Source organism: Bos javanicus, chromosome 17 (assembly GCF_032452875.1).
Source record: "Bos javanicus breed banteng chromosome 17, ARS-OSU_banteng_1.0, whole genome shotgun sequence".
Taxonomy (NCBI): domain Eukaryota; kingdom Metazoa; phylum Chordata; class Mammalia; order Artiodactyla; family Bovidae; genus Bos; species Bos javanicus.
Genome location: NC_083884.1, coordinates 55965885 through 56444249, shown reverse-complemented (window position 1 = coordinate 56444249; position 478365 = coordinate 55965885). Strand labels below are relative to the sequence as shown.

At 43.1% G+C, this 478365-nt stretch overlaps 5 protein-coding genes, 1 long non-coding RNA gene, 1 other non-coding gene and 2 pseudogenes across 26 annotated transcripts; 5 read left to right on the top strand and 4 right to left on the bottom strand.

Annotated features, from left to right (window-relative positions):
* Positions 1-35956: 35956 nt before the first annotated feature.
* Positions 35957-105697, top strand: TMEM233 (transmembrane protein 233). Of its 2 annotated transcripts, none has more exons than XM_061384847.1 (3): positions 35957-36250; positions 70330-70470; positions 104626-105697. In XM_061384847.1, the coding sequence occupies exons 1-2, from the start codon at positions 36065-36067 to the stop codon at positions 70468-70470; spliced, it is 327 nt and encodes a 108-aa protein (XP_061240831.1). In that variant the 5' UTR covers positions 35957-36064; the 3' UTR covers positions 104626-105697. The 2 variants fall into 2 exon arrangements, with proteins under 2 accessions (XP_061240831.1, XP_061240832.1); XM_061384848.1 differs by lacking the exon at positions 104626-105697 and adding an exon at positions 81797-83784 and having other exon boundaries at positions 35959-36250.
* A 109-nt stretch (positions 105698-105806) lies between these two features.
* Positions 105807-115318, top strand: PRKAB1 (protein kinase AMP-activated non-catalytic subunit beta 1). 2 transcript variants are annotated; one of them, XM_061384846.1, is made up of 8 exons: positions 105872-106055; positions 106149-106327; positions 108893-109056; positions 109882-109975; positions 110258-110372; positions 112201-112334; positions 113741-113809; positions 113997-115318. In XM_061384846.1, the coding sequence occupies exons 2-8, from the start codon at positions 106169-106171 to the stop codon at positions 114072-114074; spliced, it is 813 nt and encodes a 270-aa protein (XP_061240830.1). In that variant the 5' UTR covers positions 105872-106055; positions 106149-106168; the 3' UTR covers positions 114075-115318. The 2 variants fall into 2 exon arrangements, with proteins under 2 accessions (XP_061240829.1, XP_061240830.1); XM_061384845.1 differs by having other exon boundaries at positions 105807-106327.
* An 8589-nt stretch (positions 115319-123907) lies between these two features.
* On the bottom strand, positions 123908-300367 carry CIT (citron rho-interacting serine/threonine kinase). Of its 12 annotated transcripts, none has more exons than XM_061384825.1 (49): positions 299873-300367; positions 296602-296704; positions 290375-290516; positions 280879-281054; positions 277534-277635; positions 262137-262279; positions 261172-261265; positions 251716-251919; positions 250073-250226; positions 228134-228317; positions 206901-207006; positions 205863-206006; positions 204518-204637; positions 197195-197365; positions 196870-196920; positions 196049-196102; positions 193258-193398; positions 191263-191388; positions 187838-187933; positions 183109-183225; positions 182030-182139; positions 180866-181040; positions 176427-176624; positions 166748-166801; positions 160360-160557; positions 159406-159599; positions 156329-156464; positions 153898-154002; positions 149053-149193; positions 148520-148627; positions 146479-146641; positions 146082-146246; positions 143042-143179; positions 142014-142194; positions 141296-141387; positions 140701-140805; positions 140325-140494; positions 139588-139632; positions 139061-139141; positions 138793-138928; positions 137387-137526; positions 136953-137045; positions 135382-135490; positions 135153-135281; positions 134619-134699; positions 132981-133059; positions 132393-132572; positions 127303-127603; positions 123908-126247 (listed from the first exon to the last, which is right to left on the bottom strand). In XM_061384825.1, the coding sequence occupies exons 2-49, from the start codon at positions 296695-296697 to the stop codon at positions 126224-126226; spliced, it is 6252 nt and encodes a 2083-aa protein (XP_061240809.1). In that variant the 5' UTR covers positions 296698-296704; positions 299873-300367; the 3' UTR covers positions 123908-126223. The 12 variants fall into 12 exon arrangements, with proteins under 12 accessions (XP_061240809.1, XP_061240810.1, XP_061240812.1 ...); XM_061384826.1 differs by having other exon boundaries at positions 299885-300367; XM_061384828.1 differs by having other exon boundaries at positions 146479-146596; positions 299873-300366.
* Positions 191387-203638, top strand: LOC133228847 (uncharacterized). The gene is made up of 3 exons (XR_009730382.1): positions 191387-191491; positions 195706-197530; positions 202970-203638. It is a non-coding gene; the product is annotated as an uncharacterized LOC133228847 (long non-coding RNA).
* Positions 235400-235510, bottom strand: LOC133229300 (U2 spliceosomal RNA; annotated as a pseudogene).
* Positions 286292-286363, bottom strand: TRNAC-ACA (transfer RNA cysteine (anticodon ACA)). Its single transcript has one exon. It is a non-coding gene; the product is annotated as a tRNA-Cys (tRNA).
* A 115123-nt stretch (positions 300368-415490) lies between the features above and the next one.
* Positions 415491-467323, bottom strand: LOC133228833 (acyl-CoA dehydrogenase family member 10). Of its 7 annotated transcripts, none has more exons than XM_061384803.1 (21): positions 466887-467313; positions 465111-465310; positions 460597-460745; positions 459009-459203; positions 455114-455272; positions 454244-454403; positions 452643-452784; positions 446582-446650; positions 444966-445147; positions 440575-440725; positions 439125-439270; positions 438190-438363; positions 431097-431485; positions 427397-427537; positions 426773-426910; positions 426557-426647; positions 425463-425621; positions 421811-421983; positions 419715-419858; positions 418622-418699; positions 415491-418027 (listed from the first exon to the last, which is right to left on the bottom strand). In XM_061384803.1, exons 2-21 carry the CDS (start codon positions 465295-465297, stop codon positions 417887-417889), a joined length of 3168 nt encoding a protein of 1055 aa, XP_061240787.1. In that variant the 5' UTR covers positions 465298-465310; positions 466887-467313; the 3' UTR covers positions 415491-417886. The 7 variants fall into 7 exon arrangements, with proteins under 7 accessions (XP_061240787.1, XP_061240789.1, XP_061240790.1 ...); XM_061384805.1 differs by having other exon boundaries at positions 467162-467312; XM_061384806.1 differs by having other exon boundaries at positions 467197-467312.
* Positions 447201-448987, top strand: LOC133228838 (ras-related protein Rap-1b-like). Its single transcript, XM_061384822.1, has one exon. The coding sequence runs from the start codon at positions 447216-447218 to the stop codon at positions 447804-447806; it is 591 nt and encodes a 196-aa protein (XP_061240806.1). The 5' UTR covers positions 447201-447215; the 3' UTR covers positions 447807-448987.
* A 3093-nt stretch (positions 467324-470416) lies between the features above and the next one.
* On the top strand, positions 470417-476321 carry LOC133228837 (probable ATP-dependent RNA helicase DDX5; annotated as a pseudogene).
* The last annotated feature ends 2044 nt before the right edge of the window (positions 476322-478365 follow it).

Sequence of the window (478365 nt, the reverse complement as noted above, 5' to 3'; positions counted from 1 at the left end):
TAGATCAGACACAAAAGGATAAATGTTATATCATTTCACTTATATGAAATATATAAAATAAGCAATCAGTAGAAGCCCCATATTATAGTCTAACAGGGACCTAAGAAAACAGCCCAAAAGAAATGTATAGAGAATTCCCAAAGCCCAAACAAATTAAACATCACATTGATTTGATTGGAGGGGCAATAAGTTAGGAACGTCATCAAGGAAGGAGGTAGCATTTAAGGTAGGACTTGAAAATGAAATGGGATTTCAACAGGCAGAAATGTTAGGAAAAACAAAATGTGCACCAAGAAGAACCAACTTTGTGACTAAAAGCACAGAGGCGGGGGTGGACAAGCCACCCAGTGCTGTGTGCTTGTCTGTGTGGCCAAGTATACATGGCATGAAATTGGCCACCTTCCCCTTATTAGGCACATAATTCATTCACATTAATCGCATTCACACTGCTGTGCAGCCATAACCACTATGAAAACCTTCTCATCCTCCCAACGAAAACTCTGTACCCATTAAACAACTCTCCAATCTCTGGAACATGGTCACTTCTAGTCTACCTTCCGTTTCTATGGATTGCTTATTTTATATATTTCACATAAGTGAAATGATATAACATCTATCCTTTTGTGTCTGATTTATATACTCAATTTTTTTTTGGTTAATCCATGTGGTAGCATGAACCTGAACTATATTCTTAAGTATGGCTGAATAATATTGCATTGTGTGTATATATCACTTTTTGTTTATCTGTTAGGGACACTTGGGTTTTTCCCCACCTTTTTTGTTGTTCAGTTACTAAGTCATGTCCAGCTCTTTGTGATCCGTGCACTGCAGTACACCAGGCTTCCCTGTCCTTCACTGTCTCCTGGAGTTTGCTCAAATTCATGTCCATTGAGTCGGTGATACTATCTAACAATATCATCCTCTGTTGCCCTCTTTTCCTTTTGCCGTCAATCTTTCCGAGCATCAGGGTCTTTTCCAGTGAATTGGCTCATCAGGTGATCGAAGTATTGGAGCTCCAGCTTCAGTATCAGTCCTTCTGAAGAATGTTCAGGGTTGATTTCCTTTAGAATTGACTGGTATGATCTCCTTGCAGTTCAAGAGACTCTCAAGAGTATTCTCCAGCACCACAACTTGAAGGCATCAGTTCTTTGGTGTTCAGCCTTCTTTATGGTCCAGCTCTCACATCCATACATGACTACTGGAAAAACCATAGCTTTGACTATACAGACCTTTGTTGGCAAAGTGATGTCTCTGCTTTTTAATATGCTATCTAGGTTTGTCGTAGCTTTCCTTCCAAGGAGCAAGCATCTTTTAATTTCATGGCTGCAGTCACCATCCCCAGTGAGTTTGGAGCCCAAGAAAATAAAATCTGTCAGTGCTTCCACTTTTTTCCCATCTATTTGCCATGAAGTGATGGGACCACATACCATGATCTTTGTTTTTTGAATGTTAAATTTTAAGCCAGTTTTTTCACTCTCCTCTTTCATCCTCATCAAGAGGCTCTTTAGTTCCTCTTCACTTTCTGCCATTAGAGTGGTGTCATCTGCATATCTGAACTTGTTGATATTTCTCCTGGGAATCTTGATTCCAGCTTGTAATTCATCCAGCCCAGCATCTCACATGATGTACTGTGCATATAAGTTAAATAAGCAGGGTGACAATATACACCCTTCTCATACTCCTTTCCCAATTTTGAACCAGTCCCTTGTTCCGTGTAATGTTCTGTTACTTCCTGACTTGATTGAGAATACAAGTTTCTCAGGAGACAGGCAAGGTGGTCTGGTATTCCCATCTCTTTAAGAATTCCACATTTGTTGTGATCCACACAGTCAAAGACTTTAGCGTAGTCAATGAAGCAGATGTTTTTCTAGAATTCTCTTGTTTTTTCTATGATCCAATGAATTTTGGCAATTTGATATCTTATTCCTCCGCCTTTTCTAAACCCAGTTTGTACATCTGGAAGCTCTCAGCTCACGTACAGTTGAAGCCTCGCTTGGAGAATTTTGAGCATTACTTTGCTAGCATGTGAGATGAGTACAATTGTGTGGTAGTTTGAACATTCTTTGGCATTGTCCTTCTTTGGGTTTGGAATGAAAAGTGACTTTTTCATTCTGAGGACACTTGAGTTTTCCAAATTTGCTGGCATATTGAGTGCAGTACTTTAACAGCATCAACTTATAGGATTTGAAATAGCTCAACTGGAATTCCATCATCTCTACTAGTTTTGTTTGTTGTAATGCTTCCTAAGGCCCATTTGACTTCACACTCCAGGATGTCTGACTCTAGGTGAGTGACCACACCATTGTGGTTATCCAAGGCTACTCTTTTGCATAGTTCTTCTGTGTATTCTTGCTACCTCTCCTCAATATCTTCTGCTTCTTTTAGGTCCTTACTATTGCTGTCCTTTATCCTGCCTATCCTTGCGTGAAATGTTCCGTTGATATGTCCAGTTTTCTTGAAGAGGTCTCTATTCTTTCTCATTGTCTTTCCCATTCTGTTGTTTTCCTCAACTTCTTTGCATTGTTCACTTAAGAAGGTCTTCTTATCTCTCTGCTATTCTCTGGAACTCTGCATTCAGTTGGGCATATCTTTCCCTCTCTTTCTTGCTTTTTGCTTCTCTTCTTTCCTCAGCTATTTGTAAAGCCTCCTCAGACAATCACTTTGCATTCTTGCATTTCTTTTCTTGGGGATGATTTTGGTCACTGCTTCCCGTGCAGTGTTAACAAATTTCTATCCATAGTTCTTAAGGCATTCTGTTTACCAGATCTAACCTCTTGAATCTATTCATCACTTCCATTGTATAATCATAAGGGATTTGATTTAGGTCATACCTTAATGGCCTAGTGTTTTTCCCTACTTTCTTCAATTTGAGCCTGAATTGTGCAGTAAGGAGCTGATGATCTGAGCCATAGTCACCTCCAGGTCTTGTTTTTGCTGACTATATAGAGCTTCTCCATCTTTGGCTGCAAAGAATATAATCAATCTGATTTTGATATTGACCATCTGGTGATGTCCATGTGTAGAGTCGTCTCTTGGGTTGTTGAAAAGTTGTGTTTACTATAACTAGCATGTTCTCTTGACAAAATTCTGTTAGCCTTTGCTCTACTTCATTCTGTACTCCAAGGCCAAACTTGCCTGTTACTCCAGGTATCTCTTGATTTCCTAGTTGTGCATTCCAATCCCCTATGATGAAAAGGACATCTTTTGTGTGTGTGTGTGTGTTATTTCTAGTTCTAGTTCTTGTAGGTCTTCATAGAACCATTCAATTTCAGCTTCTTTGACATCAGTGGTTGGGGCATAGATCTGGATTACTCTGTTGTTGAATGGTTTGCCTTGGAAACCAACTGAGATCATTCTGTCACTTTTGAGATTGTACCCAGGTACTGCATTTCAGATTCTTTTGTTGACTTTGAGGGCTACTCCATTTCTTCTAAGGGAATATTGCCCACAGTAGTTGATATAATGGTCATCTGAATTAAATTCATCCATTCCTATCCATTTTAGTTCATTGATTCCTAAGATGTTCACTATTTCCATCTCCTGTTTGACCATGTCCACTTTACTTTGATTCATGGACCTAACATTCCAAGTTCTTATGTAATATTGTTTTTATAGCATCGGACTTTACTTTCACCACCAGACACGTCCATAACTGAGTGTCGTTTCCACTTTGACCCAACCACTTTATTCTTTCTGGAGCTATTAGTAATTGCCCTCTGCTCTTCCCTATTAGCATATTGTATACCTTCTAACCTGGGGGGCTCATCTTCCAGTGTCATATCTTCTTGCCTTTTCATACTATTCATTGGATTCTCACAGCAAGAATACTGGAGTGGTTTGCCATTCCTTCCTCCAGTGGTCCATGTTTTGTCAGAACTCTCCACTATGACCCATTCATCTTGGGTGGCCCTGTAGGGCATGGCTCATAACTTCATTGAGTTACACAAGCCTGTTTGCCATGACAAGGCTGTGATCCGTGAAGGGGTTTCCACCTTTTATCTAGTGTGAATAGTGTTATAGTGAACACCAACATACAAGTATCTGTTCTAGTCTCTGTTTTAAGTTCCTTTGGGTATGTACCTAAAAGAGGAATTCCTAGGAACCACAGCAATTCTATGTTTAGCTGTCTGAGGAATGGCAAAAATGTGTCCCACAAAGACTTTATATTTCCACCAACAATGTTACAAGGGTTCAAGTTTCTCTGCATCCTTATCAATACTTGTAATGTTTCAATACATCACCCCATATATTGGAATATGTATTTATATCCATCCTAGTAAGTATGAAGTAGTACCTCATTGTGGTTTGGTTTGCATTTCCCTAATACCTAAGAATGTTATGCATATGCATCTTTTCACGTGTTTTATTCAAGCCATCTGGTTTTATTGGTGCACAACGCAAGAGCGATAAAGTTATGGTGTTGAGGCTTTATTGTGTACACAAAGGGAGCCAATGATAGTTTGGAGGCAGAAAAGTGTCATTATCAGATATATAAAGTCTGCTCAGAAGAGTGTACAATGGAGACAGAGCACCAGTTAGAAGGCTATTTCAATGGTCCAAGTGAGGGTCAGTGTGAGCCTGAGCCAGGGAGGCGACAGTGATGATGGAAGGTAAAGGACAGACCCCAGAGGTATCATCCCTTCAGCACACTGGAAGCAACCCGAGTACAGTCATAAGGGTCATGTAAGTGTGGTACAGCCTGTCTGAATAATTGCTCCACATCCATAAAAAAAGATGCAAATGAATAAGTAATGAAACCAAAAGATATTCACAATATATCAAGTGAAAAAAAATAAGGTTACAATACAGAATGTACATCATGATCCCATTCTCAGATAGATGATATATAGTTAGCTCAGGAGGGCAGATACTGAGGGGAAAGAGACCCTGAAAAAGTATAGCTCAGGAGGGCAGATACTGAGGGGAAAGAGACCCTGAAAAAGCATGCACATGAAAATGTGATTAATGGTCATTCTTCTAAACTCCCAAGAAATTACTCTCTGTGCTCTATTTAATTTTCTTCATTGCCCTTAATACTTTCTGAAAATGCCTTATCCACTTGTTCATCTGTTTTTAAATTCCAGGAAAGAAAGAGTCCTTCTTTCTTTCCCTTTATTCCTAGGATCTAGAAAAAATCATAGGTGAATCTCTATAGATACTGTTCAGTGAAATTGCTTGATGATGAGATCCAACCTTTTTTTTTCTTATTTTTTTAAAAATATGCAGTGGTTTTATGACTTTCACCATAAGAAAAAATGGCAAAGTGAGACATTAAAAGGTACCATTCTCGCCACCAGCAATACCCATCACCACCACCCACTGCCAACTCCACTGGTTCTTTGATCATGGCCGTGGTCCCCAGAAGGACCTCACAGTCAGAGGCTAACTCCAGACACCAGTAGCACAACATCAGAGTGCTTTGCTCAGCCTGTGAACCCACCAGTGCCTCCCTTGCCTTCCTCCAGCTTCCTAGGTACCTGCTTTGTCCATCTGTGCCCACTTAGCACAGAGGATATTAATAACATCATTACACCCCCCATAGACTCAGGAGCTCAGAATAACCTGCCATCACTAAGGCAGGCACTCAGAATATTTCCAGGAAGAGGAAGTCACCAAACTGTACCTGTGTCTGTCCTGTCCTCATTCCCTCACCTCCTTTGCCCCCAATCCTGAGGGCAATGGAGATCATTATTATACAGCAGAGCGAGCTGGAGTCGGGGAAGGAACCCAGGCTGTGGGCATGGAAAAGGAAGAATGAAGGCAAGTAGATGGCTCGTTCTGTCCTTTTCAAGTCAGGTATTGATTGCCCGGTATTGTTCCAGCCAACAGAAGCAGGCCCAGTTTGGTTCAGAAACAAACGAAAGCTTTAATTGTTTGATCAAAGAATTGTCAACTACCAATTCATTTGCCATTTGACTCTAGGAGTTGAATCCTGTGCTGCTGCAGCTGTTGACCTGCAATACACCCTGAGGGAGTTCAGGGTGGAGAATGAGATACTTTATGCTCCAGGAAACTAGTGGAACATGTCTTTAGATAGTTAGATATTTTTAGGAATTGATCCCAATCCTTGCATCTCCTCATATCTAGAAAAGCAATCAATCTCATGGTGACATCAGCTCCTCGTGATTAGTAGAAAACCTTTTGTAAGACAAGTGCTTGATTGCACCAAGCTCCCCTTTCGCCAAAACCATACATATTGACCTTCTCCCACTGTTGGGAGCAGTTTCTCAAAGCTATCTGAGGTGCTGTCTCCTTGGCTGCAATCCTCATTTTGTCCCAAATAGAATTTAACTCACAACTTTCACGTTGTTCATCTTTTTTAGTCCACAGACTGGAGACATGTAAACCCCATCTCTAGAGGATAGGCACTCAGGACAGGCTGTGGTTGGGAGCCACTTTATAGCACCCAGGTCAGCAGAAGGGGCGGGGCTCTCACAGGTCAGGCGCATGCGCTGTTCACAGCTCCCCCCTGCTCAGTGCCATGTGGGCAACATCTCTGCAAATCGCGCCGCCATTTTGCACTAGGAGGTCTGGCCTGAAGTGCCTGGAGTAAGGCATCTGCCAGGCGCCTGCAGCTCCCTCCGTGGAGGAAGTGAAACCAGACCAAATCCTAAGGAAAAAAGGTTAGACTTATTTCCTTGGAATTGTTCACGGGCTTTGCGGGTGACAAAGGCCTCCGCTTGTCTTTCGTTGTCCTGCTCCTCACTCTCAGGGGGCCCTCAGGGCTTAGGGCATCTTCTGTGGAGGTGCAGAGCTCCCCCTGAACGCCCCTAGAATTGCCCTAGCTGCCTTCAGGCCTGTAGGGTGGTCAGTAGGTCTCGGCCCTGACTGTTTATCCCCGGAGCGGCCTCAGTTTGTCTACTGCGAGACAAAGGAAGCCTGACAATTGAGAGTGCGTGGCCCAGAGATTAGCAGCAGCACATGGTCGCAGGTTTTTCCTAAAAGTGAAGCTCTCTCGGTCTTCAGCCTGCAGGCAAGCCTGCTGTGGTGTGGAGGCTTGCTGCCGCGGTGGACTCTTCCTGGTCAAGCTTTGGTTGTGTTTTGTTTTCTTGGAGAAGAAGCTTAAAGTCAGAGGTTTGCATAAGTAGTTGAGGGGGCTGTGATCCCAGGTTGCCTGGCTAGAGGTTGGGGCTTCGGGGCCTTTTCCCTTGAATGTGTTGCACCCCCAGAGTGACCCCTGCAACTTCAGGGCAAATGGGTGGGATGTAAAGTGGGGTCAGTCCACTTGGGGGTGAGCTGGGTTTCCAGGGTTTTAGGTACACCCAGGTCCCGATACAGGTAAGCACCTGGTCACCACATTCCATGAGAGCTTTTGGAGTTTGTCTCGCCTGGAGGGCACGTTTGAGTTGTTCCATTTCGGGGGGCTCAGGTGTCCCTTGTCTCAAGCTTGAGGAATGGGTTTTCTATCTGTGAGCTCTAACACACTGAACTTTACCTGACTGTTTGGGGCTAGCTGCTTGCAAGCCGGGCAGTTGGAAGCAGCTGCGTGTTATTTTCCCGAGTCTCCTGGCACAGCCCACCTGAGGTTCATTTTCAGGTCTGATTGGCTCCCTCAACTTTCACGAAAGATTGGAGTCTCCAAGCTGAGTGCAAGGTCCACTTTATGACCAGGGCACTCATTCACTTAGTCACTTGAGACACAAATGCTGGACCACTATCACTTTCCAAGGATCCTGGAACCCAGACCAGGGTGGCAGGGGTGGGATTATTTCTTTTAGTAGTGCCTTTAGCTACTTGAGCTGCTGTTTCACTTCTAGCAGGATACACTTTCCTGTCCCACCCAGATAATGTGTCTGCCAGCACCAAGAGGTGCCTGAAATTGCCAGGTATTCTGGGCATGACAGTGAAATCCGCCAGTCTTTCCCAGAACATGTTTCTCTGGTCTGAATGGGCCTTATCTGGGGGCCTCCTTATGTGGGGTCTGGTGTTGGGTTGTTTGTGTGCAAATGGAGCTGGTCTCAGCTCTCCAGACTGATTGTATGTTTCATTCCAGAAGTTACCCTGATCTCAAATAACCAGTTTTAAAGGGCTTTGCTTCCCTACTGAGTTCCAAGATGAGCCTCCCTGATGGCTTGACAAGCTGCAGTTGGGGGAAAGAAGTACTGCTCATTTTCATTAACTAGCCACCCAAGGCCTCCCAGACCTCTGTTGAAGCCGCATTCTAGGGCTTTTTCTCATTCTTCCTTTGTATAGATTGGAGAATAATTGGATGGATCTGGACTTTAAGGTATGAGAGTTAGTTGCCAAGTTACCGGTTCTAGGCCTGCTGTTTTGGCAGTTGCAACCATCTTGTTTCCCTTTATCACCTCTGCACCCGCTCTTGGTGACCCCGATGGTGAATCATTGCCACTTCTTTTGGAATCTGCGTAGCTTCTAAGAGTTTCCGTATGCTGAAGCCACAATTGCCTGTTTATTCTCTGCAGTAAGTGTATCTCTTTCTTCCCCAAAGCCCTGTGCGCATGTAGAATGGTATATGCATACCAGGAATGTGTGAAAACTTTTAATATCTTCCCTATTCCGAGCCCTAAGTCTTGGGTTCAGGCTCTCAGCCTGGCTTCTGGGGCAGAAGTCCCTGGAGATAGGTTTATGCCTCCATGACTTGGGTTTAGGAGGTCACTGTGTATTCCAGCAGCCTTTTTCCTTTTCCCATGAAACCACTTCTGTCTGTGAACCATTCCCCCTTGACATTCCCTTTCCTGTGTCGCAGCGACAGGAATAGATCATATCTGTGGCTTCTATATAATCATGCTCCAGGGGCCCCATTTCTGTGGTGGGGGGCAGGATTTAGCGTATTTAGATTTTTATGGTAACCACTGCGTTGTCTGAAAGTATAACCTGAGCTCAAATCGACCTTCTGTAGGAAACTCGTTCTCTTCCCTTAGAACTTGCCAGAGTCTGAACCTGGTGTCAAGTCAAACAGCAATTGGTTAACTGTTCAGCCTCCTTTTGAAGGGTTGTAGCAGCTACCACTGCCCAGAGGCAGGCCACCTCTTACAGATTTGATCTAATTGTTTAGAGAATTAAGCAGGGGCATCCGGTCCCATTATTTCCTGGCAAATAGAAAGGGAAAAAATGGAAACAGTGACAGATTTTATTTTCTTGGGCTCCAAGATCACTGCAGACAGTGAATGCAGCCATGAAATTAAGACACTTGCTCCTTGGAAGCAAAGTATGACAAACATAGACAGTGTATTAAAAAGGAGAGACATCACTTTGCCAACAAAGGTCCAGATAGTTAAAGCTGTGATTTTTCCAGTAGTCATGTACCCGATGTGAGAAGGAACCCTAGGTAGCTCACTCTAGTTTGTGGTATTTGAGCCTTTTTCTTGGATACTTTCCATCCTTTATTGGCTAAATGGTGCAAAGTGCAGATACAACAACTGGATACAAATATGAAGTTGATTCCAATAGAGATAAGAATCTGAGAAAGTGTCAACAAACTTTTTATATAAATGACCAGATGGTACATATTTTAGGTTTGGGGTCCTATGGTATGTCACAAGTACTCTGCCGCTGTAGTGTGAAAGCAGCCACAGCCAGTGCATAAGCAAAACTAGGCATTGTTGAATCCCAGTAAAGCTTTATTTACGGACACCGAAATTTGAATTGCATACAGTTTTCATGTATCACAGAATTTTTTTTTTTTAACTAATTTCAGAAATTATTCTTAGCTCACAGGTTATCTAAAAGCAAGTGCCAGACTGGATTTGGCTTCTGGAATGTAGTGTGACTATCCTGTGTGTGTTAGTTGCTCATTCATGTCTGACACTTTGTGACCCCATGGACTCCAGGGTTCCTCTGTCCATGGGATTCACCAGGCAAGAATACTGGAGTGGGTAACCATTTTCTTCTCCAGGGGGATCTTCCTGACCCAGGGATCAAACTCTTCTGCATTGCAGGTGGACTCTTTACCATATGAGTCACCAGGGAAGCCCTTGGCTATCGTAAATTGTCAGTTAATCTTAAATATAAATAATAATAATTTAAAATATTACTTAAGTTATTTTAGAGAGAATTAGTTTTGAGAATTTGCTAAGTATCAGGTGCTATGTTAAATCTGTTTCACTATAATAGCATTACACTTATATTGGGTTGGCCTAAAAGTTCATTTGGGTTTTTTTTTTTCCCCCTGTAAGCTATTACAGGAAAACCAGAACAAACTTTTTGGCAAACCCAGTAATTAAACTTTCCAGTGGACTTTCTGAGTGGTAAAGGAGAGAGTGGTATTGCAGCTACTTTTCCAAGAATTGAGCATGGCTATGGGTGATGTCAGCCTATGAACATCATCCATTTTATCTGTCTCTTTTTAGAGAAAGTGTTGAAACAGCTGACCTAATCACCTCCTCTCAAAACTCACCAAATGCCAAATAAGGGATCATAAAGTTCAATCCTTGCACTTTATTAAAAGAGTATCTTTAAAAGGCACCTAAACACAGCAGTCATCCTCCATGTCTCCTGGCCCCATTTACTACTGCCTTCCCCTCAATGGTTGTCCAGGTTTTGGTCACAAGTTGACAAGTGGGAATCACAGAAAACCGGGTGGCCTTGGGTCAGCAGAGCATCTTGCCCCAACCAGGGAACATCTGGCTAAAAGTGACTGTTTCTGGGTGGGGAGATACAAGTATAATAGGTATCTAGGCAGGAAACACTGCCCTGTTTATTGATGGAAAACTGTTTGCCAGATTAAGAGCTCTCTGGGGGCCTTTGAAGATGTTTGGCAAAACCCAGTCCCAAAAGCTGATGTGTGCTCAGAAAAAAAATCTGTGGGCCTCTGAAAACTGAGCAGCCAAAAGACTACCTCCCCAGAAGCCTGTTAATGGAGCAGCATGACAAGTTCCACTTCCAAAGAGAGTGCATGGGAGGTAGCTACCATGTCTTTAAGAGATGTTCCTTTTCCAGGAATTAGTCAGGCACTCCAGCCTGGCCCTTCAACTTCTTTGGAGCAATTTGCACAACTGTAGTTAGTCACTTGTATGTGTTTTATACCCACAAGCCCCAAACCTGTTCCCTGTGCTATACTAGCAAAGTGCCCGGTGGTGGTTTAGTTGCTAAGTTGTGTCCAACTCTTGCGACCCCATGGACAGAGGAGCCTGACAGCCTCCAGTCCATGGGATTCTCCAAGCAAGAATACTGGAGTGGGTTGCCATTTCATTCTCCAGGCAAAGTGCCAGACACATGATAAAAACATTGACCACACAATGAGTTACCACCTCACACCCATTAGGATGACACTGTCAAAAGAAATAGCACCTGTTTGGGGATGTTTTCGGTCACATGAGCCAAGAAATCCTCTCAGGCTCATCTTGCACTCCAGGGAGTGTGGGAGTAAGTGGAAAGAGTGGGGAAGAATGTGACTACAAATGGATAGCACAAGGGATTTTTTCAGAGTGATAAGACTCGTGGTCATGGTCATTACACAGATCTATGCATATGTTAAAATTCCTAGAGCTGAACAGTCCCCAGAGCCAGTTTTTCTGTGTGTTAATTAAAAAAAAAAATAAAATTTATTAACAAAATGTAAGGGGGGGAAAAGAGTGGACAAAAAAATACTAACCTGCTTATATAATCAGGAAATTCTGAACAGTAAGGAAATGGAACTATTAGAAATTTTTTATTTAATCTGGTAATTTAAAACCCAGAGGATGGGCTAAAAGGCAATTTAAACATAGCTAAGTAGAAAATTGATCTAACTAAAAAATTCTGAAGAAATTACCCAGAAAGCCACATGGAGACAGATAAAATATATGAAATAAATATCAAGTGACACAGAAGATAGATAAGACGGCTGAACAAATATCTAATCAAAATTTATGTAAAGAATAGAATAGAAAACATGACATTTGAAGATAGGATGGTTGTGGTTTTTCAAAATGAATAAAAAATGTGGAACTGGAGATTAAGAAGCCCAGCAAATCCCAACCAGAGCAGATAAAGGTCTTACTTACTATATGTTATGCATCATGGTACAATTACAAATAGCAAAACAAAAACCTTAAAAGCAGCCAGAAGGAAAGAAGGTCATTTGTAAAGGAAAGGCAAGTAAACAGACAGCACGCATCTTACCAGTAACAATGAAAGCCAGCTGTGAGTGAAATAACAGCCTTAAAATACAAAGCAGAAATAACTGTCAAACTAGTATTGTGCTCTCTGAAAAAGCTGTCTTCCAAGAATGTGGACTACATACAGACATTTTCCAAAAATCAAAAACTGGAATAGTTTATTCCCAGTGCTCAGTCGTGTCCAGCCCTTTGTGACCCTATGGACTACAGCCCACCGAGCTCTTTCCATGGAGTTCTCCAGTCAAGAGTACTGGAGTAAGTTGCCATTTCCTACGCCATTATTCCCAATAGATCCCACTAATAAAGATCCTGAAAGATATATTTCATAAAGAAGAAAAGTAATCCCATAAGGAAAATCTGAAATATAGAAAGGTATAATACCAAAGACATTGGTAAATAGGTAAATATAAACAAATATTATCTATAAAAATGAACATAATAGTAATACTTGATTTGTGGGATATAAAAATAGACTTAAAATATTGTCATGGAAATGTGAGCACTTGCCAAGGCTGTTACAAATGAGTGTGTATATATATATATATATATATATATGTATATTCCATTGACCCTTGAACAGCATGGTTTTGAACTGTATGGGTTCATTTACAGACAGATTTTTTTTCAATATATACTACAGTACAGCACAATCTGCTGCTTGTTGAATCCACAGATGAACTGCAGATACGGAAGACCTACTCTAAAATTATATGCAAACTTTGACTGCCTCTAGCCCCCACATTTTTCATATATATGTGTGTGTATGTGTGTATAGATAAATGTGTGTATGAATATAATTCAGCCATAAAAATGGCAGTCCTGCCACTTGAATTTTTTGACAGTATGAATGAAGCTAGAGTACATTATCCTATGTGAAATAAGCAAAACAAGTTGTGTATAATCTCACTTATATTTGGAATCTCAAAGAACCGAATTCACAGAAGTAGAGAGTATATTGATAATTGCAGGATCTGGGCCTGGGGGAAATGAGATATCGGTCAAAGAATACAGACTTCCAGGTATAAGTTCTGGGGATCTAATGTACAGCATGGTGACAGTAGTCAGCAGTGTTGAACACCTGAAAGTTGCTGAGAAAATAGATCTTAAATGTTCTCACCATAACAACAAAAAAATGATATTCTATGAGATGAAGGATGTGTTAATAACCTTATCATGGCAACCACTTCTCAATATATATTTATATTAAATCCTCACATTGTACACCTTAAACTGATACAACATAGCATGTCAACAATATCTCAACAGAGCTGGGAAAAAAGCAATAATACAAATTAAAAGTAGTCATCACATTATGAATAACAAAAAGAGGAAATATTCTTCCCATATTTGAAACTGTTCTCCAATTCAAAAAGTTGCTCATATCATTGACAAAAAGTGAAATTTGCACAAGTCTTGATCCTTTCATTTTTGCCTCTCTCATTAACCTAAGCAAAAATGTCAGCTAACATTATTGTCAAAGCTACACTCATTCATCAGTGCAATCATAGACTAAGAGTACAAGAGTTTGATGAAAATCAACAAAAGGATTCTATGAGAATTAATTGGGTATTTGGAGTTTACAATAAAGAATATTGTGTTTTTAATTATTTGTAAACTGAATGTTACACATCCTTTATATACTAAAATTTATTATAAACACACATAACTTATATGTGTGTAGATAGATAAATGGAGTTTTCCGGAGCAGTCACTACAAAAGCTGTATGAAGAGATACTTCTAAAAGCACTAAGTGGAATCTTTAAAAGTATTCAAATAACATATAGGAAAGCAAGAAATGAGCAACAGGGAAGCAAACAGAAACCACATAGTCAATGGAAGGCTTATTGTCTTAAATGTTAAATGATCTGAATATACCAATTAAAAGGCAGAAACTGGCAGCTTGGCAAAGCAACCAACAAAGCAAGATCAACTATATCCTGCCTTCAAGAAACTCACTTCAAGTGCAGTGTCATAGGTTAAATTAAAAGGATAAAAAAATATATACTACACAAACATTAATTTTTTAAAGGGAGAAATGACTGTAATATCAGAAAAAGGCCTCAGAGCAAAGAAAATTACTAGAAACAAAGACATTACATAGTGAGAAAAGAATTCATCAGGAAGACCTAACAGTTTTAATTATGTGCACATCAAACAGTAGAACCTCACGATAGATGAGAGGAGAAATAAAAAAAACCACCGTTGATGTTAGGACTTCAACATCCTCTTCTCAGCAATAGAATTACTAAAAGAAAATCAGCAAGGATACAGAAAATCTGGACCACTCATGCAACAGTATTTAATTGACATATATAAAAGACTCCAGCAACAGTAAAATAAACACATTTTTTTCCTAGTGCTCATGGAATATTGACCAAGGTAGATTATATTCCGGTCCATAAGACAAACTCAGCAAAAAATTTTAAATCAGAAAATGGTCAAGGATATAAGAGACAGCTGAAGAACTACTCCAGATTGAAGGAGACTTGATAACAAAATTCAGTGCCTGTTCTAGATGCAGTCAGGACCACCTATTGGGACAGGATCTGTAGGTGAGATGTCAGTGGGCACCAGGGTTGATGTCCTTACTTGAAGGGTTGTATGGTGATTACATAGGAGACTGTTCTTGTTTGGAGAAATACAGGAGAATTTAGAGGGGATAAAGCAACACATCTGTAGCTTATGTTCAGGTGATTCATAAAAACTAATGATAATGAGTTTGCACACACAGAGAGACATTATAGAAAGAAAAAGAGAATAATGAAGTAATGGAGTGAAATGTTAAAATGTTGAGAATCTGAGTAAAGGAGATAACAGACGTTTTTGCTGTTCTTCCAACTTTCCCATAACTTTGAGATTATTTTGGGGTCGCAAAGAGTCGGACATGACTGAGCGACTGAACTGAACAACATAAATTATTTTGAAACAATGAAAGTTAAATATATACATATTAGCAAAAGCTGAAGGAATACATTCACTAAAAGAAACACAAAGTAGATTCTTCAGACAAGACTCATGTAGTTAAAGAAATTTCAACAATCCGGTACTTCTGCAGGGAGAAATTAGTAGGCCAACCAGTGGAACAGACCCACATGTATTTAGATATTTGACTCATGACAAATTATTAACGGTGCTATGTTAATCAGATATTTACATGGAGAAAGAATATTGACCCCTTCTCACCCCATTCACTGCATATCCCATTTTCACAAAGGATGCTATGAGATTTAGATTCACAGTCAGGAGATAGAAGGCATCCTCCCCACTTCTTCACTGATCAGAGGTTACCATGGTAGCACTTCAAGCTGTGGGCAGGATTAGGAACTTGTACCTTTGGCATGGAAAGCAGGGTTTCAGGATAGGACCAGCAGCAATGGGGTACACCCAGATGGCTGCACAGCAGAGTACCAGAGCTGATGGGTTCAAGCACAGGAGACTCGACATAGTGACTGAAGCTGGCAGACCTGCCTGCAAGCTTATGTGACACACCACCAGAGTTTACCACACAGAAATGGAGGATCCCTTGCCATCATCTGGAAGTTCTGGGTACGTGGGTAGAGGCAAGGGCCAGTTGGCTCTTCCTGTTTCAGTGACTCCATTGAACTCACAGGAACACAAACCGATGAGCTCCCCATTGGTCTGGATTAGGTTTTATCTATTACTACCTCCATGTCCCCAGTGCCTGGCATAGGGTAAATGTATTGACTCAGGCTGCTGTAATAAAGTACCATAGACTGAGAGGTTTAAACACAGGAATCTGTCTTCTCATAATTCCGGAGGCTGAAATTCCTTTGTTGGTGGGGTTGGTTTCTTCTGAGGTTTCTCTCATTGACGTGTAGATGACCATCTTCTCCTTGTGTTTCTACCTGATCTTCTCTCTGTGTGTCTGTGTCCAGATTTCCTTCTTTCATTAGGACACCAGTCATACTGGGTTAGGGCCCACCCTAATGACCTTAATCATCTCTTTGAAGACCCTGTCTCTAAATACCATCCCATTCTGTAGTCCTGGGGGTTAGGACTTCGACATATGAATTTGTTGGGGGCAGAGCACAAAGCAGCCCATAACAGTAGCCATTTGAGACTCTGCTAAGTAAATGAATGAGTGAGTGAATGATAGACGCCTCTGTCTCTTCTGTGAGAGAAGGTTTCAAGCCCAGATGTCTGAACTGAGAGCATGTGGGCATTTATGACTGTCCTGGACCCCTCCTGTTCAACCAGTGAGACAAAGTAGAGGGTGCAGCCGTCCCCAGTGGGACACCAGAGAGCCAAGCTAACTGTTGATACAATCTACTCATTAGGGCTACTGCCTTGATATCTTCAACTTTGCAGCACTAAACATTGAGGCTAATTTTAAATGCCAAGGAGGCTTCCAGGGGTCAAGGTAAGTCACCTTTTGAAAATTAACCCTTACTATTCCCCAAATCGGAGAAGGCAATGGCACCCCACTCCAGTACTCTTGCCTGGAAAATCCCATGGACGGAGGCACCTGGTAGGCTGCAGTCCATGGGGTCGCTAAGAGTCGGACACGACTGAGCAACTTCACTTTCACTTTTCACTTTCATGCATTGGAGAAGGAAACAGCAACCGACTCCAGTGTTCTTGCCTTGAGAATCCCAGGGATGGGGGAGCCTAGTGGGCTGCCATCTGTGGGGTCGCACAGAGTCGGACACAACTGAAGTGACTTACAGTATTCCCCAAATGCTGTAGAAGACATTTAGACGCACAGAAAAACCACCCTAATAAAGACTTTCTTTATCAAGATATATGGTAGAATAAGCTGACCCATAGCCATTTATTTTTTTTTTTACTTTATTTTTTATTGAAGGATAATTTCCATGTCAATACAACCATTATGGCCAGTATCCTAATTTCAAATACACAATTCAGTTGTCTTCACATATATCCTTGCAATCATGGGACCACATGCCCAAGTTTTGGTAACTGAGAAAACTATGGTAAAGAACTTGGATAGTAAAATACTAAACCTGCTCCTACTCACCACCTGTAAATATGCATGCTTTGAAGTTAATCATCTCACTGGTCCCTTCAAGTCTTAAGATTGCTTGTCTCTAGATACCCTTGTTCCTTTATATAAAAAAAAAAATCGTGGCTTTTATACCCATTTATCACTTCATATTTTATTCATTTATTATTTTGACCATGGTTTATTCATTCAGTATTCTTTCATCTGATCAGTATGTACTGACTGTTTACTATGTGCTAGGCACTGTTCTAGACCTCATGTACAGCAGTGAAAGGTTTCTGCTACCATGAAGCTTATGTATTAGTGGGGAAGATAGATGCTAAGTAAATAATAGCAATAATAATTGAAAAAATGTACTCGAAAACCATGTGAGGACCAGAAATACGATCCAGCTGAAGAGAACAGAATATGCAAAAGCCCTGAGGTAAGAACAAGAGTGAAAGGATATTTGTTCTTGTAAACAAGTAACTTCTCCATTATCCCTTTCATGAGTTTAGACTTAGATCATGGCTACTCTTAAGCTGCATCCTCTAACTTGAAGCATCCCAATGGTTTTAGGTTATCTTGTGCCACCTCAAGTCCTCTCAATAAAAATAACTTTGTCTTTTTTGAATTCCAGTACTTAACACTTATCATGTGTCAGGTACTCTGCTAGGCACTTTACATGCATTTCCTCCTTTAATCCCTACAGCAACCTTGTTAGGGATGGTACCATTTTACAGGCAAGAAAACAGGTTCAGAAAGACTAGATGACTCATCCAAGATCACTCAAGAAGGAAGTGGGAGACAGGGATTTGACTCATCCAGGCATGTGCCATGCCACTTTTGGCTACACTCTATTGGCTACAACCATTATCCACCATCTGATGTGCATGACCCTTGACCTAAAACGGTACCTAAATTCAGGGAGGCTCTCAGGGAGTCCTCAGGCTCTTCTAAGGAACCTTTCAGTTCTGCCAATTTATTGGTTCCAAATGCCTTTTGGGACCAGAGCCAGGTTGACTTCATCTGCATCTCAAGGGAGGATTTTTTTTTAAATAGAGGTGCTAAGATTTGAACCCCAAGGCTGAAAAATCATTTGCCTCTTTGGGAAATCTCCCTCAGGTAATTCTGGTGAGCAGCCAGGAAGAGGTTAGGTTTATCCAGCCTGACCTTCCTGATGTAAGCAGTCTGTGCCAGGTTACTTTCAGAAAGTGGAGAATTCATCACACATTATTTTGCTAGTCCTAGTATTGGGGAACCTTCTTTCTTCTTTGCCTGAACTCTGCTCTTCCCAAACTTTGGTCACCTGAAGAAAGTCATCCGATGTCAACCAATACTGTATGGTTGAAAATTCGTATAGCTGATAATTTTGCTCCATTTCCTGGAACCGTGCTGCTTTGTCTGGTTTTTGTAAGGGAAAAAAAAAAAGAAAAAGCACAAGCAGAGCACCTAAGAGTACAAATCATAAAACTGTTTTGTGTATGTGTGTGCCTTGTTATATTCAAAACTCTGTGTGCTTCATATGCACTTTGCAGAAAGATCAAAGGCACAGAAAGAGAAAAATGGAAAGAGGAACAGGGGAGGAAGCATCTGATAGAGACAGAAAGAAGAAAGATTAGGTCAAATATGGGCTCTACTGACTGTGGTTCTGAATTTTTAAAACCCACTCTCACTCTTACTCAAAAGAACCGTAGAGAAAATTTTCCCTTACCAAGAGCAGTTTGTACCTTCATTGGCCCAAAAGATCCAGGGAAGTTTTAATCCTTAATGCACAAAAATTCCCCAAGAGCCCAAGAAAAGCTTTTTTGCTGGATTGTGATAGAAAACCCACTCCTTTATGTATAATTGAAGACATTTAGGGCAGCATTACAACCCTTCCTGCTTATACACAGCCTCCAAACCCTTGCTAAAGTGCAGCTTTCCCAGGAAGCTCTCTTAAGCAATTAAAAATGGTTATTCCACTGCCTAGAAAGAGTCTGAGCTCATCCCAGCCTTTGCAATTGCAACAACACATTAAGGAATTATTCACTTCACTTGTACTCATTCTACAAACTTTTCTCAAACAATGCTTGCTGAACATGTAGGTGAGGCACAGTACATTTTTTTTCCCAAGATAAATAGTGAAATGATTATTTTTGATAATAATTTCCTCTTAGTTTCTCCAGTTGATTTCTAATTTGCCAAGTGTAGGAGGTAAAGTTATGTGTGGTCTCTACCCACCTCAGGAAAAATTTGCTTCTGAAATTTTAATACTGGAGTCTGCATCTTCCACATAGGACATCTAATTTCATTCATAGCAAATGTCCTGAATGGAGTGTCAATTTGCATTTCATCTCTGATAAGCACAATTCTCCAAAATGGAAGGAAACAATGGTTAGACTGTTTAGTTCAGAGCAGTGTTATTCAGTGTGTGATCTACAAACCAGAAGCACCAGATGGACCTAATATTTTATAGAAATAAAAAAGCACTGCTTCAGAGCAGTGATAACCCAGTTGGAGGAATTTTTGCCTCCAGGAAGCACTGAAGATATTTCTGGTTGTCGCCATTGGAAGTGAGGATGCTATTGGATTCTAGTGGGTAGAAGCCAGGAATGCTTCTCAACATTCTCTATGGCACAGGACAGTCCCCACATCTAAAGAATTATCTGACTCAAAATGTCAATAGTGCTGCCCTTGAGAAACTCTTAATTAGGATAGGAAATTGGAAATAGTGGGGTGGGATTGAGGAGAGTAAAAAGTGTTTCAAGATGATAAACAATAGAAGTAAAAGATAAAAATATTGACAAGAGAGTCATGGAACTTGGGCTGTGATCATGGAGACTGCATGCCCTTAGGGAAGTCATTTACCCTCTCTCAGTTTCATTTTACACATTTTATAAATGAGGGGAAAGATTGAACCAAAAGAATGGGATTCTTATCCCTAAGACTCTTTTCAGAATAGATGCATTCTAATTTAGGCAGTTTTTCTCGGCTTAAGTTATCCAAAGATTGCCTCACTGTGTTTGCTGTCTCTGTCATCTTTGCACTTTAAATTTCTTTAAATTTTTACTTTAACGTATTTTTCTATTTTTAAGATATATTTTTAAAGGCAGTGCTATGTCACTGTCATTAATTTATAGCCACTCCTGCTTGTCTTAACTGGAAGTAGGCACCATTAAAAGAAAACAATTTCTGGCAAACTAGAACATCTTTTCACGTTAAGCAATTGTATTTCTTTTGTGGGTTGTCATGTCTGCTGCTCTTATGTATTGGGGTCTGATGAATTTGTATGAGCTTGTTATATGTTAAAGATATTAACCTGTTTTAAAAAAAATTAAAGCACTGTTGTTAAAGTCTAGCTAGACTTAGAGGCTTGAAACCAGCCCTGGCAGAAGAATAATTGATGTTTAAGAAAAAGAGAGGAAAAGTCTACAAGCAATGTGATGAACTATAGAGAAAATACAAGATAGATAAAGTATTAGAGCCAGTAAGAAAGTTTAGCAAGATTATTGTGTAAAATAACAACATACAAATAGCAGTAAAATTTCAACATCCCAAGAGCTACCAGTGAGAAAATGCAGTAGGAAAAAATATATCCTATTCAGATAGCAACAAAAAATGTACTATGCCTAGAAATAGAAGACCTTTATTAAAAAAATTATAAAATATTACAAAGATACCCAAAAAGATCCTAGATAAATTAGGGAAGACTTGGAAATGTTATCATTTTTTGTTCCTGTCCATATAATATATATGTATGTGTTTCAGGAGGCTTATTAAAAGTGATTATGAATTTTCTAAGCCAATTTTGCAAATAAAAATTAGGAGGGTTTACCATATTTTATCACATCATACAAACTCATAGCATTAAAAACCTGAAGTGCTAGTATAGAAACTGGCTATCAAACAAACCCTCAATCATAAATGATTTGGGGAAACTAGGTACTCTTGCCTGGAGAATCCCATGGACGGAGGAGCCTGGTGGGCTGCAGTCCGTGGGGTCGCTAGAGTCGGACACGACTGAGCGACTTCACTTCCACTTTTCACTTTCATGCATTGGAGAGGGCAATGGCACCCCACTCCTGTGTTCTTGCCTGGAAAATCCTATGGACGGAGGAGCCTGGTAGGCTGCAGTCCATGGGGTCACTAAGAGTCAGATACGACTGAGCGACTTCACTTTCCCTTTTCACTTTCATGCATTGGAGAAGAAAATGGCAACCCACTCCAGTGTTCTTGCCTGGAGAATCCCAGGGACGGGGGAGCCTGGTGGGCTGCCGTCTGTGGGGTCACACAGAGTCGGACACGACTGAAGCGACTCAGCAGCGGCAGCAGCTCATTATATGGACCAAAATGAAGGAGGATCCCTACTCACACTTTTACAAAGATAAGCTCCAAATTCTTTGAGGGCCCAAATGTCAGATGTGGAGCCAGAAATCTAGTATAAGAAATTGTCAGAGAATATATTTGTAACTTCCAAATGGAGATGAAATTATTTAGTAAAATCCAGAATTTCCTGCCAAAAGTGGGAAACTCTTAGTTCTGAGAATATAAAAATTAAGGGCTTCTGTTTAAAAAAAAAAAATCACATTGTTAACAGGTAGATGGTAATATGGGATTAAGTCCTCTACAAATCCAGTCACACAACTTGATTCTGCAGTGAATGGTATTTACATAACACTTTGGAAACTATCAGCTGATGATTTCAACTCAAATAATTAATTTCTCTTTATGATAAAGAACAAAATGTGGATGTTATATGCGTTGATAACGTACACGTATTGGCAGAGAGCAATTAGGAGGTATTTGAGCCCTTATTTCTTTTATAATACATTTTTAAAATTTAACTTTTATATTGGAACAAAGTATTAATTTGCAACATTGTTAGTTTCAGGTGTACAACTAAGTAATTCAATTATACATATACATATATCTGTTCTTTCTCAGCTTCTTCTCCATAGGTTATTACAGAATATTGAGTAGAGTTCCCTGTGCTTCACCGTAGGTCCTTGCTGATTATCTATTTTATATATGATAGTGTGTATGTGTTAATCCCATATTGCTAATTTATCCCCCTCCTACATTTCTCCTCTGGTAGCCATAAGTTTGTTTTCAAAGTCTGTGAGTCTGTTTCTGTTCTGTAAATAAGTTCATTTGTATCAGTTTTTTTAGATTCCACATACAAGTGATATATAATTGTCTTTCTCTGTCTGATTTACTCTACTTAGTACGATAATCTCTAGATTCATCCATGTTGCTGCAAATGGCATTATTTCATTCTTTTTATGGCTGAGTATATTCCATTGTAAATAAGTACCACAGTTCAGATGTCTGTTTCAGGCAGACATCTAGGTTGCTTCCATGTCTTGGCTGTTGTAAATAGTGCTGTGATGAGCATTGGATACATTGCATGTATCTTTTGGAATTACAGTTTTCTCTGGATATGTACCCAGGAGTGGGATTGCTGAATCATATAGTAGTTCTATTTTTCATTTTTTAAGGAACCTCCATACTGTTCATAGTGGTTGTACCAATTTACATTTCCACCAACAGTGTAGGAGGGTTTCCTTTTCTCCATACCCGCTCCAGCATTTATTGTTTGTAGACTTTTTGATAATGGCTGTGCTGGTTGGTGTGAGGTAGTACCTCATTGTAGTGTGTTTTTTGTTCTTTTTGTTCAGGGATTGAACCTGGGCCGGAGGAGTCCAACCACTGGACCACCAAGGAACTTCGTTTCACTGCAGTTTTGATTTGCATTTCTCTGTTAATTAGTGATGTTGACTAATGTGTTTTTTGGCTCTCGGGATGTCTTCTTTGGCGAAATGTCCATTTAGATCATCTTTCCATTTTTTGACGGGTTGTTTTGGACCTTGCTCTTTAGAAGGGCAGAGGGCAGATATATACCCTCTGATGGGGAAGTTGGTGCTTTAGGGTAACTGGCTTCATTTCAACCAGCGTCTGGCATCGTGGTACAGAAGCTCAGAGGCAAAAAGACAAGAGGCAAGTAAGAGGTGCTTCAGAGAACCAAAGAACAAAAACATCTGAAAAAGATGAAAACGCATGCTCTCCACTGTAGTTGCAGGGTAGCAGGGATCCAGCCCACAAGAGTTGCTGGAACTCGTATGACCCCAAGTTTGGGTGCTTTTGCTTCAAAGTATTTCAGAAACCACCAGAATGAGTCTGAGAAGAAAAAAGTTGCTTCCATCTTCAAATTTGAAGCTCTTAAAATCAGTTGGGAATAGCTCATTTTTAGGATTACTGAGATTTGGTCATTCACAAGGCAAGTGAAATACTTTGCAGTCAGTCCACTGGAAGCCCTGAAGTAGAGGTCGTCACAGTCATTTCCCAAGATACTTGTTGAATTGCATCCCTTTGGAGATAGAGTGTCCAGTTCAATTCCTCCTCTGTCTAAGGTGTATATGTATGTGTCCCCAAGCACTTTCTCGTTTCAGACCTATGCTTCTGGTATTCCTCCTGTATAGTGGGATCATACTCTGCTCCTTGCACGGCTGCTGCTTCTCACGCTACAGATCTCCATTTAAATGTTAACTTCTGAGTGAGGCCTCCTTGACATTCTACTAAGTAAGTCCTTTGCTATTCTCTGTCAGTCCACTCATATATAAAACACCTTTTTTGTGTTGGCTCTGTTTATTTGCTGGACATATAACTGTGACCAAATAAAGGCCCTGCCATCAAGGAGCATTTTGAAATAGCTTGTTCACTTTTTTAAGAGAGGGGACTCTCTGCCCCTTAGAATAAAATTTCCATGAGGGCATAGACAGTTTTGTTTAGCTCATCATTTTATGCACACCCAGCACAGATGACAGTACAAGACATCCATTTGGCACAATATTTGTGAATGAATCAAGAAATAGATAACTTCTTCACTTCACTATATTGGCCACCAATTGGGAATCCTAGACCTGAGGTAAACCATATCATCTCTCCCAAGAGTTTGGAGTTTGATACATAGACACAGACTAGTTGTTGGGAGCCAGATGAGAAAAAACTAACTCCAATGGTGAGGTCCCCAGATCTGCCCTAGTTTCTGCCTGTCTCAAAACCTGGTCGTCTAACTCAGCTCATGAACCGCATCTTCCTTTTCCCAAAGTCGATTTTATATTTGTATTTCCCAAAGTCAGTTGTCTAACTCAGCTCATGAACTGCATCTTCCTTTTCTCAAAGTCGATTTTATATTTCCCAAAGTCAATTTTAATCACTCTCTTTATCTAGCAACTCATTAATGTAACTGATAGCACACACATACACAAATTAATCAGCTCACATCAAAATCTGCCTTCAGTAGCTTCCTGTTGTTCTTAGAATAAAATATATTCTCCTTACCAGTGCTGGAAAAGTCCTCCATGGTCTGGCCCTGCTTACCTCTCCTAAGCTCACTGGCCTTCTTTCAGTTTACTGAGTGCCCAGAGTTCTTTTCCACCTCAGGGCCTTTGCAGGTGCTATTCCCGTTGCCTAGATTGTTGTTCCCTCAGCTCTTCAAATGTCTGTCTTCTCCTTAGCTTTCAGCTCTTCCTTCAAATGTCACCTCCCCAAGGAGACCTTCTAAGTCAGTTGTGGCCCTCAATTCAGTTCAGTCGCTCAGTCGTGTCCAACTCTTTGTGACCCCATGAACCGCAGCACGCCAGGCCTCCCTGTCCATCACCAACTCCCGGAGTTCACCCAGACTCACGTCCATCGAGTCAGTAATGCAATCCAGCCATCTCATCCTCTGTCATCCCCTTCTCCTCTTGCACCAAATCCCTCCCAGCATCAGAGTCTTTTGCAATGAGTCAACTCTTCGCATGAGGTGGCCAAAGCACTGGAGTTTCAGCTTCAGCATCATTCCTTCCAAAGAACACCCAGGACCGATCTCCTTCAGAATGGACTGGTTGGATCTCCTTGCAGTCCAAGGGACTCTCAAGAGTCTTCTCCAACACCACAGTTCAAAAGCATCAATTCTTCGGTGCTCAGCCTTCTTCACAGTCCAACTCTCACATCCATACATGACCACTGGAAAAACCATAGCCTTGACTAGATGAACATTTGTTGGCAAAGTAATGTGTCTGCTTTTGAATATGCGATCTAGGTTGCTCGTAACTTTCCTTCCAAGGAGTAAGCGTCTTTTAATTTCATGGCTGCAGTCACCATCTGCAGTGATTTTGGAGCCCCCCAAAATAAAGTCTGACACTGTTTCCACTGTTTCCCCATCTATTTCCCATGAAGTGGTGGGACCGGATGCCATGATCTTTGTTTTCTGAATGTTGAGCTTTAAGCCAACTTTTTCACTCTCCTCTTTCACTTTCATCAAGAGGCTTTTTAGTTCCTCTTCACTTTCTGCCATAAGGGTGGTGTCATCTGCATACCTGAGGTTATTGATATTTCTCCCGGCAATCTTGATTCCAGCTTGTGCTTCTTCCAGTCTAGTGTTTCTCATGATGTACTCTGCATAGAAGTTAAATAATCAGGGTGACAATATACAGCCTTGACATACTCCTTTTCCTATCTGGAACCAGTCTGTTGTTCTATGTCCATTTCTAACTGTTGCTTCCTGACCTGCATACAGATTTCTCAAGAGGCAGGTCAGGTGGTCTGGTATTCCCATCTCTTTCAGAATTTCTCACTGTTTATTGTGATCCACACAGTCAAAGGCTTTGGCATAGTCAATAAAGCAGAAATAGATGTTTTTCTGGAACTCTCTTGCTTTTTCCATGATCCAGCGGATGTTGGCAATTTGATCTCTGGTTCCTCTGCCTTTTCTAAAACCAGCTTGAACATCTGGAAGTTCACGGTTCACGTATTGCTGAAGCCTGGCTTGGAGAATTTTGAGCATTACTTTACTAGCGTGTGAGATGAGTGCAATTGTGCGGTAGTTTGAGCATTCTTTGGCATTGCCTTTCTTTGGGATTGGAACGAAAACTGACCTTTTCCAGTCCTGTGGCCACTGCTGAGTTTTCCAAATGTGCTGGCATATTGAGTGCAGGACTTTCACAGCATCATCTTTCAGGATTTGAAAGAGCTCAACTGGAATTCCATCACCTCCACTAGCTTTGTTCATAGTGATGCTTTCTAAGGCCCACTTGACTTCACATTCCAGGATGTCTGGCTCTAGGTCAGTGATCACACCATCGTGATTATCTGGAACATGAAGATCTTTTTTGTACAGTTCTTCTGTGTATTCTTGCCACCTCTTCTTAATATCTTCTGCTTCTGTTAGGTCCATACCATTTCTGTCCTTTATCAAGCCCATCTTTGCATGAAATGTTTCCTTGGTATCTCTCATTTTCCTAAAGAGATCTCTAGTCTTTCGCATTCTGTTGTTTTCCTCTATTTCTTTGCATTGATCGCTGAGGAAGGCTTTCTTATCTCTTCTTGTTATTCTTTGGAACTCAGCATTCAGATGCTTATATCTTTCCTTTTCTCCTTTGCTTTTCGTTCTCTTCTTTCCACAGCTCTTTGTAAGGCCTCCCCAGACAGCCATTTTGCTTTTTTGCATTTCTTTTCCATGGGGATGGTCTTGATCCCTGTCTCCTGTATAATGTCAGGAACCTCAGTCCATAGTTCATCAGGCACTCTGTCTGTCAGATCTAGTCCCTTAAATCTATTTCTCACTTCCACTGTATAATCGTAAGGGATTTGATTTAGGTCATACCTGAATGGTCTAGTGGTTTTCCCTACTTTCTTCAATTTCAGTCTGAATTTGGCAATAAGGAGTTCATGATTTGAGCCACAGTCAGCTCCTGGTCTTATTTTTGTTGACTGTATAGAGCTTCTCCATCTTTGACTGCAAAGAATATAATCAATCTGATTTCGGTGTTGACCATCTGGTGATGTCCATGTGTAGAGTCTTCTCTTGTGTTGTTGGAAGAGGGTGTTTGCTATGACCAGTGCATTTTCTTGGCAAAACTCTATTAGTCTTTGCCCTGCTTCATTCCATATTCCAAGGCCAAATTTGCCTGTTACTCCAGGTGTTTCTTGATTTCCTACTTTTGCATTCCAATCCCCTATAATGAAAAGGACATCTTTTTTGGATGTTAGTTCTAAAAGGTCTTGTAGGTCTTTTTAGAACCATTCAACTTCAGCTTCTTCAGCGTTACTGGTTGGGGCATAAACTTGGATTACTGTGGTATTGAATGGTTTGCCTTGGAAACGAACAGAGATCATTCTGTCATTTTTAAGATTGCTTCCAAGTACTGCATTTCGGACTCTCTTGTTGACCCTGATGGCTACTCCATTTCTTCTGAGGGATTCCTGCCTGCAGTAGTAGATATAATGGTCATCTGAGTTAAATTCACTCATTCCAGTCCATTTTAGTTCACTGATTCCTAGAATGTTGACATTCACTCTTGCCATCTCTTGTTGTGGCCCTAGCACTCTTCAGTTGACACATTCACATTAGAACATTAGAGGAAGGACTGTTTACAAAGATGTGGGGAACCATAGTACAGTACCCCAGGAACAAAAGAGGGCTTGGTACCTCTCTTAAGTCTGAAGGGAAGAAGTCAGGGGCTACCTGAAATCCAGAAGGAGAGTTCCATCGAGAGGGCTGCCCCCAGAGGACTTGAGACTTTAAATCCAATGATTCATCAGCTCAAGGCAACCAAAGCTCAAGCAGGTAGGGATCCCTGGAGGAGAGCATCCTAAAATCACTCTCCTCCCTCCTCCTTTTCTCCTGCCAGGATTCCTTGTTGTCCAGACCCATCAGAAACCAGAGGACAAGGAAACCTATTGAAAGGAAATAGAAATTGGCAGACTTTCCCTGTAGGGAGCTAGATGGTAATATTTTCAGCTTTAGGGGCCATACAGTCTGTCACAACTACTCAATTCTGACATGGTAGCATGAGAAAAGTCATGGCCTGTAAATAAATGAATGGGTGTGGTTGTGTTTCAATAAAACTTTATTAACAAAATAAACAGTGAACCATATGTCCTCGGGCTGGATATAAAACACTCCAGATAATCTACCAGGTCAGAAAATAGGGTGGGAGAATGTGAGGAGGGTCTCTAGGGTTTAACAGAATGCATCCAGCATCTCTTCTCCAGCCACCCCATCGAAAGTATAAAGTACCCCACTCCCCTCAGAGATACAGAAAAGCTGCTGCTGCTAAGTCGCTTCAGTCGTGTCCAACTCTGTACGACCCCATAGACGGCAGCCCACCAGACTCCCCCATCCCTGGGATTCTCCAGGCAAGAACACTGGAGTGGGTTGCCATTTCCTTCTCCAGTGCATGGAAGTGAAAAGTGAAAGTGAAGTTGCTCAGTCGTGTCCGACTCTTAGCGACCCCATGGACTGCAGCCTACCAGGCTCCTCCATCCCTGGGATTTTCCAGGCAAGAGTACTGGAGTGGGGTGCCATTGCCTTCTCCATAGAGAAGCTAGTGGTTACCAATGGGAAGAGCGGCAAAATGGAGGTAGGGAATGAAGAGGTACAAAGCACTATCCATAAAATAAATATGCTACAAGGATATATTGTGGGCTTCCCTCGTAGCTCAGTTGGTAAAGAATCTGCCTGCAGTGCAGGAGACCTGGGTTCGATTTCTGGGTCAGGAAGATCCCCTGGAGAAGGAAATGGCAACCCACTCCAGTATTCTTGCCTGGAGAATCCCACGGACAGAGGAGCTTGGCAGGCTACATACAGTCCATGGGGTCACAAGAGTCAGACACGACTTAGTGACTAAACCACCACAAGGATATATTGTACCAAACAGGAATATAGCCAGTATTTATAATAACTCTAAATGGAGTATTATCTGTAAACATTCTGTATCTCTATGTTGCACACCTGAAACTAAAATAACATTGATTGTAATCAACTATACTTCAATATAAAATAGAGGGTAAGAGGCAGTGGGAAGGCTCTAGTAAACAAAAAGTCCATGACTTGTCATTGGCTGAGTCCTTGCCAGGAAAGAAGAGGGATCTTTCTTCTTCCTGTTGGGCTCTGTTATCTTCACAGGGCATGAGAGCTACCGCTTCTGGTCTCCCACCTCTGTTTAATTAAAAAGTAAAGTGAAAGTTTTTGTCGCTCAGTCGTGTCCAACTCTTTGTGACCCCATAGACTGTAGCCCACCAGGCTCCTCTGTCCATGGGATTCTCCAGGCAAGAATACTGGAGTGGGTAGAGCCATTCCCTTCTCCAGGGGATCTTCCCAACCCAGGGATCAAACCCAGGTCTCCTGCTGCAGGCAGATGCTTTACAATCTAAGCCACCAGGGAGCCTTATTTTCAGAAACTATTTAATTGAAGTTTCTGATTATTTTTTATAGCAGGTTCATCCATGAATTGCAGAGTATAATCCAAAACAGAGCATTCTTATATATTATTAGTATATATATGTCATCCAATCATCAAGGAAAATGATGGGATAGATACAGTTCTTCTCTGGTACAATGGAGGATGAATGGGAAAAGGATTGCATTTTAAGTCAGAGAGTTGGTGTTTTATCCCCCTCCATCCTCATGTGGCTTTACAAATTAACAGTCCATAATCTCTCTCCCCCTCATACTCCCTCTCCCACATTTTGCTCTTTTTTGCCCCCTTGTAAGAGGATCAGAACTGTTGGAAATTTGAAAGGTAAATGATTTTCTTATCATATTAGCCAAAAAGACAGAGTTCTTTTGTAGCCAACTCCTGAGACCACAGCAGTTACTTTATGGCTAAAGCCGGGTAGTTGAGACTAATGCAAAATTTGGCAGCAAACACACTGGACTTCTTACCATTCCTAAGATCTGGAACCTTTCCCTTGCATTTTCACAGATCAGCAGATTCTCAATCAACGTCTCTCTCTTTCTTTCTCTCCCTGCCCCCTTACTCTCTCCCTCTCTCCTCCTCTCTCCCTCTCCTGTTTCGCCCCCTCTCCCCTTCTCCTGTTTCTCCCCCTCTCACCTCCCTCCCTTTATCTCTCTCTCTCTCTTCCTTTCACCTTTCTTCCCTCCTTCTATAATATTATGGAATCCTAGACATAACTACGGAGAAGGCAATGGCACCCCACTCCAGTACTCTTGCCTGGAAAATTCCATGGATGGAGGAGCCTGGTAGGCTGCAGTCCATGGGGTCGCTAAGAGTTGGACACGACTGAGCGACTTCCCTTTCACTTTTCACTTTCATGCATTGGAGAAGGAAATGGCAACCCACTCCAGTGTTCTTGCCTGGAGAATCCCAGGGACGGGGGAGCCTGGTGGGCTGCCATCTACGGGGTCACACAGAGTCGGACACGACTGAAGCGACTTAGCAGCAGCAGCAGCAGCAGCAGACATAACTAAGATCAGAAAGCATACATTCAGTGTCAGCCCCATTGAGTATTGTAGTTCTAGGGATCTATCTAGCATTGAGAAGTTGTTCTTTGAATACATCTCATTTCATCTCATTTGAATCCTCTCATTTCTGTAGTCCATTTAATCTCTGATTGTTTCCTTGGGCTAAACTTTAATTTTACCTTTGGTACATATCTTATACTGTAATTTCTGAGCCAGCAAGTCGGAGTTTTCTTTGCCTTTCAAAGACAGGCATCTACCCTATAAGGTCATGAGTCATAAAGAAATGATCACAAATGCTCGTCACTGGGTACAGAAGATGTCCATGACAGCATTTTCCATGTTTTCTTTAGTAACAGAAACCCACTAAAAGTAACGTAAATACCTGATTATCAGGGAATGGTTACCTAAGTAGTAATCCATCTAATAGAAAATGATGCAGACTATGAAAATACCAGCAAAGAATGTTAAGAGTGATATAACATACATGCATGTAGAAAGAGAATTAGAAGGAAATAATCCCTTATTTTCATGGTGGTTAACATTGGATGGTAGGATACAGGTGATATTTCTCTTATTTATGCTTCTATTCATTTCCCAACTTTTCTAGAAAGAATATATATTATTTTTACATTTGGAAAATAAAATTTTTTTCTGAAGTCAAAAAGGGTGAGTTGCTACATTGGGGTCCAGAAGGCTAGAGTGAGTTCTTTGCATCTTCTAGACTGGTCATTAGGAAGTCACTTTTTTCTCTCCTTTTAAAAGAGGGAAGGTATTGCTACATTATTAAGCAGTCAGCCAGCCAGTAAGGTTCAAGAGCAATAAATTGACCTCTCAAGAGAAAATTAGTGAAGCTCAGGAAATATGAGCTAGAAACCCCTACCGAGTGGTCTAATGCATCCCTCAAGAATCAAGGCCATATACATTACACTTTCTGGTATGGGCACTTTCTTTTCAATCTAATTGTGAATATTTCAAGTGATTGCAGTTTCACTGCTACAATTTAGACCAGTCAACAAGCTATTAATCCATCTTCCCTGAACAGTATATCATAACTCTAGCAAACTTTAGAGATGTCCAACTACCTCTCTGACCTGGACAAGCTTGCTGAACAAGTATCCTAGTCATGGTTCAAATCCTGGTACCTCCACTAAGCTATAATGCCTTCCACAAGACCCTTTACCCATCTGATCTTAGGTTTCCTCAGCTTTAAGAAAAAGAAACCTCTCCACCTACTTTGTAAATGGGGAGCCTGGTGGGCTGCCATCTATGGGGTGGCACAGGGTCGGACACGACTGAAGGGACTTAGCAGCAGCAGGGATTAAGTGAGATGATGCATCTAGGGAATGCATTGAACGCACACAGTAGGAAATGTTTGGTAATTCCAGAGTGTTGGACCAGTGTTGAGCAGTTGTTTTCCTGACAGAGGAGATGGGCGATTCAACCCATTATCAACCAATTATCTTTTTGTGTGTATTTTCCGGGATGACACAAGTGGGTTGGAGTGGATGGTGCAGTTCATGACCTTTACGCAGCAAAATTCCATGTGGTGCCCGATCCTTGGGTTTTATTACTCAGTCACTAAGTCGTGTCCGACTCTTTGCAACCCCATGAACTGCAGCAGGGGCTTAGTCACACCCACTAAATTCACCAGCCTCACATCACAAATATAGTTCATACAGCCCCCACTGGAGCTTTTTCATTGTTGATAAGAGCTGTAACTGGAACACTGGCCATGGGATGGGAAAAGAGGATGGGGTGAAGAGTTGTGTTTGAGATGGAGTCAGTAGGGTATGAGGAATTGTTCGTGTAGAGGCTGAAGGAAAGAAAAGAATTAACGCCTTCAAGTTCCTAATGTGGGTGACTGCATGCACAATTTGTTGAGTAAGTATCTGTTTAGCACCTACTTAAGGCCAGGAACAAGGCCTAGGAGACACCATGGTGAACCAAATGAAAAACTCTGCTCTTGTGAGTTTGCCTTCTACTGGGGGAAACAGACAATAAATAGCAGACAAATTAGACAGTCTCTGGTTGTGATAACTGTGATGAAGGAAATAAAGAGGGTAATAGGATGGTGAATAAGACTATGGAAGTCTGCTTTATTTTTTTGTTATTGTTGCTGTTTTATTAACGAAGTATAATTGCTTTACGATGTTGTGTTAGTTTCTGCTGTTCAACAAAGTGGATCAGCTATGTGTACACATATGTCCCCTCCTTCTTGAGCCTCCCTCCTACCCGCCCCCATTCCACCCCTCTGGGTCATCACAGAGCACCTAACTGAGCTCACTGCTACAGCAGCTTCCCACTAGCTAGCCGTTCTGCACATGGTCGTGTATATGTGTCGGTGCTGCTCTCCCAGTCTGTCCTACCGTCCTGCCTACCCTCCCTGTGTTCACGTGTCCATTCTGTGTGCCTGCATCTCTGTTCCTGCCTTGTAAATAGGTTCATCTGTACCATTTTCTATATTCCACATATATGCATTAATATATAATATTTGTTTTTCTGACTTACTTCACTCTGTATGACAGACTCTAGGTCCATCCACATCACTATAAATGATCCAATCTCATTCATTTTCATGGCTGAGTAATATTCCATTGTATATATGTACTGCATCTTTTTTATCCATTCATCTGTTGATGGACATTTAAGATGTGGGAACATGATTTAGATATGATGGTCAGGGAAGGACTCTCTCAGAAGATAATACATGAATTGATGGGTCCTTAAAATGAAAAGGAGCCAACAGATGAAAGGGAGGAAGGGACGCATTCCTGGAAGAAGGAACAAGTCCAAGACCTTGGGTTAGAAAAAGGCTAGATGTACTCCTTGAGAAGAGGGCGGGGGGAAAGTCTTATGTAACTGGGCATAGAGGAGAAGATTGACTAGAGAGGAGGTTAGAGAAATGGGCTGGACCCATTAGCCACGGACCAAGCCTTGAGAAGTAGGTTCTTAGGGAGAACACTTTAATCTTTGATATGCTGAATTTGAGGCACCAGAGGGGACCTAAAAAGAAATATCCAGGCCTACATCCTGAGAGCTCGAGATGGTATTGGGATTTGAGAAAATGTTCAGTTCCATCAAAATTTACTTGTTCTAAAAATACAGATTTCCCATGCATTCTAAATATAGGTTTCTGGGGTACCACTCTGGGAAATTCTAATTCAAGTAGATCTTGATCAAGGTCTGGAAATCATTTTTCAACACTCATAGGTAATTCTGATCCATTCATTCAAGAACTATTTCTTGCATCCCTAGTATGTGCCAGGACAATTCTAAGTTCTGGAGATACAGCCCTGCACAGGTTACAGAGCTTATAGTCTCAAGAAAGAGTAGACGGCAAACAAGTACACAAATAAATTACAGTAGTGATAAATGTCACCCCCCAAAAAAAGCTAATATATAATAATTATGGGGACCTACACTAGATGAATGTAAAGAGAAACTCTCTGTCTCTCTGAGGAAGTGGCATTTCAGTTGATAGATAAGAAATAAGGAGGAGCAGCCATGTGACAGTCTCAGGGAAAAGCATTCCAGGCAAAGGTTTGGTTGAGAACTCAGTAGGTGAATCTAATTCTCTGGCTTATTCCTACTTGATTAACCATCCAAAATGGGGGAGAAGGCATGGTGGGAAAGATACTGTGGTATTTTCCCTTTTTTTTTTAAATCATTTTTTTTAATTGCAGTATAGTTAACTTACAGTGTTGTTTCGGGTGTACAGCAAAGTGCATCAGATAGATATAGATACTCCTTTTCAGTATCCAGTATAAGTTAACATGATACTGAATATAGTTCCCTGTGCTTATACAGTAGGCTTTTGTTACAATTATCTGTTTTATATATAGTAGTTTGTATATGTTAATATCAAACTCCTAATTTATCTCTCCCCCCACAGTGGGATCTCCTGCTATCCCCTTTGGGAACCATATAAGTTTGTTTTCTATGTCTGTGAATCTATTTCTGTTTTGTAAATAAGTTCATTTGTATCATTTTTTTTAAGATTCCCCATATAAGTGATGTGTCATCTTCATATGTTCACCCAGAAAGCTATGCTAAGCACATGTTTATTACAAAATATAGATATGTGCCAAGTGTTGACACAATGATGAGCAAGGCAGTTCCCTCTCTCAGGGAGTTTGCCATCCAGTGAGGGAGGTAGATATTCAAATCAGAGAGGGCTATGCAATGAGTGAGAGCATCCCAGACCATCAATCAGTTTATGTTCTGAGTTGGTGAATGCATACCGCTTCCTCATCTCATCTCATTTCTCCATGTGATGGTGTGAGCAACTGCTTTTGAGACTGTGCACACTAAAATTATTTGCATTTCTTTGTGGTCCTGCCAACTCATACTAGCTGAATTTTTCATGAATTGTTTACAGCAAGAGATACTGGGTTTGAGATACTATACGTGTCTGTGCTAAGTAGCTTCAGTCGTGTCCGACTCTTTGAGACCCCATGAACTGTAGCCCACCAGGCTCCTCTGTCCATGGGATTCTCCAGGCAAGAATACTGGAGTGGGTTGCCATTTCCTTCTCCAGGGGGTCTTCCCAACCCAGGGATTGAACCTGTGTCTCCTGCATTGGCAGGTGGGTTCTTTACCACTAGCGCCACCTGAGAAGCCCTATAATAACTATATTTGGGGAAAATATCATCCTAATAATAGGTAAAATTTATTGAACACTTAGAATCTCCTGACTTAACATGCAGTCTCATAGTATTTAACAATATCTGTGATGAGGCAGGGACTCTCATTATTCCACAGTTGTTGTTACTTCTTTTGGACGAAAACATTGGCCGTCAGCAAGGTGAGGGAATTTTTCTGAGGTCATTCAACTCAGATGTGATTATTTCCCCACTACATCTGGTTTGGAGCCCCAGTTCTGGTCCATACCATCTTTCATGAATTGCTCAGACTGCTGATCTATCTCAGCTACCTTCATTCCAGTTACCAAAGTGGATCCCTCTCTCTCCTTTCCATCCCAGGTAACCACCTGGGTTGTCTGCACAAGTTAGATATACCTGCTTCTCTCTCCTCCAAAGTGGAAAAGTGGAGAGGAGAAGGACTCCTTGATGGCACACTTGGGAGAAAGTAGAGGGTACCAGGATGGGCCCTGCCTGGGTGGTGCCCGCTGCCTGTCGACACACCCCCTCAGTGATGTTAGGTGCCCCAAACTGAGCACCTTGCTCCCTGCCCACCTGTTGGGGAAGATAAATCAGTGAGGCTCAGTGTTCAAACTCTTAGAAAAAGAATCATAGAGCAGGGAAAGTAAGTCATTAAAGTCAAGAGGAAGTAGTAAGTCTGCTACCTCCTGGGTAGGGCTGGGTGCGCAACTGGATAGAGTTGGGTCGCCTCCTGTGATGCTGAATGAACTCAAATTCAACTGCTTTAAAAGAGGAGCTGGTCATCTTCAGCCTGTAGGTCAGTTAGTCTGCCATGTAAAGGGTCTTCCCTTTCCCTTCCCTGTAAGACTCTTAACCTGTAAGTCTTTGTGTCTGCTTCATGGCCCCTGAGTGTGTCCTCAAGGGGTGCCTTTCCCCTGTTTCTCAGGCTGGCTGGCGCCCTCTCTCCTCCCCCGCTGCCTCCCCCACGCCCTCGCTGGCTCGCTCCCTCCCTCCGGTGCCGGAGGCTCTTGGCCCAGGTCCCTGAGCCCAGGCAGGTGCAAGTGGAAGGCGCAGAAGGGGTGAGATTACGTCTCCCGGGAGTCCCGAGCCACTGGCTTTTCAGCGACTCGTCAGGAGCCTGCGGCCAAAGCCCCAGACCGCGCCGCCGACCGTGCGCTCTTGCGCCTCCCCGCACCGCCGACCTCGCCCATGTCTCAGTACGCTCCCAGCTCGGACTTCAAGAGGGCTTTGGATAGCAGTCCCGAGGCCAACACCGACGATGACAAGACCGAGGAGGACGTGCCCAAGCCCCAAAACTACCTGTGGCTTGCCATCGTCGCGTGTTTTTGCCCCGCGTACCCTATCAACATCGTGGCTTTAGTCTTCTCCATTATGGTGAGTAAATTAGGACCCGCAGCAGCCAGGCACAGAAGACCCGAGCGGCAGGACCCCCTCGAGGGGACTCCTCACACTCTCCGCTCTTCACCGCTCCCTTCCTCACTGCCCGGGGCACTGGGGCTTTTCTGTCCTCTGCTCACCTTTCTCAGACTCTCCGCACTCTCCCTCCAACTATCAGCGCCTCATTTGTGCTCCGGTGGTGCTCAGAACCCTGACCAAGCCTCCCCCAGGGCAGCTTTCCACTTGCAGCAGTGCTGTGCATTCTCTCCAACCCAAGCAAGTTCTTCCTTGGACTTTCTGGCTTCCCTCCCGCCTCCTCCGACATTCTTGGGCGCCCATCCACTTCTTCTCAACCTTTTTTTCTGGAGCCTCAAAGCGCACCACTCTAACAGCAACAGCGCGCCCCATTCTCTGAGCGCGCAGACTCTGCGCCCTCCTTGCCTCTCTCTCCCTTGCTCCAGGTCTCAAAAGGCAGCACCGTCTGTATTTTTTAGCACATAGTCTTGTCTTTGCTGCTCCTGGGGCGCCGCCTGGGCCACTCTCTGAGGGTCCCTAAGCGATTCCCAATGTCTTCTAGATCCCTGGTCCCACACTTGAGTAAGCCCTCTCTGGGACACTAGTTCCTTTGTGCTTCTGCCTCCGCCAGCTGACCCTTCTTCACTCTCTTCCGCACCTCTTGGTCCCTCTATTCCAGTGAGCTTGCTCCCTCTCCAGGCATTTCTTCCGTGCACCCTGTGCCGCTCTCTCCTCTCTCTTACTCTTTCTACCCCAGCACGTAGTCATTCCTCTCTCACTGGCTGCACAGGACCCTACCTGCGCCTCTCTTCAGTTCAGTCGCTCAGTCGTGTCAGACTCTCTGCACCTCTCCTGCCGTCCCCCAAAGGCTCCCAGGTGCCCCTCCAGGCCCGGGAATGCACTGGGGAACTCCTGCACTCCGTGCAGCTCGTCCTTTTTGCGAAGTCTGTGCCTCTCTGCAGTAGAAGCAGCTGGTGCTACTTCCTGAGCTCACTTGCACTACCTTCTTCAACTGCCCAGGTAGGAGCTCTGTGAGAACCCCGGTGGGCGGGCGAGGAGCTCTGGTGAGGTCCTAACCTTATTGACTGGGGCAGCTGGCCCAGGACAACCCTGCAGCGAGCTCCCTCCCCCTCCCACCCACCTCGCCAGACCCAGCTTCCCAGCCGCAGACTCTCGCAGACAGGAGAGTCCCAGTAAACTCCGTAAAGATCAAGAGCCTCTACCCGCTTCCCCCCTGCAAGTCCACCCACAGTTGCCCATGGGTGGCACTGTACTGGCTTCCTAGGTGCACACAGAGGCCTCATTTGCACTCACAGCTTGCCCTCTCATACCACATTTGTAGGCTGTCTGCACCAACATTCAAGTGTTCAGCCGCTGAACTTCAGACTGCCTGAGTTCAAATCCTAGTTCCATCATGTACTAGCTGTATGATCTCCAGAAATCACTGCATCTCTCTTCACCTCTGCCTCTTTGTGAAGTGGGGATAATCATAGCCATATTTCTCAGGGTGGTTGTATTAATGAGATAAAGTGGGAACCTCTTGGAACAGGGCCCAGCATGGTGGTGCCCTTAGATCTTTACTCACATGTCACTTGCTGAGAGCTTCTCTGATCACTTTTAAAATCAACCTCCCTACCCCCACACACACACTCACAAGCTCTGTTCTCCCTTCCCTGTAATTTTTTGCTCAGAGTACTTTTTTCTGTGTAATATATTATTCCATGTATTAATATGCTTATTGTCTGTGTCCCCTCATTAGAATATAAGCTCAATGAGGGCAGGGGTATTTGTTTGTTGTTTTTTTGTTGGTGTAGCTTCACCTAGAAGAAAATCTGGCTGGTGGTAGATGCCCAATAAATATTATGAAGTCAATGAATGTATGAATGTATGAATGGTGTTAATGGGTCACAATGTCTGCTCTCCTCCTGCTACTTTATCCGTGCTGGAACCCCGGAACCACCGTATCAGTTTCCTTAGGACCAACCAGTCAGTTTCCTCTCTTCCTTCCTCTTCTGAGATATCCGGTCTGGGATGGTTTTTTGCAGCAAAGCAGAAAGGGGAGGTTGTAGCAGCCAAATTCTCTAGGCGGTAGCAGAGAATTGACTGGTATTGGTGCCCACACTTTGTCCTGGTTTATTAATGAGTCAACAGCTGATTTACTCCTTTCCCAGTGCCAAGTAGAAAAGTGCCTGCAGAGGCTCCCCCTCCCCCCCCCCCCCCCATCCCACATTCATCTGAGATGGGCTGGAGCTCCAGCTGGTGGTGACAGGTTGGACGCTAATGATGCCACTTGCTGTGTCCTGGGGGATAAGACTTCTATGTGCTTTGAATAGAAACCTTTTTCTGGCCCTCCTATTTCCATTCCCTTCTGCAAAACTTTTTTTCACTAGATTTACAGCAAGAGACCATCCTATTGTCAGAAAGTAGATATTGGAATCAGAAAGTTGACTGGCCAAGTTTCATACCTTTTTTTTTTTTTGCTGAAGTATAATTGCTTTATAGTGTTATGTTTATTCTGTACAATGAAGTGGATCAGCTTTATGTATACCCTTTTAAAGTGTTGGCTTCTTCATCTAGAAAGTGGGAATATAAAAAGCATTTTAAGAGGCAGCAAAAATGTTGTAAGGATAAAAGAGAGTAAAAGTGTGTTAAGCCACCAGCGTTGCACTCGATATAGGCAATAACTGTCAGACAGATGGATAGATTTGGAGCCTGGAAACATCATATGTCATGTATGAAAACAAACAGAACGTCAAACTAACGTCAAACTAAGCTTCCTACACTCTCCAAATTGTGCTCCCTCTAAGGTACTGGAAGCATTTTCCCTTTGAAACAGTGCAGAACTCAGTTTGACAGGTTTCATAATAAAGACTCTAAAGGATAAAGAGGAAGCGGAAGGGTGCATAGGAGGAGGATGGCTGACCAACTGCCAGGTGTATGCTTTCCCTGGGGAATCTGGTGATGTTCAATCGTGGCTATTTTCAAATCTCAGTCATCTGTAATTTGTGATCAGTTGAGGCACTAAATAGTGGTGCCATTGCCCTGGAGGTGCTTGGAACTATGTGGGAAATGCCTGTATATCAGTGATTTGGGGCGCTACAGGCATTTGGGGGGAAGGGCTAAGAATATTAATATCCTGCAATGCTAGAGACTGTTCTCCCAATGAAGAACTGACCCACCCCAAACATCAATAGCACTCCAGTCAAGAAACACAGGGAGATAATGCAAACTGACATAAATATTGACAAGGCTCAATATAATTCATTCCCAGAACTGTAAAAAGAGCCAGGAATCTCAAAACAATCAATATCTTTATTTATTAAATCAAGTCTGAAAAGCCTTCTGTCAAATTACAAAGTTGAAGTAGGTGCTAGGGAATCATAAAGCCTCTTTGAAAAATACACATTTGAGAAGAGTGTTCTTCAGGCTGTTGGCACCTGTGGTCTTTCCACCATCCCGGGCAGAACTAAGGGAGTCCTGGGGGTTGTGAGGAGTTCACCACTGAAGAGAATTGGTATGGCTTGTCATGTCAGAACATTGGTGGGTCAAGCATTGCCAGAGGCAGGGACATGGAAGCCTTTGCTTCCCCAAGTATTAACGTCTATTTGTTGAAGGTGCATTTAGGGACTTCCCTGGTGGTCCCCGTGGTTTCACCTTCCACTGTAGGGGGTGCAGTTTCCATCCCTGGTCAGGGAGCCTCAGAGCCAAAAAAATCAAAACATGAAACAGAAGCAATCTTGTAGCATATTCAATAAAGACTTTAAAAGTGGTCCACATAAAAAAATATATATATATAAAAAAAAAGTACACTTAAACCTATACTCAGTTTCAGGGACACATATCTCATGAACTTGCTTCAGGCTGGATCACTGCTATCCCATATTACACGTGTGGATTTGAAAATAGCACTCCGCTTCCATACAGATGGGGTACACGACTTGGGAAGTAGAGCCCGGAGTGGTTTTAAGATCTCATTCATTGTACTCCCGCCCATTCCAGGCTATCTGTTTATTCCATATGAAAGATGGAATGTGGAGACTGTCCATATGACTTTTACCCTGGAGAAAGATTGGTTGTTCATTCAACAAATATTTGTTGAGCACTGTTACTAAATGCCAGGCTCTTCCACACTTCCCTGGGCTTTCCTGGTTTCTCAGAAGGTAAAGAATCTGCCTGCAATGTAGGAGATGTGGGTTCAATCCCTGGGTCAGGAAGAGCCCCTGGAAAGGGAATGGCTACTCCAGTATTCTTAGCTAGAGAATTCCATGGACAGAGGACCCTGGCAGGCTACAGTCCATGAGGTTGCAAAGAGTTTGACACAACTGAGCAACTAACACTCCAGGCATTGGTATACTCCTTTACCTTTATTAAGTGATAAATAAGATCAGCAAGGTCTCTCCCCTCCTAGATCTGCAAGAAAAAACTTGCAAGAGTGTTGGCAAATTTCGGTTGAGATCTCCATCTATTAATATTAGTTTTGTAGCTGGAATTTGCTACCTGGCTCAAGAGACCGAAAGCAAGTCCATGCCAAGTTTCCATTTTTATGATATGATAAAGTCTTTTGCATAGGTGAGTCAATTTGGTCACTCTAAGTATGAATATATAATAGCCAATGAATTTTAATCAGGTGAATTATAAACCTTCTTTCAACAGAATTTCTTCCTCACACCCACAGAGTCTGTCCAGGTACCAAACAGTGAGGTTCAAAACCTTTTGTGCTTTTTGCTACATCTGTAACCTCAGGCAACTGTTTCAGCCTTTCTGAGGCTTGATTTCTTAATCCTGTAAAACAAGGGTTGCGAGGGTACCAAGTCAGGTACTGTTGTGGAAATTAAATAGTAAAATTTAAATTATTTTGTGGCATTACCTAAAACACAGCTAGAATTTAGTATTAAAGATGAAGTATGCATATATTTTAGGGATACAAGCCATTACCTGTTCCAGTAGCTTTTTCTATTTTTATTGAGACTAGTGAATTTGATTAAAAAATAAAAGCAATGACAAGTAAATGTGTCACTGGAATAAATAACTGCTGTGATCTAATGGTAAACATTAATTACAGCCATTCAAGATCTCAAAAAGAAATCCGACATATACCTTTTCTTAGAAAGCTATGGGAGGGTGTGCTCCCCTAACACAAGGAAGTAAATCAAGGAACATAAAGACAACAGATCAAGGAAACAGCTCCAACACACCCAAAAAAGGCAAAGAGAAATCCTCAAAACAAGGCAGCAGGTTTCATAAACCAGTAGAAGATGCAGTTGATAAGGGATGATCGATCTGAAGCCATTGTCAAAATCCATTGTCTGGTCATGGGCTGACACAGTAAGGCACAGCCCTGCCCAGAACCTGACCACACCTTCTCTAGAAGACAAAGTCTGTGGTCAAAAAGAAAGTAAATATCCACAGAATGAAAGACAGACCAAACTGGATATTCTTTCTATCTGACCCAGGCTCCACCAGGGCTTGTCCGTCGAAACTGGGTTTCAACTGGATTTTCATAGGTTCAGAGGAGAGCTATTACTTGTGTGGGGTTTGGGGGTTTTGTTTGTTTGTTTTCAGTGATCAAGGCAGAGTTTGGAAATAACAGATCCTGGTTCAGGTAGCTTACCCAGGATGCTTGCCATCGCTTGTAAGTTGAAACTCTAAATATTATAGTTCTTTGGGTCCTCAGTTGATTTCTGTCTTCTTTCTGTGGCTCTTTCTACATTATTGTCAGCTAAGAAGTAGAATATCAATATTATGGATACTTGGGACTTATTCCTTACGAATTCCTCCACTTGAAGCTCTGAAGAGTGTTAAGATGGTTTCAGATGACAATATGCACATGGCCCAGGCAACCCCTGCCTTGATGGCTACTTTCACAAGTTTCCCCAGTATGTGGCAGAGGGTGGCCACTGACATTTGGAATTTGGGAATATAGATTTTAAACTGCTATTGGGGTCCTTTCAATAGATCCTTTCAATCTAATAAGTCCTAGATTATTAGAGGTACAAGATGTTAATCTGTGTGTTCCTAGAAAAGAAAACACATTTTGAATGTCATTTTAATTTACTGATAAAATTTTATAATGACTTTCTTATAACAAAAACAAGATTGGCCACTAATGGGTGGTTGTTAAAGCTGGGTAGATGTGTTGTATTGTTCTGTTGATTTTTAATATGCTTGAAAATTTACATAGTAAAGGTGTTTTTTGTTACTGTTAAAAAAAAAAAAAAAGTCCCTCCTAGAGTTGTTAAACATTGCCTAGGTAACAAAACAGCAGCTGTTAAAATAGTTGGTGAAACATGCCATGGCTGAGGTGCAGTTTATCATGAATTTATAAGCAAACTGCATCTGATTTATAATGAATTTTAATGGTGACTTTGGAAGACACCTTTAAATAGTCTTCAAGAGAAGGCCAGGTAGGAGGACTCATATCCTAGAACAGTGCTTTTCAAAATTTAACCACTTGAGGTGCTTGTTAAAATGCAGGTTTCACTCCTCTTTCAAAGTTCAGCCGAAAAACCGCCTCCTTTGTGAAGTCCTTCTTGATTACCCTCTTGCCCTCACCCTCAGCCTACAATTTGAATAGATTTCTCTCAGGGTACTTTTCCTTCTTTGCACCAGTTTGTGTCTGTGAGCCTCTTGAAGCTGCACTGTTGGCCACAGCACTTAGCATAATGCTGAGCACGTGGTTAGTAAGTAACGTATGTTTGATGAATGGATGGATGGATGGATGAATGAATGAATGGCCCCAGAGGCCTAAATGTGTTTCTACCTTTATCTCTGAGGATTGCCTTCCCTTCCCCTCTGTGTTCTGCATTTCTGCCAAAACTTTTTTGAAAAACATCCAGGAAAGTCAGGCTAATGCCAGGGGTTGCTGAGAAGTTAGCCACGGCTTGCTTCCCAAGGATGGTTTTCTTGGCTCGTCTGGCACCCACCAACATCCCCAGACCACAGGCCAATGGATCCACCTTTGGAAATTGGTTTCTGCTCTCAACTGATCTTCTTCCATTCAAAGCTGCTTTTCCAGAAGTATGATGCTTTCAGTGCAGGAACCTGAATACACCTGAAGTTTCCATTTTTGCAAGTTCAAGAATTAAACCAGATTTTCTAAATCCACTCTTCTCAAATAATCGGTTCTGCCCAATATTAACAAGTTTATTTTTTAAAAAGAAGTAAGGAATATGGGAGGGGTGGATTGAGAACACAAATACTAAGTTAAGCAAAAGTGTACTGTTTCCTTTCCTTGGGAGTCTCCTGAAACCTTTGACCAACCACTGTTTCTTGTGGCTCTTGGTCAGAAAAATGTAGCATGGTGCATTTACTAAGCATGTTGCCAAGCATCTTTTGATTTTAAGGCTAATATACCACAGAACACAAAAATACTGTTCTTAGTGATACATTGGTTCTCCTTTTAATGAGTTGACCCACTGTTGATAGAACAAGAATAGTGTTCCCCTCACTAATGTTCTTGTCTAGAGACCCACCTCTCCACCTTTTTCCCAGCAAAATTGGTTTTTTTTTTTCCTGATCAGATCTTGTCCTTTTATTTTTTTTTTATTGAGGTATAAATAAAGTTTCAGGTATACAGCAAAAGTGATTCAGTTTTATGTTTGTGTATATATATGTGTGTGTCTGTGTATGTATGTATATATTCTTTCTCAGACTTTTTTCCATTGTAGATTATTACAAGATGTTGAATATAGTTCCTTGTACAATATCATAGGTCTTTGTTATATATAGTTCAGTTCAGTCGCTCAGTCGTGTCTGACTCTTTACGACCGATGGACTGCAGCACACCAGGCCTCCCTATCCATCACCGCCTCCCGGAGTTTACTCAAACTCATGTCCATCGAGTCGGTGATGCCATCCAACCATCTCATCCTCTGTCATCCTCTTCTTCTCCCGCCTTCAATCTTTCCCAGCATCAGGGTCTTTTCCAGTGAGTCAGTTCTTCGCATCAAGTGGCCGAAGTATTAGAGTTGCAGCTTTAGCATCATTCCTTCCAAAGACATCCCAGGACTGATCTCCTTCAGAATGGACTGGTTGGATCTCCTTGCAGTCCAAGGGATTCTCAAGAGTCTTCTCCAACACCACAATTCAAAAGCATCAATTCTTTGGTGCTCAGCTTTCTTTATAGTCCAACTCTCACATCCATACATGACTACTGGAGAAACCATAGCCTTGACTAGATGGACCTTTGTCGGCAAAGTAATGTCTCTGCTTTTTAATATGCTGTCCAGGTTGATCATAGCTTTTCTTCCAAGGAGCAAGCAAGTCTTTTAATTTCATGGCTGCAGTCACCATCTGCAGTGATTTTGGAGCCCAAGAAAATAAAATCTCTCACTGTTTCCATTGTTTCCCCATCTGTTTGCCATGAATTGATGGGACCAGATGCCATGATCTTAGTTTTCTGAATGTTGTGTTTTAAGCCAACTTTTTCACTCTCTTTCACTTTCATCAAGCTCTTTAGTTCTTCTTCACTTTCTGCCATAAGGATGGTGTCATCTGTGTATCTGAGGTTATTGATATTTCTCCTGGCAATCTTGATTCCAGCTTGTACTTCATCCTGCCTGGCATTTCGTGTGATGTACTCTGCATGTAAGTTAAATAAGCAGGGTGACAATATACAGCCTTGACGTACTCCTTTAGCGATTTGGAAGCAGTCTGTTGTTCCATGCCCAGTTCTAACTGTTGCTTCTTGACCTGCATACAGTTAGAATACCAGGTGGTCTGGTATTCCCATCTCTTTAAGAGTTTTGCACAGTTTTTTGTGATCCACACAGTCAAAGGCTTTGGCGTAGTCAATAAAGCAGAAATAGATGTTTTTCTGGACCTCTTGCTTTTTTGATGATCCAATGGATGTTGGCAATTTGATCTCTGGTTCCTCTGCCATTTCTAAATCCACCTTGAACATCTGGAAGTTCATGGTTCACTTACTGTTGAAGTCTGGCTTGAAGCATTACTTTGCTAGTATGTGAGATAGGTGCAATTGTGTGGTAATTTGAACATTCTTTGGCATTGCCTTTCTTTGGGATTGGAATGAAAACTGACCTTTTCTAGTCCTGTGGCCACTGCTGAGTTTTCCAAATTTGCTGGCATATTGAGTGCAGCATTTTCACATCATCTTTTAGAATTTGAAATAGCTCAACTGAAATTCTGTCACCTCCACTAGCTTTGTAGTGATGCTTCCTAAGGCTAACTTAACTTCACATTTCAGGTTATCTGGGTCATGAAGATCTTTTTTGTACAGTTCTTCTGTGTATTATATACCGTAGTGTGCATCTGTTAAACCCAGATTCCCAATTTTCGTCTTTTTCCCCTTTCGTAGCTGTAAGTAAGTTTGTTTTCTATGTCTGTGAGTTTCTTTCTATTTTGTATGTGAGTTCACTTGTATCATTTTTTAAAACTCCTACACATAAGTGATAAATGGTCTTTCTCTGACTTCACATACCTAGAGTGATCATCTCTAGGTCCATCCGTACTGCTGCAGATGGCATTATTTCATTCTTTTTTGTGGCTCAGTAATATTTTATTCCATTGTGTCTATACATCTGTGTGTGTGTGTTTACATACACCACATCTTACCCATTCATCTGTTGATGGACATTTAGGTTTCTTCCATGTCTTGGCTGTTGTAAGTAGTGCTGCTATGAACATTGAGGTGTGTGTATCTTTTTGAATTAGAGTTTTCATCTTTTCCAGATATATGCCCAGGAGTGTGGTTGCTGGATCATATGGTAGTTCTATTTTTAATTTTTTAGGGAACCTCCATACTCTTCTCCATAGTGGTTGCACCAGTTTACGTTCCCACCAACAGTGTAAGAGGGTTCCCTTTTCTCCACACTCTCCAGCATTTATTATTTGTAGACCTTTTGATGATGGCTATTCTGAGTGGTATGAGATTATACCTCATTGTAGTTTTGATTTGCATTTCTACAGTAATTAGCAATGTTGAGCAACTTTTCATGTGCCTGTTGGCCATTTGTATGAAAGAAATATCTGTTTAGATATTCTCATTTTTAAATTTTTTTATATTGTTCTCAACACATATTTGTAATGGATCTCACTAACCAGAGTTTTGCTGATGGTCTTCCTCCCTCATTATCTTTTTTCCTACATATGGAATTCAGAAACTTGACTCTCTTGTTTCTTTTATCCCTTATCTCATGCCTTCTATTCCCCAAACTAAAGAACACCCCCTATAGTTACCTCCCTCTTCTGATAATTTCATTTGTTCTTTGTTCTAGATAATTTTGACACTGTGGTATTGCCATTATTATTATTATTACATTTGTCCGTAAGTATTTACTTCTCAAAGCATTTTCTCATGGATACAGTTGTATTTGTTTCTCAAAATTCCAGGGAGATACACAAGAAAGCTGTTATTTCCACTTATCCATGAAGAAACAGGCTTGCACAGGTGACCCTAGTGGACAAAAGTCAAACATGACGGTCATCACCACCGTAAAGTTCACAGTCTGGCCTCTTGAAGCATTAAAATCAGATAGCTAGATTTGCCCTTTGATAGGAACACAGCTTTGATGTCCTGAGAGCTTTTTCTTTGAATAGACTTGCCCCATCCATATAAGAAGCATTTGTGTAATACTCTCAATCAAGCCTGGCAGAATTTCTCTCTAGTTTTATTTTAGCGATAGGCAAAAGGACAATTATTCACTTGTCCGTGAAGATATTTATGAAGAGCAACAGCCCAGAAGCCCAAGAAGATGATAGACCATCTTGAATGGATGAATGGTGATGATGAGGACACATGCCTTATGATCTGAAAGTCTAGTCTTTGAATCCCCAGCACTACCTTTAGGCAGAAAAACTTAGACACAAGCAAAATCAAAACAAATTCCAGAGTCCTCTGAAAACTCAAGCATTATTACTAAAAATGTTCACTGAATGCCTGTATCCATCCTAGAACTTGCTATCTAGGAGTCTGGGATCTAAGACAATACTGATCTATGTAAAGTGAATTGTTACACCTGGACATTTAAGTATCTCAGATTATGTTTAGGCATTGATGTTAAGTTTGCACAGGTATGTGAGTGTGTATGCGTGTGAGAGAGAAGAGGGAGAGAGGAACAGAGAGGCAGAGAGACTGAAAGGGAGAAAACTTACTTACTTAGCATTGGCCAAATATGGACCAGAGATAAAGGGATAGTGAAGATGAGCTGGTTTTGAAAGAGGGAATAGATGTTTTAAAGAAAAGAAGACACATTCTAAAATTAGGATTTCAGTATCGGTGACTCAGTAGATCAAAATACTGGCATAGTCACAAATAGTAAATAAAATGTTAAATACCAGAAATAAACATAGGAAATAAGCAAGATCTATACAAATAAAGCTTCACCAAGAGATTAAAATTTAAAAAAATTAAATGGAGAGGCATAACATTATATATTAGATGTTCATCTGAGCATTAGTGATGAAATGAATTATAAAGCAAGTTAATAAACATGAATCATGGTGCCTGGCTCAGAGTAATTGCTTAATTAATATTTGTCACTGTTGCAGTTTAAATGCGAAAAATTGAAGATGGAGATAAATAGTGATTCCAACAGAGGAGTGTGACTAAGTAAATTATAATACATTCATTTAAAACATAGAATATTTTCTTAGAATCATGTTTGTGAAGAATTTTTATGATACAGGGGAATGTTGAAAGTAAAAGATGAAGGGGGGGAGACTATAAAGTAGAATACACAATAAGATGCTGTCTTTATCAATTAAAAGTGTTCACACATCTACATGTATACGTATGGCTGTGTCCCTTCGCGGTTCACCTGCAACAACCACAACATTGTTTATCCCTATCCGTTCTCTGTGCTTAGTCACTCAGTTGTATCCAGCTCTTTGCGACCCCATGGACTGTAGCCTGCCAGGCCCTTCTGTCCATGGGATTCTCCAGGCAAGAATACTGGAATGGATTGCCATCTCTTCTCCAGGGGATCTTCCCAACCCAGGTCTCCCGCATTGCAGGCAGATTCTTGACCATCTTTTTTTTTTTTTTAATTTTTTTAAAATTTATTTTAATTGGAAGCTAATTACTTTACAGTATTGTACTGATTTTTGCCATACATTGACATGAATCAGCCATGGGTGTACATGTGTTCTCCATCCGGAACCCCCTCCTACCTCCCTTCCCCAGATTCTTGACCATCTTGAGCCACCAGGGAAGCCCTAATATTTGCAGGATACTTGGTAAATCTTGGTAACCTTTGGCTATTATAACTTCAGATTTTACTATAATAAGTTTTTACTCTTTTTCCAATTTTTCTATAATAAATGTTTAGATCTTATTTCTAGTCTGAAATAAGGATTTTCCTAAAGATACTGCAAATCTTTAGCAAGAAGACGGAAGGAGTGATAGTAAATAAGTGAATTCTTTTCCACCTTGAAAAGTGGTTCTACTTCTAAATCATTTGTTCCTATAAAGCTGAAACTGTCAGCTCCATCGTACACTTAAGACAAATGTTTTTTTATTCTGATGTGTTCTAGTCTTGAGAATTTCTAAGGATAGAGAACTTAGCACAGTTCCTGCCCAAAGGAAATGATTGGAAAATATCAGCAGTTTAGTTATTTTGGTTCTGATTTTTACTGGGTTTTTACCTAAGCAAAAGCTCACCTCCACTAACATATGCCTACTTGAAAAAAAATTTTTGAGATCTAGTTGGTGTGTAATTTTGTGGAAGTTTGAAGTGTACATTACTCTGATATGATACATTTCTATATTGCAATATGATGCCATTGTACCATTAGTTAACACCTCTATAATGTCACATCATTTTCTTTTCTCATGGTGGGAATAATTAACATCTGGTCTCTTAAATCTTAGATATTTAAGAGTCTGATGTTTACACTACGATATTGTCTATAATCTCTATGCTGTGATTAGGTCCCCAGGACTTACTGGTCTACCAGTTGCAAGTTTGTACACTTAACGTCTCTCCTGTTCCCCAACTCCCAGCCCCTAGTATCCACCACTCTACCCTCTGTTTTTGTGACTTTGCCTTTTTTAGATTCCACATGTAAGAGATATCATAAAGTATTTGTCTTTCTTTGCTTGACTTATCTCACTTAGCATAATGCCCTCAAGGACCATCTGTATTGTTGCAAATGGCAGGATTTCCTTCTTTCTCGGGGCAAATAGTGTTCATTGTATGTGTTTATGTACCACATCTTCTTTATCCATTCATCAGTTGATGGTCTCTTAGGTTGCTTCCGTATCTTGGCTTTTGTGACTAAAGTGAAAGTGAAGTCACTTAGTCGTGTCTGACTCTTTGTGACCCCAAGGACTGTAGCCTACCAGGTTCCTCTGTCCATGGGATTTTCCAGGCAGTAGTACTGGAGTGGATTGCCATTTCCTTCTCCAGGGGATCTTCCTAACCCAGGGATTGAACCCAGGTCTCCCGCATTGTAGATAGACGCTTTACCGTCTGAGCCACCAGGGAAGTCCTTTGGAGAAGCTTTTGTGACTAGCGCTGCTATAAAGATGAGAGTGCAGATGTCTCTTCAGGATCCTGTTTCTATTCCCTTTGGATATATACCCACAAGTGGAATTGTTGTATCAGGTAGTAGTTCTTTTTCCAAGTATGCTGTGCTGTGCTGTGTTGCGCTTAGTTGCTCAGTCATGTCTGACTCTGCTACCCCATGGACTGTAGCCCACCAGGCCCCACTGTCCATGGGGATTCTCCAGGCAAAAATATTGGAGTGGGTTGCCATGCCCTCCTCCAGGGGATCTTCCCAATCCAGGGGTCGAACCAGGATCTCCTGCATTGTAGGCAATTTCTTTACCAGCTGAGCTACCAGGGTGATACAGAATGTTTTAACGTTTTTATTTATTTATTTGATAAATACTTTTCTTTCTTCATTCATTTTTAGCTGTGCTGGCTTTTCACTGCTGCACGGGCTTTTCTCTAGTTGTGGCAAGCCGAGGCCACTGTCTAGTTGCAGTGTGCAGGCTTCTCATAGTGGCAGCATCCCTTGCTGTGGAGCACAGGCTCTAGGGTGCATAGGCGTCAGCGGCTGTGGCGCGCAGGTTCAGTAGTGGCAGTTTCCCAGCTCTCGAGCATAGGCTCAGTAGTTGTGGCACACAGGCTTAGTTGTGCCAAGGCATATGGGATCTTCCTGGACCAGGGGTAGAACCCATGTCTCCTGCATTAGCAGGGGGACTCTTCACCACTGAGCCACCAGGAAAGCCCTCATGTAGTAGTCCTGTTCTTAACTTTTTCAAGAACCTCCATACTGGTTTCCATAGCTAAGTCCACCTGTTTGTTCTCTTACCCATGTAGTGAGGGCACCTGGTGCTCCTGAGATGAGTCATTCATGCTTTTGAAGAACATGTGATCTGTAATATTTTTCCACACTGTCTCTTCAAGTAAGGATCTATCAAGAGAAGGAAATAGCAGACACCAGAGAGGATGGCTCTGTTAGGTAGTTAGAATAGGAAACAGGAGTCCAGAATGGCAGTGGCTAAAAGACAACTGAAGGGAAAAGCCAGTGAAAATAGATCAAAGGAAGGTCCAAGGACCCGAGTGAGGACCTCAGTAGGAGCAAACAGCACTCCTGGCTAGCCCAGTTTACATAGGGCAGGCCTAGGGGGAGGCAAAAACATATAAAAAGAGGAGCCAAAGGGCCAGGGGTCTCTCTCTCCCTCGCCTGCGCACGCACGCACTCTCTCCTCGTCTTTTGGGTCGGCATGTCCTCAAGCCTCGAGGATGTATTTTCCTTTTTTTCTAAATAAAACTGATCTGTCTGAGAACTATTAACAAGGTCTGTCTGAGAGCTGTGACGCGCCGAGGGCTTTAACATCCATCGCTTCAAGTTTTTGTTGTGATGAGACAGAACCAAGGAGATTATACTCCCCTGATAGCTCCATCCCTCAGATACCCCACAAGCCCCTAAAAATCTCTTCCATATTTGTGTTTGATTGTGGCAAAGTCTAAGATCCATTATCAATTAGAATGAAAACAGGAGGTAGGAATGTGGCAGATAGATTATCTGCACGGCCAAAAACAGAGGCAGCCTGGGCCACCAGCCTTCTCCTCTGTTTCTGGCTGTTCCTCGCCTCTGCCTCCACAGCAGGAAGCCGGATGCATGGCAGTTAGCTCTGAAGTTCAAAGAGAAAATCTGGGAGAAGATGAGGGAGTAGAGCTTCAAGTCAACACAAAGAAACATCACTTGAGTGTGTCTGACACCCTCAGAGAAGGAGCCATAGGACCTGGGAAAATTTCAGCCACGGCTTCTCAAAGGTAGAACGCAGCAGGCAGGGATCCTCACAGTTCATTCATTCACACTTACTATGTGCCAGACACAATGGTGACCATGTAGATACACGCTAGCTTTATACAGCTGACGTTCTGGACATCTCTGAGCTAATAGGTTCTCAGTGAACACTGTTCTTGTCCTTGAGAATTCTGAACCAGTTAAGAAATAAGACACAGAAAACAGACAAGTTGTTTGGAGCATGTCACTTCAAATCCACAGTCAAAGGGATCTACTCTGCCCCTAAATTGGACAGGTTATCCAGTCTCCATGAGAACCACAGGACAACCACAGCTGTCCCTTGCTTGTCAGATGAGGCGGTCGAGGTCTCAGCTCTCTGACAACTTAACGTATGATTCGGGGAAGACAGCCCATACCAAGTTAGCACATAAACAAAGTCATTTCAGAGTGATAGACACTGTGAAGAGAATAAACAGGGAAGGATGAGAGGAGTATTAGTGGGGTCAGGTGGTGAAGAGAATCTACTTTAGAAAAGGTGATGGGAAAAGGCTAAAAAGATGAAAACTAGCCAGCCTCATAAAGACCTGGACAGAGCCAGGAAGTGCAAAGGCCCTGGGGTGGAATAAGCTTTGTGTGTTCCAGGGACGTATGCTATGACATCTGTGTCATCCAGTTAAAATGGATTTAACTCCCCTGGGAAGGAACCCCAGAAAAGGCCACAAAATAGTAAGGTCAGGCTCTGTTAGCCAGTGGAATGTCACATGCGAGCTCTTAACAGACCATTGCTTTGCTTTGCTCTCAAGCCACCCCACTCCCAGACTTAGCATCAGTTCTTGGTTTACTCTTCCTTCAGCCCTCATTGCAAACTAGAGCAATTACTCAAAGCTAATTTTGTCCCTGAACTAAGATCTATTTTTGTCTGGATCCCAGTTTCCCTGGGCGTAAATGACCTGTGCATTTAAATGGGGCTTACATTAATGTACAATAGCCCAGGTTTCTCTGGCGTTTTATCCCTCCCTGCTAAATCAGCTCTGCAGAATTCCTGTCTGTATTTTTAGATGTTTCTCACATGTTCACACGAAAGTCGAATCTTCTGTTAACATGTGCAAGCCTGGCTTCTGCTTCCAGTGGACTCTAGGATAACTACCAGGCACCCCCATGCTGATTGTAAACCCCACCACCATCTCTTGCCAGATCCCACCAGTTTCTCTAAGCCCCGTCATCAATCCACTAGAGCCCTCAATGCACAAAAGCTCGGTCACTAGGTCGTGTTTCTTTAAAAACAATATAGTGTACAACTTAGTGGATTTTAGTGTATTCACAAGGTTATACAATCATCACCACTATTTAATTCCAATAAATTCTCACCACCCCTAAAAGAAATCCCACGCCTATTAGCAGTCACTCTCCGAACCCTTTTCCTCTCAGATCCTGGCAACCACTAATCTGTTTTCTGAGTCTATGAGTTATTGTTGGCAACAGCTAATCTATTTTCTGGGTCTGTCAGTTTCTCTTGAGAAATCTGTATGCAGGTCAGGAAGCAACAGTTACAACCAGACACAGAACAGACTGGTTCCAAATAGGGAAAGGAGTACGTCAAGGCTGTATATTGTCACCCTGCTTATTTAACTTCTATGCAGAGTACATCATGAGAAACGCTGGGCTGGATGAAGCACAAGCTGGAATCAAGCTTGCTGGGAGAAATATCAATAACCTCAGAAATGTAGATGACACCACCCTTATGGCAGAAAATGAAGAACTAAAGAGCCTCTTGATGAAAGTGAAAGAGGAGAGTGAAAAAGCTGGCTTAAAGCTCAACGTTGAGAAAACTAAGATCATGGCATCCGGCCCTATCACTTCATGGCAAATAGATAGGGAAGCAGTGTCAGACTTTATTTTTTGGGGCTGCAGAATCACTGCAGATGGTGACTGCAGCCATGAAATTAAAAGACAGTTACTCCTTGGAAGGAAAGTTATGACCAACCTAGACAGCATATTAAAAAGCAGAGATATTACTTTGCCAACAAAGGTTCATCTAGTCAAGGCTATGGTTTTTCCAGTAGTCATGTATGAATGTGTGAGTTGGACTATATAGAAAGGTGAGCAATGAAGAATTGATGCTTTTGAACTGTGGTGTTGGAGAAGACTCTTGAGAGTCCCTTGGACAGCAAGGAGATCCAACCAGTCTGTCCTAAAGGAGATCAGTCCTGGGTGTTCATTGGAAGGTCTGATGTTGAAGCTGAAACTCGAAAACTTTGGCCACCTGATACAAAGAACTGACTCATTTGAAAAGACCCTGATGCTGGGAAAGATTGAAGGCAGGAGGAGAAGGGGACAACAGAGTATGAGATGGTTTGATAGCATCACCAACTCGATGGACATGAGTTTGGGTAAACTCCGGGAGTTGGTGATGGACAGGGAGGCCTGGCGTGCTGCAGTCCATGGGGTCACAGAGTCAGACACAACTGAGCGACTGAACTGAACTGATCAGTTATTGTGGTTATTTCACATATATGGAATCATACAATTTGTGATCTTTCGTGTTTGGCTTTGTCAGGGAGGGGAAAATTTCCCCCTTTATCCCTCTTGAGTTCTTGTGGCTCGCCTAATAATAAAATTTGACACAAGACAGATTAAAAAGAGACAAATTTTCATTTGTGCGCACAGAGGTCTTTAGAAGGGGAACCAAAGAAGTGGCCAAAGCAGGCAGCTTTTATATCAGACAAACAGTAAATTTGTGAGAACGCAGCAGGACAATGAAACCATAGTTGTGGGTGCTTAGTTAATGAGAATCTGAACAGGATTTTGGCCTGGGTGGTAAATTTTAAAAGTAACAAAGTTTGTTTATACAAGCTTCTCAGCCTGAATTCCCTGTATCTGTCAATAAGGGGGTCTTTGTACCTCCAAATGGAGAGCCTGCACCTTTCACGTGAGAGATTTATTTCCTGCTTACAGGGAGACAGAAAGGAAGGTCAAAGGGTCCCTCTTGCATTGACCATTTCTTTAGTAACTTTAATTAAAAAATCATCATTATGCCATTAAAGCATGTTTTAGGGTGACCTGCCCTGGGCCCCAGCAGCTTCTCTCTTAGTGCAGTGTTTTCAAGGTTCATCCACATTGTAGCTTATGTCAGCACTTCCTTCTTTTTAATACTGAATAATATTCTGTTGTATGAATATACCACATTTTGGGTTTTAATTCACTTTGTTGTTGAACATTTGTGTTCATTCCGTTCTGGAGGCTATTGTGAATAATGCTGCTATGAATATTCACGTACAGCTTTTATGTGAACATAGGCTTTCCATTTTCTTGGGTGTACACCTAAGAGTGGAATTGCTGGGTTGTATAGTAATTCTGTTTAACTTTTTAAGAATCTGCCAGCCTGTTTCTAAAGCCATGGCATCACTTTCCTTTACACCAGCAGTGTCTGAAGGTTCCAGTTTCTCTGCATTCTCAGTAATACTTGCCACTGCCTGTCCTCACCGTTCTGGCCATCCTAGTAGGTATCTTGTTGTGATTCAGATTTGCAGATCCGTTTCCCTAAAGACTAATGAGACTGAGCATCTTTTCTTGTGCTTATTGGCTATTTGTATATCTTATTTGGAGAACTGTTTATTCACATTCTTTGCCCGTTGTTAATTGTCTTTTTATTGCTGAGTTGTAAGAGTTCTTGGTGTATTCTGCATATGAGTCCCTTATCAGATCTCTAACTTGAAAATATTTTCTCCTCTTTGGTGGGTAGTCTGGGCCTTGCTTCTTTCACTTGCTTTGTGAACCTTGTTGCAGGGAACTGTGTTTTCCAAAGTTTTTAGGGAAACCCTTCCTTTTTTTCGCTTGTAGCCTCTCTTTCCTTTAGTTTGCCATTTGAACCCTAGGCTGGCAGTAGATTTCAAAGGCAGGCGCTTAGTGGGTCCAGACTCTGCACTCAACTCCTGGATTCTAATGTCGACTCCATTCCTTCACCTAACTTCTCTGGGCCTAGGTTTCCCCACCTCTCCAACAGGAATGTTAATACAGACCTCTCTACATTGTTCTCAGAATTGCATGAGATAATGCTGGGCCCTTTTATACTCATCTCAATAAAGCCCCACCAGCAACCTGTGTTGTAGGTACTATCATCCCCATTTTACAAAGGGGGTTCAGATTCATCCCTCCAAAGCTTTATTCTCCTTTGGGTTCATGGCATCCCACTGTAGTATTCTTGCCTGGAGAATTTCATGGCCAGAGGAGCCTGGTGGGCTACGTACGGTCCATGGGATCACAAAGAGTCCAACAAGACTGAGCGACTAACACATACTTCAGTTCAGTCGCTCAGTCGTGTCCAACTCCCGTCGACCCCATGAACTACAGCACACCAGGCCTCCCTGTCCATCACCAACTCCCGGAGTTTACTCAGACTTATGTCCATTGAGTTGGTGATGCCATCCAACCATCTCATCCTCTGTCGTCCCCTTCTCCTGCCCTCAATCTTTCCCAGCATCAGGGTCTTTTCCAATGAGTCAGCTCTTCGCATGAAGTGGCCAAAGTACTGGAGTTTCAGCTTCAGCATCAGTCCTTCCAGTGAACACCCAGGACTGATCTCCTTTAGGATGGACTGATTGGATCTCCTTGCAGTCCAAGGGACTCTCGAGAGTCTTCTCCAACACCACAGTTCAAAAGCATCAGTTCTTCGGTGCTCAGTTTTCTTTATAGTCCAATTCTCACATCCATACATGACCACTGGAAAAACCATAGCCTTTTACTAGACAGACCTTTGTTGGCAAAGTAACGTCTCTGCTTTTTAATATGCTGTCCAGGTTGGTCATAACTTTCCTTCCAAGGAGTCTTTTACTTATTTACTTACTTACTGCCATATTGAATATCCATCTGTCTGTTGTATAACATCTGTAATAAAATCGGGCTGAGCACGGTTTACATACACACATACAAATACTGGGAGGGTGGGTTCCATTTAAGTGAAAAATTGTCAGTGACTCTGACTTAAGAAGTAAAGGCTAAAGGACTAAAATTCCTTCACAGGTGTTGACCTCAAGCTGAAAATTCCTTCTTCTGGTCATTCAGACAGCAAACCTGTGTCTGACATTCTAGGGCAGAAGCCCACCCTTCAGAACTCTGACATGGAAAGTTAGATGACTCAGTTTACCCTTTGTTCTGCGAGCACCAAAATAACAGGTTGCCTTGGTTGGTCAGAAAATCATGCCGGTCGATTGTTTTGTTTTGGTGTCTGTTCTGCTTTGCTGGTGGAGTTGTTTGGTTTTTTGACCCCATCAAAGGGAATTAAAGGAGTACTAAGTGTCCTCCATTAGGCACTTGAAATGGAGTGGTGAGTAAAGAGAGACGTGCTGTCTGCCCTCATGGAGCTCACGGTTACAAATACTCAACACGTCCGTAAGCAACAGAGTGAGTAACCCTGAGCCACACCAAGAACTGTGTATTAATAAGAAAGGAATTCATTGTGATGTTAGGAACTGCAATTCAGGAGACACAGATTCAGATGAAACTGAAGAGTGTTCCAGGGAAGAGAAAAAGACTCAGGGGCTTGTAAAGGCAAAAGCCACAAGGTTGTTAAAGTGGTCTGGCAGGAGTTACAATTGATTCTGACACAGAAAAGGAAATATCTTTTCCAGAAAGGATGGACTGACATGAATTATTTTAGGGTAAGGGCTTGATAAGTATCCAGAGTTTCTGGAACAGCAGGGAGATGAAAACAAATGAGCTGTTAAATACACTTCGGTAGGGTTCCCATTCCCTTGCCCAACTTTTCTCGTTCGTGATTTTTCCCAGCATTAAGAAAAAAAGACCTCAGTAAAAATCAAAAGTGCTGCTGCTAAGTCCCCTTCTTCCTTGGTACGGCATAGAAGGTACATTTCTGTTACCTGGGACTGGTAACCAAGTGGAGCCTTAGCTGTCACACTGACGCCTTAGTGGGAAGTTGCTCTTCTGGAAAGTTCCTGATGTCTGATAGTGGTCTGTGATCAGAGGGCATAAATCACGTGTGGGGGATGGGACCAGAAGCCCCTGAGTGGCCCCCCATCATTGACGCCCCTTGCCTTCCAAGAGATAGACTTTGTGGCCTCCCGTGGCCTTCAAGGTCTGGCCCCAGACAAGGTTCTCCAGAAGCCCTCCTCTCTGTTCACCTCCCCCTACCCTGCCCCCCCCCCCCCGCCGCCTTTCCTGGCCCGCATCCTCGTCTAGGTCATTTCCTCTGCTTGGAGCCCTCTCCTCTGTCTGTCTCATGTGGCCAGTGACTGCTCATTCTTCCTGTCTCAGCTTACATGTCAACTTCCTCAGGGCTGCCTTCTCAGGTCACCCCATCCTAAGTAAGTCCCCTGACCTAGGTTCTGACTCAGCCCTGGTCTGTTTCCTTCAGGGCTCCAGAAAATGATGATCAAAATGGAGTTGGTATTGCTAAGAAAGCTCTCAAAAATTAAGCCAGGGGAGCTACTGAGAAAGTGTGACTTCTGCACATCTCAGCCTGGATGGAATCTAAACTTTGACCACTTATTGTGAAGATGAAATTATATGGTACACAGAAGGTGATTAGGTCAGGGCCTGGCACAGTATAGGCATTCCATAAATATTAACTGTTTTATTTTAGCTATTTATTTTAATAGAATTAACTATTTTATTTATATTAACTAATTATTTTAGCATGATAATTCATTACTATAACTATAGTTATAATAACTATTATTTTATAAATATATAAATGATAAAATACAAATATATGAATAATAACTATATATTATTATTATAACGTTCATTATTATAACATAGTCCCTGGCTTCACCTCCAACCGTATCTCATATTCCCCTTCCTTTCTCCCCTCCCCCACTTTTCATGCCTACAGTCACATTGGATTTTCTTTAGTACCTTGAGCAGAAGAATTATTTGCCTCTCACATTTGCCGTTTTCTCTGCTGGGCATCTTCTTCCCCTTTTTGCAGATCTGGCTCCTTCTCAGGTCTTCTGGTCTTGCCACCTGCCACCACTTGAGGGAGAGCTTCCTCCCACCATCCCATTTTTCTTACCTTAGTAATATTCTGTATTCTTGTTTACTTGCATGTTTTGTTGTTGTTCAGACACTTAGTCGTGCCTGACACTCTGGGACCCCTGGATTGCAGTACACCAGGCTTCCCTGTCCTTCATTATCTCCCAGAGTTTGCACAAACTCATGTCCATTGAGTCGATGATGCCATCCAACTATCTCATCCTCTGTCACCCCCTTCTCCTCCTGCCCTCAATCTTTCCCAGCATCAGGGTCTTTTCCATTGTGTCAGCTCTTCACATCCAATACATCAGCCAGTGATTGGAACTTCAGCATCAGTCCTTCTGATGAATATTCAGGATTGATTTCCTTTGGGATTGACTGGTTGGATCTCCTTGCTGTCCAAGGGACTCTCAAGAGTCTTCTCCAGCACCCCAGTTCTAAAGCATCAATTCTTTGGTGCTCAGCCTTCTTTATGGTCTAACTCTCACATCCATACATGACTACTGGAAAAACTGTAACTTAGACTATACAGACCTTTGTTGGCAGGGTGATTTCTCTGCTTTTTAATACATTGTATAGGTTTATCATAGCTTTTCCTTCAAGGAACAAGCATCTTTTAATTTTGTGGCTGCGGTCACCATCCACAGTGATTTTGGAGCCCAAGAAAATTACATGTTTAAGTATTTTATTTTTAGTCTTTACCAAAATGTCAGCTCCATGTGGGCAGGAAACAGTGCCTGGCACACAGTTGATGGTTAATAAATAGTTTTGAATGAGTGAATGACTGGATGAAGGAAGGAATGGCCGTCCATCCAGGACAGTGGTTCTCAACTCTTCTCAGAATGACCTGAGAAGCTCTTCAAAAAATACCAATGCTGGAGTCTCATCCCCACAGATCCTAATTCATTTGATCTGGGGTGGAGCTTGGGCACAGGAATTTTCATGGGCATTTTGGGGACATAGGTGATTCTAAGGTATGGGTACCACTATAAAGAATGTTAAACATATCCATTTAGACAGTTTCATCTCAGATCTTCACCTGGCAGCCACCCCATAGGTGATGCTGTCTCATCCAGTATCATGTGGGATGCAGTAAGAGCTCTGCTCTAAAGACTAGAGGGAATGGACAAAGTACTCTCCATATTTTCCTGGCTCGGGACAAGAGATTAACTTTGTCATTGATATAAAGTGTCACAAAGTCCCAGAACATTGGACCCATTGGTGTTCAATGCCAGTTATTAAAATTTGCGGAATTTTTCTGGGTGTCTCCTTGGAAATGTGGCTTCCAGCAGTTACCTGTACCTTCTGACGGATGGCCAGGAGGCTTGGCTGCGTGGCCTCACAGCATAGTCATGTTGGTCCCTGCTGCAGCCTTCTTGCAGTTGGGCATAGAGACAATCATCCTCGTTTCTGGCTCCCAAACAACTTTCAGACAATCATCCTCATTTCTGGCTCCCAAACAACTTTCAGACAATCATCCTCATTTCTGGCTCCCAAACAACTTTCAGACAATCATCGTCATTTCTGGCTCCCAAACAACTTTCCTGCCAGAGTATTTGCATATCATGTGTCCATCCAGGGAAAGGACGTATAAACAAGCTTGAAATTACCAGATGCCGTGAGCATGACGTCACTAGTATTTACTACTAGAGAAAGGAACTTGGCCACTTTTCTGTTCCCAAGCATGACCTTTGCTGGTCAAGGCAGCTGACCAAGACCTGAAAGCTCTTTTTAGCTTTTGTAATGACTGTTACATTTTGCCAGCATAAGCCCAGCCTCACAGAAAAGGGAAGAACCACCGCTGGGGACTCTTGAGGCCTTATAAAATATTTGAGGACAACCATTTTTTCTACATGCTGACAAATATTCATTTGACTCACAATGGAAGATAAGAGCTGGAAAGAATCTAAAGATCTTTCTTTTTAATGTACTTTGCATGGTGAACGGAGAGAGCAAATTGCTATTTAGCACCTTAAAGTGAAGGTACTTGGTTTATGAAATTATGAGGAAGTGTCACAGCTTGAAAGTGAACTCTGGGCAATATCCAAATGCCACAAACCTAAATTAAAGGACAGCAGACTTGGACATGAGAAAGGGTGTGACTTACAAAGGGTAACATGAGAGAATATCTTCTTTTTTAAATTGAAATATAGTTGATTTAAAATGTTATGTTAATTTCTGCTGTTCAGCACAGTGACTCAGTTATATATATTTATATATATGTACATTCTTTTAAAATATTCTTTTCCATATGGCTTATCATAGGTCCTCTTTGCAGTAGGACCTTGCTATTCATCCATTTTGTATATAAAAGCTTACATGTGCTAACCCCAAAATCCCACCCCATCTCTCCCCCAACCACCACCCCCTTGGCAACCTGTTCTCTTTGTCTGTGAGTCTTTGTTTCATCAGTCAGTTCAGTTCAGTCGCTCAGTCATGTCCGACTCTTTGTGACCCCATAAATCACAGCACGCCAGGCCTCCCTGTCCATCACCAACTCCCGGAGTTCACTCAAACTTATGTCCAAGTCAGTGATGCCATCCAGCCATCTCATCCTCTGTCATCCCCTTCTCCTCCTGCCCCATCCCTCCCAGCATCAGAGTCTTCCATTGAGTCAACTCTTCGCATGAGGTGGCCAAAGTATTGGAGTTTCAGCTTCAGCATCAGTCCCTCCAGTGAACACCCAGAACTGATTTCCTTTAGGATGGACTGGTTGGATCTCCTTGCAGTCCAAGGGACTCTCAAGAGTCTTCTCCAACACCACAGTTCAAAAGCATCAATTCTTTGGCGCTCAGCTTTCTTCACAGTCCAACTCTCACATCAATACATGACCACTGGAAAAACCATAGCCTTGACTAGATGGACCTTTGTTGGCAAAGTAATGTCTCTGCTTTTCAATATGCTATCTAGGTTGGACATAACTTTCCTTCCAAGGAGTAAGCGTCTTTTTAATGTCATGGCTGCAGTCACCATCTGCAGTGATTTTGGAGCCCCAAAAAATAGTCTGACACTGTTTCCACTGTTTCCCCATGTATTTCCCATGAAGTGATGGGACCAGATGCCATGATCTTAGTTTTCTGAATGTTGAGGTTTAAGCCAGCTTTTTCACTCTCCTCCTTCACTTTCATCAAGAGGCTTTTTAGTTCCTCTTCACTTTCTGCCATAAGGGTGGTGTCATCTGCATATCTGAGGTTATTGATATTTCTCCCAGCAATCTTGATTCCAGCTTGTGCTCTTCCAGCCCTGTGGTTCTCATGATGTACTCTGCATAGAAGTTAAATAAGCAGGGTGACAGTATACAGCCTTGACATACTCCTTTTCCTATTTGGAACCAGTCTGTTGTTCTATGTCCAGTTCTAACTGTTGCTTCCTGACCTGCATACAGGTTTCTCAAGAGGCAGGTCTGGTGGTCTGGTATTCCCATCTCTTGAAGAGTTTTCCAGTTTATTGTGATCCACACAGTCAAAGGCTTTGGCATAGTAAATAAAGCAGAAATAGATGTTTTTTCTGGAACTATCTTGCTTTTTCAATGATCCAGCAGATGTTAGCAATTTGATCTCTGGTTCCTCTGCCTTTTCTAAAACCAGCTTGAACATCAGGAAGTTCACGGTTCATGTATTGCTGAAGCCTGGCTTGGAGAATTTTGAGCATTACTTTACTAGCGTGTGAGATGAGTGCAATTGTGCGGTAGTTTGAGCATTCTTTGGCATTGCCTTTCTTTGGGATTGGAACGAAAACTGACCTTTTCCAGTCCTGTGGCCACTGCTGAGTTTTCCAAATGTGCTGGCATATTGCGTGCAGGACTTTCACAGCATCATCTTTCAGGATTTGAAAGGGCTCAACTGGAATTCCATCACCTCCAACTAGCTTTGTTCATAGTGATGCTTTCTAAGGCCCACTTGACTTCACATTCCAGGATGTCTGGCTCTAGGTGAGTGATCACATCATCGTGATTATCTTGGTCGTGAAGATCTTTTTTGTAGAGTTCTTCTGTGTATTCTTGCCACCTCGTCTTAATATCTTCTGCTTCTGTTAGGTCCATACCATTTCTGTCCTTTATCAAGCCCATCTTTGCATGAGATGTTTCCTTGGTATCTAATTTTCTTGAAGAGATCTCTAGTCTTTCGCATTCTGTTGTTTTCCTCTATTTCTTTGCATTGATCGCTGAGGAAGGCTGTCTTATCTCTCCTTGCTATTCTTGGAAACTCTGCATTCAGATGCTTATATCTTTCCTTTTCTCCTTTGCTTTTCACTTCTCTTCTTTTCACAGCTCTTTGTAAGGCCTCCTCAGACAGCCATTTTCCTTTTTTGCATTTCTTTTCCATGGGGATGGTCTTGATCCCTGTCTCCTGTACAATGTCACGAACCTCATTCCATAGTTCATCAGGCACTCTGTCTATCAGATCTAGTCCCTTAAATCTATTTCTCACTTCCACTGTATAAGCATTAGGGATTTGATTTAGGTCATACCTGAGTGTCTAGTGGTTTTCCCCACTTTCTTCAATTTAAGTCTGAATTTGGCAATAAGGAGTTCATGATCTGAGCCACAGTTAGCTCCTAGAGAGGTTCATTTGTGTATATTTTAGATTCCATGTATAAGTGATTTACTTTTTGTGACTTATATCACTTAATATGATAATCCTAGTTGTACTCATGTTATTGCAAATGGCATTATTTTGTTCTTTTTATGGCTGAGTAGTATTCCATTGTATATAAATGTGCTGCATCTTTATCCGTTCATCTGTTGAGGGACATTTAGGTTGTTTCCATGTCTTGGCTATTGTGACTAGTGCTGCTATGAACATGGGGGTGCATGTATCTTTTTGGAATTACAGTTTGTCCGAATATATGCCCAGGAGTGGAATTGCTAGATGGTATGGCAATTCCATTTTTTGTTTTCTGAGGAACCTCCATGTTGTTTTCCATAGTGGCTCCAACAACTTACATTTCCACCAAAGTGTAGGAGGGTTCCCTTTTCTCTATACCCTCCATGAAAGAATTTCTTTGTGGCAATAGTCACTCCAGTCTGCAGGCGACAGAATTTCATAGAGCTATACACATACCAAAAAAATAAAACAATAAAAAAAAGAGTGCATGTGCAAACTGGTAAAATCTGAATAAGGTGTATAACTGAGTTAATATCAATCAACTTCAATTTCCTGGTTTTGACCAAATACTGTGGGTACTTAAGATATCATCATTAACCAAAGCTTGGTGAAAGGTACAAGGGGACTCTTAGTACTATATTTGTAACTTTTTGTGAACCCTAAGCTATATCAAAATAAAATTTATAATTTAGGGGAAAAAGACAATGGGCCAGGAGAAGCTGGGAGAGAATTTTGCAACATACGTAATAGATTAATGTATATTGTTTTCTGTGCTATTCTTAGAGTTGCCACATGTGACTGTTGAGTATTTGAAATAGCACCACAGATTTTAATGATAAAAGTTTGGACATGTTGGGTTAAATAAAATATATATTATTAAAGTTAATTTTACCTCTTTAATGTGGCTACTAGAAAACAAATTTATTTTACTGCACTGGGTCTTTGTTGCTGCATGCAGGCTTTCTCCATTTGTGGAGAGTGGGGGCTACTCTAGTTGCAGAGCATGGGTATAGGGCACTCGGGCTTCAGCATTTGCAGCACATGGACCCTGTAGTTGCAGCTCACAGACTCCAGTACATGGGCTTAGTTTGCCTTGCAGCATGTGGAATCTTCCCATACCAGGGATTCAACCCATATGCCCTGCATTGACAGGTGGATTCTTTATCAGTGGACCACCAGGGATGTCCAGAAAATTTTGAATTAAGTATGTGGTCCCCGTTATATTTCTATTGCATGGTGCTGACCTATAATATGTAAAAAATTTCTGCAAATGTATAATTATCAGACAAATTAATAGACAACTAGACAAAAAGATATAAGTATAAAAATCATTAAGAAGAAATACATTTGGGACTTCCTTGGTAGCTCAGTGGTAAAGAATCCACCTGCCAATGCAGGAGACACAGGTTTGATCCCTGATCTGGGAAGATGTCACGTGCCACAGAATGACTGAGCTTGTGTGCCACAACTATTGAGCCTGTGGTCTCGATCCCAGGAGCTGCAGCTCCTGAGCCCACACACTGCGACATGGAAACCTGTGTGCCCTAGAGCCTGTGCTCCACAAGGAAGGAAGTCGTCCCAGCCCACGCGCTGCAGCGAAGAGTAGCCTGCGCACACCACAGCTAGAGAAAAGCCCATGCAGCAGCGAAGACCCAGCACAGTCAAATAAAGTTATTAAAAAAAAAAAAGAAATACACCTGACAAACATTTATCCGTACATATGTTTGTTAATTCAACATGTATTTATTGATCTCCAGGCACTGTATTAGTCACTTGGGAAAGTTTTAAATAAACTGATCTGAGAAGGCCTCTCTCAGAAGATGATGTTTGAGTGGAAATCTGAACATGATTCAATTTCATCATTAATAAAGAAATGTTATTTTGAGATTCTTTTTTGCCTGTTAAAACAGCAAAAATAGATGAATAACATACAGTGTGGGCAAGGTTGTGGAGGAAAGGACACATAAATACTGTTAGTGGGAATGTAAATTTGTACAGTTTTTCTACAATGCAATTTTACTCTATCTCCAAATATAAATATACCCTTTGACTCTGTAATCCCATTCCTAGGAATCCATCCCAGGAAGACACTCAGATGTGTACAAAAATATATGAATGAGAGTGTCTGTTGCAGCATATTATGTAATTGCCACAAACTTTAAATAGCTGAAATGTTAGTGAGGTGTGACCATTTAAGTGACTAGTACAAATCCATTAAAAAGAGTGAGACAACTATACTTGCAACTTTTCTGTAAGTTTGAAGTTCTTTGAAAACAGAAAGTTACCTACCAAAAGTTTATCATGACAAATTAAGGTTTTTCCCCAAGAATCAGGACAGTGCAACATTAGAAAGTTTATCAATGTACTTTAAATCATGACTGGATAAAGAAAACAGCAGTGAGACAAACCCAGAAGCGTGAGCTTAGAAAGCCACCCCTACCCTATGACAAGTGATAAAAAGCAAGGTACAGAACACAAATAGTATGCTGCTGCTGCTGCTGCTAAGTCGCTTCAGTCGTGTCCGACTCTGTGCAACCTCATGGACTGTAGCCCACCAGGCTACTCCGTCCATTGGATTCTCCAGGCAAGAACACTGGAGTGGGTTGCCATTTCCTTCTCCAGTGCATCAAAGTGGAAAGTGAAAGTGAAGTCGCTCAGTCGTGTCCGACTCTTAGCGACCCCATGGACTGCAGCCTACCAGGCTCCTCCATCCATGGGATTTTCCGGGCAACAGTACTGGAGTGGGGTGCCATTGACATTTTTAGCTAAGAGGAAAAGAAAAAACTCTGAGAGAGAGAATCAAACCAGCTATGTAACTTCAGGCAAATTATTTTAACTTCTCTGTGACTCAGTTTTCCCATCAGTAAAATGGAAACAAAGCATCTGCCTCACAGGGTTGTTATGAAGACTGATGAAATAATCCTTGAAAAGTGTCTGGCCCATAACAAATACTCAGTATATGTTATCTGTTATCATTATGATTTTTGTCAAAGAAAAAACTGAGGCCAAAACAATTAGAAAAGAAAAAAATTTTACTTGAAAAGAAATACAAGGAAGTCCAGCCTCAAAATGGCCAGCCAGCCAAATGCAAACCACAGTATTTAAAGGAAATGAATGCAAAATTTCCAGGATTACCAGGTTTTCCATTAATCTTTTCCTGATTAAAAAAAAAAAAAACAAAGCAAAACAGTATCTTTCTCAAAAGATTACATATCCACAAAGGAGGGGACCTGTGTTTAGGTATCCATGTCACAAAAGGCAAAGATGAAATTGTCTTTGCAAAGCCTTATGGGAAATACTCAAGGTTTCAGTATTGGAAGGATGCAGGCTAAACAGACTAACCTGTTGTTCTTGGTTTATCTCAGCATACAAATTGCTATTTCTCATGAACTGTGGTACATGATGTGCTTAGTCATAATGAAACCAGGAGAAAGTGTCAGTTTTCCTTTCATATTATTCATGGGGAAAAAAAATCTAGAAGCAAATGTACTACCCTGTTATCTTTGGGAAATAGAATTGAGAGAAGAGCTTACTATCTACAGTGTACGTTTCTATGGCATTCAAATACTTTGCATGTTCATGAATTGCATTCAGAATTGGTGAAAGAACTAAGACGATCATGTAAATTTAAGTATCAAAGTCATCCCTTGTTTCTTTATAGTTCTTCCACGGCAGATGGACTAGTTTGCTTTTTAAGCCCTTCAGAAAAAGATTTATAAACCATGCATTTTCTCTCAAACCCATTTCTACCACTTCATTCTGTAGCATCTGCCAACAGACCTATATTAATACACAGTTCCAGTTGGGAGAGAAAAGAACTCCAGCCAATGAACTGAGGAGGGGGGGATTAATCCCTTCCTGCTCTGTTGTTGGATGATGACCCTGAAGCCAGAGCCCCTCACCAGTGAAGTCGTTTAAAGTGAAATGTGAGAGTTCTAAATAACCCCACCTTCATCCCTTCCCCCATATCCTTACATTTACCCAGCAGATTTACCCATAGGAAGCCCCTTCTCCAAGAACCAGAGGAAGAAAGGGATTCATAAAAGGACTCTTGGGAAGAAAAGAGTCTACAACTAATATTGAAAGAGGCTTTTCACCTGTTTTTCAAGCTAACCATGGATCCATTCCTGGGATGACTCAACATCTCCTTTATGAGCTCCAGAGGGATGGTGAATTGCCAAGAAAAGGGTTACATACAAGATGCCAGACTGCTAACAGGTGATGAAGGTTGGACAGGATTTGCCCAAGTCTTGCACCCCCATGCCCCTTAGCCAGGTCACCAGCATGGCTCTGCTGATCTGCAGCAGACAAGTGGCCTGGGTAGCCCCATTTCCCCTGCGCTCATGGGCAATGCACAGATGTAGATGTACCCTTCACCATGGCACACACTGGCTGTTGTCCCCACTGCTACTGAGAACACGAAACTGGGTTTTCATCCAAACAGCCAGGGCTTGACAATGTTTGGGGGACAGATTGGCAAGGAATGTCTCATTGTTTTCTTTGTTTTATTTTTCCTGGTTACAGCAGTGCAAGTATATCACCATGACTAATCTCAGAACTGGGTTTTTTGAAGATACCATGATAGAATAATGATCAATTTAGGAGAGCCTGAATCTATATAATCTTAAACTGATTATGAACTCACAATTCAGGGTTCTAGGATTCTATGCAGTGACTTTACTTGTGAAGCCTCTAAAACAAAGTTTCCCAAACGTGGGTTGCCAGGTTCTGTTCTAGCAAGGAGTAGAGATTGATCGCCCATAATTCTCATAAGTAGCCCAGAAGATTCTGTTTCACCCCAAGGACCTCAGCTTTAGAAGAAGAATAAAACAGGCAGTGGCAATTCATAGTAAAAGCTAATTTATTGAGCATAAATTATGTTCTAGACCAGTGCTAACCACTTTGCATGCATTAACTCATTGGCCCCTCCAATATGAAGGAGGTGTTATTACTGTTGTCCCCAATTTACAGATAAGGACTCTGAGGCTTAGAAAGCTTGATAGCTTGCTGTAATTCTCACAGTTGATAAAACATGAAATCGGAACTTAGATCTCTCTGCATTTTAGAGCCCATGCTCCATGACACATTTTCTTGGGTTAAGTCTTAAGATGGTGAACATCTTGACCTTGCACGATGTTAAAGATAGTTGTCTAGACCAAAGGTTTTTGACCTTGAGAAGGTTTTTTAAAAAATACTCTGGCAGCAACCCAAGTATCCATCAGTGAATGAGTGGTAAACAAAATGTGGCATATCCATAAAATGAAATATTATTCAGCCTCAAAAAGGAAAGAAGCTCTGACACGTGCTACAACATAGATGAACCTTGAGGACATTATGCTTATCGAGATAAGCCAATCATAGAAGACAACCATTGTATGAGTCAACTCATAAAATTCCTAGAGTAGTCAAATCCATAAGAACAGGACATAGAATGGTGATTGCTAGGGGCTGGGAATGGGGAGGAGTGGTGGGAAGAATGAGGAGTGAGTGTTTAATGAAAACAGAGTTTCAGTTTGAGATGATTAATGACAGTGATATTTGCACAACATGAATGTACTTAGTGCCATTGAATTGTATACTCAACAGTGGTAAATTTTATGTCAGGCACATTTTACCACAATGTCTACTTTAAAAAACTGGTGTCTGGCTCCTACACCAGTTAAATTGAAGTCTCTCCAGAATAGGGCCGAGCCTGTGGCATTTATTTTTAATACTATCCAAGTGTTTCTGATGGACACACAGGGTTAAGAATTCAGGTTAAGAATTCAGGATGCAGGGTTCTGGAGTTCTCCCTGCCGGCAGCCCCTGGCATCATTTCAAGCTCTCACTCTCCCATTCACACAAGAGGCCTGATAGCAAGACTCCCTGGGGAGGCAAGTCTCCCAGCCTGTTGCTAAGATGGCCCAGATCCAAGAATTAATGGAAGGTTCCGGAAGCAGAAAGCTCTGTGGTTTACTGGGAGTTTCTCTGGCTTGTAATTGTCTGCATATGCCTCATTCCTCTTCATAGTCCACGAAGAAGGGTGATTATTACTGAAGTGCTGTGCTTTCAGAGTCAAGAATAGAGGTTCCCACGGAAACCTGCAATTCATGGCATGGATCGAATCATTCTATCCCTAACTTACAAATGCAGATTTCCAGTCTTCTTTGGGCTACAGCACAGCTTTTGGGGAAGTCTCGGCAGTGGGGGTTATGATAAAGAGGGCTTATAATAAGAGAGAGGGATAGCATCTGACCTTCAGCTCAGCAGCAAGGACTCTCTGAGCACCTCTCCTTTGCCTGGGGCTCCAGGATGCCATCAGTGAACTCATATTCTGTAGGAAAACTGATGTATTCATCACCCATTCAGCCAATATAGATTTCTTGAGTTCCTACAATGGACCAGACATCTCTCCAAAGGGCACAGAAGATTCTGTGCCTGTGCACAAGGATACCATCTTGAGCCTAGTGATACCCTGCATCATGGAGATGTCTGGAGAAACTCGGTAGAGAGAGCAGGATGGCTGGGAAATTGGAAAGTGGCTGCTGCTACCTAACAGTCAGTACAGAAGTTTCCCAGTATTCTAACAGCTGAGGAGGCTGTGTGAGTAGGTGCCAGGTGTGTGACAGTTTGGCTTCAGCAAAAGAGTGAACAGGTCAGCCAGGTCCCTGACCTTCTAGCATAAGGAGCAGGCAATCTTTTTCTGTCATGGACCAAATAATAAATATTTTAGGACTTGTAAGCAATACGCTGTCTGTCCCAGCTACTCATTTCTGTTGTTATAACATGAAAGCAGCTACAGACAGTAGTAAACAAATGATTGTGACTGTGTTCCCTACAGACTTTGTTTACAAAAATCACAGGCTGGATTTGGCCTATGGGCCATGGCTTGCAGACCCCTGTTCTAATGGATGAGACAGATGTACCCATTCATCCTTTCAGCATACAAATATTTACTGCATATCATCTACATGACAAATACTGCATTGGACAGTGGTATACTGTGCTAAACAAGGAGACAATGGTCCCTGCTCGCATAACACTTATACTCTAATGGGAGAGGCCAAATCATTCTTTTCAATATGCTAAGGTAAATATTAAGATGAAAGTAATCAGGAACTACAGAAGAGGACGTTAACTCAGACTGGGAGTTCAGGGAAGACTTCCTGGAGGAGGTGGTAACCATGCCACTGGCTCAGATCAGCCTGGGAAACCATGTCTTTCCTTGTGGGTTGTCATCACCAGCTCTTCCCTTGTGTCCCCCAGGCTCAGAACAGCTATGAGGATGGAGACATTGAAGGATCCAAGCGGCTTGGAAGGAATGCCAAGTGGGTGGCCGTTGCCTCCATCGTTATTGGCCTTCTCGTCATTGCTATTTCTTGTACAGTTCACTTCACTTGGAAATAGGTAAGCTTTTCTGGTTTTATTAATATTTATTTTTATTTGGCTGCGCCAGGTCTTAGTTGCAGCACATGGAATCCATCTTTGTTGCAGAATGCAGGATCTTTAGTTGCAGCATGCAAGCTCTTAGTTGTGGCATGCGGGACATTTAGTTGCAGCATGCGGAATCTAGTATGGCAAGAGGGATCTTTAGTTGTGAAATGCGGAATCTTTAGTTGCAGTTGTGGGATCTGGTTCCCCGACCAGGGATCAAACTCAGGCCCCCTGTATTGGGAGTGCAGAGTCTTTGTCACTGGACCTCCAGGGAAGTCCTCTAAGGTGCCTTTTCTTGAAAAGCCCACTGGAAACTGCTAGGATAGGTTAGATTGTGCTCCAGTAGCAGTCTCAAACAAAAGGGTTTTCATCTTTATTCACTACTATTCCATAGGCCACATGGGTTTGCAGAAAGTCTCTCCTCCACACAGTCCCTCAGGGTCCAGACTACACCATCTTGTAGCTGCTCTGTCTGAAACAGGAGTCAACAAACTTCTCCTGTAAAGGGCCAGATGATAAATATTTTAGGCCACTATTAACGTCTCAGTTGCAACTACTTAACTCTGCATTTTAGCACAGAAGCAGCCATATCCAATCTATAAATGCATTAATGTAGCTGTGTGTGATAAAGCTTTATTTATAAAAACAGGGAGCTGGCCCATGGCTCATAGTTTTCCAGCCTCTGATCTAGAACATGAGGGCTTCTCAGGCTAAGACAGGAGAGAGGAAAAGCCAGAGAATCCCACATGGGTTTTCACTGCCTCAGCCCTGGAGCGATACTTGTCACTTAGGCTCATATTTGATCGACTAACACCAGTCACATAGTTCCACCTAACTGTAAGAGAGTGGGAAGTGTATGACAATAAGTGGAACTTTAAGGTTATCACTGCTCTGCCTTAGCATCTAATGTGCTAAATGATTTCCTACATGACACTGCATCCAACTAGCCTGACTGTTCTTAGTTTAAGAACAGAAGGCTCTCTGCCTATGTTTGGTATTTTCAGTGAGCTCTCGTCTCACAAAGAGATGATGTTTCTCTCTGGATCAGGACAAATTTATTCTGATTTCTCCAGCCAGTGGAGATGGGCTCCATCCACTAGAACCACTGATACTTTCCATCAGAGTTTTGCCAAAGGGCAAGGTAGTGTGATGGACAACCAGGATCTGGGAATGACAAGCCCAGATTCATCTCTGTCTCACTGTGTAACTCCTGGCCAAACAGATAAGAATTCAGAAACCCTTCCACTCTTCTCTCATAGCAGCACTGTTCCTCCAACACCATTTCCCTCAAGCTGGGAAGATCAGTCTTTTTGACCTGGGGCCCATTGGGTGGGTATGGGAGGAAGGGGACACCTTTTAGATCAGCCAAGCCCACCTTGGCAACCAAGAGGGTAGTGGATGTCCCAGTGGGTCGACTTACTATCAGACAAGCCAGATCCATGAGCAATCAGGGGCCGCTGGGTGGAGGAGGAGATATCGAAATAGGAAGTGTCATAAAGGAAAAAATATGATCTCTTTTGACCAAAAGAGAGGAGAAAAAGACACTAAGATGTCAAAAGCACCTCAAAGTGTCTTGCCTACAAGATGGCAAATTGATGATGTTGGCCTGTGAAGGAGAAGGCAGTTGAAAGATAGATGAGAACACACCCGACTTTCCTCTTTAATGGAAGGGTAATGTGCTTGCATGTGTGAGCATGGGGCCATGGGGTGTGGGGTAACACGGTGCAGGTTTGGGACCAGACTTCCTTGGCACAAGTACCCGCCCCCTTTACCACTTTCTTACTGTGAGACCTTCTGCCAACTGCTTGCCTCCCTCAGCTTCAGTTTCTTCCCCTTTAAACTGGGGTTTATAATTGTACCCATTTAATAAACCTGCTGTGAAGGTTAATAAGATGATGCACAGAATGTGTGTAGGTTGGCATCTGTTCCTTTTCAGTGCATAAAGAAACACAAACCATTTGTTAATTATTACTGTGATTATCAGCATGACTGGAGGAAGGACCTCAAAGAGTTCAAGATGCTATTGAACTGAGTTCAGGGCTTTGAATAGATGAGCCAAACTCGAAGGACGGTGTTCCGGGTAAATAAGGCCAAGTCCTGGTGTAACTCCTGGGGACTTGTGAAAATACATACTGCCCAGATCAGTGTTTGAGCTAAGTGGTGATAATAATAGCAACTGACACTGACCTAGAACTCACCATATGCCAGGTACTGTTCCACGCTCTCACATGAATTAAATCTCACTGAGTCCTCACAACAACCCCAGGAAGTAGGTGATATTATCCCCATTTTTTGCAGATGAAGAAACAGAGGCTCAGAGAAATGAGGCTACTTGCCTGATATCTCGCAATTAATTAGTAGAAAAGACTGAGGGTGAGCCCAGGGTAACCTGGCTCTGGAAAATGTTTGTTGTTATTGTTGTTTTGCTATGCCAGGTCTTAGCTGAGGCCTGCAGAATCTTCGATCTTTGTTGCAGCATGCAAGATTTTCTTATAGTTGTGGCATAAGAAATCTAGTTTCCTGACCAGGGATTGAACCCAGGCCCCTTGCATTGGGAGCACAGAGTCTCAGCCACTGAATTGCCAGAGAAGTTCCTGGAAGCTGTTGTTAACCACACTACCTCACAACCTCTAAGCCAGCACATCCTTTCTAGTACATGCACTAACAAAGGCCAGTAGATGGCTCTTACCTTGTGGATAACTCTAGAATTATAACTATAATGCTGGTGCCTTGAGGTTCCAACCCGCCAGAAGAACATGATGAGTTAGGGCCAAGGGTAAGAAAATCAAAGGGCTGCAGGAGTGAGGCAGGGAACATATTATACATGCATGAAGCAGGTTGATGGGGAACAGTGGGGACTGTGGTGAGAAGAGGAGCACAGTTTAAAGGGAGCAGCCACCACTCTGCTCCTGCTGGTTGTCACCACTTAGAACGCAGACCTTATGGGCCCATTTTCCAAAAAACATTGGAAAGTTGGGTCTTTATTTAAAAATCTCCTGATTTTTAGATGTTGACCACCAATTCACACAGTTTAAACACATAATGAGGGCCCCAAACAAAACAAAAACATACAAAAATCACACCTGCAACCTGGACATTATCTACTTTATAGAGTTTCTGGTGGACAATATGGCTTTCAAAGTTCAGTTTGCCTATTAGATTCCAGGCAAGAAGTTTCACTGGGGACCCAGAAGTCTTCCTCCATTGAGGGAGTTCTCCACATGAGGACTTCCTCCATTCTCAGTAAGAATGTTTCTGTATGCAGGTGAAGCTCTGATGTTTGTATCCTTGTGATTGAGGTTTTGTTAGTAGTAGTAATGAAGGATAGGAGAGGAGGTCACCTCTCCATTGCTTCTCCCTGATGGGAAGTGTTTCACAGTGGTTAGAAACAGGCCCTCAGCACTCTTTTTGCCAGGACTCAAATCCTAGCTCTACCACCCAGACCACTCTGGCATTTTTTTTTTAGTATTTACTTTGATCTTACCTATTTATTTGGCTGCACCAGCTCTTAGTCGCGGCACACAGGATCTTCAGTCTTCATTGCTGCATGTGGGATATTTAGTTGCGGTGTGCAGGATTTTTTTTAAGTTGTGGCAAGCAGCATCTTCTAGTGGCACACAGGATCTTTAATTGTGGCATATGAACTCTAGTTGCGGCATGTGAAATCTAATTCCCTGGCCAGGGATCGAACCCAGGCCCCCTGCATTGAGAGTCCAGAGTCTTAGCCACCCGACCATCAGGGAAGTCCCACCCTGGCAAGGAAGCTTCCTGTGCCTCAATTTGCCTCTCTATAAAGTGAGGATAGAATTGTTTCCCCATCTGTATGGTCAGGTTCCCTTTAGCTACTTTTCCTTCTGTGGTATCCAAAAAAGCAAAAATGTTTTCCAGAGTTAGAATTCCACAGAGAAACTAAAATTTAAAAGCTTTGTCGTGTGTGTGTGTGCATGTGTATGAGACAGTAAGAAACTAGACCTCAGTGAATGAAATCAGTTCTGTTTTCCTTTAAAACCAATAATAAGACCCGATTTCTCAGTAATCCTTTGAAATAAATTTCCCAGCCTGGCTTACTGGAGGAATTGAACCAAATTGTGGAATTACTAAAGTAGAGGTTCCCAAACTTTGGGCTGCAGAAGACTTACCTGGGGAGTTTTAAAAGAGTTAGACATCTGAGCCCTACCTCAAAGGATTCCAACTCACTGAGTCATAAGCGAGGACCAAGAATCTGCATTTTCAAGCTCCCCACTCCCTCCCAAAGACTCTGCTGCAGGTGATTAGAACACTCTGCCAGTCTTCCTTCCTCCCAAATCGAAAAGGAAGAACACACTAATAGCACTAGCCATTAACAGAGTGGTCAGTTTTCATTTACATCAGCAAACTCGTCATCCTAACATGTTATTATCAAACTCAAGGCCAAGGACGGGAATCATTTTACCACCCAGGAGGTGTACCCGCAGAGAGATGCTTTTGTAACAATCAAAGCAAGGACCTCCGTGGAGGGGCTGGGAAAATCTGACTTTAGAGAAGGCCTAGCCTAGAGGCAAGACCAAAAGCTTTGAGTATGTCAGTTTCCTGTATTTCATTTAAAAAAAAAAAAAAAAACTGTCTGAAATCTCCTACTATCTTTTAAAAACGTGTTAAGTCCTGCAAAAAGGGCTTCCCATGTAGCTCAGTGGTAAAGAATCTGCCTGCCAATGCAGGAGACTCGGGTTCAATCCCTAGGTCAGGGAGATCTCCTGGAAGAGGAAATAGCAACCCACTCCAGTGTTCCTGCTAGGATAATCTCATAGACAGAGGACCCTGGTGGGCTACAGTCCATGGGGTCACAAAGAGTTGGACATGACTGAGCACACGTGCCTTTATGTGTGTGTATATATGTATGTGTGTGTGTGTGTATGTATATTCCTTACCCTTATTAAGAAAACCATAACCAATCTCTTCTCTCTCAAATGATTGAAATCTCTGGTGGTTCACTTTCTTGGAACAGATTCAGGTCATGATAGTCTTCACCCAAGCTCATATGAAAGTCTCATTCATCCTAATTTTTTTTTTCCTTCCAGCTTTATCAAGATTTAATTGACGTACAGCACTGTATAAGTTTAAGGTGTGCAGCACAATGAGTTGACTTACATACACCATGAAATGATTATCACAGCAAGCTTAGTGAATACCTATCAGCTCATATAGATACAGAAAGAAACAGAAAATTTTTCCTTGTGATGACAACTCTCAGAATTTGCTCTTTTAGACCACTTTCATATATAACACACAGCCACGTTTATTTATCGCATTATATATTACATCCCTAGTACTTATCTTATAACTAAAGTTTGTACCTTTTGACCCCCACCATCCAGTTATCCCTCCCCTCAGAACCTGCCTCCAGTAACCACAAATATGATCTCTTTTTGTATCACCTGTCCTAATTTTACAGGATATCTCTGTAAGTCATGTGGTGGTTGGAGCAAAGAAAGCTAAGAGTTTGATGACATCAAATCTGTTAGAACTGGGAATTACTGAACTCAAATTTATTCAACAGTTTGGGATAGAATGCTGAGCTAGCAGGAGAGAAGTGCTCTGTTCATATGGAATCAGAAACTTGCAGTCTCTTGGAGTTATCAAATTCCCTGTTCACAGGTTGCTAGGGAAAGTAGAGAAATGAATCACAGAGGTGAAACATTTAAATACTGCAGCCATCTGTTTATTGATCCTGATTTTTCGCATCTTCAGCCAAAAACAACAAGTCTGCAGACTTTTACTTTCTGCTGGCATCTGAGGATTCAAGCAAGGTTAGGCTATTCTTGTCATGTTCCACAAAGCACAGGTCTCACCTGTGACAGATCCAGTGGGGATGCTTGTGAAAATACAGATTCCCAGACCCACAATCAAAACTCCGAATGTCCCTGAAACCTGCATTATCACAGCATTGCTAACCCCCAAAACCTAGTTCTAAGTATTCTAATGTAAAAACACTATACTAAAGCTTTGCCTCTAATGGAGAACATTCTTTTTTTTTTGGACTGTGCCAGATCTTAGTTCTGGCACTTAGGATCTTTTCTTCTTTGCAGCAACAGGGCCCTTTAGTTGTGGCATGCAAATTCTTAGTTGTAGCATGTGGGATCTGGTTCCCTGACCAGGGATTAAACCCCCCTGCATTGGGAGTATGGGGTCTTAACCACTGGACCACCAGGAAAGTCCCTAATGGAGAGCAGTTTTATATATTAATAGGTGGACGTAGGCTGCAAAGTAAGACTTTTTCACATTCCTAAGCCACCTGGAAGAAGCTTCAGTGATTGCTACTTCCCCTGCCCTACCTCCTAGAAAGTTTACACATCTCCCAAGTCTCCTCTTTCTTCTCTCCTTGTGATCATGCTCATGGTTGAATTCAGTGGAACTCCTTTAGCACAAAATCAGTTGACCAAACCTGGGTGTGAGGGAGACCAGTGTTGTCTGCCACAAATACAATAAATGACAACCAGTGGAGCTGCTTCTTACTCAGGGGTGAAGTTATAATGTCGGGGCATCAGGTGAGCTTTGAATAATCAAAATTAATCTTGGACGTATCTATAGGAGGGTACCCTATTTGAGAGTCACACAGCGTCTCCTGATCACCCCAATATAGCCAGTGTTCCCTCCACTGTGGGGACGGATACTGTCCTTGGGTCGAACACCAGCTGAGGTTGTTGGCTGTTTACGGCTCGTGTCGTATGTTCAAACACTGGAACCATATTCTGAGCTCAACAGGAGTCCTATACCCATTCATACTCATAAGCATTGAGCAGCCTGGTGGCCAGTATCTCCATTTCAACAGTTGCTTTTTTTCTCTTTGAAAAATACGAATAGTTTATTTCTGTAAGTTAAATACACATACATTGTACTTTCACTGACTTTACATCCCTAGGTGGCCTTGTAGGTACCTAAAGAGTCAAGCACACTCCCACCACGTATTAAAAACACTTGCTTGTCATTCTTAGCAATAAGAGACATTATGTTCCAAAGTTCCATTAAAGAAGAACTTGACTTCTAAGGTTAAGGATCCCATGACTATCTCCTATTAGCAGGTTCAGAGTTGGCAGATATGAACCCATTCTCTACTGGTAAAGCTTCTACATTATAAGGAGACTGAAATGAGTTCTTCCTGACCTCAGCATATCCTCCCTTTGCATTAGAAGGGAAGTAAGAATAAAGTCTATGCCCCAACCAGTAACGCTGAAGAAGCTGAAGTTGAATGGTTCTATGAAGACCTACAAGACCTTTTAGAACTAACAACCAAAAAAGATGTCCTTTTCATTATAGGGGACTGGAATGCAAAAGTAGGAAGTCAAGAAACACCTGGGGTAACAGGCAAATTTGGCCTTGGAATACAGAATGAAGCAGGGCAAAGACTAATAGAGTTTTGCCAAGAAAATGCACTGGTCATAGCAAACACCCTCTTCCAACAACACAAGAGAAGACTCTACACATGGACATCACCAGATGGTCAACACCGAAATCAGATTGATTATATTCTTTGCAGTCAAAGATGGAGAAGCTCTATACAGTCAACAAAAATAAGACCAGGAGCTGACTGTGGCTCAGATCATGAACTCCTTATTGCCAAATTCAGACTTAAATTGAAGAAAGTAGGGAAAACCACATACCATTCAGGTATGACCTAAATCAAATCCCTTATGATTATATAGTGGAAGTGAGAAATAGATTTAAGGGCCTAGATCTGATAGATAGAGTGCCTGATGAACTATGGACTGAGGTTCATGACATTGTACAGGAGACAGGGATCAAGACCATCCCCATGGAAAAGAAATGCAAAAAAGCAAAATGGCTGTCTGGGGAGGCCTTACAAAGAGCTGTGGAAAGAAGAGAAGTGAAAAGCAAAGGAGAAAAGGAAAGATATAAGCATCTGAATGCTGAGTTCCAAAGAATAGCAAGAAGAAATAAGAAAGCCTTCCTCAGCGATCAATGCAAAGAAATAGAGGAAAACAACAGAATGGGAAAGACTAGAGATCTCTTTAGGAAAATGAGAGATACCAAGGGAACATTTCATGCAAAGATGGGCTTGATAAAGGACAGAAATGGTATGGACCTAACAGAAGCAGAAGATATTAAGACGAGGTGGCAAGAATACACAGAATAACTCTACAAAAAAGATCTTCACGACCAAGATAATCACGATGGTGTGATCACTGACCTAGAGCCAGCCATCCTGGAATGTGAAGTCAAGTGGGCCTTAGAAAACATCACTACGAACAAAGCTAGTGGAGGTGATGGAATTCCAGTTGAGCTCTTTCAAATCCTGAAAGATGATGCTGTGAAAGTCCTGCACTCAATATGCCAACAAATTTGGAAAACTCAGCAGTGGCCACAAGACTGGAAAAGGTCAGTTTTCGTTCCAATCCCAAAGAAAGGCAATGCCAAAGAATGCTCAAACTGCCACACAATTGTACTCATCTCACATGCTAGTAAAGTAATGCTGAAAATTCTCCAAGCCAGGCTTCAGCAGTATGTGAACCGTGAATTTCCTGATGTTCAAGCTGGTTTTAGAAAAGGCAGAGGAACCAGAGATCAAATTGCCAACATCCACTGGATCATGGAAAAAGCAAGAGAGTTCCAGAAAAACATCTATTTCTGCTTTATTGACTATGTCAAAGCCTTTGACTGTGTGGATCACAATAAACAGTGGGAAATTCTGAAAGAGATGGGAATATCAGACCACCTGACCTGCCTCTTGAGAAACCTGTATGCAGGTCAGGAAGCAACAGTTAGAACTTGACATGGAACAACAGACTGGTTCCAGATAGGAAAAGGAGTACGTCAAGGCTGTATATTGTCACCCTGGTCATTTAACTTATATGCAGAGAACATCATGAGAAATGTTGGACTGGAAGAAACACAAGCTGGAATCAAGATTGCCGGGAGGAATATCAGTAACCTCAGATATGCAGATGACACCACCCTTATGGCAGAAAGTGAAGAGGAACTAAAAAGCCTCTTGATGAAAGCGAAAGAGGAGAGTGAAAAAGTTGGCTTAAAGCTCAACATTCAGAAAACGAAGATCATGGCATCTGATCCCATCACTTCATGGGAAATAGATGGGGAAACAGTGGAAACAGTGTCAGACTTGATTTTTTTGGGCTCCAAAATCACTGCAGATGGTGACTGCAGCCATGAAATTAAAAGACGCTTACTCCTTGGAAGGAAAATTATGACCAACCTAGATAGCATATTCAAAAGCAGACACATTACTTTGCCAACAAAGGTCCATCTAGTCAAGGCTATGGTTTTTCCTGTGGTCATGTATGGATGTGAGAGTTGGACTGTGAAGAAAGCTGAGTGCTGAAGAATTGATGCTTTTGAAATGTGGTGTTGGAGAAGACTCTTGAGAGTCCCTTGGACTGCAAGGAGATCCAACCAGTCCATTCTGAAGGAGATCAGCCCTGAGATTTCTTTGGAAGAAATGATGCTAAAGCTGAAACTCCAATACTTTGGCCACCTCATGCGAAGAGTTGACTCATTGGAAAGGACTCTGATGCTGAGAGTGGTTGGGGGCAGGAGGAGAAGAGGACGACAGAGGATGAGATGGTTGCACGGCATCACTGACTCAATGGACGTGAGTCTGAGTGAACTCTGGGAGTTGGTAATGGACAGGGAGGCCTGGCGTGCTGCAATTCATGGGGTCACAAAGAGTTGTGCACGACTGAGCAACTGAACTGAACTGAAGAATAAATATCATGAGGGGTAGGAAGCAAGAAGCTGCTCTTACAAAAGCATAAGAGCAAATCTCTCTTATTCTTTGTATTATTGGCTGATGTAAGGCTTCCTTCCTGGCAATTGTTTTACACAGATGTCTTCAGAGAATTTTTGTGATTCCATGATGAAAAATGGGAAACATTACCTGTTTCCAGAAGATCAGAAAGGCCTTTCTTGTTGGTTCAGATAAGTTGTGATAAAGATAAGTCAGACCTAAGTCATCAAAAATGGAAAGATTTTTGCTTTGAAAAGGATGTAAGATGGTGGGATATTGATGAAGAAGAATATTGATGAAGAATAAACATGAAAAAGGTGTTCATAAAAAAGAAAGAAAAAATTTGATGGAAGACTGAAGAAGTTTTTTAAAAAGTAAACCAAAAAAAGATGTTCGATTTCTCCAGTAGCCGGATAACTCAAGGTAACAATGAAATACTAGATGTCCATACACACACACACACACGATAATATCAAGGTTGGTGAGAGTGTGAAGACCAGGATACCACACTGTTGGTGGAACAGTACATTGGCACAGTCTTTCAGAAGGTCATTTTCTAAAATCTCTGTGCCTACTTGCCCAGCAGTCTACTTCTCAGTGTCACAAAAAGGTATTTAAAACACATGAAAATCCCCAATGCCCAGCGCCCAGCCTGGACCAGCTAAAATAGAATCTCCAGTGATAGGGCAGGGCATCAATCGGTTTAGGGCCCTCCAGATGATTCAAATATGAAGCCCAGGGATGAGAACCAAGGATATGCAATGATGCTCATGGCAGCTCCACTTGATATAAGGGAAACCTTGAAACAGCCTAAATGTCCAAGAGTGGGAGAACAGTTAAATACACACTGGTTCATTCATAGGATGGAATACGATACTGCAATTTAAATATGAAAATACCTCCCTTACTATGGCTTTATAAGACCCCAAAGGATCTAGTTGCTGCTTCTCCATCCACATCTCCCAGCCCTTGCTTCCTCCCTCCTCCACTTCAACTGCACTGAATTCCTCTTCTTTGAGCAACACAAGCATGCCTCGGTGCCTTTGCACTTGCTGTCCCTCTTCCTGGAATTGTATTCCTCCTGATATTTGCATGGATTGTTCCCATCTCTCCTTTAGATGCTCCTGTCTAACTACAGCTGTGATTTAAATGTAGAGGAAAATGCCTGGAGGGTGCACCCCAAATGTTAACAGTGCTGCTAACCCTTGAGGAGGAGAGTAAGATTCAGAAAGCCTCAGGGCCCATGATTGTGCCTACATCTGTATCATTTGGATTTTTGCATGTGCAACATGTAAAACATATGTTCCCAAGTAAGATATATTTTTCAAAAAGAAGCCAGTGCTTAGACTCAAAAGTGTGCAGAGCTGCTAGTCCATGTCAGCACTGGGTGAATTAGAGTACTAGCCATTGAAGAGGGAAGCCCTTGCTGAAGAGGCTCTACGCTCTCTTCTCTCTCTCTTTCTCTTTTCTTCTCCCCTGCCATCCCCCCCGCACCCCCCGTCCCACCATCTGTTTGTCTGTCTCTCTCACTCTCACTCACTCTGTCTCTTGTACACGCAGAGCCTGAACAGCCAGCAGTCAGCCACGAGCATGGAGGATGGACCTCATCCACACACACCCCAGAGGAGTTTTTGAGGAATGGATCCTTGACTTCAGACTGTGAGATCTTTTCCTCCAGGACTCTCCAGAAGCAGGTCCCTGGCAAATGAACTAAAACCAGAAAGAACAGCAGGCAACAACAACAAAAAAGTCCAAAATTTAGGAAACCCAGGCAGCAAAGCCAGATCAGCTGAAGCCATTGATTTTTTTTTTTTTTAAGAAAATCAAGCCTCACTGTTTCAGTATATCAAAAGCCGTTGTGTCCATGTGTGCGTTCCTCTTCTCCAGAGATGAGCCTCAGAAAATCTCGTTGCTTTTAATGGGGGCAGTCCAGATCCAGGAGGAGAGGGAAGTTTTGGGAAGAGTAAAGGATGCTGGTTTGCAGCATGGAGCACATTTGCAGCATGTTTAAAGCCATCGAATAGCGCCTTGTCTCCTTTCATTTTTACATGTTGTAGCTTCACTTTGGCCTTTAGCAGCTCCTCCTCCATCTGCTCCATTCCATCATCAAAGATGGGGATGAAGGAGCTTTCTGCTCTCTCGCCTTAGTCTCGCCTGACTCCTCCCACCAGCCCCTTGCCTGCATCCCCCATGGGTCAACTTGACCACAACCTCATTTGTCACCTCAGACAGACTCAGACTCTGAGAATGTACTTAGTGGCCATCATAGGTCCATGGGCATCCTCCCCATCCCAGTTTTGGGAATATACTGCCTGTGTTTAATGAACTTACTCCAATCTCTCTCTCTCTTGAGCAAGTCTCAGGCAAGATCTTTGATTTTCCTGGATGCCACCTGGAAATGCCACCCAATGTATTTATTTTTCTGTCAAATGTAAACCCTGTAGGTGTGACTACTGGTTTAACAATGCCACCATTTTCCTGCCTGCCGGAACACACTAACCCCGTATGCAAGATATACCGCTGGTGGTGCACAAAGATAACTTTTAGGTCATATGCAGCCACAAGATTAAGTGTCACTAAATCACAGAGAACATTTGCATTTTTCTTTTTCAATCCTGATTACATTTCAGAAAATGTCTCTGTTTAGTGCTCATGGGTCCTCAACACCTTTCTGATTCTTTGGCTTGTTTCCCTTCTTAATAAAGAACAGACCTCAGGTTCAAAGTCTTCTGTTTAGACAAAATTTAATAACTTAATGGGTTTTATTTTCAGTCTATGTATTTTATTGCTTTCCATTTACGAGTCTCCACTTAGGAATATAATTTTCTTGTCAAATACATTTACTTACAAAAAGAAGTAGACTCAAAGAAAATATTAAGTGGTTAATACAAAAGGTGATAAGGGGGTATATGTTAAAAATAACTTGAAAAACTAGTACTAGAAATCATGAAAATAACCTTCCTAAGCAAAAGAAAAGGCAGCTTATTCTAAGTGAAAGAACAAGTGTCTAAATCAAAACACCTGAGTTTCAATACCTTCTTTGCCACTATCTATCTATTCAAGCAGGTTTTAGGCAAGTTTCTTAGCCTTCTGTGCCTCAGATTTCTTCATCTGGAAAATGGAGATAAGAACACCTGCCTACTTATCTTGGAGTGGTCAGTATGATAATTAATTACCGTGATAGATACGATTGCCCCAGAGGGAAAATTCTAAGTGTTACACAAATACAAAGCATTGTTCTTAGATGATTGTGGATCCCAGGCATTTGTTAAAAACCCTAGACCCTCACAAAAATAAACACGGGTGGACCACCTGTCATTTCACCCAGACATCTGTCATGAGCCAGCACTTGTCCCAGGAGGACATAAACCAGGAATACCAATTCTCAGCACACAGAGATCCCAGCATCATTCCAGTATATGGATCTTGATTTCTGTTCTACACACCTTGTTTTTTGTTTGTTTGTATTCAAGTTCCTGATCTTTTATCCAAATCAAATGAAGTGTTGCTGAGAGGCAGAATAAAAATGGTTTTAAGAAAGCTGGTTTACCATGGTGTGTATGTTCTGTTTCCTTGGGGTTCCCAACCTTCTTGAGACTCCCATAACCATAATGGGCTCATTCATCCCAGCCTCAGGGAAGACCACAGAGAGGCTGAGGGTTGGGCTAAAGAAAGAAGTGAAAGTGAAGTTGTTCAGTTGTGTCTGACTCTTTGTGACCCCATGGACTGTAGCCTACCAGGTTCCTCCGTCCATGGGAGTTTCCAGGCAAGAATACTGGAGTGGGTGGCCATTTCCTTCTCCATATCTTCCCGACCCAGGGATTGAACCCAGGTCTCCTGCATTGTAGGCAGACAACTTTACTATCTGAGCCACCAGGGAAATCCGAGGGTTGGGCTAGCAAGGTATCAATTCACATCTAGCTTATAGCATGAAGTGCCCTTCCAGGTGGCACTGAAAGTGTTGGCCCCACTAAAGTCAGAGAGCTCTGGGCTCAAGGTGAGGGTTTGATTTTTTTTTTCCGGGCCCCCAGAGTGAGGTGATGGTCTTCCCCTCAGAACTCAGATCATGCCTTCTTCACTCCAGAAAGCACAGTTAGAAAATGGATTGGCCAAGAGCCAGGGGACTGTTTCAGCAGCCAGTGGACCAAAAAAAAAAAAAAAAAAAACAAGTCTACAGCAAAGAGTTTACTTGTTCATATAGTTGAAAATGAAAATTCCAGAGATAACTTCAGGTATGGCCGGATATTGGTGTTCAGTATTGTTAAGAACATCTCCGTTATCTACTTCTCAACTTCTGAGCACATTTTGGTTTCACAGAGACACAGTGTCTGCCAGCATCTTCAGATTTCTTCCTACCAGCTAAGCAATGTCTATGGAAATAAAGTAACTCTGCTGTAATAGCTACAAGGAGAAAAAGTTTCAATTTGAAGTAATGCAGGATTGATTTGGAGCAGGAACCAAACCATTAGAATGGATACTAGCCATTAACACACAGGTGTGGCCACCCTTTCCAACACAGAGTGACGCAGTGTCCAAGGCTGTGGGGCGCCCTCTCTGGCAGGAAATGAGTCAGGATTCAGCCAGCGAAATGGAGGGTGAAGTCAGCTCCACCCAAACTTTACGGATTGAGAGTGTGGGAAGGGTGGTTTCCCAAAGGAAAACCAAAGTGCTTTTTATCCGAAGAAAGGAGAGACATGCTGAATGGAAAAAAAAAAAAAAAAAACAACCACTCTCTGCTTTAAGTAGGCTGCTTCTTACTATGCCTATCACAAGCAGGGTGAAAGTCATCTGCTAGCTTTCTAGACAATTTCCCCATTGTGCTGTCCCTCGCCTCCATTTCCTCATCAGATCTTAAATGACAGAGCACCTGTTCAACCATAGAAACTGTGCTAGACTTTGGAAATTCCTATAGGATAGAGACCCTTGGGAACAGTTATCAGGCTAGTGGAGAACAGGACATAGAGAAGCAGAAGGACACATGAGAATGCTAAGGCAGAGGCAAGGAACAGTGTCATGCAGTCCCTTTGCAGGAGGGAGCACTGACTGTCTCCGCGGGCAAAGCCTCAGGGAGGGAATGTCCCTGACCTGCTGATCTGTGCTTTGCTAAGGGTGATATGGCTACAGCCTGTGAAGTGGCCCTGTCTTTACCCGCAAGTTACAGGCAGAAGCAGATGCAGACATAAAATCGCTGGCCTCAGCTCCTGGATCAGCAAATTATCTCTGGCCCACACCATGACAGCTGCATTCAGCAAAATAGCGTTGTGCATGTATCTTGATATGTAACTCTAGATCCAGGCTTCTAAATATAAGGGACTGTCTTGGGTTGCTGATTAAAAAAGCATTCTAAGATAGTGTCCACATTCATTGGTTACTACCAATCCTTAAAAAAATTATTCATGGATGTTGAATGTTTGAGCCTGGAGAGTTACCCTATTAAAAATAGGTCCCCGGATCAAGACACTTTGAATTCCAATTTGACAAATACAAAGATGCTTGATACCCAGGCATCACCCATCCATCCCTAGAGAAGGCCCACAGAAAGAAGGAATTCCCTTTCCAACAGATTTATTGATTATTTATTCCAACAGAGATTAATTTATTGAGGGTCAGGAGAGGGAAGTACAGAGTTGACTCTGTGCCTTTGTGTGTGTGTCAGGTAAACCTGCGTTTCATCTTGTGTACCTGTTCTAGACCTCAGATGAGTGGTCAGGTCAGATCTGTGGTGGTCCAGTCAAAGTGTCATAACCACACGCTGGTTCACCAAGGCGCCCTGCCCTTTGGTTTTCCCAAGCCATCTGCTCCTGTCACCACCACCAAGTGTTGATTCCACTGGGTGACATGGAATCCCATGTATGGGGACTGCTTGTGCTCTGGAGCGAGGATATTGACAGAAACTCGGGAAAGGCCAAGTCCTGCCTCTGTAAAGGTGATAGGTGGCCTGATGGCCAGCGTGAAAGAGGACCTAAGACAGATCCCAACATTTAGTAGGTAAGGTAAATATTTCTTAAGCCATTACCAAAGCTCGTCTGAATGATGACAGCGGTCTTCTTAGAGATCTTCTTGTGTGTTTATCTCTGATTGATGCTATATAAACTTGGTGACCTAAAACAATCCACATTTATTTCTTATTTATTTATTTTTATTTATTTGGCTTCCCTGGTGGCTCAGATGTTAGAGAATCTGCCTGTAATGCAGGAGACCTAGGTTCAATCCCTGGTTTGGGAAGATTCCCTGGAGAAGGGAATGGCAACCTACTCCAGTATGCTTGCCTGGAGAATTCCATTGACAGAGGAGCCTGGTGGGCTCCAGTCCATAGGGTTGCAAAGAGTCAGACACGACTGAGCAACTAACCACACACACACATTGGTTCACTGGGTCTTAGTTGTGGCATATGGAATCTTTAGTTGCAACCCACAGGCTCTTTTCTTAATTTAATTAATTATTTATTTATTTTTGGCTGCGTCGGGTCTTTGTTGCTGGCTTTCTCTGGTTGCCGTGAGTAGGGGCTATTCTGTTGCAGTGCATGGTCTTCTCATTGCAGTGACTTCTCTTGTTGCAGAGCTTGGGCTCTAGGACACTTAGGGCTTCAGTGTTTGTGGTGCACCAGCTTAGTTGCCCCTTGGCACGTGGAATCCTCCTGGATTAAGAATTAGACCTTAATCTAATCCTGCATTGGCAGGTAGATCCTTCACCACTGGAACACCAGGAAGGTCCTAGCATGTGGGCTCTTAGTTGCAGCGTGTCAGAGCTAGTTCCCTGACCAGGGCTGGAACCCAGGCCCCCTGCATTGGGAGCGTGGAGTCTTAACAGCTGGACCATCAGGGAAGTCCCACAGTCCACATTTATTATCTTACTGTTTTGGAGGTTAAACATCTGCAGCAGATCTCACTGGGCGAAAATGAAGCTGCTGGCAGGCTTGCATTCCTTCCTGCAGGCTCTCAGGGAAAATACCTTTGCTTGACTTTTCCACCCTCTGGAGGCCACCCTCATTTCTTGCTTCCTGGCGTCTTCCCATCTTAAAAATCAGCAAAGGCCACTAGAATGTTTCTCAAGTCATCTCTCTGGTTCTGACTCCTTTGCCTTCCTCTTCCCCATCTAAGGACCTTTATGATAACATTAGACCCACCCAGATAATCCCGGATAATCTGTAATTTAAAGGCAGCTGGTTAGCAACCTTAATTCCATCTGCCACTTAAATTCCTTTGTAGTATTCCTGCTTAGCTCAGTCGGTGAAGAGCCTGTCTGCAATGCTGGAGACCTTGGTTCAATTCCTGGGTTGAGAAGATCCCCTGAAGAAGGAAATGGCAACCCAATCCAGTATTCTTGCTTGGAAAATCCCATGGACAGAGGAGCCTGGCAGGCTACAGTCCATAGATCGCAAGAGTTGGACACAACTTAGCAATCTTTCTTTTCTGCTGTGTAACCTAACACAGGTTCCGGGGATGCCTTTGGGGTTCTTTATTCTGTTCCTGCCACGCCCTGCTTTCACATTCATCCTCCTCCAGCATCAGCACCTCACTTCAGATCAGAGTGATCTCAAAACCTAAATGGGACCACATTCCTCTGCTGAAACGCAACCCATCCACCCAACGGCCTTCCGTGCAATTAAAACCCAAACTTTTACCAAGGCCTCCAAAATCAGACCTCTGCTACTTCTTAGATGTCATCTCCTCGTTGTTCAGTTGCTCAGTCATGTCCGACTCTTTGCAACCCCACAGACTGCAACACACCAGGTTTCCCTGTCAACACTTCACCATCTCCCGGAGTTTGCTCAAACTCATGTCCATCGAGTGAGTGATGCCATCCAACCATCTCATCCTCTGTCATCCCCCTTCTCCTCCTGCCTTCAGTTTTTCACAGTATCAGGGTCTTTTCCAGTGAGTCAGCTCTTCGCTTCAGATGGCCAAAGTATTGGAGCTTCAACATCAGTCCTTCCAATGAATATTCAGGGTTGATTTCCTTTAGGATTGACCGGTTTGATCTCCTTGCAGTCCAAGGGACTCTCAAGAGTCTTTTCCAATGCCACAGTTCTAAGGGATTCCCAAGGCAAGAATGCTGAAGTGGTTTGCCATTCCCTTCTCCAGTGGACCACATTTTGTCAGAACTCTCAACCATGACCCATCTGTCTTGGGTGGCCCTAAACGGCATAGCTCATAGTTTCATTGAGTTAGAACAAGGCTGTGATCCATGTAGATGTCATTGCCTACCACTGCCCTTACCTCCCTCTGCTATAGCCACTCACTGGCCCATTGGCTGTTCCCCAAACATGCCAAGATCATTCCCGCTACAGGGCCTTTATATGTGCTGTTTCCTCTGCCTGTAATACTGTTTCCCAGATTTTCATAAGACTGGCTCTTCCTCTTCCTCCAGGTCTCAGCTTCTCAGAAAGAGATGAGCTAACCCCTGTCAAAGGCAGCCACCTACTTCTAGTCCCTCATTAGCATATCACTCTTTTACCTAGAAAAGGATGAAGCCCACAACAGATAACCTACAAATATTGTTGAATGAGTAAACCATTCTTCTTCCTCTGTCCCTTTCCTCTAGCTAATGTCCATTCCTTTGCCTCAGGGTAGGTTGTTGTATTCAAGGAAGCCTTGCATATGCCAATTTTTCAAGAACTTTGGGGTCTCCCTTTGCCTGCTCACGCAGCCTGCAGTTTTACTTTGAGGTCTTATCATGGTGGTAGATACAATAATCAATTGTGTAATGATCTTTTTTTTTTTTTTTAATTGTCTTTCCCAGCAGACTGTCAGCCCCTAAGAGAACAGGAACCGTGTTAATCTTTTTCACCTCTGCCTTCTTGGTGCCTGGCATTTGGAAGGTTTTTTGTAATTACGTGTTGTCTGTAAGAATGAATAAATAAATAATGAGGGAGAAAGGGGGAAAGAGAAAAGAACCAAAAGTTACCCCATTTTCTTTTACTTTGTTATCAGATTTAAATTTGATTTGGGTCCCATTTTTTTTAATTTTATTTATTTGGCTGTGCTGGGTCTTAGTTGCGGCACACAGGATCTTTAGTTGCAGCATGTGAACTCTTAGTTGTAGCATATGGTCTAGTTCCCTGACCAGGGATCAAACCCAGACCCCCTGCATTGGGACCACAGAGTCTCAGCCACTGGACCAGGAGGGAAGTCCCCTAAACCTGATTGCAGAAGGAAGATGTGATTCACCATGGAATTGGTTCAAAGACCTGTCCTCAAACATTCTCCCTAATTCCCTGATCACTTATTATGCTGGTTTAAAAAACAGAAGTTATGAAAATCCATGTACACCCAGAATTTACGTCACTAAGTTGTGGACCCAAATGAAGCCCGACTTGTGTGGGCTGCTCATGAGGCTTCCTTTGAGTCTTGACTGCCCCCTTGTGGAAGCAATGGACAAGGCTGGTTCTATTGTTCACCTTTAATGAGTGGCATGTTTCTATTGCTTTTTATAACCCTACGTGTCTCTGTAATGGGCTCCAGAAATAAGCTGGAGGGAAACTGCACAGCTCCAACAGAAAAGAAGCATCAGGTTCTTGAATAACTGACTTTCAACCAAACAGAAATGGAGCGAATGCTTTTTAAGGGCTTACATTATGCCAGACACTCTTCTAAGCACTCTGTGCCGTATATTCATCACAAGAGCCAACTAAGAGGAAGCCACTATTTATTGTCCACCAACAAGGAAACTGAGGTGTGGGAAGGTTAAGTAACTTGCCTAAGGACCCATGAGGAGAAAGTGGTAGAGGTAGGATTTGAACTTGCATAGTTGGGGCTTCCCTGGTGCCTCAGGTGGTAAAGAATCTGCCTGCCAATGCAGGAGACACAGGTTTGATCCTTGGGTTGGGAAGATTCCCCTGGAGAAGGGAATGGCAACCCACACTAGTATTCTTGCCTGAAGAATCCCATGGACAGAGGAGCCTGGTAGGCTATAGTCCATAGGGCCACAAAGAGTTGGACACGACTGAGCAACAAACACTTTTCACACTTTTAGTCTGGTTCCAAAGCTCCAGCTCCCAATATGACTACTTGCCACTAGCCACTAGTCCAAAGCACTAAATTACAGTCTGTTTGCTTTAAACAGACTTCAATGGCACCCCACTCCAGTACTCTTGCCTGGAAAATCCCATGGACGGAGGACCCTGATAGGTTGCAGTCCATGGGGTCGTGAAGAGTTGGACACGACTGAGCGACTTCACTGTCACTTTTCACTTTCATGCTTTGGAGAAGGAAATGACAACCCACTCCAGTGTTCTTGCCTGGAGAATCCCAGGGACGGGGGAGCCTGGTGGGCTGTCGTCTATGGGGTCGCACAGAGTCGGACACGACTGAAGCGACTTAGCAGCAGCAGCAGCAGCATTGGCTGATTTCAAGGGTTATTTTTGAGATAACTCACACCAGGACTCAGTTCTGGCCTCAAAGTTCTCGAAAGCAGTGTAGCATCTCTTTTCCTTGGAAAATGCAAAAGGTGTGTGTGTGTGTACACATGCTTAGTCGTGTCCAACTCTTTGCGACCCCAGAAAAGTGAAAGCGAAGTCACTCAGTCGTGTCCGACTCTTTGCGACCCCATGGAATACAGCCTACTATAGCCTACCAGGCTCCTCCCTCCATGGGATTTTCCAGGCAAGGGTACTGGAGTGGGTTGCTATTTCCTTCTCCAGGGGATCTTCCCCACCCAGGAATCGAACCCGGGTTTCCTGCATTGCAGGCAGATGATTTACCCTCTGAGCCACCAGAGAAGCCCCCAGAGAAGATAGTAAAACCTCAGTGACTGAGAAAGACAGCTTCTGGCTAAATAGGGTTTGTTCTTCAGTCTCTCTGTATTCTTCAATTTTCAAAACAGCTCTTTTGCCACCAAAGAAGTTGTTTAACCATTAAAAGAAAAAGTAGAGTAACTATAATAATAATAATTATAGTTATAATTATTATAGTTATAATAATAGTATTATGGCTCACCATCTGCCAAGTCAGATGGCCAGAGCCGGACATCCTGGAGTCCAAAGTCAAGTGGGCCTTAAGAAGCATCACTTCGAACAAACCTAGTGGAGGTGATGGACTTCCAGTTGAACTATTTCAAATCCAAAATATGATGCTGTTAAAGTGCTGCACTCAATATGCCAGCAAGTTTGGAAAACTCAGCAGTGGCCATAGGACTCGAAAAGGACAGTTTTCATTCTAATCCCAAAGAAAAGCAATGCCAAAGAATGTTCAAACTACCACACAGTTGCACTCATCTCACATGCTAGCAAAGTAATGCTCAAAATTCTCCAAGCGAGGCTTCAACAGTATGTGTACTGAGAACTTCCAGGTGTTCAAGCTGGATTTAGAAAAGGCAGAGGAACCAGAGATCAAATTGCCAACATCCATTGGATCATAGAAAAACCAAGAGAGTTCCAGAAAAATATCTACTTCTGCTTTATTGACTACACCAAAGCCTTTGACTGTGTGGATCACAACAAACTGTGGAAAATTCTTCAAGAGATGGGAATACCAGACCAGCTTCCCTGCCTCTTGAGAAATCTGTATGCAGGTCAGGAAGCAACAGTTAGAACTGAACATGGAACAATGGACTGGTTCCAAATTGGGAAAGGAGTACATCAAGGCTGTATACTGTCACCCTGTTTATTTAACTTATATGCAGAGTACATCATGTAAAATGCTGGGCTGGATGAAGCACAAGCTGGAATCAAGATTGCTAGGAGAAATATCAATAACCTCAGATATGCAGATGACACCACCCTTATGGCAGAAAGTGAAGAAACTAAAGAGCCTCTTGATGAAAGTGAAAGAGGAGAGTGAAAAAGCTAGCTTAAACCTCAACATTCAGAAAACTAAGATCATGGCATCTGGTCCCATCACTTCATGGCAAATAGATGGGGAAACAGTGGAAACAGTGTCAGACTTTAGTTTTGGGGGCTCCAAAATCACTGCAGATGGTGACTGCAGCCATGAAGTTAAAAGACGCTTACTCCTTGGAAGAAAAGCTATGACCAACCTGGACAGCATATTAAAAAGCAGAGACATTACTTTGCCAACAAAGATCTGTCTAGTCAAGTCTGTGGTTTTTCCAGTAGTCATATATGGATATGAGAGTTGGACTATAAAGAAAGCTGAGTGCCAAAGAATTGATGCTTTTGAATTATGGTGTTGGAGAAGGCTCTTGAGAGTCCCTTGGACTGCAAGGAGATCCAACAAGTCCATCCTAAAGGAAATCAACCCTGAATATTCACTGGAAGGACTGATGCTGAAGCTGAAACTAAGAACTGACTCATTTGAAAAGACCTTGATCCTGGGAAAGATTGAAGGTGGGAGGAGAAGGGGACAACAGAGGATGAGATGGTTGGATGGCATCACGAACTCAACGGACATGAGTTTGAGCAAGCTCTGGGAGTTGGTGATGGACAGGGAAGCCTGGCGTGCTGCCGTCCATGGGGTTGCAAACAGTCAGACACGACTGAGTGACTAAACTGAACTGATCTACCAAGTATTGCGCTAAACCCTTAAAATGTACTTTCACTCAGATGCCATTGACAACCCTAAATATAAGTACTATTATTAATTCATCTTTGCCTTTGTGGGAACTGAGGCTCAGAGAAGTTAAGTAACTTGTTCAAGATCACACAACTGCAAAGTGTTAGGATTTGAGCCCAGCCAGTTTGATTCTGATATGCATGTTCTTAATCGTGTCATTAAACTAACTCCCATAAATCATAAATCGACTCTCATCTTTTAGTTCATAACTAAGAAAAAATAACAACGCTACTTATTACACATAACAGAATGAAATGACTTAATTACCTCTTTTCCATTTTCTCTAATTAGTTGCAAGTTTGACATAAATTTGTGTGGGCTGAACTTTTAGAACAGATTGGTGGTAATTACAACACATTTTTTTTCCTCTGGGATCTTATCAAATATTTAAAAAGCTCTGAGGTCTCACTTTCATGTCTAAAATATATTTTCTATGTTCAATAATTGATATCCATAGAAGAAACATACTACATTCCTAATGTTTAAAAATAGGGTCTTCCCTAGTGGTCTAAGACTCCATGCTCCCAATGCAGAGGGCCCAGGTTTGATCCCTAGTCAGGGAATTAAATCCCACATGCCACAACTAAAGATCCTGCCTGCTGCAGTGAAGACTGAAAATCGCGCATGCTGCAGTTAAGAGTACGGACTTCCCTGGTGGCCCAGTGGTTAAGATTCTGCTTTACTACTGCAGGGAGCATGGCTTTGATCCCTAGTTCGGGAACTAAGATCCTGCATGACGTGGCCCAGAAAAAAGAATCGGAGCTAATTTGAGTGTATGTTTTAGAATGCTTTTTGGTTGTAAGCAACAGAAAATCCAATTGACTTAAACAGCAAGAGAAGTTACTGGTTCTCATAATGGAGAATTTCAGACAGAGGACAAACTTCAAGGTTAATTTGATTCAGGATATCAGTGAAGTCAGCAGAGTAAAGCTCTGATTCTCTTTGATTCTCTCAGTTCTGTTCTCTTTTGTGTATAATTTATTGTCCTCAAACTTCCGTTATGAGAGGAGCATCTCGAACTAAGAAGTTCCTCATCAATGTCCTGAGAGAAGGAAGGCCTCTCTTCCCAAACCAGCAGACAAATACCCAACTCTTCTTTCTCACGGTAACATGTCATAGGGTCATGTAACAATCCGGTTATCATAGGTCTGGCTTACAAGCACATCCCTGAGGTAAATGTTTTAGCAAGAGGGGAGGGATTATCTATAGGACTTGCCTCTGGAGTTGTTCAGTAAACATTAGCTTTTATTAATTTTATTATTTTAATAAGCGAGATTTTTGTAACCTCTGTAAAGTATAAGTTGTTGTTGTCACTAAGTCGTGTACAACCTTTTGCACCTCATGGACTGGAGCCTCCCAGGCTCCTCTGTCCGTGGGATTTCCCAGGCAAGAATACTGGAGTGGTTTGCCATTCCCTTCTCCAGGGGATCTTCCCAACCCAGGGATCTAACCCACATCTCCTGCTTTGGCAGATGGATTCTTCACAGCTGAACCATGAGGGAAGCCCCAAAGTATGAGTGACCATTTATGAAAAGTTAGTCTACCTAATTCACAGAACAACAAATATATAGTAAAACAATGAAATACCATTTTTACTGATGAGGCTGCGAAAAAAATTTTAATGTAATAATGTTCAGTTTGGGTTTTTTGTTTGTTGTTTAATTTTTGGCTCTGCTGGGTCCTGGTTGCTGTGCGGGCTTTTCTCTAGTTGTGGAGAGCAGAGACTACTCTCTACTTGGGATGTGCATGCATCTCATTGTGGTGAAAGTGAAGGTCACTCAGTCAGGTCCGACTCTTTGCAACCCCATGGACCATACAGTCCGTGGAATTCTCCAGGCTAGAATACTGGAGAGAGTAGTCTTTCCCTTCTCCAGGGGATCTTCCCAACTCAGGGATCGAACCCAGGTCTCCTGCATTGCAGCCGGATTCTTTACCAGCTGAGCCACGAGGGAAGCCCTCTCATTGTGGTAGCTTCTCTTGTTGCGGAGCACAGGCTCTAAGACACGCGGGCTCAGTAGTTGCCACTCACCAGCTCTTGAATACAGGCCCAGTAGTTATGGTGCACAGGCTTAGTTGTCACAGCATGTGGGATCTTCCTGGCCCAGAAATCGAACTCATGTCTCCTACATTTGCAGGCGGATTCTTTGCCACTGAGCCACCAGGGAGGCCTTGATAATATTCAGTTTTGAAGAGGTTGTGATAAAGTAATCCCAAACATAATTGCTTCAGTCGTGTCCAACTCTTTGCGACTCCATGGACTGTAGCCCACCAGGCTCCTCTGTCCATGGGATTCTCCAGGCAAGAATAATACTGGAGTGGGTTGCCATACCCTCCTCCAGGGGATCTTCCCAACTCAGGGATCGAACCTGAATCTCCTGAATTGCAGGTGGATTCCTTACCGATGAGCCACTGGGAAAGCCCAAGTTATATGGATATACGATAGCAATTTTATTTGTGAAAGCCCAAGATGAAAAACAAAAATGTTAAAACAATTAATTAGATACCCTTGTGCCAAAGAATGAACTTCAACCCATGCCTCATACCATACATATAAGTTTACTAAAAATGGATTAAATCTAGATGTAAAACCTAAAACAATAAAACTTTTGAAGAAAATACAGGAGAATGTGGAGAAATTAGAACTGTAGTGCACTGTGATAGCAATAGAAACTGGTGCAGCTCTTATGAAAGCAGTATGGCAGTTCCTCCAAAGGAAGGACTTCCAGGTATATGCCAAAAAGAATTGAAATCAGGGTCCTAAAACCAAACTGGTTTGTAAACCAGTGTTCATTGTAGTAGTATTTATAATAGCCAAAAGATAGAAATAACCCAAGTATCCATCAATGGATGAATAGATAATAAAAATGTAGTATACACCTAATGGAATATTATTCAGCCTCAAAAAGAAATGAAATTCTGGCACATGCTACAACATGGCTGAACCTTGAAGACATTATGCTTAAGTGAAATAAGCCAGTCACAAAGGATAACTAGCGTGATCCACTCTTATGGAGGTACTTAAGTATCAAATTCATACAGACAGACAGTAGAATGGTAGTTGCCAGGGGCTTCAGGGAGTTACAGGTACAGAGTTTGTTTTGCAAGATGAAAAGAGTTCTGGAGATGGATGGTTGTGATGATTGCACAACAACGTGAATGTATGTAGTATCACTTAAATGGTTTAATGGAGAAGCGAATGGCACCCCACTCCAGTACTCTTGCCTGGAGAATCCCATGGACGGAGGAGCCTGGAGGGCTGCAGTCCATGAGGTCACTAAGAGTCGGACACGACTGAGCGACTTCACTTTCACTTTTCACTTTCATGCATTGGAGAAGTAAATGGCAACCCACTCCAGTGTTCTTGCCTGGAGAATCCCAGGGATGGGGGAGCCTGGTGGGCTGCCGTCTATGGGGTCGCACAGAGTCGGACACGACTGAAGCGACTTAGCAGCAGCAGCAGCAGCAGCAGCACATGGTTTAATGGAGAAGGGAATGGCAACCCACTCCAGTATTCTTGCCTGGAGAATCACATGGACAGAGGAGCCTGACAGGCTATACAGTCCTTGGGGTCGAAAGAGTTGGATATGACTTAGCAACTAGATCACCATCGTCAAAACAGTTTAAATGGTAGGTTTTATTTCTGTATATGTATTAATCATTTTTAATTGTGTACATTTTATGACATCTTGGGGCCAGAGACCAGGGAGAGACTTCCCCTCCCAACTAATTGCTAGTGATGGTAAATGACTTGCCTAGAATATACAAGTCATTTAGGCAAGTGACTAAATGCCTAAATGACTTGCATATTAAACCAGTAGCTCCAAAGCCCATATTCTGAACTACTTCTTTTCTCTGGCTTTTACACGCCAGGAGGAAAAATTCCTTTGCCCTGACCATCACAGGGCCAAGTACAACTAGGGACCAGCCCTATAGCCCAGAGCCCACCAAAATTATTCCAACTGTCCAGTCCTAGACCTGCTCAGCAGCTTACCTTACCTCACCCATTCCTTCTCTGAGAAATCTCAATAAGGACTTTCTGCACATGCTTTCCCCTCACTCTGCCTGTGGCCACCCTCAGGGTTCCCTTTCTTGGCTGTGTGTGGCATGGCACACCTCCTGTCCCCTCCTCTTGGGAACTGAGAGTAACAAGCTATCTTTTCCACGGCATTCCTCTCCCGATCTGTTGGCCTCATCAAACATGAATAAAGCCAAGATCCCAGGTACATTTTACAACATATTTTAGCACAATTTTGAAAAAATTATAATTTTTTAAAGAGCCTTCAGAAAATAAAGATAAAACCAATTATGTATTTATGCTGTAGTAGTTTAGCATGGTCATTAAGAGTGTAGACTTGGGAGTCAAGTTTCCTGCATCTAAATTCTGGCGCACTGGCTTTGTGATGTTGGGCAGGTTACTTATCCACTTGCGTCTTAGTTTTCTCATATGTAAAGTGGGGATGATAGTAATAGAATGTATCTCTTAGGATTTTGTGAGGATTAAATGGGTTAAAACAAGGACAGTGCTTAGGACAGTGCCAGGTATACAGTAAGCACTCTGCAAATGTTAACTATTACTGTGACGGATTCTGCACCCAAAAGTGAGGGAGCTCAGTATGTGCTGACATGGAAAGATACACTAAGGGGAGAAAGTTCCAAGTGTGTCATTTGTTTTAATGGAGAGTGATATAAGCAAATACCTTTTCTGGAAAAAAATTGCAGTTAAAACAAGCCTCCTAAAAGTAGATAAAAAAACCTTCAACTGGTTACTTTTGAGAAGAAAGAAGGAGGGATTTAAGGGAAAGTGTGAGGGGGACTTTGGTTTTTTTTTTTATTCAGCACCTCCTGTACTAGAAATTTTTATTCATACTTAAAAATACAGACATGTAATTTTTTTGGAAGACTGGTAACATTTCTCATTCCTCCTTATTGCCACCTAGGAGTTGCTGGAGGTATTGCGTTCATGATCACTGTCATTGGTGTTCTCCTTACTAATAAGTGATTCACCTTCTTGATTTAGTATGTTATATCAAGCATTTCATAGCCTCCAACTTTCACATATTAATGAGTTTGGTAACAGTAACAAATATGGGCCCAGAGTTATCAGAAGTCAAAGAATAAAACAGAAACAGAAAAGCATCTAGTTTGATCTCCTTCACCGAATGACCATTTCAGCTTTTTATTTACAATTTTGAGAATCCTGACCCACTGGTCCACCTAAGGTGATCTGTTACCCACTGGCCTATCCATGAGGCCTAAATTTTTATATTTGTCTGGTTGCCCATGTCTGATTAAACCACTGGTTCCATCGTTTGCTTGCTGTGTGACCTTAAGCAAGCCACTTGACCTCTCTAAGCTTCAGTTTCTTTATAAAATACAAGTGATAACAGTAGTAAATCCTTCAAAGGACTTTTGGGAGTTATGAGTTGATATAGCAAGCACAATGACAGGCACATAATAGGGTTTGATAGACAGTTTTCACTACTAACACCTACAGTGTTCAAATCATGACCTAATTGTCGCTTCCTCCAGGAAGCCTTCCTTGACCTCCTGGCTCGGTCACATGCCTCTCACTAGATCACAGTTGTCCTTCCTAGCATTTGTCACAGACAATGACTGGATGATTATTTGATGAATGTTTCTCTTCCCTACTGGATCGTAAGCTCTGTGAGCATGGAGCCTGGGTCTGGTTTGGTCAATCACTTTATCACCAGCATCTACCCCACTGACTGGCAGATAGTAGTTGTGCCTCGCTGCTGCTGCTAAGTCGCTTCAGTCGTGTCTGACTCTGTGCGACCCCATGGATGGCAGCCCACCAGGCTACCCCGTCCCTGGGATTCTCCAGGCAAGAACACTGGAGTGGGTTGCCATTTCCTTCTCCAATGCAGGAAAGTGAAAAGTGAAAGTGAAGTTGCTCAGTCGTGTCCTACTCTTAGCGACCCCATGGACTGCAGCCCACCAGGCTCCTCCGTCCATGGGATTTTCCAGGCAAGAGTACTGGAGTGGGGTGCCATTGCCTTCTCTGAGTTGTGCCATAAGTAGTTACTAATAAATGATTTAATAAAGTTAGAAGGCTGTAGGCCTAGATGTTACCTAGAATGAGTGTCATGATAGGTTCTGCTGTCCTGAGCCACCTAAGTTCTGAGACACAGCAGTAGAGCCTGGGGTGGAGGTGTTATCCTGCAAGATAGTTAAAAGGATAAACTGTACATCTCTACCATTTGTCCTAGGACCAATCCTAGCAGTTATTTTTCAGTAGAGGTGAAAATCACATAACATAAAATTACCCATTTTAAAGTGTACAATTCAGTGGCATTTAGAACATTTTCAATGTCATGCAGCCCATCTACACCGAGTTCCAAAATGTTTTCAAAACCCCAAAGGAAAACGCCGTGCATATAAAGCAGTCACTCCCCCATTCCCTCTAGCATCCAGCTCCTGGAAACCACCAGTCTGCCGCCTTCTTCTATGGATTTGCCTATTCTGGACATTTCCTACCAAAGGAATCATACAGTATGGAGTCTTTTGTCTCTGACTTCCTGCACTTAGCATGATGTTTTCAAGGTTCATCTGTGTTGTGTATATCAGTACTTCATTCCTTTCAGTGGCTGAATAATACTCCATTCCATAGATAAACCACAATGGTTTTATTTATTCATTCCTTGATGGAAATTTGCATTATTTCCACCTTCTGACTATTATGAATGATGCTATCCAATTTTTAAAAATATTAATTTATTCACTTATTTATTTGGATGTCCTGGGTGTTAGCTGCAGCACGCAGGATCTTTGATCTTCACTGTGGCATGTGACTCTCTAGTTGCAGCATGTGGGATCTAGTTCCCCAACCAGGGATCAAATCTGGGTCCCTGCATTGGGAGCGTGGAGTCTTAGTCACTGGACCACCAGGGAAGTCCCCAGTTTTGTTTTTCTAAGCATCCACAGTAGCAGTAAAGAACCTACCTGCCAATGCAGGGGACATAAGAGACAGGGGTTCCATCCCTGGGTTGGGAAGATCCCTCGGAGGAGGAAATGGCAACTCTCTCCAGTGTTCTTGCCTGGAGAATCCCACAGACAGAGGAGCCTGGCGGGCTACAGTCCATAGCGTTGCAAAGAGTTGCACGCGACTGAAGCGACTTAGCACACATGCATGATGCATGGTATGTCAGGTCATGAAGAGTGAAATATCACAATGCCCTGGACCAGAAACCAGGACACGGGGTCCTTACAATGATGGGCAACCACTAACTTCTTGTATCTCTTGGAAAGCCATTTCACCTCCTCAGCTATAACCTAAGAGGTCAAACTAGGATTTTTGTGTGGGTAGTTTATTTGGAAGGTGATTCCAAGTATTTATTTGGGAGATGACCCTAAGAAGTGATGAAGAAAGGAAGAAAGCCAACAGATTCAGTATACAGTTAATGATCAAGTCACCGCTGTCAGCATCTAGGCTTCAGTTCCATTGGGGGCCTCTGACACATGGTATGGAATTCATCTTAGGTTTGTCCCACCCAAGGAGCAAGGGAACTGGGGTATCTCTCTACCAGCTCCTTTCTGTCACTGGCTGAGGGCTGCTCACACACCGTCACTCTCTGGCCTTCCCCCCTGTAGGGACCAGGAATTTTCCAGAAGGCTCTCAGACAGAGTCACACGCTTGGCGTAGGAGATTTGAGCATACACAGGAGGATGCGTGTCCATGGGGCATAGTGATCTTCAACTATAGTTAGTGAAAGTGAAAGTCGCTCAGTCATGTCCGACTCTTTGCGACCCCATGGACTGTACACTCCATGGAATTCTCCAGGCCAGAATACTGGAGTGGGTGGCCTTTCCCTTCTCCAGGGGATCTTCCCAACCCAGGGATCGAACCTAAGTCTCCCACATTGCAGAGGGATCATCAAACTCTGATCCCCTAGCTCAGATTTTAAAGAGACAAGGATATAGATGTCTTTTTATTTTTTTCATTCCCCGTTGAATCATCACTTGAAAACTGCCTTAGTTTGTCAGTCATCCTGTTGGGAAGTGGGAAAGGTGGACTCTTTCTCTCCTCTACTCCTTCACATCTTCTTAAAAAAGCATAGAATTAATTCAGGACCAACTTTATTAAGAAAGATGTGTTACCTCAAGCTAGCCACTTCTCCTCTCTAGGCCTCAGTTTACTCTGTGACTGGAGCTTTTTCTTTTTTTTTTTTAATATAACATTTATTTATTTTTGACTGTTCTGAGTCTTCATTGCTGTGCGGGCTTTTCTCTAATTGCGAGAAGAAGAGGCTACTCTCTAGTTGCGATGTGCAAGCTTGTCATTGAGGACTTCTATTGCAGAGCTCGGGCTCTAGGGTACATGGGCTTCAGTAGTTGCGGCTCCCAGGTTCTAGAGCACTCGGGCCCAGCTTCTCTGCTGCATGTGGGATACTCCTGGACCAGGGATCAAACTCTGTCTTCCGCATTGTTAAGTGGATTCATTGTCACTGAGCCACCAGGGAAGTCCTGAAGCTTTTTCTTAAAAAAGAAAAAAAGAAATTCTTTTCATTGAGAGTAAAACAAAGATACAGGAAACCACACAAAAGAAATATGTGGCTTAGTGAATTATTATAAGGCAAATGCTTTAATAATTACCACCCAGGTCAAGCGGTAGGATTTGCCAGAAGCCCCACAAGTCACAAAATGAGGCTATTTGCCAATTAAGGTCTCTTCCAGGGGAGTTTTGACTCTTGAAATTTAGAAATCTTTTTTTATAATAGGCTCATTTCTTAGATTTAGCCAGCCCTCAAAAAATTCTATGATATTGTAAAATGTATATCCATCATCACATGACTCAGATAACATTACTCCCAAACATAAACTCTCCCATGAAATACCACTGTCCTGGAATAATATCCAGAATGTTCACTGTGACCAATGAAGTTCAAAAGGATCAAGCTTTTCCTCCTGTTCACCAGTACACACCAAATGAAAGTGAAAGTCGCTCAGTCATGTCTGACTTTTTGCGACCCCATGGACTATACAGTCGACAGAATTCTCCAAGTCAGAATACTGGAGTGGGTGGCCTTTTTCCAGGGAATCTTCCCAACTCAGGGATCGAACTCAGGTCTCCTGCATTGCAGGCAGATTCTTTACCAGCTGAGCCACAAGGTTGCCTCTGTATTTCTGTAGCATGTAAAGCTCATACCTACCCCAGGGCCTTTGCACTTGCATGTTTCCTCTCCTTGAAATGGTCCTCCCAAACTCTTCTCCCATCTGACGTTTTCTTGTCATTGAGCTCTCAACTGTCACTTCCTCAGGGAGGCCCTCCTTGACCATCTCATTTAAAGTAGTACCCTGTCCTCCTCACATTATTCCATTTTGTCTCCTTCATAGTAGCAGTCACTCTGAAATTATCTGGCTTGTTCGCCTGTTTATAAATCTGCCTGCCACCAGGGGCCATTCAGCTTTGCAAAGAGAGAAACATTGTCAGTCATGTTATTCTTTATTCCAGAACCGAAAACAAAGCCAAGCACATTTTGGTTCTCCATAAATATCCGTGGACTGGATACTGAGCTCCATTTACTTCTCTGCCAATGACTGTCTCTCTGTCACAATGACAGTTGCATCTCAGTGGGGAGAGAATACAGGGATGCCTAGTAAGAAAAGATGGACACATCTGCCAAACATTGTCAATATTATTTACATTGCCTAGATAAATTTCAGAAAGCCTAGTGGAAATCCAAGTAGGCCAACTAAAAGCAAGCTTATAATTCTATCCCAACAGTTCACGCACATTGTAGTCTGTCTTAGTCAGCTCAGACTGTCACAAAAAAGTATCGCAGACTGGGTGGCTGAAACAACAGAAATTTATTTTCCATAGTTCTGGAGGCTGGAAAGTCCAAGAACAAAGTTCCGTCAGGGTTTGGTTTCCGGTGAGAAGCTCTGTTCCTGGTTTGCAGATGGCTACTGTATCCTCACACAGTCTTTCCTCTGAGTGTTGGTGGAGAGAAGGATGGTGGGGGAGGGGTGTGTGTGTGTGTGTGAACTGGTATCTTTCCTACTCCTTTTAAGGACACTTATCAGATCAGGGCCCTACCTTTATGACCTCCCCTAATCTTAATCACTTCCTAAAGAGCCTAAAGAGCTCCCAATACAGTCACAGTGGGGTCATGAATTTGGGGGGAACACAAGCATTCAGTCCATAACAAAAGATGCTTTTCTCCCCCAGGTCTCTTTATCAGCTCTAAACTCCGTACCACCTAGTTGACTGAGTCCAAAACCTCAGACCCCAAATGGCCAATAGTCAAGGGATTGGACTGGAAGTTTCCATAGTTACTAAATACATGCCCCTGCCCAGGAGACCTTGTAAGATTATCATCTAGCTGTCATGGCTTGAGCCAGATGTATTTTCCTAGAAGGAATAGGAGGAAAGAGGGTGAGGCTCTTATTTTCACAATTGAGGGGTTTCAGTGCTGAGCCCTGTAGAGTCCAGAAACGAGGCAGGGTTCCGTTTTCCAGAGCTAAGCACCTCTCTTTTCTTTTTTCTTAAAATTATATTTATTTCTTAAATAGTTAACATTCACCTGGCACTAAATTCCAAAAGTATAAAATGGAATAAAGTGAAAAGTCTCCCAGAAGCCCAGTTGCCTTCCTTAGAAGCAAACAATAGTGTCAGTTTCCTATATTATATTCATATATATTCTTCAGATTTCCTGTACTTTTACTGGCAAATACATGTGTATATTTTTTCTCCCTGCCCCGTTAAATGTTACATACTTTGATGCCCTGTTCTGCACCTTACTTGTTTTTCCTTCTTATTGATTGATATATCTTGGATATTGATCCATGTCAACATGTAGCATTTTCTCATTTTTAAGGCTGCATAGCTTGCCATTACATAGATATGTCATGATTTATTTAACCAGTTTCCTACTGGTAGACACATAGGCTGTGTCCAGTGCTTTTCTCTTGTAAATATTCAAATATTGCAATGGATGACTTTGTCCATCATTTTGCAGGTGTATGAGTGTATCTGTAGGATAAATTCCTAGAAGTTCTTATATTGTTCTTATATTGATGTATATTTAGATTTATTAAAAGTTTCCGCTTTTGTTTTTTAATATTTTATTTATTTATTAACTTAATTTGGGCTATGCCACATCTTAGTTGCAGCACCCAGGATCTTTAGTTGTGACATGCAAACTCTTAGTTTCAGCATGTGAGATCTAGTTCCCTGACCAGGGATTGAACCCAGGCCCCCTGCATTGGGAGCACAGAGTTTTAGCCACTGGACCATCAGGGAAGTCCCTAAAAAATGTTTTTAAATTACAGAAGTAGTACACCTTTGCAGTAGAAGCATTTTCAAACAGTAATCTAAAAAGTGAAAATCCCATTTCTGTCTGCTCATGTTTCCAATCCAAGTTCTCTCCCAAGAGGGAACCAGTATTAACAACATGTTGTAAATCTTCCCAGAACTTTCTATTTGCAAGCATAATGATACTAATAAAAGTGCTAATATTTACTGGCTGGTTACTAAGAGTTAGGTGCTATGCAAAGCACTTTTCCTGCATGTTCTCAATTCATTCACAAGGCAAATCTATAAGATAAGGTGTTATTTTTATTCCCCGTTTCGCAAAAGAGGAAACCAGGTGACAGTTCCTAAGTGGCAAAGCCACGTTTCCTTATTTCATCAAATCTAAGATTCCACTGACTGTAAGACACACCGTTTTAGAGAGATTAAAATGTAAAATAAAATGGGGATCTTGGAGTTAATGTTTTATAGCATTAGAAAGAATGCTTCAGATGAACTTGCGTGCATATAATCTTAGCATGTGTTTTTCTGTAGACATTTCCTAGAAGTAAAATTGTGTACCAAAATGAAGGTACATATTTTTATCGTTATTTATTTGATTGCATCAGGTCTTAGTTGTGGCACACAGGATCTTCCTTGTGACTGGCAGGATCTTTTCACTGTGGCAAACGACTCTCTAGTTGTGGTGCACAGGCTCCAAGGTGAGCAAGTTTAATAGTTGCTCCATGGCATGTGGGATCTTAGTTCCCAGACCCAGGGATGGAACCCTAGTCTCCTGCATTGCAAGGCGCATTCTTAACCACTGGACCACCAAGGAATTCCCTTTATTTTTTTTAGATACTGCCAAATTCCCCATACCTTAGTCATCTGTGTCTCCCATTTACTTCATACAATGTCCGGCACTATGTAGGTACTACATGTTCAATGGACAAAGTGCATGCTCAGGCCCAGCAAATGCAAAGCATTTTGAGATACTCACATGCAAAAACAATACAACACACACACATCTACCACCACCACCACCATCAATCCTAACAGTGACTAACGAGTGAGAAGATTAGAATATTTTAGTCCCACATATGTACACTCTTCTTGCTGAAGCACCGGCCATAGTAAAAGATAAACATTAATAAATAAATGCATTTTATGCAGAATGATGTTCAAAGTGATTTTAAAATAGCTTGCAGAATTACCTATCAAAAGGCTGTGCACTCAATTTTTTGAAAACACACTAATAATTCCAGAATTTTACAACTCCCAAGCTACTGGGAGTTGAAAAACGTGAAAATTTTCCAGGGAGCTTAACGGTCTGTCATTTTCTCAAACACCTACAAGACTACCTGCATCAGAATCACCTAGGGTGCTTATTAAAATGCAGAACCCACACCAGAGCTTCTAAATCATAATTTCAGGAGATTAGAGGCATGTGAATATGCATTTTGAACAGGCACTCCACATGATTCTAAGGCACTCAAAGGCATGAGAGCTAGCGCATTAAAGGGCTTTAAGGAGTCTTTTAATTAGATTTGCCCTTTAGGACGATCCCTTTGGCTGTAAAGTGTAGAATCAACTGGAAGTGAGCAAAGATAGCCAAGATAACACTCTCACTCATGCCAGCGCGGGACCGAAGCCCAGATGACCTGCGCGCTTCTGTGCCCCCTGCCGGCCTTCAGCAGCTTCGTCCCGCGCTGTCCTGAGCCGCCGACTGCGACTGCGCTCTCCGAAGCCCGCGGGACCATCTAGGGAGCTTGCCAGGGCGCGGACCTGGACCGGAAGCGGAAGTGAGGTCGAGTTGGCCTCGCGGGCTTCTCCAGCCTCAGCCACCCCCATCTCTGTGGGTCGGGTCCCTTTGCGCAAGTGCCGGAAGCGGAAGTTTCTAAGAGGTTGGGGAGTTGTTTGGGGAGTGTCGGGTTATCGTAGTTGGTGGGTTCACGTCGCCGGCTGTCTGACCCCGTGAAGCGCCTTTGTGAGACCTCTTCAATCTTGCCGTCCCGGCTCAATCAGGATCCCGACCCCGAACCTTAGCCTGCGGGCTCTGGTACCTAGTGATCTGACTTTTCCCTAGGGTCCTGGTGGAGATCCTGGGTGTCCCTTGTCTCTCCCCTGGAGTGAGGCCTCTTCGGCTTCCCAGTGTCTCCGTAGACCCTCGCCATGGGCAACACGAGCAGCGAGCGCGCTGCGCTGGACCGGCAGGGCGGCCACAAGACACCCCGAAGGGACAGCTCCGGGGGCTCCAAGGATGGAGACAGGCCCAAGATCCTGATGGACAGCCCCGAAGACGCCGACCTCTTTCACTCTGAGGAAATCAAGGTAATGGCGAGTGGGACAATCTGATTCCCCTTTTAACTGTTGAAGTCTACTAGATGCCCCCCAAGCCCGCGCCCTATTCCTTCTAATTAAGAAGTGGAAGAGCCCTCTTAGCTCAGTAACTTCTGTCTAATTACCGATGTGAGAAAGTCTCCCCGAGGGGGAAGGAATTCACTTCGTTTAACATCATTAAGGAAAAGGCAGCGCTGAGACAGGCTCAAATTTTTGATTAATTAAGATCGTGGCACCAGCAGTAATTGAGCCCCAGTCTCTGCTTTTCTCTTAGGTATAATTAATTTCACAGCTCTCAGGAACCTTCCACCACTTTTAAGTAGGTTGACGGAGCCTTTTGTTGTGGTTTTACAGTTTCTTTTCTGTTTTGGAGAACACGTGTAAAGTGAACATAAGAGTTGAATAGCTGACTGTAGCTGTCCAGAGGTCTTTAGTTACGCGGAAATTTTGTGGTTCACCCTTTAGAGCAGGCACAGAAGAGTAATTTGACTTTGGAGGTCAGTAAGTAAGTGAAACATCAGTCTAAAGGAGGCAGCCAGCTGCTACTCAGCTTCTCTCTCCTATTGTTTATATATGGCTTAATATTTTAAACAGACCAAAGCAAACATTTTTACAGGCCAAACTTAGATGTCCTGCTGCAGTCTGCTTTAACTTATCATGATAAACTGAAGATAATTCTCAATTCTTGCTCTAGCTGCTCTCCTGCTAACCACCTCATGTGGTCTGTTTCTAGGGGCAGAGCCCAGTCCAAGAGTACTCAGTGATTCTGGCAGCTGATATGTATGTGGTATAGCCTAAAGAAATGAACTAAATGCTTAAGGGACAGTCGGTTAAGGGAAGATGACAAGTACCCCTCCTCCCCCCCAGGTCCTGCTAGTTTCTGGCTGCCTGCTGACCATCACTGTCCATTGGGCTAATTGTCCGGCAGGTCATTCCGGTTGTGCTTATGTTTCCTCAGATGCTGGAATGGGTGACCATGTCATTATCTTATTTCCTCACCTGAATCTTAGCTTTGAGGCTAACTGTGAAGAGTCTGCTTTTCCTTAGCCCTCCAGCCTGTCATTTCAGCTTGCTTTCTGACTTTGTTGCTTTCCCAAGGCTGTGTGCAAAGTGAACTGTGAAATCCTTTTTCCAACAGTTTGATATCTCTTCCCCAGGAAATAATTTTGGCCCAAAGGTGGCTGTTTAAGACACCATAAGAATCAAACTACTTTCTTTAAGAAGTGTCTGTTCTTTTGCCAAATTAAAACTCTTTACAAGAAATGTTTAACATAGGAAGTGATCTGTACAGAGTTATTTTAAATAACTTCCCCTATCATTTCCATAGAAGTTATTGAAAGATATAGCAGACACACTGGATTAAATGCCTAGATACAAAAACAAAGTCTTGGATTCTTTTTAACTGTACTCTCTGCTAAGTCGCTTCAGTCGTGTCCGACTCTGTGCGACCCCATAGACGGCAGCCCACCAGGCTCCCCCGTCCCTGGGATTCTCCAGGCAAGAACACTGGAGTGGGTTGCCATTTCCTTCTCCAGTGCATGAAAGTGAAAAGTGAAAGTAAAGTCGCTCAGTTGGGTCCAAGTCTCCGCAACCCCAGGGATTGCAGCCTGCCAGGCTCCTCTGTCCATGGGATTTTCCAGGCAAGAGTACTGGAGTGGGGTGCCATCGCCTTCTCCGTAGGTCAGCGTTTTGACTGTGGTTAGTTATCACATCCTCAGTGGAAAATGATACCAGTCTGTTATTTAATCTGTAGCTTTTGTTAAAGCGCAAAGAATGCAGGTATCTTTTGAATGAGCTCAGGTCAGTATTTGAAATGAAGGTGCTAGAAGCTTGCTCTAGACCTTTTAAGAGTCTATCACAGCCTAGCACTCCTAGTCTGGCTTCTGACGAGGAAAAAATATGAGAGATCCAAAACCACGTATCTTCCACTGAGAGTCAAACGTGTTTGTTTCTCCCATCCCAGAATACCTCTGTTAGACAACGCTGCCCACACAAGAAGTTATCGTTTAATGAGCGTCAGTCTTTGTCTCGTCTTACCTTTTGCTCCGTGCTGCCTGGATGGCACTCCGTGAATAGCTTTTCCCCTCCTCAGCACCTGGATTTCCCAGTCGTCAAGTTGAAAGCTCTGGAATTATCCCTAATAAATTTTCATGTACTTTAAATCTTGCTTGATTAAGGGAAGAAAATGACATTTATTAAGGTAGTCTCAAATTCATTGCTGCCTTCTTTCAAGTGAGTTTTATAATTTTTCAAGTTTTGATGTATACCCCTTGAATAACAGCAATAATAATAGCTATTAATTATGAAGCACCTACCCTGGGTCTGACCCTGTGCAGAGCATTTTACACGGACTGTCTCAGTCTTCACAACCTTAAGAATTACTTTTATTCTCTCCATTTTGCAAGTGGGAAAACTGAGGCACAGCGGGTGAGTTAATGGGCTGGAATATAAACCTGGGTAGTGACAGCTGCCTTTTCCGAATGAATTGTCAGTATTAAGGTAACAGTCTCTCGCTGTGCCTGTTCCCTGTTCCTGAGTAAACTGCTCTGTTTCTAGGCTCCAGAGAAGGAGGAGTTCCTGGCCTGGCAGCACGATCTGGAAGTGAACGACAAAGCTCCCGCCCAGGCTCGGCCAACTGTTTTTCGATGGACGGGGGGTGGAAAGGAAGTTTACTTGTCTGGGTCCTTCAACAACTGGAGTAAACTTCCCCTCACAAGAAGGTATTCGCCTGGATGTGTTCACGTATTTGTCTTAACCCAGGGATCCTCTGGTTTCTGAATGATCCCTGGGGGTGAATAGAAGAGGATGTTTTTATAAAGTAGATGCTGAATGGAAAAATAGTCATGCTTAATAATTCACAGGGTTAAAGTCTCACACCCAAAAAACACACTTAGAAGTAAACATCACTCGGTTATTTCTGTTACACACAGAACCAGGCTGGGCCTGGTTCTTGACAGGGAACTGCCTGCTTTTCCAGGAGTCCAGTTGGTGTAGGAGGGAGCCACTCAGCCCAGTTGTAAGTCATGCCTGTCAAGGGAAGAAAACAATCAAATGAGAGAGGTTTTCCTGGAACCTTTTTTTTGTTAGTAGTTATACAAGTTTCTGTAGGGAACTTTGTACATCCTGTGAAATTGATCCCCTGTCCTGCGCTAGGCAGACTGACAGAGGGTAGAACTTGGCAGGCAGCTTGCTGCTTGTCTTGTGTTGCTGTCCTCCTCAGCGTCCAGACCGCCAGGTGTTACTTTGCGCATAGCGGGAGGACAGATGCCTGTTTGTTGAGTTTTTGATGGTAGGAATGTAGATTCCTGGTATTTGGGCAAAGCGAGTTTTCCAGGAAACCTCTCATGTTGCTACTTTCTGGTAGCTTTTCTGGATTGAGATCATTATAATGAATTGTCTCAGTTGGTTAAAAAATGTTTATTTCTCCTGTGGCTGAACTGTTGATTTTACGTGGAAGCTTTGTTTTATTCCGTGGCTGGTTTTGCAAGTCAGCTCAGAGTGCAGCTCACCCTACTGACACCCTCTGCTTCCTTTTTCTCTTGCAGCCACAATAACTTTGTAGCCATCCTGGATCTGCCGGAAGGAGAGCATCAGTACAAGTTCTTTGTGGATGGTCAGTGGACACACGACCCTTCCGAGGTACGCTTCCTCCCGCCCCAGTCCTCTGGCTGCCCACACAATTCAAGCACAGGGCCTGCCCTCAGAGACAGGTGCCAGGTCCCTCTGTCCTGCTGGTAGAAGTCCTTGTGTGTGACCGAGCTAGATAGCAGTGCTCATTGTCAGCCTCTTGGCATCTTTGACTTGGATGAGCCGGTTGGCGGGCCAGGAGATGAAGCCTTCCCACCAGGAATGCTAAATCCTCTAAAGAATACCTTTGGAGACCTTACATATTAAGATTTCTACCTGTCTGTCTCTTCCCAGCCAGTAGTCACCAGCCAGCTTGGCACAGTCAACAACGTCATTCAGGTGAAGAAAACTGACTTTGAAGTGTTTGACGCTTTAATGGTGGATTCCCAAAAGTGCTCCGACGTGTCTGGTATGAACAGTTATTTTATACCACGTGTGTGCAGGTGGGGGCCGTGTCATTTTGAATTATGCTTGTTTCCCTTGCCTCTCCCTCTTGGGCGGGAGCCACCCAATGAGTAGACGTGAATATCTCCCTAAAAAGCCACAAAACTAATTTCTAACTCTGTGTTCAGTCAACTTGCTGAAATCTAGCTTCAAGGGAGCAGTAAGTCATTTGGGGGCGGGGAGCGGGGGATCCATCTCTAGGATTTAGTAGGCCTGCTTGGCCACAGAAAGCATACACTGGAAATGGGACCAGAGTTTGCTCTCGTACCAGGGGCGGGCCCATAAGGCCCTAGAGAGTAGCATTGCGTCGTGAGGGGCCAGCACTGGGGGCGCCTGCCCACTTGGGGCTCCTAGAGAGTTTTAGCCTGCCAGGTGATAAATGGACCCCTCAGTGACCTTGGCTGTCACTTGCACATTCCATTTGCACCTTGTCAGAATCTCTTCAGAGGAGGAGGCTCACCACAAGACAGGCTGCACAGCACAACCTGCTGGGTAAGGGTCCTAGTATAACGTGCCCTTCTTCCAAGAGTCATCCAGTCATCAGTCCTTCCGTAAGTTGCTTTCCATCCAAACCCAGAGGAAGAAACTGCTTGGAAAGAGCACGTGCAAGGCAGGGAGAACGGCGTGTCGGCATGTTGAGTGTCATCGCCAGATGCTCTGCCCCCTCCGGCAGGGCTTTACACAGTTCCAGGACCCCTGTGGGAGGTGGGGCAGAGATCCCCCAGGAGTGTGCCTGACTGTCTAAGAGAACAGATTCAGTTCAGTTTGAAGATTGAGTCTTCCCTTACCTGCCTGGGCCCAGAGGTTTGCCCCTGGGATCTCTTACTGTTTATCAGCTCAGAACTCTGACCAGCAGGTGGACCACGTGGCTGACAAGTAAGGTCATTGACCAGGACTCAGACATCACAAAATAGCATCTTCTACTCTCCCTAGCTAATTGATCTTTGAAAGAAGTCATTTCTTACTCAGATAAATGGGAATTGGGAGAATGTCCAGATACCTTAACTTGCTAATAAGTGAAATTTTAGACCACATACAAAAGCTTTTAGTCAAGGTTCTGCAGCAGAGGTCACCTGGGGAAAGCAAGCTGGTAAACCAGCTTCAGACTTTGCATGCTCTTCTCATACTCAGACACTCCCTTCCTCAGAATACATATAATTCCCAGCCGCTCAGTTTCCTGCCCTCGGTGCCTTTGTTTCCTGCTGTGGTGGGGCCGGATTGTGTGAAGGGAGTCTGTCTCCTGGAAAGCGACGAGGAAGGAGTTGGCGGAGCCAGGCCATCTCAGCTTCACGTGGATAGCACGAGTCTCAGGCGGCCACATGCATCCCCATTGTCCTTTGGATCACAGCTCAGTGCCTGCAAGCTGGCCAGAGATCGCTAAGTGAGCGGCTTCTAAGTTTTCACAGTACCACACTGCTAGAAGCTTAATACATCTGTGTAAGTGATATACTCGAGCATGAGTTTGAAAAGAACCTGAGAGCGGTAGAAGCAGAGAGCCTTTAGAGGTCAGGTTTTCAACTTCTTGCTTTAGTTTTGAAATGTGCCCTTGCCCCTGTGTCAACAGGTTGCCTGCTTTCGTTTTTATTCTGGCTGGCAGTGCTCCTGACTTGGGCCTAACCATGGAAGCCTCACTAGCCTTGAGCTTCTTTGAGGTGTTTGCTGGCCCCACCTGCAGCGAGGAGGAAGTGTTAGCCTGTGTGGCTGTCGGGTTGGGTCACTGCGAACAGCTTCCTGTGACTCTGACCCAGAACTCCAGTTTCTCAAGTAAATGTCCTGTGGCCATCTCTCCCCAGAGTTGTCCAGTTCCCCACCCGGACCCTATCATCAGGAGCCCTATATCTCGAAACCAGAGGAGCGGTTTAAAGCGCCTCCCATCCTCCCACCACATCTCCTCCAAGTCATCCTAAACAAGGACACGGGCATTTCCGTGAGTATTATCCAGACATTTCCCAGACCATCCTCCATGGTTACGTTCCGCTGCTCCCCTCTAAGCAGCTGGGGAAAATGGTCAGTGTCGCCCATCAATGTTCATGCCAGCTACACCTCTGATTCAGGAAAGGGCTGCTCACAAGATGCTCCCAGAGCAGACGCCGCCTCCCTGTCCCATGCTGCCTTTCTGAGCTCTTCCTCTTGTGTTCCACCCCCATCTAGCCTGAGCCCCATTCCTTTTTAATTTCATGATAAAATATGTAACCCCCTGTTTTCAGTAAGCTACATGATGATAGAATTCTTCCTCTGGCCCTCAAATTTTAGAATCTCGTTTTAATCACCGAATTGCTTCTAGAAGCATCATTGCTCCTGGATCAAAATTAGAGGTCTGTGAGTAATGCACATTGCCCCTGGTAATTGATGTTACTGCTGAAAACAAGCGTGCCTTCATCCTGAAGGGCATGTTGTTAAAGTTAAGAGCACCTTAACTTTCCATCCCATTTAACGTGAACTGCCCAGTTCCCCCACCTCTGGACTGAGCAGCATAGCCATAATTCTTAGGAATCTAGATGTTCTTTTGCTTGGTCCAAGCCATCACCCAAAACACACATGCCTGTTAGGTGATAAGGTAATCATGCTGCTGTTCTGGGCGCCACACACAGGTGGGTGCACGTGTGCTAAGGTGCAGAGCTGGAGGCCCACACGTGCCGGCGTCCGCTGCAGTGGTCATGTGTCCCCAAGGGCGCACTGTCCTTGGGCACCTGGTCCCACCCCTCCCCTGTGTGGAGAGCAGCCCCATGCACACACCTGATAGCTGAGCCAGCTTTTGTCAGGTGCTTCAGCATTTATAAAACTGGGGAGTGTACATTGAAAATACCCTGGATTCTGACTTCTCTTTAAAAATAGGAAGATGTGGCAACATTTTGGGTCCAATATATGAGCTTGTGTGAAGCAATAGCACCTCTTCCCTGCCCCCAGTCATCCAGTGCTTTCTTCAGGCTCACCGTCTGAGTCTCAGAGACTTGCAATCCAGTGCTCAGGAGCCTGGAGCATAGTTGTTTTTTCTTCCAGCTTTCTTTAAAAGCACCTGCAGTGCAGTTTTCTTTCTGGTCCTCCAACAAGAGGGCAGAGCCATGGCCCACGCTCTAGAGACCAACATGAAGCCTGATCAGAGACGCACGTTGGTGTGCCCAGCAGACACCCCAAGAGCTCCGCTTAGTCACCTGGCACGACCCCTCACCTCCCCTGTGATCATGAACAAGCCCTTTCACCGCCTGGGTTAGGAAGAAAGGGGCCTGAGAGCCTGCCTCCTTTCCTTTGAAATCCAGTCCCATGAAACGTGGGAGAATCTCCGTGATTTCTAGATCCTACTAAGCGCACACATCTGCTTTTGTTCGCCCGCAGTGTGATCCAGCTTTGCTCCCTGAGCCCAACCACGTCATGTTGAACCACCTCTATGCGCTCTCCATCAAGGTAAGGACCCGTTTGTTACTCTCTGAGCCGTGTTTCTTGCCCTGAGGCAACCCCCCCACCCCAGTGCTGGAACGGCCTGAAGTCCTTACCTGGAGGGCAGCTTCCGGGCCCAGGCACTTGTGTTTATGTCACCCTCTTGATTCTCGTGTTCCCTAAAATCTGAGCATATTTCCACCCTCTTCCTCAGGATGGAGTGATGGTGCTCAGCGCGACCCACCGGTACAAGAAAAAATACGTCACCACCTTGTTATACAAACCCATATGAAGAGGTGGGAGCCGCCGGGGCCCCGGGGCAGCGTGCACCTCCAGGCTCCACGCATGCATGCTCTTCGCTAGACGGAACGGACTGTAAATTCCCCATTTCACACTCTCAGTAAGGCATTTCATACCCGCCCTACACCTACCTGAGGGTTTGTTCCAGACACAGCAGCTCCCGGAGCACCTCGGTCTGTAACAGCGCCCTCAGCACCCAGTGGCTGTGAGCCGCGGGGCCCCTCGAGGCCGAGGGTGGAGTAGGACGTCCGGCAGCCCCCACCCTGCAGTGTGAAGGATGGTGCAGGCCTAAATTTAAATCCCATGAACGTGGAGATTTTTCTTAAGCCAAAAATGAACACTAGCTGATGAAAGCTGTGCTAGTGAAAATCTGGGGAGCAGGTCCCAAGGCCACACAGAATTTCTCATCATTGGTGTGCTGGTGTTGACTCGTCCCTGCCAAGGCCTGCCTGCAGACCCACCAGTGAGTGGGTGCTGGTCCTGCCTGTCCCCTGAAATCAAGCAATAGATCATCCTCCACTCCCTGCTGCAGGGAGGTGTGATTTCTGTAGAAATTAGAGCTTGTCTGATTTCCAGATGAAGTTTTACAGTTGTTTCTTACGCTTATGTACATCAAGTGGTTTTTGTTTTTTTAAACCAGCAGTGGCTGACTATACAGCCTTCGGGCAATTTTTAAATCACCCCAACTAGACTCAATCATGTGACCTGTGCTCAGCAATAATCTGTTCTCAGAACAGACTCAGAAAACCGTGGCCGGATTCCTCCTTTAAGCTGGGTGATCTGCGGACTGACCACTGCTAGCCAGAAGGCTGTCCGGCTTTTTCGTAGAAGTGTAACGAGGTGGCACTGTCACCCAGAAAATTGTGGAGAGGCGCCCTGCCCTACTCCAGCCACCTTGCTTGGGACCTCTGGTCCCTACTCAGCAAAAAAGGCTGCAGCAACTGGTGTTGCTTATTCTGGAAGGAAGTTAGAAATTGTGGCCGCCTTCTGATTTTGTATCAAGAAGACATCCTTTGGACCAAAGCGAACCTCTCCACACAGCCGGAGATGTGCCTGTTCCCGAGGTTCCTGTCCCCGGGTCAGCAGAAGCTGTCACCCCGCCCTGTGTTCCTGCTGGGACATGGAGGAGCCAGCTCCCTGGTGTCCAGTATCTGTGCCCTTCTTTGTTACTGTTTTCAAAACACTGAATAACTGTCACCCTGATGTACAGGTTGCAATAAAGCTTTGTAAAGATAACGGACATGCACTTGGGGGAAGCTCTGATTTCACGCGGTCATCTGGAGGAGACTGGTGCTCTCCCCGAGGTCTGTTTGCTGCAGCGCTATTCAGTCTTTTTCCCGCCTTGGCACACGTTGAAAACGGTACTGTCCTTTTGGCATTCCGGGATGAGAGGACAGGGCAGCTTGGCTGTCTGCAGGGCTGGGGGCCTTTCCCTCACCCACCTGGTCTTCACACAGATTCGAAGCCTATTAAGAGGCTATAAAGTGGAGCCCCTTGGAGCTGCTCACAGCAGGAGCTGAGGAGAGGCAGTAGTGAAAGTTGCTGGCTTGCCCAAGTTGGCAGCATCCCCAGGTCAGAGGTCTTGCTCATTAACAAGCACCACAGGGGAGCCTGGGATCATGACCCTCTGCTTGGAAGACCACAGGATGTTCTGGAGTCAGCTATTCTCACCAGCTAAAAGGGCCTCTGTCCCTTCTACCAAAAAGATGGAAGGTTACAGTGTCTCTTTAATAAGCCTTTTCTTCCCAGCCATCAGGAAACGGAAGTAAATTTAGGAGATAAGGGAACCCCCCTGAGGTCATCTGGTCTGTTGAGGTGGACAGTAGCTTACAAAACATCCCTACCTGGGTAGTTAGCCATCTCACCCTGAATATCCAAGTGATGTGGGAACCCTAGATTTAGGGACTGGAGGGGTTATATAAGTAGACTGAGGAAACAATGCAAAAATCCTCTTTCCAAAACTGGATTTTTTTTTTTTTAATTATTGAAAGTGAAAGTCATTCAGCTGTGTCTAACTCTGTGACCTCATGGACTATACAGTCCATGGACTTCTCCAGGCCAGAATACTGCAGTGGGTAGCCATTCCCTTCTCCAGGGCATATTCCCAACCCAGGTCTTCTGTATTGTGGGCAGATTCTTCACTAGCTGAGCCACAAGAGAAGCCCAAGAATACTGGAGTGGGTAGCCTATCCCTTCTCCAGCAGATCTTCCCAACCCAGGAATCAAACCAGGGTGTCCTGCATTACAGGTGGATTCTTTACCAACTGAGCTATCAGGGAAGCCCTATTTAAGTATAGTTGATTTTATAGGCTTCCCCAGTGGCTCAGCAGTAAAGAATCCTCCTGCCAATACAGGAGACATGAGATTTGGTTCGATCCCTGGGTCGGGAAGATCCCATGGAATAGGAAAAGGCAATCCACTCCAGTATTCTTGCCTGGAGAATCTCATGGACAGAGGAGCCTGGCTAGTTACAGTCCATAGGGTCGCAAAGAGTTGGGCATGACTGACGGAGCACGGATACACAGCTGCTTTTACAGTGTTGTGTTAAGTTTCAGCTCTACAGCATATGATTCAGTATTTTTGTGGATTGTGTTTTATTGTATATTAAGATACTGGGTATAATTCCCCATGCTGTGCAGTAAATACCTGCTGCTTATCTATTTTATGTATAGTAGTTTGTATTGTTAATCCTCTACCCCTAATTTGTTCGCTCCCTTTCCTTGGTGAGCATAATTTTGTTTTCCGTGTCTGAGTCTGATTCTGTTTTGTCTGTGCATTCATTTGTATTTTAGATTCCACACAGCCTATAGTACTTGTGTTTCTGACTTACTTCACTAAGCATAAGAATCTCTAGGCCCATCCATGTTGCTGCAGATGACTATTTCATTTGTTTTTGTTTTAGTATATTCCACTGGAGATAGACGCACACACACACACACACACACACACCCGCCTCGTCTTAAGTCAGTCATCGTTGGTGGACACTTGGGTTGCTTCCATGTCATGGCTGTTTTAAGTTGTGCTACTATGAACACGGGTACGTGTATCTTTTCTAATTAGTGTTTTTGTCTTTTTCTGGATATATACCCAGGAGTGGAATTGTTGGATCATGTGGTAGCTCTATTTTTTTTTTAATGCATCCCCATACTGTTCTCCATACTTGCTGTACCAACTTGCATTTCCCATCAGCAGTGCTGGAAGGTTCCCGTTTCCGCACACCCTCTGGAGCATTTGTTATTTTTACTGACGATGGCCATTCTGACTTGTGTGAGGTGATACCTCGTTATGGTTTGGATTTGCATTTCTCTGATAATTAGCCATGTTGAGCATCTTTGCATATATCATCTTTGAAAAAAACATCTATTCAAGTCATCTGCCTGTTGTATGGGCTGTTTGTATATTTTGGAAATTAACTCATGGTTATGTCATTTGCAAATATTTTCTCCCATTCTGCCAGTTGTCTTTTTGTTTTGTTGATGGTTTCCTTTGCTGGGCAAAAAGCTTAAGTTTAATTAGGTCCCATTTGTCTATATTTGATTTTATTTATTTTGCCTTGGGAGACTGACCTAAGGAATTATTGTTATGATTTATGTCAGAGTGTTTCACCTCTGTTCTCTTCTAGTTTTATGGTGTCAAATGGCTTACATTTGGGTCTTTGAGCCATTTTGAGTTTATTTTTATGGATCACATATCTTCGAAATATAATTGAAAATACATAACTAAGCTTATGGGTATAAAATGGATATACTGAAGCACCAGAACTGAAGAAACTGTTGCTGTGTTGGTGAGCTGTTGGTGGTGACTGGGGAGGGTGGGTGGTGGGAGGCAGGACCCAGCCATGGGATTCCAGGATCAGGGTCTGACACTCACACCTGGAAAGGAAGCTCACTGCCTGAGTTGGCCCAGAAAAGCACTGCCTTTTCCATAAGAAGGGTTAGAGCATCTGGTTGCTACCCAGAGTTAAGGCTCAGAGGGAGCATTCAGCCCCAGGCTGCAGGAGGTATCATCATGTTGAAAAATCTAGCCCACAAATCAGCTCTGCTCAAAGTTCAGTTCAGTTTAGTTCAGTCACTCAGTCATGTCCAATTCTTTGTGACCCCATGAATTGCAGCACGCCAGGCCTCCCTGTCCATCACCAACTCCCGGAGTTCACTGAGACTCACGTCCATCGAGTCAGTGATGCCATCCAGCCATCTCATCCTCTTGTCGTCCCCTTCTCCTCCTGCCCCCAATCCCTCCCAGCATCAGAGTCTTTTCCAGTGAGTCAACTCTTCGCATGAGGTGGCCAAAGTACTGGAATTTCAGCTTTAGCATCATTCCTTCCAAAGAAATCCCAGGGCTGATCTCCTTCAGAATGGACTGGTTGGATCTCCTTGCAGTCCAACGGACTCTCAAGAGTCTTCTCCAACACCACAGTTCAAAAGCATCAATTCTTCGGCACTCAGCCTTCTTCACAGTCCAACTCTCACATCCATACATGACCACTGGAAAAACCATAGCCTTGACTAGACGGACCTTGTTGACAAAGTAATGTCTCTGCTTTTGAATATGCTATCTAGGTTGGTCATAACTTTCCTTCCAAGGAGTAAGCGTCTTTTAATTTCATGGCTGCAGTCACCATCTGCAGTGATTTTGGAGCCCCCCAAAATAAAGTCTGACACTGTTTCCACTGTTTCCCCATCTATTTCCCATGAAGTGATGGGACCGGATGCCATGATCTTCGTTTTCTGAATGTTGAGCTTTAAGCCAACTTTTTCACTCTCCACTTTCACCTTCATCAAGAGGCTTTTTAGTTCCTCTTCACTTTCTGCCATAAAGGTAGTGTCATCTGCATATCTGAAGTTATTGATATTTCTCCTGGCCATCTTGATTCCAGCTTGTGCTTAGTCCAGCCCAGCCTTTCTCATGATGTACTCTGCATAGAAGTTAAATAAGCAGAGTGACAATATACAGCCTTGACATACTCCTTTTCCTATCTGGAACCAGTCTGTTGTTCCATGTCCAGTTCTAACTGTTGCTTCCTGACCTGCATACAAATTTCTCCAGAGGCAGATCAGGTGGTCTGGTATTCCCATCTCTTTCAGAATTTCCCACAGTTTATTGTGATCCACACAGTCAAAGGCTTTGGCATAGTCAATAAAGCAGAAATAGATGTTTTTCTGGAACTCTCTTGCTTTTTCCATAATCCAGCGGATGTTGGCAATTTGATCTCTGGTTCCTCTGCCTTTTCTAAAACCAGCTTGAACATCAGGAAGTTCACGGTTCACATATTGCTGAAGCCTGGCTTGGAGAATTTTGAGCATTACTTTACTAGCGTGTGAGATGAGTGCAATTGTGCGGTAGTTTGAGCATTCTTTGGCATTGCCTTTCTTTGGGATTGGAATGAAAACTGACCTTTTCCAGTCCTGTGGCCACTGCTGAGTTTTCCAAATTTTCTGGCATATTGAGTGCAGCACTTTCACAGCATCATCTTTCAGCATTTGGAATAGCTCAACTGGAATTCCATCACCTCCACTAAGCTTTGTTCGTAGTGATGCTTTCTAAGGCCCACTTGACTTCACATTCCAGGATGGCTGGCTCTAGGTGACTGATCACACCATCGTGATTATCTGGGTCATGAAGATCTTTTTTGTACAGTTCTTCTGTGTATTCTTGCCACCTCTTCTTAATATCTTCTGCTTCTGTTAGGTCCATACCATTTCTGTCCTTTATCGAGCCCATCTTTGCATGAAATGTTCCCTTGGTATCTAATTTTCTTGAAGAGATCTCTAGTCTTTCCCATTCTGTTGTTTTCCTCTATTTCTTTGCATTGATCACTGAAGAAGGCTTTCTTATCTCTTCTTGCTATTCTTTGGAACTCTGCATTCAGATGTTTATATCTTTCCTTTTCTCCTTTGCTTTTCACTTCTCTTCTTTTCACAGCTCTTTGTAAGCCCTCCCCAGACAGCCATTTTGCTTTTTTGCATTTCTTTTCCATGGGGATGGTCTTGATCCCTGTCTCCTGTACAATGTCACGAACCTCAGTCCATAGTTCATCAGGCACTCTATCTATCAGATCTAGGCCCTTAAATCTATTTCTCACTTCCACTGTATAATCATAAGGGATTTGATTTAGGTCATACCTGAATGGTCTAGTGGTTTTCCCTACTTTCTTCAATTTAAGTCTGAATTTGGCAATAAGGAGTTCATGATCTGAGCCACAGTCAGCTCCTGGTCTTATTTTTGTTGACTGTATAGAGCTTCTCCATCTTTGGCTGCAAAGAATATAATCAATCTGATTTCAGTGTTGACCATCACAAAGTTCAGAAGACACCAAGCTGAAAATCCAATGGAAAAACTAATTCAGAGCCCATAAACCCGGTAAGACTCCCCTGCAACCTCAGGGGAGCCCCAGAGGAGTTGACTGTTCAGGTGGGGGAATGTAGGCAAAACTGCAAAACAGTGGGAAATGGGTGTCAGCATTCCCCAGAGCTGCTTGTCTAAAACATTCCATTTTCTTTAAAAAGCAACACAAAAGGAAGCCCCCCGTGGTCCAGAAGACTGCCCACAGACCCAGATGAAAGTTTATACACTCAAGAAGCTAAAAGTAATGGAGACTGTTTAATGGAGATGGAACAGGAGACCCTGCTTTATCCAAATCACAGGAGCAAAGCCACAGTGAGGTGTCCTATGACCCAGGTAACACTTTCTCTGTTAGGGGTGAGGACTAGTTACATGCTTAAAGTGTAACTCCAGTTGCTTTTAAATGAAGATACATTTTTCCCACCAGAAATGTATATACAAAGGAAGTTACAGAGCCAAGGGTAAGGTCTTTAAATTCCTAATGTGTTAAGTGGTATTTCAAGGTAAATAGAACCAGCCATATATCAACATACTGAAACCAAAGATCAAAGGATCCAGGCAAGGTCTTTTCCTTCCCTCTGGTTCCACTTAAAGGTGTAGATGATAGCTCCAAGACCAGGTCAAAGCGTGGCTTCACCTTGGAGTCGGCCGACCCTCCACCGTCCCCTCCCAGAGTGTGGACACTAGACTGAGAATAGGGATGTTGATCCAGTTCAGTGCCTGACTCGCTGTGTGACCTTGGGCGAGCATATGACCTCTCTTAACCCAATTTCCTCTCCTGAAAAACAGGAGTTGGACAGACACTAGGTGATTCCTAGGGCTCCTTTCATTTCACACTGGGAGCCACAAAACCTTTTACAACATGAATGGGTTATGGCCACAAACAGGAAAGAAGTCAGGGGGTCAGAAAAGAAGTATCAGCACCATGAGCTCAATTAGGAAACCTCCAAGATGCCAAGGGCCAAGTTGCAAAACCCAGAACATCAAAGTGATTCCATACATGGCTGAGGTCAGAAGCTAAACTATTTTGGGGAAAAGCACAATTTTACTTTGTTTAACTCAGTTACTTCTAGATGAGCATGACTCAGTTCTCCTGAAACATGACCCTCCTCTAGTGTTTACAAACGGTTTGAGGGAATTGATGAAGACCCAAGTCTCTGGACCACTGAGCCCTCCATCCAGCTCTTCAGCACCTCACTTGATCAGATTAGTGAAAAAAAGAAGCTAGAGCTGTCTGCTCTGGAATGCCAGTTACAATCGTCTTCAGGAGGAAACAGGAAGCTCTGAATATATGTACAAGTCATCCCAGCTAATGGTGAAAACATCCAGAAGGGCCCTTCTAAGAGTTGTCGCTACTCTGAGTCAGAGCCTCGGGGAACCAGGGCCCCATCTCCGGAATCAGCCACTGAGCTCAGCTCCCACAACTACCTCATCTTTTTCTGTCCTGAAGACAGAGGGGGCCCAAGCCTGGGTGAGGATGCCAGCTGTCTCTACCTGCCGGGAGTGAATTCACCCATGTCATCTGTGAGACTCAACAGCAAGTGAGAACAAGAGATGGCTCCAGTTGTGTGTACCGAGATCAACTGTGTATTCCTCTTGTGATTCTCTGAAAGCACACGCTGAGTTGTATACAGCAGTAAAGTCATTTCCAGAGTTCTTTGCTCTCACAGCCCCTCCAGGGCCAACAGGAGTTAATCATTGACAGCCTGGAGAGAAAGTTGAGTCGTATGTGCAGTTCCAGATTCCCACTGCTCAGCCCTCCGAGCCTTGGAAGATGAAAGCCTTGGCATTTGACTAGGCAAGTGATAAAACATTTTCTCATGTAGATACTGTGCCTAGAGCCACCGTCTCCATGCTTTAGACATCACGAGCAATATTTAAACTGCCAAGAAAGAAATCAGGCCAGGACAGGCTAATCTTCCTCAACCATGGCACTAATTGGTATGTTAGGCCTGATAAGTCTTTGTGGAAGGTGGGCATATGTGGGCCCCCTTGTGCCTTGTGGGATACTTAGCAGTATCTCTGGCCTCTGTCCACAGGTGCCGGAAGTGACCCCAGCTGTGACAGCCACGTCTACAGATCCTGTCGGGTGTCCTCTAGGGCAGGGGCCAAGTCACCCCCAGTTTAGAACCGCTGGGACAGGCCAGTTTGGAAAGCTTAGCCAGTCCCACCCCGTAGGCCTAGCATCACTGCTTTAGACTTGAATCTGCACGCATGTTTGCTAAAGCAAGTCACACTCATGAGGCCCAATTCTAAAGACAAACTACGTTGGTCCGTCCTGCTAAGTGTATCATTCTCTTTGGCCTAAGTCTCCAGATCCTTAAAATTTCATAGTTAAAAAATCTGCTTTGCAAACAGCTTCTTTATTCTCATGAAAATTAAGTTGTAAGAGCAGAAAATGTGACGTCTAATTTTGTGTTTAAGCAGGAACCGCAACATGGACAGTTGGGCCTCAGTTTGTGGTGTGGCTGAATAATTTGTTGGTGGTTTCTTTGAGGTCCTTGCTTAGGGTCCAGAGAACCTTTAATGGCACATTTCGTTTGGAACTACACCACATTTACCTTATGTTTTTGAAGTGCTATGTGGCTGCCAAGAATCCTCAGGACAGAGACTAAAATGGTTGTTTGGTATTCAGTGGACTTCTTCTCATTTTATAAGGGAGGTTAGGTTCCGACATTTTACTTGTTCATCCTCTGAATTTTCATTCTTAGAGGTGCCAGATTTTTATCCCCAGTGGTATAACAGAAAGGAGGAATAGAATAGAATTGCAAGTCCAACTCCTGTTGCAGGGCATGTCAGCCACAACCCTGCAAGTCAGAATTTGACTTTGGTCAGATTACTTCATTGGAAAATAAAAGTTGAAGACTCAAAGCAACAGGAACCATGAGAAAAATACCATTTGCCAAAACCAATGCTTGTCTAGCTCAACAAATTTTATACTAACAAAGCATCTTAGAAAAATTTACCTTGTAGAACTTCACATAGTTAAAAGAATTCACATTTTAAATTACCTTGATCTGAATTCCTCCCTCCAAGGAAATCCCTGTGACTTTATCGTAATGGATAAGAGGAATTGAAATGAAAGGTGACCTGTTGGTTTTTTTTAATTGCATTATAGGAGAGCTGGGTAATCCATTCCCCAGTAATCCTTTCAGAGTGGCCTGACTGCCTTAAGGAGCTTTCCAGTTCTGCACTCCTATACTGTGATCTGAATAGCCAGTTCATGATTCATTGGAAGTAATGCACGCGCACACACACACACACACACTTCTGGAAGAGAGCTTCGCCTGTGTCTCAATTCCAGAAGTGCGGTCTGCCCTAACCCTGTGTGGCTCTCCACACACACCACCCCCGGACCCTGAAGAAGCATCCTCGAAAGGAAAGACGGCCCCATGCCATGCTCACAAGCTCAGGCTGACAGTGGCGATACTTTGGAGTTTTACGCACTGTCTTTAAGAAAAGAAGAGGTCGTGCACTAAAGCAAACATTTTAGACCATTGCTTTATTTGATTATTTGTTCAACAGAGTTCATTCCTCTCAAGGTGGACCTTGTGATCTTTTCCTCTTTCTGAATAAAAAAGGTAATGAAGAAAAAGCCTGTACTTTTGGAGACCTAGAATCTTATGCTAATAAGCTTTTGACTGCGATTTCGTTTTAACGATATTTCCTGCTGGCATCTCGGTGGTCACACGGAGCTCCCCACCCTCCAGTGAAGATGGCTGTCCACAACTACCACCGTTGAAACCGAAAGTAAGAGTTGAAAAATGCACCTTTTACAATAAAAAAGTAGAAACCAATTCAATTTCCTTTTTTACGAATATAAAGTTTCTTGTAAATATGTACAGTCTTTGAGCTAGTTCTATAGCAGGAAGCATTTCACAAATGAGACACACGATATACACTTTGAGGGCTAAGAAGCCCATTTCTCATGGAGATCCTAAATGAAATGCCAAGACTGAACACCATTTCCAGTGACCTCTCCAAATACTTGTGGACCAAAAGACAAAAAAACTTCAGCAAACATTCAGTCAGATCTGCCCTGGAAAAGGGAAGGGATGCAATCTGACCCCGAAGACAAAGCAACACACAGAACACGACAGTGTGACACTGGCCAAGGATGCGACAACATGGAGGAAGAGCCGTGGGCATTTCAGACAAGAAAGCACTTCGGTTAAGGGACGAGCAGGAAGGAGCCGGGACTCGGGCCAGGTTGCAATCTGGAAAGTGAGCTGAACCGTGGACGGGGGATTGAAACGCGGTCATGTTCACTGGCTGCAGTGGCAACAGGTCTACCTGTCAGCCTACCTAGGATGTGCCTTGGTGGTTCGAGGCATGGAGAAGCGAGAGAGGCCTGGTGGGAGATTAAAGGCAGAAATAAGGCCGCTAGTTAGCTTGCCAACAGCGAAGCCTCTGGTTGGTTCTTTAACCAGTTGCCAGGAACCTCACACCGCCGGAGGAGAGAAAGGGGGCACCTAAGGGAGGGCTTCCCCGCCCAGCCGGGGTGGGAGAGTTGAGGGTGGTTTCCTTCTCCAACTTCCTGGTGTTAGTCTAGCCCTAGGGAGAGGCTTGTATGGGGAGTCACAGTTTTCGTGGGGTAGAACCTGCTGGGTTGTGTGTGAACAGAGTCATCCGCGAGGGAGTTGGCAGGGAGACGTGGAAGTGTGAGGTGTGGTCTGCTGAAATCCTTCTCTGGTCGTAAGGCTTGAGCGTTTGGTTTTCATTTGTTCAGTGCTACAGACTGCAGCTTGTGGCCGGTGAGTTGGCAAGTCCCAGAGGGTCTCGGTTCGGCGGGAGCTATGGAATGGACCTAGTGCATCGGCAGAGCAACCCGAGGTGGGCAGCCAGGTCGGGGCGGGGGGCAGCGCATGCAGTGAACTGCCATGCAGAGCTCCGGCATCTCTGCCCACCCCAGGGAGGCGGGGACAGCACACCGTCGTGGACAGGATGTGAGCGCCCCTGGACCCAGGCCCTCTCGGGGCTGGGCTCAGAGCAAATCCAGTGCATGCTTTCCTGGCCAAAGCAACGTGGAAAGCGGGGACAGCAGGCCTGGGATGACGCTGAGGGGTGGGGAGGGAAAACTCCTCGAGGTCCCTTGGCCCCAAGTCACTGCCTCCAAGCGAGGCCTCGTGGCCTCTGTACATTCTCAGCTGGTGGGAGAGGGGAAGTCATCAAGGCCATAAAGGCAATGAGTCGGACGGTAAACATTTGGCTAAGATGTCGCCCCGGGTGAGACAGGGCCACCTGTGAGGACGGACTGGACAGGGATGGACTGAGGTGAGCACGGGAGGTTAGCCGACAGCAGGGGCTCGTCTACGTACATTTCAGTAGCAGAGACCTGATGGTATGACCTCGCTACAAATGACTACAACAGGAAATACGGTGCTATTCAAATCTATTAAGAAGTCTGTTGTCTTAAAAAAAAAAAAATAGCCAACCAACCCTAGGATCTTAAAGTAGCTATTAATTAGGATTCTAACCACGCTGTAGTTGTAGTTAGCCCCAGGTTGGTTTCCTGTGATGAACTGGTACAGGCTAGAGCTAGGTACAAAAGTTTATGAATGCTCTGAAAGAGTAACAAAGTGCAAAGAGGGCGGCTGCAGGGAGGTGCCGGCAGCTCCCAGGAGCTCCAGCCCCCGCCCCTCCTGGCTGCAGGGAGTCCGTGCTGAGGCGGGCCTGGGTCCAGCTGCGCCGGGGGCTGGCTGAGCAGATGCGCGCTGGGGTCCCCTTCAGCAGAGTTCCATAGGGTGTTTGGTGTTTTCCTGCAGATCAACATGAGGAGTTGGTTTTTCTGGCTGAGATTTATACTGAAGACTGGTCCCAGACCTGAGAGCAAGAGGAGGAGGGGATTTAGCCATCAGAAGCCGGAAATCACCATGCTCACTTTGTCAGGAAGCCCACACTGGGAGCCTACAGGAGCACCTGGTCTCTCCTTCCTGGTTAACAGTGAGGGACGGGCAGAGCCTCCCCTCAGAGCTTGTGCAACTCGCTGAGAAGTCCCCAGTGCTATGGAAGTACTTCCATGGTTTACACATACCGTTTTATCCAGAAATCAGAGGGGGTAAGGCTTCCCTGGTGGCTTAGCTGGTAAAGAATCTGCCTGCAATGCAGGAGACCTGGACTCGATCCCTGGGTTGGGAAGATTCCCTTGGAGAAGGGAACGGCTACCCAGTCCAGCATTCTGTCTTGGAGAATTCCATGGACTGTATAGTCCATGGGATCGCAAAGAGTCGGACACGACTAAGCAACTTTCACTTTCAAGGAAAACAGTTAAACAGCATTCCCTCCTCTCTCTAGATGGCATTAGGAGAGCGTGGTCCAGAAAACCAGCACCTAGAACTGGCTGGCCTGCCGAGGTGTCCGCAAGCTTCCGAGCCCCGCCCCCACTCGAGGGCCCCTGGTTATCAGCACATCCCTCCAGGCCCTCAGTTGGTAACATGCAAGCTACACAGGTAATAAATGCACATGATTTTAAAATTTCAAAAGGTGCAGAGTTCTTCTAGAAGGCAACCAGTGTTACCAGACTTCAATGTAGCCTTGCAGAGAAATTCTTGATGTGACTTTGTACACATATATATGTTTGAAAAAAGTAAAGCAAGTAACCTTTTGAATGGCATGTTTTGTGTGTTTAAGAATTTGCTTGTCTGCACAGATCTCTCTAGAAACTGCGAACACTAGTTGCATTTGGGGAAGGGAATGCTGTACACCTTTGGTGGCTCTTACAGTTTGAGGGCCACACATGATGCATTTGTACAAGAGGCCCCTTCTCAAGCTATTTTCTTCCTAAACCTCTTACAAATCCCACAAAACCCTAATTACAGTTGTGGAGCCTCTTCCTTACAGCTGTGGCTCTTCAGGGCTGAGAAGGGCACCGCCCTTACCTTGTTGACCTGGGACAGCGGGGTCCTCACGGCCCCCACGGGCAGCCGGCCCCTGCTGCTGTCCTCAAACAGCCGCCCGGGGGAGCGCTCCCTCCGTGTGCTCAGCATCCGGCCGGGGGACTTCTCGCGCTCCAGGGGGCGGCCCGGAGACTTGTCCCTGCGCAGCTCGGTCCGCCCCTCGCGGTAGCGGTGGGGTGTGCTTGGCTCTCGAGGGTGGCTGGGGCCTTCGGGAGGCGCCGGGCTTGAGGCCACGCGCTTGGTGATGTGCTCGTTGTACGTCGGCGGGCCTCGCTTGTTGGGGCTATGACAACAGGAGAGGGAGGTGGGGAGCTGAGCCATCCCCATGCCCATCTCACCACAGGTTATTAGAAACAGATCCCCACCTGGAGTCCTTCAGGCTTTGTGTTTACCTCGAGAGTGAGGACAGAAAGAAGGCAGAGCTAACAGCAAAGAGAAGTCAAGTTTCCTAGTCTCGGGGCAGGCTTTCTGCTGAGCACCTGCCATGTCAGGTGCTGTGTAAGCTCGTCAGATCATGCTAACAGCTCGGCATGCCAGGAACAGGTGACCCTCATTGTACAGACAAGAGGACGGAGATGCAGAGAGGCCAGGACTCCAGTACAGGTCAGTTTGACATCGTAATTCGCATACTCCACCCCGCTGACCTAGTAATTTCCAGAGCCTAAAGTTCACAGGAAGTCTTCCTTTAGGGGTTAAGCCTGTACTCATTACTGTCAGTTGCCAAATCTGTCCCACTTTTGGGCCTCTGTCGGTCACCTCTCTAGGTGGCTTTCCAAGAGCCTTTGTGCTAGAGGTGTAGAAATCAAACCTGATCCAATTAGGAGACAGAGCAGGGCCAATGCAAACAGCGGACTAGGCTCAAAAAACATATGAGCAATTGAAAGTAGTGGGACCTTTTCTTATGAACGATCTAACCCTCCACCCAGCCCTGGCCTGCCTTGCAGAGAAATTTTCATGTTTCAAATGAAGATCTCACCAGGCTTGGCCCTTACCACCCCTCTGCAGAAGCAAGATCCAGAAACACAGAACTGACACACAGCCTTCAAAGTCAGTTCCTTCTCACCCTTGAGCAGAAAAGGTACGGGGGCCCTCGTTATCTGAGCATAATTAGTGCTGGGAAAAGGCAGCCTACTTAAAATGGGAACACCATTTCACAGAGACTATTACTTGAAGACATATTTTGATTGATTGGGGCTTTATCTTAGAAAAATAAAAGCAGAAATCAGGAAAATATATTTTATCCTAGATAATTTTAAAAATCTAAATTACAATTGTAATTACATGGTAAGAATGAACCAAGTATGAATCACATACTGATTTATTATGCTCTAATTTTCTCAGGAAAATTGTATGCTAACATGCTGGGTGACATCCTCCACCAGCGACGCTGGATTTTGTGCCGTGAAATCGTAAAGTCATTTGAATATTTGACAGCGTCACCAGAGGCCTCTCTTAACCCTTTGATATTTAAATCTTTCCCTTTGGAAGGGACCGAACTTGATTTTCTTTAATTATTGGCCTAACTCTAGGGAACCTCTTCTGTCAACGCCCATTACAGAAAGCAACTGAGCAGCAAAGACGCTGACCCGCTTCAGGAGAGGAAACTCTAGAGCAAGCTTGAGGGCCAAGTCCAGGCAGATGCCTGTTTTAGTAAAGTTTCACTGGAGCACGGCCACGCCCATCTGGTGGTGCACTGAGGTTGCTTTCATGGTCTAACAACAAAGTTGAGCAGTTGAGACAGGGACCATATGGCCTGCAAACCCCAAAATACTATCTGGACTTTTACAGAAAAACAAATTGGTGAACAGAACGGAAGTAACTCTAAAGTGGTCAGTCAGTCTATTGTAGTTTCATATTTTCTTCCCTATGTAGCTCAAATTGTGGCAACTCTAACAACCAGTGCTCAGAAAGCCACACTTTCTTGTGCTGTGTTTGCAGCAGTAAAACTTAGGGTGACTTTTGATTTCAACATCTTGAAGTCAAGGTTTCTTTTCATCTCTAGCCATGTGGCTCTGTGATATGGAAGACAAAAAAGTTCAAGAGAATTATATTAAGCCTATTGTAATGGAAGAGAAATTATAAAGTGTGCCCATCATAAAGCAAGGGAGAGGGTGCTCACTGCCCAGAGGAAGAAGAGTGGTTCAAGGAAGGCCATTTGAGAAGTCAGCTGGGATTAATGGGATGAAGAACACACTCGTTATTGTAGGCTGAGCTGGCCATCTTCCATCTCCGTATCTGTTAATAACCAATGATCTACCACACCAATTTTCTGTTTCTTGCATAGGGTTACATTTCCTGCTCTGCTAAAGAGACGAGGGTGGTGTGGCCTGCAGTAAAGCAGTCTCCCATGCTGGCCTTCTACATTCTGGACCTGCCCAAGGCAGTCAGCAGCAAAAAGACGGTTTTATAAGCCAAGAGATAAAGCCTAGCAGCTGGCTTTCCAGAACAGAAGGAACTAGAACCATTTTCACCACAGAGTAAGTCACTTCTCACAGACACACCACGTCATATCAAAAGGAAGGTCCCTGAACATCTAACTAGTGAGGCAGTGGAGGAAAAAAATACCTAGTTACAGTACTTGGGTTTCTTCTTGCATGACCTAGAGGGTAAATAAAATCTAGACTTTTCAGGAGGGGACTAGAGCCCTTTGAGCAGTCACCCCTGAAGCAGAGGCCAAAAGAGCGAGGGGCAGCTGACTGTTTAGCACTTCCAGTTTTCCAGCAAGTTCCTGGAATTGAAATCACACTGACAGACATTTCTGACCAACACTTGTATTTTAACAAAATAGAGACTCTTCATTAGGACATAGAGCTTAGAAAAGAAAGCTGTCAACTTAATATTCTGAGACTAAGTATTTTGTAACCTTAGAGGTGTCCACTAAACTGAGTCCCTTGGGGATAAAAACTGTCTTCATTTGTGTATCCCCAACCCTGGGTCTGGCACATGGCAGGGGGCCCACATAACTGTATAGGGTAAATATGTGGGCTTTGTAAACCAGTCCACAGAAAGTAAAATCCTAGGTCAATTAAATATTCCTCTAGGTTGAGAAAGCTCATCTCCTTTGTGGGCCAACGTCTTAAAATTATACGTCTCAAATCCACACACGGAACTGAATCTGGCTCCTCACCCTGGGGGGTCAAGACAAAGCCCATCCCCCTTCCACCCGCTGCTGGTGGAATAACAGAAGAGTACAGCCTCCAGGGAGGAAAACTCAGGGACACCTGTCGCAATCGCCAACAATTCCTTTTGTAGGAATTCAGCCTCCAGGTAGATTCCAAGCATTCGAAGTGAAGATATACCAAGTCCTTTACTACAGCAACAAACTGGAAACACCCAAATGCCCACTGATAAAGGAGCAGTTAAACAAGGTATAGTCACGTGAAGGAATGCTGGTCAGGCATTAAAAAAGAGAAACACTTTGTGCACCCACATGAGGCAGCTTCCAAGACGCAGGCGTGTGTGCACGGTGTGCTGCCACCTCTATCAAGAAGGGGACGTGTGCTTGGGGACCAGCAGGGTAAGGATGCCCCAAAACAGGCTTCTCCCTTAAAAACAAGCACACTGGTACCACTGCAGGGAGCACATTGGGCTTGGAGCACCCCAGCCTCAGAAAATTATCACTATCTGATCTATCTCGGTCCTCCTGGGAAAAGACTAGAGTTATAATAATTTGGGGGGACGGGCCCACAGAGGACCTAAGATTCCTTATTAGTGTCTGAAGAAGACATGGCCCCAGCCTTCAAGACAAGGAGAGAAGCGGCTTTCCCAGACTCAATACCAGTAGACTTTCTTGTGTCTCCGAGTCCCCTGGATCCCCAACCATATGTACTTCACTTAAGCAAAAATCCAATAAGGAACTAACAGTGTCACTTCATGTTGCGAGGCTGTGGGTGTCCAGTTCACCTGCTTCCATGGAGGGAACTGACAGCAATCACAGACGGTATGAGCATCCTGTCTGCACTGTACAAAGAAGGGCCAAGAGCCACGTGGGAATCCTCATCCAATGCTGCTGCTTTCCTTCTCATTTTCTCCTGCTCTTCCTTTCTTCTCAGGGTTTGTTTTTAATTGACCTGATGCAGGTCTTGCACAACAGAAGTCCCTTATCTCTGGATGGTTTCGGAAAAACAAACAGTGGTGACTGTTTCATGTGGCTAATGTCTGAGGCAGTGAAACCAACTTGGGGAAAACAAGAGGCTAGCCAGAACAGTCAGAAGAAAGTCCTCCTGTGTGTTCCTAGAGATCTGTAAGGCCACACACACGAGTAAGCCTGTACCCAAACCCAGAAAAAACTTAGAAAGGCCTCAGTCTCGGCAGCTGACTCTTGAGTGCTGAAGGTGTACCCCAAACTCCAAACACACACACCATTTAAGGAAATCCTCTCTAGTTATTCATCTGCCCACTACCCTAATCAAGCAGAAACTTCAGTGGCTCACATAACAAAGAATGCAGACTATATAATTAGTCCAGAGAGTCACTCAACAAATAGCAGCAACACACCCTGGGAGGGGAAAGGGGAGCTGATTTTCAGAGTCATCACATGGTATTAATTGAAATGTTTGCTTTTCAACAAAGTATAGCCTGTACTCAAGGCCTCATTTCTCCTGGGAAATCCTTCTTAGCCCCCAGGTCCAAGCTGGGAACCCTCCTCTGAGCTTCCGCAGCGCTTTAAACCACCCAAGTATGAACCCCATTCTCCTTGGCTAGCTGGCATCACATGGGTGCTTGTCTTGCCCATGGGCCTCCTCAGGGAGGGAAAAGAGTCCAACTATTCACACTCGGTCTCCCTCAGCAAGCCCAGTGAGCGCAGCACACTTACCAGCTAAAGCAATGAATGCATTATGAACACAGCCACAGGAAACAGCACCAGAGAAAAGGCTAGACATTTCCTTCCACCTTTTCCAAGGGGACACTAAAAAATTCTCCTGTTGCTTATAAAGGACTGTCATTTAAATGCCGTTGGTTTCAAAGAAATAAGTGGCTTGAGCTTGAAGATGGGAAAACTGTCAACCAGTTAAGCAAGATTTCCTCCTCCTCTGCCCCTCTGTGATGAGGAAGAGGAGAAGGCGTGTTACCTGCGGGAGGTGGATGGGCCACGGTGGTGGTCGGTGCCGGTCTCCTTCACCAGGTTTCCTTTGCAGCAGATGACCCTTAACTTATCCTGATATGAGGACGCCAGGTAGATGGCTCCTGAGGAGATTGCAGGGCCCAGGTAGCGTGGGTTGGGGATTTCCAAATATGCTCGGGCGGGGGTCCTGTAGAGTTTCAGATGAGAGTTTGCACAGCTGGTTATCCCCACTGTTAGGACCCGGCCCCAACACCCAGCCGCTGAACTTTTCGCAGTTGTTTAGTCGCTAAGTCATGTCCAACTCTGCGACCCCATGGACTATAGCCCACCAGGCTCCTCTGTCCATCCAGGCAAGAATATTAGAGTGGGTTGCCATGCCCTCCTCCAGGGTATCTTCCCAACCCAGGGATCGAACCCAGGTCTCCCGCATTGCAGGCAGATTCTTTATACCATCTGAGCCACCAGGGAAGCCCACCAGGATGGAGTAGGTATCCTATCCTTTCTCCAGGGGATCTTCCCAACCCAGGGATCAAATCAACATTTCTTGCATTGGCAGGGAGTTACCACTGAGCCACCAAGGAAACCCAATTCTTACCCCAGAGAGGAGCGGGCCTGGATCTCAATTACTTCGAGTGAGTTGAAGTGAGTCACAAACAGATAGGGTTCTCTGTAGGCTGCATGACCACCACGGAGGAAGAGCATGGGGCAAGGAAGGGTTAAGAGACAGAAAATCAAAACCTGGCTGCAGTGCAACCTTGGACCCAGCAGCCCAGCTCAGTGTATCCTACACATGCACCCACATGCCTGTATAATGAGGCATGTTTAAGTTTATCCCCTGCCACTGCTGTTGGGGCAGACGCTGGGAGCCCACTCAGGGAACAGCGTGCAGGATCAGTTATATAAATCACGGCACAACTGTGGGATCTGCAGAGCCGTGAGAATGCACGAAGCAGCTCTCTCCACATGCTGACGTGGGGAACACCCAAGGTGCAAGGTGCAGACGCACAGCAAGGCTCCGAATCTGTGTCAGCTGTGCTGCCTCACTGGTCTTTTAAAAGGGAGAGGGATGAGAATCAATTGTTATGTGCCTGTGTTTGTATAAGGCACTGGAGAAACGCAGAACTAAGTTTTTTTTTCCCTTAGGGGAGTAGGGATGGAGAAATTTGGGAGACGAGTAACATGGGCGAGACTTTCATTGTAACCTTTTAAAACTGCTTAATCAGATTCTCCAAAAAGTTTAATAAAAATGACTGGATTCATAGACAATCAGGTATTTCTAGTCCTAATACTGTATATTTCTGTATCACAGTGTCAAACTCTAGGCTATAATGTGAGCTGGTTTTGGTCTTAAAGGGAAACAGCTTATCACTGTTATTCCTTGTGCTGAACTGTTATTTCAGTATTAGTCACACCTCCTACTACACAGGCCCCCATGGACTCTCTCTGCCTGGAATCCCGGCAAAGCTAGCAGGATGGGGTGGAAGCGAGAAGGCCTGGGCGCCTCTGCTTTTGCACTCGTAGAGGCAGCCCTGGTGCAGAGGGTAAGACCTCCAGCCGCTGGCCCCTGCTAAGCCCCCGCCCGACAGCCGGTCTAACTGACGGCCACTCTGTGAAGCCATTTTGGATGTCCCGGCACCTCTGTTGACACCACATGAAGCAAAGCTGTCCAGTCAGGCCTCCGAGTCTCAGGCAATAAGAATAAGCAGTTGTTCTGAGTCACTAGGTTTTGGAACATGTTACGGGGCAACAGATAAATGAGACAGCCTTGAAGGGTATTTCAGCCATAACGGTGTTTCAGACCATTCACACAGGCATCGTGTATGTGCATTTACCCTTGACACAGCAGCTCCACTTTGAGAGTTTCTGAGCTGGGGCTATTACTTAACCAGTGTGCAAATACCGTAAGTTCATCACAGCGTTGTTCACACTTGAGCCTGTTTAGAACTGGTTAAAGTGACGGGTCATCAGCTGTGTCGTGAGACGCTATGCAGCCTGGTGACATGATTTAAACAAACTCACAAGGAGTGCTCTCCGTTCTGTCATGAGAGGCTGGTGGGTTTGGTTTATGCATCCTGCCCCAGGTCCTCTGTCCTGGACACTTACATGGGAGATGCTACATGTGGCGCCTGGTGCCATAGGGAGCCCCCAGGCACAGTGCATAAGCCAAAAGGAATTCCACCAGCGGTTCCTACCAGGGCACCAAGTACTGATCCCCACACCTTGCCTCACCTACCAAAGGCCAGAGGTAAGCGACTCCACTTGAGATCATCTGTGCGGCTGCGTCTTCCATAAGAATCCACGAACACCCCGAATTCTGGAAGGAGGCAGAGTCCAGAGCTTAAGCACGGCCAAAAACAGGGAGCATCAAAGACACACACTGACAGGAGTGAGGAATCCAGCCCGGGGCACCTGGGTCGTGGAAACCTCAGGAGCTCTGCTGAGCCACGTTTCTGGGGTTTACTAAAGAAGAGGGTTTGAGTGAAAGGGGAGAGACAGGAAGTGGGTGATGGAGGAAGGAGAGAAACAGACCCAGAGATTTAGGGAGAGGAAAGGGGAAAGAGAAGAGTGAGGGACAAAGAAGGACAGAGTAGACCGGTCTGGAAGAGACTGCATGGACCTGGCTAGAGCCTGCTGGGACACCCCAAGGGTGCTGCTGGAGCAAGACCAATGTCCCCTGTACTCCAACAGCAGCACCCCGCCCCGCCCCGAGGCCCCTGTCTGGGGCTGTGGGTGCCCTGAGCACCCCATCAGCCACCGGTGGACTCACCGTGGAAACAGAGCAGGAACTCCTCCCGCTGCCCTGCGCCGTTCACCTGCATGATGGACACGGGGAAGCTGTTGGAAGAGGAGGCAAACACGGCAGGCGCCAAGGAATGGTCGTTCTTATCCAGGAATTCTGTAAAGGCAGGCAAGACGCGGGGCCTCAGGACCAAGGAGGAGCCCAAGGCGGCGGCAGGGCCAGAAACGCGCCAGCAGGGGGTGCGCCCGGGCCCTACCCTCTAGCGTGTACTGCTTCATGTCGATTTCGTAGAATTTATTGGTTCCGATGAGGATACTGTAGTTGGTGAAGTGGATACAGCTGCAGGGCTCCGAGGTCTCGATCTCCTAAGACGAGGGTGTGAGGGGCAGCAGAGAGGAGGATGTGAGTGTTGACTTGGAACAGCCCCTGCTCTCCAACCAGGCCATAGGGTTCGCCACCCAACTTTCCCTATGGTCTTCACACCAAGCAAGTCCCTTCACGTTCTTCATAAGGACCCATGGTCCTTTTGCTACCTCTGGGTTCTTTGCAACCACAGACTAAAAAAGGTCAAATTGCAACCGAAAAAGTCAAACACCATTTTAAGGGGTAGCGTTCAAAGAGAGCTTTAAAAATACAACATTCTAATCTGAAGGAAAAGCCTGGAGGAATACACCATCGGTGGTAGCTGCAGGAAGTGGTTTTAGTTTCCTTCCTTTTCCAAGCTTCTCAGTTTCTATCTTGAATCTGCATTATGTACTTCATCACTATCATCATTGCTGTTCTCATCGTCTGAATTATCTGCTTCCTAATTACTTCCACTTGTTTACGGGCCAATCCTAAGGAAGGGCTGCAGAAATCCTAGTTATGTTTTACTCCAAATGGTGGCCAGGAAATGAGTGATTTCTGAGAATTTTCCTGAAGCTAACAGTGCAAACTTTAGTCAGCATTATCCTCACCATTGAATATTTACTGATCACTAAGAATGAGGAAACTGCACGGCAGGGGAAGCGTGGTGAGGTGGTGGGGAAAGCCAGAATTCAGTTTAGGTCTCAACTTTGTAACCTGGGATCTTGGCCAACCTTAGTCATCTTACCTGAGAAGTGGGGATGGCCATTCCTGCTTCTCACAACTGTTGTGAAGTGTGTGCAACAGCCAGCCCTATCTGTTTAGAACAGGTGCTCAACTGAAACACTAACAGCAGCCCAGCCAGATAAGACAGTCTCTAACAGGTAGTGGTGACCCATACATATTCATCCCTCCTACTTTTGAGACCAACCATAAGAGCACCTGCAATACATCAGGCTCACAGTGGGTGCAACATTCCTGTCTAGGGACAAGAGATGGGTTTCTCAGGAAGGAAAGCAAACGCAGTGATCCAGCAGATGCCTGTCTGCACCCCAGGCAGTATCACAACTCTGCTCCAAGGAGAACCAGCTCTCGAAATGGGTTATCAAAACAGCCAGCACTGGCTTTTCTAAAGGTAATTATTAGAAACTTCTGTGATCTGAGAAAGATTCTGGTAGGGGCCACCAGGGCTGCTTGCTCCTCAGAGCTGTTTTTCTGCTGTTTCAAAAGAGGAGTCTCCTATCAGCTACCTTCCTCTCTCCCCTCACAAAAAGCTGAATTTGCAGGGCTGGCTAGAGAGGCCGCTCACGCCCGGGAGGAGGAAAGGCAGGGAGAAAACTGATGGCCACTCTGGAGCATCCTCTAGGGCAGGGCACCCTCTTGTTCCCTCTCTAAGGAGGTCACCCAGGATGAAGGGGACACACACAGGCACCTTCCCACCAGCTCACCAAGAAAGTAGGCCCAGCGAGGCCCAGGACTTACTTTGCGAATGCAGTACTTGCTGAGGTTTTCATTGTAGCGGAGAATGACAACTTTGCTGGGCATGGCTGCACAGATGCAGAGCCCGCTCTCAATCTGAAAAGCAGTTGGGGTGGAGGGTAGGAGAAGAGCATCACCAGTGAGTGTACCAGCTCCGTGGCAAAGCTGGTTAGGAGCCGGGCCTCTCAAGCTGCCACCAAGGACACAAGAACAGGTTGTCCCCCACGGGAAGGGCCGTGCCGGGCACCGCTGGGTGTTCAGGAGCAACCCTGGCTCTGTTCATGTGATGCCAATGGCACCACTACCAGTTGTGTTGAAAAGAGGCAACAGAAATTTAACCCAGTTTAAGGACAGGGTTTTCAAGGTCAAATTGTTAAGCAGAGGAGCCACAACAACTCCCAGAAGAGTTGCCATCTGGGGCCCAGAGGACCACTGACCTTGCCAGCAGCAAACAAGTGGCAGCCCTTGACCGCTTCAAAGATGTTGGGCGAGATGTCCGGCTGGGCGGGGAGGTGAGACTGCGCGAGGGACTGCTTCACCTTCTTCACATCCACGAGACACAGGGCCCGCTCCTCTCCTGAGGGGACCGGGGACAGTGGAGCACAATGGCGGGTCTCATTCTAACCTTGAGTGAAAGCTACTCCAGGCCACACAGATGCGTGAATTTCCACAAATCCCCATTAACACAGTTTAGGTCCAAGTGTTAGATCTAAAAGGAAAACATCTACCCTCTTGGTCAAGACTGTGGGAGGAAACAAAAATTCTGCAGACAAAAAATCGGAGAATGTGAACTGAATGTTCAAATGTGTTCCCCACCAAAGTCAAGAACATTTGTGTTGGGAGTCAGTGAGGGACTTTTATAATATAAAACAGTGGACATGGGAGTTCTGTGGCAGTCCAGTGGTTAGGACTCCACACTATGACTGCAGAGACAAAGGTTCAATCCCTGGTCAGGGAACTAAGATCCCACATGCCATGTGACCAAAGAAAAGAAGAAAACATACCACGTGAAACTATTCTGTATGATGTCACAGTGGCAGATGTTTGTCACACATTCGTCCAAACCCACAGAATGCATAGGAGTGAACCCCAATGTAAACTATGGCCTTGGCGTGGCATGTCCCACTCAGGTGCCGGGTGTGTGTGATGGCAGAGGTACACAGGAATTCTCTCTACCTTCTGCTGTGAACCTAAAACTGTGCCCAGGGAAAATGTCAAGATGGAAGTGAAGAAAAAGAAAGCAAGCGAGAAAACAAGCTGACAGAGGAAAAGCACCGAGAGATCAAGCAAAGCTAGTTCCTGACCATATGGATCCAGCCAGCCAAGCCTGAGTTAAGATTTGACTGTGAATGTTTTGAACGTGAAGCCAATGCATTGTTGTTTTCCTTTAAAAAAAAAAATTACCAATAAAGAGAGGAGAATAAAGCCTTTCTGCCCTGGGTATGTAAGAGAATGCCCCTGTTCTTAGCTGACTGGCTGAAGAATCTGGAGTCAGAGCTGCAACTGACTCTCACGTGGTTCAGAATAAGTGAGAAAGTGTGTGTGAGTGTGTGTGTGTGTGTGTGTGTGTGTGTGTGTGTGTGTGTGTAGGAAGAGAGAAATAAATATGTGTTGAACTGTTACTGAGTGCTACATGCAAAGGAAGGGTCTGAGACCGGGGAGCACGGGCGATGCACACGGCAGGGCAGGCAGGCTCTCAGAGCACAGGGGCTCGGGCCCCTTCAGGGACCCAGAGGGAAGAGCCCCTCCTGCTCCCGCCCCCAAGTTTGACAAACATGACATGTGAGTTTCAAATCGTTTCCCCTACAAGTGAAGGCAAAGCTATGTGTCCTTGGCCTCCCACCTGCGATCATGAGGAGCTTCTCCAGGTCCTTGATGATGTAAATCTGGAAGACTGCTCCGATTCCTGGGACGTGGGTGAGGGAGTTCTTCAAGACATTCAGCGCATACAGCCCTTCCTCGGTGCCCACCAGCACCACCTGCCAGGGCACAAGTCCCCAGGAAGAGCATGAGCGGGGCCATGTCCCCATTACCACCCCTTGACACGGTCCTGTAACGCGTGCGGCTATGGCCAGATCCCAGCAGATGTTGCCCAAAAAAAGCATCGTCACCTGGTCGCTGAAGGGCAGCGTGCAGTTCATGTCCAGACGGTCATCACCTTCCAGTTTCAACAGGGAGTTTCCGAGCAATTTCTTTTCACATGTGAAAGAGAAGAGAAAGAAAAAAGGAGGCCACAGTGAGGCTGAACTGTTCGTGACTGAACTGTCCAGAGAGACAAAAGCAAGAACAGAGGAAAGTTTAATGCCAGGGAGAAGGGCAAGTTACTCCTGCAGACACTCAGAAGCACACACCTGCTCCTGATTTGCCCCCTACTTTGATCTGAGTTCAAAAGGCAGGACCTGAATGTTACTGGTGTCTCTGGGTGGTGGTTAATTAGCGTCGGGGACATAACTGGGTTTAGATGCATAACTAAATGAGCACAGGAGACATAGATTCTGTCACACAAAACAAGCCAAAGCTGAAGGGTGTCACTGCAAAGGGTTAATAAGCCACGTGGACGCTCCTGCCCCTCCAGGCGGCAGCACAAGTGCAAAGCCCAGTGTCAGTGGCAAATCAACCAGCTCCTGAGTCTCTTTACCTGAGCCCACGCAGGCAGAGGCTCGTAGGAAGTACAGTCACGGCCCTATTGTACACACATGGATGGGGCGTTCAGTTAAAGGCTCACACGTGGGAGATGGGTCATCAACACAGCGCTTTCTCGTGAGAGGGAGGCTGGTGGCTAGGGACTTCCGACTGCTAACACTTAAAGTGTTTATTAGGAGCTAAGTGTTTGAAAAGAGCTGTTGGGGCTTTGGTGGTGGAAATGCCAGTGCGTGATGAGCACTGTTTGTATCCTGGAATGTTCCAGGAGGAGTGATGCCAATCAAGGCCTACCCACGTCTCTAACATCTTCAGGAGAAGTAGGATTTCAGACCTGCCTTTGGAAGAGCAGATCACGTAAAAGCAATTGAGCAGGTTATGAAAAAGCTTCCTGAAAGAGACATGGCTTTCGGCAGCCCTTTGTGCTGCTTGTAACACAAGCCTTTGAACCACGTAAACACATCTGGGTAAAGGAGGGAGAGCATTTCCTTCTAAGTAATTTGCTGCTGTGCTGCCAGAACTGAGACCTAGTATGCCCTGAAGAGCTGGCTAATGGTGGCGAATCCCTCATTCTAGAGGGTTCGGGCGGGGGGACCTGTGAGGCCAGACCCTGCCTGGAAGCCTGGATCTCTAGGGGCACAGAATCCCATCACCCTTCAGAGGGGGAGGCTGAAGGGACCCCCACCCAGTCAGCCCCCTCTACAAACACAAGCTCTGGCCCGCGTGCATACTCACAGCGTCGGCTTCCGCCTTTTCCCTAGACACTCTCCCACCTGCCACAACTGATTCTAAGGCGGTGACCCAGCGCTGCTTGTCGGGAAAGCTGGGAGCCAGCAAGTAGAGGGTCCTCCCAGGCCAGCAGGTGGTATGGGGGTGAGACTCCATCTTCAGGACATAGGGGACATCTAGGAGATTGGGCAGACAGCACAGGGTGGAGTTCGCCACCCACACCAGGAGGGAGGGCCAAGCCACCTGAGTCCCAGTTACACAGCAGACGTGCAGGTGGGGGTGGGGAGCCTCCTTCACAGGCTGATCCTGCACAGGCCCCCCTCCCACCCGCGCTGAAGGCTGCAGCCCAGCCCACCTCCCAGGGGGGCCTGCCGCCCCTCACCTGCTTTGGCTGTGTTTGCAAGTTCAGAAGCACCAACGGCGCCATGAATAGACACGTCCCCGTCGGGAAGGCACAGCTCAAATTCTTCCACCGGCCTCTGTCCAGCTTGGTGCAAAGAGGAAGGGCAGAAAGAAAAACAAAAGAACAGGAACAAGAACAAGGGGAGACGAGAGGAAGAGAGAGAGACGGAGTATGCATGGAAAGAGAGGCGCACGAGAACAGAGCGGGGAGGAGATGTGCAGAGAAGGCGGAGAGGGAAGATAAAAACAAAAGTAAAGTGTGTCAGATGAAGAGCACAGTCAAATTTCGGATGACGATGCAGATTTAGGGGTTAGTTGGCTGAGGCGGAAGTTCTCGGAAGGTGTATTAGCAGGTGGTATCTTCAGGGCAGCACCCTGCAGGGTCTTCAGAGGGGAGACCTATAGACGTGAGTATCGTACCAATAACCTTTAGCGGAGTCATTTGGGTTTTAATTTTCAAAAATGGAAAATTCGTAGAAGGCTTGCAACGCAGTCCGGAAAACAGAGCCTTCACGCCAAGACTGGGAGACCTGGGCCAACTGCGTGCAACGAGATTCCCCGACTCATTAATTTACCTTCTCTGGCTTCGTTGTCATAAATGAGGACTTTGGAGCCCTCCAGAACGATGTACTTCCTGTCCCAGCCTTGCTGTCCTCTCTTGTTATTCCTGGGAAGACAGACGTGGGAAAGAACTGTTTGAACTTGGAAGAAATGGGTGGGAAGCAAGAGTGGGGAGGAGAGGAAATCCCAGTAAAGATGCTTCCCTGGAAAACAACAGGAATGACATGCCGGGGTGGGGAAGGAAAGCTTCCTTCTACCCTCTGGCTTGTGGAGCTGGCCCTGAATTCAACTGATGTTAAGACACGTGAACAGGAGAGAAGCACACACACATTTAATTTTGTGTGTACGTGGGTGTCTCCACAAGCAAATAAAGCCCCCAAAGCAGATGGGCCCAAGTGCTTATATCCTAAGTCAAACGAAGAACAGTTAACTGTGGAAAAGTAACACGGTCTGTGCGCATAGGTTCTCCCCGCTGGCCTTGCCCTTGCTCTGAAGGTCGTTTCCTCCTGCTGCAGGAAGAACAGCTTTGACATGGGAGTATTATATCCTACTTTTCCAAGAGAAATCGGGGAGGTTAGAGTGTCCCTCTTGCACCTGCTATTTTCTAAGTGCCTTTAGCTCAAAACAGTCCTTTACCCCAAAGTGGCCTTTTCCAGACCGGCACATCCTGCCGCCCTTCACCAGCCACCGCTTGCCCACCCGCTGCCAGGCCAAACCGCCCTGCAGCAATACCTGGGCACCTTCATCCACCCTTCCAGGTGCAGGCTGCTGCTGGGCTCCTTGGACTGCAGACCCGGGGAGTTCATTTTGTCGCGGCAGAAGGCCTCGGTGAAGTGTGTGGCGTATTCGGCTGGCAGGCCACAGGTGGCTGGCAAGCATGTGGAGCACTTGGGGTGGCACATGACCTGACATTCTAGGGAAAAGCAGTGAACAGGCTGAAAACACACCCGTCTGATGCTGGACCACTCCCTGCCTCCGCCAGCCAACCCCCGACCCCCACCCTGCCTGGCCCTGCCACTCAGGGCACCCCTCAGCCTTCCCAGGAGCCAGGCCCCTACAGAGACAGCCAAGCTCTCTCAATCCAGTCTTCCTGGTTTCTCCCAGGCTGCCACAGACAGATGTGCAAAGGACACATCTGCACATCTCCCTTGAAGCCAGGACACAGCTTAAAAGCAAGAAGACACCAGCCTGAGGGAAAGGAGCCTGGAAGTTCTCAAAGACCAAGGCATTTTGCACAGGCGATTGGAGACATGGGCTGAAAATGCGTATAAATTCCCTCCTTGAACATGGGGAAAACAGTGTACTCCCCCTAAGAATAAACGTGTGAAAATGAATGCACTATATCACGGGCTTCCCTGATAGCTCAGTTGGTAAAGAATCTGCCTGCAAAGCAGGAGACATGGGTTCAATCCCTGGGTTGGGAAGATCCTCTGGAGAAGGGCAAGGCTACCCACTCCAGTATTCTGGCCTAGAGAATTATAGTCTATACAGTCCATGGGGTTGCAAAGAGTTGGACATGACTGAGCGACTATATGCTGCTGCTGCTGCTGCTAAGTCGATTCAGTCGTGTCCGACTCTGTGCAACCCCAGAGACGGCAGCCCATGAGGCTCCACCATCCCTGGGATTCTCCAGGCAAGAACACTGGAGTGGGTTGCCATATGATGAGGAATGTTTAAATAAAAAAACAAACCACCACCGGACAGAACTTTAGTGGAGACGCACGGGGGCCCTACCACAAATGCACAGCGGCTGCTCTTACCGAGACACTTGGATGCCTGGCGCCCAAAGTGCACGGTATCCAGACACACGGCGCACTTCGTGGCTCGCATGTTCAGTCCCACGTTGAACCGGTGAGGGATGTTGTGGTGCATGCGCTCCTTAAGACGCCGGCTGAATTCTGGAGGGAAATTTTATTTTAAAAAATCAGAGTGCTGCAAATTAATACCATCAAGAAAGTGAAAAGACACCCACAGGATGGGAGAAACGTTTGCAAATCATCTCTCTGGCAAGGAGCCTGTAGATAGGATGTAGAAAGAACTCTTATGATGCAATAGTAACAAGATAACCCAATTAAAAAGTGGGCAAAGGATGTGAACAAATGTCTCTCTGAAGAAGATAAATAAATGGCCAAGATACACAGGAAAAGATGCTTGAGTCATTCTTCCTTAGGGAAATGCAAATGAACACCACAGTGAGATGTTAGTTCACGGTCACTGGATTATCTAGACTCAAAAATATGGGAAATGGGTGTTGATGAAGATGTGGAGAAATGAAGGTCCTCATACACTGCTGGTGGAAAAGCAAATGGTGCAGCCACTGTGGAGTCCAGAATTACCAGATGCCACAGCAATTCCACCCCTAGGTCTATACCCAGGAGAACTGAGAACACATGTAGCCACAAAATTTGTGCACAGATGTTCACGGCAGTATTATTTATGATAGCCATAAATGGAACCAACCCAAAAGTCCATCAATGGACTAATACATAAACAAGATGTGATGATCACACAACAGAATGTTATTCTGCCATAAAAAAAGGGAAGAACTGATAAATGCTCCAAGATGGATGAATCGGAAAAACTATGCTGCATGGAAGAAGCCAGACACAGAAAGTTATACAAGGTGCGTCCTTTATGGAAAATGTCCAGGACAGCAAATCCATGGAGACAGAAAGCAGACTGATACCTGTCAGATGTTCCATGAAGGGGAAAATGGCAAGTAACTGCCAATGAGTTTAGGGGTATTTTTCTTGTGGTCGACTGGAGGGACCAAAAATGTTTTAAAAATTCGAATGTGATGATTATACAACCTTGTGAACTTACTAAAAATCACTGAATTATACATTTCAAACAAATGGATTGTATGGTATGTGAATTATATCTCAATAAAGCTGTTAAAAAAAAAAGCATCTTAGTGACAGATTGTGAAACTATTTTAACACTAACAGATGTGTCTAGATTTATAGGAATCAAATTAAGATCGCCATTATCTGGTTATTAGGAATTAGGTTTTATTTAAAAACACATTCCCGGTAGGAGATGGTTAATACGATGGCATAGCTGTTTGTGAGCGTAAACAAACATACGCTTCTAAATCAGTTGTTTGTAAATATTTTAGTCATGAAAGGTATGTTTTCCAGGTGAGATCATGGAGCACTTTCCAGAATCCAGTTTAAAAATCACCATTCTTGAACATATTTAAATAATTTTAAAGACTTAATTTTAGCTTCTTGCTTCAGATTATTTCATAGAGAATTTCTGTTCAATACAAGACCAATAATGTGTTATAATATTTTTATAACCAAAGTGTGAGTAAACAAACACAGCAAATGAACTGAAGTAAGTTCCAGATGTACCAACCATGGTTTTGCATTAATTATTTATGTAAAACATGAAATTTGCAAGCTTGTAACTGATGAGAATTAAAGTATGTTTATACTATGGTAAAAAAAAATTTACTATTCTGAAATACAGACTTTCTGACTATTAAATACATAGACTGACTGAAGAAGTCCCCCTTCATGCCCAGTTCTTCCATGAATAACATCCTTTTTAAAAAATCCAAGTTTTAAGCCTCAAAGAACTGATTCTTGCATTTAAATTCCAATCAGTTAAAACTAACAAGATTGATTTTTTCTGTTTAGAAGGCTCCCTTCTCAATAGTGACCTAACTAGGCAAAGGCAGCTTTAAATAGAAAAGCTCAGGATCCAAATTTCTGAATCCAAATTGGATTCTCCGAACAACACTGTCTTCTTCCCTTAACAGAAAAGTCATGAGGAATAAATAACATAAATGCACTCTGAACATGCCATGCACACAAAGGAGATGTTTGGAGTGTTACAGACTACTCAGGGAGCCGCTCTGTGCAACCTCATGGAAGAACCCGGGGGCCAAAATGATTTTCCTTTGTGTTAACAGCACCACTTTGAAGACTTTAATCAAAGAGTGAAGCTCTTTGATTCAAGGTGTTATGTAAACATGGGAAATGAGATGACATCATTACTAAAGAAGAAAGAAATGACAACAAAATTCCACGGAGACTGGCAGCTGAAGTGGGTTGATGGTGATACCCTGATATTAAACCACAACTACTCTGCTCTCCCTGTGACTTTCCAAACCAACTTCCTTGGCTTTTTTTAAAGTCCATCCCATCTCTAGGTAAATAGAGTACATTTGAAACCACAAAGAAAACTCCTCACACCACTGGTCTAAAGGTTGGCACAACCAACCTTCAGAATACATACAACCTTTAACCCAGGGACTCATTTCCCAACAACTTATCCAAAAGTCATAGCTGTGCAGAGTGTTCACTGCAGGGTGTGTATGGAAACAAGGAACTGGAAATAACCTAAATGCTTGTCAATTGGGGTCTGGATTAACAGGTGAATTATAAACCCCTCACCATGGAATACCACGCAGCCCTCTAAAAAGATGGGGTCAATCCATATGGGTTAATATGAAATCTGCTAAGAAGACATTTTAATTAAAGAAGATGTTCTGCAGTGTACAGCACTGTGGGCTGATATTTATGAAAGCAAAGAGGATTACTATTTTCTCATACCCCTTAAATATGATTATATGACACCTAAATAATACAGACATGCAGTTAGTTTATGAGCTATGGCTGGAAAAATACAATGGTTGACTCTGGGTAAGGGAACTGGGGTGGGGAGAAGGCTCACTGCTTATTCTTTAGCCCTCCATATTATCACTTGTCATTTTCACCCTGGGTCTGCATTTCTCAGTCCATTAAAAAAAAAAAAAGTCAATGCAGGTCCAGTGGCCCCTTGAGAACGTACCCTCTGGAGTGGAAGACTCCTTCCTGCGGCTGGACGGCGGGGCGAGCAGGCTCAGGGCGCTGGGCTGGTGCTCGGGTGACCGCACAATGGCGGACATGGCGATCTGCTGCCTGGCGGTAGCCGGCGTAGATGGGTGTGGGTGGTCTGCAGCTTTCCGGTGGGCAGCTGGGGAGAGACCAGTCCAGCGCCTTTAGGTTAGTGGGGTCCCCCAGAGGCCCCAACCAAGTGGACTGCCCAGGGGCTGGCTCTCAAAGGCCTGAGACCACAAGGACACCCGGGGTGCCGTATGGGCCATGCCAAGGGTGCCGTCACCACCAGGCTGAGCTAGTCTCCGCTCATCTCCTTGAGACGGGCCCTCAGCCTGGTGCACCACCCTCGCTGTCCAGAGCACCCGTACCTTCCTCCCGGGCGGAGCGGAGCTCGATGCGGGTCTTCTGCAGGGCTTCCTCGAGCTCCGCGCAGCGAGCTTTCTCCTTCTCCAGAGCCACCTTCAGCTCATTGTACTGCAGAGGAACCTGTGTGGGCAAAGCAGGGTCCTCTTTCCGTCGACTAAATAAACCCTAGCAATGGAAACAGAGATATCTCCTAACTCCTGGAAACTGGCACTGGGAACTAACTAAAGGAACTCTGCCTCGGGACGAGCAGACCATGGGAGCCGGGCACATACTCACTGCAAGCGGGTTTAGTAAAAATGGCATGTGAAGGGGTGGGGGGACTGAGCCACAGCCCCTCCCAGCTGGCTGGAAAAAAATGGGGGTGCGGAAGTTTCCACCGAGAGGGTTAAAGATGCTTGAATTGCCACCACCTCTTCCTTTAGCAATCCCAAGGAGAGCCATTTCCTGAGACTTTACCCTCAAAAAAAAATTGGAAGTGGAGGATGGAATCAGGAGAGATGGTTCAGTAATCTTGCCTTGAATTTGTCTCATGATGCTTAGTTATAAGACACAGAGATGAGTGGTTGCTTTTTTAAAAAAAAAAAAAAAAAACAATACTAAAATGACATCAACAGAAGGGGCTTATGCCAAGAAAAAAAATGCAAATGGAATATGTATTGTACATGGGAGAAAAAAGTAAAACACAGGATAATGAGACTGAAAACAAAATTAACAACCAAAAAACACATGGGAATACCCTGACTACATCAAGTGACATAATCAGATAACAGTCCACTGCTAAAATAAAAAAGATTCACCATCAGCAGCACATAACAAGCACAGTCACACAGCACACAAGCAAGCCCGTGTCCGACAGCCACCACTGCTGTTTGCTTCTGCTGCTGCTCTTCTCCAGAAGGAGGACATCAGCATCATAAGACACCCTGCAGCCCATCTCCCCTTCCTGTACCATCACCAGTGCTATGCTGCCATGTGAGTGCCTCAGGAAGTTTCCAGCTCCTTAGAGACCTTCTTGAACTGAGAACACCTGGCCAAAACTACCATGAAGGCTGCAGTGGTTCAGGGAAGCATGCTTTGGGCTTATTAAAAATCTTCCCATGTGTATCTATCAGCCTGTCCATCCGTGTCTCCTGGTCATTGTTTTCAATTGTTACCATTTTAAAGGGAGGGATGGAGCAGCACCCCATGGAGGGGGCAGCTATCCAGTCCGGCACTTTGGGCAGGTCACAGCAGCACTCTGGGCCCCAGTCTCCTACTGACCCGATCAGAGGGACTGAGCAGATGATGTCTAGTTTCTCTGGAGCCCCTTGTGCATGACTTGAGATTCCTTCTCAGGCCCCATACAGATGACCTATTAATACCTCTGGAATCCCATCCCTGTGACCTAAGAAGCCCTCTCTGTCTAGAATCCCATGTGTGTGCATGCTCAGCCTCTTCAGTCGTGTCCGACTCTGTGTGACCCTGTGGACTGCAGCCCGCCAGGCTCCTCTGTCCGTGGGATTCTCCAGGCAAGAATCCTGGAGTGGGTTGCTGTGCCCTCCTCCAGGGGATCTGCCCAATCCAGGGATCAAACCTGCTTCTCTTACATCTATCTGCACTGGCAGGCGGGTTCTTTACCACTAGCACCACCTGGGAAGTCCTAGAATGGCACACGAGTGGCCTCTAATCTCTCTAGAGGCCCTTACACACAAGCAGAGAACCCCCTCTGGAATCAGGGACGCCAACCTGAACACTCGGCCTTCCTCTCTGCTGCCTCCTCCTCCCCAGCTGCTTGGGAAACAAATCTCACTCCTTCAGAGGAAGGCAGCACAACTGTAAAGGCCATGAACACAGCACAGCATGTCACAGATTCCAGAGTGACAACAGCCTCTCTTGAAGAGCCATTCTGATGATCTCAAAGCCTCTTTTTTCAACCCAAAACAAAGAAATTGTGCATTTTGTTTTCTCTGATGTTCCTAGGATTATCTACTCTGGTGACCTTCACGGAATCATCATGATTGAGTGAAACTGCCCACTGCCTGCTTTTCACACCCTCTGACCCACCTTTTTCTTTTTGGCAGGCTGGTCCATTTTGGCTTGCAGAAAATCGATGAGTTTGGTTTGCTGGGAAATAGTGCCTTCCATCTTCACCTTCTCATGAGAATAGAGAACCTAAGGTTCATGAAAACAAAAAGCACCTCAGATCCCAGAAGAAGCAGACTTTTAAATTTGATACTTTAATAAGAAATAAAGTCATTACAACACTAACAAATGAAAAATTCAACAAAAGCCACACTGAGCCAATTGTTACTCACTTAGTCCTGATCTTACTGCCCACCGTCCCCCACCCAACAAAGACAGACTCAAGTACAAAGGTACGTGAAAAAGCAAAAATAGCAAATGGTGAGTAGAAGACTCTAGAGGGTGGTCATGATAGCAATTTCCCAGCTTCTCTTAACATTTGGAAAGTTTTCGTAATAAAATACTGGTGAAAATACACAACACGAAGAGACTGCTCATCTTGCCAGGTGGCTTTGAGCCATCACACTTTGCCTCTGTAGACAATTTTTCAGTAAGCTCCCGGTGCTGGTTCTCACCTGAATGTTTTCCAGCTGATATTCCAGGTCACTCCTTTCTGTCTTCAGCAGATCAGCCCGATCCAGAGCTTCTTGCAGCCCTTGAGTCAGACGGAAAATATGATTCTTCTGCAGGTCCATCTGCTGCTGTAACTTGGCTTGCTGGTGGGGGGAGAGGCCGGAGAGAGAAGCCTCAGACCACACACAATGCAACGCGCTCTCTCACTGTCCCCACTCAGACTCATTTCAGATGGGGCACCAAAATTTCAGCTCATTTCAGGATGACCAACTGTCTGATATTCCACAACGATGCATGAGCAGTTATCTCAACCACTGTTGAGAGAACTCACTTTGCGATTCTCCATGTGGCGTACACAAATGGGAATCATAGCACCTTTAATTCAAAGGGCGCCGCGTCAGTGCGAGAGACCAACAAGCACACCAACAGCCATGGTGGGAGGCGATGCTGCCACCACGAGGGAAAGGGGGGGCGATCCCAGCGTCAGAACAAGTGTTAGTAAAACAAAATTCTGTTTAGTATATTGCAAATAGTTTTGTACGAGAACTCTCTCCAATTCTTTTTTTTTTTTTTTAACTTTACAGAAAACAGGGCAGGCGATAAAGATACTGGCTTTATGGCTCTTACCTAAAATGCTTCTGTTTCTAAAAAGCAGAAGAGAACAGCTATCCTAAGAGGATACTGCTTGGTTTCACCCAACCCCTGGCGTCCAATCTAACCCTACTAGCAGTGGCCCAAACACTCCCTTCCCCAGGGGCCTAGACCGTCTGTGGACGGAAGGACAGAGAGCTGTAAACAGCTGCTCACCATCACCACGGGGCTTTCCCAACAGGCGAGGGCAAACCTCAGTGCTCTCTGCCCCAGCAGGCCGAGAGCTACAGATGACCTCGGTTTGCAGAAACCTCACCACCATATTTCTCTTCCCTCCACTGATGTTTGCATTTCCATTCCTACTCCTCAATCCCCTTCCTCTTGAGAGGCAGCTGATTCTGAGGCATCATAGTGTCATGGAAAAGAACCTGGGCTTTAGAACATTCCAGACCCTGGTTCAAATCATGACTTTTTAAAAAAATATTTATTTGGCTATGCCAGGTCTTAGCTGTGGCAAGTAGGATCTAGTTCTCTGACCAGGGATCAAACTCAAGCCCGGTAGTGGGAGCATGGAGTCTTAGCCACTGGACCAAGAGGGAAGTCCCCTGACTTAACTCTTATCAGTCCTATGGCCAGGGGCAGCTCACCGCCTCTCAGACCCTCAGTCTCTTCATCTGCAAGTGGGGGTAATAACCCCCTTCTCTGGGTGACACACCAAGCCCAGTGCCCAGCACACAGCAGATGCGCGATGAATTTCAGCGCTGCCTCCTGCATCCTTCTTTCTCTCGATGCAGTCCAGGTGGGCCCCTATCACTTTTCCATCTGCCCTTCCTACCCCAACCTACTCCACCAGCCCCTCTCCATCCATCCTCTGTAAAGCAAGAGGTACTGATACTAACTCAGAATCACCTGCCCTGGGTGCATGACCTAGAATTTCTGAATCAAACCACAGAACGCCCTAAAATACAGAACAACAAAAGAGAGAAAACAGCGAAGATAATCTCTTCCAGGGAGCTATCCGTCCCCTGTAGCACAAATGATTACTTCTGTAAATTACCCTCTTTAGTTTCCTTCCGCTATTTTAGGACAACACTAATTACTAGGCAGGAAGCAGAGAAACAAGTACTAGGGACAAGAATCTGTTTGGTGACAACCAGGCCCAAAATATTTCTCTAGAATCAACACATCAACTGTCCATTAGCTTTCCAAGAAATAGGCTGCTTATTTACTACAATAGAAAACAAGTAAGTGACATTGGTGCTCAATGAAATGTTTTCCAAAACCATTTACCTGCTTCCCAGAGAGCGGTAAATGGAGGCTATTCCTGGTTGGTGGTAGACTGAAAGGAGGGCTCCAGCCACGTGATTAGATCTGTCCACCGATTTTATGATAGTGACAGGAAACTGGGAGGAAGCAGAGGAACTAGACGACAGAACCAGAGTGGGAAACACCCCTGGTAACAGGGAGGATGGGCCAAAACCAACAAGAAGGCTTAACAGGATGGTATTAAAAAAAAAAAAAAAGTCAAATAAATAAAGATGTTTAAAAAAAAAAAAAATATGTAGAAGGGCTGGTGGTGATCTAACAGATCAATGGGTGTCAGTGGTGTGATAAGCCACCCAAAGAGCCCAGGTAGTGGTGGGGCCGGCCCACGACTCCGTGTTGTTCAAACCCCAAGGACTTCTAGAAACTGTTCGGAAGGATAAAACTACCAGAAAAGAACATTCCAGTCCTGGTGGGACTTGAAATGTTTCAGTTAGAAAAGAAAAGGTGACATGGAGTCAGGAGAGCTGAAGAGATAGCAAATCTACTGTCACAGGGATAATAAAATAAAAAGTAGCTCTCTCACAGAAGTATCACACAGAGTGTATGAGCTAATTCATGGAAAGTACTCAGGCATCTGGCATGTGGTATGTGCCAAATGAAACATGAGTTATTTTTAAAAATAATAAAAGAAAAAAGAAAAACAAGTTATTTTTATTACTAAGCAAGTAATATGATCATTAATCAATATTAACTTCCTACTTTGGTTGGAAATATGAGACTACTCCCTGTTTTCAAATGTTTTGCTGTAATAGAACCAATGGTTGGAAGTTACAGGCTTTAGTTCAAAACCAGAAAGGACTTTCTAAGAGTCAGAGTTGCCAGAAAAATGAGTTGGGCAATCTTGAGTCACTTTAAGTCTTGAGTCCCAGGTGCCCCAAGGCCCACTTGTGAGGGTGGCTGGGGAAGGGATTCTCTACCTCGGAAGGGGGATTATTTGACAGGATTAGCAAACGGACTTGGAGCTCTGGTATTACTTCCAAGTCGGGACTAGTCATGCCTGTAAACAGCAGTGTCAGAAAAGTTTCAGAGGCCACTTTAGGCCTAAGAGAAAAGATTTGAGAGAAAGCTCTGTTACTGAAGTCTGCCAGGGAAAGGGTAAAAGAAACGGTGGTGCAAGTGCTAGGAATTTGTGTTAAATGACACACAAAAATTCTCTCCAACTGTGAGACTCTGATTCTGGCTCCATGTACAAGAACCTGTACCTAATGGACAAGACAGGCAAGCTGAGCCCCCGACCACCTGCTGCCACAGGGCCCACCCCAAGCCAGGATGCCAGCCGCATCCTTGATGGTAAAGATCACTGTTTCCCAGTGCTCTCAGGTCTCAATGAGATCTGCCTCCAAGCCAGCGCAGCCAGATGTCTGTCTTCAAAAAGCCCTCTGTGAGGTGCAGACAGGGGAACTGGAAATGTTCCCCAGTAGTTTTAGAAGTGAGAACAGGGGACTGAATCAGGATGCCAGCCTTCTATTTCTAGTCTTGCCACTGACTCACCACGTAACCTTGGACCAAAGCAGAGTTGTTGGGGCCAAGGCTCTTTCCTCGGAAGGAAAAGAGGACAGGCGAGATCACTGATTATTTCTGTGCTTCCTGTTTCCAACGTGTGTCCAAAGTGGGGACACTGCCTAGTGGGGACACTGCCTAGTCATTCCAGATAAAAGACCATTCTTTGATCATTCTCTATCTTTTGTCATTCTCTATTTGACAATCAGAGAGATTTAAAAATTTCTATTATAATATTCTGAGAGTCACCTTTGGTGAACTTTCTACCTGTGTGTAATATTGATTTTATTTAAAAACTTTTTTGTTGTGGTAGAATATACATAAAATTTACCATGTTAATCATTTGTGTTATTTTTGGCCACACCATACAGCATGCAGGATCTTAGTTCCCTAACCAGGGATCTTAGTTCCCATACCCTCTGCATTGGGAGCATGGAATCTTAACCACTGGACTGCCAGGACTGGTGGCATTAAGTAGAGTCACGTGGTTGTACATCATCATGGATCCATCTCTAGAACGTTCCCAACTATATTTTTAAAAGTCATTCTAGAAAACATTTTATGCTCCCCTGCAAAATGTGTACCACATTTTTCAAACTTAATAGCATAGTTACAATACTTCTACCAGCAGAGCCTCTCAGGGGCTACAGGAAGCACACAGTAAAAGCTCCATTTACCAGAACAGATAACCTGGTTGACTCAACTGTCAGGCTCATTGTGGCTTAAACAGAACACTCTTGAGTCTAACTTCTCGTGAAATACCTTTATAAACTGCATTTGTCCTGACAGGTCAATTCTAATGAATTAAGACAAATTATCAGTGATTCAGCCAAACCAAGGCTTTGGTTGGGGGAGTTGTCCTCAATTTAAACAGAGATTTCAGAATTCTATTCAAAGGTACAGGAAATAACTAACATAAGGATTGGACTGGTTTAGGAGATCAATTTGAACTTTTTGTTTTGTGTCTCAAAAGCAGGGTGTCATTTTTTTTGCACTGAATTAATTGGATGTTCAAAAGTTTTCATGAGATTTGGCATTCAGCATCACCTGATCAGGTCTCTGTCCCGTGCATGAAGCTCATCAGGCTGCAAACTTAATACACTCTGGATATTAACTCTAAAGAACAATTTAACTCAATATCTACTTGCCCTCATATTTAATAAACTTCCAGTTAGCACTTACTCACTATGTGCTTGACACAGCATTAAGCACTATTTGGAAGGACACAATGACAAAGAGGCCCCGGGGCTTCTTGACATGTTCTTTCAACGTGTTAAACACCTTCCAGAAAGTACCCAGTGACCACCTTACTCTTCCTTGAGAATTTCAACCTTGAAATCTAATTTCTTAATTTGGACCTGCCCACCTGAGGCCAAGTGTTCACTTCTGAGAGTATGCCTGGCTCTATTTACCATGCATCTTACACCCACCTCTTCCAGAAGCCTTTGTTTGAGCTCTCGTTCTGTCTCCAGCTTCTGTTGTAAACTTCGGGCATTCATTTCAAGCATGGCGTGCTTCTTCTCCAGATCATTGAGCTGGACATTTGGAAAAATTGGCAGTGACACATTTAGGAACGTTATATGCTAACGACTTTTGCCAATATCCACAAACCTTCACAGCCAAAGAAAAATCAAGATCTAAGGGTCAGAACATAAACACTGGTTTTTAAAAGTGAAGTGAAGTTGCTCAGTCATGTCCGACTCTTTGCGAACCCATGGACTATAGCCTAACAGGCTCCTCTGTCCATGGAATTTTCCAGGCAAGAACACTGGAGTGGGTTGCCATTTCCTTCTCCAGGGGATCTTCCAAACCCAGGAATCAAACCTAGGTCTCCTGCATTGCAGGCAGACGCTTTTACCATCTGAGCCACCAGGGAAGTCTAAAGAGTCGTGTTTGTAATTGTTTTACACTGTATGTGTTAGTTGCGTCTGATTCTTTGCGACCCCGGGACTGCAGCCCGTCAGGCTCCTCTAGCTCCATGGAATTCTCCAGTCAAGAATACTGGAGTGGGTAGCCAGTCCCTTCTCTAGGGGATCTTCCTGACCCAGGGATTGAACCCAGGTCTCCTGCATCACAGGCAGACTCTTTACCGTCTGAGCCATCAGGGAAGCCCAGGTTTTTAAAAGCATACCACAAATGTCCATGTCAAAGATAAGCCTTATGTAGGTTATTCTGTTAGGAGAAGATATTATTTCTAAGGGATGGGTCATACGTGTAGCTAGCTGTGACAAGTTCTAGGAAGATGACTTCTCCAAAATTTATTTATCTGACATGCTTTGGCTGAATTAAATCATCATATTCCAAATGCTTGCTTACTTGCGTGGGATAATATCAGAACTCGGATGAAAGGGCAGATAAGCTCTCTCAATGATCTTGTATCAAGTCACAAAGGCAGAGGGTGGCCCTTAAGTAGACATATACACAAATAGTGACTACTCTGTCAAGTGATGATTTTGATAAGAGGTATGGAGGAGAGAAATTCATCCTGAATGGCCTGTCACTGGGAGAAGATGGGCTCAGAAAGTCTGGAGTCTTAAAGGATGGGTAGGACTTTGCTGTAGAATTCTTTAGGACAGTCAGGTAGAAAAAAATGTCCTCCAAGCTAAACACCGAAAAGCTCATTTATCTCTAAATAATGCATTTACTTTTTTCATGGTTAAATAACATATTTACTTTCCTCATGGTTAAAAAAATTAGTAAGCCAGTACCAAGGAACTCAGGAATATTCCTGAGTAGCAAGCTCTAGCTTGAATCTGGTCATTACTATGAAATTCCAATAAGGAAATAACCATGGATCCCCAAAAAAGATTTACATTCATCACAATGTTATTTATGACAGCAAAAAAACAAACAAACAAAAAACTGGAAGAAGTTCAAATTTCTAACACAAGCAGAATGATTAAAATAGGTGTCTCTGTGTAATTGTTGTTTCTAGAACTACATGTTCAAAAAATATTCACTAATTCAGGAAAAGCCCCTATTTATGTGATTTTTTTTTTAAAAAAACGATGTAATCCTGTTTATATAAGAATCTAAATTTATCAATATAAATAAATGAATATAAATTGACCAACATAACAGTGACAGATTACCAGTTACTTTTTCTTTACTTTTCTGTGGTTTCTATATCTTCCACAATGACCCCAAATAATCACTTCTATAATCAGAAAATTAGTTACCCAAAATTCAGAGGTCAGATTATGTGTGTGTGTTATGTGGGCGCACACGCACACAAAACAGTATGTATGTGTATATATGAAACAGTTGTGTGTATATGTGAAGTTTCTCTGACCTGCACTCTTACCTGTAACACAGAAGCACCTATTCTAAATCTCTTTTAAGACTATTAAAATTTTTCAAACAGCAGTATGTCACTTTGTAAATATAGAGTGCTTCATGGACAAGATGTGTGTATTTCCAAAGTGGAATATGAAGACCAGCACTGTCCTCAGATCCTGCTGCGTCCTTGGACTTAGAACCCAGAGACGCTGAGGCTTCCTGCCACTGCAGCACTGGAATGAGCAGGAGTCCTAGCCACCCCGCACTTCCCAAGGATGCTCAACGTTAGATCCATAAAGGCTTTCAGAAATCAAATGCCAGGAAAGAAGAGTGCTGTGCACCCAGGTCAAAATCTGGACCTCAGGGGCCCTGATGGGCAGATATCAGGAAGTCATTGACCAACTCTGATACCCCAAGCACCCACTACCCCCACTACTGCCAACCAAGAGTGTCCCTTGGGGAAGCACAACAGTGAGACTTGGTTTATGAAACACACCGACCATGGATTGAGCGCATGTGAATACCTGCTAAAAGAAGGAAGTATACATGCGTATCTAGAAGGCAGGAGGGACAGGGGCTGACCTTGTCGGAGAGGCTCTCGGCCTTCAGCTTCTGCTCCTTGAGAGCCTGCTGCAAGGCCAGGATCTCGGCTTTGTGCTCCTTTACTGCCAGCTCGACCACCTGGCGCGACTCAGTGATCCTCTGGTCGGCCCTCGCCCTGTGGGGAGACACAGGCACGTTCAGAAATCCCGTCATTGCCACCCTGCAGGAAGGAAGCCGGCCCGGCTTGGACATGGATAAGCAACCAAACAGGCTGCAGGCTGGAGAGAGCCCAGCCTGACCCCTTGTTCCGAATTACGTGGAGTGAGGATGTGACCCACTTTAGGCCCTGGGTAAAAATACTCTTAGCAGGTAAGGTTCCTGTGAATATAAATGCACTTGGAAGGGCTGAAGGGGATGAGGCATTTTTCCAAATGCAACTGGGCTGAAAATGGGAAGACGGTTACATCCACCTGCAGAAGCAGGAAGGAATGAGGTCCCACTGAAGGAGCACCGTGCAAAGGACCATGTGGGGCCCCATTCGAGCAAACAATGCCTCTCCTTAAAGCAAGAGCTGAAGTGTTCTGGAAACTGAACCTTGAATCTGCTGGGTGTAAATAAGGTGACAGAAGACAAAAACTGGAGCACACTTGGAACATCACTCCCCCCCCCACCAACTCAGGTGTTCTGTTTTGCTGCTTCCACATCTGGACTTAGACAGGCTCCTTCACTGGCAGCTCTCCTTCTCGACCCAACAAACCCAAGTCTTACTCATACTCCAAGGGTAAACTAGAAGGCCATGTCCTCCACAAAGCCCTTCCCAGTCTTCCTCTCAGAAGTAACGTCTTCTTGTTCTGGACCCAAAGCATAAATGTACTACTGGCCTGGCACAACCCACTCTCTATTTTAGGTGATAAATAGTTCAACGCGTAGTTTATCTCCTGCACTAGACTCTCAGCCTCTAGAAGACAAGAATTAAGAATTATATTTTAGGGACTTCCTTGGTGGTCCAGTGGCTAAGACTTCTCACTCCCAAGGCAGGGGGCCAAGTTCAATCCCTGATCAGGGAACTAGATCCCACATACCAAAACTAGCAACAGGCACAGCCAAATATATAAATATTTTTTTAAAAATAAGAATTATATTTTACTCATCTCAGATCCCACATAACACCAAAATAGAGGAAGGAAAAAAAAATGGGGGGTGGGGAAGAGAGCCAAGATCTTTCACAATTGCTCCTGAAAGAAATATATGAAAGATCTCCCTATGTGTGTGCTAAGTTCTGTCCGGCTCTTTGAGACCTTATGGAGTGTAGCCCACCAGGCTCCTCTGTCCATGGGATTCTCCAGGCAAGAATACTGGAGTGAGCTGCCATGCCTCCTCCATGGGATCTTCCCCAGCCAGGAATGGAACCCAAGTCTCTTATGTCACCTGCACTGGCAAGTGGGTTCTTTACCACTAGCGCCACCAGAGAACACTTTCACGCTTGGTTGTGCATTCCTGATGCTATGGTCAGACTCTGCCCCCGAAACTGTCTACAAAGAACTCTAGAAACAGCTGGGCTAGGAGCTGGACTTGCGAGTGGGAGGGAGGGGTGTGTGTGAGAACAACCAGAACATAGGGTGAGGACGCAGGAGCTCAAGAGTTCAGGGGGAAACAGTAACAGGAAGACTTAAACCAGCAGCCCTCTCACATTAGCAAATACCCTGAAAGGGAAGATGTCCAACAGGAGAATATTTCTACCAGTTTCTCTTGAAACTTATGGGTTCCCTTTGCTTCCAGTCTTTCTTAGTGTAGTTGATTTAGCACAAATTATACCTCCAAGACAGCCGTGAGTCTACTATGGTCCACCAAATGTGGGAAATACTGAAATGAGTCTGACAGAGTCCAGATAAATGATAAATACTTCCACGAATAGTTATCTTGCTCAGGGAGTTGAGAGTATTACGGGACACTAAGTTTCAGAGAAAGGTGATATTAGTGAGGTTATGCAGGATGAATAGGATTCTGTTGGGAAGACATGAAGCACAAGGTGGATACCAGCCCATAGGGTACCTCTCTGCAAACTAGGAAAGGCATGTGTTCTTCAAGACCGTGCACGTCTACCTGTTGGTAACCTGTCATAATATACTGGTTCTGTTAAAATGAACGCTGTCCCACCAGGAGCTGGTAAAATGTCACGGAAGATCTTCAAGTCTATTCCCAGGAGCATGCAGCGCATAACCTGCACACCCGCGACCCTGGCAGGAGGGAATCCTACACTGGGAGAACTGCGGAAGTAGAGGAAAGACACTACCTGAACTCAGGATTACTACTGCCTACCAGGAAAGGAAGAAAAAATAAAAAATTGTAAACTATTCTTGTAGAGCAGTTGTTCTCAACTGGGGGCAGCTGCCCTCCGCCCCTGCCCCCAGGGGACACTGGGCAATGTCTGGAGATGTTCCCGGTGGTCACAACTTGAAGAGGGAGCAGCTACTGGGATTTAGGGGGGCAGATCCAGGGAAGCTGGTCAGCACCTTACCATGTACAGGACAGGCCCCCATCACGAAGGACTGCCGGCCCCAACTGTCAATAGTGCCAAAGCTGGGGTAGAGGGTTGACCCGCATCACACATGACCAGTATCAAAACAGTGATGGTCTTGTGACTTCCCTGGAGGTCCAGGGGCTAAGACTCTGTGCTCCCAATGCAGCGGGTCCAGGTTCAATGCCTGGTCAGGGAACTATTAATAGATCCCACATACCACAATCAAGACCCGGCGCAGCCAAATAAATATTTAAAAAAAAAAAAAAAGGAGAGTGACAGTCTCGCTACACAGTCACAATGACACAAAATCCAAGGAAAGAGTTTCTACAAAGAAGCACTGAGACACTTTGCCCTGCTGACTCCTGGGGCCCTGCACTGGCTGACCGGTCATCATCTCCTGCTACTGGCACCGTCCGTATTTACCTCGAGGATGACTGACCGATTCTGGTTGCCCAGAGTCTCCCAGCTTTAACACTTAAGTCTTACGTCCCAGCACCTGCTCATCCCTGGTCAAGCGGGGGCACTCGCCAGGAGCTCTCAGGGTCATCCTGCCGCTGCCACCTGCCACTGGCTCTCTACCTACATGAAGTCCCACCTGCTCTGCTTCTCGGTGTCCAGCATCCTCTGCAACTCTCGAACCCGACACTCAAACTGGGACTTCTCGTCACCAAGGACACTCCTCCAGGCCTCCCACTGCCGCTCCTTCTCCAGCAGCTCGTCGTTCAGGGCCTCCAGGTCCATGACCTGCTCCTCCAGCATTGTGCACGTGGTCTTCAGCGCCTCCATCGTCTGCAAATCAGCACCACTGAGTTGTGCCTCATAGCAAACGAGGATTTCCCGGGTGGTACTTTTGTCAGATCAGTTTCAGAAAAGCATGAGCTTCTAACTACAGTCTGAAAGACACTATCTTTTTATCCTACAGACCAAGGGAGTTAGACAAGAACAGATGAAGGGCCATTTCTACTGACATCTTATAGAAAGAACTCAGAGGAGGGCCAGGGAAAAGAGACCACGCTTAACAATAAAGTAGCTTGGGAATTACCTGGCAGTCCAGTGGTTAGGACTCCCAGCTCTCCCTGCTGAAAGCCCGGGTTGAATCCCTGGGTGAGGAACAAAGATTCCACAAGCCTCACAACTCGGCCAAAAAAGGTTTTTAAAAAATAAATAAAGTGGCTCACGAAAGCAATCTATTCTATTTTTAATGGTTTTAAACCAAAATTAAGAACAACTATACATGGAACTTCCCTGATGGTCCAGTGGTTAAGACTGCGATTCCACTGCAGGGGGTACAAGTTTGATCCCTGGTCAGGGAACTAAGATCTTGCAAACCATATGGGGTGGCCAAAAAAATGAAACAAACAAAAAAACCCAAACTACACACTTCTAAAAGCTGTTTTTAAAACTCGCAAACCTGCAAAGCGCTGACATGATTGGTTTTACTGACAGGCTCAGTCTGAGAACACTTGGGAGAGACATAATTGGCACTTGCTCCAGAATCTAAAGGGGCTCCAGGTTTCCCAAGGTCTCCAACACTATTCATGGTCCTTACTTGCTTCTGGCTAGTGAGCTGCATCTCCCTCTCAGTGATCTCGCGGCGGAGATGGTCCACTTCACTTCGCAGCTGCACAATCTCGTCGTTGGCACCAGAGGCCTCATCGAGTTGTTTAGACAAGTAGAAGTTTTGGTTGTTGAGCTCGGCATTGTCCTCCGTCAGCTGGTTTAGCTGCTCCTCCAAGTCCGTGATCACCTAAAAGAGGAAAAAATCTGGTTACACATGGAGCAAGTTGGTTGGAAATGAGAAATTGCTTCTAAAGCCATATATACTTGAACCTCTGTGGTAATGATGACCAGCATTTGCCCATCCAGCCCCCGAGAGCCAGCATCCAGCTGCCATACCCGCCTCCTTAGCGCCCAAACCCACATACGCTGTGGGAGAACAAGAAATGTCTCGAATTCCTTCTGACTCAGGATTCATCAGGAAAACATGGCAAGAGCAAATCAATCAAAAGCGACTGCCATATGGAAGGGGCAGCTGTAAATGAGATCAAGTTCATAATAGAATGTGGAGGATGCAAACTGAGAAAAGAGGAAGAGTAGAGAGACTAGTATCACAATCAGCTAATTAAGCTGAAATGCCCAGGACATCATCGACAGAACATTATCATGGGAGATGGTCTTAGAAAGCAAAATAAAGCTCTTATCAAGGAAGACTGAATGAGAGAGACCTAGAGTTATTTCAATAATATCTCAGGTAATAAATTTAATTTCATGCAACAAAAGAAAAAAAGGAAAACTTAAGGGACGTTCAGAATAATCCGGAAAATATAATACCGTATGGATGGCATAACTTTAAATGGTTCTTCTTATACAGCTGGGTATCAGAAAATGGGAAAGCACGCATATGAAATTGTCATTTTACTGAAAGAGATTTAATCTGATTTTGCTAAATTATTTCCCTGCTCAATGGTGGAATGACTTCAATTTCAGCACATTTAGCTTTCCTATTCTCTTTGCTGAAGTTTAGTACCAGCGCTTGCAAAGAGCTTTTACATATAATACTTTCGAAATTTAAGGGCAATTTTCTAATAATAGTTGGAATGAGGCACACAGGCAGTAAATTAAATTTTATATAACAGAAAGGAGTAAATTAAAAGGAAATGCCTCTGGGCCTATGGTTAATTGTTTCCCATTTTCAAACCTAAAGCAGATTTAGTTTCTGAAATGTTGCCACTGTTTTCGTGACTAACTCCCTGTCTTAACCCCCTTTGATTATCAATTAAAAAAAAAATCTTCCCAGGCACATAGAATTAAAGAATGTCAATTAGATAGAATTGTTCAGTGCAGTTCAGAAAACACAGCTTTTCATTTTGTTCACTGAGCTGATGAGCTTTTAATGCAGTAAGTGGTCTAGTAATTTGTACTTTAATATCAAAAGCCTTGTTAATTCCTACTATACTGGCTTGAGTAACACTATCAGCTACAAGAAAGGGAATAAAGGTTATCCGGTCCAGTTCTTGGCTAAACCTCCTTCTTTATCAGCATGAGAAAAAAAGGGGGGAAAACTGCAAGTCTGTCACTCCAAGCAGGCATTTGTGCTTCACAAGAACGCTTGTACCACCCTTTGAGTAATATGGTTACATCTCCCTAAAGCAGAAACAATGAATAAATGGTGCCTAATAGTTCAACAGGTCTCCTTCCTATACACAGTAAAGCCATTCCTTACGATGGTTTTTCTCCTAGACTCCAAATGTCCTTACTGTGCTTCCTTTTACCTCTGCCCCAGAGCGAAAACAACAAGACTGATGAGGCAAACCCCCTAGAAGTCCCAGATAAGCCATCTTGAGCTTGGCTGTGTTGGTTTCTCCACCTATGATGCGGAGGTAAATACTATATAGACAACCTTCTCTGTTGCTCTGGTTTTAACATTTTGGATTTTTATTGTATGATAGTCTCCCTTAACGTATCATGTGAAATACAAGAGACAAAAATGAGTGACCAAGGTGTTAGTGAGGCATCAATGGTGGCCCAGGGGGAGCAAATAGACTACAGAAAATCTACCTATATAAGAATACATACGCTGCCAAAATAATTTGCCATTCAAAGACATATTTAAGCCTTTAGGCTCCTATTCACTTTCTTTGACTCATTTTAAAAAAAGCCATTTATTATATGCCCATTTCTGCCACCTCTCCTCCCCAAATTAGATTATAAAGTGCTAAAGAAAAAGACACTCATAAAAAGTCAGGGAGGTGCCAAGACTATTACTCTCACTTCAAGTGAAATGGACCCACTGAGTAGGAAGGGGCCTTCTATTTCCTTGTCCTCATCGCGTTTTCAAAGGGTCTCCTGTTTCTGATTTCTAGTTACAGTTTGTGGTGGCTGGCTTTGTGTTTTGTCATTATCTGTACTGCCTATTTGACAAAAGGAGGATCACGTGTTTGCAGGAAGCATTCAAGAACTTGTTCGAGTGCGTTAACTGATCCAGACATTGTACATATTCTTTCTGCCTCGGCCATAACACACTTAACTGCTGGAGTTGCCCGCTTAGCTGCTGGTGGTATTAAGGGTTAGACGTACTCCCACACAGAGATATTGAGCTGATCTGAGACACAGGCAGTAAATTAATGATCTCTATGGTTTGGGGGAAAAAAAGGATAATAGGCAACCTGCAATTCTGAACCAGACTACATAGGCAAGGAGAATCCTTAGGTCCACTTTGTGGGCACATTCTCTCTACACCAAGGGCAAATGATCTGTGCCCTGTACCAGGAGACTGTTAACCTTTCAACCCCAAGGATACAAGGCAGCAAAGAGAAACTACACAGCTGACTCCATCTCAGTGGCAAAAAAAGATGAGGGAGATAGCTCCATAATGTAGGGGCCAGCAGAGCTTTCTGATATGCTGTTTGTACAGATAAGAGATCTGGGTAAAATTCGAACAGAAAACAGGAATACAAAAAACGTATCTACTCTCAGTACCCAAAAAGAAAATGTTCTAAGGTCTCTATTTGGGGTTATCTGTTGCTTTTCAAGTGAACCTCGTGGTTCTTCGATATATAGGTTACCTTTCACACCTCTGCTGGGCGAGCAGCAGAGAGAATGTTACCTGGTAAACATCCAAGAACATACCAGAGGTGAAGACACCAGCCAGACAATGAACATCAGGCTGAAAAGACACAGGCTGACGTCCTATTTTAATGCCTCATTCCTTCTTGAGGGTGGCTATTTGCATATTATTTATTTTTAATCTTATAGCTGACAGATTGATTCATAATTAAAACCATGTCATATGTTTGCCCACCAACTCCTCTCCAGAACAGACTTAGGTAGGGTTTTAGGTGCCAGATTGAATCAAATTCTTTTTTTAAATCTCTTCAAAATATAGAAATGGCCTGATCCTGAAAAATCTTACTGCTCATGAGCTTTTTAAAAGCTGCTAACTGGGAGCTCCTATCGATCGAGCTATTATAGGAGTTTCCACTGATAATGAAGATGACATTTCCCAGCAGAGACAGTCTTGGACAGCGGTGCCGAGAAAGGAGCATCTGTGTGCTCTTCTAAAGTGTCTGCAAAGCAGCCTTTGAACTTGCGGAAGGATAACTGAGATCCACTAGTGCTGCCAAGTATGTTCTAAAGTAGTGGTTTTCAACCTTTTTTTTTTTTTAAGGAGCAGAGCTGTTTTCTAAACAAGATTCTGTTCTAAACCCAGTATGAGCAAATATTATAGTTATCACTGATTAGCACATTCTATGGACCAGGCCCTGTACAAATGCTGATGCATCATTTAACTTTTGCAGGAACCTCCATGAGGTAGGTATTATCAAGTTTCTGATTCTGTGACTCCATGTTTCCTAGATTTTACTGTTTCAGAAATCTGAATATATATAGGAACTAAACAGCTGTCTCTCTTCCCTCACCCAGTTCCCAAAGAGCAGTAGTTAAGTGAACTGTACATCCTACAATCAATGGTGCATTGGAATTGAGGACATATAATGTCACCCCCATTTTATGGACGAAGAAATGGAGGCTCCAGTGTATAACATCACACAGGTTACTGAGAGGCCAGTTTAGAATCTCAGCTAGTCTATCTGACTCCAGAGCACATAGTTTGGACCCCCAAGCCACCCAGCTGGCCTAGCTGAAAGGTGGGTAGATGTCACTCTCTTGGGTTCCCCCTCCCACTAGGGTAGATCCCCAAAGGCTTCAGAAAGCCAAGGGTAAGTAAACGAAGGATTAGAAGTAATTGTTCCAGGAAAAGCAAATTTGAGGAATAAAGAGAGTATAAAAGTTATATAAGTTAAGAAAGTAACCAATTTTGTAAGTTAAGAAAGTAACCAATTTTATTCTATATATTGGCATATCCTATTAAAACTAGATTTCTGATTTTAAAAATGGGGTGGGGAAGGGTGGATAACAAAAGTGCACAGGAAACTCTTGAGAGTGATGACTACAGTTGTCATTTTGATTGTTTTGCTAGTTTTAAAGATACACACACATTTGAAATCTCATTAGGTTATTGTACTCCAATTATCCCTCAATAAAGCTGTTTTAAAGTAAATAAATAAATGACTTTTTTAAAAAAAGACTAAAGAAGAAGAAAACTCCAGATGAATGGAACAGATTATGGATGTACACATTTAAATGCATCCAAGATTATTTTAGGAAAAAATAGTAATGCAAAAAAAAAAAAAAAAATCACAGTGCTAAAATCATCTATATCTTATTCAGTGATCATTTATGAGCATGTATGTATATAAGCAGATAACTCTCATGTAAAAGAAGAAACCAAGACAATTAACAAACTTTAAAAGTAAAGCAAAAGAGTACAGGAACAGAATGTATCAATTTCTCAAGGAAGGGAGGTGAGAATGGAGGAAATCAACAGATATCCCTAAGGCAGGCTCACCCCACATCTGGCCACTGGCATCAGGCAGTACAGACCTAAATACCTGTCAGGCACCTACCAGAGTTAAGCGGAGGCATGTCCCATGACCTAGCTCTTCCACTCCTGGGCATATATATATATATATATATATATGTTCATCAGAAACAAAGGCTTGTAAGCACCAAAGGACCTATACAAGAGCGCTTCCTAATAGCTCTGTTCCTACCACAAACAACTCCAACACCCATCAACAGGAGAACAGATAAACAAACTCCAGATCTAAACACACACTAGAAACATGACACCATAATAAAAAAGAACAAAATCATGACAGTGCAACATGGATGAACCCTCACAGACAATTTAAGTAACAAAAAGGCTCAACCCAAAGACCATATCTTCTAATGGTCTCATTCATATGAAATTCAAGAACAGGTAAAACTAATGTGCAGTATCAAAGATCAGACTACTAGTTACCCTTTGGGCAAAGCACACTGATGGGAAGAGGACAACAGGAGCCTTCCGGGAGCTGAAACATTCTGTATCTTGGTCTTTATTGTGGTTATACAAGTTGTCTATTCACATACAAATCAATTGAGCTGTACACTTAAGATTAGTTGCACTTCGTGCACTTTACTGTGTGCATTCTATAGCTAAATGAAGGGAGGCGGGATGTAGGGGGCATATACCATCAAGACTTAATGTCTCATTTATAGTAGGTAAAGAGAAAAGAAGGAGTTTATTACCAGAAAATAAAATATGTATATAGGATGTAGAAGGGTGTTTCTGGAAATTCACAGATGCAAATAATACAAATAGAGACCAGCTCACTGAGAACTAAGGAGGGGACAAAGCAATGAAAGGACCAAAGAAAGGAGGTAGAACCATGAATAAAGGACACCATCCCTACCTTCTGAAAGGGGCCTATTTCAGTCCTTCACTCTGATCAAAAATAGACATTTTACCCTATTACATAACCTATGAATGATGCTTATCTGCTCCTGGAATTGACTTCTCTCAATATAAATAACATCTCCCAAAGAGTCCTAAATTCTGCATTTGCATGTTTTAGGAAGCCAGATTCTGCCTGTTAGAAAGCTAACATTTCTAGATTCTCCAGGAGAAGAACTTGTTGGTCTTCCCTCTCTGAAGAGGCAGCAGGCTGGAGAAGCCTGACACATCTAATTGCCCCTACCATCTCAGGCCCACCTCAGACAGAAACTTCTAGATTGGAGAAGGAGGGGGAGCTCCCTTGGGACTTTTGTTGCAGCTACTGAGACCCTATTAGTGGTTCTGCAGGGAGAATTATTTTGACCATTCCAACAAGCCTTCTCCAAACATGAACGATGGTTTAAACTTTTATAACTGGCAGGAACCCAAGAAACTAAGGTTTTCTGAGGCTTAGAAACTTCCGCATCAGTTTGACCACATCAACTGCTTCAAGCTGAAAGTTTATATCAAAAATCAGCCACCGATTTTAGAAAGAGACGTTCCCCCTTTCCTTCTCAGTTTTAGTTCCATGTTATTTTCATCATCTTTGGTTAATACTCACAGTACAGCTGTTACGAAGGGCATCGAATTTGCGCTGGATTTCATCTCTATGTGCCTAAAAGGTAAGAAGTTGATTATAAATTTTTCATAGGGTGGAATACAAATTCTACATGCTATGGGTCAAATAAAGAAAATCACAAGCCAAGAACCCTGTTGCAGCTGCCCCACTAACTTTTTTTCCAAAGAATTAGTCAAGTCAAGCCCAACATGAGAAGCTACAGAAATACACAATGCCTATTGATAACAATGAACTATTTAGACCACACATGGGCTTCCCTTGTGTCTCAGCTGGTAAAGACCTGGGTTCAATCCCTGGGTTGGGGAGATCTCCTGGAGAAGGGAAAGGCTACCCACTTCAGTATTCTGGCCTGGAGAATTCCATGGACTGTATAGTCCATGGGGTTACAAAGGGTCGGACACGACTGAGTGACTTTCACTTCACTTCACTCATACCCTGTACAAATACATATAACATTCAGATTAAAACTAGGGACTAGCAGAAGAAAGGAAAAGAACATAGGAGGAAGTTTTAGTCTCCTTTATTTGTCTTACTCCCCATTCTTAACCTTTCCCTCTTCCCTCCAATTGGCTGCCTGCCCCCTGCCCCAAGCCTTCTCCCAAGAAAGAACACACATACGTAGATACAGGACAATAGCCAGGACAAAGTAGGGACTTTAAAAAATAAAGTGAATCCAAAGCTGTGGAGATTCAGAAATCCTATATAGACCTTGAAGTAAATATACAGGCTTTCACCAGGGTCGAGGTACTCTAAACCAGTAGGATTCATTCATCTGACAAGGATTTTTCGAGTACATACAATATGGCAGACACCGTAGCAAGACACAGCTCATATGGCCTAACCTTCATTCTGGCGTGGGCAGACAGAAATAAATAAGCACATGAGTACAAACAGTGGCAAGTGCTATGAAGGAAACAAACGGGGCCTAAGGAAAAAAAAAATAAGGGTGAGGGGGGAAACTCACTTAGATGGGGTAGTCAAGGAGGGTTTCTCTGAAGAGGTGACATTTAAACTGAAATCTGCAGGATGATGAGGGGCCAGCCATGCAAAGAACATGAAAGAACAGAGGGAAGAGCATCTGCAAAAACCCTAAAACAAGAAAGGGTTGGGTGCATATGGGGAATAAAAAAGGACTGAGTGGCTACAATAGTTTTTTATACTTCAAGTTGTAACATGAGAGCAAGGATGTCAAGATGGGGTTTTTTGTTTTGTTTTATCCAACGAAATGGAATAAACAGGATAGATTAGAAAACATCAGCATGCATCTTGGACAGTAAGGGTAAGTACTGTTGTTGGAAACTTGTTTTATTATTATGAACATAATTCATCAAGTATAAGTTGCTATCAACTGTAAAATTCACCACAGCTTTATGTAACATTAAGAAACAGAAGTATTGCTAATGAGACTATGACATGTTTATGTCCTTATGACTACATATATAGGCTATAAGATACATCCTCATTAGCTACCTTAAAAATTAGAAACACAGTATATATGTCCCCTTGTAGTAGACTGTAAGGTATAATGTATTCTTCTGTGGGTTGTGGCCAAATGACTTTTGAAAATCACTTGTCTAAGTCACAGCAAAAGAGGGAAAATGTGGCCCAAGTTGATGGTACAGAGGCAGGCCCAGAACCTTGAAGGCCCAGAAAGGAGTTTGGGTTTCATTCAAAATGCAATTAACTAAAGGTCAACAGAGGTTTTAAGATGTGGGATGACATGGCCTATCGTTTTGTGGATGCTGTAGGAAAAACATCAAAATAGGACAAATGTAGAAGGAAGTAGAACAACCACTGAGGAGGTTATTGATGTCATTTAAGGAAAAGAGGATGGTGGCTTGGAGCAGGACAGTGGCAAAGGATGGAGAGAAATGGATGGAGGTGAGATCTTTTTTGGAAGCAGAGGTAATAAGACCTGCTGATGGACAAGGAGGCCAAGGGTACCCTAACAGACTTTTGATTTGGGAGACAAGGTAAATTATGGCACCATTTGCTTAGCTATGAAAGCCCAAAGAAGAATCCAGTTTGAGGCAGAGGAAAAAGTGGTCCTCCTCTTTAAAAGAAATATTAGCCTCTATCAGAAAATCTAGGCCAACACTCAAAAGTCTACAAACAATAAGTGCTAGAGAGGATATGGAGAAAAGGGAACGCTCCTAAACTGCCGGTGGGAATGTAAACTTGTGCAGCCACTACAGAAAACAGTATGGAAGTTCCTTTAAAAATTAAAAATAGAATTACTATATGATCCAGCAACCCTATTCCTGGGCATATATCTGGAGAAAACTCTAACTCAAAAAGATACAGGCATACCAATGTTCATATCAGCACTATTTACAAAAACCAAGACATGGAAGCAACCTAAATGTCCATCAACAAAGGGACAGATAAAGAAGATGCAGTACATACATACGATGGACTATTACTCAGTCATTAAAAAAAGAATGAAATAATGCCATTTGCAGCACCATGGATGAACCTAGAGATTATCTTACTAAGTGAAGACAGAAAATGACAAATATCATATAATATTACTTTACATGGAATCTAAAATATGGCACAAATGAACTTCTTTACAGAATAAAAACAAACTCACAGGTATAGAAAACAAATTTATAGTTACCAAAGGGGAAGTGGGGGGGAAATTAGGAGTTTCTGATTAGTAGGTACAAACCACTATATATAAAATAAACAAGGTCCTATTGTATAGCACAGGGAACTATAATATCTTGTAAGAAACCATAAAGGAAAAGAGTATGAATCACTTTGTTGTACACCAGAAACTAACACCACATTGTAAATCAACTATATTTCAATTAAAACAAAAAGGTCTATAAGTAAGTCAAAATATTCATCACCTAATTTAGCTGTGATATACTTTATAGTATCTCTATTTTGCCATAAACTAAGATTTCCACATGCTCAGTGGTAAAGAATCAGCCTGCCATTGCAGGAGATGCAGGTTCAATCCCTGGATTGGGAAGATCCCTCAGAGAAGGAGATGGCAACTCGCTCCAGTATTCTTGCCTGGGAAATCCCATGGACAGAGAAGCCTGGCAGGTTACAGTCCATGGGGTTGCAAAACAGTCAGGTATGACTTAGCAACTAAATAACAACAAAAGACTAGATTAGATGCTGCAGAAAAAAAGATTAGTGAGCTTTGTAGACAGAGCAACAGAAACTATCCAAAATAAAATACATAAAGGAAAAAAAAAAAGACTTAAAAATATTAATACAGCATCAATGAGCTGTGAGATAACTCCAAGGAGCCTGATATACATATACTCAGAATCCCTGAAGGAGTACAGAGGTGAGACCAAAAAAAAAATATCTGAAGAAATAATGGCCACAAATTTTCCAAAGTCAATGAAAAAATAAATCCACGGATGAAAAAGCCTAAATGATCCCTAAGCACAGGAAACATGAAAGGAATTAAGCTTGCATGAAATGAATAAATGAAAGGAATGGAATAAATGGAGTAAACATGAAAGGAATAAATCATATTATAATCAAACTGTTTAAAACCAGTAATAAAGAGAAAAAGCCTAAAACCAACCAGAAAAAAAGACAAGTTACTTAATGAGAAACTAAGAGAACAAAGATTTTTCACAGTGAGTAAGAGAATAAAGATTTTTCACAGGGAGGTTGGGGAGGTTTGGCAGGAAGGAAGCTAGGAGACAGTGAGTGGAACAACATCTTTACTGAAAGGAAAACAAAAACCTGTCAACCTAGAATTCTATAGCCAGCAAAAATATCTTTCAAAAATGTCAAAAATGAAGATGAGGGTTTCCTTGGTGGTTCAGTGGTTAAGAATCTTCCTGTCAATGCAAGGGACACAAGTTTGATCTCTGGTCCTGAAGGATCCCACATGCCATGAGGCAGTTAGGCTCTTGCACCACAATTACTGAAGCCCATGCACCCCAGACCCCATGCTCCACAACAAAAGAAGCCACTGCAGTGAGAAGCCCATGCACTGCAATTAGAGAGTAGCCCTCAGCTTGCTGCAACTAGAGAAAGCCCCAGTGCAGACAAAAATAAAATAAATAAAAACTTATTTTAAAAATGAAGGTGGAACTTTCTAAGATTTAGCTTTCTCTCTCTCCAGCAGCATGTGGTAATTGAGTGCAAAGCTTGATAAGAGGGAGGCAAAAAAAAAAAAAAAATGAAGGTGAAATAAAGACCTTTTCAGACACACCAAAGCTAAAGGAATTTGCCACCTGTAAACCTATACTACAAGAAATGTTAAAGGAAATTTAGGCAGAAGATGACAGAGTCTTAAATTTACATAAATAAAAGAGGATTAGAAACACGGTAAAACAAAAACCAGCAACTGCAGACTTACACATTTTAAATCAAGAGTTATCACTTAGAATCAGCTTCTCAAACAATTTTTTTCATCAACTAATTTAAAAGATTATAACTTTTCCCCAAAACTCAGCTTTTTTCCCAGCAACGATACAAGATTTATTAACTTAAAAAGGCAAGACTACTATTTATCCAAAGTAGAAACATGGCTATTTGTACTACTTGTGAATCTCATCTGTGGGTATCCTAGAGGAAGAAATACCACCCTTAAGTTATTAAACTCTAGGAGTTTACAGGAGTGAACAACTTTTTTTCTTTTAAGAACCAGATAATAAATACTTTTGGTTTTGAAGGCCATTCAGTCTTTGTCACAACTGTTCAACTCTGCTCTCATAGCACAAAGGCACCCACAGACAATATGTACACAAATAGGCATGATTGTGTGTTAATAAAACTTTATTTGCAGAAAACAGGAAGCATTCTAAATTTAGCCCACTGGCTGTAGCTTGCCAACTTCCACTCTAAATGACTATTTGGTGTAATATCTCTCAAAGACAGAAACAGGAAGCTAAAGAAAGGTAGAGCTAACTTCTTCAAAGCCTAAGCAGTGATCATTAAAAAAAAAAAAAAGCTCTCTAGCCTAGACTGAGGAACAAAAGCCCTGTTCCTGTTCCACTTTTTGACTAACTGCAAAGTTTCCAAATAACACCGCACCATTAAAAACTTGTTTAACTGCTCTACAGCAGTCTGAAATTCCAATCACTAATATTTCTATTACAATTTACCATTATGAGGCCTTTGCATCATTTTGACACATCAAAATGTGACACAGCAATCGTTTCTGAGGTTATAGTATAGGGAACTACCATCTTTATGACTTTTTATTATTGACTGAAATATAAACACAAGATGTAGAACCAACACTGTTGTGACTGCTGGAAGTACTGTAACAAACAGCGAACTGATCTGAGTTTAAAAATAGCAAGAAACAAACAAACAAAAAAAAATAGCAAGAAACATGTTTTATGTTTCTTTGAAATAAGTTGTAAAATGCATAAAAAACCAAAAGGTCACACAATAGTATATATGAAGGTAATAAAATACATAAGACAAGCTTTGAATTCTCTCAATAAAATATCCATGTTAATTAGATATTAGGAGTTACAGGGAATAAGGACTTATACCCTTAAAAACTACTGAGGACCCCAAAGGGCTTTTATTTATGTGAGTTATACTTATATTTACCACATTAGAAATTAAAGCATATCTTTAGTATTTATTTTAAAATAAAAGTACTGACTTTGTACCATTGGTGCAAATGTTAACACAATGAAAAATGCCACAAGACAGCTTAGTATTATGAAAATAATCTGAACTTGAGGACCCCCATGGAGCCACAGACCCCAACTTGAGAACCACTGATCTAGGGGTTGAGTGGCAAGAGGCAGAATGGACAGACTGCAGCCTGGAAATCAGAGAGGTACTCACTTTGGGCAGGGCTTATATCTTCTTTAACTTTAAGGAAAGTTACAAGAGGAATGAAGAAAAGAGAATTATTATGCAGCCTTGAAGAGAGAAAATACCCACAGAGCTGTGAAAAAGGAAACTCATGTTTAGAGGTCTGACTGTCTTCTGGGATCCATGGTCAGGATCCTACAACGGGTTTCACACATCCACCTCGTTCTTTGGGAAGGCAGGGACCAAGAAAGACTGTCACCTTAAGTGACCCAAGCTCACATCTTGCCTTGCCTATCATGCCCATGGCTTACTAATTCAATTCAATGATTGACAGTTATGTAAAAGAGAAAAAGAGCATGCATTGACTAATGATTTTAAGAAATCAAAGAGGATAATCCTGGGATGCCACCATCACACTGTGTTGGGAGGATCCCTTTCTTGAGTGTCTCTATTATTCAGCATAAGTCATGTAGCCAAATCAGTAAAAGAGCGTGAGGACAGACGTGAAGCAAGCTCACTGGGCCATGCCGGTGGACACAGAGCCCGTGCTGCTCCTCTGCCGAGGACTCATTCAGAGTTACATCCCCATCACATCATGTGTCTGCATGCAACGATGTGTGCACACTCAAATTCTCTCCCACAAAGGGATTACATGGAGTCTTACATTTCAGTTCCAGGTGGAAAAATTCTCTCTTTCCCCAATAACCAATGAAGCATCTTAAAAGCATGGCTTTTTGTATAAATTTGACTCTCCTGTTGGTCTGTACCTTGACTCAATCTTAGCTTTAAATGGTCAGTGAATTTCAATACAAACACAATTGACAAGGTGGGGAAAAGGTGAAAGTGAAAGTTGCTCAGCTATGTCCAACTCTTTGCGGCCCCAGGAACTGTAGCCTGCCAGTCTCATTTCTCCAGGCAAGAATACTGGAGTGGGTTGTCATGCCCTCCTCCAGGGGATCTTCCCAACCCAGGAATCAAACGGGGGTCTTCTCCATAGCAGGAAGATTCTTTACCAGCTGAGCTACCAGGGAAGTCTAGAGAAAGGGTGAGTGGGAGAAAAAAATAAAATCTAGGAAGATGGCTGCCCCCTCTGCCAAACTTCATCAAGGGGGAGCTCCCATTTAACTGCGTTCCATCTAACTTGGCCCAGGGACAGAGGCCAGAGGGGGTAACTGCTCCCCTCCCAGGTGAGAAAGTGGCCAACTCTTAGAGCAGTAATAGCCCATTTGACTATTCCCTTTTATTGATAAAACAGCCTGCTGTGAAGCACACAAACCACCTGGAAGATCACTTTGGACGCAGCTGACTGAATTTGATTGATGCTGACAGTGGGTCTGAACTTGGGCTGGAACAATGAGACAGGGAGGGGGAGGGTGCTGCATCTGTGATCATTTTCTCTCTCAGAAAATATACACTTGAGGACAAATTCAACAAAGCCGTTCAGGCGACAGCCACCTGTGGTCCATAACCAGGTTTATGGGACATAATCAAGTGGAGGGGAGAGAAAAAACCCATAGCCTTCAGACTGAACTGAAGCAAACCGATTTGGGGTTTGGATTCCTGCATGATGCGTTTACAAACAGCCGTGGACCAAAGGCACTTTCCTGCCATCGTTGTGAACAAGCCCAATTTTCCAAGGGATCTTCATCTGTGAGAACTGTACAGCCCCAGTTTCCAGACTTAGGAAAGTTCTTTTTTTTTTTTAAGAAGATGCTCTCAGGCAGTGATCTCATCTGACTAAATTGAGTCGTGACTTGCTGCTGTGCAGGCGTCCTGCAGCCATTAGACACAGCGCTTTCCAACCGGCAGCAAGGCAGGACTGAAAGACTAATCTCCCCACAAATAAACAATAGCAATGCAAACATACCCTCCTGCTTCCAAACAGGCAGGGTAAGACGCACGGCTACTAGATCCTTCCCAGTTCCAACAGAGTAGAGGTAAACGTGTTCTTCTCCTCTGCTCCTGACTAATAGGATTTGAGGGACTACAGGCCAGTCCCCTGGGGAGAAAAAGCTAAAGACACAGCGCTAAGCACACGGGCTCATCAAGTATGGATTAAATGACTGATGTCTCCTCCTTTCAGAGCTAGGGTGGTTTGTGGTTGGGGCTGGGGGTGGGGAGGGTGGCATATTAATATACAAAGCATTAAATATAATAGTGGCTGGATTTTAGGTGTCTTGTTTAGCAGCTAAGAAATGCTTTTGGCTGTCTCTTTTTGCATTCACCCCACTCCAGAAAGCATATAAGCCTTCTTGCCATATATATTCATTTCATTCTTACCTCTTTTTTTTTCCTTCTGTGATTTCCTTTCTCTCAGACTTTTCTTATTCTATCCTGTTATACTGTTTTGTATCTTTCCAAACTGCTTCCAATCCATTTTTGAAACAAGGCAGAGTATAAACAGATACTGTAACTAATTTCTTTAAACAAAATATTGGTGGCATGTGGCATCATTTAATGAGTGTTTTCATAAAGAAAACAACAGAAACTAAGGTTGCAACCAATATCTGAACTTGGCTGAAGTCCTGGAAAAGCTATTATGCTCAAGCAACTTCCACAAAGGAGTTACTCTGCGTTCCCCAAATCCTGGAAACCCCTGTATCCTGGACCGGTCCATAAGGACCCTGGAACTCTCAGATCATGTTCCCAATTTGGTCCCCAAACCCAACAGTGGGAGATAACGTCTGAGAAGAAAATTACTTAACATAAAAAATATATATATGTATATATATATTTTTTACACACATATACATACATTCTTTTAAACAGGGTAAATCATAAGCAACAAAAGTCCATGATCATCTGCAGAAGGTAATCCTACTCTGAAAGATGCTTTCGAGATGCTCACTGACAGAGATGGGGACAGCATCCAAAAATGAATCAGAATGAATAACATACTCACTTAGGTATTGAAAAAGGCACTGAACCCAATCAGCTGCATTGTGCCCTGCCCACAGAAGAGGGTATCCTGACCAGCAGGCATGAGTGTGACCATCCGCTTGGCAAGAACAATATGTTACCATTAGAAATGTATGCACTTGATTGATACCAGCCATTAAACTCATTCAGCTCTCTATGCCCAGATCCACCAAGCAGCCTTCCAAGAGAAAAGGGATTTATGACTAGGTTTCGCTGAAGGGGAAAAGGGTGAACATTAACCACGCAGGGTATCCTGGTCAACTAGATGGATATATTTCCCTCTGCAAAGCTTGGAAGTTGGCATTTCATATGTAAAATTCTTATCAGTCTTGTTAGCCAAGGTCAGACTCTATGAGAAAGATCAATTGTGGAAATGGCCAAGCAAAGTACATTTTGAGACTTGCAGAAAGAACTAAGGTCTAGATCCAGGGACCACCCACCACCAAAGATCTATCTCCTGAGAACCCTCTTCATGTGAGCAAATCAGTCTCTCAGAAAGAGCAGAGAAGCCAGGTCCCTTTTACAGAAACAATTTCTCATTCATTAGAATCGTTTCCATCCAGAATCTACCAAATACATAATAAGATTCAAAACACAATCTAAAGGTTAAGGGGAACAAAAAAGGAATACAAATGAGGTTAATCAAAACAAAAATAGAAATATGGTAGAAAGACTACTATAATATATAAATTTTTTTTTAATGACTATTGAAAACTAAATAGAAGACCCAGGTAAATAGCCTTTGATTAAACAGAAATTTAAGATATAGTGACGATGATTTTATAAAGAAGGAAATACAAAAATAAAGGTGGAACCTTTCAAGATCCTTAGGAAAGCTCAGTTGATCTAGTATACCAGTGCCAAAAAAGCAGCAGCCTACATAAGTCAACTTTCTGCCTATTCAGCATTTCTCTGGCTTGTTTTTTCCTCTCTTGGCACTTTTAAAAGTGAGCAACTATCCTCAGCTCCACACACATCCTACCGTAAGCGCCTGGATCTCTTCTTCTGCTTCTGCTGTCGTCTCTTCCAGCTCCGTCTTGGCCTGGCGGAGCTGGCTCTCCAGGGCCGCCCGTGCTGCCTGCAGGGCTGTCAGCTGGGATTCACGCTCCTGCAGGGAGAGCTGCAGCTCTGTGAGCTGGCGTTTGAGCTCCAGTTTCTGCTCTTCATGTTCTAGACTGACCTGAGACACACACAGAGAGACTTGTTGACCTTAACGGAAGAGAAAGCCAAGACACAACCTGCATCTTAAATCTGGTCATGGAATCAAATTCTCAGCACTCAACTGAGAAGGAAAAAAAAATGGAATAAAACAGTTCTGATTTTGATGAGTCTCAAAAATTAACTGGAGTGAGAACACGTAAGAGTATGTATAACATATATACAGAGCATCCCTTCCTTTCCTTTATTACAGTGCTTGAGAAAGCATCTAAAAAGAAACCACACAGTAAGAATCTCCTACGGAAATTATTATCATTAGAAAAATATTTAAAAGTGAACATAAATCAACAGAACTGGACAATTCTGGAACAATGGAACAATTGGTTCAAAATTGGGAAAGGAGTACAATAAGGCTATATACCGTCCCCCGGCTTACTTAACTTACATGCAGAATACATCGTGAGAAATACCAGGCTGGATGATTCACAAGCTGGAATCAAGACTGCCAGGAGAAATATAAACAATCTCAGATACTCAAATGATACCACTCTTAAGGCAGAAAGTGAAGAGGAACTAAAAAGCTTCTTGATGAAGGTGAAAGAGCAGAGTGAAAAAGCTGGTTTGAAACTCAACATTAGAAAATTAAGATCATGACATCTAGTCCCATCACTTCATGGCAAATAGAAGGGGAAAAAGTGGAAACAGTGACAGATATTCTTTTGGGGGCCCAAAAATCACTGTGGACGATGACTGCAGCCATGAAATTAAAAGACACTTGCTCCTTGGAAGGAAAACTATGACAAACATAGATGGCATATTAAAAAGCAAAGACATCACTTTGCTGACAAAAGTCCGTACAGTCAAAGCTATGGTTTTTCCAGTAGTCATATATAGATGTGAGAGTTGGACCATAAAGAAGGCTGAGCACTGAAAAATTAATGCCTTCAAACCGTGGTGCTGGAGAAGATTTTTGAAAGTTCCTTGGACTTCAAGGAGATCAATTCCAGTCAACCCTAAAGAAAATCAACCTGGAATATTCACTGAAAGGACTGATGTTGAAGCTGAAGCTCCAATACTTTGGCCAACTAATGAGAAGAGCCAACTCACTGAAAAAGACCCTGATGTTGGGAAAGACTGAAGGCAAAAGGAGAAGACAATGACAGAGGAAGAGATGGTTAGATAGCATCACCAATCAAATGGACGTCTCCTTGAGCAAACTCCAGGAGACAGTGTGGGACAGAGGAGCCTGGAGTGCTGGGGTTCCAAAGAGTCAGACACAACTTAGCAACTGAACAACAAGAAAAAACATAAATAACACCTTGACGGTAATAAGGACATCTTTACAATGGGATTACAAGTGGAACAACAGACTGCATTCTACTTATTTTATTTTATTTATTATTTTTTTTCATTCTACTTATTTTAAATATTCTTGTTCTGATTTGTTCTCATCAGGTAACCTGAATTAAGGTCACACTGTGAACTAATCATTCCTCCCTCCGTCTACTCATCTATCTACTCAAACTTTCATCTATTCAAGAAATACTTAATTGGCAAATTCTATATATAAGGAAATACAGAGATGAAACAGTCTCTGCCTTCAAGGTCGGGAGAAAAACTAAAAACCAACCATTGCCATACACTGTGATCAAGTGCAATGGTCCAGACATGCAGAAATGTGGGAACACAGCAGAGAGGGAGAGAAAGTAATTGTGGATCTGTGTACTGAAGAATCCCAGGAGCCAAACAAGCAGATAAGAGGGGAAAGAAAACTCCAAGCAGAGGAAGCAAGACATCCAAGGCGTGGAGATGTGGAAGACCCTGGCACATCTGCTGATACAACCAACGTGATAAGCTGTTCTAAGGACCAGACCCTGTGCTGGACATGGGACACCAAGCAAATAAGAGATGCCTGCTGCTGTTTGAGAGCCTGCTGTTTAATGAAGACGGCCAAGGGGTACGCAGGGAATAAGCTAATCATGAAAGGCCATGGGGACCCAAAGGAGACATCCCATCTAGGTCCAGGGGGTTGGAGAGGGCTCCTTGGGAAAGGTAAAACCCAAGTCTCAGAGGTCATAGGCATGAAGAGGAGAAAGACAAGAGATGCAACCCAGAGAACCAACAGGATTTTGATGATACAGTCACCATAGGGAACAGTATGGCAGTTCCTTAAAACACTAAAAGCAGAGCTACCATATGATCCCACATCCCTCTCCTCAGCATATATCCAGAGAAAGCCGTGATTTGAAAAGATACATGCAACCCACTGCAGCACTGTTTACAATAGCCAGGACATGGAAGCAAGCTAAATGTCCATCGACGGAGAAACGGATGAACAAGATGCGGTACATATACACATTGGAGTACAAGTCCCCCATAAAAAGGAATGAAATAACACCATCTGCAGCAACATGGAGGGACTTCAGATTGTCATACTGAGTGAAGTCAGAGAAAGACAAGTATCGTATGATATCACTTACATGTGGAATCTAAAAAGAAAGGTACAAGTGAACTTATTTACAGAACTGAAACGGACTCAGATGTAGAAAACAAAGTTATGGTTGACAGGGGGAATGGGGGAGGGATAAATTGTGAGATTGGGACTGACATATACACACTACTATATGTAAAATAGGTAACTAATAAGGGCCTACTGTAAAGCACAGGGAACTCTACTCAATACTCGGTAATGATGTATATGGGAAAAGAACACAAAAGAGTTGATATGTGTATAACTGACTCACTCTGTTGTACAGCAGAAACTAATACAACAACACTGTAAAGCAACTATAAAAATCATCCCATAAAAATTTTAAAAATAAATCAATAAAGTTAAACTCCAGACTCCCCTAGAGTACATACAGCCCTGAACCTCTCTGGAAGTGTCCTAAATTTCTCACACCACCCTTTGCGGGGCTAGCTATACAGATTCAAAAATAAAGCAACACACCCTCCCTGGGTTAGATTAACGCCCAGTGGAACAACAGTTGTAGGGCAGACACAGAAGAGAGACACTTACGGGAAGGGAAAGCGAAAGACAGTTAGCCAATGTTCCCACGCTCAGAGAAATCTGAGTTATTTACACTCACACTGCTAAGGCTGACGCTACAGGGAAGTGTGGTTAAACTTACTGAAGAGTAAAAATATAGCCTGGATAAGAAAAGTAAAACCACTGCCTAAGGCTTCTGGACAACCAAGAACAATGGTCCTCAAACTCCGGAAGCATAAGCGTCACCCAGGGTGCTTGTTAAGAATGCAAATCCCTGCTCCTCAGCCCGTCACTGCTCAACTCAATTCAATTAAAAAAGCTGAGGGAGGAAGCTACCCAGGAATCTGCATTTCAACACAAAGGCCACGTGGTCTAAATAGAGAGGGGTCCACACATTGCCAACCCTGCTCCTTCAGAGAAGTGGCCTCACTTAATACTCCAGTACAAACAAAGAAGACATTCTTAAAGGGCAGAATTTCCTCATGGTTTAGTCCTTAACTAAAGATGGTCTGCTTAACGTCTTTGCCATAACAGAGATTATACACTCTTGGAAGAATTCCATCACAAATGAGTCCCTTGTCATCACACCCAGTTGGGATGTCCCACTTTGAACAACCTCCCTCCTGAGTTCCAGTTCTGTCTCTGCCAGTGTCTACTAAGCCAACCTGCTGGGCTGACAGCCCCACAGATCAAGGGTGGGTCTATCTTGTCACCACTGTCCATCAGGCTACTAACTGGCAAACGGCAGGCATTTAATAAATACACAGTTGGTGATGTCAAGTCACAGCTTAAATCAACCTCAAAATATTCACAACTAAATGTGTGAGATTTCCCTTCCCAAACCTGGCTATCCTTCCCAGCTACTTTATTTATCCCTCTGAAAACAATCACTTTCCATCAAACAAACCTAAAGTTCAGATTTCTCATTTAGTCTCCCACTGCCACGAAACCTCTGTCACTAAGCCATACTATGTGCTAAACTCCAAGCAAGGACACGGTCACGTGATCCTCCATGACCCAGGACAGAGGAATCTCTCTGCCCCCATTTGAAGGTGCACCAATTTACGTCATCCTTGCGTAACCTGATAAAGGAGCAGCCCTGAGGCTGTCAAACTCCTAAGAAGTGGAGGTGGAATTCTAACCCAGACCCCTGTGGTCCCGACTGCACTCTTCACCACCATCCATGATGGCTATTGATTTGAGCTTGACACCTGGCTGGCTGGGGTCTCTGGTGCTCCAACAAATATCCTTGGGAGGTCACCCTTCACTCTTACCTCCCTTAGCCTGGTCTCCAGCTCCAGCAGACGGTTCTTGTCACTGTGGTCTTGGTGGCTTATTTTTTCCAGCTGCTCCTCCAGCTTCCGGTTCTGGGCCTCCAATTTCCCAGCTTGCGTCTCCAGGTAAAACTTCTGTTGCCTGAGTTCTGAAATCATCTCTTCCTGGGCCTTCCTGGTGGGGGTGGCAGGAGGAGCCAAGCAAAATCACAGTCTCATTAGAGGTGAGCATGTCCCCCCTTGGAAGGACAGGCAGAAACAGAGAGAGAGGTGTGTCTCAGTTACATGGACCACACTTGTTCCCAGGTTAGTGCTGTCCAGACCTGGCCTCGTGTGCATGACTCCAGCAAGGGGACCTGGGGCCCACTCAGTCCCCACTGTTCAGAGTCCCTTCTTGATGAGCTTAAGTATGGTCAAGGGATACTATCATTTCACTCTTTTGGTAGACCTTTTTATTTTTCTAGTCTGTACAGGACAGCAGGAAGGGCCTCCTGAGTACAAGAGCACCCTAATGACTCATTGAGATGGGCCCTAGGGAAAAGGGGGTCATAAGGAAAAAGAATAATACTCCTTCCACTTCTGCTAACCACAGGCTGCTTAGAAGCTGGAATGACTCAAACATCAGACAGTGGCCTACCAAGCAGGTTTAAACTAAGATGGGAATGTTTAAGGTCTCTAAAGGGACATATCTAAGGTGGGGTGGAAATCCTGGAGATTGTAATTCTTTGGGGGAAAAGATTAAGATCAAAGTACTCCTGGATCACAGGAGAGTACCTGCTGAACCCCCTAAACTCACACCCCAGGGCCCAGCTTCACAGTTGGGCACACTGGAGATCACCTCCAACTGATAACAGGATGCAAGTCTAGGGAACAAGGATGGCAGCTCTCCAGAAGCCAGCTATAAATAGACTCGTTAGAGAGAGCAAAACACTCTGTGATGGGATGGGAATCTGAAGCATTTGAGAAAACCCAGCTCAAAAGAGAGGACAGGGTAGAGCGAGATGACTTCAGAGGGGGCAAAGCTTCCTAAGCATACAGAGGTTGGGCCCCAGAACAGGAGTCATTAAATCTACTTCGGCTCCACCACACAGAAGAGCAGAATTTGTGCCCCAGGAGGCAGGATCAGAGTGGAATCAGGCACATAGTTAGAATCTGAATACTTACATGTTCCTCTGGGTAAAGAGACTGCTGTTGGCCGCAAGTTTATTGGCTTCCGACAATTCCACTATCCTTTGTTCCAGGGATCTGATCTTGGAATCCATAGCATTGATCATCTGAAACACAAGGGATCTTTTGGAACCTTGCACACAGATGGTGCCACTGGAGTGAGAATGACACAGGCCACGTGGGCCAGGCAGAAGGATTATCTGAAAGGCAGGACCATCAGACCAGAGACTCAACTAGCTTATACCCTGAGGGGCATAGATCTCACAACCCCAGGGATGGCACTCATTCATTTTATCAACGGAGGTTGCACATCCCCCCAGCAGCTGAGGGACCTGCAGGAAACACATGCAGGAGGACCTGTTGAGGAACCTGGCATTCCCTAAGTCAACAGGCCTCGTTAAATCCCTGTGTTGTCCGCATGTGACCTGAGCCTGCAGGAGCCTCTAAACCTTGCATCTGCAAGTTCCTGTTCTTATCACCCACAGGCTTGTCGTTCTCTGAGTGATTCCTTCTCACCCAGCCCTTACTGTCCTAGATTCTCTACATCAAAGCTTCCCCAACTTAGTGAATCATAAGAATTGGCCAGGACGGGAAAGGTGGGGAGGGAAGGGGCTTGCTGGTTAAAAATATCACTTTCCAGGACCCTCCTTTAGAGATTCTGATGTGAAAAATCTCAGTAGGGTCTGAGATAATAAGCAGATTAACAAGCACAACAGGGGAATCTTTTAAGCTGCAGTTTCTGAAAACATCTGCCTACAGGGATTAGAAAGGAAATAAGATGTCTGGTTGCGGCCAAGGGCCACCAGGGTTGTTATCGGGGGGACGTTTTAAAAGTCACGGTTCTAGTTGATGCAGGTCAGCGTGAGTTCTTAAAGAAGGGTATGAAAGGCAAAACTGGCCACAAGCCACCACCACCACCACGTTTTACAAGAGGAAGGGCTTGTAGAGAGAGCCTTCTGTTAGTGACAGACTCCATGGGATAAAACAGACCAAATGGACTCTTCTCCAGCCCATGATTTCTGGCATGGTTCACAATCCCTCCCATTAAAACCGCCTTTGCGACTCCGTCTACCTACCGCCTTCTGCTCGCTGAGAATTTTGCCTTTCTCATGGGCCTCCTCTTCGTGTCTTTGCATCAGGTTCTCCAGTGTCTCCTTGTCTGCTAGGTCTTTCTTTATCTGATTGTCCAACACCTGAGGGGAAACAAAAGGAGAAGTTAGCGTCCTGAGCCCAGAAGACTAACAAGCGGTACCGGAGAAAAGTAGGAAAAGAGAGGAAAAGCACCGGAGAAGCCGCGCTTCCCCAACTCCAGGGCAGAGATGTATCAGCCAGGAAGAAGTTAAGAAGTCAAGCGTGATCATCAAATGGCAAGTAACTAGAGGACCTGAACTAAGAATTTATTTTAAAATTAGCGGCCAAAAAGACCAGAGAGGGATAGTCAAAGTGCAGGTGGACACCAGAATGAGGGCAGTGGAGGGGAAAGATCTCTCTAGAGATCTTATGATTTGCAGCTAGTACCTAGGGGCAACATTATAGTAGTCAACGTGCCAGCAGTTTTCAGAACAATGCTTGCTCTTAATTTGTACAGAAATAATCTCGTTATCTCCAGACTGGGAGTGGAAGGATAAAAAGCTGAAGACTGAGGAAACCTGTGTGACCACGGAAAGTTGACATTCAGAAACAACCAGGGACAAGAGGCTTCTGCCTACTGATAAAGTAGGTGGGGAGTCAATAGACTGAAGAGACGGCATGGGGGTGGGGGGACCTCTTTCCTCCAATCTTTCCTCTGATCCAGCTGGGGGTAAAAAAAAAAAGAAAAAGTCACTGGAAAGAGAAATCTTTCCCAGGGGAAGAGAAATCATGTGTTCTCAGTGCTGAGAATGCCACTCTAAGTACCTAGTGTTCCCAAGAGGAAAAAATAAAACAGTAATGGTGTCACCATCCACCAGCTTGATCTAATGTTCTGCGAGGGACACACAGAGCGCCATCAGTTGCCAAAACAACCAGCGAAAATGAGAGGAAGAAAGGCGACATCATGACTTGCCAAGCCTTTGACCCTGTGTTTCTCATCACTGAGCTTCTCTGAATGACACCACATCTGATACTGGGAAGAAAGCCCAAAGAATTGGGGTCACAGATGGGAGCTGAAATCTGCCTTTCCCACTGTCTATTGTGAAGGGCCCTTCACAGCTCATGGGGACATCGTCCCTGAAAAGAGCCAGTGAGCAGGGAGGGGGGCTGCGTGACAAAGAAAGAAAAGGACAATTTCAAAGAGAGTTTTAAACGAGAACTAACTGATGAATAAAACAGAGTGAAAGTTGGTAGAAAAGAATAAGAGGTGGAGGACGGGGTCATGGGAGGAGGGATGAACCTCAAGAGGATAAGCCGCCCGTTCTCTTGGATGTCAGGATGCGATTCTAAAATTACGAGTAAGTAAAGGACCGAATCTGGGGTATGATCACAATTATTACCAAAATGGCCTTACAGGGGATAAAACAGGGCCACAAAGCAGAGCTGACTAAAAAGAAATGGTTTCATAAAGCCAGGAGGGAAGAAAGAAGAAAACAAATCTCCCTCTAATATTCTCTAGGATCTATAAAGCCAAGTTCTTGCCACCTAGAAGGTAGCAGAGAACACATAATGCCTACACAAGGAGTCTTCTGCTTATGAAGTAAAAAGCAATGAAGCCCACTTTCAGAATGACTCTGTTCAAAATAAGACCTCCCCAAGGACTTCCCTGGTAGTCCAGTGGTTAGGACTCCATGCTCCCAATGCAGGGTGCCCAGATTTGATATCTGGTCAGGGAACTAGTGTTCTTGTCTGGAGAATCCCAGGGATGGGGGAGCCTGGTGGGCTGCTGTCTATGGGGTCGCACAGAGTCGGACACGACTGAAGCGACTTAGCAGCAGCAGCAGCAGGGAACTAGATCCCACATGCCACAACTAAGAGTTTGCATGCCTCAACTTAAAAGATCCCACGTGCTACAACTAAGACCCTGTGCAGTCAAATAAATAATGAACATAAATATTAAAAAAATAAATAAGACCTCCATTTTGGCAGCAATGAATACCAACGCAAAGAAGTATGAGCCAGAAGGGACAAGCCTTTATCAAAATGGCACACATCCTGGCTTTGCTGGGGTTAGACTGGCAGGAGGATGAACAAGACAATGCCTGAGAGGGAAGCAAGGAATTTCTTTGAAATCAGAGATTCCACTGTAGCCATTTATATCAATTTAAGATAAAACATGGCTTTCTGAAAGGAAAGTCAATATACTCACCCAAATTACAGAATGAATTTTGCAAAGGTTATTTTCATCATGCAAAGGTGCCAGTGGACAATTGTAAACATTCTCATAATTTTCTGAAAGGTAGTTTATTTCAAAGATAAAAGTCTAGAAGCCAGTAAGAACTAAAACCAAAAATTGGCAGATAAAGTTGAAAATGTATGAAGGCAAGCATTCACACTAAAACTAAAGTCCATTCTAGGTTCTTTCCTTGTATTTCTTTCAATGAAAAATAACCAAAAGGAACCCCAGGGGTGAAAGAGAGGATGCCAGAATAGTGCTGCTAATTGAGTATGTATACTTGTTGTTCCCCAAAATAGGAACAGCTAACTCTTTGAGGATACCAAACAAACCAGTAATACAATCATCACAAAAATTAAAAGACTCCTTCAATGTCCGACTTTGAAGGGAAAATAACAGTATTTGAGATGTAATGACCAATCAATGTCTGATTCTCAAGAACATAAGACATAATTAAAGGCTTGGTCCAAAATCACAATGAAAATATGGTCTGATTTTAAAAGGAAATAGGCTAGTGGTCACTTCTGGTCACCAAACTTACTACTAAAAACTGAAATGAAATAATAATGTCAATAAGTTAAATAATTTAATTCACTATTTGATATAGTGGACTGGATTACTTAAGCCAGCTCTTCTACAAAAAATGATTTAAAATGCTAGATAGAATATGAAAAACATTTTCCAAAAGTACCTAAAAATTGGCAAAAGAGTAAGAAATTACAGACTAAAATCTAAGTGAAAGCAGAAACCCAGAGAGGTAAGAAGCGCAGAAAGCTGTTTTGAACTTGAGGCATTTGCTGAAAAAAACTTGAGCTTCATTTTTAATTGCTTCAAAGGGTAAGCAAATAGAGAAGTCAAAGCCCAGGGATGCCTGCAAAGTGGGCACACATTTTCATTCAAGGTCTCAAAGAATCCCCATTATTAATTTGCCAAGGAAAATGAGCAGCTGACCAGGCACACAAAAAGACAGACACCATAAAAAAGAACCAGGAGAAACAACAGCAGAAACAGACCTTCAGATACTTCGGATTCTGGAATCATCAGCTATAGATGGAAAAATAACTATGCTAATGAGTTTAAAGAAGCAGAAGATAAGCTTCAAATGAATGCAGGGAATAAAAAGTTCTTGTCTTAAATAATCTAGTAAACTTGGAAAAGAACCAAACAGACTGACAAGAAACCAATAAATACACTAACTGAAATTTAAAACTCAATGGATGAGTTTAGCGGCAGATTAGACAGGGAAGGATTAGTACACTGGAAAATCAATTAGAGCTTAACCAGAATGCAGCACCAAAAAACAAGCGGTAACCTAACACATGCCTAATCAAATTCTCATAAGGGAAGGAAAGACAGAAGAGGAAGAGGCAATATTTGAGACATAATGACCAATAATTTTCCACAATTTTTTTTAATATATTCCAAAGTCCAGTATTGGAGAAGGCAATGGCACCCCACTCCAGCACTCTTGCCTGGAAAATCCCATGGACGGAGGAGCCTGGTGGGCTGCAGTCCATGGGGTCGCCAAGAGTCGGACATGACTGAGCGACTTCACTTTCATTTTTCACTTTCATGCGCTGGAGAAGGAAACGGCAACCCACTCCAGTGTTCTTGCCTGGAGAATCCCAGGGACGGGGGAGCCTGGTGGACTGCCGTCTATGGGGTCGCACGGAGTCAGACACGACTGAAGCGACTTAGCAGCAGCAGCAGCGAAGTCCAGTATATCTCAAGAAGGATAAATAAATAACTCCACATCTGTCTACATGTAAAGTTTTAGCACAGTAAAACTTCAGAAAATAAAAGACAAAACAAAGTTTTAAAAGAAAAAAGAACGATTGCTTTCAAAGAAAGCAACAGTTAGACTGACAGTTGACTGTCAACTGCAATAATAAAAGCCAAACACATCAACGGAATGATATTTTCAAAAAGTATCATAAGAAATAACTGCCAACCTAGAAATCTATGCCCTGTCAAAACATCTTTCAAGAACTAGGAAGAAACAGAGACATTTTCAGACACACAAAACATAGAGGCTGGCACCAGCATTATCTCCACTAAAGAAAGTCCTCAAGGATACACTTTATATAAAAGACAAAGATCTAGGTCTAAGATGCAAGAAGGAAATTAAAAGCCAAGAAATGATGAATCTGTCTAAATCTAAATTATCATGGACTGAGTGACAGTGGGTCAAAAAATATTTTAAAGATTTATTATTTTTATACTTTTAAAATTAAAGACATTTTAAATATTTTAATATATTAAAGATATCTTTAAATATTTAAAAATACACGATGACCAAATTTTTTGAAATAAACTATTTTTGAACTTCTGATATCCAACCCCCTCCATGGATAAAACCCCACATCATGGCCTGAGGACAGCATTTACCCCAGACAGTCCTTTGTTCTAGCAAGAAGTGACCCAAAGCACCTGGGAGGAGAGAGGAGCTACGCGGTGCTGTAGGAGGAAGGGCAGAGAAAACCAGAAAGTGTCTTTACTTTAATTTTTTCTTCATAGTGCTGCTCTTTCTGTTTCAGGTGCACCTCCAGATGCTGCGCTGAGACCTGGGCTTCTCTGTGCTTCTCCTCCAGCTCCTAGACAAAAAGGAGGAGACGGTCAGGTGTGTGAAGGAAGGGCAGAGCCGACGCATGTCAGACATTCAGAGGAAGCACGGCTTTGGCACAGGCACCAGAGACAACAGGCATGTGTTTCCTCACAACTAGCCTCTACGATTCTGGAGAAGGAAACCGCCACTGAGCCTTGGCCCTGGGATTTCCAAGTCCAAGTACTCACACTCATACACACACAGCTGGTGGGCTGGGATCAGAAATCTATCAGTGTGACAGGTCAAAGGCAGCTCTTCATCTCTGCTTAGAGAAATGAGAGTAACGAGGCAACACAATTTCAAAATTCCATACAGTGCAAAGCCCCTGACCACTATCTTGAACCTCAGGCAACTGTTGCTCCAATGACAGCCTTAAACAAGAAAAGTAATGGCAATTTACTTTGTTTATTTTAATGATAAAAAAATTTTATATTTTCCTCATTAATAAAATGATTGGACAGGAACCCTAGGCTAAGAAGGAAAACTAATATAACAATTCAAACACTTTGAGTTTTGAATGATTATGTTAACTGACTGGTAATATGGAGAATGTGACTATCTAGAGATGTTCATATGAGATCATGTGTAGATGATGTAAAACTAATGGGAAGAAGGCAGAACATAAAATTGACTAAAAATGACATAAATATGTGTACACATATGTGGAAGATAGGAAGAGAATTTGGAGTAATATAAACAGCTCAAATGTAAAGTCCTCTTCATTCTCTTATTAAGATTTCTGCTTTTAAACAAAATTCATTTGGAAATTATACCAATTCATTTGCAACATATTATAAACTGGTCATACAAAAGGCAGCATTCAATTTACTGAAATATTCTCTACGTGAAACTATCTGCATCTACATTAATTCTTATGAATCTGGACCCATTAGTTAATTACTAATATCAAAAGTCATTACTCCAAGTTTTCATCTCTTCACACTATATTGAAGATTTACTTTGAAATAGGAATAATTATGAGAATTTGAAGAATGAGGAAATTATACAGGATATGACCATAAAATGAAGGAAAAAATACTTTCAGATTCACACACACATGAAATGGTACTGATTAAGCTTTTGAAATTCTGAGTCTGCAAGCACTGACTTTGACTTGGGGGCCAGTAAAGTATTCAATGTTAAAACCAGGTGCACAAGATCTACTGCAATCTAACAGATGTCATTTTGAAAAACTGAATGTAAATAGGATGTTAAGTAATAAAAACATACTTTAAGGGCTTTAGGTATATTAAAGGATCCCCAGAAATGAGGTCTTTTTATTAAAGCAAAAGACTCTGCTATAATGAGAACCCCAATTATCTGTTTTGAAAGTTCTTAACAGAATAGCAAATACTTTAATGCAAATGACATTTGAGATGACTTTCTGAGCATCATCATTATGTAACAGTATTAAGGACCCCTCTTTGCTCCTGTTCCAGATACTTTATTAACAGCCTAAGCACCAGGTTCTTGAACAAAGGTACTTTCTGATAAATGAAGTCACAACCACAAAGGTACTAGGATAGGTCATAAGACACACTTGGAAAAAGAAATCTGCTACTTTTCCTTTACGTTAGAAATCACTTGATAATTGTCTTAGTTTCAGTCCTCCTAAGATGGCACAGGAATGAAAATCAAACTGAAAACAGGTTGAAAACTCAGACATCTGAGATTCACAATGTTGAGACCAAATTTCTGATCCATGAGTGAACGGGAGTTTGCAACATATAATCCAGGAATGCAGAACTCTACACTCCGACGTTTTAATTGCAAATGAACCTTTGGAAAAGCGGACATTCTAAAATCTGACTTCTTCGCATTTTGGCATTTTTTGTTGTTGTTGTCATTTTTTAAAACGTTATCTTTTCTACATGTGTTGGATCAGACTCTTCCGTCCTGTTATGCAAACACTGCGGTTCACTGCTGTTTCCAGCTCCTAGAATAGTGCCTGGCACATAGTAGAAGCTCATTAAATATTTGTTGAATGAATGAATGAACACATCACCATTAAACAGAGAAACACTTTGCAACCACAAGAGACTTAACCACGTCGTTCGCACCAAGCAAGAGGCGGCAGTGGTGGAATCTCGGTGGGAATTCACTTGACTCACGGTAAAATTCACACACTTGACAATTGCCAAGAGAAACTTGGATGACGGAACGAGAGAACAGAGAGAGTAGACTAACAGTCACATCTGCCTTTGTGTATAGACGGATCTATGAAGACTGTGTGTCAAAGCAAAACAATTTAACTGATTTCTCTTTTCATCTATTTGTTCAAGAATACCCATATGCTCATGAATATAGACAGAGATGTAAAGATTTGAAGCATCAGGTTTTTATTGGGTTTTGTTTGGTATTTAGTATAGGCCTATAATTCGGTCATTCTGGAGTTCATATAGTTGCTGGTGACTCATTTCCCAGAAGCGATGCAGAGACAGAAAGACAGAGAGAGGGAGGCGGGAAGCACCCTGCTTACCACCTTGCCTTTTTATGGTGGAGAGGAAAGGTCGATTACTCCAGAGTCTCTCCCAGGGGCAGGGAAGGAAGGGGCTATGAACACACTCCCCAAAGTGGCTTCAAATTCTTGATTTGGGGACTGAAATTCAAGGAGAGTCCTTTAAAGGTTCACCTGCCTTCCACCCTGGCAGGAGCAAAACTTCCAACACGTTGGCAAGTACCACCCAAGCCTTCCTTGATCAAGTTAATTTGATCAGAGCCAAAAACAGAATAACTGTGATTACAAACCTAAAAAAAAAAGATCTGCTACATCTAAGGAAAGTGAAAATAATAATAAGAATAATAACCAACTGTAGCAGAGAAAGTGAGTGGGTGAGCATGGATCTATGACAAATACTACTCAGAGAAAAACAATTCTGCGTGACTAACTTCTTTCCTCTGCAAAAGCGAGGATCTGAGTGTTAGTCTTAAAGCCCTGAGTCTCTACCCCTCTTTTTTTTAAATGAGCATTTGCAGTGTTAACAGCCATACAAAACTCTGCTGATAGGAGTACGTAAATCCTCCTGTAAAAATGTATTGGAGATGACAGCGTGTGCACGTTCGTATTTCTAAAGGTCAGGCAGTAGCAAACAGAGCAAAAAAAAAAAAAACATACTGACGGATCTGTTACCAGTGCTGAAAAGTCCAACCTGTAAGGTTACTCATGCTAGTCTCTGACGTGTCATCCGCTAAGACCACTTCCTCTTAATTCGCCTGCTCGGCGACAACCTCCCCTGTGCCGGTGGCTGCTTCTTCTTTGGACCCCCTTCCCTCTGCAACCTGTTATCGTTGAACTTGCCAACCTTGGCTCCTGCTCACCAGAATTTTATCAGCCATCTGCTGGATCTGTTGGGACTTTGTCTGGATGTCATCCTTCAGTCTGTTTTCTCTACGCTCCATGGTCTCTAGCCTCTTTACCTTGTTCTCCAGAGAGTGGCGGCGTTCCTGCAGATCGTGAATCAATCAGAGAGTTTTAATGGGGTGACGGCTGCGGGCGCAACACCTGTGCCGAGGGACGGGGCCCTCGGGAAGCGGACGCTCGCGGCAGGTAAGAGAAGTCGCAGGCACCCAGAGCCACGGCGAGGAAGACACGGTTCTGGAATCCGAGTAGTACTCGCTTGTGTAGGTTACAAGAGTGCATTCATTCATTCAAATATTTACCAAGCACCTACTATCTGCAAAGTAGCACACTAGGCATCTCGGAAAATACCCAGAGGAAGTCGACAGAATGCCTGCCCTTGGAAGAGCTAAGAGAAAGGCAAGTAAACATAAAATGGGTGAAAAGGGGCAGAGCCATGAAGCACACAGGTATGGAGCGCTGCAGGAGGTTGCAGGCAGGAAAGAGAGCTTTGAACTGAGCAGGTGAGGGGAGGAGTTAAGGAGATGTGAGCTGTGGAGGGGGCCGATGCGGCGGGCTGGAGGGGAGAGGGCCAGCAGGAGAGGGGAGGCCTTTCAAATAAAGACGGGCGCAGCAGCAACAGCACAGAGGTGGCCAGCTTAGGCCCCAGGTAGAGCATAGAGGGGCTGCTGCATAAGGTGAGTTTGGGGGAAGCAGGAGAACATGGCAAGGGGAGCATGTGTGGGTCAAACGGCTGATAAGTCTCATGGATCTAAGACATAGGGAAGCACTAATGGCTCTGGGATGGTACAAGGGGTAATGATGAGTCTGGAGCCGGAGGTCCACAAGTCTGACATTTCTGAGTTAACTGGGAGGAAAGTGAGACTGGAAGCAGAAAACCGAGAAATGAGTGCATTTGCTCAGCTGGGAGGAAGAGCACCTGCACTGTGAGGAGGCCTGCAGAAATGGCCAGTGGGGGACACTGGAGGGGGACAGTGTGGGTGCACTGGCAGGGCTGAAGATGTGTGAAGTGGCAGGGCCCAGGGAGAAGCAGACGGTGCCAAGGCTCCAAGCCTGGGGTGAATGGATGATGATGGCCCGACCGGCATGAGGAGATTGAGAAGATGACCCAGCTGGTTGGGGAAGTGAGTTCATTTTAGGTTAGAGGCACTGTTCAGACACCCAGGCAACATGTCAGGAGAGCAGTGGGAAATACTGCCTGGACTGTGGGTGAGGGTGGCCCCAGAGAGTTGTGGACAAGTAGGTCACCACCAGCACAGTGATAGGGAGAAGCAGAAAGCCCAGGAAAGGGGGATGGTTAAGTCAACTATGGCACAGCTGTTCCACGGAACCATCACCCAGGCAAGGGGGAAGCTGGAGGGGAGTAAGGGGAAACGTCCCTTCTGATTCTAGATTCTTTGGTTCTGTGATTTTTTTTTTTTTTTTAACAATGAGAAGACACTCATGTGTTTTCTGCATAATTATATAATTGGTTTCAACAACAACAACAACAACAAAGAATTGAAGGGAGAGAAGAGGCCCCAAAATACAGATCTGGGAGTTACCGACACACACAGGTCACAGCTGAAGCCTTGAAATTTACTATGTTATTATCACTGCTGGGAGGAAAAGTCAGGAAAAGCAAGGGTACAGAGGGAAGGAAGAGGAGACCTCAGGGACGGCGTCACAGTTCACCTAGATAAACGTGAGTCCACCCACACAAGTGAGTGGGTCAGAGGAAAGCAAACAGGAAGGAAAGGTTTTTATCAAAACATCTTTCTACTCGTAGCTTCTGTGACAAAAGCTTCTCCCCTTTGGGGAAAACATTCCCAAGCCTCTCGGGTTCAGAGGAATGGGCTGAAAGGAAAAGTGGTTTGAACAAAGGCAAGCAGAGAGCAGGCGGTGCCTCCATTTCGTCCCCACATGGCCAGAGGCCAGGCACTGCAGGACCCAGGGGCTGGAGGCCCCCTGCTCACCTCGGCCTCCACCAGCTTCTTCTTGATGCCCTCGGAGGAGTCCTCACGGTTGTGCAGCTTCTCCAGCTCACGCTCGGCCCGCTCCTTCGCCTGACGGATGTTCTGCAGCAGCTCGGTGGCCTCTGTGCTAGCTTTCACAGCCTGAAAGGAGAAGAAGCGGGGCGGGGGGGGATGGGTGAGATGGCCCAGTTTAGACACAGAAAAAGATGAGGATCATCTCCTAAACAGAAAAAAAAAAATCGGGTCACACTGAATGGATATTTTTATCCATTCTTCAAAACACAAACAAACTTTTCATTTTATTCTGTATTTCATCTATTCTAAGGTGCACTTATATTTTTTAACATCACTAAATTTGGAATAATGCATCCTACAATTAAAACTGACAGAGTTTTTTTTTATTTCCTGGGGTACAGAAGATAATGGAATACTGGACAAACTTTAGCTTCTTAGATTCAATATTTTGGAATAAATGCAAACAAAAAGTCTTGGATTTATCTGCCCAAGTATTAATGTATTTACCTCAGAGCATTAATTTTCTCCTTATTTAATCATCTCACTTGCCAACTTCTTTATGGGGAATCTCTACTATTAACTTTTATAACAATACAACATAAAAGCTGTAATTTAAACCTTTAATAATAAGAAATACCTATCAGAGGGCACAACCACCATAGAGTTTGTAGTGGCTCAAAATTCATGTTAGGGAAGTCATTTTTTTTTTTTTTTTTAACCTTTTGAAGTTAATTTTTATTTGTGTCTTAACTATACTGCAGCTCCTTGAGCATCATGATAAAGATCAGACTGTAAACCACCAACCTCACATGCATTCACTTTAAATTATCATTTGAAAAAGTGAAAATGGCAAGGGAACTCTAGCTTGGAGACCTGCACACTGGCCAGTGTGGGAGTTGCTCCCCACATGTGCCCAGTGAGCACTGGAAATGTGGCTGGTGTGACTAGGAAATCAATTTTAAAGTTTACTAAAGTTCAATTCATTTAAAAACCGAAGCAGTATAAATGTTTTAATATCGATACATGCTGTGATGACATTTTGTATATATTGCATTATGACAACTGTATCATTCAAAGAGTTTTCACCTTTTTATAATGTGGCCACTAGAAAACTTAGAATTACATCTGTGGCTGACATGTATAGGTTGCTCCCCTCTTCTACAGGGGACGGGCAGAGTCCTAGAAGACATGAGCCCTCACACAAACTTCTAGCTGAGAGAGGCCTTCCGAAGTGAGCTCAAGAATAGGCAGGAAGGAGTCAGATGAATGGATACAGAAAAAGTGGATCATCCCAGCTATGGAATACCATGAAGCCTCTGAAAAGGAGATCCTGCCACATGCTGCAACATAGATGAGCCTCCAGGACACTGTGCTGAGCGAAAACAGCTAGTCACAAAAAGACAAATACTGTATGATTCCACCCACAGGAAGTGTCTAACGCCGTCAAAAGCATACAAGCAAAGTAGATTACCAGAGGCAAATTATGATATATAGTGATATATATCATATATATATATATATATATAGGATGGATAAACAAGGTTCTCCTGAATAGCAGAGGGAACTATATTCAGTGTTTTGTAATAAGCCATAAAGGAAAAGAATATGACAAAGAATGTGCATATGTGTGTAACTGAATCACTCCACTGTGCAGCATAGGCACACAACATTGTAAATCAACTGTATTTCAATAAAATACACTGACAGGAAGGGAGGGAAGAAAGGAAGGAAGGGTTACCAAGGGTGGGCATTCACTAAAGGGGTGGTTAGCATCTAACAGATAGTGTAAGTTTTGCGAGAAAAAAGTTCTCGAGATTTGCTATACAATGGAGATAATATCTAACACACTAAGGAACCGGACACTCAAAATGATTAAGATGGTAAAGTCAATGTTATATGTTTTCAAAAACACAGCTTTAAAAAGGAGGAGGAGGAAAATTAAAGGGCTCTTTTAAACACATTCACAAACCTTCCTGAAGGCCATATTCATTCTGGCCCTTTCTTTAGCATTTCCCCAGTTCACCCAAAGGAAGGGCCATTAGCACTCACTGTGTCAGAAACCATAAACCACACCCACCCTCCTCCCCAACCACTCGAGGACTCCTGGCTCCTCCAGGCTCCCAATGGACAGGAAGGCTGCCAACGGTCTCTGATGGAAAGCCGCCTGGGTCATGAACAAGATGTGAACCCGGTCCCCTGAAGGGAGAGGAGCCAGCCTCTTGGGATTTGTTGTAGTACAATTTGAACTTTGAATTGACAGTCTCATAGAGCTTGGTTTCTGGTTTGTTTGTTTAAACAAATACTGCTTGACAGGTCCCCAAAAGAGAAAGTATATTCAGAACTCTGATATTTTCAGGTAATAGCTCACCACCCCGCTTAATCTCCCTCAGTGCTGGGTGACTAATTCTCTTTCTTTGATCTTTCACCCTCTAGGATAGGGCAAGAAAAAGTACTTGGAAATGGGAGGTGCTGCCAAGTCGCTTCAGTTGTGTCCGACTCTGTGCGACCCCATGGACTGCAGTCTACCAGGCTTCTCCGTCTATGGGATTCTCCAGGCAAGAACACTGGAGTGAGTTGCCATTTCCTTCTCCAATGCATGAAAGTGGAAACTGAAAGTGAAGTCACTCAGTTGTGTCTGACTCTTAGCGACCCTATGGACTGCAGCCTACCAGGCTCCTCCATCCATGGGATTTTCCGGGCAACAGTACTGGAGTGGGGTGCCATTGCCTTCTCCGAAATGGGAGGTAAGTTCCCCCAAATATCCCCTTGGGCTTACCTTTTCTAGCTTCTCTTGGAGCTCCTGAATTTTGAGCTGCTGCTCAGCATTGATCTGTAATTAAAATCCCAGGAAATAAAACAAAAGGCACATTGGTATTAAGGTCTTGCTAGATTTACTACAGACCTATTTTCTTGAGGTTTCTGTGGGGGTCTTATTGTTTTATAATACCTACTGATGGAGAAGAAGAACAGCAGCCTATCAGAGAAGCCTTTGAATGTCTCAGTGTAAACCTCCATGTGGACCGTTTCTCTAGAACCAGCGACACACATACAGACGGCAAAAAAGGGAACCGAAATCGCCTGTACTTTAAAACAGTAAAGTTTTCCATCTGTTTTACTGAGTATCTGGGTTTGTATGTTACTGTGAGAGGGCATGACAAAAAAAAAAAAAAGAGGTGTCTTCTCCCCCTTTTAGAACCATAGCTGAAGCTAAACCTGGTCATCCAGAGACTGATCATCAAAATAAACCCAGAAGAGAGTTTTCTGTTCACTGCAAATATATTCTTAACCAATGACAGGCCACGGAGAGCAACATTTAAGAGACTGCATGTGTGCATGCTAAGTCGCTTCAGTTTTGTCCGACTCTTTGCAACCCTAGGGACTGTGGTCCACCAGGCTCCTCTGTCCATGGGACTCTCCAGGCAGAAACGATGGAGTGGGCTGCCACGCCCTCCTCAGGGGATCTTCCCAACCTAGGGATCCAACCTTTGTCTCTTGAATCTCCTGCATTGGCAGGCGGGCTCTTTATCACTAGCGCCACCTGTAAAGCCCATTTAAGAGACCATCTGCCCAAATCCCAATACCAATAATGGAAAATACCTTCTCCAGTTTGGCATATTCTCCCACTTCAGGCTTCCCTTGATCTTTAGCCTGTAATTTAAAAGATACAACATATTGGGAACTCTCAAGAACCTAAAAATCTTATAAGACAACACTACAGGCTATACTTTCTTGGTCTCTGTGGCCAAAACAGTTAGGACGATAATAAAAAATTAAGTTACCTTCTCTAATCAACACCAGGAACTCTGTAGGGCACCCCATGGCTTCTCGAATGTACACTTATTAAGCTAGGATTCCCTTTATTATTGCTAAGATCATCCAGGAATCTACCTCCAAAACTCCCTCCCAGAAGGGAGCTAGCTACCTTCATCAGTTTATGCTGACATTCTGTTGCTTTCCGCTTAAACTCTTCAGCAGCCAGCCGAGACTCTCTGAGCTCCGATTCATAGAGGTCACTCCGCCTTCTCGCCGAAACCAGGTCCTCTTCCAACTGATTCATCATCAACCTCATTTCTTCCACTTGAGCCTGGTACTCCTAAAGAGGAGGCAACAGAAGAAAGGTGGCCTTTAGAACTCCTGAAAGGAAAGATGGGAAGTGAAGGTGGAAAACCACAGAGAGGAGACACTGTGAAGAGACATCAGCGGAGAATGGACCCAAAGAAAAGGTGAAAGATGCGGATGAGGGTGAGGTGTGCGGAGGGTAAGTAGAGAGAGAAGAGTATTAAATCTTTAAACTGTTTTCGTGTAGATCATGTAGCACTAGTAACACCATTTGGAACACATGTGCTTATATACAGTTAGATCCTTTGAGCAAATAATACCGTACAAGAAGTGCAGAACCTTAAGGCCTTTGTAACACCAGAGAGCAGCAAGGGATGTACTTTAAACAACCACGATAATCTGCTTACGCAAAGCTTTCCCCCAAGGGTAATCATTTATATAGATTTGTCCTTTAGAAGTCACATGTGCCTAACATAATTAAATATGGTACCTAGTTTTAAAATTAACCTTTCAGATGACACAAGGGGGTAATTGAAAATCTCAATGGAGAGACTCTTGGAAGGTAAAACGCATCATGTCAGTTTCTCACCATTAATTTTTCTGGGCCCCAAACTGCATGAAGAACTTAACGGTGCTCTTGAGATGCAAGTCACCCTGAAATTTGGAAGAGTCAGGAAACACTGGTTCTGGTCAAAGTAACTTGTAAGAAAGACTCCAAGGAAAGAATTATCTTGCTCCCTCGAGCAAAAGCCTTTAAAGTAATCCCAACAGCCCAACGTTTCTCAAAGTGAATTTCTAAAATCAGAACATCTGATTGAGGTTTTCCAAAACTGATTTACTATGAGAAATAAACAGTGGTTTTGAAAACTTCAGGGCAGGGCACGAAAATATTCTCTGTTAGCAAAACCAAAGACTATACACATAAGGTTTATGAATGAGCAAAGTTTATCCAATCCAAGGTGGTGGGGGTGGAGGATATAAAATGAAAAGAATAAAGAATCGAACTAAGACCGTCTCTGACCTTCACAACATCTAGTGATCATCTCTAAGATCTGTTCTCCCAAGAAATGACTGAAGAGAGATCCACTGAGCAAGGACATGTTTTTAACCAATAAAATGCTTTTCTTCCGCCAGTAACAGTACAGCTTCATCCCACTGTAATAGGCAATCCCCATGTGCACACTAAAGCGAAGATGACATCCTTATGAAAATGGGTAGTTTTCATGGAAACACATCTCTCTGTGTTAATGGTACAGAGGAAAGCAGAAAAAAGGGGGGGAGGGGCACAAAACGGAGCACTAAAGCATATAGTCATCCCTCGGTATACACAGGGGGTTGGTTCCAGGACCAAATTCAACCTGAGGTTGGTTGATCCATGCACACAGAAACCGTGGATACAGAGGACCAGCTGCATTGTTACTGAGGGTCAATTCTACAAGTCATGGGGCACCAGGTTTTCTGGACGAGGCTCACTAAGTGGGTGGTGCTGGGTTACATAACCAAAGGTCTTTATAAACTACTAAACAATTATCTGAACTCACAGAATAAAACAAGAGTCAATGATGTGAGATGGCACACCCTCTACTTGGGGTTTTTCTAGTCCCCTCAGCCAGGGCTGTATGATGACTTATTATAACTTGCATCAGATTAGATCAGATCAGTCGCTCAGTCGTATCCGACTCTTTGCGACCCCATGAATCACAGCACGCCAGGCCTCCCTGTCCATCACCAACTCCCGGAGTTCACTCAGACTCACGTCCATCGAGTCAGTGATGCCATCCAGCCATCTTATCCTCTGTCGTCCCCTTCTCCTTCTGCCCCCAATCCCTCCCAGCATCAGAGTCTTTTCCAATGAGTCAACTCTTCGCATGAGGTGGCCAAAGTATTGGAGTTTCAGCTTTAGCATCATTCCTTCCAAAGAAATCTCAGGGCTGATCTCCTTCAGAATGGACTGGTTGGATCTCCTTGCAGTCCAAGGGACTCTCAAGAGTCTTCTCCAACACCACAGTTCAAAAGCATCAATTCTTCGACGCTCAGCCTTCTTCACAGTCCAACTCTCACATCCATACATGACCACAGGAAAAACCATAGCCTTGACTAGACGGACCTTTGTTGGCAAAGTAATGTCTCTGCTTTTGAATATGCTATCTAGGTTGGTCATAACTTTCCTTCCAAGAAGTAAGCGTCTTTTAATTTCATGGCTGCAGTCACCATCTGTAGTGATTTTGGAGCCCAGAAAAATAAAGTCTGACACTGTTTCCACTGTTTCCCCATCTATTTCCCATGAAGTGGTGGGACCGGATGCCATGATCTTCGTTTTCTGAATGTTGAGCTTTAAGCCAACTTTTTCACTCTCCTCTGTCACTTTCATCAAGAGGCTTTTGAGTTCCTCTTCACTTTCTGCCATAAGGGTGGTGTCATCTGCATATCTGAGGTTATTGATATTTCTCCCGGCAGTCTTGATTCCAGTTTGTGTTTCTTCCAGTCCAGCGTTTCTCATGATGTACTCTGCATATAAGTTAAATAAACAGGGTGACAATATACAGCCTTGACGAACTCCTTTTCCTATTTGGAACCAGTCTGTTGTTCCATGTCCAGTTCTAACTGTTGCTTCCTGACCTGCATACAAATTTCTCAAGAGGCAGATCAGGTGGTCTGGTATTCCCATCTCTTTAAGAATTTTCCACAGTTTATTGTGATCCACACAGTCAAAGGCTTTGGCATAGTCAATAAAGCAGAAATAGATGTTTTTCTGGAACTGTCTTGCTTTTTCGATGATCCAGCAGATGTTGCCAATTTGATCTCTGGTTCCTCTGCCTTTTCTAAAACCAGCTTGAACATCAGGAAGTTCATAGCTCTAGTATTAAGCAGTCCTGGACTCCTTTCTCCATTAAAAAAATTTATATATATATATATATATATATATATATATATATAAAGATAAAAACATTATCTATGAAAACACTTTCTTTTACCTAAAAACTCCATTTCTTTTCTCCTGATTTTAAAAAATCCAAAGTACCAACGGAGCTGCCCACAAGCACAAATACCAAACTGTGGAGGAAGCAGACAGGTGGGGTCAGTCTTGGTCATCTTTTATCCCTGAGCTCCCTTGTCTGACTTAAACTTTCAGCAAAAAGGGAATATGGTTTTTGTGTTTTGTCAAGAGCAAGGACAGAGCACTGTTTCAACACCACCCCCTCCCCCGCCCTAAACATCTCTCTGTCCAGAGCTGTCAGCGCCCAAGGGGAGGACAGCATGAATCAGGCAACACCTCTGTCAGCAATCTGAGCTCCCAGAGCACCCAGCCTGCTACAGATATCTAAAAGAATTCTACTTCATTTATTGAGCCACTGTTATTCTGCCAGCTACTTCAAGGAAATCCTATACATCCAACAGCTGACCAAATCCCTGTTTCAAGAAAAATCTCAGAGATAATGATCAGGTCCATTTCCAAAGACAGCTGAGAGAGAGCTGTCCGAATCTCAGCGTGGGCTCAGTGCTGGACATAGCTGAACAGGATCAGAATGGGGAAATGTGGACAACTTTTGAGTCATGCCTCAAGTCATTCTTTGGAATGGAGCTTTACAATTTTGATTGAATAGGACCAATCAGAAGTCCTAAAACTCAAATGCCTTCTATGTTACCCAAATTTCTGTCTCTCTTTCCAAGGAGGGGCGGGGGGGTTGGTGGAACCAGCAATTACTAGTAGTGATGGAGCATGAATCTGACTATCATGTGACGTATCTAGGTGTTTTCTAAATTCTTAAAATTTTTGGCTGTGCCTCATGGCACACAGGATCTTAGTTCCCTGACCAGGGATTGAACCCTTGCCCCTTGAACTGGAAGCACAGGTTCTAGTCACTGGACCACCAGGAAAGTCCCTAGGTGTTTTATTTTAAACCAAATCCAAATACTCCATTGGGGTTAGTTAAGTTGTTGATCAGTTGCTAAGTCGTGTCTAACTCTTTGCAACGCCATGGACTGCAGCATGCCAGGCTTCCCTGTCCTTCACTATCTCTTGGAGTTTGCTCAAATTCAAGTCCACTGAGTCTGTGATGTTATCTAACCATCTCTATCCTCTGCCACCCCCTTCTCTTTTTTACTTTCAGTCTTTTCCAACATCAGAGTCTTCTCCAATGAGTCAGCGCTTCACAACAGGTGGCCAAAGTATTGATACTTCAACTTTAGCATCAGTCCTTCCTATGAATATTCAGCATTGATCTTCTTCAGGATTGACTGGTTGGATCTCCTTGCAGTCCAAGGGACTCTCTCTAGAGTCTTCTCCAGCACCACAATTCAAAAGCATCAATCCTTCAGCACTCAGCCTTCTTTATGGTCCAATTCTCACATCCATACATGACTACTGGAAAAAACCATAGCTTTGACTATATGTACTTTTGTCGGCAAAGTGATGTCTCTGCTTTTTAAAGCACTGTCTAGGTTTGTCATAGTTTTCCTTCCAAGGAGCAAGCATCTTTTAATTTCATGGCTGCAGTCACTGTTGTAGTGATTTTGGAGCTCAAGAAAATAAAATCTGTCACTGCTCCCACTTTAGCCTCTACGATTGGCCATGAAGTGATGGGACCAGATGCCATGATCTTTGTTTTTTTAAATGCTGAGTTTCAAGCCAGCCTTTTCACTCTCCTCTTACAATCTCATCAAGAGGCTCTTTAGTTCCTCTTCACTTTTCTGCCATAAGGGTGGTGTCATCTGCATATCTGAGGTTGTTGATATTTCACCCGGCAATCTGGAATCCAGCCTGTGATTCATCCAGCCTGGCATTTCACATGATGTACTCTGCATATAAGTTAAAGAAGCAGGGTGATGATATACAGCCTTATCATACTCCTTTTAATTTTGAACCAGTCCGTTGTTCCATGTCCAGTTCTACTTGTTGCTTCTTGACCCACATACAGGTTTCTCAGGAAACAGTAAGGTGTTCCGGTAGTCTCATCTCTTTAAGAATTTTCCACAGTTTGCTATGATCCACAGTCAAAGGTTTTAATGTAGTCAGTGAAGCCGAAGTAGATGTTTTTCTGGAATTCCCTTGCTTTCTCTATGATCTAATGAATGTTGGCCATTTGATCTCTGGTTCCTCTGCCTTTTCTAAACCCAGAATGTACATTTGGAAGTTCTTGGTTCACGTACTGCTGAAGTCTAGCTTGAAGGATTTTGAGTATTACCCTTCTGGTATGTGAAATGACTGCAATTGTAAGTTAGTTCAAACTTTCTTAAATAGCTAAGTAGAAGCAACATTTAAAATAAATAAACAGAGGTACAGAAATTGGCTTTGGGAGGAAGAGAGAAGAATAAATGGCAAATCTGGGAGGAATCAGCGGGCTACAACCCAAATACTAGGAGTTTACTGAAAGTATTTCTCCTGGACTGCAAACATTCCACTCTCATCAAGCTTACTGAGGGTCATTTTTTTAGTAAGTCCTCCTTCCAGTGAAAAATAAAATCTGAAACGAAGAAGCTTTCTTCCCCCAAAATGGAACGCTTAGCAGTCATTAAATCTAAAACTCCACATGGATGCCAACTGTGATATGAATCACAAAGGACATTTCTTTGAACTCAACCACCAGCATATACCTTTTCAAAATGTCCTGAAAATTCTGTTTCTATTTAATTTCAGGGACACCAGCTGCTCCCTCTGGTGGCCAAGCACAGCTTTCATTTCCCCAGGATACCACCAAAAGCAAATTTCCAAACACATGGAACTAATGGGAGAAAAAGAATCCTACTTCTTGAAATCAGGAGGAAAAATGGTGTGGACAAAAGGGCAACGAGTCAACTGTCAAAGTGGATTTTTCCAAGCTGCAGGCACAACCTTCAAGATCTCTGAGTTAGTACTGTTCAGAAACCTGACCACTGGATTGCACAATTTCCTAGGCACATTTATTTAGAACATTTTTATCAAGCAGGAGGATATTAACCAATGATTTAAAAAATATTAGGGTGATAATGAGACGATGCCAAAAAAAACAAGCAAAACAGTAATTCTTTCTTTAAAGAATAGTTAATGAATCAAATTATTTTCAAGAGTTTCTTGCATTAGCAACCACCCAGATGGCTAAGTGTGCGCTACCCAGAGACAAAAATGTTCATTTCCATCACTGTTTCCATTAGATTTTCTGAAGTGAATGAGAGTTGCCTGGCAGCTGATAATTCAGCTCTCCAATTGCTCACTGCATTCTCTTCATTAAAGTTTCTATTTACGGTTTCTTCAAAGGACAAAAAAAAAAAATCCGTGCTAAAAAGGAAACAATGAAGTAAAATAGAAATGAACCATCTAGAAAGAAAACTCTTTTAGAAAAGGAAAGGGGGAAAAAAAAGAGAGTAGGCTTTTTAAAGGTTTGGATTTTCTTTTCTGATCACAGAGGGGAGGGCTTTATGTAGTAGAGATTTGCTGTGTTAATTCTGACGCAGCCTTAACTGCTCAAACTCCCAAACTCCCCTCCTAGGATATATCTTTAGATAAGCAAAACTATGAATTATCCTGGCTTCTCTCAAAAACGTAAAGTGCATCTAAAAAGCTATGAAAACGTCTTTAAAAATTATTTTAATGGTCTTAAAAGCAGAAATTGGCACTCTTTCAGTAGAAAGTTAGATGGGAAGCAATTTCAGCTTTGCAGGCCACGTGATCTCTTGTCACAGCTACTCACCTCTGCCAGTGAAGCATGGTCAGCAGCCACAGACAGTACGAAGACAGTACCTAAGTGAATGGGTGTGTCTGTCTTCCAACGAAACTGTATTTATATAAACACTGAAATCTGAATTCCATATACTTTTCACACGTCATGAACTCTTCTCTTGAATTCCTCCCCCAACTATTTAAGAATGCAAAAATCATTCTCAGCTTGTGGTCATGGAAAACAGGTTGGTTGACCAGATTCACCCCTACAGGCTGCAGTCTGCCCACCACCACTGCTTTAAACCTACACCTTTGATTGAAAAAGAGTAGTCATGGTGGGGTCCAGACTTCAAAAGGAGCTAGAACATTTATATAAACCATGTGGAATCTGAAAAAGTTCCATTTGGAATCTGAAAGTTCCAAATGACCTACATACCTCTTTCTCTCCCCCTCCTCCCCTCCCTCCTTCCCTTTCTCTGTCCCTCAAACATGCCTCCCCTGAAATGAGAGGTCTGAGCTGGTGCCCTGCTCCCAGGCAGCGAGTCATACCTGCTCTTTGATTTCTTGGAGCTTCCGGCTCTGCTCTCTGATATCATGGAGGAGCTGCAGTGCTTTGTCGTCCTCTTGGGACACCTCCATCCGTGCTTGCTCCAAACTTCGCTTTAAGCTCTGGGGAAAGCAAAAATTTTTAATAGGGATGCCCCATGGATCCTGCTCTAGTTGAAAAGATTCATTAAAGGAGCTGCAGGCTGCTTCGCAGACACCAAGACGGTTTCGGGTGACGGACCCACGACGACAGCTTCCAGTGGGTTGCTGAATTCCAGGCTTCATCCTGCAAAATCCCCTGGTTCAAGAAAACATCATCTCAAACTCCTTGGGACCTCATGGATCCGGCCTGAAAGTGCAGCCACCTGTCTCCTACCTGGCCTAGCAGATACTTACTTTGTATGTACAGGACTGAAAACCAGTAAGATCCCCTGGCCATGAAACCATCACTGGAATGGATAAAAAGTCTCTTCTGGAATATCAGTGATTCGAGGGCTGTCAAGTATATCTCCCCTTTTCAAAGTAGCAATGACTTCACTCTCTGCCCGGGTATCATTTAGGACTCCAAACAATCTATTTCCACCTCCTGGCTTACGTTTCCTGGACACCTTTCATCCATAAGGTTCCCTTAATGCTTCAGTAGCACTGAAATATATATCTGAAATACATAGCTGAATAACTTCACCCACCACTGAAAGGCAGCCAAATCTGGAATGGAAACATAGCAGTTATTCTTAATCAGCCACGTTCTATAGATTTCCTCTCCCTTGTGGAAAAAACACTTGAAAAATGTGTGATTCAACTTCTTAAGACTGTACATTAAGAAACACCTGAATGAAAATTTTTAACAAGACAATGGAGAAGACAGTCTACTCTTGTGAAGCAAAGAAAAAAAAAGTCACATGGTAAAAAATGACAAGAGGGTCTGGGTTTTAAAGCCTGAGTTTTCTTGTTGCTATGCTGGTTCTAGGCAATAGAAAGTGGATTTGGGGCAAATTCAAAACATATTTTCTTGCCCTTATTTGGAGCTTGGTTCCTGAGGCTGATCCTGTAGGACATGAGGTAGACCACAGAGGTTGGGATGGGAGATGTGAGACCCTCTGCAAGGCCATCTACGCTTGTCTCCAGGCTCCTACACCTGGACTCTCTGAGCCTGACCTCCTGTCTCCAGGCCCTTACACCTGGCGCACGCTACTCTGCACATCACAGGTCCTGCTCGTGCGTCCTGCCTCTCTATTCTCTGCCCCTGGCTGTGACGTGCCTCATGATGCTGTCATGAAACAGGATGAGACACACACGACAGGAAGTGCCACCTCCGAGGGAAGGGGGCTTTAGGGGGAAGGCTCACACTGCATTCTGTGATGTAGGTAGCAAGGTCCTGCTCCAGGAGGGATCTCTGAGTCTCAGAGGCCTTCAGCTCCACCTCCTTCTGACTAAGCACAGCCTCCACCTCTGACACTCTCCGATGTAACCGGGTCATTTCCTGCTCCATCTGAAATAGACACAGCAACATGTTAAAAAAGGCCCGTGGGGGGTTCGTTAGGAGTAATCTTGTCTCAAGCCACCTCCGAAACCACCTGGTGGTCCCGGCTGGCACTAACTCGCCAAAAGGTTAAGCTGGAAATACCATGGTTTCTTCGCGTGGGAGCACACCGGTCTTCGCAAGGACAGTCACCAATGCTAAGTCACTCCTCTCATGCAAGGCTGGGTTCACACTCGATCACTTCTCTAACCCAGTAAGCGAGGAGGCCACAATCACCATTTTTTTCACCTGTTTGTTTTTTGGGTTGGGTTTGCTTTTTTTTGCAGATGTCAGTTTAATTTTATCCCAAATCCATCTTGATCCCCCCCATCTCCTTGCAAAGATCTACAGGACAAATCCAGGACAGGGCAAGGAGATATGGACTCGTCTGTACTCTTGGGAGTCCCAGGCAAGAAGTGACTCTTACGAGCTTCCAGAGAACTGCCTCTGGGCAGGAACAGTGAGCGTTAAGAGACGATGAGCATAATCAACACAGTGGCTGCAGTTACATAGGCAGGAGTTTCTAAGGACTAGGAAGAGAGACTTCGCATCACTCAAAGCAGATGGGATGCATCTCGGCCACAGGTGAGGACCCGCGCCACCTGCCGGAAGACGCAGACATCTGGGTGGGTCATGCTGAGGAACGAGCCGCTTTATATCCAGGGCCTCCTCTGGTTAAGATTTAAAGGATTTACGGCAGCGTCAAGGCCCGAATTCATCTCCCTCTGAGCTGCCGGAGGCGCGACTTCGGCCCGGGAAGGATCAGGTGGCTCGGTGCCAGCGGCGGCCCCGGGCAGGCCCCTCGGCATATATTGATGGGAGGATGCTGCAGCAAGGAGGGAGGCCGGCTGTGGGGATAAATACCTTGTGACACTTGTCCTGGGAGTCCTGCAGCTCTTTGCTTTTGATAAGGAGTTTCTTTTCCATGGAGCTAGTCTTGGCAGGGGAGTCCAGACTTGATACAACAGGCCTGGATGGAAGAAAACCAATGTCAAGGTGAAGGGCGGGGATGGGCCAAAAATAATAAAAATTTTTAAAAATGAAACTACAGCCGAATTTGGGACTAGGAGATGCAAACTATTATGTACAGAATGGAAAAACAATAAGGTCTTACTGGAAAGCACAAAGAATAGGATATATTCAATATCCTGTAATAAACTATTATGGAAAAGAATATGTGTATATATATGTATGTTGGTATTACTGAGTTACTTTGCTGTACTGCAGAGATTAACACAAACTGTAAATCAACAACACTTCAATAAAATAAATGTTAAAAGAAAAGAAACTATAGTAGAGACCAAGGCCTGCCAGCATCCTTGGCCATCAAAAGAGCTGGCTCAAGCAGCTTCTAATGATATCATGACCACGAGGCAGAGAGGTAGATGGAACGAAGAACACTGGAAGCAGGAGGATCCAAGTGTAAATTTAGTTACCACTGACCTGAGGCAATAATTTGGCCTCCCTGAGCCTCCATTTCCTTTTCTAGGAGGTAGAATGATAATAAAAGGACCTACCACAACAGGAGAGAATGAACACTAAACACAGTGTTGTGCCTGCATGGCTTCCTTTACTCTTTCATTCAACGGGTATGTGCTGTGCACCTACTGTTCCAGAAACCTTTCCAGGCGCTGGAACAGCAGCAGTCAAGACAAACACAGTCCTTGGCCTCCTGGAGCTGACACTCACGGAGGGCATGCAGAGTACATCAGGCAGACACACGAACTAAAAAGGTTAAAAGATGATGCCAGAGAATGAAACTGGGTGACGTGCTATGACAGAGGAAATGGATCAGGGGCCTGTTTCTCTGAGCAGTGACATCTCAGCTGACACTTGAAGAATGAGAAGGTGCTGGCCTTCCAAAGCTCTGGAAGGAAACAAGCTCCAGGGAACAGGGATAAAGGATGCAGAGGTCCTGACACAAGGTTGAGTTAACACAGCAAGTGGCCACTGTTTTCAGTTAACTATATTGACCAAACTGTTGTCTATTCCATCCCTAAGCTAGCCAGTTTGATTCTGCTTCATTTTATACAAACAGGTAACACTTATTGGTGCTTCCCTGGTGGCTCTGCAGTAAAGAATCTGCCTGCAATGCAGGAGACCCAGGTTTGATCCCTAAATCAGGAAGATCCCCTGGAGGAAGTCATGGCAACCCACTCCAGTATTCTTGCCTGGAGAATCCCTTGGACAGAGGAGCCTGGTGGGCTACAGTCCATAGGGTCACAAGGAGTTGGACATCACTGAAGCGACTGAGCATACATGAACACTTACTACGTTGGGCTAAATAAAGTCCCTCCACCAAGGTGTCCATGTCCTAATCTCTGGAACCTGTGGATCTGTTACCCAATGTGGCAAAGGGGGCTTTGCAGATGTGATAATGTTAAGAATTTTGATGGCAAGGATATCCTGGATTATCAGAGTAGGCCCAATGTAACCACAAGGGTTTTTTCAGTATGGAAGCAGAGGGGGACTTCCCTGGTGGTCCAGTGGTTAAGACTCTGCCCTTCTACTGTGGAGGGCACAGGTTCAAACCCTGGTTGGGGAACTAAGATACTGCATACTGCACAGTGAGGCCCAAAAAATTTTTTTTAAAGATGGAAGCACAGGAAGGGAGGAGATGGGATGACATAAATAGGGTCAGAATCAGCAACAGACTGGAAGATGCTACATCATCGGCTGTGAAGACAGAGGAAGGGGCCACGAGCCAAGGAAACTGGATAGCCTCTAGAAGTTGGGAAAAGCAAGGAAACTGATTCTCTCCTAGAGGATATCCAAACAGTGTAGCCTCGTAAACCCTACTTCTAGTCCAGTAAAACCCATCTTGGACTTCTGACCCCCAAAAATATAAGGTAATATGTTTGCATTGTTGTGAGCCTCTAAATTTGTGGTCACTTGTTACAGCAGCCATAGGCAGCTCATACACTTACTGAGTGCTGACTTGACGTGCACAGTTCTGTCCTAAAGCGAGGCATGTTTTAACTCTTTAGTCTCCCTAGCAGCTGCATAAGACAATTTACTATCCTCATTTTATAGATGAGGAAACTGAGCTTAAGTAACCTGCCACATGAGCAGGGAACCTAAGTAATCTGCCAGCTAATAAACTGTTTCTGTTAGTCCCAGTAGAGAACTGGGGTAGAGACTGAGGATGTATCGAATGTATCTCTCAGGATTTTATCACAAAAATAATGTAGGGTGGCCTCCTGAGAACAGACTAGAAGGATGCTCTCCACAAGGACACACTTTCCCACACACATACACAAAATTCACATACCCTGCCTCATACCTAAAAGCAGGTAATTTTTGTGGGTGGAGATGACAGTTCTTATTTGGGGAGGTTTCCCTCAGTGGTCAGCACCCTGGGCACAAACACTGAGGCTGATGAAGTGCAGGGCCAGAGCAGTAGCCAACAAAGGTTCTTATGCTCTGAGGGATGTATGGCAGGGCCCACCACTGCTCTGTTGTCCCATCTATGTCACCTTGGTAACAGGTTGCCGGAGTTGGTTGTCAATGAGCACCGGTATCTTACCAGCAGGTCAAAGTTCTGCTTTCCGGTGCCCCACACCCTACTTCCCTAAGTAAAAGAGGTCAGTTCCCTGCAGCAACTCAGCAGCTCTCTCTCCCTGCAGCTTCTGGCTGGACGACAAGGGCTGGCATAATGGTGCTGGCTCACTAAACCCCAATGACAGCTCCCAATACACACTCTGGGCCAGCCAAGTGAGTTGACACCCAGAGTCAGGCAGCTCTGTTCAAAATCTGACTTTGTAACTCACTCACCATGTGAGGTCTCTGAACCTCAGTTTCCTCATCTGAATAATGGGAATAATCCTCAACCTAATTCCAAGAGTTCTCATGAGGCTTAAGTGAGACCTCCTCCACGGGAGGTCCTTATCACTGTGCCTGGCATCTCATGAGGGTTCAATAAATAACCATTCTACTATCATTGTGGTTTTATCATTACTACCCCTGCAACGACGTGAACTGCACATGCCTCACAGGCCTAAAACCCTTGCTTGAAACAGTAAAACTCAGCAGGCTGAATTTGCCCCATGCTACCATCCACATTAGAACAAATGTTGATTATTCACACAAATGGGCAATGGGAACTGAAATCCATAAATAATTTTCTTTTTTTAATCTCACTTTGGGCTAAAAATTTTAACCAAGTTCTGCTCCTCTAACTGGCCTATTTTCTACCTAAATTCAGTCAGTTCAGTTCAGTTCAGTTCAGTCCAGTCTCTCATTCGTGTCTGACTCTTTGAAACCCCATGAATCGCAGCACGCCAGGCCTCCCTGTCCATCACCAACTCCCGGAGTTCACTCAGACTCACGTCCACTGAGTTGGTGATGCCATCCAGCTATCTCATCCTCTGTCGTCCCCTTCTCCTCCTGCCCTCAATCCCTCCCAGCATCAGAGTCTTTTCCAGTAAGTCAACTCTTCGCATGAGGTGGCCAAAGTATTGGAGTTTCAGCTTTAGCATCATTCCTTCCAAAGAAATCCTGGGGCTGATCTCCTTCAGAATGGACTTCTTCTCCAACACCACAGTTCAAAAGCATCAATTCTTCGGTGCTCAGCCTTCACACAGTCCAACTCTCACATCCATACATGACCACTGGAAAAACTATAGCCTTGACTAGACGGACCTTTGTTGGCAAAGTAATGTCTCTACTTTTCAATATGCTGTCTAGGTTTGTCATAACTTTCCTTCCAAGGAGTAAGAGTCTTTTAATTACATGGCTGCAATCATGATTCAGTCAAAACACATACAAACACAAACTTACTTTTTTTTTTAAATCTGAGATGAAATGGGTTGCTTGAAGGTGTGGCCTTGAGTTGACTTTGCCATTTCTTCCTGATGTTATTCTGGTGGGTGGGCTGGAGAAGAAGACCCAGACCACCAAAGGAGGGAAGAATGACCCACAGACAGGGTCCTTCTTAGTCCTTCAGTCATCAGGAGTCACACACATGTCACTAAGTCACCCGCACTGACATCAGTCAGGGATGACGAGAGAGGACACAGCTCTCTAGACCCAAGCACTGAACCAGCACCCGTGGAGGCAAACAGTAGCGTGGGTGTACAATGATGGGAGGGGAGGTGGCTCTCTAGACTTGATGACAAGTGGAGGGCAGGCTCCAGAGGAGTATAAAGTGCACCCCTGTGGGTACAAAGCTCATTGCTATTCACCCAAAAATTAGTGTTTCTAGGTCACTTGTTAATGGGGCCCAGAATCAGAGAGATGCTCAGGCCCTCCCCCTGCCAGCAGCCATGGGAGATGACACACCAGCCTCTCCCGATCACCCAAGGTCCGACTCCCTCATTCTGCTATTTTGATGCTTGACAAATGTTCATTGTTTAGCCATTCTAAGTACAGCAATTAAGGACTCTTCAGAATAAAAGTGCTAAAAGCAATCTTTTTTTTTTTTTTAGAATAAAAATTACATTAAAAAAAAAAAAGCTATGGTAAGTCTGCTGTGACTCAACTCAGCTTGTAGCAACAATCCCATAAACAGTCATGGGGTTGGAGGATGAGGCTGGGGGGTGAGGACAGAAGGGGGAAAGGTCACTGCAGCTTTCTAGAATGCCCCTGGTCCTTAGCTCGGCTACACATTAGAATCACCTGAAGAGCTTTTTAAAAATTACTGATGTCAGGACATCCCTGGTGGTCCAATGGCTAAGACTCTGGGCTCCCAAAGCAAGTTCAATGCCTAGTTAAGGAACTAGATTCCACATGCCACAACTAAGATCCAGAGCAACCCAATAAATAAAAAAAATTATTGCTGTCAGGCAGTAAAAACACGTTGTGTGACACTACAGTGGTGGACACATGTTATTACATGTGTGCGTGCTCAGTCACGACTGATTCTTTATGACCCCATGGACTGTAGCCCACTAGCCTACTCTGTCCATTGGGTTTCCCAGGCAAGAATACTGGAGTGGGTTGCCATTTCCTCCTCTAGGGGATGTTCCCGACCCATAGAACGCACACCACCAAGAGTGAACCCTAAGGTACACAGGGACTCTGGGTGATAACGACATCTCATTGTAGGTTCATTCTGGTGGGGGATGTTGATAATGGGGAGGCTGTGCATATGTGGCAGTAGGGGGTGAATGGGAAACCTCTGTACCTCTTGTTAATACTGCTATGAACCTAAAACTGTTCCTAAAAAAAAAAAGATATCCAGGGCCCAACTAGAGTAATTAAATCAGAGACAGAGAGACTGGGAGTGGGGCCCAGGCAACTCCATTTTTATTAAGCTCCCGGGTGAGTCTAATGTACAGACAGGCGTGAGAACCATGGTGCTAATTAGAAAAAAGTATCTGTGATTTAAGGTCCAGGTATTCAAAGCTCACAGCTTGGTCACCCCCAGTATTTGGTTCCTGGTGACACTTTGGCCAGGCAATTTATTAATGGTGCATTTTGGTCATTGTTTGAGTAGAAACACAGTTTTGAAGTTAATCATGGTGAGCAATGAGTTTCAAAAAAATGTACAGATTTCAGACAATGATTAAAGACCACTCCTATCCACTCATTCTTAATAAGTCAATATACCATTTCCATGAATTTCTAAGAAGGAACTATCCTAGAGAGAGATATGGCCTAACATATTTGCATTCTATTTATTTTTCATGTAGACACTTAAGCCAATTAAATGACACGTGTTAATGGTAAGTAAGCTCTCAATATGTATTTCTTTCTTGCTGGTTTAAAATCATCCTGAAAAGTACCATTTCATAAAAGGTAGTAATATTTAAAGAGCTGATGCTACTCTTGCTTTAAGAGAAGGAAAGTACAAAAAGTCCTGTAATTGGCTGTAACTCTAAAGTTATGAGAGATGCAGACAGAATTGCTGTAAAGAAATTATATATTTCTGTTGACCATGAAATGGGACACGATCTACCTGCTAACTTAAGAATTGCCAGAATTCTCCTCTGTTCTCAAAATTCTCAAACTTCAACAGACATAGGCATGTCTTGTTTTCTTGTGTTTTTTTTGCTTGATTGAACTTCATAGATACTGAGATTTTTTACAAAGAGAAAGTCTGTGGCAACCCTATGTTAAGCAAGTTTATTAGCATTTTTCCAAGAGCATTTGCTCACTTTCTGTCTCTGTCACATTTTGGTAACTCTCACAGTTTTCAAACATTTTCACTATATTATTTTATTTGTTATAGTGATCTATGATCAGGATCTTTGATGTTACAATTGTAACTTGTTTGGGTCACCACAAATCATACCCATATAAGACAGTGAACTTAATAAATGTTGTGTGCATTCTGACTGCTCCCCCTACTGGCCTTTCCCAATCTCTCTCCCTCTCCTGCTACTGCTAAGTCACTTCAGTCGTGTCCAACTCTGTGTGACCCCTAGGGCCTCCCTATTCCCTGAGTCACAATACTAAAATTAGGCCAGTGAAAAACCCTACAAGGGCCTCTAAGTGGTCAAGTGAGAGGAAGCATCACAGCTCTCTCACTTGAAGATGCAGACATAAAGAACAGACTTTTGGACACAGTTGGGGAAGGAGAGGGTGGGATGATTGAGAGAATAGCATTGAAACATATACATTCAGTTCAGTTCAGTTCAGTCGCTCAGTCGTGTCCGACTCTTTGCGACCCCATGAATTGCAGCACGCCAGGCCTCCCTGTCCATCACCAACTCCCGGAGTTCACTTAAACTCACGTCCATCGAGTCGGTGATGCCATCCAGCTATTTCATCCTCTGTCGTCCCCTTCTCCTCCTGCCCCCAATCCCTCCCAGCATCAGAGTCTTTTCCAATGAGTCAACATATACATTACCATATGTAAAACTGATAGCCAGTGGGAATTTGCTATATGACACGGGGATCCCAAAGCTAGTGCTCTGTGACAACCTAGAGGGGTAGGATGGGGAAGGAGGTGGGAGGTAGGTTCAAGAGGGAGGGGACATATGTATACCTACAGCAGATTCATGTTGATGTACGGCAGAAACCATCACAATATTGTAAAGCAATTATTCTTCCAATTAAAAAAAATTTTTTAAAGGCTAGAAATGATTAAGCTCCATAAGAAAGGCATGTTAAAAGCCGAGACTGGCTGAAAGCTAAGCTTCTTGAACACAGTTAGCCAAGTTGTGAATGCAAAGGAAAAGTTCTTGAAGGAAATTAAAAGTGCTCCTTCAGTGAACACATGAATAATAAGAAAGCAAAACAGCCTTCTGGCTGATGTGAAGAAAGTTTTAACAGTCCAGATAGATTAAACCAGCCACAGCACTTCCCTAATTAAGTCCAAGCCTAATCCAGAGCAAGGCCCTAACTCTCTTCAATTCTGTGAAGCTAAGAGGTGAGGAAGCTGCAGATGAAAAGTCTAAAGCTAAGAGAGGTGGTTCATGAGGTTTAAGGAAAAAAGTCATGTCTCCATAACAAAGTTACAAGGTGAAGCCACAAGGGCTGATGTAGAAGTTGCAGCAAGTTATCCAGAAGATCGAGCTAAAATAATTAACTTAAAATAATAACCAACAACAGGTTTTCAACGTAGACAAGCAGCCTTACACTGGAAGAAAATACCATCTAGGACTTTCATAGCTAGAAAAGAGAAGTCAATGCCTGGCTCCAAAGGATGGGTTGGCTCTCTTGTTAGGGTTTAAAGTAGCTGGTGACTTGAAGTTGAAGCCAATGCTCATTTCTCATTCCAAAAATCCCAGAGCCTTTAAGAATTATGCTGAATCTACTCTTTGCTGATACTATGTATAAAATAGATAATTAGAACATACTGTATAGCACAGGGAACTCTACTCAAAGCTCGGTGGTGACCTAAATTGGAAGGAAATCCAAAAAAGAGGGGATATATGTGTACCTAGAGCTGATTTACTTTGCTGTACAGCAAAAAGTAACACAACATTGTAAAGCAGCGATTCTCCAATAAAAATTTTAAAAATTAAAAAACAAATCTACCCTGCCTGTGCTCTCTAGAACAACAAAGTTGGAATGACAGCGCATCTGTTTACACATGGTTTTAGATAGTGATTCCAGATCTATTCCATAGATACCGATGCCTCTGATGGGCCTGGGCAAAGTGAATTGAAAATCTTCTGGAAAGGATTCACCATTCTATTAATACATGCCATTAAGAACATTTGTGATTCATGGGAAGAAATCAAAATATCAACATGAGCAATCAGTTTCACGAGCCGATTCCAATCCTCATGAATGACATTGAGAGGTTCAAGACTCCAGTGGAGGAAATAACTGCAGATGTGATGGAAATAGCAAGAGAACTAGAATTAGAAGTAGAGACTGTAGAGGTGTCTGAATTGCTGGAATCTCACAATAAAACTTTAACAGATTAGGAGTAGCTTCTTATGGATGAGCAAAGAAAGTGATTTCTTGAGGTGGAATCTACTCCTGCTGAAGATGCTGTGAAGACTGTTGAAATGACAACATAGGATTTAGAATATTACATCAAGTTAGTTGAAAAAGCAGCAGCAGAGTTTCAGAGGATTAACTCCAAGATTGGAAGAACTTCTACCAGGGGTAAAATGCTATTAAATAGCACTGCATGCTACATAGAAACCATTTGTGAAAGGAAGAGTCAATCAATGTAGCAAACTTCACTGTCATCTTATTTTAAAAAACTGCCACAGCCACCCCAGCCTTCAGCAAACATGACCCTGATCAGTCAAGCCATCAGAATGGAGGCAAGACCCTGCACCAGCAAGAAGGTTATGACCCACTGAAGGTTTACACAATGGTTAGCTTTTTTTAGTAATAAAGTATTTTTTAATTAAGGGATGTAGACTGTTTAGACATAATGCTATTGCACACTTAAAAGACTATGGTATACCATAACTTTTTATATGCACTGGGAAACCAAAAAATTTGTGTGACCTGTTTTATTGCAATATTCACCTTACTGCAGGTAATACTGCCATATCTCCAAGGTATGCCTGTATTTTCTGACCACCTTACACAAGTGTAAAATAGATTAAAAAGATACATATACACACACATATCCCTTATATATATATAAGGGAGAATATAAAAGCCCTGTGATCCCAAGGGAAGTATGTTCAGACCAGTGGTTCTCAACTGGGCGATTTTGCCTCCAACAGGACACATGCTAATGTCTGGAGACTTTTTTGATTTTCTTGACTAGGGATGGGAGTGTTATTAACATCAAGTGGGTAGAGGCCAGAGAAGCTGCTCAACCATTCTACAACACACATGACAACCCCCCGCAAAAAGAATTATCTGGCCCAACATGTCAATAGTGCCAAGCTGCAAAACTCTTCTGTGAAGGCTATCCAGTTAAGAAGTCACAATTCTTGTCCTCAAAGAAGTAGGAGTGTAGGAGAGAGAATTAATGCCACCACCTTTGTCATCAATAATAAGGCCCATTTACTGAGCCCTACATCAGGCACTGTGTTTGGTTCTTTATGGGTAACCGAACTGAATCCTCCCAACAATCCTCTAAGGAGGGTATTATTAGTGTCCTGTGGCACTGAGGCCAAGGAACAGCTAACCCTGTGGCCTCTGTGTTCTCCTACTAACCATATTCTGATGATAGGAGTGCAGGTGAATGTCAGAAGAGCTGGGTGTTGGTTCAAAATTGGGTTCTACAAGTCATGGGAATCTCAATTCTGCTACTTGTTGGCTGGATGGCCTTGGACAAACCAAAGAAAACTGCCACAGAGACCCAGAGGAGTGAAGTCAAAGAAGACACGGAAATGGACCATGCAAGGGAAGGTAACTTCTACCCATGACTAGTTTCATGCAATGCTGGGAGGGTGACTCCAAGCCCAGGACAGCTTAGGTACCCAAGAACATCCATATGCCAGTTCAGTCCACAGCCACCTCCCAGAAATGGTTCACTTCACGTACAAGAGCAACTCTTCCTCCATCATTTGGTGGCTCGGGGGTGGGGGGTGGGGGAGTGGGGGTGGGGTAATTAAACAGGAAACAATACAGACTTTAGAGGCCCAGGTTGGTTCATGCTCTAGGCTTGATGCTAATAAAAGAACATGCATCCTGCCCACACGTTGCTTGCCTACTCCTCCTGGCCACATCTCTGATACACAGCCAGTTATCCCCATGGAGAGAAAAGGCACTTCTGAGCAGAGGGTGCATGCAGCCATCCACCCACACACAGCAGTGCTGTCTCTTCAAGCACAAAGCCAAGTTTGGGTTTTCCTTTTTTTCCCAGATTCTATTTTCTAGAAAAATTTACTCTGAAATCAACATCTCTTCCCAATAGACACATCTGCTTTATAATTATAGAGACCTAAAGAGTATTAATAGAGGTAATGGTGTATGACACAGAGGAAAGGTTGGGCTTGGTCATTATTGCTGCAGCAGAGAGAATATTTTCTTAAGACGTGTTTGATGTGACCTAAAAATTGCTTTTACATGTAACCTCAACATTTAAGGAAAATGGCAAAATGCAGTTTTCTTGATGTCTATAAATACCTCCCATAACACAAAAAAATATATTTTTCTTAATAAACTATCAAAAGAAAACTTCCTATCAAAAAATACAATCTATACTTCCAACCTAAAAAGAAGTGTATGTGTTGAGTTCTCTCTAATCACTACAGTAATAATTAAGATCATGTTTAAACACCAAGCCATCCATTTATTTCCTTGGGAAGATGACCTCAAGTTTACAAGACATGCCTCCAAATCACAGATCACAAATCACAGATATCCTCGAGATAACCAAGAATGGATAGTGGAGGCTAAAATGAGGGAATCAAAATTAGCTCAACCACGGGCTCTACCTTCATTGTGGCCAAAGGCACTAAAAATACATGTGAACGCAAGATGCAATATGGTGCAAAAAATAAAACACTCATCAGCATTCTGTTCCAAAAATGTATTGGCTTTTAAGATTGAGCATTCTGAAATTTATAAACTAACTTTATAAGCTCCTTTTAAAATACACACTGGTGACCATCATGAACACTTAGTAATACAACAGTCCCTGCCTCAACCCAATCCATGGTTTCAGTTACCCATGGTCGACTGTGGCCCAAAAATATTAAGTGGAAAATTATAGAAATAAACAATTTATAAACTTTCAACTGAGCACTGAGATGAGCAGTGTGATGGAATCTCGTACCGCCCTGCTCTGTCCTGGCCAGGATGTGATTCATCCCTTTATCCAGTCAATCCACGCTATATACCTACTAGCTGACTCGGCTATGGGATCAACTGCCGAAACATCACAGTGCTTGTGTGCAAGTAAACCTTATTATACTTAGTAATGGCCCCAAAGCCCAAGAGTAGTGATGTGGCAATTCTGATATTCTCTTACTGTGCCTAATTTATAAAGTAAACTATCACAGGTATGTATGTATATACAGGGGGAAAAGTATATAGATAGGGTTCAGGACTATATGCTGTTTCAAGCACCCACTGGGGGTCTTGGAATGTATTCTCAGCAGGAAAGGGGGAATTACTACCCCCAAAATACCACTCTCCTAAAAAGCTGCTTCTGAATCTAGCTAGCTTTGGGGCTTGCCAAACTCCCTTGCCAACCCACACACACACCCCATACACACACACACACACACACAGAGCAGTGGTCTCCAGTTGAATTACAGCATATGCTTTGGAATCATTTATTTAAATTTGTGTCATTAATAAAAGCATAGTTACATGATTTCTAATACGGTCCCCATTTCTAAGCCAGTGCCTAGCTCTGCAGGTTAATTTCACTGGCATGCTACCACCTCTTGCCTGGATGGCTGGAGTAATCTAACTCTTCTCCCTGAAGCCAACTCTGCTCATCTTCCTATCCACCAAATAATGATCAGAGGGCCCCTCTGCACAATGAGAACCAGACCCTCCACATACCGACTCAAAGTTCTGCAAAGGCTTCCTGCTCATCACAAATACAGCAAGATCCAAAACCAAAGACCCTGCCTATCTCTTCTCAGACCACATCTCCCATGCATGCTGAAGCTCTGGCTACTCCAGCAAGCCTGCTGTTCACTGGACACCCACAAGCTTGTCCGGGCCTCGAGGACAAAAGTGCTGGTTCCCAGCCATTTCCCACCCAGGTTCAGATTTCTTCACAGCACTTCCCACCATCTGAAAACTTTCTTATCCATGAACTTACTTATCCTCTCTCTGTCTCCCTGCACAGAATGTTAGCTTTGTGAAGGCAGGGACCTTATCTGTCTTGCTCAGCCATGCCACAGGCTTGTATTTGCTGAATGAACAAATAAACAAATGAATGAATGATGTGCCAAGCAATTCTGTGCCCTGGGCTGTCTCAGTTTAAAGGTCTCAGTGGGACAAATAAATCCAAAATAAGAAGTGCATCAAATCAACACTGGCTTGGGAAAGCTCTCTGGTCCTTGCACAGGAGGCGCTCAGCATTGGTTCTGGGACAACAACGTCATAAGGATACATGCTCTGTCCCATCCAGGGGACGCTCTAGCACAGTGTGGGAGTGTGACCCCCAAGCTGGACACAGTGCACGTCTGTCTCCCCCAGCACCGAGTTCCAGACCCTAAGGGAAGGAGGTCCTATCAGGAGCCTGGGGTGTGTTTTACAAAGGGTACAGGTTTAACTAATACATCCTGGGCTCCATTCTGAGTAAAAACTTGGATGGAGATATCAGGACATCTGTCAGGCACCCCCGTGGAGCCTGATTGTCTCAATGGGCAGAAACCAGCAAGATGTCTTTATAAAGAGGAGCGAGGAAGAGAAGAGAATCCAAAGCACCCATGACCCATCTTCACCCCTAACTAACAACAGCAAACATGAATGAACACTCACTGTGCCCCACAACAAACCCAGCACACAGGCAATAATAACCCCCACTTTCTACAGAAGGAAGAACTGAAGCTAAGAGGTTAAATGCCTTGTTCACACAGCTAGTGGGGTGGGGGGAGGGGGTAAAGTCTATATCCACATGATCCCAAAGCCTAGACTTGCAACAAGTGTGCAACGGTCCGTCCTGCAAAACACAGAATGCTAGGCTTCCCTGGTGGCTCAGTAGTAAAGAATACACCTGCCAACACAGGTGACACAGATTCCATCCTTGGTCCAGGAAGATCCCATGCCTCAGAACAACCAAGCCTGTGCTCCACAACAAAAGCAGCAACAGCAATGAGAAGCCCAAGCACTACAACTACAGAGTAGGCCAACTAGAGAAAAGCCCAGGCAGCAACAGAGAACCAGTGCTGCCAAAATAAATAAATACTGCTTATATTAGTTCTAAAGTTAAAGCTGGAAGAGATGGTCATCCTCTGCCACACGCATGGCAAGTGAACTTAAGTAGTAATCCAAGCTTCTTGGTCAGTTTCTTTCTCTGTAAAATTATGGGTTACCGCTGGAATTAAATAAAAATGTTTGTCAACCCCTTAGAAGAATGTCTGGTACAGTGAATTCTCGGTAAAGTCATCTCTTTCACCTTTATTATTAGGCTAATCCATTGATCCCACATGATCTAACTAACAGGGCCAGGGTTGTTAGAGGCAGGGCAGTGTAGTGGTACAGCCTATAGGTCTAAGTCTCAGGTCTGTAACTACCGACAAAATCTTGCTGAGCCTCGGTGTCCTCCTCTGTAGGATGGGAATAATACAGCCACCTCACACAGTTACAGTGAGATTGTGAGGACTTAATGAAACACATGTGAAGAGCCATTCAGCACAGTTCTGGGCACACAACAGATGACAGCTTCCATGAGCAGCTGTATACACTGTGCAGAAGAACTGGCATAATCCTTGAACACTTTTAATTCCATTTGACAAACGTTCATTGAAGGCCTGCCAGAGGCAAGGTCCTATTTCATGCAAAGGATGGACAACATGGTCCCCATCCTCAATGAGGGTTGAGGAGCTTGGCCAAACATAGGGCACAAAAAGGGGTGAGTGAGAAGGCAGGCTGGGGTCTTGCACACAAGGCATGAATGCCAAGTTCGGGAGTGGTCATTAATTCTGTGCACATCGTGGTGCTACAAGGTCTGAGCGGGAGAATGACATCATCCAACTTGTGCTTTGGGAGAATTCCACCCTCTGTAGAGGATAGATTAGACCAGGAAAAACCAGAGGCAGATGAATCAGTCAGGAGGCTACTGCAATGGTCCAAGCAAAACTCAACGAGTGGTGTCGGTGAGGACAGAAAAAAGGGCATATACGCAAGAGGTGCAACTTAAAAAACTTGGCAATGGATAAGATGGTGGGGGAGATGAAACACAGTTTAAGATGACTCAGTTTTCTTGCCTAGAAAGGTAGAAAAAGTGGTAGTTCCTTAAATGAGATGAGGAAAACAAAACTGCTGCCAAGTGGCTTACTGAGTGAGCAAGCGAGTCTGCCGGCGACAGGGATACTGAGATGCTAGTAGGACATCCTGGTGGTGATGAAGAGGGCACGAGGGGAGGAAGTCCATGGGCAGGTGAGAGTCACAGCCAAAGGACTGAATGAGATCATCCCGAACAGGCGAAAAAGACAATGAAGGTGCAGTTTAGGGGACAATGCAACATTTCAAGGGCCTGAAACAGCCATGGAAGAGTGAGAAGGGCAGTGAAGTGGAAGGAAGGGAAAACCAAGTTTCCATAATGCAAAAGAGAAGAAAGTTTCAGACATATGTGGCAACTAATGGCATTACGTGGGGAGAGGGGCAGAAACCACTAAATTCAGTGGTTGCTGGAATCTGCGGTTTCTGAGACAGTGATTTCCATAAAGTTGGAGAGGCTGGAAAAGAGGCATTGAATGTAGGCTATTCTTTCAGGAAGCCTGTCAGAGAAAGGAAGGTGAGAGAGGTCAGGAGACGCAAGACAAATAAAACAGAGAGAAGCAAGAGAAATTCACTTAGGAGAAGGGACAGTTGCCAAACTGGCACTGGGATTGGGAACATACAGCACCATTTAGTCAATTACTGTCTTCTTAAGGGATCCGAGGCAACCATGCAAATCAGTATGTGTAGGCCAGCAAAAAAATGCATTCGACACATCTTCTGGAGTCTAATCTTTGGGACTGGGCTGGGATCGTTTGGATTGGATTTCCTAAAGGTATCTTTAAGACAAATGAGAAGGCGGCAGAATGGTCCTGGCAGGCTTGCGAGGCAGGCACGCACAGTCTAAATAGAGAACAGAATAAGGCAAGAACAAGATGTGCTTGACTAAGAGAGAGAAGAAATTAAGCAAGAGGAGAAAACCCAACACAATAACATGGAGGCAAGGGTTAGGCACCTGGTCGAGAGGACAGAGGAGTGGAAACAGCACGGAGCACTGTCCGTGTCCATGGCAGTTCCATGGGTGGAAGCTAGGGAGGGTTCTGTAACTGATTTGGGAGGTACAGATAATGCAAACCTTCATGAACCAGAGCAGATTCTGCTACTGTTCAAACAATCAAAACACAGGTAAGGCTATCCACCATGGGGAGGAAGCAAGTGCAATGACAGAGGTGGGAAGGAACGAAGTTTTTAAGGGAAGAGCCAATCTCACCAAGTATTTTAGTAAAAAGTAAGTAGGATTGATTGGAGAGCCCAGGCCATCTTCTGCTAGAATAAGTCTTCCCAAAATGGATAGCAGGAGGCAGTGAAATACAAAACGTAGATGTGAACAGGCATGGATCACAGAGTCATCAACAAACTGAGAGCGGCGACCCTAAAAATGATTTGGATCAATTCACCCACAATGCTTTCTGAGCAGCTTGTCTGTGATCCACCCTAAGGGAGATTGGAGGGCAAGGTCGAACCAGTAGCCTGTCCTCACCAAGCTTACACTCAAGCAAATAAGAACTCTCAGGGAGAGAGTGTGTGTGCGTGTGTTCATGTACACACACACACACACACACGCACACAAGCCAGGAGAGAGCCTCTAAATGAAAAGAGGAAGAAGTCATCAACATCCAAGAGCTATGCAGCCTACCTACTTGACAAACTCTCAGAAACTGAGAACAAAACCTAACCTTTCTACAGCCCATCAGTTCTCATCCCACCCTGTCCCACCCCCACTGTTCAGTCACTACCCACGACAGGCATCTGCTTCTGACAAGCATGTGAACCTGGGGACCCCATACCTATGTCCCTGTCTCTCATGTACTGCATTTATTGGCAGTCTAACACAGTGGCTAAGAGACCCTAGAGCCACCCTGCCTGGGTTCAAGTCTCGGCTGAGCCACTGGGAGCTACATGACCTTTAGTGAGTTGCTCACTCTCTCTCCATGTCTCAGTTTCCTCACGTGTAAGATGGAAATGAGGATGGTGCCTTCCTTGGGAGCTGTTGTATAGTTTAAGTGAGTTAGCCTATGTAAAGTGATTGGAGCAGAGCCTGGCAGAGTCAGAACCCTGCAAGGACGAGCGACTCTTATCTTCCTGACCACCGGAAATTCTCTCCATGTGCCTCTCCACTCACCCAAATCCACTGTCTTTTAAAAAGCTGACGCAGATACTCTACCTTCCATTAGTCTGCTTGTAAAGTCAATTCCAACACACCTATTTTCTGAGAGTCTATATTATCTTGTGCTCCAGGAAAACCAGGATAAATATGCCGCAGCCTTGCCTTTTAGATCACAGCCCATGTGGGGAAACCAACATTCCAAGAAAGATCATCACTGGACTTTGGCAAAAACTGGGAATCGGCATTACCCGTTAAGTGGCTTCCACATTAAGACTTTTTGCCTTATCGTCCTAATGCTCCTAAAGTACTTCAAAATCCAGTGCTTGCATGATATTCTCAGTCAAGGTGTTTGCCCTGTGTCCCATGAAGTATTCCACACATATATGCTCTGACTTGTTCAAATGGATGGGAAGGAACCCATTCTGGGGCTGGGCCTTCAAATTCTGGCCCCCACCACTCCACCCCAAAAGCCACCTTTAACCTGCAGGGATATGGAAGCTGCATATCAACTTGTGGTGGATCAGGTGGTGGATCAGTTCAAGCATCTCTAGCAGAAAGTTCCCAGGGCCTGGGAAGCTGGGTTTCTGCTCTGGCATGACTTTGGACTATGATAATTATTGCTGAGTCCTTCTCATAGCTTCACATATACAGAAGGACATGTTTCATATAGACACTAGTGTAGTAGTAATAAAAATAACAGTGGACATTCAGTGTGACTTATCCATGTGCCAGGGACTAGATTAGGTACTTTACCTATTTTATACCATCCTCCCAACAGCTCTAAGAGGCAGGGATCTCATTTTCAGTTGAAGAAAGTGACATGAAAGAGGCCCCAGTAGAGTAAGGAAGAGGCACCCCAAATTGGCCCTCTGAAAATCCAGAAAGGTACTGGTGGAAGCCATTTTTCACCCTTCCACAGTATTTGAATGGCTGGTTCCAAGAATAAATTTTCAGATCCACTTAAAAGGAAAGGAAAAAGCCCTGAATCAAAAGAGAAAGCCCCCATCCTAAAAATAGCCTATTCAGACACTGTCATCCCACGGATTCCAGTCTCATCTAGATCCCATTGGTCCTCTAAGATTTCCAACTTCTCCAAAAGCATAAAACCAGCATGTGCAAAAACTAACACAAAATGTAAAACCAACTGGCTTTTTCCTTCTAAAGTTTATACTAAAGGTTTGCAGAAATGCATTGCTTCTAGGAAGAAGGAGAGGGAACTAAAAAAAAAAAGCACACCCTATACTGACAGAGGAGGGAGGAGAACTGAGATCCATTATATTTTTAAACCCTTAACACACTGATTTCTGTTACTACCCACCCCCCCTCCCCTCCGCCCCGCTGCCCCCGCCATTGTAAACTTCAGGCAGACAGAGGCTCAGAGGAACACCCAGACATTCAGAGCTTGGGGGTTTGGTTTGGGTTATTGTTGGTTAAGAAGAAAGAGGCACCAGATACACACTCTCCAGCATGAACTTTGCCATCATTCCACCCTAGAGACAATCAGAACTAGTTTGTAGGATCTCTCCCACTCCCTCCAACTCAAGTGCAAGGAACTACCACTACAGCTCAGACTCAGAATGCTAAGATCAGGATTTTTAGTAAACTTCAGGGTTTCCCTGGTGGTCCAGTGGTTAAGAATCCGCCTTGCAATGCAAGGGACACAGGTTCAATTCCTGGTCCGGGAAGATGCCACAGGCCGTGGAGCAGCTAAGCCTGTGTGCCACAACTACTGAGCCAGCACTCTAGAGTTCACAAGCCACAATTACTGAAGCCTGAGTGCCGAGAGCCCATGATCTGCAACCAGAGAAGACACCACAATGGGAAGCCCGCACATGACAATGAAGAGCAGCCCCCACTCACCTCAACCAGAGAAAGCCCAAGTGCAGCAACAAAGACCCCCCCCACAGCCAAAACCAAATGAATAAATCTTAGGAGAAAAAAAAGATTCTTGTTAAACCTAAAATGATGCATTAAGTGGCTGGCTTAAAAATAGTTCAGGGTCCCAAAAAAGGATCCTAAAAAGTGATGAGTGATCACAATAATTAAAATCATTCTGACTGCCAGAGTGTCTGTGAAAATTCCTCTTTCATTCAGCTCCACCTCAGAACATTTCATTCAGTTTAGTGGCAAGAGATCTGGGGTCAATTCTTTCCAACGCAGTACAGCAGCATCTGCAATTTCCTCAGTGGTGTGAAGAGTAACAGCACAGGTAATCAATGTGTGTAAACAAATACCTGTGATGCTGAAACAGGGAGGGGGAGGAGAAGAAAATCTCGGAGAAACCCCAGGTCCCTGGTGGCAATGGTGGCCTCTCCAGAAAATGTCTCCCTCCCACCTCCAAATGAATTTTGTAATGATTATATGTTATCAAAACTGCAGGGGCTTCTAAGTAATGTCAGCATTGACTCTTTTCTGAATTTCTGATGATGATGATCCAATACATCCAGGGTCACCTATGCCCAACAGGTGGGGTGAATTTCTAAAATGATGTTGTAGGTTTTACCCACAGTGTCCCTGGCCAAATAAATAAGCCCAACAGCAAGATCACATTATAAGATGAAAGGAAATCTTTCTGATTCCATTCCCAAATCACCATGGAAAGGGCACTGATCCACACCACCCACCCGACAGGAATACTTCAATTACATCGTCCAGATAAGTAACACACGGTTTTGTTTGCATGGACACTTTAATGAGGATCTTGTTGAGCATCTGTGATGGGCATGGATGGAAGCTCATTTTATGCTCTAGAGATATATTTTCAACTACCAAAGGTGAAACAGCATTATCTTCAAATACAGTGAGCGATATAAACACAATCTGAGAGAAAGGATCGTGAGTAAATTAAATGCACAAATATTTATCGAGTGCCTGGGCCTTAATACTGAGATGCCCCTGTCGGAAAGCTCCCTTAACCGAGCCTTCTATGAGAAGCAAAAAGATGCAATTACAGTCTTCCTGAAAAATAGGTTATTAATCACACACTGCTTCAGATTAATTGCAACGCCTGAGAGCCCCCACATCATTTTGCCTTTGCTCCTGAAATCTCATTCCCTCAAGTCCTTCCTGGTTTTTCAGATCACTGGTTGGCACCCCAAGCAAGCTTTCTTTCTGACCTGGCTAGCCCACTGGTGACCAGAACTAGAACTCTCCACGCACCTCTGTCCAGTCCAACGGGTGACCTTCAGTGCGCTGTGTGTGTCAAGGTTAAGCTGCCCACTAACTATGCATCCTTTAACAGCAGGCCTCCAATTCTGCCCTGCTCTTCGATGCCAGTGCAAAACCTCCCAGCCCTGCTGGGCCATTTCAAACCCATCTGATGGCACATGCAACAGCTAGTGAGCTTTCTGCCTCTTTTCCCATGATCCAGATTGCTTCAGGGCTGCAGAGCAAATTAGCCAGCAAGGTACAGCCACCACTGCCGAAATCCAACCCCGAGTTTTAATGCAAGCCCCCAGGGAGGGAGGAAAGAAGGGTCACCTCAGTCTCTTTCAACCCAAACAGCTCTCTCAAATTCTACTGCAGCCCACAACCCTATATCTCATCAAGTGCCCAGTTACCCCCCAGATGTCTGAAATCTTTTCAGGAACATTACTGTCAAAATAGCACCCATGGGGAGACACCATCCAAGAACCCACATGACATCCCTTCAAATCGATATCGGAGCTATAAGCACAACAAATCGGGAATAAATGCTGCCAAGATAAAATCAAATTCTGCTTGTTTTCAAAGTGGGCAGCCACTGATCACCCAACATTACCCCAAGAGCCTCCAAGTGAGGGAGCTGGGGCTTCAGGGGGCATATCACAATCTGGTTCAAGACCTTCCAGGGGAACTCAGACCCCTGAACACAAAATGCCATCGGATCATGAGAACGAAGCAAGGCACCGAGCTCTGACATCCACAGAAGCTACTGCATTTCTGACAAATATCCAGGAGGCTGGAAGCCAGGGACCCCCCTCCCGCCATCTCCAACTGCCAAGCACTAGACTAACACATTTTTCATTAGCTTTTTTCAAGAATGGAGAAAGACTGATCGTGTCAAGAGGCTGACAGTGATATTTATACTTCCATTTCCTAGTCTCCTGGTCTGTTTTTTCCCCCGTGAAGCCCAGTTTCTGTGAATCAATGACTCGGCTACATCATACGCCCGCCCGGTGGCTCACGGTAACGGGGCTCCCTCTGGCCACCAGTGCTTTGCCGGCTCAGAGGCTCAGCTGGCAGATCCTGGATCTTGCAGCAGACTTTGAGCCGAGCTGAGCACCATCCCTCCGTCGGGGCTCTGGTACAGCCACTTGCAGCTCAGCTAACCCCATCAGGAAACCCTTACCTCATGAAAAACAGATTTTAGGATTCTTTCAACACTGCCAAGATAGCAACCTCCATCTACCCACCTGAGAGACAGAGGGATACACAGATGGATAAAGAGACAGCTCAGCTCAGCCCTGTACATTTCTCCCTTCACCGAGGATCTGCACTGCTAGGTATCTCCCACTGTCTCCTCCCCTCTAAAGAAGACCAAAGACTGAAAAACTAACCCAAAGTACCCAATTGACAATTACGATGCTATGAACAGGAAGAGGTACAGGAAAATGAGAATACGAACAGTCTATCCCACCAAAGCCCAACCAGGTAAACTGCTCTTCAAATACAGACTGACTAACAGTTTTCCTCCACCACACTCCCCCCACCCTGCTGCCACCACCACCACCACCTTTGGGCTCTATGCCTTGTATCAATGCAGGTCCCTTAGAAAAGTCAAAATTTCACTTACTCAGATCTACCAAGAATTCCCAGTGCCTTGCTATACGAAAACCCCACAAACGGCAGTTCTTCGCCCGAGAAACCTGAGGGGTTCAGCTGGCACGGAGAGGATGAAACCCACGAATTCTTCTCTGGTTCATCAAAATTGGAGGTGTCATCATCAGACTTGAGGGTGGGAACGAAGGGGGGAGGAGCTGGTTAAAGAAAAAACAAGAAGAAGGGGGTGGGGGGGAGAGAAAAATTCAGACGGATTCAACACTGTTGCGGAGAAGAAAATCGTCTCACTCCTTCGGCGTTCCTGATGGCACTGCAGCGCCTGCTTTCAATCTCGCTCACACACAGGCAGACCCAGCCTCTGCTCCGCTCTTACAGCAACAAGAGCTTAACCCCTTCCCTGCCAACATGGCCACCAACCCGCAGACGGGCTGCCTTTCCTGCTGGGGGAAACTGAAAGGTGAACTCAAACAGGTCACTTGGTAGAACAGAAAGAAAGCACTTGGGGAACTCATTGCTGATATTTCCAGAAGGCTGCTACGGAGCATCAGCTGGCTGGTGCTGGCATGCCAGATGAACCAACACCTATTTATTTCCTCTTCCAGACTGATCTAAATCATTCACACTTAGTGCTAATCATTGGGATAAGGTAGAGTTTCTACATTTTGGGGATTAGCCGGAGTGAGAGGAAGGAGGGGCAGGAGAGGGGGTTTGAGAGGTATGTAACTCGTGTGAGGATAGCACTGCAGTCTAGCCCATTCATATCCGGATGAGTATACTCGCAGCTCTTATGGACCACTTTTTTTTTTTAAGTTGATTATCCCTCCTCCCCAACTTGATCACGCCCCATGAATCCACCGCAGTTTAATCAGCATAATGAAATGCCAGCCAAATAAAGTTCTTCCCAGTGATGTACGGCACCCCTGCACGCTGACGGTGTGGATGGACAGCTGCGTCCTACCTCGTTAAGGCATGATTCCCAGCTAGGAACGTCCTACATCTTCTCCGCCTCCTGCGGACCTACTAAGCTCTCTCAGTCGGGGAGGTGGACACTGGTCCATCAGTCACCAGGAGGCTGCCCATTGTGGTGGGCTCCCGGGGGTGCAGCCGGCCAGAAGTGTTACCATGGCTGCAGGCTGAAGCGTCTGTGGTAGGCAGGCTGGGTGAGCAGGCGAGCTGGGCATCACATCCCCCGCAGTGCAGGCTTCATGCTCCCCGCTCTGTGCGTGCTCTGGCAGTAACCCCACCTGGCTGCCTGCGTGGCAGGGGCCAATGCTGATCTGAGTGACAGAGCAGCATGAGTCAGGCCAGAGCTCTCAAGAGCGCCCCCTAGGACAGCTGTCACAGCCCTTCCCTGGACCAGGCTGCTTTTTAACTCCTTGTTTTCTAGACAAAGCTTAGTGCCAGATAGGAGCAGCAGTCTGTTTTCCACTTACAGACTCCAAAGAATCTGGCTGTTTCCAAAGTTCCCCAGTGACAACAACAACATGGGAAGCAGCAGGCAGCATCGGGAAGGAGATGGAGTAGTGAAGGGATGTGGAGTGAGGAGGAGATGAAGCCAGAATGAGGAGGTCTGGCAGCTGCCAGGAAATGCAAAAAGGACATTCTCAGGGTTTCAGGTGCACTGAGATGTGGTAGCAGACTGAAAGTGTCACATGTGCTCTTCCAGAAAATGATTCCACGCCTCCAAGATCTCAGAGAACTTAAACCTTCCCTGGTAATGTCAGAACCTACCTGCTTAATACTTTAAAAATTAGGTGATGGAAAGAAAAATTATTGAATGCTTCAGCCCCCCTCCCATATGTACTTTCCATAAACATGGGCTCAAATCCAACTGGATTTCCATTACCCAGTATCTTTTTTTTTCCAAGGGAAAAAAAAAAAAAAACAAGAACAATTTTTAATGGAAATTATATTTCATGAGGACAAAAGTGTCCCATCCCAAAATAAGAAAACTCAGATAAAGACTGAGGAAATACATGGAGAGAGATTTGAAGATGGTATTAATATGGAAGCATCATGGTTGGTGGCACATACTTTGACTAAGTGGGTTCAAACCCCAGCTCTACCACTTACCAGCACTGTGACCTTGGGAAAGAAAGTCCCTTAACCTCTCTGACCCTCAGTTTCAACATAGAGAAAATTCCCTCAAAGGGCTGCTAGGAGGTTTAAATGAAAGAAATCTATATAAAGTGTTACTGGCACAGTTTTTTGTATATAATAAACACTCCATACAGACTTCCTGCTATTATTATTGCCCACATGACACAGATGTTTATGACAGATCCTATGGTTACAAGGCTAGTGGGATACAGCAGAATCTGTGTTGAGTGTGCTTCTCTCCTGCACCAGGCACAGACACACTCACACATGTTTGTGTTAATCATTTCGTTTCATTCTTAGCAGAAGTTTAATTCCCTTTCTACTATATACTAATTTATCTTTGGGAGACTGAAATAGAATTTCTGAGCGAGAAGTATGATTAATATAGGGGCAGGAGCCACCCTCTGTGAAACAATTACAACTGAGAAATTCTGTACTATGAAATAAGATCCCTCTTTAAACTCCATCAGGCTCAAGGCTAGCCTGTGTAGCAAAGATTAGATCAAGGGCCAGAGAAGCTTCAATAAGAGGGAGAAGTCAACATGAAATACCCCCACTGATAACAGGTGAGAAATTCACAGGACAGATGAAAAGCCAAGAACATCAGCCTTTAGACAGGTAGTTGGTTGGCTAAAACGTGAAATTCTGAAAAGAGGGACTTCTGGGAACCACATTTGGGCAGGGAAAAGTATCATAGTCTCAAGCCAAAGAGAAGTGGGACAACTGAAAATTCTCAACCCACCAGAAAATGATGGATGTTCACCCTTGTCCAGAGCCCTTCAGGGGGAAAGAAACAGCACAGCTATTAAAACTGTGGCCCCAGGGAGGATGTCTGTATTTACAGTACCCTACATGGCATGGGAACCATAACCCAAGAAAGTATCACCGGTATTGGGCCATGATCCGTTAGGGTACTGGCAGATTACGAGGAGAAATATTTGTAGGGCCACGTTCACAACCCAGGGCCCAACCCAGAAGGCAAGATTCCTTCTCTCTCTTTCATCCCCTTACATACATACACACACACACCTCCCCCCCCCACATACTCTCTCAACTAGAAATGAGTTCACAATAAAAAAATAAAAATCAATAACTACATGTAATAAGGAAAAAGAAACCACCCAAAATACCATGAAGGAGCATCAGCAGATACAAGAAATAGGAAAATTAACCCCCCAAATACTGCAGATAAGAGAACAATCTAAAATGGACCATAAAATAAATTTTCATTCATTATCAAGATAAATGAGCAAAAATTCTAATAAAAGAACAAGATATGCTGAAGAAAAGACAAAGCACATTTGAAAAGAACCAAATGGAACTTCTAAAAATGAAAAATATGATTGCTGAACTTAAAGTTTAAAACTCACTGTTAAACAGACACAGCTAAAGAGAAAATTAGTGAACTAGCAGCAGGACCTGAGGAATCACAAGGAACTATGTTTCACAAGGTGTAATCTGTAGACTGACAGCATCATCAGGGAGTTGGTTAGAAATAAAGAATCACAGGCATTACACCATGACTGATGAATCAACACTTGCATTCTAACAAGATCCCCAGATGATCTGCAAGAACACAATTGGAAAAGTGCTCATATGGAATGCAATACACAGAGACAGGAGAAAATGAACGAGAAGGTTCAATGCACCTCTAATATGAGCATCAGAAAGAACAGAGAACTAGCTCAAAATCTGGATGACAGATTTTAAAAGAGTGTATAAGCCGAGGACTACCAAGTATATGACCACATCTATATCAGGCTTCCCTGGTGGCTCAGTAGTAAAGAATCCACCTGCAAAGTGGGAGGCCTGGGTTCGATCCCTGGGTGGGGAAGAGCCCCTGGAGAAGAGAATGGCAACCCACTCCAGTATTCTTGCCTGGGGAATCCACATGGACAGAGGAGCCTGGCAAGCTGCAGTCCATGGGGTCGCAAAGAATCGGACATGACTGAGCAACTTAGCACACACACATGTTGGGGGGAGGGGCTAATTCTCCTCTTTCTTATACCTATTGGAAAAAGTCCCTTTTTTTGATCCTCATACAAAATGATTTTTTTGCTTTAAAAAGGTATTCACTGGTCAATGAAATCACTGGATTTGCACCTACACTGATGGAAGTATACAATGTACCTAAGAACACAGCACAGTGCCAGGCACTGAGCAGGTACATGATAAATATATGCTGAATAGATATATAATTAAACAATTAGAAAATAGCTCTTGCAAAGAGAGCACCTGGCATAATACAGGCCATGAAGAAGCTACCGTATGTTTGAGTTAAATGAAGAGGCTTTAAAAGTAGGATTGTTCTGTCTGAAAAATATGTTAATGAGTGCTTATATTAATATTTCCTGATAGAGCATTCATCAATTCACCCCCACTGCCCGTGCTCACTACATTCAATAATAGCCAATAAGAAGTCATATATTAAGATCTGTTTGTTGATAAAAGCCACTAAAAAAACAGGATGAAGTTTTCCCTATGTGTTTTTTAAATAAGTCAGCCTATGCTTGAGGTCACATCAGGGCACATTCTCTTTAGTGGCAGGGGCTACACAAGTATGTTCTGGAGGGCCTCCCTCCCACCGCCACCCAGTTATAAGATGGCAGAACAAGGCTTTCAGAAACAAAGAGCTATTTTAAGAACTGCAGTTAATCTCTCTCCTATAAATCCTCTCCTTTTTAAAAACTTGACATTCATTAGAAGCTTGGGGCAGGGTGTATTGCCTTCAAAAACATTCACAAATTTAAAAAAAAAAAAAAACAAGAGAAGGTACATGGATTCAACCCGTTGACCCTACTTCTTTCTAACACATCCCACTGAGCTCCATTTATCCCATTCAAACTTTTAACTTACCAGCATACCAAAAAAAACATTAATATTCAAAATGCAAAAGATTTTTCTCATTTCGGTCTCGTGTTGATCATCTGCTTTTCCCACTGGACACAAGCTCCGTGAGGGGAAAGACGACACTGTGCTCACCATTACATACCAAGCACCTAGAACAGTTACCTGTCTGTCCCAATCCACGGTTTCATATCTATATTGTGAAAGTAATGAATGAACAAGAACCTTAGATGTGGGATAATTTCTTAGACCTAATAGGCTATTTCATGCCATATGCCACTACAGGAAACTCTACAGAATACTCAATTCAGTCATGAAGAATTGGTACATTAAAAACAAAAACCTGAATTTAGATATAGCTCATGAAACTTCCATGACTGTTACTCATCACTGTGGGTTAGACACTGGTGCTACGTTGTGTGTGGCAGAGTTAGAAGAGGAATAACAGACAACATATATGTCAGAACAAAGGCACATAAATAAATATCATGTGATGGTATCATGAATCAGAACTGGGCCTGGAACACAGCAGGCATTCAATGATAGTAAATCAAAGACATTTTCAACTTCATTCTATCTAGCATGGTGTCACACATCTTACAAAAAAGTATTCAGTTAATTAGATGCTACATTTAAATCTAAAAGGAAGACTATCCCCAAATCAGCTGTCTTCTAGTTCCTTAAAATCTGAGGCACCAGTGTGATCACATTTATCTTCAAGATGAAGACAGTGGAGAAGGAAATGGCAACCCACTCCAGTATTCTTGCCTGGAGAATTCCATGAACAGAGAAGCCTGGCTGGCTACAGTCCATGGGGTCAAAGAGTCGGACGTGAATGAGTGATTAACACACACACACTCATGCAACCCTGATACATGTGCAAAGCCTTGGTAAAGTAAACTAAGAATATTTTCAAGTCCTAATTTGGTGCAATGACTGTGTATAGACCTAGTGGGTTATAGCATCCATTGTGAACTTACATGTAGAAAATGGAACCTGCTATAAGAGAACAGAATCTATCTTGGGTTCTAATTATTTGTCCACCAAAAACTTTCACAACTTGAATAGATTAAAGAGCATATGGCTTGTATCAGAGGTATAAAAGGCTGTGTTACAGCTGTTTTATTCAGGCAATTAAAGAAATATTCAGAGTTCCTTTTCCTTAAAGCAAAAAGCCTGAATTCTGATCCTTCTTTATAATTGATGATGTTCCTAGGATGTTTTCTTAAAGAATGATATAAATTTTGTAACTCTAGGGAGAAAAACATATTTTTACAACCAAGTATTTTATCATTTATTCAATAAAATCTGTAAATTTTCAAAAAAAAAAAAAAAAGATGAAGACAGAACTACAAGATAAGTGAAGAGGAGGCTATTTGCGTCATTCAGAGGTCAAGATGAGGCTGTGAAAAGTGGAGAGTGTGTAAACAGAGTGATGGCCACCATTTGTTGCCAAAGTGGGTACAGTGAGTTTTGTGTGTTCCTGCAGGAGTGCGTCATGGAGGTGATTGTTTCTCTAGAGTTAGTTAAAAGGTGTCTTCACGGGCTGGAGTGGAGATGAGTGCTTCTTTAGAAAAGCCAGGGAACAGTAGCCCAAGAAAGCTGTGGGTAATGAGGCTAGGAAGTAAATACAAGTGAAATCCTGGCTGGACCTTGAAGGGGGGAAAATCCTGGACTGGCTTGACAGAAGGGATTATGAGAAAGAGTTTGAGAGTGCTGGGCTGGTGTCAGCACCTGAGACTGATACGATCATTTTAACAGTGATGGTTGGTAGAGGTCGATGCTAGGAACCTCTAAAGGACAAGTCTATAATAGTTAACATGACAAATTCTAAGGAAGTGATAACCGAAACAGAGACGACATGGATTAACAGAAGGCATGGCAAAAGTGTGACAACTGATGCAAGAGCAGAAATTTTTAAGAATATCAATGAGTGACTCTTACAAAGAGAACAACTCTAACAGAAAAAGGTTGCAATAGAAAGAAGAGCAAGATTTCCAGTATCAGAGATCTTATAGGAATGAACCAAGAGAATAAATTAGAGGATAGGTAAGAAGAGCTAGCTACTACATACACATAAGTAATTTAGCCCATGAAAACATCTCCTGAAACCTCAGGCAAGCCCCCTTACTGTCACCCCTCTGAGTGGAAAATGGTCAGATGTAACTTGTCCAGATAGCAGAACTGTATACAAAATGTAAAAAGAAGACAAACTGGATCTAGCTTGCAACAGACTTGAGTAGAAAAAGAATTATCTGACATGTCTGGTTCCCCAAACAGTTATAAAGAGACTTTCAGGTAAAGCTGACTTGGCTGGTGATCAGTTTTTACTATGGTGTCTTCAAAGAAAATGAATATGGAAGTTTTAGCATCAGTGAGGTATGCTTTAATGTCGTAAGAACAGATATTACATTTGATCCTAGCCAAAAGGCCAAGAAGTGATGAAGTATGCTTTAACTGATCAGTCTCAAGGATGCTAGGGCTGGGCTGCCCACAGCTACACAGGTTTCCTCTCTGGGGGCAGATACAAGATCTCGATGGAGGTGTGCGCTCTGTCTGAATCTCGCCTTTCTCAAGGGCCATGCTCCTATAGGCTGCTTACTATCAAGTTTTTGGTAAGCAACTTATGTTTTCCCACAAGATTACGCTTTTAGAGACGCCTTCTCTCAATTCTGGACCACACTTCAACCAGCCTTCTAACACTGCAGTGCCACTTTGTTTCCCCCTCCCTCTTGGTCTAGGTAGAGAGCAACCTGTGAAATACCTACACAGGGTGGAAACACTCAAAGAGAATCTTTCCAGACTGTAACTAGTCAAGACTATAATTCTCTGGGTGTGGATACATCCAGTTTGGGGCACAGACTGGAGGCCCCCAGAACATACTTGAACAATAATTCATGAGCTTCCATTTCCTGGAACCTCTGTGCTCTAGACCCCAACAACTTTCCCTTCCAGCACCTTTCCCCTTGAACTACCTAGACCTATGACACATCCAATTAGATACATTCTTTGTTGTCCTCAAGACTTCTGTATTATCTTTTTCTCCAACATTTGGCGGGGGGCGGGGGGAAGAGTTCTTCAACATTTTTTAATGATTTAATAATTTTATTTATTTTTGGCTCTCCTGGGTCTTCATTGCCGCGTGGGTTTTTCTCTAATTGTGGTGAGCAGGGGCTACTCTCTGGCTGCGGTACATGGGCTTCTCATTGTGGTGGCTTCTCTTGCTGCAGAGCACAGGCTCTAGAGCGTGTAGGCTTCAGTAACTGCAGCGTGAGGGCCCAGTAGTTGTGGCTCCTGGGCTTTAGCTGCTCTGTGGCATGTAGGATCTTCCTGGACCAAGGGTCGAACACATGTCTCCTGCATTGGCAGGTGAATTCTTTACCACTGAGCCACCAGAGAAGCCCTATTTTTTAATTTTTAATATGAAATTTTTCATATGTGCAGAAATGGTACAGGAGTACAATGAACTCCTGCACACCTTCAAAAAACATACAGTGTTTTCATTTCATTTCACATACTCTGGTCCCTATTTTATTTGCATGTGTGCTGATTATTAAAAGCAAACCCCAGACATCATATAATTTTGAGACATAAGACCTGGGACCCTTTGCTGCAGTACTTGCACCCAGACAAAAGTCTCAAGTAATAAAATACAAAGAAATTGTAAAGGACTACAAATAACTGCATGCATACACAGTTGGGGCAAATTATTGACAAAAAGATACAAAAAGATCCAAAACCCAGCAGCCACTTAGGAGCAAAAGTAGGGTACTGCACATCCAACTTGCACACGTCACCACCAAAGAGGTGGACAAACCACCTAAGCCACTCCTCCAGCCCGACCCCTGGTCACACCCCTTCCCTCACCCCATACAAGGAACCAGCTCGCTTCCCATCACCCTCAGGGAGCAAGCAAGGGAACCTGCTACTTGTTATCACTCCCTGCTGCTGCCGCAGGAGCCCCACTAAAGCCTTGCCTGAATTTCTTGTCTGGCCTCTTCATCAATTTCTGTTGGTTGAGGAGGCCAAGAACACTGGGTGGTAATAATTTCACCCATAATTACTGCAGCAAATATCCCTAACTCAGGGTTTCTCAACTGTGGCACTATTGACATCGAGATTGGAGAATGCTTTGTTGCAGGGACTGACACGTGATCATAGGGTGTTTAGCAGTGTCTCTGACCTCTACTCACTAGATGCCAATACCACCACAAGTTCTGACAACCGAAAATGCCTCCAGACATTGCTAAATGTTCCCTAGGGGGAGAAACACGACTCTCTAACAGGTGAAGACTTTAAAAAACCATGACCATAATACCTTCATCACATCCAACAAAATTTACAGAAACTCCTTACCATTATCTAATATTATGTTTGTGCTCAATTTGTTACAGCTGTGCCCAAAGTACACTGTCCCCAGTACACTGGGTGCAAGTACTTTTGGAGAAGGAAATGGCACCCCACTCCAGTGTTCTTGCCTGGAGAATCCCAGGGACAGGGGAGCCTGGTGGGCTGCTGTCTATGGGGTCGCACAGAGTTGGACACAACTGAAGCAACTTAGCAGCAGCAGCAGCAGCAAAGTATCTCTTTACATTTGATTTGTTTGAATCAATATCCAACCAAAGTTCAGACACTGATTTGGTTGGTATGCCTCAATCTATAAACACTGACCTTTTTTTTCTTTAATGGCATTTATTGGTTTAAGAAACTGAATCACAAGATCCCTGTAGAAATCTCACAATCTGGACTTGGTGGTTGTATCCTTGTGACATCATTTAACATGTTTCTCTATGCCCATTTTTCCTGGAAGTGCTAAAAAAGTGTTACTTCTCAGTTATATCTGACTCTTTGCAACCCCGTGGACCTGCCAGGCTCCTCTGTCCATGGAATTCTCCAGGAAAGAATACTGGAGTGGTTTGCCATTCCCTTCTCCAGGGAATCATTCCAACCTAGGATCTAACCCAGGTTTCCAGCATTGCAGGCATATTACCATCTAAGCCACCAGGGAAGCGACTTCCGTTTCCTAGAAGCTGGAAGTTAAATCCAGGGCCACAGGCACACTCATACTCAATTTCACTTGGAGAGAATATTCCCCAGGATGTGTTGTCTACTTACTAGCCCATGACATTAAAGGGCACACAATGTCTGCTTATCTTTCTTTGTGTGATGTTAAGAATGATCCACGTGGTCCAGTGAGATCAGCCTCGTCCCTCCCCATGACCTTCTCTCTCATCTTTCACTTCATGTCTCAGCAGCCATGGATGATCTTTGCCTAGAATCATTAAGTCATTAAGAGTTGAAAAATGGTGTTTTTCTAAGTTCATCATTCCTTCTACATTTACTAGCACATCAACAATTTGGTAATTCTGGAATACAGTTCAAACAGGAAGGCAGGATAAACGCTAAGTTCATTCCCTAAGTGTGTGTTCAGTTGTTTAATGGTGTCCAACTCCTTGTGACCTCATGGACTATACCCTGCCAGGCTCCTCTGTCCACAGGATTCTCCAGGCAAGAATACTGGAGTGGGTTGCCACTTCCTACTCCAGGGAATCTTCCCAACCCAGGGATCAAAGCCGAGTCTCTTGCGTCTCCTGCACTGGCTGCTGCTAAGTCACTTCAGTCGTGTCCGACTCCGTGCAACCCCATAGACGGCAGCCCACCAGGCTCCATCGTCTCCAGGATTCTCCAGGCAAGAACACTGGAGTGGGTTGCCATTTCCTTCTCCAATGCATGAAAGTGAAAAGTGAAAGTGAAGTTGCTTAGTCATGACCGACCCTCAGTGACCCCATGGACTGCAGCCTACCACGCTCCTCCGTCCATGGGATTTTCCAGGCAAGAGTACTGGAGTGGGGTGCCCTTGCCTGCACTGGCAGGTGGATTCCTCACCACTGCGCCACCTGGGAAGCCCATCTTTCCCTATACTTAGCAACATTCAGAGTTGGGGTGGGGGGCGGGGTGTGCCTCAGCAACTGCCAGAAGTGACAAATAAGATTTTTTTCAGTTGCCAGTATGAACTCATGAATGGACGTGTTTCAAGACACTGTAGTCTTTTTGATGCTTATTATTATCCCATTTTAAGCCAGGAGAAGCCCCTCTACCAGATATTCTTGCCAGAAAAGTCTGCTACTTTCCAGTTTATGGGGGATGGAAAAACACCACCCACCATCAGCCCTATGGAAGAAGCAAAGAGACAAATGTGTTCCTTTATTTTGGTTCCTGTGTGGGTATCAGTTCTTTGTGTGTATCCTTGTTAGTCAGAATTTTGAAGGACATCCCCAGGAATCAAAGAGTCGGTCATACTTCTTTTCTGAAGTGAAGACACTGAAAATCATTTCCAAACCCTCAGAGATCACGAGCCACCTGGACCTCCTACTCTGTGTCCTTCAGCTCTGATCTCTTTTGACTCCTGCCAACTGCCCTCTTTAGTGCTATCTGAACTTTGCCCTTGGAAAATGAGCGTAAATGCAATTGCCACACTTCATAGAACTGACTGCAAAGTTGACTGATGAATAGAGTCCCAGATGTTTAATATAATTTTGAATCTTTGGCCAAATCATTTCCATGTTTGCTGGAAAATCTTCCAAGCAAGTAAGAAATGAAGAGTTCAGGACTCCAATTTATGGGCTCTCTAACAAATCTATTCCCCTTTTCTCATCTTCTCCCAGGAAAGGCATGAATTTGCCTCATTTAGAAATGACTTTCTGAATGGAGATTCAGCACTGCAGCATTGGCTTACACTAAGAGGCGCCGTAAGAAGTGGTCACAGGGAAATCCCCAGGGCCACCACATCACAAGGGGTCTCATTTTGGGGAACCCCATTTTGAAACTCCTCAGGACTCAGTACCAGAAAACTGAGTCTTCTCTGAACATATTATTCTGGATTTTTCTTCTCACAGGACAGAGCCTCTTACAACTGTCCATATTCTCATTTTACTTTGGCCACTAGGAGGCTAAGGATCCCAAATCCACCCCTGGCTGGCAATTTAACCAGAGCTTATTGGTTTTTACCATTAACCCTGCCTCTATTTCCCTACTTTGACATGCCCTTTATCCAGATTTCTCATTTATTTTTATCAGTTTAGTATTGCAATTATCTCTAAAGTAAGCCATCTTGATTTATCTTGAAATAAAGTAGAATATTACACATATATTTTTAATATCTCTAGAGGTAGCTTCTAAATTCAAACTAGAGGGGGGAGACCCTATAACCTTAATCCATATGAGTTTAGCTTTTTCTTTTTTGGCCACAAAGAATGGCTTGCAGCATCTTACTTCCTTGACCAGGGATTAAACACAGGACCCAGCAGTGAAAGTAGAGTACTAACCACTGGACCATCAGCAAATTCCCTGCACTTAGCTCTTTTTAGCCTATTTTCTCCTATGAATAGCTTATTCTTAAAAAAAAAAAAAAAAAAAAATCCCCAAGACATATAAATACTCACCTGTAAGAGCTACTGACCACGTGTCTCAGTTACTGCTTTTTGAAGTTTTAGCAGGTGTTGCCCACATACTCCTAGTCTAGGAGGCTGAGTTCCTGCCATCACTATACCATCCCCCTGCCCTTCTACTCTCTCTCTCATGATGATCACCTAAACACCCCCAGTTCCCCTTCCTCATTTCCTCCAGCCCCTAAGTGATTGGGTGGCTATCTAACAGAGAGACATACTTAAAGGCCAACCAAGATAATGGAGAAACACACGGCTAATGGAGAAACTAAGAAGAGGTGGCAAGAATACACAGAAGAACTGTACAAAAAAGATCTTCATAACCCAGATAATCACGATGGTGTGATCACTCACCTAGAGTCAGACATCCTGGAATGTGAAGTCAAGTGGGCCTTAGAAAGCATCACTATGAACGAAGCTAGTGGAGGTGATGGAATTCCAGTTGAGCTCTTTCAAATCCTCAAAGATGATGCTGTGAAAGTGCTGCACTCAATATGCCAGCAAATTTGGAAAACTCAGCAGTGGCCACAGGACTGGAAAAGGTCAGTTTTCATTCCAATCCCAAAGAAAGGCACTGTCAAAGAATGCTCGAACTACCGCACAATTGCACTCATCTCACACGCTAGTAAAGTAATGCTCAAAAATCTCCAAGCCAGGCTTCAGCAATATGTGAACCGTGAACTTCCAGATGTTCAAGCTGGATTTAGAAAAGGCAGAGGAGCCAGAGATCAAATTGCCAAATCCTCTGGATCATCAAAAAAGCAAGAGAGTTCCAGAAAAACATCTATTTCTGCTTTCTTGACTACGCCAAAGCCTTTGACTGTGTGGATCACAATAAACTGTGGAAAACTCTTCAAGAGATGGGAATACCAGACCACCTGACCTGCCTCTTGAGAAACCTGTATGCAGGTCAGGAAGCAACAGTTAGAACTGGACATGGAACAACAGACTGGTTCCAAATAGGAAAAGGAGTACATCAAGGCTGTATATTGTCACTCTGCTTATTTAACTTATATGCAGAGTACATCATGAGAAACGTTGGACTGGAAGAAGCACAAGCTAGAATCAAGATTGCCGGGAGAAATATCAATAACCTCAGATATGCAGATGACACCACCCTTATGGCAGAAAGTGAAGAGGAACTAAAAAGCCTCTTGATAAAAGTGAAAGCGGAGAGTGAAAAAGTTGGCTTAAAGCTCAACATTCAGAAAACGAAGATCATGGCATCTGGTCCCATCACTTCATGGCAAATAGATGGGGAAACAGTGGAAACAGTGTCAGACTTTATTTTGGGGGGCTCCAAAATCACTGCGGATGGTGACTGCAGCCATGAAATTAAAAGACTCTTACTCCTTGGAAGGAAAGTTATGATCAACCTAGATAGCATATTCAAAAGCAGAGATATTACTTTGCCAACAAAGCTCTGTCTAGTCAAGGCTATGGTTTTTCCAGTAGTCATGTATGGATGTGAGAGTTGGATGGTGAAGAAAGCTGAGCGCCGAAGAACTGATGCTTCTGAACTGTGGTGTTGGAGAAGGCTCTTGAGAGTCCCTTGGACTGCAAGGAGATCCAACCAGTCCATCCTAAAGGAGATCGGCCCTGGGTGTTCATTGGAAGGACTGATGTTGAAGCTGAAACTCCAGTACTTTGGCCACCTCATGCAAAGAGTTGACTCACTGGAAAAGACCCTGATGCTGGGAAGGGCTGGGGGCAGGAGGAGAAGGGGACGACAGAGGATGCGATGGCTGGATGGCATCACCGACTCAATGGACATGGGTTTGGGTAGACTCTGGGAGTTGGTGATGGACAGGGAGGCCTGGTGTGCTGTGATTCATGCGGTCCCAAAGTCGGACAAGACTGAGTGACTGAACTGAACTGAATGGAGAAACGCACAGATACTGTCCTCCACAAACTAGCTTCAAAAACAAAATCTGGCCAAATACCTGATTAGATGATAAAAAAAACTCCAAACAAGCAGACTTTTAAAATACACACACAAACATACAAGTTCCTGACATAATGTTATTCTAAAAGCAGAAGACCAAAATAAATAAATGAAATATTCATGTCAAAATCATAAGGGGTGTTCTTTTGAGAAGAGAGAACCGCTCATCAGAAATTAATGTCAGGACAGCTTGAATTCAAAGCATCAGCACAGTGGGATTGTACAAAGCCTTCTTCTTCATTTTTTTTCAACAATGCAGGAAAACAGCCTGACAATAAAAATTCCTGAATTCTTAGGAGGCGGTACAACAATGCAGTTAAGAGTGCAGACAATACTGCTGTTTGTATTAGTACAGAATATTCTGGAAAGTTATACAAGAAACTGATAATAATGGTTCACTTTAGAGAGAGGCACTGGGCATGGAGAGGGTAGGTGACTTTGTTAATTGTTTAACCTTTTGCGTTGCTTGAATTTTTTTTAATCATGTATTTTTTCAAGTAAATTTTTTAAAAGTAAAGTGATCTGGGGTCAGGGAAACCCTAGTTAGACTCTTGTCACTGCCAACTACTAGTTCCATGACCTTTACCAAGAGGCTTCATCTCTTTAGGCCTCAGTATTCTCATCTGTACTGTGGGACCAAATATAGTACCGGCCTCACAGAAATTTTAGGAGGACAATAATATGCATTAGCATGCCTTACAGGGCCCCTAGGTATAGTAGGTGCTCAATAAAGGGTTATAAAACACACCTAAAAAGTATTGATAAAGGAAACAATCCATCCTTAAAACTAAATAGTTATGCCCATTATCTTGTAAATAACCTATAAAGGAATACAATCTGCAAAAATACTGAATCACTATGCTGTACACCTGAAACCAACACAATATGATGCAGACCAACTATAAGAAAAAAAAGTGAATACAAGACAACAGTAATGCAGAAAGCGGCGGGGGATGTAGAAGGTATACAAATGCCTTTATTACAACTATCTATTTGCCATCAGCAGGAAGAGATTACGTTAAACCACCATCTTGAAAAATACGAAAGATATAAAGTCCATCTGAAAGAAAAGCTTTAAATTTCTCAAAAGCAGAGCCTAAAATCCTGTGTTTCCAAGCAGTTCCATCTGCCTGGGAAAGTTCTTAGCCAAAAAGCAGCCTCCCCTTACCCTCAGCCCAGAGGACAAAGCATGGAGCACTGTGCCAAGATGAGCAAGAAACTAAGGCTGACAGATCTCATTTTCTCCTCTCGCAGAGCTTCACAGATGCTACACACAGGAATCTTATTTCTCAGGATCTTACTGAAGTGCAGTTTCTGACTCAGCAGGTCTGGGGTGGAGGGGAGTCTGAGTGTCTGCAACTCTAACAAGCTCCCAGATGATGTCGGCGATGATGATGCTGCTACTGGTCCACGGACCACACTCAACACAGCAGGGTCCCCCTGACCCCAGGCTACAGTTCCACTGCAGGTTAGCAATGGCAGTCTTGAGTGACTCTATTTACTGTGATATTCTCTCCCCTGGTAACAATCTGACCAATTCTTCTAAAACAATGGTTCTCTCCTGGGAGCAGTTGTACCGCTCCCCCACCCCCCAACAAGGGACACTGGGCAAATGTCTGGAGACGTGTTGGGCTATCACAAGACGCAGAGAGCTACTGGAATCTACGGGTAAACCCCAGGGGTGCTGCTTAACATTCTGCAATTCACGTAACAGTCCCCGAACAAATAATTATCTATTCCTAAAATAACAGTGCTGAGGCTAAGAAACCACATAACCTCAAATAAACAGAAAACATGAATCAAGTGCTCTCAATTCACCTGGAGACTACAAATCGTAATTTTAGAACTGGGTCATCGATCCAACATGGTCCTTTCCCAGGCTAGATCTGAGGCAAGGGGTGGGGCAGTGGTGGTAATAAATTCGCAGAAAGAACAGGATGCTCTATGTAGGCAAGGGGTCACTGGGTCACAGTCTACATTTTGTTTAAGATCAAGTATATGTGGTTCAGTAAGCCAGTGGGTGACCTACTAAGCATTAAAAGCATTCTACCCATTTTTTTTTTTTGGCCACGCCATGCAGCTTGTAGGATCTTAGTTCCCCGACTAGGGACTGAACCCAGGCCCTCAGCAGTGAAAGCACAGAGTCCTAACCACTGGACTGCCAGGAAATTCCCAAACTTTCTACCATTTTGAGGAATGGAAATTTAAACAGGACTACAGCTCTATTTAAGGGAACTATAATTTAGACTGTAAGTTCACTGAAGGCAGGGCTGTATCCAGATTTGTTCATCCACAGAGCTACAGCACCTAACATACAGCACACAGCACTCAAATATCATGATGAATCCTGTAGATTCAAAACTACTACAAATTCCAAATGTGCTTGAACAGACACAGAGACTAAACAGGGGTACTATTTGTCATCACCATAACATTAATAACTATCTATCATAGAGCATGCATGGTATTGCATAAAGTAGAAAGGATTCTAGAATCACCCAGACCTCAACTCGAATCCAGACCCTCTCTCTCACTTGCTATATGACCTGGGACAAGTTACCACTGTGTCCATATCTGTAGAATGGGTACAATAATCCTTTTCTTTGAACTGTTTTGAAGTAACATAGTGTAATATATACTTAAATACTTGGTAGTTGGCACAGAACAGTTGCTACTTAACCAGTATTTCCTATCAGATTACAGGACTGGAGTAAAATACCCAGTGAAGTCTCATGATGCTGATTTCTATACACAAAAACATTTAAGAATTTCCTACCCAAGGATAGGAAGCTTTAGAATCCTTTTCCTTTAAACCAAAGGCCTTATCCCTTAGGCTTATGGAGTAATCAAAGGATTGTACACCTCCAACTTTGCAATGGCCATTAGGGGCCAGGTAGTGAATAATGATCAACAACGAAGGAGACCTCTTTGTCAGGGGACTATCTCAGGGCTGATCAGCATTGGACCACCACTGAGTCACTACTGGATGGAAATGAAATGTACTTGTGTGACAAATGCTAAGAACCTGGAAACTCAAAAGTAATTCTACAAGAACTGTGCCTTTCTGAGAAGAGTAAAATGAAGATGACTCAAAAGAAGAAGCCTGTGTCATAATCAACAGATAAAAACAAGTTATCTAGAGCATTAGCTATAGAGGTTCTAGGAAACGATCCAGAGTCAACACTCTCATTATGCATTTCTCACTGTTGAGTCGTGGTGGATTTGGATGAAAGGTGCAAGTGTGCTGGTTCTATTTACATCACTATGTCTCTGGGGGAAGATATTAAAAAGATGTGAGTAGAAGGGCACACTGGACAGTACAACTCTGCCATTGACGGAGCAGGTGCCTGATGTTGGGAAAGGTAGGCATAACCCCAAAGGCATGACAGAGGGGGACTGATTGGCTTCAGCTTTCCGGAAGCCCAGAAAATCAGGCAGAGGGCACAATCAGACTCCTGCCCAATATCTGAAACTTCACTGGAATTGCACAGCCCAGGGCAGTTAACTAGGATACTTAAGAAGCCCAATACTGAAACTTGGAAAGCAGCCTTGAAATAAGAAGCAGTAGCTAAAAACTCAACTTTACATCTGATCACGTGAGGCAGGGAGTGACACATCAGGGCAGCAGATGCACAGTGGCCCGTGAGTGTGGCAGAGCGCTCTTGACTTGCCAGGAGAACAAACATCCCAGAACTAGGTCAGAGTCTTGGTTCGCGCATTGGTGCCCACAGCAACTCCAAGGGGTAGGTCCTAAATGCTCCAAAAGACTAACTGCTCGATCTGACCTCAGGGGTCAAAACTGCTCGATCTGACCTCCGGGGTCAAAGCCAAGGCCTGGCCTAGTTTCTCCCGGTAACCACTCCCAATTCTGTCACTCATCCATTTGCCCAGATCCTTCTTAAACTGCATTTATATATCCTGCCTGGACCACCTCTTAAGATAATGAGTTTTAGAAGATTATTACCTGCTGTGTTAAGCATTACTTCCTTTCCTTGGTTATAATACGAAAAAGAGGAATTGAGGGTGAACTAGCAGAAAAGCTAATGTTTCTTTCATCAAAGGACAATCTCCTGTGTGGAAAGTGGAAATATTCAACAGCCTGGAACCACAAAGCATTTGAGCAGCAACCAGGAACTCAGGAAACCTAATGACTTCAAGTGCTTTGGTTGATGAGAGTCACTCAATGTGTGTTTATGAAAAATGGGACTGGACAAAGGCATAATTTGTGTTAGAACTACCTAGTTAGGAAATAGCTCAAATGTCATGCAGTCCAGCAATGTTTTCAGTCACAAACCCTCAGCTGATTACAAATACCCAAGGAACGAAGGTTGGTGAAAAACAGGAAAATCTGCTAGGAGACACTGCAATTAATACCACAGCTCTCTGCATAGTCAGGGGTGCCTGAGAACTACCAGGAAAAGGCCCTATCAATCCTCAGAGGGCATGGCGATCCCACTCACTGGCCGAGCTACACTAAGTGCCTCAGCCGGGATAAGTGCCATCAGCCACAAGCACTCTAATTGCAATATAGTGCCCTGGATGGATTTCTGGAACAGAAAAAGGGGCATGAGTGAGGAAGCTGGTGAAACTGGAGTAAGTCTGAAGTTTAATTAATCGTATAATCTTATTTTGACAAATGTGACGTTGTTATGTAGGATGTTATCATTAGGGGAAACTGGAAGAAGGCTATGTGGGAACTCTACTATCTTTGCAATTTTTCTATAAATGTGATATTATTCCAAAGTAATAGGGCTGTTAAAATTACTCGAAGTTCCTTTAAGGCAAATGTGTTTTATGACTCTTCAGAACCACTATGCTGGGAGTTAGAAAATAAAAACCATCAAGAGTTTCTGTCAGAATTTTAGAATCAGGATTCAGGGCAAAGGACATGAAAATACATTTCTCTGAAGAAGACATATAGCAATAACCAACAGGTGTATGAAAAGGTGCTCAGTACCACTAATCATCTGGGAAAGGCAAATCAGAACCACCAATGAGCTATCACTTCATGCCTGTTAGACTGGCTATCATCAAAAAGATAAGAGGTAATCAGCATTGGTGGAGATGTGCAGAAAAGGGACTCCATGAACACTGTTGGTAGGAAGATAAATTGGTGCAGCCACTATGGAAACAGTATAAAGGATGCTCAAAAAAAATTAAAAATAGAAATTCTTTGTGATCCAGGAATCCCTCTTCTGGGTATACAGAAGAAAATAAAATCAGCACCTCAAAGAGCTATCTGTGCTCTCACATTCATGGCAGCATTATCCACAGTAGCCAAGATAACGGCAATAACCTAAGTGTCCATCAATGGACAAATGGATATTTAAATAGGTGTGAAGGAATATTACTCAGCCTTTAAAAATAAAAAGAAGGAAATCCTGCCATTTTCAAAAACATGGATGAACCTGGAAGTCATGATGCAAAGGGAACTATGACAGGCACAAAAAGAAAACGACTACGTGATCTTACTCATACATGGAATCTAAAAAAGTTGAATACACAGAAGCACAGAGTAGAAAAACAGTCACCATAAGTGGAGAGTTGGGGGAAATGAGAACATGTACAAAGTTGGAGTAATGTAGGATGAACAAGTCCCAGAGACCTAATGTGTTAATACAGTGTGATGACCATACTTAAGAATACTGTATTGAATACTGAAACTTTGTTAACAGAGTAGATTTTAGATGTTCTCATGAAAGGAAGGGAGAGAGAGAGACAAAAGGAAGACAGGAAAGAAGAGGAAGAGGGAGGCAGGAAAGGAGGGAGCAAACTGTGAGCAGATGAATGTGTTAACTAGCGTGACTGTAGTAACCATTCCACTGTGTGGATGTAAATCAAATTTTTTACATTGTCTGTCTCACATATATACAATTTTTATTTTTAAAAATATATTTAAAAAAAGAATCAGGATTCAGCTGGGTGAGAATTCTCTCATATGAACTCTTTATGGGAAAGTGAGAAACATGTTAAAGATGAGGAAAAACTAAGCAGATATTTATTAGGATATGGAAATATTAAGCAGAGTCACAGAAGACACAGTGAGTCTTCTCACGTGAAGAGGAGGCAACAAGTGCTAAGATGGTTAAGTGTACAGTGACCTATCCCAGAATCATCTCATCCCAACGACAACCATGACTTCCCACAAGACAGACTTTGTGATGCACAGCAGGGGCCCCACAGCAGGGGCCAACACATATCCTCTCCGGGCACTGTGTACTTTACAGAACGGTACTTAGCCTCAGAAGCCCAACAAGCCTAAAACGTATAAACAGCCTGAGAAGAAAAGACTAGAACAAAATATGGGAATTCTAATACAATACCAAAACATCAGCAAGGTTTACCAGAATACAAAATAAAGTTACCTGGGTAATCAATCACCATTTGCTGACTTACTTGGGTGAAGACCACTGGCAAAGACAAGAATAAGAAAATGAGCTGCTTATTTAAGATCGGAGATAAAAAAGGTAAGGCAAGAAAAGATTAAGTATTTGGGTGGCAACAAGAAACAACTGTATCAAATCTTTCCAAAAGCAAAAAAGAAAGACTGCACTGAAAATATACTGCCGATTAAAAGCCCTGAATCGTGGAGATTTGGGGGTTGATGCCTAAAAGACTTGAAAAATATAGTAACGTGGCTACCAGAAGAGAAAAAAAAAGTTGCCACGAGAGATTTACAGAAATATGGCCTACTTACATATTTTTGCAGAGGGTTAGAGAAACCATCGAAATGGCTTTCAACTGGACAATAATGGCTCTTAACCCAACTCCTATATTTCAGCCGAAGGTTCAGAAGGTTACAGTTACAACCCAGCTCCAACTAGAAGCCTGGTTTTGACACCTAGAAATGGATTCCATTTCCCTGCCTCCCCCATCACCAAAAATCAGACACTCAACCGGGCCAATGGCTTTCCTACAGGCTCTGATCTGTGCTAATCACTGAGTCGGATTATAGATCGCATTCAATCAACACATCCAAGCATAAAAAGGTTGAAAAAAAAAAGACCAACTTGTAAAACATCAAGTATTTTGGACTTGTAGATAATAAATCAGGTCTTTGTTTTTAATGAATTCAGTTTGCACTAATTGATAACAAAGTGATGTATGAATGAATCCACTGTGCATATGCATCATACACGCTTGTGAGCAAAGACAAACATTTTAGAGGGAAACAAGCAAACACAGCAAGGCATTTATGGCTTTAGGGCAGGCTTGGCCATTAGCAGAGCAATGCTGGCACTCTGCCTAATCTCTGAGTCTTTTTCCTAATCTTGTGAACAAAATAGCCAGGTCCACTCTTCCTCTGGGAAGAAATTCTGTCAAACCAAGTGACAACCTTCAGATTCCATCAATCTGTACCTCTAATGTACTGAGGGATAATACTCCAAAGGCCACATAAACAGAGTTTGATTAATGATCCAGTTCTGCACAAATGATGTTAAAGTAGAAATATTACTCAAGACAGCTACATCATTACCCCTTTCCATTCCTATAGATAATTAAAACCTTTACTTATATGATTTATACCAGCTTCTGGGAGGCAGAATAATTTCAGATCACTCTTAAGTGTTTCTTAATCCCAACACCAGAACTGAAGGAACACAATTCTACTTACAGTTACGAATGTTACTCCAGTCGATTTTGGAGAAGAAAGGATGACAGCAAAGGCCCTCAAACTTCAGTCTCTCTTGCTGGCCACACAACAAACTCTGGATTAGATCAAGCAATTCACTGCTAACTTTGGGGTCATCTGGAAACTTCAAGAACCGCTATTTCAAAAAAAAAATTTTTTTAATGAAATATTCCCTTAGCAAATCAGCTTCTCGTATCTCAAAGTTAAAAAAGTAGTTCTCAAATAAATAAAACAAAAAAGTAGTTCTCATATATTCAAGTTTCTTTTTTTTTTTAAGAAGGAAGTTTTATGTCCTCTTAACTTTGGACTAAAGGCATGTTCCCAAAGAAGATGTGTTCTCTTCACATCAATAGGCCTAGCTCCCTTGCAAGGGTTCAATACCCTTCATGACTTGATCTCTGTACCCTCTTCCGTCTCACCTAGCTACACTCCCCACCTCACTCTTTGCCATCCAACAATGATATACTGTTTAAAGCTGCCTGAACAAATCACTCTGTTCTCTATGCTCAGAAGGCCTACCCCAACCCGTGCCCCTCCTTCCCTCCCTCCCTCCCACCTCCCTCTTCCACTCCATCACTCCCTCTGCGTGCTCCCCCTGTACTCTGCTTTTGCACATACACACTGTATTTTGATTTCCATGTGATAATGGAGAAAGAAGGCCAAGAGTGCCTTTCTCCTTGCCCATCACTGCAAACTTGGTACCTAACAGTGCCAAGGGCGAGTTACTCATTACTGAATGAATGGATGGAAATGAAGGAAACAGGTGAGACTTAAACGTCATCTCGGGGGAAATTTTAACTCAGGAGGAGACACAAGAATAGCAAGAAATATATGTATGTATTAAGGATACAAAAAGTATATTTTATATAGAAAAATATGTACTAAGCATCCCTGGAAGAAATTGGATGATACACAAAAATCTGTGAAATAAACTCTCTTTTTCCTTTTTGTTGAAACTAAAACATAGATATTTGTCATATCCTTAAGAAACAGGCTAATATAATGACAAATATAGTTTCTATACGATAGCTTTAATTCTACTTTATGTGTTTATTAGTATTTCTATCCATGTCTCTGAATTTTAACCATATTTGACAGCTGGTGGCACTAACAAACAGTATAGCATACCAAGAGCATCTATTTCAAAGCTAGACTGCCTGTGCTATTTTGGGCAAGTTATTTAACCACTCTGTGCTTTGGTTTCCTCATCTGTAAAATGAAAATAATAACAATAATACAATCTACCTCACAGGATTGCTTGAGGATTAGCCAAATTAATGAACTATATTTCATAAATCCTATGACCCCCATTTTACTCACATTTAACATCACTGTAATCAAAACATTTTATAATCAATAAAATATCCTACATTAATTGGCAGCAGTTTTTCCTTTTTAATGATACCTAAAATGATGACATAGACTTAAAATTACTGGCACCTGAGAGTCAATATAATACAATTAACAAAGCATTTAGAATTTCTTTTGGCACAGAGTAAGTGCTATATAAAGTATTTGCTATTGTTATTATCTGGAACTTCTGGTTTACATTATAAATGTTCATTCACACCATTTTAAAATGACATTTCTCAATATTACCTCAGAATCTAATAAGGGCTCTTTACCTGGAAATTCATGATGTTATTGAAGGTTTTGGCTGAGGTTCCTTCAGTGAATGGGCATCTTCCATAAACCATCTCATAAGCAATAACTCCCACTGACCACCAATCACAGTCTAGGCTATAGGCACCTTTTCCATCCCCATTCATCACGGTCAACACTTCAGGGGCCATGTAATCTGGAGTACCAACCGGGAGTTTGGCATTTACCTGGAAACCCACAAATAAAATGAACACAGCAAATTTTCAATTATCCTCAAATAGATTGCCAGCAGCCACAATTCAGACATAAGCTGATTTGCCTCTGATTACTATTCTCCCAGGCACTTGAACCTTCTGTCAAGTGGCACAGCATCAGGAAATGCAAATGAGTCACTCACTTAAAAAAAAAAAAAAAAAAGCACATAATGTAATCCAAAGGCAAAGGGGCCAGGGTTGCTGATGATATACACTATTTGATTACACAAATGAGAGTTGGGTACATACCTGGAAAGGAAGATGCCTTTCCTGATACTTCTTATTGATACAACACAACTTCTCTTACTTAGGGAAACAGTAAAATGATAATAACATCTAAAGATGAATCTAAAAGATCAATCTACCCTGTACTGGAAAACTGGCAGCTAGCTGGCAATACAATATCATAACATGTGTTCTATCTCAAGTTCAAATATTTGGAATCAATATTCCTATTCGGCGCACCCACAAGGCAATATACGATAAATAACTTCCACCAGAGGTCAAATGTTATTAATGAGTTCATTTTCCTCACTCCCAACTCCTGCTCCTCTGATTCTCTCCCCACTGTTCAGAAACACGGAGCCCTCCAATCCTATGGCACTCAAGCACATGACCTTGACAAAGAAATATCAGGGCAATGTAGCTTTGTCTCTTTATAAAGCTAAACACATTCCATTTAAGGAGCTGTCCTTATTTCTGAGAATTTGTCCTTCTGACTGGTTTATTGTTTAAACATCCTTTGTTTCTTGAAATGATGCTGATGAAAAGGTATGTTTTCTATCTCTCACTCCCACTCCTTCCTAGGCAACCTAGTAAGCTGGCAACCTTTGGGTCTTCAAAATTGTCTTGAAGTTTTATTGAGCCACGAAATCTGAAGTTGAAAGATCACCTCTCTAACCTTCTTCCCTGTTGAACGAGAGGGCCTGATACTGATCACATACTAGGTTGACCAGCTGCCCAATAACCCTATATCTAAAAAGGATCCTCTCATATCAGTAGTTACAAGGTACAAAAGAACTCTCCCCCCATTAAAGGGTATTCAGTGCCCCTATTTGAGCTAAGAGATTCTATAGGTGTGACCACACATCTTTAAGGCTGGGCTTTGTATCAAGAAAATCAATTTGCTTTGCTTTGATGTGAATAGAGATTGAGAGGAAGTCAATGTTTAGAGAAAATGTTAGGAATCTCCTTTAACCAGTGATGAAGCCCCAAGCTCTTCCAGCCTGAAACTTTAATCCTGCCCATTCCCAAAGACCCATTGTTAGAGAAAACAAATTCATTCTTCCTACTCTCTCTCTTTTCACCCCTTCCCTCAGGCCCACCACAGGTTTGTTTCAAACCCTAAACCCAGAGAACAGTGTGATATTGTTGTTCTTGAACCAGTCAGCCATTGGGCAATAGCACTTCCATTACAAACACACACTTGGGAAAACTAAATGGTCACACGACCCAAGAAACTCACAGGCCTGTGCTGACAGACCAAAGTGAGGAGAAAGGAGAAAACATTTGGTCTAAGACAGGACAACTTAAGCTTGAGCAACTGTAAGTAGCTTCAGTCAAAAGGCAACCTTGATGTCAGGAAGCCTGAGTCAAGACTTCTGTCTTTTAATGTGTGTGTAACAGAATGATCTCTGTTCATTTCCAAGGCAAACCATTCAATATCACAGTATTCCAAGTCTATGCCCCAACCAGTAACGCTGAAGAAGCTGAAGTCGAACAGTTCTATGAAGACCTACAAGACCTTCTAGAATGAACATCCAAAAAAGATGTCATTTTCATTACAGGGGACTGGAATGCCAAAGTAGGAAGTCAAGAAATACCTGGAGTAACAGGCAAATTTGGACTTGGAGTACAGAATGAAGCAGGGGAAAGGCGGAGTTCTGCCAAGAGAACGCACTGGTCATAGCAAACAACCTCTTCCAACAACACAAGAGAAGACTATACATGCACATCACCAGATGGTCAACACCAAAATCAGATTGATTATATTCTTTGCAGCCAAAGATGGAGAAGCTCTATACAGTCAGCAGAAACAAGACCAGGAGCTGACTGTGGCTCAGTTCATGAACTCCTTATTGCCAAATTCAGACTTAAATTGAAGAAAGTAGGGAAAACCACTAGACCATTCAGGTATGACCTAAATCAAATCCCTTATGACTATACAGTAGAAGTGAGAAATAGATTTAAGGGACTAGATCTGATAGACAGAGTGCCTGATGAACTATGGACAGAGATCCATGACATTGTACAGGAGGCAGAAATCAAGACCATCCCCAAGAAAAACAAATGCAAAAAAGTAAAATGGCTGTCTGGGGAGGCCTTACAAATAGCTGTGAAAAGAAAGGAAGCGAAAAGCAAAGGAGAAAATGAAAGGTATACCCATTTGAATGCAGAGTTCCAAAGAATATCAAGGAGAGATAAGAAAGCCTTCCTTAGCGAGCAATGCAAAGAAATAGAGGAAAACAACAGAATGGGAAAGACTAGAGATCTCTTCAAGAAAATTAGATACCAAGGAAACATTTCATGCAAAGATGGGCTCAATAAAGGACAGAAATGGTAGGGACCTAACAGAAGCAGAAGATATTAAGAAGAGGTGGCAAGAATACACAGAAGAACTGTACAAAAAAGATCTTCACAACCCAGATAATCACGATGGTGTGATCACTGACCTAAAGCCAGACATCCTGGAATGTGAAGTCAAGTGGGCCTTAGGAAGCATCTCTACCAACAAAGCTAGTGGAGGCTGATGGAATTCCAGTTGAGCTCTTTCAAATCCTCAAAGATGATGTTGTGAAAGTGCTGCACTCAATATGCCAGCAAATTTGGAAAACTCAGCAGTGGCCACAGGACTAGAAAAGGTCAGTTTTCATTCCAATCCCAAAGAAAGGCAATGCCAAAGAATGCTCAAACTACCGCACAATTGCACTCATCTCACATGCTAGTAAAGTAATGCTCAAAATTCTCCAAGCTAGGCTTCAGCAATATGTGAACCGTGAACTTCCAGATATTCAAGCTGGATTTAGAAAAGGCAGAGGAGCCAGAGACCAAATTGCCAACATCCACTGGATCATCGAAAAAGCAAGAGAGTTCCAGAAAAACATCTATTTCTGCTTTGTTGACTACGCCAAAGCCTTTGACTGTGTGGATCACAAGAAACTGTGGAAAATTCTGAAAGAGATGGGAATACCAGACCACCTGACCTGCCTCTTGAGAAACCTGTATGCAGGTCAGGATGCAACAGTTAGAACTGGACATGGAACAACAGACTGGTGCCAAATCGGGAAAACAGTATGTCAAGGCTGTATATTGTCACCCTGCTTATTTAACTTATATGCAGAGTACATCATGAGAAATGCCGGGCTGGGTGAAGCACAAGTTGGAATCAAGATTGCCAGGAGAAATATCAATAACCTCAGATACGCAGATGACACCACCCTTATGGCAGAAAGCAAGAAGAACTAAAGAGCCTCTTGATGAAAGTGAAAGAGGAGAGTGAAAAAGTTGGCTTAAAACTCAACATTCACAAAACTAAGATCATGGCATCTGGTCCCATCACTTCATGGCAAATAGACAGGGAAACAGTGGAAACAGTGACATACTTCATTTATTGAGGCTCCAAAATCACTGCAGATGGTGACTGCAGCCAGGAAATTAAAAGACACTTACTCCTTGGAAGAAAGCTATGACCAACTTAGACAACATATTAAAAAGCAGATCATTACTTTGCCAAAGGTCCGTCCAGTCAAAGCTATGGTTTTTCCAGTAGTCATGTATGTATGTGAGAGTTGGACTATAAAGAAAGCTGAGCACTGAAGAATTGATGCTTTTGAACTGCGGTGTTGGAGAAGACTTTGAGAGTCCCTTGGACTGAAAGGAGATCCAACCAGTCCATCCTAAAGGAAATCAGTCCTGAATATTCATTGGAAAGACGGATGCTGAAGCTGAAACTCCAATACTTTGGCATCTGATGCGAAGAACTGACTCATTTGAAAAGCACCTGATGCTGGGAAAGACTGAAGGTGGGTGGAGAAGGGGACGACAGAGGATGAGATGGTTGGATGGCATCACCAACTCGATGGACATGAGTTTGAGTAAACTCCGAGAGTTGGTGATGGACAGGGAGGCCTGGCATGCTGTAGTCCACAGGGTCACAAAGAGTCAGATATGACTGAGTGACTGAACTGGAAATAAATAACATTTTTTAAAGTACTATAAAAAATACATAAAAACAGGAGAAGGAAAACTGTAACATCCTGGTTTGACTAGGTAGTGGTAATTTCACTGTATCGTTGATTACATGCTTACCCTTTATGCCTGGTTATTCTGCAGAACCATTAAAACACAATCCTCAAATATTAATCATTTCTACATATCAGGGTTTATTTTATCATCACATTGGATTGTTTGGGAATATCCAGTTCTCCTTGCTTACAGCTCCCAGGGCTTGGTCACTTGTTCACAACCAGAGTTGAAAGAAAGTTGACCGGGTCATGTTTATCAGCATGACCCAGCAAGAGGTATAAACTGTGAATTCCTCATTTTCAAACAAAGACTTATCAGAGAGCCAGATAACTCTGCAACTGATTTCTGCTCCATAACAGGTAAGTGACTGTATACATTTTATGTCCAATAATTTTGCAAGTTTCCAAAATTTTAAGAAAAATATTCCCTAGCTTTTTTTCTGTACTACTCCTACTACAGTAATTACTATTAACAAAGACTTATAATGACAATTACTTGGGCTTCCCTGATAGCTCAGTTGGTAAAGAATCCACTTGCAATGCAGGAAACCCTGGTTTCATTCCTGGGTCAGAAAATCCCCTGGAGAAGGGATAGGCTACCCACTCCATTATTCTTGGGCTTCCCTTGTGGCTCAGCTAGTAAAGAATCCGCCTACAATGTGAGAGACCCAGGTTCAATCTCTGGGTTGGGAAGATCCCCTGGAGAAGGGAAAGGCTACCCACTCCAGAATCCTGGACTGGAGAATTCTGAGGACTGTATAGTCCATGGGGTCAAAAAGAGTCAGGCATGACTGAGAAACTTTCAATTTCAAGGACCACTAAGTTTCCATTTGTTACTGACCTCCAAGTACATTAAACCTATTCAACATGTAATCTCACAATTCCTGATAGGGATTTTGCAAGATCCTTTCACTCTTCTCTGGTGGCAATTCACATCCAGCCAATCTGGGTGAGAAGTTAAAGGTGGGACCGTGTACTAGGAGCCCAGCCTGCCTGCAGTACATCATCTAACAAGATCCCAGTTTTACTGAACTTTGATTTTCCCTGTATTGACAGGGAAGAAAGTATACAAGTTCAGGAGCAGGCAATAATCAGATGACCAGGAGACAGAAAAGTCCGTCATATTTTGGAGAGATAGAGGGGGAAGAAAGGGAGGCAAGGGGAAGGAGAGGGAAGAAAAGGAGAGAGATTAACCCAGCAGACTGTTTTAGATTACAAAACTAGCAGATTCTTTAACAAGCAAAAAGCAGACAGAGAGGAAGGTAAGAAAACCCATCTTCTTCCTCCCAATCCCCTTCTCTGAACATACTTATACAGAAAACTGTTTGAACTTAACTTTCCTCCTCTAGCTGCCCAGGGCACAGATACACACCTGCAGAAGCAGGGGAGGAAATATTCTCACTATGTTGTCCTTCTCATGGAAAAGTAATAAAATCTTTTCACTACTCCATAAATCTCAAAAAGGGTTATCTCCTATGGGTTTCCAACTGCTAAATGGTAGTGATTATCACTTAACATGCTATAATGCTCTTTACTTATAATCTCCTTACAATTGTTTTCATGAGGACTGAGACAGGTAGGAACTGTTAGCTATCTGCCATTCTCTGAGATTCTAATAAGGGGAAGTGGGTGACATCTCTGCTCAACACCCAAACCTCCAGGCAATATGGTCCACCTGTGTTCACTAACAGAAATACCCTCAAGCAACATTCTGACTAAAAAGCTTAAATAAAGACAATGGAAGGTGAGAAACTCAACAGAGCTAAGATTCACAAGTACCCAAAATACATAGACAATATGTGGCAGTGACAAGGAAAATGATAAATGGATTTGGGATAACATACAATAATTCCAATGAGTGTGTGAGTGAGTGAGTGAGTGAGAGAGAGAGAGAGAGAGAGAGAGAGAGAGAGTGTGTGTGTGTGTGTGTGTGTGTGTATTTGGGAGCGGGGCATGCCATGAGGCATGCAGTATCTTAGTTCCCTGACCAGGGATCAAACTCATAGCCCTCTACGGTGGAAGTACACAGTCCTAACCACTGGACTGCCAGGAAATTTCCAAATTATATTTTATATAGTATATTTTTAATCTAAAAAAACTTTTAAAACCTACTTTAGACCTATAAAACATCCTATTTAAAGGAAACATATTTTATCCACCACCACTGATCAAAAATACAAAAAAAAGTTTTAATTCTATATCTATACTTGACTTGATCTAGACCGCAAATTACTGATTGTTTATAACAAAAAGGCCTTTGCACTTAAAACAGTGCCAAAAATTCCTCCTCAACTGCTTTACACATTCAGGCTCTAAGAGCACAAAGCTCTGGGGAGAAGATTCTCTAAGAGGAGAGGAGCTACAGCATTTTCAAGTGAGTAAAACTGAGGGTCATTATCTCCTTGACCAAAAAAAATCAGGGTTTGACCACTGAGCTGCAAATAAACCTGAGTTCATTTGCTCCTAGGCTGATCACCTGGAAAAGGCGATGGCACCCCACTCCAGTACTCTCGCCTGGAAAATCCCACGGATGGAGAAGCCTGGTGGGCTGCAGTCCATGGGGTCGCCAAGAGTCAGACACGACTGAGCAACTTCCCTTTCACTTTTCACTTTCATGCATTGGAGTAGGAAATGGCAACCCACTCCAGTGTTCTTGCCTGGAGAATCCCAGGGATGGGGGAGCCTGGTGGGCTGCTGTCTATGGGGTCACACAGAGTCGGACACGACTGAAGCAACTTAGCAGCAGCAGACTCATCACCTGAAGGGAATGTTGCTACCATCTGAAGACCTGAAAAAGGCAGTTTGCAGCACTGGAAAACAGAAATCGGAAATGAAAAGCAGTCCCATCTCCACCGAGGGCTCTGAAGAGAGTAACTTCAGATGCAGAGACCTTACTCTGCTTTTTTCTTGTTTGTACTGTGTCTTCATTGTGATACGTGGCCTCTATTTTCTCTAGTTGTGGCACAGGGGCTTCTCTTGCTGTGGTGCACCAGCTCAATTGCCCCACAGCATGTGGGATCTTATATCCCCCACCAAGGATGGAACTGCCGTGTCCCCTGCACTGGAAAATGGATTCTTGACCACTGGACCACCAGGGAAATCCAGGACCTTACTCTTTATTCCCATTTGTTTTCTAAGCAATGACTCTGGATCATGATCCAGTTCTCCAAGTAGGCTTTCTAATCAAACACATATTGCCAGCTCTGTTAAGCCTCCTGATGTTTCTCCATCTATGGCAGAGGTTTTCCACCAAGGGTGATTCTGTCCCCCAGTGAACACTGGGCAATGTCTGGAGTTACTCTGGGTTGTCACAACTGGAGGGGAGGCTACTGGCATCTAGCGGATAGAGACCAGGGATGCAGCTAAACATCCTACAATATACAGGACAGCCTCCACCACAGAGAATTCTCTCGATTAAAATGCGTGTGGCTCTGACTACATACCCATGCTTCATTTTATTTCTAGATGCCTGAGTTTATTAAGATCACTAATGCAAGGCATAGGTTTTCGAATCCCAGATGGTAGAATTTTGTATAATTTAACTTTTTTTCCTGTACTTTAATCCACTAAATCCAACACCTAAGTTTTCATGCCTGTTTCCAAATTATACATAATTTTTGGTGGCTCGGACAGTAAAGAATCTACCTGCAATGCAGAAGACCCAGGTTCAATCCCTGGGTCAAGAAGATCTGTTAGAGAAGGAAATGGCAACCCACTCCAGTACTCTTGTCTGGAAAATTCCATGGAGAGAGGAGCCTGGTGGGCTACAGTCCACAGGGTCACAAAGAGTCAGACACAACTGAGCAACTAACAATTTCACTTCAAAACATAAAATTCTTTGATACTCTCATTATTAATGTAATGATCAAGTAGAAGAGATTATAAGCACATAATCTGAAGGGAGGACAACCAATGCTGAGGCTGAAAAACCCTGACCTCACACAACATAAAGAGCCTATTTTTCCAAGAGCCTGAACCTGAAAGAAGTTACGTCAAATAGGCCTCAAATCTATAGAAGAGGGAGGTGAAACCCTGGAATGCAAAGAGTTAACACAAACTTGAGCCTTTTCCAAATATAATAATACCCACCTGCCCTTTATAAGGACTAAACTCTCAGAGCCAGGGGGTATTTTGAAGAGCAGGCCCCCCTTCATTTCTGCATTTTAACTAGAATCAGTATATTCTGTAGAAAGAATAAAAGCCCAAGTTCCTAAGGATTTGTACAGGTCACCAAGTAATTCAGTTGGGAAATGAGTCTTAAAATCTAAGTCGATTTTCTCTTAGACTTAGCATTTTTTGCATAGTTGACTTGAAAATTTACATTTTAGCATGTGCCAACTTGATGAGGTTTTTAAAATCTAATTTTCTTTTACTTTGTCATCTTTTTCCTAAAGTATTCTCATTCTTGACCTCAATAGCTACCCTCTTGCCTTCCTATTAGCACATGGAATACAGCTTAATAATAATTAACATGTGGAATACAGCTTAATTTTTACCAAAGGTCCAGGACTTAGAATTGACATTTTGAGCACTTGGTTCTTAATGCTTGGTTCAAATGCTCTAGTGATTAATTTTCATTGCACTGCATATGAAGTAGAGGATTTGAGATAAATAAGGTTAAATTTCATCAAAATATTTAAAATGAAAAAGAGAATGTAACAGAAGACAATTAATAAGCAAGGAAAATGAAGGGAAAAACAAAGTATTTCCCCCTTTTTTTTAACCAAACTACAAGAATGTTCCTTAAAATGTTTTGTAGAGTATTAACAGGTATTTTACATAAAAGGGTCTCAGGTCAAGTAAGTCTGGAAAATAGCTCTGTGACCCATCCCCACCCACCCGGCAGAGAAATCATTTCACAGCTGGCAGATGAAGGCTTCAGAGTGTCACTCAACTTTATCCCATATTTTCCAAACTTATGAGGACCTCATAACACTTTGTAGTATAAGTTCTATTAAGTTAACTTATTCTATTTTGTTACCATCTTATTTGAGTTCATTTTAGCAGCTGATCCAAAATCCACCAGCTTGATGTGTCCCGTTCGGTCAATGAGGATGTTCTCGGGCTTGATGTCTCTGTATGGAAATCAAGGCCATAAATTAGTGTTGTCTTCTCCATGCCAATCATCAAGCAACTGCAGACCCAGGATCGTGATTCGGCCAAGAATCTTAGTGTCTATGGTTTTGCCATACAGACCTCCCTACTGATGGACATATGTAATAAGCATTTTAAAAAACAAATTAAAGTAAAAGAAAGAGAAAGAATAGAGGGAGGAAGGGAGGGAGGGGGAGGGAAGCAGAAAAGGAAAGGGAACAAATACCTGTTATTAGATGGATTAGTTCTCCTCAAGACACACATTTCATATTACGAAAACTAAGGCCACAAGACGCTAAGGGGTTTGCTCATGGTCATATGGCTAGTCAATGGGAAAAAAAACCAAACTCTATTCAGGATTTTGTGGTTCCTGGACTAACGAGCATTCCATTCCCACAACATTCTCAGATGCTCATAAAATTTACATTTTAGTGAAGATGTAAAGAAACACTTTTCAATTGAGGATTTGGGAGAACACATTTGTCGATTACTAACAAGCGAGGTAAGAAGACTACATTGTCTTCTGTTTCTGTGTGGTAGGCCACTTCCTTGTGCAAATTAAATTTGGTTTTCCTACCATAGCATCCAAAGAACTTAAGAGCTCCTTTTATTAGGCACATTAACAGATCTGACTAGCAAATGTAAGAACACTCAATTTTAGATCTATTTCATTGCTGAATGGGGAAGCAGAAACATCTGCCATTTTGCACAATTTGCCTTAAGCCAATTATTGGTGAAGACTGGCTAAAAACTGGATGAAGAATTATTTTGATGCTGAAATCACTCACTCCATTTTAGGAAGTCTTAGGTGATACAAGTAAATTCTCAGTAGACTACCAGAGTCTCACTTACCGATGTACATAGCCCATCTGATGAACGCTGTGGACAGCCAAAATCAGTTCAGCTAGGTAAAACTGAATCATATTTTCATCTAATTGGTCCTCATATCTATTCAAAAGTGACAGCAAATCCCCTCCAGGCTGATATTCCATGACCTGTACAGAATGCCAAAGTTATTCATTCTTCATACACCCCCCCCAAAAAAAGGAAATGTTCTCAATTAGATCCTCAAATACTGCCTGACATGTTATAATTACAATGTCTTCACAAAGCTATGAAGATGTGTGAGACACACTGTAAGTCTCATGTAGGATGAGGTCCCTGCCCTAAGGAAATTACAGCCGTTACCCAAGAGAATCAATACAATAAAGACACCTCCTAAACACCATGCACAGTGTTTGCAAGGCAAGTTTGAAAAGCTGAATTAAATCCGCCCACTCACCCACCCACCCAGGTCGACACCCCAGACAGTCCCTAGGATTGATTAGATGCACAGCATAGATGGAGACTCCTGGAGGGCAACAAACCCTCTTTCTGCAAACCTTTCTGCATTCCTCTCAGCACCAGACAGAATATAGAAGGTAGACAATAAACATGATACAATCTTTTCCTTAAACAGTTTGGAAGGTAATCTGACCACTTCTGTTAAAAATTTAACTCTCAAACAAGGGCTCTGTGACAAGCTAGAAGGGTGGGATGGGGAGGGAGGCTGGGGAGGGAGGGGACATGGGCATACATATGGCTGAATCTTGTTGTATGACAGAAAACCACAAAATTCTGTAAAGCAATTATCCAATTTAAAATTTTTTTAACTTTTAAATGTAAATATATACCCTTTGAACCAGTAATTCTATTTCTGACCGTTTACTTCATAGGAATTTGCAACAGTTTGTCAATAAAGAGATTCATTGCAGAATTGTTTGTAATATGGGAAAAAGAAACCCTGGAAATCAAATAGCCATCACTAAGAGACTGCTAAAATATGATACATCTAAACAATAGGTTAAGATGCAGATATTAAAAATGAATGGATGGGACTTCCTTAGAGGTCCAGTGGTTAAGAATTCGCCTTCCAGTGCAGGAGGCGCAAGTTTGATCCCTGGTTGGGAAGCTTAGATCCCACAGGACTTGGAGCCAAAAAACCAAAACAATATTGTAGCAAATTCAATAAAGACTTTAAAAATGGTACACATACCCCAAAAAAAGAAATCTTAAAAAAAAAATGGATTTGATCTAGTCATTCTGCCATGGAAAGCTACCCATGATAAGTGATGCCCTAAACAGGATACACTAAAACTTTTTGTGATTGAAAAAGTATTTGTTACATTTGTTATTATATACATAGGGGGGAAAAAACTGGAAGAATATAAAGTACAGCCTTAGAGAAAATGTTTCATTAGCAAAAAATGTCTTCCACCTGAAGAAACCAAAATTCTTCCACCTCCTGATAACAGATTGACATTCCAGAGGCTTTAAGGCTCGTCCCCAGCAGGTTTCAAGTCTCAGCCCAGTGACTCTCTGCCTTTCAGTTTTGTCCTCTGTAAAATGGGGATAAGACTGTGCCTAGCGCCCACAAGATCCTCCACTACCATTCAAGTCCTTTCCTTGCCCTGAATTCATGGCACTATCCTTTCCACTCCGGCTAGGAGAAGCTGGGATCCATTTTGACCATCTTTGCAATCATGCCAACACTTCCTAAGCTCTCCTTCTGTCCTTTGCTCTGATTTCCCATTTTATCTATATATCTATATATATGTGTGGGTGTGTGTGTGTCTTTCAAGTTGTCTCAAACCCTTTCTGGAAAGAGGCAAGTTCTTAAAAGCTTTTAAAAAACACTAAATTTCTCAAAGGCTTACCAGGTGGCACTGGTGGTAAAGAACCTGCCTGCCAATTCAGGAGATCTAAGAGATGCGCGTTCAATCCCTGCATCAGGAAGATCTCTTAAAGAACGGCATGGCAACCTACTCCAGTATTCTTGCCTGGAGAATCCCATGGACAGAGGAGCCTGGGAGGTTATAGTCCATATGGTCACAAAGAATCGGACATGACTGAAGCAACTTAGCACACACGCACACAAATCTCTCAAACCACTGCATTATAGAAGCCAACTACAGGATGTGAATTATCTCCATCCTCCTCCAAATTTCTGTTTGCTTTCAGTCCAGAATTAGAAGAAGGCTCTAGCCAAGTCAGACATGGAGCAGCTGCATATGTCCCCAGAGGCCTCAGGCTGGTCAGTACAGTCTCTGCCCAACACCAGGTCAACAGACACCAGGGACCTCAGGAGGAACCAGGAACTTGCATGTCCTCCCCAAGGGCCCCTCGTCACCTGGCATCTTACACGTAGCAGATACTCAACCAGATACTGGACAATTTGAAAATGAAGTTTCCATTATGAACTAACAAGGACAGCAACACTGAGAATGAGCATCAGCTAAAATGCAGACTTTATTTCCCCCAAATTCTAGGCAGATGTAAGCTGCTTGTCCCAATCCTCGAAGAGCCCGCGGAAGGCACCTGGCTGCCTACTGCTCACCCACACATCCCAACCTGCTTCTCCACACGCTCTGGGCATGTGGGTGAATGTTAATTTTTTTACGTCTGTTTTAAAAATATATACTGCCATTAAAAAGGTCTTAAATATCCACATGCAAAAAAATATTGCAGATAATAACCGAAGTACTCATGCTTTTAGCAAAACGTCTTAAAATAGGAACAATGCGTATTTATGACGACATGGTGCACTTACAAATTTTCTGATCCGGCTCTATTAAAGACGTGAAGAAAATAGAATGGATTGCAAGTTTAAGACTGAGAAAGTCAAACACAGAGCAGCTGCTGGCCACTAAGATTCTATCTGTGGAACTTCCCTGGTTGTCCAGTGGCTAAGACTCCACACTCCATTGAAAGGGGCCCAGGTATGTATGATCCCTGGTCAGGGAACTAGATCCCACATGCACTAATTAAGAGCTCAAGTGCTGCAACTAAAGATCCTGCATGCTGCAACTAAGATCTGACACAGCCAAATAAATATTTAAACAAAAGAAAATTCTGTCTGTAATGACAATGAAAAGTAGTTCAGACAATCAGAACCATCTCTTAGAAAGGCAAAAACATATGTAAGCTTTGCTTCTATTCAGAAAATCCAAATTCCTGAGCTGAAAATCCCTTCCCAAATTAGATTAGTCTTTTCTACTGGTCAAACAACTTTCCATTTCTTGAAAACGGCTCATTAAGAAAATAAGCAACAAAAATGACAACAGCTACTAGGCAGGAGGCTCTACAGCATGAGGTCAAGAAAGTCACACTAAATAACAAAACTCCTTATCAAAGAACCTAATCAAATTTGACCTTCCAACAAGATTCTGGACTGCCAGAAAATTACTGAACATCCCAACTGCACACCATCAGAACTTAGTTTAGGCACTTACTGACTAAATTTGGCTACCCACGATGTGACCCCCATCCCCAAACTATCCTACTGAGGTATAGTCACTCATCCTGGGATGAATGGAGCCCAAGGGAAGACAACTTGTGTGTGGTGATACCAAACTTCATCAGTTTTGCTCTTGAGTCTAAAGAAATAATAAAGAACCAGGACTTGGACACTTTCAGAAAACATTTTTAGACTTTCAAGTCAGTTCAGTCACTCAGTCGTGTCTGACTCTTTGTGATCCCATGGACTGCAGCATGCCAGGCTTCTCTGTCCATCACCAACTCCCAGAGCTTGGTCAAACTCATGTCTGTCAAGTCAGTGATGCCATCCAACCATTTCATCCTCTGTTGTCCCCTTCCTGTCCTGCCTTCAATCTTTCCCAGCATCAAGGTCTTTTCCAATCAGTCAGTTCTTCACATCAGGTGGGCAAAGTATCGGAGCTTCACCATCAGTCCTTCCAATATTCATTCAGGACTGATTTCCTTTAGGATGGACTGGTTGGATCTCCTTGCAGTCCAAGGGACTCTCAAGAGTCTTCTCCAACACCACAGTTCAAAAGTATCAATTCTTCGGCGCTCAGCTTTCTTTATGGTCCAACTCTGACATCCATACATGACTACTGGAAAAACCAGAGCTTTGACTAGATGGACCTTTGTCAGTAAAGTAGTGTCTCACTTTTTAATATGCTGTCTAGGTTTGTCATAGCTTTTCTTGCAAGGAGCAAGCGTCTCTTAATTTCATGGCTGCAATCACCATCTGGCAGATTCTTTACCAGCTGAGGCACCAGGGAAGCCCAAGAACAGTGGAGTGAGTAGCCTATCCCTTCTCCAGCAGACCTTCCCAGCCCAAGAATCAAACAGGAGTCTCCTGCATTGCAGGCGGATTCTTCACCAGCTGAGCTACCAGGGAAGCCAAACACCAATACAGTATATTAACGCATATATATGGAATTTAGAAAGATGGTAACAATGATCCTATATGAGACAGCAAAAGAGACACAGATGTAAAGAACAGACTTTTGGACTCTGTGGGAGAAGGCAAGGGTTGGATGATTTGAGAGAATAGCATTGAAACATGTATATTACCATATGTGAAATAGATGGCCAGTACAGGTTCGATGAATGAGACAGGGCGCTCAGGGCCAGTGCACTGGGATGACCCTGAGGGATGGGATGGGGAGGGAGGTGGGAGAGGGGGTTTAGGATGGGGGACACATGTATACCCATGGCCGATTCATGTGAATGTATGGCAAAAACCACTACAATACTGTAATTAGTCTTCAATTAAAATTAATTAATTTACAAAAAAAAAATAAAATGATACCAAATCAAGAGTTTCCAGAAAGGGGAACCCTTCTACACTGTCGGTGGGAACATAAGTTAGTGCAGCTACTATGGAAAACAGTATGGAGGTTCCTCAGAAAACTAAAAATAGAGTTGCCATATGATCCCGCAATCCCACTCCTTGGCATATATCCAGACAAAACTCTAATTCAAAAAGATACATGCACCCCTATGCCCACAGCAGCACTATTCACAACAATCAAGACGTGGAAACAACCTAAATTCCTGTTGACAGATAAATGGACAAAGAAGATATAGTGTGTGTGTGTGTGTGTGTATACACACACAATGGAGTACTGCTGCTGCTAAGTCAGTTTGGTCGTGTCCGACTGTGCGATCCCATAGACGGCAGCCCACCAGGCTCCCCCGTCCCTGGGATTCTCCAGGCAAGAACACTGGAGTGGGTTGCCATTTCCTTCTCCAGTGCAGAAAAGTGAAAAGTGAAAGTGAAGTCGCTCAGTCGTGTCTGACCCTTAGCATGGACTGCAGCCTACCAGGCTCCTCCGTCCATGGGATTTTCCAGGCAAGAGTACTGGAGTGGGGTGCCATTGCCTTCTCCAACAATGGAGTACTACCCAGCTATAAAAAAGAATGAAATAATGCCATTTGCAGTAACATACTAGAGATTATCATACTAAGTGAAGAAGTCAGTCAGACAAAGATGAATACCATATGATATCACTTATATGTTGAATCTAAACTATGACACAACTAAACCTGTCTATGAAACAAATACAGAATCATATTACATAAAGAACAGAATGGTGGTTGACGTGCGGTGGGGGAAGAGATGGAATGGGAGGTTGGGGTTAGCAGATGTAGGCTGTTATATATAGAATGGATAAATAACAAGATCCTATTATATAACACAGAGAACTATAGTCAATCCTATGATAAACCATAATGGAAAAGAATATTATAAAAATGTACTCTGTACATAAGTATAACTGAATCACTTTGCTGTACAGCAGAACTTAATACAACATTGTAAATCAACTACACTTCAGTTAAAAAAAAAAAAAAGGAGCTCTGAAAGCATCATCAAGTCTCACACCAAGAGTTTTCAAGTCTTCATACCAAATGACATACTATAAACCAAAGACCAAGGTCAGCAGAACAGAACACAATGAACACGTTAGACCAAAGTCACCACCCAGGTTGTACCAAACAGATCATTCACAGCATCCGAACTTGTCCCCTAAAAGGACTCCATCTCTGACTTTTACTATTCAGAGATGCCCAGAGAGACATGGATCCTCCCTGGAAAAGTGACTTCTAACCCAAGAAAAAAACTGGCAAGTCCTCTAGGGCAGGGCTTCTCAAGCCTGTCTATACACCAGAATCACCTGGAGAAACACTTTTTTTAAAAAAGGATAAAACACATTCATCCACATAAATATCTGAGTGCCTATTATGTGCCAGGCACTATTCTAGATATTATTAATAGAAAAATAGCAGTGATAAAAACTGACAAAAATCCCTGCCTTCATGGAGCTGGAATTCAGGTAGAATGAAAAAGAACTGGAAAAAAAAATTCAGTAATACTAACGGGTTTATTATAAAGTATGTCTCTTTCTCATCCCAACCATTGAGGAAGCTTGCCAAAAAAGGTGGATTCCATGGATCAACTTCTTCATGGATCAAGCTCCACAGGTGGGGGCCAAGCATCTGCATTTCAAGGAGCTTCTGGGGTGACTGCAATGCAGCACTGTATTAAGACCCGCCGCTGACGAGGCTGCAGGGGCAACATGGGTCACTACTCCAACCGAGTGAGAAGATTCTACAGAAGAGACGCCCTGGTATGAAAGCTGGCTTGAATACAGCCCTCACTTCTGCTGCTTATAATTTTCCAGCGGTTACCTGGAGCCATTCCGCATATTAGGACAAGATCACTGAGAGCAAAGGGCTGAAACATGACCAGTCCACCCGCACTGAAGCAACCATCCTACATCCCTGCAAAAATAGGAGATCTCCCTGCAGGTCACCTCAACAGTGATCACTAAGGCATGGTAATAGAGGCCAGGGAGCCAGGAGGATGCAAAAAAGCCCTACAGTAAAACCACCCTGAACACTGTGACAGCCCTGTGGATGGCAGAGAAAGCACAGCAGCTGACAGACCAGCCTGGCTTGGAGCTATAATGGACTTGCTCTTTTAAAGCAAAGACATCCCGGCCGACAGAGACAGACCTTTCTGATGGCAGCAGCTGCAGATGCTAATTAAAGGGCAGATCTTACATGTGTTTAGTTTGGAAGGAGCGGCAGCTTCTCTCTTGGTGTGTGCATCTCTACCCAAGTGCTGGGATGGCAATTCCCATCAGTTGCACTGTATTTGAAACAAAGGAAAAATGTGTATGCGTGCATACACACACATACGCTTGCATGTATGTGTGTACATATGGGGGTAGATTTATAATAGTTCTTTGCATTCTATCCCAATTTGCATACTGGTGTCGTTAAAGGCATACTGTGCTGGCCGCCTCTTAGAATCATGTCCTTGAAATGCCTGCACTACAATCAGCATGACTGCAAGTGCCATGAAAATGTTAAGGTTGCTGCTGGCATCGTCACCCGCCCTGCGCAGTGTTCCTGATCTTTGGCTCAGGGGAGGACAGGGTGGATACTCTAAGGAGAGAAGCCCCTGGCACAAACCCTAAATTCTTCTTCTTGAAGGGCAAGGTGACCAAGAGAAAAAGAGAGAAGGCCCTTTACGTCAGAAAGTATGAATCCCAGCCTGAGTCATCCTTCTATTCAAAAAATCCTCACTGAGCATCCAATCATCCAGAGTCTTGGCAGGAAGCTGACCCCATACTCAAACTAGGTGATTTGAGGTCATGAACTGAGGAAAGGGCTATGTGTAGAGGTGTGGGAAGGGTTAAAGGAAATGAACACCAGATGCTGAACACCCCGGGGCGAGCAACAGCAGGGGAGTAGGCACCATTCGTTGGCCTGAGAGGGTAAGGAAAGGGGTCTCGGATGTGTACACTATGACTAAAGAAGCACAAGGAAGAAGTGGTAACCAGAAACTAGCTATGGCTGTAGGTCATTGGTTCTCAAAGTGGGGTCTGGGACCCGATGAGAAATATGAACTCGGGCCCCACCCCGCAAGACCTACTGGATCAGCAATGCTGAAGACTGGGGCCAGGCAAATCAGGACAACGTAACTACAGTCTCCAGAATGGTGAAACTCTAAATGCACGTCTCTGAAATATGCCTCAAAAGACCAACATGCAGAACCACTACTTCAAAGGCACTGAGAACTCAAAGAACCCCCTGAGGCAATAACACACTCAGCAATCGAATTGGAGTCAATAAGACGTATGAATATCTCATTTCGCCAATGAGAAAATTGAAGCTGAAAAGGCCAATGACTCCAGAGAGACCAAGCAAGGAACAGAATAAAAGGAACCTATATTCTAAATAACAGCTTCCTTCTGATGGGCAGCTGGCTTGTGAAGCGGCAGCACTGGTGAGTTTTGAGACATGCCTAAAACTGGATCATCTTACCCAAGAGATCAAAACAGCACATGTCTCGCTGTCAAAATGATCCTAAGCTGCCGTATTTCACTCAAATAAAATAAACAAAGAAGCAGTATTCGTTAACCCTCTCCCACCCCCAATGATGGCAGAGGCTGGTGATCAGACAGTCCCTGGGGCCACTGCCCAGAAGAGCCCCCCTTCAAATGACTCCTACGTAGGAAGGGAAGTATCCACAAAATGGTATCCCCATGGGTTAAAAGCAAGACAAGAAATGTAAAGAACTAAACCCAAGCAGGACATCCGAACACGGTTGTGTTAGAAACAGTTTTGGATGTGACAGTATAAATGTAATAAGGAAGACACGGGAGGTGGAGCTTGGGGGCCTCATGTCTAACCCCATCTGTTAATCTACAAAAGGAGCTGTTTTAACCTCTGGGCCAGACTCTAACTGATCCCCCAAATCCATTCTTTTCTTCTCCCACAGCAGTAAGAGGCCACGCGGTGAGACAGTACAGACGTGTACAGTCATGACAAAGTTCTGGTCAACAAGACGTAAGAGGAAGTGATGTGTCCCACTTCTGCATCATACTGTGTAGAAGGAGTCTGCTTGCTCTGCCTTTCTGCTCTTTTCTCCTCCCAGCCACGTGGAACATATAGACATGAGATGGTCCAACTTTAAGTGTGTCAAAGAAGACAACATCCTAAGGCGCAGGAAGACACAGAAAGGAATCATCATGTACAACAGGCTGCCCACCAGTCTGGACTGTATTTGAGGGTTTCTTTGGTATATGACCTTAGCCTATACCTTAACTAATAAATCCCTGTGTGCAACTAGGGGGAAGAAAACTTTGGGAATGAACAGAAGGAAGCTCATGTAAGGTCACAAAAGGGAAAATAGATTCGTGAGTCAGTAATAGGCTCAGAGCATGGGCAGCCTGAAAAGACCTACAGTATGAAAAATATCAGCACAAGTTAGCAAGCTTTACGATTCGCACAAAGAATTTAGATACAATACTACAAGCAATGAGTTGCAGAACAATGTTTTCTTTGTGGAGACCGGCAGCTCCTTCATGGAAGGACATTGGGGAAGGCATCTGTTAAACAGAATGGAACAGATTTCATCATGAACCAGATCAACAAAGTACAGCTTCTGTGGGCCACCTGCCAGGATACGCGACTTGCCTTGTTACATGGAACCAGACGTTAAGACGGACTTTGCTAGGATTTTCTATAGTAAAACCTGGTAAGCCACGCTCACTGGTGTGTAACTATGAATGGGAAATTTTTAACCATCAAAACTCAAAAAGATCCAAGTTCAATTTCCTTGCGCTGCAAATCAAATTTTAAAAAATTTCAGTGGACCTGTCTTCAACAGCATACTTCGGAGAAAAAAAACTCATACTATTAACAGGTTTCCCAAGTGACTTAGGAGTAAAGAATCCACCTGCCAGTATAGGAGACACAGGTGTGATCCCTGGGTCAGCAAGATTCCCCTGGAGAAAGAAATGGCAACCCACTCTAGTATTCTTGCCCAGGAAATCACATAGATGGAGGAGCCTGGCAGGCTACAGTCCATGGGGTTGAAAAAGAGTCAGACATGATTCAGGGACTGTGCTGTGCTTAGTTGCTCAGTTGTGTCCGACTCTCTGTGATCCCATGGATTGTAAGCTATCAGGCTCCTCCATCCATGTAATTTTCCAGGCAAGAATACTGGTGATCAGGTAGCCACTTTCTACTCCAGAGGATCTTCCTGCCCAGGGACTGAACCCAAGTCTCCTGCATCTCTTGCACTGGCAGGTGGATTCTTTACTGCTAGTGCCACCTGGGAAGCGACTAAACAACATTAACATAATACAACTTCCATAGTGCTGTAAGTACACGGTCTGTAAATCAAATTTCTATGAAATTAATCATGCAGCCAACCAATAAATATTTCTTAAGCAACAACCTGTGGAAGCTCTACTAGAAGCCAGGGAGATATCACCACTCTGATGGAGGCTGAAGCCTGGTGGAGGCAACTGCCACCCACTCACCAAGAGCAAGTTCAGGCTGCTCTGAGCACACAGCAGAGGGGTGTCCCTCCCACAGGTCCAGGAAGGGGTTCTGGAGGAAGTAACATCTGACTGGAGCCCAGAAGGAGAAACAAGAGTTAACAAGGTAAACAGGGAAAGAGGCGAGAGCGTGGAGAAAGTATACATATTTTTTCAGATCCTTTTTCATCATAGGTTATTATAAGATATTGAATATAATTCCTTATGCTATACAGTAGGTCCTTGCTGACTATATATTTTATCCATAGTAGTGTGTATCTGTTAATCCCAAATTCTCAGTTTATCCCTCCTCTTCCCCCTTCTCTTTTGATAACCATCTTTGTTTTCTGTGTCTATGAATCTATTTCTGTTTTTTAAATATGTTCATTTGTACCATGATTTTAGATTCTACTTAGAAGCAGTAACATACAATATTTTTCTTTCTCTGACTTATGTCACTTAGTATGATAATCTCCAGGTCCATCCATATTGCTGCAAATGACATGATTTCATTCTTTTTCACGGCTGGATAGTATTCCAGTGTATACACACCACGTCTTTGTCCATTAACCTGTTGGTGTACATTTACGTTACTCCCAGGTCTTAGCTATTACAAATAGTGCTGCTATGGCACTGATTTTAAATGTATCTTCAGTTAAACTCCAATTGCATTATACATTAATATTTAACTGCCAGGGGAGTTTACTGTGATTTGTAGGTCTCCCCAAATTTCAAAAGTTTAATCATCGATAGGCACAGGGGAATTTCAGTGCTTTACAAAGCAAATACAGATCCCTCAGGTAGGACCTGGGATAGCACCCTGTAATCACACAGATTCATACTTTGCAGCAAAATGGATGAATAGTTGCACTAAAGGGAATAAATAGGAGTTCGGGTCAAGTTTTGCTACAGAGTTCAAGTCAGGTCTTCTGACAAATAAGCAATAAAATAACCTGAGGTTATTCAGAGCACTGGGTATTTCAGAATTGCAGATAAGAGATGGTGGATCTATCATATCTTAAGTCCTATGCTAAGCTTGGATTTCTCATATGAAAACTGTACCCTTAGCAAGCATTTTATTTCAAAGTATCAAAGTGCTGGAAAAGAAAATGTAGGCAAGGAAATAATTACCAGATTACCAAATACCCAGCGATAATTATACCTAACGGAGCTACTTAAGAATGGCATAAAAACGTTCTTGTAGGTAGGTATTGAGGTGCTGAGGCAACCAGAACTTCAGAAAACAGTCACTTTGAGATCAGTCCCATCTTGCAAGATGGTGGGCAGAAAAACTGAGAAGACCATCTTCAGCTAAGAATGTCAATGCTGGTGTCATGATCCAGAGGGAAGCCCCAAAACCTGAAGACCCCCACCGACGGAAGGCTGTCCTAGCAGAGGAATGGTAGATATCCCCAATGCACAAGGTATTCCAGACAAGCTATAGCCAAACAGAATCCACAGCAATTAAATCCATAATTAAGGAAAAAATGGGAAGGTTCTCACTACTGTAACAGAGCCAATTAGTAAGGATAAAAAGACTGAAACCAAAGAGTTTAAAATTCTCAAAATGCCCAAATGTTACCCCCTTAAAGATGTGCTGTAAAAACTGTTGAGTGGTGGGGAAAGAAAAAAAACAACTACAATCAACGTGAAGAAAACTACAAATGTTACTCCCAGGTCCCCGCTGATCGTCCTCACCGGCCATTCCAGAGACAAGCAGAAGATGGCTTCCCTCCAGAAACAAGCAGGGACTTGCCATTTGGGGCTGAACCACTAGTCCTCACTAATGTGAGTTCCTTTACCTAGAACACTCAGAATCTGTCATCACCTCCACCAAAACTTACCATAATAGTGTGAAAGTTCCAAAGTACTTCAACAGTGATTACTTTTTTTTTTTTTAACAGTGATTGGACATGGAACAACAGACTGGTTCCAAATAGGAAAAGGAGTACATCAAGGCTGTATATTATCACCCTACTTATTTAACTTATATGCAGAGAACATCATGAGAAATGCTGGGCTGGAAGAAGCACAAGCTGGAATCAAGATGGCCAGGAGAAATATTAATAACCTCAGATACGCAGATGACACCACCCTTATAGCAGAAAGTGAAGAAGAACTAAAGAGCCTCTTGATGAAAGTGAAAGAGGAGAGTGAAAAAGTTGGTTTAAAGCTCAACATTCAGAAAACAAAGATCATGGCATCCAGTCCCATCACTTTATGGGAAATAGATGGGGAAACAGTGGAGACAGTGGCTGACTTTATTTTTCTGGGCTCCAAAATCACTGCAGATGGTGACTGCAGCCAGGAAATTAAAAGACACTTTACTCCTTGGAAAGTAAGTTATGACCAACCTAGATAGCATATTAAAAAGCAGAGACATTACTTTACCAACAAAGGTCCGTCTAGTCAAGGCTATGGTTTTTCCAGTGGTCATGTATGGATGTGAGAGTTGGACTATAAAGAAAGCTGAGCACCGAAGAATTGATGCTTTTGAACTATGGTGTTGGAGAAGACTCTTGAGAGTCCCTTGGACAGCAAGGAGATTCAACCAGTCCATCCTAAAGGAGATCAATCCTGGGTGTTCATTGGAAGGACTGATGTTGAAGTTGAAGCTCCAATACTTTGGCCACCTGATGCGAAGAGCTGACTCATTTGAAAAGACCCTGATGCTGGGAAAGATTGAGGGCAGGAGGAGAAGGGGACGACAGAGGATGAGATGGCTGGATGGCATCACCGACTCGATGGACGTGAGTTTGAGTGAACTCCGGGAGTTGGTGATGGACAGGGAGGCCTGGTGTGCTGCAGTTCATGGGGTCGCAAAGAGTGGGACACGACTGAGCAACTGAACTGAACTATTAAGAAGTTACATGAGACTGGAGATCAAAAAGGCTGAGCTCCAAGAGAAGCCACCGCCATGAGAAGCATGCACACTGCAGCCAGAAAGTAGCCCCCGCTCACCACAAATGGAGAAAAGCCTGCACAGCAATGAAGACCCACCACAGTCAAAAAATAAAATAAATAAGATTTAAAAAAATAAAATAAAATAAAAAACAAAAAGGTTGAGCACTTCAACTCAGAGGAAGAGAATGGTAAAGTTTTTGGAGCAGTGCAAGGCAGACCAGAAAATTGTGGATTCTCAACTTTCACCAAAAATTAGAGCCCTTCCCAGCTCTGGGACAGCCTGTGTGGCCTCAGAAACAAAACTTATGCTCCCGAGCTGATGTTCTGTATCATTTGCAGAGCTCTAGTTAAAAACATCCAAAACAACAATAATCAACAAAGAACCTACTGTGTCAAAGGAATTGCTTTTCTAAAAGATAACGAGTAAATCTGTTAATACGTCCAAATACGAGGGGCTCCACAAGACATACATAGCACAGGACAAATATTACCATATCCAACAAATGTCCTAGGACACCAGTGAGCCTAGAAACACACCAAGGTCATTTGTAAAGGTCAGGGCTTCAAGCTCCAGGTTTCAAGGAAGGAAAGCTTCCAAGACAATATTCAAGAAAAAGAAGTTTCAGGACATAGAGCCATAGGCATGGTGATAGCTCTGAAGGATCGCATGGTGAGCACAAGGCCAGTCTCCCAGCATATCCATGTGAGAATACCTTGTCAGAAGGCAGGGTGGGACCAGAAAGAGCCTCCCCACTGGTACTGGTTCCCAACTAAGATGAAACCAAGGCAAATAAACTGTTTATTCCAGATCAGAAATAAAGGTGGTGAGTTTTCCTAGTGTTAGTTGCTCAGTCGTGTCTGACTCTCGCAACCCCATGGACTGTAGCCTGCCAAACTCCTCTGTCTATAGGATTCTCCAGGCAAGAATACTGGAGTGGGTTGCCAATCCCTTCTCCAGGAGATCTTCCTGACTCAGGGATCAAACCCAGGTCCCCTGCACTGCAGGCAGATTCTTTACCATCTGAGCCACCAGTGAAGTCCCCCTAAAATGCCCAGTGAAGATTCAAAACAAACAGGCATCCGTCTCTTACCCTCTTCTCTGATGTGAGCTCTATAAAAGTTTATCTCCATTCAACGTAATAGGATAGTCTTGTTCTAAGGGCTGAATCCGGAACAAAACTTGCTTCTGCTGCTGCTGCTGCTGCTAAGTCGCTTCAGTCGTGTCCGACTCTGTGCAACCCCAGAGACGGCAGCCCACGAGGCTCCCCCGTCCCTGGGATTCTCCAGGCAAGAACACTGGAGTGGGTTGCCATTTCCTTCTCCAATGCATGAAAGTGAAAAGTGAAAGTGAAGTCGCTCAGTTGTGTCCAACTCTTCGAGACCCCATGGACTGCAGCCTACCAGGTTCCTCCGTCCATGGGATTTTCTAGGCAAAAGTACTGGAGTGGGGTGCCATTGCCTTCTCCGAAACTTGCTTCTAAGATACCTTTAACTTTAGGAATCTAAATCCCTAAGAACCTAAACAACGCCCCAAAATGAATTTTAACATTCTGTAAGTTATGCTACATGCACGTCAGTGAAAACCATGGTGCTGCTTAAAAGAACAATGCAGATTTGCATGCACTGACATGAAAAGATGTCAGGGAGAAATTACTGAAAGGCAAAAAGCAAGTTGAAGAGCAGAGTAGACAGTAACACACCATTTTTGTGAAACAAACTATATACATGTGTGATAGGCACAGGCACAGAAATATTCTTTCCACAACTCATGGTTAAGAGCCAGAACGAACATACATAACCATTAACATGTGTTTCCCAGGGGACAGCGATTAGAGAGAAAGGTCAAGCATGTTCTCTTTTATTTCATACATTTCCTCAGTGTTTGCATTTTCTTATAATAACCATGCTCTATCTCAATTTTTAAAATTTAAAGTAAGATTTTGTTAAAGGTACTATCAGACTATTGCCAATAAATGACTTCTCTTTATTGCCCTTTGAGCCATAGCTGCAATATCCAGCAATAAATGGGGCTGTTTCTAAATGGATCAGGTCTTCATCTTTAGGACAAGAACAAGAAGACACCTGAAAGGCAGGAGAGCATGAGAATGAATGAAGTGTCATGGGCCATGTGGCCAAGAACCACATTCAATTACACAGCCGTGCTATCTGATTATTGCCAACACTAGGCTAATTCTACAGAGATGGATGGAAAGACTCACCAGATAAAGGTTATTTTTGTCCTGAAAGGCATACTGCAACTGGGGGATCCAAGGACTTGTACTCCGAGATAATATGTTCTGTTCTTCCTCAAAATATGAGACCTAGGAGGAATAGAAACTATTAAGACAATTATAAAGAACTAAGTGTGATGGGGGAAATGCTCTTTGTTCTCCCTTTAAGCTTAAACTGATACCTAGTTTTGTTTCTTTTTTAAAAAGCCATCACATAGTCCAACATTCCACAAATCTCATTCTTATGCCTACTTTGCTCAATTTTTGCCAGATCCATACAATAGTGTCCAGTTATTTACTTAATGTCTTTCTTCAAAGTCGACCAACATCTTTGAAATTTAAATCTTTCTCTTCATCTTCCCTTACTGAGCAATTCAGTCCTAAAACCATGAGATGGACAATAACCAGATAAACATCCATGACAAGTGACAAGGAAAGCCATGGTAGTCCAGAACAGGGTGACAGGTCCGAGCAGGGTGAGGAGGGAAGCAACCACATGTGGAGCAGACCAATGTGGGGTATCAAAGGCTCACATATGGTGAGGAAGTCAATCTAGGTCTAGATGACCTAGAGCATCCGAGCCAGTCAAGGTAGAGTTGACGGATGGACACAGGTGCATTAAATAAGTAAAAAACATTGAGGGTGATATCAGAGTTACAAACATGGAAAGGGTGAAAATGATAACAAACCTTATGAAGCTGGAGAGGACTTGGAGATGCTGATGTGAATACATGGTTTTCAACATACACAAGTAGATACAGAAATAAATACAGATGTTAATGTTCGTGTGTATGAGGTAGGTATGCTGCATACACGTACATGTATTTCCTGGCCTTGTCCACTGAATGGAGTCTGGCAGCAATGACATCCTGATAGCAAAGAGAACACCTCGTGCCCAGACCTTGGCCTCTAAATACTGTTTTCCACTTAAAAAAAATAAATAAATAACAAAATGCAGGGCTCCCAGAGAAATGACTGACTGTGGGGCTGAGGCAAGTAAAGTGAGTTTAAGAGCGCAAACATCTTGTATCAGAAAGTAACACAGAATTCAAAGATGGGGAATATGTCAAAAGGATATACAAAAGCCAACCTGAAGAGATTCTCATTGGCCAACTTGGGAACAATTTGAGTATAAAAACATATACTGACAGGAATGGATTGTAACTCATTGACAGGCAAACGCAAGTGCATACAGATGTAAATAAATGGATGGGTTGAAAGTTTTATCAGAAACAGGTACTTCCCCAGTTTGAAAGTATCTCCTTCCAAAATACCTATGCAATTACAAAGAGGAAAGGAGTAACTTGCAGTGAAAGGTGGCAGATACCAACGTGACATCCTCAGGAACGTGACAAGCCGCAACTGAGACTCCCCTGTTGGGATGCAATGAGAGGAACAGAGCATCCTGTCTGTGATAGTCCTGCGTGGCTCAGGTAACTAACGCGTGGGTGGCTTTAATTAGCTCCTGGATATGTGAGATTTTTAAATCCCCCAGCATATACCTCACACGGGGTGACTCAAGTCATTCACCCGGAGGAGCACACCTGGGCAAGGGTCCCTATCCCTCACCTGCAGTATGGGATGTGCTGAGTGAGGGTCTCTATCCCTCACCTGCAGTATGGAATGTGCTGGATTCATTTCCTTTTCTATGCACCATTGCCCATATGAAATATAAGGAGCACAAGGCTACATCTAAGGCCTCTTCCAAGGACCTAGGACACACCAGACCCAACAGGTGCTTGGTAGGTGTGGCCTGATGGCAGGTGCTTCTTAGGTGCTGGGAGGCTCAGTGAGCATCTTCCACACCTCTCTTCCAAATGATCTGCAACATCCTGTCATGTAATCATTCTATGAAGTTGCCCACATTTCATTCCTGAACAAAAGACACAGCATTCTCAGATTCTGACAAGCAGCTTCCTGCCCTCTGCTGTGTCTTTGACCAGAGGTCACACAGTCACTGAAGTGCTGAAACCCCGATCCCAACCTTCTGCTTCCAAAAGCCTATGTGAACCCCAAGCATCTCACAAATTAAATTCCAACTCCAAAAACCGGTTCTTGGGGGAGATGATGAGTTACCGTTTAATGGGTACAGAGTTTCAGTTTAGGATGATGAAAAAGTTCTAAAGGTGGACAGTGGTGATGGTGACGCAACACTGCCAATGTACTTAATGCCACAGAACTGTACACTCAAAAATAGTTCAAGTGGTAAATTTTATGTGATGCATATTTTATCACAGTAGCAAGAAGGGAGTTCTTGAGGTTTCCTACCAATCACCTCCTCCCAACTCCCATGTCCTTACTTCTCCTCATTTTCCAGTCTATTTGTTCTAAACTTCTAAACACACACAAACACATACATCTGCATAGCATTCTAGCACTTACACCTCCAGAACAGCACACTTCTACCTGGTACATTCTCGTCACTTCTCCCTGCCCAGAACCCATGTTCCCTCTCAGCAGTGTGAACCTGCCCTGTCTCTGGCTCACCCACACCTTTCCTCATTCTGTCGTTTGTGAATTTGCTAACTGCTCCCTCTTTTGTGATGCTTTAGCTCCTAAGGGCCTGCTTTATGGATCTGCCATTTTTCCTCAACTTTCCAAGGCTGTGCTGAAACCCTGAAACTAACAGCCACGGAGCTTTGATTCCTTTTGCAGACTTCCCACAGAGCTGGGTCCATTACCGGACACATGATGTGCTCTCGAACATGGGTAACTAATAAATTGCTCTCCGAACACCAAGGCTGATGGCCGTCGCTCTAGAAACACTGCAAATGAATCAATAACGTCTGGGAGCAGCAGCCTTGTTTAAAGAGAGAGAAAAACACCACAACCAGAAAGATAACTTCTCACCTCCTCTCAGACTGGCAACTCCCTAGCCACAGAACAATTTAATTTCTTCAGAGGCCTCTTTTAAAACCAAATACCAAAAAAAAAAAAAAAAAATCAAGTACAGAGGCCCCCAACACAAATATATAAGATGTGTACAAAAGCAAAGGCTATCTAACTCACCGCATGATATGCACATCTCTGAATTCCCAGTGGATGGTCACAAAAGATCATCTCAAATTCATTAGTGAAAAGGCCAAGTTGGTTCTGAATAATATGCAACTATAAAAACATGATCAAGCAACCCAAGGGAGCTTGTCAATCTTCAAAATTAGTCAATATCAGTTCAAGAAAGCATGCTCAGACCTTCCTGGCTACGCCACAGTAATTAAAACTAGGGATGCAGAGGAAAACCGGCTCCATCCCAGGTGTCAATTCAGCAGATTCTCATCTCTGCAATGAACCTGCTGGTTCAGACAGGGGAGGCTGGATGTTAAATGCTCCTACCTGCTCCTGGGCCAACAAGGCCTTCTTCTTCATGACTTTCATGGCATAGACATCCCCAGTCGCTTTCTCTCTGACCACCTGTACTTCAGCAAAGTGACCGCAGCCTACGACACTTCTCACTTCAAAGTCCTTCACTGAAGGCTGGAGCTCTTGCAACTCAGCTATGATATCGGAATCTGCAAAAGACGGAAGAGTGACTCCTGGATCCATAACGTACTTCAAATACTCGTATCTTTATGAAAGCAAGAAGAAAGGAAGAAAGAAGAAAGCGTTGCTGTGTCTTCCTTCACTGTCAGGAGACATTTAGTCACTTTCTCCTTGTCGTGAATAATTATAAAATCAGCACAAAAGTGTTTTTTCTATGCTAAGTTAAAATTAAGGGCTCCAGAAATTCCAACGCACAGTTTCCATGGCAGCTATGATCTGAATCCTGTAGATGCAGAAAACAGGGGAAGGAGAACAGAAATCATGCTTTTCCTCCCCCTCTCCGGGGGCTGCAGGGCAGTGAGTGTGGTCAAACATGTCATCAGCATCTGGACTGGTTTATAATGGGATATGAGCAATGTGATCCCCATCCTTAGTTGACTTTAGGGTTGACTTCCAGAACATTCCATCCTGATTCCATATGTTCTACTCAGTTTTACTCCATTAGCCCAGGTCTTATCTCCCTTGCATCATGTCAGTAAATACCATCCTTGCCATACATAGTATGTAGCAGCACTACCACGGGAGAAAAAGCCTGAGCTTGAGGAACCAAGCAGAGGCCTGACCTTGGCCCTGCAGAGCTGACGTGTCACACAGCTTGATGGGTTTGCAACTGTCTCTTTTCTAGGCATAGTTTTACTCCTTTTCTGAATGCAATCTCTCAGCCGGTGTCTTCCTCCATTCTAAAAGCTTTAACAAAAGCATCAGACACACAGATAAAGCACTTTAAACAATAGACATTAATTTCTCAAAGTTCTAGAGCCTGTTGAGAACCCACTTCCTGGCTGACAGGCAGCCCCTGTATTTCTCATGTGGTAGAAGGAAAAGGAGCCCTCGTCTCTCTTCCTCTTCTTCTAGGGACATGAATTCCATCATGGGGCCTACCTTGATGAATTCATCTACATCTAATTATCTCCCAAAGGCTTCACTTTTGGGGGGTCAAAGCCTCAACATATAAATTTGGGGAACTGGAGAAGGAAGCAGAAGGTTGGTAAAAACATTCAGTTCCTAACAGTCAGAGATTCTCCGTGTTTAAAGTATGGACTAAACAGGTAGCAAATTTGGAATCTAACATACATTTATTAACAACATTAAATTGGGGCATCACAGGGTAGATATATAGTGATTCTAATGATCTAAAGAATAGAATGGAATGTAAATATTAGAGAAATGCAAATCAAAATTATGAGGTACCATCTCACACTGGTCAGAATGGCCATCATTAAAAAGTTGACAAACAACAAACGCTGGAGAGGGTGTGCAGAAAAGAAAACCCTCTTACACTGTTGGTGGGAATGTAAACTGGTATAGCCACTATGAAAAACAGTATATAGGTTCCTCAAAAAACAAAAAATGGAGCTAACATACAATACGGCAATTCCACTGCTGGGCATATACCCAGACAAAATTGTAATTTGAAAAGATGCATGCACTCCCATGCTCACAGCAGCACTACTTACAATAGCGAAGACGTGAAGCAACCTAAATGTCCTCTGACAGATGAATAGACAAAGAAGATGAGGTATATACATACAGTGGAATACTACTCAGTCACAAAAAAAGGATGAATACCATTTGCAGCAACATGGACAGACCTCGAGATTATCATACTAAGCAAAATAAGTCTGGCTTCCCTGGTGGCTCCGACAGTAAATGATCCACCTGCAAAGCGTGAGACCTGGGTTCATTCCCGGGGTTGGGAAGATCCCCTGGAGGAAGGCACGGCAACCCACTCCAGTATTCTTGCCTGGAGAATCCCATGGGCAGAGGAGCCTGGTGGGCTACAGTCCATGGGGTCGCATAGAGTCACGTAGAGTCAGACACAACTGAGCGACTAAACAACAGCAACATACACACACAAGCAAAGTAAGTCAGAAATAGAAAAACAAAATATCATATAATATCACTTACACATGGAATCTAAAATACAAATGAACGTATCTATGAAACAGAATCACAGACAGAACAGACTTCTGGTTGCCAAGGGGGTTGGGTGGGAGGAAGGACTGGGAGCTTGGGATTAGCAGATATTAACTGTTATTTATAGGATGAAGAAACAACAAGGTCCTACTGTGTAGCACAGGGAACTATATTCAATATCCTGTGATAAACCATAATGGGAAAGAATATGAAAAAGAATATATATATATACATGTATTATATAACTGTATTGGTGTACAGCAGAAACTAACATAACATTAGTAAATCAACTATACTTCAATAAAATATTTTTTAGAAAAAGGAATAGAGTAGAACAGCTGTGACTGACCAAGTCCTTCAGTCCTGTCCATTACAGGGAAACTGCACCATATACAGGGTTATACTCCAAAGGAAGACAACAGTAATATGTCACCAGAATTATCCTGGAGAATCCCTCAGAAAGATGTCATGGTGAAGACCAAGGGACTCTTGAAATCCCACAGGTGCACTGGAGCCACTTCTGTGGGAGGGCACCAGGCAGAGCTGGGAGCTACATTCATTTGGCAAGTTGTTCACACAGCTAAAGGAACAGAGCCCAACAAAGGGCAGAGCCATTTCATAACCACGGTCATTTGGCAGCACATTAATGAATTAGCCAATGCAATTTTAATTGTTGTTACCCACTCCCTTTCTTGGTTGCATGGGTGGAGTTGAATTCATTTGGATCAAAGGCACATGTGATGAGCACCACTGCACTAACAACATCTCTTATTTGTTATCCTAAAAACATCTTCTTTGTTCCCTTGAGGAATCAGGCAAGAGGGGTGAGTAGATTCACTTCATTTCACTGTGGCCATTGTAAAACAAAAAAAATAAATCTAGAGCGCCTTCAGGGAGGATTCCATGCAGAAGCAGAACTGAATGTGGCATATTTTCCTTTTGCCTTGACATCACTGTGTCAAGCCCAGTCTTTCTTCCCTGTCTTCTTCCAAGTTTCTCTCAGACCTAGTACTTGAGTTTTTGAATTATTAATTTCCCAAATATGCTGACTTGCAATTTTCTGACTTGAACCTGATTTCATTACTGCTTGCACACAAGGCCTCTCCTGATTCTTCTGTAAGGCCTTGGGCCCCCGCGTTGCTTACAGCACTGTCCAACTTAATAACTCTGGGTCTGTCTCCAGCAACCAGCAGGCATCTCAATCACCCCAGCAGACAAAACTGCTTGCAGGCAAAACCACCATGACACTCTCAGAATTCTGAGAAACCACTCCAAGTTGCAATGTTGTTATTCAAAGACTTTGGGATTATCAAGGTCAACAGGTGAGATGCTAAACTCGTACCTATGACTGTGAAAAATAACCCTGCACAACTTCTCTTCCCACCAGCAACTTCTGTGACTACAAAACCACATCAACCTTCACCCCCACCCACTATGAACACGGTGGGAACTGACATTGAGGTAGAGCCCAAAGCATGAAATGAAAATGCAGTCAGAGAATGATCTTCCCAGATACATATATAGATCCAGGGAGCAAAAGCCACCACAGCTGAATGCTGCTTCCTTTGTTAAAAGTCAGTATTACAACACTTCACTGTCTAGGAATGCATCCTTCACAGAAATGTTCAAAAGACACACATATCAAGATACACATCATAAGATGGGCACTGCTTGTTACAGAAAAATCAGAAACAATGTAGAGGTCTACAATTAAGAGGAAAGTGGAAACAGCGTAAGCGTTCACTCACAGAAAAGAATACTAGACACATATTTAAAAGAATTAAGTAGCTCAACCTCCACTGGAGTCTCTTTAAGGACAAGGATTTGCTTCTGTTTTGATCACTACTGTAAACCCAGTGCTCAAAACAGCAGCAGGCACATAGCGAGCACTCCACAAATATTTGTTAAGTAAATATATTGCTAGGTGAGCAACGCTAGTGGCAAAACATTATCAACATACAACCCATTTTGCATAAAATTAAACCAGAATAATGTTAGAGCCTCTTGATGAAGGTGAAAGAGGAGAGTGATAAAGCCGGCTTAAAACTCAACATTCAAAAAACTAAAGATCATGGCATCCAGTTCCATCACTTCATGGCAAATAAATAGGGAAAAAAATGGAAACAGTGACAGATTTTATCTTCTTGGGCTCCAAAACCACTGCAGATGATGACTGCAGCCACAAAATTAAAAGATGCTTGGGAAGAAAAGTTATGACAAACATAGACAGTGTATTAAAAAGCAGAGACATCACTTTGCCAACAAAGATCCATATAGTCAAAGCTATGGATTTTTCAGTAGTCATGTACTGAAGTGAGTGTTGGATCATAAAGAAGACTAAGCACCAAAGAACTGATACTTTCAAACTGTGGTGCTGGAGAAGACTCTTGAGAGTCCCTTGGACAACAAGAGAGATCAAACCAGTCAATCCAAAAGGAAATCAACCCTAAATATTCATTGGAAGGACTGATGCTGAAGCTCCAATACTTTGGCCACCTGGTACAAAGAACCGATTCAGTAAAAAAGACCCTGATGCCAGGAAAGACTGCATGCAGGAGAAGGGGGTGACAGAGGATAAGATGGTTGGATGGCATCACCAACTCAAAGGACATGAGGTCTGAGCAAACTCCAGGAGATAGTGAAGGACACAGGAGCCTGGTGTGCTGCAGTCCATGGGGTCACAAAGAGTTGGACACGACTGAGCAATTGAACAAAAAAATGTTAGAATACACATGGTAAAGGGTTCATTGTTCAAGCTACTTGATTGGTATGTGGGGGTTTATGACACTTGTCTCTTTACTGTTAAGCTATGTTTGAACAATTCCACAATAAATATCTTATAAGGACAAAAGAAAAGTTGCAATACTATGCACTGAACCATTAACAGTGGTTATCTTAAGTAAGATTTTGAGGGATTTTCCTTCCATTCTGATCTTTTATATTTAACTTTGTATTTTTTTTAATTTTTATTGAAATATAGTTGATTTATAATGTGTTTTCAGGTGTACAGCAAAGTGATTCAGCTACATATATATATTTTTAAGATTCTTTTCCATTATAGGTTATTACAAGATAATGAATATAGTGAATATATAATGAATATAGACCCTCTGCTATAGGTCCTTATTGGCTACCTATTTTATGTATGAGTGAGTGAAGTGAGTGAAGTCGCTCAGTCGTATCTGACTCTTTGCGACCCCATGGATTGTAGCCTACCAGGCTCCTCTGTCCATGGGATTTTCCAGGCAATAGTACTGGAGTGGATTGCCATTTCCTTCTCCAGGGGATCTTCCCGACCCAGGGATCGAACCTGGGTCTCCTGTATTGTAGACAGACACTTTACCGTCTGAGCCAGCAGGGAAGTCACCTATTTTATGTATAGTAGCGTGTATATTGGAGAAGGCAATGATACCCCACTCCAGTACTCTTGCCTGGAAAATCCCATGGATGGAGGAGCCTGGAAGGCTGCAGTCCATGAGGTCACTGAGGGTTGGACACGACAGAGCGACTTCACTTTCACTTTTCACTTTCATGCATTGGAGAAGGAAATGGCAACCCACTCCAGTGTTCTTGCCTGGAGAATCCCAGGGACGGGGGAGCCTGGTGGGCTGCCGTCTCTGGGGTCGCACAGAGTCGGACACGACTGAAGCGACTTAGCAGCAGTAGCAGCAGCAGTGTGTATATATTAATCCCAACTCCTAATTTATTCCTTCCCCACCTTACACTTTGGTAACTATAGGTTTGTTTTCTGTGTCTGTAAGTCTCATTTCTGTTTTGTAAATAAGTCCACTTGTATCAGTTGTTAGGATTCCACATGTAAGTGATATCATATGATATTTGTCTTTCTCTTAGTATGATAGTCTCTAGGTCCATCCATGTTGCTACAAGGAACTTTGTACTATGCTTACAATGGTGGGGGGCGGAGGGCGGCGCGGAGGAACTTAAAAGTAGTATTTTGCCCAAAGTACTAAGATTGTGAACATACAGAAGAGTTTGCCTGCAGTGAATGTAGCTGAAAGAGGGTAAAATTTCAGCCACTGTCAAATCACCGAGAAAAGTCCAACTTTAACAATTATCAACACTTTTTTTTGTCTGTATGTTTTAACATCACACTTGTTTATTTTTTACACAAAATATGTGATATACTGCTTAACATTTTGCTATTTATTCTGTTTATCAGCAATAATCAGTCAACCAATATTTATTAAACACCTTCTGTGTGTGTCCATGCATACCTGGTCATGTCTGACACTTTGCGACTTCATGGACTGTAGCCTGCCAGGGTCCTCCGTCCATGGAATCTTCCAGGCAAGAATATTGGTGTGGGTTGCCACTTCTTTCTCCAGGGGGGGTCTCCCCGACTCAGGGATCAAACCCATGTCTCTTGCATCTCCTGCATTGGCAGGAGGATTCTTCACCACTGTACAACCCGGGAAGCCCCACCTTCTGTGTACCAGACCCAGTTTTAGGCAAAAAGGCTAGCTTAGCAATTAAGAAACAAAGAATTCCTCCCTGATTCCCAAATGCCAGCTCCCTGCCCTCCCTTGGCCCAAACTAGGGGCACTGCTTCAGGGCTGTATTATTCTGTCTCACTTCCTCCAACAGTCCCAGAAGAAATTTTCCATCTCTATGGCAAGCCTCAAGAAACTTATGTGGTAACAGCTGTTGGACCCTTCTTCCCACAGAAAAATGAAGCTTACATTCTAAAACAGAAACTCAAAGGGGGGGGGGGGAAACATACTAATGCAATCACCCTTTTCCAATCATAATCTCTCAACCATCCTCTCCAGGAAGCCTCTTTAAAAATCTGAAACAGTTTCCTGAAAGAGAAATCTATTAGAAAAATCTACATTTCACAAGTCTAGTCTCCTGATTACTGAATGAGTCTAGAAGATCCACTGCTTTAAAGGATGATCCTAACTGGAGGGCAATCTCGAGAAGGTGCATGTTGAAAGCTCAGTAAATTAGTCTTGTCACAAGCTTCTCCTTCCCCTCCTACTCCCTATTTGAGAGTTTAAATACTCAACAAAATAAGGTGGGAGCTTATTCAAACAAATACAGAATCATGAACAAATATGCCAAGTGCATTTTAAAGTTAAAGGTACACAATATGTTAAACATTGAGGTTTACGGTTATCATTATTGGGCAACGTTTACTGAGTGTCTCTACGTGCCAGGCAACATAAGCCTGGACTGTGCACTATCTCATTCAATCCCTGTATCAGATACGCCATTTCCCCTATCGTTCAGATGAGGACACTGAGAACAAACAAGTTACATGTAAACACCGATGTCACTTACTAGACATACATTGGTTTCATCCATTCAAAACTCCCAGGTCCTTTAGGTAACAGCACATCCCCCATTCCATGAGGTCCCAGTGATCATGGTGCCCCGGACCCCTGGGCACCTACATGAGGCCAATCACAATACTTCACACCCTGGCCCAGTGACTGGTCAAGGGATGGGCAAGTGACCCAAACCAGAGCCAATGAGAATCTTCCCTGAGATTGCATGAATAGAGACAGTACACGATACACGTTGGGTGCAGTGGGGCAGCCAGCAGCCAAAGACAGTGCCCAATGCGTGTGCTTTGTTGTTCCCCGGCACAAGAAATCTGGGTGGCCCCACTGCCTCACTGCAACCCATGGAATGCAGCCAAAGAGATTCTATGTCCCTTCCAGACCTAAGCCCTGAGAAGGCCTGGCAGCTTCCACTTTTGTATTTGGAAACCTTGAGTTGCCATGGAGGACATCTAGACATCTCTGCTAGAGTGACAGCGTAGACCATGGGTCAGCTTTGTCTCAAAGGGTCAGACAGTAAACATTTTGGGCGTTGTAGGCCATATGGTCACACCTACTCAAACGCCTTGTGATGTGACAGCAGCCATAGGGAACAGGTGAAGCTGCGTTCCAGGAGAACTCTGTTTATAAAGCAGGCATCCCAGGCTGTAGTTGGCTGACCCGTCATGGAGAGACCACACAGAACAGCCATATGGAGAGCAAGAAGCTCTGAGACTTCACAAAGAGAGAGACAGGCCTACTAGTCTCAGAGTCCTGGGGGAGCCCAGCCTTCTAGGTAACGTGCCAGACAATGGGTGGGTCATCCATTCCAGCCCAGATGCCCACAATCCTGACCCATGTCACATGGAATGGAAGAATTCTCATCGAAGCCTAGTGGACCCACAGAATCATGATTCTTGTTTTAAGTCACTAAATTTTAGGGTGGTTGGTTACACTGGAAAGTCGTGTGAGACGTGGTTTTCACAAGCCTTTCAGACTTGGCACTGTACGCCTTTGAGGCCACATAATTCTGTGTGGTGGGGGCTATCCTGTGCATTGCAGGATGTTTATCAGCATCTTTGGGCTCCACTCGTTAGCTACCAAGAGCACCCTCCCTGCCAGCTGAGACAACCAAAATTGTCTCCAGATACTGCCACATGTCCCTGGGGGAGGAGAAATCGCCACTGGTCAAGAAACACTGGAGGCAGGTAAAAAAATACAAAACTAGGAACCAGCAAGCAGCCAACTTCCCCACCACGTGCAAGTCAGGTAGAGTCAAGAACAGGGTGAGGGCAGGGCCAGTTTATGACTTTCGTAGTCCCTAGGCACTTGCCTTCATCAGCCCCTTGCTCCATTAAAAAAAAAAAAAAAATTTTATACAAATATATATATTTTTGTGACCACATTGGTATAAAGATGAATATAATCCAGAATCATTATAGATTATTACACCCATATTTTTTATGATTTTAAAATAAAATTAAACTAATTACAATAATTGTGAATACTGTAGATGCTAAGCACTGTGTTCACAATGCCTAATGAATAATCAGCCTTGAGTGAATACAATGAAGGAGCCAGAGACATTTAAGTCCTTGGAACCAGCCATGCCTACAATTTGACCCATTCCTGGACTCTCAGTTTCATGAGCCAAAAAAATTTACTTTTGGGGATAAACAACACGGTTCTACTGTATAGCATGGGGAACTATATTGAATATCCCATGGTAAATCATAATGGAAAGGAATATGAAAAAGAGTGTGTGTGTATATATATATATATAACTGAATCACATCATTGTACAGTAAAAGTAACACAACATTGTATATCAACTATACTCAATAATTTTTTTTTTTAATTCACTTTTTGGTCTAAGCTAGTTTGAGATGAGTTTCTATCACTCACAATCAAGAGGCCTGATTCATCCGGTCTCCTAGCAACGGCAGGTGGAAGCTGACCTTGAAGTTGGGTCCATCTAAAGCAGAAATTCCTACCCACTCCCTCCAACCACAAACGCATCCCACCTCCAGTATCCTTCTAATTCTCACTAAGCAGGACAATTTTCAAGAAAAAGTTCTCCCCACACTTACACTTTTGGACAAAGTTGCTCACGTGCTTAATCTTCATCAGAGCCGGCTGACTGCATTCTTTAAAGAGAACAAAGAGGGCATCTAATATCGCTTCTCGGGAAAGAAGAGACATCTGCTGTTGAGTCATGGAGGGTGGTTTCCCCTAAAAACAGCAAACAGCAGATGGAGACACTGTCAATAATGAAAAGCTTTGATCAATAACATCCACGCAGAGTAAATTGCAAGCCACCAACTCAACTAACTGCTCACGACACACGCTAGCAGCGGAATTTGGTGGCCTCATCCTTTAAAGTGACGTCCATTGACAGTCATTAAGTTATCACTTGTATGTGGGCTTCTTCCTCCTGCACCTGGGGAGAAAAACTTCACCAGCACGCCATGAATAAGAAACAGTTCCTCTGTCTTAGTAGTCTGAGGCTTATGGGGACATTTACTCTGGACCCTGCTGGTCCCGTCACATCTCCGTGCCTCTTCAGGAAGACACAATGAATGCCTCTTCCTCCCTGTGTTCCTACAGGTTTGTTTAACATAACTTCAGTTTCTTTAATTCATTCAAACCATAAAGGGTCGTGTGAATGGAGTGACTGCACTGAAGCTGAATTTATTCATGATCTCAGGCAACAGTTGCAAACTGGCAGACTGCATCTAGCCCACAGACATGTTTTGTTTGGCCTGTTATATTTAAAATAATTTATCTGCCAATATTGAAAAATCACGAGATTTCACACCAAAAGAAAAGGGGCCGGGGGAGGGGATTTCTGGCTTCTCATGATACAACTGGCAACACCGTACCACATTCCTGCCTGGGGAGGCTGAGCTGCAGCTGAGGAGCACTGCCCCTCTAGAAAGTGGATGTGTTCGGCACTTCACTGCAGACTCGACTCATAGCTCTTCCATCTGGCCCATCTGACTCCTTTACACTCACTGTCTGGCCACCCAAGACATGAGTTCACACCCCTGGTCTAGAGGAATGAATCCCATGTGCCATGGAGTATATGCAGTTCTCTCTGCAAAGCTGGCCACCAACAATTCTAACTCTAAAAGCACTTGCCACTGCATCCATCAAGCGTCAGAGTCTATTTCCTCTTCCCATGAATCTGCTGTCGCCATGACTCATGTGAAACAACAGAACATAACACAAGTGACCCAGTGCCAGTTCAAGATGCAGCCCTTAAGAAGTCTGGCAGCTTCTACTTTTGTTTTTTGGGGGAAGCCAGCTGCCAAGTTAAGAAGCTTGGGCTAGACCACGTGACAGTCAAATCTCACCCACTGTCTGTTTTTATAAATAAAGCTTTATTGGAACACAGCCATGCCTATTAATTTACACATCATCTATGGCTGTGTGTGTGTGTGTTAGTTGTTCAGTCTCATGCAGCTCTTTGCGACCCTATGGACTGTAGCCTGCCAGGCTCCTCTGTCTGTCCATGGAATTCTCCAGGCAAGAATACTGGAATGGGTTGCCATTTGCTTCTCCAGGGGATCTTCCAAACCCAGGGATTGAACTCAGGTCTCCTGCATTGCAGGCAGATTCTTTACTGTCTGAGTTTCTGTGCTATAAATAGAATAGCAGAGTTCAGTAGTTGCAGCGGAGACCTTAGGGCCAATGTACTATTCACAGAAAAATTACAAGCCCCAGGTTAGACTGAGTGAGTAACAAAAGACTTTGGAGAAGAGGTCACTGGACGAACTGAGGCACCCCAGTCCGCAGTCGGCACCCAGATGTTTCAGTCCCAGCCAAGCTCTCAACTAAACACAACCCATGAGTGACCCCAGCAGAAGAATCCCCTAGTTGCATGCAGGCAACCAACAGAATGGTTAGAAAAAGTAAATCATGGCTGCTTTAAACTTTGTGAGCGCTTTGTTACACAGCCCTGGATGACAGAAACAAACTGACTGTAACAGCCCAATAGCAGCCTCCTCAGCCAGAACCAGAAGCGTGATGAGCCCTTTCCTGCCCGCTCCCCGGCACTGGCCAGCACACACCATTAAAGCAGGGGTCACCCCACTACACCTCTGCACGCGGCTGAACCTAGCCCACCAGGTCGGTCCACGCCCACCACTAACCCACTGCCCAAGTGGCAGACGGGAGCTCCGCTCCCAGGATGCCTGCTCCTGAGCCACCTCATCAGTCACAAACTGACCAGTGAAGCCAGCTGAGGCCACAGAGTCTGCCGCCTCAGATAACCAGGCTCTACTGAGAGCCGGAGGACGATACTAGAGCAGCCCAGACTTCCTCAGACCCTGCCGCTTTCTTGTGTTGTGTGGCACCTTCCTACTCTGGGTGCAATAGCTGAGAGGCAGGCACAAGCTATAGGGGCCCTACTCAGCACCACAGTGGACCTGCCCCCAAGCAAGCGACCAGTTGTGGTCCTGCTGACCATTGGTCAGTGCCACAGTGGGCCCCTCCCCCAAGCAAACAACCGTTACTGAGCAACTGTCAATCAGCCACTGTCGGTGGTCCTGCTCAGCCATTGGTCAGTGTCACAGTGGGCCCCTCCCCCAAGCAAGCAACCGTTAGTGAGCAACTGTCAACTAGCCACTTTCGGTGGTCCTGCTCAGCCATTGGTCGGTGCTACAGTGGGCCCTTCCCCAAGCAGGCAACCGTTAGTGAGCAACTGTTAACCAGCCACTTTCGGTGGTCCTGCTCAGCCATTGGTCAGTGCCACAGTGGGCCCCTCCCCCAAGCAAGCAACCGTTAGTGAGCAACTGTCAATCAGCCACTTTCGTTGGTCCTGCTCAGCCATTGGTCAGTGCCACAGTGGGCCCCTCCCCCTCTTGTATATAAACGGGGCCAGAACTCCGACTGAGGGAAGATGGTTTTCTGAGATGCCAGTCTGCCATCTTCTCCATCTGCTAGCTTTCCAATTAAAATAGTTATTCCTTGTTCCAACAACTCATATCCTGATTTATTGGCCTGCCCTGTGGCAAGCAGAACAAGCTTGGGCTCAGTAACACGACTACTTTTGAGTCACCTGGAGAACTTAACTAAAAACCAAAAACCAGATTCTCAGGTACCATCCCCAACTTACTGAATTAGAATTTACCAGTCTGTAGCTAAGAATATATTTCAGTAACACCTCCTCCCAAAACAGTCAGACCTCAGCCAGGTTTGTGAAGCACTGAGTCAGACCACACTATCTGTCACTGTAGAGTTCTGCCACTTCCTGGGAAAATAAGATTCCTAGTTTTTCTCTCCTCTGTTGAGTTTAGACTAAGCAGCAGTTCCCAAATACAGTACTGAGTCTTAACAAAGTTTTCACATCTGTCATAAAGTAAGAAAAAGTGAACACTGCATGATGACTCTTTTATAAAGCTAAGTGTATTCAAATTGTAAAATGGTCCTTTATTCTGAAACAACATCCTTCCCCTCTTGGTGTTTTTTTAAAATATCCTCTCTTTATGAAATAAAAGGACCAGAAGATAATAGCGTTTTCTTTTTTGTGTTTTTTTACATCCCTTACTTAGCAAAATACAAAGTTGGCAAACCTCAGTCAGCCTAGCAAATTTGTAAAATTTTGCTGGCTCAAAAATCTAAAAGACTGCCAACCACTGACCTGGAACTCTTGGGGAGGTACTTACTGTCAAATAGAAACTGAGACCCTATCTACATGGAAAACAAAACCACTACTCTCTAACCAAACCTCATTAAAAGGACACTGGGATAGGGATAAAGTGGGATAATCAGTTAGTTTAGAAATCCCACAAGGGGATTAAAGACAAGAGGGAATTTTAAGGGCATTTGGGAGACTGTTATAAGCTAATGATCACGCTAGAAAAGAACCCAGTAACCTAGCAACAATCTCCCCTGATGGCTCAGATGGTAAAGAATCTGCCTGCAATGCGGGAGACCCGGGTTCAGTCCCTGGGTTGAGAAGCTCCCCCTGGAGAAGGGAATGGCTACTCACTCCAGTATTCTTGCCAGGGGAATTCTACGGACAGAGGAACCTGGCAGGCTTCATACAGTCCATGAGTCACAAAGAGTTGGACCCAAAGGAGCGACTGACACTTTGACCTCAGTAACAATCTACACTACCCTGAAGGAAGACCAGATGCATCCATTTGCCAGGCACACTCAAGCCACAGGTGCCAATAGTTTAAACACAAGACAATAGATATCAGGTCTGAATCTTGTTACATGAAGTCAAGGAGTTAATGATCCTTGAAGAACAGCATTTCTCCAGGTAGTCAAGACAGGAAGAGAGGGGAAAAGGGAAAGAAACTAGGTCAAAGGGGTCATATCAAAACCTGAGATGAATTACCATATTTTAGTATATATTAAATGACCTTTCTTCTGTTAACATACATATGATTTAAATAGCGCCCTGACAGTCCTCTTTAACCACACAGGGTCAAAGGAGAACTAAAGACCTAAGCCTTGAACTCTACCCCAAAATAAGGAAGGTGGTCTACTCCACTCCCCACTTTTTCTTTGACTATAAAAATATAGCCCTCTTTGTTCTCAGTGCTGTGCTCCCCTGCCAGACTATCTGTATCTCTCACAAGCATCCTCTGCTAATAAACTCACTCTTTGCAATTTTCATGCTGAAAAGAACCTGAGCTTCAGAAAGTTCTGACACAAGGTGAGCAGTTTCCATTAAAAGACAATGACTTTGACCCCCACACTGCAAAAGAAGACCCAGTGCAGCTGAATTAAATCTAAAACAACAACAGTGCGTTCAAGTCCCCTCCTAACTCAGGAATGATGGATTCAAGTCCCAATCTGAGTTTTGGCTAGGTCCAAGTCCCACCCAAGAAGGAGTGGGGTTTCAGCTGGATGGGGGGCAAAAACAGTATCCTTATTCTGCTAATATTAAAGCAAGTGCTAGGGTTATGCTATGCTTTCAAATAACAGCTTTTCAGGGCTCAGGGTGGAACTTGTTTAAAAAAAAGGATGAATTGGGGATTTACACACAATCTTTGCTGGTATAATGACATTTAAATACAAGATACACTTACTAAACTCTGATATACACTGGCAATGTTGCCCAGCAGTTACACACCCACACTAAAAATGGGGTATGCCTTTGTCATTTAAAAGCTGCGTGATTCTGAGCAAGTCTATGTCCCTCTCCATATCTGCACATTATAAGAATTTTGTCATAAGTTGGAAGTTTGGGAGTAAAACAATTAATGGGTTAAAAAGTGGTAGCACTCCAGTCAGGTGAGCTTAAAAATAGACCATTCATAAGAGAAAAATACCTCATGACTTAAATGGTGACCCACAGAACAACCTAAGCTTTCACTCTGTCCGCATTCTGATCTGTTTGAACATTCCCCAATACCAATATCTTCAGGAAAATGTCCTCAAGAACATATTAGTAGTGAAACTAATATAACATTGTAAATCACCTTAGGTTTATCATTATACAGATAATCCTACCAAAATGCCTTATTTAGTAGTTACTGCTAAGTGAACATAAATTTATTATCACCGTAGCTAATACTATTTCTACACTCATCATTAATAATCGCTATCATTTATAAAGGGCTTACCAAGAGATGGGCAAGAACTAAGTACATGAATTATCTCATTTAATCCTCATAACTTTGTAAATTAGGTGCTATAACTTCTATTATAATACAAAGAATGAAAAATGGATCTAGAGAAGGCAACTGATTCACCCAAGGTAACACAGCTAACACATTCTGAGGCCAGGATTCAAACCTAAACCTTCACCACTATCTGTATTTTCTCTTTGACTTATTAAACAAGGATTTCTACAACAAACAAAAGAATTAGAAATCTACTTGGGAAAAAAATCTCACAACATTAAGTTTTAATCCTTTTGGGGGTGATGGAAATGGTCTATATCTTGAGAGGAATGTGGGTTGTACAGGTTTGGTATTTACCAAAACTTTTTTAAAACATAAACATCCCTTGAATGAAAAAGATTTCTGTATTTCTATAGGATTACACCTATAGAAATTCCAGTCAAAAGAGCGTCTTTGTTCATTTACTTTTCCTTCTTTAATAAAAGGGCAAACTTTAGTGCAAAAGTGTAACATGTGTGAAATCCTCAAAAAGGTCCCCCTTCCAGGGCAAGTTCAGCTACCCATTCCTGGCACAATGGCTCCTCTTTCCACAACTTTCAGCATATATAAAAGACCAAAGGAGATTTCTCCTAGATTCGCCTCAGTCCTCTAACAAATTCCTGTAACTTCTGAGTCACAAAGAGGTTCCAAGGAACCACATACAGGTGAGTGAAGTTGACAAACCAGTCTGTTACCTGGAAGAAAAGATTCAGCCTGGAGGCCCGGCTGGCAATGGATTCAACAGTACCAGCGTCCAGTAGATTCCGTGCTCCATACTTGAACTTCAACATCTCCCCACTGGTGATGAAAGTAGACAGGAGGAGGTTAGTGTGTTCTGCTGATTTGAGCAGGAAGGGTTTGAGAGATCCTGAGCTTTCCCTCAAGATATCAGGGGTAGGGAGGTGAAAAATCAGCCACCACTGGGTCTTGGGAAGCTCAGTCTGGTGACACAGATTAAAAATCAGACTTTTATTCAACGTAATAGGAGTAACACTGCAACACTGACCTGACATACTCACTTACTTAAAATTTGTTTTATAACTGCAGACAGTGACTGCAGCCATGAAACTGAAAGATGTTTGCTCCTAGGATCATGGCATCTGGTCCCATCACTTCATGGCAAATAGATGGGGAAACAGTGGAGACAGTGGCTGACTTTATTTTTCTGGGCTCCAAAATTACTGCAGATGGTGATTACAGCCATGAAATTAAAAGACACTTACTCCTTGGAAGGAAAGTTATGACCAACCTAGACAGCATATTAAAAAGCAGAGACATTACTTTGCCAACAAAGGTCCATCTAGTCAAGGCTATGGTTTTTCCAGTGGTCATGTATGGATGTGAGAGTTGGACTGTGAAGAAGGCTGAGCGTCGAAGAATTGATGCTTTTGAACTGTGGTGTTGGAGAAGACTCTTGAGAGTCCCTTGGACTGCAAGGAGATCCAACCAGTCCATTCTGAAGGAGATCAGTCCTGGGATTTCTTTGGAAGGAATGATGCTAAAGCTGAAACTCTAATACTTTGGCCAATTGATGCGAAGAACTGACTCACTGGAAAAGACCCTGATGCTGGGAAAGATTGAAGGCGGGAGAAGAAGAGGACGACAGAGGATGAGATGGTTGGATGGCATCACCGACTCGATGGACATGAGTTTGAGTAAACTCTGGGAGGTGGTGATGGACAGGGAGGCCTGGCATGCTGCGATTCATGGATGGGGTCACAAAGAATCAGACATGACTGACAGACTGAACTGAACTGCTCCTAGGAAGAAAAGCTATATGACAAATCTAGACAGCATATTAAAAAGGAGAGAGATCACTTTGCCAACAAAGAACCGTATAGTCAAAGCTATGGTTTTTCCAACGACTTCCCTGGTGGATCAGACGGTAAAGCATCTGCCTACAATGAGGGAGACCCAGGTTCGATCCCTGGGTCAGGAAGATCCCCTGGAGAAGGAAATAGCAACCCACTCCAGTACTCTTGCCTGGAAAATCCCATGGACAGAGGAGTCTGGTCGGCTACAGTCCATGGGGTCACAAAGAGTCGGACACGACTTAGCGACTTCACTTCACTTCACGGTTTTTCCAATAGTCATGTATGGATGTGAGAGCTGGACCATAAAGAAGGCTGAGCACCCAAAAATTGATGCATTTGAATTGTGGTGATGGAGAAGACTCTTGACAGTGCTTTGGACAGCAAGGAAATCAAACCAGTCAATCCTAAAAAAAATAAACCCTAAATATTCATTTGAAGGACTGATGCTGAAGCGCCATTACTTTGGCCACCTGATGCAAAGAGCTGACTCACTGGAAAAGACCCTGATGCTGGGAAAAACTGAGGGCAGGAGCAGAAGGGGCAACAGAGGATGAGATGGTTGGATGGCATCACTGACTCAATGGACATGAGTTTGAGCAAACTATGGGAGAAAATGAAGGACAGGGAAGCTTGGCAAGCTGCAGTCCATGAGGTCACAAAGAGTCAGACATGACTTAATCACTGAACAACAACAACCCCCCTTAGAATATAAGCTCCACCAGGGCAGGGACTTTTATTCTAATATAATGGGGACATATATAGCCTGGGACATAAATGCTAATAAACAGTTATTGAACAAATGATTGAAAATAAGTAAATTACATAATACAGGTATGTTGGAAGCTATGGGGTTCAAAAAAAATAATAAAAAACAAATGGAGGAAAAAAAAAAAAAACAAATGGAGGAATTGGGGCATGGTGGTGTGTGTATACAGAGAAGGCAATGGCACCCTACTCCAGTACTCTTGCCAGGAAAATCCAATGGGCAGAGGAGCCTGGTAGGCTGCAGTCCATGGGGTCGCTAAGAGTCGGACACAACTGAGCGACGTCACTTTCACTTTTCTCTTTCATGCAGTGGAAAAGGAAATGGCAACCCACTCCAGTATTCTTGCCTGGAGAATCCCAGGGACGGGGGAGCCTGGTGGGCTGCCATCTATGGGGTCGCACAGAGTCGGACACGACTGAAGCGACTTAGCAGCAGCAGCAGCAGTGTGTGTGTAACAGTGTAGTCAGAGTAACTTCACTGTTCAGTTTAGTCGTGTCCGACTCTGTGCGACCCCATGGACTGCAGCCCACCAGGCTTCCCTGTCCATCACCAACTCAGGGAGCTTGTTCAAATTCACGTCCATCGAGTTGGTGATGCCATCTAACCATATCATCCTCTGTCGTCCCCTTCTCCTCCTGCCTTCAATCTTTCCCGGCATCAAAATCTTTTCTAAGGAGTCAGTTCTTCGCATGAGGTGGCCAAAGTATTGGAGCTTCAGCTTCAGTCCTTCCAATGAATGTTCAGGATTGATTTGAGGATTGAGTAGTTTCATCTCCTTGCAGTCCAAGGGACTCTCTCAAGAGTCTTCTCCAACACCACTTCACTGAACAGGTAACATTTGAGCCAAAATCTGAAGGGAGTAGCAGCAAGCCTTGTTGATATTTGGGTAAAGAAAAGTATCCTGGGGTCAGAGGGAACAGCCAGAGCTAAGGTTCTGAGGCAAGACCTGGGCTTCTCTAACAGTAGCTGGGAAACCACGTAGGGCTGGAACAGAGTGAAAGAGGCAGAAAGTAGGCGGTGTCGGGCTGGGGCGAAGAGTATGAAGACACCAAAGTAAGTTAAGGTCACACAGATTCTAAGGCGCTGCCGGCCCCGACTAGCAATACCGACAGGAGGCAGGGCAGAAGAAACACAGGACCCCACCCAGCTGGAGAAAGGAAATTCCTCTAGCCGCAGCACTCCCCAGCCAACACTTCGGCTCAGACGGGGATATGCCCTTGCACCGCCAGCCTGGAAGACCTTCCCGACCCCCCGCAACCCTCAGGGCGGGACCGCCGCTCTCCCTGCCGCGAGAGGCAAAGCCGGGGTTGGTGTGGTGGAGGAGGCCCTTCCCTTGGTCTGCAAAGTGGGGAGAGGGAGAACTGGGCTTGGGGAGACCAGACTCACCGCTCAGCGTACCTCGCTGTCTGCGCACCGCCCTGCCCAGTACCTCCCGCGTCAGCGTTTGAACACTGGGAACGGCGTGGGTGAGGCCAGCCACGTCTAGACCAATCAATGTTCCCGCCCGTATGATGGACAGTTCTATCTCAACCAGGTCCTGCCCAAGTCCTTAAAGGGACCGGGGAAGTGAAAGAGAGGGCCAATGAAATTGTTTCTTCCGCCGGCAGGGCAGGTCTTGGAAGTTTGAAATTGGCGGTTAAGCAGAAGGATACAAGGTTTGAGGACGCGTCTGTTTATGTCTGGGATATCTGAGGAGAATGCTGGGGCAGTGGCCCTTGCTCTCATGGCCACCTGCAAGGAGGAAGGCAGCCCAGCCCCTCTGATTGGTGATCTTGTTCATCAATCCTGGCTAAGGTAAAAGTACTTGTTACTTTGTTAAATAAACCAGCTGGTTCTCTGCTAACAGGCTACAACTGAGGCTTTGAGTTTGAGATTCCACCCGCCTCAATGACTGGTTGTCGACTGCAACAAAAAGCCGATGATATTGAAACTGTCTCATAGAACATTTTAAAGCAAAGACAAGAGACCTTGTCGAAATCCAAAAGGCCAACAAATACATGAAAAGGTCTCAACATCACCAGGAGACATGTACAAGAATGTACAGATAGTAACATACAGCATCATGGAAAAAAAAAAAAAAAACTGGAAGCAACCCAAATATCCATCAGCAACAGAAAGGATAATTTTTTATATTGCAGTGTTTTCATACAGCAATAAAAAAGAACTACAGCTGAACACAACGACATAATGCGTTTCAAAACAATCCTGAGGGAAGAAAGCATAACAATAGAATAAAGTATGTTTTCTTTTTCTTATTGAAGTATATAGTTCATTTACAATGTTGTGTTTCAGGTATACTGCAAAGTTATTCAGCTATACTATATTCTTTTTCAGTTTCTTTTCCCTTATAGGGTATTAAAGTATGTTTTCATTAATATAAATTTCAAAAGCAAAACAAAATAAAATATTTAGTGAAGGATGTACCTACAGGTGATAAAATCAGAAAGTAAAGCAGATCTCAGGTTAGTAGTTATCAAGGGGATGGTGTCCTTTCAGGGAGTCAGGATGCTGCCTGCTAAGTCACTTCAGTCGTGTCTGACTCTGTGTGACCCTATAGGCTGCAACCCGCTAGGCTCCTCTGCCCATAGGATTTTCCAGGCAAGATTACTGGAGTGGGTTGCCATGCCCTCCTCCAGGGGATCGTCCCCACCCACGAATTGAACCTGCGTCTCTTACGTCTCCTGCATTGGCAGGCAGGTTCTTTAGTGCCACCTGGGAAGCCCCAGTTAGGATGCTACTATGATCTAATTCTTAGCCTGACTATAGTAATAAAATAGATTATTGTTTTATAATTAGTAAGTTGTGTGTATATTATATGTTCTATTTTGGAGAAGAGAATGGCAACCCACTGCAGAATTCTTGCCTGTAGAATCCCATGGACAGAAGAGCCTGGTAGGTTACAGTTCATGGGTCGCAAAGCGTTAGACACAACTGAGTGACTAAACACACACACGTGTTCTATTTACATATATTTTTAAAATTTGAAAGGGAGGCAGTCCTTTCGGTACTTTTATAATCCCTACACTACTAGAACTAGAAATGTATTATCATATGCAGGCCCACACACTCATGCGCACATCAGTACAAAACAAAGTACAAACTTGCTTAATACACTTTTTTTCCCCAGAAACATAATTTGCTATTCATCCCTGGGACAATAATGACAGCTACAATTTATCAAGCCCCTTCTCTCTTTTTGTCTTTATCAAGTACATCTCATTTAATCTTTGCTAAGTCACTTCAGGCATTTCCGACTCTGTGCGACCCCATAGATGGCAGCCCACCAGGCTCCCCCATCCCTGGGATTCTCCAGGCAAGAACACTGGAGTGGGCTGCCATTTCCTTCTCCAATGCATGAAAGTGAAAAGTGAAAGTGAAAAGTGAAAGTGAAGTCGCTCAGTCGTGTCCAACTCTTAGCGACCCCATGGATTGCAGCCTAACAGGCTCCTCCGTCCATGGGATTTTCCAAGCAAGAGGTACTGGAGTGGGGTGCCATTGCCTTCTCCGATTTAATCTTTACTATAACCTAATACTGAGAGGAAGGAATTATAATCCACATGTTATAGATGGGGAAACTGAGTCTGAAAGATACTCCATGAATAATCTGGAGTTGATTTTCTCTAGGTGATGAAGCTAGGTTTGGAAGTCCTGGACTATCTGACTCCTAATCCATTTCTTTATATGAAACCTGCCTCTCAGAAGATGTTAGAAATTTTCCCATCCTCTGCTTTTGTCATGTTGCAAGGGCTGACCCAGTCCAGAAAAATGTATGAAAAAAAGAATTACTTCTAGGGACTTCCCAGTAGTCCAGTGGTTATGACTCCACTCTTTCACTGCCAAGGGCCTGGGTTCAATCTGTGCTGGGGGAACTAAGATCCTGAGAGTTGAGTGGCTTGGCCACATTTAAAAAGGAAAGCAGGAGGGGAGGAGGGAGGGAGAGAAAGAAAAAGAAAGACTTCTAATGATATAAGAACGTTAGCAAAAGTTCGGGGATGGTAAGTTGAGGAAAAATGCAAAGTGGGTCTTAGCCACTTTTGACTTGATAGAATCTCAGAAAGATGTGATCTAATGATATAAGAACGTTAGCAAAAGTTCGGGGATGGTAAGTTGAGGAAAAATGCAAAGTGGGTCTTAGCCACTTTTGACTTGATAGAATCTCAGAAAGATGTGAATGTGGATCTAGTCAATGCTTCTGGTTTTTCTAATGTTGCTGGTTTTTCTAATCCAGGCAAATCTATTAGTTTTCAAGTGTCAGAAATAGGCTTTACCCGAATCGTGGGACTTGTTTATGCTAAATTAGAATACAGTGTTAACAGCATGATTTTATATTGCCCTGAATCCTGCCTACTAATATCCTATTAGAACAATTGCTGGTCTTAGGAAAACCTGTGTGAAACCGAAAAAAGAATACATGATAAATAAGAAGAATAAAGAAACATAAAGCAAAAACCACAGGAACTCCACCAATTTTCTTTCAAAAGTAGTAACTAACTGCACAGGAAACATATGAGGAAAGAGAATTAGGAAGGACCAAGAATGGTGGCCAGTACTAAAAGGTAAGACTGCAAAACAGAATTAACCATCAGTAAAACTAGACTGACGGGAAAGCTGGCGCCTTCTCTTTGTTCTTGCATAAAATGAAACAGTTACTAGTTCTGTGCAGAATGTGAATCCCTGAGGAATACTGTGATGGAGATTCTGGAAGAACATCATTATAACAGAGTTATAATGAAGGACATTATTATGTTCTTACATTCAATCTTTCGTTTGTTTTATCTTTTAAAAAGCATTTATTGTGCCAAGCACCAGGGATACCAAAAGGAAACAGATACCCTCCTTGTCAGTTTTTGAAAAGTCAGTTACAGTGGGGAGATAGAGCTATGGGCAAACGATTGTGAAACTCTGTGATAAGTTCCTGTAACAGTGGAGATGCCAGAAGACTGTGGCAATAAGAGAGGGGAGGGCAGGTGGTATATCACAGCAAATACCCAAAACATGGAGACAAAAGAAACGTGGTTGCCCTCAGAGCATTCAACTGGACGATAAGCAGAGATCTCCAAGGCACCTTAAAGAGATAAGGAATGACCGTAAGACTCAAACTAGACTTAGTGGAACATTAAGAACTGTATCCTATTTGTAAAGCAGAAATAGAGACACAGGAATACAGAACAAAAGTATGGATACCAAGGGGGCTGGTGGGGTGGGTGGGAAAAATTGGGAGATTGGCATCGACATACATATATACTATTGATACTATGTATAAAATAGATAACTAATGAGAACCTACTCTAAATAGCAAATGGAACTCTACTCAAAGCTCTATGGTGACCTAAATGGGAAGGAAATCCAAAAAAGAGGGGATACATGTATATGTATAACTGATTTCACTTTGCTGTACAGCAAAAACTTATACAACATTGTAAAGCAACTGTCAGTTCAGTTCAGTCGCTCAGTCGTGTCCGACTCTTTGCGACCCCATGAATCGCAGCACGCCAGGCCTCCCTGTCCATCACCAACTCCCGGAGTTCACTCAAACTCACGTCCATTGAGTCGGTGATGCCATCCAGCCATCTCATCCTCTGTCGTCCCCTTCTCCTCCTGCCCCCAATCCCTCCCGGCATCAGAGTCTTTTCCAATGAGTCAACTCTTCGCATGAGGTAGCCAAAGTTCTGGAGTTTCAGCTTTAGCATCATTCCTTCCAAAGAAATCCCAGGGCTGAACTCCTTCAGAATGGACTGGTTGGATCTCCTTGCAGTCCAAGGGACTCTCAAGAGTCTTTGTACACACCATCCCCTTGAGGGACAGAAAAAGTATCTGAGAAGCTAACCCCATTCTAGGTATGAAGAGACAAAGTTATTCTGGTCCCTTTGGCAAGAGTTCTTCAAGCTATTTTGGCAGTGGGTAACTACTAAGTCATGTTTCTAGAAAGCAGCATTAGCTGAGTGCTTTCTCAGAGCAAGCCATATCCCAGGTATGACCTGTTTTCCCCACCACTGATATGAAAGACGCTTCCAGGTCATATACGAATGTCACTTATTTTTTAAATTATACATGTTACTGAATGTTAGGAAAAAGAATAGCTAGTCCACCAAACCAGGTATTTAGACTACTTAACAGTATCCTGGCTTTTACCCTGTCTACTAGCATACATTCCCAGAGGTTACAATCAAAAATGTCTCCAGACTTTGCCAAATGTCCTCTGGAGGGCAAAATTGCCCTGAATTGAGATGTTTGACACGAAAATTTCCAATGAATACATCTTTGAAATTATTTTACTTATTTATTTTGGGGCTTTCTCCAGTTGCACCAAGTGTGGCTGCCCTTCTTTGCGGTGCGTGGGCCTCTCACTGTGGTGGCTGCTCGTTGCAGAGCACAGGCCTTAAGGCATGCAGGCTTCATAGGTGGGGCACACAGTCTCAGCAGTTGTGGTGCGTTGGCTTAGTTGCTCCAAGGCATGTGGGATTTTCCCAGACCAGGGATCAAACCCGCGCAGTGCAGGAGCAGGATTGAACTCGCATTTTCCCCTGCACTGTGCCACCAGGGAAGTCCAACTTTTTATTTTTATTTTTATTTTTTTACCTTATGGCATGTGGGATCTTAGTTCTTCTACCAGAGATCAACCCACACCCCTTGCATTGGAAGTCAGTCTTAATCACTGGACTCCAACAGAGCTCCCAAACAAATCAAAATACATTTTAAATGTTTTGACATTTTTAACTGATTGTTAGAACTTCATTCTGACACCTTCATTTTCCAAATGTTTTCTGCAAGTTTGTATGAGTTCCCATCTATGTTTTTGTGGGTGTTTTTTTTTTTTTTTTTTGCCTTCTTTGACCTTAGACACAGTGTCTAACAAGGAAGAATAAATTTTCAAAATTCAATTAAACAACAATTAGCCTTTCTGCCATTTAATCCTAGACATTTTTTCTATAACACTGGGGCTTATCAGTTAATTGTGTTGCTTCAAAAATGTCATAAACTGTAAAACATACCTCTAATCCTTCAGCCCACTGATTTCAGGAGTGTTTATAACTTTCAATCCATTTATAATACAAGAAATTTAGGCACCTGACTCACAACAACTCCTTTCCAAGGACAACTAGAAAAAAAAAAAATGACATCAAATCCCTACACTGTTTAAGAGAATTAAAATAGAAACCACAGACTGGGAGAAAAAAGATATATCCAATAAAAGACTGCTATTCAAAATATACAAAGAACTTAAAACTTAACAATAGGAAAATAAGAAATTTGATTTTAAAATGGGCCAAAGATCTTAATAAACACCTCCTCAAAGAAGACACACAAATGGCAAATAAATACAGGAAAAGATGCTCCCTGTTATATGTCATTAGGGAAATGTGAATTAAAACGAGATATCACTACAGTCCATGGGGTAGCAAGGAGTCGGACACAACTGAGCGACTAACACACACACATCACTACATACCTATTCAAATGGTCAAAATCCAGAAGACAAAAACAAATGCTGGCGAGAATGTAGAGCAAGAGGAACTCTGCTTTGTTGCTGGTGGCAATGCAAAATGGGACAGCCACTTTGGAAAGACAGTTGGGCAGTTTCTTACAAAAATAAACATTCTTTTACCATATAATCCAGCAGTCACTCTCCTCAGTATTGACCCAAAGATGCTGAACACTATTGTGCATACAAAAACCTGCACACAAATGTTTATAGCTGCTTCAATCATAACAGCCGAAACTTGGAAGTAACCAAAATGTCCTTCAGTAGACAGATGGATATAAACTATGGTACATTCCAGGCAATGGAATATTATTTGGCACTAAAAATAAATGAGCTATCAAGGCATGGAGGAAACTTCAACGCATATGGCTAAGTGAAAGAAGTCAATCTGAAAAGGCCGAATGATACTGTTCTCTTTATTTCTCAACTTCTATTAAAACACCTGGGGATACGGCACTATAAATCCTTTCAGTTCTTCATGTGCGGAAGATACTATCCAGCCTTGTATAGCTCTTTTATTTTTCACTTATTTTTACTTGTGGTTAAGTATACATAACATAAAAGTTACCATCTTAACCATTTTAAAATTTACAATTTGGCAGCATTAAGCACATTTATGTTGTTAAGCAAACATTACCACTGTCCATCTCCAGAGCTCTTTTCTTCTTGCAGAACTGAGACTCTGTACCCATTACATAGTAGCTCCCCACTCCCTCCTCCTCTGAGCTTCCTTATAACTTCTATTCTTTCTGTCATTATGAGTTTGCCTGCTCTAGATACCTCAAATAAGTGAAATCATGCATTATATATCCTTTTGTGTCTGGTTTATTTCACTTAGCATATTGTCTTCAAGGCTCACACATGTCATAGTATGTGTCAGTACTTCATTGGTCTTTATGGCTGAATAATATTCCATTGTATGGATATACCACATTTTGTTCATCCATTCATCTGTTGATGGACACTTGAATTATTTCCCAGTTTTTGGCTATTATGAATAACACTGCTATGAACACTGGTGTACACATATCTCTTTGAGTCTCTGCTTTCAGTTCTTCTGAGTATATACCTAGGAGTGGAATTGCTGGATCATACAGTAATTCCATACTATTTGAAAAAGTGACAAACTGTTTTCCACAGGAGTTTCACCATTTTACATTTCCACTTACAAGGCATCAGGGCTCCAATTTCTGCATGTCTTCAACACTTGTTACTCTCTGCGATTTTTTTTGTAAATAAAAACCACTCCTAGGGAATTCCCTGGTAGTACAGTGGTTAGGACTTTGTGCTCCCGCTGACAAGAGCCCAGGTTTAATCCCTGGTTGGGGAACAAAAATCCCATAAGTCTCGTGGTGCAGCCAAAATAAAAGGAGATGGGGAATATAAACCTGCCTCAGGAATGAGCAATACCATCTGATATGTGTTTACTAAGGAGAAATAAAAGCATGTCCACAAAAATATTTTAAAATAATAATAACAACCACTCCAAGTGGGCATGAAGTGATTTACTTTTTTTTTTTTTTACTTTCTTTGTTTAGCAATAGAAGATTTTCATATGAAATGCAGGCATCTCTCCAGATCACATTCATTCCACACTGTCTAATGAATCCTATATTTCATTTCTAATAACCTTTAGGCTCTTGCCTTGGAGACTACTGGGCTTCCCCTGTAGCTCAACTGGTGAAGTATCTGCCTACAATGTGGGAGACCTGGGTTCAATCCCTAGGTTGGGAAGATTCCCAGGAGAAGGGAAAGGCTACCTACTCCAGTATTCTGGCCTAGAGAATTCCATGGACAATATGGTCGGACACGACTGAACAACTTTCACTTTCACTTTGAAGACTACTACCTACTTCCACCCGTGGCTTCCTCATCTCTAAAGTAGCTAAGGCACCATTGCTTACTCTCTATTTGCCGCACCAGAGCAGTAGCGCCATCTAGTGGTCATGACAGGTAGTTGCAGGAGCAACTCCCAATATTTCACTAAGACTTTATTATTATATACCTGGTGATGCCCATCTGGTATTAGCATGAAAAGCGAAATCGGATTCGAAAAATGGTGACTTTTACAAAAATTATATAGATGGGCTTCTCCCCAAATGACAAAGCCTTCTCAGTGTCCTTTTAATTACACCCCTTCCTAAAATAGGAACAATAGGAATGCAGCTGACATTTTAAATGCAACTGGCTTGTTGAAAAATCTGTCCAAAAAAGAAATACTTTTATTTTTTTTCAATCTCTTCTATCAATCATCTTCTATCGAATCTCCCTTTTCAACCTTTTAAAGACATCTCTTCAGTTCAGTTCAGTCGCTCAGTCGTGTCCGACTCTTTGCGACCCCATGAATCGCAGCACGCCAGGCCTCCCTGTCCATCACCAACTCCCGGAGTTCACTCAGACTCACATCCGTCGAGTCAGTGATGCCATCCAGCCATCTCATCCTCTGTCGTCCCCTTCTCCTCCTGCCCCCAATCCCTCCCAGCATCAGAGTCTTTTCCAGTGAGTCAACTCTTCGCAGGAGGTGGCCAAAGTTCTGGAGTTTCAGCTTTAGCATCATTCCTTCCAAAGAAATCCCAGGGCTGATCTCCTTCAGAATGGACTGGTTGGATCTCCTTGCAGTCCAAGGGACTCTCAAGACATCTCTTGGAAACAGTCTAACTTTCAGGTTTTTTCAAGTTTTCACAGTTTCTAGCACCTCACCCTTCTCCTCCCTAGAATAGGAGCTTTGGAGTGGGGTGGGGGAGTGGTCTTGTCTTTATGCTGTTCCCACCCCTCCTTCTTTCTTTAACACTTCTCTGATGTTGAAAACAGAAACTAGAAATTATGGAGAAGGCCCCACCCTACACAATTTTCTAACATAAGAAATGGGTCCCTTTTCCAACTACTCGCCCCCCAGCTCACACCCCTAACTAAGTTCTAAGGTATCTACTAATTTCATCTGTGCCCACCCAACATCAAGAGTTCAGGCTGCTTCATTTATTTTATTATTATTATTTTGGCCATACCACGAGGCTTGTGGGATCTTAGTTCCCTGACCAGGAATTAAACCCAGGCCTTCAGCAGTGAAAGCACATCACAGGAATAAGAATGAGAAACAAGTATCACTCTTAGAAAATGAGATGTTATCATTGGACAGGACTGTAAACCTGAAAAAAACCAAGAGGCTCAACTAAGAAACTATTAGAGCCAACAAGAAATCTAAAAAATAGCCCACTATAAGATGAATGTTCAGAAAAATCAATAGCTTTCCATTATACCAGCAGCAACCATTGAGCTAAGGTTAAGGAAAAAAAAAATTCTATTCCAGTAACAACAAAATATCAAGTTCCTAGAAATAAACTCAGTAAGAGCAGAGGCCACATAAAGAAAACTACAAAGCTTGACTACAGATGTAACAACAAGATTTGAGTTAAAAAAAAAATGAAGAGGCATAGCTTGTTCCTAATTAGGAAGCATCAACATTGTAAGAATTTCTTTTCTTTTCAAATTAACATAAACATAAAACACAGGATAAATAAGCTACAGCCTATCTGAACAATGGAATCCTACCCAGCAATAAGAATGAAAGAATGATTGATACACGTAAGGACACGGAAAAATCCCCAAATCATTAGGCTGAGTAAAGGAAACCAGATACAAAAGAGTACATACTGTGTGATCACATTTATGTAAAATTCTAGAAAGGAGAAAAAATGATAGCAGATGGAATTGGTAGTGGAAGTGAGGATTAAATGTGAAAGGGCGTGAGGGACTTTTCCAAGACTGTTGAGAATGTTCTATGTCTTGATTGCACTGCTGGTTACATGGTGTATACATCTGTCAAAACTCATCTAAATGTATCCCTAAAATAGTACATTTATTGTATATGAATGATACCCCAGTAAAGCTGAAAAAATTAAATGCAATTCCAACTAAAATGCAACTCAAAAAAACCCAACTTTAGGGTTTGGGGGAAAGGTGTGGCAGAGGCTTAAGGCACTGAAAATAAAATTTGGGGGGAAGAATAACTGCATGAGGCCAGCTAAGAAAAAAAAAAAAAAAAGGCATGGATGCATGCAGAGAGTCCTTCATCAGCAAGTTCACTGACCATCCTGGTCACTCTGGGAACAAGATGCCTTCAGCTCCTCCGTAGTCCCCTCCATCACTAAGAGAGTTTCCCCCATGGGAAGAGAAGGAACAGTCTCACCCCCTTGCCGTATCTCCACCCTATACAGCCTAGCATCAGGCTGCAGATAGCAAAGGAGTTTGATTCCTTTTTACAGAAGAGGAGGACCTCAGCTGTTTTCTTCTCTTTGAAATGTGGGGTCCATGAAGCTATTTTCATTCTCAGCTTTCCAGATGCCCTTTCCAGAGTTGTCCTATTACCAAAAGGCCAACAAGAGGTTTAAATTCCTTTAGGATCCCCCCTTTATCACAGAGGGCTCCAAGAATATATAATTTCATGGCATAAAAAACAGAGCCACCTGTAAACCAAAATACATTCTAGGGTTTTAAGAGGAGAAATGTGCAAACATCAGATGGTAGATTCCACCACACACTAAGCAAGAGAGACGAGAATAGGCATGAATTGGTTTTGCAAACTTCAAGGTTGGCTGTTATTTAGGATGAAGCACTTGAGAAGGGAGAATGATGGGTTGATGCATCAGGATCCTTTGTGTTGGCTGTAGACAAAAGTATGACAGCGTTTTAATATAACTAGGTTTTTGGGGCATAAAAATTTTCCATGACCATTAAGACATTTCTCTTTCAATTGGTGTGCTTGGAGGTTTATTTTTAGAAATGAAATTTCTCATTAAGGAGTGATGTGGTTTGAAGATGATCACTCTTCCAAACTAGTTTTCTCGCCGCTCTCCATTAGCAGGGTCCAAAAAAACCAAATTTGGCGGGGGAGGGAAAGGCTTTCTGCCTTCAGGAGCATGATTTCTAGCTCACTTTTCTTTGCCAAGTAACAAAAAGGCAATACACCTAAGATCCTCTGCCAGTTTTTCATTCTGTGTAGCTAAGATTCTGCAAAGATTAAGAAATCATTAAGATCTGAGATCTATTGGAAATATTCGTGGCAGCCAATCAATGACAAAAATTGGGGCCTATCTCTCCATGGTAACTGGTGGAGATAGTTTTCTGTTTTCTGAGCCACTGGAGTATCTCTTTATTCACTGTTGGTCAAGAAAATGAGAACAACCCTATAAGGTGCTCTCTACACCTGTTGCAAACTAAATGGACCATATCACTCAGGCCCGTCTCTATCAGTTATCTAGTGCATTACCACAAACGTAGAGGTTTATCATCTCGCCGTTTATAAGTCAGGAGTCCAGGCACACTGAGACAGAACCTCTGCAAAGCTGCAATCGAGGTTTCAGTCGTATTCAGTGGTATCATATCAAGGTTTGACTGGGGAAGGGTTTGTATTTAACTGCACGTGGTTGCTGACAGCATTTGGTTCCTTGAAAGCTATAGCTGTAATTTCCTGCTGGCTGTCAGTGAAGGTCACCCTGTTTCCTGTGATGTGGTCTTGTTCATAGAGAAGCTCACCAAGCTTATTTCCTCAAAGCTAGTACAGAAGAGAGTCTTGCTACAAAACAGACATTACAGTCTAACATAATTTAATCACAGGTGTGACAGCCCATCACTTTTTTATTAATTAATTCGTTAAGTTTTTGGTTGCACTGGGTCTTTGTTGCTGAGCACCAGCTTTCTTCAGTTGCGAAGAACAGGGGCAACTCTAGCTACAATGCAGGGGCTTCTCATTGAGGTGGCTTCTCCCGTTGTGGGGCACAGGCTCTAGGGCACATGGGCTTCAGTAGTTGCAACACTCAGGCTCAGTGGTTGTGGCTCATGGGTCCTAGAGCACTGGGACTTCAATAGTTGTGGCTCATGGGCTTAGCGGCTCCATGGCATGTGGAATCTTCCAGAACAAGTGATGGAACCCGTGTCCCCTGTGTTGGCAGGCAGATTCTTATTCCACTGTACCACCAGCCCATCACTTTTGCCATATTCAAGTCCCAGGTCTCATCCACACTCAAAGAGGGGGTCACACAGGGACAAGAGCACCAGGAAGCCTAGGTGTTGGGAGTGGCCTTAGAGTCTGCCCTCCACATTGTCCAGTCTGGCTGCCTATACCACCTTAATTTAAGTGAGGATGACTTGGATTAAGTGGGGATTACTCCATCCCCAGTGACTGACAGATGGACCGCCCTCTGCCATAACTCCTTCAAGAACAGCATCCACCACACAAGTAAGGGCAATCTCGGGCGATTCTCTCATCTCCTTACCTCTACTTCTTTGTCCTTCTCTTGTCTAGCTCCCCTCCAAATACTGAGAGACCACACGGCTACTCTCCTGGAGGGCACAGCCAGGATTCCCACCCCGCCCCCCAGCGGGGACTTGCCTGTCTCTGAGAATGTAACCGTGTGTGTATGGAGGTCTCCACCACCACCCCTGTCATCGGCACAGTTGCTCAGTGCCAGGAAATGCAGAGTGTTAGCCACGAAAGATGATGAGAAGAGTAGGAGGCATGACCTCAAGACGTTCACAACCCAGATGACCACTGTTCTGCAGTCTTACCCAAAGAGTGTAAGAAAAGGGTTTTAGTGCACCACTCCTGTCCACTGTGTTTGAATTTTAAAATAATGAGCATGCAGTGTTTGTGTAATCAACAGCAAAAAATGTATAAATTGTCTCCAACTCAGAGCATAGCTAGGAGTTGAGAGTCAGCATCTATGCAAACAGAATTGCAAGCATCCTTTGTGAACCCCACCACTCTCTCACACATCCTCTCAAACAGATGCTTTAGACAAAAGTGATCTAAGCCTTCCTCCAGAGGTGGGTCTGTATATGGCATCAGTCAATCAGTCAAAGGTTTATCCATACCTTTGCGCTACAGTGACTGGTAGGGGCAACCCAACCAAAGCCAATGAGACATAAGGAGAGGTTTACTGTGATCTCTGGGATAGAAAAGGCCCCATCTTTAGGGAACTTCCAGGAATCTCTTCCCTTGTACCAGTGCTAGTCAAAAGGAACATAAGGTAAGTTTTTACATATGATTTTTTTTTTCTCCAAGCCCTTTAATATCACTTGAACAGTTGAGGCACAAGCAATAATAAAACTCCATTTTTATGTTACAAGAAAGAAAATTTTGTATATCTGCATGATAGACCAATTTTCTCAAAATTCTCTTCTGCAGTGAAATAAACAAACACTCTGGTCCACAGGTTGATTCAACAAGGTCAGAAAGGCAGACGAGATGATAAACTCCCAAACTTAATGAGAAGTAGGAGGACTCAGATGTTTACTGACTGCCCATCACATGCTGCATCGGGTTTTGCACACTTTACCTAAGTAAGATGTGAACCTAAATTCCATTTATCTATTAACAGAACAGCCCTGATACCACCAGGTAAGGCCCCATTTTAGATGTACTTCAAGGACAAATAATTCTTAATGTTCTAGTAGCTATATATTTTGTTTTTTAATTTTCTTTTTTAAAATTTGTTTTTATTTTATTTTTTGGCCATGTTGTGCAGCATGTGGGATCTTAGTTCCCCAACCAAGGATTGAACTCTGGAGTCTTAGCCACTGGACCACCAGAGAAGTCCCTAAAATTTATTCTTATTTATTTTTTACTTTTGGCCTAACCACACAGCTTAGAGGATCTCTCAGTTCCCAGACCAGGGATTGAACCCAGGCCATGACAGTGAAAGTCCAGAATTCTAATCACTAGATCACCAAGGGACTCCCCTGGGTATGTTATTCACTCAGTCATGTTTGACCGTTTGCTACCCCATGGACTGTAGCCCGCCAGGCTCCTCTGTCCATAGAATTCTCCCAGCAAGACTACTGGAGTGTGTTGCCATTCCCTTCTCCAGGGAATCTTCCCAACCCAAGGATCGAACCCACGTCTCCTGCATTGCGGGCAGATTGCTTGTCATCTGAGCCACCAGGGAAGCCTAGTAGCCAAATTTTTAAAAGAAAAAAATGAAATTAGTTTTAATGATATAGTTCCATTTAACTCAGCATATCATAAATGTTCTCATTTCAAGATTAAAATGGTTATTTTACTTTTTTTCATTCTAGGTCTTAACTGTGCGTTTATACTTACAGAGTGTGTTGATTCAGACTAGGCACCATTCTCAAGAGCCACAAGGGCCTGGTGGCTACTGTCTTGGACAGTGCAGTCCTGGACAGGACAATACAAGGATGTTAAACTGGATCTGTACCTGTCTTGACTTCACAACTATGTGTGGGAAGGGGAGCTTGTGCTAAAATTGACTGCACCTAGGGAAGTGAATCGGAGAAGGCAATGGCACCCCACTCCAGTATTCTTGCCTGGAGAATCCCATGGACGGAAGAGCCTGGTAGGCTGCAGTCCGTGAGGTCGCTAAGAGTCAGACACGACTGATCGACTTCACTTTCACTTTTCACTTTCATGCATTGGAGAAGGAAATGGCAACCTACTCCAGTGTTCTTGCCTGGAGAATCCCAGAGACGGGGGAGCCTGGTGGGTTGCCGTCTATGGGGTCGCACAGAGTCGGAAACGACTGAAGCGACTTAGCAGCAGCAGCAGCAGCAGCAGGGAAGTGAATTGGAAATTAACTGGGACCTTGGTGATATCATTTGAGTCACCAGTGGAAGCATCGCTTAAAATGAGCATTACCTCAGGACATTTCAGTTTTGTGAGTGTATAAGTTTCCTTTAGTATTGAAACTAATTCAAGTTGAAATTTCTGTCATTTCCCATCAAATGAATCTCAACAGAGGGTAATTAATAAAATCAAGCAATCTGTATTGTGCCGGCACTAGAAGCATGGACAGTAGGCATAAGGATTTCAGAAGTTCCTCCCTAGAAGGCAACTTGACAATAGCAGGGTTTCTCAAGCTTGACATTTTGACCTGTGGGGCTAGATTGTCTGTTGTTGTTACCATTTATTTATTCAGCTGCACTAGCACTCAGGATCTTCAGTTGCAGAATGCCAGGTCTCTAGTTATGGCATGTGGAGTCTAGTTCCCTAGCCAGGGATCAAACCCAGGCCCCTTGCATTGGGAGTGCAGCCTTAGCCACTGGACCACCAGAGAAGTCCCTGGATAATTCTTCATTGTGAGGATCTGTCTTGTGCGTTATAGGATGCTTACCCACTGGGTGCCAGTAGCACCATTTACCTCCAGTTGTGATGAATGAAAATATCTCTGGATATGGCCAAATGTCCCCAGTTGAGAGCTACTGAATTAGAGAGGGGATTTGCAATAAATCTGAAAGAAGAGGTGGGAGGTATTTATGTGGGGAAAGCATTTCCGTTGTAGGTAATGACATGAATAAAGGAATCCGGCAGAGAAAAAACAAAAGGCTCAAGAAGAAATCAATCAAGTCGTCACTGTTGAGTCCTAGCTGTGGCTGCCAACAACAATCAGAGCATTCAACTTTATCTGGAAAGTCATTTTTTTAAAAATTCTATCAGACATTGTTAGTAGAAGCCTAAATCAGCACAAACCTTTTTGGAGGGCAATTTGGCAATATCTATAAAAATGAAAAATGTTTTTACCCTTTGTCCCAGTAATTCTTCCTCTAGGAATTTACAGAAAAAAAAAAAGAAAAAACTTTACCTATCAGAAAATAATAAAAATAATGATAACTGAAAAAGACAAATCATCATTAATTGGGACATGACCAAGTTAATTATGGTAAAGCCACACAACTGAATACTACACAACCGTTTTAAAAATTTGATTTTGTGTGCACGAAGGAAAATGTCCAAGTTATCTTGTTAGATTAAAAACAAAGTAAGATTAAAAACAGGATGTACAGCATAATCCCATACAAATATAATAAGAATATCTGAGGTGCTTGGAAAAAATAAAGTATATATAAAACTTTTTTTGAGAGAAAATATTTTTTTAATTTATTGTAGCGTAATTGCTTTACAATGTTGTGTTAGTTTCTGCTGTACAACAAAGTGAATCAGCCATATGTACACATATAACCCCTCCGTCTTGGACCTCCCTCCCACCCCAGTCCCCATCCTACCCATCTAGGTCATCACAGAGCAACAGGCTGAACTATACATTTATCTTGGGGAGAATGCATGATAGAGAGGGGAAAGAAATAACAGTTATACTTTCTATATTGTTAGAAAAAAATTCAACCAAATAAATGTGAAGATCTAATTAGCTGGTTTCAGCAACTCAGGAAATCAGGCAGCATGGCATCTGGCACCTAGAAGGGCACTCCTAGAGACTGTACAAAATGGGAGGATTTTAGAAGGAAAAAGGAGGGGGAAGGGAGCGATTAGCAGGAAAAAATTAAGGATCACTGTATTTTCAAGCTAGGATATCTTTTTGGTCAGGACATCATGTGGGTTACCTTCTCATCCTCTGTGGTGGGGGGCGTGGGGGAAATGGAGAGGATCCTCATAACAGATTACCTCATTGCTGCTAATTAGAAAATCCCGAACTGTTTAATTAAGGTTGCACTTCTAGGGCTTCCCTGGTGGCTCTGTGGTAAAATCCGCCTGCCAATACAGGAGACACAGGTTCAACCCATGGTCCTGGAAGATCCCACACGCCTTGGGGAACTAAGCCTGTGCACCACATCTACTGAGCGTGTGCTCTAGAGCCCTCGAGCCACAACTATTGAGCCCACAGGCCACAATTTGTGAAGGTGTCGCACCCTAGAGCCTGTGCTCTGCAACGAGAGAAGCCACCACAGCAAGAAGCCCGAGCACGGCAGCTGGAGGATGGCCCCCACTTGCCGCAATTAGAGAAAAACCCAAGCAGCAATGAAGACCCAGCGCGGCCAAAAATAAATAAATACACTTATTTTTAAAAAATGTAAAAAGATTGCATTTCTAGGAACTCCCTGGCAGTCCAATGGTTAGAACTCAGCACTTCCAGTAGTGTGGGCTCAGGTTCAATCCCTGGCCCAGGAAATAAGATCCCACAAAGCACTTCCCAGGTGGCTCAGTGGTAAAGAATCTGCCTGCTAAGCGGAAGACCCGGGTTGGATCCCTGGGTCAGGAAGATCCCCTGAAGGAGGAAATGGCAACCCACTCCAGTGTTCTTGCCTGGAGAATCCCATGAATAGAGGAACCTGGGGGGCTACAGTCCATGGGGTCAGAAAGGGTCAGAGAGGACTTGGCGATTAAACAGCAGCAGCAGAAGAAAGTTGCAGGACAGGACAAAGAGACTGCATTTCTGGTGAGGGTCAAAACTGCAACTCAATTAGGTATTAAATCTAGGTCTGGAATCATGGACTTTAGCACAAGTAATGCCATTTGGGGCCAGTGGTTTTTCTCTTAAACAATATATATTATACGTGTGTATGTGTGTGTGTGTGTGTGTGTGTGTGTGTTAGTCACTCAGTTGTGTCCAGCTCTTTGTGACTACAGCCTGCCAGGCTCCTATGTCCATGGAATTCTCTAGGCAAGAATACTGGAGTGGGTAGCCATTCCCTTCTCCAGGGGATCTTCCCAACCCAGGAATTGAACCCGGGTCTCACTCATTGCAGGCAGATTCTTTACTGTCTGAGCCACCAGGGAGGCTCCAACAATATATACTATATATGCAATAATATGGAGAAACCTGTTTTATTTAAAGATTTATGTTATGTGGGCCATTTTTAAAGTCTTTTACAGTGTTTGTTACAATATTGCTTCTGTTTCATGTTTTGGTTTTTTGGCCACACGTCCTATGGAATCTTAGCTCCCCAACCAGGGATTGAACCCAAACCCCCTGCATTGGAAGGGAGAGTCTGAAGCACTGGACCACCAGTGAAGTTCCTCTTATTTTCTTGACATCAAAAATTATCTTCCACCCCAACCCAAACCCATGGCACTGCCTTCCACTAGCCTACGAAGGAGCTTGGCTGGGAGGGTTAGGTGTGATTTATAGTATTAGCAAATTTCTGTTGGGTAAGTGCTACAACCACAGCTACCACCATGATTTCATGGACTGGGAAACTGGAAAGAAACACACACTATTGGGTTTTTCAAGCGAGAAAAACCCAACTCCAGTGCCCATTCCCAGCCATTCTTGACAAATAATTGGAGAGTGAGCTGATTTCTTTTTTAAAGGGTTTGGAATACCATCAACCAACTACTGAGCTTTTCTCTTTTTGAGTGGGATAGACAAGTTGAGAGCCAGAACTGAGTTATTCCAGACCATTGAGAGGAATTTGTGCTGTGATAAGGAACCAAGACACAGAAAGGGAAAGAGGAGGCGGAGCCGGGAGAGGAGGCTGATATTTAGAGAAGAAATTCTGGTGGAATGAAGATGTTTAAAGGGAATCGCTGTGACGTTTGCTACGTGGTGTGCAATATCATCCTTTTTCCACACCTTCTCCAAAAAATCCTCAGTAAAACTTATTGCTTCATCATGTACAGCAGATTGGAACTGATTTTCTAGCACTGCATTTAAGCCAGGAATGCAACCTCAAAGTGGACCGAGTGTGAGAGCTTATGGTTACTGTCAGGAGCCTTGCCACATCTAGGTTATATATTTTCAAACATGACCATGTTTGATGATTTTTAATAATTAGCATGCATTATTCGAGTTATCAGTAAAAATACTTTTTTTAAAGTTACCTACACTTAAGGACGTGGTAGCTTGAAACACCAATACTTTGGCCACCTGATGCGAAGAGCTGACTCATTTGAAAAAACCCTGATGCTGGGAAAGATTGAGGGCAGGAGGAGAAGGGGACAACAGAGGATGAGATGGTTGGATGGCATTACCGACTCAATGGACATGAGTTTGGGTAAACTCCAGGAGTTGGTGATGGACAGGGAAGCCTGGCGTGCTGCGGTTCATGGGGTCGCAAAGAGTTGGACATGACTGAGCGACTGAAGTGAACTGAAGGACGTGGAGTTGAAAGTTATTTTCTTACCTGACTCAGTAGAACATGGCATAGAGACCTTTGCACTTGTTTAAGGGAATCGAGTCCTGGAATAGAATCTTAAACCACTGGGTCTATTTAGAAGAATGTTTTGTTATAGAAAAGAATCTCCCAAAAATTTGTGTGCTTGCATTGTGTTTTTATTACAAACCTCTGGCAGAACTTCAAACACGCTAATAAGCCTCTCAAACAGCTATATAAAGAGAAGACATCTGTGCAGAATGGCCCTGTGATTCAAGTTTCTGAGATCATGGTGATCCTGTGGATGAGAAACCTGGAAGGAAAGCATTTGAGTCTCTGGCATGTTCTCCAATGAAGTACAAATATGGATTCCTATTATTGTCAAGGCCTAGGAATTCAACCCTGAATGCTCATTGGAAGGTCTAATGCTGAAGGTGAAGCTTTATGTCAGTGGTATCTCACAAGATCACCCTCTTAGCTGCTCCCATTAGTGGATACTCCTGGGGCTGGCACCCATCAAACCAGTCTGGGAGAGAGATGCCCAAGTTTGCTGCAAAAGTACGCAGACTTGATGCTGTCTGGCTCCATCAGTGCATTTTCTAGCTTCCAGTCAGCCACCCAGGCTTCACCACTTCCCTTCTTTTTTGCCTTCTAAAGTTCCTGCCTTCCTAGTCCCTGCAAGCCAGCCTAGACTGACACACAGCCTTGCCTGGGTCCCCTGCTGCAGCTGCGGGATTCCATCTCACGCTTGCTGCCTGGGCCCCACCCCCTGCCTGAGCTCCCGGCTGTGGATGACTCCCAAGACTACAGCTCCTCAGCGCAGCCCTGATGGCTATTGTCACGCTATTTTGCTAAGTCAAATCACTTCCAAGGGCTAAGTCATTATTCTGTATCCTCTTTCTCTCAAATTGGCCTAATTAGTGCATCCAGAAGGGGCATGTGGAGTCAGCACAGAATAATGAGTAAAAAAGCACAAGCTTGGACAGCATGTGCATGTAGAATGCAATGTGAATTGCGCCACCTGGAGGAAAATTCCAGCGCTGCAGTCCACATGAATGATTTCCCCTGCATTTGCCCAGGCTTGTGTAATGGTGGGATCTTACAAGCTGCGTGGCTCTGAACAAATCAATTCATCTCCCAGCGCCTCGGTTTCATCATCTATAAAATGGAGCTCATATAGAGTACCTAGATGGGAATACCAGACCACCTGACCTGCCTCTTGAGAAACCTATATGCAGGTCAGGAAGCAACAGTTAGAACTGGACATGGAACAACAGACTGGTTCTAAATAGGAAAAGGAGTACATCAAGGCTGTATATTGTCACCCTGCTTATTTAACTTATATGCAGAGTACATCATGAGAAACACTGGACTGGAAGAAACACAAGCTGGAATCAAGATTGCCGGGAGAAATCTCAATAACCTCAGATATGCAGATGACACCACCCTTATGGCAGAAAGTGAAGAGGAACTAAAAAGCCTCTTGATGAAAGTGACAGAGGAGAGTGAAAAAGTTGGCTTAAAGCTCAACAGTCAGAAAATGAAGATCATGGTATCTGGTCCCATCACTTCATGGGAAATAGATGGGAAAACAGTGTCAGACTTTATTTTTTGGGGCTCCAAAATCACTGTGGATGGTGATTGTAGCCATGAAATTAAAAGACGCTTACTCCTTGGAAGGAAAGTTATGACCAACCTAGATAACATATTGAAAAGCAGAGACATTACTTTACCAACAAAGGTCCATCTAGTCAAGGCTATGGTTTTTCCTGTGGTCATGTATGGATGTGAGACTTGGACTGTGAAGAAAGCTGAGCACCGAAGAATTGATGCTTTTGGACTGTGGTGTTGGAGAATACTCTTGAGAGTCCCTTGAACTGCAAGGACATCCAACCAGTCCATCCTAAAGGAGATCAGTCCTGAATATTCATTGGAAGGACTGATGCTGAAGCTGAAGCTCCAATACTTTGGCCACCTCATGCAAAGAGTTGAGTCATTGGAAAATACTCTGATGCTGGGAGGGATTGGGGGCAGGAGGAGAAGGGGACGACAGAGGATGAGATGGCTGGATGGCACCACCGACTCGATGGATGTGAGTTTGAGTGAACTCTGGGAATTGGTGATGGACAGGGAGGCCTGGCATGCTGCAATTCATAGGGTCGCAAAGAGTCGGACACAACTGAGCGACTGAACTGAACTGAACCTCACAGGATTGTTGTAGGGAGAAAACAAAATGCTAGGCAAACACAGCATAGTGCCTGGTACATTAAAAATGTTCTATATGAATTAGTGAAGCACAAGCTGGAATCAAGATTGCCAGGAGAAATATCAATAACCTCAGATATGCAGATGACACCACCCTTATGGCAGAAAGCAAAGAAGAACTAAAGAGCCTCTTGATGAAAGTGAAAGAGGAGAGTGAAAAAATTGGCTTAAAACTCAACATTCAGAAAATGAAGATCATCGCATCTGGTCCCATCACTTCATGGCAAACAGATGGGGAAACAGTGGAAACAGTGACAGGTTTTATTTTGGGGTGAGGGCTCCAACATCACTGCAGATGGTGACTGCAGCCATGAAATTAAAAAACGCTTGGTCCTTGGAAGAAAAGCTAATGACCAACCTAGACAGCATATTAAAAAGCAGAGACATTACTTTGCCAACAAAGGTCCGTCTGGTCAAAGCTATGGTTTTTCCAGTGGTCATGTATGGATGTGAGAGTTGGACGATAAAGAAAGCTAAAGAATTGATGCTTTTGAACTGTGGTGTTGGAGAAGACTCTTGAGAGTCCCTTGGACTGCAAGGAGATCCAACCAGTCCATCCTAAAGAAAATCAGTCCTGAATGTTCATTGGAAGGACTGATGCTGAAGCTGAAGCTCCAATACTTTGGCCACTTGATGCGAAGAGCTGACTCATTTGAAAAGACCCTGATGCTGGGAAAGATTGAACGCAGGAGGAGAAGGGGATAACAGAGTATGAGATGGTTGGATGACATCACTGACTCAATGGACATGAGTTTGAGTAAACTCTGGGAATTTGTGATACACAGGGAAGCCTGGCGTGCTGCAGTCCATGGGGTCGCAAAGAGTGAGACATGACTGAGCGACTGAACTGAACTGAACTGATATGCATTAGTAGGGCTTCCTTGGTAGCTCAGTGGTAAAGAACCTGCCTGCCAATGCAAGAGACACAGATGTAGGAGATGTGGATTTGATCCCTGGATCAGGAAGATCACCTGGAGAAAGGAACCGCAATCCACTCCAGTATTCCTGCCTGGAAAATTCCATGGACAGAGGAGCCTGGCAGGCTAGAGTCCATAGAGAGCAAAAGAGTCAGACATGACTTCAAGACTAAACAACAACAACAACAAATATGCATTAGTAGCTGTTATTTTCCAAGTATAAACCCAATGGCCAATCTTCTTTAAGCTTAAATGTCATCAGAGATGCTGTCTTTCTACATATTGCTGGGACTGGCAAGCAATACTGCAACATCCTGTCAGTATATGTGTAGCTGAAAGGGGGATCTGGCTGCTCGCTGCTCAAAAGTCAATAAAGAGGCAAGGTTGGAAAGGAAAATGTGCTTTATTTTGAGTGCTGGCAACCAGGGAGGGGGGTGGATGGGAGGGAGGGGGAGGGAAGAGGGAAGATGACTGCCTGTACAAGGTCTGACTCCCCGCCTCCACTGACAATTGGTGGCAAGAGATTTTACAGACTGAAGGAGAAGGTGACATATAGATACAGTACAGTGAGCTCTGAGAGTCAACTTGAAATTGGTCATTGGTGGTCTGACCACTATCATTTTGATTGTTTTAGTTACAGTTCATCTTAGTTCCAATGTCGCTCCCATTTCCTTGAGCCCATTTCTCAGAATTGAGGTAGCTTATGTCATGGCTACAGTCTGGGTATCATGTAACTTCTGGGTAACTTCTATATTAGGTTAAGGGGTTTTGGTATCTATAAGGCAGCTTACAGGATATGCGGGCTTCTCAAGTGGCTCAGTGGTAAAGAATCTGTCTACCTATTCAGGAGACGCAGTTTCGATCCCTGGGTCAGAAAGATCCCCTGGAGAAGGAAATGGCTACTCCAGTGTTCTTGCCTGGGAAATCCCATGAACAGAGGAGCCTGGTGGGCTACAGTCCATGGGGTCACCAAGAGTTGAACACGACTTCGCAACTGACCATGCCCACACAGGTTATGGCTCAGAATATGACCTAGAGCACTTGAAAAGGAACTAAAGGTCCTAGACTTTGCTTAATAACTACACTTATTATTTGGTCTCCTTTGACTGCTTTTCTTTGTTTCTGCATTTTCTCGCTGCTCTGATTAAACTTATTCTTCGGCTAACGTTTTCCACAGACAAAAGGCAGGCAGGAGACATGTGTGTTGGGGGGTGGGGGTGGGCAAGGACCGTAGGGTCCTGCTCCATTTCATGTGGACTGGAGCCTTTTTTTTTATAAATTTATTTTTTTGGCCCAAAGTTATACTTGGATAGGTTTGGGTTCTGTACATTTTGGCCAAGTCCCAGTTTAAAAGCAGTACTTCTTAAACTTCAATATGTGTATCAGTCATGTAGGGGTCTTAAAAATGTAGACTCTGAATCAGCAGGTCTGGTCTGAGACCTAAGACTTTGCTTTTCTAAGGAGCTGATGCCAAGTAATGCTGATGCTGCTGGTTCACGGACACATTGTGAATAGCAAGGTTTTATTGAGGTATGATTACAGATCATAAAATTCACCTGTTCTGAGTGTATGGTTCAATACTTTTTGGTAAGTTTATCATTCTGTGCCACCATTCTTATAACCCAGTTTAGGAATGTTTTCATCACCCCAACAATATCACCCCTTTTACAGTTAATCCCTGTTCCTACCCCCGGCCCCAGGCAACTGATCTACTTTCTGGTTTTATAATTTGCCTTTTCTGGGTATTTCCTATAAATGAAATGTTGCAGTACATGGTCTTTTGTGTCTGGCTTCTTTCAGAGAATATAATGGTTTGGGGGTTCACCCAGGTTGCAGCAGGTGTCATCACTCCATTTCTTTGTATTGCTCAGTAGTATGAGCAGACCATATTTTGTTTATCCATTCACCAGTTTGGGGGTTGCTTTCACGTTTTGGCTATTATGAATAATGCTGCTCTAAACATTCATGTGCAAGTCTCTTTGTGAAAGTATGTTTTCATTTCTCTTGAGTAAATGCCTAGGAGTGAGTTTGCTGGTGAGAAGTAAGGCTTTAGAGCATCATAAGATGTCAGACAGTTCTATGTTAAATAACAGGGCTTTGTTGATATTTGTGACTATTTTCAGGCCCAGGGAGGTGCTTACAACTCATGGACTATCTAGTAATTCTATTTTCCTTAAATCGGGGTTCCTCAACCTCAGCACCTTTGGGAATTTCCTGGCAGGCCAGTGATTAGGACTCCATGCTTTCACTGCCTGGGTTTGATCCCTAATCCAAAAACAGATGCCGCAAGCCATGTGATCCAGCCAAAAAAAAACACACCAAAAACAGAACCTCAGCACTGTTGATATTTTAGGCCAGGTGATTCTTTGTTGGGTTGAAGGGAGGGTGTCCTATGCATCGTGGGATGTTGAACAGCAGCCCTGGTCTCCACCCGCTCAAGGCCCCTAGCACGCCCACCACTAGCCCCCAGTTGTGATTGCTAAAGTTGTCTCCAGACATTGCCAAGAGTCCCCTGGGAGGCAATATCGCTCTGGGTAAGAATCATATATTAGGGTTTACTTAATAAATTTGTTCCAATCGTGCTTCTGACCTAGAGGTATTTAGTGGTCGAGTACATGGTCAATCCTGTCTTCCTTACTCGGAGAAGGTGTGTGGGTCCTGTCTTGGAGCTCTCAGCGTTGACATCCTACACGCTGCTTTATTTAATTTGTTCTAAATCAGTAGTTCTCCTGTGGTTCGGTGTGTATGCATTTGTTCTCAAATTGGGCCAAGAGAAGAAATAAAGGATTGCAGATGGCACAGGCTGTAGTCTCTGTCTATTTAATTCAGATGAGTCCAGCCTGATGGGACTTATTCCAAAGTATGTGCTTGAGGCATACCTAATACACATGCAGTAGGTATTTTGAGTTATTCAGCTCTGCTTATAAGAAACACAAAGGAAAATAGAGTGGATGTTTGTTGTTTTTTGACTGCCGGGTATACATTTCTTGCTTCCAAACAGCTTCCTGCTTGCATTTTGAAGAATTACTTCTCCCTGACTGTAGGCGCTTGGTGAGACAGAAAATCCAGGATGCAACTGAGGAAGACAAAGGGCTTCCTGGAGCCCTCCCCCACCTCTCGACAAATCCTTCCTATCCAACTCTGGGAGGGGGAGTGTTTCAGTTTTTCTATTGCTATGAAACAAACAACTGCAACCTTAGAAGTTTAAAACCACAGTGATTTATAATTTCTCATAATTATTCTGTGGGTTAGTTACCTGGACAGATCTGCTGGTCTCACCTGGGCTCATCCACGTGGCTACCTTCAGTTAGAAAGTTGGCTTGGCCTGGATAGAAGACTCAAGATGGTCTCACTCAATATTTGGTAGTGAGTGCTCCTCCACGTGACCTCTCATCCTCCAGTTGCCAAGCCCTACAACAAGACTCACGTAAGATCTATTTTCCTCTTACCTGAATGGTGTGGCATGAAGATATGAGATGTACTAAAAGTAGCAGAATCCAGAACAGCCATAGGACTACTGGGAAGATTGGAAATGATGACTGTAGGAGTTAGAAAGGAGATGCAGAAAGAAAGACATGACATTCTTGGTGACATTCTGTAAGCCACTGGATCAAGCCTTACCTGAAGCTGAAGACTACATATAGACTTCAGTTATGTGAGCAAATAGATAATAAATTTTCAGTGTTTTTTAAGCCATCTGGAGTTAGCTGCAATCAAAAGCATCCTCACCAACAACTATCTCTTATAAGAATAACCTGCTACTTCTTTAGAGGGTAACAGATGGAGGAACTTTAAGCTGTGTATCATTGAAGAGGACCCAACTCCCAAAGCAAGCTCTATAGTCTCTCTTGGCACTTTAAGGGGTATTCATAGATCCTCCTTGAGCCCCTTCAGTTATAGATACCATATGTCTGCATCCTCCAATAGCATCTTTTAGAGTGTCCTATGTAAGCAAGAAAAGCAATTTGCAATTGAATGGAAATTTTCTTTGCAATTTAGTCTTTGAAAGTTTTTCCTATAGTCTAGGTCTCTAAGTGTGAAGAATTTGGCAAGAACAAACAGAGCAAGTGTCTTGGGGCTCATTCTGGGCTGTTAAAACCCATATTAAGCTCAGAAGATCATTTATTTTCCACCCCTGGCCATCTCAACCTGCAGGATTCAGAAATAATTTGGTACTTCCGAAAGTGACCAGAGGAACAGCCGAGCTTGTGGGAGCCAAGCAGATAATTCATCTTATTCTCTCACTGCTGCTAACATGTGAAAAGGAAGTGTGAGCTCCATTTTCCAGATAAAGCAAAATTGAAACATGTGGAGGTGATTGATTCAGCTATGGCTTAAACAAGCATTATCAAGGGTGCTTACATTTGATGCTGGCAGAGCTCCTAAATAACCTTTGTAAATCACATGTTATCCACCTGCCTGTGTGTGTGTGCTAAGTCACTTCAGTCGTGTCTGACTCTTGGCAATCCCATGGACTGTAGCCCACCAGGTTCCTCTGTCCATGGGATTCTCCAGGCAAGAATACTGGAGTGGGCTGCCATTCCCTTCTCCAGGGGATCTTCCTGACCCAGGGATTGAACCCGCATCTCTTATGTCTCCTGCACTGGCAGGCATGATATTTACCATTAGTGCCACTTGAGAAGCCTAGACACCTAAAAATAGAACCAGAATTCTGAGGGAGCAGTCCCCCCCAAAAAAATAAGAAAAAGAAAAGGCCAGAGGCATTTCAAAATTATAAATCTAGTTTAAATGAGCAGGACATGCATTACAGTGACACAGTGCAAGGACCTCATTAGTGACTGACTTTTAGGGAGTTATTAGAATTGTCCAAAAATGAATACTGATCCTTCCACAGTTTCGTGGGTAGAATCAAATGCCATGAGTAAGTATGCAAATTAGCAGATGCCCACATGTCCAGAGTCTAAAGAAAATAAATCAAGAAGTTATCCAAAGAAACACATTCTTCCCCTTTATTAGCATTCGGTTTAGTTCAACAAGCGTTTATCGGATGCCTACTCCATGCCCAGCACTGGTCATTTCATTTCCATTCATATGATGGTCAGCTATCATTTTCTCATTTTCCTCATCAAACTCTTCCAAATAGAACACTGTGTTAGTTTCCTAAGGCTGTGTCGACTAAAAAATATAGACACAACCTGAAAGTCGAGAGTTATTTTATTTGGTGGGAATGTTTAGGAGTCCAGGCCTGGGAGAAGGCGTCTCAGTACCTCCGAGAAAACTGCTCCAAGGAAGCAGGAGGGGAAGTCAGGCTATATATAAGTTTGCAATAAAGGGAACAGGCACCCTGAACATCAAAGATCAGCTATCAAGTTAAGGAATTGAACATACTATGTGGAAAGATGCAAACCTCTGGGCTCACTGAATTCACTCCCTTCACCTCAGCTTTCTGGGGCCAATCCTGTCTCCTTGCTCATCTTGCTTCTTGCATTCCCCCAGCCCCTTAGCAATCACCGTGGGGGATGACAGTGTCCACTGGATCAGAGTGTTGGGAGCCCTCATTCACATGTGGAGGCCAGAAATTGCTGATGACTGTGACATTTCTTGTTTATCGATATGGCAGATGTTTTCATCTCACAGCTGCCATAACAAAGTACCACCACTGAGATTAAACAATAGAATTTAATTCTGTCACAGTCCTGGAGGCTGCAAGTCCCCTCTGCTGAGCCATCTTCTCTCTGAAGGCTCCAGGGGAGGACTCTTCCTGCTTCTTGCAGCCTCTGGTGGTGCCAGACTTTCCTTGGCTTGTGGCCACATCACCCCAATCTCAGTCTCTGTCTTCATGTGGCCTTCTTCTGTGTGTGGGCCTCCCTGTATCTTCTCCTCACCCTATAAAGATGCCAGTCTGTGGATTTAGGGTCCAGCCTAAGTCCAGGATAATTCCCTCTTGAGATCCTTAACTGGTTAGATCTGCAAAGACTCTATTTCCAAATAAGGTCACATTCTGAGGTTCCAGGTAGGCATGAATTTCAAGGGGCAGGGGTACACCATTTAACCCATTATAAATGCTGTCTCACTAAAGCCTGAGAGAGAAATGCTGATTCCACCAAAGCTTTTGAAAGGGAGGAGGAGAAGGTTCAGATTACTCACCCTACAGCCGACATCCATGAAATCCCCTGTTGCAGGTTGAATAACTGGGAAGCAGAGTCAGGTGAAGATTAGCTTGAAGGGTGTTTATTAAACAGTGCCTTGGGACTTTCCTGGTGCCTCAGATGGTAAACAATCTGCCTGTAATGCAGGAGGTGTGGGTTTGATCCTTGGGTTGGGAAGATCCCCTGGAGAAGGGAAAGGCTGCCTTCTTACCTGGAGGATTCCTTGGACAGAAGGGCCTGGTGGCTACAGTCCATGGTGTCACAGAGTCCAACATGATTGAGTGACGAACACTTTCACTTTTGGGATCCTAACCCTTGGAGAGGGAGGGAAAGAAAGCCAGACTGGGGAAACTTGAGCTATGATGCAGTCACCCCAAAGTCTGACACCCACCATGAAGAACTCTGGAGCTGGGATGTCCTTCAGAGCTTTTCTGTCCCCATCCATTACTGGGTGTAGGATTCCCAGGGATGGGTATGACCTTGGGTGAAGTGGGTATCTTTTGGAAAGGCAGTCCCCATAGTGGGCTGAAAGCTGAGGACTGCCAGCCAGTAAAATGACCGGCAGCTGGGGGAGTAAGTCCTTCATCCTTGAAGGGGGATCTGGACAGTGCATCACAGTATCTATAGCACTGCCTTAGTCACTGCTCTCTTTCTGCAGCTGCCATGGAGGAGATTTTCCTGTCTCCATGAGGTGCTGAGGACCCCTCACAGTCCTTGCCCCCACTGAAGCTTCCTTCTCCAAACTTGCAAAGTTTGGAGTTTCCATCCACAAAAAAGGAGTCTGAGAATTACCTCTAAGGGTTACCTCCTTAAAAAAAAAAATATTAAAGAGGTAATAAAGAGCAAACGACATGTTTGTCAGTATTGCATCATGGACTATGTACTGGATTTTGAGTAAGAAGACATAGATTCAATAGGTAGTTCCACCACTATCTGTGTAACCTTGAGCAAATCACTAGTTTTTTAGAAGAGAGGGCAAGGAGTGTGTCTGCTTTGTTTGTGACCGATAATGCAAAACCTAGGGTACTACTTTACACTTTGTAGGTTTAGTAAACATTCCCCACGTACATGAGGGAATTAACAAGCTTTGCCTGGGCTTTGGTTTCTCTGGGATAATGTTGATTTGGTAAGGAGAAGCGAGGTCATGATTCCCCAAGTGTGGTGCCTGCAGCAGCAGCGGCAGTATCCCCTGGGAACTTGTTAGAAATGCAAATTATCAGGCTCCACCCCAGCTGTGCTGAATCAGCAAACCTAAAGGAGGGGCCAGCATTTTGTGATTTAATAAGCTCTTCCGTTGATTCTGCTGCCTGCTCAAGTTCAAGAACCACTGGGCTAGGTTACACCAAGGCAACAAACTCAAAATCTCAATGGCTTAATATGGCAAAGGCTTATCTCTTGCACACATTAAATGCCCATCTTCTGTTGACAAGGGGCTCAGTTCATCATGGTCACCCAGGGATTCAGGCTGATGGAGCAGCCGGCATCTAGAAAGCCATTGGTGGTCATGGCCAAAGAAAAAGATGTGGGGAATCACAAACTGGGTCTTTGAAGCCCCACCAACATGTGCTGTCATTTCTGCTCACAATCCATTATCCGAAGCAAGTCGCAGGGGCACATGCAACTGGAAAAGAGTAGAGAAGGGCTTCACCCATTGTGGGATTGTTGGGAGGATCAATTTAAGTAGCAGATAGGGAAGCCTTTGGAGACCTGTTAAAAGCTATATCACTTGAAAAGATTATTTCTATTACTTCTGCTCTTGGTATAAAAGTGTTGGCCCCCCGGCTGTTTTGCTCCTTGTCACCATTATTAAGTGATGGCTGAGAATGGGGACACAATGATGTGGAATTCTAAAGCAGGAAGTCACAACTATATAAGGTTATGTTCAAAATAAGTTTATCAGATTTTTTTTGAGATGCTGGCTTTGAGGAGACCAAACGATAGAAACATATAAAAAACACGATGCATACTTCACGTGGCATGTAGAATGTATTTGATATTTTCTTAGGCAAGTGAATTTTTCCTACTGTTCAGATGAATTATTGTGACAATCTCACAGTTACAAAGACTGGATTGGTTTGGAACAAGCTTTTTGTTTACTGGTCACATTAGATGTAGGGTTCATACAGCTGGTTCACAGGGTAGTTTATAGAGGTAGGGGTCCATCCAGAGTTCAAATCTCAGCTCAGCTACTTATTACCTGTGTAACCTGAAGTCAGTTATTTAAGCTCTCTGTGACTCTCTTTTCTTCTGGGGAAAAAATGAGGCTCATCATAATTGATACCTCACAGGGTTATTGTAATGATTACATGAAATAATACCTATAAAATGCTTAAAACAGTATCTGCAACATAGCAGGTACATAATACATACATGAAGCTATTGTACTGTTGTTGGTTTTTACATTTTTAATTCTAAAATCCAAACTCTTCATCAATAAATTTCAAGATTCTGCTTGAACTCTGTCTACCTTCTCCACCTCACCTGCTCCTATACTCCTCACTGACTTACCTCTTGAAGACCACACTGGCCTTTTCCTTTCTCAAATACGCCAGGTTGGTCCCTGCACCAGGGCCTTTGTCGGGAAGCTTCCCTGTAGCTCAGATGGTAAAGAATCTGCCTGCAATGCAGAAGATCTGGGTTCGACCCCTGGGTCAGGAAGATCTGCTAGAGAAGGAAATGGCAGCCCACTCCAGTATTCTTACCGAGAATCCCATGGACAGAGGAGCCTAGTGGGGTACAGTCCATGGGATCACAAAGATCACAAGGATCCCAAAGTTGAACATGACTGAGCAACTAACACTTCTACCAGGGCCTTTGTACTTGTCATTCCCTCTGGCTTGGCTCTGTCAGCAGCTTTGCAGATGGCTAGCTCTATCTTATAGTTTATTTCTTGGTTCCAATTAGTCTTGTTTAGGCTTCAGAGATGAAGCAGAGCAGGCCTCTGACCTTACTTCTAACCTGCCTGGACACTGCCCTGGCTGTGAGTGACTACGTACTATGCGGCACCATAGATGAGATAGGGGACGGATCATGAGATAGTTGAACCCCTGGGAGGGGGTCAAGCCAACCTAGCCCTGGGCGTAACAACATTCCAAGTCTTACAAGACAAAATAAACAGCATTAACATGAAGCCAGAGCTGCAACTTGCTCATGGATTGATGATGATATCAGTTTGCATTCTGGGATTATAAGCAGGAACTCAAGCTGCAGTTTTTGAAGTCTCACCCATGGAGCGGACGTGCCGCCTGGGAGGTTTTCCCAAATGGGACTCCAGATGTGCCATGTCACAGGACTTCGAAGTGCTAAGTCTGGATGTTTGTCAAAAGCCAATTTAGTGATGTATCCTCTGCTGTTTCTATTTCTCTTTTAATGTTAGTATATTGAAAGTAAGCTAGATAATTCTCTAATAAATACTGGTATTATTTGTTTGTTTAGAATGAGTGGCTTATTTTGGTAACAAATCCTTTGAACCTGAGACGAAAATGAGAACTTACTCCAAAACAAATGTACTCTTCTACATGGGTGACCACAAAATCCAAAATTAGCCACCCTTACAGGCTGATTTAGTTTTTCTCCCCCACCATCCTGGCATTTTTACTCTCTGTAACCATCTTGTTCATCAGTTTACCAGCTATATGTCATTTTCTTAAGAGCAGGGACCTTGAATATCTCCTTTATCCCTGGGACTCAAACTTCTAAAACGATGCCCAAGACATAAGTCAGCACCCTATGAATTGTTGAAAGAAGGGTTCGGGTGGATAGATCAGCACTCTAACCCATGAGAAGAAACTATCTTCTCTTGAAACTTGAGATGACAATGATTTTCTGCAGCAGAAATGTTTTTCATGTTGAGTGGATCCAAAAATGAAGTGCTTCTGGAGCCATGTGGGGAGGAAATGCTGTTTTTAACAAAGGGCCGACACGGTCACCATGCCAGCTGATCTACTTTGCCGCCTCACCATGGATGAGGCAAAATATTGTACTCACGGCCAAATGATTTTTGTACATTACTACGCTAGAGCTATGTGCTATGTCCTAGCAGTTGGGTGTACACATACTTTGGGGGAGAAAAATAACATGTATTGCAGGCTTCTTTAAAAAAAAGTTCTAATCTCAGAAAAATCACAAGCTCAGTGTAGAAATTTTGGAAAACAGAGGAAAGTAGGAAGCACACAGAAAAATGTGAGACTTCAATCAGCTTTCCAGTCTTTTTTCTGTGAATGTTTTAAAAATGAGTCTGCATCACATAAACTGTTTTAGAGTTGAACTTTTCATAGTGGCATATCATGGGTATGATTATTTATTTAACATTCTCCTACAAAAATGTTTATTGGTTATAATAGATTTAAATAAATTTGAATATCTAAAATACACACTCATGGTGAAAAACAAAACAAAACAAAACTCAGATAGTACAGGGGACTAGGAAAGAAAAAAAGCTTCTCCTACTGCTAAAGGTATCTGGCAATTCCTTCCAGAATATTCTATGTTTACATATACATAAATGGAATCATTACATTATGGTTTCACAACTTATTATTTAACAGTATAACTACGCTTTAGATATCTCTCCATAGTTGCATGGTGTTCTGCATTGTTTATTGCATAAATATGTGGTAGCTTTTTTAACTACCTCTACTTGGACACTTTTGTAATACTTAGTACTTTGATGTTCTACACAATGATTAAATTCTCTCTCTTTCTCTCTCCCTCTTCTGTCTCTTTTCCTTCTTTCAATAGATACATAGACAGATGGGTATATAGACAAGTACATAGACAGTTAGATTAAATAGATAGAGATACATAGATATAACTGCTTAGAGTAGTGCCCACATATGTGTGTGAGTGTATGCATACCTCCTTTGACTTATAAATTCTTTATACATTGCAAATCTATACATTTTTAGGATCAATAACATATTTTAAATTTTGTAAGATACTACCAAGTTGCCCTCCAAAGGGATGTACTAGCTTCCAATTTCACTGAGAGTTTTTGAAAGTATTTTTCTACCCTTTCTCTACCCTTTTGCCAACATTGTTGTTGTTATGTTAGTTACTGCTCCAGGCAAGAATACTGGAGTGGGTTGCCATTTCCTTCTCCGGGGAATCTTCCCGACCCAGGGATTGAACCGGGGTCTCCTGCGTTGCAGGCAGATTCTTCACTGTCTGAAACACTAGGGAAGCCCTTTGCCAGTATTAGATAGCATCATTTTTTTTTAATTTGTTAAACTGTTAAATGAAAAATTATACTCCATGGTTGTTTTAAATTTGCATTTCTCTAATTGTTAGTGAATTTGCTCTATCTTTCTATGTGCTGCTGCTAAGTCGCTTCAGTCGTGTCCGACTCTGTGCAACCCCCCAGGCTCCCCCGTCCCTGGGATTCTCCAGGCAAGAACCCTGGAGTGGGTTGACACTGCCTTCTCCCTATCTTTCTATGTGTCTATCTGCCCCAGTTCAATTCCTGTGTTAGGATGATCCCCTGGAGAAGGGATAGGCCACCCACTCCAGTAGTCTTGGCCTTCTTTGGTGGCTCAGCCAGTAAAGATCTGCCCGAAATGCGGGAGACCTGGGTTCAATCCCTGGGTTAGGAAGATCCCCTGGAGGAGGGCATGGCAACCCACTGCAGTATTCTAGCCTGGAGAATCCCCATGGACAGAGGAGCCTGGCGGGCTACAGCCTATGGGGTCGCAAACAGGACTAGGTGACTAAGCACAGCACATACGTACATAGAGAGATGTCAATATATAGATATTTATTGCTTGTTTGTTTATTTTTCCTGAGAATTGCCTTTCATGTCCTTTGTGCGGTTTTCCACCATTCCTCTTTTTCTCATTGATGTCTAATCTCATATGTTGTTAGGAAGGAAATCGTATGTTGCTAGGAAGGAACAAAATTCATGTAACTAGTGTCTTGGTATTAATTATGTGTTGTTTTCAATTTTCTGAAAACATTGGAGGTTCTCAGCTCTGCTCTGTTGCATCACCTGAGAGGTTGTTGGTTTTGCTTAAATACTGATGTTCTCCCTCAAGAGATCTTGATGTAGTTGGTCTGAGGTGGGGCCCAGACATCAGTGTCCCACAGGGTTTCTTAATCTCAGCACTACTGACTTGTTGGACTAGACAAATCTTTGTTGCAGGGACATACTCTGTCCTCTGTTGGGTGTTTACCAGCATCCTGGTCTCTACCCCTGAGATGCCATTCCTCCACAGTTGTAACAATCAAAAATATTTCCAGGTAATGCCACCTGTCCCCTGCATGCAAAGCGCTCCTCTACATCTCTACTAGCCTTCCCCTGCAACCCCACACTTGGTTGAGAACCACTAATACATTGGCTTTAACTCCCGAGTGAATCTAAAATGCAAGCAGAGTTGAGAACCTCTGGTGTAAATAATGCTGCAGTGAACATCTTCAAGCATATGACGTAGCCTACATCTTTAATCCTCTCCATGGGTCACGGACTTATTGTGAAGGGGCTTGAGTAACTCAATGAAGCTATGAGCCATGCCTTGCAGGGTCACCCAATATGGACGGGTCATAGTGGAGGCTTCTGACAAAATGTGGTCCTCTGGAGGAGGGAATGGCAAAACAGTATGCTTTCCATGAGAACCCTATGAACTGTATAAAAAGGCAAAAAGATATGACACCAAAAGATGAGTCCCCCAGGTGGGACAGTGTCCAATATGCTACTGGGGAAGAGCAGAGGACAATTGCTAATAGCTCCAGAAAGAAAGAAGCAGCTGGGCCAAAGTGGAAATTATGCTCAGTGGTGGATGTGTCTGGAGAAGGAAATGGCAACCCACTCCAGTGTTCTTGCCTGGAGAATCCCAGGGATGGGGGAGCCTAGTGGGCTGCCGTCTCTGGGGTCGCACAGAGTCAGACACGACTGAAACGACTTAGTGGCAGCAGCAGTGGATGTGTCTGGTGATGGAAGTAAAATCCGGTGCTGTAAGGAACAGTATTGCCTAGGAACTTGGAATGTTAGGTCCATGAATCAAGGTAAATTGGCACCAATTCTAATGGACATGAATTTGGGGTAACTCTGGGAGATTGTGAGGGACAGGGAGGCCTGGCGTGCTGCAGTCCATGGGGTTGCAAAGAGTCAGACATGACTGAACAACTAAACAACAACAACAACATCTTTCTTTCCTTAGCATAACCTCAGGAAGCTGGCACATCTCAGGGCTTCAGACAGAGTTTGGCCAGTTGCCCTTCAAAAAGATTGTAATAGGTATCGACTCTCTCATCACCAGTGCCTGAGAGCATCTTATCCCCCTCACGCTTGCCAGTTCTGAAAATTATCAGCATCCTTCTCATCCAGTGTGATATGCAAGAAATATTATCCCGTGTTGAAGCTGATGTTTTGTAGGCTGCCTTCAAAACTGGGTTTTCACCTAATGAAGAATGTGCAAAAGGTGACCTTAAAATCAATCTTTTTCATCATGTTGGCTAGTTGATTTCACCACTTGTGAAAGCCTGAAGGATTTGGATAAGTTTTGATGCTCATCTAGCTGTGGTATCTTTGTAAATGTTTAATAACTGGCTCTCTAGAGGTTAAAAATAACAAACAGACCCCCTCAAAAAAAAAAAACTGTTTGCCAGTTTCTGTGATGTACGTACACCCATTGTGGTCAGTTTCAAGTTATCAGTGTGATGCCATTGAATACGCAGATGGGAGGAGATGTACACAATTGGTTGTTGGTGGTTGGTTGTGCCTGGTTGCAGCTCACCACAGCCTTGTATGAAGGTCAAAATAACTGTATAATTCAGTTCTGGGTCCTATATCTCATAGTAAGAATTTAACCTATTCCTGTTAGATTAGGTGTAAGTTAGCAAAGTGGACAAGCGAATAAGTGACAAATCTAGCCCATGAGTTCAGCTTGCATAATGAAAAATTTGAGAGAAAACAAGGATAGTAGGTGAAGACAAGGGTCTGTGTCATCCAGGACTTATTCTAAATACCCAGTGGGCCTAAATATTATCAGCTTGCCACTCTACGTAGAATAACCTGACTTCAGAGGGTCTATCCTTGGCTTTGACACTTGCAAGATGTCCAGCCTTAAGCAGCCTCTTTAAATTTCTGTGCCTTATTTTTATCCCATGAATTGAGAAGGACTGTGCAACGCATCACCAGGGATGCAGTAAGGCCATCGCCCCACTGATTAACATGAAGCCACAAAATGACAAGTCAGCTGACTTCAGCTCTGCGCACTCAAGACAGTTTCAGAGCTTAATAATCATCGTGTCCAGCACAGAATCAAAATGCATGACCTGACTTGCTAAGCAGTTTCCCAGTGACAGCAGTCAAAATAAGAATGAGTTTCCCTTCTTCCCAACATAAAAAAACAGCAACGTATAAGGTCAGATTCCAGAGAGAAAATGACCTATTAACTTCAGTAAACATTCAGCTCCACTGTTCAAGGACTATTTTAGCAGTTTAAGAATTTCTTAAACTAGTAGTTCACAATTCTGACTGCAAATCAGACTCATCAAGGGAAGTTTTAAAAATTATGAATGCCTAGGCTCCATCCATAGGGATTCTAGTTTAAGTGATTTGGAGCAGGCTCTAGCACCCTGAGTTTTTTAAACTCTCCAGGTCACTCAGCTGGTAAAGAATCTGCTTCAATGCAAGAGACCCCGGGTCGATTCCTGGGTTGAGAAGATCACCTGGAGAAGGAATGGGCTACCCACTCCAGCATTCATGGGCTACCCTGGTGCCTCAGACAGTAAAGAATCCACCTGCAATGGGGGAGACCTGGGTTCCATCCCTGGGTTGGGATGATCCCCTGGAGGAGGGCTTGGCAACCCACTGCAGTATTCTTGTCCGGAGAATCCCCATGGACAGAGGAGCCTGGTGGGCTATAGTCCATGGGGTCACAGAATCAGATATGACTGAGTGACTAAGCACAGCATAACACAGGTCATTGTAATGTGCAGTCAGATCTGAAAACCACTGACCTAAGTCAGTGGTTCCTAAGCTTGAATCTGTATCAGAATCATTTGAGAGAAACGTTTAGGCAGACAGGGACCTGGGTAGGAACTTGGTAGGAATCTGCAGAGATTCTAATTTGGTGAACTTTGTCTCTGCAGTGCGACCCTTCCCTGGTGATCCAGTGGTTAAGACTCTACTTCGTCTGCAAGGGGTGAAGGTTTGATCTCTGGTCGGAAAACTAAGATCTCACATGCTGCTCTGTGTGGCCAAAAAAAATTAAGGTATACTTTTAACAAACTCCTCACCTCAAGACTCACTGTTAATTTAGACAGTGGGGAATGCTCCAAGGATTGGGCAGTGATGGGGAACGATCAGATCAGATCAGGATATCAGCAAAATGACTGGAGAGAGGAGATACAGGATGACTCCTTAGGGAGCTGTGAAAGAATTCCAGGCAAGTGACTCTGATCTGAAGTAAGTCAAGGGCATTGGGGATGGAGGGCAGGCACTGGACCTTGGACAGACTTGGGAGGTGGTGTTAGGAGGATTTGGTGATTGATTGGATGTGGAGAATGAAGGGAGAGGAAAAAGTCACAGATGACCACCAGGTTTCTCCATTCATAATCGGTTGGATGGTGGTGCAAATAAGGACATAGGAGTCACAGTAAATTTGGAGAGAAAAGCAATGTGTTCAGTTTGGGACCTGATACATTTGAGATACTTCTGGGACAGAGAGTGCATATATTCAGTGGCTAACTAGATAGTTATCGCTGCCATCAAGAAAGATAATGGGGGAATTCCCTGATGGTCCAGTGGTTAGGACTCCACACTTTCACTGCCAAGGGCTGGGGTTCAATCCCTGGTCCAGGAACTAAGATCCCTCAAGCTGCATGGCCAAAAAAGGAAGAAAGATGATGGGCTTTCTTAGTAGTAACAAAGTAGTAACAAAGGTGATGGAGACCTGAGTGTTATTGATGAAGAAATGGAAATGAATGAACTGTCAACAGTTGAATGGATGCATTCACTCAAGGCCAACTTCTCCATTAGGCCTAGCAGGCTCAGGGCCTAATGCCCATAAAAAATGTTTTAACTGCTTTTAAAAGCAGAAGAAAGCAAATAAATCTAATAATAATAGTGAACCCAGTCTGGATTATTTGCATCTTTATATGCACAAAGTCATAAAATATAATTTTTAATATCTTATATAGTCAAAACTATGGTTTTGTCAGTAGTCATATATGGATGTGAGAGTTGGACCATAAAGAAGGCTGAGCACTGAAGAATTGATGCTTTCGAACAGCAATGCTGGAGAAGACTCTTGAGAGTCCCTTGGACAGCAAGGAGATCAAGCCAGTCAATCCTAAAGGAAATCAACCCTGAATAGTCATTGGAAGGACTGATGCTGAAGCTCCAAAACTTTGGCCACCTGATGTGAAGAGCCGACTTATTAGAAAAGACCCTGATGCTGAGAAAGATTGAAGTCAGGAGGAGAAGGGGACAACAGAGGATGAGATGGTTGGATGGCATCACCGACTCAATGGACATGAGTTTGAGCAAGCTCCAGGAGATAGTGAAGGACAGGAAAGCCTTGTGTGCTATAGTCCATGGGGTAGAAAAGAGTCAGACACGACTTAGCAACTGAACAGCAAATGGAGGGGGCCCTCTGTAAACAAAAGTGCCTTGGGCCCACAGAAGTCATCATGTGGCCCCAAGTCTACCAGGGAGAGGAGAGCTGAGACCAGGCTGAAGGAACTCTTGGGTTTCACAGAGATTTCTCCCCTCCCCTGTGGGTGGAGTCCCTTGGGCAGTCTTGTGAAGCTGAGGGACCTTCCTTAGGCTTTTAAATGTCTAAGATAAAACACAAAGCTACCAGGGAACCAATTATGTTGAAAAGTGAAGTGAAGTGAAAGTCGCTCAGTCATGTCCAACTCTTTGCCACCCCGTGGAGTGTTCATGGAATTCTCCAGGCTAGAATACTGGAGTGGGTAGCCTTTCCCTTCTCTAGGGGATCTTCCCAACCCAGGGATCGAACTGGGGTCTCCTGCATTGCAGGTGGATTCTTTACCACTGAGCTATCAGGGAAACTCTAAAGAGAATCATCAAAACATTTTAAGAAACCAATTTGGTATATAGTAATATGTTTGTGTGTCTTTACTGAGGCATTAAATAATAAGATTCAGCAGCAAACCTAAAAACTCCCGTCATTTCAAAGTAGTAACAAGTGTTAACTTTGAAATAACAGCAACAGCTATAGATGTAAAATGCAAATATCCGTGACTTGTCCTGGCAAAAAGGTCACAGGCACCACTGACACTCCTGTATTTTGTTGCTTACATCCATAAGGGAAGGAGAAATGCTGACTCTCATTCAGAAATGGATGAAAATAAAGTGACTTTCTCCCAGTCAAGTTCATGGATGCCTGAATTCTATCCACAGTCTCCCTGAGGGTCTGTAGATTCCAGTTAGGAACTCCTAGTCTACAGGGAGAGATCAGAGGAATATGAACAGATCCAAGAAAAACATGACCCAAATGTGGAGTGTTTAATAAGAGCTGCCCTGAAGTGTTAAGACAAAAGGTTGGTATGGGGCTGGGGGTGGGGGTGAAGATAAATAAACTATCAGCACCTTGAGGACAGAGATTGTATCCTGTATTATCCAGGAGTCGGAGGGTCATGGAGTTATCATAGGGACCTGTGAAATTAATGTAACCCATCATCAGCTACAGACTGAAAAAATGTTGCCTCCTACATATTAAATACAAGAGAAGTTTTCAGTTATGTAAAAGTGATGCTGCAATAAATAAAATAGAAATCTGTTAAATGTCCTTGAATCCTGGTTTCTTTGAGTCAGTATGTATTTCCTCTATGGGAGTGCTCTAAAATTATATGGAGATCATTGAGCCATCAACTACGCTGTTTTCTCTGCTGAGAGGGCTCTTATCCACTCTCTCCCCTACTTCTTTGCCAAGACAGCTCTTACTCCTCCTTCGGTCTCAGTTTAAACATCACTTTCCCAGGGAGGCCTCTGCTGCGCCCTCCAAAGATGAACTCACCCTATTACTCATCTCCAGGGTTCCTAAACGGCTAATTAATAGCTCCCATCACATGTGTCTCACAGAATTGGACACGACCTAGAGACTGTACAACAAATCACATGTATAATTAATTAGTTGTCCAATATTTGTCTTCGCTTTCTCCCTGAGGATTGGGATTGCACCTGAATTCTCAAACCAGGAATGAATGTTTGTTGCCTGGATGGTGAGTGAAAGGCCCATGGGGACAGGAATTTAGAGAACAAGGAGTATGTTTAAATATTTTCCTTTTTCCCATTGCCTCATCAGTTTTCACCGATTTTGCCTGCCATTTATATCATAACTCCCCTAGGTTTAATCTCAGTTTAATTTCAGTTTAATCTCATTTTAACTTTGGAGTCTGAACTCAAAGACTTCTGTCACTTCCAGTTTACTTCTCAATGGATTTAAGGGGCAAGGGAAAGAGGCAGGAAGTTACTATTCCCATGATAGAAAGAAAAAAAGACAGGTGGGTGTTTTGGGAGTAGGGAAAGTTTGAGGAGGCAGAAAATGAATGAAAGAAGGTATCAACTTGGTAGAAATTGGGGAGAACCATCAGCTGCCTCACTCCCCCCAGAAACTGACCAAAGGAGCCTCTGACAGGAAACTTGCATTTTGGTGCCATCTGGTGGCTGATATTGGAGCAGTTCCCACAGGAAAAAATTCTACCCTACAATTATGAGGCATCTATTGTGTTCAATGTGCCAGGGAATCTATAAGCAATTCCTTACTTTTTTATCCTCCTTTACCAACGACAGAGCATTTTTATAACAGGGAAGAGCAAAATCTGACTCCATGTTGGATCTGTTTCTTTTAGTTTAACCTTTGCTTTCATTGATTTGTTACTATAATCTCCAAAAGGATGCTGTCTATAACTGTAAGCACACGTAATGGAACCCTGCCCCCCTGCTTGAATGTTAAACTAAAGGGCCTTTGTTCAGCTCACAGGGAGACATTCTGACCCCTGCTCTGCCTGTGAATGGCTGCAGTAAAGAAGAAATTAACATATCTCCTCGATGGTGCTGGCCAAGCTGGGAGATATTTTGCAAGATTTACGGCCTTTTTGCTTTACCTCCTCACCCTCTCCCCCTCTTTAGTCTATAAAACAAATTGACATCCAGACCCCAGTAAGATGATCTCTAAGGCTGTAGCTCGTCATCTTCTCTTAAGCTCAGCTTTCTGAATAAAGTCACTATTCCTTGCCTCAACACCCCAGTTATTGGCCTGTGGTGTGGTGAGTAGACCCCGCTTGGATTTGGTAACATTTTCACATACAGTATTGCAACTCGTTCTCATAGCAACCCCAAGAAGGAGGCCCTAAGCAAGTGAAATTACTCCCATTCCCATTTTGCAGATGAGGAGACTGAGCCCCAGCTTGCACAGGCCCTTGCAGCTGGTCAAGAGCAGAGTTCAGATGAGCCCAGAACCCATATTATTGACTCTTATTTCACTGACTACAACCACATTGATATTACTTCTTTAGTTCTATTCTGGGTAGAAGACAAAAAATGAAACAACAACAACAAAATCTAAGTTCTCCTGCAGTGAAAGTGTATAAACCTGGAAAGAGACAAAGAAAAGGAAAATGAACCAAGAAGAGAGAGAAGGAAGAAATGGCATCTCTAAAATTTTTTCCAGCTCTTAATTTATTAATTTCAAGTAGTACCCCCAAAGTTTAAGGCTTCAGATCATTGAAAGACAAATAAGAAACAACAAAAAATAACAATACAGTATTGTATAAATGAAAGTTGCTAATGAGTCTGGGTGAACTCCAGGAGTTGGTGATGGACAGGGAGGCCTGGCGTGCTGCCATTCATGGGGTCACAAAGAGTCGGACACGACTGAGTGACTGAACTGAACTGAACTGAAGAGAGTAAATCTTAATAGTTCTTATCACAAGAAAAAGAACATAATTATGGGAGGTGATGATTATTAACTAAATTTATTGTGGTAATCATTTCACAATTTATACATATATCAAACCATTATGTTGTACACCTAAAACTAATACAATTTCATATGCCAATAATATCTCAATTGAAAATAATTTAAAATAACTTTAAAAGAATAAAAAGGAATCAATTAAGATCTTCCCTTGAAGTTTGGCATTAGAAGGAACCCTGAAAGTCACATAAATTACTCTTCCTTGCAAAGCAAGTGTTCTCTGCACAGTATCCTCCAACCTTACTAAGCATGCAAACTCCCTGGGGATTGTGCTAAAATGCAGCTCCTGAGGCAGTCGGTCTGGCATAGGGCCTGAGACTATACATTTCAAACCGGTCCCCAATTGATGCTTGTAATGCAGGTCTGCAAACTGCTACTTTGAGCTGCAAGAATCTAGAGCAAAGGCTGGCAAACTTGCTCTGTGAAGGATGAGATACTTGAGGCTTTGCAAGTCATATAGCCTCTCTTGTAACTGTTCAATCCTGCCATTGCAGATTCTCCATTCTGCACAATAGCACAACCTTAGATAATGCATAAAAATGGGTGTGGCTGTATTCCAAAATAACAAAAAGTTTACTGGATTTGGCCTGCTGGCTATAATTTGCTCACTCCTGCTCTACTTATTTCTATTCCTGGATGAGTTTTATGTATGTATGGAAAATGTGTTGGTGGGGTTATGTGTGGGGTACTGTCCCTGGTGATTCAGCAATAAAGAATCCGCCTGTGATGCAGGAGACATGGGTTCGATCCCTGAGTTGAGAAGATTCCCTGGAGAAGGAAATGGCAACCCACTCTGGTATTCTTGCCTGGAAAATCCCATGGACAGAGGAGCCTGGTGGGCTAAAGTCCATGGGGTCACAAAAGAGTCAGACACAACTTAGCAACTAAACAACAACAAACAACTGTCCAGCAGTCGAGATTTCAGGTTCTTAAACTCAAGGACTGTCACCACCACTCCTTAAGTTGTTCCCATTCATTTGAACCTTCATACTGGGTATTGGTCTGACATCAGGTTTCCATAAAGGAGTAGAGAATGGAAGGTAATATTACTGACACTTACAGAGGGCTTGTTATGTTCCAGACGCTGTTCTAAGTTCTTTGTATATATTAACTATTTAACCCTCACAACAACCTTGTTAGGAAGCACAATTATCATCTCCAATTTACAGATGGAAAAACTAAGTTTGGTTAAGTTATTTGTCAGAAGTTGCACCAAATAGTAATTAACAGCTGGGCTTTGAATTGAGGGAAGCCAATGCCAGACTCCCTACTCTCTCTTTTTTTTTAATTGACAGACTTTTTTTAAGTCTTTATTAAACTTGTTACAATATTGCTTATGTTTTGATTTTTTTTTTTTTGGCTGTGATGCATGTGGGATCTCAGTTCCCCAACCAGGGATCAAACCTACACCCCCTGCATTGGAAGGCAAAGTCTTAACCACTGGACTGCCAGGGAAGTCCCTAGACTCCTTATTCTTTATTGCCTCATTATACTACTCCTGAAGAGAAGCAGCAGGTGGTTTACCATTAGTTGCGATAAATGGGTGGAGGGAGACTGAGTTACATGGAGAAAGATGCAAAATAAAGAAGTTGAAATAGAAATAGAAATGATCTTCTGTTGCCTAATTTGCTGTTATTAGTTTTCTTACGTTCTATTTTGTCATGCATTAAATTCCTTTAATGATGGTATATAGCTATTATTTTCCAAGAGTAGGAATAGAAATGGTCATTTTCACATTCAGCTGTAATCCCAGCTACCCTTCTCTTGCTAACGTGCTTTAAATACATGCTATCCTTACAACAAAGGGTCAGGCAGAGTTTGAGAGAGTGAATTTTCCAAGGAGGTTAGCTGGGCGCTTTGAAAACTTTTACCTGCCATGTTCAATGGCCTCCTCTGAAACTGGGAAAAGAGGACTTCAAGGGTACCTCACTATGCCAAGACCAGCCTTAGAGGGTGCTGTCAAAGTTTTCTGTCGAGGCAAGTCTTCTTGTCGAGACTTCTTTAGATGCAAAAGTAAAAACCAGACCATATCTGTTGGCACAGATTAGAGGTTCTCAACCCCAGCATTGTTGAGATTTTGGACCAGATAATTCTTTGTTGTGGGCGAGCTGCTATCTGTGCATTGCAGGATGTCTAGCAGCATCCTGTCCTCCCCACCATGAGAAGCCAGCAGCATCACCCCAGTTTGTGACAATCAAAAATGTCTCCAGGAATTGCCGTCATCCCTGGGGAAGTCACAGTCACTCGCAATTGAAAACCACCAGTACAGATCAATGACAGTTTACAATTCAAGAGTGCCCACCACCATCTGTGCGTGGGAGTATATATTGGCACAAACTTTTTGAAGAGTGATTTTGAAAGTGGCTTTGGAAAGCAATCATTAAAATATTCAAAATATTTGCATTTGGAAGGAAATAGAAAGGATTTACTATTTATAGACCTGGAAATGTAAAAGAGTCATTAGGAATAAAGATTTGACAATCTACAAGATTTTATTTTCCTTGAATGATAGGCACAGATCTGGAGGCTGCCAGCTTCCAAAAATCCCTAAAGCAACTGTGTGCATGATAAATCCTTGGATAATTGATTGGAGGTGTGGGCATCTGGCTTAATGTGCTTAGTCTACACATTTCCAGGACTGCTATGATTGGTCTAAGGCTGAGCCAAACAGAGTACTTCCTAGGGTGCTCCTTACCAACGTGATGGGGCAGCAGGGGGCACAAGGGTTTCTCTCTAAGATCACAAAGCAGTAAAGATGGGAGCCCAGCATGCAACAGCCATGCCCCCACCTAGTGAAGTCGCCGTTCTGAGAAAATGAAGCCAATTAAGTTAGACAGCAGCAGAGGTGAGAGGTACAGACAATGCTAGCGATGTTCTACTCTCAGCTTCTGGCCATCCCCATGACCAGCTCCAACCAGGACATGCCGGTGATTTCATCATGTGAAACAACTTATTCAAGCTAATTCATATTGGAGTTTTGTCTCTTGCAACCACTCGGTTTTTACTGAGGTACCTTAACAAAGATGTTAAGAGAATCCATACAATGGCCAGAAACATGTATAAAATGTTGACTCATAAATCTCTTAAGGCAAAAAAATCCCTGTGCAAACCAGATAGGTGCACATACATCTATTTTGTCAATTCTGGCATGGCTCTAGAACATTCTCAGCAGATATGGCTGCTTCTTTTCACATACAGATAATCACAATGGCTTCCACGGGTTAAAAGGATTTATACTTCCCACGGCTTTCACATTCATTATCTCCTTTGCCTTCCACAATAATGCAATCAGACAGGGAAGGAGATTTTAGCATCCCTGTTTCCAGGTGAGAAAATGGAGACACCATGTGGCTAAATGACTCTTTTATGTAATGTAGGGGTTTGGAACAAGATCAGCTCTTCTCGAATTCAATCAGTCACGAACTGTGTCATGACTGATTTGATGCTAATGGTTAAAGTACCAGAGCTGGAGAATGATTCATCTTTTTTAAAATAACACATTATCCCTGTAACAACCTAATTCTCACCAGCATTCAATATGCATTCCCAAGTAGGAGAAAAGCAGTGGAGTTACACCTGGCATATTGGGAATTCCCATGGGAGTGTTATTCATGTGACTAACCAAGCACGTTCTTAGCAACAGAAAAAAACAAGGTTGAGAGTCAGTGGATTAGCCAGGCCTGGAACTTGTTTCCAGCTCTAAAACTGGATGATTCACCCAAAATAAATGAGTTAATAGTACTTGAGAGTAAAAAAACCACTTTTCCTTGCCCGCGGATCTTAATCCATGACTTAGCAACTGAACAGCATTTCAAAGAGTGGTAGATTGATCATAAAATGTATCATCCAAACCAGGGTAGTTTTAAGAGACAAAGGAGCATCTATGGAATGGAACATCAGGGCAATAGATTAAACAGGAATTGCATTGAACAAACCAGAACTTGAATCACTCTAACTATATGTAACTCAAGACAAGTATGTTTATATAACTGGAAACCACGAGACGTGGCCTGAGGAACATCACTCTGAAGGTGAGTTGGATGTGTCTTGGTTTCAGTTACCCCCAAAAGCAGACTTTAAAGCAAGGATTTTTTGGTGTGAGTAGTTCACTGAGGAAGTTCGAGAGAGTGAGGAAGTGAGACAAGGAAAGAAAGACAGACAATAAGAGTGTGCTGGACTTCCTTGGCTGTCCAGTGGTTAAGACTCCCAGCTTCTGATGCAGGAGACATGGGTTCAATCCCTGGTCAGATAACTAAGATCCCACATGCCATGAGGTGCAGCCAAATAATAATTTAAAAAATATTCTAATGCCACATGGGAAGACATTAAAAAAAGACTGTGTTCTCAAGCCAGCAACTGCTGAAGCCAGCTGGAATGGGACCCCCTGAGGCGATCAGAGAGATGTGCCACCCACATTTCCCCTTAAGGAAAGACTTGCTGTCCAGCTGCAGGCAGTGGGGTCTGCAGACCCCACCTCACCCCCACCCTGGCCCCACTCTTCAGGATCTGCCTTAGGAACAAACAGCTGCCTCACTCAAGGTCATGCCCTTCCCAGAGAAGCCTGTACTGTTGACCAAGCAAGGCAAAGCTAGAAAGGTTGTCCATTTCCTCCAGCTGTGGGACACTCTAACGGGCAGTCCTCACTCCAGAGTTTCCCTTGGATTGGCCAAGTGTTGGTCCAGCTGGTGTTCCAACCAGACTTTTCCTTTCCTTTCAGAGGGGTTGATCCCTAATAAGCATTTTGTATCCCAAGCTGCATACAAGCTTCTGCTTCCAGAGAAGCTAGCCCCAAACCATCCCTCTGGGGAAACTCAGGGTATTGATTATGTTTTTTATTTTCTGTATCTTATGATATTTTGACACTTTGAGGGACCTTTCAGACCTGAGTAGAAACTGCACCTACAGGGCCATCTAGTTCCTAAGGGTGGTGGACTGTTTGCTTGGAACATGTCTAGTCATGAGCAGACCCCTTGATCTGCTGCCATGTCCCCATCCACCTGTTTATCTAACTCAAACACCAAGCCAATATTTCCTCTGCCCCAATCACCCCAGAATCAGATGCCTATGCCCCAGAGCCTACTTGAATTATTCATAGGTGCCCATCCTAAACTATTTACAGTCTCTTTTTCTGCAGAAGCTTAGGCTTTCCCGCTATTACTGATTGTGTTTCCTGATCAAAATCTGATGCCTCCCTCGTGGCCCTGAGTGGCATGCTGTGTCCCTGTCTCTGGGGAATGTAAGTAATAAACAGTTGTTCAATGGCCTTGGATTCTTCATGTCATCACTCAGACAGAGAATGCCTATAGCACCTTTATTTATAACTGCCCAAATCTGAAAGCAACCAAGATGTCCTTCAAAAGCTGAACAAGCAAATGAAAGCAGCCACTCTGAAAAGGCTAAATACGGTATGATTCCAACTACATGACATTCTGGAAAAGACAAAACTATAGTCAAAAGTAAAAGAGGATGCTAATAAAAAGAGGCAGGAAGAGGTGGGTGGTTTCCACACTTTGGGGGAGGGAGGGAGAGATGAATATGTAAAGCATAGAGGATCTTCAGGGCAGTGAAGCTACTTTGTATGATACTGTAATGACAGATATAGGACATTACATATTTTGACAAAACGCATACCACTGTACAGAGCTTCCCAAGTGGGTTCGCAATCCCTGGGTCAGGAACATCTCCTGAAGGAGGAAATGGCAACCCGTTTCAGTGTTCTTGCTGGGAGAATCCCACGGACAGAGGAGCCTGGTGGGCTACAATCTATGGGGATCACAAAGAGTCGAACACAACTGAGCAACGACACACACGTGCACACGTGCACACACACCATGGTACAGCATCAAGATGGACCCTAGTGTACATAGGGACTTTAGTTAATAATAATACATCAACACTGCTTCACTGATTGTAGCAGATATATCATACTAATGTAGATTTTACTAAAAATGTTACTAAGAGGGGAAACTGTGGGCAGAAGAAAAGAGGATAAGGCAACTCTGTACTCTCTGCTCAATTTTCTGGAAACCTAAAGCTGTTATAAAACCAAGCCAAAACAATAAACTGTGTGAAAGAAGAAAGATGGGGAGGGAAATGGATGGATGCTCCAGATAGATATATCTGGGCTCAGCCAGGACAGGGTGAAATTTAAACTTTTCAAAAAATAATAGATATAAGCCACAAGATGCCACTTCACACCCATTAAGGTGGCTATAATTAAACACACACAGAATAGCAAATGTTAGCGAGGAAGTGGAGAAACTGGAACTCTCATATATTGCCAGTGGAACATAAAACAGTGTAACCACTTTGGAAAACAGGTGACTCTCACATGACCTAGCAATTCCACTCCTGGGTATATACCCAAAGGGATTAAAAATGAGGACTTGAACAGAGCTGAGTATGCCTGTGTTCACTGCAATATTATCACAGTAGCCAAAAAGTAGAAACAGCTAAATGTCTATTCCTGGATAAATGGATAAACAGAATGTGGTGTATCCATATACCAATGGAACATTCTTCAGCCATGACAAAGGAAGTTCTGATACATGTTACAACATGGATGAAATTCAAAATCATCCCAGTAAGTGAAAGCAGCCAGATGGGAAAGGTCACATATACGGCGTGACTCTATATGAAATATCAAGAATATGTAAATCCATAGAGACAGAAAGTAGATTAATGGTTGCCAGAAGCTGGGAAGAGGGAGAAATAAGGAGTGACTGCTAAAGGATATAGGGTTCTTTCTGGGATGATGGAATAGTTTTGGAGTTAGATAGTGTTGATGGTTTCATAACACAGTGAACATACTGAACACCACTGGATGGTTCACTTTAAAGGATGAGTTTTATATTATGCAAATTATATCTTAATTTAAACACACATAAATAACACAAGTGCCAAACTATTTCTCGCTCCTCCTTTGCTAAGATCTACATGAAAACAGAACTTCCTAGAAGTAACCTACTTATGGCTAATGCTGAGTGGCAAGAATTTGTCTTTCAAAGGCTAGATTTTTTTCATTTCTAGTTACTGCTTATTAAGTAAACCTATTGTGCTTGCCACTTAAGGGGAAAGTATTAAAACAACAACAAAAAAAACACAAAAACCCAGATACCTTCATGCCTGTGACCCACCGCCTAAACAATAATTTCTTTCTGATTCGTGGGATGTAAGGCATTCACTCAGTTTCCAGCATCTGAGACTCCTGGGGAACCCAGTTTCCAACATTGCTGGTAATTCTTTTCTCAATAGGGGTGTTACTGAGAACAGTTTTCCAGGACACCTACAAGCAAAGATTAGGCTTATAAACAGGCTGCATTTGAACTACCATTGGGTGTTCTGAGATGCACGTAGCCTGCTGGGTATACATTTTAAAATGCCATCTCTGGAGCTATCTTTAGTCTTTGCCTTGCAGCTTCTGCTCATGAAAATAAATACGTCCACAAGACAGTGGTTTCAGGAGCAACTTTGACCTTACAAACACAATTGCAGTGCGGTGGTAGATCTCTTCGTGATCTACGGGAACCCTTATGGATGGAGGTCCTCTGAATTTCGTTCTTCCATTTAACAAATATTTACTGAGCACCTGCTATTAACATGTGCAGGCACTGTTCTAAGCCCTGGGTTCAAGAAAGAAGGGGCCAGAGAGTCCTCTGCCTCTGTACCTGCTTCTAGTCACAGAGTTGGTTTATAAACCAACTGTACATCTCTGCATATCTTTGTTCTGTATTATTCTACAGAGCAATAATCAAATGCCTTCAATGTGCCCAGCACAGTGCTCAAGGCAGGTGAATGAGGCTCTGGTCCAAGAAGTTCACAGAAGGGAAAAAAAAAATTGTTCAATAAATAAAGGAAAAATGTTAAAACTTGCTCGTGTTTATTTATTTATGGGTTGCTGTGTTCCAAAAAAAGATTCAAGGCTGCTTACAAGGATACATAAAACCCAGCCAGATTGCATAAATTTTAAATAGGAGAGAAGGGAGAAAAAGAAAAACAAGAATGAGGAATGAAATGGGGCCAGGAATGAGACAAACACAAAGATAAACATGAGAACTTCCTCTATGCCTGACGCCCGGCTGTAGTCCCTTGTATAGTAGACGCCGCCGGGGCCCTGCCCAGAGTCCCTCAGTACTCTGCTCTGTACACACAAGGGTGCTCATTGCTACACTTGGCACTTTCTGAATAAGGGCTTTGTTCTGGTTGTGGAAGCACACCTGGCGAGCAAGCAGGATGGCCTGGAAGTCCCAAAGAGTTTGTGTCTCTAGAAACAGCCCCACCCAGTGATGGATGGGAGTTGGTAGACGAATATCCCAGCTTCCTCTCCTTCCACTGAGATACTGTGAGGCGTGTTCTCCACAGCCTCCCAGTGCCCCCTGGGGATGCTGAGATCCACTTGCCCATAGCGATAACTCACTTGCCACATGCCCTTTATTGGCCATCTTCCTTTCTGTGTCTCCCTTTCCCTCTCCCCATGCTGTTATTTCCTGGCTTCATCTCCTAAATAAATTACCTGTCCTTGAATCCTTGCCTCAGAATGAACTTCTTGGGGAACCCAACCGACGATAACTCACCAGACCCTCATCTGCTATTTTTTGTAGAACTCCAGGTTCCTGCAAGCATCACTCCCAGAATCTCCTGGGATGCCCAGGAAGGAGTTGCACATGCTCAGAAACAAGTCTAGTCAGCTAAACTACCAAGTTTGTACATTTTTCCTCTTTTTCTACTTTTCTGGACACCTCTGCATCAACCAGGCATGTTGATATTTCTGCTGCTTATGACTACCTTGGTTGACTGCCACTTTATCCAAGAGTCATCTCCACTTTGCATCACTGGGCACCTTTTGTACCAGCCATGCTGCCTCCTATTGGATACCAACTAACACTAGGGTACCAACTAAGGTACCAGGGGCCAAAGTAGTTAGATGTCCCATGGTGATGTTCAGTAGAGGAGAATGCCTCGCCGCACACTGTGTTTGACATTGTGGATGCAATGCCAGAACAAAATTGTTTGAGAGCCAAAGAGAGGTTTTCATTAAACAATCTCCTCATTTTTTACTTATAGCCATAGCCACATAAAACTCAGGCATGGTAAGTCCATAAGGACTAGTTGTTAGAACAAATCTGAGTGAAACGTACATCACTATCTTCAAAAATCACCCATCCAAACCTTAGCCAAGTATAAACCTTGTTTTAAGGCTATCTTGTTTGATCTTGTCTTCCTGTTGATGAGTTATCTCCTGGGAGGTCCTTGGGCCCCTGGTGCAAATAAGATACATGCGAAATGTACACGGTGTCTTGGTATCTGGAGTTAGTAACTTAAATACCACTGAATATTGGAGGACATCGACTCAAACCAATCAGTTCTTAGTTCTTCTTTCTGGTAATTGTAGAACAGAGTCACCTATTTATTGAAGTTACTACAGGATCATTTGTATATGTGTGTGTGTGTATATATATATATACACACACACACATATTTTAGCATCTGGTTACTCGTGCGCTCTGAAACCATCATTGGCTCCCCATTACCCTTAAAATAAAATGTAGACTTCTTAACATGACCTGTTTGGTTCCTGTTGGCTCCTGTTTGCCAACTCCATCTCCTATCCCTTTTCCTTTTGTATGCCACATCCTAGTCATATGACTTCTTTTCTGTTGTTCCTCAAACACATCAAACTGTCAACTGAAGTCCTTTGCATCTGCTGTGCCTTCTGTCTGGATTGCTCTTCCCGTGGCTGACTCCTTTTTCTTCAAATGTCAATTCAGATGTCACCTTCTCAGAGACTACCAGTTACCTTACCTAAATTAGAGGCCCCGTACACACTCCCCACCATTTGATAAAATTACTCTTTACCAAATCATTATATTAATTTTTGTCATAGAACGTGTCAGAATCTATGATTATCTTATTCAATGGTTTTCTTTCTCCTTTCACTGAAATATAACCTCCACGAGGACAGGCACCTTGTTTGGCTTTTTCTCCTAAATACTCAGTACCAACCACAGTGCACCCAATATCCACCCAATACGTTGATGAGTGAATGTATGTAAATAAGTGCTCATTTTCTGTTCTCAGTAGCAGAAAGGTACATACTTGGGTTTATCCAAAATTAATGGCACATCATTAAAGTATGACTTAAAAAGCAGGGAGGCCAGCAAGCATCCCTTACTTTCCCTCAAGACTTTTCCTAGTGACTCTGATCCTGTATGAGCATCAGTGACTGGCAGGAGAGAAGGAAAGCTTCATCAAACTCCTGCGATTAAACCCATAACCAATTTCTGGTCCCAGTTAAAGGCTAAGGAAAGGTCAATAAAATTGATAAACATTACTTTTAACTACATTTTTCACATGACAGCAAAAAAAAAACACAAACATATATATATATATATATATATATATATAAAAGTTCATGTTAGGTGCTCAAAAATAAAAACAAACAATTGAAATTAATTTTAGTAGTATATTTTATTAAATTTAATGTTTCCAAAATGGTATCATTTCAACGTGTAAAGAGTATTTTTTAAAAAGATAAAACAGATCTTTTACATCCTTATTTTTCCTACTAAGGCTTTGAAATCTGCTGTAAATATAATTTCATACTTACAGCATATCTCGGTTGGAATGATAAATTTGAATTGCAAATTATGGCTCTGGATTTAGATTTCAAAAATTTAGAGCTGAAAAAGTAGATGCATATACCCAAGGGATTCCAAACATACTTAAGAGTTTTTCCAATAATGGAGTCAAGAATCGGTTTTAAAAGTTAACATGAAGATTGATGACTTTATGCTAAGTGAGAGAAACCAGACACAAAAGGTCACATATTATATGATTATTAAATCCATGGAGACAGAAAAACTAGTGGTTGCCAGGGGCTTGGGGGAGGGGAGAGTGAGGGTAATTGTTTAATAGGTACAGGGGTGTTTTGCGGAGTGATAAAAATGTTTTGAATTAGATAGAGATGGTTGTTACACAACATTGTGAATGTACTAAATGCCATGAAATTGTTCATTTTAAGATGTTTAACTTTGCATTGAGTTTAACCTTGATTTTTAAAAACTGAAATTAATCAAATTTGATTCAAGTTACAACTTCAGTTCCTCCATCACACTAACATGTACATCACAATCTGTGTACTCAACAGCCCTAGACCATGACACTGTCCAACACATGACCAAACTACTCCTTTGCAGAGACCTGAGCTTCTTAAATCATTTATTTCTGTTTTTACAGAACACGGCTTCCCTGCGCTTAGCGAAAGCTTTCAAGGTGAAGTGTCCCAGTTTATTTAAACACCACCTGGCAGCCGCTGAAGTGGTACGTTTCTATTTCATGAGAGCCAGCCATGAATCTGATTGCTACTGTTCCACATGATTAGCACGTTTGGGGTGACAGATTGTTAAGGGCTGTCACCTTTTTGAGCATGTTGTGATTCTTTCATAGTTTTTCTGAAGGGCACCAGGCAGCATTCAGAAGCTTGCGGTCTGTGATAATGGTTTCCAGCAGCCCTTGCCTCCAGGGAGCTAGAGGGGAGCAAGGAGGAGATGAGTCACAGAGAGCAGGCACTGTGCCGGTCATGACACATGTGAAAGGGGCAGTTTAAATGATTAAGGGTGTAAAACCTTCAGAAACCTGAGGATGACTCATAAGACGCTGAAGGATCTGATGAGTTCACCTTGTCCATCCCAAATGAGTATAAGGAACTTGCTCTTTTCTTTCAACTCCCCAGAGGTCCACAACCATTTCTGTTTTCTTATTGCGCTGAATCATACCTCTCTGGTATTAAGACGTGTTCCTCTAAGTCTTTCTTATCAAAATCTCTCCTGTTAGTTTATCATTTAAACCTCCCAGTTAAGCCTGATATCATTCAGTGATGGTTATTTCCTGAATATCAGGACCTTTACCTGGAAATATCTCCTTAATATTTTCTCATTTTTAAAAAAGTATTTTTATTTATTTATTTAGCCTCACTGTATGGCATGCAGGATCTTAGTTCCCCGACCAGGGATTGAACCCATGCCCCCTGCATTGCAAGGCGGGTTCTTAACCACTGGATCACCAGGGAAATTCTGTGTTTTCTCACTTTTGATGCTTCTATATTCTAGTATGATTATTCAGTTTTTAGATTGCCTGGACTTTTTCTTCTCTCTCTGTCTTCTTGCTGCCCAGTGCTATTTTCTTTCTTTCTTTCTCCTTTATTATATTGAAGTTGTTCAGTTGTGACTCTTTGTGACCCCATGGACTGTAGCCTACCAGGCTCCTCAATCCATGGAATTCTCCAGGCAAGAATACTGGAGTGGGTCGCCATTTAAGAGAAAAGTAAATAAACTTTTCACTGATCAGTTTTTCTTGGCCAGTCCAGTAGTGGAAATATATTCAAATTATATTCAAATATATTCAAATTCTATCTTTCTAATACTAAGTGACAGCTATCACCATAAACCTATGCCTCTTATTTATTTATAACACAGTGGCCTCTTATATTTATATAATTTATTTATAAGACTGTGGTTAGTTTCTTTCAACAGCAACAACAAAATATATGCCATGGTGACACTTTCAGTCATACTGCTGATAAAAGTGATAGCTTTCATGGATGTCTCAGAAGAAATGACAGATATTCCCCCAAAGAGTTACCCCTTCCAAGGTTACACTTGGCTGAATGCAATGTCTTGTCCACAAAATTTTGATTGCAATGAATGGAAGTGTCCTATGGTTAGCATAAACCAAAAAATAAAAACAGGGAAGAAGAGGAAGTTAATGAAAGGAGGCTGGGGATATTTGTGGCTTGAAAATAGGAGCTGAACATGGGACTTCCTTGGTGGTCCAGTGGTTAAGAATCTTCATTCTATTGCAGGGGGTGTGGTTTCAATCCCTGATCAGGGAACTAAGATCCCACATTGCCAAGGGGCAACTAAGCCTGTGTGCTGCAATGAAGACCCAGCACAGCCAACAAAAAAAGAAAAGATAATGGCAAAACTATTTTTTAAAAAGAACTAAACACCTAAGGCTTAGAAAAAGAAGAAACTAAGGATGAGTTATGAGAATTCAGTAGCAGTTCACAAACTTTTTCTCCAGAGCACTGCCATCAACATCACTTTGTTCCAGGTCTCCTCCTACTTCTTTCTTTTCTCTTTCCAATTTCAGATTCTTGGGAGAGAGCCCAGGGTGGGTCAGGTGACCTTCAAGATACTTGGTGCAAGTGAAAGATGAAACTAATGTTTAAAAGGATGAGCTCAAATGAGATAACACACATAAGGTGAATTATGTCTTCCAAAGATGACCAGAGCCATATCTCCCACCCCCACACACTCTTCTGCAACATGACCTTGTCACTCCCTCACCAAGAGGTGTTTGAATCTGGGTTGCCTTAATGGCTCACCTGTAACCAATGCAAAAAGACAACAGTGGCAAACATGACAACACTCCTTGTGGCCCATCATTAGTGCTGACAGACAAAACACAGGACATATGGCTAGCTTTGAATTGCAGATACCCAACAAATAATTTTCAGATAGACAGTGAATATGTACAAATGGAATATACTTATACTATTAACAAACATGGTTGTTTATCTGAAGTTCAAAATTAACTGGGATTACTATGTGCTAATTCTGGCACTCTTATCCAGTTTCTATTCTCCCTTTCAGAAATAAGAACACCCCACCCCAGCAGTTTTAGCCCAGCTAGAGACTGTTTCCATGCCTCCCTTGCACTAGGAGTGGTCATATGAGTGGTTCTTGTCAGTAGAATGAATGGAAGTAAAAATGTGCCACTTCAGCCCACAAACTTTCTCCCTTTCCCTCCTTCCATTAGGCTCAAATGCTGATACAGTGCTGGAGAGTTGGCTTGTACTGTGTTGATAAAGATAGTACCCAGCTGGTACAGCAGAGCAACAACACAGAAGGAGCCTGGGGCCCCTTTCAGTGTCTTGTAGCAGAGCTGCCTAATCTCCTTAGACCAACTCCTACCTAGGGCTTCCCAGGTGGCGCTAGTGGTAAAGATTCTGCCTGCCAGTGCAGGAGACATAAGAGATGTATGTTCAGTCCCTGGCTTGGGAAGATCCCCTAGAGGATGGCATGGCAACCCACTCCAGGGTTCTTGCCTGGAGAACCCCATGGATAAAGGACCCTGGCGGGCCACTTTCCATAGGGTTGCAAAGAATCAGACATGACTGAAGTGACTGAGCACAGCACAGCATAACTCCTACCTGTAGACAAGAGCGTGAGAAAGAAGGAAAAGTCTAACTTGATTAAACTCCTATATTTTGGGGTCTGTTACAATAGCTCATTCATGAAATAATAGAGCTGGGATTACTGCACTGGATCTGAAGGACTTTCCAGTTTCTGCCTTCAATCTAATCACTGGGAAACCCAACAAGATCCAGTTTTCATACATTTAGGAAGACTGAGTTGTATGCTTTTATCTGGATTCCCATGAGTCCTGGCAGCCTTTTGAGATCTCTGCTTTCCTCATTTCCATTCATATGTTCATAGTAATAAGAGGCCATCTGTTTCTTGATACCAAATCTCCTAGGAAAATTTCTCCCCTTTGATTCTGTAATTTTCATTTATATGTGCCCTTTCTGTCTTCCCTGATAAATGTGGGATCCATGAGAACAAGGATCATCATCCCTCTTCCACTCCTGTTTCCTCAGTACTTAATGTGGTACCCAGCCCATAGGGGGTGCTCAATAGAAGATGGATGGATAAAAAACTAGACTGTAGTTTATATGAAGGAAGACTTAATGGAATTTTTCCCTCAAGCTCTGAATTCCTTCTGTCTTGACATTCTCTGTGTCACTGTGACATTTGAGTAGGCCACATTCCCTTTTTTATCTCCAATTGTAGAGGCTTGCCTCAACAGAAGTGTTAAGTCAGGAGAGTATGCCTTTAGGACCTTTCTTTCTAGTGTTTTCTATGATCTTACCACCTTCTTCCTAAGCACCCAGAGGCCTGATATTATGGACCTTCCCCTTTATCATAATGAAAGATTCCTTTCTTTCATTCCTCTAGAAAAGAGACTGAGACCAGGATTAAAGGACTAACATCTTATTTAGGAGGTAAAAGCCTACAGAGGTGAAGATGTTAGGGGAAAAAGAAAGAGAGAGAGAAAGAGAAGGTGAGGAAAGATGCAAAGCAACGTGATGCAGTTCCAGTGTTTGCTTGACAGTCTTTTCAGAGAGGCCACAGGAGAGACCACAGCTAATAGTGGGTCTGCAAAGGGGAGGAAAGAGATGGGTCATATCTGGTCAGCTCTCTCTCATCTCCCACTTTCTAGCAGTCAAGACCCGTCGGTTGGGAAACTAACTTCCCTTCACTTCTTGGTTGTGTCACCTGGCACCTTGCAGCCACCCAAGCTGAAAAATTCCCATGGCATGGTATTGCATCAAGACCAGAAGTAGAAAGACAAGTCAGTGTCTTGACAGATCAGACAGAAGACAAGACGAGACAAGGATGGGGAGCTGACCAGGAGAGGAGAAAGAAGATGGTAATTGAGGAATCTGGAAAGTTTTATAAGGTGCAAATCTGGAGACTTCCCTGGTGGTCCAGTGGCTGAGACGCTGCACTCCCAGTGCGGGGGCCCTGGGTTCAATTCCTGGACAGGGAACTAGATTCCACATGCTGAAACTAAAAGATCCAAACTGCAACTAAGACCAGTGCAGTCAAATAAATAAATAAAATGTTAAATTATTTTTTAAAAGATAAAGTGTAAATCCCTTGCATAACTCATGTCTACTCATGTCCTTCCATAGGATAATATTGGGCCACCACTGGGTCTGTAAGAACCACATTGCACTTACTTTCCCAAAGAAGGGGGAAACAAATTCAGTCCGTTATAGAGCTTGTCTCAGGGATGTGGCAGTCACTAATTCCAGGAAGGCTAAGACAAAGGCCTCAGTGACACAACCTACAGTCTGTGGTAGAAGGAATAATGTCCCATCTCCCAAAGATATCCATGCCCTAAGCCCTGGAACCTGTCAATATTTATCTTACAAGGCAAAAAAGGTTTTGCAAGTGATAAAGTTGAGGACTTGGAGATAGAAAGCACAGCCTGGATTATCTAATCACATTACTCTTAAAATCAGAGAACCTGTCCTAGCTGTAGTTAAAGAGAAACCCAACAGCAGAAAGATGACAGTGATGCTACATTGCTGGCTCTGCAGTGGAGAAAGGGGGCCACCAGCCAAGGAATGTGGGCGATCTCATGTGAGGCTGACCCTCAAGGAGCTGACAGCCGGAGCCCATCTGCTTGCTGACTGCACTCTTCACAGCTGGGCAACAAGTTCTTCCTTGAAGAGGGACTGGAATGGGACATCTCTGTGTCTACCAGAGTCCACCTCTTGCTCTGCTGGGATCCTGTCTTCATGTACTCTCCTCCATGGCCCCGTGGGTCTCTTTCTGAGCGAGAACTCCGGAAAGGAAATTAGTCAGAGGAGCCATTAATTAGCCCCTGCTGCTGCAGTTGGTCTTAAGGCTACAGCTGACACTCCTTCACTTCCTCCTCCACTACCCAGGCTGGAGTCACCTCCACCTCAGCTACCACCTCAGCAGGCTTTGGTGTCTTAGCTGGTGATGTGATTCAGACCCTTATTGCTAGAGCTTGGCAGGCAGGAAGTTTACTAAAGAAGGCTCTCAGCGTCAACACCTGGGGGGCAAATGAAAGAAGTGAGAATGGATGCAGAGAGAAGTTGTGAGGCAGTCACAGCAAGATTCCAGCTGACCCCACAGGGAGCTCCACAGCTGGGCTCACTCTTCAGAGAGCCATCCCCAACTGGGGCCAAGAAGACTGGCCCTTTTCTGCTCCTGCTTTGACCTCTGCTTGAATGGGAACTGCCTCAGGAAAGTGGGTGTGACACAGGTAGGATGGCTTTCTTCTGCAGAGGACGATACCCACAAAAGGCTGGCGGCTGAGGGCTGGTAACTGGAGTGTGTAGTTGCAGCAAGTGTCCGTCAGTCCTGAAGGGGAATGGGGTGGTGCTAACCATGCTAGCTCCATCTGTGTCCAGGGCCCAATGCTTGTCTCTCCCTATCACAGTCTCAAACTTGGCATCAAAGTTGTTTCTCATTGACTCCTCTTTCCAGGATTTGTTATCATAGTAAAACTACCAATAACAGAAAATTTACCGTCTTAACTATTTTTAAGTGTACATTCAGTATTGTCAAGTATATTCACAGTACTGTGCAACCGATCTCCAGAACTTTTTCATCTTGCAAGATAAACTCAATAGACAGCCATGAAGTAACTCCTTCTTCTTCCTCCTCCTCCCCAGACCCTGAAAACTCAACTGCCATTTGGCTTTCTGTCTCTAGAAATGTGACCATTCTAAGTACCTTACATAAGAGCCTTTTGAGACTGGCCTATTTCACTTAGCATAATGCCCTCAAGATTCATCCATGTTGAAGCAAAAAACAAAACTTTCTTCCTTGGTAAGGCTGAATAATACTCCATTATGTCTATATACCACATTTAGTTTAGCCATTCATCCATCAATAGATACTTAGATTGCTTCCACTTTTTGGCTATTGTGAATCATGCAGCTATGGACCTGGATATACAGATAGCTCTTCAAGATCCTACTTTAAATTCTTTGGGATACACAGCCAGATCTAGGATGTTTTTATCAAAGATATTTTTAATCTCTCATGGCTTTAACTCCTTCTAGACTAAGACAGAAGCGAGGGTGAACCACCTACTGTCTTCCTGCTGCTGCTGCTGCTGCTAAGTCACTTCAGTAGTGTGACCCCATAGACGGCAGCTCACCAGGCTCCCCCGTCCCTGGGATTCTCCAGGCAAGAACACTGGAGTGGGTTGCCATTTCCTTCTCCAATGCATGAAAGTGAAAAGTGAAAGTGAAGTCTTCCTAGGGAGGCAAATTTTATAAATCAGAGCACCTCCAAGGTTAGTTCATCACAAGCAGGATTTTGAGAAACAGCCTCTCTGATGAAAGAAAATAAGGTTAAGAGGCAGGCATGGAGCCAGCTCATTACCATGCTGAAGCTGGTGAGGATGTCTTTGTGATGAGGAGGGGAAAGCAGGGGCTGACCAGGGAGAGGTAGATACTGTCGAAGCAAAGGGGCTCAGGGGAGGTTGATGAGGTTTAAAAGACTTTTTTGCCCAGGAACGATCAGTACATCAATTTATTGGCCTGGTTATTTCAGTCTAAGCAATACCTGAGATATCAAACAGCAAAAAGGACAAGTGCATTTTTGATAAATTATTAAAAATAACTCAAGCTTCTCATCTCAGACCTATAAATTTGGATGAACACATACACTCAGAGTTTATTTCCTCTGTTTTCATTAAAGTTAAATCTAATCTGCACGACTCAAGCCAAAAGTTAAAAGCAGCATCAGACTTCTTTTGCGCTTTTCTTCACCCCAGGTAGCCAGCTAAAATGAGAAAGTGATAAAAGAAACCTTAAAATTCAGAGTTCATTTTCTTAAGAAAATTCTCAATGCTGAAACACACCCACTCAGAGCTGTGTGCAAGTAGATAATTGATACTGAATACATTAATGGCAAAAATCATATGTACGTTTACTAAAATAAGTAGAACTGTTCCATGGTGGTTGGGAAGGAGGCTTAAAAAGTAAACAACAGTAAGAACTCCCTACCATAAAAGACTCATTTTTAACCATCACTTGAAATAATACCTGTTGGCTATGCTGCTGCTGCTGCTGCTAAGTCGCTTCAGTTTGTGTCCAACTCTGTGCGACCCCATGGACAGCAGCCCACCAGGCTCCTCTGTCCCTGGGATTCTCCAGGCAAGAATACTGGAGTGGGTTGCCATTTCCTTCTCCAATGGTTGACTATGCTAGACACTCCCAAGAATGTGTCTGGAAAAGACCAATCAAACCTAAAAGTTACATTGTTATGGTGCAATGTTTAGCTAGCTTTAGGATAAAGTTGGTAATTAGGATAAAGTTGATAATTTTATCCTCTTGGGACATGCCCATCTTTATGAGAGTAGTTGTATGTAATACTGTATATGTTCTCAGTTATGTATTAATACAATGATTCTATATCTTAAATAACTTCCCTGGTCATTTCAAGGAGAAAAAGAAAATGGCCAAAAAAAATCCAGCACCTCTCTGACTTTTCTCCATAATTCTTCTTTTAATTGGTGGAAACACGAACAAATCTAAGCCCCCCTTTTCCCTTATTCTCTTTAGCAAGATAAGATTATCTATAATTTCCCAAAGAAGCTTCACTAGAAAACACAGAAAGTACCAAAAAACAAGAAAAGAAAAAAGCAAAATTGAAAAATATAGGTTTTTGATTTTCTGATTCTATAAAAGCTTACTGAGACAGCTAGCTCTGATCTGACACCCTGATCAAACAATTTCCATGCTTAATTTTTCCATTCTTTCTCCTCTGGCTTCTTCTTCTCTCTCCTATATTTGCACCCACCCAAAAGGAGGTACCAGTTACTCAAAACTTCAAGGGAAAAGTGAATGGAACGTAAATGAGGTTAGTGAACCAAACCTGTGTGAACAATGGACTTTCCATTCTTCTTTACGTGGCTTTGACACAGAAGGGTGTTCCATCACCTGAAAACGGTCATGAATTCATTTCTTAGAGTAACAGTCTGTGGTTACACCTAATTTGTAATATCTATTCCACAAGAATCTAATGAGCTGCCTTAACCCAACTTCAGGCCTGTAGACTTAATTGTAGCTCTAAAGTCAAATTCCATTTATGGAAAAGAAAAGTAATTTTTATCATGGAAGTCACAGCTGTCCTTGATATAAAATGGTATCCTTCTCTTTTTACTGTCAAAACTGTCCACAGCTGAAACAAACCATCCTGATCTATCTGTAGACATCTCAAAGAAGTCCAGTTACCATAATTTAACCTAAGTGTTAAATTAAGGGCAAGAAATTTTTGGAAATGTCACAAGTTGACATATATGACCAACATAGTGGGTTTAGGTTTACTTTAGGTCAGCGCACACTAATTTCTGTTTTTACGGTTAATAGAATAGAGTAATAAAACAGAAGAATAAGTGCTGAAGAATTGATGCTTTTGAACTGTGGTGTTGGAGAAGACTCTTGAGAGTCCCTTGGACTGCAAGAAGATCCAACCAGTCCATCCTAAAGGAGATCAGTCCTGGGTGTTCATTGGAAGGACTGATGTTGAAGCTGAAACCCCAATACTTTGGCCACCTGATGCGAAGAGCTGACTCATTGGAAAAGACCCTGATGCTGGGAAAGATTGAGGGCAGGAGGAGAAGGGAACGACAGAGGATGAGATGGTTGGATGGCATCACCAACTCAATGGACATGGGTTTGGGTGAACTCCGGGAGTTGGTAATGGACAGGGAGGCCTGGTTTGCTGCAGTTCATGGGGTCACACAGAGTTGGACATGATTGAGCGACTGAAGTGAACTGGAACTGAACTGATGTGAAGAACTGACTGATTGGAAAAGACTCTGATGCTGGGAAAGATTAAAGGCAGGAGGAGAAGGCGACGACAGAGGATGAGATTATCGGATGGCATCACTGACTCAATGGACATGAGTTTGAGCAAGTTCTGGGAGCTGGTGATGGACAGGGAAGCCTGGTGTGGGGCAGTCCATGGGGTCGCAAAAATCGGACACAACTGAGTGACTCAACTGAATAAGATAGAATAAACAAATAAAAGTTCATTTTTGTATCATTTATTCATCTTTGATGTTCACCATGGCCACCTCCAAGCCATCTTAGCCCACCTACCCAGTTTTTCAAAGTATCTCAGAGTCTGTAAACTTAGTAAATGATCCCAGAGTCAGGCAACCAGCATTTTCTGAAAGTTTTCTTTGATACTTAAAGAAAATCCTCAGTGCAATTAGTAGGCAATTGATCCCCACTATTATGGTTAATTTTATGCAGCAACTTGACTGGGCTGAGATGCCCAGGTAGCTCATGAAACACTGTTTATGGGTCTGTAGGTGAGGTGTTTCTGGAAGAGACTGGCCATTTCAGTCAATAGACTGATAAAGAAGTTTGTCCTCACCACTGCAAGCAGGCATCCTCCAATCCACTGAGGGCCTGAATGGAATAAAAAGGCAGAGTAAGGCTCTATTTGGTTTTTTCACTTGAGCAGCTGAACACTGACTTTTTTTTTTCCTTTTTGTGGCCACATCGTGCACCCCGACCAGGGATCGAACGTGCACTCACCTACAGTGGAAGTGCAGAGTCTTAACCACTGGACTGCTAGGAAAGTCCAGGCTCTTAGACTTAGAATAAGACTTACACCAGCAGCTCTCCTAATTTGTGGGCCTTTAGACTTGGACTGAATTACCCCGCCAGCTTTCCTGGTTTGCCAGCTTGCAGACGGCAGATCGTGGAACTTCTCAAGTCTCCACATTCATGTTAGTCAGTTCCTATAATAAATCTTCATATCTCTGGCTAAATCATTTTATTCATTCATATTTTTCTTTGTTAGTTCTGTTTACTAATTGTTTGACCATATTTTGTGATTCTCTGAACCATCTGCTGGTCTTGGTTGCATCCTGACTTAGAAAGCAGAAATGTGAATGGTGGCTAGTCCATCTCTTTGCTTCAGGTCCCCTGGATCAAGACTAGTTTGCTCCATAAGAAGCAATGTCTGTCCTAGGCTCAGACCAGTTCTAGTTCATGGTATTCTTCTGTACCTGCCTCCAAACTAAATTATACTTACTATTGTGCAGCTCACCCACACCTGGAAGCTCCTATTTCAGCCCAAGAATTTCCGCGTCTCACCCACTGTCCTTCAAATCTCATAAAACCCCTGGAAAATTAGAAGTCTGATTTGCCAGCACATCAAGAGCAGTTCCATATTTTAGAATTGGACTTACATTAATCAAGATTACTAAGTCCAGTGTTCAAAGCAGGACACCAAAGTATTGATTTATGATGAGAAATGTAAACTCTCAAACACCACAATGCCAAGGTTCACATAACTAAAAGCATTTTCCCTTTATAGGCAGAGAAACCAAATTGCAAGCAGAACACAGATTAAGGAGTTTATAATTAGAACAAAGAGAATTAGATGCACGAGCTAAAGGAGCATCCCTCAGTTTAGAAATACTTTGCTCTTTCTTGCCAATGAGTCAGTAATACTAGAAGTCCCTTGCTGAGCCATATTTGAATAGGACTCTTGATATTTACCCCTGTGGTGCTCCTTTTTCTAACTCTTCCAATAGACAAACTTCTCTTCTGATGGACAAAATTTTTTGAAATTGTGTTAAAAAAACCCAAAATTTAAGCCTTGCTCTGGCTTAGAGATAACTGTGTCTCTCTATTCTGTTACATTGTATATTTATTTTATAGATCTCTTTTGTGCCACCAAATAAGTCTTATTTATAAACTTCACAGAACCTAGCATAGTCATTATACAAGGCAAGTCCTCAGTTTGTTGAAAGGAGAGTGAAGGAATGAATGAATAAGTATATTTCAATGACAGATGACTTTAAAATAGCTCTCTATCACTGTGGAAAACAGAATGGCAGTTTCTCAGGAAATTAAAAATCGGATTACCATAAGATCTGGCAGTTCCACTTCTGGGTACATACTCAAAAGAATTAAAAGCAGGGACTCAAAGAGAAATTTGACCACTCATGTCCATAGCAGTATTATTCACCATAGCCAAAACGTGGAAGCAACCCAAACTTCCACCAATAAATGAATAACTAAACAAAATGTGATGTATACCTGCAGTGGAATATTATTTGGTCTTTAAAAAGAAGGAAATTCTGACACTGCTGTGATATGTATTAAGCTTGAAGACATTATGCTAAGTGAAAGAAGCCAGTCACAAAAGAATGTATACTATATGATTGCAGAAGTTACCTTGAATAGTCAAATTCATAGAGACAGAAGGTACAGCGGGAGTTGCCAGGGGCTGAGGACAGAGAGGTTAGGAGTTCGTTTTTAATGGGTACAGAGTTTTAGTTTTACAAAAAGAGTTCTATGGTTAGATGGTGGTACAACAATATGATGTACTTAATGCCTCTGAACTGTACACTTAAAATGGTTAAAATGGAAAATGTTATGTGAATTTTACCACAACTGAAAAATAATGGCTCATCTATGCTGACTCATGGCTTATGTTTTTAAACCTAAGTTCTGTCTCCACAAAACCCATATATCAGTTCTATTTCATTCTGTTTGGGGCTTCCCGTTACACAGTATCACTGTATTATCCATGCCACTGAGTTGTGCAACACAAAACACAGCATTTCAAAGGAAAGCCATAAACCATATTGTCACTCTTGTCAAATTAAAAGAACAGACTTTCAATCAAAAAGATAAACACATTATTTGTGGTAGATAAGACAATTTGATATGGGGTTAACATCAACTTAGACAATATTATACTTGTTTTTTAAGATCTGCAAGAAGCAAACACATGAGCTGAATGCAGTTGAACCGAATGCAATGAGCTGAATGCATTGTAGGATTAGCAGTTTTCTGACCCACTTACTAAAAAAAAAAAAGCTGAATCACTCAGTTGAGACCCCAGGGAAATGCAGATTTATGCCTTTGAAATATTGCTTGGTTTTTCTTCAGTTAAATTCAATTCCGTGACCAGTTTTTGAGTCCTTGGCATCTTCTTTTCTTTCAACTGGTTGATTTCCTATGCCTTCTGGAACACAAGCCTTTGCAAATTCTTGATTTTTGTAAATGCAAATGTACAGTAAAACCCCAGACGGCTTTCCTCTATGCAATTATTTTCTAAACCCATCAGGAGGGCTGCTTCTCTCCCTAATCCTTTCCTTTATTAGACTGGGGCTGAATGGGTGGGGTGAGTTGTCAGGAAGAGAAGGTCAATGCTCTTTGCTTGCACATGGGAATGAGGGAAGATGGGGAAAATGGTCACTTCACCTGCAGCCACAGTGGCCCTTAAAAGAGAGGTGCTTCCATTCCCACAGGCATGGAGCCATAGCCAGCTGTTTCCTGTCTCCTGGCCTCGATTAATTCTCTTCCAAATGTTAGGTAGAATAGGGAAAAGGAGTCCAAAATGGCGGTGGCTAAAAGACAAGGAGGGAAAAGCCCACGGAAATAGAACAAAAGAAGGTCCGAGGACCGGAGTGAGGACCTCAGGTAAAACAAACAACACTCCTGGCTAGCCCAGTTTACATAGGACAGGCCCAGGGAGAGATAAACATATAAACAGAGGAGCCAAAGTTAGCTCTCTCTCTCTCCCCTTCTCGCCCTGGGGCGCTCTTCTCCTGGTGTCTTTGGATCGACGTGCCCTCACGCCTTGAAGATAGATTTTCCTGCTATCTTCTAAATAAAATAGAGCTGTAACACTGATTTGTCTAAGAGCTATAACATGGTCCATTCGAGACCTGAGATCTATAACACGGTCTATCCGAGACCTGAGAGCTGTGACACGCCGAGGGGGCTTTAATGTCCGTCACTCCAAATCTTTGTTGTGACAAGACAAAGAACCGAGGAACATACACTCGTGTGACACAAACAAGAGAACCACCTTTGTCCTCTTGTCAAGTACTCGAGCCCTTCTCTTCTATCCAGTGCAGCTTCCTTTAGGAAGGTTTCTTTCATATGAAGAAATTCTTTTCATTTTCAAGTCAAGTGAAAGGATTCCTGACCAATATCTCATCAACAGTTCACTCTTAGAATTGCTATGTTTATACTGATTAGTTGCTTGTCTTAGTTCCCTGTACAGGCCAGATGTCCTTGGCGATGGCCAAATCAAAGGGCCTAATTGTGTGATTCTCTCTCTTGTTTCTGGCTTTTTGTTTCTGGCAATAGTACCATCATTCTGTTGCCCAGAATAGTAACCTCAGAGGAGTCCCTGCATCCTCCTTTTCCCTCATTCCCACTCCCTAATCAGTCTCCAAATCCTAGTAATTCTGTTTTTTCAACTTCTCAGACATCTTTACTCAGTTTCCATTATCTCTTTCATCTAGACCAGCAGTCCCCAACCTTTCTGGCACTAGGGACCAGTGTTGTGGAAGGCAATTTGCCCACAGACTGGGGGGTAGGGGATGGTTTGGGGATGATTTAAGTGTATTACATTTATTGTTCACTTTATTTCACTTGCATGCCCTCTGCTCACTTCCTGCTGTGCCGCCTGGTTCTTAACAGGACAGAGATGGGTACCCTGATGGGATCCCTGATCTAGACTCTTCCAGCAGCATCGTAACTGGCCTCCCTGATTCCCAGCTCCCACTGTGAGCTCATCCTTCAGAGCCAGATGCATCTTTCTGAACTACAGCTTTATTCAGATCATGATTTAAAAAAAATCTCTGATGGCTCCCCATTGACTCAAGGCTATCATAGGTGGAAAGACCACAGGTTTTATAAGTAATCTGATCTCTGTTCAAATACCAACTCTACCCTTTACTAGTTGCAGGCTTTAGGGCAAGACCCTGATCCTCTCAGAACCTCAGTTTCCACATCTATAAAATGGCAGTCATAACCCATCTGGAAAGATTATTAAAAGGTTTAAGCAAATTAACATAAACCAGTCCTTTGACTGCCCGTGTTGTTGTTTTGTTGTTCAGTCATGTCTGACTCTTTGTGACCCTATGGACTGCAGCACTCCAGGCTTCCCTGTCCTTCACCATCTCCTGGAGCTTGCTCAAACTCATATCCATTGAGTTGGTGATGCCATCCAACCATCTCATCCTCTGTCGTCCCCTTCTCCACCTGCCTTCAATTTTTCCCAGCATCAGGGTCTTTTCAATGAGTCAGCTCTTCACATCAGGTGGGCAGAGTACTGGAGCTTCAGCCTCTGCATCGGACCCTCCAGTGAATATTCAGGATTGATTTCCTTTAGGACCAACTGGTTTGATCTCCTTGCAGTCCAAGGGACTCTCAAAAGTCTTCTCCAACACCACAGTTCAAAAGATGCTTGCTCCTTGGAAGAAAAGCTGTGACAAACCTAGACAGGTTTGAAAAGCAGAGACATCACTTTGCTGACAAAGGTCCATATAGTCAAAGCTATGGTTTTTCCAGTAGTCATGTATGCATATGAGTGTTGGACCATAAAGAAGGCTGAGTGCTGAAGAATTGATGCTCTTGGCTGCCCATAGTAGGTATTCAATAAATGGCATTTTTCCTTCTTCTGCAAGCCCATGCCAAACTATCTTTACTTTTACAACTTTATTCTCCTTCCTTGATTGTTCTCCAAACACAACTTCCTGCCCTCTGTGTCTCTGGAGAAGTTGTTCTCTCTATTTGCCTTCCATCTTTGCTTATGGAATCCCCAATGCCCTGTAAGAGCAAAAGTCATGTCATAAAGTGTTCCTTGATCAACTCTGTCAAGTATTGTCAGTGGCATAACAAGGGGGAAAGTGAGAATATGTTGTCATTGATAGTATTTAGAACTGCAAGCTCAGAGTGATAATAAAAAGCACACAGACTTTTTATTATTTTTTTAATTGAAATACAGTTGTTTAAGCACCTAGAGTTTTAGTTTTATGTTACTATATCTAATATTGCCCTTCTCTGAATTCCAGAAAAACACATGGCATAATTTATCAGGTATTTAATGTACTGTTTAATATAAGTCAATATGGTTATAATTATAGTTTTTTCTATTCATGTTTTCTGTTTATTTATTAGATTATAAACTTTTTGAGGGCAAGTATCATAACATACACACCTTTATTTCCCCTACATAATATCCATTACTATAATTTCTTGCAACAAATGTTCTGGATAAATTAAAAGGTTAGTGAAGTGAAAGTCGCTCAGTCGTGTCTGACTCTTTATGACCCCATGGACTATACAGTCCATGAAATTCTCCAGGTCAGAATACTGGAGTGGGTAGTCTTTCCTTTCTCCTGGGGATCTTCCCAACCCAGGGATCAAACCAAGGTCTCCCTCATTGCAGGCAGATTCTTCACCAGCTGAGCCACAAGAGAAGCCCAAGAATACTGGAAAGGGTAGTCTATCCCTTCTCTAGCTGATCTTCCCAACCCAGGAATTGAACTGAAGTCTTCTGCACTGCAGGTGGATTCTTTACCAACTGAGCTATCAGGGAAGCCCAAATTAAGAGGTTAATACCAAGTTAATATGTAACACATCTGGCATTCTGAGGTCAAGGTTGTTTTTTTTTTTTTTTTAATATCTAGAGTGAGCACTGACTATGTGCTAGGCAGTGTGCTCAGTGCTTTATATACATCATTCATTAATTTTAAAAATATTTATTTGGCTGCACCAGGTGGTAGTTGCAACAGGTGGAATCTTTAGTGGAATCTTGATTGCAGCACATGGGATCTAGTTCCCTGACCAGGGATGGAACCAGCCCCCTGCCTTGGGAAGCAAATTCTTAACCACTGGGCCATCAGGGAAGTCCCACACCATTCATTATTAAATTATATCAAACCTACTATACCCTGTGCATTGTGTTAGGCCTTAAGAATGCATTCGTGAACAAAATTAATTACTTACACAATGCCTGGTCAGAGACATTAACTAACTTACTCAGGGTTATTTAGCTAGTAACTGGGGGAGCCTCAACTTGAAACTGGTTTACCCTAGAAACTATGTGGTCAATCACTATATTACATTTCCTCTGATGTGAGCTATAGTGAAGCCATAGGAGACTGGTGATTGCCCAGTTTGGCCATACTCTTTTTTAAAAAAAATTTTAATTGTAGGCTAATTACAATACTGTAGCAGTTTTTGCCATAATTGACATGAATCAGCCATGGGTGTACATCCTGAACCCCCCTCCCACCTCCCTTCCCATCCCATCCCTCAGGGTTGTCCCAGTGTACTGGTTTTGAGCGCCCTGTTTCATGCATTGAACTTGAATTGGTGATCTGTTTCACATATGGTAATATACATGTTTCAATGCTAGTCTCTTAAATCATTCCATCCTCACCTTCTCACACAGAGTCCAAAAGTCTGTTCTTTGTATCTGTGTCTCTTTTGCTGTCTCACATATAGGGTCATCGTTACCATCTTTCTAAATTCTATATATATGTGTTAATGTCCATCTTTCTAAATTTGATATACATGTGTTAATGTACTGTTATTGGTGTTTTTCTTTCTGATTTACTTCACTCTGTATAATAGGCTCCAGTTTCCTCCACCTCATTAGAACTGATTCAAATGTGTTCTTTTTAATAGCTGAGTAATATTCCATTGTGTATATGTACTACAACTTTCTCATCCATTCGTCTGCTGATGGACATCTAGGTTGCCTCCATGTTCCAGCTATTGCAAACAGTGCTATGATGAACATTGGGGTACACATTTGACCACACTCTTTTACACAGGCAGTGATGGAAATCTTCTCAACGATAGCAATTTGTGTTTTCCTAAATCCTAAATGGCTTTTATGATGTTAAGTCTAAATCCATACCAACTTCTGATGGATACTTAATAAATACTCACTAGCCAATGGCCTTGATAACTATACAATTCATTAGGCTTCTTTACAACTTGAGAATTTAAAAAAATTAATTCTCCCATAAAAATTTAATCACCAGTAAGAGCTTATTTCTCCCAGACACCGTCAGGGATAAATTAAATTACCAGTATTAACTGGTGCATTATTCCATCTATCTTTCCAGAACACTTAACATGCCCACATATATACCCATAACTACACTGTGCAATACATGCAGTTAAACCTTGACTCTTCAGAAAATGACGAGTCCTCCTATCATAGAAAGGCACCAAGAAGCCCATATAGGCTTTTTACCCAGAGCAGGAAATGTAGTAGTAACAATGACAACACAAAATATGAAAAATAGGTTAAAGGCATTTTACCTAACCACCAGCAAAAGTTTTCAGGTGTCCTGGAAACTGGATGATATACTACTTCCTCAATCAGTTTACTCTGAAATTAACAAAGAAATATAAAGAAAAAATGGGGGAGATTCACTTAAGGAATCAGTGCTACCATATGTAAAATAGATAACTAGTGGAAACCTGCTATAACGCACGGGAAGCTCAACTTGGAGCTCTGTGATGACCTAGATGGGTGATATGGGCATGGGATGGGAGGAAGGTCCAAGAGGGAGTGCATATATGTACACATATAGCTGATTCACTTTGTTGTACAGCAGAAACTAACACAACACTGTAAAGCAATTATAATCCAATTAAAAAAAAAAAAACAGTGTTACTATGAGCAGTTATCAATAGATATAAATAACTTGCCTGCCAACAGATTAAATAAAAGTGTGATGCAGAAAGAACAAGACAAAACAAACGTTTGGCAAATTCTTGAAATAATAAAACCAGGAAATGTCTAAAAATAGCATCAGATGAATGATGTATGTACAAAACACATCAGTAGTGAGTTTAGGGCCAAGATTATTGAAAAGAAGCAGGAAAATGTGAACACAGAAAATTGAATCACAAATCTTTCTAGATTTGGGCATTGGAAGAACCAAAAATAGCCAACTCTTGAATATAAATTTAGCAGTTGTTTTCTGATGAATATGAGCAGTGGAGACCGCCAAATCTCTCAAAGAGGGAGTGGGGAGGAGGGAACAAGTTAGTCAATGTTGGAAGCCAGTCAGCCTGAAACAGAAGGGTTTTGTTGTTGTTGCTATCTATTTGTTTGTTTGCGTAAGTGGTGTATGGCTCTTTATGAGCTGGCTTCCAGATGGGAATTCCTAAGAGCAAGTACCCTTGGACTCACATCACAGCTTCTCTTGTGTATAACCCATTCGTATATTTCTCAGGCAACAGATCCCATTGTCAGGTTGTAGAAGCCTATTGTTTTACATCAGGATTTCTCAATCTTGGCACTACTGGCATTTAGGGACAGATAATTCTTGTGGGAGGCTGTGCTATGCATTGTAGAGTATTTAGCAGCATCTCTGACCTCTATCACTTAGATGCCTGTAGCAACCCCCATTCCCAGTTGTGAAAACCCAAAATGTCTCCAGATATTGCCCAATGTCCTCAGGGGGCAAAAATCAGCATTAGTTGAGAACTGCTGATTTAGAGAATAAAGGCTTTTCCAGCCCAACCATGCACCATACAGATGACGAAACCAAAGCTCAAACACACTGAATGCCTTGCTCAAGTGTATACAGCTGGTTAACGGTGGATCTAATCCAAGAACAGAAATCTGTGCTCAGTTATTTTATGTATTTATTGATTTGTCAAGCACCCACACTGTGCCTACCATGTGCCAGGCATCATTTTAACTACCATACATACATGAAATCTTTTTTAAATTTTATTTTATTTTATTTTTATTTTGGCTGTGCTGGGTCTTTGTTGTGGCACAGGGGCTTCTCTTTCTGTGGCTCACAGGCTCTAGAGCCCAGTAGGTGCGGTGCTCAGGCTTAGCAGGATTTTAGTTCCCCAACTCGGGATTGAATCCAAGTCTCCTGCATTGGGAAGTGGATTCTCAACCACTGGACCACCAGAGAAGTCCTAGGAAATCTTTTTATCTTAATAACAACTGAAGGGGAAAGGGGAGTGAAGGGTGGGGTTGAGGTCCAGGAGAGGACCCTGGAAGGGTGAAGGGAAAGGCGTGAGGGGGCTGCCAAGGAAAGAACCTAGATTTGGGAGGGGCTGGGAAAGAGGTCCCAGCAGGATGAGCTGGGGCCCTAGTGACAGGTAGCAGAGAAAGCTCACTCCTACATCAGACAGGGCAAGGTATGCGCTAAAGACTGATGCCACTGAGCATGAGCCACAGAAGTTAATGTTTTTCCCTTAAAAACCAAGTTGAGGATCACTGGAGGTATACACATCACATTTCACAAAAATGTTGACTCAGTTCATCTCTAAAAAACATAAAATGTTTTTGGGTAACATTTTAGGAATTTTTGAGACTTATGTTCCTGTGACTAGTTCATAAATAAAATATAAAATTAAAAGCACACACACTTATAATTGCTGGATGAAAATACCAAATGTGGAACTGCTTTATCACATGTTTTGCCAGCTCCTCATGTTTCTTCAACACGACTTTTCAAAAACAAATTTTCTGGAAAATATTTACACTTACCAGTTTCCACAGACCAAGATGCTAATAAAAATAAACAACTTGAGGAAATTCAGTGAGTGTTATCATGTTTGGAACTATCAGGATTTCTAAGAAAGAAAATTTCATGCTTTGCCCTTAAAGATGTGACAGCACTTATGTGGAAACCTATCTATGCTAAGATGGGTCATACCTAAGAGGTCTGACACAATGTGGTCCACTGGAGAAGGGAATGGCAAACTACTTCAGTATTCTTGCCTTGAGAACCCCATGAACAGTATGAAAAGGCAAAATGATAGGATACTGAAAGAGGAACTCCCCAGGTCAGTAGGTGCCCAATATGCTACTGGAGATCAGTGGAGAAATAACTCCAGAAAGAATGAAGGGATGGTGCCAAAACAAAAACAATACCCAGTTGTGGATGTGACTGGTGATAGAAGCAAGGTCTGATGCTGTAAAGAGCAATATTGCATAGGAACCTGAAATATCAGGTCCATGAATCAAGGCAAATTGGAAGTGGTCAAACCGGAGATGGCAAGAGTGAACATCGACACTCTAGGAATCAGTGAACTAAAATGGACTGGAATGGGTGAATTTAACTCAGATGACCATTATATCTACTACTGCGGGCAGGAATCTCTTAGAAGAAATGGAGTAGCCATCATGGTCAACAAAAGAGTCCGAAATGCAGTACTTGGATGCAATCTCAAAAATGACAGAATGATCTCTGTTCATTTCCAAGGCAAACCGTTCAATATCACGGTAATCCAAGCCTATGCCCCAACCAGTAACGCTGAAGAAGCTGAAGTTGAACGGTTCTATGAAGACCTACAAGACCTTTTAGAACTAACACCCAAAAAAGATGTCCTTTTCATTATAGGGGACTGGAATGCAAAAGTAGGAAGTCAAGAAACACCTGGGGTAACAGGCAAATTTGGCCTTGGAATATGGAATGAAGCAGGGCAAAGACTAATAGAGTTTTGCCAAGAAAATGCACTGGTCATAACAAACACCCTCTTCCAACAAGACAAGAGAAGACTCTACACATGGACATCACCAGATGGTCAACACCGAAATCAGATTGATTATATTCTTTGCAGCCAAAGATGGAGAAGCTCCATATAGTCAACGAAAACAAGACCAGGAGCTGACTGTGGCTCAGATCAAGAACTCCTTATTGCCAAATTCAGACTTAAATTGAAGAACATAGGGAAAACCACTAGACGATTCAGGTATGACCTAAATCAAATCCCTTATGATTATACAGTGGAAGTGAGAAATAGATTTAAGGGACTAGATCTAATAGAGTGCTGGATGAACTAGGGACAGAGATTTGTGACATTGTATAGGAGACAGGGATCAAGACCATCCCCATGGAAAAGAAATGCAAAAAGCAAAATAGCTGACTGAGGAGGGCTTACAAATAGCTGTGAAAAGAAGAGAAGCGAAAAGCAAAGGAGAAAAGGAAAGAAATAAGCATCTGAATGCAGAGTTCCAAAGAATAGCAAGGAGAGATAAGAAAGCCTTCCTCAGCAATCAATGCAAAGAAATAGAGAAAAACAACAGAATGGGAAAGACTAGAGATCTCTTCAAGAAAATTAGAGATACCAAGGGAACATTTCATGCAAAGATGGGCTCAATAAAGGACAGAAATGGTATGGACCTAACAGAAGCAAAAGATATCAAGAAGAGGTGGCAAGAATACACAGAAGAACTGTACAAAAAAGATCTTCACGACCCAGATAACCACGATGGAGATATCCCGGAATGTGAAGTCAAGTGGGCCTTAGAAAACATCACTACGAACAAAGTCAGTGGAGGTGATGGAATTCCTGTTGAGCTATTTCAAATCCTGAAAGATGATGCTGTGAAAGTGCTGCACTCAATATGCCACCAAATTTGGAAAACTCAGCAGTGGCCAATGGAAAAGGTCAGTTTTCATTCCAATCCCAATGAAAGGCAATGCCAAAGAATGCTCAAACTACCGCACAATTGCACTCATCTCACACGCTAGTAAAGTAATGCTCAAAATTCTCCAAGCCAGGCTTCAACAGTACATGAACCATGAACTTCCAGATGTTCAAGCTGGTTTTAGAAAAGGCAGAGGAACCAGAGATCAAATTGCCAACATCCGCTGGATCATGGAAAAAGCAAGAGAGTTCCAGAAAAACATCCATTTCTGCTTTATTGACTATGCCAAAGCCTTTGACTGTGTCGATCACAATAAACTGTGGAAAATTCTTCAAGAGATGGGAATACCAGACCCCCTGACCTGCCTCTTGAGAAACCTATATGCAGGTGAGGAAGCCACAGTTAGAACTGGACATGGAACAACAGACTGGTTGCAAATAGGAAAAGGAGTACGTCAAGGCTGTATATTGTCACCCTGTTTATTTAACTTATATACAGAGCACATCATGAGAAACGCTGGGCTGGAAGAAGCACAAGCTGGAATCAAGATTGCCGGGAGGAATATCAATAACCTCAGATATGCAGATGACACCACCCTTATGGCAGAAAGTGAGGGGGAACTAAAAAGCCTCTTGATGAAAGTGAAAGAGGAGAGTGAAAAAGTTGGCTTAAAGCTCTACATTCAGAAAACGAAGATCATGGCATCTGGTCCCATCACTTCATGGCAAATAAATGGGGAAACAGTGTCAGACTTTATTTTGGGGAGCTCCACAATCACTGCAGATGGTGACTGCAGCCATGAAATTAAAAGACGCTTACTCCTTGGAAGAAAAGTTATGACCAACCTAGATGGCCTATTGAAAAGCAGAGACATTACTTTGCCAACAAAGGTCTGTCTAGTCAAAGCTATGGTTTTTCCTGTGGTCATGTATGGATGTGAGAATTGGACTGTAAAGAAGGCTGATCACCGAAGAACTGATGCTTTTGAACTGTGGTGTTGGAGAAGACTCTTGAGAGTTCCTTGGACTGCAAGGAGATCCAACCAGTCCATTCTGAAGGAGATAAGCCCTGGGGTTTCTTTGGAAGAAATGATGCTAAAGCTGAAACTCCAGTACTTTGGCCACCTCATGCGAAGAGTTGACTCATTGGAAAAGACCCTGATGCTGGGAGGGATTGGGGGCAGCAGGAGAAGGGGACGACAGAGGATAAGATGGCTGGATGGCATCACTGACTCGATGGACTTGAGTCTGGGAGTTGGTGATGGACAGGGAGGCCTGGCGTGCTACTATTCATGGGGTCGCAAAGAGTCGGACACTACTGAGCGACTGAACTGAACTGAAAGCAATATTGATGCAAGCGTATTTTAAAGGAATAAAAATGATAAAAAATATGATGCTTAGTAACTAAAAGCAAGCACTTTAGAGTTGCTGCTGCTGCTGCTGCTAAGTCGCTTCAGTCGTGTCCAACTCTGTACGACCCCATAGACGGCAGCCCACCAGGCTCCTCCGTCCATGGGATTTCCCAGGCAAGAGTACTGGAGTGGGGTGCCATTGCCTTCTCCTACTTTAGAGTTAGGTAGCATCATAGTATCATGTCATAGTACATACTATTGTTATATACGAGCATTGTAAAGTTACTGTGGGGATTAAATGAGATGTTATACAAAGGATTTAAGGAATGAAATGATACATATTTTAGCCACTATTATTTTAGCATGAAGCAGAATAAATTAAATAATAGATTTCTTAGAAGTCTGTGGGTTTTCATATCTTTGCTTTGTGTTTTGAATCCTGGCACTAATTTCCACAGCAAACCTAGCATATATGCACGCACCAGGTGCTTCAGTGTCTGACTGTTTATGACCCTACAGACTGTAGCCAGCCAGGTGCCTCTGTCCATGGAACTCTCCAGGCAAGAATACTAGAACGGGTTGCCATGCCCTCCTCCAGGGGATCTTCCCAACCCAGGGATCAAACTCCACCTCTCTTATGTCTCCTGGATTGGCTGACGGGTTCTTTACCATTAGTGCCACCTTGAAAGCCCGACAAGCCTAGACAGCATATTAAAAAACAGAGACGTCATTTTGCCGACACAGGTCTGTTTAGTCAATGCTATGGTTTTCCAGTAGTCATGTATGGATATGAGAGCTGGACCATTAAAAAGACTGAATGATGAACAATTGATACTTTTAAATTGGGGTGCTGGAGAAGATTCTTGACAGTCCCTTGGACAGCAAGGAGATCAAACCAGTCAATCCTAAAGGAAATCAACCCTTTAGGAAGGACTGATGCTGAAACTGAAGCTCCAATACTTTGGCCACCTAATGCAAAAGGCAAACTCATTGGAAAAGACCCTGATGCTGGGAAAGGTTGAGGGCAGGAAGAGAAGGGGCCAAAAGAGGATAAGATGGTTAGATAGCATCACTGACTCAATGGACAAGAATTTGAGCAAACTCCAGGAGACAGTGAAGGACAAGGAAGCCTGGCATGCTGCAGTCTATGAGGTCTCAAAGAGTTGGACACAGCTTAGTGATTGAACAGCGACAACAACTAAGTGCCATGTGGGAAGGTATTTTTTTCATTCTTCTTAGTTTAAGGTTGACTCGTCTTGAATGGTTCTAAATCAGCAATTCTCAGCATGGTTCATCAGCTCCTGAGGTTCTAAAGACCTTTTCAGAGGGTCAGCAAAGTCAGCACTATTTTCATAATAATTGCATTGATAGTAATTCTAACGGTATCAACAACAGTAAAGCTAATTTCATAATCTTGTATTTTATTTCATAATTTCATGTTAGTAAACATAATACTAACTGTATAATACTATTTTTATTTTTCACTATGTTGGTCTTGGTGGTGTGAAAAGGATAGTGTGGATAACATTACTGATTCCTTAGCATGATTCATGGCAGTGGTACCAAAGTGTACTCATAGACATGTTCTTCTTCACTACTATTTGTTCACAAGAAGAAGAAGCTAGTTTCATTTGAGAATGTGCGTGATGAAACATAACTTTTATTAAATCCCTTCCTTGAGTAAATATCTTTTTAATACTCCATGTGATGAAACTGAAGTACCCATAAAGCACTTCTGTTGTATAGCTAAGTACATTGTTGTTTTGAGATAAAACCTTTGTACCACTGTTTGACTTAGGAATTGAACGAATCATGTTTTTTGGGGAACATCATTTTTCCTTAAATGAATGACAGACTGTGGTATTCTGATTTGGGTATTTGGCAGATATTTTCTCAAAAACGAATGTAGCAAGACTGTCACTTCAAGGAAAACAGTAGAAACTATGGTTACCAATGATAAATTTGGAGCTTTCCAGTGAAAATAAGAATTTTGGAAAACTCATATCAACCCCAGTGAGCTTGATAGCTTTCCAATACTTAAAGACTTCTGATGAGATCAGTGGTGATATTAATGAATAGAATTTTGAAATACATAAAGACATATAACAGTATTTGGAAGATCTGCATCACTCAGTGAACCATTATTTCCCAAATACTGATACATACTGTTAAAGAATCAATCACACACACACACACACACACACAAAGAATCAGTCACATATGGGTAAAAAAGCCATTTGTGGAAGAAAGATGAGTGGATTTCCTTCAGGTTTTAGATTTCACATTGCAACTAACCTATAAGAAACTATCTCTTGTTGAATTTCAGTATATTATCAAAGAAAAATACCCTTGACAATCATAAAGGGCTATGAGAATATTCCTCATTTTCCCAACCAAATCCTTGGGATTTTCTTCACATATTTCAACCAAAACAAAACATCACTACATTGAATGGAGAGGCAGATATAAAAATCCATTTTCTGCTGTTAAGTTAAACGTTAAAGAGATTTGCAAAAATAAAAAAGAATACCATTCCTTTTGTTCATTTATTTTTTGGCTTGGGAATATTTAGTTGTTTTTCATTAAATACATTATGTTAACACATAATGGGTTTATTATAAGTATTTTTAAAACATTTAATTTTTAATACAGTGAATGTTGATATCTAAACCTGTATAAACTAAAGGTTTTTAAGAACTTTATTTTTTAAGAGTGTAAAGAGGTTCTGGGACCAAAAATGTACGAACAATTATTCTAAATAGTTCTCCGAACTTGGGCTGGTCTCCTTTGACTATTCATGGGAAACTAGTACCTAGGGCCAAACCTGCAGCAGAAAATGATCGCTTCCTAGTCAGGTTAGGCAAGGAAATATTGTGAGGAAGGATCTTCAGAAATAAGAATTATTATTAGCATTGTAATAGCTCATTTTCACAGTATCAGGCAAGTCTAATAGAGTAGGTCCACTGAGTTTAAGGAAGGCAAGACAAAGACCTTTGGGGAAAGATAGGCTGCAAGTCTGCATTAAGAAAAAATAAATAGCTGAAACCTCTTTTGATTAAGAATTCTATTTGCTCTTGTCCCTAATCTATTTTTAGGAGTAACTTCTCCTTTCCTGATCAAAAAAGACAAAAGGGATTTGCCATTGGGTTTCACCATGAGCCCACGATTTCTGCTCAAGGGAATATAATAAAAAGTGTTAGAACAGTGCTTTGTTGGAATGGTACCACGGTCAACTCTCAAAGCTTACTCTCAGATTGATGTGGGAAACCCTCTATTGTCTGTCTCCTTTTCAATCCACAGGAGAACAAAGACAGATCTGAGGCTCAGGACCTTTGGGATTCTCTCCTTCAGTCTGAGGGTAGAAAGTGATGCATATACCTGAGTATTGTTAGGCTCTGAATTTAACAATGAGAAGAAGTTAGGACAAATCATTTGATTCATTTCAGCTGAAATCTCCATCCTATTGTGATAAAAAGAAACAAAGTGTGGTCTAACTTAAAAATGGGTTGTCCAAGAGGAAAGGAACCAATTCTAGCCTCAGATGAGACTGTTTCTGAAGATGGGAGACAAAGCATCACCAATGACGTCAAAGCCAGAACTGACTGGCATCACCTAGTAGACTCTTAAGTCCTTGGTTTGGTTACTGCAGGAACCTTTCCTGATATCACCTTGAATATCGACCCCGGCCCTCTTGCTCACGATTACCATTTATCTTCCTCAAGATTTATATCTGAGGGAAGTAAAGAATAACAATATATGCAAACCCTGGAGTAAGTCTGCCTGGATCTGATCCGATCTCTCAAGCTCTCAGTTTCCTTCTCTGTAAAATGGGAAGAGTGACTTTATAAGATTCTTGTGAAGATAATGCGTATTTAGCACTTAAAACAAGACATGGCACATAATAAGTGTCTAATGGAGAGGGCAATGGCACCCCACTCCAGTACTCTTGCCTGGAGAATCCCAGGGACGGCAGAGCCTGGTGGGCTGCAGTCCATGGGGTCGCTAAGAGTTGGACACGACTGAGCGACTTCACTTTCACTTTTCACTTTCATGCATTGGAGAAGGAAATGGCAACCCACTCCAGTGTTCTTGCCTGGAGAATCCCAGGGACAGGGGAGCCTGGTGGGCTGCCGTCTATGGGGTCGCACAGAGTCGGCCACGACTGAAGCGACTTAACAGCAACAGCGAACAGAAGTTATTATTGGGCAGAATGTTTGCTTCGTATTTCCCACCTGCGAGCGGTTTTCCCCATTATTTCTAAATAGAACCCCTTTCTTTCGGGGTTGCTGGTTTCCAAAGCATCTGATCCCTTGTATTCCTGCGTCATCATCGAGAAGCTGGGATAATGAAGTCATCTCTTCTATTGCTCTCTAGCGCTCCCTCTCCTGACTGCTTAACTCTCACAGGGAATCAGACCCAAAATCGTGGCTGGAGAAATGTCCTCAGTTCCCTTGGAGACCAACTAAGTCTGAGACCCACTGAACACACAGAAACTCCTAAACCCGAAATAGGAGTGAGGCCAGGCTCTCATAGGCGCCCAGAGGTGCGAACGAAGCTGGGAGCGGGGCCGTGCTCCGAGGTTCTCGCGAGGCCACACCCCGAAGTGAACGTGCTAGGGGCGGGGCCATACCGAGAGGTGGGTGTGAGGCCGGGGGCGTGACCGCACCCGAGAAGCGCCAAGACCGTTAGGAAGGCAACAGCGGTCTCCACAGGTAGCGCGCCCAGGAGTTCAGGCCGCCAGCGTCGCCTGGGCGCCGCTGAGGAGATGCATGAACCGGCGAATCGCTCGCGGACGCGGTGAACAGGTGTCCGCGCGCGTCCTGTGCCGGTAAGGGGCGGGGAGAGGGGGTGCGGCTGGCCGGGAGAACTGGAGGAGCTGAGGAATGCAGGGAGGAGCTCGCGGGGCTGTGCTGCGCGAGACCTGGAACCGCTGTCGCTGCTGCTGCCGCCGAGCCAAGGGACAAGGAGCTCGGTTCCATCAAGCGTCGCAGCGACAGCAGAGCGCCCCGCAAGGCGTTGCCCGGGCGACCGCGGCAGCCCCACCTAGCAGCAACAAGGCGACTGAAAACCTGGTGGTTCCCCCTCGCAGCCTTCCTCCTGCTTCCTGTCTCCTCAGTCTCCCCTTCCTCATCCTTTGTTACCGCCTCCTCCCCAGCAAGCGCCGACCCCCTGAGCCCGGGATCGGCGGAGGGGCGCGGCCGGCCGGCGGGTCGGGGCCCCTCCACCCTGCCGGCCGGCCAGCCGCACCGCTGAGGGCTCCGCGCAGGCCAAGTCCGCCCGCCTCCTGCCTGGGCCTGGCGGCCGCGCTTCAACACCCGCCAAGCTGAAGAGCGCCTGCTACGCTTGGCTGCTTGCCGCGGCTGAGGTCGCAATGCTGTCGCCGCCCTCAACTTCTTTCCCGGGGGCCCGGCGGAGCTGGAACTGGCGCTAGAGGAGGAACTGGAGCTGCTGGCGGCCGGGGAACGGGCTTCCGAACCCGGGGAGCATCCCCAGGACAAGCCCAGGGAGGGTCGGACTGCAGCCACCGCGCCCGCCCAGAATCCGGCAGAAGGATCTGGTGTTAGCGACCCGAGGGGGCACGGCATTGCTGAAGAGGAACCGGGACAAGAGTCGGCAGGATGAGCAGATGCACAAGGAACTGACAGATAAGCTGGAGGTGAGAACGTCTGTCCGGCGATGAGTGAGACTGAGTGGTGACTCCTGGGAAGGCACCTGCCCGCTGGGTAGCTTTGGGAGCCACTCACTCCTCTATCCCCACCCCCCAACACACCCCGCCCCTCCCCGCCCCCCTGCTTCCCTCCTCATCCTACTGTTACCAAATCTCAAGTGCACGTGCCCTAGGCACAGTGAGGCCAATCAATAATAAAACATAGAGTTTGAAACAGAGAAAGGTTTATTACAGGTTCATACAAGGAGAGGGTGGCTCATACCCTAAAAACCCCAAGGTTACTGAAAGCTTTCAGCAAGCCCCTTCAAAAGCCAAAGGTGAGGGTGGGCTGTGGTTAAGTTGTTGCAGACTTCTTGGTGTCAGAGCCTTTGTTCTTCAGGTCAGGTCATGGTCAGGTAGCGATGTTCCTGTAAATCTCTACCAGATGAATGTTATTCTCTGTCCTGACAAGAAAGAGCAAGGTCCCAAGGCACAACTTGCACCCTCCAAGGTCCCAGTCCTGGCTAAGAGGAGGCAGATCTCAGGTCACAGCTCCCTCAGGGCCAGGTTCCCACACCCCGCCCAGCTGTCATCCCTGAGGGAACCAGGCACCCAATCCAACTGGCCCTCAGTCTCCTAAGGCCACCCAAATAGGGGAGACCAGGTCTGACAGACCGTGACCCACATAGTCGGCCACTGCTAGTAGGTCGCAGAGACAGGGATGGGGGAGAGGTTCACCAATGCCTCAAGGCCTGGGCTAGTGGAGGCCCTTAGTCAGGGCTCTGGAGCAGGACATAGTCCCCGGTCTGTTTCCTGGGCCCTCCAGCTCACCTGCTGGCCTAAGGCTGAGTGAGCTTGAGGGCCTCCAGGAGAAGGCCTGAGGGCCTCTTCACTGTCTACCTGATGATCTCCACACCACTAACCCTTAGCTGAATCACTTACCTAATGGTCCCTCACTGACTGTTACTTGTGGGCAGAGTCCACTGTGGCACTGACCAGTAGCTGAGCAGGACAACTACGGTTTCTCATTGACAGTTTGTGGCTTATGGGCAGAGCCCACTGAGGAACCAGACCAATGGCTGAACAAGACCTGTTGCCTAGTAACAGGGTGTGGAGTAATGAGGCCCAGCAGTGGCTGCCTGCTAAGTGATGTGCCCATCCTTCTGTGTTACACTACTTCACAGAAAACTGCCTGGAAGGGGGGTGGAATGGACCGTTTGGGATCATCAGAGAAGGGCATTCATTGAGCCCACTTGACTTTCCCTCACTACTCACAAAAAATGGGTCCATGCAGGATTTCAAACACCGTGGGCCATTCTAGATATGTACTGTTCAAAGCATCTAAAATAGAGCATACCTATGGCTAAGCAACCCACTCCAGTATTCTTGCCTAGGCAGTCTCACAGACAGAAGAGCCTGGCAGGCTATAGTCCATGAAGTTGCAAGGGTTGGACATGACTTAGTGACTAAACCACCCCCACCACCATGGCTACTTTATATAGCACTGAAGTGATGTTTGCACACAGAGTAATTAAAAAGCAGCAAAGCATTTAAAATATGTTCCAGGTTTTCAGAGAAGTAGTGAATCACTAATCAGGGTGTTATCCTAAAGCTTTTCAGCTGTGTTAAGGCCTCCAGGTAGCCATGTTTTAACTTCCCACATGGAAGGAAACAACTGCCTTAAGGGAGCTTCATATACCTTCAAGTACTCAAGAATTAGGAAATATGGTTCCATTGCAGAAATAAGGTATGCCTGTGCTCATCATGTGACCATTGGTTAAGTATTTAATTTGGACTGTAGTATATTTCGGAGAAGGCAATGGCACCCCACTCCAGTACTCTTGTCTGTGGGGTCACACAGAGTCAGACATGACTGAAGCGACTTAGCAGCAGCAGCAGCAGCAGTATATTTATATGTATTTAAACAGTACTTTTCTGTTTGTGTTCTCAGTCTCACACATGCAGTTGGATGGCCAAATGTAACCTATGAGAACCATATAACTTGTTGTCCTTTTCTGCCTATACATTTGCTGCTGCTGCTAAGTCACTTCAGTCGTGTCTGACTCTGTGCGACCCCATAGACAGCAGCCCACCAGGCTGTCCCGTCCCTGGGATTCTCCAGGATATTGTTACCCAATTTGGTTGCAGCTTTCTTTTTACTCTTACTTACAAGAGAATAGTACGGTCCTGAATAAGGTCTGAAATTGACCCTAGTCTGGTCCCATATTACTGCTACTGGTTGAACAGTCAGAATACAGATTCAGAAACTTTTCTGTAGTAAAAAGTGTGTTTGTAGTCCAATGACATATCAAATCAGAGAGGAAAAAAAGGAAACCAGTGAATGCCCTGCAGTTCAGTTAACTGCCTAGTTGTAGTTAACTAGCTAAGCCAGTTGATGAACTCCTGAGATACCGGGGTCCAGCCCCAGTTGGATCCAGGGATTCCCTCGGGAGGATGGTGTTGGTGAATAGGATAGCAAAGCAGAGAGAATCAGATGCTCATTATAATTGGTTTACACGGAAAATCAATAAAACCCGTGACACCAGGTTTGCTCTGACCACAGAGGCCTCAGATGCCCTCTCAAATAGCGGAAAGTGCCCCACCTTAGGCACCTTCTGGAGTGGGTCTTAGAAGCCCAGGCAAGTAAGTGGTCTCAGAGGGCCCCCGCGCTCCAATTATTTTGGCCTGAAAGAAGAACAGAAAAGAAAAGGAGAGAAAAGGAAGCAAGAACGACACGGGGAGACCAAGCCTGTTGAGCAAGGTCTGTAGCTTTATTTTCAAAAGGAGCTTTTATACCCTAAGTTGTGCATAGAAAGTAATAGGGGGTGCAAAGTCATGCAAGGTCAGCAGTCCTTGACCCTTATTGAAACCAGGCTTTTTCCTGCAAACTTATCAGATACAAAGGCTTTAGGTGATTTACATCATCTTCTGGTCAGGAGACCTGCTAACATTTTTCTTCTGATAAGGGTTAGTCAACCAGAAAAACTTATTTTCTCCAGAGGTGATTTTTCTTAAAGTTTGGTGCTACTCCCTGAAAGCACTAGACAGAGTTGCATTCCTATAGGGCAAAGGTGCAGTGGGGATAATCAAGGGAAGAATTTATTAGCTCAAGGGTCTAGGGTTAATATTAACATTAAGGCTTCTACTTATATTTCTATATACCAACTATATTAATCAATACACTCCCAGGGACACAGTGGGTAAGGGATATGGAAACTTGGCAGCAGGCATTAGCTCAACAAAGAAATCCTCTATTAGTTCTATTTTAACAATTTCTAACTCCCCAAGAGGCTCTGCATTGTTAGAATATTTTAGGCCTCCCATGTCTCTCATGGTTGGGAGGCTGCAAACAATCGCATGCGTAGCTGTAAGAGTCCGGAAACCTGTCAGGCAGGTTAGAAAGCTTTCTGAGGGATTTGAATTGGAACACACCTTATTATACCCTGGAAATTTATTAACTAGAGCTCAAAGTTGATTTTCTTACAGAGAAAAGTGGTCGGGGATAGCCCCCCGTGACTTTCAGAGGAGTTGGTGAAAGTAAAACAGACAGATTCTGGTTTTGGGGTAGACGCTCAGGCAGGTCCGGGGGGAGCCCTCAAGCTCTGACTCGCCTTGCCCATAAGAGCTCTCCCGCATGACCTTGTCATGGGTGGGGACTCCCATACTGGCTCCTGGCACTGAGATACCACTCTGAAAAGTGGTTTGTGAAACCTATAGGTAGACTGCCAAAAAACAACTCCATGAATTGAATTTTTAAATTTTCACTTGAAGGCAAGCAACAAGAAATAAAAGGGTGTCTTTAAAAAGATTCAAAAATTAAAAAGAGATTTGATTATATAGAAGTATTACTGCAGAGATGTATGCTTGTGATTTGAAATTCCTTCAGTGAGGGATTTGATTAAAGAGACAGCTAACCTGAAAGAAACATCCTATCAGTCAGTTTGACTGGTAATAGATTTCAAGGTAATCCTCTGTGTGCAGTTACAAACATTCTGGGTTCCATTTGGAACCTTTGTACATGTCTTCAGCAAAAGAAAATGATTTTCAAATTCTATAATGAGAAAGCTTCTGGCATTTTGTTTGTGAAACTGACCTTCCCTTCTCTGGAAGAAGGGAATATTTTTGCAGTTGTGAAATGGGCAACTTTTCCTATATGGCAGTGTTTTGTTTTGACTGACAAGGGAAAAGAAAAAGAAAAAAAGGCTTTGGAATTTTTAGACCCTGATGCTGGGAAAGATTGAAGGCAGGAGGAGAAGGGGACAACAGAGGATGAGATGGTTGGATGGCATCACCGATTCAATGGACATGAGTTTGAGTAAACTCGGGGAGTTGGTGATGGACAGAGAGGCCTGGCATGCTACAGTCCATGGGGTTGCAAAGAGTCACACATGACTGAGCAACTGAACTGAACTGAAATTAAATCCTTTTCACCCAGCAATTAGAACAAGAGAAATGTGAAGGAAGATGATTTGAAAACCAAGAAGGGGAGGGCGTGTGTCTGAGCTGGAGAGTGGTGTGAACCAGCTTCAGTTTGAGTTGGAGAGTCAGCAAGCCAGGAAGCAGATTGAGAAGAAACATGGACTGTCCAGGAATTATCAGAACAGAACCAAAGGTTATTGGATCAACTCAGCAGGGTGAGTCACAAGTTAAGAATTTGTGGAATACAATTATAAAAGTTGAAACAGAGCTTTTGTGTAACGTCAATTGTGTATATGGTAAGATTAGTTCAGATTTTTGTTGCCTTTGTACTGATATCAACAAATGAAGTGTTTTTCACCTATAAGAATTCCAGTTTTCAGTTGTCAGGAGCAAAGACCCTTGCCTGTCATTAGCCAGCTGTGAGACTTTGGCAATCACTTGGGAGTTTTCTCACCATAAAAATGAAAGAGTTTGCTTAATGATTTCTGGTGTTTCTTATAGCGTTTGTTGTTGCGCTTGTTCTTCAGTTGCTAAGTCGTGTCGGACTCTTTGCAACCCCGTGAACTGCAGCATGCCAGGCTTCCCTGTCCTTTGCTATCTCCTGGAGTTTGCTCAAACTCATGTCCATTGAGTCAGTGATGCCATCCAACCATCTTATCCTCTGTTAGCCCCTTCTCCTCTTGCCCTCAATCTTTCCCAGCATCAGGATCTTTCCCAGTGAGTTGGCTCTTCACATCAGGTAGCCAAAGTATTGGAGTTTCAGTTTCACCATCAATCTTTCCAATGAATATTCAGGGTTGATTTCCTTTAGCATTGACTGGTTTAATCTACTTGCAGTCCAAGGGGCTTTCAAGAGTCTTCTCCAGCACTACAAATTCAAAATCATCAGTCCTTCAGTGCTCAGCCTTTTTTATGGTTCAATTCTCACATCCATACATGACTACTGGAAAAACCATAGCTTTGACTATACGGACCTTTGCGGGCAAAGTTATGTCTCTGCTATTTAACATGCTGTCTAGGTTTGTCATGGCTTTTCTTGCAAGAAGCAAGTGTCTTTTAATTTCATGGCTACAGTCCCTGTCCGCAGTGATTTTGGAGCCTAAGATCTTAATAAAGTCACTGTTTCCACTTTTTCCCCATCTATTTGCCATAAAGTGATGGGACCAGATGCCATGATATTAGTTTTTTTTTTCTTTTTAAAAAATTTATTTATTTTTTGATTGAAGGATAATTGCTTTACAGAGTTTTGTTGTTTTCTGTCAAACCTTAAAATGGATAAGCCATAGATCTTAGTTTTTTAAATGTTGAGTTTAAGCCAGCTTTTTCACTCTTCTCTTTCACCCTCATCAAGAGGTTCTTTAGTTCCTCTTAACTTTCTGCCTTTAGAGTGGTGTCATCTGCATATCTCTAAAAGTACATGATTCTTTTACCTAGAGAAAATCTTTCATTGATAAAATTCTGTTAATGCTTTTAGCGTAAATGTTAAACAGTGCCATCTTTAAAAGGAAAAGCTTGGGGGGAAATTTCTAGAGCAAATGGTTTTCATTGATGTTACATTTGTGACTGTATCAATACATTTCTTCATATTATTTAAACATGAAAGGAGGTATGTATATCTATATTTAAAATTTGTTCTCTTTATTGCCACATTAAGTAAAAGTTCTTTTTTGTAGACTTTTAAGGTGTTGTCATGGAAGTATTAATTAACCAAAGTCAAGACTGTAAAATCATTGCAGAGAAGGAGTTTGAGGGTTGAGTAGGTAGAAATCTAGTTTAAATACAGAATATACCTTTTATAAATGCAGAAACATTATTCATGCCCTGGTCTCTAAATCGACTTACTTTTGAAAATTAAGAGCTGGATTTATTATTGTACCTCAGCCCTTCTTATGTGTTGAAAATGAGTTCAATTACCAGAGGAAAAAAGAACTTCTACTCTGATCTCATCCCTAAGCACAAATGATCTCAGGAGAGCACTGTTCTTATCTGCACGGTTAGTGTTTGGTGCTTAGGTCTCTGGGAAAGGCTTAGCTAGAGCAGCATGTGAAGTTATTTCACTATTTTGTGTCATAGTTGCTTCCTATAGGAACCCTGAGACAGGTCAGAACCGTCGTGCCTTACCAGGAAGTGCGAAGTAAATGCTCCCACTAGAGAAAAGAAGAAGAAGAAGGAGAGGTATAGAAGGAGAGAGTGGAACCAGGGGGCTGGGGGAGATGAGGGGCAGTGGAGAGACAGGAGAGAGGTGGGAAAAACTTGAAAAATAGCTAGTTGCAGGAGGTATTGAATGTATGTGAAGGTGAGAATTCAGTTGGTAGGTGGAGCTAAAACTAAAGATCTGGCCTACTGGTTTCTTTCTCGTCTAGGGAATCAAATCACCATTTGATTTGCTGGAAAGGAGAAGCTGGACATTTCTTCAAGAAGTCATTACAGGGCCAGCTCAGTAGCCTTTCTGACTCAATTCTAAAACTTTGTTTCAGCAGTTGGGAAGGATATATTTATCCTTGTAAGACTTTATAGATTTTTAAGTCTTTGTTCACCATTCATGAAAGATTAACCAGATAGGCCTGGCTAGATTGACTTATTTGCTCAAAAACACTTTATTTAATACTTTATTTTTATTATTACAACAGTCTCTTTGTCTTTTTAAATAACTTTTTAAAGGCTCAGACAGGCTCCTCTGTCCATGGGATTCTCCAGGCAAGAATACTGGAGTGGATAGCCATGCCCTCCTCCAGGGGATCTTCTTGACCTAGGAATCAAACCCTACTCTCCTGTATCTACTATAGGCAGATTCTTTACCACTGAGCTACCAGGGAAGCCCGGTTCTCCCCCATTTAATACCTATTCTAATAAGTGTTTCTTATGGAGACTTATGAAAAGAATACAACTAACCAGAACAATTTTGGAGGAAATTATTTCTTGGGAGCTAAGTTTCTGTTACAAAATGATGTGAGCAGAAGCTGACTCAACTCTGCTTTCTGATCTGGTGAAATATAGGTGGCCTAGAGAGATGGAGTCAGAGAAGGCAATGGCACCCCATTCCAGTACCCTTGCCTGGAAAATCCCACGGACGGAGGAGCCTGGTAGGCTGCAGTCCATGAGGTCGCTAAGAGTCGGACACAACTGAGCAACTTCACGTTCACTTTTCAGTTTCATGCATTGGAGAAGGAAATGGCAACCCACTCCAGTGTTCTTGCCTGGAGAATCCCAGGGACGGGGGAGCCTGGTGGACGTCTATGGGGTCACACAGAGTCAGACACGACTGAAGCAACTTAGCAGCAGCAGCAGCAGAGAGATGGAGTAAGAAAATAAATACTAGTGTCACATAGCAAGAGCACTCTCATCTCTTTACCACTCTGGAATGGAAGTAGTGGTATTTATTCTTTGACACATCAGGAAACTGGGCATCAGAAGTTTAGTGACATTGCCCAAGGCTTTGCACAGGTTACAGGTTAACCACTGATTTCAAGAGTGGTTTTTGTATATTTTCCAGAATGGGTGGTCAGTCAGCAACAAGAACCTCACATTTATTTCCATCTTATTGGCTTATTTTTTAGTTGCTTTTGCTGAATGTTATTGTTTTGGATACTGTTTAACTTCCAAGTCACTGAGTAAAGTGAATCTAGAGGTTTGGAGTCCACTTTGAGCAGTTTGTTATATCAGGGGTGTGCTGGGAAGACAAAGAAGGATTTGTTGAGAGGCTCACTTCAGCTAGAAAAGAAAAGTAGCTTTTGCATATAGGAGCGCCCTTCTGTGAAGACAGCATTTCCAGCTTTTTCCAGATTGGTACTGTTGCTCCTTAGTAGGTTAAATACATTATTTGAACCTGCTCTTAATTATTTAGGGGCTTCCCTGGTGGCTCAGATGGTAAAGCGTCTGCCTGCAATGCTGGAGACCCGGGTTTGATCCCTTGGTCGGGAACATCCTCTGGAGAAGGAAATGGCAACCCACTCCAGTACTCTTGCCTGGAAAATTGCACGGATGGAGCAGCCTGGTAGGCTACAGTCAATGGGGTCGCAAAGAGTCGGACACAACTGAGCGACTTCACTTTCTTTCTTTAATTATTTGCCCAGAGAGAGCCATGCCTGATTCAGGAGTCCTCAGGTTGGTTCTGTTATTCAGATGTGTCACTGTGGGAGTAGATCTTCTTAATGCTGCTAGACTTAATACAATGGCAGTGGGCTTTTTTTTTTTTTTTACATTGAAATCTGAATTCCAATGGTCCCTGTAGGCAGCTTAGTATATTGCATTGGAGTAATGAAAACAGAATTAAATGAGTTGCCCCTGCCTGGTATGGGGTGAGGCCTCTAATTTTTGTACCTGCCACATGGATTGCAGGTGACAGGTTGGGGTTTACTGGCATAGAAAAAAAAATTGACTGCAAATTACACACTCTTTTGTTATTACGCTGCCTGACCCATAGTTCTGGTCCCTGAATATTGTTGCCTTGAAAAATAAAGTATCTGTAATCAGTGAGTAAACATAATCAACAGAAAAGCTGGTAATATTTGTTTTGACTCTGATAGCATCTTCTCCATTGCTCTTCATTGGTGTCCAGGACAATGATACAATACTATCATATATTTTTAGAACTGAAAAATAATTTCTACTCTAGCGGGACCAGACCAGAAAATGTTGGTAAAATGTTTTTCAGAGGTTCTGCAAATTTGATTGTGTTTTTAAATGTTTGTTACACTTTGAAGAGCCATTACCAAAAAACATCCCATGTTCTCTTGAGATGAATGCCAGTTTAAACAGGTGAAAGACCATTGGTGCCTCAGATTGTGCTGCCAGTTTATCTTGCATTTGTGCCCTCTCTTTTAACTAAATAGTATGATGCTGTTGTAACCTGAGCTGTGTAAAATCTGGTGGCATTTGTAACTTCTTCACTGGGTGAATTTAAAAATTTGTGTTCAGTATTTTAAAATCAGAGCTAAGCTAAACCCACAAATACAAATACCTACTGAGTAAAGTTACCACTATCATCCTAGTCCTCCAATTTCAAATTATTTTTAGAAGGCCTAAGATTGAGGGTGGGAGGAGAAGGGGATGACAGAGGATGAGATAGTTGGCTGGCATCACCGACTCAATGGACATGAGTTTGGGTAAATTCCAGGAGTTGGTGATCGACAGGGAGGCCTGGCGTGCTACAGTTCATGGGGTCACAAAGAGTCGGACATGACTGAGCGACTGAACTGAATTGAACTGAATTATTTTTAATGAGTTTATAAATCTTATATAGTTAAACTTATAAAATATTTAATGCTAACAAAAGATAACCTTTACCTATATCTGTTTATTGAGACTTCTTGTAAGATTACACATGTAAAAGTATATGAGTTGAGGAAAAACCTCACCAGAATAAATTGGAAAGCCATTAGTTTAGATCAGTAGTTCTCAAACTATAGTCTGAGGAGCCTTAGGTCTCCAAGAGGTGCCTCAGAATAGTTACAAAGTAGTACAATTCAGTTATTTTTAGCAAATTTATAAAATTGTACCACCATCCCTGTGAACCACTTTTAGAAATTTTTGATACTCCTGCTCTCCCTGCAAAGATTCCCTGGTGACCTTTTGCAGTCAGTTTTTAATCCCCACTCTCAGCCCCAGACAAACATTGATCTGCTTTTGATCTATATTAATGTCTTTCTTGGATATTTTGTATAAGTAGAATTGGACAACAGATAGTTTTTTTGTGTGTCTGACTTCTTTAGCATAATGTTTGTGAGGTTCACCTACATTGTAGCATGTATCAATAGTTCCTTTTTATTGCTGAATGTATCCTGTTGTGTGGATGCTGTGCATTTTGTTTATCATTTCACCAGTTGATGGACATTTGGATTATCTGCTGCTGCTGCTGCTGCTGCTGCTGCTAAGTTGCTTCTGTCGTGTCCAACTCTTTGCGACCCCATAGACTGGACTATGCAGCCCACCAGGCTCTGCCATCCCTGGGATTCTCCAGGCAAGAACACTGGAGTGGGTTACCATTTTCTTCTCCAATACATGAAAGTGAAAAGTGAAAGTGAAGTCACTCAGTCGTGTCCAACTCTTAGCGACCCCATGGACTGCAGCGCACCAGGCTACTCCGTCCATGAGATTTTCCAGGCAAAGAGTACTAGTTTTCAACTATTATGAATTGTGCTGCTATGAACATGAACTTGATTCATGTACAAGTCTTTGTGTGGACAAGTGTAACTTTTTAAGAAACTGCCAAACTGCTTTTCAAAGGACCATGCATCATTTTGCATTTCCACGAGCAATGTCTGAGAGTTCCAGTTTCAACAAAAAAAGGATCCTTTTTAATATTAAAAAAATATGGTGTATTCTCACATAATAGATGTCATTTTAGTATCTGCAGGATGATAAAAAAAAGAACAAAAATGACAGGGAATTAGTAATATTCCTAGAAGGATTTATATTCTGTAATCACAGCAGCATTTAATGACTTGATGCAGTTAGTCTATAGGCTGTACTTTGTGTGCACCCTTACAGCAATTCAGTGGCCCACAAGGATCATGGTTGGAAGCTACTGGTCCAGATGATGTGTTTATGAATGAATATAAGCCATCTTTTAATCATCTTCTATAAAATAGAGACCTACTTAATAGTTGTTTAGAAACCAAAGCATTTGGCCCATCCTAGGTGCTCAATTAGTGACAGCTGTTACTACTAGGAATTAGTGTGACTTTAAATAGCAGGAGACCTGGGTTAGATCCCTGGGTTAGGAAGATCCCCTGGAGAAGGCAAAGGCTACCCACACCAGTATTCTGGCCTAGAGAATTCCATGGACTGTATAGTCCATGGGGTTGCAAAGAGTCTGACACGACTGAACGACTTTCACTTTCACTTTTGGAGCCATACAGGTGAGAATTCTAACTTTTCTGAAGCAGGTTAAACTAATAGCAGTCTCTTCTTTATTCAAACTGACTTGGAATAGAGACTAATTGGATTTTTGGAAACACCTCTTTTCCGTACTTCTTGCTGACTTCAAAATGTTGTTTGTATCTATCCATTTTGTTTGATTTCATCTTTTTTGAATTGGAAACTCCTCTTCCCCACCCTCAAATTTATCAAAGCCCCTTAGCAAATGTTGTTACTGTATTCTACAGCTGTAATTCTCATCTCTGATATGCACAGGAATCACTTGGGTAGTTCTTGACTGAATACTGATTCCTGGGTCCCAACCCCAGAGATTCTCATTTAACTGCTCTGTGATCTGCACATCAGCATCTTTTTTTAAAAGGCAGGTGATTAAAACTAATACAATTATGTAAAGTTTAAAAATAAAATAAAATTAAAAAAAAAAAGGCAGGTGATTATAATGTATGGCCAAGGATGAGAATTATTATTCTAATATGAAACAGGATGGGTGATAGTGTTCTTGCCTACTTGAGTATCAACAGTCAGTGTTACAAGTATCTTAATTCCTTCATCGTAAAGACATTAAGCAAAATAGAGTCTCTGGGATACCCTGTTAGAATGACACAAAGCTGCTGGAGGAATCTTTCAGGTAAGGCTTTCTTCCACCTAAGTGGTACAGTCAGTGGTACAGTTGTGTGTAATGAAAACAAAAACTTTAAGCCATGCTGAAGTCAGGGCATGTTTCATTCATCATCACTTCTTCTAGGAGGCACTGTGGCATAGTGTAATGGATTCAGGTTTTGGCACTAGATGAATTTGGGTTTATTTTCGATCTGTAGATTACTATGTTGATTGAGATTCAGAGTTTGCAACTGCACATTTTTCTCATGTGGAAAAAAATAAGGATTATGAAAAACACAACAGGAATCATACTATACACCGTACAGGGTTGTTAGCATTGTAGACTATATATAAAATCCTTAGCAAACTTTCAGACTTAGTAAATAGCAGTTGTATTATATATACCATCCCTCCTCATTCTAAAGACTGTCTTTGACTTGTTTGTATCTCCAGTGCCAATCACAGTGCCCTAATGCTCAGAAGGTTATAAAATTTGATGATGATATAGAAAATCTGATTTCTTTTTTTTTAATCAATTACTCATAGGTAAATAATAGAGTTGTGGCATTATAAAATTAAAGCTCAGCAAGTAAGTGTTGCCACACATTATTTAATGGCAGTATCCCTTCATTTTTGTTTAATGAGAATCATGGTCAAAGTCATATAGAGTCATACAATCCATGGAAAAAATAGTAGCACCTCAGTATTTAGCAAGTGATGCTTTAGTGGCTATAGTAAGTATGATATAAACAAGAGATATGGTTGCAAGGGAAGGAACAATTATAAAAATAGACAAGAACTTAATGTCAGAAAAATCAAGAGTTAAAAAGGTTAGGACAGATACACAAGCTAGAATCAGAACATATTAGACAAGTGCAGTTCATCATGTATTTTTTTCCTAGCTCTGACTTTAGAAGGCCTAGAAGCAATGAAATACTAGCAATAATAAGTACCCCTAATGCACAGAATTTTACTTCCTAAATATCGTTCTTGACTAAAAGGGACCAGGGCTCCTTGGAGAAATTACTAATTCCAAGTTTGTAGTAGGAATGTAGGCTGAGTTTGAGACATCATTTTGTGCTAGAAGCAAGAAAGTTTTCAAAACCTAGTGGAATAATTATGTGTGTACATCAGTTTAGCAGCAAGATCTTTCTTGACCCACCCTTTCATTTAATGAAAATGAAAACAAAAGTAAACAAATAGGACCTAATTAAACTTAAAAGCTTTTGCATACCAAAGAAAACCATAAGCAAGACGAAAAGACATAAGGAAACCATAAGCAAGACGACCTTTAGAATGGGAGAAAGTATTTTCAAATGAAGCAGCTGACAAAGGATTCATCTCCAAAATACACAAATAGCTCATATAGCTCAATGTCAAAAAAAACCCCAACCCAATCAAAAAAACTAGGCAGAGACATAAATAGACACTTCTCCAAAGAAGACATACAGATGGCCAACAAACACATGAAAAGATGCTCAACATCACTAATTATGAGAGAACTTCAAATCAAAACTACAGTGAGGTATCTATCACCTTATGCCCATTGAAATGGCCATTATTAAAAATCTACAAACAGTAAATGCTGAGAGGGTATGGACAAAAGGGAACCCTCTTGCACTTTTTGTGGGAATGTAAATTGATACAACTACTATGGAGAGAAGTATGAAGATTCCTTTAAAAACTAAAAATAGAACTACCATATGAGCCATATATGAGCATATACCCAGAGAAAACCATAATTTCAAAAGACACATACAACCCAATGTTTATTGCAGCACTACTCACAATAGCCAAAACATGGAAGCAACCTAAATGTCCCATCAACAGATGAATGGATGAAGAAGATGTGGTACATATATACAATGGAGTATTACTCAGCTATAAAAAAGAAGAAAATTGGGTCATTTGTAGAGACGTGAATAGACCTAGAGACTGTCATACAGCGTGAAATAAGTCAGAAAGAGAAAAACAAATACTGTATATTAACACATATATGTGGAATCTAGAATTGTACAGATGATCTTATTTGCAAAGCCCAAATAAAGACACACAGGCTGGACACCAAGAGGGGAAGGAGAAGGGGTAGGGGTGGGATGAATTGGGAAATTGGGATTGACATATACACACTATTGATACAATGTAAAAATACTATAGGATTATTTCAAGCTGGAATCAAGATTGCTGGGAGAAATATCAATAACCTCAGATGTGCAGATGATACCACCCTTGTGGTAGAAAGTGAAGAGGAACTGAAGAGCCTCTTGATGAATGTGAAAGAGGAGAGTGAAAAACTGGCTTAAAACTCAGCATTCAAAAAACTAAGATCATGGCATCTGGTCCCATCACTTCATGGCAAATAGATGTATAAACAATGGAAACAGTGACAGACTTTATTTTCTTGGGCTCTAAAATCACTGCAGATGGTGACTGCAACCACGAAATTAGAAGATGCTTGCTCCTTGGAAGAAAAGCTATGACAAGCCTAGACAATGTATTAAAAAGCAGAGACATTACTTTACAGACAAAGGTCCATCTAGTTAAAGCTATGGTTTTTCCAGTAGTCATGTATGGATGTGAGAGCTGGACCATAAAGAAGGCTAAGTGCTGAAGAATTGATGCTTTTGAACTGTGGTGTTGGAGAAGACTCTTGAGAGTCCCTTGGACAGCAAGGAGATCAAACCAGTCAATCCTAAAGGAAATCAACCCTGAATATTCACTGGAAGGACTGATGCAGCAGCTCCAATACTTTGGCCACCTGATGCTAAAAGCTGACTCACTGGAAAAAACCCTGATGCTGGGAAAGATTGAAGGCAGGAGGAGAAGGGGATGACAGAGGACAAGATGGTTGAATGTCATCACTAACTAAATGGACATGAGTATGAGCAAGCTCTGGAAGATAGTGAAGAACAGGGAAGCCTGGTGTGCTGCAGTCCTTGGGGTCGCAAAGAGTTGGACATGACTGAGCTACTGAACAACAACAACAACAATAATAAAATAGATAACTAATGAGAACCTACTGTATAGTTCAGCACTGAACCTACTCAGTGCTCTGTGATGAACTAAATGGGAAGGAAATCTAAAGAAGAGGAGATATATGCATACATATAGTTGATTCACTTTGCTTTACAGTAGAAACTAATACAACATTGTAAAGCAACTATACTTCAGTAAAAAATTTTTAAATAAAATTTCTCTTTCTGGTAATTCATTATTACTGTACAGAAATTCAACAGATTCCTGTTTATTGATTTCTTATCCTTCAACTTTACAGAACTGATTTATTCTAATCATTTTTTGGTGGAGGCTTTAGGGTTTTCTATATATAATAATATCATGTCATCTGCAAATAGTGACAGCACAGCCCCTCCTTCCAGAGGAACCACTATCCAGACTTTTTATGATAATCATTCCTTTCCTTTGCTTTCTAGTGAGTTTTACTTGCTAATTGTACATCTGTAAATAATACCATTTTGTTTACTTGTTTTTGAATTTTGCATCAATGGAATTATACAGTGTGAATTATTTTGTGTCTGGCTTCTTTTCACTTAGCATTTTGTCTTTGTAGTTCATCCATGTTGATACTTATAGCTTAGGTAATTCATTTGCTTTGATGTATTATATTCCATTGTGTGAATATATAACATACCTGAGTCATGTACTGGTACCTTGACTGCTGTGGGGGTAGAAAGTATTACAGGGTAGGGGCCCTTCCATGTGGGCTGGAGACCTTGGGGACGCCCAACTCCAGTCTAGGAGGTTGACCTGCCTCAACCTGCCTAGGAATCTGGTCCTCAAAAGGTTGTCATGCCTCAACCTGCTCAGGGATCCGCCAGTCCAGGGGTCCCAGAAGGTTGACATGCCTCGACTTGCCCAGGGACCCAATTCTCGGGAGGCTGACCTGCCTTGACCTGCCTGGGAATTCGATCTCCAGGAGGCTGTCACTCCTCAGCTTGCCTGGGGATCCGCATCCTGACCCAGGGACACCTGGCTCTCAGGTTGCAACAGAATTGGGTAGGATAAGTTTCAAAAAGACTCACCACCCATGGAAATTGAAGGAGACCTATTAGTTTTTTTTTCTTTTTTCTTTTCCTCCCTGTCATCACTGTCTTTCATATGGTAAATAACCAATCCACTTCCTGACAGACGTCCTTGAGATGCATCCTAGATAACTGGAAGCTGTTTGATCCTCTAACTCTAGGAGAAGTTGCTTAAAATTCTTTTGTGCCACTGTGTGGCCACGGTATCCTCTGGAGAAAAAGGAACACTAGCCTGAGGATGGGAGTTTAAATTACAATACCATCCTGCAGCTAGACTTATTCTGTAAAAGACAAGGGAAATGGACAGACTTATGTCCAAATTTTCTTCTGACTAAGAGATATGAAGGAACTCTGGCCTAAGTATGGGATTGTTGTATGCCCTAAAAGTGAGCCTACTAGACAAATGGTATTAGGCACAGACAACCAAGAGAAGGTACCTGCCTGTGAAGGCTCACCTCCCATGGCTCCCGAGTTGCCTGGTGCTCCTTCCTTGTATCCAAACCATACCACCATATCTAGGAGCACCCCCTTTACAAAAGTGAACTCGAGTAAGTCCCTTAGTCGAAACTGGGGGAGTATTTGAACTAACCTGGGTCCATAAGCCCTTCTCCCTCTTAGGACTAAGACAGATCAAACAAGACCTGGGAAGCTATACAGATGACCCAGGCAAATATATAGATACATTCCAACACATTACCTTGGCCTTTGACTTGATGTGGAAGGACATTATGGTCATATTTAGTCAAACTTTATCTGACCCTGAGAATGCTAGGGTCTTAAAGGAAGCCCAAAGGTATGCTATGGGGCTTCACATGTCAAACGATAAATACCCAGTAGGGGAAACTGCAGTCCCCTCCTCAGATCCTAATTGGAATTATAATGACCCTGAGCACATCTGGGAAAGGGAACATTTTCTGATCTGTGTGAAGGCAGGACTGAAAGGAGCCCAGCAAAAAGTAATCAGCTATGCCCGGGTCTCAGCAATAACTCAGGAGCCCAGTGAGAACCCCATTGCCTTTCTGGAAAGGCTAAAAGAGTCCCTCCAGTGATTACTAGAAAGATCCTGCAGAGGAACAGGCCTCCAAACGACTATAAGGCAGGTGGTCTCCTCTTGTCCCACTTGCCAATTAAACAACCCCCAAGGAGCTTGAAGACCTCAGCCTGTCCAACGACGTGGGACCTACCCAGGAGAGGACTGGCAGATGGACTTCACCCAGATGCCAGTTTCTCAAGGGTAAAAATACCTATTAGTTATGAGAGGTACATTCACAGGATGGATTGGAAGATTTTCCACCCAGACTGAGAAGGCTGAGAAGGTGGTAAAAAAACTGCTCCATGAAATCATTCTGAGATTTGGTCTGCCCAGGTCATTACCAAGTGACAATGGGACATCATTTACTTCTAAGGTCACCCAAGGAGTCTCTAAAGCATTGGGCGTTACTTATTATCTCCATTGTGCCTGGAGGCCTCAGTCTTCAGGAAAAGTAGAAACAACCAATTCTTAAAATCAGTGATAAAAAGATAACCCAGGAGACCTCCATGGGGATGGAAGGAGGCTTTACCAATAGCTCTCCTCTGCACCCACATTGCCCCTAAGGAACATGTTGGTCTTAGTCCTTATGAGATGCTATATGGGAGATCTTTTGTTTGTGTCAATGACCTCTTCCTAGATCCAGAGGCTCAGACCCTCCGGTCTTATACCATGGCCATTGGGCAATTCCAACAGGATATATGCTTGTGGGGTGTCAACCAGGACCCAAAAGATTCTAAAGAGTCACCACTATATGCTCCAGGGACTCAAGTCCTAATTGAAGTCTGGAAAGATGGGTCCCCAAAGGCTCAACTCCAGCCCACATGGAAGGGCCTCTACCCTGTAATACTTTCTACTCCCACAGCAGTCAAGGTACCAGGACATGACTCCTGGATTCACTACTCATGAGTCAAGCTGTGGAAGAAAACAGAAGAGGACACTCAATACACCTGTGAGCCCCTGGGGGATGTCAGATACCTATTCAGAACTACAAATGAGTGCCATTCTAATGAACACCCCCAAAATTAAGTTTCTGGGGATAAGATTTCTCAGGACAGCTCTAAAGAGCCAACATAGCTTGGCAGAGGTTGTACTCCAAAACAGACAGGAGATAGATCTCCTGATCCCTTGACAAGGAGGGACTTGAGCCATCTTGAGTGAGAGGTATTATTTCTGGGTAAATACCTCCAGCTAAGTTAAAGTCTCACAGTCCTCAAGAAAAACATTCAGACCCTACAGGATCTCAAAGAACAAGCTGGAGAGTTCTCAGGGTGGCTACAATCTCCCTTTGGGGGATCCTCCTGGTGATGGGAAATTTGGAGTTGGCTAATGCCCCATGTCCAAGGCCAGAGAAGCCCCAGAAAGATGGTAGGCGCTGGAACAGTGGCTGCGTAGTTCTGGAGACTGTGAGGAGATACACCACGTCCAAGGGCAAAGGAGAAGCCCCAGCTAGACAAGGGCAGACAGACTGAAAACCACAATCACAGAAAACTAACCAATCTGATCACATGAATCACAGCTTTGGTCCTAACTCAATGAAACTATGAGCCATGCCATGTAGGGCCATTCAAGACAGACAGGTCATGGTGTAGAGTTCTGACAAAATGTGGTCCACTGGAGAAGAGAATGGCAAACCACTTCAGTATTCTTGCCTTGAGAACCCCATGAACCATATGAAAAGGCAAAAAGATAGGGCATTGAAAGATGAACTCCCAAGGTCAGCAGGTGCCCAATTGCTACTGGAGATCAGTGGAGAAATAACTCCAGAAAGAATGAGGAGATGGAGCTAAAGCAAAAACAACACCCGGTTGTGGGTGTGAATGGTATTGGAAGTAAAGTCTGATGATGTGAAGAACAATATTGCATAGGAACCTGGAATGTTAGGTCCATGAATCAAGGTAAATTGGAAGTGGTCAAACAGGAGATGACAAGAGTGAACATCAACATTTTAGGAATCAGCGAACTAAAATGGACTGGAATGGGTGAATTTAACTCAGATAACCATTATATCAACCACTGTGGGCAAGAATCCCTTAGAAGAAATGGCATAGCCATCATAGTCAACAAAAGAGTCTGAAATACAGTACTTGGATGCAGTCTCAAAAACGACAGAATGATCTCTGTTCGTTTTCAAGGCAAACCATTCAATATCACCATAATCCAAGTCTATGCCCCAACCAATAACACTGAAAAAGCTGAAGTTGAACAGTTCTATGAAGACTTACAAAACATTCTAGAACTAACACCCCAAAAAGATGTCCTTTTCATTATAGGGGACTGGAATGCAAAAGTAGGAAGTCAAGAAACACCTGGAGTAACAGGCAAATTTGGCCTTGGAATATGGAATGAAGCAGGGCAAAGATTAATAGATTTTTGCCAAGAAAATGCACTGATCATAGCAAACACCCTCTTCCAACAACACAAGAGAAGACTCTACACATGGACATCACCAGATGGTCAATATCGAAATCAGATTGATTATATTCTTTGCAGCCAAAGATGGAGAAGCTCTATACAATCAGCAAAAAAAAGACCGGGAGCTGACTGTGGCTCGGATCATGAACTCTTTATTGCCAAATTCGGACTTAAATTGAAGAAAGTAGGGAAAACCACTAGACCATTCAGGTATGACCTAAATCAAATCCTTTACGATTATACAGTAGAAGTGAGAAATAGATTTAAGGGATTAGATTTGATAGACAGAGTGCCTGAAGAACTATGGATGGAAGTTTGTGACATTGTACAGGAAACAGGGATCAAGACCATCCCAAGAAAAAGAAATGCACAAAGGCCAAGAGGTTGTCTGAGGAGGCCTTACAAAGAGCTATGAAAAGAAGAGAAGCGAAAGGCAAAGGGGAAAGGGAAAGATATACCCATTTGAATGCAGGGTTCCAAAGAATAGCAAGGAGAGATAAGAAAGCCTTCCTGAGCAATCAATGCAAAGAAATAGAGGAAAACAATAGTATTGGAAAAACTAGAGATCTCTTCAAGAAAATTAGAGATACCAAGGGAACATTTCATGCAAAGATGGGCACAATAAAGGACTGAAATGGCATGAACCTAACAGAAGCAGAAGATATTAAGAAGAGGTGGCAAGAATACACAAAACTATACAAAAAAGATCTTCATGACCCAGATAATCACGATGGTGTGATCACTCACCTAGAGTCAGACATCCTGGAATTTGAAGTCAAGTGGGCCTTAGGAAGCATCACTACGAACAAAGCTAGTGGAGATGATGGATTTTCAGTTGTGCTATTTCAAATGCTAAAAGATGATGTTGTGAAAGTCCTGCACTCAATATGCCAGCAAATTTGGAAAACTCAGCAGTGGCCACAGGACTGGAAAAGGTCAGTTTTCATTCCAGTCCCAATGAAAGGCAATGCCAAAGAATGCTCAAACTACCACACAATTGCACTCATCTCACACACTGGTAAAGTAATTCTCAAAATTCTCCAAGCCAGGCTTCAACAGTACATGAACCATGAACTTCCAGATGTTCAAGCTGGATTTAGAAAAGGCAGAGGAACCAGAGATCTAATTGCCAACATCCATTGGATCATCGAAAAAGTAAGAGAGTTCCAGCAAAACATCTACTTCTGCTTTATTGACCACACCAAAGCCTTTGATTGTGTGGATCACAACAAACTGTGGAAAATTCTTCAAGAGATGGGAATACCAGACCACCTGACCTGCCTCTTGAGAAATCTGTATGCAGGTCAGGAAGCAACAGTTAGAACTGGACAGGAAACAGCAGACTGGTTCCAAATCGGGAAAGGAGTATGTCAAGGCTGTATATTGTCACCCTGCTTATTTAACTTATATGCAGAGTACATCATGAGAAATGCTGGGCTACATGAAGCACAAGCTGGAATCAAGATTGCCGGGAGAAATATCAATAACCTCAGATATGCAGATGACACCACCCTTATAGCAGAAAGTGAAGAAGAACTAAAGAGACTCTTGATGAAAGTGAAAGAGGAGAGTGAAAAAAGCTTAAAACTCAACATTCAGAAAACTAAGATCATGGCATCTGGTCCCATCAATTCATGGCAAATAAATGGGGAGACAATGCAAACAGTGACAGACTTTATTTTTTGGTCTCTAAAATCACTTCAGATGGTAACTGCAGCCATGAAATTAAAAAACGCTTGCTCCTTGGAAGAAAAGTTATGACCAACCTAGACAGCATATTAAAAAACAGAGACATTACTTTGCCAACAAGGTCCATCTAGTCAAAGCTATGGTTTTTCCAGTAGTCATGTATGGATGTGAGAGTTGGACCATAAAGAAAGGTGAGCACTGAAGAATTGATGCTTTTGAACTGTGGTGTTGGAGAAGACTCTTGAGAGTCCCTTGGACTGCAAGGAGATCCAACCAGTCCATCCTAAAGGAGATGAGTCCTGAATATTCATTGGAAGGACTGATGCTGAAGCTGAAACTCCAATACTTTGGCCACCTGATGCGAAGAGCTGACTCATTTGAAAAAACCCTGATTCTGGGAAAGATTGAAGGTGGGAGGAGAAGGGGATGACAGGATGAGATGGTTGGATGGTATCACCAACTCAATGGACATGAGCTTGAGTTGGTGATGAACAGGGAGGCCTGGCATGCTGTAGTCCATGGGGTCGCAAAGAGTTAGACACAACTGAGCAACTGAACTGAATGCCCCTACTAGTCCCCGTCATCACATATTGATGCTGCTTATGATTGTTCCATATATTATCAATTGTCTACCCCATTTTGTCTCTGTCCAGGTCAACAAGCTACAACATGCAGTGACAGTTCAACAAGGATATATAAACCTATAGTGCACCAGAGAAAATATCACTCACCCTTAGATGGACACTGCTATAAGGACTCTGAGGCCTGAGACTAGCAAGAGGGGGAGGCCCAGTGCCCCTCACTGTCCCAGTTCAGCAGGAAGTAGCCAGAAAGACCTCAACGCCCCTATTCCCAAAGAATTGGGCCTCCCATCTCTTGAGGGGGGAATGTTAGGTAGTTAGAATAGGAAAAAGGATTCCAGAATGGCAGTGGCTAAAAGAAAAGGAAGGCAAAAGCCCACAAAACTAGAACAAAGGAAAGTCCAAGGACCGGAGTGGGGGCCTCAGGTAAAACAAACAGCATTCCTGGCTAGCCCAGTTTACACAGGGCAGGTCCAGGGGGAGGAGAAAAAATGTATAAAAAGAGAAGCCACAATTGGGCTGGGGGCCTCTCTTCTCTTCGCGTCTTTTGGGTCGGCATGCCCTCATGCCTCATGCCTCGAGAATGTATTTTCCTTTACTTTCTAAATAAAACTGAGCTGTAACATAAAGCTGTAACACTAGTCTGTCCAAGGGCTGTAACGCTGGTCTGTCTGTCCCTTCAAATTTTTGCTGTGACGAGACAGACTGAGGAAATTACAAACTCCCCCAACATACCTATTTGTCTGGAAATGGTTGTTTCTAGGTTTTAGTTAACAAATCATGGTGTTATGAACAATCCATTCTGGTAGACATTAACACACATTTCTGTAGGATATACACATAGGGAATTGCCAGGTACATAAAACTGCTGGCTTCTCTGATTATTCCTGAAGATAGATTCCTAGCAGTTAAATTAATGGATCAGAAGTTCTACACTTGGAAGAGGATTCAGGACCTCTGTGAATTTACTCCATAATCAGCAAGATAGCCTTTATCCTAGTTTAATTCTTATTTTTTTTAATTTAAATTTACTTTTAATTGGGAAGATAATTGCTTTACAATGTTGTGTTGGTTTCTGCCATACAATGACATGAAGCAGCTATTAAGTATAATATATATTCTCTTGAGCTCCCCCACCCCCACAAGTTTAATTCTTCTACAGTGTAAACTAGCTACACTTTGTTCAGTGTGGGAACAAACTATAGAATCAGTAAGCAATTTCCTTGTTGTTTTCCTAAAGTTTATATGGAACTGTATTTCTTTCATGCAGTCTAATGCCTTCCAATTCATATGGGTTTGTGTAGTGATTATGGCTGATTGACTGGAAAGCTTAGAACTGTTGAACCTCATTGTATAGAAACATCAATTAACCATGATCAAATTAATAAAGACATTGATTCAGTGTGCTTTATTTCAGGATTCACTTTCCAGAGCTTAAATTCAGTCAACTGAATGTTTTAATATATGTGCTTCTATGTTGTTTTCACTTTAGCAAATGTGAAATGTGTTTGTTCATTCACCTGTTTTGTGTCCTTCCTTGAATGCAGGGCTGAATCCTAATCAACGCCTAAAATCTTGCCTTGGCTGTGGTGGATGTTCAGTAACTGTGTGTTGGAATAGTGTTGGATTAACACATTATTTGGGGTTCCCCAGTAGCTCAGCAGGAGAAAATCTGCCTGCAGTGCAGGAAACGCAGGAGATTTGAGTTTGTTCCCTGGGTTGGGATGATCCCATAGAGGAGGAAATGGCAACCCACTCCAGTATTCTTGCCTGGAGAATCCTATGGACAGGGGAGCCTGATGTATTATAGTCCAGTTCAGTTCAGTTCAGTCGCTCAGTCGTGTCTGACTCTTTTCAACCCCATGGACTGTAGCATGCCAGGCTTCCCTGTCCATCACCAACTCCCAGAGCTTACTCAAACTCATGTTTATCGAGTCAATGATGCCATCCAACCATCTCATTCTCTGTCATCCCCTTCTCCTCCGGCTGTCAATCTTTCCCAGCATCAGGATCTTCCAATGAGTCAGTTCTTCACATCAGGTGGCAAAAATATTGGAGTTTCAGCTTCAACATCAGTCCTTCCAATGAATATTCAGGGTTGATTTCCTTTAGGATGGACTGGTTGGATCTCCTTGCAGTCCAAGGGACTCTCAAGAGTCTTTTCCAACACCACAGTTCAAAAGCATCAATTCTTCGGTGTTCAGCTTTCTTTATAGTCCAACTCTCACATCCATATATAACTATTGGAAAAACCATAGCTTTGACTAGATGGACGTTTGTTGGCAAAGTAATGTCTCTGCTTTTTAATATGCTAAGTTGGTCATAACTTTTCTTCCAAGGAGCAAGCGTCTTTTAATTTCATGGCTGCAGTCACCATCTGCAGTGATTTTGGAGCCCCCCAAAATAAAGTCTGTCACTGTTTGCATTGTTTCCCCATCTATTTGCCATGAAGTGATGGGACTGAAGCCATGATCTTAGTTTTTTGAACATTATGTTTTAAGCCAGCTTTTTCACTCTTCTCTTTCACTTTTATCAAGAGGCTCTTTAGTTCCTCTTCGCTTTCTGCCATGAGGGTGGTGTCATCTGCATATCTGAGGTTATTGATATTTCTTCCAGCAATCTTGATTCCAGCTTGTGCTTCATCTAGCCTGGCATTTCACATGATGTACTCTGCATATAAGTTAAATAAGCAGGGTGACAATATTCAGCCTTGACGTACTCCTTTCCTGACTTCGAACCAGTCTGTTTTTCCATGTTCAGTTCTAACTGTGGCTTCTTGACCTGCCTACAGATTTCTCAAGAGGCAGGTCAGGTGGTCTGGTATTCCCATCTCTTGAAGAATTTTCCACAGTTTGTTGTGATCCACACAATCAAAGGCTTTGGTGTAGTCAATAAAGCAGATGTTTTCTGGAACTCTCATGCTTTTTTGATGATCCAATGGATGTTGGCAATTTGATCTCTGGTTCCTTTCTGGCCATTACATTCCCATGCCATTACAGTCTATGGGGTCATAGAGTTGGACATGACTGAGTACACATATACACACCACATTATTTGAAATTGTTGCCTTTTTGTATTTTTGCTCTTCCTTAGTATGTTAAGTGTATTAATGATTATGATCATTTTGACTTTACAAAGCACCTTCTTTTCCCCTTAGGAGCTGTGAGGTGACAGGTTATTTTGATTCTTTTTGATTTGGAATAATTATTTTGACATTTAAATGAGCCTCTGTCTGAATGTGCCCAAATTTTCATTTCTATCTTTTTAAACTTTCCTGCTCCTCAGAATTTTCAGGCTTATAAGACTGCAGGTAATTAATAATCTCCATCACTGCATCCCAGATAGACATGGGAGTTTCCAGAAAGGAAGCAGAAACAAGTTTAAATAGAATAACGCTTAGCAGTGAGATAACATGTTATACCTGAAAGCCTTCGCAGACATTACCTAATCGATTTTCCAACACATTGGAGAAGTAGGAAATGGGTTTTTATTATATTTTAATGCTGAGAAAGTGAGATATGCCTTTAATCTCTTAACTCTTCCTGAGAAGTGGATATTCACAACTTTCTTTGTTTAAAATCATAAAGACATTTTTTTGCAGCCAGGTTTACATGATAGATTTCTGTCTTTTTAAGCTTAATCTTTTAAGAGACTCATCCCTTGACCTTCCATTTTTCTGAGAAGGAGGCAGCTGTGTCAACTTCAAAGCTTATTGATTTCATTTTCACAAAGCCAACACACTAGGCAGTTTCCAGAAGCAGTAAGCTCCTTTTGCTCCTTCACCATCCTTGGAGAAACAAGAGAATAGAGCAGATGCCAACTCAGAACACAAAGTAACATCTAATTCCCCCTGAAGGATGGTCTGGTGGTGGGTAGAGTTAGTTTGTCCCATGTGTTTGAAGGCCAGATTGCTTACGTGAGTTACTTATGTTCATCTAGTTAGGAAAGGAGTCTAGTCATAGGTGATCCCTTTCCCAATATTTTTTGGTTCTTAACCTTTTTTCCTTCAAGACATATGTTTACTTTGCCCAGAGGTCTAGCTCTAATACCTTTTCTCTTCTAGTCAAGAAAATATAGTGAGTAAATATTTTTAATTTTGTTACTACTTAAATTTTTTGAAGAAATGAAATATTTACTTCATTACTTTATTAGTAATAACAAATGATTTGCAACATATCTCACAACTAATTATGACCAAATGGTATGTTCATAGTTACAACTTTACATAAGATTTTTTAAATTAACTTTTTCAAAATAGTAAGTAGACATTGTTATCTTTTTCAGTATATTTTATTTCTTCAACAGAAACAAACAAACCCAACAGTCTTCCTCTCACTTGCTTACATAAGGTATAGTTCTTTTTATTTTTTTCACTGTTGATTTTCTTTAAGTCATTTTTGTCTATTGTGAGCCAAGCCCTTTCTGAATCCTAGAGAAGTGGCAAGAGGTGAGCCACCCTTACCTTGAATAGCCTACAATCAAGCACAAGTGATTGTTTTGAGGAAATAACTTGTACTGGGAAAATCACTTAACCTCTCCAAAGTTCAGTTTCCTCATCTAAATAGTGGATTAATAATACCTGCTTAAAAGGTATCATTATGAGGACTTAAGGAAATAATTCACATGATAGCACTTAATACTGGCACAAGGTACACACTCAGAGACTATTCAGTTTACTTCTGGAGAACCATGCAAGACACTATCATTAGATTATTAAATTATAATATGAAGGCTATTTTAAAAACATGAATTGAGAGACATAAGCAAGAACTGAGAGCTAGAATTTATTAGGAAAGGATCTGTGGAGGATATGAGGTTTGAGGAGGCTCAGAGCTTAAATGATGAAGCTGTAGGTATTATCAGGGTAAGGAATGGATTGGCTCTGATTTGGAGAAAGAGTTTGGACTCCCCTACTTAAGTTTCATCAGCTTTTTATGCCAACATTGTATCTGCATTGATTCCCAAGTGACTTCACAGAAAATAATTCTGTATTCTGTGGTAAAACCCTGAGCTAATCCTTGTTAGTGTTACTGCTATTTTCATGGCAACCATCAGATGACATATAATCTTAGTGAGGCAAGATGTGAGAAGTATTTTCATCAACAAATGCCCAAATTTACTGGTGGAATGTCCCATGGGAGATAACCTTATCACTTAGCTGCTGTCCCCCAAATCTAAACCCTGCTCTTCTACATTTCTGTGTTTGAACATTTAGGAGATATTTTTAAGAAAAAAAAATCTTGCCATGGATTTTCTCCCATAATGGAATATCATTACGCTTGAATTCTGTTTGAATAGTTTTTGAAAATTGGACATAAGTGATAAGATAAATCTGAGAGGTGGGAAAGGCTTTATATTTCATTTATAAATATTTCTGTGACTATTGATAAAGTTTTGTAACTACTGGTAATAGGTATGAAGGTAAAATTGACCTGATCATCTTTTGTTGATTTTACTGAAAGATTTAAAACTAAAATTCTTAATATTTAAATATAAAAATTTCTTGCTGAAAACTGAACTCACTCTGTAATATGGGGGGTTTTATAGAATTTATTTTGTTTTCTGTGACATTTAAGGAATATGTTATAGAGGATTTGTAAATGGACTTGATGTGGGTAGAAGGGGGAAAAGGAGAAGTCTGGGATAATTCCTTTGTGCAGGGCTAAAACTCCTAAGAATGGAGTTGCCATTTCCTAAAGGGAAGAGGCCGGAGAAACATGTTTGGGTGGAGGTCCTAGAACCAAGAGTTCCGCTTTTGTACGTGTTGAGTTTGAGATGCACATCAGCTATCCACCTGGACTTTTTGAGTAGGCAGTTGGAGGAGCCAGAAGTCAGAGCTGGGGATAAATTACAAAAGCAGTCTGAAAGCATTCAGGAAGAAGTGCTCACCGGAGACCTGGTTGTTGCTGGTAAACCTACCCAAGGTAGTTATGAGGAGGAGTCTTTTCCCTTGGGTGTGGTTGTAGAGTGGCATTTTCATTGGCTTTTGGATTAGACCTGTTTTTGAATACTAGGTCTATCATTTACTAATTAAGTGACCTCAACCATGTGAGTTAATCTCATTTAGCTTCACTTTCTTCACCTATAAAACAGGTTAACAGGACATATCCCATACCATTGTTAAGATAAAATGAAATAACATATGTTTCTTAGAGCAGTGGTTGGATGTGGTAAGTGCTTTAAAAGTATTCATTATCTTCTTTTTCTTCAGATTTAGTTTGTTGCATTCAATCCAAACTAACAAAGCATGAGCTTCTCTTCCAAAATAAAATAAACCTGAATTTAAAGTCTACTCTCACATATACTTTTGGGAGTGCCTACTTAATGATAAGTTCCAAAAAGGATTTGATTCAAATCTATTTCCTATCAATCAATAATGACGTTATAAAATAAAGGATTTTTGTGCAGATCCTCTGCAACTTGGCCTCATTAGGGTTGTCATTCTCTCCATCAATCTCTGTGCCAAATTTTCTTGGCTCTTTAAGACCAACCTGCCTTCTTTTACATTTAATCTTTTGGGCTTTCTCTGCCAATGACTTCAACATCAGATCTTCAATCCAGTTGATCTTTGAGATTATTAGAGCTATGATAGTGATGGAGACAACAAATCAGCAGAACAGTTAGCACATACAGTACTTAACTGTGCACTAGATGCTCTTCTCAGTACTTTATATAGATTAGTTTATTTCACCTGCACAACAGGCTTTTGAGGTAGCTACCACTCTATCTTCATTTACAAGTGAGGAAACTAAGGCACAAAGAGTTGAGTAGTTTTGCCTCAGGTTACACAATGCAGTAACTGGGAGAGAAGAAAGACTGTGCTCTTTTCAGAGGTTGAGTTTGGAAGACAGTTTTCCCACAAGAACAGTCTTTTTCATCTCTGTATCCTCAATTAAAAGTATAGAAAGCAAATTAAAAAAAAAAAAAAAAAGGAGGGGGGAGACCAAGTTAATCAAAAGCTCTGATTGTGAATACAGTATACTGGCAACATCTGGGGCCTGTTTTATTTTATGAGTCCTCACAGGACATTTAAAAATAAAAATTTAAAAATCTATTCTGACTTCTTCTGAAATATTTTTTATTCAACTAGCAGTAGGGATCTGACATTGAATAATGACGCTCCTCCAGAAACAAAAGCAGATTAACATTTGTCCTTTTTTTTCAATTAAAAGCCTGTGCTGCCAGATTTGCTGGTCTTTGATGCTGAAGGATTACTGTTTGTGACGTGATTAAAAGATGATAATAAAACTAGTATTGTGCTCTAATTTTAAAGTTAGTTCAAATAAAATTAGACATGACCCCTAAGGGCAGTTTTTCACAGATCCATATAAACAGGCATTCCCTTCCATGAATAATAAACATTGTTAGTAGCATCAGACTTTCCTCATTCCAGGGGATGAGTTTTTAGCATATCTGAAAGTCATCCACTCTGTGGCTTTTTGTCTAAAAGAAGAAAAATCGTATTAAAACGGAAAGAAACTGAAAATGGGAGCCAGGCACCAACCAGCTGTGTGATCTTAGACAGGACCTTACTGTCACTCATTCAAATCATATTATAGCCTATACAAGGTCATGCTGGGTTCCCACTGGTGTGCACAGTTGTGTGTATCAGTTTAGCACACACGTTGGGTCATAGGTTCTTTTATTCTGGTTTGTTCGTCTGTGGTGCTTACCATACCCCACTAGCAGTTTTCTCACCATGGCCCCCTAGTTTTAGGGGCCCTTCTTCCCCAGGCCCATCCAACTATCTCTGCTTAAGGAAATCTTTCCTACCAAGATTCAACCCAAACCCCATCTTCTAGGGAAGTCTTCAGTAATCACACCTAGCTTCTCTTAGCTGCTTTCACCAATTTTCAGTTCAAGGTCAACCGTATACTGCAGCTCAAGATTAACTGCATGTGCTGAAACCCTAATATAGCTGTGACTCCATGTGGCTCAGTCTGTCCAAGACATTAAGTACAATTTAACTTTCAACCTAGATTTCTCCCTGACAATATGTGTTGACTCCTTCTTCCACTTTACTTTCAATATGTTTTCTTGCTCTTCTGTAAGTCTTTGGTCTAATTTTTTTTTTTTAATCTTTTTCTCTAGGTACAACTTTCTCTGTTATTCTCCATTGCCCCTTGTCTGTGTGGACTCACTGCCAGGAATGACACTGACAAAAGCAAAGTATCCTTAGAGGGAAGAGGAATGAAGCAGGGAGAGGATCTAAGCAAGCAAAATGTAACATCTTCTGAGGATGCTACAGAAGGAAGAGACGTGAACACTTTGACATAAATAAACATTATCCTCCCACCATGCCGAGATCATTGGGAGAAGCTCCGAATTGGGTAAGAAACAGTCATTCACTTCCTCTAAGAAGTTACACAAAGTCTTAGCTTTGAAATATTCCAAAGCATTTTATTGTTAGGGCCCAACAGTGTTTTCAGGTTCCACCCGTTCTCTAAAATCAGTGGTAACTGAGATGTCCTTCAGGGTCATTGAATGGTGAGATTTTAGATGTTTGGTTGTTTAGTCCCAATGCTGGGATACTGACACTATCAAATGGAGGGAGTTTTCTGTTTTGCAAACTGTGTATGGGGGAAGGGGAGTAATTCGAGCAATAGTTAAACAAGAAGACATTCTCTCTCAGGAGCAAAAGGAAAAAAAGTGGTCCAGCCTGTGCATAGGCTGCCCTCTTTATTTTAGTGTGCACACATGCACACACACTCTGATGACAGGCCATCAGCACTCCATGCCCTACCTTCAGCCCTAATGCAGATGTTCCCACAGGGGCTGCCCCCTAGTAAGGAGGTACCCCCAAGATTCCCCAGCTTTGGAAACAGACTCACATATTTTATTCATGGCAGTACATGCTCTCGTTGGCTGCCTGGGACTGCTTTTTCTTCTTCCTCCTCCCCCAGGTGAGGCAGCCAGCACCTCTCAGGAAGCCTCTCAGAGATGGTAAAAATCCATGCCTCTGAGTGGAAAGAGCTCTGCAGTCTTGTGATTTAAGTTTGAATTCACTGACTAGCTGTGTGATCTTCAGTTCAGTTCAATTCAGTCGCTCAGTTGTGTCCGACTCTTTGCGACCCCATGAATCGCAGTAAGCCAGGCCTCCCTGTCCATCACCAACTCCTGAAGTTCACTCAGACTCAGGCAAGTCATTAAACCTCTTTGAACCTCAGTCTCCTCACCTCTAAAATGGGCATAAAAAATTATTTGCCAGTTCTTAACATGTGCAGTTCTTGGCACCTGCTACTGCTGCTAAGTCGCTTCAGTCGTGTCCGACTCTGTGCGACCCCATAGACGGCAGCCCACCAGGCTCCCCGTCCCTGGGATTCTCCAGGCAGGAACACTGGAGTGGGTTGCCATTTCCTTCTCCAATGCATGAAAGTGAAAGTGAAGTCGCTCAGTCGTGCCCGACTCTTCTCGACCACATGGACTGCAGCCTACCAGGCTCCTCCATCCATGGGATTTTCCAGGCAAGAGTACTGGAGTGGGGTGCCATTGCCTTCTACCTGGTAGGTACTAAAAGTGCTGTGCTAAGTCATGTCAGTTGTGTCCGACTTTATGACTCTATGGACTGTAGCCCACCAGACTCCTCTGCCCATGGGATTTCCCAGGCAAGAATACTGGAATGGGTTGCCATGCCCTCCTCCAGGGTATTTTCCCAACCCAGGGATTGAACTCCCGTCTCTTGCGTCTCCTGCATTGGGAGGCAGGTTTTTTTTACCACAAGCATTAGCCCATACCTAGTAGCTATTACTGTATCCATGTGATGAAGTGAGGGGAGTCTAGCCATTCTCCTCACTCTGCTTCTCCAGATGGGGTCCCCAAACAAACAGCAGTAACTGTTAGCACATTAGGAAGACAGGTCTGCTGAGTCACACTTGGCACTAAACCAGATCCCCAGGTTTACTCCTCTGCACATTAGCCTGTGGGAGAGCTACAGCCATGGCTAGTCCAGCTGTACTTAGTCTTGTGGGACCCCCACAGGCCTGTATCTCAAGTTGAGCATAGCCTCCTCTTTAGCCCCCTCCAGAATCCAGCCACATGACACACTGGTATGTACTACAGGCTTCATATTTAATCTTCATGAGTCAGCTCATTTTACCTTCAAACAGTCCTAGGAAGGAATGCTGTTCTCTCCCATTTTCCAAATGGGAAAACCAACTCTATAAGATGAAAATATCTTCTCTATCATCACCCAGCTCATCTGTCACAGAGGCAGGGTTGAAACCCAGGGTCATTTGAATCCAGAAGCTTAACTGACAAAGAGCCTCTCCCTGACTAGCCTCTTGCTAGGCTTCTCTAAGCACTCTTGCTGACTGGGCCTCATGCTCAGCCTACAAAAACTACAGACTCTCAGTATGAATGATGTGGTTCCCCCCTCCCCCTCAACCACATCCGAAGACCTGAACAGACACTAATAGTTTCTAGCAGCTCAAGGCCACATCCCTAGGATGGCTGGAGCCTGGCGAATGTGCCTGCCTGAGGAAACTCAAGGCTGCCAGAAGTTATTGCCAGTTTATTCCATCCAGTGCTTCAAGATAGGACCCTGCCTTCCTGTCTCTGTGGGAGGCTAGGAGCCTAGATTCTTTAAGTGCCAGTTAGCAAACCCAGATAAATTTCATGTGGACTGGTGCCCTCCATCTTCCCACTTTCTGTTGATTTAGCAGGAATTTCCCTGTGTAATCCCCACCATTGCCCCTCCCTGCTTTCATTCTCTCCCTAAGATGCCCCCTGTACAAATGGAAGCTGAGGTCAGTTCATGCTGGGCCCTCATTCTTACTGCAGTAGAGTATAACTAATATTTGTCCTTAACACTTTAGTGTCTATGTTTTTCTGTGACAGCTCTTTACCACTAGGTTATCTATCTAATACTGATAAAAATTCCCTGAAATCATTTCTCTATTCAGCCATCTTGATTAAAAGAACTCTGTTCCCAGAGTATTTGTCCAATAGATGGTCACAGGTTTGGACCACTGGTTGCTGGAGCCTGGTACTCTCCCGTTTTTCTGCTGTGATGCTTACATGCGTTGGCAAGTTCAATGGTGGGGAGAGGGCTGTAGCCTCGTGGCACCATGGAGGGCAGTATAAATACTGATCCAGAGATCCCAGAGATGCTCAACCACAACTTCAGCTCTGGGCTTGCCCCCCAGTTTCCCTGGGACTACAGAGAGGCCAGCAGCAGCATAGCCCTGGCCTCCCCAAGGCATCCCTGGGGAACTCAGAAGCTCTGGGTTGTTACAGGAGCCCCCTCTTAGATGAACACTGGGGACTCTGGAATGGGGATGCTGCCAGAGAATGCAGGAGCCTATTCTTTCAACATCACTTCCAGTGACATTCTCCTAAAGGGGCCCCAACCAGAGGAGTTCTCTGGAATCCAGTCTCTTTCTTACAGCCTTTCTAGGATTATTCTGGAATTATCTGATAGTATATGAAATCAAGGCTGGGAGGAACACAGGCAGCTGTGGATGCCAGGACCACACGTAACTGCAGGGAGCATGAGGTGGGGGAGAATGGGAAGAGAGGGCTAGACGCCCCATCACAGCTGGCATTCTAGATGGAACTCTGAGCCCTGCAACTGTCATGGGGCCACTGGGGAGGGCTCAGTCCAATGGGAATCTAGCCTCTGATGCCAAGAGATGAGCAGAGGAATTGTGTGTCCAATTGCTTTGAGACAGAAAGTCGATGTGAAAAAAAATCAGTATGTTATGATGACATTTTGTTCCCATACCCAAGACAGGCTAATAAGAAGGCAGACCCAGCCACATAGAGATGGTGGCAAGAGATTAAGTGTGCCACAAATAAAGCTGGTCAGGTACCCTCATCACCCGCCAAGCTTGTTCATGCCCAAGCATGCATGTACAACCACACACGGACTCCTACTCCAGAGAAGCACAATGCTGTCACAGCACCACATTAGTTAGCACATTTGGCCAACCAGAAATGCCAGCTGTTTGCTGAAGGTAGGGGAAAAAAGAGAGATGAAGACCAGGTTAAATTTCCTTTATTCTTCAGATTTTTTGTTCATAACTCGTTAAGACCCCTGCCCCTCATCCTCCACCTTTCCTTTTTTTTTTTAATTTTAACTTTTTTTTTTTTTTTGCAGCCCTTTGCAGCATTAGGGAACTTTGAACCAGCTCTAATCTTCCTTTATTCCTTCTTTATCCTGGTGAACTTTGGAGAGCAGAAGCAGCTTTTAAAAACTCAAAGTGTCACGCTAAGACCTAAACTTACTGTTTTGTCACATTTAGAATCAACACCAAACTCCCCACTAAAGGCCCTGAGGTCTCACATGGCCCAGCACCTTCTACCTTCTGGTATCCCACACCCAGACACACTGGACTGCCATGCAGGGCCTCTGCATCTGCTGTTCCTTCTTCTGAAGCACCCTTGCCCATTCTTATCATGCAGGTCTTGCTCAAATGCCTCTTCTGGAATGAGTTTTCCCTTCTTCAGCCCTCAGCTCCCACCCCCTAGCAGTGCCTATTAGAGCACCCACATCACCCACCACCATCTCAGATACTCGCCACCGTCCCCTACCTGAAAGAACACCCACCTGGGGCGGTTACAACCACACGCCTTCAGGGCACCAGGGGTCAGGGGGCCAAGGGACCCCTGGTGTCAGCAACTGTGCCAGTTTGTTTTCCTGCACATTCCCCAAGGCCTAGACTAGTGCCCAACCAAGAGGAAGGGTACAGTTGACAGTGGTGAGTGGAATTATTTCACAGGATGGGAGATCCTGGATAAGGGGCTGCTGGAGGCCGCATCTCTGTGAGTCACATCCTTTAAGCACGCTCACTGTCCCACCCAGGGCTTCCCCTTTCCCCACAGAACCTGAGGGAGACGTGCGGTCGCCCCACAGCTTCTATTTTCATCCCTGCAGCTGCACTAGTTAACAAGCAAGGTTAACTTCAGAGGCCATGAGAGAAACCTGAGAGTCACGTGATACACATGCCAGAGCACTTCCTTTTTCAAACCCCTCCTTACTAAGACTCAAAGCAAGAATTCAGGCTGCTAGAACCCTGCCAGTTTTCAAAAGGTTTGACAGTGCGGCTGGTGTGATAGCAATTCATTGTGGGGGAGGAGTTGAATTTAACTGTCTTTGTGAACAACAAGCAGTAGAGGAGGGCCTGCCTCCCCAGACCACTGAGGCAAGGACATCTGAGGAGCATTTTCACAAGCCCCCATGACTCCCCAATACCCTGAAGGCATGCGGTTGTAGCATCAGGTGGGTGTTCTCTCTGGTAAAGCAGTTCCTTGAGGGGGCCAGGTCTGCAAGGCAGCAGACAGTGAAGGGTGATCCCTGCCAATGTGGTCTGACCTGAAACGGGCAACTGTTGGCCACATTATCCCAGATCATGAGATTAGCAGACCAGGCCCTAAGAGCCAGTGGCTTATCTCCACCCACTGCCTGGGCTCATGGGCACCCATTCCTTGAACTCAGACCTCAAGTGAGCAAGTATGTCCACCTATCTCTGTGGGAAAAGTACTGCTCTCTGGATTGTAATGGCATATTTCCCACCACCTCCTCTCCCCACAAATATTCTGACTACAGAGCCGATGGAGGATGGCCCTCACACACCAGAATGCCATGGTCTTTTGCTGACCTTTAGATGAGTAGCATTGAGGTGGCTGGTTTGGGACCTACTATGGGTCACTGTGTCTTTGCCCTCCATGCGTACAGGGAGGCTGATGCACTGGGCAGGATCTTGTGTAAACTCAAATATGCGGAGGCAACTGAATTACTGAAACAGGGGTTGAAGTGATAGCCTTCATTCTCCATTCTTTTTATATGATATAGAGCATTCATGATGTCTCTTTAGTATACATTCTTATTCTTTCATGTCTCCAAAGTTTCTTTCTAAATTAACATTTCAGTGTTCTGTGTTTTGGATATTCAAAGAAAATCAGATGGCGGTGGCTTCATGATTTGGGTTTCATTCCTTTTTCCCAGGAGTTCTCCTACCCCAGGCTTGTAGGCTGCAGCCATCAGCTGAGAGAAGGGGTGGGGAGGGCCAGAGCAGCAGGCCCTGGGAGCAACCACAGGCCCAGCAGGTCTCCTAATACTCATGCAGATGCCCACAGCCTTTGCACACCACAGCCAGAGAGAAGGGGCCCGGCTGCCCATCCAGCTCCTGGCCTGAAGACCAGCTCTTCAGGCTCTGTGCCAAAACCCACTCAGCTCTTGGTTACTCCTCTTCCTCCTTGCCTGAAACAGGCAACTCCAGGCTTCTTACAGAAGTGTGTTCTGTGGGGACCCACCAAGGCCAACTTCACAAGGGTCCCAGGACAGAGCTGCCGGGAGGGGTGCACGGAGCACACACACCAGGCCTTTCACATTTGGGCACAACAAGGCTGGTGGGGACGATCTGGCTCCTGCGGGTCTAACTGTGGTGCTTCAGCTCCATCTTGGCCACTGCTGCTTGGTGCACCTCATCAGGGCCATCAGCAAAGCGCAGGGCTCGGGCCCCAGCGAAGAACTGAGCCAGTGGGTAGTTGCTGCTCAGCCCTGCTGCTCCGAAGGCCTGGAAGACACAGAGCAGGAGGGGAGGAAGCCCTGGGTGAGCCCTCATCCCGGAGAGCCCCACGAACAAGTGCCTGCTCCTAAGATGTGAGGACAGCTCAGAACAGCCACATTGCAAAGCTGTCCCCTGACACCTGTGTGACAACAGTGTTCTGTAAGACTCCAGGTGGGGCCTCACTAGCCGTCCCAGGGACACCAGGCTCCCCAGGTCTGCTTTGCTAGTTGACTTCTGCTGTTGGGAAGTCCTTCTCTAGGGCCTATGGATTGAGATTTGGGAAGGAGGCATCTCTGTGTGGTTAGGAGGCTGGGCCTGTGTAAGAAGGACCTAGGTTCCCCAAAATCTGAGCTCAGCTCCTTGCAAGCTGAGTGACCTTGGACAAATCACTTTGCTGTGCTTCTGTTTCCATGTATTCAAAATGGAAGCAGGAATAGGACCCCTCATAGGGTTGTATCTGGGGAGGAAAAGGACAGTCATTATGGGGGGTGTGCAACCAAGGGCGGCTGTTAGTTTACAGGAGGTTGGGCAGCTGAAGGAGAGGAATTTTGAATCTTGTGAATAATTCAGAAGAACCAGTGATCCATCATCTGTGCTCACCTGAATAGCACGATCAATCACTCGGGAAGCCATGGATGGGGCCACCATTTTAATCATGGCAATATCCAGAGCTGCAGCCTACAAGGAAGAGGAGTTGTGGTGAGGAGGGCAGACCCCAGGGCGGAATGCGTGGAAGACTGATCAGTTTCACAGGGAGGAGTAGAAACAGCAGCTCAGAATAGAGATCTGAGGTCCTGCTGGACCACAAGCCTTGCCTGGTGCATGGACCCTGCCCAGCACCAATGGGTGGAGAGGCAGTGGGGGTGACATGGAAAGTGACTTAGGATGCTGTGTGGTGTGGGAAGCTGCCTTGTCAAGGAAAGACAAGGGGTATCTTCCCAGGTGACAGGCAGCATCACTGCACACACAATGCAGAGTGGGGACTGGCCTGAGCCTCATTTGGGGTCACAACCAGCTCTGTTTCCAAAGGAAAGGTGGCATGAGGCCAGCCAGGACTCTGGGGAGTTGAAGTACAAGCATCTTCCCTGAGTTTGGGATTTCAATCAAAGCCTCTGAGAGCCCTCATACCTGGCACTAGATGACCAAGAAACTAGGAACTTGAGCCTGGGTCACCCCTGCTACCGAGGCCTCTGAGCTAAGGGTTAGAGACCCAGGAGAGAGATGGAGAAGACATCTCTCCCGAGAGATGGATGGAGAGATGGATTGACATGGCATCATGCCTGGTGTTAGGAGGCACGCAGAAAGAGCCATTTAAGGAATAATGTCATGTTGAAAATAAAGCTTCTCCTCTGGTTAACTCCCTGGCTTATTCTCAGTTTGCCTGATGCCTGGAAGACCAGGCAGGTCTGTGGCTCAGGCCAGGGCCATATGGCCCTGTCAGGCCTGCTGACAGATGGTCACTGGGTCAGTAAAACAGAAAGGTCAGTCCTCTTTATTGTATCGTTTCCGTTTTTGAAAAGCTGCCCAGGTAGTTCCAACAAGAATTGAGGCAAAGTTATTTATGTCAAGGAGCCAAGCGCTTTCTCTGTGGTTTGCTGAGTGGGGAGGGAAGAGTCAACATCTAGATTTCTGGGCTGGCATCCCTCACCGTGTCCTCTGGACCTGTCCTCTGTGAGGTCCCTCAGCCTCCTACCTTATTTCCCACCACATCCATGACATGGGCAGCTTTCAGCACCAGCAGCCGGGCCTGCTCGATCTCCACGCGGGACAGGGCAATGTCTGCCAGGACCGTGCCCTGCTCTACAAGGGGCTTCCCAAAGGCCACACGGGACTTCACCTGTGGACACAGGAGATAGGACAGGAGGCATGGACTGCCCTGCAGAGGAGAGGGTGGAAGAAGCACAGGAGAGGGCGGGGGCATGGGGGAAGCTAGACAATGTGGTGGCTGAACAAATTATCTCCAGGAACCCCTTTACTCCAGCCATTCTGCCCCATCTGGGCAGGCCTGGCCTCCAAGCAGGACAGAGCTTGATCTGAGTCGCCTGTGGCCCAGGACTACTCTGGTAACCAGGTAGTGACTGTGGGCGCCTCACACAGGCCAGGAGTGCGCCCTCTGCTGACAGAGGGCCTGCTTCACATCCTGAGGAACTCTTGGGAGCAAAGTCTGGGTGCCAGAGCCCTCTTGTGGGCAACTGTTATTGCAATGGGGATTCTATAGTCTTTGAAAACTACAATCAATCAGAAGAACTTAAGGGATCTTTTCTCTGCCCCCCTTTTTTTAACTAAAAACAGATAATGACACCAATTATATTACTAATGGCAGAAAAGTATACATTTTCAGACCAAAAAAAAAAAAAAGCATTTTTTTTAACAAAAAAATAGAATCATATCCTTTATAATGCTTTTGTAGCCTGCTTTTTTTTAATTAAGGGTTATCTCTTTACATATATTAAGAAACAGATTTCTACAGCGTTGCTTTGGAATTTCACTGCATGCCCATAACCAGGGTTATTTGACCAAGCTCTACTTGTTAGCCTCACAGGTTGTTTCAAAGTATTATAATCATGGTTGTGGTGAACCTCCTAGTATCAAATCTAATTACTCTTTATGATCAGGTCCTATGAGTGGGATGGCCACATCAATACTTGGAACCTTCTAAGACTGCTTTTGAACTGTGGTGTTGGAGAAGACTCTTGAGAGTCCCTTGGACTGCAAGGAGATCCAACCAGTCCATTCTGAAGGAGGTCAGTCCTGGGATTTCTTTGGAAGGAATGATGCTAAAACTGAAACTCCAGTACTTTGGCCACCTCATGTGAAGAGTTGACTCATTGGAAAAGACTCTGATGCTGGGAGGGATTGGGGGCAGGAGGAGAAGGGGACGACAGAGGATGAGATGGCTGGATGGCATCACCAACTCGATGGACATGAGTTTGAGTGAACTCCGGGAGTTGGTGATGGACAGGAGGCCTGGCGTGCTGCGATTCATGGGGTCGCAAAGAGTCGGACATGACTGAGCGACTGAACTGAACTGAAGACTTCTGGCATGTACACTCAAGCTGCTCTGCAGGATGAGACTAGATACTGTACCTGAGCCCTTAAAGAGAGCATTTTCTGAAATTTTTAAAGAAAATGCTCTTAAAAAAAAAAAAAACTAAAAACAAAAACATAAAACAAAGAAATTGGACAGTAAAAGGGTGTGAATCTCAGATTTGCTCAGTGATCTATGCACACATGACCATCTCTGTTCTTTGGACAGTATCTTGTGAGATATTTTGGGGGCTCAAAGGTTCCTTCAGTTTTCTTTGCAAAATTGGTATCACTGATTTGAATTACCATTGCCAGCAAGAGCTTTCATTTGTGTGGACTTGGAACCTTCCAGGGGTCACAGAAGAATAAAGTTTTAAATGTGCTGGGGGAGGAGGATGGTGCAGGGCTGGAAGCTAGAGCCCTGAGTTCTCTCTATTACCTGATTTTTAAAGATGAACTGATAGAAGAAATGGTCATCAATAGACCATGACCCTGTGGACTTGGAACCTTGCCCTCTGCTGTCACAGAGCCTGGCCTTTTCCTTCTGGTCACCTTGACAGGGCAAGGCCCATTCTGCTCTGGATTTGAAACTTTAGCAAAGTAAAAGAGGCAGAGCAAACACAAGGACACAGCTTCTTGTAAAGAACATCACCTTGCTTCACCTGCTAAGTCTGCTCTCAGGAAACAGTTAGGATTAGAAGTCTGAAAGGAAGACAGATGGGTCGTTCTGGTCCAGAGACAGGCGCAAAGAGAAGTACTTACTCGGGCCTTCATGAGCGCCAGCGCCCTCTCCGAGCAGCCAATCAGCCGCATGCAGTGATGGATCCTGCCGGGACCCAGTCGGCCCTGGGCAATCTCAAAGCCCCGGCCGGGGCCCAGGATGATGTTCTCTTTGGGCACACGGACCTGCTCGAACAGGACTTCACCGTGGCCACCTGAAAGACAGAAAGGGTACTTCGAGTGATCTGCCTACACATTTTCCTTGGATGTGTTTATCTCATCTGCTGGCAATATTTCTGCCCTTTTGTAGCCTTCTAACAGGAACGTGGTTGAACAGTGAGGGAGAACAAAATGGAGCCTATTAAAAATAGAAAATAAGTCACTAATTTACACAATAACAAATTAATAGCTTGGCATTCCTTTTCTAAAACATGACTCTAGGGATTTCCTGGTGGTCTAGTGGTTAAGAATCCACCTGCCAAAACAGGGGACATGGGTTCAACCCCTGATCTGGGAAGACCCCAAATGCCTCGCGGCAACTACGTCCATGCACCACAACTACTGAGTCTGCACTCTAGAGCCCAAATCGCAACTACTGAAGCCTGTGCACCTAGAGCCTATATTCTACCATAGGAGAGGCCACCAAAATGAGAAGCCCACACACCATGATGAGGAGCAGCCTCTGCTCACCGCAACTAAAGAAAGCCTGAAGGCAACTGTGAAGACCAGATACAACCAAAAATAAATCTTTTTTTTTTTTTTTAATTTTATTTCTAGATTTACCCTCCTCCCTCCCCCCTCCCCATACCATCCCCCTGGGCCGTCCCAGTGCACCAGCCCCAAGCATCCAGCATCGTGCACTGAACCTGGACTGGCATCTCGTTTCATACATGACATTTCACATGTTTCAATGCCATTCTCCCAAATCTTCCCACCCTCTCCCTCTTGCACAGAGTCCATAAGACTGATCTATACATCAGTGTCTCTTTTGCTGTCTCGTATACAGGGTTATCGTTACCATCTTTCTAAATTCCATATATATGCGTTAGTATACTGTATTTATGTTTTTCCTTCTGGCTTACTTCACTCTGTATAATAGGCTCCAGTTTCATCCACCTCATTAGAACTGATTCAAATGTATTCTTTTTAATGGCTGAGTAATACTCCATTGTGTATATGTACCACAGCTTTCTTATCCATTCATCTGCTGATGGACATCTAGGTTGCTTCCATGTCCTGGCTATTATAAACAGTGCTGCGATGAACATTGGGGTACATGTGTCTCTTTCCCTTCTGGTTTCCTCAGTGTGTATGCCCAGCAGTGGGATTGCTGGATCATAAGGCAGTTCTATTTCCAGTTTTTTAAGGAATCTCCACACTGTTCTCCATAGTGGCTGTACTAGTTTGCATTCCCACCAACAGTGTAAGAGGGTTCCCTTTTCTCCACACCCTCTCCAGCATTTATTATTTGTAGACTTTTGGATCGCAGCCATTCTGACTGGTGTGAAATGGTACCTCATAGTGGTTTTGATTTGCATTTCTCTGATAATGAGTGATGTTGAGCATCTTTTCATGTGTTTGTTAGCCATCTGTATGTCTTCTTTAGATCTTTGGCCCATTTTTTGATTGGGTCATTTATTTTTCTGGAGTTGAGCTGTAGGAGTTGCTTGTATATTTTTGAGATTAGTTGTTTGTCGGTTGCTTCATTTGCTATTATTTTCTCCCATTCTGAAGGCTGTCTTTTCACCTTGCTAATAGTTTCCTTTGATGTGCAGAAGCTTTTAAGTTTAATTAGGTCCCATTTGTTTATTTTTGCTTTTATTTCCAATATTCTGGGAGGTGGGTCATAGAAGATCCTGCTGTGATGTATGTCAGAGAGTGTTTTGCCTATGTTCTCCTCTAGGAGTTTTATAGTTTCTGGTCTTACGTTGAGATCTTTAATCCATTTTGAGTTTATTTTTGTATATGGTGTTAGAAAGTGTTCTAGTTTCATTCTTTTACAAGTGGTTGACCAGATTTCCCAGCACCACTCGTTAAAGAGATTGTCTTTAATCCACTGTATACTCTTGCCTCCTTTGTCAAAGATAAGGTGTCCATATGTGCGTGGATTTATCTCTGGGCTTTCTATTTTGTTCCATTGATCTATATTTCTGTCTTTGTGCCAGTACCATACTGTCTTGATAACTGTGGCTTTGTAGTAGAGCCTGAAGTCAGGTAGGTTGATTCCTCCAGTTCCATTTTTCTTTCTCAAGATGGCTTTGGCTATTCGAGGTTTTTTGTATTTCCATACAAATTGTGAAATTATTTGTTCTAGCTCTGTGAAGAATACTGTTGGTAGCTTGATAGGGATTGCATTGAATCTATAAATTGCTTTGGGTAGTATACTCATTTTCACTATATTGATTCTTCCAATCCATGAACATGGTATATTTCTCCATCTATTAGTGTCCTCTTTGATTTCTTTCACCAGTGTTTTATAGTTTTCTATATATAGGTCTTTAGTTTCTTTAGGTAGATATATTCCTAAGTATTTTATTCTTTTCGTTGCAATGGTGAATGGAATTGTTTCCTTAATTTCTCTTTCTGTTTTCTCATTATTAGTGTATAGGAATGCAAGGGATTTCTGTGTGTTGATTTTATATCCTGCAACTTTACTATAATCATTGATTAGTTCTAGTAATTTTCTGGTGGAGTCTTTAGGGTTTTCTATGTTGAGGATCATGTCATCTGCAAATAGTGAGAGTTTTACTTCTTCTTTTCCAATTTGGATTCCTTTTATTTCTTTTTCTGCTCTGATTGCTGTGGCCAAAACTTCCAAAACTATGTTGAATAGTAATGGTGAAAGTGGGCACCCTTGTCTTGTTCCTGACTTTAGAGGAAATGCTTTCAATTTTTCACCATTGAGGATACTGTTTGCTGTGGGTTTGTCATATATAGCTTTTATTATGTTGAGGTATGTTCCTTCTATTCCTGCTTTCTGGAGAGTTTTTATCATCAATGGGTGTTGAATTTTGTCAAAGGCTTTCTCTGCATCTATTGAGATAATCATATGGTTTTTGTTTTTCAATTTGTTAATGTGGTGTATTACTTTGATTGATTTGTGGATATTGAAGAATCCTTGCATCCCTGGGATAAAGCCCACTTGGTCATGGTGTATGATCTTTTTAATGTGTTGTTGGATTCTGATTGCTAGAATTTAAAAAAAAAAATTAAAAAAAAAAAAAAGGTAACTCTAACTTAAACTGGAACTCCCTAGCAGTATTGTGACTCTACAGTGTATTGACCCTATGGGAACTCTGAAGTCAAAATGTGGACATCATCAACAGAGAGAAAGAGCCCCTGTGAGAGGACCTCCAAGCCGGGAAATCGGCTTTCCACACTGAGGTCTAGAAGAGAAGGTCTGGAGGCCACTTCCTGCCTCCATTCTCTGTGGCCTTCTTACCTCCTAGACTCCTGCTTGTCTTCTATGATTAAAAGAGAAAACAACAACAACAACAGATGAATGCCTGTCTGAAACTTGCCAACATGGTTGATACTCATGAATGGAACTGAAATGCAGGAGCACATGGCCTTCCAAATTTCCTTAGACTCATAAAGGTGTTACTTTTGCACTGAGCAAGGGTTGCCCAAAGCCTTTTCCCCAGACCCAGACCCAGACCCACACAGAGAAGCAAGCTGTTCCCAAAAAGCCAACCTGGTGCATCCTCCAGCCCATACACCGTCAGTGGCCGGATGATTTTTATCCCTGGGGTATCCATGGGAACCAAGAGTATGGACTGCTGCTGGTGGCGTGGGGCATGTGGGTCTGTTTTTCCCATAAACACGCAGAGCTGGCAGCGAGGATCCAGGATGCCTGCCAGGAAAGGAGAGAGACAGACCCCCATCATCTGACACCAAGGCCATCAGCTCTCCTTAAACACTGAGTCTCCTGGCCCACAGAAGCTGAAGTCATTGAGCAGATGGGGCCCTTTAAGATGTCACGTGATCAGATGAGGACATGCAGCCCTCTGACCAGCAATAAGAGCAACTGGTTTCTGTCCCAGTGAGGAAGGAATCCAACATCCTAAGAACAGTTGATTTGTAAAGCACCACATTGGGTTGAAAATATACTTTGGAGACAAGAGTCTGAAAACTGCTACTTTATCAGTAGCAGCCTGTTCTGCTTTGTTCCCACGGGAGGTAGAAACATGCTGGCTTTGGGCACAGGCTTCAGATTCAGGCCAGCCTTGAACTCTGGGTGGTTCTCTACTTGCCAACAGGGGGGCTAGTACCTTGGGCAGTGACTCAAGTCACTTCTCCATCCTGGTTTCCTTCTCTGTGAAGTGGGGATAATACCACAGACCTTCTGGGGAAGGGTGGAGACTCAGTGAGGGGAGGTCCCCACAGCATGTACCGAGGGCCCTGGAGAGTTAAAGCCTAGTGAACGACAGGATTATCACCAGCCCTTCTGCTCTAGCACAGCTGACCTCACAAGAGGGGGACACCATTGAGGAAGTGACCTCCGGCCTGTCTAAAGGGAGACACCCACAGCAGAATGAAGAGAGTGGGGAGTGGAGGAGAGATTCCTGGAACTGTCACATGTGGGGTCACCTGGAGTCCATGTAGAACCTTTGGTTCTCTCAGGGTTTGCTGCCTCTTCTGGGAACAGAGACAGAATCTCCTTTGTGTTAACTGGAAGTGAAGCTAGTCCCTCCCACAGTTTCTCAGACAACAGCAGGGCAGAGAAGACGTGCTTGTCAGGGAAGACCCAGATAAATGTGATTGAAAAATGAATTTCAGGCCAAATACCTGTGATCCACCACTTGTGACCGTTGATGACATAGAAGCCATCTTCCTCTCGGATGGAAGACTCAATGTTGGTGGCATCTGAGGAGGCGACCTGAGTGAGAGCACATTCTGATTAGAGCTGGCAAGGGTCCTGAGTTCCCTGATGGCAGAGCCCGATGGGGCTGGGTGAGGGTCTGGCCTGATGAGGAGCGCCTGTGGGTGACCCAAGGTAGGCACCTGTGGCTCAGTCATAGCGAAACAGGAGCGAGCCTTTCCCTCCAGCAATGGAATCAACCAGCGGGCCTTCTGCTCCTCGGTGCCATATCGAACCAGAAGCTCCATGTTCCCCGTGTCTGGAGCAGAACAGTTAAAAATCTGGAATGAAGAAAAAGCATAAGAGTGACATCCACTTCCATATTTAAAATTCAAACATCTCAGAAACATGAACTCTTTCATGTCACAGGTCCTCTGACACCGTCAGGAAAGTCCTTCCTCTCCCCAAGGAAATGCAAAGACCCACAACATTCTGAATACAGTAGCTCAGAGGCCCCTGAAGCTCAACCTCAGAGCTCCTTGGGGAGAGAAAGTAGATTGGAGCTGTTGGATTGAGGCTCCACAGAAGCCAGCCAGGCTGTGCTCAGCCAGGCCCTAACTTCCTGAGAAGACGCCACCCCTGGCTCCTTTCCTGCTCTGGCTCCAGCCACCTGCCTGCAGTGTCTTTACTCATAAGAAGTCTGAGTTTGTGTCAGAGCTCCTGAGGCCAGTGCTGCTGCAGGGAACCCCATCAGCCTAGGAGGATGGCTGAACTCTCTGGAGGACAAGGATTTTCTCCCATGCTGAGGAAGACGGTAAAGAAAGTACCTCGGGAGCATACAGAGACGTGCCCATGACCTCACACAAATGTGCGTACTCCATGTTGGTCAGCCCTGCTCCGTATTTCTTCTTGGGATCAGTCTCCAGGGGTAGGAAAAGGTTCCAAAGTCCTTCAGCCTTGGCTTTCTCCTGTCATGGCAAAAAGAAATCAGGGGTTCACACAGGGTGGCCTTCATTTTATTTTGGCCCATGAAAAATAATAAGTCCTAATCATCAGGCGGGATACAACCCCACAGATCTGTGGGAGGAGAATGGGAGGTGTCTGGGGACAGCCCATTCCAAACAGGGATGGTGCAATCAGTTCACTTCCCCATGTCTACATCCCAGATGCCCCTCTAGCCCACTTCCATCACTGCTAGCATCACTACTGTCATCACAACACAGCTAGACCTCACATCATGAACACAAGAGTGTGAAGGTCCTTTAGCGAGTCTGCAGGGAACCAGCCCAGAGATGTGGCGGCAGTCTCAGTTGCTTTGAGAATAATATGATGATGATGGGTGATGAGGTACCTAAGGAAATCCCCTGTCCAGCTTTCTTCATGAGGCACAACTTTGGTCCTGGGGAAGTACCCCTAGGTTTCTGAACATAGCTCCCGACAGGGAAACCAGGGAGTCCAGCCTGGGAATCAGGAACCCAGGCCGTGAGTCAGACTGCCTGATTCAGACCCTGCCCCACCACACTTGTTGGGAGACCTTGGGCAAGATAGTGGAGCTCCCCATGACAGTTTCCTTATCCCTGACAGGGACGTCACCAACCACCCTACCAGTCACAGCTACTGAGTGAGACTAGGAATGGAGGTGACTGACTGGAAAAAGGATCCGAATGGGAAGATTATCAGGAGTTCAGGTTAGAGAAGGAGGCTCAGAAATGGATGGGAATCCAGGCAGCTTAGAGAATGGCAGCAGGACAAACACTCAGCAGTCCTGCTGTTCAGTGAGTGAGTGCCAGCTGTTTTATCTATCGAAAACTCTTCCGGTTCCAGGTAGGGACCACGGAGCTGCCCCCACGTGCCCAGTTCCTGCCCGGGTGTTGTGGGGTGGGTTGAGCTGGCACCTTGACTACAGCTCTGCCAGACTGTCCAAAGGCAGGGAGGGAGGCACGCAAATGACTAGGGTGCTACTACCCAAAGAAAGGAGAAGAGACACTAGGGAGCCAACCTATGTCCAAAACATGCATCTCACTAGATTGTTGGCAAGATTAATTAGGTAACACAGAGAACACAGAGGGTTGGACTCAGAAGCTGGGGCTACAATAAATATTAGTGATGATGGAAAGTCTTCCCACTGGGAGGGTACCACCTGGCTGGCTCTTCCATTACATGGGGGCTGCGCTCTAGAACATATACTTCTAGAATCAGCACATACACTTGTCTCATGACTGTGTTAAGCTAATTAGCTGAGACTGCAGTGACCAAGGAGAGGAAGGACAGATTAACTGGAACAAATGAAGCAGCAAAGGAAAGGAGAATTAGGAAAAGAAGCAAGGGAGTTCTGAGAAGAGGAAGAATAAGGAAATGAATAGAATCATCTCCTTGTGGGAGGGGAAAACACATAGATTTGAGCCCGGAAGATCTGCATTGAGTCCAGGTGATACTATTTCTAGTTGTGTCCCTGGACAAATTTGATTTCTTATCTTTAAATTGAGGTTCATAACGCTTAGCTCATAGGATTTGTGAGATGTAGTATAAATGCCAAATACTTCTCACTTACGAGTAGTAATGACACTTGATAAAAGCTGTGAGCCATTCTTTTACCACTCTCCCCAATAATCTTAGTTGTCCTTATGATTCCCATTCAGGTATGACCACAAGTAGAACATTCTCTAGGTTTTTCCTATACATTCACTTAGAAACTAGAAGTGTTCATGGCAATAATGTCTGCTTTCCAACACTTCTGTGCACTGGATGGGTACATTTAATGAGTGAGGATTAAGTGTGCAGGTCAGCAGGTGGGGTATAGGACATTTCATAAGGTAATGGGAGTACAGAATGGTATGCACCTTACTGATGAAAAGGACCTAAAATGGTCTCATTCAGGAATTCCCTGGCAGTCCAGTAGTTAGGACACAGTGCTTTCACGGGGCGGGGGGAGGGCAGGTCGGGGGAGGGTGTCAGGTTCGATCCCTGGTGGGGGAACTAAGATCCCGTGTGCTGTGGGGCCACAAAGCCCAAAGGCTGCAACTAGAGAAGCCAGAGCACTTTGGGGTCTGTGCGCTCTAGAGACCATGGGCCACAACTACTGAGCCTGTGTAAGAGATGCAACGAGAGGAAAAAAAAGTCAATGCACACAACTAGAGAAAGCCCATGCACCACAATGAAGACCCAGCCAGCCACAAGTTAAAAAAAAAGACACTGTAGAAACAGTAAGTGGACACAGAAGCATTCAAGCATTTGATGCACCTTGCTTGCACAGGATCCAAACCGCTTCTTATTCTGGGGTGCTCTCTCACTGTAAAAATTTCAGGGGCATCAACATGTGAGCATTGGACCTACACATGACTGGCTGAAAATTCCCACCTCAATCTCAGTGTCCTGGGGAAGCATCCAGTGGAGACCTCCTGGCCATTGCCCTAGTGACAGCTGTGACCACACTCCTGGCAGTCAGCATTCCCTTGGCTTCTACTGTCTCTTTCAGCTGGCTCTTCAGCCTCCCTGTCCATATTAGCAGCTAGCTGCTCACTCTGCTGCTTTGGTACCTGGAGTGACCTACACTGAGATCCCCACAGTGTCTCTCAGCTGGGGGCAGGGTAGCCAAATTACGGTGCACCCCCAATGTGGTCCTCTCGGGGATCCATCTCCAGGCACTGACATGGGATACATCATTAAATAACATAAGCCAGTGGGAGATTCAAATAATTGAATAAAACAGTTTCATTACAATAGGATGTGGGAATATATATATATATTTCTATATATTATAGGAATAATATATATATATATATTACTATGTACTAGAAGAATGGAACTGGAAGCCTATAAATCAAATTGTTGACAGTCACTATCTCAGAGGCCAGAGAACTTAATAGAACTCTTTCTATGTCATGAATTCTTTCTAATCTTGCCATGTTTGAACTCTGGTTAATTTGCAACAGGTTTGTTACTATGAAAGTAGAGATAATGCCAATTCATTTTAAAGTAGGTCTGGTTGCATCACAGGCAGAATATGTGCTCCTGAAGACCTCAGATAACTTAAGAACTAACACAAGCCAAGACCAATCCTGAAAAAGTACAGCAGGTATTTCCATTATACACTAAACTGATGTCACTGTGTGTCAGGAGCATAAACGTAGTTTACAGTTGATGTGGCCCTTCAGGTTTGATGTTACGGATTCTTTAAAGACAGCGTCATTTAACTGATGCAATTTATATCACTGTCTCAAATTTACATGATTCAGACATGTATAAAATGAGTCCATCTGCCTCAGAGTTAGAAGCCACAGACTTGGCATTCCTCTGCCTGCGGTGAGTATCAGGCCAGGACGTGGTCACACAGAAAGAACAATGAAGTGAAACTGAGTGATCTACGCTGGCTCTTTCTAGTGGTGGTGGCAGCAGAGACCACTGAACTCAACTCTTCCATCTCTTCACAGCCTGAGAAGGAATAGATATGGCCAGCTAAGGTTGGACGAGTTAAGCTAAGATATGGACGAGCTAAGGTTGGGCTGTACTAATGAAAGGCTGCTTTACCTTGAGATCTTCGACCAGTGGGGAGGGGGTCCACCTCTCAGCTGAGACCTGGTGACGCTGTAGCTCCGGCTCAGCGGGGTACACATGTCGTTCCATAAACTCCTTCAGCTGCTGATATAGCTCCCTGACTTGGTGGGGAAGGCCTTCTGGAGAGAAGATCAGAGCTCCCTTTGAGGCATGAGCTGGAGAAGAGTCTGTGGAGGTGACATAACTCCTCATGCCTGGGGTCCTCAGCAGAGACCATGTGTGGTGGGACCTCATTAATGGTTTGGTGGCTGGCATTTCCTTAAAAATCTGGAACCCCTCTTTGATTGCAAAATCCCATGCCAGGTTGGACATAAATTCTGTCAGCTTCCCAGTTTGTTTTGCAGTCGCCGAGCTTGCTTGCCCTAAGTAGAGGCAAAGAAAACCAGTGAGAACCCCCTAAACAACCCTTAATAGTACTAACGTATAACAGTATTGTTGTTCCATCAGCAGCAACTACAACTGCTGAGTACTTGACATGTACCAGACTTAGTGCTGAGTGTCTGATGTTCAACTTACTGAATTCCTGGAGTTGCATGACTGTTTTAATCCCCATTTTACAAAGATCAATAATCAGATTGATTACATTCTTTGCAGCCAAAGATGGAGAAGCTCTATACAGTCAGCAAAAATGAGACCAGGAGCTGACTACAACTCAGATCATGAACTCCTTATTGCCAAATTCAGACTTAAATTGAAGAAAGTAGGGAAAATCACTAGACCATTGCTGCTGCTGCTGCTAAGTCGCTTCAGTCGTGTCTGACTCTGTGCGACCCCAGAGACAGCAGCCCACCAGGCTTCCCTGTCCCTGGGATTCTCCAGGCAAGAACACTGGATTGGGTTGCCATTTCCTTCTCCAATGCATGAAAGTGAAAAGTGAAAATGAAGTCGCTCAGTCATGTCAGACTCTTCGCGACCCACCAGGCTCCTCCATCCATGGAATTTTCCAGGCAAGAGTACTGGAGTGGGTGCCATCGCCTTCTCCGACTAGACCATTGAGGTATGACCTAAATCAAATCCCTTACAATTATACAGTGGAAGTGACAAATAGATTTAAGGGACTAGATTGGGATTTAAGGGACTAGATTGGATAGACACAGTGCCTGATGAACTATGGACGGAGGTTGGTGACACTGTACAGGAGGCAGTGATCAAGACCATCCCTAAGGAAAAAAAAAGTGCAAAAAACCAAACTGGCTGTCTGAGGAGGCATTACAAATAGCTGTGAAAAGAAGAGAAGTGAAAAGCAAAGGAGAAAAGGAAAGATATACCCATTTGAATGCAGAGTTCTAACGAATAGCAAGCAGACATAAGTAAACCTTATAGCAAGCAGACATAAATAAACCTTCCTCAGTGGTCAGTGCAAAGAAATAGAGGAAAACAAAAGAATGGGAAAGACTAGAGATCTCTTCAAGAAAATTAGAGATACTAATGGAACATTTCATGCAAAGATGGGTTCAATAAAGGACAGAAATGGTAGGAACCTAGCAAAAGTAGAAGATATTAAGAAGAGATGGCAAGAATGCACAAAAAAACTGTACAAAAAAGATCTTCACGACCCAGATAATCACGATGGTGTGATCACTCACCTAGAGCCAGACATCCTGGAATGTGAAGTCAAGTGGGCCTTAGAAAACATCACTACGAACAAAGCCAGTGGAGGTGAAGGAATTCTAATTGAGTTATTTCAAATCCTGTGAAAGTGCTGCACTCAACATGCCACCAAATTTGGAAAACTCAACAGTGGTCACAGGACTGGAAAAGGTCAGTTTTCATTCCAATCCCAAAGAAAGGCAATGCCAAAGAATGCTCAAACTACCGCACAATTGCACTCATCTCACATGCTAGTAAAGCAATGCTCAAAATTCTCCAAGCCAGGCTTCAGCAACATGTGAACCGTGAACTTCCAGATGTTCAAGCTGGTTTTAGAAAAGGCAGAGGAACCAGAGATCAAATTGCCAACATCCGTTGGATCATCGAAAAAGCAAGAGAGTTCCAGAAAAATATCTATTTCTGCTTTATTGACTATGCCAAAGCCTTTGACTGTGTCGATCACAATAAACTGTGGAAAATTCTGAGGGAGATGGGAATACCAGACCACCTGACCTGCCTCTTGAGAAATCTGTATGCAGGTCAGGAAGCAACAGTTAGAACTGGACATGGAACAACAGACTGGTTGCAAACAGGAAAAGGAGTACATCAAGGCTGTATATTGTCACCCTGCTTATTTAACTTATATGCAGAGTACATCATGAGAAACGCTGGACTGGAAGAAGCACAAGCTGGAATCAAGATTGCCAGGAGAAATATCAATAACCTCAGATGTGCAGATGACACCACCCTTATGGCAGAAAGTGAAGAAGAACTAAAGAGCCTCTTGATGAAGGTAAAAGAGGAGAGTGAAAAAGTTGGCTTAAAGCTCAACATTCAGAAAACGAAGATCATGGCATCCGGCCCCATCATTTCATGGCAAATAGATGGGGAAACAGTGTCAGACTTTATTTTTGGGGGCTCCAAAATCACTGCAGATGGTGACTGCAACCATGAAATTAAAAGATGCTTGCTCCTTGGAAGGAAAGTTATGACCAACCTAGATAGCATATTAAAAAGCAGAGACATTACTCTGCCAACAAAGGTCTGTCTAGTCAAAGCTATGGTTTTTCCAGTAGTCAAGTATGGATGTGAGAGTTGGACTGTGAAGAAAGCTGAGCGCCAAAGAATTGATGCTTTTGAACTGTGGTGTTGGAGAAGACTCTTGAGAGTCCCTTGGACTGCAAGGAGATCTAACCAGTCCATCCTAAAGGAGATGAGTCCTGAGTGTTCATTGGAAGGACTGATGCTTAAGCTGAAACTCTAATACTTCAGCCACCTCATGCGAAGAGTTGAGTTATTGGAAAAGATTCTGATGCTGGGAGGGATTGGGGGCAGGAGGAGAAGGGGATGACAGAGGATGAGAAGGCTGGATGGCATCACCGACTCGATGGACATGAGTTTGGGTGAACTCCGGGAATTGGTGATGGACAGGGAGGCCTGGCGTGCTGCGATTCATGGGGTCGCAAAGAGTCGGACACGACTGAGCAACTGAACTGAACTGATAAGAAATCTACACCTCAGCATCCACTTATTAATGAAGGAAAATCATACATGGGTTGGCTGGTACAGACTATAAGTCAGTCCCCAGGCTCTGGTCACTGTTGTCCCCCTGCCAACCTAAGGATGAATGCAGATCTCCTGTGATGACATCACAGAGAGAATGCCTTTGAAACACATCCTTTTTCTCCAAAATCCACTTTCCCAGGGTAATACCAAGTATCTCTATAAGCGCTATTCACCTGAAGCTATCACAACATTGTTAACAGGCTCAACATTCAGAAAACTAAGATCATGGCATCCGGTCCCATCACTTCATGGCAAATAGATGGGGAAACAGTAGAAACAGTGACAGACTTTATGTTTTTGGGCTCCAAAATCACTGCAGATGGTGACTGCAGCCATGAAATTAAAGGATGCTTGCTCCTTGGAAGAAAAGCTATGACCAACCTAGACAGCACATTAAAAAGCAGAGACATTACTTTGCCAACAAAGGTCCATCTAGTCAAGGCTATGATTTTTCCAGTAGTCATGTATGGATGTGAGAGTTGGACTATAAAAAAAGCTGCTGCTGCTGCTGCTAAGTCACTTCAGTTGTGTCCGACTCTTAACGACCCCATGGACTGCAGCCCACCAGGCTCCTCCATCCATGGGATTTTCCAGGCAAGAGTACTGGAGTGGGTTGCCATTGCCTTCTCTGAAAGAAAGCTGAGCACCAAAGAATTGATGCTTTTGAACTGTGGTATTGGAGAAGACTCTTGAGAGTCCCTTGGACTGCAAGGAGATCCAACCAGTCCATTCTAAAGAAAATCAACTCTGAATATTCATTGGAAGGACTGACGCTGAAGCTGAAGCTCTAATACCTTGGCCACCTGATGTGAAGAGCTGACTCATTGGAAAAGACCCTGATGCTGAGAAAGGCTGAAGGCAGGACGAGAAGGGGATGACAGAGGACAAGATGGTTGGATGCCATCACCAACTAAATGGATATGAGCAAGCTCTGGGAGACGGTGAAGGACAGGGAGGCTGGTGTGCTGCAGTCCGTGGGGCTGCAAAGAGTCAGACACAACTGAGTGACTGAACAACAACAGCAATTGCCTGGCATGGTGCCTGACCTAGCAGTGGCTCTTGGGAGTGAGTGCATGATCAATTCCCCTACTGCAACTGCCCTTCTCAGAAGATTTTGACACCCTGGCTGAGAGCAGAATGCTACCAGAAAGCCTTGGGTACTGATGAGCACAAAGCTAAAATGTCCCCATAGTACTAACAAACCCACTGCTGGGCTTCTTTCTATTTGCCGTTTTAAGTTTTCATTTTGGAAAATTTCAAAGACAAACAAAACTGCAGAGAAGAATTTAATGTACCTACAGGTTTCTGCCACTCAGCTTCAACAATCATCAAAGCATGGCCAATCCTGTTTCATCCTCTGCCTTTCTACCCCTACTGCCCTGGATTTTGCTGCAGTAAATCCCAAACACCGCATCTTTATACTTATATTTCATTTATGTCTAAAAACAAAGACTTAAAAACATCCACGCAATATCATTATCACACTTAAACAGCAGTTAACTATGACACCTTAATATCCTCAACTATCTAGTCAGAATTCATTTTTCATTGATTGCCTCACAAAAATTTTTTTCAGAACATTTCTTTTTTCAAACAGGGATCTGAATAAGGTCCAAATACTGTTTTTGGTTAATGTATCTTTTAAGTCCCTGAGATAGTTAAGACTGTCTCAGAAAAATTTTTTTCAGAACATTTCTTTTTTCAAACAGGGATCTGAATAAGGTCCAAATACTGATTTTGGCTAATATATCTTTTAAGTCTCAACATCATATCACCTTTTTCACTTGTTGAAGAAACTGAATTGTTTCCCTGTGAAGTTTCCCAGAATCTGGATTTTTGTGAGTGGCTTTGTCTCAGTGGTGCTATTTAATGTGCTCCACTGAACCCTCTGTTCCCTGTAAGTTGGTGGCTGGCACTAGAGGCTTGGTCAGATCCAGGTTCAACTTTTGAGGGCAGCGTCAGGAGATATGTAATGTCTGGCTGCCTCTCTCGATTTTAGCACCATTAACACTTATTTTCCGGATGCATTCATGTACCGGGATGGCAAATTGGTGCTATGCTAATTCTATCACTGGGTCCAGGATGCTTCTCTACAGAGAAACTTCCTCATTAATCATTTGGTTAACATGACATCTAATTTGTATAGGAAAGGCAGGATAAGTGGTTGACGTTTTCCCCTTCATTTACCAATTATCAGAATAATGGGTTGCTTCCCTCTCAGCCTCCACAGTCAGCAGTGAGACTTTTAGTATCACTCTTTACTCATGGATTTAAACATACTTGATGTGTGTCATCCATTCCAGCTCTCATCCTTACTGGTGCTCAAAGTTTCCTGTCATTAGCAAGTGGGAGCCTATTCAAGTGGACTCTTGAAACAGTTAAATATGACCTTCATAATCAACAACTTCCTATCTTTCTGGTACAGGAAGATGTTCCAGATTCATCTTGTGGATTTTCTGCCCTAGACCTGAAATCAGTCACTTCTCCAACGTGCCCTGGTTCCTTTTGGTAAGAATGGAATTTATAGATGATAATGTGGATGATTATAGGTACTTAATGCTACTGGCCCAGTCACTATTGCTAAGCCTTTGGGGAAGTCTTTTGGGAGATTCTACCTTCCTGCTTTCTAATTGCTTTCCTTCTACATAGGAAACAAAATTTAATCTGTCTTTATACCTTCTTAAATAATTTAGGCTATAGATTATTTCAGTGTCTACCCTACAGAATTCAGAATGAAAACTAAATTGGCACTGTGCCATACTTGCATATATATGAACACTCCATAGGTGACACATGTATATATTGAACCATCAGTTCTAAGTAGCCAAACTTTTCTTCTCAAAAGTTCAAACTTTAAAGATACAATCTAGAAAACACTGGTTAAATAAAGTATTTTCCCATATATGTAAGAGGATCATCAAAGAAAATACAGTAATCTTTTTTTCTTCTTCAACAGTCCCCTCAATGGGCAATTTGGCAACATCTAAAAAATTTTAAATACACAAATTTTTAACCCAGAAATTCTAACTCTGGGAATTTATCCTTCAGATATATTCAAATACGAGTAAGAAACGATGTCCACCAACCACTATGTGACTGTGAAAATCTGCAGACGATCCAAAGATACATCAATAGGGTAACTGGTTAAATACATTACAGCATATCCATACAATGGAATGTACTATAGAAAGCAAAATGAATGATGTCTATACACACTCACATGGAAAGGTCTTAGTGAAGTACTGTTAAGTGGAAAAAAATAAGGAATTTGCCTTACATAGTTGTCAAATACATATATATGGCCATAATATATAAATATATATATATACACACACAATCAGTTCAGTTCAGTTGCTCAGTCATGTCCGACTCTTTGCAACCCTGTGAACTGCAGCATGCCAGGCCTCCCTGTCCATCACCAACTCCTGGAACTCACCAAACTCATGCCCATTGAGTCGGTGATGCCATCCATAGTATTTCATAGAAATTCTTTGGGATAAAAAATTTTTATATCAAGGTACTAAAAAAATAACGTAAAATGATCACACTTTTATAAAACTTGCAGAGAGAGACAGAGAGGAGAGACAACAGATATACAGAAAAATTGGGGCCCAAAACCCTTAACTTAGCTTCGTCTTTGAGGAGTGATGCTGAAAAAAAATGGAAAACGATTTTATATTCTTCTATATGATTGAGTTCTTATTATGTGTTTTTACTTTTAAAAAGTTTTATACCTTACTTTAATAATTTTTTAAAATTCTAAATATTTCTTAAAAACATATGATATACACTTGCTGACAAATGGTTGAATTAACTGAACTTTGTAGTTTGGTCATGAGAGGGTTTCAGGGAGAGAAGCCTCTTGGCTTTGACTCACACCCTGAGGCCAGCTCTCCTAGGCTCCCATTACCTGTGAGTGAACGCTTGTAGACTCCCTGCAGGATTGCGGCGATGCGGAAGAAGGAGAAAGCCATGTAGAAGTTCCAGTTCTCAATAGGAGGGATCCCCATGTGAAGACAGTACATCCTGAAATAGTCCTCTGCAGTAGGGATTCCCAGCTCAGTCAAATCACAGTCACTCAACCCTGAAGCGACAGAGCCAGAACTAGGCAATGACCTCAGCTCCCCCATGGCTCCCAATATTTGAATTCAGAAAATCATCTTGTCCCTTGGAAATAAGTTTCACAACTAGTTCAAAGGGTTATAGGTCATCATTTTAAGATGTCTGGAATCCAAGCATGAAGCTGTTCTTCATAACCTGGTTCTTAAAAGTTTTGGACTAAACTGGCAGTAAAGGAAGTAAAGAGGGGCCTCCAGGTTCCATCTGGACCACAGGTCAGGGTGGATGCATATTATTTTCTATCAGTCATTTGATAAAAAATGGTATTCAAAGAAATCTCACCAAATTATGAAAAAGATAACTGCAACAGATAAAAAATCTTACTGATTTTCTTCATTTATAACATTTTGATGGTTCAGAAGCATATAATATATTCTGTTCCAAGAATTTATCCTAGGAGTATACCTTATATACAGGCAAAGATATTACTATGCAGATATTCACTGCCCTTTTTGTGGAAGCACAGGGAAGTTAGTAAGAATTAAAAAAAAAAAACAAAAAAAAACTGGAAACAAATACCCAAATTGAAATCAAACCAAATGCCTTGAATGAGTTAATTCTTTAACAATGAAATCCTATGCTGTCATTAAAAACGATACTGTAGAAGAAATACTAAATACCTGAATTTCATGAAGGAGCCAAATCACCAACTACTTCAGCTGAGTTTGCCCAAATCTTTGAGAATGGAGGAGGCTCCATCCCCACTCCCCCAGCAGCAGTTCCTACCTGGCTGAATGGGAAAACCGGATGGCAGGTAGTGAGCCAGGCAGTTGTAGGCCACATCAGCAAGGGGGTCACCTAAAGTAGAAAGTTCCCAGTCCAGGACAGCAAGCACCTCGGCAGTTTCCGGATGGAATAGCAGGTTGTCCAGCCTGAAGGAGCCACAAGGAATGGAGACAGCACTAAGAAAACTGACCCCTGGGGAGTGTTCCATGCTGAGTGTTTATTTTGTTGGCCCCTCCAAACACACTTCCCAGCCCTCTGTGCCCCATGTGCCCAGGAGCCTGCATGGGCTGCATCCACCACCTCCCTTGCCCTCCGGCTCAGCCAATGGGGATACCAACAGGCAATGGGAAGGGGGCCTGCATATTAATTCCCCAGCCCCCTCTCAGCACAAGGCCAAGGGACAACTGTGTTCCTCTCCCAGGGGCCACAGCTTTGGTGAGGCAGCCCTCGCCACATAGAGACACTATCCAGGTTCTGGTAATTCTCCTTCCCTGAGATGGTTTTAAAACAGGTCTGCAATTTTTTGACACTCCTGCCACAAAAGGAAGAGTCTAATCCTTCACCTTTGGAAGCATCTCACTTCTAACAATTATGATGCAGGTGGAAGTGGTGCCGAGTGACTCCCAAGACAAGGACAGAAAAGGTGATCAGCTCCCGCCTGGCCCTCTCCCCTCAGAATACACACCTTTGCAGCCCTGAGCTACCAGGTAAGAAGTCCAGCTATCCAGAAGCTACAATACTGGAGAGTACGTGTGTGTGCAGTCAGTTAGTCGTGTCCAACTCCTTGCGACTCCATGGACTGTAGCCCACTAGGCTCCTCTGTCCATAGAATTTCCCAGGCAAGAGTACTGAAGTGGGTTGCTATTTCCTCCTCTAGGACATCTTCCCAACTCAGGGATTGAACCCACATCTCCTGCATTTCCTGTACTGGCAGGGAGATTCTTTACCACTGAGTCACCTGGGAAGCCCCATACTGAAAAGACTAGTTGAGAAACCATAGATATAGAGAGAGAGATTCAGGGAGCCCAGCTCTCTTCTGTCCCTGTGCAGATGTGTGAGTGAGCCATCAGGCGATTTCAGCCCCTGGCCTTAAAGTCACTCCAACAAGCCATCTTGCCCCCAGACTGTGGACTCATGAGCAAAATCACTGCTGTGGCTGTTGACAGCAATGCAGTTCTGGAGGCAGTTGTCCTGCAGTAGTTACAACTGGAGCCTGTGCTTGTGCCTTCGGACCTGGGGGTGATACTAACTCTTGCTGTGGCAAAGGCCCCAGATGTCAACAGTATCAAACCTGACAAACCCTTCCTTAAAGGCCATGCACAGGGAGATAATTGTGCATGGATAGTTGTCAGCAGTAAACTGGGGCAAGACCAGCTGCTTCTTTCCCCTTCAAATGCCCTTCCTACCACTTTCCACATTTAAATATCAACCCTCCTCATGCCGAGTTGACCTGAAGTCCCCGTGCACCACTGTGGTCCGCTGCTGCCTGGGAAGGTGGAGGGGCAGCCACTTGATGAGCCTCTCCATTGCTGGAATGGTGCTGGTTTCTGAGGCTCGATACTGCTTGATCCATGTTTGCACCTGACGTGCAAGATAGTCCCCTGAGGGAAAGAAGATTAGAATATGGTGTGCCATTTCAACAAACTCCAAAGGTTTCAGAAATCAACCACTGCGTGAAACCCTTTGTAATGTCTGAGGCATCTTCATCCCATGACTGGAGAATTTTCCACTTGATGCTCCTGCTCCCTCAACTTGGAAGCCACTGCTATTTTGTCTTGGCTGGATCTGTGTGATCTGGGCATTGTTCCCAGCCACACAGCCCTCTGAGCCTGATCTCTGGCCCTCTCAGAGATCCTGTAAGCTTCCTAACAACCTTTAATAAATCCTTTCTTAGCTAGAGGACAGTGCTTGGCTAAGAGCATGGACTCTGGGATAGGTGGTCTGAGTTTGGTTCCCAGCCCTGCCATTCTCTGTGTGGTCTCAGGTAGGTTACTTTATGTCTCCATGCCCTTGTTCTTCATCAGTGAGATGGCCCTCATTAGAGTTGTTGGGAGGATAAAATATGTAAGGCCCCTGCAACTGTTCCCAGCATGTAGGAAGTAATACATGAGTATTTGCTATTATTCAGTTGTTTATTAAGAAACCCAGAGTTACCACAGTTGAGGAACTTGCAAGTTATGGGACCATAGACTGCAAGTGAGTTCTGGAGTTACCTGTCTCACAGTTAAGCTTTTCAAATGATTTAACCTTTCTAAGCCTCCATTGCTTCATCCGTACAATCGGTGTACTGATACCTATATTCCCTAGGACCATTGTGAAGGACAAGTGAAATCCATACATAACATGCCGAACACAGAAGGCTGCTCAATGAATAAGGGCCATTATTACTGTCACTGTCATTGCTGTCAAATGACAATTATTGTCACTATTAATAATAAACAACATACCAGGTCCATGCTCTAAGTCAAGCCCTCACCCCTCATCTGAGAGAAAAATGTTTCCCAGGAGCTTGAGGACAAGGAAAGAGAGACTGGGCTCCTTCCGTGGAGTCAGCTGCACACTTGGAGCATCCATTCACCTGTCATTAGAATGATCCAGCAGAGCTGTAAGAGGCGTGATCAAAACCCACAGGAACTCAACCCAGAACAAATCAAGCCTTGAGAACTAACTTGCAGTTTTCAGAATTATAGGAAGTAGAAGTCAGCAGTAAATGAAACCATAATCAAAATAAATCTATAATACACTTACCTGGTACCTTTAAAAACTCATTTAAAAAAATTGGTGAGGGGGTTGTTTTAGATGCCTCAATCAGATCCTGATTTGGAAAACAAACCAAAACACCTCACTTATAAAAGATACAAGAGGAATAATGAGGAAATCGAATATGGACTGGGTCTTAGATAGTCTGAGAAAATGGTAAATTTTTTTGGATGTGATAATGGTGCTGGGGGATGTTGTTATTATTAGGAAATGCATACTGAAGCACTTAGGAGTCAAGTGTCAGGGTCTCTTAATCATGCAGATAGATAAATACAGAAAGAGATAAATAAATATGGCAAAAGTTAGTCATTCTTAAAATCAGTCAGGGCATATAGTTATTCACAGCACTACTGAATGTTTCCGTAAGTTTGAAAATTATCCTAAGAAATCAAATACTAAAGCCTCCAGGAGCTGAACCTTGGTGGAAGGAGCCCCTCAGGTTAATATCCTACGTGGATTTAGGATGTCCCCCCACCCCCCCATGCACACACCACCCCAGCGCTGTGCACACTCTCTTCTCATGGGAAGCAGGTACAGCTATCCCTGTGTTTCTGCTCTGCTGGCCACTGGCCTCGAGCAGGCCTGCCAAGGCACAAACACCCTTCCTTCCCAAAGCAGCCTGCCCTCTGGGATGAGAAAAGGGAATTTTGCTCTCTACAGATTCTTGGTGGAAAGTTTCTTTATGATAACTAGATTGGACCTAAGGGATCTTTGTCAAAAGTTCCTTTTCATCAGAAATCATGTTTATGTGCTTTTTTTGCCTTACAAATTTATATTTGTTCTCTTCAATAAATTATATATTCACCTGGTTCAAAATTAAAGTGACAAAAATGTGTACAATCAATCCCCTGCCCAGCCACTCAGCCCTTTCTCCCCAAAGGCAAACCACGTGACCAATTTCTTAGGCATCCTCTTGGGGATATTCTTCAAGTGTGCAAATAAATTAATTTTATTTAAATGTACCAATTGTACACAAATGGTATATTAGCTATACACAGCCTGTGCCCTGCCCAGCAGCTGGATTCCTAACATAACTTAAGAAATTACAGGATACTTGAAAAGAATATCTGATGGCCCTGTAGCTGGACCAGTGATTGTAAAATCTGAGGAAGCTGCTTTATGTAATAAGCCTCAAGACATAGCCAGCGGCCCAGGAGCCTGACCCTGAATTATATAAAATCAGACCAAATTTCTGCTTCATCTCTTTGTCAACCTAATACGTCAGTGGAAAGTATATCAGAACGATCCACTGTAAAAGGCAAAGGATCCACTCAGCGCATAGAAGAGCCCTCCTTAAACTGTTCTCTCTTCACTGTGCAATGGGATGTCACACTGCCCACTGCTTCATGTGACACACTTTGTCCATTCACAGCACTGGAACAGGTGCCATCTCTTGCTTTTCATATCAATGCTGTGAGACGGGCAGGGCAGGGCTTTTTTACTCAACCTCTATTCTTGAGAAAACTATAATAAAGTAATGGGGCTCGCCCAAGGTCACCCCACAAATCAGCACCTAACTTCTGTTCCAGGGCTCTTTCCATCCTGAAACAACAGATCAATATAGGCAACATCTGTTGTCTTTGCCTACTGGCCCTTTTACTAGTAACTAGGGCTCCAGATGAAATAGAAGATGCTCAGTTAAGTGAAATTTTGGATCAGTTCAGTTCAGTCGTTCAGTCGTGTCTGACTCTTTGCGACCCCACGAACCGCAGCACACCAGGCCTCCCTGTCCATCACCAACTCCTGGAGTTTACCCAAACTCATGTCCATTGAGTCGGTGATGCCATCCAACCATCTCATCCTCTGTCGTCCCCTTCTCCTCTTGCCCTCAATCTTTCCCAGGATCAGGGTCTTTTCAAATGAGTCAGCTCTTTGCATCAGGAGGCCAAAGTATTGGAGTTTCAGCTCCAACATCAGTCCTTCCAATGAACACCCAGGACTGATCTCCCTTAGGATGGACTGGTTGGATCTTCTTGTAGTCCAAGGGATTCTCAAGAGTCATCTCCAACACCACAGTTCAAAATTTTGGATAGACAACAAATAAATTATTATAAATATCTTCCAGTGAGACCACCAAGACGGGGAACCCCACTAAATTGGTAATTCTGTTCAAAAGTTAGCATTTGATACAGATCTGGCTACAAGTGGAAAGGGTAGAGAACTCCCTCTATTGTGACTGGGAAGTCAGCAAGCCTGCTATGTGATAGCAAAGTTTCTCAAAGGGTTAGTTTTGAGGCCTTACATCATGTGCCTACAGAGTGATAGAATTTTAGGAAATTTGGTAAAAATATGTCAGGAAGTTGATGTACATTGGCTACATACTGCAGCATTTGATACAGTCCTAGAGGAATAGGCATGCTTTAGTTAAAAGCAGAGAAAGAACAAAATATAGCTTACTAAGATTCTTTTTAACCATGGTCAGGAATGCATTAAGAGTCAGATAATTTTGAATGCTGCAGGGAAAAGTGAAACTCTTTGGTTCATGCTAAAGTATCTGCATGCAAAAGCACGGAGACAGTTGTGATGGTGGTTATAAAACTGTGTGCATTTGTCAAAATTCATAAAATGCTACCTTTCAATACAACTGACTTCCAAAAAAAAGGAAAAGGGAAATCCTGACAACACAAAGTGCTTACAAGGATGAGTAACAACTGGAGCTCTCAGACAATTAAAAAAAAAGGAAGAAAAGAGCAGCAACAAATTATACAAATACCTTGGTACAATGGCATTTAAAAAAAATTTACCCCTGTTGAAAAGAATATTTAGAGGAAATGGTAAAAACTGGAGAAGAAAATACATATCTTAAGTACTTTAGGCCAGTCGGTATCAGAAAAAAGAATACAGTGAGATAAAATTTGCAGGGAAAAGAGATTCTATAGTCCATGGATGGATTTATCTCAGGACAAAACATCTAGGTAAACAACACCTCCACTAAAATGAAAGTGGATTTCCAAGTAGGACGCTAACAAGCCCACCTCACATTTACCAATGCTGCCTTAAAACCCTGGCACAATAGAAATTATGAAAGCAGAGGATCAGTGAGGAAACATCAGCACAGAAGACAAGGGGCCCCGTGCTCACCGTGTTTCCCATAGTCTTCCAGGCCCGCAGCCTTGAGGTCCACACTGTGAATCTTGCACAAGACTCTGTTCATGGCAGTGTAGATGGCCCGCCTCTGGCTGGGCTCCAAGCCTGGCAGAGAGGGGTCTTTGTAGATGAGGCCTGGGCAGTATTCCATCAGATAGAAAGGGGTACCGACAACACTGGGAGGGACACAAACAGGGTGTTTCAGTGGCCTGTGATGTGACAGGCTGTTAGGGCACTGCTCTGTCCTGTGTGTAAGCTCTAAGTGCTGGGTGGGAGTCCAGACCCAGAGTACTGGAAACTTCCTTTTTTCTCTGCATATAAGTGGAAGTTAGAAGTACTCCTTCCCCAAACTAAGCCACACATAAACATCCCTGTCTACACTTCCTTGCCAGCATGCCTCTCTTCTCTTTGGAATCTACTCGGAATGGGATTGTGATAATATAGGAAAGCAGCATGTTGGGTCAAGGGGTGGGGGGTCAGGTCTGGAGTCACACAGAACCAGGCTTAAGTCCCACCTCTGCCCTTCCTAGAATTGTGATCCTGAGGAACATATTAAACCTCTCTGAGCATTGTTTTTACTCAATCTATAAAGCTTCAAAGAATAGCTATAAGAATTAAGGGAGCAATATACAGGGAATGCCTGGCATATGTGTCTGGTTCCATGAGGGTTTGATAAATACCCCTTCTTTTTGTTGATGTTATTTTCATCATTATTCACTGAAATGAATGGTATACAAAACACCCCAAAGTATTAAGGTGACACACCAAAATGTCATTAATCAATCTTTTCGTCACTACTAGAAATCAGTTTAGTACTCTGAAAAGTTGTTTTGAAAATTGTTATAAATATTCATCCTGACTTGAAAATTTAAATTATTTTTAGTTTAAGTATAATACTGCTGCTGGAGTTATGAAAGAAAATGTCTTTATTCTTAGGAGATATATGCTGTCTGCAACTTACTTCAAAAGGTTCAATGAATAATAATTACATACATATGAAATATACTTACTTACTTATAAAACAATTATATAATTATTAATCAAAACAGTAAATTAGAAAATGTTTATATAATTATTAACTATTTTCATAAAATTATTTTATCTATATCGTACACTTACATATACACACATACATATATATATATATACACATATACATAGAAAGCAAATGTGGCAAAACATCAACCAATGTTTTCATCTAGATGCAGTGTAAATGGGTGCTCACTGTACTGTTTTTTTCTTCTTTCAACTTCTGTGCATGTTTCAAATTTTTCATAATTAAAAAATCAGGAAAAAAGAGACTCAGAAAGTATATTATAATGCAATTCAAAAACAGTTTAGAAAGCCCACAATAAAAAAATAAATTAAAACAAACAACATGAAGCTAGATGGACGTATGCTCTTTAAATGTTAGGAAAGATGCTTCCTACCAATTCTCACGAAAGCAGGCATTTATCTTTCAGGATAACTTAAACCTCTTTAGGGGAGGTTGCTATAAAATCTCTTTTCTACTCAAATTTTACTTGTCTTTAGCAAACTAGAATTTGAGTTAATATATGGACTTTTCTGTAGCTTGAATATACAGTGGAAAAAATAAATCTGAACATTACCTTGAGTCTTCACAAAGGTCAAGAACTTTGGGGACAGGGACTCCAGCATTTCCAAGGGCTTTCATTATCCTAGCAGAACAAAGATGAGAGACACTGCTGAATTAGGTGATCAGATTTTCTTGAAATTATTCTTTGATTTTAAAATGGTACATGCAAAAATCAAAATGGAATGCTAAAACTTAAAAATTTCAATTGACCCAAGAAGACAAAAAGTCAAGGAGAACAAAAGAGAAATGGAACAAAGATCTTATAGGAAAATCATAGACCTGAGTCAAATATATTGATAATTACATTAAATTTAATAGTGTAAGCATTCTAATTAAAAGACAAAAATTGTCCTACTGGATACAAAAGCGAGACTTAATATGCTTTAAATATAAAAACATAGAAAAATAAATAAAATATGAAAGGATGGAAAGGGAAGTTCCATGAAATTGGTGAATATAAGAAAGCTAATGTAGAGTCAGGCGTGTAAACCAGCTGGAGTGGTGGCGGAGGCAGCAGCAGCAGCAGCAGCGGTAGCGGCAGGACCGCCGTGGTGCTGGGAGCAGCGACTCGGAGGGAGCGTGAGGTGACACTGGCTGCGGGCACCCAGTGACAGCGCGAGAGGTACTAGCTTTTACAGGTTTGCACCATGCATGAGTATAAGCTAGTCATTCTTGGCTCAGGAGGCACTGGAAAATCTGCTCTGACTATACAGTTTGTTCAAGGAATTTTTGTTGAAAAATATGATACTACGATAGAAGATTCTTATAGAAAGCAAGTTGAAGTAGATGCACAGCAGTGTATGCTTGAAATCTTGGATACTGCAGGAATGGAACAATTCACAGCAATGAGGGATTTGTACATGAAAAATGGACAAGGCTTTGCGTTAGTTTATTCCATCACAGCACAGTCCACATTTAATGATTTACAAGATCTGAGAGAACAGATTCTTCGAGTTAAAGACACGCATGATGTTCCAATGATTCTGGTTGGTAATAAGTGTGACTTGGAAGATGAAAGAGTTGTAGGAAAGGAACAAGGTCAAAATCTAGCAAGACAGTGGAATAACTGTGCATTCTTAGAATCCTCTGCAAAATCAAAAATAAATGTTAATGAGATCTTTTATGACCTAGTGCGACAAATTAACAGAAAAACGCCAGTGCCTGGGAAGGCCTGCAAAAAGTCGTCATGTCAGCTGCTTTACTATACTAAATGCATTGTAGCTCTGAGCCAGGTCTGAAGAACTGTTGCCCAATTCAACAGTGCCAGCATTCCAACTTTGTTAAACCTACCAACATCTTAAATGGACTTTCTGTGGTGGTACCCTTTAAGAGGCGGATGAAAACTACTACATCAGTTTGCACATTCTAATCACTTTCCAGTATCACAGAGAGATTTTTACTTATATAATAGTCCTAGAGTATGCAGCTGGTAAAACCAGAGGCTACAATCCAGTATTACTGCTAAGAGACATTTTGCATCCACCAATGTTGTACATGTATGAAAATGGTGTACTGTATACTTTAACACACCCCATACTTTGTATTGGAGAGCACAATAATGTAAATCCTAAAAGCACCACTATTTTGGCATAATAAAAGAAAGTCCAAAGAGGAGCTATATAGACTACTCCAGATAACTTTGCTTCTTTGATACTTGTAGCTTATTATAATTTTTTTTTAAGAAATTCAAGGTCATTATCATTGTATTGTACAAATAAGTGCTTTGATTAACACAGCTATATAGTTTTTTTAATTTTTAAAAAACCTGTGGAGACAGTGATCTTGTCTTTAAAATATGATAGTCCTTTCAGTATAATGTCTTAGATTAAAGACGTTGCCTTTAATATCTGTTGGGAAGGAAATGTCCAGACTTTTCAAATCTTTTATTATATGTTTCCTTTTTTGTTTACATAGGGAACAATGTTTATAGTTGTGTGTACAGTGGGGGTCTACAACAAGAAGTGTATATTTGCAAACAATTTTTTAATGATTTAACAATTTTTGTAAATCATTTTCAGGCTTCTGCAGCTGTAGATTCTCACTGTGAACCCCCTGCTTGCTCCTGCATAAGTGTATCTGCAATACCAAATACACAGGTTTAGTATTTTTGCCTGTTAGTGATTGTTTCCCATGTGTAACGTTTTGGTTGAGATGTTAAATGAGAGTACTGTGGATGTAAATGTGGGGAGTAATTTTACTCATGTGTAATTGGTCACAAGGCCTAAGTTGCAGTAACTATTGCTGTTTTATTTAACAACGCCTTGTTGCTTTGTATGCATTAACGTTTGGGTGTAAAGATTGTGTGTCTATCCAACAGGGAGCCACAGTATTTAAATTGACCAACCTAATGTTACAACTACTTTTGAGGTGGCCAAATGTAAACTAAAAGCCTTAATTAAAGTGGTGCAATTTTGTATAACTTAGCATCAGTAGTTCAATAAATTTGGATTGCCAAAAAAAAAAGAAAGCTAGTGTAACTATATTAATATCAGAAGAAGAGACTTAAGACAAAGAGAACTACTAGAGATAAAGAGGGACATTTCAGAACAATACAAGAGTTAATTCACCAGGAAGATATTATAATCATAAATGTGCATGTGCCTTAAATAACAAGGTTCTACTGTGCAGCACAGGGAACTCTATTCAATATCCTGTGACAAACCACAATGGAAAAGAATATGAAAAACAATACGTATATGTATGACTGAGTCACTCTGGTATATAGCAGAAATTAAACATAACGTTAAATCAAATATGCTTCAATTAAAAAATAAATAAAAAATAAATGTGTATGTGCCTAATAACAGAGCTTTACAATACCTAAAGTAAAAATTTCATTATTAAAGCTAGAAATGGACAAACTGACAATCATTAACTGAGACTGCAGAATGCCTTTATCATTAACTGACTTTATCAGACTAACTAGAAGTAGTAAGATAAGAACAACACTACCAACCAACTTGATCTGATGGACAGTTCTATAACACTTGCACAACATCCCCAGGATATACATTCTTTATGAGTGCACACAGTACAGTCACCAAGACTTATCATGTAATGGTCCATAAAATAAGTCCTGATAAGTTTCCAAGTATCAAAATCTTAGTATTTCCAAGACCTTAATGGAATTAAAGGAACATTAAAAAACATTTCAAACTGTAAAAATAATAATAATAATACATGTCAAAACTTGTGGGATGCAGATGAGCTTAGAAAGTGATTCATAACTTTGAAAGCTCATGTTAGAAAAGAAGGAAAATGTAAATCATTTACATTTACAAAATGTAAGGTTATAGCTAAGAAGATAAAAATATATCCACAGTAAGCAGATGGAAAGGAACAAAGCTCAGAGGAAAACTAAATGAAATAGAAAATAAACAGAAAAATTAATAAAACTAAGCATTTGTACTCGTCAACACAATGATAAATCCTTAAGTAGACTGATGAAAGAGAGAGAGAAAATACAAATTATCAGTCAATTGCAGGAATCATAAAGAGAGAACATTACTAGAAATCCTACATACAGTAAAAGGACAGTAAGGGAATATTTTGAACAATAAATTTAATTGTTCATATGAAATGGACATATCTAACTTTATATATATTTATAACAATTTTATATATTTTAAAATATAAATGGACAAATTCCTTGGAAATTACAACTTCCAAAGCTAAGGTAAGTTGAAATAAAAGACCCAAATAATCCAATATTTATTGAATTGAACCCATAAGCAAAAACCTTTTCCTAAAAAAACTCCAGGCCCAGATGAGTTTACTGGTAAATTTTATGAAACATGTAACGAAGTCTATGGGTTTTTCCAGGCAAGATTACTGGAGTGGGGTGCCACTGCCTTCTCCTAATGTTTCAATGTATAAGTCTTTACAAAAAATAAAAAAAACCAGTTAAGACATACATAGTTTGTATCTGTTTTTGCTACATTAAGATTTTATCATATACATTTTATTACAGGCATCCTTTTATTGACAGCAATCACAGTATAATCATTAAGACTGGGCTATGGAATCCTACTACCCCTGGGTGTGAAGCCAGGCTCCATCCCTCACATACTAGTTATATATCACTAGGCATGTTGCTCAGTTTTTTTAAGCTTCATTTTTCTATAAAACGGGGGTCATAATAGGACCATATCAGGGGGTTGCTGAGAATTATCTGAATTAATAATACATTCAAAGCATGTATTATAGTGCCTGACACATAATGAACACTCAGTAAGTATTAGCTATTATATTTTTGTTCCAACAAATAGAAATACCAAGGTTTGCAAAATCATTTCTTGATTACTGCAGCTATAGGTTATTTCCATTTTTTTATTATAAATGACACTGCAGTCAGCATATTAATGCATAAAGGTTTTCTCCCTATTTAGAACTATTTTTTAAAGAGAGATCCTCTATTGGAATTATTAGGTATAAAAATATGACTACCCTGAGGTTTTTACAAATTGTGTTATACCGTTTTCCCAGCTTTCCAAATTTGATTTGGCATTTTATAAGCAGATACATGTTTCATCTTCAAGTGCACATTTTATTCCTTTACTAAAATGGAAATTCTGTGCATTTTGGATTTTTGGATGTCCTTCGAACAGTCCAGAATTCCTCAGAACACTGGGAAGTTGGAGAGAGTCCCCAGGCAGAAGGCATACATAGTGGTAGCTTCACATTTCAGGGTTTTTCTTCTGTAAGCACATACTATCACATGGGCACATATATAAATATAAACGCTCACAAATAGCTAGTGGACTTCTGTGGGCTTCACAAATGAACCCCGAAGGCTTCATAAATGTCAGTCATCAGTAGCTGTAATATAGAGAGTCAGACACAAGGAACCAAAAAGTCAGAGGAGACAGTCAATAATGAGAAAGAGGCCAAGAGCTAAAATCACATTTTCCTGACTACTTGCTGCAACCTTCCTTCTGGAGAACATGACAGGCTGGAAGGAAGGTGGAGGAGGAGGCAGAGAGAGTCTTCTGGGAGAGGAAGCTCCACTCTGGAGCCCAGTCATCACGCTGTCACTCACTGTCCAAGGGTTTGAAGCTAGGTTTTTCAACCTACTGTGTTTTATTTTGTTTTGTTTAATATTTATTTATTTTGTCTGTGCTGGGTCTCCATTGCTGTGCACAGGCTTTCTCTAGTTGCAGAGAGTGGGTGCTACTCTTTAGGGTGGTGTGCATGTGGGCTTCTCAGTGCGGGGGCTTCCCTTATGGAGCACTGGCCCTAGAGTGCTCAGGCTTCTGCAGTTGCAGCTCCTGGGCTCCAGAGAGTAGCCTCAGTAGCTGTGGCCCCAGGGTTAGTTGCTTCGAGGCACGTGGGATCTGCCCAGACCAGGGATCGAACTGGTGTCCCCTAACCAGTGTTCCCTTCTTGTCCACTGGACCACCAGGGAAGCTTCAACCTACTATGTTTAAATTTTCCTATTTGTGAAGCAAGAGATTTTACTTGGGATGGGTTATAACACATTTATTGTTTTAAACATCTTATTATGAAAAATATCAAACATATACAGAAGTAAGAAGATTCACATAAGGAATCCCAGGTTTTAACAACTATCAACTCATGGATAGTTTCAACAACTATCAACTCAACTCTTTGGGCAATAGCCCCATTTAGTAGAATCTCAAAAAGTCTTGTTTCCTACAAGTTTAGATAGAGAAAAGAGAGTGAAAGTGAAGTCACTCAGTCGTACCCGACTCTTTGCGACCCCGTGGACAGTAGCCTGTACCAAGCTCCTCCGTCCATGGGATTTTCCAGGCAAGAGTACTGGAGTGGGTTGCCATTTCCTTCTCCAGGGAATCTTCCCGACCCAGGGATCGAACCCAGGTCTCCCGCATTGTACACAGACGCTTTACTGTCTGAGGCACCAGGGAAGTCCAAACAAGATAGAGAAAACCAGTTCCTAAAATCAGGTGACATGTTCTTATCTGAAATAATTATGGAGCATCATACTTATAATTTTAAATGTCTCAAGGCACTATGACGGGGTGCTGACCTGCCAGCCAGGGGCTGGGCTGAGGAGGCTGGGGACAGCGAGCACAACTCTCACCCTGAGAATTTACCTGAACTCCCTCTCTACTGCATGCGCGGATGGAAGGAGTGTCCCAGGGGGTTTCTTCCTCAGAACCAGCTGATGGTTAGCCAGCTTGACGTAGTAGGTGGGATTTGACTGCCCATGATCAAACTGAAGGAGTTCCAATGGGCCTGTAAGTTTGAAAGGAAGGAAAACTCAAACCAGCTCTGGAGGACAGATGTGGACAGAGACTCTTTCTTTCTAGTGAGTACTGCACATGGGCAAAGAGCATCCTGATCTGGAATGCACTGTAAGGAAAGCATCTCCTCCCTGGGTACCAGACATGACTGCGTCAAACCTCCAATGTCACACTATAATGTAGCAAAGGCCACTGAATTTACATCACAACAATTTTCACTTTGTGCAGGTGTCCAGTTTTGTCCTTCCTGCCTATTTCTGCTCCATGAAAAAAGCTTTATAGTTCTGTTTATCAACCACAAGCACAGTCATGGCAACCCATCTTGCTAACTGGAATGCTTTAAGCCAAGGACAAAAGGTGCCCTTGCGTGTCCCTCACCCCAAGCTTGGGCACATCACACCTGATACTAGCGTGACAGCTGAAAGCAGCTATGTAGAAGCCTGCTTTCAGGAGATGCAATTTCCCATTCCATCAAGCTAAACTGTGAGGCTCCCTTGCAGAAATAGTTTATATAGGGACTCTGCACTTCTGCTCCATTATTCTTGCCTGAAGAATCCCCGTGGACAGAGGAGCCTGGTGGGCTACAGGCCATGGGGTCACACAGAGTCCAACATGACTGAGCGACTAAGCACAGCACAGCACAGCACTTCCACTGCAGGGGCTACCAGAGGGGAAACTAAGATCCCACAGCCATAAAGCCAAAACAAAACAGCAACAAAAAGAAACAGCCTTAATAACCCTGGTCTTCCCAGTGAGATGAATTTGACACATAAGATTCATTTCACTTGATCAGAAGAACAGGCAGTGGGAGTTTGCCTGAGTTGCCTGGTCTGGTCAGAAAGGCTCCCTCAACTTTGTAAAGGCTCTACAACAATCCATCAAGGGAAAAAAATCCTCACATGAAGCTGCATACAAAGAGTACTTTCAAGGATCAAACTTTATCACCAGGTAGAAATTTCTTCAAAGGATCATGAAACTATAATAATTTAAAAAAAAAAAAAAAAAGGTATTGAAGCACCTGTTTTTCTGAGGGTGGAATATGAAAAAGAAGAGAGGGACCTTTGAAAGATGAAGACAAATTGTCTCATTTTAAACTCCTGAGACTTTTTAAGTCATCTTCACAAAACAGGCTGTCATCTCAAAAATATGAGAAAGACCCAAACACCCTAGGCACATACTGCAAGTTCTTCTCCCCTGGGTCAGCTGTTTGCAGGTGACTGCTGCCACGCCATGGTCTCACGTGGGACAAGAGCCAAGTACACTCTGGGGACCCACAGAAAAGGAGGTCAGTGCTTCTTCCCAAGCAAAACAGAGCAGCACCTGGGTCTGCAGGGCCACCTGGCTATTTTCCTCACCACACGGCATCTTTATCTCCAGCTTATTCCACTAGAAGAGAAAGTGAGAGCCAGACTGAAAGCCTAGCCTCTACCGAAATGCAGAAACTTAACTACCTGTGGGTTGGATCCCCAGTAAGTCTTTGAGGTACTTCTCCAAAGCGTCTTTGGGAATTTCCATTGTCTTTCTCACAGGGCGAGTGTTTGGAACAGCCATTCTCAATGGAAATCCCAAAAGAGTTTCCAATTCCTTTACTGCAGTCTCTGGGTCATCGACCTGGTTTCAAAGAGAATATTGAGCATGGATCCCCAGACAACCCTGACCTCTCCTCCTACCTGTTCTCTAAGAGGGTACATTTTTAGAGGGAAATATAAACAAAAGCCAGTTCTCTAAGCAAGGACTTTGGAGCCAGCATAATCAGCTCATGAAAAAGCCTCAGAATGACTTTCCTACCCCATTTAATTCCTAACCACATTAAACTCTTTTATCTGCTGGAGAGAGTGCCAGTTAAAAGTTCATTAATACTCCCTTGTACCAGGAGAGCAAAATATTGTACTAGAGTATCCATTCTGCCCCTATAGGCCCATCAGCTAATAATGAAAACCTAAACGTAGAAAGCTGAACAGAGACCACCACCCCCTCCCTCAATACACACACACATGGCTTCTCCTGTTTCAAAGCACTGAGGTGGTCCAAGTGGCTGGTAGTTGAACAGCATCAACAGGCCAGCAGGACTGCCACCCAAAATGTCTTAAGCCTGCCATTCACCTCCCTGTGTAACTCTTTTCTCAAAATGCCTTCTTACTTCCTACTGAAAATACAAGCTGCTAGTCAACTAGACCTCATACTTAAAAAAAAAAAAAGACTGTGGCAGCAAGGGCAAAAACCACCAGAGGCAACTCCAACTCTGAGTGTAAGAGGACTGCACAGAAATACTTACACTAGTGCCTGAAGCACAAAGGGGTTCAAAAAACAGTGACCATTACCTTAATGGTGTGAATGCCAAGGCCGGCAGCTGCTTTTAGATTTGGTCCAAGATCATCAAGAAAGATGGACTCAGAAGGCTGCCGGCCAAGCCGCTCCAAGCACAGCTTATACATCCTGGGATCTGGCTTGCAGACACCTTCCAGGCAGGATTCCACGACCTGAGGGAAAGGCAGGAAGGAGAGATGAACATCCCTAAAAGTGGTGTTCCCATGTTATACCCTGGTATGTTTTTTTGAAAAGAAGACCAGTGGGACAGTGGAGATTTGTCATAACAAGTAACTTAAGAATGTCATAATATAAAATGATGTTGCTTTTTTAAATGGAGTGATTTGGATATACTCATCAGGAAATTGGAAACACTGATAGCCATCTTACCCATCATAACAGTAGCTGGGAAACTTAGTGAAACTGGAAGGTATTCCAAAATGACACAGCATTCTGCTCATGTTAGGTATTGTGGCTGCATGGAACAGAAGAAAAGCTGCACATATCAGTTTTAGTGTAAGTATTTCACCATGTTTTCAGAAAGAAAGGCAGTATTTACTGTTGTGAAAGAAACATGACTTTAATATCCATATTTCAGAAGTGAAAAAACAAAGAGCTATATTCAACCTAGACAGGAGGACTGACACCAGAGATACAGTCAGTGGCAAAGACAGGTTTCATGCAAAAAGCCTCCTCTATCCTGAGAGCCTTGACTCAAACTCTATCTAGTCCAGAACTGGTGGGGCGCATCTGAAGGTTCAGGAGAACCCTGAAAAGCTGTCTCAGTGTCAGGCTACCTCTGATCCAGCAACCCCCGGAAGTCCTCTGACACTGACCCCAGGGCTTAATCTCCTGTGAGTAGGTCTAAAACAGCCATAGAGGCCTGTAACCAATACTCTCTGGGTCTGTCCTAAGAATAGAACTAAATCCCTCACTCACTCCTGAATTGACCCTTGCTCTCCAAGATCAAGGACAAATCTGAGGGCCCCTCCCTCTCCTCCAAATTCCCACTGTTCAAGGCTGGAGGAGAACTGCCCTTTCAGGTAAATAAATGTTGAGTAACTTACTCTTACTTATTCTTCCTGGTCTCCTAAGGACCTGAATGAGCTAAAATACAACAGAGAAATTCCTTCTGAAGAAAACATCAACAGTGGGCGGTGGAGAACCCAGGTGTTTCAGACACCAATGAAGGCATGACGTGACAGGAAAGCAGCACACCTGGACAGCCGGGACAAGAGGTGAGAGGGGAGCAAAGCCTGGGAATCTGGGCCACGTCTGGCAAGCAGACACCTCCTCTCAGGTGATTGTATCTGGAGAAGGGAAAACATTCTTGAGATTTAAACTGGTAAGACCCCTGGCCTTTTCCTTATGTTCTGTTTTGCAAGATAAAAAATTTCTGGGGTTCTGTTTCCCGAGAATGTGAATACACCTAATATTCTTCTGCTATATAGTTAAAAACTGCTAGAATGGTAAATCTTAGATCACATGTTCTTTGGCAATAAAATATAATGGAAACATTTTTACTTAAATTAGAGGACCAAAATTTAAAAGCCACATTCACCTCAGCAGAAACAGAATCCTATAATATTATTGAAAAGTTTAGGAACAGCCTCCAAAGATGATGGGGATCATAGGAATGGTTATATTAGCTTTGCATGCAAGCTAAGTTACTTCAGTCATGTCCAACTCTTTGTGACCCCATGGACTGTAGCCTGCCAGGCTCCTCTGTCCATGGGATTCTCCAGGCAAGAATACTGGAGTAGATTGCCATGCCCTCCTCCAGGGGATCTGCCTGACCCAGGGATTGAACCCACATCTCTTATCTCTCCTGCATTGGCAGGTGGGTTCTTTACCACTAGCACCACTTGGGAAGCCCAGCTTTACTTCTATCAAAATAAATATTTTTCCTCATAGCTTTAGAGGATAAAAACGTACACTCTTGCTCTTGAGGAAATAGATTTTCAACACTCCAGGTCACCTGCAGACCTGAAATATGAAAATGCATCAGAAAAAGCTGCCTGAAAGCACCTACCAGAGAGTCTATGAAGTCTGCATAAATGAATCCATCATGTTAAAGAAGCTCACAAGTCCTTAAACACTTGAAGGACCCGGTGTGAGCCTGGCCAACTTAGTTTGTCCAGATCAAGATAATAATCCCCATTGCCGCACTGGAAGGAAGGAATCTCTGAAAATAATCTGCCAGGCACTCTGTAAAGTGCTTTGTATGTATTATAGTCTGGAATCCACACAGCCACCCTAAAGAAAGAAAATTGCTCCTCCTGAACCACAGGTGAGGAAACTGCAGTTCAGGGAATCAGAGCTACTGCCCACAGCAAGCTGCAGACAGGATCCAAATATGGCTGAGGTCCCTGAGCCCCCAAAGGGGAGGATGCTTGGAGAAAGGCTGTGCTGTGGACAAGCCAGGAAACCAAGAGTCAAAGTGGGTAAGGAGCCAGGCAAGGGTACAGAGGGAAGAGAACTCTTATCTTGACAGGCTTTGTATAAGGATGAATGAGGAGGTGGGAGGTGAAGAGAGCATTAGGCTGGGTGGTTAATTTCCCATATTTGAACTCTGAATTTCTGCTTGTCTGTTTCACCAATTTTGGGGTTTTTTTTGGCTATGCTGCATGGAATGCAGGGTATTAGTTCACTGAATAGGGATCGAACCCACCCCCTGCAGTGGAAGCAGAGTAGGGGACTGCCAGAGAAGTCCCCTGATTAGATTTTATGTTCTAAAATATCACTATCCAATAGACATTTCTACAATGATAGAAATGCTATATTGCCCTGTCTGACACAGTAGCCACTAGCCACATGTGGCAGCTGACCACCTAATATGTGGTGAATGCATATTCCTGAGGGCAGGACTTGTGTCAGTCGCATTGAACACAGTACCCTTCATGCCTAGCCAGTGCCCGGTACATACCCACTGCTGTGAAAGAATGTGTTTTCTGACTGAAGTTTAAGTTAGTCGTCTATCAATAATTTCTATCTGTCCCAGGATAATGATAATATACTTCCTTTGAGGAAAATGGGGAGTCTTTCACAGAAGTAACATCCTGGCACAGAAGACCATCTCCTGACTCAGAATCTTCTCAGGTACTTTGATAGTCTAGCCCTTCACACACCGTCCCATACGGCAGCCCCTAGTCATATGTGATGATATACATTTCAGTTGAAATAGAATTTAGTTGCTCAGTGCCACTAGTCACATTTCAAGTGTTTAACAGCCATGTGTGTGACTGGTAGCAACTATATTAGACACTTCCTTTCCTGCAGTAAGTTTGTTTGCTCAGCAATGGTCTAAGGATTAATGCCATAGAAATAGAGGGCAATGGGGTTGGTCTTTGAAAAGGTCAAAGGGCCTATTAAAAGGTGAGAGCTGATCAAAGTACATATGTTATCTGATGCTGTTGTTGTTGTTGTGTGAGTTCAGTTGTGTGGAACACTTTTCAACCCCGTAAGCTGTAGGCTGTCAGGCTTTCTGTCCATGAAATTTTCCAGGAAAGAATACTGCAATGGGTTGCCATTTCCTACTCCAGGGGCTCTTCCCGACCCAGGGATGGAACCTGCAGCCCTTGTGTCTCCTGCACTGGCAGGCAGATTCTTTACTAACTGTGCAACCTGGGAATCCCTGATATTTGATGACTAAGGTTCAAGTTCAGATAAAAGGGAGTCTCTGAAGCTGAGGTTTCACCCAGTTATCAAAGCCCATAAATAAGCTTGCTCACAGCTCAGTGATACTTTGCAAGTCCTCTTTCCCACCTATCATGTCTAATCCTAACTCAGTCAACTGTGTGAATAAACAAACCCATCCATTCAAGACCTTATGAGAGGCAGCGTTAATGCTACATCCTAAAATAAGGACAGAGACTTGATTCAGATTGTTCTGGATCCCTGTCAGCTTACCACATCAAACTGTTTCCGGTCCAAGGGCAAAAAGCTCTTCCCATTGGGAAGATAAAAATTATTGCTCAAGACTGCAGTCTGAAGGCCTTTAGCCCGAATCTGAGTTATGGCCTCAGTCATCACTGGGAACTGCTTCGCCACTCGCTCACTGGTCAGCAGAGAGAAAAAGGAGTCCACGGGCACGGAGGTCTTTGACTAAGATTGGAGGTAGGGAGAGGAGACAACCAGCCATCATTAAGAGTAAGAACAGCTTATCACCAACACAGAAAAATACGTATTTCAGGCTTCCTGTCACTACCCCAGGCCTCTGGCTTGCTGCCAAAAGGAATTTTCTCTTTCAGCCTTGGTGCAGAACTTTGCATATAAGGTTGTAAAAAGTTGCTTAGAATTAGAATTATAATGGTTAGGGAATGGGGAAATTTATATCAATATTCCAATTAAATGAATTCTTTATTTCACTCATTCATTGTCAATTTAAAAAAGATTCTGAAGACTCTAAGAGGATACATGAAACCCTAAAAGTGAATTAAGCAGATGTAGTTTAATTTTTAATGACCCAGAGATTTGATGATTCTGCATTGTCTCAGCTTCAGCATGACAAACTGAATGTCAGTTTCTGATCAATTTTTGTAATTTTAAATTCAGTCTCTGTGGGTTTTAAAACCTCTTATTTTATCATGTTTCAAAATTTGCAATGGCAAGCCTGCTATTTTATACACACATACTCATTTTACAACAGCTTTATTGAAAGACAATTCAAATATCACAGAAGTGGCCCATTTAAACTGTAAAATTCAGTGCTTTTTAATATATTCACAAAGGTGTAAAATTCTTAAGACAATCAGTTTTAGAACATTTATGTCACACAAAAAAGAAACATCATACCTAATAGCAGTCACTACCCATTCCTCTGCCTCCCTGCCCCTGATTCCCCAATACTCCCAGTCCGAGAAAATAACAATTCTATTTTCTACTTCTGTAGATTTATCTGTTCTGGGTATTTCATGTAAGTGGAATCATACAATATATAGTCTTTGGGGCTGGCTTTCTATGACTTAGCAGAATGTTTTCTATATATATATATATAAATATTTATTCATTTACTTAAAATTGTGGTAAGACCACATAACATCATAGTCACTGTTTTAACCACTTTGGATAACAATAAGTACATTCATTGTTATCTAACCAAAAGCACCATCCATCCACAGAACTTCACTATATTTTAAATTATATTTTGGCAATTATATTGTGAAGGTATGGGAGTTAATATAAATAAAGAGCTTAGAACAATGCATAGTTCAGAGAAAGGCTCAATGTTATCACTGCGTTAAACAAGCTTTCTGATCAAAGCCATTATGCAACAATTCCAGCTTCACATAAACAATGCTAATATACATAATATTTTAATTTTTCATTCGTGCAGTTAAAATTGAGTATCTGGGGATGGAAGAAATAACTTAAAATCTTATAATGGGTTATTAGGTTTTCCCTTCTTCAATTTTAGTTTAACCAATTTAATGGATGAGTGTTGCAACCACTATTCTAGATGAAAGAATATTGAAATTCAAGTGTGTTTATCACTTACAATTTCAGAGCAAAGTCTCCCAAATTCTTGTAAGAAATCTTCTGTTGTTATCTCTGCTCTCATAAATTTCATCCAGGGCCCATTTTCGCCACCTGAGATCAAGGCCTTCACTATAGTTCCAGAAGGGATATGATTCTGTACCTCCCACTCTACCAAAAGTGAAACACATGGTAAGTGAAACGATATATGGACAAACAGCTGAAGTTTGGGGAACAGGGTAATTACCATACAGGTTCTGTGGCATCACTGTGGTGCCAGGTGGGATCTATTGGGAATTCAGAGAAATTCAGGAAATGGAAAATCTCAGCCTTAGAGCTCCCAGGGAACAGCCGTAATAATTTGTGTGACTGAGGGGACACTGCTGCCAAGCATCAGTCCATGCCACCAGCTTGAGATGATGCTGGACCCTACATTATGAATTTTCTTCCCTGGTCTCTTATTAGCTGGTTCACATGTATTAGGTCAGGTTTCCCTGGTAGTTCAGAGATAAAGAATCCACCTACCAATGCAGGAGATGCATTTCATCCTCGGGTTGGCAAGATTCCCTGGAGAAGGGAATGGCAACCCACTCTAGTATTCTTGCCTGGGAAAATTCCATGGACAGAGGAACCTGGCCAGCTACAGTTCATGGGCTCTCAAATGAGTCGAACATGACTTAGCAACTAACCAACCACAGCAACAATATATTAGGTCACTCACATGGTCCTGGCACGTGGTATGGAAGTACATGAAGGAATAAATCAAATTCTGACAAAGCTCCAAAACAAACCCTTCATTTTGTAAACTGAAGTAATCCTTCAGGGCAGTGTAGCTGGTACACTGAAACATTCAAATGGAGGTTGATGTCTTTGAAAAATAACAAAATTCCATCCGTAAAGAGCCAAAGCAGTGGATGGATTACTATTGTGTACATGGGGAATGCTGGGATAGTGGATACTTTTTCCTGTACAAGAGGGTTTTCTCTTTCTATAATATACCTGCTCATGGGGCAAAAACATATAGCATCCATAATTATATCTAAGATATAACATACTTAACACAAAGTTTTTGTTTAATGTAGTGGCTGTGCACTGAAAATATTTCAGACAACACAGAAAGGTATAAAAAAGAAAGCTGAATGACAAAGCAATCCCATTCTTCAGAAATCACCAACAGGACCAACTCAGTATGTCTTCTGAGAACAGCAGGTCTTTTAAAACTCAATCCAAATAATACCTCTTTAATTTCAGAACTAAAGTTAGAGCAATTTTTAGGATCTTAAGAGTTGGTAAGCATGCAAGGAAAGGGTCTCTCTCCTACACTGCTGATGGGGGTGTAAATAAGCACAACCTCTATGGAGTGCAACATGTTAAATGCACATTTACAATTGATGTAGCAATTCTGCTTCCAGGAATTTCTCCCAAAGATATATTTATAAATGTAAGCAAAGATTAGGTATACCACTGTTGGGCAACCACATACTTGTTGACTATTGCTATGGCTGCTGTTGGCTCCAATAGTAGAGCTGAATAGTACCCCTGACAGAAAAAGTTTGCTAATTCCTGAACTAGACCTATGCCTCCTGTTGTTGGTTAGTCACTAAGTGGTGTCCGACTCTTTGCAACCCAATGGACTGTAGCCTGCCAGGCTCCTCTGTCCGTGGGATTCTCCAGACAAGAATACTGGAGTGGGTTGCCATTTCCTTCTCCAGAGGATCTTCCCAACCCAGAGATTGAACCTGAGTCTCCTGCATTGGCAGGCGGATTCTTTACCACTGAGCTACCTGGGAAGCCCATGCCTACTGATATAGAAAATTTGGCAAGATATTTTACTAGGTCAGAAAAAAAGAAAGGTACATCTAACAGTTTGTATGAAAAGTGAGAGTATTAGCCGCTCAGCTGTGTCCAACTCTGTGATCCCATGGACTGTAGCACTCCCAGGGACTGAACCCAAGTCTCCTACATTGCAGGCAGATTCTTTACAGTCTGAGTCACCAGGGAAGCCCAAACAGTTTGTATAGCATGACCCAATCAGTGTAGACACAGTATACACACACACAAACACACACACACACACACACACACACACGTTCCTGTGTATATATTGGGAATTTTTGGAAGGATAAACAAATTTTTCACAATGATAACCAATGAAGGCTAGAACTGCGGGGAAGGGGTGGAGGTGACAATAAGAAATTGGCCTTTGTATTTTTTTTAAATCCAAAGTATTAAATATACTTTTAGCACCAACTATTTAATAAATATGGTTGGCATAAGTGAGTTTCTGAATAGAAAAAAATTAATTAAATCTCTATTTCTCACAATTACAAAAATGAATTCTCAAAAGACTAAATACCCAAATCAGGAGAGAAAAGAAAAAAAAAAAACCTCTAAAAGTTACAAAACAATATACAACATCTTTATGAATGTCAAGGAAAGAAAGACTTCCTTAGCCTAGACACTTTACACTCAAGCCATAAAGAAAAACAGAAATGATTTTGATGACAAGAAAAATGAAAATACTGGTATTGCAAAAACATTATAAGATAAAAACACAAGTCAATAACAACCACAAGCCTTACTAAGTGCTCAAAAGATTCTGGGCACTGCTGAATAACATAAAAGTATGAGCAGGATTTGAAAAGGGAGAGCAGGAAGGAAGGGTAGCTTCAAGCAGAGGGAACAGAACCTGCAAAGGCAAAGGAGTATAAACACATTTGGCAATTTTAAAGAGCATCAAGTAGTTGAACGTAGCTGAAATGTGGGCATACATGGCAAATAGTGTGAAAAAAGGACATGAGAGCTGTTTGTGAGAGGCCCTGGAACCAGGTAAAGCTTCCAGTCTTGAAGGGAAAAAAATTGCAGGCAGTCAAGGATTTGAAGCAGGAGAGGGAAGGGAGAAGATGTGATGTGTGTTTTAGAAGGGCAGTTCTAGGGGCTGTGTGGAAGGGGTGTAAAACCCAGAGGCCAGAGGTAGAATTAGCAGTTAGGAGGCTGCTGTGATCAAGCAGGTGGGAGAATTTAGGGATATAACATGTGTAGAGGCAGTAGCAGTGGAAAGGAGAGAATAGCTTCTCAAGGTATTCTGGAAAGAGTTGAGAAAATTCCTGCCAAGTGATCTTTATGTTCGCTGTAAAAGCAGAGATTCAGCTATCTGCCAAGGTTTGGTCTGGAGAAATATGATGGCTCCGAGGGGAGTTTGGAACAACCCTGTAGTAAGTTCAAGAGGAATATCAGTGGAGGAATAGAGAGCCTGAGGGCTCACTTGCAGCTGAGCTAAAAGACAAAACAGAACAAAAAATAGCCCAACGAGTTAGCAAAGCTTGGTAATTTTTCAACCAGGGGCACAGAAAACCTGACCTTGGGTTGACTTAGCATACAAAACTGCCCAATCAGCAACCACAATCTGTCAAAAGAACAGAGACCTCTGTTTGGTCCTTCCTGTTGGCTAGAATCGGAGAAGGCAATGGCACCCCACTCCAGTACTTCTGCCTGGAAAATCCCATGGATGGAGGAGCCTGGAAGGCTGCAGTCCATGGGGTCGCTGAGGGTCAGACACGACTGAGCAACTTCACTTTCACTTTTCACTTTCATGCATTGGAGAAGGAAATGGCAACCCGCTCCGGTGTTCTTGCCTGGAGAATCCCAGGGACAGGGGAGCATGGTGGGCTGCCGTCTATAGGGTCACACAGAGTCGGACACGACTGAAGTGACTTAGCAGCAGCAGCAGCAGCAGCAGTTGGCTAGAATTCACATGTGATGGCAGAAAGTGAAGCAGCCAAACCTGATCCACGAGGTGAGAGTGGAAATGGGGTGTGCTCACAGCAGAGCAACACAAGGAAAACAGCCCAGGGCCCTGATACCACAGAGCAACACACTAGCCCAAGACACACACCTGGACTTTCACGTAAAAAACACATTTAACTTCAATCTTGTTTCAGTCAATGTTTTGTTAGGTTTTCTAACACTTCAAGCCAAACAAATCAAATTAAGTCAGTTCAACTGAGTGCACAAAAAGGTAATACCAAAAGGGGCTGAAAAAGGAAGGATCAGAACCTAGAGGTTTGTCTTGTAACAAAAGCAGGTGTAGAGGGAGGTTGATGGAAGAGGAAAGGTTGTGATCACAGCGGGGAGGGCGGCAGATTTCAGCATTCACAAGTAGTTCTCTGGGAAAGGTAGTTAAATTCTACCTATAACATTGACAATAACAATGGCAGCTTGTCATTTATTGAGAATTTCAGATGAGCCAAGCACTCATTCTGCTAATCAAGTGCTTTCCATGAATAATCTCACTTAACCATCTCCTAGCACCAAAGACGTACAGACCATTAGCCCTAATTTAATGATGAGGAAACTAAGACTCAGAGAAGTGAAACCACTTGCCCAAGATCCTCAGCAGCACTACTGTTGCTTGGAATTTGATTCAAGAGCAAGAATAGCACCCACTGAGGCACACTGTCATCTCCCCTCACCACCTCCTTTCCCCCACCCCCACACACCCCAGTCTCTAAAGGTGAAGGAGAATGAAGAGCTCACCTGCAGCCACTCTCCCTGGAGAAGGAAGCAGAACTCCGCCCATGTCAAAAATCACTGCTCTGTAGGGGCCGCCTCCAGAATGTGTCCATCTCCAGGCTCCCGGGTGCCTGCCCTGGACGTGTTTCAGGAAGGCCGCCCTCCAAGCCCGCTGGAGCTGGGAGGACTGCAGAAGCTGCCTTAGGCACATGTTGGGGCCAAGGCTGTGAAGCAGAAACAGGACATGATTAGCCTTCACTGCCTCCAAGTGGACCTCCATCCTGGCACTCAGGGTGCCACCAGCACGTCTACTCTGACTTCCAACCAGCATTTCAGACACAACCAGAGCTGAACTCACTGTCTCTGCCCTCCATGACAACTCCTCAGTCTTCCAGCAAGACATCTCCATTCTGGTGCTTGGTGTGACTGGTCATTCCTCCCAAAGCTCTCCATCTACTCTCTTCACTCCCACTGCATGATCTCACCCACAGACCTTTGCAGCAGCCTCCTAAGTGGTCCCCTTGCCTCCTCATTCAAAATTTCAAATTTGATCATGTCCTACCCCCATTTAAAATCTCCAGTGACTCTCCACTGTCCTCAAGATAAACTCCCAGCTCCTTAAGCCGCCTGAAAAGGCCCTCTGAGAACTTCTTCTTTGCTCTGGGCAGCAGCTCTCCTTTGTACTTCACCTTAGCCTGGGTGATCTCGACACTCACATCCACAGCAGCTTCACTGAACACGTGATGCCCTCCTCCTGTGGCCAGGCCTTAGCATATGCTGTTGCCCTGGACTGAATGCTCCCTTCCATCCATTACCTGGATAACTGCCCATTGTCCCTCAGGTTGTAGTTTGCCTGTCACTTCCTTTGAAACCTCTTCTGGCTACCAGAAGAGACAGATGAGCAGTCTCTCCTGTACTCTCTCAGGGTGCCCTGTACTTACCTCCTCCTAGCACTCGCGATGCCACCACACTATCATCCCTCCTACAGAGCAGGGCAATGACCTCCTGATCTTCACTGCCTCTTTTCTAAACTTACTTTCAACAGTTTGGGGAAAAAAAATAACATACACACAACAGGTACCTGTATATATAGATACATAAACATTTTCACATGAATAGACATAAATGTGGCAAAATGTTAATAATTAGTGAAAGGCACATGATGAGAGGTATATGAGAGATCATTGTACTATTATTTCAATTTTTTTATAGATCTTAAATAAAAACCTGGGAAAACAACAACAAAAAATTCTACTCGCAGCCAGTTCCACTTGAAAATGTTTTAAGTTTCTCATGTGATGTCTATGGTTAAAAAACTAAGAAGCCAGTTAGAGCAAATCATTGAGGACACTGTCCTCGTCATCAAAGTGAAAGTCGCTCAGTCGTGTCTGACACTTTGCAACCCGATGGACTAAACAGTCCATGGAATTCTCCAGGCCAGAATACTGGAGTGGGTAGCAGTTTCTCCTCCTCATACTCCTGGTAATGGATAAGTCGGCAACTCTCCCATCACTGGCTTCCTTCTTCCCTCCAACTAAAGATGACGCTTCAGTTCTAGCCACGTACTCATTGCGGCTCATTTCATCATCACAGCTGTACAAAGATACTAAGTCAAGTTTACACAAAACTTAAACTCAAGGTCACGAAACTGGTAATCAGGGTCTATTCCATAATCACCAACGTATCTCTACCGCCGCAACAGAGCCTGGGCTCTCAGTAAATATTTGTTAAGAGATTAGTCCGGGAGGGGGACCCAGATGGATCTCCAGTTCAGGGCACTTAACCAGCCCACCGTCCTACCTTAACAGAATCAGAAACACTGCAACTAGTGCCAACTCCCCAGGCGGATTCAGCTCTCTGAGCCTCAGCGCACTTATCTGTAAAGCGTGGCTGACACAAAGCAACTCTGCCTACAGCTGGAGCGAGATCAAACACGACAAAAAGAGACCAGAGCTCGGGTCTCTGCAGGAAGCGGGTTCCTCGGACAATCGGAGACCTAGCGGAGCCAGAGACTCCTCGCCGTCAGATAAGGCGGGCTGAGGGCACGTCCCCTCAGGCCTGAGAGCAAAACCCACCGATACTCCTAAATAGTGTCCAAGTGCCCACGAACCCTGTGACGTGCCTCCTCCAAGTCCTCTTGGAGATCCTGACCAGTGGGCGCGGGTTCACCTCCAAGCAAACACGGCAGTCACGTGGGCGCACCCAATCAGCGAGCCCGCTGATCCGCGCTTGCGTAACCTCAAGGGTCAGCGACGGCGGCCGGCAGGCGGCAGTGAAGGTTTTGGCTGGAAGCGTTGCACGTAGAGCCGGTGGCGCTGAGGTGGCGGCGGCGGCGGCGCTACCTGCTCCGGGGCGCTCATCCTCAAGCCTCCCCTCCCAGCCTCGCCTGAGCCCTCCGGGGCCTGCGCCGGTCGGCGCCTGCCCTGTGAGCGGTTGTCATCCACCCGGAGCTCCCAGAACACTCGCGGGTCCCCGCCGACTTCAGCTTCAGCGGCTAGTCCGCGCCTGGGCCCCGGGGCTCGTCCTCTTAGAGTCTGAGTCCGGGCAGGAGCCTCGGCGAGGGCTTTCGCCTCCGGAGGAAGCCGAGAAGTCGTTGGGATCCCTCTCACTTCCCCCATCCTCAGGAGGTCCTCCCAGGTGTCATCCCTGGGAAGTCTCCCTCAGTTCCTCCTTCCTGGTGCCTTCCCACCGGGACTGTTTATATTTGGCGCATAGGTCTCTCCAACCTGGGTCAGAGCCTAGTTGTGAGAGTTGATTTCCTCTTGGCTTTGTGAAGACGGAATACCCAGCACTCTGACGGCTCCTGGGAAGGTTTAATTAAATCCTTCCTCTTTGGAAAACTTTCCATTAAGGGGCCCTGTAGCAGTAGTTAAAACTAAAATGTCTACACGTTCTGTATCTGAGCACTGTACTAAATACTTCCTGGGCACTGTTTTCTCTAATTGTCTTCATTCAACCCTACAATTAGATGGGTGTGTGAGCCTTTTACAAACTGGGAAACTGAAGTCCTGGGATTAAGCGCCTTGCCCAGGATCATGTGTCAGATGGAATTCTACCTCAGAGAGCTGGACTTGAGAGTCTGAGCACTTCATTCCCAGTCACACAGCCTCCTCAGGGGGAATGCAGATATGGCTCTGTTCCTTGAACCTCCATCAGTTATCTAACAATAACATTCATTCAAAAAATGTAATCCAGCGTGTCTGATTTCTTCCACTTTCAGTTCAGTTCAGTCCCTCAGTCCTGCCAACTCTTTGCGACCCCATGGACTGCAGGCTTCCCTGTCCATCACCAACTCGCACGGAGCCTACTCAAACTCATGTCCATTGAGTTGGTGATGCCATCCAACCATCTTATTCTCTGTTGTCCCCTTCTCCTCCCGCCTTCAGTCTTGCCCAGCATCAGGGTTTTTTCCAATGAGTCAGCTCTCCGCATCAGGTGGCCAAAGTATTGGAGTTTCAGCTTCAACATCAGTGCTTCCAATGAATATTCAGGACTGATTTATTTTAGGATGGACTGGTTAGATCTCCATGCAGTCCAAGGGTCTCTCAAGAGTCTTCTCCAACACCACAGTTCAAAAGCATCAATTCTTGGGCGCTCAGCTTTCATTATAGTCCAACTCTCACACCCATACATGACTACTGGAAAAACCATAGCTTTGACTAGATAGACCTTTGTTGGCAAAGTAACGTCTCTGTTTTTTAATACGCTGTCAAGGTTGGTTATAACTTTCCTTCCAAGGAGTGAGCATCTTTTAATTTCACGGCTGCAGTGATTTTGGAGCCCAAAAAAACTAAAGTCTGCCACCGTTTCCCCATCTATGTACCATGAAGTGATGGGACCAGATGCCATGATCTTACTTTTCTGAATGTTGAGCTTTAAGCCAACTTTTTCACTCTCCTCTTTCACTTTCATCAAGAGGCTCTTTAGTTCTTCCTCGCTTTCTGCCATAAGGGTGGTGTCATCTGCATATCTGAGGTTATTGATATTTCTCCTGGCAATCTTAATTCTAGCTTGTGCTTCATCCAGCCTGGCATTTCACATGATGTGCTCTTCCACTTTGGCATGTTTTAAAGACTCAACTGAGTAGCTCTGTGTTTTCAGAGCTTTTTCTCTTTGTGACTAGTGTTCCACTGTGTGGATGAACATAATTTACTATTCATTGATTTACTGGACGTTTGGGTTTCCGATTTTGGCTGTTTGAATAAAACTGTTAACAGCATTTGTGTAAAAGTAAAAAAAAAAATACTTTTTGAGAACCCACTCTCTGTTGGAGTTTTAGTTGTGTGTGGAAAGGGATGCCTTGCTTTAATGGCACCAGCAGTTCACTCAATTCATGGAGACGAATGAAGTAAACACTTACAGAATAAATGTAGAACTGCAGCTGTGACAAATGTGGTGAAGGAAGGGAAGATAGTTTTTAGACAGCTGTTACGAGAGGATATGTTTGATTTGGGGAGGGGGCCTGGGCCTGGTGATGTGGGGAACTTCCCTGAGTGTGTGAATTTTGGAGCCATTAATTAAAAGACTGAATATGATTTAATAGGCTACTGAGTTTTGAAAGTCAACTAAGTTGACATAAGCCACATATACACTTCTACATGGGTCAGTCATTGATTCATTAATTTATTCAACAAATCTTTAAATAGCTTCCAATATGTGCTAGGCACTGTGATGTAACTGCTGAGGATACAGTGCTGGGCAAAACAGGCATGATCTCCACTCTGATAAAGCCTATAATCACAGATTTAGGGTGTGATGGCATAAGGCTAACCCAAGGTGTTTAAGAAGACTACCCTAAAAGTTTTTTAAAGTTTCGATTATTAGTGGACTTTAGCCTTCATTTGGAGTCCAACACAGAGTGTCACTCTACAAGTGTTACTGAAATGTTGGTTCATCTGAGCATGATCACTGTCAAAGCTCTTATCTCCTTCATTTGCTTTAAAGTGCATGATTTTCACTAGAATTGCCCTGTGTTTCTGAGTTTATTGCCCTGGGCATTAGTTGACTGTCAGGTACAGCAGGAGCCCCAGAGGTGAGTGAGAGGACTACTGCCAAGGCATCTTATAGTCTTGAGGGAGGGCAGAAGAGAGAAAAGGGAAACCTGTGGATGGATACAGTGAGAGTGGATTTATCAGGTATTAATCATTCATGTATTCTTTTGTCGGAGAAATGTCTGAAGAGGAGATCCAAAAGAAGACACTAGCTTCAGTTGTAGCCTGTTAGAAGGGAAGTCACCAGGGGAGAAAGCAACAATCATACATCAGCATCTTGGTTGTCGAGAAATGACAGATGTGATCATTGAGACCATGAAGGCCAACCCAGGTATGCTTTCCAGAACCCTAGGCTATCTTCTGTAAGGTAAACCCATGGTTGCATGTGTTGGAGTGGTGTTCAGTGAGCCTGTGATTAAGACCTCTAGCATACTTAGCTTTTACTGCCTATGTTCCTTACATGAAACTGTCAGGGTGGATTTCAGTTTCTCTAAATATTTCTTCTAAATTACTCGTAACAAGCTAGGTTGACAACTCTCCTCAGTGAGGAGAGCTACTTAGCACGTAGGTCTGTGGCAATTCATGTTGAATCCAGGTAAGCACAGTGTGAGTCCCTGCCCCCGACCCCCTCCCCAGCTCACTCCATCCAGGGGAGTTGATGTGTATTGCATCTCCAGTGTGAGGAACTGGCAGGTTTGGTTTTCAAACTTAATAGTCCTGAATATTTGTCTCACTTAGGAGTATATGATAGAAGACACCTGCTTTCTTATGGTATTTCTAAACATAAGAGCCATCTCTGCGTTTGAAGGTGTTAATGAAATTTTTTTATGGGGCAGAGACCACTTTTAAGTTGAGATTCCCCCATAACTCCACTGTTCTGTGATATAGTTCTTAACATAAGACATCACAATTTCTCTGGGACCACAATGGAGGTGAACACCATCCCCATTTTCTAATTTGGATTCATTTCTGTCTGAGAACATCTCCATCAGAACCCCTTTACTTTCACAGCTTAAAATCTTCCTGACAGCTGTGGCAAACTCCAGTTCTCATTGTGTCCCGTAGGATGCTGTTTCCTATAGATGGCCTGAATTGCACAGGATAAAGAGAGTTAATACTTAAATTTCTGCCCTCTCACTCTTTTTTAAAATTCAAGTGATTTAAACCACTTTTAAAGAAATATTGCAAGGCATTTAATTTGGATCTGTGAAAACAAAAATTTTGTCCAAGTTAAAGGCTTATGGAGACCTTTTTCATTCTGAAGAACCATGCATTGGTTGACTGATTCTTTTCTTTAGATAATTATGTCCACTGACTGGCTGCAAGTAAAACAGATGAAAACTAGTACAGTATGAGGGTGATAGTTGCCCAAAGGAGAAAATAGATACCTTATAGTTAAAAGTAAGATATTTTATTAGTAATTACTAAATACCTATATCTACTGCTTTTTACTATTCCAAGTGTCCATCAACTGGATAAAGACAAATGGATAAAGAGGGTATGGGTGTGTGTGTGCATGTTCATGTACACACACACACATACACATATACACACAATGGAATATTACTCAGCCATAAAAAAAGAATGAAATATTGCATTTGCAGCAACACGTATAGACCTAGAGATTATCATACTAAGTGAACTAAGACAGAAAAAGACAAATATATATCACTCATATGTGGAATCTAAAAAATAATACAGTTGAATTTATTTACAAAACAAACAGATAGACATAGAAAACAAATGTATGGTGCAAACTACAACATTGTTCCAATTCTGGATATGTGTCATGATGTAAAATCTATGAAAAATGTATTTGCCTAATGGAAGAGATCACGAGTGACGAGAATAAAACCATTTTTTCTGTTGAAATCCAAATAGGATGCCATGTACTTACTAGAAAAATGAGGAGAAAAAGGTGGCCTGTCATGAGTATCCATGGTGACATGAGTCAACAGGAATGTGACTAGGTTGTAAATGAATTTAAACATGGAAGAACTCCTATTCAGATTGCTACAAATGTGGCCTCCAGAAGGCTAGATGTGGAAGATAGGAAATTTGTCATCAATTTTAACTACCCTAACTCCTCAGAGGATTATCTTCATCGAATTGGAAGAACACTCACAGTACCAAAACAGGCACAGCATACTTATTTTACACCTAATAACATAAAGCAAGTGAGTGACCTTATCTCTGTGCTCCCTGAAGCTAATCAAGCAGTCAATCCCAAGTTGCTTCAGTTGGTTAGAAACAGTTTCAGATCATTTCAGAGGCAGGGGAGACATGCAGGCTGAGTGTCACAACAGATACTCTGTAGGCAAAACAGATGGACTGAATCCCTTTAGAGACCAAGAAAATTATAAAAGGGGTTACACTAGTCTACTTAAGAGAGATTTGGGAGCAGAAACTCAGAATGTGGTTTATATTTGCTACAAATTACACCAGGGGGAGCTTTGGAAGTAATTTTGTGCCTGCTGGTATACAGACCAGTTTTAGAACTAGTAATCCAACAGGGACTTATCAGAATGGCTATGATACCATTCAGCAATATGGGAGTAATGTTCCATATATGCACCATGGTGTGAACCAGCAAGTATTTGCGTATCCTGCTACTGCAGCTGAGCCTATATTTGGTTATCCAGTGCAAACAGGATATTCTCAATAAGACTTCAGAAGTATGTGTAAACATCTGTTTTTTCATAATTGCTCTTTATATTATATGTTATCAGACAAGACAGTTATTTAAGAAAAGAAACATGGGAAATGCAGAAATGACTGCAGCAGTGATTATGATGCACTTTTTTGCTATTTAAGTTGGATATTTCTCTACATCCCTAAAACAGTTTTTAAGGGTTTTTTTGTACTAAAAAGGGCAAGCAGTGTTTTCCCCAAAGTTAAGTGTACAGTGATTTGAAATACAATAAATGAAGGCAATGTGTGACATTCCAATAAAAAATATTTGAAGATTAAAAAAATATTTTTCTCTATCAAACTTTATTCTTCTGACTCAGTTTTCATCTGATTGGAATCCTGCTAATTTTTAGTTTCTGAAAGATGAGCTGAAAGCTGCAATGGAAGAAAGTCTTCAGAAGCATCCCCCATTGCACCGAGAAGTAAAGGTCAAAGTAAAGAAGGTGTAAACACTGCTCCCGATTCTCCATCCAGGCAGCTTCCAGACCAGATTTCCTTCTTCAGTGGAAACCTCTCAGTTGAAACAGTTCACATATTATGCATCTATTCAAGACAAGGTGAGAAAAACACTGTTTCCTTTAGAGTTTGCCTATTTTTTGACATTGGGCAGAGAAAGTGCTCTTGCCCTGAAGGGAAGTGGATATTTTAAGCTTTGAGGAATAGAACAATATTTTGTGTGTTAAAAAATTCCCTGGTGTTTTATATTTAGCTAAATCTTGTAGATTGGGTCAAAGCTTCTTACAAAAGTAACATAGATACACCTGAGAAAATACCTGGGAAAATATTCTGAGAAGGTAGGCATGCAGGTGATTGGGAAGTTGAAAGGAAGCGATACAGGAGATAGATGGGCTCCAGGTTAGACATTTACAGCTGGCCTCCCGTTTGCATTTCATGGGGCACGAAGAGGTGGGCTTCGGGCTGGATACTTATAACTGTTAGCATTTTGTGAGACAAGAGATAGGTGGTCTCCAGTTAAGTTATTTACAGTTAGCCTCTTGTTTGCCCTCCGAAATGGAAGTAACAACAGAAACAGGGTAAATCGTCAGTTTGTCTCTTATAAACCCCTTAATTTTTTTTTTCCATCTATTTAATTTTAGCTATTTTGGTGATTGTGTAGTGATACTTCATTATGACTTTATTATGTATTTCTTTTATGATTAATGAATTTGAACACCTTTTTTCCAACTGTCCATTTGGATATCCTCATTTGTGAAGTGCTTATTGAAATGTTTTGCTGAGGGTTTTTTTTTTTCTTACTGATTTTGAAAGGTTGTTGTTGAATCACGTGAATACACCGGGATTCTTGGCCCCCGGAGGAGAAGAATTCAATCCGGGGCCAGAGACGAGGCTTGATCGCTCAGAGCTTTTGTGTAATAAAGTTTTATTGAAGTATAAAGGAGATAGAGAAAGCTTCTGACATAGGCATCAGAAGGGGGTAGAAAGAGTACCCCTAAACACCTTAAGGTCATAGTCCTGGCTATACCTATAGTCAAGGTTATAATCATGACAAGGACAAAGAGGGGCAAAACCTTGTTTGAGTAAAGGATTAAGGGATCTCCTTCCCTTCCTCTTTTGAGACAAGGGAGACACTACACATGCCAGAAAAGCTCCTTGTGGGTCAGAAGTCAGGGGACAATGCCAGGCCATAATGAGTCTTGCTCCTCCCAGATGCCTTCACTTTGAGATCCATCTTGGCTGAGGGGTATGAGTGTACCCTTAAGGGAGTGTCCCAGGTTAGGTCAGGTGTGGAAAAAGAAACCAGATAATTGAACTGGAGGAAGACAAAGACCTGGAAGAACTGACCTATATAAATGACTTAACCACCTCTTTATTGCTCTCCTCCTCATTGGGGGGATGCACGCACCCTTCGTCTCCGGGTGTGCATCTCTGCCTTGCTTCTGTCTTAACTAAGCAAACCATTTCTCTATGTGCTCTCCCACTTGTTGTACTACGCCTGTAATAATAAGCTTTGTATCTACATTTACAGTTTCTGCCTCTGTGATAAATGCACTGGGGGCAAAGATCCAAGGAAAAATTGCTTCTAGCCTGTAGCCCTTGCTGGTCTGGTAGCTGGGATTCCTGGTTTTCATTCAGGCTACCCAGGTTCAATACCTGGGCAAGGAATTAAGATCTTGCTTCATGCCACTGCTTACTGCTGCCTTGCTGAGATCAGAAGGAAGATAAAAAAGAAAAGAAAAATTATAAGTGATCCATTACATCGTTGTAGTCTCATATTCCCACCAAGCCTTTACTAAAGAAGCTTGTAGGTCAGTTAATTGATTGCAGTTTCATCATGTCTTTCAACTCCTTTCTGTGGTCCAAACAAGGCTTGCTGGAGGCCAAAGGAAAGGAAGGGTTTGGCTTGGTAATCAATAAGCTGGGCCACCAGCTCCTTGGATATTGGTAGCCGACCTCTTTAGAAGCCTTTAAAGAGGACAGTCCTTGTCCTGCCTTGCTTGCTTGGTCCCCACTGGGACACAGGATACTCAGGTAGCCATTTTGGATCACAGCTGTTGAAGTGAGTTTGCAGCATTTCAAAAGCAAATTGCATTGTAGGGGGCTTTTCTTTCCCCTCTATTCCAGCTATTCCAACCCAGCAACACTTTCTGTAATCTTCAGAATCACATCCTCAAGGTTCAGAATTCTCTTTCTTATACTTAATTTTTGGAGAAGGCAATGGCACCCCACTCCAGTACTCTTGCCTGGAAAATCCCATGGACAGAGGAGCCTGGTGGGCTGCAGTCCATGGGGTCGCTAAGAGTCAGACACGACTGAGTGACTTCCCTTTGACTTTTCACCTTCATGCATTGGAGAAGGAAATGGCAACCTACTCCAGTGTTCTTGCCTGGAGAATCCCAGGGACGGGGGAACCTGGTGGGCTGCCGTCTATGGGGTCGCACAGAGTTGGACACGACTGAAGTGACTTAGCAGCAGCAGCAGCATACTTAATTTTAGAACACAGATCATGTGTTTTTATGTAACTAATTGAGGTCTTACCTCCTTGGCAGAACCTTTGGATTTATTTAATATGTCGCCACATAGGATGTGGACGATATGTGAGTCAACATGCCTATAAGCACTTAGAGGAGACCAGCACACGTATGCCATGCAGCCCACCAACCATCGAGTCTGGGACTACACTGGAGGTGAACACCACTCTCATTTTCTAATTTGGATTCATTATGTCTGAAAACATCTCCCTCAGAACTTTCTCTCAGCCTTCTCACAGCTTGAAATCTTCCTGACAGCTGTTGCAAACTCCAGTTCTCATGGTGCCCCATAGGGTGCTGTTTCCTATGAATGGCCTGCATTACACAGGATAAAGAGAGTTAATGCTACACTCCTGCCCACTCATTTTTTTTTAATTCAAATGATTTAAACCACTTTTTAAAGAAATATTGCATGGCATTTAATTTGGATCTGTAAAAACAAAATTTTTGTTCAAGTTAAAGGTGTAATTATGGAGACTTTTCATTCTGAAGAAACATACCTTGGTTGACCCATTCTTTTCTTTAGGTAATTATTTCTGTCGACTGGTTTCAAGTAAAACAGATAGAAAAATAGTACAGTATGAACGTGAGGGTGACACTTGGCAGGAGGAGAAAATAGATGCCTTACAGTTAGAGGTAAGATATATTTTATTAATAATTACTATTTAGTCTACTATTAGTTATTAGTAATAACTAACAGTTATTACTATTAGTCTACTATTACTATTAGTCTATCTATGTCTACTGCTTTTTACTATTCTAACTTGGAAGGTTGTTTTGGCTTTTAATTTTGCCATTTGCCCTGTGTGTTAGCTTTTGTTTTTAAGATCTATATTGCTCTGAAGGATTATTAAAATATTTTTATTCCATCTCATTTTCGTCTTTGAAAGCCTAGGTTTCCTTGAGTCTTATTACTTTCAGTGCCACCTCAGTTGTCTCAAGTTCAGCATCAGGGTTGTCCTCTGTAGCTGTGATAAAACTGGAGATAAGAATCTTCCTGTTGGCACCACAGTGGCAGTTGGAAACTGAGCAGACTTGGTCAGGATGGGGAATCTCCGAAGCATCCTTCCATGCCGAGAAGCTTTTTCACATATATTGGGCTGGAGTTTATGAACTGGACCCTTATACAGATGAAGTCATTTGGGGGTATTCATATAATTAAACAACAAAATTAGCACAGTCTGATTTTTCTCACTGAAGTAATTCCCATCTACTATAAAATTGATGTGTAAATTTTATGTTAAGGGAGGAATAGTTTAACATGAGGCCTATTTTATATAAATTTCAGAATGATGGTTTTAATAAATACCTTAACCATAGGAGGAAGTGGACATTTGAAACTTGATCAACTCCAGACTTTTAAGGTCAGTGGAATGGCCTAAAATAGGGTTGTTGTTACCATTAATAAATTGTATTAATCTGAAAAAGTTCAAATCTTTAATGTTAAAGTTTTAAAGTTTTTAGACTAAGTAACTATAACATATTAAGTATGTTTATTCAGTGAATATTTATTGGGAGTTATTCTCTGTGTGCTGGGAACTCAGCACTGAATAGACTCGGTGCTGTCAGAGTGCACATTCTAGTGACACACGCACATTTTCCCAGTTGTCCTTTCTTTCTGTTACCCTTTCATTCTCTTCTCTAGCCTGCAAACATGATTAGATCGCTTCCAGTCTCCTGGAACAGTTTCCAGAATGCAGATGTGACTTGTCATCTCTCATAGTCACGTCCATTGATTGAGCTCAGCTAGACAGGGCTTGCTCATGTTGCACAGTAAAGGCACCTGGGGCCACGGGTGCAAGGTGGCTTCTTCACTCATATGTCTGACACCACATAGTTGCTTGGGTCTCCTGACTGTATGGCAGGCTCAGGCTAGTCTGACCTCTCACATGACAGCTGATTTCCCCAGAGAGTTCCACAATACCAGGGAGAAGCTGTAAGACTTCTAAGATCTAGCTTTAGATTTTGCCACCAAATTCCATTGATCAGCATGAGTCATAGGCCCCATCCAGGTTCACAGAGAGGGAGGAGAGCCTCCACTCCTGCCTGAGAGGAGCAGCAAAGAATTAGCAGCCACCTTTCCTCTACCACACTACTGTCATGATTGTTGTAAGAACCAAGTTAGATTATTCTTTCAACCACTCAACAAATTTTTAGTGAACACCTGCGATGAGCCAGGTACTGTTCTAGGGCTGAGGACACAGTGGGAATCAAACTCAGTAAAGATCTATCTCTCATGGAGCTGGTATTCTGGTTGGCATAGAAAATCAGTCAGATACACAAGACAACCTCAGACTGCAGTCGTAAGTGCAAATGAAAAAAACAGGATCCAGAGAGTACCGAATAGGGGGAAGACAGAGAAGGCTAGCTCTGTGCTGTTGTGAGGAGGAACAGCTCCCGCCTCCCGGGAGAGACTGCTGCTGGTTTAATGAAGCCAGTATCAGGGATACTCAGGCCTCTCCATTCACTCAGGGAAAGAGTCCTTACGCAAAGCCACTATTCTCGTGTCAGAGTCTCTGCTCCCAGAGCCAAGCAGTGGCCTCAGGGGAGTACAGAGGGGAAATTTCCCCTGAGGTTAAGGAAGCTGATCTCTCAGGGAGGGAGCTG

Bases quoted from the DNA above. Each gene is read 5' to 3' on its own strand.
- TMEM233 (XM_061384847.1), top strand. From the start codon at position 36,065: ATGTCTCAGTACGCTCCCAGCTCGGACTTCAAGAGGGCTTTGGATAGC. The intron at 36,251-70,329 runs GTGAGTAAATTA...TGTGTCCCCCAG, and splicing joins CTTTAGTCTTCTCCATTATG to GCTCAGAACAGCTATGAGGA.
- PRKAB1 (XM_061384845.1), top strand. From the start codon at position 106,169: ATGGGCAACACGAGCAGCGAGCGCGCTGCGCTGGACCGGCAGGGCGGC. The intron at 109,976-110,257 runs GTACGCTTCCTC...GTCTCTTCCCAG, and splicing joins GGACACACGACCCTTCCGAG to CCAGTAGTCACCAGCCAGCT. The intron at 113,810-113,996 runs GTAAGGACCCGT...CCTCTTCCTCAG, and splicing joins TCTATGCGCTCTCCATCAAG to GATGGAGTGATGGTGCTCAG.
- CIT (XM_061384825.1), bottom strand. From the start codon at position 296,697: ATGTTGAAGTTCAAGTATGGAGCACGGAATCTACTGGACGCTGGTACT. The intron at 149,194-153,897 runs GTGGGTGTAAGA...TCCCCCCACCAG, and splicing joins AACAAAGGCTTCTGGAAGAG to CAAGCCAAGTTACAGCAGCA. The intron at 139,633-140,324 runs GTGAGTATGCAC...TGTGTACAATAG, and splicing joins AAAAGGCGGAAGCCGACGCT to GGCCGTGACTGTACTTCCTA.
- LOC133228838 (XM_061384822.1), top strand. From the start codon at position 447,216: ATGCATGAGTATAAGCTAGTCATTCTTGGCTCAGGAGGCACTGGAAAA.
- LOC133228833 (XM_061384803.1), bottom strand. From the start codon at position 465,297: ATGTGCCTAAGGCAGCTTCTGCAGTCCTCCCAGCTCCAGCGGGCTTGG. The intron at 460,746-465,110 runs GTGAGCTCTTCA...CACTTTTGGTAG, and splicing joins TCCAGGGAGAGTGGCTGCAG to AGTGGGAGGTACAGAATCAT. The intron at 427,538-431,096 runs GTAAAGCAGCCT...TTGCCATGACAG, and splicing joins CACTGGTCGAAGATCTCAAG to GAGAAAGCCAAGGCTGAAGG.